The sequence below is a fragment of the Tetranychus urticae genome, chromosome 3 (genome assembly GCF_039701765.1).
Source record: "Tetranychus urticae isolate SD_2017Ah chromosome 3, NJAU_TeUrti_SD_1.0, whole genome shotgun sequence".
Taxonomy (NCBI): domain Eukaryota; kingdom Metazoa; phylum Arthropoda; class Arachnida; order Trombidiformes; family Tetranychidae; genus Tetranychus; species Tetranychus urticae.
This window is the reverse complement of record NC_142960.1, coordinates 341,770-829,356: the sequence shown is the minus strand read 5'-3', so window position 1 is coordinate 829,356 and position 487,587 is coordinate 341,770. Positions and strand designations below refer to the sequence as shown.

Here is a 487,587-nt window from a genome sequence, read left to right as displayed (position 1 = left end):
CTCCCATTGAAGCTATCCCGTGTTGACGCGGTGGTCTACAACGCAAATCATTTGTTTGGTTTTCCCCTGAACGCTACAGCGATGTTATTGAATCTAGTTTATCCTGGTAAAGCTGCAGTTGAAGATGACAGTCTTTATGTTTATTCATCTCTAACCCCAGGAAAACAAACTACACATGGAATCGGCTTTACAAAACACACTGAAAACTTATTGCCTTCTCCGTATAAAACAATGTGCAAAGATTATAATCGTCGACAAACATTTGAAGATTGTCTAAATTCCAATTCGATTGATCAAACTGGATTGCTTTTCCCTGGAACTACAGTTTCTTTAGAAAAGTACAAGCAAACGAGTGAAATACGCTTCAATGCAATGTTCCGTAAGGATAATGGTACTTTATGTGAAATTTATAAACGATGTCGATCTCTTGTTACTCAACCAATGTGCAGTTCAGTTCAATATTCATTCAAAATGAGCAAAACCATTGAAGATGTTGCAAAAGGAGAAGAGAAGCTGATATTACATTTCAGCGTTTCATCTGAACCTGATTCACTAATAGAGAGTAAACCAGAATTTCCTCTCCACGATTATCTCATTTTAAGTGGCAGTTTGATCAGTACATGGTTTGGCATCAGTATAATGGGCCAATTGCTTGTTGCAAGTAACTTGTTTTGCTTGGCCGTTGAACGTAAAAGCCCAGTCGTTTCAGAGAATCAGGACGAAACAGTAGAACCCCAAATAAACAATGATTAAGCTTTCCCTAATATCCACTCTGATACAGCAATTTAATTTTGAAAAAAGTTTGTACTTCTTGGACTGTATCTCGAATGAAATTTATTGTGTTGAAAATCAGAACAATTAACTATTTAGTAGACTTAGCGAACTGATAAAAATAAACTTTTCGTGAGATTCTTTGTTATTTTTATACGATTTTCACTTTCAACTCGCAATTCAAACAGTGAGTGTCACCATCCGACAATCCCAATATAAAAGATAAAATTATGAATCATTGATTAAAGATTGACTGAATATTTACGTGAGATATTTACTCGATCGGGTAAAGACTTGCTGATGATTTGTCGAGGCATTTTAATACATTTTTTCAAATGTCGCTGGACTGAGAGGCATGCATTTAGAGTCATGAAAAATATCTGAAACAGATAAATGTTTAGTAATTTAATTCAGAATTTTGCTAGAGCGAATTGAAATCAAGAAAGAAACGTTTCAAATAATTAATAGTTGAGTGGTTCAATGGGTAGATAAGAAGCATAAATGGCGTTTACCAATTGATTTATTTGACATTACAATGAAATCAATTAACTTCATCAATTAAATTTAATCAATCACCTTTTGCTTTGTATTTTTACAATTAAGAGTCGATTGAAAACAATCGTTCGAAAGTCAATTTTATTATTTACAAAATAATAACACAATACCTGTTTTCGCCGTCTTTCATTACTGATTGGTTTCAAGTAACTTGTAGTTTTAAAAGATGAAACATTGAGAATATTAATAAAATAATATTTTGTGGATCATTCGGAATGGTGATATACAGAAAATAATCATTCACTTCTTGAAACAGATAACGAAATATTCAAACGAAGCTTCGATTTCAACTGAAGATAAATCATTTGTCCCGAATATCTCATGTAAATCTTTTTTGATGCCATTCATAAGAATCTCATCCTTCTCTGGATATTTGGTTCGGAATAGCTCACTGGTTCCAAGAGAGTTAATTAAATCAATAAGGTAATTTGCTGGTCGCCTCAATGTTGTTACGAATGTATCTTCATAACAGACCTTATCGAAGGGTAAATTGAGTCCACGATACTTGTTCAAAACACGTTCAACAAATACTTGCACTGGGTATCCATGATCTTGCCATAGTTGGAAGGTTCTTTCAAAAATATTTGATATTCGGTCAAGGTTTACTGTTGGGTCATCAAGACGAATACACTTTGGGACTGGATAGTAGCCAATCGTTGCGAATAAACCATTTTTCGATAAAAGGGAATCGACTTTGGCGTTGAATTTATCAATGTTAAAGAAATGAAGAGCTTCACAAACCGTTATCAATTGAACCGAATTATCTTCTAGGTCAATTTCTTCCCCAGGACTTATCTGCAATAATTAAGATCAAAATCACATGAATATTAATGGACAGAGAAGATTGTATTAACTTACCTTGAAAGTCACATTATCAAATTTATTCCGTTCAATTGCTTCTTTGATTTGAGGTACACTTATATCATAACCAATAACCTGATCAAAGTAATCAGCTAACTTGAATGTCGCCTGACCTGAGCCACAACCAACGTCAACTGCTCGAGACCATTTATTGTTGCTATTGGGTGAACAATGTTTGGAAAGTTGTTGTATAATTGAATTAATCAACTCATGGGATGGAGTTGGTCGAACCTCAATGTAAATTGAAGCTACTTGACTTGAATCATATTGTCTGTTTGTCATTATTTTCAATTTTTCAATAAAAGAATCAAATGAAAGCACTAATTTAATTTAATACTACCGCAAGTTGTTGATCAACACTTTAATTTACCCTTCATTTCAACAAAATATATCTCTTTTCCTCTGATAGATTGGGCGGGCTTAATTAGCCAGAATAACTGTTAGATCTAGATCAAGATTGGTGTAAAATACCTTTTTATCAAAGCAAATCATGCTTAGATAAGGATTATTATGAAACTGGTTACAATCGTTCAATATTTTATTGTTATTCAAGGATTATTTAGGCCATTACTGCTCTAATACTTGAAACAGTTTATAAATCGATTCTATTAACACTTATTTTTCTAGAAAGATATTAAATATTGACATTGAAACCGAAGTATTGATCAAATTGGATTTTTTAAGTTGTGAAGTTCGTTGAATTTCATGAGGGATGATAATGAATCAAACTCATTAAGATTTATAGATTCTGTTCTGATTGTGTAAAACAGTCATAACAGAGGGTATTCCATTAATTTCTGATCATAAAAAAGTTAACTATTGCAATTACCTTGATATGATGACGATTGTGAGTTAATCATGATATGTCTCATTGTTTACTAAAGCAAGTGCCAACCAAAGGGGAGATTTCAAATCTCTGCAAAATCAATCAATTTTAAAAATTGCTGAGTGAACCAGCTAAAAGAGATTAGAGGTCGGTTGGACAGTAGCTACCGATTGTTTGTTAAAAGACCAAGGTCAATCAAAGCGGGGTTTCTTTGTGAATCCACTTACTAATAAAGTTATTGTGTCGATTCCGTTTTGATAAATCATTTGAATATTCTTTAGTTTTGTTAAAAAATTTCCGATTCCAATATTTATAAAATTCATATTCAGGAAAAGCAACCTAATTCTGGCCCAATTCAACTATTAATAAATCTTAAATAAATCAATAAATCTTCGTCCACCTTGGCAAAGGTTTCTCCGAAGACTCTTACTGGACCAAAAATACTATTATTCAATTTATTATCCCAAAACCCTTTGATCTCCTTTTCACGAGGAAACACTTCGAAAACGTAACCTTTATTTATTCTGTTGATTGTTATGTTTTTTATGTGTTTATTGAGCTGATTCTGGTTGTCAAAGTATCTATTTTGGCATCTCCTCTCCCTCTCTTGATTATTGCTGATTTGTTTGAATGATTTCTAGTGATTTATTGTGAATTTATCATGTTTTACTGTCACTAATACTTGATTCATCTCACAAGAAACTCCACTAACCCCCTAACAGTTTCTAATCAACATTCTGAATTGCTATGAAAGGGGATAAATTTATCTACAAGTAGATTTGCTCTTGTTTTTAATAAACTTAAAACCTTAATTGCTCTCTCTATTGAACAACGAAAAATCATTCCCCGTTTGATTGTTGTCTTTCGATGCTTTCACAACTCTGAAGACTTTTTTGACTCGAATTTTAAAGAGTATCAACTTGATATTTTAAATGATCATGGATCACTTTATTCCGTCACTTTGGCCAATCTTTAACTATTGGTACTCTTCCTGACGAAAGTTAATTCAATCAAGTTTATCAAATGCTTAAGAAACATGCATAAAAAACATTACAAGGTTAAACTCAAGTCTCAAGTTCCTCATGAATATTTTTACCGCTAAGGATCAGATTAATTTGTATGGCACGCTGATGGATAACTTTGCTTTTCTTTCAATTCTTAAACAAAACCAACGTATTATGCCTAACATGATAGGAGCAGAATCTGATTATGAGATTACTTTCGCTGATTGGGTTCATCAAACTCCAACATGGAAAACAATGGAAATAACAATACTCAGCCTGACACGCGATCTCTGTTCATTGATATTGAATCAAGCTTCAAAAAGCTTTGGACTAACAACAAGGGTAAACCAGTGTTGATTTTTCAATATTGATCTCTATCTAATTATAGCCAAAATTTTAAAGATAAACTTCGATTATTATAACAGAGAACAACGAAACACAAGTTGGCTAAAATTTATAGTTAATCTTTCGTTTATTTTTAATTTGCCTGCGTTTGAAATCGTTGGTTAATGTCCTTGCATATGATAAAAGATGTTTCTGGAAGTAAAATAGGTATTTAACAAGAAATTCAAAGCTGTCTGTGAAAGACGATTCACTATTTTGATTGAAATAACATGAAATGAATGAAATATTGTTGGAGATTGGGAGATTGCTACCTATGGAAACACAATTAGAGATAATATAAACATCAATTTCAATAATATCTGTTTATCATTTAATAGCACATAAAATGTGATTATATTAATAGTTCAATGGCTTTTAATTGAGATCACGTTGCAATTTGCCAGTCAAGACGTGAACAAATTAGCCGATATACCGAGATATAATCAATGAATTATCTGACTTTAAGTAAAGATGAATATTAAGCCGTTAGCAATAGATCTCTGTCTGGCTTTGATAGGATCAATTGATTAGCTTACACAATAATAAATCTTGTATTTGTTTAAGTTTTTTATTATGATTTCAATACCAAGAACATAAAAAACAAGAGCTGTTGAACAATAGAAGCGAAGTTAAATAAATATTTCCGTTACAGATCACTACTAGATAAACTACTGATCACTAAATTGATAATTTTCAAGTTATTATAATCATCTATTTTAATGTGAAATGATAAAATTAAACATTGATATCCAGTATTAATTGTTGCAATAACCAGACAGTTATCAGAGTTAATCAAATAGTGAAAAGTTATTAGATAAGAAGCTGCCTTTTAATAATGAAAATGCTCGTTGTTAGGCACTTTTACTTGGATCACAATGAAGTTAACGTTACCAATATCGGTGTGTTTATGCTTGCTCCACCTCGTTCTTACACGAGGAGAAAGTACCGTGGATGAGGAACCCGAATTGAAGATCTCAACTGGACTTATAAAAGGTAAATCGGTTCATTTTCGAGGAATCAAGGTTTACAACTTTTTGACGATTCCTTACGCTGAGCCACCAGTCAAAGACTTACGATTCAAGAAGCCAGTACCAAAAAAGCCTTGGAATGGATTGTTGGAGACAAACAAGTGGGGTCCTTATTGTGCTCAACCAGATTTACTTGGGTTGACTGCTAGTGTTACAGTGACTGAAGATTGTTTGGTTTTGAATGTCTTTGTGAGAGCATCCGCTATAAATGACAAACAAAAAGGCGTTAAAAGGCCACGACCAGTCATGGTTTGGATTCACGGAGGTGCTTTCAGCCATGGGTCAGCAAATCAAGCTGATGAAAGTGATGGTACTCCATTAGCTGGACTTCACGATGTAATTGTTGTAACAGTAAACTATCGTTTGGGTCCATTTGGTTTCCTGTATTTACCTGAACTCGGTATTCCTGGTAACATGGGTCTTTGGGATCAAAACCTGGCTCTGCAATGGGTTAGAGATAACATTGAATACTTTGGTGGTGATCCAAATAGAGTAACACTTTTCGGTCAATCAGCTGGTTCAATGTCAGTTTCAGCTCACGTTGTGTCACCTCAATCAAAAGGATTATTTAAAAATGTGATTCTTCAAAGTGGCGCCATTTATGATTTTAAACGATGGACTGTTGCAGACGTTAACAAGCCTTTTATAAAAGCCACAGGTTGCTCATCTGAATCAAATGAAAAAATTGTTTCATGTTTATCCTCATTCGACTATAAAAAGCTTGAAAATGTTGATAGCTTTTGGCCTGTAATTGGTGATGAATTTCTTCCACAAGAACCTGAAAAGGCTGTTGCTTCAAAAGGTTTTGACTCCAAAATCAATGTTTTATTAGGAACTGTTGGTAACGAAGGAGCAGTTTTATTGTTGGTCAAAGATCCACTTACTTTCGCTCCAATTAATCCAACCAACCTGACTTTACCACATGCTAAACATATTTTGAAATTGTTATTTGGTGAACCAGCACTTCCCTACTACATTGAAAAATACTTGTCCAGTGTTTCGCCAAATGATCCTGATGCCATCAGAATTGCCGTCTCTTCAGCTTATGGTGATACATTTTTATCTTGTCCAACCTATGTCTTTGGACATGATCTGGTTAAAAATGGACATGCAAATGTCTATGCTTACTACCAATCACAGCGACCTTCGCAAAATATACTTCCTTTCATAACACCAAGTAAATGGTTACCAGCCAGTCATGGTGATGATGTTCCTATGGTTTTTGGCAAGCCTTTCTTGCAAGCTGATAAATACATAATTGAAGATGTCATATTATCCAATATAATGATGAAAGTTTGGGCTGATTTCGCTAAAAAAGGGTAAGTCGATGGAGATTAAGTTGTCAGTTGAAACATATTTTGATTTTTGTATATTTCTTGTTTCCAATTTAGCAAACCTTCACCTATTGGTACTGAAAAATGGTCCGCTTGGAGGCCTAGTGAAGTCAACAATCATCCAGTTATGATACTGGATTCGCATAAAATTGATGTTGTCGACGTAAATTTTTGCGATCGTTGTCTTAGTTCATGGCCATTCCCATTTGGAGCTGCAAATGGAAAGCCTTTGACTCCTGAACCTGGTAAGTATGACTTCGCTCCATTTTTGAATTTCGTTTTAATTTCTGTTGAATTACAGGTTTCTTTGCTTGGATTGAAAAAAATCACGAGGAACTTTGATGACATCGTTTGAAATATTAATAGCAAATAAAATGTTTTTGTACACTATAAATTGATATAACAATTTTGATTTCTTTGTGCGTTTGGAAAGCATATGATGGAAATGAAAAATAATGCTTTCCTTTTTATCGTTAAGTATCTGTAAAAATGGTCAAATATTTAAAATCAAGATGGATTTTTTAAGTAAACGTTACGCTTACATCTAGAGTATTCGTCGTGACCAAAATCTGGAGACTTAAAAGGGTCAAAGCTATAAAAATGGACTTTTCGGGATCAGTTTATGGTACACCAGCAGATTTAACATTTCGCATGTTCACTAAAGAGCTTCACCCACAACTATGGCCTCGTTTCTTATTAGATACTTGTACTTTTCTCGTCATAAAACCTTCTCATGTCATAAAAAAACATCGTGGCTATACCGGCGTCACAGCCACATTAGTGATAACCTTCACAAAACCAAAGAAAAGAATCAAAATGTTAAATGATTGATTAGAATAACATGTAGAAGAGAACAGACTGGATTCATGGTACTGTGAAGTTAACTTGATTTATCAAGTAATTATCAACAATTCAAAGTTGAATAAAAACTCATAGATTCTGTTTTGTTGAAACAGAAATCGTTAAAATTCATCGTATTTGCTCAAACGATTTGCAAAAAGGCGAAACCAGAATATTTTTTATCAAAATCTACTCTGACAGCATCAACTCGAGTAATTCGTTATCAATCAAAATGTAAAATGATTGATGTGAATTCAAAGGTTAAGCAGAAAAAGTTGATGAATTTAATTGTATTCATGGCTCATTGTCAAGAAATATCGACTAAATGATTTCGTTAGTGACACATTTGACTTAAGTCTGAACTAGTTACCAAACTTAACCTCATTGGATTGATTAACTTTAGAGTTTAAAGTAAAATTTACAAAGAAAGGTAAAGAGGAAAAGAAATGATCTTATTTCTTAAATCAACTCTTGCAGTTTCAATTAGAGCGATTTGTATCGCTATATTCGCTTGGCAATTCTATTTATTAACTCAAAATTATCAAGAATTCAATGTTCGTAAAGAGGTGACGCACTACATTCCGGATGAAATTGAATTTCCTGAAATCAGAATTAAAATTCCGTATCAATTTGCGTTGGATCCTGTGATTTTACAAACAAAATATAAATCACAATTCGATGAAGTTTGCAGTGACCTTTCAACCAAAAAGGAATGCAATGGTCATTTAACGTATCCTCTAATATTTTCAAAATCATTTGGTCCATATTTACGTTTGTCGGATATTGATGATCATTCGTATGCACCTGAAATGTTCATGGCAAGGATTTTTACGGCGGGACCCAAGGTAGACCCTCTAAAGACTGGAGAGTGCAAGTTGATTAGTGAAGCTTCTTCATCCTGCTTGGTTCTCATATTGAGATGTCTGGACTCATCTGGTCTACCATTGAAGCTATCCCGTGTTGATGCGGTGGTCAACAATGCAAATCATTTGTTTGGTTTTCCCCTGAAAGCTAAAGCGATGTTATTGAATCTAGTTTATCCTGGTAAAGCTGCGGTTGAAGATGACAGTCTTTATGTTTATTCATCTCTAACTCCAGGAAAACAAGTTACACATGGAATCCACTTCACAAAACACACTGAGAACTTATTGCCTTCTCCGTATAAAACAATGTGCAAAGATTATAATCGACGTCAAACATTTGAAGATTGTTTAAATTCCAATTCGATTGATCAAACTGGATTGCTTTTCCCTGGAACTACAGTTTCTTTAGAAAAGTACAAGCAAACGAATGAAATACGCTTCAATGCAATGTTCCGTAAGGATAATGGTACTTTATGTGAAATTTATAAACGATGTCGATCTCTTGTTACTCAACCAATGTGCAGTTCAGTTCAATATTCATTCAAAATGAGCAAAACCATTGAAGATGTTGCAAAAGGAGAAGAGAAGCTGATATTTCATTTCAGTGTTTCATCTGAACCTGATTCATTAACAGAGAGTAAACCAGAATTTCCTCTTTCCGATTATATCATTTTATAGTGGTAGTTTGATCAGTACATGGTTTGGCATCAGTATAATTGGCCAATTGCTTGTTGCAAGTGACTTGTTTTGCTTGGCCGTTGAACGTAAAAAAACAGCCGTTTCGGAAAATCAAAACGAAGCAGTAGAACCCGAAGTTATCAATCAATAATCTTTCCCTAATACCTACTCCGATACATCAGTTTAATTTATTTATTTAGTAGACTAAGAGAGCAGTCTCCTCATACAATTGTTTGGTATCAGAAATTTAGAGCGAAATTTGCTGAACGGACAAGAAATTCCTGTTTTTTAGGGCAACAATGGTATGATTTTCACTGAGTGTCATCATCCAAAATCCTAATAAAAGAGAAAATTATGAATTATTGATAAAAATGCTGACTGAATGTTTACTCGATTGGGTAAAGACTTGCTGATGATTCGTCGAGCCATTTTAATATATTGTTTGCTTTGATTTTACTCATATTTTCAAACTGCTGGACTGAGAGACATGCATTTAGAGCCATGAAAAATACCTGAAACAGATAAATGTTTAGTAATTTAATTCATAATTTTGCTAGAGCAAATTGAAGTCATGAAAGAAACATTTCAAGTTAGTTAGTTGAGTGGTTCAATGAGTAGATGCAGAGCATAAAAGACGATTACCACTCGATTTTACATGTATGTGACAATACAATGAAACCAATTAGCTTCATCAATTAAATTCAATCTCGTGCTTTGAATTTTTTACAATTAAAAGTCGATTGAGAACAATCGTCTGAAAATCAATTCTGTTATTTACAAAACAATAACATAATTTAATATAATACTTTTTTCAACGTCGTCCATACATGATTATTTTCAAGTACAGTTAGTTTTGAAAATGGAGCATTTAAATATAAAATAATCTTCCATGGATGATTCGGAATGGCGACAAAAAGAAAGCTTGAAACAGATAACGAAATATTCAAATGTAGCTTCGATTTCAACTGAAGATAAATCATTTGTCCCGAATATCTCATGTAAATCTTTTTTGATGCCATTCATTAGAGTCTCATCCTTTTCTGGATATTTGGTTCGGAATAACTCACTGGTTCCAAGAGAGCAATTCTAATTAAATCAATGAGGTAATTTGCTGGTCGCCTCAATGTGGTTACAATGTATCTTCATAACAGACCTTATCGAAGGGTAAATTGAGTCCACGATACTTGTTCAAAACACGTTCAACAAATATTCAATGGTTATTTAAGTAACTACAACTCTCTCTTCTCTCAGACTAACGGTTAATCTTCGCCAGCCTTGGTAAATATTCTTCGATGATGGGTTCTCTTACTCAATCAAAAATGCTATTGTTCACAATTTACTATTCCAAACTCGTTTTCACGAGGAAACGCTTCGAAAACGTAACCTTTATTTATTATGTTGGTTGCTATGTTTTGATGTATTTATTGAGCCAAAGAGTAAATGAAGAAGAGAGAGCAATTCAATGGTGAATCTCACCGAAAATTTTTTTCTGGTGACAGAAGATGGCGCGAGAAAGAGACTCTTTTTTTCTCTTTCTTTTCAGAATTGCAAATTCAATTAATACAATTAATATAAACATTAGAAAAGACTTTTTTGGTTGTTGTTCAATGTTTTTAATGTTATTTTTATTGATTTTGATGATTTCAATGCTTAGATTTCTTATTTATGATGATTTAACAAGAAAAAGGCCATTTTAACTAGTAAAGTCTGAATTCATCAAGCAAAAGTCTATCAAAAAGTTTTTTTATTTATTTTATTTTGATAAAATCATTTATATTTCATTTGAAACAATTTTTTTTGGAGATTCTTGTTTTGTTGCCTTTCCTTCTATGTCATTTGCCACCCGGATCTTTTCCTGAGCAAACACCATAATTTGCTCAGCTTTTCTTTTTAAATCCCTTCCCTCTAGCCTTATCCCTTCTTCTTCAGCCGGATCACTTCCAAGGCTAGAATTAGCATGTACAAACTTACCAATAGCTTTATCATGAACCCGACGCCCTTCGCTCCACTTTCCTTGCTCTCCTGGCCATTTTCTTGGCAATCATGGGATCAATGTCCCCAGAGGCTTCATACTGAGCTGGAATCTCAGCAGTCCTCTCTTTTTTTCTTTTCTTGGTTCTGGATGAGGTTATAGCCTCATTCATATCAAGGTTAGTTCTGAAAAGAACTGTTTTTTTGTAGTGAAAAGACGTTTGGTACGAAGGGGTGGCGAACGCTCAATCTAAGAGGAACTAATCCACTGAAAAGCTTTGTCATCAAACATCTTCACAAAGTCAAACACCACGTACCATCTGAATCATACTCTCTCTTCCTCAGTGCCATTGAAAATCATGCAAAAGACATCTCATCGTCGCCGTCATACCATATCCACCAAACTCATCGCCAGCAAACTTTATTCAAAAAATCGCCAAGCTTGCGAAATGTATCGTTCTCATTTCGCATTACCATCCATCCGCACCATAGATCGTCATAATCATCATCTTTCAACGCATCCAGGTATCACCGACACAACACAAGACATTCTAAAAAGAGCCGCAGCAACTCTGGACGAGCAAGATACCTTCTGTGTGTTAAGCTACGATGAAACTGAGATCACTCCAGAATTGAGATACACTGATATAATCTGTGGCTATGTTGATATGGGAAAGCATGGTCGCACAAAAGCATTTGCCAATTAAGTTTTAGTTTTCGGATTGAGAGGATTGGATAGTGGATGGAAAAAATAGACTCATATTATTTCTTACCTCGTTGCGGTTACACCGCAGAAATCCTTAAAAAGCTTGTCGAGGAGAATTTATAAGTCTCACTCAAAGCAGGATTCCGTGTTGTTTCAACGGTTTGTGATGGATATTTGGGGAAATGAGCACTAGCTCGCATGTTGGGAACATCAATCAATTCTCCTTCATTTGAATTCGCTGGCAATAAAATAGCTTTTCTTTATGATATCCCTCACATTTTCAAATTGATAAGGAATCACTGGCTAACTAAACCCTTGTCGTTAAGATTAGAAAATGCTGAGGAAATCATAAAATGGACGGATTTAGCTAATTATCTCCGTCCTCAAATAAAAGCTCCCTTCTACCAGTGCCCGAAGCTGACAGCCTTGCACCTTGATCCTACTTTCACCGCTGAAGATGATCCCACAGAAGATTTCAGTGCTTTAAATGACCATAGAATCACCAATAATTCCCCTGATCGTCATGTCATTTCATACATTGCTGGATACATCATCAAACGCATCAAAAAAAGAAATCATCATGTTCAAACTGCATATCATCAATTGACACAACTCATCTTCTACCAGTCCATTCATTCACCCGCATCAGAGAGTATTTTGGCGAAAATTCAACTTATCATCTTCAGTATTTTCGGTGAGATTCACCATTGAATTGCACACTCTTCTTCCTTTACTCTTCGATTGAGCTGATTCTGGTTGTCAGAGTATCTGTTTTGGCATCTCCTCTCCCTGATTACAGTAATTTTCGATTGAAAAGACCAATCGAAAATTACTGTATTGCTGATTTGTCTGAATAGATGATTGAATAATTTCTAGTGATTTACTGTGAATTTATCATGTCTTTACTGACACTAATACTAATACTTATCATAAAGAACTTCATTAACCTCCTAACAGTTTAAAATCAACATTCTGAATTGCTATGAAAGTGGATAAAGTTATCTAGATTTCGCTCTTGTTTTTAATAAACTTAAAACCTTAATTGCTCTCTCTCTCTATTGAATACAAAAAAATATTTCCCTTTTGATTGTTGTCATTCGATGCATTCCCATTTGGAGCTGCAAACTGAAAGCCTTTGACTCCTGAACCTGGTAAGTACAAGTGTAAGACTCGCATAATTTTTGAATTTTGTTTTAATTTCTGTTTAATAACAGGTTTCTTTTCTTGGATTGAAAAAAATCACCAGGAACTTTGATGACATCGTTTGAAATATTAATAGCAAATAAAATGTTTTTGTACACTATAACAATTTTGATTTCTTTGTGCGTTTGGAAAGCATATGATGGAAATGAAAAATAATGCTTTCCTTTTTATCGTTAAGTATCTGTGAAAATGGTCAAATATTTAAAATCAGGATGGATTTGCTAAGTAAACGTTACGCTTACATCTAGAGTATTAGTGACCAAAATCTGGAGACTTAAAAGGGTCAAACTTAATGTTTATATTACATTTATCCAGGTTATTAATTATAAGCGTAAATCAAGCTTTTCAAAAATATTGTTTTACAACTTATTTTGAACGATAAATGATTCTTGCTGGTATGCGGAGCGATGAATAAAACATATTCCCATGTTTCAGATAGATTAATTTCCGTTCATCCAAACATTGATTGTCTGTACTTGCATAAGATTTTTGTCAACAGCTGAAGAATCAGCTCCAAATATTAATTTGTATGCTTATGTGCCAAAAGGGTCCAGTTTCAGGTCAAATGATATTACAAAAGTTAGCTGCTGCTTTTCGTTGCTCTCTTCTCAATTTGGCCAATTGTTCCTCTAATTCACTAACTTGATTTTGATAAGCATTATTCTTTTGCTGACATTCCAACAATTGATTATTAAGATTTTCAATTTGTTCTTGATAAAATTGGAAAATATTTCTGTATTCAAGATCTCGAGCGCTTAACGGGAATGTGCGACTTGCTTCAATCCTTTTACTAGCATCTGATTCCTTTTCCCATCTTTCAGCTTCCAGTTTAATCCATTCAGGGATCTAGAGGATGAAAGCAATTAGTAATGTTTGAAATGTTTGAAATGACAAAATTTGCTATTTACCCCATCAGTTGATGATAGATTACGAGTATTGACCATGGATAATGACATCTCTTCTTTAAGAACAGGTAATACTGAAGTTCCGATTGCTCTACTTCGTTGTCTTTTAGGTTCATTGTTTTTATTTGCATTTGGTGAAGGAATTGTTGTATCAATTATAATATAAACTCGGTCATCGGGAAAACAGTGGATACTCGATAACGAAACTGCTTCTCCAAATCTCAAGTATACATGAGATGCATAAAGAGTCAGAATGGGTTGAGGTTTAAGTATATAATCGCGCCTAATTGAGTTTCTATTTGATGAAATTAATGTTAAATGTTTACTTTGTTCAATTACAACTTTAGGATCTCGAACCAACAAAATCGGATAATCAGGTCCAATTTTTTCCACAATATTCATAAGAGGAGCATTCGTTTCACCTAAATTGAAATTTAAAAGCAATAGAAAGACAATCAATATTAAGAGACAAAACCATAATAAAATCAACTTTGAAAATGATGAATAGATGCTGTTGAACGTTTAAGATTGGTCAAAGTTGGAACTTGAATTTCCTTTCGTACAGTTGAAGCACCAGACTTTCCACAGGCTCTAAAGACAAAGTTATACAGTGGTGATCAAGGTAATCAAAATGCCAAAGTTTTTTCTTCAATAGTTTAAAATACGGATTATGCTCTTTTCCACCTGTCCCTATTTACATGAATTCAGAGAAAGTTCCGACTACTTTTCGTGGACACTAATGATGAAGATAATTGTGAAAATACTACCAACGAACAATTTGGTGACATTTCTATTTCTGATGCTTTTCATCATGACTCTGTAATTTTTGAATGCAACGAAAGTGAATCTTTTTCAAAATAAATTTAGTTCTTTTCGATGTGTATAGAAATTTGTACATAAAGTCGATAAAATTTACTGGTTTTATTTACCTATTTTGATTACTTCTGATATTTCAGATGTTTCTTCTTGGTTTTGAAGTAATGATTTAGATTCTTCTTCAACCTCTCTGATTCCCCAAAAGTAAACTTGATTTTCAAAAGTTTGAGCTAACAAGAAATCATTACCAGCTTGAATTTTCTGAATAAAGAAAAACGGATAAAAAAAATCAGAAAAAAGGCCAATTAAGATAAAATTGAATGTGCTTACTGTTATTGAGTTTTGAGACATTTTAGGTAATAAATTGATCTTTTCAGCGACTATATTGGATCCTTTTGATATCCTTCCAGTCTCGTTGAGTCCCAAAACTAAAAGGGAACCATTTTGAAGAAGGATTAAGGTATTCTTGTGACTAAGACTGATGGATTCAACTTTATCTTTAATACATTTAACAACTTTGGGAGCAAAAATGCGACTAAAATTCATCTTTTTAATCAAAGATTTTTCCTGAATACCAAGCTTATTGTATTCATTGGAGCCACAGGCCCAAACAACATCACGATCATCAATAAACATGGTCGCATCAGGTCCAGTAAAGACTCTTTTAATTACAATATTGGCAGCAAAATTAACTGGAGTCGGTGTTTTAACAGTCACTGATTCTTCAGCGATTCCCAATTGTCCATCAATGTTTCTTCCCCAAGCCATGGCTTTTCCTTCATCAGTTACAATCATGACATGTCGAGGACCCGAAGTGATATCCTGAACATTATAACCCAATAATTCGTTGATTATTTTTGGTGTATAACTATTTTCCTCCGTCTCATAGCCAAGGCAACATGATTCAGCTGATCCACAAGACATGACTAAACCATTTTTACAAATGAAAATGCTGAAACCTTCACCAGCAACCAATTTGGTGACAAATTTACCCGACAATTCATCAACTAACACTGCTTTAGGAACCCAATCAGCTGGGTTTGGACCCGTTGCGTTGGTTGGTTTGGATAAACGACCCAGGCCAAGTTGACCTTTACCTCCATAACCCCAAACGTAAATCGATGAATTGTCAGTCAACGAAAGAAAATGATTTGAACTGCGGGCAAACTGTAGATGAACGTAAAAAGTAAATCATTAATAAAAAAATGTTTGAAATAATTTTCAATTATTATAAAGACTCACCTGAGTTACCCTTTCACTGAAGGGTAAATCAAATTTATTTAAGGCAAGATTAGGCTCACGTAGGTTCACTTCAAATATTAATGATCGCCAGACTTTGATTGACCTGTTGGATGGATTAAAAGGTAAAATTGAGAGCATTTGTTAATAGATTCCCATTTGAATAATTACGGTAACCAGATTTAATTCAATCTGAATATTGCTTCTTTCAAAGCCATTAACTTAATCCCATGAAGCTTGAAAGATTAAGATTGCTAACTTTATAATTTTACCAATTTGATTGTTAACGATAACAAATTACATTATCTAACAGATTTACATTAACCTTGGTTTTAATTGTTTACACATACCATTAGCACTAATGAGGTGTTCAAAGTCTTCAAGATAAAAAGGTTTGGGTGTTAAATCTTTAGTAGGAAATCAAACTGTGAAGCATTGAAATGAATACAAACCTGTACAATTGATCAGCAGCTAACATGGCTCCAGTTGAAATTTCATTTGAATATATTTCACTTTCATACCGATTGAGACGAGCTTTGATTAAAAGTTCAGAGACATCATTTTGTATTTCATGAGCATGAGGACGCAAAGTTGGATCTCGTTGCAACATTTCACCAATTAGCTTTTGAAATCTAGCTGAATATATTCGCTTAACGGGATCATATTTACCCTAGAAAGATGAGAATGAAAAACTTGAGCGAAAATTGTCAAAATTTTTGCAATTACCGAGGTTACCTCTTCAAAAATTGTTTACCTTAATGATCTTATTAACCAAAGCTGAAAGATTGGTTCCTTCAAAGGTTTTATGAAGACAAGCCATTTCATAAAGGATGCAACCCAAAGCCCAGATATCAGTCTTTTTGTCATATGATTTGCCTTCGCACTAAAATCAGGTGAAGATAAAAAAACACAGTTAAGTACTTGTGAGGTTTCAGAGATTAAATGTAAATTCAATAACTTACCATTTCTGGACTAATGTAATGAGGTGTTCCAACAACAGTTGAAGCGCCTTCTCTATGAGTACCCAAAATTTTGGAGATACCAAAGTCACCAATTTTAAATATCTTTTCTTTGGTCATGAATATATTGGCTGTTTTCAGGTCTCGATGAAGTATATTACGATCGTGAATATAAGTTATTCCAGAAACAATTTGATTAAAAATAGTGAGTATCTCGAACTCTTTAAGAGGCTTGGACAAGAGGGATAAAAATTCGGCCAATGTACCACCTTCACAGTACTCCATCTCTATCAACAATTTGCCTTCCCATTCGTAGTTGTTGTAAAAAGAGACAATATTAGGATGATCCAGAATGGATAAAACTTTAACTTCATTAATGGCCATTAAACGTTCCGAGGCATTCATGTAGGTCACATCGACCTCCTTCATCACCACCAAGTCACCATCTAGTCTACGTCGGTACAAAATGGCCGTCCCAAAGGCACCTATCAAGAATACACAAGATAAATAATGTAAGTTGTGAATTACTCAAGTGGAAACAGATGACCGTCAATTATTAACATGTACACTAACTTTAACATGGGTTTGTTGAGCATTTCAGTGCGTGTTAACAATGGAAAATTGGACATTAAAGGGACAATCGATGGTTAGAAAGTGTTATTGGTAAATTGGATTAAATTATTGAATAAAACTTACCTTTTCCAACAACGCGAACCTTCTCATAATTTTCCCAGAAGAGATGTCTCGTTGATAGATCAGCTGCACGGTAATTAAAGTCATTTTGGATATTTTTAAGGGCTTTACTGTTGAAGCTAAATGATTTAAAATCAACCATTTATTGGAATTACTGAACTTATTGTTAATACTAATCAAAGGCTCTCTCTCACTATCTAATTACCTCTCTCATTAACTCTCTTTCCATCTCTTAATTTTTCCGTCTTCAATCTTCTTTCTTTTCCTTCTATTAATCTTTCTATTTTACTTCAACCAGAATGAACTCACAGTCACTTGAACTCTTAAACAATTATTCTTTTTCTTATGTCTTTCATTGCCTTTGTTATTTTTTGTTCATTTTTAAGTCAAGAGGTGTTATTTTGAAACATTGATGTCTAACAGGGCAATCAAGATCATAAGGTGAGTGAAAAGAGACAGAGACAGAGAAAGACAGTGAAAAGGATCATTGATATAGAGACTTCATTAGCTGTTTTATCAGTTCTCTTTGGAAATCATGGTTAATCAATAATACGAATTAGATAGCGATGCAATCTTATATTGTTATAACTTATAAAGGTGAATCTCAATCTCAAGTTGCTTATTAGATTCCCAGTTGGTTGAGTTGTTTTCCTCCAAATGAACTATTTGACTAAAGAGGTAAAGCCATGAATTTCATACATTTATTTCCATTGCCAGAAATATCAACACTTGAGTTAAACTTGATTAATTTGCTTTTTTTAATATTTTTAAAAAGCGCGCTTTTTGGACCATTGAGCCAACAACCAGAGTTTTATTAACCATTAACCAAAGGGTAAACTTTACTCTTTGGCATTAACTAATTCACTATGCAGTTAGTCAAATCAGTTAGATCTTGTGCAAAATGAGTGAAGACAATGACACTCCTGATAGAATTACTATTAAAGTGAAAGTAGCCGGTGAAGATTATTATCCCATTGTAATTGATTGGTCAGACAAAACCCATGAATATCAACAGCAACAACTGTTTAGACAAGTAAGTAACTTGACAATTGACCGTTACTTTTTTATTTCTATGTATTTCATGTAATTTCATTTACAATTTAATCGTTTGAAGCTTGAAATATTCACAGGAATACCAAATGAATCTGTAACCTTTGTGAGAATTTTCAACCCAATAAACAATTCCTATTTCACGAACATGGAAAACCCTGATCAGTAAGTTATTGCTTTTACTTTTAAATTTCAATTTGACTAATTAGTGATTAGTAATCACCTCTTAAACCAATCCAATAGCTATGAAAATACTTGGCCTTTCACAAAGGAATCGGTGTCGCAAATTATCAGTGATGGCGATGAGTTTTGTCTTTCCACCTTCATTGAGCCATTTCGCATAGAAAGGGTCTTTCGGCTGGGCTATCAGTTACTTACTGGAAACATGACGCACCCTACGGAATGTACTGAATACTATTGCCAACACAGTGAAAATAGAAATTTTTTAAATCAAATAAGGAGAATAGTTATAAATTCTGAATTAGCCTTGCAGGTCAGACCTCTGCTTGATCAGATAATAGGACATAATTTAGAGGCTAGCTTCAGAGTAATGGAGCTTTTTAACATCAGACAATTTTTCGATCCATGTTGCCGTATTATTGGCAGGACACCTGGACACAGACACAAACGCCGGTATTTACCAGAGAGTGGTTAACCATTAGTTTAATGTACATTTTATTTTTACACGGACTTTGATTATTTGCAGAATTTAATATGCCAGGATTATGACTAGATAACGATCCAAAATTTATCCAAATATTTGTAAATAAAAATGTTTTCATGTTCATCTTTAAAATCCTAATTGACAATTTTTCTTTGGCTTCAAATTGAATATCCTAACTTGAGATTAAGATAAAAATCATCGGAACTAGTAAAAATATTTGGTTCAGGATCCATCTATCTTAAACTGCAACAATTTATGAAGATTGGAAAGATTGAAGATTATAAAATGTCAAGTAGTGTTGTATTGTTCCAATATTTTCAAGGAACAAGAACAACAGAAGAACAATTTCTTCGGAACAAGAACAAAAAATTTTGTTCCTAGTTCTTAAAATCGAGAACAAGAACAAGAACAAGAACAGTACAAATCGGAACAAAAAAAACCTAGCGGAACAAAACACTAAAACTGAGAACAATTTTGGTGAAAATTTTAATTTATCAACAGATTTTGGGCAAAATAGGGTTTGACTTGAATCCCTCTGGTGTTAAAGGGTTACTTTAGGCACTCATTTAGCATTTTATTGCGTCACCTTTGTTCTTTGCCAGGAACAATTGTTCTTTGTTCTGTTCTAGATTTTGGGTTGTTCTGTTCCTAGGTTGTTCCTAGTTCCGATTTTTCGGAACAAAACAACGGAACAGAACAAAGAACAATTGTTCCTGGCGCTGGAGAACAAGAACAATACAACACTAATGTCAAGAGTAGCGACAATTCACGTCCAATTAGTTGATTACTTTTTAATTTTTACAGAGATGAAGCATGCAAGTTAGTTGAGGGACCGCATAAGAATTGAATTTACTATGTGGCAGGTCAATGAAAATGAAACAATGCAACAGTTTGATCAGCAATTCGTGAAGCAGGTTGAGGTTTCATCTTCCTTTAGCTTCAGCCAATTGAAACAGTTTGACTTTTACATGAGTGTGACGTTTTAATAGTGACAGTCAACTGTTTATTAGTGAACAAAATTGATCATCTTTCAACAGTTGGACATCTAAAGGTGATTAAGATAAAGGTGTAAAAAGGAAAATCAATAGTTTTAGATTGATGATTCAATGATATTCAAGAGGAGCAGCAATACTGAGCGACTATCAGACGATGAATGTGCTAAACTCTTGATAACGGAAGATGATGGAAATCTTGGATTGAATCAGTTAAATTCTGAAAGTAAGTAAAATTATTAAATTTAATTGTCACCAGATTAAAATTTAACCAATTGGTTACCAATTTATCAATATGCTTGACTTAAGACTAAAAACCAGTGTAATAAAAAGGTAAACAAAAGGAGTCTGGGTTTCAGGGTTAGTTTGCTAATTACAAACAGTAACCTAATCCCAACTGGATCCTAAAAACCTTTAAACCCATTTTTTAATCAACCTAATTTAACAATTTAGTTGTCTCTAGTTGATTAAGAAATTAAATAATCAAAAAATTATCTTATCATTTAATACTCGACCAAACATATGTTCACCCGAAAAGCAAAGGTTCATAGATAAATTCATTCATAGACGTACAATTACTATACTTTGAACAATATTTGGTTGATAATGATTTGATTACGTTTTGATTTTACCGATTAATTTGATTGCCAATAGTTTTATGATCGAACTGTATTTTTCCCAGTCACACACAAAATTATTTGTTAAGGTTAAAACAAAGCAATCAGATTGTCACAAGGTGATTGGCCAGATTATCAAAACTCAGATCTTGAACAAGTAGTCCATGTAAATTATTTAACCGGCCATTCCTCCAATGACCAGTTAAACATTTAACTGGCTTTTAACTGTCCAATCAACCAAGTCAGACAACTTGTTAACAAGTGTTTATTTGTTGAGCGACAATTTTCTTGTCAACAATCAAGATGATAGTACAGCTTATAAGTCCTACAATTATTTAACCTGCAACTATCAAAATGAAATCGACTGCTTTAAATGATTCGCAAATTATGAGAGACAATAAACTGTAAACAGTAAAGATTAAATTTGCCTCGTAATTAGCAAAAATACAACAATCACTGCCTTATTGCCAAACAATTAAATTAACTGGAAAAATACTGTGAAATAAAGCTACACAAACAAAATAGTTTAGTTTATCATCATTCATTAGTTAATCATCCAAACAAACAGCCTCCTCCAGCTCACTTATCATTGAGCTTAAAAAATAGTTAAATCACAATGTATGCTCCAATACCTTGATTGTCACAATTCAATATAAAACTCAATTTTTAACTTGTAATAATTCCTATGAAATCCAACAAACATAATTTACTATTGATTTCAATTTTGTGCATTAACCTTACAAATCAACACAGTTTTCTTCAGTCGATTTACCGTTGATTCAATATAATGACCAATCCAGGTAAGTTTAATTAACAGTTTTTCGATTGTTTCATTCCAATTGATCAGTTGAGAGTCATTGTGAATATCAATCAATTGGGTTGACAAATTCAACTGGTTGTCAAATGCCTAACAACTGTTCCGCATCATTTTGACACATAAATGACTGATCAAGACTCAAGTTTTTCCACTGAGTAGGTTATAATCAATCGACATTTAAAACACGAATTCTTAATGAAGAAACCATTTCCAGAATAAGAAATCTAAAAATTGAAATCCTTTTGATTTTGTCACAATAATAATATTCATCTTGAGATGAAAGGATCTTGGTTCTAGTTTCAACTTGAATAAAATTTTTCCTTAGAATCCTTTTAGTTTGGTCACAATTTTCACACATTTCATGTTTTGATTTTTTGTATTGTATTGTATATTGTATGTATAGATTGTTCCATGTGTTTAATTTAGTACATTTTCTTTGTTTCCTCCCATTCAGAGCACAAAAAATGGACCTTTCCAGTTCGTTACATCTTCTTCGTAATGGCTTTTCTTGGACTCAACATTTTGTACTCACTTCGAGTCAATCTGAGCGTTGCCATCGTCTCAATGTCCAAAGATATAACCAATTCATCTGATGTGACTGTCAAAAGTGAATGTAAAGCTCCAAAATCAGCTAACAGTAGCGTTCCTTTAATTATTGATTTATATACTGGTAATTCAACGCAAAATGGAACACAGGTTTGAATTGAAAAAATCAAACACTTAATTAAGTTGAAATTAAATTGTCAATTTTCCAATTTTCTTAGGATGAAGTCGCTGGTGAATTTGATTGGGATTCCCAAATTCAATCTTACATCGTGAGCAGCTTTTTCCTCGGATATGTAATCACCCAAATCCCGGCCGGTCGAATGGCTGAACGCTATGGATCCAAGAAAATACTGGCCACAAGCATATTTTTGGCTTCTGTTTTAACCCTACTCTGTCCAATTGCTGCTCGTTTCCATTACCAAGCATTTATCGCATGTCGCGTTTTAATTGGACTGGCTGAGGTTAATACTCGAATAATCCCATTCGATAATCATTTATTGGTGTCTATTTTTTCTTACCTCTAATCTATTCTGTTTTTTATCTCTTTCCAGGGGATGTTTTTCCCATCTATGCACTCAATGTGTGCTCGTTGGTTTCCCAAACCAGATCGTAGTCTCATGACTGCCGTTGTATATAGTGGAGCTCAAATAGGAACTGTAATTACTATGGTAGCGACGGGTTATCTTGTCGGTTTTGCTGGCTGGCCTTCAGCCTTTTATGTCTTTGGTAAGCAATAATTTAAATGACATTAGATAAACATAGATTAAGTAAGCTAATTTTTTATGCATTTTATAATAGGTGTAATCGGGTTGATTTGGGTTGTGTTATGGATTTTAGTAGTATACGAGTCTCCTTTAACTCATCCATTTATTAGTGAAGAAGAGATTCTTTATATCGGTATTGACCAAAATAGTGAAGACATACGTAAAGTAAGTCCTAAATTTATATATTGATTTTTACAATCAACTAATCGTTTGCTATTTTCTGTCTTTTTTAGGAACAAAAAACTCCTTGGGCAGCCATTTTCACTTCCCCAGCTGTATGGGCCTTAGTCGCGGCTCATTTTGGTCAAAATTGGGGCTTTTATACTTTACTGTTTGAAATTCCAATTTATTTAAAATCAGTGCTTGGATTAGATATTAAAAAGGTACCATGTTATTTTATTTTGATAAAACAGGAATGTGGCTGCACTGAAAGCAACTATCATGAAACAGAGATTACTTGGAATCCGTTGATACACAATTTGAATTATATTATGATTTGTGATTACATTAAACCATTTAGTCTTTTAACGCTAATCATATAAACTTGAATTTGTACTTAGAACTTTGTAATCACAATCATTCAGATTCATCTTGAAATGATTAACTGCTTACTTTGGGATTCATTTTGTTTGATTGTCCAATCATGGACTAATTTGTTTGTTTGTTTTCACAGAATGGACTGATTTCCGGGTTGCCCTATTTAATACAAGCAATTTCTGGTTGGATTGTTGGCTTTATCTTTGATTGTCTTATCAAATCAAATTTTGTTGGTGTTAATGCCGGACGAAAAATTGCCAACACGATTGGGCTCATTGGGCCAGCGATTTGTATTGTTGGTCTAGTTTTAGCCAAGTGTGATATTCATTGGATAATTGCCGCTCTTTTCCTGTCGATGGCATTAAACGGCTTCACTTATTCGGGTTTCAATATAACTCATGTAGATATGTCTCCTGATTATGCCGGAACTCTCATGGGAATAACCAATTGTATAGCAAATGTTGCCGGAATCTTAGCCCCTGTTTATGCTGGAATAATGAACAGTAAAGAGATTTCCTTGGAAAGTTGGTCGCGAACATTTTACACTTCAACAGCTGTTTACGTGGTAACCTCATTCATTTTTATCTTTTTTGGATCTGCTGAACTTCAACCATGGGGATTACCCAGCACCAAGCGGAAAGGAAGCGAACCATGATGATAACTGAGCATATTGATTGGCATCTTTACAGATAGTCCAAGAATCTCATTGTTGATTTATTTTATTCTCATTAGTTTGCCATGTTTTTTATTTATCAATGCTGGTCAGACTCACTTTTTAAAGATTTTATAAATACAGTAGCCTGTAGGCTAAAATTTATGGACAAAAGCTTTGAACTGCTGAAGTTTTTTTTAATAATTAGTTTATTTACGTTATCGTTACATGATTTGATAGCGGAGAAACTAAGCTTCTCTGTGATATGGTTTATTATTAATAACTTCATCTCAGAATCAGCAATCACTATTTATTTTATATAATTCATTAGATGGGCAAAAAAATATTCCGAAAATTTTCGTACCAATTTCCTATTTCATTGATTAAGTAGTGCATGCAAGTGATCTCAAAAATTTGATACAAACTTGGGTCAAGAGATGTTTCTTTTGTCAATGATTGGCGATAATTAGCTTGATTATACGCTAAAACAATTATCTTTGTTGAAGAAGAAAAGGTTAAGAAAAAGTTGAGACAAGCAGATTTTTAATGAACTGACAATTGTGAGTGTATGATGATTTGCAGATGAACCAATTATTCAAATCATTACAAATTTTCGTATCATGGATGTTGATATTTTCGCATCAATTCCTATGGATTTTATCAAATAGAATTATCTTTTAGGAGTAATTAAGGTTATACTAATTTGTCCATAAATTTAAGCCTACGAGTTACTTAATCCAGTTATTATGAAAAATTTTGTTTGCGCCATCTATTGGGCAAGTAGATTTTGTAAACAACAGCTGTCCTTACAATAATATTCTGACAATTGTGAGGTTTCAAAGATATCATTTAAGCAAAAATACAAGCTAACTGGTTATAGTAGAGTCTTTAAATAATTAATTGGCCTAATGAGTTTTTCATCCTTATGGCAATCAATTGTAAAGTGAGCTTGACTTTGAACTAAACAAATGAACGCAATTTGAATAGTCTCAATGCATGTCAGGTTTGCATTTATCAAAACAACGATGTAAACATGTATTTTATACCATTACAACCTGTGGATTCAGTCTCTCCTATTTCACTCTTACCTCTTCAACTCATCTTTTTTAAATTATTTTGAGGTGTAAACCAAAACTCTTAAATGACCGTCATTTCTGGTTGTTTTGCGTATCTGGACCTTTGGGTCATTGATTATTTATCAACAACGAAACATTGTTTTTTGAAAACCCCTTGTTGTGATTTTACTTATGAAGTAAAAATAAACTAGATTTTGTGTAAAAATATGCTTCAAATAAACGGAAAGCACCAATAAATAAATACATTGCCTTTACACTAACATCAAATTTTAAAGTCCTTAGGATACAAAACGGCCGTTGACCATAAAGTCTCTAGAAAGGACTTAAACGTCATAAGCAGCTTAACAATGGTCATGACTTGTATATATTGGTATATTGCTGACCCAAACACGATCAATTTGCGCCTAGACCTCGTCTTGTCTCCTTTTAGTCACACCATGCATTTGTTTCACCAATTTGTTTTACTTTTTATAGTTCATATCGGCTCATCTGACGGATGTTACAGGACGTTTTCATATAAAGATGCTTACAAAAGTCTAGTCACTGAAGGTTCAAACTATCAGGTGATTGTCCGGACAGGAGCTCCAACATTGTATGGATATAGCAAAGCTGAACGTGATATTACCCAAGTCAAGACTCAGCTGTTTAATGGTACAGATTTTCGGTTGAATTTATTTCAAAAATTGAATGGTACCTACAAGATTGTTAATGAATCAATTCCTTTGGATACCAAAAATGTTCAATTGGTTTACAATGTGAGTGAACAAGCCATGGAAACGTTTTGTGTTAAATACAGTCTTCAGTGTTCCATATACAGACGAAGATTATTGTGGGATGTTGCCACTAACAAAATTAAGCGATTGGTTGGAAAGGACAGCAAAAACATGACCATTCACCTGGAATTGGATACGCAAACGGCTGCCAGTTTACCCAAACTTACAGATAACCATTACTTTGTTTTGATGATAACCAATGGAGCTGGTCAATTGAGATCAAGACTAGTCAATTCATTTGCCATCATTTCAACCTCTTTTCTCGGTGATTTATCTCTAAACATACGTTCAATTATCTCTTCAATTTACAATTTTACCATGAGAAGATTGTGAACATTGATCAACTGTGATTGTAGAAAAGATACTTGTTTTTTTCCATTTAATAAAGTTTATATTTTGATAGACAGCAAAAGCAATTGACGTTAACATCATTGAGTACTGCCGTATGTTTTGAAAGTGTAAATAAGTACAATTAAGTGACTAACATTACCAATCAAGTGATCATAAACCCAAGATTAATTGCATTAAACAATATCTCATTAGGCATTAGGAATCATTGTAACCATCATCGGTTTCTTGGGTTCAAGTTAAACCCAATTTTTTTTAGGTTTGCACCATTTGTAACCCAAGTGTATTGACTTGTTAGACTTGTTGGTTTCCTTTTGTGACTATTTATGTAAATTAATTTACATTAATTGATTGATACAATTTAACCAGTGAAACTGTGTACTCAGTTTGAGTGATCAATGGGTTCCATGGAATCAATGGGTTATGAAAAACCTGGTACAATGAGTATTAGAGTGTAACACTTTTAACCAATTGAATTATCTTGCATTTCTGGTTCAGATAAGGATAATATTTTTAATGGCAAATCTTGTGATTTACGCATCAACAATATTTTTAGCTCTTTCCATGATTACAGATTCAGGGTTGGTAGCAATTCAACCTTTCTTTATAACTTCAACCAAAGGCACACTTGTTTCACACTGATGGTGATTTCATTGATATTTTGAAATATTTCCAATTTCTCATAATCTGACTTGATCTACCTGGCTCTGAGTATAATCAAACAATTACAAGTTGATTGGTGTTACTGATAATTTATTAAAACATAATATACCACAACATGTATATAATGCTGAATGATAAGTCAATAGAAAAGTTGTAATCGAACTGAAAAAAAAACCAAAAATGATAAAAATCACTTAAGTACTCATTTTTAGTACCATTGCTGGTTATCATTTACAAGAAGATTATTGTTTGGATAAACTCACTGAAATGGAAATCTAAGATTCATGGTGTAAAAGCAACAGTTAGGCAAAGCTAGTTCAATAAATTCACGTCTTCAGCATGTTAGGTGAGCTTCAAGATTTCAAAGGTTTACAATCGGTTAATAATTAAAGTATAATTAATAGCTGTGAAATAACATGTAATTCAATGGTGACAGCAAAGGCAGGATATGATTTACTTGTAGTTAGGAAAGGTAAACAGATAATTGATGTTGACAGGGGAAATATCAGAGGCAATGTGAAGAGAAAAATTGATGGCAAAATGTGGCTTTACTTTTCACTGGTTTTGCTTCAATTTTTCATCCAATTGTTATTACGTTTGTTATTTAATGGAAGATTAATTAGTGCGATTGTACTAATTTGCACTGAGCTGTTTATATTATTAATGGGTTCAAATCAACTTGAGTCAAGGAATTTATGATAAATTAAATCGAAACAGGAGGTTAACAATTTTGATTCAACTCGCTTATGTTTGTCTTCAGACTGACTTGTGTTCAGTCCGACTTTAACCCGATTCTGCACTCAATTTTACCAGTTTTTTCAGGTGCGTTAAAACCTTGTCTGACTATTGAACTGATTATTTAGTTTACTGACTGAGTCACCTAAGGAATTTAATGTAACATTGTAGACTAATTTAAACCTTTCATTATTCAAATAGTCTGAGTCAATTTGACTTTATTACATTGTAAATGCCAAAGTTAAAAATTGGAACAGATTGTCTGATTTTTGAAATGTTAAGGCTTTACCTTGCTACCAAGCACTATCAGTTGAACCATTAATCAGTGTATTCAAGTACTGGCCACTTAGCAAAAGATATTGATAGTCTAATACATTTCAAGAGACACTAAGAGTGTTTCATAAATTAGCTCATCTTGTAGGGTCCAATAGAGTCTTTTTTGTACCCAGAACCTTCACTGGTCTTTGCATTAAAAATGGTTGTCTTGTCTGGGTTTTACTGTTGCTTTATTTTGGTTTAACCTTTTCCTAACCACCACAACATCAGTGGAATTAATGATTCATAATTTTGATCGCCTTTTCTGATCATAAACCTTTATCTCTATCTACCTGTTCACTATGGCTCACCCTGTAGCGCTGAGAGAGGAATATTTTTTTACGTTTAACTGACAAACATGCGTACCACCACAACAGGCTTTTGCCATATTTATCAAGATGAAATTAGATAAACTTTTCTGCCCTTAATAATACATCAAGTACTCTTTGTCTAATTAATGTACCGTTTGTACACTTTCTCATTTCTGTTCATCTTATTTTCAGTTTAATTACACAAGCTCGCTTGATTATTCAATCATTTCGACTTTTTGTTTTGAAAAATAATCAACAAAATTGTTAATTCAATGTGCTACATTAATTGATTCACCTTATTGAAACTTTGTATCAACAACCAAAACTGTCTGGTAAATAAGACAAAGGAAAGCAAAACGACTCATCAAGTCAACTTGAGACCTTTTTTATTTATCTTTTTTCCAACGTCTTTTATTTTGCTTATTTTCTGAGTTAAGGGTTACTTTTGTTCAAAGAGTAAAGGAAGAAGAGAGAGCAATTCAATACTAACTCTGAACCAAAATTTTTTTTTGGTGTCAGAAGATGGCGCGAGAAAGAGACTCTTTCTTTTTACTTTCTTTACAAATTTTTTACTCTCTTTTTCTCTTTCATTTCTCTTTCTTTTTATAATTGAAAATTTAATTAACACAATTGATATCAACTTTGGAAAAGGCTTTTTTGATTGTTTTTCAATGTTTTCAATGTTTTTTTAATTGATTTTTATAATTTTGATGCTTAGGTTTCTTATTTATGATGATTATATGACGATTTAACAGAAAAAAGGTCATTTCAACTAGTAAAGTCTGAATTGATCAAGCAAAAGTCTATCAAAACGTTTTCATAGTCATTGTATTAAGGTTTAGGTAATATTTTGGTTACGATAAACTTTTCCTGCCAATAAATTCTGAATTTATTCTTGACATTGGTTAGATTCATAATTTGATGATAAATTCGTTAACCGATAGATATGTCCAACATTATACTAACGACAATTGATTCACCATTTGCTTTATGTGAAAGTGAATTCCCGTTAAATCAATGAATTGTGAATTTATTAGAATAACCAAAATATTACCTAAACCTTGATACAAGGACTATTAAAACTTTTTGGTAGACTTTTGCTTGATTAATTCAGATTTTGTTAGCTTTAAAGGCATTATTCTGTTAAATCATCACAAATTCATCATTATGTTAGAAATCATAGCATCAAAATCATTAAAAACAATTAAAATAACATTAAATACATTGAAAAGTAGTCAAAAAAGCCCTTTGCTAATGTTGCTATTAATTGTCTTGATTTAATTTTCAATGCTGAAAAGAAAGAGAAATGAAAGAGAAAAAGAGAGTAAAAAGTTTGTAAAGAAAGTAAAAAGAAAGAGTCTCTTTCTCGCGCCATCTTCTGACACCAAAAAAAAATTTTGGTTCAGACTTACTATTGAATTGCAGTCTCTTCTTCCTTTACTCTTTGCTTTTGTTTCTTCTGCAACATTGAAAACTTTATCTCTGTTTAATCTTTCTTAAGATTTATCTGCTGCTTCTTTTCTTCTTCTGTGGAAATTTATTTTTTTTCTTCTGGTGTTTTCAACTTTCTCTGTTTATCACATAATGGTTCCTGATACTGCTTCATCGATTCGTCCTCACCTTTCTTCCAGGCCTGAAAAGGCAATCTTGTGCCTTGTTTGTTCGGATAAATCATTTGGAAATAATTTTGGTGCTATCACTTGTGAATCATGCAAGGCATTTTTCAGAAGAACGGCTAATGAGCGAGATGTAAGTTTCCCCTTTTTTTATCTTAATCATAATCAATGAACATAAAAAGCAATTTATCTTTTTATTTTATCCCCTTGTTTAATAAACATTGTTTTCCTTTGATCTCCTTTTAACTACTTAGAAACTGGCTTGCCCGTTCAATGACAATTGTGAGATAACCATCGCTACTCGTAAACATTGCCGCAAATGTAGACTCGAAAAATGTTTTGCAGTTGGAATGATAAAAGAATGGATTCAATCAGAGGAACAGCTCAAAATTCGACGTGCCATTCTCAAAGAACGTAAACTTCGTCGTGAAATGGGTGCTAATGGTCAAGCCATTAAAAGGTTTAGATCGAGTCCCTCAAGGGTACCAGAAAGCGTTGGAAATGATATCAATGGCAATTCCAATTCTATGTCTTTTCCCGATAAACGGGAAAGAAACATATGGACAAGTATGGCCCAAAAAATGGATAGTTCAAAATTTCACAAGCAGCTAGCTAGTTCATTACAAAACAGTGTCTCCAATTGTAAAGGATACGATAGTCAACAGTCTGTTGCTCAATTTTTCAACAAAATTACTGATCAAAATTTCTTCGCCAATCTTGTAAAGTCAAATGCGTTTGGTTCAGGTCCTATGCGTAGCTCAATCTCTCGCAATTCAGATCAACCAAGTCCAAACCAACGATCGTCCGTCATTGCATTCACTGGAAAATCCTCTACTTCTTCATCCCCTGCTTTGTCAGTATCATCTTCACCCGATCAAGGCAACCAAGATACTTGTGATGCCAGTATTAAGAGCATGCACGATGATTTAGCTCCAGAGGTTGATATATACCCAGGCAACTTTGATCCCGATTGTCATCCGATTTACCAAAGTTTAGTCAAGAAGAAACCACCAGTTTCTTCTTGTCTAAATACATCATCTTCATTATCATCACCAACATTTTCATTTACCTCATCTACAGCTTCATCGCCAACATCTACACCAACATTCAACAATTTAACCTCTAAAACAACCTCATCATCACCTCCAGCATTTTCATCAGAAACTCCAACAACTTCAAAAGACTATCCTCTAAGAACCCCAACAGAATCATCTGTATCAAATAAACAACTTGAACCTTTTGCAAATGAAAGAAGTGATGCTACAGACGAAGACATCATTAAAATTAATCAAAATCCTTTGGATTTACCTTCCGAATCTACCGCTAAATCAGTTAGTTTAAATGTCTTCCATCACATAATTGACTCTTATTTCACACGAATTAACATGAGGAGTGAAAAAATTTCCAAAAGTTATGCACTCAATTCAATGGAGGAATCCCGTTTGATTGAACTCACCCTTGCTTATGGTGCTTTCAACGAGCCCCTCGCATGTTCCTGTACCTCTGTAAACAATTTACTTATTAACTGTTACAATGTTTCAATTTGCCAGTTGATTACCATGACAAAGAAATTAACAGCATATAGTGAGCTTCCTGTAGAGGACCAAATCACATTACTAAGAGGAACCTTTGCTGATATTTTGGCAATGAGAGGAGCCTTTCTGTTCGATTCTAAAACTTGTTCTTGGCCTGTAAGTTCATTATCAATCCTTTTTCTTACGCTCATAGTAACTGTTATTGTTAACGTTGTTAGTAACGTTTCAGTACAAAGAGTTGCTATGACAGCAAATCACAGATTTGCTTAACTTTCTTTTTCAAATCTGAACAAAATAACATAAGTGTCCAAAGCAGTTTTATTAACATTTATTTATCTTTCAGGTCAAAGGAACTTCATGGTCAATTAAAATGGATCAATTATTTAGCATTGATGAAGCTTTTTACAAAACCTATTTAGATTTTATAAATGATCTAAGCTCAAATTGGCGCTCAAATGTAATCATCAATCAGTTGATCCTTGTAATAATGTTATTCAATTGTAACCTTTCTGGTCTCAAGTCTCCTGAAGCTATAAGGTAAATAGTCCGAATTGAAATTCATAAAAGGCAACTATTTAAACTAATTTTTATTTTATTTTTATCCTTAGGTTGGAGTATTGTGCTTATATTTATCTACTTCAACGTTATTTAGAGTCAAGTCTCAACTTCAAGGAAACACCTAAAGAAACTTTGTGCCATATTTTGGGTAAAATAAACCAACTACAAGATTTGAATCGGAATCTGATTCGCCTGCCAAATGGTCAATCTATTGAGAATCTTAAAATTGGAAGTTTGGATTCTCTTTTGCTTCCAGATTGAATCGATATCGGTTTTAGGAATTTACCCATTTTGATCAAGCTGTTTCTTCCAACAAGTTCATTGTTTTTATGCTAATCAGTTCAACGTTTCTTTATTTCATTTTAAATCATCGCAACTCGAGAAAATTTTGGTATTGCTACAGTAGTCAACAATGTAATTCAGTTAATTCGTTCATTCAATAGATGAAAATATTCCAATGGAGTTCATTTCCTAATTTTAAAATATTGAGATTTTTGAGAGACAAAAATTTTTATTACCATTCTCTTTAATACTTTAATTATCATCAAAATGTCTATTATTATTATATACCTTCAACTATAAATTGTTAATTTTCTCATCTTGTTTGCTATTTCTGGGTTGTAATTATATGTATCCTCAAAGTTTATCAATAAACACGCCACATTCGACCAGATAATTGTTGAATTATTAATTAATGACCAATTTCGTTGAATTCGCAAAATGAAAAATTTGTCAATAAAAGCTTGCAGATGTGCTGAAGCCATCCATTTTATACTACTCTATCCTTTATCAATATTAGTCGATACCTAAATCATTCTGGAGATATTCAGTCAATAAAATCCAGTTATTCACAATGAACATCACACTGCTGTGATCTGGATAAACAAATGAGATTGCATTTTACAGACAATGGATGGCGTTGTGTTCTGTAAGATACAAATGTTACATTTTCATGAATTGAATCTAAGTTGAACCTTCTAAGTCGAGTTCTCAAAGGTTCTTGTGGAGCAGAATTTCTGCAACACCTCAACCATATTCAACAATTTTCAATTTTAAAGTAATTGATTTCCGACACTAACTGGTACATCCGATTATCAGCTACTTCAATTTGGATCAAGCTTGAAATAGTCTTGATTGTTGCTTATGTTCAACCTTTGTACCCTTCATTCTTGAAAGAATCCATTCAATAACCTTTAAAAATTTTGTTCACTAAAATCAGCAACTCTTGATAGTGGTAGCTCTGAAGCCATGAACCTTTTATTTCATTTTCAGGTTTTTTCGCGAAAAATCTCAAAAGAGGAAACAATTAGAAATGCTGCTTCAGGAGATTTGCTGCTTTCTAAGTTTCAAGTCTACAGCCGTTGCCCAGATACATAGCATTTAAAACTGTACAATAAATGAGTCCAATATTAGAATGATTGATCAATTAATCTTTGGTACTTATTGTGCTTTAGTTTGCGACTCATGGCTAATATAGCGACGAAAAACTTGCCTTTGCTATCGAGGTTTTTCTCAATAAAATCAGAGTAAAAGGGCTTTTTATCAATCTAACATCAGTTATTAATAAAATATCAAGTTCATTGTTGAACTTAATCATGACAGTCGATAGTTGAGATCGATGAGAGTAAAAGAAAGCAAGAATTTAAATCAACATTATTTTTACTGATAAAACAAGGACAATATGAATACAATAGATTTGAATTTAGTTAAACTCATCAACGAATAAAGAAATAAAATTTCAAACAAATGCCGTTGAAATGACAAACTTTGAGGAAAAGAACGAATTACAAAGTGAAATGGAATGCAAAACAAAGAAAATTGTCAACTTTATTGACTCAAATTGAACTTTTTTTCATCGTCTGAATGGCGATTATTGTATTCATCATGGAAGAGTTGAGACAAGAACATTATCTATTAGTTGAGTGAAAAAGAATGAAGAACCATGGACAAAACGAAAAATAATTTTTCTGTCAAAAGAAATTTTCATCTGATAACAACTGAACCGGGAATTGAAGTTTAATATGAAACCAACAAATAGACATTAATAAAATGATTTATCAAGTTTTGTTTCATCTAATCACTTTATATTCTTCCTAATATCCCATGAAATAGACCTTCTGTTCACTGGCGATATTCAAAGGTAAACTTGGCTGTAATTAAAAGATTGAATCCTATCCATTGATGAATTGGCTTTCACTTGTTGACTTTCTTGAACTTTATGTAAATATTTATGTATAAGAAGGAAAAAACAGTTTTCATTGTTTATTGATTTGATTGTTGTTGCTCTTAATTTGTTTTTGTCTGCTTTTTGACGTTCATTTGAAAACTTCTTAACATTTCGATTGATAGTTCTTATGCAGCATCGGCAATCTCAGTCATGCTTGGACGATTGGCCCAAGTTGGATCCGATCTTCGTCCAAACCGCAATCTCAAAGCTGGAGATCGACCTCCTTTCCTCTCCATTTGATGGCCAAATCGCAGGTACGCTTCAGGTGCGGGACCTTGATTTCTCATTAATAGTTCATAAAGATCTCTCAATTCTGAGACACCTTTGGATAAAAAAAGATTGAAAGCAATTAGAATTTTGAACGAGAAAAAAAGGAAAATTTCCTTTCAATTTAAATCACAACAAATTCATGCTTATAACAATACGATTAAAATGCAATACAAAAGTTTCATCATTTTATTGGAAATTTTCACCATCATGAGCTTTGTGAAAATCTTTTCATGCCCTTTTCAGTTGACATTGAAATGTTTTGGCAGAAAAAGTTATTCGCCACAAAATTTCCTTTCATTGAAACTTAAAAACGATTTCAAATATTCAAAGTTCACTTGCATTTCTCTATCAGTGATTAAGAAAGGATATTTAGTTTGAGCTTTTTTCATGGAAGAAGCTCTAATGAATGACTCTTCATTACATTGGAATATCACTTTTCCTTGATTCTACTCTTGTACTTCTTGTTGACTTTGTTGATCACATTTCCGTACAAACATTTAACCAAGTTTAAGTCAACAACTATTTTTGTACTTGCAATGTCCCAGTGAACGAGTCTAAGTTATCGTTCAATGGTATCGATGAACTGAAAGAGAAAAGGTTCAAAGTTGAATGTGAGGTGAAAGGTGATAATCGAAATGTGCATATTTTTGAACTTAATGTTGTGCTCAGTGCTCTTACAACAGTGAACTTTGTGAAATAAAAATGACAAAACTTAATCATCAAGTCTGTATCTAACCTAGTATCCACTTACTATCGTCGTTTGAATTCACATGACTTGATGCAAGCGGGCTTAAAATGAGGAGAACTGAGAATAAGATGAAAAGAGAAACAATCAAGTTTGATTTAACCATGATGAATCTGAATTCTTGTTCTGTTCAATTCGATGTGATATCAAACCAGATTAATCTGTAGAGCAAAGAAAAAAAGAGTAAAAAATGAACATTAATAAACACGGAATAAAAATGAAACAATGAACATAAAAAGTGATTTCATTCAATGAGATTACTTCCAAACATGAAAGAAACAATATTGATAAATTTCCAACTGGGAATGTTCGAGGAGTGAAAAAAAGATAATGATGAGTTTTGATAATGATTTTTTTGGTTGCAAAGAAAAAAACACTTTTCCATGTTTACCAGTCGAGATAATCATTGATTTGAATTAGCATTATTATTACCTTAATCAAATCAAACTATAGGTGCAAACAATTGCATGGAAAAGGTTATCAAAGTTGTGATGAAGGCAGAAAAAACATTGAACTCATTTGCAACTGGAAATTGCGTCGAAACGAATGATAACAATTACCAACTTGCATGATATTAATAATGATAAATTAGTACTTGATGAATATCAGGTGAACAAGCTCTTGAATGTTCTTGATTGAATGATTGAATATTTGAATAATAATCATGTTATTCGACATTCAATTCAACAACTTGTTTTTTTCCCTAAAAATATTCAGAATCTCAATTGAAACCTTAATAAATAAGACATTTGACCAACAGCAACCAATTGAAATGCTTTCAACTTTGCAATGAATCTGCTTTTGAATAAATTTCGAGAAAAGTTTACTCGAAATTTCGAAAGTTTCCTTTCATTTAAAGTGAACTTTTTGCGAAATAATTTTCAGACTTTTTTCCCTTTTTGATGCTCAATCTCATGAGTCTTTTGAATGGACTTTATTTGCCTGGAAAAGTATCTTTGCTATTTTTAATTCAATAATTATTGTCAATTAATAATTCATTTGATTGGCATATTTACGACCAAAGGGTTGAAGGTAAATCTGGTAAAAAGAGTTTAACTTTTTTCGACAAAAATTGAGGGTAAATATGCCAATCAATTGAATCATTTATCAGTTTAAAGTCTAGAACATGTAACTTGTTCAACTGTTTTCATGTAATTCATTTTTCTTTTTCTTTTTGTCATAAATCAAGGCTTTTGATTTTTTATGTTTTACTAATTATTGAGCATTTCAATGGAGCTATAAAAAGTTCATTTCGAAAATAATTTATTGAAGTTTTTAGTGAAGGCAACTTGTTTCTCAATTTACCATTTTCCCCATGATTAGTCGTAAAAGATGAACTTTATTCTGCCTGAAAAATTTACTCGAATTTCAATTTTAATGCTGAATTGTCAACAATTTGAACTTTTACCCAATAAATTGCTGCTTTCGAGGTTAAATTAATAATAATTTCAAAGTTGGTATTGAATTTCGTTGACAAACTTTTCATCAAATCAAGGATAACACATTAATATTCAGGTTATTAATATCATAGGAATTGAATGAAAATGATGGATAAGCCAAGTCATTTAACTGCCTTCAATATCATTGAACTATTTGTGTTTCGCCGGAAATAGGAGATCAGTGGTTCGAAGCACACAATTTTGTTCTGTAACTCCTTTAACAATAGAGATAGTGTTGCAAGTAATGGATCCACGATTCAAGTGAAACGATTTCACTGATATTATTGCTTCTACCGAGGCCATTGCAACCATAAACCGAGAGTTGGATTCTCTTCAACCTATTCGAGTATCAGATAGTGTCAGAAGTCAGGATAACTTTGATGGAATATGGATTTTAATAAACATTCTTCAATCTGATTTATGTCTAAATAATCATTCTCATAACGAAAGTTTCCTTTTCTAAACAGGCAATTGTACTCTTGCTTAGGTGCCTTTGCATCTGGTTGTACCTTCAATCTCAGTTTTATCCAAAGGAGTTTTCCAAGGCATGAAATCTCATGAACATCAGCAAGCATAGATCATGGATCATGTTTTGATCTATCTGATTGTAAGGGATTGACACATCATTTCATTCTTTCCCCTTAAACTATTTCTTAATCATCAATCTTTAGCCATATTTATCACTCATTAATGTCATTGGTCAATCTTCACTAACAAGTTCTTTTTATCTAACTCAAACATTGTATATAAACAGTTTCCTTTTCCACATTCTTTAGTCAGTCACAAGTCAGTCAGTCTTTGTTATACTTATCCGTCATTACCTCAGTCGTACTCAGACTTAAAATATTCCTTTTCAGAAATCCTTTGGACTTCTGCTGCCCTTATTCTTTAATCATTAAGATTTAATTTACTGACCTTTAAAGTATTAATCTGAAAACATTGAAATTACAAATAACCTTTAATTCTGTGATATTAAATAAAGTGCTCTCTCTGGATAAAACATTCGTATTCATATTTATTGTTGTTAGGCTTTTGTGTGCCTTTAATTCATCCCTTAATTACGATCTCGGTACACATTCAATAATTCATTGATTGTGGTCTTGTCACAGACCCTCACCCTAACATGATCATCTGAAGCTATCGGATGGACTTATAATGATGAGAGTTGATGCTGTTCAATGTATCCGAACTTATTAATTTAATTGTTTGTCATTTTTTATTTAATCTATTAAAGTCGATTATTTATTCATCATGTTCAATTAGGTTCTTTAATCGATCAAGAAATCATCTATTTTTAAAGCTTTATTGATTAGTCAAGATATTTGAACGCTCATAAAACAGTGCAAGTAAATGCTTCGAGACTAACACCAGTCAGTTCAAAAAAGATGGAAGTTTTAAAATGAATATCACTGAAATGCAATAAAATGATCACACAGATCGCAATCGATCATCTGACCTAGTTAACTATCATTACTTCAAATTTGAGGATATCTCAACTTGCGAAATACTATTTGAACTTTTTTACAAACTCGACTCATTGGCTGAGTATTGAACATCGGAAGTATAAAGTATTATAATAGTATAACAAGACTGATTTTGGTAAATCAACTTGAAAGGATTAACCTTTTTGGATGAAAGAATTTGGAAACTTTCTTCAAATCGTTCGAAAAACAAGATTTTTATAAACGTTTTCTTCCCATTGAATTAACTAACATTGTAATCATTATTGTATAAGAAGAAAAGCTGATTAAAGTGTTTTCAATTAAGAATTGCTCAGTAATTGATTGCATTTTAACTACGAATTTTATTTTTAATCAGTTTAAACAGATAAGGTCAATACGACAATAGACAATTCATCATTGTAATTAAAGATCAACAAAATTCTGATTACGTTAATTAACGTCAAGTGTTAAGAGTGGCAAAACTGATTGACACTATCAATTAACAATCGAAGGTGAAAGCAAACAAAAAATGGATAATTAATTGTTTCATTTATTCCTGCAATATTGTAATAACTTTTACATGAAAGTTTTGATGTTATCTCAAGTGGATTCATCGTTTTGCGCCCAACATTAAAGGTTAAATTTGCTGAACCCGTTTGCATTGGGATTTACAAGTTGAGGTTAAATGTAAAACTTTGAGCCTTTAAGACTCTTGTCAACTCCAACTGTAACCCATTAAAGTCCATAATCTGTTTAGTTGTAATAACACAATAAAAACATCAATAATAAGATAATTTTTCCTTGTCAGGTAATCATTTTCATGACATCAAAACTTTCAATTCTCATTGTTCCAACGTTCCAACATTAGAACATAAAATTGCACTAAAAAATGGATTCAAAATTCAAAGTTTCTTCCAAACAGTTTTCAATCAAATTCCCTTCAAGATTGAGTTGTCAAAGCATGACAAGCTTGATTCTAATCGATATTCACATTGGCAACAATTGATAACAAAAGACTGATCCATTTTAATTCCTCAATTGAAGTGAATTAAAAAACGTTTAAGAAAACTAATTCAATAGATTAACTCACAATGTCACTTGAATTTTAAAGTTAATCTTTTGAAATTATATCATGTTCCCTATTGTTTAAACCAAAAAGAAGAAGATTATTCTTTCATGATTCTTAAAGTTTGTAAATTACTTTGTTCACCATTTGTCTCCTCGAAAGTAGTTCAAGCTTCATGAAGGATTCAACTCTTTTAATGAGCAGCTAAAAACAATCGACAAAAGAAAAAGCAAGAAAAGTTAAAGATTAAAAAGATTGCCTTGAAATTGACAAAAGCAACAACTCGATGAAAGATGTTTATTTATTGCATTAAAATGATAATTATTAGGGTTACAAGGAAAAACAAAGTTGCCGTTAAAAAGGTTCGTGACTTGAATAGTTGACTGAAGACTCGAACCAGTGTGACAAATGTACAAACATCACTTTACTGTTGATTGTTTTCAGTTCAATTTATAGCTCTCATTCCACCTCATTATCTTCATTATCCTTAACACTGGCCGTTACTAATACTTTGGACTGGAGTTTCATTTTTTTCTCATTTACTTTTCTTTTCTTTTGACACTCATTTACACTGAACATTCAGCGGTTGGAACACATGTAATCTTGAATTTGTTAGACTTGAATAATTCATTAGAAGACAAGAAAAGTGTTTCCAGATTAATCTGTAAATTGCAATATGAATAAACATGAAAATGTTGAAATTTATTCCTTGGTTCATGTTGCAAAATTGGAATGGAAAAAGTGACCAAATTTTGATTGAAACCTTTTCACCCATCAAACCATATATTTGATTAAATTGGATAATGATATTGATTGAGAATGATTTTTTTCATTTAACGTCAGTTGATTCAAAGGTGTACAAAGGTTGTCTCGAAAAGCATAGAAACGATCAAAATGATTGGAAATCAAAGTGATCAATTTAAAGGATTGAATTGAATTGATAGTGTCAACTTGTGCAGAGTTAAATGTTAAACTCACAATTTCATTACATTTACATGAACTCTCAATGTGACAATATTCAATTGAATAACAAAATATTATTTGAGCTAAAAGTTGGATGGAAATGATTTCTGGTTCATTTTGGAGAAAAAAATTCTGTTTCTTTACTGTTTACCAAACTTGTCATTTTTCGCCTAATTACTGAACTAATTGATTGATTGGTTCAACAATTTTCGTCAATTTATCTATTCTCATGAGTAATCAATCAAATGGAATCAACAATTTGTACAAAAGTAAATAGCATTTTTAAATGTTTCAATTTACGACGAGAAAAGTCAATTACTCAATTAGATGAACAACATTTTTTTATTCTTGTTCCAAAAGTCTGATGATTCTAAAGATAATTGATGAAAAAGTTGAGCTTCTTCATTTGGAGCAAAGAGAAGCTGAATTTAATCATTTTGATTGATATAATTTACTGGACAAAATCGATAAATTGTGTTGATTCGCTTAGAAAATTTGATAATTATTCTAATGATTATCGTTTGGAGCAAACAATGGAACAGATTTTTCTTTTTTCAATGAATCACAAATTGTTTCAAACTGTCATTACCATGTAAACCAAATTCTAAGCCATAACATGTTTTTAACTCGCTATTGTACTGCTACTTTCACTCCCAGCATCAGGGAGTGAATTTACTATTGCTTTGTGTTTGGCAGAATATGAATACATTTTGTCTTCTTTCCAAGAACAAATGTTTTTATTCTCTGGATAAACAGAAAATGATAATCAATTTTCCATGAAATGGCATTTTCTGACTACAGATTATTCCATATTATATCAGATTATTTTCAGATATTTATGGCTCTTCTTGGATTAACTGAAAGATTAAACAAATAATTAGTGAGTTTAGAAAAAATTTTGTTCACTCATCAGAGTAAAGTTCATTTACTAAGGAATTTCATGCAAAATTATCTTTAGTTATAGTTTGACGCCTACATCATGGAATCTCATTCTTAGTTCATCTAAACTCAAACTCAAGTCTAGAGTTTGATACAATTTTGAGGTTCGATTGAATCGATAGCTAAAGTTTGCGCAACTTCTAACTTGAATATTACAACTTCATTGACCAGCTTCAGGATAAAATAGTGAAAATTTTTCATCACCAACTTGAAATACTAAAAGAATCTCAGATGATTGCTCTTTATTTAGTCATGAAAAAGGTTGAAAAAACGTTGATTTGGAAAAGAAAAGTTTTACAAAAATTTTTGTTCCTTATTGAATGTCAGTTTTCGCTTGCATGATACCTTACATGATGAATTGAATAATCTTTGTTGTAGTTTCTTTTCCTTTTCGTTTTTCGAAAATTTTGTCCCTTTTCTTTCCAAGTCAACTGATTTTCTCTGAAAGAGAAGTCAGAATAACTTGCAAGGTTTGTCTACATTGTATTGTATTTGAAAGTAACTAAGGAAAAGGTAAATTCAAATAAAGTTGATGGTAATTTCAAGTTTCAATAATGTTGAAGCTTTACAAATGTAAAGTTTACATTTTTGTCTAAATTTTGCCATTTGTTTAATCAAATGTTCAACACTTTGTTTGAAACTTTTTTACTCAACTTTTCTTTGCTCATTTCTTGATGAACTTTTTTGCTTTTCACTTCTTTGTACTCAATATTCAGTTTGTTTGCATCAGGGAATGAAATGTATTTTCAGTTGTGAAGGGAAAAAATAAAGTTAAACACTTTTATTAATTGTCACTTTGCTTGTTTATCCTAAGGTTTTGCTTGGTGCACAAATGGTTCTCTTCATTATTGTTATTACTGGCATTTGAAAGTGAACATGATAATAAAATGTGTTTACTGTAACAATGATGATTTTGGGTGAAAAGGGTTTAGAGTTGATCATGTTTAATGGCAGTCTTATTCGGGCTTAACCAACATTAAGGAAACGAAGAAGGTGATGATTGAAAAAAGAGTCAACAACAGGCGAACAGTGACTTTATTAAGTGCCATTTTCAGCTCTTGTTTCCTTGTAAAGTCATTCATCTTATACTCATTGTTTTCAAATCAACATCTGCTTAATAAAGACGATTCCAGTCCAACTTAATTGTTAGTAATGATTCGATGAATAACGAAGTTACTGACATTTGTTTTTGTTTTCCTTTCATTCGAAATTTGACATATTTTTAAGATACAATTGGCATAATTAATCGAAGCAAAGGTTAATCATCAGTATTTAGACATTTTTGCCAGACAAATCAATTCATAAGCAAATGCAACGTTTAACTCTTGTCTTTTGTTGAACCTTTTAAAGACTTTCACTATTGAATATTCAGTTTGATATTAATTATTATGTATCTTTAAGTTGATCTATGAACATAGTAAACACTTGCAAATGCAAATGGAAGGCTTTTCTTACTTTGCATGAATATTCATTTTCTTCGCAAAAATTTTATTCTCATATGAAATATGTTTAACCTGAGCAGTTGCCTCGACATTTGTGTCTATTAAACTGATTTCAACCCACGCATTGATTTCGAGGCTAACTGTCAGATACAGAATTGATTCATATTATCGACTGAACCTTGAGTGTATCTTCGCACAAAAGAACAAGTTACTTCTTCTTCCATATCAACCATACTTTCAAAGTTTTCGCTTCGAAACACACTTGCAAACAAATCATATTGAGCTAAATCAAACTTGCTCGAATACACCTGTTGACAATTATTCAAGGTCTAGGTTTTCGTAAGAAAAGATTCTCTTAAGTCAGTCACAAACTCGAATCCTTTATGGGTTTGAGAAGTAATCATCACTTCGCTCCAACTGCAACAGAAAACAGAATTCAAGTGATGGCGAATGGCTACAGCACGCGATGGTAAATGAAATAAACGAAGAAACAACAAGAATTTCTTTTCCATTCTCTCATTCGATTAATCAAGTCACATGAAGGATGAATTATAAATTGCTTCTGATTCTAAGAACTGCGAATTCTCTGGTTAGTTTGTTTTCATGATATATGGTTAACCAGAAAAGAAATGATAGCAATTGAACAATTAACAATTTTCATAGTTTCCTGGCCTTCTCTCAATTGAATGATTGCCTGCACTGATTGTACTTTACAGTGTCAAATAAATCAACTAACCAAGCAATTTAACGTAATTTATGAAACTCGGTGAAAAGAAGAGCAAAAAGTGTTCCCTTGATGTACAATTAACGGCACCAAAAGTGTTCATCTTTAAGAAGAGCAAAAGTTAATCATAATATACCCATTAACGTGATGAAAACGTAAAGTTTTTTTATTTCTTTTCTTCATTATTCTTTCATTTCACTTCTTTCAATCGCCAAATATCAAAGTTTAAACTGAAAGTTTCTTCAAAAAATTGTTTCAATTCTTATATTCTTATGAAACAAGAGGAAAACAATGAGTTAACCCAGTAAAATAATACATTTATATATCAAAAATTTTCTTATTCAACTTTATTTCAAAACTAATATCAACTTACAACTTGAAATCATCATTTTTACTGTCTGTGTAAACTTGTTCAGTTGTGAAAACGAATAACACAGGAAAAGAGAAAAGAAGAAGAAAATTATCACTTGAAGTAGATTTAATGCTGAAAAATGTTCAACAAAATGAAATTTCAAGAATCTTTCCATTCCATTTTGTTCTCGTCTATAAAAGCAAAAGTAAAAAATCTCGTCTCATTCAGTTTCTCTGGAAACAGTTGCATTTCCTTTCAATCCAAGCCTTTCAATTTTACATTTTGACCACTTTGATTGACCCAAACTTATACCATAACTTGAAGTTGAAATATTTTTATTGACTGTCGTGTTGACAACAATTGAGTTGTCATGAAAGAAGGAAAAAAAAGTTCTTAAAGTAGTTAATGTTTTCTCATCTGTTTAGTGGCTTATAACATTTCAAGTTTCAACATTTCATAAACTGAACTCGAAAGGGAACCTTCCAAATTTGGATTAACTTACAACTTGTCCAAAGTGCAGTTTGACTGCTAACTGAATTAGTTCATTATCTGATCAACAAAAATAACATTAATTATAAGAAGAAAAATGTTTTCAAAATGTTCTTTGCAAAATCGAGCGAATTAACTTTTCTTTTCTTAAACATTTCGCCTTTTTAGCATAACCTAGCAATTTAAAGATGAAATTTCATTGCATGTTAAAATCTGATTAGATTCTCCGATTACTTAGAATCTTGAAATGGATCATTTAAGTGCAATTCATCTGATTAGACTTAAGGTTCAATTAAAATGCGATTCCCTCAACAATTTTTCCCTCTTGATTGCATTTCAATTTTTCTGTTTACTCAGCTCAAAGTCATCTGTTTATAAACCTTTCATGTTGATCAGTTCATAATGATTTAACATGATATTCAGCAAACATGTAATCTTTAAAAACGAAGCAAGACGAATCTCAAATTCTGTAAACTTGAAATGACAAAACATTGACCTTTTCCGATGAAACCTTTCAATGCCTTGCATTTGTTGAATAACCATTGATAATCATGAATTCAGGGTGATATTTAAATTGCATAATTATTGAATAACAAGCTTAACCGAAAGCTAATGAAATCGTGTTAATGAAGAGTTGAATGTAACACCAAACCATTTATTTCAATTTTTGATACACACATTGAGCTAATATAAAATAATAGCATTTGAAGCAAGATTGTTAATTAACTCTGTAGACGTTTTGTCCGTAAGAAACAACAATTTCTCATTGTAAGCAGATGAACTGAGAATAATTATTTTTTAATATTAAAATGTAACGATGATAAGAGTTGATGAGAATCCCAACTAACGGTGAACAATAAATTAATGCAAATAACGTTAATGTTAACTGTTAACAAATCTCTTATGAAAACTAATGATAATTCTTAATGATGTTATTCCTTGTAAATGAAGTAATATTGTAAAACCAAAGCTCTGGAGGCAAAAAAAGTTATCCTTTCATGATGAAAAGGTGTATTCTTGTTCTTGGAAGGCGAAGGCGAAGAGCAAAAAAAAGCGAAATAATGAAATGAATCATTTTTGAAGGTAAATATGATGAAAAACACCGAAAAAAAGGAAATGCTAAAACTGATAAGCAAATGAGGCTTAGTAATGATCTTGTTATGATAATGTTAACTCTGTTTTTTTGTATCATCTATTTACGTTAAAGGGTTTAACCTGGTTAACCATCAACAATAATCAAGTAAATGGGCAACAATGGAATGGATTAATGATGTTTACATTAATTATTGAAGCAAGGCAATGATTATCATGATTGAAAGTTGGATCCAGGTAAACAGGTTGAATGATGAAGAGAGAAGGAAAAATGTATCGAGTTGTGATTGTTTCCATCAAGTTGATCATCATTTCCAATCAACATTTCAATATCCAAATTAATCTCTTTTCAATCTAATTTCCGTAGAGATTAAGGTAAAAATGTTAACGAGGATAATATGATTATGGCCATTGTGTTGGTCTCGAGGTTCACTTGGATCATCATCATCTTTATGATCAACTCTGAAAAACGTTGAGTCAACAGTAATGACAATGTAAAACTATTTTCCCTGCAAATGAATACAATGTCAATTGATATCATGTAGTCCTGGTTACCTTATAATCATTAGACAAAAAGGTCAGCCTTTGTTTACTTTGTCCCTTTTACTTGTGACCTGTCAAATGGCAAATTGTTGCTTTTTTTGGATAAATTTTTGGTAAAAATTTTCTTTTCTCAATCAATAACCTAAATGTGACAATAATTTTGTCAACAGTCAGATCTTGTCCAGAATGTGAGACGAAATTGGGTTAAATTTGGTTTGGTTAACTGGATAATTGATCATTTTCAGGATGAAATTGAATGTACAAATTGGCGAGACTTTTGAAAGGTTGGAGAAGCAGGAAAAGACAAAAGACGAAAAAAACAATTGACCATTTCAAGTAAATTTATTGCAAGAGTAAACATTTCAAGATGTAAAGAGAGACAAAAATGATTACTGTAACTGGGAGGCAAAATTTATCGATATTATAAAACTGCCTTTTCGCCATTCTCTTCACATATCATAGTCAATCGAGTTAGCATCTTTATTGATTTTAGTCTCAACTGTTGAGTGAAATGTTTTTTCCCTTCAAACTGTTGCTCTTTCAATTACAACACTTTGTACTGTTGATTGGCTTTTTGTGAAAACTTTCATCAAAAATACTTTTATCTAATTTTACTTTTCCATTGTTAATAGGCTGGTAATTCAATTAAGATCACTTGAAATATTTCATTTTCTCAATCCATTTGCTATTTATGAGAAGAGAAAAAAGTATTTTCCAAAATGTGGACGTTAAACTGAACACTTGAACATCACTCAATGTTCAACGATCGAACTCATTACAAGGGCGAAATGTACATTTGCTCATTGAGCTACAATTGATGGTGACAAATGAGTAAAAATTGAATCAATTTGTTTTCCATGTTTCATCCTTGTCGCTCTTTTGCTCATTCAATAATCACATTTACATGAGATTGAATCTGATAATTTTTTTGTTTGTCCAACATGAAAAGTCAAGGATTATCAATTAGATTAACCTTGATTTAATCCAACAACTGTTTTCCCTCGAACTTGCTGTTGAAGGTAAAAGCGTCTGAAAAATATCATCAATTCAAATCTCAAGTGGAAATCAATTTTATTGATTAAATCATGTTGAGACGAAAACGTTTACTCTTGATTGGTATCATTGATAGTCGACAGCTTACACAATACATTTTACCATTAATTTGCATCATCATTAATATCGTCAAATCTTAATCAATCAAAGTTTCGATGGAAATTATTCTCACTCAATTCAATTGTTTTCATGGTAAAACAAGTAAAATGTTATTAAATTTACTCTTGCAACTTGTTGAACTTCATTACTAAATATAATCAACTTTATCGATTCCTTTTGATCCAATTTCGCAGTTTTTTTGTTGTTTTGTTTCAATTTTCTCCTTCATTTAGGTTCAACTCGAGATAAGATTTTCAACATTTAATTGACTTAAAAGTTGAAAACTCTTTTCGCAATTTCATGGAAAATTAAGACTCAAAAAATATGTCTGAAACATGATAAAACTCAATAATGGATGCAAATTTAATATCTTCTTTAGACGTTCCAATATTGGAATTTGATTCTTTTAAGTTTCCAAAAATTGGATTGAATTAAAATGAACTTTAATGTTGGATTTTGTTTAGCATTTGCTTTTCACAAATAATGATATTGAAACTTGATGGTTCTAAGTGTTGATTTACTGTAGCCACAGGCATTAAGTTTAAGCCTTTCCGATAAACGATGCTGCATATGCGAAACAATGTAGGCCAAGAAATAAATGCTTAAGATGCACTTTACTTTTATCTAATTTATATTGGATTGAATAGTTTTGATAAGTTTATTTCGATAATGATTTTGGCAGTTCGAAAGTCGATTATAAAAAGTGTTTAGTCGAGTTTGCACTTGGAATGTTGGCCAATGAATAAGAGGTTTCACGGTGAAGCTCAACGAATGATATCAATTTGAATTCATTAGCGATCATAAAAAATTTAAAGTCTAAATTTTGCACTTAGTTTGAAAAGGTTAAAGAATAGAGATGAAAATTGAACTGTCATAAAATTTTCAGTTGATGATCTTTTCACCAATTTACTGCAAACACAAAGCAGATGGAAAGAGACGTTGATCATGATAGTCATGAATAAATTGTGTTTCAATGGAAATCGTCAGAAAATGTGATTTCAATTAAAATGAACAATCAAAAGATCTTATCTTTTTTTCTGTTACATTTGAAAGAAACGCAATTTTCAGGGAAAATGGTGTAAATGATGAACAATAAAGTTGATTAATAACAAAATGTTTACTAAAATGGAAGCGATTCGTTTCAAATGAATAAATAAAAGCAAATTGAATGACACAAAAGGCGAATAAGATTGCGTTTTAAATCAAACTTCAACCCATTGAACCCAAAATTTTCAATTTTTAACTCAAAATGTAACAAAAACTATTCCAAGTAAAACCTTAATGAAATGTTTCCAACAAATTATTCTGTTTAGAAATTCAAGTTTCTCTGAATGCAGTTAATTAGATTGATGATAATTAGTTGAATCTATTTACAAATTGATTGCAAGTTGGTCAACAAGGAAAGGTGTCGAGTTGATTAAATAAAGTCAACTAACATCCGTAAGAAATCAAAGTCTCTTGACAATCGAAAGACTAATTAGAAACAATCAGCATTACTTGTTGATCATAAACTGTTTCTTGTTTTTTTATCTTTTTACACTTTCCGTTTCACAGAATTCAATGTAACGATAATTATTGGAATGAAATGAATTGAGATTAATGAGATTAACAGTTCAAGAGTCGCTTTAATCGGATTTTGTTTCTTTAGTTTTTTCATCCACTTTTATTCAAACCAAAACTCCCATCAATTCCCTGTTGATAAACTTATATTTAAATCTTTTGATGAGTTTAGTTTGCTAATAAATGTTGACGAAGAAATGCTTTTTTTATCCCAATCTCAATATAGATAATGTTTTATTGCCAACTTTAGAGTTATCATTTTTTCACTCCCAGTTATAGGTTCAGCTTTTCGCTTTGGGTCATTCGTTTCATGCAAATTTCAATCGAAATGAAGAATGAAATTGTCATGATTAATTCGATTTTCATTTTTTCTCGTTTTTTCACTCAATTAATTTGATTTATTTGACCAAATCTTGGAAGATTTGGAAAATTGAGCGATTTCGTTGGAACGAAGAAAAAAATTCTTAATGAAATTGAAAGGTTGATAGATGCTGAAGTATAAATTGAGAAAATGGCGAAATATGAAAAAAATGAATTCTCAATCTGATTGACATGATGAAATGAAGAATGTCAAAAATATCAGAATTTCTTTGAGTTATTATCAGGTAAAAAGTTGTTCTTGAGAAAGAAGAAACTTTTTTTGTTCTCTATTCTTTTCTTCTCTCTTTTATTTTCTTCAGAACAAAGCTTGGTGTGAATAAAGACTGAATTAAATTGAATCAATATCATGAACGGAAGCGCAAACATGAAAAGAAATCTTAAAATGTGGGAAATTCAATTGAAGACTTAGTTCAATGGAATGTCTTTTCCGATGAAAAATGAAACTTTATCAACTTACCTTAAATTGTAGGTTTAAAGGCAAAGGATTTTATCAACAATTTTGGGATAACTTTATCAGCCAACTTTGTATCTCTGTAATTATCCAAAGGGAAGACACAGAACATTAGAATCATGAGAAAGTTGAATCAGAATCGTTAGTGGATAAAACGGAAAAATAAATGAGAAATAAATTCTTTGTATCAAATCGTAATCGATCTCAATTTAAAATAAAAAACTTGAAAGGTTGAGAGAAACAAGATTAAAGTGATTAAAAATACTCACACAATTTATCTGAATCAACTGAAATCACTAATTGTTTTATCTTTCGATGAATCTTTGTTTCACTTGCAAACCAAGTTGAGTTACAAACTTGTTAACAGGAAAGGTTTTTCATGAATAACTGATTCAACAATCTTTTTATATTTCGCTAAGTTCAGAGGGAGTTTTATCATCATCATCATCATACTCGTCATTATTATCACAGTATAGTTCGAGATAGGACAGGGAATGAGCATTCTCCTTGTGAGAATTACTATCTTCAGAGTTCAACTTTACAATTTTTTTCTCTTCTTCCCTTTTCTTCGATTTCAACCTTTTCCTTCGAACAGAGATAATAATGATAATGATAGCCTACGACTGGGAGTTGTGATGTAACTGGATGATAACTTGGCCACTTGCTAGGAATCTAATGGGAAAATGCTTTATAAACCGAGAAAGAGAAGAAGAAGAAAAAGTGAATTCGAATGATAACTTTTTTTCTGTTTTGCATCTCGTCATCCTTCAATAATCATTATTATTAATACATTAAAATAATGTTTTTGATTCAATATTTTCTTTGTTTTTCTATTCTCACTACACTTGAACCGGAAATAAAGTTCAAGTTATTTTTGAGTAATTATTTCAACTAATATGTGTTTTGGTACAAGGGTGAGTCTTGAGCCAATAATCAGATAACATGTTTGCTTTGCTCTTTTCAGGGAACAACAGAATTTCACGTTTTCTTTTGCATTCATTTCGCGTAAATTAATGGCTTTGGTTTTTTGTTTCATTGAAGTTGAACATGCATTCACGATTCATGATTAACATGATTTATTTGGTGATGATTAAAGCAAACCTTTGCATGTTGAAAGTATTTTAACTTTCACCATTTAATTTGTTCAATTATTTTCATCTTCATTTTTTTTGCAATTCTGACTTTCACTCATTAGTTTCCAATAAATGCTATTCACTTGAAATGAATTATTTTCATTTTCAATCGATAATTGATGAAATGTCTTGATTCAATTTCACTATTTAATGGTGAAAAGATTTGATACAAATAAATTATTTAAACTGTGACATTAAGGCAATGTTTTTGTTAAATGTTAACTTCAATGATATAAATTAATAAGTTTATTTCCCTTCCCAGAGTTTTTTATCTGCAACTCTTCTCGTAAAGATTTTTTGACTTTTTCGAGTTTTGCAATTCATTGATTTAAATTAGTTTTTCCATCGATTTGAGTTTATTGATCTCTTAATTGTCCAATTTGACAGGGTTAACCATCTATTAGGGTCTTCAATATATTTTTTACCTGACTATGTTCTTGCATAGTTAGAAGTTTAATTTTTTTTGCAATGGATTCCTCGCACCTTCAAATCCTTAAAAATTGATTTTGAAGAAAATCCAAAAATGCGTTCAATTTTGACACCAAATTAAGTCAATTTTCACCCTTTTTTCTATGGAGATTTTATAATGGGAAAATCAAGTTCTAACAAATTCGATCTTTTTTTTGATGAAAATCTTTCCCCTTTTCGATTGAAATTGACCTATTTCTCTTTCGAATTGCAATTTTGATTTGATTTAAATTTTATTCGATTCTTGAATAATTGAGATAGTATGAAAACGAATTTCATGAATTTCTATGTCCAATTTGCCGTAATATTCGAATTCAAACTTTTTTTCCCTAAAAATTGGGTATCATTGATTGATTTGGTGCCGAAATCGGACGCATTTTTGGATTCTCTTTAAAATCTATTTTTAAGGATTTGAAGGTGCGAGGAATCCATTGCAAAAAAAATTAAACTTCTAACTATGCTAGAACTTAGTCAGGTAAAAAATACATTGAAGTATATTGAAGACCCCAATATTTGACTTTGTCAGTGTTTTTCTATTGACTCGCTTCAAAATAGCGCTCATAAATTCATCAATTATACAATGATTTCATATTAACATCAAAGTATTAGAATTGCAATTGTTCTTCGCTATTGCCTTAACCTCGACAGGATTCCTTATTTCTCTTTCTTCTCTTCTCAATCTTGTCTTTTCCTTTTTCATTGAGTTGCAGTTCTTTTTAGTTGAATTCTTCTCCTTTCTTAGTTCTGGTAGCCAGCACGAAAAAGGAGCGAATTTGATTGAAACTAGATAATTCGCAGACTTATAGTGATAGGCCTGAACTGATTATGCAAGGAAGATTGAACAAAGCAAAGAATAACAACGAAACCGCTTGAAAGAAAGAAAAATAACCAAAATCTATCCATTTTTAGTTAACCATTGTCGGTAGAAACAACGAGATTCTCTCTTGTCGTTTCCCGGTAACAACATGGATTCCTTTTTAAGTTCACTCTTGAAAATCTTATTATATTTCATTTACTTTTATATCTTAAACATTGTATTTCTTATTTATTCTGTTATTTGTGTATTCATGCATCTGCTTAATGTAATCCGGCACATCTTTGGTTTACGTTAAAAATATAAACTGCATATCCAAATCTATTAATACATTACTGTTATTAAAAACGGGAATAAGGCGCTATTAATATATCAATTCATCAGATGAACATACTAGTCTTTGACCTTTAATGCTAATTACCCATTGAAACTGTCAATTCAAAGTTGAGCAATTTTCGTTTTCCATCTTTTCCTTTGGCTTAGCTTTGATGCGCCAATTTCGCCCAATTAAAAGATCCCATTCGAGTCCTGTCAGGATAAAGTGTGAATAAGAAAAGCCAGAATATTAATTGAATGAAATGAACCTTGAATTAAATAGTATTTTATACAAGTTATATTGAAATTGGCTTACTTAATCTCTTGAATTCTTCGACTAATTCAGTGTGAATAAAGTACATTGAATCAAAAACATCCATGAAACTAATAAGTTCAGAGTTTATTCGTTTGTCTTCTGAAAAGATCAACAAGAAATAGCATGTAAAAAGAAGAAACGTTACAGATTCTATGTGGAATAAAAGCAAAAAATTGAAAATTACCTCGTGACTTAAAAGTCGATAAAATTGTATAATAAGTCGATATAATCATTATCACCATTCTGAATTAGAGGAAATCCTCGACCCATTATCAGTTCTAGTCGAAATAACAAGCATTTTCTTAACTTTTCATGTTCTTTACTCGTCACTTGTGTTCAGAGGATAAACGGATTAGTTCTGACCTGATTAGTTTCTTCCTAAATGTTTTCTTTGAAACATTTTTTTCAAAAGATTAAAAAGTTTCGTAAATCAAACGAATCAGAGCATTTGAAATGCATCAAAACCTTGAAAATACATCCAATTGTTGATATTCAGTCGTTTTGAAAACAATTACAGTTTCTTCGGGTGACTTTGACACCTAGTGAGAAAATGGAGTCAATTTGTGTTGAATTCAAGTTTTAAAGTAAAATGTTTTTGAAAAGGCCAATCATTTCGACATCGATATACTATTATATAACTTACCTTGACAATGAACCAATCGCTTCCAATAAGACAGTCGACGAAGGCAATTCGTGTGTGAACATTGGAACAAAAATTGTTTTGACTGTCTTGCAAATCTTTTCGTCAAAATGTCATGTCAATTATCTAGTGAAATGGCAATAATTCAATTGAAAAACAAATCCTTCGCAATTTACAGTTGAACAGTTCAAGACTGAATCAAAGTTTTTCAAAAAGTAAAGTTTAAATGGTTCAACATATTGTTAAATAGATTAGGTAACCACTAAGCCTCAGTTCTGTAAATTTTATTTTATAAATTTTGTATTATCTATCAATCACTTGAGCTATTACTGTATTATAGAATGTTCAATTGTTATTGTCAGCCAATTGTTATTAACTATTTCCATTCAGTTAACATGGAAAAGGTCAGATTTATTCATTTTCCCAATAGTTAAGCGGGTTTATTGTTGCAAGGTGAAATAGTAAGTTGAAATTTTGCAAGAATCAAAAAAACAAAATCATTTTATAACAGATACAAGCGTTTCAAAGGTCAAGAACAAAAGTCAACAGAATTATCAAAATAATCATTTAACATCATTTTATCAATCAGTATATTCAGCTCAAAAGGAACAGCAATTTTGATAAAAAGCTAAATCAATAGCTTCATCCAATCTAAAGTTATTTAAAGCAACATGTTTCAATATTCACAGATTTAATGATTTGCTCAATTAAGGTATTACAATATTTTCCCACCGATTGATGTTAATTAAGTTTCAACTTTATCTTATCATGAATATATTAACACTGTTCAATATTGATTACCTTTTCTGCTTTGCTTACAAATGCAATTGAAGTGAAAATAACTATTGAGTCAAAATATTTGCTAGTGAATTGTAAATCTTGCTTATTAATATCATGGTGACTTCAATGTCAATTTGCAAGCTCAAGATTATTCAGATGTTCACCTATTCTGTGAAACTATTTACTCAGGTTGAATATTGTCTGATCATAAATTAATGGTTGATAAAGCAAATGGTGAATCCAAATTTTTGTCAAAATAACCATTGAAAGGTAAAGGTTATAAGGCTAACAAAATGTTATGAATAGAGCAACAAGTAAACACAAATGTCATGAATTGGACTTTTTTCAAAGGCTATTGTATTGGAGTCGCTGGTAAATCAATAAATGATTGAAGGTAAAGATTTTAATGTTTCTTAAAATATCCTAATCAAGTTATAAATGAAGCAAAGTAAAGGACTCGAGTGAAAATAAATAATAGTTTAAAAGAGTTGTTTGTCATCAATTGGTTCATTGAGTTTCAATTTCAATTCAATCACCAACAAATCGGACAAGTTAAATTGATTTTTACTTCTCACATTTTTAATGCAATATTAATAACAAAAGGTTGAACCAAAAGGTTGATACTCTGTATTGATATTAATCCTAAGCTTAAAGTATTGATTGAACTGAATTGGAAGTAATCGAAAGGGAAATTAAATTGAAAAAATGTCTTTAATCACAAATAAATGGGTGAAAATTGATTGAAAATTGTTCAAGTTTGAGGAAGAGTCAGTCTGAAGAAGTGAAAACAAGACAATAAATGTAGACTTTGGCTTCAGTTCAAGACAATTTATCATTGAGAACATTGTATTGAATATTTTAACGTTTAAGGTTCTGTAACTCAGTCTTGCCATTTACAGTTTACATTTACTGTCAAAATGAATCACAGTTATGGTGATAATAATGACAATCAGTGTGATTCCAATGATATCCAGTGTTAACCTGACTCCGCTTAATTGAACTTTAAATTGATTCTTACAATTTCGTTTACACGAATAAATATAATTTATACTTTTTTTCACTCCAACTTTACCTTGCAACTTTATGCTTTTGTTTAAATTTTTTTGCTCAACATTTCAATATTACAGTCGAATCCATTTTTAAGGTAAATTTAATGTTACCTGGAATGATAATCATTACAAATGATGAAAATTTCCAACAGATTTTTCTCTATTTTCATTCTTCTCATTCTAATGTGATGAATTTTTTGGTGAATCTTTTTAACTTGGTTTCTCTTTCTCTCAACAAATTAAATTATAATGTTATTGAATAAGCCAAATGTCTAATCTGATACAATGAATATCATGTTGTGAATGTGATTCACTGTTTGCCATGTTTTCATCATTATTGTTTCTCATGTAAACATACATCTAAATTGTTTATATTTATTTATCCATTTTGATGAAAAGTTATGTGAATAGGAAGATGGACGTAAATGTTGTCTCGAAATGATCTTAAGTGACATTTTGCTTGTGTTTAACTGATAATCTGTCTCGTTTCATGGTTGCGCTTTTGGTTATTCATAATCTTTAAGATATATTGCTTAATATTGTATTTTTGTTTGGTCAACTTATCGGCAATATTTTAAAAAGAAGCATAATTTATTCATTATTTGATATAATACTGGGTGACAATTATATAACACTACTCTTTTTTTTGAAATAACTTTACAACCAGTTGGCGCTACTTCAAAATTTTTTACAGGAAGTTATTAGGCCTCAAAGGAAATGGTTTACAACCATTTTTATTTTGATACAAGTAACTTGAAAATTTTCAAATATGAAGCGATATTCTATTGATGAACGGGTTTTTTCGTTAAAAACTTTACTGAGCACTTTGGAGGGCATTGTATTGGTAAGGGATTTGAAATTGATGAAATTGTAGAGATGAAATGGCCACCCTACAGTCCTAATCTGAATGTTTTGGATTTTGGGTTTTGGGGCTATTTGAAGGACAGAGTGTATGCAAACCGACCAATGACCCTTCAAGAGTTAGCAGAAGCCATAAAAACAACATCAGATCGATTTCTGACGAGATGAGAGCAAATGCTGTTGCTGCTTTTGAGACGCGTTTACGCCGTGTCATTACCAGAGAGGGGCGTAACAGTAAAAACTTGTGTGCTTAATTTCCTTTGAGTCATACTATATGTATACCAAGTTTGGTCGAGATTCAATAAAGGATTCAGATTTTATTTGAAAAAAAAGAGTAGTGTTATATAATTGTCACCCAGTATGTTACAGCTTGCATAAATGTAATCATACTTAACGGTTTCTATTAATACTTGAAATTGAATCAGTAATCTTCATATTGATCTATTTGATTGACAATGATTCATGTTAAAGTTTATCATTGGATTAAATAAAGCTTTTGCTGACTGAATTCATTAAAATTAGTAATCAAATTAGTTCATTTATTTTTTTGTTTTCCATCCATTCCGCAACCATTGTTATCCTTAGGATAGAATAACCTAGTGGTTATTGCTTTAGGAAATTGCTGCTGCAATAGTTTGTCAATGAAATATAGTTTGTATAAAATTTTTCTTGCAATGAATTAAATTATACGTTCATTAAAATTATTAAAATAAACAAGGATGAACACGATAATTTCATTTCGATTTTATTGTCACAGTGGGCTAGTTTCCATTAACAGCCTTTTCCTTTTCGTAGAATTGAAAATTGCTGGGATTGGCTGTCCTTCGCAAGATTATTTGCCATGAAGAATTTGGTGGTCAACCAGCTTTGAGCTTCTTTGCGATAGAGTAGAAAGTGTATCACTATGACGAGCTTTGAAATTAGTGCTTCTCTGGAAAGGAGAAATGGAAACTTTCTTTTATGTAAAATAAAAGCAAAAATGCAACGATATGAATCATTTAATTTAAGATGAAATTGAAGAATTTAAGATCTTCATTAAAGTAGCTATTGCAATCAAACTTACTTGAGATCCATTGACAACGATGAATGCATATGAGAGCCGATCGTTGAATCTGAAAAACTCAAAGATCAGCAGCATGAAAGCAATAAATGCTGTGCAAAGCTAGAAATTTACTTATATTTTGATGAGAAAAGGACAAGCAAAGTAATCAACAATGAATGCATTTCAAACCATTTGTTACCGCGAAACGACTCAAGGCTTACCAGAATGAAAGCTATAAATGCTGTTTCAAGTTAGAAAGCTTACTAAAGGCTATCTAAGCAGTGTTTACAACACCGACTAATCAGGAACTATCATTGTGGTCGTTTAACAGAATGAGCCTTTCATATACCGGCCTCTGGGTTAACTGACTTCAGTTGTCTTCAATTGTATTTCCATTAGTTTTTTATTCAGTAGTTATAAAAAGTCCGGAACAGTTCCAAAACTGTTTTACTGGGCCAAAGTGGATTTACTAGGCCGGTCCACTTCTAGGCCAAAGCCCGGCGGAATTGGCGGTGAAAATTTAGAATTAGTTAACTGTTATCTTCATCCCCGACCAAGTCAACTTGTTTCATTACATTGCAATTGTCTTCTTTAGTTTTATCACTTTTCAGGATTAACAAATTATTGAAAATCGAAGCTGCGAAAGCTGAAAGATTACACGCAGAAAATCAAGAATTAAAGAAAATGCTAGGAATACTGGACGGTAAAGATTTAACATTTGCCCAGTATTGTTCAAAAGAGCTACAGAGATTGAGTCAAGTTCCAGAGGAAAAAATCTTAGAAAGATTTGATAATTAATCAATAAATTTCATTATATTTCATCCCTTTTGTTTGTTTTCATTTAGTTGCCAAACGGTTAATTAAGCGTGGGGAAGTTTAGCGTGGGGAAGGGTGAATACGCGAAGAAATTACGCAATGTTTGGTTTAGTAATGCAAATTATTTTGTCCTAGACCCGGGCTTTGGCCTAGAAGTGGACTGGCCTAGTAAATCCACTTTGGCCAGTAAAACAGTTTTGAAACTGTTCCGGACTTTTTATAACTACTTTATTCTTATTTGGTTTGTTTCCTCCCTTTTCTGCAATATGTCTTTTTATGTCAATGTGTGAGTAAAACCAAATAAACGTGCTAAGTCTAATCTATGATAGATTATCTATCCACCAAAATTGAACCTTGTGACGATAATTCTATAAACAATATTTTGCCAACATCTCTGATCAACGTACCGGAATGATGCCTTTCCTTAAATGTTTGCGATTAAAATTGAAGAGTGAATTGAGACATTTGCCTCACCGTCTTTGTCTCAAAATTTGATCTAATCAGCCAAAGAAAAGGCTTTCAACTTGGATCATAAACATTGCTTGTTTTCCAGATTAGAACCAAACCATTTGATAATATTGAAAAGATTAAGATTAAATAATAAGCGATTAAACAATTAACATTTAGAGTTATAAAAATGTTACTCACGGAGTTTACCTGATTGATCTTGAGTCCAAAATATTGGTACATTAGCCATTGAGAAACTATACTTACTAAGTATTACTTAGTTTATCGATGGTCCCTATTGAGGAGGAGTTTGGTCTTCTTTATCATTTGGGTGAATTTCGATTCGATTCCTTTAATTATCAATTGACTTAAGTCAATTTCTTTTCGTTAAATATCAATAAAAATATTCGAAAAATCAGCTTTAAGCAACATTTTAGGTTAAATTTAATCTATTAAGGGAGCTTGAAAATCATGAATTTCGCTGCCCAACGAATAGTATAAAAAAGCTATTTTTAGTGAGGTGCCTTTTCTCAGCGGTAGCTGTAAATCAATCTGGAAACGAGATTTGGAAATGTAACAGAATTATTTCACAAAAACTCACTTTCAATTGACTGATTGTGAGTGAATATGAGAATTAAAACATTTCTATCATTTGTTTGTTCTGTTCAATCAAATCAAATTGATTGAATTAATGAGATTGAGACAAGTTCACTGGTTGGTATGTGGCGCCATCTTGAACATCTTTTTCACATCTGTTCACAGTTGTTTATTTTTGAAAATTTTGAATTGGAAGTTGAGTCTGCTGTTTTTGTACTTGGTTGGTTTTACTTGTAACTGAGTCACTTTTTTTGTTATTTGGTGTTAATTTTCAAATTACTAATTGTTATATTTTCTAAATTCTTAAAAATGCCTTCTAAAAACATTTACTACTCGGATAAATATTATGATGATAAATACGAATACAGGTAAGCTGAGTTTTGTTGTAATTATCTCTAACACTTTTCTTCTTTAAGCCAACTTTGATTACTTTCATTTCCTTGATCGTCATAACTTTTCTATCTTGTTCTTGCATTTTGACGCTCCTTTAAAGATGCATTTTCATCAGATTTCTCATTTAAAATCCTATTTTCTTCTCATTTTTTCTCCTTCCAATTCTGTTTTAGACATGTAACCTTACCGAATGAGATTGCCAAAATGGTCCCAAAGACACATTTAATGTCTGAAGATGAGTGGAGAAGTCTAGGAATCCAGCAAAGTCAGGGTTGGATACACTACATGATTCATGAACCCGAGCCTCATATTTTGCTATTTCGAAGGCCGCTTAAAGGTCAACCACCTACTCAAGTTGAACAATTAAAGGCAGAAATGACTGCCGAGCAATGATGCTATTGCAAGATTAGCTGTCTATCTATACCAAATTTCTTGTCATTTCATCCTGTCTTCATATTGGATATTTAAATTCAGAAATGCAGCGCAATGTACAAAATAACAGTTTTAAAATAAGGCAAATTTTTCTATACCAATTTCCTTAACATGATTAAAACATTCCCGCCTTAAAACTGTTTACTATGAGTCAACATTTATTTTGACAAAGAATCAGAGCCATCTCTTGATTACATAGTCATTTCTAACAAGATTTAAGTTGAAATCTTTCGATTCTTCCTGAAAGTTCATGTGAAAACTAAGTGAGTAAGGCTGTCCAGTCTATGTCTTATGCTTTATAAACAGGTCAGATGCTTTAAGGGCATTTACTCGGTAAAATTTACTGTACAATGTACAGTGTGTTAAGAAAGTTCATTTAATGGGTGGGGCATAGTAAATGGCGGTTTTTCTAATTCCATTTTTAAAAATGACAATAAATGTAAATTGAAGATAGACCATGAAAAGTGAAGCTTTGGAGATTGAAATAAAAATGAAACACGAATTGATTATAAATTATATAACAGTAGATTATGATTTTATTTAAAATAACAAAATAAATACTCATTAATAAATTAACAAATTAAAATTTACCGGTTAACTCTTTTTTCAAATAATCTATTTCTTTACCAGTTTGATTTACCTCCCTATTTAAATGTTCAATTGAACTATAAAATTTTAAAAACTTGGAACGCAATTCATCAAACCTCAGGCCGTTGATAGTTCCAAGTAAAGTTAGATTACCATTGATTTCAATGTCCTTTTCAAATATAAAGGTTTTATAAATTTCAGATGCTTCATCAGTTCGTAAAAACGATGAAACAGGGATTCCATTGATTGTTTTAACCACTAAATTATCAACTTCTAGAGTTTTGAAATGTTTCCGACCAAAAATTTTGGCTGGTGATGTTAATAATTCAAGTGCTCTTAATTGCTTGTTGAAGTTTGAACGAGCACTGGATGTTACGTCCTTTGTACTGATACCGTGATGGAATATTAACTTTGAATCAACTCGATTAGAACGGCTTTTACGTAAAACATCTTTCCTCAAATCAATTACAGTATTGTTCAGTGTAATCAATGGAGAGCTGATTAATCCTTTTTTGAATATTACATTACGAGGGAAAGTGAATCTTCCCTCAAGGAATTGATCATCAATATTTCGAAATGCAATGTTAGCAAACTTGTTCAAATCTTGACCATTTATTGTTGCATTTTGGCCCACCAAATCACCTCCAATGTAAACTGGACCAGAAAAGGTAACATTTCGCAAAATTACGTCTGAATGGATTGTTTGATCATTTGTTAAGCTCAGATAGTTTTGATTTAAATATGAAGGGTCAATATTGTTAAGTCGTCCGCCAAGAGAAATGGGTCCGTTGACTACTAGCCTTTTAAACCTTTTGAATCCTTTTAATGATCGGCGAATCATCTGGTTAACTATTTTATCATCGAAGGCCTTTCCATTAACACTATTTGCCGTGATGGGAGCTTCAACTGTTACATTGCCAATTATAGTCAATGAATATTGACGACTGAAAAGATCTCTAATGGGATCACACATCGATCCACTGATTGAAACATTATTAATCGTTGATTTAACTGTGAGTGTTTTCGCAGTTATACCATGAGGGAAATGTGCATCGCCTGGAATAACTATTGGAACCTTTCGATTCATCATTTCTTTAGCAAAACGTATTCCATTTATAGTTGGCGATTCTACATTGCCACCAATGATACGAGCATGACGGAAGTTCATTGGTCGATTAATGAAAATTGGTTTTGTTTCGAAAGAGTTCATTTGGTTAATATGTAATTCGTTTAGCTTTCCAGTCACACTCAAGTTATCTTCAACGAAAACATCTGCATTTATCGTAACATTAGCTTGTATTTCGCGATCTTCTGAAATTAAATAATTTCTTGCAAATTGATCCCTTGTATAGCCAGCAAAAGTTTTATGGAACTCGATGTTACCAAAAGTTGTTGGAGCTATGAATTGTTTCTTTCCTCTAATGCTTTGGACCTCATTAGAGCGCAAATAAACAACTGATCTTAAAATATCATTTAATCTGAGTCCATCGAGATTTTCGACATTTATATTGGCATTTGCAGGTATAACCAATTTCGTAACATGAATTTGAGGTGTAATAGACTGATAGTCTCTTTTGTTGATAGAGTTGCTTAGTAATTCATCAATCGCAATATTATTTATCGACTTTAGCCCGCTGATGGATTTGATTGAGCTGCTACCTTCAACGTGAACTGAGGTGAATGATTTGTTTCCCAGAATGGTTCGACTGTCTCCATTTAATAGAACAAGATCTTTCATTGGTGCGCTGTTGAGTTTGTCAACATATAAATTCTTGACATACACATTACCATTGATGCTTTTATAACCTGTAATATTTTGATCTCCGTTTGTTGTCAATGAGTCCCATAGAGCAGCATCGAGAGGATAACCATTGATTAGCGATATATTCAAGCTTGACATTACAGTTATGTTATTGGAAATATAGGTTGTTCCTTTGATGATTTGATCAGTTTTAACAGTAATAAAGTCATCGGGAAATTTCAAACCATTGATTGATTCACATTTCAATGGTTTGTTGAAAATTGCTTTCGATATATTGAGATGAACAGCAGGGATCACAGGTTGATTAACTTTCAAATAATCGGTCATCAAGCTGGTTAAATTAATACCATTAATCAACCCATCAACTTTTATTGATTCTAGTTTGATCGGACCAGACAAGACACGGTTTTTGCCACCTTGAATCATTCGGTTCATTCTGTCCTCCAATTCGTTGATTTTCAAAGGGCCAACATTATCTCCATAAACCGAAACTTTACTTGCAGTGATGTTGCGGAAGACTTTCAAGCCAGTGATAACTTGAGAACCGGATTTTAGAAGGAGACCTAGAGATCTGTTGACAATAGGCCGTCCATTTAAGTAACCATCAATTTCCATTGATCTTATATTAACAGGGCCACTAAAAACTTTATCACCTTTAATCTTTATTGGCGTATCTCGTCGTACTATCACCTCATCGAATCTGTTACCGTTGATGTTCTCTATCCAAGCATCACCTTTGATTATTAAATCATTTACAGTGACATGTCCCATTAAAGTTTGAGGTCCATCTCGTGTTAACAAATTACGCGTAAGATCAGTTAAGTTAAATCCATTAATAGTGCCTCCGCTGATTAACAGGTTATCGACATACAGAGTATTGAACATCTTCTTTCCAGAAATTGGACGGTCGCTATCAACTTGTACAATGTTTGAGAGAAAAGTATTAACATCTTTGTCAATTTGCGGCAGTCGACCTTCAATATAAAGATCTCTGACGTTTAAACTATCAGTGAAGGTAATTGGTGAGGTAATGACCTGTGGTCCAGTGGTTGTAAGGACAGTTTGTCGATTGATTCTGATTCCATTGATAGTGCCAGGTACGATAAGTTTATTAACAGCAACTGGACCTTCAAATGTTATACTAGCATTGATGAAATTATCGCTATCTCTTGTGACAATATCTGAAGGCATAATATTATTAATGAAATTTGCGGCTAAATCTCCAACCACAAGTTTAGAGAAATTGAAATGATCAATTAAATGTTGATCTTGATCCAACCGAATGACTTTAGATGACAGTCCCTTGACATTTCGACCATTTAATAATATTGTCTCAATGAAGTTGATATCACAGCCTGCACTTCCACAATTAAGGTAAACGTTGTCAAAGGTAATATCTCCAGTAACCTTTTGTTCGCCATCCAGCTTCATAGCATTGCCAAGGAGGACTTTGAGTTTGATGATTTCATTTTCAACCCTAGTTAGCCTTTCATCTGAGGTTGTAAGCGACCGTTGGAAATCATCTCCAAAAGTTGAACCACTCCGACTGATAACATCAGGACTGAGTAATTCATCAAAAACACTCAGAGAGTTGAAAGTAATATCTCCATTAAGATCGATTCCATTGGGATCATCGATATAAAACACATCGTTCAACAGTTTTTCAAGCTGAGAGATATCAATAAGTTCACTAAGTGATTTCTGGCACCAATCTAGACTATCTTCGTAAAATCTTGGAAAGTCACCTGGATTGGACGAAACGAGGAATAAAATATTTCATAGCGATTACGACCAGAAGCTAGATTATATATTAACAAAAGCATGAAATATTTACCTGATTCAAGATTAGCTGTTAAATGCCGGGAAAAACAACAGCTAAAAATAAGAAACGATAAAAATGTGGATGAAAGATGATTAAAATTAATAAACGCCATTACTGCGGCGAGGACGAACGCTATGAAATGAAGCAACTAAAAATTAAAATTAACACACTTCAAGCCAAAGAGTAGCTCTTTGCTTCAAGCTCAATAAAAACGCCATCTCTTGATTTACTCTAATCGCGCTTAACCACTGTTTATTTCAAAATTTAAATCTTGACAAATTTTAAAAAGAAAGAGAAAATCCAAAGACAACTGCATAAGATTATAAAAGATGGCGTTTTTGAATTCAAATTGCTAAAAGTATTATGTTTGGGTTTGATGTAAGATTATACATGTAAGATTATGATCTTCTTTACCTTTTCCAGATCCAACTCGATAATAGACCCAATTTTAATTAAATACAGATGACTGTAAACACACGTAATCAGATAATGAGACTTTTTGATATTTAAAATTTAGAAGCTCTTTTAATGTCATATGAAACTATTACTTTATAAAAAATTTTAAGATATCTTGCACTTTTTATTTTGATCCATATAAATGGCTCACAATCCCAAGATCATTTCTTTGATCATATGCCCAATTGAACCATCCGATTCAAATTACCTGGATATGGTGAAAAAGTAGATGTTGCATTTCGAATTACAGTTGAGCTATTAGTAGATACAAGGCAATTATTTTTTTTAGCTTCGGTATAACAATTTTTAGCTAGCCAATCTTGTCTTTGTCTATCCAATCCGTCAAAGCATCGTCCAGTACCTTCACACCATCTACAATCTAAACCTGGAACACCAACCGAACAGGATTCGAAATCTTTCAGGGTAATGCAAGCTATAAAAAGAAAAAGCGAATTCATGAAAAATAGTTCAAATAAGTGAAATATTAGATTAAAAAACAAATAAAAACATACTTGGTAAGGCAGTGAAGTAAATTGCGGTGTTGTTGAGTATTTTTTCCTTTTTGAGCGCAACACGATTATAATCAAAGATAGTGTCTTGTCTGATAACTGTTGACAAAGAAACATGAAAACAAATGTTGAAAAACGAAAAGGAGTAACAGAAAAAAGATAAATTAGCTGAATGAGTCTATTGGAAACTAAAAAATATAAGAAACCAAAAAACTTACAGAAAGCAAATCTATCAATTAGATATGCATCAGAAAGTCCAACTTTAACAGGATGATGAGTACTCGGTAAGTCGTTGAATGAAATTGGAAGGTCCTTGTAAACAAAGACAATGTCACCATTTGGAAATAGAGAAACTTGGAAAATAAAAAATATTTGAGGAAGTTCCTTGGTTGCAACATTCTCCCACTGGACAACAAATACAGTCGAATTCTTGGCGTACTTAATTTTCGATGTTTCGTTTAACCGCGTATCAAAATTAGCCATGAACGGAGCAATATATTGGCTTGATGCAAGCCAACTGCGAACAGTATTACCAAGGAAAAGAAATCCTCCGGTCGAAATTCTTATGTTCTTTATCGGATGTCCATAGAACGGGAATTCGAAAGTAAGGTTAACTGATTCAGCAGGACGATGGGATTCAGATAGCATTGGTTGTAAAGCAACATTGGGCATCTTATCAATGTCAACCCAATATTTCATGGCTTCCGTTGGCTTCGTTAATATTTTTGAATTGTAGTATGTATAGTAGCGATTCTGTAAAAGTGATGAAAAAATTATGAAACAATGAATAATGATGAAAATTTATAATGGTTACACTTAAATGTTAGAACAGCTTAGACATTAAGACTCACCCTGTCTGAAAAATTTGTAGGCAAGGGTGCGTCTAAAATATTTATTAGATCATCTTCTTCTGATGTATCGTTGGCATTGAACTCTGTGCTATTAGTTATCCCATAGTTCGTAATATTTAACTCTGATGTAACAGGTTGCGTAGAATTCAAAGAGATGAGCTTGCTGTCATGTTGTAAAGGTGATGAAAAAGCTCTGAGATGGAAACACAGAAACAAAACTGATGTGAAAGAAACATAATTATAGATAACAGACATTTTTAGTTGATAATTAATTTAATTTAATTTTCTTTCGTGAATTAACAATCCAGAAAATCGAAGAGTCAGCTCAAAGTAACATTTCAAGTGTGTGCAAGAAGTGCATAACGATTTTGTTTTGTTGGGTTTTCTCCCGGGTTAAATAGTTTAAATTAAAGAGCTTTTTTTAAACTGATCAGCTTATTTACACTATTCGCCGGGCAACTTATTTTCTTGGTTATCAACAATCTTTAACTAATCAGATTAAAGCTAAATTGCTTATGGGAATGATTTCTCGAGTTTCTTCATTGATGTTTGGCGAAAGAAAATTAGATTTAGTTAATGAATGATCAAATTAATTTAAATGAAATTTAAATTTGATTTAACTCTTCCATTGAGGGGTCATTGAAAAATGGATTCTCATTATCTGGTAGCTTACTGTAGTATTAATACATGATGAGGTCAGCAGAATAGACAAGCAGAGATGGTCAAGAAATCAACAAAACATGAGTTTTGTGATTTAAGAAAAATCTTTCAATTGTTTACATTTATTTATTTTTATTTCTAAAGAAGGTGTTGAAGTTATTCTCATCTAAAATAATTTCTATTTGTTATTGTGTTTTTTATCTAAACCCAATAAAGCTAATTCTGGTTTTTAATGCTCAAGACATTCGAGAAAAAGACACACCTGTCACCATGCACTTTTTCTGTTGAATCAGCGTCCGCAATAAAACATCCAGTAGGGCAATCGTTCTGGAGCCATTGCTGTCTCATTCTGTTGTAACCGTCAGAGCAACGTCCAACAGCGGAACACCATTTACAACTTAAACCCTTAATACCAATTGAACAGCTTTCACGATTGCCCAGCGTATTACAGGCTTTTAAAGAAAATTAATTTAGTTGTTAAATCTCGAAGAATTTGCAATTAATAAATTAAACATACTTCGCTTGGCAGAGAAATAGATACTTGCGTTTCTGGCATCTTCTATAAATAGACAAGCATTTAGAAAAATCTTGATCCGACTGTATTCATTTATAGTCGTTCTTTGGACTCCATCTGTATTGATGGGAAAATATAATAACGATTTAAATTGGGTGAAATTTCGCATTGAATTAGACCATCAATTGTAAGGAACAGGATTATAATTGTTAACTAAAAGGATGAGTTCATTGGAAAGAGAAACTTACTCAGTGTTTTATTAAATATATAACCATCTGAAAGTTCAGCTCTAATGGTAAACGGGAAGGAAACTGGAAAATCCTTGTAAACAAAGACAATGTCACCATTTGGAAATAGAGAAACTTGGAAGGTGAAAAATTTTTGAGGAAGTTCCTCGCATGTAAAATTCTCCCACTGAACAACAAACATAGTCGAGTTGCCGGCGTACTTAATTTTCGATGATTCGTATAACCACGATGATTCGTACAAATCAGTCAATAATGGAGCAACGTTTTGGATATCTGCAAGCCAACTAGGAATAGGATTACTGATATAAGGTGCAATTACATTCTTTATGGGATTACCAAGGTGGAGAAAGCCTTCAGTCGCAATGGTTACATTATTTATTGGGTGTCCATGGTACGGGAATTCAAAAGTGAGATTAACTGGTGCAGGAGGACGCTGTGATTTAGACAGTATTGGTTGTAAAGTTACATTGGACATCTCATCAATGTCAACCCAATATTTCAAGGCTTCAGTCGGCTCAGTGTATATTGTCGAGTCGTAGTATGTATCGGGAAAATGTAAAGTTGATGAAAAAGTTGGATGGAAACACAGAAACAAGATAAATGGGAAAGAAACATAGTTATGAATAACAGACATAATTAATGTCTAACAGTAATTGATCGAAATAATATGATCAAAAAACAAACAATAATGCTTCCTTTATATTAAAGTGATACAAATTGCTTTCATATTTAAAGTACTGTTTAAAGTCATAACTTCAAGACTTGATAATTAACTGCTGAATATGTAATTACAGATCAGTTAAGCGACCAAGTGTTTAATAAAACGACACTTAAGTGTTAAGATATGAATATGCATATGTAACGACAAAAAATGAAGGGTAAAAAATTGGCAATTACGACTTCTCTTGCTTTTTGAAGTCTATTCACAAACAGAGAATTGTGTTTTATGTGTTATTTTCATACGATATTACATTATTCATGAAGAAATGAAAATATTAGCAAGGGGACGACTCTTCAGTTAGCGAACGATAGTTGAAAAATAAGCGAAATTCTGAGGAATCAAGAAATCAAACATTATTCAGCAAGTATGATCAAAGTGATGAAATATGACAAAATTTCAAAGCAAGAAAAGGATCTATTGCTCAAACCAATATAACGGAATATCACTAACATGCATAACAATAGTTTATGAAGTTTAAAAACGACGTCTGACGTGACGTGACGTCGCGCTAAATGCCGTCAACTCACCGAACACCCATTGGCATAGAGGTCAGCACTGTGCCTTTGCCGAAGAAGAGACAAAAGAACAGAATATGCGCCATTTTTACGACACTCTTAATGTTGCGTAAAGTTCATAAGCTTTTTATTAGAAATCCTTTTAATCTTTAGATTATCAAATCTTATTTTAATCATCAAAATCTATTTATAAATCATCAATTGACCATCAATATCAAACAAACATCAAGCTTTAACATAGTGAAACCCAAAAAGTGAAGAGAAAGCAATTTGAACGTTTTTCATTGCTCTTTTACCGTAATTTCTTGAACTCCAATATGGCGGACTTTAACCAATCAAACCTCGCTTCGAGTGAAGACCCAAAAGATAGATGTTTTGAAATACATCCACAGAAGAAAAAGCAAGAATTTCAAGTCGACGTTGAGAGCCAAAAAGTTGGAAAGACGACTAAAAAGAGAAAAATCGATAACTGGGAAAATATGGATTATGAAAAGCGACTGGACCAGATTGCTAACCAGTTTGCCGCATCCCTGCTAGAACTACATGCTAACCATGAGGAATCAAAAGTAAAATTTCAGCAAAGAAACAAAAAGATAGCCGAGATAGGAGGTGATTTGATTCGGCTGAAAAAAGAATCGACAAAACTTATAGATTTGAACATTACAGAAATGAAACGAGCAGAAAAACTAGAAAAGAAAATAAAGACACAGGAGAAACTCATTGAAGAGTTAGAAAAAGAACGTATGCGCCTTGCTCCTTCGCATCAGTACCAATCAAGTGGAGTCATGAATCCTCAATTTATACCAAACCCACAATGTGATACGGGTGTCTCGGACTCGGGCACAGTAAACAAGTCCTCAGATGAAAAGGAAGCTCTCAAAAGGAAAATGCTCGAAATAGCATCTTTTAAAGGACACATGATGACAACCGAAGCCATTAAATGCCCAATATTTAAGTGCCTGTACATCAGACCTGCAGAGACAGTACAACTTGATAGACACTTACGAGTCCACCATCCGGATGTCCTTCCTCCATATCCTTCGGTCAAACCAACTCTGATCACGATTGGAGCTCTGAACAGACAAATGGAGAAATGGCGAAATTACGTCGATTGTAACCCGCCTCTTTCAAAAAGACGCCGAAACAAAATAATGAAAGTGGCCTGTGGCGAACATGAGGAGACAGACACATCATCCTCAACATCAAGTGAAGGAGAATAAGTTCAAGATATTAAATAAAGGGCTTAACCGATGAATAGCTGACCATATCGGATACCCATTCAAATCTTTCCTTTTCACTTTCCGTTAATACTAATACTTAATATTTTACTTTACTTCATTTCCACGTCTTTATATCTATCGTTATTAATTTTTCCAAATTAGAGAGTTAACTATAAAATTAAATGAATATCCCTTAACAGAATTTATGGTCAACTCAACATAGTTATCCAATAATCATAATAAAAAACAGCCAATATGCTAAGACTAACGAAATCTTATTCTAATCAAAAATTATCCCAATGAAAACTTTGTAACGAGCAAATTCATTTTTTATAATAAATTTTTTCAACTGATCTGATACATTTTTTAATGCATTGAAACTGAAACTTAATAAACGACACTTGATAGACGCCAACAGCAAAGTTGTTGTAAAGCTAAAAATTATGTTTAGGTTTGACAATGAGATTATGATCACCTTTAGATCCTTGATAATGAAACCTTTAGATACAAATTATTGTAAACACGCGTAAATAAGATAATGAGACTATTTAATATTGTTTAAAAGAAGCTCTTTTAATGGAAATCTGGTTTCCTATACTTTATAAAAAATTTTAAAACAACTTGCACTTTTTAGGTTGATCCAGATACATGGTTCACAATCACAATGCCAAGATCATTTCTTTGATCCAGATGCCCAATTGAACCACCCAATTCAAATTACCTGGATATATTGAAAGAGTAGATGTTGCATTTCGAGTTACAGTTGAGCTATTAGTGGATGCAAGGCAACTATTTTTTTCAGCTTCGGTATCACAATTTTTAGCTAGCCAATCTCCTTTTGGTCTATGCAATCCGTCAAAGCATCGTCCAGTACTTTCACACCATCTACAATCTAAACCTGAAAAACCGACCCAACAGCTTTTGCAATCTTTCAGCGTATAGCAAGCTATTAGAAAGAAAAGGCAAATTCATGAAAAATAGCTCAAATAAGTAAAATATATGATTAAAAAAACAAATATAAACATACTCGGTAAGGCAGTGAAGTAAATAGCGGTGTTGTTGCGTATATTTCCCTTTCCGTCCTCTTCAAAACGATTGTAATGGATAGTATTATCTTTGTCAACTGTTTACAAAGAAACATAATGATAGTTAATGAAGTAAAATGAAAACGAATGTCCACACAAAAAGGGGAAACAGAAAAAATGAACAAGACAAATTAGCGAATTGGAAGTTCATTGGAAACTAAAAACATAAGAAACCAAAAAACTTACAGACAACGTTTCTTTCAATTTCAAACGAATAAGAAAGTCCAATTCTAAAATCATTGGTACCCAGAAAGTCGTTGAATGAAATTGGGATGTTTTTGTAAACAAAGACAATGTCACCAGTTGGAAATATAGAAACTTGGGTTGTGAAAAATTTTTGAGGATGTTTCGTGATTGCAAGATTCTCCCACTGGACAACAAACATAGTCGAGTTCTTGGCGTACTTAACTTTCGTTGTGTTAAATCGTGGATCAAAAGCAGCCATTAATGGAGCAATATATGACCATCCTACAGGCCAACTGTCAACAATATTAGCAAGGAGAAGAAATCCTTCGGTCGAAATGGTTACATTCTTTATGGGAAAAGGAAAACCATAGACCGGGAATTCGCCATCAAGATTAACTGGCGCAGGAGGATCATCTGATTTAGGCAGCATAGGATGTAAAGTAACATTGGGCATCTTATCAATGTCAACCCAATATTTCATGGCTTCAGTTGGCTTCGTTAATATTTTTGAGTTGTAATATTTATGAGTGTCATCTTGTGATGAAAAAATTATGAGATGGAACCACAGAATCACGTAATTATAAATAACGGACATAATTATTGTCTAACAGTAAAGAATAGAAATAAAAATATAATCTAAAACAAAAATCCTTCCTTTATATAAAAGTGATACAAAATGAAATTCAAGTTCTGGTCATATGTTATAACTTGATAGTTTCAAGAGTTTTGCCAATCATATTATAGAGACCTGCCCAAAGATTAAGGTATCTTAATCTTTGAACGGGCCAGTAATTCAAACTAAATTTTTCAATGGTCCCTATTGAAAAGGGATGAAATTTCATTTAGATTTTTTTAATTATTAATAAACTTAATTCAATTTTATTTCGTAAAATATCAGTCCAAGTATCAATACAAGAACTCGCGGAATCAGCTTAAAGCAACATTTTAAGTTGAATTTTCTCGATTAAGGAAATTGAAAATCATGAGTTATGCTGCTCGATGAATAGTGTAAATGAGCGTTTTCAAATCAGTCTAATTTCTGTTAGGCCTCTCAGGTAATTCTTGAAATTCGTAATTTCTTGAACACCAGTATGGAGGACTTGAACCAATCAAACCTCTTTTCGAGTGAAGGCACAAAAGATAGATGCTTTGAAATACACCCAAGAACGAACGTAATGAAATGAAACAACTAAAAATTAAAATTAACACACTTCAAGCTCAATAAAAACGCCATCTCTTGATTTACTCTAATCGCGCTTAACCACTCTTTATTTCAAAATTTAAATCTTGACTTTTAAAAGAAAGAGAAAATCCTAAGACAACTGCATAAGATTATAAAAGATGGCGTTTTTGAATTCAAATGAAAGAAGAGCTCTTTTAATGAAAATATGGTTTCTTGTACATTATAAAATATTTTTAATTATCTTTCACTTTTTGTTGATTCAGATACATGGTTCACAATCATACCTTCAGTAGTTCCAGTAGTTGGATTTTTATCTCTGCTTAGGTCGGGCAATCGTTCTGGAGCCATTGCTGTCTCATTCTGTCGTAACCGTCAGAGCAACGTCCAACAGCGGAACACCATTTACAACTGAAACCCTTAATACCAATTGAACAGCTTTCACGATTTACCAACGTATTACAGGCTTTTAAAGAAAATCAATTTAGTTGTTAAATCTCGAAGATTTTGCAATTATAAATTAGACATACTTGGTGTGGCAGAGAAATAGATACTTGTGTGGCTTGAAATATTTAGGTTCGTTAAATCGATCCGACTGTATTCATTAATAGTCGTTCTTTGAATTTCATCTGTATTGAAGGGAAAATAACAATTTAAATTGGGTGAAAGTTTGTATAAAAAAGAATTAGTTCACCAATTGTAAGGGACAGGATTAACAGGATTATGGTTGCTTAAGGATGAGTTCATTGGAAAGAAAAACTTACTGAGAGTTTTATTAAATATATACGCATCTGAAAGTCCAACTTTAACGCTCTTCGGTATGTCTTTAAAGGCAACTGGAAGGTTCTTGTAAACAAAGACAATGTCACCATTTGGAAATAGAGAAACTTGGAAGGTGAAAAATTTTTGAGGAAGTTCCTCGCATGTAAAATTCTCCCACTGAGCAACAAACATAGTCGAGTTGACGGCGCACTTAATTTCCGATGATTCGTTTAACTGCGTATCAAAATGAGCCATTAACGGAGCAATATATTGGGATGTTGCGTGCCAACCGTGAACAGTATTACCAAGGTGAAGAAATCCTCTGGTCGAAATGGCTACATTATTTATTTGGTGTCCATAGAACGGGAATTTAAAAGCAAGACTAACTGGTTCAGCATTTAGATGTGATTTAGACAGCATAAGTTGTGCAGTAACATTGGGCATCTTATCAATGTTGACCCAATATTTCACGGCTTCAGTTGGCTCAGTGTATACTGTTGAGTTGTAGTACAAATGAACTAGAATGTTTGTGAGAAAATATCAAGAAACAGAAATAAATTATCAGAACTATTAGAGCCCGAATTGAGTTAAGATGAGAGAAAAATTCTGATGTAGTTTAACCTCTTTTTGAGACAAAGCGTGGTAATTGTAGAGAGTCAGTTGAGTTCAAAAAGACTGTATAATTTCCAGATCCACCTAATTTTACAGGGTCCATCTTTGATAATCTTTGAATTACAGCTGAGCTACCAGTGGATGCAAGGCAGTTATTTTTTTTAGCTTCAGTATCACAACTTTTAGCTAGCCAATCTTGTCTTTGTCTATCCAATCCGTCAGAGCATCGTCCAGTACTTTCACACCATCTACAATCTAAACCTGGAACACCAACCGAACAGGATTCGCAATCTTTCAGGGTAATGCAAGCTATTAAAAAGAAAAGCGAATTCATGAAAAATACAAATAAGTAGTTCAAATAAGTGAAATATTAGATTAAAAAAAACAAATAAAAACATACTCGGCAAGGCAGTGAAATAAATAGCGGTGTTGTTGAGTATATTTTCCTTTTTGAGCTCAACACGATGATACTCATAGATAGTCCTCTCTTTGATAACTGTTGACAAAGAAACATAATGATAGTTAATTAAGTAAAGTGAAAACGAATGTTCAAACAAGGAAAAGAGGAAACAGCAAAAAATGAACCAAGCCAAATTATCAGAATGAGTTGATTGGAAACTAAAAAACTTACAGAAAACGGTTTCATCAATTACATACGCATCAGAAAGTCCAACTTTAACAGGATGATGAGTATCCGGTAAGTCGTTGAATGAAATTGGAAGGTCCTTGTAAACAAAGACAATGTCACCATTTGAAAATAGAGAAACTTGGAAGGTGAAAAATTCGTCAGGAAGCTCCTTGATTACAACATTCTCCCACTGAACAACAAACATAGTCGAGTTGCTGGCGTATTTAATTTTCGATGATTCGTTTAACCGCGTATCAAAATTAGCCATTAATGGAGCAATATATTGGCTTGATGCAAGCGAACTGTGAACAGTATTGCCAAGGTTAAGAAATCCTCCAGTCGCGATTTTTATATTCTTTATCGGGTGTCCATAGAACGGGAGTTCAAAGGTAAGGTTAACTTGTTCAGCACGAAGATGTGATTTAGACAACATAGGGTGTAAAGTAACATTTGGCATATTATCAATGTCGACCCAATATTTCATGGCTTCGGATGGCTCCGCCAAAATTGTTGAGTTGTAGTATGCATGGAAGCCATACTGCAATGGTGATGAAAAAGTTATGAGATGGAAACACAGAAACAAGATCAATGTGAAAGGAACGTAATTATGAATAACAGACATAATTAATGCCTAACAGTAATTGATCGAAATAATATGATCAAAAAACAAACAATAACCCTTCCTTTATATTAAGTGATACAAATTGCTTTTATATTTCAAGTACATAAGACTTGATAATATCAAGTTGATATTCAACAGCTAAACACGTGATTACAGATCAGTTAAGCGACCAGTTTATGGAAACAACACTTAAAAATTAACTTCATAAAAATGAAGGGTGAAAAATGGTGAGATCGAAGCTTAAGCTTGAGCTTGATCGTTGTTCACGAATGTAGTAATCAAAATTGACAATTTACTTGCAATATTAGTAAACAATTAAAGGCGAGATTTCTTTAAAGTTGTAAAAGGGTTTGACTCTCTGTTTGTTTCAAAGCTTAAATGTGGCGAGTTTACAGGGCACCGTAAAAAATTTGCAATCAAGGCTTCTCTTGCAGTTTGGAGTCTATTCATAAACAGAGAATTGTGTTTTATTTGTTATTTTCAGACATTATTTACATTATTCATAAAGAAATGAAAATCATTAGCAAGGGAACGACTCTTCAGTTGAGGAAAGAGGCTTGAGGAATAAACAGAATTTTGAGGAATCAAGAAATCAAACATTATTCAGTATGGTTAAAGTGATAAAAGATGACAAAATTTCAAAGCAAGAAGAGGATCTATTGCTCAATCTTGTCTCATTATCTCAGCCCTTACTGTACTTGGATATGTTGAAAAAGTAGATGTTGCATTTCGAGTTACAGTTGAGCGGTTAGTGGATGCAAGGCAACTATTTTTTTTAGCTTCAGTATCACAATTTTTAGCAAGCCATTCTCCTTTTAGTCTATCCAATCCGTCAAAGCATCGTCCAGTACTTTCACGCCATTCACAATCTAAACCTGGAATACCAACCGAACAGCTTTCGCAATCTTTCAGGGTAATGCAAGCTATTAAAAGAAAAAGCGAATTCATGAAAAATAGTTCAAATAAGTGAAATATTAGATTAAAAAACAAATAAAAACATACTTGGTAAGGCAGTGAAGTAAATAGCGGTGTTGTTGCGTATTTTTTCCTTTCCGTCCTCTTTAATACGATACTCATAGATAGTCTTCTTTCTAATAACTGTTGACAAAGAAACATGAAAACGAAGGTTGAAAAACGAAAAGGAGTGTCAGAAAAAAGATAAATTAGCTGAATGAGTCTATTGGAAACTAAAAAACATAAGAAACCAAAAAACTTACAGAAACCGGGTCCACTAATTACATACACATCAGAAAGTCCAACTTTAACAGGATGATGAGTATCCTGTAAGTCGTTGAATGAAATTGGAAGGTCCTTGTAAACAAAGACAATGTCACCATTTGAAAATAGAGAAACTTGGAAGGTGAAAAATTCGTCAGGAAGTTCCGCGATTGCAACATTCTCCCACTGGACAACAAATACAGTCGAATTCTTGGCGTACTTAATTTTCGATAATTCGTTTAACCGTGTATCAAAATTAGCCATTAACGGAGCAATATTGCGGAATACTGAAAGCCAATTGTCAACAGTATAACCAAGGTAAAGAAACCCTCTGGTCAAAATTCTTATGTTCTTTATCGGGTGTCCATAGAACGGGAATTCAAAATTAAGTTTAACTGGTGCAGCACGACGACGTGATTTAGATAGCATAGGATGCAAAGTAACATAAGGCATCTTATCAATGTCAACCCAATATTTCATGGCTTCCGTTGGCTTCGTTAATATTGTTGAGTTGTAGTATTTATGGGAGTCATTCTGTAAAGGTAATGAAAAACACATGTTCGTTGTATCATTGACATTGAACTCTGTGCTATTAGTTATCACATAGTTCGTGATATTTAACTCTGATTTAACGGGTTGAGTAGAATTCAAAGAGAAGAGCTTGCTGTCATGTTGTAAAGGTGATGAAAAAGTTATGAGATGGAAACACAGAAACAAGACTGATGTGAAAGAAACACAATTCTGAATAAGAGACATTTTTAGTTGATAATTAATTTAATTTAATTTTCTTTGGTAAATTAACAATCCAGAAAATCGCAGAGTCAGCTCAAAGTAACATTTACAAGTGTGTGCAAGAAGTGAATACCGATTTTGTTTTGTTGGGTTTTCTCTCTAGTTAAATAGTTTAAATTAAAGAGCTTTTTTTAAACTGATCAGAAAGAGTTGGAGATCAAAATGCATATATTTTAAACCGATCAGAAGTTGGAGTTTAATTATGAAACGCCGTCAAAATACATTTCATGCTAGTCATGTTTTCCAATCTCTATGAGCGGCTTAGTAAAGAAAGAAGAAAATTTTCTCAAAAATATTAGACGAGGCAGTCAAAACAATGGGGCAAACCTAATGAAGGACCTCAGGCAAAATTTCGCTCGGTAGCTCGCAATGGTGTTTTTGGTCCTATGAAATTGTAAAAATAGTAATAAGCATTCAATTAATTACTTATTAATATAAAATTAGTGAAAATGTGATTATTTAGGCTCTTAAAAATTAAAAACAAAATCGATACAGTGAAGGGTAAAACATTTGCAATTACGGTTTCTCTTGCTATTTGAAGTCGATTCACAAACGATTCACAACGAATTGTGCTTTTTGTTATTTTTAGACATTGTTCACATTATTCATGAAGAAATGAAAATCATTATCAAGGGAACGATTCTTCAGTTAGGGAAAGAGGCTTGAGAAGTAAACAGAATTTTGAGGAATCAAGAAATCAAACATTATTCAGTAAGCATGATTAAAGTGATAAAAGATGACAAAATTTCAAAGCATGAAAAGAAGCTATTGCTCAAACCAATATAACGGAATATTACTAACATGTATAAGAATGGTTTATGGAGTTCCAAAATGACGACTGACGATTTTCTTTACATTATCAAATCTTTCTTAAATCATAAAAATCTTTTGATAATTCAGCAATTAAACATCAAGATTAAACAAACATCGAGCTTTAACATAGTGAAACCCAAAAAGTGAAGAGAGCGCAATTTGAACGTTTTTCATTGCTCTTTTACCGTAATTTCTTGAACACCAGTATGGAGGACTTGAATCAATCAAACCTCTTTTCGAGTGAAGACCCAAAAGATAGATGTTCCGAAATACATCCACAGAAGAAAAAGCAAGAATTTCAAGTCGACATTGAGAGCCAAAAAGTTGAAAAGACGACTAAAAAGAGAAAAATCGATAACTGGGAAAATATGGACGATAAAGAGCGATTGAACGTGATTATTGGCCAAGTGGATAACCAGATTGCCACATTCCTGCTAGAGCTATATGATAACTATGAGAAAGCAAAAGTAAAATTTCAGCAAAGAAACAAAGAGATGGCCGAGATAGAAGGTGATTTGATTCGGCTGGAAAAAGAACACGATAAACTTAAAGACATGAACATTAAAAAAATGAAACGAGCAGAAAAACTAGAAGAGATGATAAAGATACAGGAAAAACTCATTAAAGAGTTAGAAAAAGAACTCATGTGCCTTGATCCTTCGCGTCATCACCAATCAAGTGCGGTCATGAATCCTCAATTTATACCAAACCCAAAATGTGAGACAGGTGCCTCGGACTCGGGTACAGTAAACAAGTCTTCAGATGAAAAGAAAGCTCTCAAAAGGAAAATGCTCGAAATAGCATCTTGCAAAGGATACATGATGACAACCGAAGCCATTAAATGCCCAATATTTAAGTGCCTGTACATCAGACCTGCAGAGACGGTACAACTTGATAGACACTTACGAGTCCACCACCCGGATGTCCTTCCTCCATATCCTTCGGTCAAACCAACCCTCATCACGATTGGATCTCTGAACAGACAAATGGAGAAATGGCGAAATTACGTCGATTGTAACCCGCCTCTTTCAAAAGACGCCGAAACAAAATGATGAAAATGGCTTGTGGCGAACAGGAGGAGACAGACACATCATCCTCAACTTCAAGTGAAGAAGAATAAGTTCAAGACATTAAATAAAGGGCTTAACTAATTAAAAACTGAACATATCGGATACCGATTCTAATCTTTCCTTTTCACTTTCCGTTATTACTTATACTTAATCTATATCTATATACAAAGTCAAAACATGAAATTTTTGCGTAAAGATTGGGGCCAAACTAAAAGGATTCTAAAGAAAATTTTTTCCCAGACTGAAAGTCATGATTAAACTACATCCACGAAAAATAGTCTGAACTTGATCGGAATTCAGGTACCTGAGAAATAAGCGTTTAAACAGGGTAGGGGGAAAAATGCAGAATCCGTATCTTTTACCATTGACTCTGGAGGAAAAATTTTTGGTTGTTCAGGTTGATGGTTTATTGTTAAAATTAGAAAGATATGTAAAACCATTTTTCGAGTAAAGAGTTAGGTAAATAATATGTTGCCTCAAATTTCGAACCAAATTTTATTTTATTTTTTCTCGACAATGGTTTTCATCAATAAGGACAATGTCCAAAAACTTTGATTTCACCGTTAAGAGTTGAGACTTAGTGAGTTTTTAGGGGTATAAAAACTGAGTCTATCAGTGCTATTGAAAATTTGTTTGAGTCGCCAGTTTTCGATAAAATGAGGTCAAAGTTGAAGCTTTGATCGCCTTTATTCCAATAATAAAATCAGATTTTACTATGAAACTCATTTTCCTGGTGTAACTTTTTCTGATTAACCAGAAAATGCAGGTATTTTCAATGAAAAATTCTCTATTCAGATCAGTAGTAAGTAGGGGATATTGATAACTTAAGGGAAGGCCGTAACTCGCGCATGCCAAGCTGGTGAAGAGAAAGAAAAAGGGGAAATAAACAAAACAACAACTAAAGATAGAAATACTTTATTGAATATATTTTTTCATAAAAAAATAATATTTCTTTACAATTTTAAGTTTATCTTTACCAGCCATATTTTCGATAGCTTTTTAAGGCTGTTTATAACGCAGGTTCTTTCACCAAGTTTCTGCGTTCCACTGGCTATATCAGCATATCTGATATTCAACTTTTTGGCAATGATTTTTTCGATACTGCCAGGGCTTACTTCTAGGGGTACCAAAGGATCATACACCGTCATACGATATGAGGTATCGCGGTATATAATGACCAAACGAGAGTGTGCATTATCATTTTTTATACCATTGAAGCTGGCTGTTATTACCAATAGCTTCTCGCCAATCTTCGCACATTTGCGGGCTTCTCGCACCACAGTTGAGGGTGTATAATTTATGGACAGACGAGGGTCGCCAGTCGCAGCACCATATATTCTTGACATTTTCAAGTTAGTACAGCTGCAATATTTTTCAGCATAGCCAACTTTGAATTACTTTTAATGACAGTTTCGTCATCGACAAAAAACTTGCATAAAAGAGTGAACACAGCATTAAAATAAACTGCACCAGAGTAAATGCCTCTGCCCTTTTCAATTGATTTGAACTTTTTCAAAAGAGAAGGTGTATTGACAGGGGTAACACTTGTATTTTATAATACTTTACTTCATTTTCACGTCTTTATATCTATCGTTATTAATTTGTCCAAATTAGAGAGTTAACTAGAAAATTAAATGAATATCCCTAAACAGAATTTATGATTAGCTCAACATAGTTATTAAATAATAACAATAAAATACAGTCAATATGCTAACACTAACAAAATCTTATATTAATGAAAATTATCACAATGAAAACTTTTTAATGAGCAAATTCATATTTTATAATAAAATTTTTCAACTGATCTGATACATTTTGCCAATGAACTGAGACTGAAACCTAATAAATGCAAGACACAGACAGAGATTTGTCTTGAGAAAATAAATTGTAGTCTGATGTTGTTTCCATTATAAAATTTCAGTGAATTTAGTTTGATTCCCCAGCGCTCGAGTTAGTTTCATTACTGCTTCGAAGGAAGTCAATGATCTTGATAAGATTAGGTGTTGAGAGCTTCAATTATCATTTTTCCATTTTATATGATTCTCAGGGTAAGGTTAAATGCAAAAATGAATTGCTGTTTGATTTCGGAAAAGTGTATTTTCATTGCAGAGTCGCTATTTCGTTGATTTGTTGAAATTGTCATAATTCATAAAAATTATTGAGTTTTCACAGCACTTTTCCTTTTCTCAATGATTTAATTCATTATTGAGCTGTAAATTCAGTTTACGAAGTTGAAGATTCTTCAAAATTCAAGGTAAAAAATAGGTCTAGGAAAAATATTGGGACAGATAAGTAAACAAAGTTGACTCGTCTCATGAAAGGAGTGAAAAGTAAAAATTAGATTATTTTATTTCATTGAGTGCATTGAGATACTTTCAGCTGAAAATGTAAATTTACTTTCTTCAAACAATAAATCATTCTAATATCTTTTTATATTCTTTAAATTACAGTACAATTACAGGTGGTGTTCATCATGGCAATTCACTGTTCCTGGTTTTTAATGAGCATTGCTCATCTTCACCCTGGTAACTTGAATCAGATCTTCAATCAGGAACCATCACTCAATACTCATCTACTACGGGTTCTTATGTGGTCCACTTCTCTGGTACTCTTGATGAAACGTCTAGCAGCCCTCAAACCGTTACAGGTTTACATCTTTCAGAACTGTGTTATCGCCGTAATCCAAAGTTACCTCGAATCTTACTCTGGTTGAAATTGTTATAATTGGGTCAGATATGCAAAAATAATAGGAACCACAATAGCTCAATATCCTCACCCGAGGCCATGTAACGGTGTTTTACAATGTACTTGGTATTACAATTGAATTAAAATCAATTATAAATGACAAACAAATTCAAGCACAATGCATGCACTTAGCAAATTCACATATCGCCATCTTTGAGGTTGAAAAGAAAAGATAATCTGGTCAACTTGGAAGGTTAAATTAGTTTAATTGCTTTTGAGGACATGAAAAAAGATCATCTAAGATGAAGGATTTTTATGAAAATTTATCAAATTAGATTGAAATTTATTCATTTCACCAAACGTTTGGCTATCTGTATTAGATGAAGTTTACTTCATTTTTTTGAAGCTTAAAGATAAACCAACCACACAATTGTGCATCAATACATTAACAAATGGTTAGTATTAAAATGAGCTGATGTGAATCAAATGAAATTGAACAATTTAGTGGTTTAAAATTAGACAGAATGTGGTGCGAAAGGAGAACAAGAAAGAGAGATTCTAAGAGAAACTAGATGAGCGTGACAGACAGTAACGAAATGATAGACAGTGGCAAACAGAAAGGAAGTGAGGGTGGAGAGAAAGAGAAAAAGAAATTAAAATATGCTTATTATGATGATTGCTATTATTTAGGCCAAGCGCGACATTAGATGAATAAAAAACGTAAACACGAAAGCAGGGAAAGAAAAAAAGATGAAATAATTTTACATCAATATGTTGTATGAAAACAAATCAACAGACCAGTTGGAAGTACTTGTTCACTGTTGTTCAATAGATCAGGAATCTTTGATTGTTTCAACTTAACTTGTGTAATTTATAAGTGCTTTTGAAATGAAACATAACTTGACCAGTCATTATCATCATTAAATCATCGCAATAGTGAAAGTCTTTCTTGTTTATTGTCCATCTTAACCATTTGGCTCTTGGAGATTGTGTTTCGTGGCTTAATTGACGATTGATCAAAATGGTCAAAGGATTTACCAATTCACTTATACAATGTGTTTTGTTCACGTTCAACTTTGTTTTTGTTGTAAGTTGTTACTTCTGCCAAGTCAAGTAGTTTTACAGTTTCACATTCAAGTAATAATTTCAAGTCATAACAATCAAGATTTATAATTGAAATCTTTCTTACCCATGAATCTGAAACTATAGTTTAATAGCTATTAAATATTTTGTCTCATTATCAAACTTTACTCTTTGTTCAATCAATTTACTATCAAGTGTTTTGGAGTCATAATTGGCGTCCTTGGTGGTTATTTTCTGGTTAAATCAACGGACTTCAAACAGATAATTGATACACCGGATACTGGGGCAATAGTTGTTGTATTAACTGGAATTGCTGTGTTCATTATTAGTTTCTTGGGCTGTTTTGGTGCCGTTAAGGAAAATTCATGTCTTCTTAAAATGGTAAATTCAATTGTAAAGTGTCAATAAAACTATTCCCTTTCAGCTAATTGTATTTTTTATCCAATTCAAAAGTATTGTTTCTGTGTTGGCATCTTGTCAATCCTGATAATTGGTCCACTAATTATCTTTATGGTTTACAGTGTAAAGGTGAGTTGGATTGATTTGTGCATCTCATCTAATGTCTTTTAACAATCTTTTTGGCCTTTTCTTTTCCTCAAGCTCGATGAGATTATGGAAAAACAATTGTTGACTGCTTTCACTGAATATCGAGTTAATGATCCCAAGAAAAATTCAATATCAGCAGCAATTGATACCTTGCATCAAACATCCAAATGTTGTGGATACAATGGTCCAGCATGGTGGGCAGCCAATTTGCCTGAATTTGAAGATAACACTGTTCCTGCTTCTTGTTGCTCGAACCAGATCACAATTGGTTTGATGAATAGACCACAAAATAAATGTACAATTGACCAAGTAAAATTTACTCAGGGTTGTGAAGGTGAGCTTAGGACGATCTTGAAATTATTTTTTAATACAATGATAACCAGCCTTCTTATTATTGGTTTAACACTCTTAATTGCAGCAGCAATTGCTTGTATCTTAGCTAATGCTGCCAGAGCTCAATAAACTTTTAAATGTGTAACTATTGAAATCAAGTTGTTTCATTTCATCATTTAGTCACCAATTCAAATAAAATGGCTTCGAATATGCTAAGCATATAATATGTTTAAATTGAATGAATTGATTATAGTTAACACTACGGTGAGTAAATTCCGTGTAATTGTTCTCATTAAGTGAAATAAAATTAACTCTCTTGATATGACATGATAATTTGTTTCAGTCTTTAATAGAAAGAAAACAATGAAGATATTATTCTAATATCACATTGGTAATCGATCTTTTACCAGCTTTCGTCCTGACTGTTACAAAATACAATTCTTCACATATTTTTGATTTGTTTCGCTCATTATTGCTGTCAACATTTACAGCTAGAGAAAAAAAATCTCACAGTTAAGGATGGTTCTCAATACACTCAATTTTGTAAAAATACATTGCTTATGACTAACACTTTGAAACCTCCTACCAGAAAAACTAGAAGAAGTGTGAAGAATCCATGAGATAAACGAAGAGAAAACAATTTCCTGATTAAAAGAGCTACCTCTTCAGTACCCTTGGATCTTTTCCTTGGATGACTAATGCAACTTCGTCAGAATCTAATGTTTCATATTTGAGTAATGCTTCTGCTAAACGTTGATGCTCGTCCGCTTTAGATAACAATATATGTTTAGCTCTATCATAAGATTCCTGAATAAAAATAATTAAAGAAAGAAAATTAAAATTAATAAACTATTTCAAGTAAAAATTAAATAAAAAGTAAATTACCTGTAATATTCTTTTAATTTCGCTATCTATCAATTCAGAAGTTGAATTTGAAATATCATTCATAACTACTAATCCATCTCGTGAATTTTCAAAAAATCGAACACCAACCTATTTGAATAGCAAAATGATTAGTGATTAAAATTAAATGTTAGTGATAAATTAAATTATTGCATCAGAAGTCTGATGAATTTTTAGGAAATGTTATCAAGTATTTGTATACCTTTTCTGACATTCCAAAATGTTTAACCATACTAGTAGCAATATCGGTTGCATGTTTAAAGTCGGAAGATGCTCCAGGAGTTACTTTTTCTGAGCCGAAAATAATTTCTTCAGCAACTCGACCTCCCATTAAAACATCAAGATCAGCCAAGTATTCCATTTTAGTCTTGGAATATTTTTCTCTATCAGGCATTAGAGCAGTATGCCCTAGACTAAGTCCTCTAGGCACTATGGTAACTTTATGAAGGGGGTCCGCACCTTTGGTATATAATGCGACTAATGTGTGTCCAGCTTCATGATAAGCTGTATTCTTGTTAGCTTCTTCATCTGGTATTTTATTTTTTCGTTCAGGACCCATAACAACTTTATCTCGAGCTGATTCAAAGTATTCCATAGATACTGAAGATTTACCATCGATAGCGGCTCTTAAAGCTGCTTGATTGACCATATTTTCAATATCTGCGCCAGTAAAACCAATCGTTCTCTTTGCAAGACGCTTTGAATCAACATTCGGGGCCAATTTAATTCGACTAAGATAAAGATCAAATATATTTTCTCGGTCTTTCAAATCAGGTACTGGAACATGAACTTCAACATCAAATCGACCAGGTCTTAAAAGAGCTTTATCAAGATCTTCTTTTCTATTAGTTGCCCCAAGCACAATGACACCTTCATTCTGACGAAAACCATCCATTTCAGTCAAAAGTTGATTGATTGTCTGATTGGCATAAGGATGAAGTACTGAGTTCGTTCTTTTACCTCCAACTGAGTCTATTTCATCAATAAACACAACACAAGGTGCTTTCAACTTCGCTGTGGCAAATAAATCACGAACTCGCCGAGCACCTTGCCCTACAAGAATCTCATCAAACTCTGGTCCAGCAGCATGAAAAAAAGGAACAGCAGCTTCACCAGCAACCGCTCGAGCGAGTAGAGTTTTACCAGTTCCAGGAGGTCCAACAAGCAAAACACCTTTAGGAAGTTTTCCTCCTAAGGCTGAAAATTTATCTGGATTTCTGAGAAATTCTACTATCTCTTGGAGCTCTTGCTTAGCTTCTTCTACTCCTCGTACATCTGCAAAAGTAACATCAATTTCTTCCGGACTAACAAGATTGCCACTACCAATCAATACTCTTCGGAAAGGACGAGCTACAAAAAGTGAACAAAAAATTCCATGGAGATTTAGACTGTATTGTATAATTTGATAATTTTTGTAAAATAGTAATATTTACCTGATATTTCTATCAATATCAACAAAGGTAAGGTCATTACCATTGCAAAAAATAAATATTCTTTCAGTCGAGTCTTAAAAGGCTTCTTAGTCGATCTAGGCTTTCCTTCGGCTGCAACATAGCCCTCAGCGAAAGAAATCTAAAGATAAAGTTCAATTTAACACATAAGTATGCAAATGATAATATTAAGTATCTTGTATTTTCATGCAGATAAATTTTTAGATTAGTTTTGCGATGGCTACCTGAAGTCTTTGAACTTCTTCCGGAGTCAATTTTTCATCTCTAATTATTTGGCGAAATCTTTCATTAGATTGTTCGATATTTGGTATCGTCTCCTTAGTTTTCTTCAAATTGAGCTCATCTAATAGTTTTTTTAATAAAGATTTCTCTTCCTTTCTGGATAGACCTCCGATACCATATGATTTGCGTTCTCCGCCGTTTAAACTACTTCTGTCTCCTTTGAACCACCTCTTTTGATGGAATAAAGGAGATGAATAACCAGAACACGTTGAATAAATTCCTAGATTCTTTAAGCCAGAGAAACCTAAAGATATAATTGAAAAACGGAAATTAATAATTGATATTCTAAATAATAATGCAATAAACTAACCTTTTTTATCGATGAAAACCAAACAAGGTAAATAACCATTAAAGGATGAGCTAAGTAACCGGGTACAATCAGAAAAGGATATAATCTTAGCTTTAATCACTGAAAAGAATAAAAAAAATATTTTATGATGAACCAAAGCTTAATTAATTTCCAATAGCAATTCAAAGCTTACTTTCATGTAATAGGAGACGAAAAAGAGTTCAATCACTGTTAGAGTATAAAAAGTATATTGGCATCCGAGATAAATAACAACTTGACCCAAAAATAAATGACTAGGTTTAATTTAAATACTAAAATAAAGCAATTACACTTAATAAACACAATTATCAAACAATTTAGTTAGTCAGAACAGTTTAGGTTAATGAAAAAGTACCGATGGGAAAAATGTGTTCAAACTTATCTCCAGCTGATTGGCTGTCTTTAATATTACAGAGCGCCAAATACGTAAAATCCAAAATAACGCACAACTGGAATTAAACAAAATTCAATTCAAGCAAGATTTAGTATTAAATCTATTTAAAAATGTATTCTGAATCAGCAAATTGTAAATTTTATCATTTTTAATGGAAAAAACATTAGATAATCAGGCAAATTCTTAAAAGGTGTATCTAAAAATAGGATCATCAACAAGCTGAAATAATGTTCCGGGTTAACATATTGGCAAATAATGAATTAATAACTACAAGAATTCCGAAATCAATTACCCTGTTTTATTCACACTGTTCAAAATTCATGTTTGATCAACCATTGGTCCTAATCAGGTCGGTCAATTTTCTGAGAATTGCCTTGATTTCGCTAAGGATTTTGAAGCTTTGTCTCCAAAATGCAGAAGTTGATCTACCAATGAAAAATCTAGAAGCCTTGAAATTGCATTTATAATTTTAAATTCCTTAGAATGTGAATTATTTTCTTAGAACAACAATGTCCTTAAAAAGTGCCTCAATGCCTGAAAGTCCTCATGTTTTTCTTATTTTCCATCTAAACGGATTATCTTATTTAGTCTTAATCCTCGCCTGTTTATTTTTTTTGGTCTTCGTTTAAACTGATGTTTCCTTTGAATCAATGCTATTAGATGACCATTCTTAGCTTTCGATAGAGCTTATTATAAAATAAAATCGTTGTTTATTTGAATAAACAAAAAGCTTAGCCAATTAAAGTGCACACTAGAATCGTAAATTTTGATACTTACATTGTTAAATGAGGGAATTATCGATTTTTTTTCTATCAAAAATTATTCCAAACCTTAAATTGATTTTGCTTGGTTTCAGTTCAAATTACTTCGAGATAATCTTAAGTAAAATCTGTAATTTTTATTTGAAAATGATTCGATAGAGATTCGATTTGTAGACTCCATATGACAAAATATATTTACGTCAATAGCTTTGAATTTTAAACATTGAGAAAGCGGATATCCAATGTCAGTTCATTCATGGGAGACTTGATTATTAATTTCATTTTGGTTTGTTTCTTGATTTGTTGCTGTTTGAAATTCAGTTTAAATATTATTGTGGGATTCGTTATTAGAGACATCAGGCGGCAGTTCATGTAACTAACATTTCTTTCATTTTAAGACGTCAAGTTTTGAGTTTCATTTGCAAGTCTTGTGATCTACCATCAACACATAAATTATTTTGATCGACTATTTTGAATCATTTTTTTGTATTTTAATACATTTATCTTTCACCTTCGCCTTTATAATGGCGTTAATGGATAATTCTGTAACCACATTCCTATTAATATTTATCCTTTGCTTCTTTCTGGCCGAATGTTCAAAAGGATCCTATCCTAAAGGTAAATATGTTAAAAATTGTTTGTCAAAATTTTATTCATTTTTTGTTTTCCAGCTTCAATTAATTTAATAATTGTTGTTAAGTAACCAGTGGTTTGATATAAGGTTTAATTTGATTGAACTTGTAAAAATTAATTAAACTACTCCTAGTTAGAAATGCCTCCAATTCAACAGTTCCTTGCTTTAAGACCTATCTTTTACATTCACTCTATGTTCTCTCTCTCTCTCTTTCTCTTTATCCTTATCCTTATTTACAGGATATCTTGACCGATAATTTAATTTTATCTTGTTTTTGTATTGAGCTTCAGCTTTATTTGTCTGATCTTTTTTTAAAAAATATGTTAACCTTTTAATTCTTTTATTACAGATTTTTACGAATTAGAGTCATCTAGTGATACTGAGAATGTTCTTCTCTCAAGGTGGAAAAGGGATGAATCTAAAAACAAAAAAATAGTAGCCACTAAAAAGCCAACACAATTGGATAAATCTAAACCTATGCTCAGCAAGCTTCTATCTTTGAATTCTACGCAACCCGTTACATCAGAGTTAAATATCACGAACTATGGGATAACTAATAGCACAGAGTTCAATGCCAACGATACATCAGTAGATGATCTAGAAAATATTTTAGACGCACCCTTGCCGTCAAATTATACAAGCAAGGTGAGTCTTAATGTCTAAACTGGTCTAACATTTAAGTGCAACCATTGTAAATTTTCATCATTATTCTGTTTTTCATAACTTTTTCATTACCTTTACAGAATGACTCCCATACATACTACAACTCAACAATATTAACGAAGCCAACCGAAGCCATGAAATATTGGGTTGACATTGATAAGATGCCCAATGTTACTTTACAACCAATGCTATCTAAATCACATCGTCGTGCTGCACCAGTTAATCTTACTTTTGAATTCCCGTTCTATGGTAATCCCATAAAGAATGTAACTATTGCGACTGGAGGATTTCTTTACCTTGGTAATACTGTTCACAGTTGGCTTGCAGCAACCCAATACGTTGCTCCATTAATGGCTAATTTTGATACACGGTTAAACGAATCATCGAAAATTAAGTACGCCGACAACTCGACTATGTTTGTTGTTCAGTGGGAGAATGTTTTAATCAAGGAACTTCCTCAAGAATTTTTCACCTTCCAAGTTTCTCTATTTTCAAATGGTGACATTGTCTTTGTTTACAAGGACCTTCCAATTTCATTCAACGACTTACCGGATACTCATCATCCTGTTAAAGTTGGACTTTCTGATGCGTATGTAATTGATAGAACCGCTTTCTGTAAGTTTTTTGGTTTCTTATGTTTTTTAGTTTCCAATGAACTCATTCTGCTAATTTGTCTTGTTCATTTTTTCTGTTTCCTCTTTCCTCTTCCCTCTTTTCTCGCTCTTCCCTTTTTCCTTGTTTGAACATTCGTTTTCACTTTACTTAATTAACTATCATTATGTTTCTTTGTCAACAGTTATCAGAAAGAAGACTATCTATGAGTATCATCGTGTTGAGCTCAAAAAGGAAAATATACTCAACAACACCGCTATTTACTTCACTGCCTTACCGAGTATGTTTTTATTTGTTTTTTTTAATCTAATATTTCACTTATTTGAACTATTTTTTCATGAATTCGCTTTTTCTTTTTAATAGCTTGCATTACTCTGAAAGATTGCGAAAGCTGTTCGGTCGGTGTTCCAAGTTTCGAGTGTAAATGGTGTGAAAGTACTGGACGATGCTCTGACGGATTGGATAGACAAAGACAAGATTGGCTAGCTAAAAGTTGTGATACCGAAGCTAAAAAAAATAACTGCCTTGCATCCACTAATAGCTCAACTGTAATTCAAAATGCAGCATCTACTATTTCACCATATCCAGGTAATTTGAATTGAATGGTTCAATTGGGGCATCTTTTCTCTTTTTTACTTCAACTCTCTTTCCCCGTGAAACGTCTACCATTTTTATCTCTATTATGGCTCAATTCTGTGAGTTCAGAAAATTGTAGCTCTTGCAGTATAACTCTTTTACCAGTACTCCCTTTTGTTATTTGTTTACTCTGTAGTTGATCAACTTCTCTTGGATAACTTGCTTCTACTTCCTTTCGTGTCTTTAATCTTCATTTCTCTTTCTTCAGTTGCTTTTTCCATTTTTTCAAATCACGTCTCATGATGAGTTGAACCTCTAACAAGTAAGGAAGGAAGCTACAAATTGAACCGGGACTGATTGGTTGATGAGAAGATCAACTTCAAAATCAATCTTTAATACTCCTTACGCCCTCAAAACATAGCTTTCAGATACACCCTCTCAACCTTTCTAACATCATTCAGCCAAACAACTTATCTTTTTGAGTCCTTAAACTGGGCCACTGAGTAGATAATGATTGTCTAATTGATGACAATACTGGCAATTTAGTTTAAGTAGCAGCATTAAAAAAAGATGTGCTTACAATTTTGAGGTCAAGGTTTTTTTGGCTTGTGGAAAACATTAATGGGTTAAAGTATGTCCGAGTTAAGATGCCAAGATCAAAACTTATTGTTTCGTTGTCTCAACATCTTTCTTTCCGCTCCCAATCAATCATGTGTTGATAACAAGATAATTAATTTAAACAGTTAGATATTATTCGATGGATACCCTAATCTTTTTGATTCAACTTTTCGACTGATTCACTGAAAAAAACAAGCTTTAAAAGTTGAAGGCTGTCTTTTTGGGAATTTGATTATCATAGTTATCGCTCTAGTGAATTTGTTTCTTTATCCTTTTGTTACCTTAATTAGCAATTAATCTACTCGAATGCAAATATACTTTGATAGATATGAACTTCATGGATAAACAAGCTTTTCCAAACAAGTTAAAAAGCTTTTTGCATGTAACTTGAGAGTCATATGAATTTATTAACTTGCGATCTTGATTTTTACGCATTATAAAATTACATTTTGTTTGTGATCAATGTTGCAAAATGAACTAATAAATGTTTTCTTTTCTTTCCTCTCTTTGATTTTTCAGGTAAAGTTAGAAAAGCGGAAGCACCCTCCGTCAGCTCACCTCTTTACCATCAAGGATCAAATGCAAATGGAAAGTCAGGAAATGGTAAAGCAAGTTTTATGGCCGTCATGATGGTTGTATCCTTGATTTCTGGTGTCGTATTATGGTTACTTTATGCCTACAAAAACCCACAAAGTTCATCGGGACAATTTTTAATCAAATATCGACCTGCTCAATGGCGTTTCGCAGGCAGTGAAGCTCGTTATACTGCTGCCTCCATTCATATGTAAAATACGCTGAAAAATCTTTGCCTTTTCAAGAAGGAGCCTGTGATGTCTTTTTTCTACATCGCTCTTCTGAGCCAAACTAAATCCACTCAACCATATCAAGGCTCTTTTCGATATCTCAAACATGCTACTCAAACGACCATTTTTTGGTTTAGCTTTCTTCCACCTTCATCAAATCACATTGTAAATACAACAATCAATTATTTTTGGAAGATTCAATCGAATGAAACGATTCCACCCACAACTATGCTGATATCTTGTCATAAAAGACTGATTAAAGACTGAGCTATTCACGCACATATGAATACTTTCTTTTAATATATTTTCTGCTTTATTGCTCTGATCTATGGATTCGATGAAAAAGTTTTCTATCAATCGGATAACAGCATTCAAATATTCGGCTCAAATAGTTTTCTTTTTAAATGCATTTGCAAGATTATCAAATATGAATTGTACACTTAAATCTCTCATTAAGTCATTCACTTTAATATTTTATCAAAAACATATTTAATTGTATCTTTAGCCTTTTGATTTATGTGGAAAGAAACAAATTAAAGGTTAACTGAAAATATAAATATTTATAGTTTGTTGTCGTTAATGTTTTAATTTAAATTAATTACTCTTTTCAGTTTAATTGCAATCAGTTCAATAAGTGTTAACTAAAGAGTTCGTTAATATAAACAAACAAAATCATATTCATTACCGTGAAAAATGAACTCCGCATTAAGTCCTAACGCTATTCAACAGACTAACTACATTGAATTGTTGAAAAAAATTCATTAATTTCTTTCAATTACTAGCTTTAATATACTATGAATTTATCACCAAACATAAAGTTAAATTTTGAATGCTTAGCAGGGACAATTATTAAAAACTCTGCATATACAGAATTGTAACAGAATTGAAATTAGAATGAATAAATTTAAATGGGTCAATAAAAGTCTTGATTAATTGTCCTTGTTTTCAAAACAATCGATTCATTAACGAAACTTCCCCATTAATTTTAATTCAACAGAAAAAATTCACAAATATTGTTGCAAGCGAATCGGAAATATTTTAACACTAGAAATGGTAAACATAGCGAATAATCAAGGTTAGTAGCTAGCTAAATTAATTTCCCATTAAATCACAAACAAACCAGTGAACAAAAGAGTGAAGCAAAAAAAGTCAGAAAATACATGAAAGGTTGGGTGAAGATAGACTCAGAATTTGTAAACAGTGAACCAGAATTTGTATCTTTTGTCTAACAGAAATGGTCTGAAAAAGAGAAGTCTAGAAGATTTTAAATCATGACAAAATAAACAAAAAAAATTGACCAATTCAAAGCAAATAGAGACAAAGATAAATAAAAGTGACCCTGGAATTGTTATCCAGTTATACCTGGTCAAAAGGCTATGACCTACCTTAGAAACACTAACTGACATTACAACACAAGTTACTGATCTTGTTCCGTTTATGCTTGTCAAAAGTCACTGACAAGCCATTTCGGCCTAGCATTATCCAAAGTCATACAGATGTAAGTTATTTTAGAGATGTTCCTACATCAATTTCAGAATAAGTTCATTGATTAAAGAATAATCTAAATATAATTTAATCTAAATTTCAACACTACTGAATGTTTAACAAAGCATCGAAAACAGTTTTTAATTGATTAACTTGACATAAAGGAAATTTTTACTTTTCATTTACATACTCACAGCGCCATCTACTTACTTTCAGTAACATTACCATTAGCTGGATGTTGTGAATGCTTGAAATCTATATTGTTTTGTGTGTTTGTGCATTTTGCCTTCATTCATCTACCTGTTTTATTTAATTTATTAGTCCAGTTTATTCTATTGTCTATCTTGTAAAATAATTAACCATGGACCAGATTGACGGTAATTATGAGGAATTCGAAGACTCATCTTCCCTAGGTCCTCTAAATGAAGGTATTTATAATAGCCTGGAAGAGGAAAGCCTTCACTTGGATAATTGTGACTATGAGGAGAAGCATTTTAATCATGAAAAGGATATGTTGTCTCACAAATTGTGGACATCATTTCAAACTGCTGCGTGCTCAGTTGCCCAATTGTACAAAGGTAAGGTTGCGATGTTCCTTTTTTCCTTGAATAATTGGTTTCAACGATCAAGATTCATCTTGTCAAATGGCCATCTCGATAATTAAATAAAGAGGGTGAAAAGATGATCATTTGACTTTGAATTTTAACCAAAAAAGTCATGTATGTTTACTTGTGGCCTTGAGTAGATTATGTGGTTAGGCTAATTCTTTTTGTTCTACTTTAAATTTTTTACTTAATTGACTGCTAGTTCCGTTTTCTTAGTAATCTTAAACCATTATCTCATTTTATGGCCTATGATCATTTTCAGTTTTCCTTTGACAACATGTTGATATTTTTTTCTGCTTATGTTTTTTTTTCTCTTTCTTATATAGCTATATGCTCTTGATAACATTTTTTATCTAATAATCAAGTTCTCTTTCACTTCTATAGATAGAGAAAGTGGCCTTACCTATTGGATACCATTTCAAAACGCAGCAACAAATGTAACCTCACTATATAAAGAATGCATTGAATCAATTAGACGAAATGCAGATATCTATCTTCAGATGGGTATAAAGAAACGCAATGCTGAGCTGCTAGCCTGGGCCAAAAAGAGAAAACGATTCATTCGCCGTGAAGATTTGATTGGTTTTCTGAAGGGAGAAATAACCAATATTGAGCAGCATCATAATCATAGTAATAATTACCATCACCATCAACATTTTCATTATGCGCATCATAGAGATGGTTCCTGGAACAAATTACACAGACCCTCACCTACCGTTATGATCGAAACGAGCCCAAGTACAACACCAGGTTTTCGAACTCCTTCTCAAACATTAACTAATAGTAATAATAGTAATGTTAATAATAATTTAACTCGTTCTTTTGAAACCAATGATGTTAATCCAGAAGATGGTGATCTCCAGACATTTAGGGAAGCACTTGCTATTTCCGGTAAGTTATGAGTTTGCGAGGTTTTTCCTTGTTTACTTAATGTTAAAGGAGGTGTGATTCTCTATGATATTAATTGATAAGACTCGACTTATTTTTATCGATTTTCTTTATTATCAAATAAGTTATTTAATTCTTGTTTCTAATTGATATCACATGGTTTCTCACCTCGCCTTGATGTTTAGCATTTCTCTCATTGCTTTAAATTTTATTCAATAGTTGCTGGACTTCGTAGCAGTCAACAATCAGGCATAGATCCCGTTGATTTTATTAATACATGTACAAATCGTCGGAATAGCCATAGTAAGGTTCTACCAACACCCAATCTGGAAGCAGCTTCGGCAACTGAATTGAGTGAATTTATATCCAATGAATACTCACGTCATGTTGAATCAAGAAAAAGAGTCAATTCATCTACAGATGTCACCATGGATTCTCCAACCCATAAACGTACCCGATTACTCTGATTAAATTAGGGGAACAAATGAAGGTTTGGAGAAGCTACTTCCATGCAGAGAAACTGAACTGAATTTGAAAGAAACACAAATTAATGATATCCAGATGATTTATTATGAAGAATAACAAAAGCTACTTCAAAATGCTGAACTAAATGACAGAATGAAAAAGTGGCAAATAAACTGGATTTTATACCCACAACTTCTAAGATCGGTTTCATTTGCTTGCCACCGGGTTTGCAATTAATCCATTCAATTATATTTTAAAACTCGAACTATGTTCAGTTTCCAGTCAATCTAACCTGAAAATATTGAGAAACAATTTGATTTGGACTCGCGCTCTCGTTAATTGACTTGTGAAAAAATTACAATGAAAGATGCTATTATACATAAAAACTTATCTCGTCATGTAAGATAAATCAGCTCAGAATTAATACACTTTTTCTACTTATTTTTTATTCCCTTGATGCAATGAACTTATTATCTTCCAATTATCAAGGAAGGTTAACCTTAACCTGTATTAAGATGAAAACAAACCTTTTAGGTGATCATTTTATTGTTGATTCAAATCATGTTGAAAGATCAAGCAAGAATATTATCGAAGCATATTATAATTATGCAGCAAAGAAAATTCAATCTCCACCAAAATCAATTGGAGTAAAACCATGACCAACCTATGAATAATCCAAACAATATTGACTATAATTTGAAATTTCTGTCAGATCTGGCGTTCAATTCAATTATCAAATGAAAATTTTCCTAATATCATATAAATCAAATACTGAATAATAGAAAATTATTAAATTGAGTTAAAAATTATTTAATCGTTCATTTCTTTCTTCAATCTTCACCTTACATTTGACTAATACAGAATCGGCCAAAAAAACTATCAGTCAGATTTATGCTCAAAATTATTATAAGATTTTTAATTTTGATATTTAACAAAACAATAAATAAATATATGAACTAGCGATTAGAGCATTCAAAAAATATAAAATTGTAAAGTTCTAAAAACGATGGAATTAGGCCAAAATAAGTGAACTTTAGATGTGACCGCCATCTGTTGGATGGACTAAAATTTCGATAATTTTCATTTTCTAAGGCTGATTGCGATTAAGATCTCAGCAACTATTGAATTTTTGTCTTATATTTAGAATGCTTTGTATTCAATGAAACTTCAGACTCATTTTTTTTCGAGAATCTATCTTTTACTTCTATCTAATACTTCAATCTGAAACTTAGAATATTTTTAGTCGATTTCGACAGAGATTATGTTTTATTAATAAATCAGCTTTTATTCACTGAATATCTCTGAACAAAATTGGGAAAAATTAAAATGATATTGCTAAATATTCAAAAATAAAATGGAACCGTAATCATGGTTTTATTAGCTGTAGATGAGAAGATATTCAATTTTGAATGAAATTTAGATACTGATAGTTTTTTATCGATACTGTAACGATTATGTTATTATGTTATAATAATTATTTTTATATTTACAGGAATTCTTGGAACACTTCCTTATCCAATACTCGAATCAAATTCCAAACATTTGACTGAATCTGTTGATAATTTTACTGATTCCAGAGGAGGAAGTAACTTTTTCTGTAAAAATCTAATCGGAAACTGATCAGCATTTGTTCACAATCAAGCTTCAATTTAACTTTGTCTCAATTTATCTCGAATCAATCCATTTATCGACAATTTACTGATATGAAAGTCAATCATTAAGTTCTGTTAATCATGGATGGAGAATAGCTTATAAATCTATGTCCAGCGGCCAAGGACCGATTAAATTCTGGTTAAAATAATAACAAGGCAAATAAACCAGCAAAGTCAATTGGATTATTGCTAACTAAACTTTACCATAATATTGGGTTACAGTCGCATTTGGAGTCATTTTGTTTGACAATTTTACCCACAATTTGTGATACTTTTTGTGTCAATAGCTAAAGATTTTAGGCTTAAATGATGTCGAGAACCAGCCTTGAACCAAGTTTAACCTTGATGTCAAGGTAATCCACAGATTGGGATGAGTTACACTGAATTGTTGATTATAGTAAGTCAATTTGAGGATAAAATGAAATAGACACAATTGGCGTAATCTCAAGAAACCTTGGTACAAAAATGTGTTTAGAGCCAACAAATAGGGAAGAGCAAAAACATTATAATATTAAGATGGCTGATGAGACTGATCATTACCAGTACCAGAAAATATGGAAGATTAAGATGATGGAAGCGCCAATCTTTGAGGTAAAAGTGTTCATTTTGACGCATCTTCACTTCATTACATATTCATGTTCAGTTCAATCAACATTAACAGTTGAACCCGTTGAAGTACATATTTAAATACAACAAATATTTGACCAAAAGTGCAACTGGACGAAAATGACCCAAATGGAAATCGGTAAGAAATGTTAATAATATCAAATGTTTTTACTTTTACCAATTCCCTTCCAATAACTTAACTACTAACCAAATCCAATTGTTTTGTAAATTATTGATAAATTACTCTTCGTATAACTGTTGCATACATCAGGTTTTTAAAGACATTAGTAAATTATTTAGATGTTGGTCTATGGTTAATGTAATATCCTTGATGATATAATCAATTGAGCTTATCAAATCATTTAATTTTCATTGCCTTTCCAGAATTGATCAATTACTCGAAACAAAATCCGGTAACTGTTAAAGCTCATCCATAATCAATTTGGCCAAATATTATAAACTTTGATGATTTATTTTGTTCACTTATAAATTGATTTGTTTTCAAAACAAATCAATTAGTCAATTTGTTTGCTTCAACAATATTTATATCTTGTTGAAAAATTAGTTAAACCAGTTACTGATCATAAGTTTACTATTCAAAGCATAACTTGAGGTTTGATCATTTTAAGATAAACCCTTTTTTACATTGAAGGACATTAAATCGACTGTTTTCTGGTATATTCTTGATCATTTGAAAACAACTTGTTGATCATTTGCCAAATTACTAGATTATGTAGCTTCAAACTGTACTAACTGAATTTTCTGTTGACGAAAATTAAACTCTATTAGCCTTGCCACCTACGAGTAAACGCTTTACTGGTTCATTGTCATTTTTTAGCAATTAATAGACAATCCAATTTCAGACTAATTGCAAAATCCTTATTCACTAAATATTTTCCGTTAATTTGGCAAAATAGAAATTCCGTTGAATTCCTCATGACTGGATGTTTACTGATTTTCACCTAAAAAACCTAAAAATTGTTGCATCTGGTTAGGTTCAATATTGCTCAATCCCAGTAATACACTTAACTTGATTTCAATTAAATTGGTTTATGTAAATAATTAAATCTCTCCTTAATTAATTATTCTTGGAGTCAGCTTAATTTGTGTTCTGTAAATGCTATTAAGAAAACTCAATAGTTCATGAAACAACATCTTTATTTTTATGATCTTGAAATGTCTAAGTGGAAGCTTCCATCGAATGATCTGTATTATATTTTCATAACATTTAACATCCCAATCTGTTCTTTAAACATTCACATCAATTGATTTTTCTTGTTTTGTCTTTGTTTTGCAGATAATTTGATTGATAATCTGGAGAGTGATTTACGTTCACCCAATAAACCAAGTAAAGGGTCAGCGTTGAAATCGAGATCATCCAAACATCAAGAAATACGTAAACATCAGAAATCCTATTATTCAGAGAAATCGGTCGTTTTCCCACCGAACCAGAATGAAATAATCAAGGAGGATACACCTCAAAATGAAGTTAAAGTCAGTTCTGTGCCCGTTAAAGCAAAAGCTAAAATGTTTGATAAAATTGTTGCGAGTTCAAAAAGTGATTCTAAAAGTGATTCTGGTCTAGTCGAGACTCATGAACGTAAATCTCGTCCAATAACACGAGATAACAGTCGCAGTAATCCGATGGCAATTGCAAAGCTTCGTTACCGTTCAACATCATCATCAAGCCACCGAAGTCCAAGTAACCATTATGACAATAAAGTTACTTATCGAAGATCAGAGTCCTCACCAAGAAGACAAGAATTCTTTCGACATCGAGATTCGAGACACGGAAAGGTATTGTGTTTCATCGAACATTAAAATCAGAAAATCTTTCTGTCTATTAACATTACTTTTTGTGATTTTCTTGTAGCCTCTTCCAGGAGTCAACCAATTTATTGGTTCTTCTTGGCCAAATGGGTTGGATCAAGCAGGAAACCGTGATTCTGATGAAGGAATCCATTATAATCGTTATCCTCGACCAGTCTATTCACCTCAACCATCCTCGGTTGGCTGGTCAACTCCTGCCTCCAGTCCCGAGCCTCCTCGTGAAATGTCTCCGATCAAGAAAGTTTTTGTGAAGCGACAAGAGGCCAATCCACCGTCACCATTACCTGATTACATGAAAAACTTGCGTCTAATGGAAATAAATGATCCACCTTATAGCCATGTAATACCACCTAAATTTGGCACTTTAACTCGTCGTCGATATCCCAACATTGCTAAGGATCCGAGTCCTCATGGTCCACCTTGTGGTTTATGTTATGAACCTATTGATGAAGATCGTTGTATTGTCCAAGAAGGTGTTCAATATCATGTTTGGCATTACGCTTGTTCATATTGTTTGGTCACTTTGAAACAAAATGATTTCACTATTGTTAAGGATAATAAGCCATTTTGTACGAACTGTTACAGGCGAATGCTTGTTCCCAATAATTGAGAGAAACTCTGTTGAATATTAGCTTACAAACAAACTGTAATCAATATTGAAATTAACCTAATCTATTTATTTATGTAACTTGGCAAGTTTCACTGGTTAGAGTTATATCAACTCCAATCGCACAGAAAATTGTGACACATAAATATACAACTCAACTAATTTGGAGCTGATTCATCCTTATTTTTGATTTAAAGATTCAATTGTATTGAAAAAAGTCTGCATTTCAATTCTATGTAACTTTATTTTGAATAATATCTAATAAATATAAAATTCAATCAATTCAACCTCCGGGTTATAATTTTTATTAAGTTGTAATAAATTGATACATGAAAGTAAATAAATTAATTCAGGCTGAGCTTATTATCATCGTCGTCTTCTTCATCATCGTCTTCTTCTTCCAATAGTTTACGAGCAAGTTTAACCGCTTGAAATTCGTTGTAATGCATTTTTCTCTTCATCTCAAACTCTCTTCGTTTCTTTTTTTCTTCTTCCGTCAATTCTTCACCTTCTAAATCACTTTGATCGTCATCATCATCAAACTCTTTACTGTCCTCCTCTTCTTTACTGTCTTGAGAGGACACTTTCGATCTACCAAGCTTAATCTTTTCAGAGACTTTTTGAAGATTAAGATTTGTTGAAGAAGAAGCTGCTTCTTCGTCATCGGACACCTGTTCACCGTCAACAGTATCTTTGTAATGACTGTAAGGAGTTTTAGGTTCCTCGATTTTCATCAGCCCATAATCTTTTCCTGGTGGATGCAAGGTTTGAAGGATATTCATCTCATCCCATTTGATTGGTTCAATGCTGGACTAGACGACAAGTGAATTAATCCAACCGATAATTAATTCCAAATTTATGCACACAAACGTGGAAAAATCATGAAAGATAAATAATGGAATATTCAATTAGCATAGATATTTTAACACATATAAACAAGTAAAAACAAACTGTGACATATTAATAGATAAAACGTAATTGAAAATATGAAGAGAAACCAACCTTGATTTGTGTTGTTCAGTGTGACCAGAATTTGAACTGGTTCTTAAAATTCCTTTGGCAGGCTTTTTCGCAAGGTTCTCCATAGTTTTCATCAAATCTTTTAAATTGGAATTAAACAAATTGGAGGAAATAAAATGGCATAGCAGAGGTTAAAACTAGTGTTTCACCAACATCTTTTTTCAATCAATATTATCGATATTTTTGCTGCGATATTTTATCGATATTTACCAGCAATATATCGATAATTTAACACATGTTTTGCATGGTGGATTTGTTTTCAACGCAGACTAGGAAACCGCTATTTGTACTTTTTCATTGTAAAAATAGCCTTTACCTGCAGACTGCGATTCGCAGTCTCTTCCTTGTTTACTCTTTGTTCTATCATCTAACAAGTAAACAAAAACTACGGAAATCCGAATTCAATTATGTGTGGTATATTTTTTTCTTGTCAGCAAACTGACCAAGATGCCGATTGCTATTCACCCGAAGTTTTATCGAAATTGAATAATTTCTTAAAAAGACGTGGTCCAGATGCTCTAGAAGAGTTGACTTTTCTCAAGCACGATTTCATGTTGAAATTCATTGGTAGCGTCTTGCATTTACGTGGCAACGAAATTGTTAAACAACCCATCACTGATTGCAATAATAATACTTTACTCTGGAATGGCGAAATATTCAATTGTGGAATTGACAATGAAGATGAATCTGATACATTGTACTTGTTCAATCAATTGAATGAGTGTCAAAAACTCGGTAAATCAGTTTATGAAGTAATTAGTAATATTAGAGGTCCATTTACGTTTGTGTATTGGAATGAACACGAAAAAAGCATATATTTTGGACGGGATTTCATTGGAAGACGAAGTTTGTGTTGGAAAAAAGTTGCTGAACCTTTTTCATTGAGTTTATCTTCAGTTTGTCCTCCTGGTCTCAATGATTGGGAAGAAGTTCCTGCAAGTGGCATTTTTAGACTGGATTTTAATGAGAAAGTTCCCACTCTTCAACTAACTGAATGGAACAGAGATGCTGTTGGTACGATTATTAATAATAGCTCAGCCTTAAGTTCACCAATAAATACATCTTTAAATATTCTTAGTTTGGAGGAATCACAAAACGAAATTTATATTGAAGACAATTTAATTGACGATTTAATTCAAACACTTTCTAATTCAATTAAGTCTCGCATAATCAAATTCAATCAGTTGTGTCAAATATGTGTCGACAATGCCACAAAAATATGTAATCATTCATCTGTAGCAGTACTTTTTTCTGGCGGCTTGGATTCATCAGTTATTGCTCTCCTTAGTGACAAATATGTACCTCAACAGCAATCAATTGACCTAATAAATGTTGCATTTTCTTCACAAGCTCAAGATCGCTTGACTGGATTTGAAGCATTCGAAGAGATCAAAGTGATTAGACCAGAAAGAAAATGGAATTTTGTGCAAGTTGATGTTACTTTAGAAACTCTCAGAACATTAAGAGATGAACATATTAAGTATCTTGTTAAACCGTTGAACACAGTTTTAGATGACAGTATTGCTTGTGCTGTTTGGTTTGCTGCTAGAGGAGAAGGGATCTTGGAATCACAAACGTACAAAAGTCCGGCAAGAATTGTCCTTCTAGGAATGGGAGCTGATGAACAGTTTGCTGGCTATTCACGCCATCGAGCAGTTTTTCAATCAAAAGGATGGAATGGGTTAACTGAAGAGATTAAGCATGAATTGACAAGAATATCGAAGAGAAATCTAGGCAGAGATGACAGAATTGTTAGTGATCATGGAAGAGAGGCAAGATTTCCATATCTTGATGAAAATGTTATCAATTTTCTCAACTCTTTACCTACCTGGAAGAAAGCAAATCTTAAATTAGAGAGAGGTAAAGGTGAAAAGCTGTTACTCCGTTTGGCTGCTAAAAAATTAGGTTTAATAAAAGTTTCTGGATATTGGAAGCGAGCTATTCAATTTGGTTCTCGAATTGCTCATCTTGAAAATTGTAAAGAAAAAGGAAGTGACAAATGCGCCAGATTAACTGAATATACATGATTCAACTTATAAAAGTATAATAACATCACTGGGTTGAGTTAAAATTTTGTAACAAAAATTCTGAAAGTTCCTGTTCATCAAAGCTCCGTTTTCTTGGACTAATATAGCCTGTAAATGGAATTACGTTGGGCAATAATGCTGTGACCATAAAACGGGATTATCTTCAACTTCTAAAATGGCTTTTTCATCTGACTTAGCGAATTGGTTGGAGGTGCTGAGAATTGAACTAAACGAAAGAGTCATCTTGTTCATATTATACAACAGTCCACTGGAGGTAATAGTAGCAGGTCCATCAAAAGGTACAATTGAAAGCCATTTCGGTTGTGAATTGCTCACAATTTCATGGCGCCCCTAGAAATGATAAATATATTAAAATTATGTTATTTTTTAAATTGAATCTCTCATATCTTTAGGTGGATTGCACAGGTAAATTGTGAATTACCTTTTTCATTAACCACGATAGTGAACCCTTCAAATCGAGGTAAAATATTGGACAATCTGATTTTTCTTCGGACCACTTATGCAGAGTAGAAATGTTGCTGAAAGATTGATCCAAACGATGATTAACTTGCCATAAAACTACAATGTAATTAAGCTGATTTCGCATGTGTTTTTCATCCAATACAAACAATGCTTTCATGAAATCGGTGTAATTCTGATCTGGTGTTTCAATTATTTCCACTCCCTTGAGAAAAAAGTCAATATGTGATGTTAATCCAATAAATTATCCATTGTGCCTAAAAATTTTCTAAATAAATAACTTCAGTGCTATTCGATCGGTTTCCTAGCCGCTTACCAGTTTTTTAAAATAATTAGTAGTTGACTCTTTTATTGAATCGAAATCACCAGTAATCAAATCAGGAACATATGTTGGTCCTAAATTAATTAACGAATTGGTTCCACCATCAACAGATAATTTGAGTTTAGCTAGAAAATTGAGAAAATATTGATTTAAAAATTAGAATAATTAGTTTTGAGCGGTTGGAAAATCTTATTCAGAGAAATACCTGATTGCCAAAGATTGTTGAAATTATCGAGCTGATTTGAATCGAGATCGTCCAAAGCATGATTCAAGATAACTAAACCAAAATTTTGATCGCCTTTGAATTTAGAGAAAGGAGAGAAAAATAGGAATTTAAAATCTCAAGATTTAATCAATTTTATTGACATCGCATGAATTTTGACAAATTAAAGTCAGTCACTCACCTTTACCGCTGATCAAATTTGATTGCCAATGATAAGTATCTGATTCAAACTTAAATGCCATTTACGCTGTTGATCATAAAGGAGTCAAATGAAATAAAAACAAAGGAATAATTTAAAAAAATCAAGAACAGAAAAGTCCAAAAGCAAATTAATTTGAATTTTACAGAAAAATAACAAGAACGAAAATTTGAATGGTAGATAACTTTGAAGATAACTTTCAAAACATCCTCAAGACTTGCTATGAGAACCTCAGTCAGCTGATTTCTTCTCTTCGCTTGCTTTTGTTTTTGTCATTTTTCCACGTTTGATTCTCTATTATTGTTCATATTGTTGTGAGTAATTTTCTTGTTAATTATGAGTCTATTTTCTCGGACAACTTATGACAAAATGCATAAAGTGGCCCTCACTGGTTTGATCCTTTTCAGTGGCGTTGCTTTTTTCGACTGTGTCTTCACATTTGCTGGCGTTCTTACAGTAAGGAAGGAACGTATTGCCAAGATTCAAGATACAAAGCCAGAAGACATTATTATTTAATTCTCGATTCTCCATTGGATTACCTTTGTTTCTTCTAGCATTATTATTATTTAGTTAACCCTTGTACTGTTAAATATTCACCCCAACATTCACGCCAAATTTAAATCTCTCCGTGGACAAAATAATTTAATTTATCCGCCATTTGTTAATATTCTGCTGCAGCCAATATCAACTGTTTGGTCTTACTGTGTGTACACATCTTTTTAAGGTTTGATATTTTTTAATTTTTATTTTCAAATTCTTATGTCATTCTAATTTCTATTTTTTTTATTTCAGTTTATTCTTGAAATTGGCTTCTCACTTCAATTGAAAATGCCAGATCCTGTTCTATCCGATTACTGGCAGTATAATTTTCCTCCGTTTTTTACCATTCAACCAAATTTAGAGACTAGGAAAGCTCAACTAGAAGCATGGTCTTCTCTGATTCTCAATCATTGTAAAAATAATCGTATCTTCAAGATTGATCTTAAAAAGGCCTTAACAGAACCACCCTTTCAAAATGCATCCATTTCTAGAGGTTTAACTTTGGATGGTTTGATCACTATTTTTGAAAACATGAAGGAAAAAGGTGTTGCCGATTGGTCAGATAAAAATAAATCCAGTGTTTTCATCTATTGGAATACTCCGGAAGCATGGGCAAATCTAATCTACCATTGGGTATACAATGTTGGTTACATCAATAATGTTTGTACTCTTTACGAGATTGTTTCAGGTGATGAAACGGTAAAAGAGCCATTCCATGGACTTGATTATGAAGTGCTCAAAAAAAGTCTCCAAGTGTTAGAAAAGCAAGGAAAAGCCACAATAATAAGTTTAGACGATAATGGTGGTGTTAAATTTCTAGGATAATTGGAAGTATTCTGTTGTACTCGAATTTATTCAAAAGATCAAGAAGGATTGAGTTGCATCAAATGGTTTCTTCGGTTAAGTTCATTTACTTGAACTTATCAACATAATTATTTGTAATAACAATACCAGTTAAAAACATAAAGCGTGGAGAACAATGATAATTTCAACTGTACAAATGAAACAAACAAAAGAGGATAGTAAATAAATTTAATATGTTGAACTGAGAAATTGAAAAAAAACAAAAATCTGTTTGACTAAATTAATTCTAGATTTTGTGGGAGAATTGATGTTTTTTGTATTTGTAAGATTTCCAGAATAATTGGTTTTTAATATAAAATGAAATGAAAAGATGAGATACCAACTGTAACAGGTTAATACTTTACTGTTGACTATAGTTTGAATTTGTTTTCAGGTTCATGACTAATTGAAGTAGCTTAAACCTTACTTTCTGGAAACAACCAGGGAAGGTATGAGAAAAACCAGAATGATTTTTGTCAGTCAGTCAATCAGGTTAAAAGGTAAATAGCTTACAAGACAAATACACACAGAGAGTAGGAGTGAGTGGGTGAGAGAGGAAATAACAGGGAGAAGAGAAGAAAGATTATATGTACTCTAAGGAATATTAAATAGAAAGAGAGACTCCATGTTAGCAATGAGTTTGCCCTGAAAAATTCTTTCCAGCTTTTCCTTCGATCGATTATATTAGGCGACTTAAAATGAAATGTTGTTAGTTGAATGTTGCTTGAAAGTTGGTTGATGTTATGAGGTGTGACTGATGAAAGTTATGTTAAGCTCACAGAATGTTTAGTTCAGTTCATCTTCCACTCAGATTCTTCTCCTTTTCATTCCAAAATTACCATTATTTAACCTTATACCAATAATCTGAAAACGATTAACTTCTACCCAAGAGCCCGAAAAAATATGACTCTTTTTTTTAAGTTAACCCAAGTTCATTCTGTTTGAAGAAACTGATTTATAACATTTATTATGAAAAATAAAGAAACGAAGAAATGATGACTGATCTTCTCTCTACCAACTCTCTCTTTAATATTTTTTAGCTTCTTGTCCTGCCTTTTATTCCCCTTTCTATACACCTCTTTGCTTTTATCTTTTTCTCTCGAACTAATAACATAATACATGCTCACATTCTGGGATCTGCGTGAGAGTCTTTTTACTACCATCAAATTGTCAGAAGGAACCAACAATGGTTAAATTAATTAGGATAGCTGTTAACAGTTAATATAACAATTAACTCTCTCCCTTTTTTTATAAAAACCAAGTGTAACATAAACCTGTAAACAAAAATATGTTCAACTCGGGGTAACCAGTTAAGCAGAAGATACCAAAAGCTGCCTCCATAACGGATAACTGGACACTTCACTTTACCAATGGCTTCCTCATCATTAGATTGTTACTCTTCATCTTCAACTGGAATGAAAAAATCATACGATTCCACTAGATCATTATCCTCATCTGCATCTTCATCCAATCCTAGGGTATCCTTTAGATCAAATTCAATTGATATTGGTAGACATGATAAATGTGATAGAAAAGGTAAGTCATTTTCATTTTCATTATCTCATCTCTTATGACTTTTAATCCCATTCGACCGAGCATGTTTTATATCCATTTACATGTACACTATTTAATCCCGCCAACAATATTCAATTTTATTGCCTCTTAACCAATCAATTATTAATCAATAATCTTAAAATTGTTGACCACTTGTAGTAATCAGTTTTGTCCTAAACATTTGACTCAACTACATTTATCAAAGGTCAGTTTTATAAATCTCTTTACAAAAGCTTGACCCATGTTAAAAGCCTCATTGTTTATGTTCAGTGAAGCTCATATTCATCTCTGTTCGAATAGTAAAGTGATTTTATCATGATCACTTTCATACATCTATTCACCACTAGTTCTTGCCTTCTCAGCAGTCACAACAGTTCTGGTAAAGGGTTTGATCTTGAGTAAAAAGCGTTGATTGGCATCAATCATTTTTCTGTATTGAAATGAAATTAAAACTAATAACCATAATATCCAGAGATTATGATATAATTATTTACATTCCAGTGATCATGCCTTGAATCGCAATCTAATTTGCTTTTAGTCTTTTCCTTTTCCCTTTCCCTTTCCTCTTCCTTTAGCTTTAATCTACCTTTCTTTTTATTCCTTTTGCTTTTTTCGTATGGTTTGAAAAGTCATCAACTAATAAGGCCTCATCTCATCCCATAAATAATCAATGAGAATAGAGATAATGTTAGAACTGTATTGAGGTCAATAATAATATTAAAATGATATTAACAATAATAACATTTACTTAATTGTTAAGATATATATAGCATCACCAGCTAAATGTTTTGTCCGAAATTCTCATGTAAATTTGTTTGCTGTACATATGTTTTTCAGGCTCAGGTTCGCTTCCATCTTCTTTCGATGTAGATAAATTAATGAGAAAGCTGGAAGAAGATGATAAAGCACTTCGAGAACTGGAAGAATTGGAAGTTGAACGAATAAATACATCGAGCAATATGGCCTCAACCACCACACCATCAACATCCTCAGCCTTGGATACCGAAACCTCCTCATCCATGGCGCCGACCACAGTTACACCGTTAACTAGTACTTCACAAGTTACTTCATCAACATCTTCCATTGGGTCAACTACTACTGCCGCTTTATCTTCATCTATGCCGGCCCTAAATGATCGCCAATCTTTTGATAGACAGTCTCAATTTGATTCCCGAGCTGGAGGTTAGTTTTTAACCTATCATTGAATAATCATTAACCTTTCACGTAGTCTAATGGAAAAATTTCAATCCTTTTATCTTTTCTCTTAAGGTCCTTCAATTTCAAGTAAGGAATTGGAAAAACTGATGAAAAAATTGGAACAAGATAATAAAATTTTGGCTGAGTTAGATCAAAAGGTTAAAAGAATCTCTTCAAACAACACTACTTCATCTTCATCTGCCTTGTTATCCTCATCATTGCCAGCACTGACCTCGAATATTTCAGGATTTCACTCAACTTCACATACCCAACTTCTTTCAGGTTGGTATATTTTTTCAATTTAATCAATCTTCTGGCCGGTGTTTGTTTCTCATCATTTAAACTTTTCTAGATTGATTAATAGCTTTTCTACTGATTCACCGGTTCATATAATAGATTTAATATTATAAATTTTAAGATTTCTTTACCATCTCTAAATCTGCTGTTTTGTTTACTTTCGCCATTTTTTTTAAATATTAAGCACTGCACATCGCTAATATGATATTTACCCATTTCTCTTCCATTCGCTCTTCTTTATTTTCAGATCGGAGTCATTTTAATCGAGAGAAAAAATTAACTTTACCAATAAATACAATGCTTCCAGGAAAAGATGATCCAAACACTATTTTACAGCACATTCGTAAAGAGCAGGAATTAAGATTAGCCGAGGATATTGTTGATAGTATTGAGATACCTAATCGTGGAAGATGCAAAGTTTTTATTGCTCGGTACAGCTATGATCCATTCAAACAGTCACCCAATGAAAACCCCGAACAAGAACTACATCTAGCAGCTGGAGATTTCATTTTAGTTGCCGGTGATATGGATGATGATGGTTTTTTTGTAGGAGAAACTCTAGATGGTAGAAAAGGCTTGGTTCCGTCTAATTTTATCGAAAAATTAACGGGTGAAGATTTATTTGAATTTCAAGCAACTGTATTATACGAAAATCGGGATGGTGATGAATCTAGTGTTAGTTATCCGCCCGAATTTTACGATACCCTACTCAATGATGCCATGGCTCACACAAATTTTCAACATTTGATTGCACCAGGTACAATGTTTTTAAATCAAAATCACCACATCTGATTAATCTTTTAATTTTTCACTCATTTTCCAGAGGACTTTCATAGAATGAATGATTATATTGAATTGGCTGAATCTCAGGAAATCGACGAAGAAGATTTATCCGATCCCGAAAGAGCTCAAGCAACTGCCGCGCGAGATATTGGTAATTGTTTCTGTTCTCATGGCCTATCAATTATTTCCTTTATTTCCTTTGTATATCTCTCGTAATCTCTGAGGAAACAATCGTTTTGATTAATTTTATATCTTTTCCTTTATTTCAGTTCCCCCTCCAAGGAGACTAATATTAGAGCGCCAATTTCATAAAAGCATTCTTCTTTATTGGTTGCCTCCTGACTGCCCTCCAACATTTATTGAATGCTACCAAATTTATGTTGACGGTGTTCTAAAAGTTACTCTACCAAGCATCGAAAGAACTAAAGCCTTAGTTGAAGGTGTTGACTCCTCAATTGTAAGTTCATTCAATTGTAGTAAAATATTGATTTATTATTGATTAATATTTATTACTAATGATGAAAAACCTTTTTAGCCACATCGAATCAGCATTCGAGCCATAAATAATTTAGGAAGAAGTTCCAGAGATGCAGCCTGTACTATAATTATTGGCAAAAGTATGTTAACAGTTTAATTAGTTTTCTATTAATATATTATTATATTATAATATCTATCTTAACCAATATTTTTAACCATTTTTTTAATATCTTAATTAGATGTACCATTTGCTCCGTGTTGTGTAAAAGCTACCAGTATTACCTCTGAATCATCTTTAATCAGCTGGTTACCCTGTAATAGTAACTTTTATCATGTAGTTGCTGTTAACTCTGTGGAAGTTAAAACAGTTGGTCCGGGGGTTTTCAAGCACTTGATAACTGGATTGGCTGCTAATACACTCTATCGTGTTTCTGTCCGTGCCAAACCTGGTAAACTGATGTCATTTGATGAAAAGAATCCCAAAAAACTCGAGATGTTGACAACTTTTGTTGATTTTCGGACTTTACCAAAAAGTAATTTCATTTTTTGCCAATCTGTAAACTTGTTTCAACTCTAACAATATTTTCTGTATTACAGGTCTTCCAGAACCCCCAGTGGATGTACAAGTAGAAGCGGGACCTCAAGATGGAACTTTACTTGTAACATGGCTTCCAGTAACGTTGGACCAATATGGAACCTCGAATGGCTGTCCAGTAACAGGTTATGCTGTTTTTGCTGCTCACAAAAAATTGACTGAAATCGATAGTCCAACTGGTATTACACTTTATTTTCATTCTGTCTATCCATTAACTATTTAAACTTATCCAAGACAACCTCCACATATTTCAACTTGAATCCTACATGTTTCATTAACTACTCAAAGAAGCTTCATGCATAGCTGAATCAGTAAATATAGAGCAGAAGATTTTTCCATGAAAAATAGATGTACACAATTGATGATTGAGAAATGACTTTTAACCTTTGTCTGTTATTTAGGTTTTAAATAACAAGACTTATAAGCTTATGATGAAATGAAAGTCATAAGATTTTAAGATAGACAGAAATTTAATGGAAAATTAATTCTTGAGCCGAATTTTTAATCATTTTGCTTTTAATTACAGGGGATCATGCACTACTCGATGTTGGTCAAATCGAGAGTTTCCATAAGAAAGCTGTTACTGTGCGTACAAAATCAGGAGAAAATTGTTCCCAAGATTCAATGCCTTGTCAAATTCCTGATGATTTAATTAAACTCGGTGCTCATCGAAAGGTATTTACATCAAACATATTTTTTACGATTATTTATCCTGATTGGATCCGTCAATCGACCCGTAGAGAAATAGCAAAACTTCCTCTTCACAATCGATATGTTCAACTTTTGTTAAACTTTATTGCTCTCTTCCATTATTATTATAACTGTAGCTGTTATTAGTTGTAGCATTGGTTTATTTCTGTATCTAAACCATTTACGTTTGTAATTTTGCTGAATTTGCACACCAAATTACTATCGGTCAAGAAATTAGATTTTCCAATAATTGGATAATTAGTTGAATGCCTTTAACCTGACCAACAAAACACTAACAAATCAAAAGCTAATTAATCATTGATATAACGGATAAGACTTATATTAAAACGCAAGCGTCAATAATATTAGCTCAGAATCTAATCGTTTACCTTTAAATTGCTGAAAGACAGTCTTGATGAATCATTATTGTAAAAATATAAAATGTCTACTGATCTTATTGGACCTAATGTTTTCGAGCGAACTGTTCATTTTTACACTTTTATTTTCTCAACTTCTCTTTTTAGACTGAAAGATGTTATGGACAATGTTACCAATCAAATGTGGATAATTATCCATCGCCTCCTGTCAACCAATATAGCTTAGTTAATAACTTTTTTTATATTAATTCAGTCAAACATTGAACTTTTTTGCTTACAACTATTTGGTTCATTTGAGAAATCAAAAATAGAGCTTATAATTATTCTTACCAAATCAGTTGGATAACTGTTTACCGTTTTGATTCAATCCAACAAGTCTAATTCAATAGTTAAATTTTAGAGTTTTCAGTAGGAAGATTATAAGTTATGTTGATAACAATATTATTAAAATTGAGAGATTCAATTGTTTAAAGTGAATTTTTGAATTTAATGTTAGTCAAATCTTTGTAAGCTAAAAATTGGATAAATCAGAAGAGTCGAAATATTCATTCTTCTTGTAAACTACTTACAGAATTACAATCATTATCTGCATGCAACACAAACCCCGAATCAGGGACGAGTCCATTCTGACTCTGAATCGGAAACTGAGATTAATCAACTTATGAACAATGTTGCTCGGCGATCCAAAGTTTTTGATCCTTCGCCTAATCAGGTAGATCTAACCACTAACATTGCATTGATAGTTGTTGTATTTGTCTGCTTGTTTGTTAATCTGTATGTACTAATAATCAAACCAATATTCTGGTTTTTATTGATTTAAAAACTGACATTATTCTCATCCTGAAGTACTGTTCAAACAATTTACTTCTGTGTTACATTTAGTCAAACCCGTTCACCAGTGTCTTGATCTAAAGGTTGTTTGTCTCGCACCATGTAATGTCGTCATTTCACTTGAAATTCCTCGTATTTTTCCTTTTGCACCATTACTTGATTTTTTAAAATCTCAACTTGTCTGAACACCAACCCACTAACTTGTTGCCCCATCACAATCACTCACTATTTTGCACAGTTTGTTTAAGAAACGATACTTTCGTCTGAACTTTTGTTATTTGCACATAATGAGAGTTATTTGTGATTTTGAAAATATCCGTTTCTAAATGGTTCATTCCATTGCAAAGTAAACACCAATTGACATATTTGTTTTTTATTCAGGTTCATCCAGGTCACCATAGAGCTCCTATGCGCACACAACTTCCCATGGTAATTGATTTATTCCATGAGGATTTCGTTTTAGTTAATTTGACTAATTTTGATTTGTTTATTTTCTTACAGCGACATCAACATGCAAACCAACATCATTATCCACTGCCAGCTCATCAACAGTCATATGCCTCGCATCATCAGTCTAATCTTGGTCATCATATTCAACATCCATATCACCAACAACCATCAAATCAAATGCATTCACAGTCATTACAACATCAACAGCAACATGGTAACTTTTCAAACCGTCAAGCTGGTCCAATGTCAATGCAACATCAACAATTTCACCCTCAACAGAATCAACATTCAATGCAAATGCACCAACAGGGCTTCCAACAAACTTCCGGAACCATGCAAACAAATCCTAACCGAATGACCATTCCATCCATTGGTACGGTTAAATAAATCTGTGCGATAATTGAGATCTTTTAATTTATTTCATTTTCTTCTTTTATCCAATTTTCACAGCGATAACGAAAGACACGCCAAGTGAAAGTGTTAACCCAATAGAGAGCTATTCAGAAGAAGAATTCGAAGCAACAATGAGAGGTAAAGGTGGAAGATATGGTGGACCATCACCTCAACCTCCATATCGAAGTCGTCAGTATAGCGAATATGAGAGATCACATTTTGGTACTGGTCATGGTCGAGCCCGGGGACCGCGAGATATCCGATGGTTTGTTGCTCTTTACGACTACGATCCATTAACAATGTCTCCTAATCCTGATGCAGCTAATGAGGAATTGCCCTTCAGAGAAGGTGATCTAATCAAGGTATGACTTTTAAGATAATCTTCGAATTAAACTATCAATTGTCATCTTGACCTTTAATAATATTTTGTCAATCCCGGTGTTTAGATTTATGGTGAAAAAGATCCAGATGGATTTTATCGAGGAGAGTTAAACAATAGAGTTGGTTATGTGCCTTGCAACATGGTTTCTGAAGTTCAATGTGATCCTGAAACGGGCCAACCTCTTCGTGGGACTAATGATAATGATCCTTGGGGTCATTTGCCAGTAAAAAAGATGTCGGCACTCTATGACTATGATCCACAAGAGCTCTCTCCTAATCCTGACACAGAGGTATAATTGTGCTATCGATTTTTGATCTCGCAATTTATTTCTCTCTTTTTCAAAAATAATTATCAAAAGTGGTTAAGATACTATTAATACAAGACAATAACTCCAACAACTGAGGAGCCCAAAAAACGGCAATCTTTGAACAACCCGTGAATCCTGCCTAGTTTACAATCATCATTAAATTAAATGATATTACCAGCCTGCCTTTTAGCCAAACATAGTTTATCAAGCTTTAACCCCTTAATCATCTCATCAATTCTCATTAATCAACACTGCACAAAAGCCATTAAAAATTTTAGAATAGCAAATATATTTGAATTACATGTTCTTTTTTTACTGCCTGTGCTTTTCCGTAGTTGACTTTGCCAGTTACTTGAAAATAATTATTTCCCTTGCCTTAACATTAACATTTCAAACATTTCAAACATTTGATTTCATCTCAATCATCTAATAGGTTCTGGTTAGCTTTATTTTTAGTATTTCAGTATTTTTTTATATTAATTATTATATTAACAATATAATTCTTATTGCTACCTTCATTCCTATTAAGTATGCAATTTCTTGCTCTCGTTGTTATTTGCCTTATTTCTTTTCTTTACCTTCTACATCTTCTTGCTTACTTAGGTGGAGTTAGCTTTTAATGCTGGTGATGTGATCTACGTTTACGGTGAAATGGATGAAGATGGTTTCTATATGGGAGAATTGAACGGCGTCCGCGGTTTAGTTCCATCCAATTTTTTAACCGAGTCTACTGATCGACATGTGAGTTATCTCCCTCGTTCGGCTGATCGATAAATTGAGATATTGGAAAATGTGGCACTCTCTTTGAATCAACATCTTGAATAGAATTGACTTGATTAGAAATTTGCTGTTCATTAATTTGATTAATCATTCAAACGATAGAATGATTAAAAGGAAAACGAACTAAAATGAGATAACTCGATAAATCTTGAAGTCTGTACAATTTTCTGGTAACACCAGCAAAAAGCTCAAAGTTACCCATTTCTTCGTCCAATTATCCTACCTGCTTAATACTCTGCTTACCTTCCCTTTGCATGTTTTTGACTGATTTGTTCAAACGGCATCTTTCTCAACCTTAACACTCAAATGTTGCCTTGTCATTGTCTTCATCCTCTCTTTGTAAATCTTTGAAATTCAATGGTTTCTCTTTCAGGATGTTCATTATTTATTGACAAAATATTAACTCACTCCAATTATTTACTTTCCAATCCTTTTTTTAGGGTCAAATGCGAGGACGCTCTGGTATGCAAGGTTACTCTCAACCGTATCAACAAGGTCCTATGAATCAGTCATATGGTTCTAACATGTATGGATCCAACATGTATCAAGGAAACTCCATGGCCCAAGGACAAGGAATGAGACCTCAAGGACAGTATGGTAATCAATCGATGAATATGCAACCACAATCACAATATGGCATGATGGGTAACAAGCATCGGCCGAACAGTTTAGATCTTGGAATGAACCAACAGAGACCGAATCAACAACAAGTTGGTCAACAGCAAATGACTAACCAGCAAATGCAACAACAACAGCACCAACCACAGACTCAACAAACAACTAGTTTGAATCCATTTTCTAGTTTATTCAATAGTGGGAAAAAGATTCTGGAAGAAGCAACAACACCAAGAGCTGGAGCTCCTCAGAATTTCAATGCTTTTGGTCAACAGCAAGGTCAACATCAGCAACAAATGCCAATGCAACAACAAATGCCCACTCAACAAACGTACCAACAGCAACAACAGCAACACCACCAACAGCAAATGCAACAGCAAATGCAGCAACAACCACAACAACAATTCAAACAAGGACCTCGCTTTGGTACGATGCAAACCCAACAGCCACAACAGCAACAGTATGGACAACAAGGCTATTATGGAGGTCCTATGAATCAAATGAATCAAATGAACCAGATGAATCAAATGGGTCAGATGCAGCAGCAGACTCAAGCTCAACAGCAAGGTCCCACTTTGTCTGGAGCTCTTGGAGCTGTTAAAAGCATATTTAAAATATGAGATGAAAATGAATACAAATTTGGTTGAAAAATAACCTGGCTTGATGATTTAATGTTTATTTTTGTTTCACGAGAAAATGATTAGCATCCAAATGAGGAATCATCGTCATTCTGGTTTTTGCTGTCTCCAATCGTGTTAAAGACGAAACAGTACATTTATGAATTTTTGCATTCCAACCTTGGTTTGTTGTCTTTGTTATATGATTTGGAAACTTCATAAGCAGATCTAAATTCAATCTTTTGTTTGCTTAAGACGCTTGAAAGGGGACATAAATGTATTTCAAGTCGAAAATGATTTAACAGTCAAAGAATTAACTACAAATGATACAAATTGCTCTTGGTTTTCCAATTAGTTTTGGTCGTGCCTTAGAACCTCTTTCTTTTTATCATTTTTCTTTTGCCAGATCAACAAATTTATGCGATAAAAGAAGTCCAATGGAAGATGTACAAGCAAAAAACATGGGACTGAATAAAAGGATATAATATTATGATATAACCAATGGACGGTTGTTCAAAATGGAAACAAGAAAAGCTGAAAAAGGGGAAAAATACCAATAAACTGAGAAAGCCAAACAAGATATAAAACATATTGCTCTTTCCGACTGTTTGAATGGTCTAATTACAATACTTATAAATATTATTACTTATATTGCTAATCAGTGGTAATATGGTTGAAACAAATTTTTCTTTTCTTAACTGTTTGATTAATTGTAATCACACCTGATCTCTTTATCATAATTAATGATAATCTGTCAAATCTATGCTCTAAAGAATTCACCTCAACAATAACGATCATGTAACCAAACTTAATTGATTACGTGTGTGTTAACTTGTTTTCAACTTTCTTCCGGCGGCGATGAAATTAAAGAAAGACGAAAAATTACAGTTTGCGCCCTCAAATCCTGTTTCAACTCATTCCATTAATCGTTTATAATATTCGGGATTGCTCCAGAATCGGTTTGAAATAAACATCTAAAGAAGAGCCTAACAATTAGCAATCAAACCATCAATCTATTAAATGAGACAAAATAGGATTACAGAGTTGGTTTATAACAACATTGAATCGGATTTTGATTCTATGAAATCCTGTGAGATTAAATTTCTATCAATTTATGACAAATTGATGTGACAAGAAATACATGTTATTTAATAGTAAACACAGGAGAAAGAGAGTGAGAAAAGTGTATTCAGAAAAGGTTGCAATAATAATAAATAAACCAGTAAACTCATGAATTGGAAATGAGATCATCTTTATCTTTGATATTGCGTTGAAATGGTTTCAACTGTTATGAGCGATACTTTGATGAAAAATAATATCAAATCAAAAGGATGAAATATAAAATTCAAAAATACTTTTATCATGTTCAGAGTTGTGATGACAAATTGATGTTTGAATGATGATAAAATAGCGAAGCTAAACAAAATTACATGACATTCTGTTGTCAAATGTTGGGATAAATCAATAATTTTATTTACATTTCTATCAATCAACTTCTCATTAAATCAAATATAAAACACATTAAAATCGTTCATCCATCAAATGATTAATGTTGCAACAACTTTATGACTTGATTTTTTGTTTCATAAAAAATTCATCGAATTATTCAAATAATTTTTTTTCCAGGCAACAGATCTTGAATGAAATTGGTCGAATGCAATTTGAATCTGTAAATTGTAATTGCTAAATGTGTCTACAATAGCATATTGAAAGTGTGCAACAAAAGGGCAAATATTAATTGAACAATCAATTTTATTGGTTAATTTTGAAATTAATACATAGAAATGCAATTCGAATAGTTTGGTTGAGGTTTGTTTTCTTGTTTGCTTATACTAATGTTTCATGATTCATTTTTTTTTGTAACATTTTGCTTTGTTGTCAATTTATTTAATTATATCTAAAGGTCGAGTTGTTTAGTTCTAGAATGATGAGAATGAGAGAATAAGATTGAAAGGAAGAAAAAACAAAACAATGTTTGACTTGGAGTTACAAAAACAGGAACAATAACAGAAGAGGTAAGAGAAACGATAAACAATTAACCGTTACGCTTTTTGTTGGCCTCAAATTGGGAGAAACAATCAACAGGTTAATTTAAATTGTTTAATGAAGACCAAGGAAAAAAAACATTTATCTTGTTTTGTTTTTATATTTCAATTTCCAATGAGAAAGCCAATCATTCTTCTTTGATTCCACCAACACGTAAGCTAATTGATATACGGTTTGTTTTGGCTATGATCCACAGCTAAGTATGAATGTCAGAAATTGAATTTATAACAGTCGTGTAACTGGATCAGAGTGATGTTGATTTATAACCAAGAAAATTCGCCTTTTTTATATAATTTGCCATCAATCTTCGACTCATAGCTGATAGATGATGGAGGGTGATGTTGAGGTGATTCTTAGAAGAAGCAGAAGTAGAAAGTGAGCAGTTAAGATAACAAACACATTGAATACACAAAATGAAGTGTGTTAGCACAATATAATTAGGAACAAAAAGACAACAAAAGAAAACAAATTAAACCAGAGTGAAGAAAAGTAAAATAAGTTAAAAGATGATGAGAATCACATGGAAAATGTTTAGAGACGAGAGTTATTTAAAAGCTTTGAGCCAAACACCGTCTGAGTAGATTGGTTGTTTTTATACTTGCAGCCACAAGCCTTTTATTGTTTAAATTGTCCTTCTTTAACAAGACCAATGCCTTCGATTTGCACTTCGACCGGCAACAAAAATTACCATAAAAAGCGAAACCCAAAGTTTGATTAAAACGAACGGTTTTTTCAAAGAACCATCCATAGACTGTGTTGCCCTCTCTTGGTTCATCTGGTCAAGACAATTATACCAATAACAGGTCACTTTAACTACCAGAAGAGGGCGTCACGATCTGGGAGTTGTTTCTGGTTCTTTTCAATTTCAATTTGAAAATATTTTTTCTATTTGATTTTTGCTTTTTTTCAAGTTAACTCAAGTCTTGATTGGTACAAATAACTTTACAAGGGACATTTAAATTGAAAAAAAAGAATGAGGGAAAATGTGATTTCGGTTTTACAATGAAAAAAGTAAATTGGGATTTCAAGTTGATTGGGTTTGTGTAAGCAAAAGCTTTGGTTGGATTTAAATACACACACAAACACACAAACAAACACACAACAAAAAACACAATAAAGTGTTTTCTTGCCTTTTTATTTTAATTTTGATTTTCTACTCTCATGTTGTTTGCTCAGAAAAAAAGAAGATGAAAGTAAAAAGATTTAAATTCTTGACTCGAGAATCTTGATTGTTGTTAACAAATTGAATAAAAATCATTTAAAGGCGAGACAAACAACTTTCAATGAACACTGTTGCCAGACAATTACTGACTTGTTCACAATTTTGTGGCTTTTCAAAATTTGATTGACAAACAGAATCCTTTGTTTGTGTGAAAAGGATAAAATTAATGGCAAATAATACAAAATGAGAGATGAAAATCAAATTTTGATGAAGTCTAATGAAGTCACAAAAAGGTGAACCATTTCCAGATTGAAACAATTTAACTCATTTCTGTTGCCAAAAACAATGTTTTTTTTGCTCAACCTTTTCAAATCAATTTTCATGACAAACTGAAAACATGATGAAGTAGAAGGAAAGAAGCATAGATTATAATTATTGGTATATTAATATTGAAAGGAAAGAATAAAAAAGGAGGAAAATTGAGTTTAACAGTTTCCTTCCATTGAGATTAACTGAAACAAATGCTCAAATGACATTTAGTTTGTTGTTTCTCATTTCATTATCACAATCTTAACATTCATTTCAAGTTGAAAAAATCTTGAAACTAATCAATTAAATGAGTTAACCAATTTCGAGTTGATCACAACATTGACACATTTGGATACTAAAAACAGTGAAAAACTAAAATTCAACTCAAAATTGGGTTAAAATGAAGGATAAAGAAGGATTGACAATTCATTTCCATTCATTCATTAAAGTACAATTTGTATCGGTAAAAACGTAACTTTTGTTTGTGTGTTTCCAGAAGACCAAAATGAGTTAGAAAAGTTGCGATTCCAGGTTGGGCCAAAAATATCATTCGAATGACAATCGTTCAGATTGTTTAATCTTCTTTGTACAGTCACATTGATGATATAAATTGTTGATTAAAATAAGCTCTTTTCCAATGACAATTGCAGTTACAAAAGAAGGAAAAAACAATCGAAAAAAAGAAGTGATTCTTTCATTTCTTTCGAGTTTCCAAGTTACATTTTTTACTCTTATTTTTTGATCAATTATTATTAATATTTTTTTTCATTCAATTTCTCACTATTCTTTTCATATTTGTTGACTAGTTGAAGTTATAAAGATAATTCAGGCTTTTCATGTAACATTTCTTGATTATCTTCTGATTCAAACAATCACATTGTCAATGTTTCAAGATGTTCTCATTTTCTGCATTCATTTCTTCTTCTCATGATTGTTATCTTTCACTTATTAATATTTGTGTGTGCATTTGAGGCTTAAGTCAGGTTACAGTGAGAATCAGGAATTGATTGAAGAGGATAAATGACAAGATATTATGTTTTAAATCCATCATTCTTAAGTAATGGATTATTCAGTTCTTTTCAGGCAAAGAAAGAAGAAGAAGAAGGGAAAAAAGGAAAATTGAAATTAACAGGAAAAGACGAAAACAATTTACACAAAATGATCAACTTATTATCATTTCAACATTTGATAATCATAATTGTTGAGCAAAAAACAATTTTGTCCGTTTTACGGTTTTTTTTTCATAGCAAAAGAGATTTGAAAGAAACAAGAAAAATTTAATTTCAATTTTTTGGTATTTTTGTCAAAAAATTGCTGTTCATTTGTTTTGGTCTGGAATTTAATGATTTTGAGTTTAGCATTGAAATGATGATAAGTTGATTTAACAAATTAAATTCAATTTTTTGGGATAATTTGCGTACTTTTGTTTTCCTTTTCAACCAGGTCGACCTTTGAAGTTTCAAAGCAAATATCTTTAAGTGTGTTTCATTGAAATTTCATGTTTCAATAGCAAATGGGAAAATGTGTTTTTTCATGTTCCATAAAAGATGGAAACTTGGATGGACAGGGAACATCTGAATGGTGATTGTTCATGATGGAATTGATCAGAGGACTTTGAAAGGTAATATTCAGTGAAGAATAAAGTTGCTCTTAAAATGCATGACAAATGGTAAGCAACAATAATCATCAATCATTTTCAATGTTGTTTGGTAAAGACATTTAGTGTGACAATTTGGTCTCCATTCAGTTTAACCTTTCTTTACATTTTTACCAACAAATAGTTTCAAGTATCAAACTGTTTCTCAAACGTCTCTGATTCAGTTTTGGATATTTTTCATTTCAATGATCGAACTCGGCGAAAAGGGCAAAAATGGATAAAATTAAATTTTGGCCTTTCTTCTCATTTCAATTGCTAAATAAAACCAAAGGTTAAATGAAGGTAAATAATTCGGCTAGAAAAGAGAGAAAACTGAAACTTTGACAACTTGAGAGTTCACCTGAAAACTTGAGATTCATTTGATGATATTGTTGCTCATTGGGTTGACTTGTTGAAGCAATTGTTGGTAAAGTAAAGTTTCAACGAAATTTTGGAAATCAAAAGTCAAAAGTTTCTCGCTCAATTTCAACATTCTCTGATTATCATGAAATCATTTCAACTTGTGATTTTCATTTCGTTGAAAAGAAACTCAAGAAAATAATCTTTCTATTTACAAAATGCTTTCATTTTCCCTTGAAAATCCAATTTTCATAATCAAACTCTTAATTGGATTGTAATCTGGATTCACCTGAATTCTGATGAGAAAATTTTGCAATCTTCCAAAGCTATTGAACTCGAGTGAAAATGTTTCGGTTCGACTTTTGGCTTGAAAAGTGTCAAAGTACGCAAAGTGTGAGCATGGACGTGGGTGTGTTTCGGGTGTTAAGGGCTATTTTTAGATTCGTTTGACGAATCCTGGGTTAATGTCTGGTTTAGAACCAGAACCAGAAAATGATTGAATAACAATGAAAAATGGGATTAATTGACATTGAAATATCTAAGAATGTTGTTGAACATTTTCACATGAAATGTTTTACATTAGTATTTATATTTAATGATATTCAAGAGACTGAAACTTTTTTTGTCTTTTGTTTCAATTCAGCCTTTCAGAAGAAGCTTTTCAACTTTTGTTTAAAATTTAAAAAAAGTAAATTAAAATTGAAGCAAATTGAGAAAGTTTTTCAATGAGAAAAAAATGATTAACCGATTGAGCGATGAAAAGCAATCAAATGAATCAAATTGAGAGTCGAGTTAATATTTAAATCGTAAAATAATGTTTCAAGATTTCACTTCAAGTCACTTTTCCAAAGGTTGAATCAGAGCGATGATAAAGATGATTGTTAATCATGTTAAATGATGAGCTTTTGCGTCATTCAATTTTGATGGAACAAGAAAGTTGACGAAATTTTCCTTTCATGGTAAAAGAATGTGAATTTGGAGAGAAAAATTAGCCTGAAATGATGTTTCCTTTTTTTCACTATTAAATTCATTCTTTCATCATCAATCTCAAAGTTTCCATGAATATGAAAGAAATTGATTCCATCTCAACTCAAATGATTAATTAAATTACCAACAGATCAATTATTTACAGAGTTGGTTCCACGTCCAATAAAGATGTTAATCTTTCATCTGTTCATGATCTGTTCATCTTGATCATCATCTTTTCCTTCATTCATTGGTTCATCATTTGGACAGCCTCAAGTTATTATCTCAATAGCCATAAGTAAACAGGAGACAGTTCAATGTTCACTGGATTCATCATCACAATATCATCCAATATGATCAATATGAATCTTCTTCATTGGACATTATCACCAATTTGCATAAAAATTGTTCTCCTTTCCATTTCCATTATCATGTTGATTATTTATCCCATGAAATGTCCTCCAGAGCCTTTGACTACTTTTATGAACCAATAAACAGATATTAACGCGTTCACTGTTTCAGGATTCATCATCCTTTAAGGGTCACTGCCTTTCAACTTCACCTTCATTATCAGCAACATGTTCATCAAATTCCTTGGTGATATTCAATCGTCTTTATCATCCAAATTAAACACTTTCTTTTCCTTCTTCTTCGTTCATCTTTTTTATTAACCTTTAACTCATCAATCCAATCATCTTCTTTCTCTTGATTGATTCCAAACAGGGAAGGATAAGTTCTGTTGGTTAGAAGGATGAGAATATTGTTGCTGATGAAGAAGAAGATGAAGCAAGTTAATACAATTTCTTCCATTTCATTGACTTTGCTTCAAGAAGTTTACCTGTTATCACTTGTTATCACTTGATGATAATTTGATGATGACACTGAACTCTCATGAGAATGGAGAATGAAAGGAAAATGAAGAATCAGATGAAGGCAAATGAAAGTGGTTTTCATTTAAATTTAAACATTTAACTGTTGATCGCCATTATTCAATTATAACGCCTTTCATTCAGCAAGATTGTATCAAAATGAATGGGAAAAGCCAACTGGAATAATGAACAGGTAAAAGCTGAGGTTGGAAGAAGAAGGAAGAAGAAGATAAAGGAAAAGATGATGAACAAGAGAAAAGGTTGACAACAAGGAAAAGATCAACAAACAGACTGTTAAATTAGATTGGCTTGGAATCAAGTTGATTGAATTTGTTGTAAATGTTTAACCGAAATGGCGACGCAAAGTCAACAACAGGTTGTCTCCAAGACTAAACATTGTAATCTCATCATCTAAATGGTTATTCAATGTGTATCAAGACACTTCATCATTCCATTAATGACTGAATAAACTCTGAAACATTAAACTCGCAATAATTTGATTCAATTCTTTTCATTTTTGGGTTTTCTTGTCAACTTTTTTCTAACATTTTTCTTCCAATTGACAAACTTTCTCAATTTGTGTCTGCATTTTACGCTTATCAACTGTTGAACAGTTTAAATGTGTGTTTGGGTTAAATTGGGTTTTTGGGTTAAAATAAAGTGTCAATTTTGTATATTAATTTACCAATTAGATTGGAGATAAAGAAGGAAAAAGGGAAAAGTCCAGAATAACGAATTTTTGTGTAACGATTGGACGATATTAAAATATTGAGATGAGACCAGAAAAGCGAAGAATTAAGTTTGACAATTAGATGAATGATTAACAGCAAAGTTGATGAGTTGATTAAAAGAGCTAAAATTTGTTTCCTAATCGTAAACATTATTACGTTTGGCTTTTGTGATTCCATTCCTGGTTTTGTCTTTCAGTGTTCATCTTCAATTACCTTTAATTTGTTGTTCACTATTTTCATGATTAATTTCACTCTTTTTTTTCTTGTTGTCTTTTCACTTAAACCAGCCTTTTCTGCCTTCCAAAGATGCTCATTAACGTTGACCAAAGTGAATATGAATATGGTCAAGGAAGATGCAAGGAAAATAAAGGATGGAAAAGGGTTTCAACACAAAGAAACAAAAGAATTGTTAATAGAAGAATTTTTGTTTTCATGTAACGAATTTAGGCGATTTCTTTCTTATTGTTTTGTCTTTCAGTTTGTCGTTTGCTGCTGTTCCTTCAACCATTTATTGTCGGTAATTTAAAGCGCGAACTAATTGACCATTGCTAATGTAGTTATTGGTTATTAAGGTTCCATCAATTTTAGCTCCGAAACCAGTTCTTATCTTTTCGTAAAAATGCTGATGGTTAATGAATTCCGAGACAGCGGGTTGATTAATATGATGTACCATGTTAACTGAAGAACCATTTTTATATGGATAATAAGGATTTGAAAGTAAAGTTGATTCTTCTGTTGGAAGGAAAAGAAAAGGAGAAATTAATTTCAAAGTTATTCAGTGTTCAATGGAAAAGAGTTATCATGTTCATGGTCATCAATTTGATGGTAAAATAAACAATCAACTTTTGGATGTTGACCATTAAATTTAATTCTTGGTCAAATAAATTACAGTTAAATTGTGGAACTTTGATTCGCTTTTTTTCTCTTCAGTCTGATTTTGTCTCTTTCATGTCAAAGAGTAAATAATGTTCAATGTTTAAAGTGAACTGAAAATGCGATAATTGATGAACAAATGAAGTTACAGTGAAAGGTTGAGTTCAATTATTTCAAGTAAATTGACATTTAAAAATGTTTTGTCATTATTAACACTCTTGTTTGGTTTGGGTGAAACTTGATTGACAAATAATTTTCAGATTAACTTGGACTGTAAAATTTATTTATACAATATCTTTGGGAGTAAAGGGAAAGATGAAGGAAGATTGGAAAAGATGAGAAAAGATGATGATGAAGATCATGTTGATACAAACGGAAGAGATGATGATGAAGGTTGTAAAGCTCAGCTGAAAATAAGCCTTTTGCATGACTTTACCAAGTTTTCTTGACGTTTACTGTGACAAATGTTTCCTCAACTTGGAAAGACACCAATAAAGAGAGGAAAGGTTGGTGAAGAGGGAACGATGAAGATAAAGGATGAGAAAGGATTAAAGGGAAAGAAAGAGAATCAACATTTTCATCGTCAAGGTGAAATTATCTTGGAAAATCAGGAAATCACAAAGTGACAGATACGTTTAACAGCTAATAAATTTCATTCTCATTTAAGCTTATATCACACTTGGTTATCATATTTGACCAGAAAAAAAACCAAAATCCTTGGTTAGTATTGACCTTCAAGTTTATCACAAAGTCTTATCGTTGCTTCATGACAATTATTCAATGAAACAGATTCTTAAACGACTTTTGCAACACTGGGAAGGTTTCAAGGCAAGCAATTTCACAAGAATTGAGATTCTTTATAAAATGGGAAAAAGGCAATTTTAAGAACCAAAAGCACTTTCAAGATGAAGTTTTCGTAGCTCAGAATTTTTCTACATTTTTTTGTAAAATAAAAAGCTTTCGAAAGCTGAATATTCAAAAAATGGAATCTTTCAAAATTTTAGAGAATCTCTTGTCTATGGAACTTTCATCGATAAAAAATCATAAAAAATCTTTTATTGCGAATAACTGAGATTTTCGTAGACTTGAAATGTTCCAAATTCAGAATTTCTAAAATAGAGAATTTCTCCAAATATATTTCAATATTCGAAAATCAAATTTCTTCACTATTTTTTGAAAATTTTGGTGAATCTCTTGTAAGAGAATTTTGATTTTTCATTTCGATTTTAGCGAAAAATCTTTTTGAGACACCTGAGATTTTGTTAGTTGAGGATAGTTCTGAATACAGAATTTCTGAGATATAGATTTTCCAAAATTTATTTTAATATTCGAAATGAAACTTGAATATTTTTCGAAATTGTAGAGAATATCTTGCAATAGAATGTTCATTGCAAAGAATTTTTGGAAAATGGAAAATCATTGAACGAGATTTTCAGAATTTGAAATGTTCTACTGGCGGAATTCCTAAAATAAAAAATTTACAAAATGATATTATATTCGAAAAATGAAATTTTCTAAAAATTTTAGATAATCTCTTGTCTATTGATTCACACTGAAAGAAATGTTCGGATAACGGAAAAGCTTTCATGGAAGCAACTGAGATTTTGATAGATTTGGAAAGTTCTAAATACTAAACTTCTGTATGAGACATGAGATATTAAATGGTTGAAAGACAGGAAAGAAGACTGAGAATGCTCTATAGACAGGGAATCTTGCAGATAAATGGTTGGACGACAGAAAAATAATGTTGATATTTTTTCTTCTCTCATCGTTTTTATTTGTTTATTTGTGTACTTTTATCGTTTTACTTGGTAACATTATAAAGTATAATCAAAGTTGGAGTTTGAAAGGCAAAAATTATTGCTGCAAGTGAACAATAAATAATAATGATAATAATAATCATCAACAGATGAAATGTTATTTGAAAGTGGAGAGAAAAATAATGTTGATTTAAAGGTTAATTACATAATGTTACTCATCGCTGTCTTTCCAATTGCAGTTGACACTTTTATGACTCCAAATCAAGTTAAATTATTTGCTTAATAGGGAATCATACATTTTCATCTAATTATCTTATAGAAACAACAATCATAATGATGAGTTGAACCAGTTTCACCAACTTGTTGGTGATAATATTGAAACAAGCAGACGAAAGGAAGAAGCAGGGAAACACACAAAATTCACTTTAATATCATCATTCCTCTGTTTTCATCATAAAATATTTTTTATATTTTGTGGTTATCTTGTGATGAAAGGTGAAGAAATGTTTTTGCAAAACTTTTTCTTCTTTTCGCCATTCAAAGGAACCATCAAGTCGATGGTAATCATTCAGAGTATAATAATGGTAATGGTTAAGTGTAATAATGATGATGAAGAATGAAATTGCTCATCAAATGAATAAATATATTCTCCATTGGAATTTATTCATTTCCACTTTTTTTGGCTTTACCTTTTCATTGCGCTCTTTACTGGCCAGTTTATCTGATTTTATAGATTTCTGCTCATTCCAATTCAATTACATGTTTACACGCAACTTGTTCAGTATTTAACAACATTTCCTTGTGATTATCTTTTCAAGTAAACTTGCTTTTTATTTTACCGAAATTGTGATTTCATTAAAATGAACTTTCGAAAGGTAAATCAAAGTGTTTGTCATAATGAATCAAAATATTTCATCTTTTTCTTCATCAGCCGATTTTATCTTCTTTTTTCGAGCAGCTTCTCTTTTTCCTGGTGACACTGAATTTTCAACTCGGATATCCTTAGAGGATTTTGCATTTCCGAATTGGAATGGAATGATCAAAGATTCTATTCAATCAGTCAAGTTGATATTAAGAATAACTTGAAGAGAAACTTTCATCAAATTGAAAAATTCTGAGTCTTTCATCATTTTAATTTACTTTCAATAATATTTTAGTTTCGCCATTTCTTCATCAAAACTGTTTTCCAATCTATTATAAATTACGACTTGAACTTCAAAAGAAAAAATTTGACGATTTGTTGGATTGACGATTGACGAAGTTTTGTGTAAAAATATGTTTGATTGAGCGTCCGATTGAATTCGCTATTAAGCAGTCGCAAGTTCATTAGGTGAAAATTTGAACAAAATTTGAAATATTTATCAATGAGAACATTCTGGATCGCTATTAAAAAGATTATTAAAGATTGGAAATCGATATTATCTAGACTGATATTATCGATAGAACGCATTACTGATGAGACTAAATCGCAAGATTGGAAAGTGTAATTGATCAATTTGATGGTATTAATAATAACTTGTAATACAAGATGAAACTAGGTTCGTTTATAGAGCCAACTTTTAAAACATTTTTACAAATAGTTGATATAACTTGTTGAATGATAAATGAACAACTAATGTTTCTGTCAGTTTCACGACTTTTCATCCAACATGAAGATACTGATCTACAGACAGCGCAATCTTGACTCAGCAAAACTCTTTCCTCAAACCTCTAATGTAGTTGCAATCGAAACTGTAATTTTCTCATTCAACCAAAATTCAAACACTTGATAGCTTCGATCAAAAACTGCGCAAATTTCGGACCAAACGAATTAGCAAAAATGCTAGCTTTTTTCAGAATAAAACTGAAACTCTCCAATTCGACTTGAAAATTCTGCGAGTTTTGCGAAAATCTTATGATCGCTTTAATTCGTCAATATTATCACGATTTCTGGTTAACCAGGGATGGAATGAAGTAGAGTGCATTTGAGTCGTGAAATGGCTTGAAACCTTTTCTGTTCATTCGTCAATTGAGTTAAGTAAATTTTAACTAATTTATAGCTTATTATTTCAGTTTATTTCGTTTCAACTTTTTTATTCTTTTTCTTGTATCTTGTTTCAAAAATATAATCAAAGTAACAAGAAAATGATTTGAAATGTTTTAGATCTATATTTCATTTGACTTTGCTGTGAATAAGCTTGACCATTATTCTAATAGCTGGTGAGGTTTCCCTTGCCTGACCAAAGAACCAGGTCATTATCATGAAGTGTTATGGTCTTTTCTGTTGTAAACAAGGTCGACAGAATGAGTTGGGAGATGAAAAAGAAATAAGACGAACATGATGATGAGAAATAAAACGAAACAAGATGAGAAGAGAAGCAATAATAATGAAGGCAAGGTTAACGACCGATTCTCGGGTGACTAGCCTAATATAACGAAAGAATCAATATAAATGTATTGAGATTGAGCGAAAAGTGTAAAGTTTCATCATCAGTGAGATGATGATGAAAGTATTCAGAATGTTTCATGGAATAAAAAAGTTGAACAGGATGATGAGACAAACAAAATTTATGATAAAAAAAGAAAACAATTTTTTTCCAGTCAAAAGCAACTTCTACTCAAAGTATGATAATGAACAATTTGATCGCAGTTTCAATGAATCAAAAAGGTTTGGCTTTTTCATTATAAGCCTATATTTCATGGCAACAATCAACTATGAAAGAAACAAAAATTACTAAAGAAATAATTTCAAGAGCAAAAAGAAAACAAAATGAAGCAAAAGAAACAAAATAATATAAAAAACAGCATTTCTGGTGATCATTACTTTTCATATTTCTTGCTTCTTCAAAGCAAATCTATAGTTGAACCCAAATGATGGAAACTTTGGAGGCAAGTTTGGTCAGGATTTTGTCCAGTTAAGTTGGATGTTCGGCGATGAAAATTGGAATAAATCATTGAGGAAAATATTTCTCTCGAATGGGAATTCTCGGAAAAATGATACTCTTCTTTGTTTGGAAACTGCGCATCGTTTTTAAATCTTTAACAGAATTTGAAATTTAATTGAAATATCTTTTAATTTACTCAACTTTCTGTTCATAAATATTAAACGAAAAACTCAACGAATCGATATTATTCAGATTAGAGATGATCAACTGCTATGGCAAACGAAAAGTATTAGTAAAAATCAATTTTCAAGTCAATGGAGGAAACGAAGAGGGAAACTTATCTTGGTTTTGTCGAGTCTGAATTATAAAATGAGTTGAATACACTTATCAGAGATTTTTCGAGAATCTAAATTAATAGAAACTTAATTTTTCTAACTAAATTAAAGTACTAACAATTGGCCAATCTTATGATCCTGTTCAAAAACTTGAAACCAAACCCATACCAATGAGTGAAGCATTCAGCCAACTAATCTATCGTCTAAGACAATCTAATGTCTGAATATGAAAAGAATCGCCAATCTTCATCGCATCTGGAATCAAAAAATGTTTTAAATGTGAAATGAAATCGTATTGAAACTGTTGCCACATGCGATCTAAGTACTAAGATAAAAAAGTCAAAGAGTGACAATTTTCAAAACAGCCTCATCGTTTGATACAATTTAGTTGATGGCTTGCTTTTTCCAGGTATTTAACATTCCTTAGTCACTTCTCCTACTCATCTACTCAACAAGTGAATAAATAAACAGCAATCTGTGTGATTGATTTTCTAAAGAACAATCTCAACATTTTCCTCTACTCATCATTCTCACGAGGCCAGAGAATCAAGAGGAATAGAGAAGAGAATCATTATAATGTGATAAATATATCTGAATAACACGAGTTTCAATATCAATATCCATCCTCAATTCAAATTACACAACTACGACAAACAAATCAAAGAACGAAAAAAAGTGGAAACAGAAAACAAAATTACCCCAAATAACCATAATTATACTCAACCGAATCTTAATCAGCACTAATAAATGGCATGTTTTAGCAATCGATTAAACGGATCGGAACAAAAATATTTTTTTCCTCATTTTCTCGCCAAATAATCATTTTAAATCAGAAGCAATACCGAGTGAAATAAAAGTTCAGTATTACTCATCGACAAGTCACAAAAAATCAATTGTTTTAAACTGTATCATGTAAGTAAAGACTGAATGTGGTCGAATAAGATTTTCAATGGATTCTCGTTAAATTGAGCAAAAATTGGTCAGAATAAAGATAAAAGTGAAAAGATTGTCAGATGAAAACGAAGTTAATACTCATTCCTATTGATAGAACTGACAGAATGAATTTCAAGTTTCCCTTTTCCAGGTAAACTTTTCGCATCAGAAACATTCAAGTGTTGTCTTAACGTGAGTTGAAATTGCACTGAAAAAAAGGCAAACAAATTGTGACAATTATTTTGTAAAATTGTCTTCCATTGAAAAGTACAAATTGTAATGCAAAGTGAAACAATCAAACAAAATGAATCGAAACTTTTCTTTCCTCTTCTTACCTTTATAACCAAAATCATTATCATCACCATAAACATTTACGTGCTCATTTTACAATCATTATTGAAAATAAATGATCAATTGAAAGAGAAATGCTTAAAAGAGAAGAAAAGTTTTCCCAATTTTTCAAAATCAATTTAATTCCTTCATTTTGCTTTTTTAATTTACGTGTTATTTGTAAATTTATTTCACTTTTTTTTCTATTTTTCATAATTTTCTTTTTACTCTTTTTCCTATCAATTGTGATGATGATGATGATTGAAGTTTTATTTTATGAACAAGCTTCCAATAGAGTAACTAAATTGCATGCAAATTGAACATAAAAGAGAAACAAGATTAAGAATAAAAAATAATCAAATCAATCTGGAAAACACTTTTTTGGACTCATTTTTGTGCTTCTTTTACCTTTACCATTATATTCATTGTTTACCTTTTTTGTTGCCTCCTTTTTTCACTCTCATTCAACAGGCAAAATTGATTCAAATTCAGGATAATAGAAACATTTCAAATTTCATCACATTCAATATTACCCGATACATCAGCAAACAACACAACTTTTGACTTGTAATTTCAATGAAGATAAATATTTAGATTAAACCATTACTCACTGTGTCCAAAGAGTTTATGAATATATAACAAAGTGAAAAATGTTCTGACAGAGAAAAGAGCAAAAATTATTCAATAAAATTCATTCCATTATAATGGACAATGACGAAGGCTCACAGAATTTATAGATTCATTTTCAAGTTAAATATTTGATCCAACATCGAAAAGTTTGGCGAGAAAGAATTTCTTGTTTCTTTCAATCTGAAAATGATTTTTGTAACAAAATCAAAGTTTCAGTCAAAGTTGATTCAACTCGAGTTCTGTCAGTTTTGGTTTGTTGTATCAGAACTTCAAAGTTGATCATTTCAGATGCACAGAATTGGGCGAAAAAACAATTCGAATTATAATGTGTGTTCATCGAGTTTCAAGTTTTGTGGATTTTGATTTATCTAAACTTATTTGAAACAGTTTATTGGAACTAAAGTTTTTATCTTCAAATCTATCGTTTGCTAATATTATTGGCTTTGCTTTGATCTGAAGCTATCAAAGTATTTGCTGTAATTTTCGTTTTTCTCAATCTTTCTGGATCTGAATGCTGTTCAATGAATTTAATTAAGGTTGGGTTCGATGACTGATGATGCGCCATTCAATTTAAACTCCAATGAACTGAATTAACCACTTGTTGCACTTGCTCTTTCAACTCGAAAACCACAGCATTTTAAATATTCACAACTCTTAATATTATTTGGATTCAACAGATAAGCGTAAAATGATTTTCCCAATTGAATTGCATGTTAAGTCAAGCTAAAAACTGTAAATTTCTTGCATTTTTACCCTTTTAACCTTTAAATGGATAACTTTTCTTACTTTAAATTGCCTTATTAAATTCAATCCCAAATGCTGACTTACTTCAAAAGTCTATTATATGAAATTAGCAAATTGTAAAGCCAATTTGATTGATGAAAAGAACCAACAAAATATTAATTTTCAATCAAAGTGAACAATTTTGTTCCATATTTTGATTGGCAGATGAAATTCAAATGAAGCTTTTCGTCTAAGAATACAATGGAAAATGATTGCCCGTTCAGTCTCGAAAACAGCATTCTACAGGTTATAATGAAAATTAATATCATGAATCAACTGACAGAAGATTTGATGAGAATCAAGTGAAGTGAAAGTAAACTGCGATAAACATATTCTGACAAATATTATTCTTCCTAATGAATATCATTAACAGAGTTATCATTATCATTCAAATCTCGAGATTGTGGAACTGGCTCGATTCGATTAAAGGTGAAAGGCCAACAGTTATCAAGTTAAAGTACAAAATATAAATATGTAACAACAACTAATGATGAATAAAAATGAAAGGCTGAGTAAAGGAATGAATCAATGAAGAGTTTCTGTCAATCCTTTTAACCTTGCAATTTAATTTCATGTTCACATTATCATTAAAAGTAAATTAAATTATCATTTCATTTTTGGGTGAACAAAATTTTCATTATTTTATATTAATAATCATGTAAGGATGTGAATAAAAGGTACATGGAAAAAGGGAAAAACAACTTTTTTCATTTCATTTTGTTTCAATAACCATTTTCAGCAAAAGATTTGCATCATTTTTGCCTTCAAAAGCATTCACAATCAACATATTAAGTTGAACAAGTTGGACAAACTGTTCATGATAAAGTAATATATTGCTCCTGTCATGTTTCATCTTGCCAAATACATTATTGATAATATTAACTGAAACAATGGATAAGCTCGATAAGTCATTTTGTTTCAAATTTTTCAAGTTTCGGGCAAATCCGCCTTTTCGATCATCAAATTACATTCCAGTTTCAGGTTAACCAATTAAAAATTGAATTTTCATGTAACGAACATTTTCAGGTGAAATTTGCAACTTTTGCTTATTTTACTTCATCAGATTATTTTTCAATCAGAATGTTGTTTTTCGTTCGAAGATATTTCTGAAGTTTGATTTTTTCCATTAAAAACGAAACGTAAAAATTAGTCGGAATTTCGTTCGATCAGCTCTAAGAACCAGAAATAAGAAAAAAGCTTTATGATGAATGGCTCATGAAATTTAATAAATTAATCAGGTCAGTGCATAATTTTATAGCCTTTTTTATCGATTGGTTCACTTGAAGTGAAGAAATTTGGACATTGATTAGAATAGCTCTGGAAATTCTGGCAAAGGTTAAGTCGGTGATGATAAATTGAAAGATGATCATTGGAATAATGATGAATTGAAAAATAGAACTAGCAACTAATTGTTGCAAAGTAATATTTTGATTCTTTTTAATCGATGTTCTTGGACCGCACCCTCAAGTTAAGTATAAATCTCTGCTTTCAAACAAGTTCTCTGTTCCGAATTCTTATCGTTCAATCTGATCAAATTGGAGATTGAGATGGTAATATATAATCAAAAGATAATGAATAACAAAAAGAGAATCAAAAAAGGAACCTTCATGAGATTCATCATATTAGACGATGAGAAGTGAATGGATTTGTGGGTGAAGACGTTTGACTCCAGAATATTTGCCTGAGGTTGCAATTTAGAGATGAATAAGATTCATCACCATGAATCATGTGTTGGATTAGGTTAGATTAAATCGCCTCCAAACTCATCATTAGACAACAAAGTCTCTTATCATCACAATACTGGTTAACATCTTATCATAAATCTTTCCGACTAAAATATTCGATGGCGATTTCTTCATGCGTGTTTCATTATACGTCTAGAGCTAGTTTATGAACTATTATGTTTCATTCTCAGCTCGTTATAAACTATAAGTTTACATCGAACTCGAGATTTTATCTCAAGTCGTACAACGTTCAGTTGTCCTAAATTAAGGTCTATTTATAGCTAATTGGAGTTGAGTTTTTAAGCAAAAAATAAGGATTCATATGTTTACTGAAAAGGTGAAAAATGCAGAAATGGAAAAAAGTGAAATGAAAAGAATAAAAATTATAACCTGAAATGAAGTTTCATTCATATTCGAAGCATATTCATTCCAACAAGTGTTGTAAGTGGGTCAACAATGGTTGGTCGTGGAAAAAGGGAAAAAATATTTACTCAGAATAATCAGAAACAAGATGGCAACGAAACAAAAAAATAAGATAGTGTTGCAATCTCAGCAGGAGAAGATGAAGATAAAGTTTGAACAATTTCACTCCCTGTCTGAGTAAAAAAAGAGCAAGAAAGTGAATTCTCGAGATGAAAGGAAAGATGCGAGAAAAAGATATTTCAGTTGAAACGAGATTGAAGAGGAAAAGCAAAGCAACCTTTTCATTCCTAAATGGCTGAGCAATATTAAACTTGCCAGTGAATATACAAACATTTATCTCTCTTATTATCATCATTGTCTACATATTATCAGATGATGAGGAAGAAGAAGAAGAAAGTTGCTCAGTAAAAAAAGAGATTTTTTACAAGTTCAACCAGTTGAATACACACCAGGGATTCATGAGATTAAATTGAACTCATTGGGAGAGACAAGAGTTATGAAAGGAGTAAATATTAAGCCAATTTCACGAGCAATTTCATTTCTCATCTCGAGCTATTATGGGATGAACGTGCGTTATTAAATACTTTCATTCATGAAATGTTCATCTGTGAACTTTTCCTTTCCTCGAAACACGAAAAGGGTTTACATTATTATACTTTTGAAGGTCAATTGGTTTAATGTTTTTTCATTTCCAGTTTGCTTCAATGTTTAGAGTTATTGGAATGTTTCAGATTTATTGTTTCGTTTTGGGTTTCGATCGATATTATTATGCTTTCATAATGAAATAATGTAACTTGAAGAGAAAATGAAATTCAATTGAAAATCAGTTTTGCCTTTTCAACTTATCTGTTTATTCAGATATTCCAGTTTATTGAATCATTGTTAAGCTTCTTTACTTTCATTGTTCAGCTTGATATAATTCAACTGAAATGTTGCGTGAAGGTGAAGAATTGAAACTTTGCTTTACAATCATCAAATAGTGATTATTGAAGGTGATTTACTGTTTCACTGGGAGTGATATTTATATCTATAATTAACAAGTGACTTTGAGTTTTTTTTCTCGTTCGGTTGAGAATCGAATGTTGCATTTTTGCATTTCGAGATTGAGATATTTTTAGGCTGATGGATGAGTTAGGGTTTGGGTTGAACCATCAGGATTTACCGAGAAGACAGTTTCGAAGAGAAGAAACTAAAAGATTTATCAGAGATCTTTTTAAATGGATTTATCGCACTTCAATGATAAGGTAACACTTTTCAATGATTTATCGTAATGTTTATAAATAAATGTTTATTGGTGACTAGAAGCTCACATTGAATCTGTTCAATAGTCTAGAAACTATCTTGGGTCTTGAGTGCTTTAAGAATCACTTTCAAGGTGAAACTATTCATAATGATCATAATAATCATATCAAGTTTCAATGTGTACCAATAATACTCAGTTACTCTGAGTAAACAGAATAATGTTTATCATGGCTTTTTTATACATTTTTGGCTCAATAAACTTGCCATGTTTCCCACCAACGTTTGTCTGTCTCAACTTAATCTGTATGATTCAACAATTTATCTGATAATTTTCATTTAATTGGACCGAATTCCGCCCATTGATTCACTTCAACCTCAACATGAAACATTAACTGTGGCCATGAAGCATTCCAGACGAAATTGTTTTTTTGCTAATTTAACCAAATTCGTTAAGATAGCCAAAGAATTTATCGATATATTCTGATGCATAACCTTCTCTCAATAAATGATTACCAAAGTTCCAATCGTACTTCTCTGATTAACCTAATACTTCTCATTAACTTATTTTTACTCAAGGTTGGTTCGAGTTGAATCATGGACGAAATCATACAGACATGAAAATGAAATGTTAATCTTGAACAACTGAATAATCGAAATGAAAATTTACGAATAAACATTTTTCTGTTTCAACATATTCTCAAATCGCAACTTTTCAGATCAGAACTTGTTTCAAATCGATGTTCATATTGATACAGAATTACGATCTCAAGCATTTTCCACTTGCGAACAAAATATCAAGTAATTTCATGATCATTTCTTCAATCGAATCGCATATGATTAGGTTTTGCCAAAACCACAGAAAAGGTTAGAACATGAAATTTATGATTTCCTCAACCAAAATGGACTTTATAATGATGGTTGAAACTATAAGAATGTTTGAAAGAGGTAAAAATTTAGATTCAAGTGAATATCGAAAAGCATTGATGGAAGAAACTGTTGCTTCGAAATGAAAAGAAAGTTCGAGTCAACTGAATATTTACGTTTACAAAAGCGTGTTATTCATCAGATGAGACTAATTTCAATACACTTTACTTTATAGTTTTGCATTCTAATAGAAAGAATGTTGAAAAAGACTAAAATTGTGAAAATGTATTCAAAGCTTTTCAAGCAATCAATCAGCTTCTTAAAATTCATTCGCTCAATGAAACTTTTTTATTGACCATGTTTAACCCTGATTCACTTGCGATTCATTTCACTCTTCACTTGATAGAGAGACGAACGTAAATTTTTTCCATTCCATTGATGATAATCAAGAAAGGTTTACCTTTTGCTTTACCTTATTCAATCAGATACAACTGGCAAAATGATGAAAATAAATAGAAGGCAAAAATCTGTTAACAAAAATTGCGATTTGAATGGGGAATGAAGAGAGAGAGAAAAAAAGTAAAAAGAATTGAAAGAAAAAATTTGTTGCAATTTGACTTGTTGTTAAATTTTGTGGTTTACAAACCTTTGAATACTTTATGTTCAGTCTCATTGAACCTCATGATGATGAATTATCTTCATCTTCTTCCGCATCACTATCTGTTCAATGTTATAGGTCGTCTCGAGTAAAGTTATAGGCTTCAAGTTCACCTTTTTCATCCTCATTTCCATGTTTTCCCTTCCATTTGGATTTCAACTCACAGATTATGAGTTAACAATTGAACCATTTTGATTGTTATTCAACTTCAACTGCCAATCAACTTTCATTAATCATATCAAATCAATTGCAATTCAAAGCAACAATCAAAGTTGACGAAAAACAAAGTAACTGTTGAATGAAAAAGTGTCTAAAGTAAATTGATTGTGAAAACTTTTTCGTTTTACTTTTACGACAAATTCACATTCAAATGTTCGATTAATTTTTGTAATAATCTTCAACCAATTGGACCAACATTTGATTAGAGTTTGATTAAGTATGCAAATGTCAAAAGATTATTAAAAACAATGAAACTCTTTTGACAGGTTAACAGGGTGACAGGCTAAGTTGCAATTAAACTTGAAATTAAGTAAATTGAATTCGTCTGATGAAAAGTGTCAACTTTGATTAGGAAAATGAAAGTTGTTGCAAAAAACAGGACAAAATATCGTTGGAAACATCACAACGAAATTCGTTTGTGAATGAAAGTAAGTTTACTTGAAATGCTGGGTTTCGATTGTGCTTTTCATTTGTTGTGTGATGGAACGAAAACGAATTTTTTTTTCTTCGAAAGATGATGAATGATTATGATGGATGCTAAAAGGATAAGAATGGATAAACTGGAAAATGCTGATGGATAAAAATGATGAGATGAGAATTTTTTTCGTGAGATTTTTTCTCTTTTTCTTTCACTTCTTTTCCTTTTCTTGTTTTTTTCTTCTTCTTCTTCTTCGTTGATATCTTAATAAAAATAAATAGTTAAAGTGACCAATACAGATTAATTTAATAGAGAAAAATAAATTTGCTCAATTAGATCGAGATTGGATGAAATGAACAGCAATAAGAACAAATATTACTTTATCCAGATAAGCTGCAACTATTATCATTTATCCTTGCTTCACAAACTTTCATTATCTTCATTGGTCTGTTCACATTTCAAAATAATGCATTTCTTAATTTTCCTCATTTCGTTCATTAATGATTCTCATAATGCATGCACGAGTTTCTTGTCACTCCGATCGATTCCTTTCAAATATTAATCTCGAAAATTCTAGAGCCTCAAAAGTTTGAGCAAAAGAATCAAAAATCATTGTCGAAGCAGCTTCGAAAGAACAGTTACCGAGACTGAGACTCGTGGCTTCAACCACAAAGACGTCCAGTTACAAAGACAAATGACAGAACTAGAACATTTGAATAAAATGTTCCTTTTCAATGTTGATTTTCGTTTTGCTAAAATCTATCGCAAAAGTCTTCTCTAACATTATCATGAAATTATGAGATTTTATCATTTTCACTTTCAACTTTCGATCAACTTGAGACTGAAATCTTGAAAAAATTCTAGCTCATTCAACGTCGAATCAAAAACTTTGAGCAAAGAACTGAAACAATCCAAACAGCTTTTTGCAAAAATCGAAATTGTCTTGCATTTGAAGTATTTTAATCTGCTTGTCAACAGCAAGTGTTCGATTACGTTTTGTTAACCTTTCTTTTCAATGTTAACTTTCGTTGAATTTTCATTTTTTACATATTAATAATAATTCGATTTGTTAGTTTTATCATTTTTTGAACAAAATTAAAGTTTAACCATCTTGCACTGAATGTCAAAGTTATTTTTGTTTTCATTGATTATTTAATTTCGATAAGGAAGTCGCATGAACAAGTAACCCTGAAATCCATTGATTCATCGATATCAATTGATGATAATTGTGAGTAAATGAGAAAAGAATTGAATTTTCAACTTACCTAACTTGAGTTTGGCTAAGCACTGTTCAATATTACCTTTATTATCTCGTACAAAAGCCATTACAAGAAATGTAAATAACTTTTCATTTCCTACCGTATTCAGTATACTCTGGATTTGACTTGAGGTTTGAATTAATTTTTCCAATGAAATTTCCTCTTTGCTTGGTTCATGATTTGTCTTAATCAACTTTGACTTACTTTCAAGTTCAGTGGTTGTCTCTGTGAATCAAAAGGGAAAAGACAATTAAATTAATTTGTCAATAATTAACGAGCAGCAAAAAAGTAAAGTGCCAAACAAATCAATTCAAGTGCTTACAAACAGAACAATGAATATTTAACATGAAAAAGCAACAATTTAAATGAATTTGTCATTAATAGATTAACTGTTAACATAAAATGGAAAAAAAGTGTTCATCGAAAAAAAAGAATCTTTATTGGACGAGAAACCATGATTATCCTGAAGCTATTATTCTGTCAATAATTCATAGTTTATTGGTTAATTCATCAATCAATAAACATATATTATTAACAATTAGTTGATAAATTTACTCTGAAAGCAAATTCATTTCTCAATTTGTATTTATAAACGAAACAAAAGATTCCCCAAACTCAATTGTTACGCTCTTCAAATTGATTGATTGTACAAGTATATTAACTAATTTATCTTGCGAATGACAAACAAAACCATTTTTATTTAGATTTTTGTGGGTCCTCAGTGAATCTTTTTTAGCCTCTATTTGCATCATTTATTGTTATCATTATTAACTTATTCTGTAATCATTGTTATTATTATAAATGATGAGAATCATCAGTTTGTACATTTATTAATATTAACATTTCCATTCATTTTGTTAAACTTTTAACCAATTATCTGGATTACATATTAAATAGTTAATACAATTGAACAATTTTTCATTCATTTATCGTTTACTTTAATCATTAATTTACAATTTTAACAAAATGACCTCAAAATTGGTCAAAACTAAATATTTCCAGGTTTAATTAATCATCTGAACTTCCCTGTTTCGAGTTATAAAAATCGATGTTTTTGGAAATCTGAAGTTAATTTCATGAAGAATGGAATTGTTGAAAAGTTTCAACTTTGATTTTAAAGTTAGAAGATGAACTTGAACTTCGAATGGAAATAATTTGCAACTTTGAGGATTTGATGATTTAACTGAATAATTGAGGGTGGATCCGGTTAAGCAAAAATCTTAATTAAAAATGAATTAATGTAGATTAATAATTTAATCTGAATCAATAAAATGCTTGATCTAGATCTATTTTCGCGGCTTGACTCATTGAAATGTTTTGTTTACATCTTAACCGGACACTTATGATGTGTTTAAAGATGAAAAATTTAAAAATCTTATCAATTTTAATACAGATTAAATATGATTAAATAACATAGATCTAGATTAAACTACCTTAACCGGATCCACCCTGAAGTTCAAGTCTTAAGAGTTTAACTAAATCTTTGGAAAACGAAGTTGAACGAATTTTGAATTTTCCTGGATTTGGAATATTGAAATATTTTTGTCAATTATTGGAGTTAAAGTTAAAAATAGCTTTTCCTGATCAGAACATTGAGTCATGATTGAACAATAAAAGTTATCTCGAAACAATGAAAGATGAATTTAGTTGAAAACTTTTCTTGTTCCCCAAATTGCGAGTTTAAAACATGCCTATTAACACTGGGAGTGATTATTATTATAACAAGAATGAAAAGTAGAATAATGTTAACTTCTATCTTTATTATCACATTGAACGATAAGATAATATTTTATTTGTTATCATTACAGGGAAAAGTTGAGGATTCTGTGAGTTTCACTCTTTAACAATCAATTTATCCTTTAACAAAAACAGATAAAGAAACAATATCTTTAATCAGACAGGAATAATACGCAACCAATAAGGTTATAATAATAACAATAGCAATAATAGCTTGTGAACAAGAAATAAGTTCAAGATGAAATGGAATGAAAACAACTTAACAAAGAAAGTAAACAGATAACTTTGATATCGTTTTTTCACACAAAAAAACTCGAGATTCCCTGAGCTTTGTAAATAAATTCCGGATAAAATCATGATAATTTTCATTCTCTAATTGTCTATTTCATTGCTGACCAATGTTTCAAAATTTGTTTCATTTCCAATTCAAATGATAAAATGTTTGTTTCCAAACTCGATTTTCGTCAAAAGTCATCAACGATCGTTCGATATGAAATTCATTAGCATTTCCAAATGATAGAGTCATCATGAAAAGGTGATATTTTCAAACGAGAAAACGTGATTCAAGAAGAATGTAGAAACTTTTTTTCCTTCTTGTTTTTATTTATAGATTTACCATCAATCAAAGTGTAAACAGTTGAGACAAGGAAGTGTCAACTCGAACGAATTAAACTCTTTCATCAAAAGATAATCTTCATGATAATCTCACATGAGAAGGTTAACAAGGTTTTGATAGCCAATGAAGTTTCTTAATCGATTCATCTTCAAAACAAAAACAACTTTTGTCCAAATCCAAGAATAAATTCATTTACAAAAAAAAATCAAAATCGAACTGTAATTGAATAGAAAAAGGGAAAATTCAAAATTTCCATTTTCTCCTGAAAATTGAGACACTTTTTGTTCGAAAATGAGTTTAGTTTGTTTATCAAAACCAATTAGAGTTGTCCATTTGTCTATTAAATGATTCAAATTGTTATATTGAATCAATATAAAGGAAAAAGTAAATATTCATTTAGCTTGTTATTAACATAAAATATTACTTTGTTGGACCATTAGCATTGAACAATATGTTTGATCATCTTTTGTCTTTCCTATGAAAGCAACAGTAAAGGAACCAGACGGCCGTACAAACAATTTTAATGGACATTTAATTATCTAAAATTATTTTAATTACCATTCAGTAGCAACAATTTCAATTGATAAACATTTAATTACACTTGTAATGGGATAATTTTAGAAGAAACAAAATTGAACATTTTTCTTTGCCTTTTCAACTTTCCTTTTTTGTTTCACTAATGACATTTTACTTTTCATTTTTTTACTCCTCTAAACAGATTAATAAACATGAAAAAAATGTATCAACAAATTGTTGCAGTTTGATATTTACAAAAGTTAATCAGACAAGAAGCTGAGCTCATTAAAAGTTAAACCTTTTTTAATCAGTAAAAGTAATAGAAGCAAAGAAATAATCAATTATCACAAGATGAACTTTTTCTAATTTTCATGGAATCTTGAGAAAAACTTTTCCCAGTAAATATCATGAAAGTAAATTGAAATTTGTACCAACAGTTTGGACGTTAATAGGCAAGATGAACATCAAAAGTCCATCGAATGGTCACAATTGGAGAAAGGAAAAGCAATTGTTTTTTATCTAATTACTATCAGCTTTTGTTTGGTTCATTAAAGGGAATTTCATTTTTTCTTTTTCGCCATTTCATGGTATTACAATTGTTTGGCAACACTTATTAAGGAGTGAAAATGGAGAAAGAAAATTGATTCATTTTTCTTGATACAAAATGAACATCTCTGGATGATAACAAATAAGGTTGTTTGGGTCAACAATTGGATCAACTCTTTGAAAGTTTATTTCAACTTTTTTTTTGTTGAAAATCTTTTTTTATTCCAGAAAGTAATTCTTTTTTTTCTCTTCTTTTTAACCCTTCTCTAGACATTGATAGTTTTGGACAATGAAGAGTGTTGAATGATATTCAAAGTTGAACTTTTTGCTTTTCTTTCCCTTCTTTTGATCAATCATAATAATTTTTTCTCAAAACTTGAACATTGATGGACATTATCTGAAATCTTTTCAAAGTTACTATTTTGTTGAAACTCTTTTTGCTCATGTTGCTTCGTCTTATCAACAGTTGAATCTGAAGTGAATGTAAACTGAGTTTTGGTGAAACTTTCATGTAGAAAACGAGCTGACAGAAAGTCAAATAAGAAAAGAAAGTTCTTTTTAAATGATTAACTTTGAGTTGAAGAAAATCATTTATCGGAAAATAATTGATGAAAATCGAGTCATCAAATTGATTTCAACTTTAAATGTACTTTAAGGTGAAGAGTTGAATGAATCTTTTAAATTTACACAAAAAAGTGTTCAACTATTTCTGTCAAGTTGACGGAAAAGTCAATGTTTGTTGGTCAAGAAATGAGAGAAATTATGATCCATTCATGGAAAAGACCATGAGAATAAAGAAAAACCAGAAAATGAAAGGGAAAAAAAGAGTTTCAAGAAATGGTTCGAATGATAAAGGATAACAAATAATCTTGGAATAGGACCATAAATCGATGAAAAGAGCAGACGATAATAATAATAATAATAATAATAGAAGCAACAAGGAAGAGAATGGAAAGCAACAACGAAAAGAAAATGTTTTTTGATTGATTAATATCTTAGTGAGGATGAACTTGAGACAGAATAAAAAAGACGAAAGAATAAGGAAGTCAATGAAGATGATAGAATGAGAAGAAACAAAGTCTAGAAGATGAGATCAACTGAGACTGAATGGAGCAAGTGGAGCAACTTTGAAGGACATTTTGAATAAAGTTAACGTGCAAGTTACATTAACATTGATCGATATTCACTCGCCAAGTTTCTTACTCTTCTTACAAGATCATTAAACGGTATTATCGAGATAATGTTAGTGAAAAAGAAAAAGAATTAAAATTTAATGTTTCCAATTTTTATTGCAGTTTGAGAAAAGTTAGTAAAATTTAAGGTCAAAAATGATTATGAGTTTGACTCAATATTTGATCACAACTGTCTATAAGACCAAAAAATTTGATCATTTATCGATCAATTGCAATTTTCCTTGCACCAACACCTGCAATCGGAAATCATTAGCTTCTGTAAATGCTAAAAGTTCCAACTCGTGACAGAATTGAATAAATTTACCAGAAGCTAAGATTAGAAATACAAATATTGTACTTGAAAGGGTTGGCATAAGTTGAAAAGATGTCATTGGCTTAGTAACAAACGATGAAAATTGTAAGTTATGTTACACTTGAAAAATGGCTAATTATGATTGTAAAGGCTTAAGGTAATTTGTATCAAGTTTGAGTCTTCAATAATTTGCGATTTAATTAACTCAATAATTTCAGCTTTACCGTTGATCAGTTGGAATTTTTAAAAACATGAAATCGCTCAACTCAAGACCAACTTGATGCAGTTTCAGAACTATTAAAATAATTAAAACTGAGTGGTCTACATGGAGTTTTCATCACAGATGTAATGGAATAATTTGAATATTTTATCAAAGTTAAACTGATTATCTTATCTGACGCAAAGTTTCAAAGGATCTCCGCTTTGGCTATTGAATCAAAAAATTGCTCGAAGGTGAAAAATGTTTTTTTTTCATTTTAACCCTGTTCTTGATCATAACTCACGGATGGTTGGTGCTACAGGTCTCAGATCTAAACCATAGGATTTTGCCAATTGCCCAGCTTCAAGTTACAGTTTTCATGACCATTCATGGTTGCTTGGTTATCTGACCTCTGACTGACATTTGAGGACTTTCTCTAAGAAACCGATTTTCTAACACTTGATGTTCGTTGCGAGCTGCGTACTTGCTTCATTAGAAAGATATTTTCTCGCAACCAAACATGATAAACAGAGCGATAGTTAAAGATCGTATCTTGAAAAGAGTATTTTCTATGTGCTTAGCATGATTTCAAGCTATTGAGTGACCCCATTTTCCCAAAACTTTTACTTCATTTTGAGATAATAAAGCATTTTGTTTCTTTTTGACCAAATCTCAACCAAAATTTTTCACTAATATTGAGTTTCCTCTCAATCTTTATTCTCTGTCTGAATAACTTGTCTACCAGAAAACATAATAAGTTGCATGTTTTCTTTGCACCTCTGAATGGTAACACGGAATAAAAAAATTTGAAGCAAATTTCCTGACTTGAAGGTCTCAAGTTATCGGGTCAAAACTTGAACCTCAGGTGAAATGTGCAACAAACTGTCTAAAGAATCAGCAAAATTGTTACATCATTTTGATTAAACACAATAAAATGATCAACTGACTTGTTCTTGAAAAAGAAAAACTTTTTCTTCTCTTTTCCCCTTTGCCTTCGTGCTCAGTTGTTGCCAACTTGAAACTTTTATCTTTACTCGATTATAACATAGACTCAATGTTTTTATACACAGACTCATGTTATTAACCTTTACCATTAGCGAAATGTTAATGATTTTTCATTAGCAACATAAAAAAGAACCAAAAGAACCATAAAAATATATTTATATCATATTTCGTTTTTATTCAGTTTTCTTCATTATATTTTTTCTCTTCTCATCTGATGTACCAAAGAATGAAGCTGTAGCTGTGAAATACGTGAGAATCGCATTCTTGCTATCATTATCAGATTATCATTATCATTATTGACATGATGAAACATGATAGTATTGATATCGAAACAATAATTTAACTCGTGACAGTACAATTGATATTAAATGTTGTCAAAGGAAAGTTGACGCTCTCTTGGCTTTTCGCACTTTTCCTGACATTTGAGGAAAGAGGAACAAATGAATGCAAAATGAAACCAAAAAGACATTAAAATGTGTTCAATTGAGTGCGCAACAATTTATCTCTCAATCATTCTGGGAATGGAAAATTAGTTCAATTGGAAGAAAATTTTGCACAAAAAAAGTGAATCTTGTTTTCCATAATTATCATTCTCTTCTCGATGAAAGGGTAATATTAAGGTTAATTAATGTTATCACATCAAGTTGACTCTTTTCTGGTTAATCATAGGTTTTCAAATCAAGAGTAACACGTTACGGGTTAATAAAGAGAAATGCATTTTTCCTAATTAATCTTGTGTAATTGAGTCAATCATTTGAATCCATTTAAAGTTAGGTAACGTAACAGGTGCAAATGTGGATGGCTTCAGTATCCAATTGCTCAGATTCAATGGAAGAGCAAAGGCTTCATTTAACCAGATAAAACCTTTACTCGGTCCTTTTCAATTTATTGGTTTAAGGAAATTAAAATCAAGACAAAAGTCAAACTTCAATTAGGACATTTTCGATCATCGTTCATTCTGCTTTCAAATAACACTTAAAGATGAACTATTACGAATGAAAAACGATCCTCGAAAAAACACTAGTTTGTTTAGTTTACACTAGTTTACACTAAAACACAAAACGATTTCGTTAGTAAATGTATCGAGGAAGAAGAATTTTGTCTAAAATTCTGAGAAAAAAATAGTTCGATAGAAATCAAGATTTTGCTTTTTCTAAATGACTCTCGACATCAAAACGTGCGCTTTTCAAGTTAAATAATCAAAGCGAATAAGAATTTTCTGTTTGAAGTTAGATTTCAATGGTTTTTGCGATAAGTAAAGACGAGTTTTTGGGAAAATCGAATGAAAGAATTCGAAGGTTTTTCGAAAAAACATTTAGTGGTTAAGTTGACACATTTTTTGTTTTTTCATGATTTATTTGAAGTCTTTTGGACTAAAGGTCTTTGCTATTGAGTTTCAATATTGGCAAAGTTGAAATGTAAATGACAATTCGGGACATTTCAATTAATGTGGAAAGCAAATGTTGAACATTTTAAAGTGAACATTCAATAATGGATTGAATTGATAAAAAAGTTGATGAAAATGCAGATGAAAGGAGGAAAAAGTGAAACTCTATTTGTTCAACATTTTATTTTCTTATTCAGCAGACAGGTTGAATCAAGTTTCATTTTCATCTAGTGTTTCCCTCTTTTTTCAATCAATTGATTTAAGATACAATAATACAATTCATTTGGGAGTTTTCAATCAATGTTTCCATCAGCGTAAAAACCAGAAAAGTCAAAATAAATATCGTCTAACAGTCTTAAAAGTTGAATTGGCTGTGAACTGAATGAAGGCAAACCAGACAAAATTGTCTCTCATCTTGACAATCACCTTAACCACAAATTGTTTGAGTAAACTTAATTTCCGGCTAATACTTTTCTCGACACAATTCTTATTCCTTAACCAGAGAATGTAAAGTTTTATGCAAAATCGAAAAAATGATCAACCACTTTCTTGCAACTTCATTTTCTCTCTTCGATTGTGCGATAATTCCGTGTGATAATGCAATCATTTTCAGAACAAACATGACATTGAACATTTATTGTCATTTATTCATTGATTCATCACAATGACAACAATGACATCGAACAAGATTGAGTTAATCTGTTCAACACACAATATTTCATTATTGATAGTAATCTTAATTAATTCCAATACTTATCATGAGTTAAAAATAGTTTACGGAAATAACCTTCATTCAGATGAATATTTGAGGAATCACAAGTTTATAATTTTATCCAAAGATGCGCTTTTATGTTCTCTATTCATTCAATTGTCTCATTTTCCTTCACCATTTAATCATTTAAACATTTTCTTTGGTCGATAATTTTCCAGTTGTAACATTAGGTTGTCGCATTCAGTGTCAGGTCAAGTCTCATGTTACTCTTTCAACTTGCCTTTTGTTAATCATTTATCAAGTTATTATTGTTATTATTTCCATTCAACCCTAGTAATATGACTTTGTTTCAATCATGAAAAAAGTAAAGATTATTTCAAGGTTTAGTCAATGGAAAATTATCATTCATGGAGTCAGTTTTCAGAACAATTTCACCAACAATAGGTTCGAATGAAAAAACTAATTACCTCAGAATAGCATTGAAATGCAGTAACAATAGAACAATTGACCTTTAATCATAACTTCGATCTCATGTATTGGTGTTTACTTTCCATTCAAAATGATTAGACCCAGAAGAATGTCGAAAATCAGTTCTTTTCTCTTCAATTTTCATTTGTCGACGAAGATCAAAGTTGGATTCTTAGATTTTCTGTTCTCACTTTCAGATTTTTCTTTCCGATAATTTTGTCGGAGACACTTCTTCAGAAACTGTCTTTGATGCAGTTTCTTGATTTCATTTGTTTTAAATTTTCATTCAAATAATCTTTCGAATAAGAAGAAAGCTAAAAAATCAATTTTTCTTCAGTTCTTCGAGATTGACGAAGTTTTCTGTTCGAATTTTCATTGTTGCTTTTTCTACATTTTCATTGAAAGACAGAACAGAACTTTGATTTGATGAAGTTTTCCAATTTTGATTTTGAACATTACGAACTTAAAATTTTCCTCTTTTAATGAACACTTGATGCAAATTGTTGCACTTTCAGACTCCAGACTAGCTGATTAATTGAAAGACTTGATAGTGCTTGACCTGTAATTGACTTGTAAATTTATCGTCAAATTGTTTTTGATTAATTGTTCAATCATCATGATTTTAGAATGGAAAAAGGCTGGAAAATGATTTTGATGAAATTAAAGGCAGATCATTGAACAACTAAACAGACTTTTAATATCATTTGTCACTTTAAATGTTGTTGGATGAAAAAGTAAAACAGGGAAACACATTAGTTCATTGTTCATGGAACAGCGAATAATGTAAGCAGAAGAGAAACCAAGTAAAAATATTTAAACATGAGAATAGAAAATTTTGTGTTAAAAAAGCAGAAATGTTTTCCTCCAAAACAGGTTACAATTTTATTAATATTAAAGTTATCTTATCAATAAAAAACGTTCATTTGGTTATAGGTAGCATGAACAGGTTGAGCCTATAAAAAGAATTTCAATTTGTAGGAAAAAATAATGAAATTGTATGCAATTTGAATATATTGAAATGAATCAACAATGTTTTGGACAAAACATGTTCTCTCGTCTTACTTTACATGAAAAATTATTACATTAAAGGTTGATAACAAGATTTAACCTCAACATGAATATGAACATTTCGATGAACCTTGAAATGAACAAAAATGTGATAATTGTTGTGATTAAAAGGAAATTGTTTCAATTGGAACGGAAAAAGTCCAAGAAAATTTCGAAAGAAAAGATTTTCTTTTTCCTCGAACAAAATCTGAATTTCCTGTTCTCACATTGGCCAACATGAGGATTGAGGTTCGAGTCAATTAAAATGGAAAAATGTTTTCAATGGGAAAAAAGTGAATTCTGATAACTTGATAAGTTGTTCATGTTTCAATTAAGGTTTGCTTTTAAAATTTCCATGAAAACTGATTGATTAACATGAAAGGTTTATACATCAACACTGAATGCCCACATGAAGAGACGTTTAACAGTAATAATTGATATCAAATTTTATTGCCAAACTAGTGATGCATTACTCGATGCCAGCAACAGTGTGAATGTTAATTTGCTTTTAAATGAACATTTTTAACTAATGAGGGTTCAATAAAAAAAGATAACTCAACTTACCTTTTATCATTGATGTATACAAAGGAATCAAGGGAAAGATGGAAACCACGTAACTAATTCATTTCATGTTTTATCATGAGAGAGAAGCTCATGGGAATATTCATTGTTGACTGGTCAGTTTATCTTTTTAGTTTGCTCAATTCGTGGATTAACATGTACAGATAAATTGCTTTATATCATTCTTGTCATTATTATCATTACATGGGAAGCAAAGCAAAGTTCATGATTCAAATCAACATTCACAGTTACTTGAGATTACATTTGGTCAAATTTGACAAAAGATAAACATTTTGATTAACCTTAATGAGTTGAAATCTGCAGTTGCAGGGAGTTTCAACTCCCAGTGCAAGTGATAAAAATAAATAAACCGAATTCAGATTTTAATTCGAGTGATAAAATGATGTTTCGATTTAATTTTTTTTTCATTTCAGCATTCATAGATTGGCCAAGAACAATCTGATTTAAGATGAAAACGGCAAAAGGTAAAACTTTTCATTCTTGACTATTGACTGAAACTTTCATCGTAAATGAACAAAATGATAAAATTGTTCAACAATAAATATTGCCTGGAAATGGTGATAAATATTGAAAGTAAATATTTGACAGAAAATCTAAAATTCTGAAGACAAATTGATTCCTCAAGGATATTTCAGATTGAATCAAAACACCAATTTTATTGAATCAGGAAAATTTACTTTTCAATGTTACTGGAAATCGTTGCAAACTAAACAATTAACTGCGATTAATTGCAAATGTATAAACTTGGTTCGAGTATCAGTTGAGAAATTTCGTATTAAATGAAAACAATTGATTTATCTTCAGTTCTATCGAAACCGATTGAAACTTTTGTTCACCTTCAGCTTACAATGAATTTATGCAAATGTAACTTTTGGTTACTTTGTTTGGATATTTTTGCAGCTTTAAATGTTAATAAAGTTGATAATACTAACTGGATTGATTACTTGATAGGAAACGTTGTAAAGCCAATTTGTTGCTATGGGATGGCAATTAATCTGCATAATAGTCGCTATCGTTTATCATATTTTTCACTTTAACTAAACTACTCAACATTCAGATTTTGTTTCATTTAATAACAATCACTAGTTATGGTAATAATGTTATTGGTAAAATAGATATGATATTAAAAAATGAAATTCGTTACGAGAGACACAATTGACTTGCAGACTAATTAATAATAAATTAATTCATTCAATTTGATTGAGAATGGTAAAGGTGCAATTTACAAATGGAAAGTAATTAGTGCTTTTTCAACTTTATCATTTCTGATTAATATTTAAGTGTTAAGTGATCAAAGTGAAAGCTGAAATTAATTTACTTCTAATGACAATAAATTAATTGCTCGTATAACCAGAACAGGTCAACATTAACCGCAATGTGTCCATTCACAGTTCACTGTATAATTCCAGTTATTTCACTCATTTTTCTTCGTTTTCTTTTAAAAGTTTTCCTTTGAGCAACTGAGTAAATAGACTTATTTCAGGATGGATTTTAGAGATTTTCAGAAGAAAAACCAGAAAACAGATTAAGCTCAACCTAAAGTTGACCAGAATTTAATCCGTTTAAGGAATTTTCAAGGGATTTAAAGTGTAGGCGCCGCATCATAAACAATAAGCTTAATTTACTTCTTAAATTGTTTTCCTGTTTTTAATAACCCAATTCGTGTTATAAGACTTTAAAAGCGTCAAGAGGAAAAGTTATCCAGACTTTTGGGTTACATTGTTCTTCTTTTTTAAAGACATTCAGTCTATGCTTTTTGGTGCCTTATTTTAAGATCTTTTTTGTCGGCGGTTATTGTAATAGAGATAAAAAAATTGAAAATGCAAAAAGAAAATTTCGAAGAATTTTGATCAAACTGGTTTTTAAAATCATAATTAGATTCGCAGGCAAATCCTTCTTTCCCAAAACGCATCAAGCGAAGACACGAAAAGGTGCGAAAATTTAAGAAACTTGCTGCAAGAAAGGAATCAAATCACTCAAGTTATCTCTAGCGAAAAACTTGACGAAATCGACTTTCCCTCGAATTTCGGGTCTGAAATGAATCTCTCAACTTTGTCTTGACATCTTTTGTTGTGTCTCGAAATAACTTTATTGATTAGAATATGGCTCGGAATGCTAATTAATGAAAAGTCTTGATCCATTCTTGGCTGGACAATATTAATTTTTTGCCAACTTTTCTGATTTCATGGAAAGTTTAGAATGCAATATTATCAGATAATCTTTTCATTAAACAGAAGCTTCAATTTCAATGAAATATTGTAAACATTTTGCTGGTTAATAAGAAGACCAATTAAAAAGTCCAGTCTCGAGAAAAAAGAAACTACAATTTTGCCTTTTTTCCCTTCCATTTTGGTAAACATGAATATCTCTGAACAAACTGTTTCACAAGTTGAACTTTTCTTGAGATAAAATGTTGAGAGTGATAAATATCTCAACTAAACACTCTAATGATTGAATAAGTTTGCAATATTTTCTTGCTTCTTACCTTTTTTTATCAATTAATCTAAACATGATAAATCTTTTCACACCTTTTGACATGTTTGGTAAACCCATTTTGCTCGTTGTTACTTGCCTGTCTACTCATAACTTGAACCCTGGAACAATCATGTTTTGATAAATGTGTTGTCACACCGATTGATAAAGATTAAACTTCAACTTGAATTGCCTTGTAACTACTCAAATGTACGACATGAACAAGTCGAACCCTTTCATCACAAGTATTACAAAGTTTACTGATCACCAATTGAATATAAACACTTGTTTAAACATGAAAATGTGTAAACTTGGACTCGACTGAAGAAGGTGAACAAAAATGAAATAGAAAGTCAAACATTTTCCATTCTTTATCATGAATCTGATTAAAGATTCACTAAGATGATTGAGTTTTACTGTCTGCTGTATAATAATATGATAATGTTTATATTACATGAGACAAGTTGATCAGCATTATTCGATTCAACATTATCTTCCATCAGCTACTTTCAATCTTCTCATTGCTTCATTTTCCTTCTTCACCAAGTGAATTAATATGATACTCTTGAGATTTAGTAGGTGAATCATGGTCATAATCAAAGATGATATCAATGATAATGAGAAGAATCAAAATCAAAATGGAAAAAGTTTATCATTTAGAATCATTTTCACCCGAAGACAATCGAAATCATTGAGACAAACCATTGAATAACTTAACGTTACACCGTTCATTGTTACTCATAGAAGTCGAGATTAATCAAGGTTAACTTTGATTAATCTCGACTTCAGAATGGTTCCAAGTCAGACAATCATTTAAAAGCGGCCGAAATTAATCAATTCATTGAGACTCATGTAATACCTCATGAGAAGGAATTAAATTGCATCACTTTGAGTTAAAAGTAAAGCTCAATAGGAAAAGATAAACAATGTTTACTGTTACTTTGATTTAATCATAACCCAAAGGCAAACAAATCATCATTAGATTCAAAGGCAAATCTTTTTTATTTCACAAAACACATCGAGCGAAGAGACTGAAAGGTGCAAAAATTTCAGCCCTAAAGGTTAAACAATTGGAAAAGAAGTCAAATTCCACCGCAAAAAATTTGAAAAAAACTCCCAGAGGTTTGCAATGATAAGGTGAAAATTGATTAGTGAAATGTTCAAACAATTACATGAATCCATCTGAGTGAAATGAGCTTCAAATTCAGGGCAAAGTATTTAGTTGAGCAATGTTGATGTTTAAATACTGCAAGTGTAACAACATTTATTGAATCCAATTATCATTCATCATAAGTAACACTTTGGTTACTTTCATGATCCATTATGATGATGAAAAATGCAGAAACATTATCGACTAAAAATTCATGATAATTAAAATTGCAAAATCCAATTTTTTGGAACAAAAATGAAAGACAATTTGAGAAATGACAAACAAAAGAGACTTTTCATGTGCAATGATAGAAACCATTTCTAATAAAAACTTAAATCGACAAAACTTCTGTTGAGTTCTCGAAATATCTGTCTGAGTGATAACTTCATAACATGAGCAGTCAATATACAAAAGTAGACAGCGAACTTCAAGCAGACTCGAGAAACAAAAATCTCTAATTTTACTGAGAATATCATTGTTTCTGTTCGATAAACTTTTGAAAAGCCTTTCGACAAAGATTTTGTAAAATCTCGTTGCTCAATATTTGCCATTTGAAGCTTTCAAATCTTTTTATCTTCAATAAAAATGCAGAATAAATTATATCTTCACTGATCAAAACTTGTTGCAACATTCTTTATGAATAACCTCAAGAATCTGACCTTAAATGCAGATTATATTTTGCTATTGGATTTCATTGCACAAGACGCAAAACTAGAAAACGCTTAGAATAAAAAATCGTTCAAATTAGTTCGAGACTTTAAACGAAAAAAATGTTGCCAATTATATGCATTAGTTACTAAAGTTATCGATATTTTTCCAGACTTTGCTCATTGAAAGTTGTATTTCAGTCTATTTTTAACACGAAATGCTTGAATAAGCTGGCAAAAATGTTTCAATTTGAATTAATTAATTCCCATTATTCGAATGTTTCCATCGAAATAATTTCAAATCTCAACTCAATTGCTATAATGGATCCAAATCAATATCTCGATATTTTGCGATCTCTCACCACTTTACACTTTCCATCAACTCAACCCATTTAATTATGTATAATTAAAAGCTGCAAACAGATTACTTTTTAATATCGTACAATAGACGTTATTAAATCAAATGAAAGGTAAGATATTCAAAGATAAACCATTCAACTGGCAAAACTGGCAAATGAGACTGAGAAATGAAATGGTTAAAGGTAAGTCAATTTCGGCTTGTTTTTTTTCTTAATTAACTTTATGATAAATTTTGCTAGTTTGGTGGATTCATTGTTAATTAAGGTTGAGAATTGTGAAAAAGAGTGAAAAAGCTCAGTTGATGATAAAAGTTTACAGTCGATTCCCTGGTGACCTGCCAATGTTAACAGAAATGAGAAGAAGGCAGCAAAAAAAAGGTAAAAAGACAATGAATATTCAAAGAATAGGAGAAATTTTGAGCAGATTATAAACATCAACATGAGAAGTTTTCAAATGATAACAAAATCTCTTGGCAATTGAAATGATAAACTAAAATTGTAACTGAGTAAACAAATCATTTGATGATATAAATGTTTGCTCTGATCAATAATGCTAATTGAGTCCAATTGTTACTCCAATAATGATAATCTTGATAATGATCATCATCATGATTATACAATGATATTAATTGATTAAATGAATGCAGATAAAGTTAACACTTTTATTATTCCGTTTGGTTAATTGTTCAAAACTGGATTCAACAATTTTCTTGGTGTTAATCAATGAATCCAAAGGGAGTTTCAACTCTTGCCGAATATTAATTTTAACCTTTTCACTCCCAGTTGAGAGTAAACTTTGTTTCTCCATTTTTTTCTGCTCTCTTCTTATTCATTTTCACTCTTTACCTTTACTTTACTTGTTATAAAAGTTTCAGCCTCAAGAGTTACATGAAAGATTATAAGATCAACAGAGAAAAATTGAATAAAATTTTTAAACAATTTGTAAACATAAACTCGATTCCCAGTTGATAACAGTTTTGATATTGTAATTGTGAGAAACAATGAGAATGAGAAATAAGTCAATTTCAACCCTTTTTTGCACTTTATAATTATTTCTTCCCTGAACATGAGTAAACAAGTTTCAACTTTTGTTCGCTATTCCACTTGTTCCATGACAATCAAATTAATCTGTAATTTAAATATTCCTTTCAAGGTATAGATTCAAATGTTACAAATAACTCGACTAATGATTAATATTGTTTAAATTTCAATAAAGTATCACATCAGTTTTGCTATTCATTTACAGAATCAACTGTTGTCATAAAAAGTGATAACAATATACTTATTCTCGTTATTATTGAATGAAACCATTATGAAGCCAATCAATTATTAGTATAAGTTCAACTTATCTGCTCAATCAATAAGTTATTATGATAATAACAATGAGAAACAAGGTTCGAGTGCAAATGGCAAAATGTTTATTTTGTTTCATCAAATGAATCAAATTGTAATAATTATATTTTCGTCTGATTTAATGATTCAACAGCAAAATTGGTTCCCCTAGCAACAGAGTTAATTTTCACTTTTTACGATTCCAATGCAACATCATAACTCCAATTTTCTCAATCTTTTTCCAGACATCGATCGTTCATGTAGTGCGTCGAAATTTTTGTGATTTTGTGATTTCTCTTCAAATCAATTTCACCAACAACCGAATCAAGTCATTTCCACTTAGTGTATCAATTTAAGATCAGTATTAAGGGAGAAGCTCATTTCAAAATTTGGAAATCAATTTTTTCGAAATTTTAAAAAACTCGAGTCAATACTGGGAAGTGTTTTTGGATGCTTTTTGATGCTTTGCAAGACAAAATGCGGAATAAAAAGTTCATGGAACTTTGAAGTTAAATCTGTCTTAGGTAACTTGAATGTTTGGTTTGCAATGAAACGGTTTGATCGTTTAGCAGACGCAAAGGTTTGAAAGAAAAGATGAAATTATGAAAATGATAATTGAATTTAAAGTTATTTATCTTGCGAAACTCTGAATGTCTGAAGTAGCGAAATGAATAACTTATACGTTCTTTTGCGAAATTTGATTAGCAAATTTAAATAATTCAGTTTTACTTGTTTAACCAATATTGATTATCTTGTTATTAAATTACACGAGTAATTAAATATATAGTTGCCGACATATTTAAAGTGAATAAAAGCCAATAAACTTCAATTGCAACCTTTTTAATGGCATAAACACTTTTTGATTATCAACCAGGGAAAATTATTCATTTATTTAAATATTTCTTTTCTTTTCTTTACTCACTTTTCACAAATTAACGATACTTTTGTATCATCAAGTTATATTGCAATAGATAGTCGTTTACCTGGAGAAGTACAAAGTTGCTTCAAATGTTGCTTTAGTTGAACATTGATTAGACTTGAAATATTGATGGTTGATGGAAGAAAACATTAACAATAGGAAAATGATGTGATAATCATTTGTTTTATTATCGGCATCATCTGAATTCGAGGCACGGTTAAACTGGTTCGTTCCACTTGAAACAATATTCGTTGCAGACTAATAATAACATGAGATTATTTATGAGTCTGAAGCTGTTGGTGAAAAAACAATGAAAATGAATTTTTTCCCTTTTCTTTCTTTTCTTTCAAATTTTCATTTTCTGATCACTTTCAAATACTGTCCATCAAAGTTTAATAATGCTACTCATGATTCAATATTCATGAACATGAAAATTATTACAACATGGAACAGTATTACAGGGGTAAAATCTGGAGACTTGGTGAGCCATTTAAAATCATGTAAACACATCTTATCATCATTATCAGGGTGACATAAATACTTCCCTTTCATCTTCATGTAACGATTAATGAGCAAAATTAGTTGAAAGATATTAAGTCATACTCCTACTCACCTCGTGTTCATCGACTTCAACTGCTTCTAATCAATGTTACTTCATTTGATTTTGTTTTCATTCCCTGCTTATGTCACGCTCAAGTGTTGACTGGCAAGTTAAACTTAAACTTGTTTTTCCAGATAAATTCATGATGCGACTGGGATAAACAGGTAAAAACAGATAACATTAAACTGCTTTCAATAGAAGCTCATTATAAAAGTTATATCATACGAGGAAGCATTTCAGGTGCATTTAATTTCCATCAAAACTCTATTCAAATGTTCACTTGAAAAACATCTCCAACTGGTCTCTGGGCCTACGCTATTCATCTCAAGCAGGACAAAAGTGCTTCAATTTCATTCATCAAAGTTCTTAAAATTTTCGCTCCAACGATCATAAACGGAAGTAAAACCCAAACGAAATTATCGATTTAAAAAAGCGAGAGAATTAAAATTTTCTTGCAATCAAAATTCGAATCATTGCATGGAATAGATAAAGCAAATTCTGGAGAAGCAGAATTTTGTGAAATTCAATAAGAAGGTCGAATTTTCTCAGAATAATTGCAACTGTTCGAATTATCAGATCGTTTGAGTCTCTTTGCAAGGAATTTCCAGACTCAAGTGAATAAGTTTTTTTCAGTTTAAGTATCGAAACTTGTCTCTGTTATTGACCGACTTTATCCAGAATCTAAACATTCGTAGTTGAAGTTGACGATAATATTGAGGACTATTACAGTAGCTAATATTGTTATATTGAAAAGGTTACAAATGTCGCACTTAATGCTGCACAAAAAGATAATAATCAATGCCTGCGGGAATCGAATGAAACTTTTTCGTCTCAATGTCATACAAAGTTGTAAGATTGTTAAGGTAATAATAAAAGTTAATAGCTGTCCAAGTTGTATAAATGCAGAGCTTCATTTTTGCAACTTTACCAACCAAATATCAGTAAAGACTTAAACGCTATAAGACCATGTAATGAGCTACTTTACAAAAAAGCATTAACCAGTCAAGGTATTTATATCATTTTAAGAGAAAGTCTTTTTTCTGTGGGAAAATGGACATTGTCCTTTTGGTGTAACATAATATATCTTGGTATATTTGGGCAAAAAATAATCTTAAATTTTTTCGTTTTTTCTGTTTTTTCCTTTTCACCTTAAAGTTTACTTAAGCCAAGGGTTACCCAAAACCAACGTTAACCTTAGTTAAAAGCATCAACCAATAAAAATGTTTACCCGAGAAAAGGTAGGAAAGGAAAGGAACAGAAAAGTTAAAAATAAATATTAACAGTTATATAGTTTATTGATTTTTAAATCACATTGATCCACTTGTAATAGAGATTAGGAGCAGAAAGAGTTAAAGCTAAGAGTTTCTGAAACTACAAAATGGCTGCTCAGACGACATTCCAAGTTCCTCGACTAATGAGACTAAAGATGAAACACCAGAAAAGCGATCATAAAATAACTCCAAATTTAAAAAGCAAAAGTTACTTCATAAAATGCGATTTCGAATCAAAACGAAAAGAAATTTTCAATCAGTTTAGAAAAGTTCCAGTGTTTAGACGACTTTTCAAAATGCTCAGTCTGCAGTCGTAAAATCAGAAAAGCTACTGTTTCGATGAACCGAATTCGCAGAATGTTCGAACAGAATTTTGAAAATAAAGAATTTATTTTAAAATCAATTTAAGTTCGATTCAAATAATCAGCTTTCATAGATTTTTATTTCTGTAAAGTATTGATTTCGATTACTGTAACTCTTTTCGATCAGAACCTTTCAATCATTCGATTCTAAATGAAACTCAAGAAACACATTTCATCAACTTCTATATTCTTATCCCAACCTTTTCGGATCACTGAGTCTATAAACTTTCCTAATGTTGAGTTCATAAACCTTTTCGATCAACTTTGACCCGAGTTTTGGCGACTCTACTTTTTGCATTTCTTTTTGTTTCGTCCATCAAACCGTCTCAATCTCTTTTCGTCGAAGCTTTTGTATTAAATTACATTTTCTTGAACATTTCTTCTCTTGAATCTTTCCTTTTGTTTTCACATGAAGCCTTGAAATTTAAACAAGTGAACCAAAAAAGTACATGATTGATTGAATTGAGCCAAGAGTAGGAAAAATTAATGAAATAATTGCAAAGGTTTATAATGAATATAATTGTGCATCTTGGCTGCACACAAGTCAACCATTTTACACATCAAGGTGAGATGAAGCATTTGTTGAAAAAAAAACAAAATTGACGAAGTTGGATGAAAAAAAGTATCAAAAAGAATAATTAATGAATCATCTTGGAATGAAAAAGGTGGAAAGAAAATAATGTGCCAAGAATGGGAATTGAATAAGTAAAGGCTTTGAATGAAAATGTTGAGTCAAGTCAGCAAGATAATTGAATAAATTGGTACATTAGTGTTGAAAGGCAGAGCAAGCCTCAAGTAGGATATAAAGATGATGATGAAGGAAAATAATAAACTTTTTTTTTCTTAAACAAGTGAACATCAAGTTGGAATAAAAAGTAAACTTTATCAAGCTCAAGTTGAAGTTATTCTGTATTCATTGTTGACATGATTTTTATCGTTGGCAGTTGACTAGTCAAAGGTAAAAGGTATCATTCAATGTGCATCCTTTTGTATAACATAAGTTAACCTTAATCTGCGAGGAAAAGGCAGTAAACTTAAGTAACCAGAAAAATGAATAAAGTAAATAGCAATGATAACTTTTTTTTCGACAACATTTTCTTCTTCTTCTTCTGTTATTATCATATTGAAGCATTTAGAGTCAATTTTATGAATATGATAATGATCAGTGGAAAAAGTTTATTCATAAATGTAATAACACAATTCAAGTATCATTATTGAATATTAACTTTCAACAGACCAGTAACATTGTATTTTTCATGGAGAAAAGAAACAATGTGAAGATGAAACTAATTTTCATTTCAAATGTTCATTATTGAAATGTCGAATTGAAATAATTGTTATTTTAGTTAATTATCAAATTTCTAAGTATAGTGTTTCCAAGGGAAACTTAAATGTCTATGTTAATGATGCGATAATTTAATGCACGTAACTGGGTTTCCCTGTTTTCATCTTTTTCAAGTAACTCACTGAGCAAATTGTTGTACTTTATTTAATGAATTGTTGGATTGTTCAGTTAATCCGATTACACTTGAATGAATTTTATGATTTAAATACTAAGTTAACACAAAATATGTAAAATTCATGAAGTTGAGTCGAGTAAATCAGATTGTTCCACGATACTTCAATTCGTTGTTTTTCACAAATTAAGTGCTATCAATAATACAATCTGAAAGAACTTATCTTTAGAAAAGTATTTAAATTGTAATCAAGAAGTGATCTTGTTATGATTAGCAGGATTGGATGTCACTTTTGGGCGTTAATAAGCACATCTGTCTGAGGCTATTGAAACTGAAATTTTTGAGGAATTCACGAAAAAAGATTTCTCTTCGGAAATGAAAAACTGACTTCTTATGGGACATTAAAGAAACTGTTTGTCGCTTTATTGGGCATTGATATCACAGTTTAATCAATTTGATTGAAAAAGTAAAACTCGAACCATTGAGTACTTTTTAGAAAATAAAATTAATCTTTTCCATCATGAAGTTTCTCATTTGGAGTTGAAGTTTTCAACTTTAACCGTTTGATTCTCTTCAGAATTATCCGTTTCATTAAACTCACTTATGCATTAATATTTTCATTGAAATATCATTTCTCTTGAAATATTAAATTCAACAGATTTGATTACCAATTTGAAACAGTTTAAGCAGATTACAAATGAAATGAGAAAAGGCTTTTGAAGAACACAAAAAATGATTTTGTTATAATCTTGATAGCAATAAAAGAAACCAGATTATCTTGTAAGTATCAACAGATTTTACCTGATTTTTATTGTTAACTCGATTCACCAAAAATGATTTAACAATTATCGCAAATTCATTGGACAAAAATTCTGTTGAAACTTGAAAGGAAAAACAAAATTGCTGCAAAATTTAATTTCAAATGTTTACCAATTGAATGGAAAAGAAAAGGTGAAAAGTTATCAAATTGTAATTCAATGTACAAAATGAAATTATGAGCTTGAAAGGAAAAGTAATGATAAAAATAATAAATAAAAGTTGCGATTGAGTTTGAATTTGATGGATTATCGTAAGTCTTGTTAATGATATCAAAATATCATCTGTTTGTTGTAAAATTCATAATATACCTGAGAGAATGAATGGAAAGTGGAAAATGATTTTAAAAGAGAAAAGCCATAAAAGAGTTAAATAAAAGATCACATTTTTCTCTCTCTTTGTTTATCATATTGAATGAAAGTATTATTCTGGAATCAGAAATGAATAAAATGATTTGGAAGAGAGAGAGAAAAAATAACAGAAAATAAAAGGCAAAATACATTTAAAAAGCATTTATCAAACGTTAATTGAGATGGTAAGATGATCAATTTAGAGCGAAGCAAACTCTATCCTTCAAACTATTATAAAAGTCTGTGAGTCAGGACATCATGAAAAAGGATAAAAGAGAAAATTTTCACCAGAAAAAAAGGGATAACAATGAAGAGCAATGGAAATAGTCAGGGATGGAATGGAACAAAAAACACTGCAACATTCATAAAGTAACTTTTTTACAAATTCAATTTATCATTCCCATGGGAAGTCAGGGAATGCTGAGACAGGGAAGGAGGGAAAGTCTAAACATTTATTGTTTGGGTCATTCATTTTCAAGTTTCTTCTTTTTTCTGTTACACTTTCAAGGTTTTTTTTTCACTTGACTTTGTTTTACTGCTTCTTAAATGGTTCGACATCAACTCGTTCTGAACCTTTGTCATGAAAAGGAAAAACTCGTTGAATTCCAATGAGAAGTTCTCAAGACTCTTTCAAGAGTCATTATGTACTTTTTTTCTTGGGTTGGGTCAATTCAAGTTTTGTTAACGTTTTTAGATTGTCTGGTCATAATGGATGGTCTGATAATGGAAATGATTGAAATGAGAAAGAAAAAAGAAAACAATATTTTTCGATTTTGTCATTCAATTGGTGATTCTCCTTTTGTGGTTCAACATGCTTTTGTCTTGTTTCATGTAAATTAAGTTAAATGCTCAATGAGTTTTCCCTGTAAATGTATGCACTTGAAGTAATGAAAGAATAAAAATCAACAGAATTATCCATTTATCTTTATTAACGAAATGATCGAATCTTGCTTTTTCGTTATTCGATGGTCATCGATAGCTGATGCTTTTCAATGAAATGCTCAATGGCTCTGAATTATCAATATTGTTATTGAAACAATTTCACTTCAATTAACCATTAGACTGATTGGTGGGATAACTTTGCTTTTTACCTGTTCTTTTCGACTTGTTTTCATGGAAAAGGGTTGAGGGTAATGAGCAAGGTTTGAATGTTCAATAATGTAAACATGTTGGTTTGTTGTTTACTGGTGAAGCAAATTAAAGTAAATGATAGTTAGACACTTGGGATTGGAACAGGATAACCATACAAAACAGGTAATCATGTAGATTAATGTCATTATTTATTGCATCAGAACATTGTATCAACTAATGTTCTGAACTGATAGACTGGCACTCGAGTTTATTCCAGTGATTGGGCACTTTTCTTCATCCAATTGTCTTGTTGTCCATAAAACATGATTAGTCAAGTAAATAAGCCGTTACCTTTGTACCAATCAAAAGTGTCACTCATTTGGTAAACATTAATCTAGATTCAAGTATTAAATTCAAGTGAAAAAGTCGCTTAAAGCAAAGTTCAACTCGAATCATGATTTATTCAAATTCAAGCTTAATGAATGTCATCAGGCTATTCTCAATTATCGTTGTAATCACAAGTTTTTACATAAAACTTGTTACTTTGAACACTAGTAATAAACATTCCTCTTCGAGAAAAGTGAAAAGACGAAAGAAGTCGAAGTTACAAAAAGAGAAAAAAATTCAACTTGATAAAGTTCCAAACTCACGAAACTCTCGAGTTTCGATAATGAAAAGCTCTGAAAAGCTCATTGGATTATTTGCATCAACTCACATGAAATCGATGAAAGAATGAATAAAGTACGAAATTGAAAAGTTTTAAAATCTAAAGCTCGATAAGTTGATGGCAATTGTCTGGCACTTGAGACATTTTGCAAGAAATTGTTCTTTTAATTAGAACTTCGAAGGTTGAATGTTATAAAATGAAAAACATTGTTCCAAATGAGAGGAAAGTTAACCCTTTTCAATGGTTACAATTTGTAAGTTTAAAATTGAATCGAATTGAATGAGTCTAATTTAAAACTCGTTTAACCTCACAACATAAGTTTTCTTTGGAAAACAGTTTATCTTAAAGTTACGAGACTGAAAAATGGGTTGCATGAGAGACTCGGAGAAATGAAGATAACAAAGGAATACACAAAGTTGGGTGAAAATAATCTTCATTGAGATGTAAAATGAGAGTAAATTCATTTTAAGAATTGAAAGAATGATAAAGAGAAACATTATTCTCATGTAACTTCGTTTTCCCCCTGAAAAAATGACTACAAAATAAACTTGAATCTGAGACTGGAATAAGTCGACATAAATAATAATAGAAATGAAAATTTGCAGACAAGAATAGCTGTTTGCTTGTATCGATTATTTGACTGAGAAAATGAAATAAAATGTATATTTTTTCATTCCAATAATTCAATCAATAAAAAAGGGTTTAAACACAATGAGACTTTTCCGCAATTTTTGTTCTTCTTCCTGAAGAGTAACAAGAAAAAAGAGTTTCTTCAATGAACAAAAAAGACTGTTTTGTCAGGGAAAATAAGGAATGGAAAAAGGTTGACAGTGAAAAGCCTAAAGCAAATTAACAGTTTTCATTGATAATATTAACACTTGAAAGTGGCAACATGAAATATTAATATTTTTTGGTGAGAAAAGGATAAACTAAGTTGATGAATTTTGCATAATTTTTTTATCATTTGTTAACAGAAAGTGTTTTATTTAATAAAACTAATTAACAGTAAACTGAGTTATCAATAGAAATTGAAATATTGAACAAAATGTTGAAAGTTGAACAATAATTGAACAAGTTTAAATGTTACAGAAAAAAAACTCTTGAACCAATTAGAGTTACTTTTTGGCAAAATTTTTTGTCTTTTCTGTGAAAACAAATGAAAATGAAATTCATAGTCCTTTGAGATTAACTAGTGATATTAATAACTGAAGTTAAATGAAATTTATCATCAGGTTAAGTTTTCAGTTACATTAAGAGTTGATTGTTACAGAGTTTCAAATGTTTCAATTATCAGTTGAATGGAAATTCTGGTTCGAAAGATTAGTCCATGTCAATGCTTGGTTAATCCTAAACAGTTGAAAGAATATGTTTATAATTTAGAAAATTCAAATTTCTTTTTCATAGAAATTGATTCGAAATTTGCTTTTGGTGTTTCCATTCAGATTACTTGAGATGCTAGCTTTACAAGTTGCTGTGTTGGTTCATCGAACCATGAAAAGATATTTCTTTTTAAATTGTATCAAATTCTTGACCAACATGTTCATGTTGAGGAAACTCTTTAGACTTTTTGATATTTTCTTATTGAACATCAGTGTTGAAATGTATCTTAACCGTGAAAATTAAGTGTGAAAGCATTTGTGTGAAGCTTGAGATACTTTTAGTCGAGAAAATGTTTTAAAATGAAATCAAATTTCATCATTAGTTGACTGATGATACTTTTCAATGGATTTTTGCTCTTATGGCTACTATTATCGTCATGAGAAAGGAGGGGAAAAAATGATTCCAAGTTGAGTCTGAATTTATTTTTGAAGAGAAAAATGTTGCCCTCAATTTTTCTCTTGAGAATCGTTAATATAAATGTGAAAGAAGCCAGTTTTTGTCAAAAAAATTTCTCAAATAATCAATTAAAAGAGAGGAAAAATGATGAGCAAAAGGCTGGTAAAGATGAAAATGGCGATGAATTTGAGAGCAAAATGACAAAGTGGATTGAATGAATTTACAAAACCAAACTATTAAAGTTGAAGTAACCAAAAAAAGTGTTTGAATGGAGGTAAAGTGAAGAAAAAGAAAGAAAAGAATGAAAATGAATTAAATTTTTCTTGGCACAACATCACCTCGTCAAGCTGAAGATGGATGATATAATGTATAGCATTTGTACGAGTTAAGGTACCAGAAGAGTGATGAGAAAGAAGATGAACAATCATAAGTCTGGTAAAGTGAGAATAAACTGTTATCCTTTGATAATAAAAAAACATTCAGTTAATCGTGCCCGATGACAAACAAGACGAATTATTTGAGAATATATTTGAAGGGAAAAAAGCAAAGGGTTAACTCTGCAATATTGTTATTCTTAGTGATTCTCATTCGATCAGATGAGATGGAAAAGATAGAAATTTTATTTGGCAAAGTTTGTGATTCCTGAGATGAGTTCAATTCTGTATCACACAACGATTAATCTTTCTTTGGTGAACTTATTTTCGAGCAAAAAAAATCTTTCGTTTTCTTTTAATTTGACAGATTCTTTTCATATTTATTACAGATTTTGTTTCAATTTTAGGTGAAAATTGGTGAAAAGGTTCAAATTACGAAAAAAAAAGTAAAACTCTTTTCTCAAATGGAAAGAATGAAATTGAAATTTTCTACTTTTCTCATTGTGATGCGTTTCATTTAATTCAATATAAATGCTTTGCATTCACAGTAAAGTGTTCATTGGTTCTTGATAAATGATTTATCGTTCAACTTTAATCTCGAAAGTAAAATTTGAAACAGATTTGCTGGAAAAATTCATTTCCAAATTTACATTCAACTCTGGATTCCATTTTCAAGTCAATTTGAGGTTTTCTCACTTTGATTGACTGTTTATTAGTATTTATATTTATATATTTATTTCTCGATAGGTAATAAGTTATGTCAACGAATCAGATGGAAATGATAACAAACTTGGATCCTCTTGAGTAAATGAATGAAGATTAATAGACGAGAAAATATTTGGAAACAATCAACCTTTTAAAATGAGCTCATCATATTTGATGCTTTCAACATTCGAATAGATATTTATATAAATTTTGGAAAAGTCAAAATTCGCAAGTTATTCGTAACTGATACTTTCAAAGGAAAGACCAAAGGTGATGACAGAATAAAATTGGTGGCAATTTTTTCTCCATTCACTCAATTCATCTCAAATTTACAAGAATTATAGATTAACTATCGAGCCAAGATGAAGTTGAATCTACTCTTCATGTTAACCTTTTACTTACGGTTGGACATGAGTTTGCCTAATTGATTGGCAACTTTAATTGCTTTACTTTTTTTTACATTTTTTGCCAAAATAGCTTCTCAGATGAACCAATTTTTCCTCATGAAATAACCTTAGTAACAATTTCTGCCTCCATGAGCAGTTTAATATTTTGAGCAATAAGTCAAGACACTCGGATAAACACTCGAACAACTCAAACATAATTTACCAATTAAATTGTAACAAAATCTAACAACAATTAATTTTTGTTTATTTGGAAATCTAAGTTTATTCAGGTAACACGCAATTAGCCAAATGTGTATTTGGCTCGGCTGTGAGTTCAACAGAAATCACTTCTGAAGTTTCTAAAATTTAAAAATTCTTCTAATAAACTCAAGAACAGAATGAAAGTTTGTAAATCTTGGTTTCTGTAAAAATTGTTTGAAGTTCAGATTCTCGAGTTTCAAGTGTTAAGATGGTGATTCGAGATTCATTACTGAAAGTTGCTAAAAGTTGCTATTTGTTTGTAAACATAAAATTGATTTGATTAATTATTGAATGTTGTGAACTGAATTGGAACTTACCTTTAAAGAAAGGCCGCTTTATCGGAGCAGTTGGAACTGTTGATAGTCGTCCATGTTTCATATCATCTTCTTGTTGTCTTCTTCGAGCAACTTGTTTGGCCATAACCTTCTGCCTTTCCTCCGTTATTAGACAATCGGCACAAACACAATCCTTAAACTTACAAAACCTTTTATGACCTGGAAAAGAGTGCAAAGAGTAAGCAAATCAAAAATTAATTCATATTTTAATCCATTTTTCGATTAACTTGTCAACCAGAGAAATGTCAATATTATCATTTTGTTTCACCTTTTCCTCTTTGCTATTCACATGAGTTTCAAGACGATGTTAAACTCATTTCAATATTATTTACTCGGTAAATTATTTTCTCTTCCTACTTTACTGTCAAAGATAAATTACCTCAGTAAACGTATTAACCCTTCTAATGAAAAGAGTCTTGGTTTTGATGACAAACCTAATGTATTAATTGGCTTGCATGTGATGCTAATGAGACTGATAGCAAGAAAAAATCAGTGCAACAAATTATAATTTGTTGCTTTGGATGAACAAGAAGAACAAGGAAAAAAAGGAAAACTTCTGAATCGAGTTTCATCGAAAGTTGAATTTGAAAATCATCAACTAGTTAATTGACTTTATGGCTAAATGAGGAACTGAGAAGGATGAGAAATCGAGAAAAAAATAAGTTGAGAGTTGAGGGAAGATGGAAGATAAAAGATGAACAAAATGTTAATTGGTAACAGTGTTTCAAGGATGAAACATGAGCGATTAAGAAGATGAGAAATCAACTCGAAATTGTTAATGAAACTTTACGTTGAGAAGCAAAAAAGTTAACCATTGATTGTTTGTGCGATTATTAATCATCTAAATTAAAAGGAAGCCGAAATCAAGTTGAGAAAATAATCACCTTTGAAACAATGTTTCAAGCCCGATTGACTGGTAAAACACTTTGACGTAAAGTAATGATGATGATTCACGATTAATCACATCAACTTTAAGATTAACTGAATAAAATTTAATTTGATTAAAGGTAAAAGAAATATGAACATTTGTTAAAGTCAACATTGAGATTCCGTAAAAGTTGACTGTTATTAATCATGAAAGATAATTGATAGCAAACTATTCAACATTTCATCTATAATTAAACGAATTGTGTTCAGTCTAGAAATTAATATAAATTACTCAAGTGAAACTGATAAAGTTCAAGACAGTCTGATCCAAATGAGAATAACATTTAGGTTGTAAATTGAGACGCAATACAATGGGCAGAGTTTAACAGGATTCGCAACTTAAGGTTGAAGGATTGCGTTCTCATCTAGACAATTTATGAAGTTCAGATCAGTTTAGATGTTGTGAATGAGTTCAAGATAACTAGGATTTTCTTCGGGTTTGAGGCAAAACTTCAGTTAAAACTGAGTCAATTCAAAAGCCTATTTATTATATCGAAGTCGACCGTTTAAGTCAGTCTTTCTGATCTGTTTATGCGAATGGTTTATCGTTATTTTCACACAAGTTCAATCGATTCTTCAATTTAAATAAGAGCGATAAATTTATACGCTTGAGTTTTCTCTTGCATCTACAGCCCTTGGAGACGCTCGAGAAAGTCAAACGATTGAAACTTTTTGCACTTTGGGTGAAACTAAACTAAGCTTCTTTAAGCCACTCGATTGGAATGAAACAGAATTCGTAATAAGAGGAACATGACCTTGAGAATATTTAGAACCAATCAATACAAATTTCGACCGTCTTCTGTTGATTTTTTCGAGTTAATTTTGCCGCTAATCAGTAGTTAATTGCCTCAGAGGCCAGTTTGATTCTACGAAGAATCTCATCAGCACAAACTCACTGTGTTTGGATGATTTTGTGTTACTCTCTAAGTGCTTCAAGTGTATATTCAATAACATCTTTTGGTAAATCATCAGTTCCGAACGGAATCCAACTGACTAAGCTAAGTTGTTATCTTAGTTTGATGTGTTCATCAACTCATAAGTTTACACGCTGAAAAGAGTATCTCCATCTCTTTCATCAAAAAGAACTTTCTCATTACAGAAGTTTCTAAAGCTCACATGCTCCGTGGCTAAGAACTTCTGAAAGAAACATCTAGATGTTTAGTTTGAGGTTTGATGAAGCGATAGCGTGTTTGGAAGATAATGTTTTAAAATGAAGGGACCTTTGAAAGGTTAAAATTACTAAACATTATAAGTAAAAGAAAAAGAAATACGTGGCTATTCAGCTACTAACTTTGATACTGGACGTGTTATTGGACTGAAAATCGAACATATTAAATTCATGACTAATTGTCTTCGTTCGTTCTCGGTGAATGTATCTGGATAATGTGTTTTTTCATATTTATATATGCGAATTTGTATAAAAAGCAAAAATTCAAATAGTGACTTTGGAAAATCAAATGTCAAAGACTCAAGTCGCGTTCATCACAGAGTGTTACAACTTGATCAGTAAGAATTCCTGTCTTCAAAAATTATGTTATGACCTCGGGTATATCTCAAACATAAGCAGTGACGATTTCTGAAAATGGCCTTGAATGACCTCGTCCTTGAAGCATAAAAAATGAATGTCTTCCAAATTCACTATGTTCGATGCAAAGTCCAATAACATGTCTAGTATCAAAGTTATTGACGTTCAACATCATACTAACGATGTATTGTAAGTAAAGGGTGTTGCGTGTTATTCTCGCCAGCTATCTCATCCGAATGGAGATTAAACAACTGATAAAGATGAAAATGTCCAATGGAAATCTTATAAATCTCCATTGTGATAAGATAGCTGGCGAGAATAACACGCAAAACCCTTTAGCTGAATAGCCTGTACGTATTATTTGGAAGTTTTTTTGTTTGTGAATTTCGTATTCAAAGTAGTTAGAACAATCGCTTCAGAAACTTAACGTTATGTTTATGGATTATGTTGAATGAATTTAAAACTAGGCTGCACTTTGATTAATTAGTTGACATAAGTCGAGAAATTACTGGATTCCCTAAAAGTTGAAACCCTGAATAGTGACATTATTTATGTCAATGCTTCTCTATTGAGAGTTTCTGAATAAGTTGATCTAATTTGGAAAGCAATTCCTGACCAAATGAATAAAAATCTGAAGCAAAATTGAGAACTCAAGATAATGATGAGATTAATTTAAATTGAAAAATCAATAACATGAACAGTATCAAGTCTAAGGTTTAAAGTTTATCTTTTACTCGAGCAAATATTTGATCAAATATTTGTGTTAACTTGTTGAAAAGTATGAAAGAGCAATTTGAATAAAGTGAAGACCATTAGAAAGGTTAGTTTACCCTTTCATTTTGCATACCAATCATGAATTTAGAGAAAAAAGAGAAAAAAAAGAATTTACAATTTTTCAGTTTGAATGGCGAAAAGAGAGATTCTTCTTAAATCAACTTGCAGGTTGATTGAAGGATAAACACTTAAACTGTTTCACATTAACTTTTCAACAAACTCAACGTCAAAACTCGAGCAATAATGTTGGCAACAGAGGGAAAGAAACGATAACAAAAATACAGAAAAGCAAATCAAATGAGAAGAAACAAAAAGTAAAGTCTCCCCATTCAAAGCTCAATAAATAACAAGGTAAAGAGCAAGGTGAAGGCTGACTAAAAGTGAATGAAAAAAAGTATAATCTTTACATTTTTTACCTTTCATTCAACTGATTTGAAAATGAATGATAAATATAAGCAGGTAAAAGGTGAAGAGTGAAGTAAAAATGCAACACAAAACTGGTTAACTTTATTTCCATACTATGTTTACTTCAGGTTACCAGCAATTTGTAATCTTCAAATAAATAACACTTTTCATTGATTCAAACATGGAAAAGGGTGAGTTAAATGTTCATGCTCAATCAGGAAGATTATTTGAAGAAAATGAAGAGAAACTGAAACATGCAAGAGAATATGTTGAGACAGATTCAGTCTGGTTCAGTTTGAACTTTTTCTATTCTCTTTCGGATTCTCCCTGTTGAACAGCTTTATAATGCAAGTTGACGAGTTTCATCTTCAACTATAATTTCAAATGTCAAGTAACAGTTTGTCCTATGATTAAAGTGCATCGCACTCAATTTGAAACAAATTAATCCAAAAAAAGATGAAGAAATGTTCAACAAAAAACAGATGAGTTTAAACTCACCAGATTGCATCATGTTGATAAATGAATAAATAAATGAAAAGAACACAAAAGAATACAAAAAAATATTTTCAAATGTCAAATCTAGTAAATTAAACCTTCCAAAAGTACATATTCACGCTGCTAATCAAATCTCCAGAATAAAGATGAAAAAAGTCACATGAAGTAAACGCAACGAAACGGATTTTTTCGCAAATAACAAGGTATTTCTTTTTCTGAAGCTTCAGGTGTAAATAGGGCATAATGATTGGAATTTTTTCAGATAATTCTAAGATAAACGCTTTCAACAGACAGTCGATTGAGAAAGAATGTGAGACAATTAAGAATTTTTACCTCCAAAGGAAAGACTTGGAACAGCTCAAAATACAAGTAATAACTCTTGATGCAAAATTACTCAATGACACAACTCTTTCAATCCCAAAACAGAACGGAACATCCGAAATATTTTTCTGTTGAAACTTTCAGTTGGAAAAAAAGAAAATGGACTTTTATCAATGGCTAAAATATTCACATCAGAATACGATTCCAATTGATTCAACGATAAACTCTGTACCATCTTCAAGGGAATCAAAAATATTGATATTAGCTGGTTTAATAGCCTTTGAATAGCTCAAAACGATGCTCTAAATGTAAAACTAGATGAGTTGAGAGTATTTTAAGAAAAAAAGCAAACTCTTGATCATGATTGATAGCAAATTCTTTTTTACTGAGACGATTCATTCAATTAAAACTTAGAAGACTCTAATTATTAACGAAAACCCCATTTTCAAAATGAGAAATCCAAAAACGGGATGTAAAATTAATCTATTACAACAGAACAAAAATGCAACCGAAGTTATTTAACTTTAAAAGCGATCTCATTAAAAATTTTCGATCAGAGAAATGTTTTAATTACAATCCATCCACACCAAAAGACCAGAGTTTTTGATAAAAAACCATCGTCAGCACAAGAAAGGCAAAAATTAAAATCCTGGTCCAACAATGAACCCTAAACCTGAATAACAAAAAAGTTACCCACTCACTCAATGTTATTGAATACGGATTCTGCATTCTTTCCCTAAATCTCAATTTTCATAAATTTCTCAAAGATCAGAAACCTGAGGTGAGATTTCCTATTTCTCATTATTGTAGTTCAATTGGTGCTTTCAGGCTGAGTAATTTTCCATAGAACCCGCTCAGTTTGGCAATAATTTTGACTCAAAATTTGATACTTTACAGATTGTATGCATAGATGAATGTGATTAGGCATTTCAGATGAGACTTTTCGTTTTCGAATCGACTGTGCAACGAGAATTTGCAAAACTCCAAAAGTTAATTCTTGAACTGATCAGACTGATGGTCACTTTGCAATTATCTTTTGTCTGGTTCAGTCTAAATTAAAACTGACATTTCACAAGAAACTTAATCAACTGTCCAACTTTGATCACAATCGTTAACTGCCTTTACAAAGTTAGTGGAGCGAAAGTGAAATACCAATGGACTAGATTAGGCTAATGTACATTTCAATGGTCTTCTCGTTAATACAATGTTTAAAAAACGCCAAGTTGAACTTGTTTTTGTGTTGACAGTTAATCAGACAATTACTCTTTCTCCAGATTATTAACAATGAAATGTTTTCGCTTCGTTTTTAGGGTCAACATAATGATAGTTGTGTTCATTAAGAATTATTGATCAATCAAAGTCGATATTTTAGGAAACAATAAATGTTCTTTCAGGTTAAACAGAATGGAGAATAAGAAAGATTTACTTTTAATGATCAAAACTCATGAGCATATTGATGCCAATCGAATAAAAAAGAAACAGAAAAATGAATTAGACAAGATAATTAGTTACTTTGATGCTCGAATGTCGCCCAATTTTCCTTATACTTTAATCATCATCATTATCACTTTAACGTTTCTCATTCAACTAAAGGCTAAACAAGTTTGAATAAAAGAACAGCCAGTTCCATGGAAACTGCATGATATTTTTGTGTTGCTTCTTCTTCTTACTTTTTTTCCATCAAAACTATTCAGTGCCATTGATCCTCTTAAACACACCATGAATCAAGTGAATAAGAATATCGAAAAAGAAGAAGAACCTTTTCCATGATGAAAACAATCAATGGATGTTGATAGTTGTCAGGGCAATAATTTACAGGAAACTGAGAGAATAGAGAAATGATATTCTTAAAAGTATCGAAAGGATTTTGCAAAACTCAAACTTTTTTTCCTTTCTCTTCAAGAATCTAATCGAGAATCGAAAAAAAAAGAGAAAAAAGTTTCTTCAATTTGCATCTTTTACTATTGGAATCAATTTGATTGGTAATGTTTTCGTTCACTCGAAATCGAGTTAAATGTCAATTACATCAAATCATTTCTCTTGACTCATGCTTTCGTCTAATGTAATACTTCACATGAAAATAGTTTTTTCCCTCTTCGAATATATTCATTTTCCTTTTCAATATTTCATTCTATTTACAGTTCATCAGAAAATTTGTCAAAAAACAAGAAACTATTTGAACAGCAAATTGCAAATAAGATTTGGATGATTACATGAAAAGTGTCATCATTCAGTTGATTCAAAAGAATGAGATTAACATTAGAATTTTTTAAAAAAATGTTTTCTTTCGTCGAGACAAATGATAAATGAACAATCAAATGTAACTAAATTTGTCTCATGAACCATTTGGTGGTTTCAGTTATTGATTCAGACTAAGGAACTAGAATGAAATAGAAGAGACAAGTTTCAAAGTTTAAAGATTCATCCAGATTCGAGTTCAATTCAAGATCGAGGATTTTTCGTCCTAAAAAATTTTCCAAAATTCATCTCAAATCTATTCAAGAAAGAACTTTTAATCAATTTCATGATAAGAATTTGAAATTAACAAGTTTTGCAAAAAGACTGCTTATGAACTGATTCGATTGTATTGAGATTCGAGATTCGAGATTCGCATTAATAAAGATCAGTCGTTAATTAACAATGGAAAGTCCGAGTTCCAAATTCGATTTGCAAAATTCTCCAACTTCTGAAAGGATCTATCATTTCTGAACTCCATCGACATTAGTAGTATAGAAGCAGCCCACTATACTACTGCCATTCAATATCGAAAAGCGCTTTAAAAATTATTCTTTGTTTGGAATGGAAGTTGTGAAAGATTGAAAGTCCTAATTGTTATTCAAAGAAATAATTCAAGACATCGTCATGTTGTGTCCACTCTTAATCTACTTTAATCTTATCGTTAGAGGAAGTTATTAGTTACTAGTTCATGAATAAATTATGTTGCGATGGAAAAGATGAAACGTTGAAATTTCCAGATTAAACGAAAAATGGATTTAAACAAATCTGATAATTGTTAGATGGCGCCCAACGAAATGAGCCAACTACGTTTGCATGCTATTATTAGAAACACTAATCTGATTAGAAATTAATAACTTTAATCAGCAACCATTATCATAACCAAATTAACCAAAAAGACATTGCAAGTTGAAGATAACCGATTAAAATGTAATGATAAAATAGTTGAATGGCGTTTTTGCCTGACATTGAAGGTCACTTTAGATTTCAAATTAAAAGCAATTAATTAGAGACTGGAAACAGTTTACCAATCACAAGCAAACTGCTTAAAATGCTATCGTTTAAATCCACTTGATTAGATCGAGTTTGACTTTTAAATAATCATCGTTATCAAATGAAATGTTAATTAATACCTTCAAGATTTAGTGAAAGTTCAACAGAAGCTTCTTCAAGATTTACAAGCAACATGGGAACAAAAGATTTGCTTAATGATTAAAACGTTATACGAAAGTTTCATCAACTTTAGTAACAACATGAAACTGAAATTAAAACATAAACAGTAAACCATTGTTAAACAATTAGACAAGCATGCAATCAATCGAATCATTTGACAATTAAAAATCCATATTCTTTGATTGATGAAAATTTTCTCAGCTTTTATTTCAATTTTGTATCAACTCAAGATTAAATGATTACATCTTAACAACTCAATTGATTATGAAAAATTGCTTAAAATTGATTAAGTTAAGGGTCAAAACGGTCAAGCTTATCTAAAGAGGAAAATCTAAATGTTTAGAAGTTGCAATTTCGTTGATTAAATCTTAAAAGGTGAAATCGAAAAGAAAATTGACTTTTAAATGAACAATTAATTGGCGCAAAAATGAAAGACATTTGGTTGTCAGTTGCAAGTTAAATTGATTTAATGCATTTGTGATAATTGCGAGTAAATGTTTAACTCTTTATTGCTCTGGAAATGGCTGTTGATAAGCTATTTCTGGATAGACTAATTATCTGATGGATTGAATCAGTGAGATTCATGATCATGGTGACTGTGATAGTGAACAGAGAAGACATTGTGTCATCTGATAGGCTGTAGTGAAGCACATCAAGTTTGCTTGTTCCTCATCAACAAACATAAAATATCATCGCTTGTATTGAATGAATAGACTTTCAAGATTGTCGAGTTGATTGATTAAAATGAAGAAACAAGGAAATCGAAAGAGAAAAAATTGCAAGAGAAAAAGTAAGAAAAGAAAGAAAGAAATAAAAGAGATAAATTGTCATTTCTCTTCTTTACTTAACCCAATCAAAGGGACAAACTCACCTTTAAGATCAGATTGAACTTGATGGTTTCGACAACGAGCACATTGAGGCTTTCGAGTTCTTTGATCAACATTGTTTAAGGTTGAAGAGTCAACATCAACTTTATCAGTTATTGAAACTGGTGAGCTTTCACCGCTTGCACAGCTACCACAGTCTTTCATTGAATCATGTCCTGAATTACCTTCAACCATGGAAAGTCTGGCACTTTTATCAACCATCGATTCAACATTGAATAGATGTTGGACCTTTGAGTTTTCATTTAATTCACTTTGAGTCCCACTTTTGGAACCAGATTCCTTCAGATAATTTTGTATCTTTACTTTATACTTCATGGTTTGATGGTTGTTACTGTTGTTGCAGTTACTGTTGATGTTGCTGTTGTTGTTGTTGTTGTTGATATTGTCTCCAACCTCCCACCTCCACACGTTCCAGTGATACACTTTTGCTTGATTATCAGTCACTTTGACGCTTTTATAGTTGATCGACAATTGGGCGACAATTTGTATTATTCAATAATTCTGTAACTGTGATTAGAATGAAAATAAAATGGTTCCTGATAACTGGTATTTTGCTGTGTAAACCCCAAAGTTTATTTGGGATCCAATGGTGAAGACAGACTCGAGACTGTTCCGTATTCACTGTTCATGGTAACCATAGTGAATCGAATGGTTAGGAAATAGCGCAAGACTCAATCGAAATTTGAAGACAAGATGAGAATGAAGATGATGGAAGAATGAAGAGAAAGAGAAAGACTGGAGAAAAGAAAGTAAAGGAAAGAAAGGGTTCGTTACCATGCATCTGTTACCATTGCATTTATTCAAGGTTATTTCTCGAACTTTACTTCCGCATTTCACATTCAATCAATCAAGGTAATCAAGAGACATCTGTTATTGGGTATTAAAACTAACAAATAAAATGCTCAATTCAACCTTTATCTCACATCTTTTCACTTTCATGCTGCCATCTTCATGACAACTCATTTAATCTTGTTTTCTGGTTTAACCTTTAATTTAATCTTTAAGCTTGATGAAGGAAACTTGAAGATTTGATAAAAAATTTGCTTTAAATTGAATCGCAATTTTTTTGGGTTCTTTATCAATCGACTTTTTTTCTGGTTTTGCTCGTCTAGTGATATTTTTAGAGATTGAAGGCACAAAAGGGTAACAATTGATCCAATTTGAAAATGTGATAAAGGATTAACTGATTAACTATCTTATCGTTTAATTCAAGGTTTCCTGAAATTTTCCACTTTTTTTGTTCAATCGCATTGGAAAACATCTCAAGAGGTAAATGTGATTGGGTGAATGAGTGTAAGAGTTTGCTGAAACAGTAAAGAGACAAAGTCACTCAATTTTAATCGCAATTAGCTTTTTCAAGTTTTCATGATTTACTCAATGTGAATTATTCTTACGGTCAATTCATTGAATTTCACAATTTATCGATCAAATATTCAACAGAATAAATTGACACTTGAATCCCTTGAATTTTTCATTGAAGGTGAACATTGAAAATGGATCGAAAATTTAGGTTTCATTAATTTCAAGATCTGAGGTTTCTAGTTTAACCTATTAAAGCTAGCTGAAAGTAATGTTTATAAAAAAATGAAATAAAACCAAAAAATTGGTAAAGTCATGAAATCGCAGAACTTGTAATATCTTTAATGAATTTCATGACAAAACTCACTGATCTCTTAATATGCAACTGTATCAGTATTGGTATACAATTTTGTTGTTCATTAACTGACTTTTAAATCTGTTTTTTCCAATCAACTGGAAAAATAAACCTTATAATACATTGTATCTGAATAGATCAATAAAGTCCATCAAACGAACTTCTGCCTCTAATGATGGTCGTTCATCAAATGGTTGTTTTCAAATTAAAAAGTAGATTAGATTAGTTTACTTCTCGTTGTCTCAACTTTTCATCTTCACATGCAATCACTTGTCTGCCTTTTCATTATTTTTGCTCAATGAAACAATAAAACGAAACTATTCTCAAAACTTGGATCATTACCGAAAAATTAAACAAAAAAATTAAGCAATTGAAGGTTATCATGAAAAGGCATGATCAATTAAAAAAGAAGAGTAAAAGTGAAAAGTAGAAAAATAAGTTTCGAAAATAAAGTGAAAGAAAAAACAAAAGTGAGATAATTTTCACATTCGACTCTCAACAGAACCATGAAGTTGGTGATGGAACAATCAGGCCAATCATTGTCCAATTATCTCAACAAATTTTCTCTTCTCAACTTACATTATCTGCCAACACAGACTTCATGGAACTGTTTCCTGTTTCAAATATTCAGCCTTTTCTTTCTGGTAATGGCACTATTCAAAGGGTTTATATTCATATTAGAACCATTCAGTCCTTCGACTGCTCTTTTGCTCGGCGATTACGCCATTAACCTCGGTGCACCTCATCACTTTTTACACTCGATTAACCTTCTTTGGCTTTTGTGTGGTTTCATCTGTTTCAACTTGATTCAATCGACAAACGTTTCACCCAAAAAACAATTCTGGTTTCATTCATTATCCATTCTGGAGGGTGATGTTCCTGACTGGACAAGAGGAACCAAAGCAGTTGTCATTTACCTTTTCTTTCACAATCTAAAGTCCAATCTCATTCTTGGCGGTGCATTCAGTTGGTGTTTGTATATTCCAGTGCTCATTGAAAGCAATTCAACAGAACAATTTTTTTTCATCAACCTTTCAGGTTTCAATGGTGCAATTGCGGGTTACTGTTGCACTGCTTTTTGTGTCAACTTTTCCTTTATATTCGCCTTCTATTCTGTAACCACTGCTTTGAAGTACGATAAAATTGCATCGAGATTGAGGAGACAAGTCTCGACTCTTTCCGATCCAACAATCATTGACTCGATAAATCATGATTTAATTCAGTTGTTGATTGAGAATCATAAAGCAAACTATTTTTGGACTCAACTCAATTCGACCATTTTTCTTCTTACTTTTATCGCTCAAATTCCCATTTTATATTTGATCTTTTTTGTACCCTTGACCAACTTTACCAAGTTTTCAATGGTCATTCTGGGTGCGCTCAACTTTCTTTGTGGCCAATCGATTACCTTTCTTAGTGGTAGTTTTGCCAAAACAAAGGTAATTGTTGTCTTTACGATTTCATTGAATATTGAAAATTGTGTTTACTCTTTTGTTTCTTTAGCTTGACAAATGCCATAAACAGCTTAATCGTCTTTTAATCAGTCGAGATGATTTAACATTTTATCATAGAATACAATTGATTTGTTCAGCTGATTACTTGATTAATCGCCATTTGTTTTACATCTTTGGACAATTTGAATTTACTCACATTAATTATCTTCTGGTGAGTGTTTAATGAAACTCTTTGGAAAATTAACTTTTCTTTCCTTTTTTCCAATTCTCAGGTTATCATGGAAATTATATCACACTTGCTATTACTCATTGCCAATGCTGGTGCTGGTTGAGTAATAATTGTCAATGGCAAAGCTGATTGTCGATTGTTTTAGTTGATCAAATTGTTAATGCTCTAGACAAATGTTTGAATCAATTTGTTTCCAACAAATTAATCAAAACTTGTAGCAAAAGAAATTAATAAAATAATTTGTAGCTCAACAGTTTCATTTCGATTGAATCATCAAAAGCATCGTCAGTCGCACATTATTTTCACATCTTAAACTCAACAATTTCAACCTTCAAAACCTCAAAAAACTCAAGAAAATTCTTGATATTCAACTAATGTACAAATTCAAACTTCGACTTAAACTCAATTTCACTATTGAATGCAGCTAATAATAGCAATGTAAAGGTAAGATTAACTTTTCTCACGTGAAGATTCATTCCGTATGAATGTTGACGGGAAATTTTGAGAAATGGTGAATAGAAAATTCGATTTTTTATTCATCATGAGACGGTTTTATTTCTAATTGGCTGGTCAATTGAAAGCATTAATTTCCTAAAAAATGGAAAAACTTTGTTTTTGGTTTTTTTTCAATTCAAAGCAAAGGGAAAATATTTGCTTCTTGTTGTTCAAAAGTTGGTCTTTTCAGGAATAGTTACCTGGTAAGTAACCGGTTACAATTTACTACGGTTGCTGTCTACTGAATCAATAGAGAATCTCGCTTTTTCAGTCAATTTTGCCTCAAGGAACAATGAACCTGGAACATTTTATTCTTACCTTGAGTACAAAGAAATGCAAGAAGCGCTTTGTTGGATCAACATTTTTTTGCTAAACATTGAGTCTACAATTTTCATTTGGTTAACGATGTTGAACTTGCTTGGGCATGTTGATGATCAAGTTACCATGCAATAACCCTTATTGTTGAAGGTCTTCATGGTGATTGATTACAACATTTTGGTGTTTCTCATCTACAAATGATATCGGTTGTCATTTTTACGGAATCCGTGTTGACTTTCTATCTCGAAATCGGGAAATTTGACTATTTATCAAGTTGTAATTAAATCTTCGCTTCTCGCTATGACCATGATAGTACAACCGTTATTAGTGATGAATGTTGATCAAGCGTACGACCAGAAAAGAGTTCATGATCAGTGAACAAGTTTTTGATCCAATTACAATCTCTTTAAATCATTTATTTCAGGTTTTATCAGACGATTAACTGATTATCGATAAATTGCTTCGAGTATTCATTTTAATTGTCAAGGATTCAAATGTTGAGGCAAAAGCCAATTTTGGTTTTTTATCCAATGACATTGAACTCTTTACTTGTGGCGTCCTCTTAACTCAAACTAAATAAGTTTTTTTATTTTTCTCTTTTCTCTTTCTTTTTCCCTTTCTCTTTCTTTCTCTTTCTTTCTCTTTCTTTCTCTTTCTTTCTCTTTCTTTCTCTTTCTTTCTCTTTCTTTCTCTTTCTTTCTCTCTCTCTTTCTCTACTCTTTGGACTCTATACTGTTGGTTTTCCCTCCCCAACTTATAACCAGTTAGTTGGTTAAAGGAGCCAATCTGGCCAAACATTGACTTCCTCCAAACCTGGAAAGTGTCTAAAAATAAAAGTAAGTGTACTGCTTGAAAACATGTCATTTGGGCCTTTAACCGGGTACTCATCGTTTGACATAGAACCACTTTTTACTTGTTCAAAACTGACTTTCTCTTTTTTTCATTGGGTCATCTCTTTTTACCGCCAGTTATTCAACAATGATTCCGCAAGGAACTGGTGGGATTGTTGAAAGTAAATCAATTGCCGCCGTTAAAGCTCGAAATGTTGTTTACATTCGTTCTGCTCATCAAACCATTTTAAATGATCTAAACTTGTTAGTACCAAGTGGAAGTGTTTACGGTCTTATTGGACCCTCTGGTTGTGGTAAAACTAGTTTCCTTCGTGTTCTTGTGGGATATAAAAAGCCAACTTCGGGATGCATCCAAGTGTTTGGATTAGAACCAGGTTCGCCTGGTCTAGGTATTCCTGGACCAAATATTGGTTATATGCCTCAAGATGTTGCTCTTAATAGTGATTTAACCATCATTGAAATGCTCGTTTACTTTGGGCATATTCATGGTTTATCAAACGGTGAAATGATTAAACGTATTAAATCTCTACTAGCATTACTTGAACTTCCTTCTGGTGACCGGTTGATTGGTGATCTTAGTGGTGGACAACAACGTCGAGTATCATTTGCATGCACAGTTCTTCATAGACCTAAATTACTGATCCTCGATGAACCCACAGTTGGTGTTGATCCTCTTTTACGAGAAAAAATGTGGAGCTACATCAACTATTTAACATCCACCTTTGGTGCAACTGTTATTATAACTACTCACTACATTGAAGAAACTCGACGAGCCGATGTGGTCGGTTTTATGAGAAAAGGTCGAATCTTAGAAGAAGATAATCCTTCTCGTATCATCACAAAATACAATACATCTTCCTTAGAAGAAACTTTTGCTTGTCTCTGTAGAGAAGACAAAATGCGAAAAGCATTATCTATTCCATCGGTGCATAATAACAATAATGTTACTGAATCCAATTCAGTTGAATCCTTTAACCACTCTTCCTCTTCACCCTCTTCATCAACCTGGTCATTATCATCAATGTTTACCAATTCCGATTATTGGCGAATTCAGAAAGCTGTTATGAACAGGATTTTTTTACGATTTTACAAAATGAAACCTGCTTTTTATGGATCAGGGTTAATTTTATTTTTCATCATAACAATTTATGGACTATTCTATGGACGGACTCCTCGAGGATTAAGATTAGGTTTAATCAACGATGAGAAACCTGCTAATCAAAGTCTACTTTTCCTGCAATCAATTAATCCTGCTCATTTAAATATTCGACCCTATCAAAGTCTTGATCTCGCTATAGATTCCACGAAGAAAGGGATAATTCACGGGTTTATCCATATTGGGGCAAATTTTTCTGCCACAATTCGATCCAAACTTGTGCCTTTTGACGATAATAATGGCTATTATTATGCTAATGGAAGCATTGTTAATAGACTAAGTCAACAATTAAATTCATCTCTAATCACATTTCATGGTGACCATACCAACATTGTCTTAGTAATAACAATATTCCGATATTTACTATCTGCTTATCGGGAATTTACTCTGAAAGCAGCTCATCAACTTGCTTTGAACCCTAAACTGACTGACTTACCTATTCAATTAGGAGATATAATCTATGGACCACCCGACCTTGTCAATCCTGCTAATGATGCCGATCGTATTGAACAATTGATGAATAACAATGATGATATATTTGGTGTATATCAATTCATTTTACCCGTTTTCACCGTTTACCTTGTTTTTGTGCATTCAGTCAACTTTTCATTATTCAGTTTAATGAGAGAAAAACTGGACAATATGTTTGAACGCAATTATGCTGCTGGTATAACAACCAACCAACTACTTATTGGACATTTCGTGGTCTACTTTGTAACCACAGGAGTCCATGTTGTTACACTTTTCCTCTTTCTTTTATACATACTCAAAGTTCCCTGCCAAGGTTCAATTGTTCTTGCCTGTTTTATTCTGTTGCTTCAAGTAGCTTCTGGAATCACATCCACTTTCATCTGTGCCCTTTTCTCGTCCGGCATCGGTAACATGTTCATATTTACCACTGGTTTCATGTTGGCCTGCATGTTTGTCGGAGGTGTCCTTTGGCCTTACGAAGCTTTACCTTATTACATGAGATCTTTCCGTTATTTCACACCTTTTTCAACTTCACCTGAAGCTTTTATTGGAGTAATGGTAAAAGGACTTTCCTTTACTCATCCCACAGTCTATCTTAACCTGGTTGCTCCGTTCATCTACTTCATCATTACTTCATTAATCTCATTCTCAGCCTTCTCATATTGAGCAAATAATCCTGATCATAATTGAAAGTCAAAATTACGGGTTGAACTGAAATTTTTCAGATGGAAACCATGAAAAGAATCAATTGTAAATCAAGCTTTAATCCTTGATTACTGTACCTTTTTAAGTAACCCAATTCACCTGTAAAATATCTGTTTAATTTATATTTTCATTTCTTATGTTTATTCATATCAATGTCACGCTCATTAATTTATTGTCATAATGGAAGTTCCATTGTTTTTTCATTTGCCTTTTAATACAAACGCATTGATTGGTTTTACAATCAATCCAAATTGAGAAATAAATAAATTAAAAATTGAATTATGATTCATCGAGCTTCCAACATTTGACTTTAATATCAAATTGAAGCCCAAGGTGTTAATAAACACATTTATTTAACTTAAATTTACAGTTAATTATAATTGAAACTGAACTTGAAATAAAAACAAATTAAAGGTTATTATTAAAAAGTATTTTTTTACAAAATTTAATTACGCTCTTTATGGTGAAAATAGTTTTAATATTTTATTTCAATTAGAATTCAATATTTTCAAGCTTCCAGATTAACCTTGACCTTATCAACTAAATTTACTGATCATAATTTAAATTAAATTTATCATTCTCTAGATGAATATATACTAATGAAGAGCATTTTAACCAGATTAAAATTAATGATCAAATGCATTAGGTGAAGTGAAGCATAATCTTGAGTAATTAAATGTAAGGCTCCAAACTAGATGAATAAATTAAATAATTATGTCAATTCTGATCAATTTAAGCTTCTTATCTGTGTTTATTCATGACTCTGTGAGCATTTAATCATTTATAATCAAGTTAAATGTTGATCAAAGGCAAGAAAATGAACAATTTTCAATTCTTGTTCATCTTTCAAGTGATAATCGGATGAGTTGAGCATTAAAAAAGTTAATAAGTTAACTGTGATTAATTTGAATTGTTGACACTCCATTGAAAGACTTCAGTGGAGTCCGAAGATTCATGTTCGGTGAAAAGGTTTGACCAGATTTCAGTTTATTCAAGTTTCTGCTTTTCTCATGAAAAACATGGTGATGATGATGAGCTATTTTCTGTGCATTTGAATAACAGTTTGGACATTTGATTGTTGGCTTGACTGGAGTGAATTGAGGCTTAACCAAAAGGTAAGGAATCGAAACAGTTTGGCCAATTTTCGCAAAATAATTTCTATCGTATTTAAGTCCACGCATTCGGTACAATTTACGACGATAAGCCATTGGACTTGAAGGTGAAGGACGCAGTTGATGATAAGGTCTATTGGAACCAGATAAATCTGTAGAACTGTTTTCACTGAAAAGGAAAACAAATTGAGCGTTCAATCTCTGATTAGATAATTTACTTTTTCCATTTTCATTCATTCTTTTAATCAGATTGTCGATCATTTAAATCAAAGTACAAACTTGAATGGCCTTAACTTGGTTTTACCAACATTTACTTTGCATAATTACCTTGGTTGACCAACAGAAAGAAAACTTTTCTCTTCTTTTTTCTTCATTCTCTGCCCTTTTCAATGGTTTACCTTTAAAAGCCTTTAGGCTAATGTCTTGGGAAAACCCTGGTCAGTGTTTAACCTTTCCTCTAAGTGACCCTCAGGCTGTACCTAACAACCTTGAAAACAATTTAGAAGAACTTTTTTGTCCAAAAAATGACCATTTTTGTCTTCTAAAGAAAGGGGACAGAATGTGAAAGGTAAACAAAAAAAGCTCTGGAAACTTCGAGGTTCTTCGGGTCAAAGGTCTTCAGTTTAGTTGAGTTCAATTTTCTGTCTTTTCGAGGTTTTTTAATGTTTTTTGAATAAAAAGCAAAAATATTTTCATTGATTGACTTGGAAACTTGGCTAAAGTGCAAAGTCGATCATTAAACAGTTTCTCGACTTGTCATTTCACTGTTGCTCATTTGACGATTAAAAAGTTTCCTGTTTGCTGTAAATTGAACCTTTTATGTGTCGTCTATTAGTCGAGTCATTTGAGCATGATTTGGTAAACAAAAGCAATGCTAATCCTGGTTAATGAGTTTATACGAAACTAAAAGATGGAGCCTCTTTGATGATGTTTGCTTTGAAACAGTTTTTATCCTTTGCACTCAAATGACTAAGGTATACTAATCACTAACAGTAGGTAGGTAACCCAATTACACCTGGAATACTAGACAAGGAATTAACATTTGAGTCCGGCTTAGGGTCGAAACTCAAATAAGCTGTTGGATTAACATTGAAACCGCTATAAATCCGAAAGCCATTTTAGTTTTTGTTTCATTCATTCACTCAACATCATGTTAACTGGTCAAACTTAAATCTATTTGCGGAATAAAAAGGAACATTTATACTAACTTGATTATAATTGAATTATCTGGACTGTTTGTTATTGTCATTCCTGGAAATGCGAGGTTAACATGATCAGAGTCTGGATCATGATTCATAACCATTGTCATTTTCATTGGTGGCATCCGATAGCGAGGCATGTTGAAGGAAAATGGTGGCACTTGAACAGCAAAATTCATTGAACACTCAACAAGTGATTTTGAAATTAACACCGAAACACAGATCACATTGAATATCCAATTTACTTTCATGGTCACTGATTAACACTGGAAATTGAATTTAAAATCACATTGATAAATGGAAACCATAGTTTGATTGGAAACTAACTTTTGAGCCTAAACGGTTTACCAACAATAAACAATTGAACCAATTCAAAGGGTGGCAAATGAACAAATCTTTAACCATTTACTTTCTCTTAAGATGTAAACGAGTTTCCCTCCTCTTTTCAGTTCAAATATTAATTTGAGTTACTTAACATCGTTAAATATTTGGGACATTTTGTTATTTCTTATGTTCGTTTATTGTTTTAAAGTTTAACAATAATTGGTTAACTTATTAATTGTGATACTTTCATTACTCGATCGTGTTTAACATGTGGTTTAAATATCAATGTACTCAATATTCGTATCAATAATTTCATGGACGTCTTGATTAATCAAGTTTCCATTCATTTAGGTTTCAGAAATATTGAATATAAATCAATATCGCTTGTTCATCGATGTTCAAAAGTGCTTCAGGTTAAAGATATTTGAGTTAAAATGATAAGTAACGATAAAAAGTTACTGTTTAGAGCAAATTCAATAATTTATTTTTTTTAATTAACTAATATCCATTTTTGGGTTTTTTTGAGCTGCCATCTATTGCATTCAAAAGCAATTTGAGTTTTGCTTCAAATGGGATTTGAAGGTAAAAATTTATAAATCGTTGATTGATTCGAGTTAAACATTATTCAAACATTGGATTAAGCAAAGTTCAATTTGCGTTCAAGTTGTACTGATTAAGCACGGTAAAGGCTCGCAAGAATGAATTATGAAAAAGTTTCAAGAAACATAGAAAGTTACCAGAATCAGATTTTTCTCAGATTCACTTTTCATTTCGATATAAGATTCATTTTTTGATTGAGAAAACATAATTGACTTTTCAATAGTCATCGAATCGGTTAATGACTTAAATAATTTTATCTTGAACAAATGGCTTGACAAATTGAGCTGTGATTACAAACATTCACACAATTATTTACATTGTTAAATATTCAAAAGTTTCAATCAACTTTCTTTTCCATATTTTGAAAATACGATTGATAGAAGTGCACTGTGCGAATGAAACACTGAGTAGCAACGAATAGATTATTAAGAGAGTTATTAAGGATCAGCTAGAACCAGCATTGGCAATGAGCAACAACAAGAGTGATATCATTTCCAGAACAACCTGAGAATCGAAAAAGAGGAGAATAATTTGATTTGAAATAAAATTTGCCATTTTTCTTCAATTGAAAACTTACCAAAAGATAATTAACGTTAGTGAATTCAAATTTGCCAAAGATGTAAAACAATTGACGATCAATCAAGTATTCAGCAGAACAAATCAAATGTATTTTATGATACAAGTCTAAATCAATGCGATTGATCAAAACTCGATTAAACTGTTTATGACATTCATTAAACTATAATAAAGGCAGAAAAGAAAATTTGATTCAATAAATTCAAATAATAGTTGGTAAAATTACCTTTGTTTTAACAAAACTACCACTCAACAAGGTAATCGATTGGCCACAAAGAAAGTTGAGCATACCTAACATGACCATTGAACACTTGGTAAAGGTAGTTAAAGGTACAAAAAAGATCAAATATAAAATGGGAATTTGAGCGATAAAAGTAAGAAGAAAAATGGTCGAATTGAGTTGAGTCCAAAAATAGTTTGCTTTATGATTCTCAATCAACAATCGAATTAAATCATCTTTTATTCTGTCGAGAATCGATGAATGTGATCGAGTGGAAACTTGACCACTTAATCTCGAAGCAATCCTCTCATACTTCAATCCAGTATTGAACGAATAGAACGCAAATATGAATGAAAAGTTAACACAAAAGGAAGTGGAACAGTAACCAGCAACAGCACCATTGAAACCCGAAAGGCTAATAAGTATAAATTGTCCGAACGATTCACTTTCGATGAGCACTGGAATATACAAGCACCAACTAAATAAAGAACCGACCAATAGATTGGCCTTTAAAATGTGAAAGAAGAAGTAAATAACAGTCGATTTGGATTCTTTATTCCAATCAGAAATATCATCATCTAGAATGGATAATGCATGGAACCAGAATCTTTTTTTCGGTGAAATGTTCGTTCGCTGGCATAAGAAAAGTGAAGACCAATAGCAAAAAAACCAAAGAATGTTGATGATTATTAAGAAGTGATGAGGTTTGGGCCAGTTAACAGCGTAATCTCCTGAGTTGAGTGCAGTTGAATATTCAAGTTTGACGGTTACAAAAATTATGAATCTAATGGTTATGAGAGTTTGTAAGAATATCACAGTAACTCGAAAGAAGACAAAGTACCATGGGGATTGTACGGCCAGGTAATTAAGCTTGAGCAAGGAAAATTTATTCAAGTAATTAGTGAATGAGTTTCTCGCCATTTTGTTAGTTTCTCTCGATTAATAGTTACTGGATCAATTGGAATGAAGTTGCAGAGAATTCACTTTTGGATTTTAATGTCAAATGCCAATTGCTAAAGTTTTAATTTCATTTTTTCATTTTTCATCTTATTTCGAAATTCATTCTTTTTAATTGATCGTAAATATTGATTAACCTTCAATTTTAACCTTCTTTGTCTTTGAAGAAACTTTTTCAGTAATAATCATGATATATTAGACTTTTGATCAAAATGGAGTTAATCTAATGAGATGAGCAAAGATTCAGAGAAAATAATTGGTCGATATTTTAATGATTTAGAGCCACAAAGTTCATTAGTTGTTCTATAATAATTCATGGTAACAATTTGAAAAATTCTTAAAAGAGTTTCATGCAAAATTGATTAAAAGATATGTAATTTGACCTAAGAATGCAAATTCTTCTTCTTTAGCGGCAATCCGTTTTGATTTTGCTTAAGATTAAGAAGCTGAGCTTGGCACCAATATCCGTTTTAAAATAGCAAAAAGAACAAAAGTTTTCAAGCTTTAAACAATTGTAATAAGATCGAAATTTGATTAATATTCGAAGATTCGATTAATCCAGACTAACAATACCACTGGCCACTCTGCAAATTCAAAGAACTCTAGGTAGTAGGCAAAGACATGCACGGAATAGCAATGGCTCAGGTAAATCAACTATTGCACAAGTACTTGCGTTAATAGTTTGCTCAGAACAGAAACTGGTTTATCCTAAATTAATTAAAATGCGATGTCAACGCATCGGCGAAACACGAAGACAAGAATATCATGATTTAGTGGAAGATTAAATCAAATCTCCTCGTGGATTTATATGAACACATTGCTTAAAATGTCAAAATTATTATAAGGATAGCAGTTTCCAAGCCGCGTTTCAATCGTCTTCAGCAATTTCAGAATTGTAATGATTTAACTTAATACAATACTCAGCGCAAGTTATGCATAATTTAAGCTTGTGATAGACTCAAGTGATAGCCAACGCTGAAAGAAAGTGAAAATTGCTTAGGTAGAGTTTTTGAAACATAAATTTTATTTAGCAAATGAAAGATTTAAGGTAATTTTAGACTTGATTTCCAAATCACGAGACGATTTCCTGATTGTAAGACTCAGATCTGTTCAATGCTGATCATCTACCAGCATTAGCTAAGAGTAATAGCAAAAGTGATATGATCTCCAGTATAACCTGCAAGGAACAGAAGAGAAAAAACTTTTGTATAAAATTTTAATTTTGTTGTAATAAAATACTCACAAGAAGATAGCTAATTTGGGAGAACTCGAATCCTCCAAAGATGTAAAACAAATGACGGTTTATCAAGTAATCAGCTGAACAGATCAATTGTATTCTGTGATTGAAGTTGAAATCGTCTCGACTGATCAAAACTCGATTGAGTTGTTTGTAGCATCTATCAAACTGCAACGATAAAACAACAATAATTTGTGTTTGTAAGTTTGTAATGAATCGAAATGCTTACCTTTGTTTTAGCAAAACTACCACTTAGAAAGGTAATCGATTGTCCACAAAGAAAGTTGAGTGCGCCCAGAATAACCATTGCAAAGTTGACGAAGTTAGTCAAAGGTACAAAGAAGATCAAGTATAAAATGGGAATGAGAGCGAAAAAGGTAAGAAGAAAAACAATCGAGTTCAATTGAGTCCAGAAATAGTTTGCTTTATGATTCTCAATCAACAATTGAATCAATTCATTATTTATTGTGTCAACAATTGTTGGGTCTGAAAGCGTTGAAGCTTGCTTTGCAAATCTCGAAGCAAGTTTATCGTACCTCAATCCAGTTGTTAACGAGTAAAAAGCAAATATGAACGAGAAGTTGACACAAATCGATGTACAACAGTAGCCTGCGACAGCACCATTGTAACTACCAAGACTAATGAAAAACAATTGTTTAAGCGATGCACTTTCGCTGAGCACTGGAATATAAAGAACCCAACTAAATGCAGCACCAAGAAATAGATTGCACTTTAAAGTGAAAAAGAAAAGGTAAATAATGATTGATTTGGTGCTATGCTTCCAGTCCGAAATATCAGCATCAAGAATGGACAAGTACTGGACCCAGAATTGTTTTTTCGGTGCATCGTTCGTTCGTTGGAACAAGTAGAATGAAGACAAACCACAGGTAATCCAGAGAATGTTAATGAATAACAAAAAGTGATGAGGTTTAGACCAGTTGATCGCGTAATCACCGAAGTTGAGAGCAGTTTTATGGTCAAGTTTGACTGTTATAAAGATGATGAATTTAGTGTTGAGAGCTATTAAATTGAAAATTGCAAAGGCACGAATAAATAAGTAGTACTTGGGCGATTTTACAGTTAAGTAATCAAGCTTAAGCAATGAAAATTTTCTTAAGTAGTTGGTCAATGAATTTCGCATCATCTTCGTTGGATTTGCAGTTATTGACATAATTGAATCTATTGAATAATTACTTATGGTCCCTTCTTCGCCATGAATGTCGAATGATTGAGTTACTTTTTGACTTCTTTAGCAAAAGTTATACTTTTTAATTGATCATAAAGATTGATTATGACCTTCATTGTGATCAAATTATGCATTTAATAACAAAAAATAAAATCTTTTAAAGTTATTATCATTAAGAGGTTCCTTGCTACAATAAAGTTAGCGAGGAAAACTATAATTTAGACGAGAAATGGTCGATATTTGAATGGAGTAAATTACTTATAATGCAACACATGTTTCTTTGAGAATTTTTTTATTGTTTTCTGTCAAAATTTGAAAAATGCATCCATTGTGAAAGATTATTACTGCTTATTCAGACCGATTCATACTTCGAATTATACTTTGAATTTTGAGAATTGATTTCTTAGCGAGAAATATCTTCAAGGATACATAAGTCATTAATATTATTAACAGTTTGTAAATTGAATGAAGTTAATGAAGTCTGTTCAAAATTCAGACTTCGATAACTCCTCAATACCAGAAAATTTACCCGACTTAGCAAGACAACAGCAAACTAACCTTTAAGCTTCCTGAACAGATTTATTGAACGGAGTAAAAAACTTGAACTATGGTAACATTTGAATCTGACTTCTGATTGTAGATTCAAGCTAATATCGCTGTTCAGTCAGCGTTTTTGTTCAAGCTAATTTTCGATTTGCATATTTACAATTTAGAATAAGAATCGAAATTTCTGTTTATAACCTATCATCAATAATTTTATCGGTATTCTCCGTAAGATCGCATGAAAAGTCACAGTTTGAAAAGCTAAACTTATTTCAAATCACATTTCAATTGACTTCAATAATTTGGGAATAGTAATGCTTTAATTCACAAAACTCAGCGTAAATTAAACAATTTGAGCTTTTGATAGACAAAAGTATAATCCTAACCGTAATAACTAAAGCTAAAGGTACTCAACAAGAGTTTTAAAACACAAATGCGACTTCTATTATCCACTAATATTCATAGCAAATGAAACTTTTAGAATGATTTTAGACTCAGATTTGTTCAATGTCGATCAACTAGACCAGCATTGGCTATAAGTAACAACAGGAGTGATGTGATCTCGAGTATAACCTGCAAATGACAGAAGATAAAAACTTTTTTTGATATAATTTTTATATTATTTTTATGTAATACTCACAAGAAGATAGCTGATTTGGGAGAACTCGAATCCTCCAAAGATGTAAAATAAATGGCGATCTATCAAGTAATCAGCTGAACAGATCAATTGTATTCTGTGATTGAAGGTGAAATCATCTCGACTGATCAAAACTCGATTGAGTTGTTTGAAGCATCTATCAAACTGCAACGATAAATAGTGAAATAGTAATTTGTGTTTGCAAATTTGTATTGAATTCATATCGTGACGCTTACCTTTGTCTTAGCGAAACTACCACTTAGAAAGGTAATCGATTGTCCACAGAGAAAGTTAAGTGCGCCGAGAATGATCATTGAAAATTTGATGAATTTAGTTAAAGGTACGAAGAAGATTAAGTATAAAATAGGGATTAAAGGGAAGAAAGTACAAAGAAAAACAATCGAGTTCAATTGAGTCCAGAAATAGTTTGCCTTATGATTCTCGATTAGCAATTGAATCAGTTCATGACTTATTGTGTTAGTAATTTTTGGCTCTGAAAGAGCTGAGGTTTGTTCCTTCAGTCTCGAAGCAAGATTACTGTACTTCAATCCCGTGGTTAACGAGTAGAAGGCAAAAATGAACGAAAGGTTAACACACAAAGCAGTGCAACAGTAGCCTGCAATAGCGCCATTGAAACTATTAAGACCGATGAAAAATAATTGTTTGATCGATTCGACTTCACTGAGAACTGGAATGTACAAACCCCAACTGAACGCAGCACCAAGAAATAGATTGCTCTTTAAAACGCAAAAGAAAAGGTTAATGATGAATGATTTGGTATTATGTTTCCAGTCCGAAATATCAGCATCGAGAATGGATAAGTACTGGACCCAGAATTGTTTCTTCGGCGAAACGTTCGTTCGTTGGAATAAGTAAATAGTATACAAACCACAGGTAAGCCAAAGAATATTGATGAATAGCAAAAAGTGATGAGGTTTTGACCATTTAATCGCGTAATCTCCCAAGTTGAGAGCAGTTCTATGGTCAAGTTTAACTGTAATGAAAATGATGAATTTAGTGTCGACAACAATAAAATTGAATATTGCAAAGATACGAATGAATAAGTAGTACTTGGGCGGTTTTTCAGTTAAATAATCAAGCTTAAGTAATGAAAATTTGGTCAAGTAATTGGTCAGTGAATTTCGTTTCATTTTCACCATCGTTTGATTCGCAGTTATTTCTCGAAATAATTATATTTCCGGCTTGTTCTTTACCATGTCAAATGTTTTAGTTACATTTTGACTTTTCGTAAAACTGATACTTTCGATTGAACTTAAAGATTGATTGTGACATTCATTGCAACCAAATCGAGTGTTTGCTAAGTAAAAGACAAAATCTTTTAAAGTCATTATCGTGACCTAAGAGGTCCCTCGATAATATAGGAACAAATAATGGGAACTTCTAATGAATAATGAAACAATAAACGTATTGCTCGAAATCAAGAACAATAAGCAAAAGAAAAACAAAAGCACAACCGGAATATAAGAAGAAATCGAAATGAAGAAAAGTATTCAGGAAAATTATTACATTATTTAGTTATTACATGTTACAATATTGTTCTGCCTGTTGCATCGATCTTTCAATTTTTCGTGATATTGCTCTCGACATTCACCATGAAATAAACAGATTTGGTTAAAACTTATTTTCTGGAGCATTTGATAATTGTTTATTATCCATAGTAATCCGTTATTTCCATGAGATCATTATTCCATCAATAAAATATATTTTTTTGAAAAATATTGAAATTAAAATTTTCAAAAATTAAACTTTATTTAATGATCGTTTCGGTTACATTTCCCGTCAATTAAGAGGGTGAATCTATTCAAATGGAGTAAATTACTTATAATGCAACGCATGTTTATTTGAGAATTTTTTATTGTTTTCTGTCAAAATTTGAAACTGCATCCATTGTGAAAGATTATTACTGCTCATTCAAACAAAATTAAACTTCCAATTATACTTGTTTGACTTTGTTCAGGAAGGGAATTAATTCATTAAGAGTTAATAGAAAATTACTTGTGTAGTTATTTGGGTAATTTGAAGGCTCAAGAAGAGGAAATTTGACCTACGAATGCCAAGTACGAAGTAATTTTGCTGATTCTGCTTCTTGAGAGACGATCCCATAGTGACTTTTCCTCCTCGACGATTTGCTTAGATTTGAAATGAACGTTGATGGAGCTCGTTTAAAACTGAGTTATTTTCAAAATGTTTTCTGTGCAGATTCACAGAACGGAGCAAGGAGCTTTAAGTACGACAACATTTGAACCTTTAATCTTCTGAAGATTCAAGTTAATAATCATCAATAATTTTATCGGTATTCGTTGTAAGAATGCTTGAAAAGTAACAGTCCTTTTAACAGTCAACTTATTTCAAATTGCACTTCAATTGACTTCAATAATTTGGGAATAGTAATGCTTTAATTCACAAAAATCAATGTAAATTACACATAATTTGAGCTTTTGATAGACTCGAGTATGGCCTTCATAGTAAAAGCTAACGCTAAAGGTGCTCAAAAAGATTTTAAAACATAAATACGACTTCTATTATCCACTAATATTCATAGCAAATGAAACTTTTAGAATAATTTTAGACTTGATTTCCTGACTGTGAAACTCGTAAACTGTAAGACAAAGATTTGTTCAATGTCGATCAACTAGACCAGCATTGGCTATGAGTAACAACAGGAGTGATGTGATCTCGAGTATAACCTGCAAATGGCAGAAGATATTTTTTTGATATAATTTTTATATTATTTTTATGTAATACTCACAAGAAGATAGCTGATTTGGGAGAACTCAAATCCTCCAAAGATGTAAAATAAATGGCGATTTATCAAATAATCTGCTGAACAGATCAATTGTATTCTGTGATTGAAGTTGAAATCATCTCGAATGATCAAAACTCGATTGAGTTGTTTAAAGCATCTATCAAGCTGCAACGAAAAACAGTGAAATAGGAATTTTTGTTTGCAAGTTTGTAATGAATCGATATCGTATGCTTACCTTTGTTTTGGCAAAACTACCACTTAGAAAGGTAATCGATTGTCCACAGAGAAAGTTAAGTGCTCCGAGAACGATCATTGAAAATTTGATAAAGTTAGTCAAAGGAACGAAGAAGATTAAAAATAAAATGGGAATTAAAGCAAAGAAAGTAAAAAGAAAAACAATCGAGTTCAATTGAGTCCAGAAATAGTTTGCTTTATGGTTTTCGATTAACAATTGAATCAGTTCACGATTTATTGTGTTAGTAATTTTTGAATTTGAAAGAGCTGCAGCTTGTGATTTGAGCCTCGAAGCAAGATTATCGTACTTCAGTCCAGTGCTTAACGAGTAGAAGGCAAAAATGAACGAAAGGTTGACACACAAAGCAGTGCAAGAGTAGCCAGTAATAGCGCCATTGAAACTATTAAGACTGATGAAAAAAAATTGTTTGATCGACTCAACTTCACTGAGCACTGGGATGTACAAACACCAAGTGAATGCAGCTCCAAGAAAAAGATTGCTCTTTAAAACGCAAAAGAAAAGGTTAATGATGAATGCTTTGTTGCCATACGTCCAGTCCGAAATATCAGCGTCGAGAATGGATAAGTACTTGAACCAGAATTGTTTTTTTGGCCAAACATTCGTTCTTTGGAGTAAATAAATCGTAGACAAACCACAAGTAAGCCAAAGAATGTCAACGAATAACAAAAAGTGATGAGGTTTTGACCATTTAATCGCGTAATCTCCCAAGTTAAGAGCAGTTTTGTGGTCAAGTTTGACTGTAATGAAAATGATGAATTTAGTGTTGAGAACAATCAAATTGAAAATTGAAAAGCTTCGAATGAATGTGTAGTACTTAGGCGATGGTGCAGTCAAATAATCAAGCTTGAGTAAGGAAAATTTTGTCAAGTAATTGGTCAATGAATTTTGTATCATTTTCACCATTCTTTGATTTCTCGAAATAATTATATTTCTGGCTTCTTCTTTACCATGTCAAATGTTTTAGTTACATTTTGATTTTTCGCAAAACTTATGCTTTCTGATTGAACTTAAAGATTGATTGTGACATTCATTGTAACCAAATCGAGTGTTTGCTAAGTAAAAAACAAAATCTTTTAAAGTCATTATCGTGACCTAAGAGGTCCCTCGACAATATTTGCGAGACAAACTATAATTTAGTGACGAGAATCGGTCGATATTTGAATGGAGAGAATCACTGACAAAACACAGATCTCTGAGCACCAATGTTTCTTTGAGAATTTTTTTATTGTTTTTTGTTCAAATTTGAAAAATACAACCATAGTGAAAGACGATGACTGTTCATTCATACATTTTATTTCAGAATTGATTTCTCAGCAAGAAACATCGCCAAGGCTACATAAGTGATTAAGTTTGTTAGTTTTTTGAATGAATGAATGAACGTAATGAAGTCTGTCCAAATTGAGGCTTCGATGATTCGTCAATACCAGAAAAGTTACCCATAAATGTCACTGAATGATAGTATACCTAATGTAGTATTGTTCAAATAATTCCCAACAATAAATGGGAACAAATAGTGGGAACTTCCATTGAAATAATGAAACAATAAACGTATTGCTCGAAATCAAGAACAATAAGCAAAAGAAAAACAAAAGCACAAAGCACAACCAGAATAACAGAAAAATAAAGAAAACAGAAAAGCTGAAAAAGTATTTAGGAAAATTATTACAAGTTGTTACAATATTGTTCTGCCTGTTGCATCGATCTTTCAATATTTCATGATATTGTTCTGGACATTCACTGAGTAAACAGATTTAATTAAAAGCTACTTTCTGGAGCATTTGATTGTTTATTATCCATAGTAATCCTTTATGTTTTAGAATTATTCTTCCATCAATAAAATAGGTCTTTTTGAAAAATACTGACATTAAAATTTTCATAAACTGAACTTTATTTAATGATCGTTTCGGTTACATTTTCCCGTCAATTAAGAGGGTGAATCTATTGACAATATAAATATTTATGTAAATTTATGCATTTGGATTGGAAAATAATGGATTCTCTTTGTTGGACAGATCTCCAGTGAGGGTCTCTTGGAATATATTGTCAATAAAATGCGAAAATCAGTCAATAACATGAAAGTATTGGTGAAAATATGCAAGTGACTTTTGCAGCACCCGGTAATATTAATATTTACAAATTGTAATGAATGTCAAATAGTTTCACTTCATCATAACATTTACATCAAACGTTATTATGAATAATATAATGTTATTATAGTAAAAATATGAATAAGACATTATACAATTTCTGGTCTCTTCTTCACATATTTGATGTAATTTTTTCCAAATTAGATGCATCATGTACAGTATCATGAAAATCAGAAAACAGTATATAAATGAACACTGAGCATTGCTCAGTTAATGCCAGCATTAGCAATGAGCAGCAACAGGTGTGATATGATTTCCAGAATCACCTGAGAATTGAATTAAGAGAAACAAAATAATTTCAATCGACTTGCATTAAATACTCACCAGAAGATAATTTACGCGAGTAAATTCAAAGTGTCCAAAGATGTAGAACAATTGGTGATTGATCAAATAATCGGCCGAACAAAGCAACTTTATTCTGTGATATAACCTTAGATCATCACGGTTGATCAAAATAAGATTTAATTGTTTCCGACATTCGTCAAACTACAGAAATAAAATTCAAATTGCAAATGAAAATATTTTAAAAGCTTGAAACACAAGCAAAAAGCTCATATCTGATCTCAATCTAGTTACACTTGAATCGAGAATATAATAAAAATACTCAAATACGTACCTTTGCTTTAGCGAAACTACCACTTAGAAAGGTAATCGATTGTCCACAAAGAAAGTTGAGTGCACCAAGAATGACCATTGAAAATTTGATAAAGTTAGTCAAAGGTACAAAGAAGATCAAATAAAGAATGGGAATTTGAGCGAGAAAAGTTCCCAGAAAAACATTTGAGTTCAGTTGCGTCCAAAAAGAGTTTGACTTATAATTTTCAATCAACAACTCAATTAAATCACGATTTATCTTGTGAATAATTAAGAAATTCGAAGGTTTCGAAACTTGACGGCACAATCTCGAAGCAATTTTATGATATTTGAATCCACTGTTTAAAGAGTAGAACGCAAATATGAAGGAAAAGTTTACACAAAAAGCGGTGCAACAGAAGCCGCCAATAGCTGCATTGAAAGCTGTAAGGTTGAGATGGAAAAATTGATGATTGATTCACTTTCGATGAACACTGGGATGTACAGACACCAACTAAACGCAGCACCAAGAAATAGATTACACTTTAAAGCGGAAAAGAAAAGGTAAATGATGATTGATTTGGTTTCTTTAGTCCAGTCATAAATATACTCATCTAATATGGATAAAGAATGAAACCAAAATTGTTTCTTGGGTGAAACATTCGTTCGCTGTAACAAGGTAACTGCACACCAACCACAGAAGAACCAAAGACTGTTAATGCCTAACAAAAACTGATGAGGTTTCGGCCAGTTAACAGCATAATCTCCCCAAGCGAGTGCAGTTGAATGGTCAAACTTGACGATCATCAAAACGATGGTTCTAATGGTTGCAGCTATTAATAAAATAAGAACTGATGTTCGAATGAATGCATAATACCAGGCTGATTGAACGGGTAAATAAGTAAGTTTGAGGAAACAATATTTGTTCAGATAATTGGTCAATGAATTTTTCATCATTCTCTTCATTCTGTTTTCAGTTCTTTTGCAAATGCAATCTAAACTGCATTTCTTCATTAATGTCTCATTTCATGATTTACTCTTTTCAAATAATCATAACAATTAATCTTCAGTTAATGCCAAGCCATTTTGGTTTCGTGAAGAAATAAAAATCTTTTTCATCATCATCATGATTTTAAACTTTAATATTACACAATTAACGAGAATCGATCGATATTCGCATTATCTCAGAACTTTTATGCAAAAAAATAAGTACAATAAAGTGAAAGTGAATTTAGGTTAACTTACACTCTAACAAAAACGTTTATCCCATTAAATTTTCAATTAAATTTTTAAACTAAAAGTCAAAGAATAAGGGTTTTTTATATTGCGAAATTAAGATTTATTTTCAAAGTAAACTTTTAAATAAACAAAAGGTCTTTGGACAAACGTATTTGACTAGAATCGAAGGATGAAAAATTCAATATCAATGCTATTATAAAAAAGTTTATCCCATTTGCTTATAACTTGGAAACTAGAATCAATAATCAATTGATCCACATTTATTTTGAATAACCTTAATCATCCGATCTATCATTAATGCACCAACTTTTTCAACGCATCATCAGGAATATTATTCCAGCAGTCAACAAACAGCAGTCTAATTCGTTTATTGTTTTGAATTGCCGTCCCTGAGCGTAAACCTTTCGGGTTAGATAATCCCATTGATTCTCGATAGGGTTGAGGTCAGGTGAGCAAGCAGGCCACTGCATAGTTTGAACTTCATTTGCTTCAAGCCAACTTTTAGTGGATTGAGATGCATTGAACGGTGCATTTTCCTGTTGAAAAATGTTTCCAGATTGAGTGATTAGAGTTGCACATGGGAGTAAAAACTCTCCAAGAAGATCCAGATAATCATTAGAATCGTTTTGAGGGATCAGATACAAGTCTATTGTAAACTGTCATAGGAGTGCCCTGTAAATCAAGCTCATTTGCTCCTGTAGCGGAATTCACAAATCTGAGGTGTTTGACCTTAATTATTATAAGTATCTTTAGTTAGTTGATTTCGTTTGATCACCAAACATGAGATCAATTTGTCATTTCGATATTTCAATAAAACTCGTTTATTCCGGTGAACTATTTCGGTATTAACCAACTATTTTCATGTTGAATATATTGCCCAAGAAAATGCTTGGATGAACAGGAATAATTTTGAAAAATGGTTGACCGGTTGGCACAATAATTTAATTCTTGATAAAAAAAAGGTTTTCCTCATTTTAGATAATTTTTCTGGTCAAAATGTTAACTTTAACCAATTTCCTGTGATAAATTTCCTTCAAATTTTTACCACCATCAACCACAGCAATGACTCAACTTCTTGATGGTGGTATTATTCACTCATTTAAAGCCAAATATTTTAATCTTTATATTAATTATTTAGTCGACAATAGTGTCGATCAACTAAACCAATTTGTTAAAACTATAAACTTACTTAATGCAATCAAGTGGATTGATGAAGCTTGGATATCAGTCCAAGAAGAAAGTGTGAAAAATTGTTGGTCTCATTTCGGGTATAATAGACAGTCTATTAATGCTAACCATTGTTTTAATGTTACATCCGATATTGATTTATCTTTTAATTTGAATAATTTGAACTATAATTGTTGCTCTCAAGAAGAGATCATGGAAGAAATAACTTTTTAATATTTTGATGATTAAAAATACACTATATTTAGGAAATTTGCTCTTAGTTTAACGATGCCGTTTTAATAAGATATTTCAAGGTATTCTCATTATCTAGTAGCTTACTGTAATGCAAATGACTATTGGATTATTTCTGCCCCAATTTGCCAAAAAAGACGAACGATTGAGTTACTTTTTGACTTCTTTTGCAAAACTTATACTTTTTCATTGATCATGCAGATTGATTATGACCTTTATTGTGATCAAATTAAGCATTAACAGTAACATTTCAAATCGTATTTTAATTGAATGCAATAATTTAAGAATAGTCGTGCTTTACTTCACAAAACTGAGCGTAAATTACACATAGTTTGAGCTTTTGATAGACTCAAGTATAGTCAAAATTATAATAGCTTAAGCTAAAAGTACAAGGCTTATGCATAAATGCGACTTAAATCATCCACCACTATTCATAGCAACTGAATTTTTTAGAATGATTTTAGACTTGATTTCCTGACTGTAAAACTCAGATTTGTTTAATGACATTCAACTAGACTAGCATAAGCTATGAGTAACAACAGGAGGGATGTGATCTCGCGTAAATTCTGCAAATGACAGAAGAAAGGGGAAAGCTTTTTTGTATATAATTTTTATTTCGTAGCTGAGTTTGAGATTGTTTGATAGCTCATACTTGGACTAATGTAAATAACACAAGTAAAGATAGTTAAAGTAAATGTAAAGGGTAAAGCGTGTGCTTGTTAGAATAAGTCAAAAAGTAAGAAGCACAATATTTGATCGGTGTAAAATGCTACCCTTGAGCCGCGAGCTTATGAGTTTTTAAACCTTAAAAATGTAGGGAAATTAGAGAAAATAATGATGCGTGAGTTCATATGTAATCTAAAATAAATAATTTTGAAATGTCAGATTCTTTTTATTTTATTAAAATTCAGTCTTTTGTCTTCCATCACTCAGCGCTTTCGAATGAGCTAGCGAACATCAAAATCGGTTGGTATCACTTAGTGAAGTTCCCTTTTGAGCTTTGTTCAGTTAATGCCAGCATTAGCAATGAGCAGCAACAGGTGTGATATGATTTCCAGAATCACCTGAGAATTGAATTAAGAGAAACAAAATAATTTCAATCGACTTGCATTAAATACTCACCAGAAGATAATTTACGCGAGTAAATTCAAAGTGTCCAAAGATGTAGAACAATTGGTGATTGATCAAATAATCGGCCGAACAAAGCAACTTTATTCTGTGATATAACCTTAGATCATCACGGTTGATCAAAATAAGATTTAATTGTTTCCGACATTCGTCAAACTACAGAAATAAAATTCAAATTGCAAATGAAAATATTTTAAAAGCTTGAAACACAAGCAAAAAGCTCCTATCTGATCTCAATCTAGTTACACTTGAATCGAGAATATAATAAAAATACTCAAATATGTACCTTTGCTTTAGCGAAACTACCACTTAGAAAGGTAATCGATTGCCCACAAAGAAAGTTGAGTGCACCAAGGATGACCATTGAAAATTTGATAAAGTTAGTCAAAGGTACAAAGAAGATCAAATAAAGAATGGGAATTTGAGCGAGAAAAGTTCCCAGAAAAACAGTTGAGTTCAGTTGCGTCCAAAAAGAGTTTGATTTATAATTTTCAATCAACAACTCAATTAAATCACGATTCATCTTGTTAATAGTTGAGGAACTTGAAGGTCTCGAAACTTGACTGCTTAATCTCGAAGCAAGTTTATGATACTTGAATCCACTGTTTAAAGAGTAAAACGCAAATATGAAGGAAAAGTTTACACAAAAAGCGGTGCAACAGAAGCCGGCAATAGCTGCATTTAAAGCTGCAAGGTTGAGATGAAAAAATTGAAAGATCGATTCACTTTCGATGAGTACCGGAATATACAGACACCAACTAAACGCAGCACCAAGAAATAGATTGCTCTTTAAAACGGAAAAGAAAAGGTAAATGATGATTGATTTGGTTTCTTTAGTCCAGTCATAAATATACTCATCTAATATGGATAAAGAATGAAACCAAAATTGTTTTTTTGGTGAAACATTTGTTCGTTGTAACAAAGTAACTGCACACCAACCACAGAAGAACCAAAGATTGTTGATGCCTAACAAAAACTGATGAGGTTTCAGCCAGTTAACGGCATAATCTCCCCAGGCGAGTGCTGTTGAATGATCAAACTTGAAGATCATCAAGACGATGCCTTTAATGGTTATAACTATTAATAAAATAAGAACTGATGTTCGAATGAATGCATAATACCAGGCTGATTGAACAGGTAAATAAGTAAGTTTTAGTAAACAATATTTGTTCAGATAATTGGTCAATGAATTTTTCATCATTCTCTTCATTCTGTTTTCAGTTCTTTTGCAAATGCAATCTAAACTGCATTTCTTCATTAATGTCTCATTTCATGATTTACTCTTTTTAATTGATCATAACAATTAATCTTCAGTTAATGTCAAGTCATATTGGTTTCGTGAAGAAATAAAAATCCTTTTTCATCATTGTCATGATTTTAAACTTCTAAAGACAACACGGTCTAACGAGAAACGGTCGATATTCGCATTATCCTAGAATGCAATTTATGCCAAAAAATTGAAAACAAGTTAGATGGATCTTTGCATGAATATTATTGATTGAAGTTTATTGTTTACTTTGTCCAAAAAAGTATCTATTGTTGAAGATGATTAGTCATGGCATCGTAAATTCAATTACGAAATATAATTCCGAGTCGTGAGTATGGAGGAAGAATAATTAATCTAAGAGTTGAATCCAATTTTTTGCTCTTCGAAGGTTCAAGTAGATAAAAAATAGTCTAGGAAGTAAATGCATTTTCTTTGGGTTCTGCCTTCAATTCGTGCTTGTAGAAGCATTGTTTTCTGAAGGCTTAAAATTACAGAATTGAGGGAAACTAACCAACAATTTTAATTATTAGTCAAATTGATGTAGTTGTTGGACAATATGCTTTGACTGTTTGATCAAATCTGATTTATAGCTCGAAGTTATCAGCTTTGGATCAATTTTGCTTCAATATCATTCGACGATTTGGTTAACACTGAAACATAAATGAAATGAAGTTGAAGCAACAGCCTTAGATGGACTTTTAAGAAGTTTAAGATTTGATCATTTTTCTTGTCTTGTAATTGTGCGAAATGTAAACTTATCAGATCAAAATCATTAGTTGATATTAACTTGGAACACTTCATTAAAAATGGATTCTCGGATTGTTTGATTCAATTTTTTCTCAAATCGACATCTTTGACACAAAAGAAGATTAAAATGGTCTTAACATCATTTTATTTCTTTTCATTATTTTCTGCCTAAAATTCATGTTCTTGATTTACTTTGTCGTTTGCTTGTAGAAAAATGATCCAATCGATTCTATTTTATTTCAATAGAATTAAATAAACATGAAATTGTATGGGAATGACAAAAATAGATCAGTAATTCATGTCAAAAGTTCATCTAATCTGTTCTTTGATCTCAAGTAGAAGTGATACAAACTCCATCAAGTTTGACTTCGTGAACTTTAAATAATGGGAAAGTAAGACGACGATGAACGTCAAACTGACATTTCCATGATTCGAAATCATTCTATTTAATATTTTGACAGAAGAAAAGTTGCTTTGCTATTCCCATGATTCCCTTCAGAGTTAATAATTTAGTAACAAAATATCTAATTAATTGAGTACTTCAGGTTAAAAAATTACCTTAAAATAAAAGTCAAATAATCAATCAATTCTGTGATTTCTCAGCGCATTCAATGACCAAATAAAATATTTACCAACAATCGAAGGTTTAATTTTTAATCCGATTTTTTCATTTCTATGTATCTGTTTAAATCCTTCAAAGGACAAAAGTCAAATAGGAACCAAGCTTTTACTGCTTTAAATGCTGATTCTATGATAAAGTTATTTAGTTATGTATCTTGATGAAACCAGTGGTTTTTCAGCAACAGCTCTTTGAAAGTTCGGTTCATTGGAAAATATGCATTCAATTGGCATTTTATCCGATTAATGGTAATCAAAGTAACACGTATTGTGATAAATATGTTGCTATATTTAAGGAATGGAACACAAACATTTCGGCTTTGAATGCATAGCTTTAGTACCTTCCAAAGTGTTATATTCGCAAAGGTCCAGATGAATGCTACAATGAATTTCGTTGAAAGTTAGTTCGATAGAGAACAGATTAATCCTTTCTGAGGAAGGATGCATCCATAAAGGAAAATGCTGAGAATCCGTGCAGTTAATGAATAGTAAATTAACTTGATTAACTTTAAATTTACTTTTTCAATGAACTCATTTTGCACTGTTTGCTTCCTTTTAATGTCTCTTTATGTTTTCTTTGAGATCATTCATGGATAACCTTGATTGCTATGTTACAATAAGTTTCAATGAAAGCCTTCAAAATAATTTGATTAACACATAGAAATGGATTGTCTGAATAAGACTAGTTCCAACAGAATAAGAAAGAAAAAGAAGAATTGGAAATTTTCTGAATTGCTTGGAAAACCTTTTGGTTCAGGATCAATCTGTGATTTTTTCACGACTGATGTGCTATTTTTCAACGGGATATCTCTTTGGTCTTAGCTCTACTTCAGCCGAAATCTTCTCTTAAACAGTAATGGAAAATGGATATTGATGCATAAACTAATTGCTGCCAGAGATCAGAAAATTGATCAGTTTGCTTGCTTCACTAGATTTGTATCGTTCAAAGACATTTCGAATCAATTCATTACCGAATTACCAGGCTTATTGAACTTGCAGACTGTTCTATTCCAAGGTGAAAATGAATAACAAAATAAAGAGATTGACCTGTAAATCTGTTTTACCCCATAAAGCGAAGACAATGCGATTATTGAGAGATGGTTAAAAGGTTAATGCAATCAAAACATTTATGCGAATACTTTTAGCTTTTATGCCTTTCAACAATGTTAGCAACACATGATTTGAGTCGGTCTGGCTCGTAGGTTCAGGGTCTAGTTGTTAAAAGTTCATGATTATTCAGAACTATATAAATCATCCCTTTGAGAGACTTAATTAAGGATATATTAGGTTGGCCAGAGAGTTTTGCGCGAAAAAGCTTATAAATCAATGCTTAATTAAATCAAATTATTTTGATTAGATGAGCCAATTTACACAATTATGAAAGATGCATAATTAAATTATAGATTTGTTGAGATTAAGTTACAATTATATGCTTAATTACATGACATTGAAATAGGAACCATGAAATGATTGTGCTTTGATTAAAGCAAATTGATTGATTACCAAAGTGCAACTAAACACGAACATTCCACTCATTAATTGCAACCACATTCATGTAATTTTACCAATCATTTTGTTCGTTTGATGTAAATCGTTACCTAAACGATGGGATTCTCTGCCAATGAATCTTGGCCATTTGCTGCGCTGCTTCTGCAAGTTATAGTCATTACTGGCTGCATTACTGCCTTTCGTGTCGAGTCAACGATGCAAACAAGTACGTACTTCTTCGCCTTCATCTTTAGCTTATTTTCGCATCGTCTTTCTTACTATCATAACCAAGAAAATCGTTAATTACCGCCTTCGAATTCTGAGCTTTTCAATTGTTTTAAGAAATATTTATGGGAGGGACTCTTATTGTCTCTTAGCATGATTTCAAATTTTGAATAAGTTTTCGCTTTTGCTTACTTGAGTTAGTTTTATCGTAACTATGAAACAACAGAAACAGAACAAGTAACAGAAATGGATTCGAATGAATTTTAAAAATTCTGTAACTCTGCACTTATAAATATAACTTTATGGGAATCATGAAAATAGAATAAAATTTGAATCTTTAATAATTGAATATTTGATAAAATAATGTGAATAGACAAATGCCTACTCAGTACAGTTCATTTAATTAACCGGTTAAACAAATGACAAGTTTTTCAAGCTTTGCTTCAAAAGTGTCGTTTATTTAGGAATATGGAGATTCGTAGTAATGAGATTATATCTCATTATCATAATTAGATCATTATCTCATTCCATGAAACTTATTTGCTCTTTTAAAGACGATGCTTTGTTGGTTTCCATGTTTAAGCAACCAATGAAAAAAAGATCACAGCTTTTCGATTTCAATCACATCTGTTACATTTCAATTGAATTCACTTAAATGGATTGAATTTAGTAAAGAAAGAGTTCAACTCTTTTTGTATATTAGTGTTCAAGTAACCATAGATGAAGGCATTTGTAGTAGCTGAAGAAATAGCAATCACATGAAAGATTGTAGTTATGATGGTTATATTAGAGCCAGAAGTTCTGATCGAAGAAGAAAAAAATTCCAAAAACAAGTTATAGATACATAAAGGAAGCCAACTGATGACATAAATAAAGATTCCCATAAATAATATAATCGTAACTTTGGTGTTACAATTAATTTCTTTTTGTAAGAAGTCGAATTTTTTCACCAGATTAGAAACTTGATTGGAATTCACTCCTGAATGATGAAGAAAATGAGTTTGCCGTTTCTTCTCGAGTCCATTGTACTTTAGAAATGAACGTATTCGAAGATACGAAATAGCAAGTGAAATGGTGGGAACAAAAATGAAAAATCCATAAACCATGGAATGATAAACCATTCGAATTCGTTGATAGTCTGAAGTTTCTTGGCACACATCGAGCGATAGATTGTCATCCAAGCGAACAAGAGTTTTTAAACTTTGAAAGTAAAGTAAAGGTGAAGAGAAAGCAAACGAAATGAGCCAAATGACTATCGATACCCGGCACCCATACGAAGAACGATGGAAACTGGATCGATGTAAACGATTGCCGTGACCAATGATGCGATGTTGTCGATCAATGGCAATAGCAGTTACAGTTCCTGCCGTAACAAAGGCCGTGTTGGTTTGTACGAATGGAATTGTTTTACAAAGAAACTTACCCAATGGCCAGGATCGATTCAATATGGTGGTCAAAGTAAAGGGCATTGAGAAGAGTGTATAAGTTACATCGGCAACGAAAAGGTTACACAGTAGTAAAACGTTGGGTGATCGAAGGCTGGGCGTTGTTAGTATCACAAGAATGAGAATTGAATTTGAAATGAGGCCGGAAGCAATAAAGAATATCCAAACAAGAGTTAAAAATTTTTGAAGAAAAGGATCCGACAGGCGACTACGAGTTATAAATTCTTGGATTGCTGAACGAAAATCTTCTTGGAATATGTTGAATTCAGGTGAAACATTTGTTGATTCAAGTGATAGATTGTGAACCCATTCCATGTTTACTTATCAATGAAACTGATTCTTCTGTTGAGATTTACATTATTACCTATTATTGACTAGAAAAACTTGTTGCTCTGAGTTTCAACATGAGATAAATAGAAAGGCACAGAATCAGTTGGGAGTAAGAGTAACGAGTAAGCTTGTGAAAAGTGAAACTGAATAAAGGTTTACATGAAAACAGTAAATGAATCATTTTGAAGGGAAAGTAAATTCGAGTTTACCGATTGTTATTTATATTCATCTGGACGCAAACGTGGACACAATTGAACACGTGAGCGATTCCTGTCCATTCATTAAAGTCGCTTTTGTGAGAAAAAACTATTAGATTACAACTTGCATGCAATTAACAATCAATTGTCCTTCAAATAATCTGATTGAATTTGGTGTTTTACAAGAAAAACAAAAACCGAGAAGATAAATTCTCGATTAATGTTTACCTGATAATTGAATTTGGAACTTTATTCCCTTTCAATGGAAAGTAATTTGACTCGAGTAATTGATACTATGTGTGATTGTTTCCAGGGTGGCAAACAAACGATTCAACATTCGACTGTTGATATTTCTTTTGACGTGGACTTATTGATATCGATCCATGGATAAGGGTCAAAGATGACAAATGATTGCCAAAAGAAACTTTGACTTTCTTTTCATCTCTTTTTTGGCAACACAAATAATTGAAACGAAACATCAAAATAATCTCTTTTTGGGTTAAACAAACTCAAACAATCATGTTACTTTCGTGAAAAGGAATGAAATGTCATTAATATTTATATTCACTTTTATCCAGTTTAGTTTATCACAAGGATTTATAATTGAATAAATAAATGATTGTTTATCACACGAATTTATTCAAGCTACAATTAACAAGTTTTAATAACCAGAATAATCGTTTCTTGTTTGGAATCTGAAGTTGAATTTAATGAATTCATTCTCTTTTGGATATTTTGTACTTTTCTTCAACAAACAGTTGAACAGAATAAATTTATCTCACCTCAGCAAACAATTGAATAAAGATTGTTATTATTATCTCTGAAGGAATCAAAGGTCAATATTTTCATTTCATTTCATCGACTTTATTCTGGTTTCAAATGAAATTCCGAATGGTAACCTTGTCATGTTTCTGTTATTTTTAATGTTCAAATAAGAAAAAAATTTAATCAAAAAATTTGAAACTCGATTCCAATAGAAAACAAAAACGAAATTTACTTTTCTTATATTGACTTTAGCTTGAGAGATTGATAAGAATTTATTTTTCTGGTTCTTTTTGATTAATAATGTAACAAGTAACAAGTATTAACAATGATTTTGAAAAAAATTGTTGAGTAAAAAATGAATATTTATTATTAAATACTTTGAATGAAAGATTTGTTTAGTTGATTAAATTTCATTTATTTAACCTATTCAACATTGTCTGGCTGTCGTTGAGATGAAAAATGAGATGCAACGATTAGCAGACTTTTGTAATAAATACTACAAAACTGAATAAATAAGTAAACCTAATAACCATCGATTGAACCTCCTTTACGATAATCAGAATTAGCAGTCAATTTACCATCAGCGGTACGAGCAACGGCCATGACAATTGAAGATCTGCCGGTGATTACTTCCACTTTGTGACCTCTATCTTGTAGTTCAGCGAGGATATTCTTGGGAAAATCAGATTCATATTTAATTACATTTGGTGAAAATTGATGATGAATTCTCGGTGCATCAATTGTCGACTTCAAGTCTTCCCCAAGAAACTGATTTCGAGCAATATTCAGGGCTACTGACGATGTTATCTGAGCTCCACCAGAAGCACCAATAGCTATTCTTACTTCACCAGATTCATCGACAATCACAGCTGGACACATGGAAGATAAAGGTCGTTTACCAGGTTCGATTTTGTTGAATTCTGTTGGTGGCAATCCATATTGATTGGTTATATTGGGCGATGAAAAGTCGTCCATTTCGTTGTTGAAAATGATTCCAGTTGATTGGGACATGACACCACCTCCGAAGCTAAATGAATAAAGGAAAGATCGTTATTCGTGCAACTAGTTAATTCATTAGTCAACTTACTAGGCATTGATTGTTGAACTCGCAGATGCTGCATTACCATACTTATCGACAATCGATACATGCGAAGTACCTTGATCTTTAGCAAGAGAAACCAAACTCGAATAATAAGTTTGAGGATAAGTTCTTTCGTCGTTGATTCTGGCTGCGACAGTCTTTACAAACTCAGGAGATAACAACCTCTTAAGTTGAGGTTCGATTCTGTTGAAACTTCGATCTTCTAGTCTTGTTCGTTGAGCGTAAGCATGTTTAAAGATCTCTACAAATCGATGGTAATAAGTAACTGAATCTTCCAATGATTGGCCGACATTTCTTTTAATTCCCAATTCTAAGAAGGTATTCAACATGAACCCAAGAAGAGGTCCACTTCCAGGAAGATCATTCGAGTAAAGTTTCATTCCATTAGATAAACTAATGTTGACTGCTTGGTAAACATTTGCTTTATAATTGGCAAAATCTTGTTCAGTAATTATTCCTCCAGCCTCACGAATCTCATTGACTAAAGTCTTAGCCATTGCACCTCGATAAAATTCATCAACACCATTTTTCGCCAACGTTTCAAAAGTTGGAACCAAATCTGGCCTCTTCATTATTTCATTAATTTCATAAAATTTACCTGTTGCTGGATTGGTAAATAATTTTCTGCGAAGAAAAAAGTTGAAAAGTTAAAGATTAAAGATAAAAGTTGAGTTAGTCAACTTACTTGAGCAATGTTGAATTGTGCACCAATTGGTTTTTCAAGTAGGCCGTGTAAAGATGCTCATGAATGGGAAATCCATTGCTGGCTATATCAATTGCTCCTTCAAATAGTTGATCCCAACTCAAGGAACCAAACTTTTTGTGCGCTTCCCAGTAAGCAGCCAATTCACCAGGAACTCCCATCGATAAAGGACCTTCGAAGAGAAAATAAATGGTTAGCCTTTTCTACCTTCTCTTCATATTTATCTGAATGTGGATCATTCAAGTTGACGAAGACCTACAAATCTGAAAACACAAAGAGACCTACCTTTTGAGGCACTTTTCGGATCAGCAGCAAACATGTCTGCTGTTGCTGCAGCTGGAGCAGTCTCTCTGCCATCAATGACCCAAGCTTGATTCTCATCCCTGTAATGAACAAGAGTAGATTTACATTAAACTCATTCAAGTGCAATCGAAGCCTCAAAGGAGAATCGATTCATTTTCATATAAAAATATTAGATGTTGACCTTTTATAGTAGACTATGAACAATCCTCCACCAAGTCCTAAACTTTCCGGAATCACAACTCCCATGCATAATAACACCGATATCAGAGCATCCATAGCAGTTCCATTGCGTTCCAACATTTGTCTTAATCAAGAAAAAAGAGTAAAAATATTTCAATGAATAAATTTAAATGTCATTCAAGATAATTACTGATATGAAAAATTTCTCGACAATTTTATTGTTCATTTAATAATGTCAAAGTACTAGTTACAAATAATATAAATTGAGTTTAGATTTGGAATTAAAATAAGATTAAGATTCCAAAGAATCCAAAAAATACAAAGTTAATCAATGGATTCAAGTTGAGCCTCAAGTATTACTTTAGATTATCAAAAGGCTGAACAAGATTTGTGACAAAAGGTGAGATTAGTAGACTAATGAAAACAATGATCAGCAATCAATCTAAGTGCATTCTGAAAACATGATGAAACTCACATGAAACTTGATGTTATTCAATTTTAATTCAACGTGTAATTAGTCGATTGCTACATGAATGAATCAAGGTTACAGAAATAGTATCTTCTAAAAGTAACATGATAAGAAAACAGAAGAAGTGAAAAATGTAACAAAAAATATATTTTTACATTCAAGTACAATTAAATAATTGATAATCTACTTGTTGGATGAATGCTAATTTCAGTGCAAAATTGATCAACTTGGTTGATAAATTATATTAGTTCAGAAGAGTTTTCTAATAAAATTCAATTATCGACTTTTCTTGTGAAATGAATGTTTACCTTTTCTAAATGTCACATCATATCGAGAGTTGAATCAGAAAAATTAGGAAATTGGATGAAATTATGGATTTAAATATTTTCACTGAATATTCAATTTTGGGTTAAATTTTTAGTTGTTTGTAAACAGATTTTTATTTGTGTTTATAATAACTGTTGAGCAAATAATGTTTCAAATGACGGATTCCATGTTAACCTCAGGTTTGATGTTTCATCATAAACAATCAATTATTTATGTTATGGAAATTGAATGAGGAAATATTTCTTGACAGGAATAAACATTCATATTTATTCAGGTCTAGACAAGCAAAGTGGGTTTACTGTCAATGAAACCTTCTTTCATTATTCATTCAATATGCCCATGTAATTCAGCTGTAAGGTGATTGACATGTTGGTTTTGCTAATTAAAGGGCAACTTTTAATTCATTTCAATTGAACCATTTATTCAGTTCTTTTTCTGGCCAATTTATCTTCTTTGAGGCTCACAGTAAAATTCAATTTAAAACTTGAGTTTAATTGGAGCGAAAGTCAATCCTTAATTGAAATGCTAAGTTTAGCTGATGTCGATTGATGATTGAAAACTTGATACGACTACCTACAGGGTTGAGTATTTTTTTTCGAAAAAATCACAAAAAAACAATTTTAACTGAAAAATCATGCAATAACTAGATGCCAAAGTCAATAGTGACCCCATCGGGAAGTTTATTTCCATTTATCGAAAGACTTTTGCGCCATTCGACTGAAAATTCTGTTTGAAGGTTTTGTCTTATTTTTACGGAAATCAAAATAATTCGAGGCACTCATTTCGAAGTCTAATGTTTCTAACTTTACAAATCATAAACTCAGAAAAAATCAATGCTTGAAGATTTTATTTCTTGTCTTTATCAATATCTAGAGTCAAGATTTTTGCCCTCAAAAAACTGTAATTTTTGAGTCTTCAGCACCGATTCAAGTGCACTTTATGTTAAAGCACCACAGTTATGTTACTGAATTAGAAGTTGATCTCATAGACACACAAGTTGTTCAAGATGTTGGCCTAATGTTCTTGAATGAGTTCAACTCATCATGAGCTAGAGAGTTCAAGCATTTGCATGAAATCCTAAAAAAGTCTAACACTAAACAAAAGTAACGTTTATGTTGGGTGCTTGCATGCTTATGAAGTTGGATAAGATTATGTAACTGAATGCACTGAAGAAACGTTTGTCTGAAGGAATCATTCTTTATATTCATGATCACCAGCAATTCCAGTGATAATTCACAGCCATGTTGGAGGTTAGTTAATTGGTTTCACTTGACAATTGGTTGACAATGGAAATAAAAAGAAGTCACAATCAATTTGAATGAGAGATAAGAAGTAATTATTTTTTACAATCAATCATCTATTATTAACTCTATCACAGTGTGATTACATTTATGCAACAGCTGATTGATTTCAATGACAATTAAACTCAATCATGAGTTAAAAGAAGAATTAAAAAAAACAGTTTTCTAAAAATTACCATTTTTTAAGGTTAACAGCAAGTTGGCGAGCCAGTTTCAACCTAAACCCAAAACTAACTGGAATTATATAATTTAAATGATCGATTTGATAGCAAAATCTATTTAACCCTGAAAAGTTACAGAATCCATAGGAAAATGTATCCAAAGTCAAATGGCAACAATGGCAACGATTAGAAACTGCATTTTTAGTTTTAAAATGTGCTTTTAATCAGTTTAATCTATTTTTGCGATAAAATCATCCAAAAGCATTAAAACAGCTTTAAAAGTTGATTAAAAGTTAAAACGATAATTGATTAAAATTGTTTGAAATGGTTGACTTTGAAGCAAAAAATAGGGAAATGCAATTTTCTGGCTAAATGAATGTTTGCATTGTTAGAGACATTTGAAACTGTACAGATTTGAGTACAATATTTCAACAAATCATTATTTGAACAGAAGCTCAGTCTGGCTGATTGAAGAGGAAAATGAAATCAAAAAAGAAATGGAAAAAGAGAGAAAAATTATCACCAATGATGAAGAGCTCATTTGTCACTTTCAATTACAATCAAGTTAACACTCGAAATGAATTGAGATGAAAATAACTGAATGATTTTCAATAATTTCCTGTCAACTGAATGAACTAAGTTTAACGATTAAAAGATGAGCCAAGTTGAGATCAATGTGACTTACCTTCCATACTTGGCACAACCAGGACCATCAGTTGATACAGCTGCATGTTGGTAGACACCTAAAGGTTGACTAGACGTGTGTTTACCTAAAAAGTTGACTTGAGTGAATGACGAAGAAGCGTAAAGAGTCACAAAAAGGACAACAGCAACTACTATTAAAACAGTGAGAAGGGCCAATAAAAGTCGATGAATGTGACGCTGATTCGATGATGATTTGTACAAGCCCGATTTACCAAGTGAATCACCACAAAGACCAAAACAAGTCATGATGAGAAAAATATAAACATTAAAGAACCAAAATTAGCCAAAAATTTTGCTTCTCTTCTTCAACAAAACAGATTGAGAAAAAAAAACTTGAATAGCCGGTCAACTTATTGAACTGGTCACTAGTGAATGCCAAAAGGTAATAAAAAACTAGGAAATAAATTACAAAAGAAGTGACATGTTGAAGGAGTTTCCTAAAACTGTAAACTGACTAGACTTGCTTTAAAACGTCTCTTATAACGTTCAGTGTTTTGTGAAAAATGAGATGAAATGAAAGGTTAAAGTTGAGTTAATCATGAGTTGAAATTGCAACCAAGGACAGACCAACTAGGAAATTAAAAGACGAAAATAACAAATTAACTAATAAATAAGACAAAGTTTACATGAAAAGCAACTAACTAAAGTGATTAAACAAAAAAAATCTTTATTGCTCCCTCCGTATCTCACCATGAGCCTCACTCATAAACAAAGAGTAGAGCGACTTGATAGACTCTTTGCTCATAAAGATAGAGAGAGATTGATTGTGATAGCGAGAGCAAAACGGGAATCATTCATTTGATTAGTTTCGTTTATCATCTCTTTTTTGCAGTCAATTACATACGCTTGTAACGTTGAGAAAAAAACAGATTAAAGTTAAATGAACATTTTGTCGCCAATTTCAGAAGCACCAGTTAGATTATGTATCAAGGATGATTTCATTAAACTGGTTGTTCTCCGGTTAAACACATTTTCTGGTTAAACAAAATTAATTGTCATTCCTTTGATGACCCAATTCAAAATCTTTTCATCTCAATCTAATTTGTTCCTCTGGGTAAACTGGTCATAATTTATGCTAATTCATCATTTATTTATAAACATTCATTTTTGTCAACCTTTCAAAATTTTCATCAGATTGGCCTTTAGACCAATATCGACTTTGGTCTAAACGGTTGAGTCGCGTGTAAATAAGTTATCTAAAGGGCGAAGGATTTGGACTATTGAAATTTTATGCTCATTTTAGGGTTTTGCTGAATAAATTCAGATCATAAATTACTGTGAAATTAAAACCAGAACAAAAAAATCTGTTGATGATCAATTTGTCAATGACCTGGATACAAGTGGCATATAAATTGAGGTAAAAGTTTCAGATTTCATGGAGTTTAGGAACGTGTTTTCATGGGTCTAGTGCGATGCGATAAACCTTGGCTCAGCTTTAGACCTCAGCTTTTGTTGAGAAAAGCAGCAATGCTCGAAGCTTTTTCTTTGGAAGCCCGAAATCCTTTTCGTAGTTTTTTACTGTTTAAACTTGTGTTTAAAGTCATAGAAAATTCGTAACGTTTTCTTTAAAGGGTGCTGCGGATAAAATGTGTAATTTGTCTTGCCTTAATTTTTGATAAAGATCACCATGATGACCATGATAAAAATGAAGATAACAAAATTGAAGAAGAAACAAAAGTAGACAAAATCATAAACAAATCAATGTATCAATAAATCGTCTTTAATTTATGCGTTCATTTCTTGCCATCTGTATCCAGGGTGTGAACCAATTAAGCTCTGAGCATATATTAGTTTCATGTTAATGTTTCCTGGTTTCATCTGAATTTTATAAACATTTCTTGCAAATGTTTTTTTTCTGTCAATACAGGTGCATACATCAAGTTGTACGATTTACCATTTTAAGTCACCTCGACGTCAAATGCCAAATCAACTAATCATCTTAATTTTACTTTTAACTCAATCAAGCTAATCAATTTAAATGTGTGATAATCAAATGGACCTGAAAATCGAGCCTTAACTCGATTTATGTTCTTGTCCTTTGTAACACAAAATGCTTTGATTTGATTATCTATTAATACTTCAATTTTAATTGCAACCAAGAGGCTATGTTTTATTGCAATAGGTATCAATGAAATTAAGCCAAACTAATGACTATTTATATAAATTGATCCAATACATGTGATGATAAAACTCCGTGAATTTCAAGTCCATTTCGTTTATTCTTCAACTGCAGTGAGTTTCTATTTTTGATGAGAGTTTCAATTTAGTCAAGTTGCTCTTTGACAGAACAAAGATCATTAACAAGTACTTGAGTTTTCATGATAACTTCACTTTCCAACTAATTAAACAGGTAATTAAACTTTTCTCTCTCACTTTCTTTCACCCAATTAACTTGAGGAATGTAAACAGAAAAGTGTGAAACATTATTCCCTTTGAACCATTCAACCCACAATCAGATTATTTTTATAAAATAATGCCAACTGATCATCAGGATAAGAGAAACGACATTAAATTTAATTAAGTTAAAGTTTAATCAATCAACATTAACATTGTTAAACGACTGTGATCATTGAGTTGATAAAGGGCACTTGAAGATTCACTTACAGTTGAACCTTTTTATTGCTAATTAATAACAATTGAAACTAAAAAACGGCAATTTCATTGATAATAATTTTATTAATAGACACATTGGCTTTGTGGCTTAGTTGGTTAAAGCGCCTGTCTAGTAAACAGGAGATCCTGGGTTCGAATCCCAGCAAAGCCTTTTGACTTTTACCCATTCAAAGACCAACAAGTTTTCTCGATCAATAATTACCTTTTTATCGATTTATAATTATTTTGTAATCAACTTTTTAACCAAACGTCTCGACTCTCTTTCATCTCTATTGATGCATCGACCCTTTCCAATGAAATATTTCAATTGATGGGAATCGTAACAGTGGAAACAAATGATCCTCAACAATCAATAACCTCAATCTCATTGGAATCGTTCACTTTCCATTTGACCATTTCTCTCTTGACCACAAATGGGGTGAAAGTGATACGGAAAATGAATCAAACTTTTCCTTCCGTCTTTCATGGTTCAACTTATTAATTGATGTAATTGACTGTAATTGCATTTGCTAAATCAACTGCCAGTCCTGGACAAATGGGTTAAATGGTAGCAATAAAAGTGCATTGATCAATGGTTTTGTTTGTTTTTAATCAACCAGATTAAATGGAAAAGCGATACAATTTTGAATGGCATTAGTCTAATGACTGTGATTTAGTGATAAATCTCGATTGTATTACAATGATAGTTCAGGTTAATGATCACAGGTTGGTTTCCTTCAGGCTTTCGAACCACTGTCATTAATTTCATTTCCATTGTCGGGTCTGACTTTGTATTTTGTCCAACTGCAATGAAGGTGGAAAATTTAATTAGTAAAAAATAGTAAATTGAGAAAAATGAAAATTTAAAGGCTTCTACTTACGAAAAGTAGCTCACGATTCCAACAACAATTATCGTTACACAGATGATTGCCAAGGCACCAGCAATTAGCAAGATTTGCCAATAGTTATAAGCAACCATGTTGGACTCTTCGAGTTTGTCTGCTTTACAAATTGCTAGTCCAGAGCAAACACTTCGACTGACCATTGGATTGCAGATTATTTCACCTGTAACATCGCATTGATCGATACCAGGAATTGGTGCCAATGGTGAAGGTGAAGATGAGTCGATGAAACGTTGACTTCCAGTTGATCTTTTGCGAGCCACTGATGAACTCTCGGAGCCACAGTCAATTTTACCTGAACCATAGCAGGTTGGTATTGATCCGGAACACATTAAATCTCCATCCATTGTACATGCAACTCGAGATGCTTGCTTTTCACCTGGTTCTGGAGCTGGAAGTAGATCGGCTTCTTCATCAACTGATCCTGGCTTGTCGCCCTCATTCAGGTGTTTGTTTGAATCAATTTCGGGTTTTGTTACGTAGGTTACGTGAGATGAGTTGATTGATGAAACCAATGAACCATTAGATACTAATGATGGGTTTGATGTTGTGGTTAAATCAACTGTTGCTTGGGTTGTGCTTGTTGCTTCACTCGACTCTGGTTGAGTTGTAATTGTACTTTCACTTATTGTCGTTGAATTAGTTAGACTCTCATTAGTACCTAACGATGATATGCTGGTTAAAGTTGTAGTTTCACTGAAATTGTACGCTTTACTCGAGTTTTCAAGTTCATCAATATAAACAGGAGTTGTCAGGTTATCTAAAGAGTCTACTAAAGTTTTTATTGTTTCATTTATTGGCTCATTGTCGATGTTTGAACTGTCCCAGATGGGAATGTCAGAGGTTGCATTAAGCAAGAGTGGATCGTCTAGACGACTTACCAGGTCAGTCGATAATTCAAGGGAATCATTAATGTTATCATTCGATGATCCATGGATGGTAAGTATCGAACTATTTGAACCAGATTCACTTTCCAAGTAAAAGGCATATGAAGTAATATTCAGGTAAAAGTCTGGATAAAATAAGAATAATTATTCGATCAATTTTTCAGTAAGTTTCGTAATCGATAATGAATTTTCACTCAAAATGAATGTTAAGTAATTGAATCAACTCTAAACGTCACATTCATCACTCAATAGATCACTAAAACCCACGGATTTATTTTACTCATTAATAATGAAAATCGATATTGACTGAACTTTGAGTCAACTGAATCATTTACTAACACTTTGAACTTTGATTACGTCCTAACAGTCTAAGAATAACTTTATATTTATACTTTTTCACAGTTACTTGAGTTCGGATGAACTTTAGTCGCATTGGACATTCTTTATGTCGAGTTATTCCAAGCAAACCAAATTGAACAAATTGAGTTAAACTGTTCATCTTGAGTGGAATTTCTTAATGTCGAATTCCACTCTAAATGAATCAATTCAATTACAACTCATTACCAATATGGTTACAACCAGTAATGAAATTAAAACTTTGATTATTGAACAAGCTGAACATGATAAATGTGCGAAACTTTATCTGTTACCTGCCTTTTCGAAGCGATTGAGTGAAGTTAGATTAGCATCTCAAGTGCTCAGTAGAGATTAAAGATTGTCCAAACGATTAAGAACTAGCTACAAGTTATCTATCAATAATGAAGACAATCATGATCAAACATTCACAATAAAATCATTTTCGAAGAAAACTTGTCGAAGAAAACCAAAAGTCCAAATAAAATACTTTTCATTTTCGAGCAAAGACTTATTCACTTTCAACTAGGAAACTTGTGCTAAATACAAATATTATTATTATATTTCGAAACAGTTTTCGTCGCTTAAGTTAGTCTTTTCAAATGTTTTGCCTTTATATTTTCTTAGTTTCTTTCATAATTTTGAGCATTTCCACAGAAGTTTATGATTTCTTCTAATTCAGAAAAATTCATCAAAAATTTTGAATAAAATGTTTTACTTCTTCTTTTCTCGATAAATTCCTCAAGAAGACATGCAAAAGAATATGAATCGGAACTGAGTCCATTGAGCAATATGATAATCACAGTAAACTTACTTGAAACTAGAAACTGGAAACAAATTGGAATCCATATTAATGAACTTTTCTCCATTTTGAACCTTTTGTATTTGCACTTGAACAGATATTGTTATAAACAGAACCAAATGACTTCACATCGATTGATGCATAAACTGTTTGCAAGTTGATAGATCAGCAGTTGATTGAAAGTCCAATTGTAACATAAAAATGGCCAAACTCATAGTTTCCCAATTTTCAGGGTGAAATGTATTCTTTAAAGTTCTGCAAAATGTTGCACATTAAGAGAAAAGAAAGAATGACAAAATGAGAGGGAAATTTTGAAAGATTGATGTTTATTCAAAAATGTTTATATATCAAGTGCAGAATTAAAGTTAATTATGAAAAGGATGGGCTTAAAGTGAACCAGAGTCGAGTGAGGATAATGAAAAGCATGATGACAATAGCAATAATAATAATGATGATGTTTTGTTAAGAGGACAAATCGTCCAAATTTATTGTGATTATGGTTGAGTTGGTTTGCAAAACTGTTTATGAATATGAAAAGATGAGTTGAAACTCAGATAACAGGATATAACTTCATCTTTGTACAACTTTTACTGAATGTTCAATGTTTCCCTCAAACAGTTTTACTTGAATAAACGGTCAATATCCTTGCACCATTATCATGAAAATGAATAAAATGTTGACAATCACTTTCGAGCAATGAAATTGCCAGAAAAAAAAACTGACCAAAAATGTGATTTACATTAATTGACTTGAAGGTTTGTCACATGAACTTAACCTAAACCGGAACGCAAATAAACTTGATAAACTGTTAATCCATCAAAATGGCAATTTACTTTGCTTTTGTTTCCTCATCAATGCAAATGGTTCAATTTGCTCATTAACTGAAAACCTAGAAATATTATCATTTCTGTTATCTTCATATGGCTTCTGATGGTTACGGGCTACTTGTGACTCAGAGTAGGACAACAGAGATTTGTTTTGTTCTCGTTGTTACGAGTCTTTGTTTTTTGTACTTGTTATCATCTGATCCATGGGGAATTCAGGTGAATATAATAGATGGATAATAAAGAGCAAATTAAAACTCATTTTTTTATTACAACAATCAAGGTCACAACTTTTCTAATCTATTTTTTGGACAATTTTTCCCCTTTTTCATTATCAACTTTGAATACAGATTAGAGTTTTATTCTTGTTTCATGAATGCTCAGCTCATTAATTTAATAACTACTTTTATTAACCTAATCATTTGACTTTTCAAAAGTCATTCTAATTTAAAGCAATTTACAAATTGTTACTTTACAAGTTTTGGAATTTTCACTGAAAAAAATTTTGACGAAAAATTTCGTTCTAAATTCTAGATTCGTTTCTGATGAAAATGGAAACTTTTCAATCTCAGGTTCGAACATGAATTACATTATAAATCTCATGCAATTATCGAATTGAAATACGCATTGAAATATTTTCGATTTTAAGGTTTTTCTCATGATAGAAAAATTTGAGTCTTGATATTAACTTGAGAAACTTCAGCATTCTTGGGTTTAAGTGATTGATTGCAAGGGTTGGAATTGACAGTTTAAAGTGTCAAATCTTCTCGAAGATCAATGAACGAATTAAATTAAATTTATTCTTACCTAATTGTTTCAATTTCCTTGTTCTAATTGCATTCCTTAGTTAATTCGGTAAAATGATTGCGTCTTAATTGGTGGGATCAACGACATCAGTTGATTTGAAGCAACACAACAATAAAACTTGACTTGGAACCAACTGTTGGTTGATGATCGACTAACCAAAGGATTGGATTAAATAGATGAACATTTAGATTGGTCCAGACGAAATGAAATGTGAGGCAAAAAATTGATCAACATAATAATAGCAATTTAAATATCCTTTTTACATCTATAATTATCAATTGAACTTGTCTTAAGAAGGTGAAACTATTTAAGGAAACGGTTGAATGGGAAAGACTGGACGTGAAACAACAAAAGTGTGAGACTGAACTGTCTGAGTTTAGGGAATGGATGATGGAAGGAAAGTAGACAGAGAATTGTGAGACCGGAAGAAAGGGAAGGTCGATAAAATTATGAAGGAGTCCGGAAGGGAATGAAAGAGGGAGACATTTTGCAATGAATAAGTATTGATAAGTTTACATCATCATGGTCCATACCTGGACTTAATGATTGTTGTTATTGTTTTTACCTCTTTTGTTTTTCACCTTTTCACTTTACTCTTTGTCTTTTTGCCTTTTTGCCATCAAATTGTCACGATTACACTTTTCACTGTCAATTCATTGACCAACGTGATGTGAATTTGATATTTAACTTGATGATTGGTTGCAATGTAATTAAGCTAAAAAATGTATTACATCAATTAATCTTCACTCCTTCTTCATCTTTACTTACCTTTCTTCATCATCATTATCACCTTTTTTTGTTCCGTTTTTGAATATTGAATATTCAATATTCTTGTGGCTTTCACAGTCTTTTTTGTCGCCAAATATTATTCAACTAATTAAATTGATACATTTTTTGTACTTTTATTATATCAAGTAATGATTAACCGATTAGCTTTTGACATTTTTCTCGATTCAATTTTTGCATTAAATTGAACAAAATTGTGTAGAGTTATTAATTTTGCGGGAAAATCGTTTTCAATTAGACTAAATTGTTAATCAAGTTGAAGGTTAATTAATTCAGTTGACATTTAATCAAAATTCATCAAAATGTGTGTCATCAGTTAATCATTTTGCTCTTTATTATTCATGAGGGCGAAGATCTAAAATGGAAAAGCAATGGAACGAAAATAATTTCATTTGTTCATTGGGTTGCAACCCAAAACCCAAGACTCAACTTTTAACTTAAAAGTTTAGAAGTTCAGACAATTTTCATTGGCTTGGCTCTTTTGAGGGCAGTCTCTCTTTAAGTGTGATCTTTGTATTGTAATTCATGACCCATAGGCTAAAGCAAGTTAACAATTGTCGACAGTTTGCTATTTTAAACGCACAGCAACGTTCAAACGTATTTTAAACATAATTTCTCTCATTTTAAATACATATCAACTAGTGCTTAGTGATGTCGTGTCGTTTGTTTATGTTTATGTTTATTGTCGTTTTGTTATTAATTTCAGCTGCCTCTTCGGAAGCAGTGTTTATTAAGCATCTATTTAAGTCGTATGATTTATATACGAAAAACGAATCATTAGACTTCACGTCTACTCTCTTGTTGTTGGTAAATGACACTAAACCATGGATTCCAGGATGTGTTGTAAACATGGTACATAAACATCCAGAACTTTTGGATCTAGACGGGAATACAGAGTAAGTATTGGTCACTTAGTTGTATTATGAATTTACATGTTTAACATCAAATTTAACATTTCGTTTGCTCCCTTTTAGAGACTATGTATATTTGGACCCAAAAATACTGGATATTGCGGCCGATATGGTAAAAAGAAAAAACAAAACATATTTTGAACAAATTTTCTGTTGAAATTAACAAATAATGCTCTTCATCAAATTGTCACGATTACACTTTTCACTGTCAATTCATTGACCAACGTGAAGTGAATTTGATATTAAACTTGATGATTGGTTGCAATGTAATTAAGCTAAAAATGTATTAAATCAATTGATCTTCACTCCTTCTCCATCTTTACTTACCTTTCTTCATCATCATTATCACCTTTTTTGTCCCGTTTTTGAATATTGAATATTCAATAGTTCATTGGGTTGCAACCCAAAACCCAAGACTCAACTTTTAACTCCAGAGTCTAAACTTTGGGTAAACGGTCAAACAACGAAAGTCAAATAGCAAAAGCCAAAACAAAGGTCTAAATAGAGAAAATCTGAAACCCAAAATGAATTGAAACTTGATTAATCGAAAAATTATTTATACGAATATTCCTGACATTGATATTTAAAGCTCATGTTAAATACGATCGATTAATAAAAGTATCACAATTAATAAGTTAACCAATTATTGTTAAACTTTAAACCAATAAGTGAACATAAGAAACAACAAAATGTCCCAAATATTTAACGATGTTAAGCAGCGAAACAAACAGTTATAATTGAAGCAATAGTAACCCAAGCATAACCTGACATGTATTAAGATCAATTGTTTCTCAGTTTAACAACCAATACAGAAATAAATTTTGTTATCAATTGTAATAATTATAATTAACTGGCTAAAAACAAATTAATATTTGAGCTGAAAAGAGGAGGGAAACTTGTTTACATCTTAAATGATTAGAAAGTAAATGGTTAAAGATTTGTTCATTTGTCACCCTTTGAATTGGTTCAATTGTTTATTGTTGGTAAACCGTTTTGGCTCAAAAGTGCTTTTCATATTCAGCTATGGTTTACATGCATCAATGTGATTTTAAGTTCAATTTCCAGTGTTAATCAGTAACCATGAAAGTAAATTGGATATTCAATGTGATCTGTATTTCGGTGCTAATTTCAAAATCACTTGTTGAGTGCTCAATGAATTTTGCTGTTCAAGTGCCACCATTTTCCTTCAACATGCCTCGCTATCGGATGCCACCAATAAAAATGACAATGGTTATGAATCACGATCCAGACTCTGACCATGTTAACCTCGCATTTCCAGGAATGACAATAACAAACAGTCCAGATAATTCAATTATAATCAAGTTAGTATAAATGTTTCTCTTTATCCTTAAATAGATTTAAGTCTGACCAGTTAACATGATGTTGAGTGAACCTGATTCAATGAAGCAAAAACTGAAATGGCTTTGACGAGGTTATAGAGGTTTCAATGTTCCAACAGCTTATTCGAGTTTCGACCCTAAGCCGGACTCAAATGTAAATTCCTTGTCTAGTATTCCAGGTGTAATTGGGTTACCCACTTAGTGATTAGTATACCTTAGTCATTTGAGTGCAAAGGATAAAAACTGTTTCAAAGCAAACATTATCAAAGAGGCTCCATCTTATAGTTTCGTATAAACTCATTAACCAAGATTAGCATTGCTTTTGTTTACCAAATCATGCTCAAATGACTCGACTAATAGACGACACATAAAAGGTTCAATTCAGCACAAACAGGAAACTTTTTAATCGTCAAATGAGCAACAGTGAAATGACAAGTCGAGAAACTCGAAACTGTTTAATGATCGACTTTGCACATTAGCAAAGTTTCCAAGTCAATCAATGAAAATATTTTTAATTTTTATTCAAAAAACATTAACAAACCTCGAAAAGACTGAAAATTGAACTCAACTAAACTGAAGACCTTTGACCCGAAGTTTCCAGAGCTTGTTTTTGTTTACCTTTCACATTCTGTCCCCTTTCTTTAGAAGATAAAAATGGTCATTTTTGGACAAAAAAGTTCTTCTAAATTGTTTTCAAGGTTGTTAGGTACGGCCTGAGGGTCACTTAGAGGAAAGGTTAAACATTGACCAGGGATTTCCCAAGACATTAGCCTAAAGGCTTTTAAAGGTAAACCATTGAAAAGGGCAAGAGAATGAAGAAAAAAGAAGAGAAAAGTTTTCTTTCTGTTGGTCAACCAAGGTAATTATGCAAAGTAAATGTTGGTAAAACCAAGTTAAGGCCATTCAAGTTTGTACTTTGATTTAAATGATCGACAATCTGATTAAAAGAATGAATGAAAACAGAAAAAGTAAATTATCTAATCAGAGATTGAACGCTCAATTTGTTTTCCTTTTCAGTGAAAACAGTTCTACAGATTTATCTGGTTCCAATAGACCTTATCATCAACTGCGTCCTTCACCTTCAAGTCCAATGGCTTATCGTCGTAAATTGTATCGAATGCGTGGACTTAAATACGATAGAAATTATTTTGCGAAAATTGGCCAAACTGTTTCGATTCCTTACCTTTTGGTTAAACCTCAATTCACTCCAGTCAAGCCAACAATCAATTGTCCAAACTGTTATTCAAATTCACAGAAAATAGCTCATCATCATCACCATGTTTTTCATGAGAAAAGCAGAAACTTGAATAAACTCAAATCTGGTCAAACCTTTTCACCGAACATGAATCTTCGGACTCCACCGAAGTCTTTCAATGGAGTGTCAACAATTCAAATTAATCACAGTTAACTTTTTAATGCTCAACTCATCCGATTATGCCTCGAAGATGAGCAAGAAACTGAAAATTTTTCATTTTCTTGCCTTTGATGAACATTTAACTTTTCATTATAAATGATTAAATGCTCACAGAGTCATGAATAAACACAGATAAGAAGCTTAAATTGATCTGAATTGACATAATTATTCAATTTATTCATCTAGTTTGGAGCCTTACCTTTAATTACTCAAGATTATGCTTCACTTCACCTAATGCATTTGATCATTAATTTAATCTGGTTAAAATGCTCTTCATTAGTATATATTCATCTAGAGAATGACAAATTTAATACACTAATACATTAATGTATTACACTTAAAATCACAGATGAACGAATGGATTCCAAGTCTTTAAGATAACTCCTAACATGTCCCCGATAAGCATTGGATGCGTAGATACATTCAGTAGAAAAATAGTGCAGCTTTTTGAAGTATCCATACAATAACAATTTCTTTCTCGTATGTGTATTTGAATCTTGGAGCTACATTTTCTTCTGGATTATCACCAGATCCTGTCTTTATCGCAGTGCAAAGTTTCAACCTAGCAATATCACCTCGAAGAACATTCATTAAAATGGTTTCAGCTATATCGTCTACATTATGTCCAGTGACAATTAAATTACAACCTAGTTTGATCGCACCAAGATCAAGAGCTTGATGGCGAAAAACATGACAAAATTATTTTTCTTCCCAATTTGTCAGATTGTATCATTATTCATTGACCAACCAGTAGATCATGTTAACCAGATGATGTCATTAGACCCTGTAGATCTTTTATAAAATAGTTAGACGTAAGGCATCATCTTCCTGGTTTTGTTTCCCAGTGTCCAAAGAACCATCTCGGTAGCCGGTTATACCTTCATCGATAGATAACAAGACTATAAAATTAAGACGATAGTTGTGTCTTTCGTTCAAGAGTTTCATAATGTAAGCCAGGACTGTTGAATCTTTTCCTCCGCTGGCTCCAATAGCAACTTTGTCTCCTGGTTTAAATAAATTATCTTCGACAATTTTATTGTGAATTTCATTTTCAAAACAATGGAAGAAACACTCTTTGTACAGTGCATCTCTGTTAGTAGAATGAAAATGATAAACAGAAAATCAAGACACATGTTAATTTTGAAGTGATACAAACAAATTAGAAATACTCACCGGTTAAGGACGTTCAAAAATTGCTCTAGCATCTTTACATCGAGCACAATTCAAAGGCATTATTAAATTAGAAATAAATTATCAATTTAAATTCAGATTGCAACCATAATAAAGTCACATTATAAAAAAATAACATTTTGAGTTGTATCATGTGAGTTACTAAATAGGCGCCAAGTTTAAGTTTAAGTTTTGAAACTATTGTAACCTACACATCTACATCTTCACAATATAAAATGTATAATTGTGGCCATAGAACACGATTTTGTTTTAGTTTTTCTTATTGACAGTGATTTTTCCATAAGGGTTTGAGTCTTTTAAATCTGGTTGCATTTATTGTGCGCAAAGAAACGACATTTGTGATAATTTATGATTGCAGGCTACACTAATTAACAATAGCTGAAAAAACGCTAATTATTTGGTTTAATACAATGAGAAGTAAAACAGAGGAAATTAATACTGAGCTAGATTAAATTTTCATTGCATCCCTGCAAATTTATGGCCACTACACTAATATCAATGAGAGCTCAATGTAATGCAGAAATCGAAGTACTTGTCTGTTACTTGTATTATTGTTAAAATAATCAAAGTCAAACGTAAGTAGATAAGCCCTTATTGAACTTCTGAATTAGTATCAAGCTTTGGATCTCTTGTCAAGATCTAGGCAAGAGATTGTATCGCAATGTAAAAATGAAGTGATTTTTGTTAGATAATGTAATTGCTGAATGAAATAGTCGTTTGATTAATGCAGGGTAAAATAGTTGTATACAATTTAATACCTTAGATTTGAATTTTTCTTAATACATTGTATTAAATGAACAATTTATTTTCGTTTGAAGAAAAGGATTTAAATATTTGAAATTTGTAACTGAGATCGACTTCAATCATAGCTGATTTTGTTATACTTTGTGGGCTGGTGGGCTGATTAGTAAGGCTGAAATAAACTTTGTTTTTCTCTTCATTCACATTTACAATGTGATGGAGGGCAGAAACCGACATTGCAGTTATCTAAACACCATCTTTCCATTCCAGACGATTTACGGTATCTTCCAACGGGAATACATTTTAATAATCCATTACTGGTTACATCAAGAACTGATTTTGGAGTTAATAATGACTGAATGGATTTGGGTGTTGTTGGTTCTTTTTCTCTAACCCATTTAGTTGAGCTTTCCTTTTCTGTAGCTTCAGTTGTCCATGAGCGTCTGGTACCAGAAAACAATTTTGGCTTTTCTGTAACGGATTCACGTTCAATTTCATCTTTTGGATTTGTTGTTGTGGTTGAAGATATTTTTGGAGAAGATGAGTCAATGTCATTATCAACTTCAGAAATTTCCTTTTCAATCTTTTCATCCTTATCGTCATCATCGCATTCGTCATCTTCTTTATTTGACTTTGAATTTATGCGAACATCTGCACAAGCTCTGAATGTTTCTTGTGGACCACATCCTGTTGCTGAAGTTCCGTTATCACAACGACCCCAGTTATTACCAGCCGTGTAGGTCCATTGGAATACACATCGATCACAGGTTAATCCTCTCGGAAGAGCTACTGAGACTTCATAAGTTCTGTGGGCATCGTCTGGTACAGTGTATTTATAACGTGAACCATCAACCGAATTAAGAACTTCAAGTACATGAGAGTTTAAACATTCCTGAGTCACTTCAACCTTATCACTGGTGGCTGGACACAAACGGAAATCAAAGCTACCATGGTGGTTGGCAGTTAGCTGAACTAATGCAGTGATTGTGTCTCCTTCAGTATAATTAGCAGTGATAATTAACGGTTTGGTATACTTTCCATCTGGCAACTCATTTGGTTTTGGACCAGAATAGGGATCACCACAGATTCCACATTTACCATCATTCACATCCCATTGAACCTGATAAAAACGAAAAAACAAAAAGGTATTAGTAAATATTATCAGCAAAAAAGCACCAATCCTTTAATCCTTTCTTCGATAGCAAAGGAAGTAATTTACCAATCTTAATCAGTTACCTTGATCTATGAAATCCCTGTATGACAAACAAACTAATAATTAACCTTGAAATTGAGAGGCACAATTAATAAACAATAAATAAATTCCAATTATTGACTGACTTTTACTGGTGCTATTTAGTTATTTGCTTTTACTCATTATTAAAGAGCCTTACAGATGTTAATGCAACAATTTCGTATTGATTTCAAAATTTTTACAATCAAGAGCTGCCCTCTAATGTCTTTAAAATACAGCTTTAACCCTAAATTTACAAAATCGATAACTTTTCGTTGAGGAAACTATTTTTGCCGAATTATATGCTCAATTTGATGCTAATTCAGTCTGGAATAGTATCGATGAAAAGCAATTTTGCAGATGAATAAATTTTTATATTTAAGCATTAAATATTAGCGATATATAAATATAAAAACAATGGATTTTGACTAAACAATCGTGCAAAAACAGGTAAATCATCACATCATGCAATTGAATGTACTTTGAATTGAGATTTATTTTAGTAAACTGATTTAAGTTGATTTCTCAGATCGGTTGATAGAAAATTTATCTTTAAATTGGAAAAGTCAGTGAAATGAACATGAACTTACTGTAAAACCTCCACAGAAAAGTTGATTGTCATCGTAATTAGGAGTAGTTGGGAAACCAAATCGCCAAGCAGATGACCGACTAGCAGGTTGAATCAACCTTCCATGGCCGGAGACTTTGGAAGAAAATTGGAACAAGAACAAAATTACGATGGAACAGAAATGAACATTCACCAAATGATTAAGCATACTGATAGTTAATGGATGAAAGTCAATTCAAAGTAAAAATTCAATTCGAATAGCAAATTGGTGAAAAAGCTTAACAAAATTATGAACCAAATAAAGAGTCAAAAATCAACAGCAAAAACTTTGAAAAGGGTCAAGGTTTTGAATAAACAATGACTGAACAAACAGAGGTAAACAAAAGGTAACTTCAATGTTTAACTTTTTAAAAACCTTTGAAATGCATGAAAAGATGAAAATGAAGATGATCACCAGAATAAGTTGATTAATTAACTGAACTAAAATCAGTGAAGGTTTCCCATTATATTGGTTGGCAAAAGTTTAGATAAAGCAATGAAATATAAAAATGAAATCCGGTCGTCATTTACAGTTATTGAGCGGACAATGTTATCGCTGGTAGTTAAGGCCACTTTGACTCACTCATTCCTCAGCTTATTCTTTTCTCTCCTTTTTGCTGCTCACTTCCTCTCTTCATCTTTTCATCCTTATCTTCCTGCTTTTCTCTCTCCATCTTGGACTGAAACTTGAATAATAAAGATAAAACTGAATCACAAATGTTCACTGAGTTTATCATTTCCAGTCGTAACCAAGTTCACTAGCTTTTATCAAAGCATTTCATTTTTCTTTTGTCATCTTCATCATCATTCAAATACCGTTAAGCCACAGATTAATATCTTGAAGCAGAATTAGTTGATTACCCTGAGTTTAAACACCAACGCAAAAGTAAATAGTTTTTTGAGAAACACTTGGAATGAAAATCATGGAAACTGAATCATAAGAACTGCCAGAATCATGAACGAATCATTGCACTTCGAAAATTCGTAAGAAAGATCAACGATCTTGAGATTCTTTTGAAAATTCAACTTGTATTAGGCTTAACGATCACAATTATTCCCTGATTTTATTGTTCCCTTGAAAGGATTATTTCGATTGATTCAATTGATTACCAGAGATGCAATAACAAGTTTAATCTCTATGAATGGGAAAAATGATTGTTTGGTGGAACAAGAAAATAAGTGATTTTTGATTATCTTCAAGGGTCAAGTGGTTGATAAACAAGTGACCGCTAAAATTGAAGTGAACATGAGTAACGGTAATTGTCATTTGATGCGGAAAAGCAGATGAAACATTCCTGAACATCCCACGAAAGCAGATCAGGGTTGTCTCTTTACTTATAACTTAATCTTGTTTCTCAGTCAAAAGTCATTGACCGTAATGGTTCCTCATTCAATGGAAAAGAGAGAAAAGCCGAAATTTTGTTAACCCATAACATCAATTTCCCTTGTGGGAATAAGTAATTATTAAACATAAATTATAATTTAACCAATAATTAAAAATTCACTTATTTTATTAGGACTAAAACACTTTTATATTTACAAAAACTAAGATTTATATAACCATACTAATAAACTACTTAGGTGGATGAGTACTTAACTAGACTAGCTTATTATTTTTACATTTTATGTTTTATATTTTTCTCATTCCATCTTCATCCTCATCTTCATCTTCATCCTCATCACCAACATCCTGTTTCGTAGCCTAATAAGGCTACATCCTAAAATAAGTTTTAGCCTTGTTTTGAGAGTTGGCAAGATTAGCTTGCCAACTCTCTTATTTTTAGCATTTCCCCCTCCTCAGCTCCAAAAGGACCCTCTTTTGGCTATTTTAGATGACGATTCAGATGATGATGATGATGTTACAATTGGTATTAAAGATTTCAAACTACATGAACATCATTTACAACATATATGATGGTCATTTACAATTAATATGATAAAGATTAGTTAGCTAAATTAATGTCATTTTCTGCATTGTTAAATTCATTTAAAACTTCTTTAGGAAAAAGTGAATAGTAATAAGTCATTTGATACTTATCTAGCAGTTCTTCAAAATCATCTATTAATATACAAATAAGTATTGTTAGAGTCCGGACTTTTCTTCTACGATTCGTCGTTTTCGCCCGATGGTATCTGCAATAGACTTGGACTATATGAACCATCCGTCCACAAATACCCCTTGCTGCGAGGAACCTTCGTCGTTCGGCTCTGTCGAAATTAATCTCTGATTGTAATAAATCGTTGATGATTCTAATTTGAAGTTCAGCCGATCTTTTCATGGACAACCATCTATTTAATCTATAATCCATTCTAAAAGAAAATAAGAATTAAATGAATTAAACAAGCTGGACAGAATTTTATAGAAGGTACAATTTGGTTACAAATTTTCCAACTAAATGGTCTCCATTTGCAACATATATGGAACCTTTTCCACTAATTATTCTAAAGTTTAATTAACTAAAATCGAACAAAATTTTTGAATTCTTCAATATATTCCTTTCTTATTATGGCATAAAAGAAAGTTAAATTGTTACACTCTATATATCGTTCTATCTGGTTTAGAGCGACAAACATGTCTCCAACCAGGGCCTGAAATCTCCTGGTTCGGCCGTGGCCATGTAGTTTATTGAAATATAATTTCCTATAAATAATAGCTGCTTCCAACATTAGTTCCAGGACGGCAAGGTATAACATGTAACGATATCGTACACGTCTCGGGAGTGGAAATTCTTCATCTAAGATTTGTTCATTGTAAAATTTAATTTTTTCTTCAGCATATTCTTTGACATGCCTCCAATTTGCGAGACTGGATCTATTTTGATCATCCATTCTGTAAAATATTAAAAGAAAACAAAGATTTCAGATTAATAAAGATGATCTACATTATAATTCTTCGGATTTTTGGCCTTAATAATGGTTCCTCTCGTCACCAGGCCGACAAAGTTTTGCGTTTTCCTATTAGGTTGAACATAAGTCGTTCGTTTATTCCTTATTTTGCAACCAATAAACAAGCAAAGTAGACTAATAAATGACATCAGTCCTGTAACCCCAATCAGTTGAACTAATGGATTAGTACTGTGTCGTCTGACAAAATTTACGGCATCAAATCTTTCAATCACAATTGGTTTTAATTCGAAGCTTGACATGGTCGGATTTAACAAGAGATTAATCTTCAAGGTTTCAGTTGCGTTAATGGTCATTTTTACGTGAGTAACATTGTAAAAAGTTTTTCCAATTGTGAAAACAGTATCCTTAGTTATTCTGAATGGATAAATTGGACAAGGTTTAGTTATATCAAATATCGTAATGTTGGTATTGAAACAATATATATAAAGTTCTTCATTAGCAACTTTAATTTGGACATCGGCTCGTTTAATTTTTTCAGTGCAATTTTCTGTTTTCCAAAATTCATCTAGAGTTTTGTCATCTGAGTCGATGCAATCATTATCATCAGGATTTATGATTAGATTGTCCTCGTTTTCAATATCTTCTGGATTGAAAGGACACATTGAATTATTCCTCCAAATAACGTATTTTGGCCCACGATAAACTTTGTTACAATAATGGGTTTCGTTGTGATGAATTAAACGAAAAGGGTCCGCTCTATAGATAATTTTGGTAGTATCTATGACTGGTGAGTCGAACTTTATTTTCAATCTGCTGGTTCCATTTCGTTTTTCAAATTCGCAATTGAAATCTGTTGCCATTTCAGTCGGACAATCTGCTCCACATTCCAAAGTAATGTTAAATATCTTTAAGAATTGGTCACTAAGTCTTTTATTTTTGACATCACGCTCAGCCAATTCTAATTTACTTTTAATTGCTGATAATTCAATCATTGTTTTCGATGTTGCCAGCAAACTTAAAGGTGAATATTTAAAATACGTGTCCATTCGGTCATGCATTTTCTTCATTTCATTTGCTAATTTTTGTTGGTTGCTGGTCAAATTTTGAATCGCATTTATAAGATTTTGGTCTTGTTTAAACTTATTATCTAAGTCTTCCCAAATTTTATCAATAGCATCATCTTGTTCCATATTTGTCCATAGATTGTAAGCTGGTAAAGTTGAACTAATTACTCCAACTATTGACGTCACTGCTACATAAATTCCAAGAGCTACCAAGGGACCTACTCTTTTTGTTCTTCGTTTATCCGGACATAATTTGCTGAGAGGCTGAAAGACTGAAGTTTCAGTGGTTTGTTGACAAACTTGATCTGTTATCCGTTGGAGGTTTTTAATGTCAGATAAAAGTTCAGGAGGACTTTGTACCGCACAATCGATAACTCGACTTTGTAGAATTGAGCAAACAGGACAGACTGGACAGTCTTTTGGTGTGCTAACATTGCATTCCTCGCATTCGGTAGTTAAGTTTCTTTTTTCATTATAACAATAAGCCGTCTCTTCTTCAAATTTTGCGACGTAATGATCACCATTAGCTGTTAAACAAGCATTCTTGGAAGATTTGGCGCAATTTGTATTTGGGCTTAAAGTACAAGATTGCTTAATAGCCCTCCTTTGATTTTTGTCAATGATATCAATTTGATTGAATGGTCTTTCTGTTTCGAGGAGTTTCAACGTTCCGTTGGGCGTTAATGCAAGGCATGCGAAATCTGTTGGACAAAGCAGAGGATCTTGCACATCAGGTTCATTGTCGTCAGACGCAATTCCGAGCTGACGACTAGTCAAGATTTTAATTTCAGGACAAGGAGCTTTGATTGCTATCATGATGTTGTGAGTTATTTGACCTTTTACAATGGGTTTATTGCTATTTTTCCAATTTATAAATGGAGCGATTGAAAAAGCAAAGTGTGAAGGAAAGAGATTTAAAATCAGAAGTAGGCACAATAAGGTTTTAGCATTTTCTCCTGAACAACAAGATTTCTTTTTCTCTCGGTGATTTCCAGTCATTGATCTAGTAACTCTTCTACCAGTTGTTGAACCGTTAGGTTTATCTGGTTCGTAGTACTTCTTAAGTCTATGAATATGTGCCTTCTTTTTATCAGCTTTTTCTCCAAGATTTCGAATCTCATAAGTGGTTTCACCAATTCGTTTTTCAACGACATAAGGACCTTTGAACAATGGAGAAAATTTAGTTTCTTTTAAGTCGTTTTTCAACATCACCTTATCTCCCTCTCGGAAGAATTCGAAATCTTTGTCTCGGTCGTGTCGAAATTTTTGACTTTCTTTGGCAGAATTTGTGAAGTTCATTGCCATCTCTCGAATCTCTGGCCATTGCTCTTCAACAAATGTGACATATTTGTTGACTGAATAAGGATTACTTGGTTTTTGTTGTCGTTCGATAGCGACATCTATCGGTAATTTAGGTTCTCTTCCGTAAATTAGGTAAAAGGGTGAAGCTTTAGTACTAGTGTTATTAGCTGTATTGTAAGCAAAAGTAATCATTGGTAGTACTAAATCCCATCTTGGATTTTCTTGTACATAGTGGGTTATCATTCTTGTTAAAGTTTGATTAGTTTTTTCCACTAAACCATTAGTTTGAGGATGGTAAGGAGAAGATAAATAATGATCAGTTTTAAGAAAATAGTTTATCTCCTTAATTATTTTGGAAATAAAGTATCTTCCCTGATCACTTATTATTATTTTTGGGGAGCCATGTCTTGACATAATTTGTTCAATAATAAAACGTGCAATTGTTGTCGCTTTCTGGTTTTTAGTTGAACGTGTTTCAGCCCAACGTGTGAAATAATCTGTGCACACTATTATGTATTGTTTCCCTGCTGAAAGCGGCAACGGACCAAGCATATCAATGCCTATTTTCTCGAAAGGATGGGACGAGGTAATAGATTGGAGAGGAGCTTCAAGCATGAGAGGACCTCTTTTGTTGGCCTGACAAACGGCGCATTTCTTAACATAGTCATTGATATGTGTGGTCATTTTAGGCCAATAATATTTGGCTGTTATTTTCTCATAAGTTCGCTGAAAACCAACATGTCCAGAAAGAACATCATCGTGATAGGCCTGAATAATTTGTTGTCTTAAGTTTGATGGTACTACTATGTTCCAACTAGTCTCATAAGGTCTTTTAACTATTCGGTAAACGATCCCTTCATCTATTTTGTATCTTTCTAATTTTCTTTGAGTTTTTATTGGTTTTACTGCTTTATTTTCAATCTCACATTTTAAACTCCTAATATAAGGATCGTTTTCCTGTTCAGTTTTTAATTGTTCATTTTGTAAAACGTTTTGCATAGTTAGAAATGCAAATAATCTTTCATCGTCGTCTATTTTAGCTTCTTCATTTTCTTCGACGTCAGGGTATCTAGATAAAGCATCGCAGTCTTTGTGATGTTTCCCTGACTTATAAGTTATTTTGAAGTTGAACTGTTGAAGTAATAACGAATACCTTAGTAATCTGGGAGGTAATTTTCGTTTAGACTGAAGAAAACATAAACTGCAGTGATCTGTAAATATTTCGAACTCAATTCCATCCAGATAAGGTCTAAACTTATCAATTGCGTAAATAATTGCACAACATTCCTTATCACTAATCGCATAGTTGAGTTCCGCTCCACGTAATAAACGGCTTGAAAAAGCTACAGGTTTCCATTGTTTTTCAGTTTCCTGCAATAAAATTGCCCCTACTCCGTAATGACAAGCATCACATCGTAGTTGAGTTGGCTTATTAGGGTCATAATGCATTAGTACGGGTGGATTGATCATTTTACTTTTGATTAGATCAAAAGCCTTTTGTTGTTCTGTTTCCCATTTGAAACCAATGTCCTTTTTAGTTAAATCTGTTAGAGGTTTAGCAAGAGTTGCAAAGCCTTCAATAAACTTTCTGAAATAAGAGCAAAGTGCGACAAATGCTCTGACATCTGTTAAATTTAAAGGCACTGGGTAATTTTTGATTGCCTTTAATTTGTTTTCATCTGGGTACTGACCTTCTCTAGTAACTAAATGTCCTAGATAAAGAATCTCAGATTTACCAAAGAAACACTTAGTTGGTTTCAAAGTAAGATGAGCTGACCTCAATCGCTCAAATACAAGCTTCAAATGATCTAAATGTTCATCAAATAATTTTGAAAAAATGATAACATCATCAATATAGACTAAAACACATTTATATTTTAGTCCAGCAATAACTCTGTCCATTAATCGTTGAAAAGTTGCAGGTGCACATGATAATCCAAAAGGCATAACTGTAAATTCATAAAGACCGTCTTGTGTTACGAAAGCAGTCTTTTCTTGATCTTTAGGATCCATAGCTATTTGGTAATAACCACTTTTTAAATCTAGTAAACTAAAATATTGTGCACCTTGCAAACAATCCAAAGCCAATTGAATGTCAGGTAAAGGATAAACATCCTTCTTTGTTATTGCATTTAGTTTTCGATAATCAACACAGAATCGTTTGTCCCCTGTTTTCTTATCAACTATGACAATGGGTGATGCCCATGGTGAGTTAGAAGGTACAACAAAACCTTCTTCAATAAGCTCATTAATCATTGTTTGAGCTAAATCCCTTTTAGCAGGAGAAAGCCTGTAAGGAGGTTGATGAATAGGCGGGTTCTCTTCTGTGTTGATTTGATGTTGAACCAAATGAGTGCAACCTAATTTATCATTTGGAAATGAAAAAACATCTCTATAATCTTGGATTAAGTTCAACATGCAAATAGATTGTTCCTTAGTTAGACTTTCATCAAGGTTGAACTTCTCATTTGATTTTACTTCAACTTGATTAGTCATAAGGTTGACAACTTGGGTCTCTACTTGGCTACTTTCTTCACTGACGTCTGATTCTTCCCATGAATCTGGCAAAGATTCACTTTCTTCTTCTTCTTCAGTGTAAGGATTAACCTCAATAGTTTCACCTTGTCTAGCTTTTTCTCCTTCACCATGTCCTATGTAAACACTCTTTTGCCTTATCCCTAAATATAAATCAGCTTCCCATGAAACGTCTTGGCCTAATAATATTTCAATATTTGCTGGCAAGTAATCAACTACCAGTACTGTTGTCTCAATTGCCAAGTCTTTATTTTCTCCTTTTAAATTTAGAATGACATCTACTTGTCCTACTGGAGAAATAGGAATATTGCAAGCAGTGTCAGTTAAAGGACCCTGATAATATTCAGGATTCTTGCCAATTGAATTTGCTACTTTCCTCGTTATTATGGTTACGTCAGAACCAGTATCAACCAATGCTTGAAACTTCTTTGATTCAATTTCAATATTCATAAAGATAAATTTACCTTCAGCAAGAGATGCATAAAAGGTTAACATCATACTTAATGATGGAGTTTGCGTTGCTAAATTAACTACTTTAGGTTTAGTCCACCTATTATTTTGTTGATTCATAGTTTGATTGGATCTATAATTCATATTTTGAGTTTGATTCGATTGACCCATGCCATTGTTACCTTGTCTTTGTTTTTCATCATAAATTCTTTTTCTACAATACTTGTAAACATGTCCTAATTTCTTACAATAGTTGCACTCGACTGGCCTTTGAGTTGGGTTAGTATTTGGTCTAGAAGGGTTTTGAATTGTCATTGAAGTTAACCTTTCATTCATTACTTCAACTGACTTCCTTAAATCACTGAAAACCTTTTCTAGACTCGTTTTATCCATTAACCCTTGTTCATTCAATTGCCTCTCATGAGTGCTCTCTGCAATGTTTGCTCTTTGTAACAGAGCTGAAACGTCTTTTATTTCAAATTGATCAATGTATTGTAGAAGCTCGGGTAGCAATCCTCTTAGGATATGTCTTAAGACCTGTGATTCTGGCATCTTAGAATCAACTCTCTTGCATAATTCTTGTTTTTTCAATATATAATTAGCAACAGATTCTCCTTTCTCTTGTTTACAATCATATAATCTTGTCTCAATTATTGATCTGTAATCAGCTCTACATAAATCTCTAACCATCATTTGCTTCAAATCATAATAAGTTTTAGGTGCTTCGGGATTATCTGGACTAGCATAGCTAACATACCATCGCCTAGCGGTACCATCAAGGTATTGAGCTATTCCCTTCAGTCTATCCTTATCACTCCATCCTACTGCTGTTGTCTCATATTCATATCTTTCGAACCAATCGATTAAATCTTCCTTCCTATCATAATAAAGTGTCTTAATATTATTTGGTTCATTGAAATTCTCAGCAATAGTAGCTATCAAATGTCTCGGTTCATTATCTTCATTATTTGGCTGACTAGTTGACTGAGTGGACTTATCATTCAAGATCTTAAAGAATTTCTTAGGTTGAGTTGCCATTTTGTTTAATCGGTTTCGATTAAGTTTTTAAGATGTATTTTTCATTGAATCGACAAATAATCAAAAGTAATTTAGAGTTTGCATATTTGACACTAAGTATGTTGAAGATCGTCAAGTAAAATGCATAAATAAAAAAAATGATTATTATTATCATATGAATCAATTAAAATGAGAAATTCCCATTAGAATCGGACATCACGAGTAGTAGTTGCAATTTGTATTCCCAACGAGTTAACAGGTATCAATATAAGATGTGAGAAATGTCAATTTCGATTTATGAGTAAGCAAAGCCCAAAAAGAAAAAAAAAATGTTCATTGTAAAACAAAATAATGCGTTAGGTAAATAATAATAAGAACCATATTATAGTTATGATGAGTAAACAATATTTTATAATTTTTAATTCTAATAACATAACTCTAATTTTAATAGTATACTTATTCTAATAGTAAAACTTTAACGGTCAACACTGTGAATATTTAATGAGGATAATGATTTCTCGAGATTCAAGCTCCCCATTTAAGGACGTATAATGAAAATCAAGAAAAGATTTGCAACCGTTTATAGTCTTGATAAAAAAAAACTAAATCAACAAAAGTAAAATCCATATTATGGTTACTATAATTACACAGTAACACATCACTTTTGATTTATATAAGCAATAGTCAAAATGACTATCAATTTTATTGCATTCAGAAAGTTGTACAATTGTATGTACGCTTAAGATTTACCTAACAGTGATTGGCTATTTAACTTGATGAATAGGACTGCTTATCATTGTTCACTAAATTATGAATATATATAGACTTAAAATTTGAAAACATTCTTACTTTACTTTTTATTATAATTGGGTTTTACTCTCCAAGAGTTCAACTGGCTTATTTTTCTTCAGGTGGCTAGCTTTTTCCCAATATGTATCAATTTGGTAAAGAACACAAAAGAACCACCACACTGCACTTCACAATTTTCATCGTTTTTTTTTTTTTTGAACACAAAACGAATGAAATAAAACTTGACTATTTAAACTTGAATAACATCAGGAATAATGGCTAATTTTCAGCCATCCTGGCAAGATCGCCAATTGGGAATAAGTAATTATTAAACATAAATTATAATTTAACCAATAATTAAAAATTCACTTATTTTATTAGGACTAAAACACTTTTATATTTACAAAAACTAAGATTTATATAACCATACTAATAAACTACTTAGGTGGATGAGTACTTAACTAGACTAGCTTATTATTTTTACATTTTATGTTTTATATTTTTCTCATTCCATCTTCATCCTCATCTTCATCTTCATCCTCATCACCAACATCCTGTTTCGTAGCCTAATAAGGCTACATCCTAAAATAAGTTTTAGCCTTGTTTTGAGAGTTGGCAAGATTAGCTTGCCAACTCTCTTATTTTTAGCACTTGCAATCCTATTTTTAAGTCGACAAGTTACATTGATTACCATTTAACTGCTTATCAACAATTACTTTCATGTTGAGTCACTTTTATTCCCAATTTACATTTTATTATTAAATGGACATGAAACTCGACTAATAGTTGATACTTTGTTTTGTTACTAATATAATAATGTTAACTAAATCAGTCAATCAAGTAACCAACTGTTTTAAGAGGCTAATCTCTAAACAACTTTGAACAAGTTTCATGGTTACCTGGATAGGTCCATTAATTTGTACCAATTATAATTGTTTAACTGGTCTTGAGATTAGTTTTGACAGGAAATTTAATTCCTTTTAAGATAAATTTAGATTTTTCAAGTTTAATAGTTCTGTATATCAGTTGCAACTGAACTTTGTGTGGCTTTTTAAAGTAACAAGTGTTATGACATTGTGATCTTTATTATACAAGATATATTTTCATTCAATTGTTTCATTGTAATGGCTTATAAATTGCATACAATCAGGATTTAATTATATTATATATTCAGTATCATAGATACTTGATACAATTTACACGTTTCAGATCAAAAACACGATCAAGAGTTTGACGGCGAAAAACACCACAAAATGTATAATTGTTTTTCTTCCCGATTTGTCGAACAATATCATCCATTGACCAACCATATAGATCTTTGTATGATTAGTTAAAGGTAAGGCATAATCTTTCTGGTTTTGTTTAACAGTCTCCAAAGAATCATCTCGATACCCGGTTATACCTTCATCAATAGATAACAAAACTAAATTAAGACGATAATTGTGTCTTTCGTTCAAGAGTTTCATAATGTAAGCCAGGACTGTTGAATCTTTTCCTTCGCTGGCTCCAATAGCAACTTTGTCTCCTGGTTTAAATAATTTACCTTCGACAATTGTATTGTGAATTTCATTTTCAAAACAATGGAAGAAACATTCTTAGCACAGTGCATCTCTAACAGTAAAATGAAAAGATAAACATGAAATTAAAACACATGTTAATTTTGCAGCGATGAACAAATTAGAAATACTCACGGACCGTGAGTCACGGTTTTGAATCTTTTTAAAATCGCTTTAGCAGCTTTAAATCGGACACAATTTAAAGACATTGTTAAATTTGATCATCAACTAGCAATTTCACATTTAAATTAAGATTGAAGCCGTAAAAAGGTTAAATTATAAGGAAACTGTGACATTATGAAAAAATAACATTTTGAGTTGTAACATGTGAGTTATTAAATAGGCGCCAAGTTTAAGTTTACGTTTTGAATCTAATAATCTAGAATCAAGTCAAATTATTGAGAAATAAATATGCTACAGCTGATATTTTCAGATGATTTCCAGATCACAAGAATGGGTTGGGTGTTCAAACAACACTATTTGCATTTATTGTTAAGACTAGGAGACAATCAATGAGCTCACAACCAAATTGTGCGGCTTTTTCAGAAGCTTGATTTTTGGTAACCCCAACTTCAGGTACCCAAGGAATAAATCAATTCTTAGTTGACACCGAAAAATCGATGGTACTAGATGATGAGTGGTCTAAACTAACAATTTGTAAGTCTATTTACTATCAATAGATATGTAAAGAACATGTTCACCATAGAGACTTATGGAAAACCTTAGTGTAACTATTTTGTGTTCCTACTTTTGGTTCACCCTTTATTAACCAGAGTTAACCAGAATCTTCTCTAACATTATCTTCATCATAAACGGCTGGTTTCGATTCATTATACACGTGAGTATTTATTGGTTAGTTATTTAACCATTTTTCCCATTCGATTTGGGCCTGATTCCATATCTAACCAATTCAACCTTATCCATTAAGGCACTGAATATTAGGTAACAAGTACCCAGGTAACAATCATTACAATAATGCGATTTACTGATTTATTATTACATTGTATACTCAATAGCAAAATTGTTGAATAAATAGAGACTTCATTAGAAGAGTTTAATCAAAATCCAATTTTTTTATGAATCGAAAAATCTAGACATTTATTGTACAACAATTAAACGAAGAGTATCTTTAACATTACGATTTGTTAAGTGATTAGCTGATAGCTCTTTCAAAAGTACAGATAATGATCATGAACAATATCTTCAAATGATAATAGTTGTTAAACATAAAACTTCATATGTGGGTGTAGTAAAGGCTTTACCTTCCTTGAAGACTGAACCTGATCGGTCACCTTTTGTTATTCCTCCACCATAATAGGTTTCAACCAATTTTTTATCCTTGGCCAACCGAACGATGTATATTTTACGGTCGTCATTTGTGATTCCACCGATTACGGCACCTGTTGGTATATTACCTCGATTAGATTCAGCCCAGTCAAGTCGATCTAATGGTCCACTCAAGTATTCGAAGTGAGATGAGGTTACAACAGCATTATTCCAGATGGCCGTACAAACACCAGAAGGGTCGGCAGTACCAGGAATCAGTCCATCAGAAGTGACGAGTCGACAAATAACTGGGTTTTTAGAGTTTTGGAATTCCCCGATAGTAATGGCCTTAGGATCGTTGATGCGTCCATTTGCTTCAATCCAAGTTGGATATTCACTGTTTTTTTTCTTCAACAGATCTGGATTAATACAGATTGAGAGTTAATACAAACGCATAATTTAATTAATAATATCTTAATACTCACCATCACTTGGAGTTGAGTAAACACAATTAATAGCCAAAGCTAAGAATAAATAAAAAGTCACTTTTTGAGGCATTTTACTTAATTATTAAACAAATGACAGTTGATGAACTTTCAATCACAAAAGTAACTTTACAATTAAATGGAAGCTTTATTAACTCAATGACTGACCCGAATTGTATCAAACCAAAAGCGTTATCAGCTCTTAAAATCTGATTATTCAGGGCGGTTTATAACGATTTGCCCGGTTGGTCTTGGTTGAAATTCAAGTTAATCAATGGGTGTCAATGAATAAATAAAGCTGATTTAAAAATTGATTAATAAGAACACAAGATTAAATGTATTCAATGTAATCATGTGCGTTACAATGACCCTGACTCGATAATTAAAAACGCCTAATGTTCTCGACTATTAGTGATACAAATATTAATTAATGAAATAGATGAATTTGTTGCATTAAAATTTAAACTCATTTTAATTGAAGAAACCCAAAAATTTGGTAATTTTTCAATCAATTCATAAACTGTAATATTATTATATTTATTGAAAACATAATTCAAACAGATAACCTGTGGGGAAAAAGTTTGGGAATTTTTGGTTTTTTTCTCATATCTCGTAAGTTAATGATTGAATTTTTCTGAAAATTCAACATGCTATAGTTGGATAGTGTAGCTTTGATATCTGAGAAATCCAGAATGAAAAAAACAAAGGTCACTCCACAATCACCGGTCAAACTTGGAGGAGAAAATTTTCTTTTAATCGAATTGGTTTCGTGAATAATCCAATGAACAAACTTTGATGTATTTGCAAAAATACACCAATCGATGTAACTCTTCAAGACCTTTCAATTGAAGTATAATATGAAAAATTCGAATCAGCCGTTTCAAAGATATTCAATTTTGAATACAATTTTAGCGTCAAAAAAGTTGACTTAGTCATTTTCTGTCTATGAGAGCTTAACATTAATCAAAAATAATTTTTTTTTCTCCTCCAATTTTGACCGGTGATTGTGAAGTGACCTTTGTTTTTTTCATTCTGGATTTCTCAGATATCAAAGCTACACTATCCAACTATAGCATGTTGAATTTTCAGAAAAATTCAATCATGATCTTACGAGATATAAGAAAAAAACCAAAAATTCCCAAACTTTTTCCCCACAGGTTATTTAAACTTGTAGATTATCGTACACAGTAAGGCTGTTTTCAGATTTCATTCAGATAACATAACATAACCAACAAGTGTTTCATGACAAAATTTAATGAAACCTTATCATAATTGATTAATATCTACTGAAGAATCAGCCTCATTCAAGTTGGTTTCGGGTTATTTGACGCTTTTAAAATCACATTGAAGGAGTAACGTTCATTAAAGATCAAACAAACATTTTCATAGATTGAAAGCTTCAAGGTTCCTATGAATTTCGATTTAAAATAAACAAATTAATAGTATCAGCTATTTGTTCATTCACCAATTACAAATATTAATCTGATAGAAACATGTTATCAAATTATGAGATTAATGGAAACCATTCTGGTACACATTTAACTTATTATCTTACAAACTTGTTAATAACACCAATTTTTTTGAGGAAGACTCATTTTCTGAATGAATACATTAATTACTGGTTGACTTACAGTATTTTGTCGAAGATGGATCCGTTCACTTGAAATAAATCCCGCTTTCATATTTCACTTCGCATGTTGGCACTGAAACTAGAAACTAAACAACAGAAAAAACGTAAAAGTTGCGCAATCGCCAGACCTTAGTTGATGCAACTGACCTTTTAAAGTAAGAACACTTGTTGTAATTCCTGATAATGGCAATAAGAGCTCGAAGCAACATTTTTGGTTCTCAAGACACAGAATCATCAAAACTAAATCCTTATGGTGCATCTGAGAAACTGTGAGTTTCCAGATTGAGTGAGGAGTAATGGCGAACAAAAATTGAAACAGAAGCAAAAATATAACATGATAAACGTTTAAGTAAAGTTAAAATGAGTCGAACAGTAGCATTGATAAAGAATCCTCCCAATTCTCGAAATGACTAATTTTATTGATAATAATATTCATTCTGATTCTTCAAGAAAAGTCTAAATAACTGAAAACGAGCGATGCGACGAAATCAATCAGATTTTCTTGAGATATTAGCAAAGATTTCTAATGTAACCCAAATCTAATGCTAAAGTACAAAGTAACAAAACCGATATTTGTTAAGTTGAATTTTATCAATTAATCGTTGATCATTTCACACCAGATTAATGAATGCTTTTAACGGGGCGTTTAGATTAAACAGAAATAAAGTCGAAAAGATTGTATCATTTGTTAGTTAATCAAATAAATTATATTTAGCCTTGAAATACTTGACAACAATAAATTACAATTGAAATTGCATGTAAATAATCAGCTAATGCAAAATGCATTGATTCAAAATCACAAAGAATAATCGACTGCACAGAGGGCTTCGTACTCTTTTGTTTCGTATTCTGTATTTCCTCTTGGGACATATGCAGAGGCATAACGATCATGCATTTTACCGACAGCATAATAGTAATAGAATCTGACTCGAGCAGCTAAAAGTTCATCGTCAGTATAAGTCATTCCAGATACTATGGCTCCATTGTAGGCTTTACCGTTTGAGTTGGGCAACCAAAGGAGTGCAGAAGGGTTCTTGGTTACGAGTAACTCAAAAGTACTTTGAGAATAAGCTTTACCACCATAAGTGACCCAACATGCATTAGATTTGAATGTTCCCGACATGAGATCTCTTGAGTAAGTAGCTCGACATGGATAAATCTTGTTGCCATCTTGATCTTCTCCGGCTTCAAAAGCTCCGTCTAAAGACACTGTTTCTGAAGTGTAACTTTTCCATTGAGTTGCATGATCAAGTTGAAGTAATTTATCTGTTTCAACAGAATAAAGTTTTACCAAATTAATTCAAGTTTTCCTGATGTAATTGTTAGTGGACTTACCTTTATAAGTAGCGAAAAGAGATGTTGATGATTGCGAACTCGATGATTTCTTTGAGACCAAAACTCCGACGCAAATGGCCGTGGCTAGTAAAACAGTGACTCCAATCGCGATCATGTGAGTTCGGGTCAATTGTGAGAATGATATTGACATTTTGATTAAATTGGTTAAAGATGTTTGGACTTGGAAACCAGAAGTTTGACAGTCACTTTGAAATTAACTCCTACAAGGTGTGAAATCTTTATGACTAGTAAAAAAACTGTTTACAAGTGAATTTAGGTTGAGTGAGAATAGATAATCTTGTAACGGTTCCAACATGGGAGGAAAAGGTTCTAATCATGAATTGTTTGTACAATTGTTTCCAATGAATGCGAAACTAGAAACTTATTTACCAGATAATTATCAACTTGAAATCATCTATCAAGATTAAACAATAGAAACAACAATGTATTAATTGTAAGGGTAACAACCATGAATAACCAGAAATCATGATGCATTTGTAAATAATCTAATACCGGATTTTAATTAAAGAATATTATTTGATAAACGAAAACATTGATTTTTGATTGAGAAACTATTTCATGATCAGAATGATTAAGCTTAATGAATCTCAGATCGAACTACTTATTTCATTTATTTTCGAATGGAAATCCTCTTTTAGCAGCTAAATGTCCAGCAAGACAAGCTTCATAAATCTTGCGAAAATCCTAAAACTACATTGTTGTGTCAAGTGCTGAAAAGAGATTAAATATCAAATAAGTCATTCTAAACTTATTTATGAGCAATCAGGACCAATAGCTACTCATTAGATCCATTTACTTGCAATGTGAAATTAGAATTAATTTATGAGCAAAAATATCGACTTCTTTGGTTAATGGAGAAATTATTATTTAAGATACTCACTCAATTGCCGAAACCATTGAGTGATTGAAGGTATCAGGCCAGCTTGGAGTTTAGTGTCATTTTTAGGAAAGTCAGTAGACTATAAGCAGCCCACTCTGGCACACTGTGCTAGCACAACTTGACCTTTTTCCAGGAAAAAGGTCAACTTGTGCTAGCACACTGTTCCAGAGATGGCTGCTTGAGAAAGAGGAGAAAGAGACAAAGAAAGAGGAGAAAGAGAAGCAAGTTAAAGATGAAGGTGAAGATGAAGGTCAATGTGTGCTAGCACACTTTTGGAGAAAAAGCTTCTTTGGGAAAGAGAAGAAAGAGAAATCGAAAGAGGAGAAAGAGAATTAAGCTGAATGTGAAGATCAATTAAGGTGAATGTTTTAAATTCCATCATAATGATTTCCAAAGAAATAAGGCAATTATAAAATTACTGATAACTATTATGTGTTTCAGCTTTCTATGCATTAAAAGTTACAAAAAACAATTCTCTATTTCTAGTAGTCAATTAATCAATGATCAATTAGTGAACAACTTTGACTGGCCAATTTTTAAAAAGAGGCAGACCTTAAAATCAACTCATAATCATTGAATGATACTCAAAAGATTATTTTGAGGCGGAGTTGCTCATCTCCACCCACTTTACAATGGAATAAAAGTCGAGAAAATTGCTTGAAAACTTCATTCAATCACCTTTCGAAGTTATTTTCAGTAAAGAAAATCTCGAAATTTGAATACAACAATGAGTGAATCAACTGTGAGTGAAGAGGAAAGGCGAGCAATTGACCAATTCAGAATTGTCTTACGTGAAGCTTTAGAGGCTAGTCCAATGAATAATTATTATGACAGAGTACACGTTTTATTGTACAATAGACAAGCTCTGTTGAGAGAATGGATTGAGATTTCAACTATGAACGTGCTGCAAGCAATTGCTAATCATCAAGAGGCGCAAACTGAAAATCAACAAGAGGAACAACAACCATCAGGTGAAATGTCAGATACATTAACAAGGCATTTGAGAACTTACATTAGAGAAAGAGTGACTAACCAATCAATGAGAGGTAGAATTACAAGAAATCGAGAATGGGGACTTGGATTAACACTTTTAGATCGAGATAATCAAATACAATTATTCATCCCACTGGAAAGAGTTCTTGATGCTGAGCAAGCTGATGATGCGGAGGAAGAAGAAGTAAGTGACACTGAATCAAGTGAATATGAGGAACCTGTTAATCAAAATGTGAGAAATTCAACACCAAATGATAATTACAGAGAAATTTTAGTAAATGAAATGGAAAGTGAAGGCGAAAGTGAAAGTGACATCAATGAACGTGATACTGAGGAAGGTTCAGAAGAAACTGAGCGTTTAATATATCGAACAAGACTTGAAGAGAGACTTGCAAATCTTTACAATAAGGAGACTGCGTTCTTTCGAGTAATAAGGACGCGAGATGAATATGAAAAAGGACTGCCATCTGGTGTTGAACATAAAATTCCAGCGGCTGCCTCAACCCATAAATTTTTACTTCTAAGAACAGCAAACTTTGTTCGACTTTCTGATCTTTCAAGGATGGCAATGGCTTTTCCAGACATGAAGTCGAAGGATGCAAGGATTGCAACTTTTGCAAGTCATGATGGACATGTAATCAAGGAAATAACCCCAGAAAAATATGCAGAAGCGGGTTTCTTTTCTTACGGTAACTTGAATTCTTATACTAATGAACATTTTGTCAAATTTCAAATATTAACTTACTTGTCTTAATTTCTTATTTAAATTTAGGTGAACATGATGCAGTAACATGTTACTATTGCGCTGGAACAATAGCAAATTGGCTACCAAACGATGATCCTTGGAATATTCATGCACATCTTTTTCCGGATTGTATGTTTGTCTATTTGAAAAGAGGCAAAAACTTCATCAATTTACAAGTTGCTAGAATTCAACCTGTTTCTTCTTATGAACCAGCAAAACCAGTCGATGATGACAAATCACGTTATGAGTGTAAAATTTGCTTTTCCGCTGAAATAAGTGTAGTTTTTAAACCATGTGAGCACATGATTACTTGTTATGATTGTGCACCTCAATTCAATAAATGTCCTTGGTGTAAAGCAACAATTTTCACTGCTGTAAGATGTATTGTATCAACCTAATACTTGTGTTTTATGTTTTTGTCATTAAAAATGTTTAACGTCACTTTTCTTGTTTATTTTTGTCCGCGTATATAAATTGAAATCTTCAAAGAAAATATCTCATTTAGTTTTTTGTTATTAGTGAGTCAAGATGACCCCGATTTACATAATAGTTTTATTATTTGTTGCTCTACTATTTACACTTTTTTGGACTTTTTATTTAATGTCCCTCAGTAAAAATTATTCATCAATGCCGAAGTTAGCGGGATGAAAATTATAAACTTAGTCTCGGTTTGGGATTTCGCCAAAGTAATGAAAATAAAAGTGAATAATGAAAACCGAAAGAAAAACTACAATGCTGAAGTTAAACGCTTAAATAATGGCTGCTTTTTACTTTTTGCATCAGGAAAATGTGTTGCAACTGGTTTCAAATCATTGAAGGAAACAAATGATGCGTTTGCTGCGAATTTCAAACAAAAACCAAACTTTATAAAAATTTCAAACATCACTGCTCAAGATAAAATGCAATATCGCTTCAATTTTTATGAAATGTTGAAAAATCACAAAAATACTTCTTATGAACCTGAATTATTCCCTGCTTTATATTGGAAAGAGGGTAAAAACTGTATAATTTGCTACGACAGTGGCTCCATTATAATAACAGGTGCAACTTGGCCAAATAAACCGATTCTGCGCAATTTTATTGATGCAACAAAATTGTATAAAAAGAAGTGAATGTGTTGCAAAAAGGTCAGTTTCATGTACATTATTGTTTTCTACAGATATGCAAATGCAAGTGAAAAGCAAGACAATGTCACTAACTTGGAAAACAATTTTACCTATTGCTGTTGACTCTAGTTTAAAAATATCATTAGGTTTAGGTTACAAGCCCGATAATGATTTCGTTTGTGCTCGCTTCAACATACGTCGATATGTTCAAAATTTCCCAACACAAAACGGAGTAGTAGTTGCTGCCAACGAACTCAAAGTCATCTACAATTATTTTAAAGAAGTTGCTGCTGATAATTGCCAAGAAGATGTGAAATACGGTGCTTTAATGGTATCTCGACCAACGTATGATGAGATTCGTGTTCAAAAAAGTGGAAAGCTCCTTCTTTTGAATCGAGCAAATGTTTGTGCATTGAGAAAGTTTTTACCAGCATTTATTTTAATTATGGAAGCGAAAAAAGGAAATTTGGAAACAATCAATGATTTTCTTGATAAACTATTTGATGTTTACATTTACAGTGTAATCAAAGATAATCGTGATGCTCCCGATTTTGATCATGAAAATTTCATCAAGAGAATCGTTGATAATTATCGTCATCATGCAGAGAAAATAATCAATAACGTTTTGACCCCTCTTGACATAATCGATTACTTTGCTAAGGATAAATTTTTGAATAGAGTTACTTACACAAACTCATTAGATGTCCATCATGCAATTGAAATTATGAATGATAAAGAATACAAATCTTTGTTATTGTGTTTACCTCAACTAATAACTCGCTTTAATGTTGATTTTTAGCTCAAGTATTCAATTGCGCAAGACAACAGAGGGCGTTCAAGTCAAAGGGAAAATGTATATAAAGCAGTGTAAATTTCATTTCTCCATACTTCAAAGTTGATTCCAAAATGGACTACATTTGTGCTTATTTTGATGTTCAAGGCTTTTATTCTTCTTCAGTGTTTTATCCAAGAGAAGTTGCTATTCTTGATGAAAAAAGTTTATTACATTCATCAATTAACAATGAGTTATCAGTTCAAAAACTATCACTTCATGAACAAAAGTGTGCAATTTACTTATCAAACACACACCATGGACTTGATTTGAGTGCTGCTAAAAAGAACGGAGTAACTATCGATGAGATGATGACTACGATCAAGACATTTTACCAGAGTTCCCGTAACAGTGACAAATTTTTAGTTGCTTGCAAGTCTATTGAAGCTGAAAGAATACTTCGTGAGCTTGATATTCCGAGGATAAACATTTTGGATTATGGCGGAACAAGCAAAGAGATTGACGATGGAACACAATATCCTTGTCATTTACATTTACTTCTCAAGAAACCAAAGACCAAATGTTCTCTAAATATTGTTATTATGATGAAAAAATGGTATCAATCTCGAAGATTCAATATTTGTAACTGCACAAAGAAATTCATGCAAACAAATGTATAAGAAATCAATTCATCAACAATTAATAAATTTTTTTGAAATCTTAAAATGTCTTTTCAAGTTTATTTAAAACATCCTTTCACAATGTTAGTTTCAGGCCCAACCGGATCAGGAAAAACTGTTTGGGTAAAAAAACTGATTGAAAATAATGCTTTATTCTGTCTTCCAGCTCCTCAACGAATTGTTTATTGTTATGGAGAGTATCAACCTATTTTCGCTACATTCAAAAAAACAACATTTATGCCAGGATTACCAGAAAATATCATGGAAATGTTTGACGGTAGTAAGCCTGAATGGTTGATTATTGATGACCTCATGCTTGAAACAGCAAATTCAAAAGTGATAAGTGAGATCTTCACTAAAGGATCTCACCATAGAAACTTATCAATAATACTAATAGTTCAGAATTTTTTTATGCGTGGTAAGGAAAGCAGAAACATTTCGTTAAACTCACAATATATTGTTTTGTTTAAAAACCCTCGTGATCAATCTATTGCTACAAATATTGCCCGACAAATGTTTCCTACAAAGATTAAAAAATTTCAAGCAATTTTCGAAGATGCAACTAAGGATCCCTTTTCATATTTATTCATTGACTTAAAACCTAACACTCCACCTAATCTACGACTGTTAACAAGCATTCTTGGTGAAAAAGGATATATGATTTCTTATCAACCTTGATTTATTATATAAGAAACTTCACAAAATAAAGTGCAACTTTTGATAATCATGAGCGTTAAAACATGTGCCCGTTGTCTTCCATGGCTAAAAAAATTAGCTAAAACACGCAGTAAAGTTGCCCGAAAAAAGTTTTTCAAACTTGCTCCCAGAAAAGTACTCAAATCTATAAGAGAGATTATTAGAAATATTGTCAACGGAAAAATCAAACTTAGTGACCCTCAAAAAAGATTACTTAAGCTTTATAAGAATGATTTACGTCGATTGGCAAACAATAATTACACTGATCAAAAACACAAATATATTTTGATTCAAAAAGGTGGATTTTTACCAAAGCTGTTATTACCGATAATTAGCTTATTAGCCTCTACACTCGTTGAAAAATTCCTGAAATGAATACAGTTACTCGTTTGGTATTGATCCCTGAAGATGAATTCCTTCGACTCAAGAATCAAAGAGTTGATATGACTGATAGTATAATTCACTCAAATTTGCCTGATACAATTAAAATTGCATTATCAAATGAGATTGACCAGCTGAAAGCAGAAACACAAAACAGAATTTTACAAAATAGCGTAGGAAATGTAATTACAGAAAAGAGTGCAGTTGAAATTCCAAACAACATACTCGACCATATGGAAGTACGTGAAGAAATGACAAAGGAAACCAGAAACTCAAAAAGCCCAAAAGTGGAAAGGATGAATGAAATAAAATTGATTTTAAGGTCAATGGATTTTCTAATTGATGAAAATGGGGCGATTCTAAATGCTAAAAATAAGCCAATAATTGGAAGTGACATTGATGAAATTGTTGGATTCTTCTCTAAGAAATTAGCCCGGAAAAGACCAGTCGGTATGAAAAGAGTGCTTGAAGTTATAAAAGAACATGAAATACCTATTGCTAATTTAATTGCCAATAAAAGCATCAAAGACTCATTGACAAAGAAAGAGAAAAATCCATCATGGGAGATACTATCGAGGAGCTTTTAGAGTCAATTTATTTTGATCCAAAATCTGAAGGTAGTTTCGGAGGTCTCAAAAAGCTTTATAATGCCGCAATTAAAAAAGACCCAAATTTGAAATTGAGACAAGTAGCTAATTGGCTCAACCAACAAAATTCATACACGTTATTCAAACAAAGAAGAAAAAATTTCCTGCGAGTACCGATCCTTGTTGATCATTTAGATGAGCAGTGGCAAGCAGATATTCTTGATATGACGTGGTTGGCACGAGAAAACGACGGATTCAAGTATATTTTAGTTGTCATTGACATCCTTAGTCGTTATGCCTGGGCTATTGCAGTTAAGGACAAAAGTGCTAAAACAGTAACTGATGCATTTATTAAAATTTTTGCTGAAGGAAGAAAACCTGAAAAGTTGCAAACTGATCAAGGCAAAGAATTCGTCAATTCAACTTTGAAAAATCTTTTACAATCGCATGATATTAATCACTTTACAACTACCGATGATGTAATTAAATGTGCTATTGCAGAAAGATTCAATCGAACATTAAGATCCAGAATTTATCGTTTTATGTCTGCAAAGAACACTAATCGATACATTGATAAATTGGAGGATATCGTTATTGGTTACAACAACTCTTTTCATCGAACAATCAATACATCACCTGCCTCTGTGACTCCCGATAATGAGAAAGAGATTTTACTTAATATAAGAAAATCACACAAACAAGCAAGTTCATTCAATGTAAAATCGTTTAAAGTCGGAGATTATGTGAGAATAACCCGCGCAAAAGGAACTTTTGAAAAAGGTGCTACAACAAACTGGAGTGAAGAAGTTTTCAAAGTCATCAAAGCTAAAAAGACTCCTCAAGGATATATTTACAGAATAGAAGATTTAGCTGGAGAAATCATCACCTCAATTTTCTATCACTGGGAACTACAACTAACCAAAAAACCTGAAGTACTCAAAATTGAGAAAATTTTGAAACAACGTATTAATCCAAGAACAAGGAAAAGAGAATATTTAGTAAAGTGGCTTGGTTACCCTGCAAAGTTCAATAGTTGGGTTGAAAATGTTGAGCGAATCTAAAGAATTTTTCATTGATGTTGTCTCAAATGCATCAATGGAAACGTTTCCCGATAATACATTATCTAAATTTGCAAACAAACTACCGCAGACGATACACCTTGATGGAGATTGGGTAGTCGGTGTTCAAGAGATTTTTTATCCGATTACTTATGATCATTCTAAATTAGTAGTGAAATTCTGCTTGATATATGGACACAAAGATTCGAAAACAAAAATGGGGGGCAAAAAATCATTCATAACATTTGAAGAAGATTCCGAAATTAGCACTATATTTGATAAATTTAATACTGAATTTACAAATTTGATTAAAAAAGATGATATTGTTACTGCTGAACTCGAAGTAGACCTCAAAGCTCCACAAATCTATTTAAAAAACGGTAAAGTGCATATCAACAGAGGTTCATCACCATTTGGTCCAATAATGCCAATGTTTTTAAATAAAGAATTTGTGAAAAGACTTGGCTTCACTTATGCTGACTATCAAAATAAATACAATGATGTATTGGACGGAAACTATTTATTATGTTCTGCAAATAGTGTACCAACATTAGGTACTCGCTCTCATTTGCTTTTCGTTTACACTGATATTATTCATGATCATTTTGTTGGGGATGGTAAATCACGTCTCCTGAAGGTAGTGCCAATAACGAAAGGAATGTACGATAAAATTGGATACATGTCAATAACGAAACCTTTTTATTATTCTGTGCGTGTTCGCGAATTGAATAGTATTAGTATTTTACTTGCTGATGAGAATGGAGAAGAAATAAAGTTCACTGACGGGCGTACACATTTGAGTTTGCATTTCAAGAGGAGAGAACTTGTATAAGAAAAGAATTTTCAATATTAAAATAAAAAGCTAAAAATGAATAGAAAAGTTTATTGCGGTTGTGATAGTGATTTTACTAGTCATTATCAAGCACAAGCAGGTCAAGGATTTGAAGACGTCAATGTATTCAGAGGACAACCTTATCAACGTGGTTATGGTATCGGTAGTATTTTCAAACGATTCGGTATTCCTGTTTTAAAATTTTTTGGGAAGGAGTTGTTGAAAACAGGGATAAACGTAGGACAAGATATACTTGATGATAAGAATTTAAAGCAATCACTATTAAATAGAGGTAAAGAAGGTATAAGAACTGCTGCAAAAAGAGGATTGATGGGAATTAGTCAAGAGTTTGACCAGACTGGTTCAGGTTTACATTTTCATAAAAAGATTCGAAGAACTAGAAAGAAACGTAAGACTTCAAAAAGGAAGATTATTAGAAAGAAAACTAAAAAACAAAAGACAAAGAAACGAAAAACTACTAGACGAAGGAAAAAACGAGATATTTTTGAATAATGGAGTATCTTCATTCATCATCGATTCCTGTGAGCAAAACAGAACTTCAAATTTTTCACATTCCTCCAACTCAAACTGCAATTGAATCATCATATGAAGTCGAATATCGCCCAACATCAAGTGTTGATAGTGGAAAAAGCTTCGAAATACAAGTACAAGCCTCTGATGATTTTACTGACTTACAAGCAACAATGCTTCACCTTTATGTTTCTGTTACTACAAGTGATGGAAAAACTCTTGGTGATGTAAATAAAATCAAACCTGTTAAAAATTTTGCAAATTCACTATTTGAACAAATTGATCTCTTCTTGGGGACTGTTAATACATCTCAAGCTCATAACATGTATCATTACCAAGCATGGTTTCAAGATGAGTTGTTCCGTCATCCTACACCTGTTGATAAAGGAAGAATGGAAGAAGTTGATGAAGCAAGGATGAAAACAAAAACTTTTGATTTATACTTTCGACTTCATCTTCCTTTGTGTGAGCAAGATAAATTGCTCATAAATGCAGTTCCAATGTCTTTTCGTTTTACCAAGAGTGCTGAGAGTTTTCCGATTCTAAAATATAATGCTGAGGATGCAGCTTCATACATGGTGAAAATCAACTATGTTAGCTTGCATATTAAAAGAGTCAAATTATTCCCTGATGCTGCTTTAAGTTTATTGAGAGGTCTATCTACAAGTCCAGCAAAATATTTTATCACGCGCAATGAAACGAAATGTTTTGATATTGGTGCAAATATAAGTGTCGCTGCTATTGAAAATATGTTCACGGGAATGTTGCCGAGAAGAATAATTGTCGGTTTTGTTGATGATCAAGCTTTCGGTGGCTCTATCGATCATGATCCATACAAGTTTGATCACTATTTCATCAATTTTCTAGCATTGTACATTGATGGAGTTATGATCCCTAGCATTCCATACACACCCAACTTTTCGGAGGATATTTATATGCGTGAATATGTCAATCTATACAGATGTTTAAATCAAGATGAAGGGCACCCTCAAATGAACATTTCTCATTCCGACTACAAAAACGGAAAAACATTATTTGCTTTTGATCTCACGTCTGATGGTTCAATGAGAGCAGAAAATGGGACATTGAGTCTAATTAAGAGAGGCATTATAAGAATGCAAGTAAAATTTGCTAAATCTTTAGCTGGACCAATCAAAGCTATCGTTTTTGCACAGTATGACAATTACATTGCTATAGACAGTAACAGGAATGTCCATATTGATTACTAATTTAAAATGTTGACAACACGTGATATTATTGAACTATTATCTGCTAAAAAAGATTTTAATGGGGTTTACCCTATTGATTATTTACCAATTACTTGCAATGTTCCTTTTTCTATCATTATTAACTTGGACCCGCATTACAAAGACGGAAGTCACTGGGTCGCTGTAATCATCAACAAGGATCGTCAAGGGCATTATTTCGATTCCTTCGGAAGACCACCGACCGGAAATATTTTGACTTTTCTTGAAAGAAATGCTACGCGAGGTTATGTTTATAACGAAAGCAAATATCAAGGAAATAGTTCAACAGCATGTGGTTATTTTTGTATCTTCTTCATTTTAATTACAAAAAATTTAGATTTGTTTTACAAGTGTTTAAATTTATGTTCACATCTCGAAAATGAAATTTTTATTTTATACATGTTAAAGAGATTCTTTCGTAGCAAAATGTCCATAAGCAAGCGTTGAAACTGCATCTTCCAATAAATATCTTTTATCATCAAACGGAGTCATTACAATTTTTTTATTTTCAATCATATTAATGACATGATCCTTTGATTGTAGTCGCTTCTGATTCGCAATCGGGATAATTTCATCCCATAAACATTCCTCATATTGTTTGAAAGTTATAGTTTTATTCACTGTATTTTTCTGAATACCTTTCGCTTTCTTCTTTTCACCCTCAGCAGTCTTGAGTGCATAAAGTTTAGGCTTTAAGGCAATGAATTCTTCACTCCTTTTGCCACCCATTTCATCTTTGATAAAACCAATAGCCTTTTCATTTTTGTTGTTGTAAAGAGGATGATCTTTAGGATAATTACTGAAATCCATGATGTCTGAAAATTCTTTAAGGACAGCCGAGCCTTCATTTGTCTTGATGTTGTAGATCAAACTATCAGTATCAGTGTATAAAAGTTCAACATTATTGCCTAAACGAGCCTTAAAATGATCGTAATGAAGCTCAAACATTTTAAGTTTAGCTAGCTCTAGCACTGCAAAACCAACAGATACAGGCTTGTTCATGTAGACGGCACCTTTTTGAGTTGAAACAGCATTTTGTCCTCACCAATAACGGTGAAATTTTTCATAATTCAGATCTTAATCGTTTCAGGGCTATACTTTCCTTAAAAACCAATTGAACACGCCGATGTTTGCGCTTGTCTTCAATTGTTTTACCATAAATTGAATTAACACCTAACTTCCAAAAGTCCTTAGTAAAGCTGTTTGTTGCTGCTTGTCTTTGTTTGGTACAAAAATCGACATAGGGCTGTAACCATGCTTTTTCACGAAACTTGAAAGCTCGGTGCACTGCAGTTACAATTAATCCTTTAGAGATGTAGTACTTGAGGAGTTTATGATGAACAACATATTTCTCTCTTGGATAAAATGTTGAGAGAAGTTTTTCAGATGATGAAGGCTTCATTTTTCTTTCTTTTAATCTTTTTAATAGTTCCTTTTGATATTGACTATGCATTTCTTCAGTTACTTCCATTTTATGTGGCGCTAATGGAAAATCATTATGCTCATCATGAAGGTGGTCAGGATAAATTAAATCAACCTCGAATATCATTCCAGTGTCGCCTCTACACATTGCGAGTAGTTGATCAATATTTTGATTTTTTAATTCAACCCATTGAAAATTATCGTATGGCAGAGGCTGTGACATTGCATAACCGTAAAGGTTATTAACATCAAGATAAATGATTTCATTAATACCTTGTCTAGTCTTGCAATAACGTTTTGAAACAACAGTTAATCCTCCTCTAATTCCTTTTTCGACAAATATTAGCATATCAACATCTGTGAGTAAACCGGCTTTTGCTCGGGTGTATCGTAATGCAGCATTCATTGATAATCCAGGGATCGAAAAATTATGACAAGGATCAAGATTGAAATTTTCATGACTGACTTTACGAAAATTTTCAAACACAGCAGCAAGTAAAATTACATCAACTTTCAGATACAGGTCATGAAAATCGCCAAGTGTTTCACATGCAAATTTGTTCCAAATATTTTGTAAATGATTATACATTTCATTGCTGATGTTAGCATCTTTTAATGATGAATAATACTTTTCAATTTCTGGTAAGGATGTCTCTTTAAAACGATCGAAAGAATCAATGTATTCGTAAGGTAAAGCAGCTTTTTTCATTAATAAATCAACATCACCATCAAACATTTGTTTCAAAAATGTCGATTTATAATCTTCGGTAACATTTTCGGCAAGTGTTTCTAAAGATGACGGGAGGAAAGCATAACTATCTAGAAAAATGAAGTCTTTAAATGTAAATGCAATATATTTCTCCATCGTGTGCGGAATTATGAAAATATCGGCAGCTAATGGCTCAGATAAAGCACGGAATATAATTTGCGAATCAAAGTTCTTTAAATTATGAAAAAATATCGGTAACTTTGAAGGAAGGCGGTAAATCAAATTACACTCATTGTGAGCTGCACCACGATATTTTCCAGTGAGATGATCATGATCTCTAACTCGATTAGCATGGAGTGGATTTGAACAAATGAAACATTTTTTAGCTTTTCTAAAGTTGAATTCATCTTCATCTGTCATGTTGAGCGGTTTTGAACGCGCTGCCAAATCTGCATCAAGTTTACGCTTTGTTTCAACAATACTTGCAAGAAACTTTTCGCCACTTTTTTCACCTCTATAAAAATCTTTTGCAATTATTTTTCCGGTCCAATCAATGGCGACATAGCCATAGCTACAAACAGGAAGAGTTCGAACACGATATTCATCTGCGTTTGTCACTGAAAGAGTTTCGAAATCAGCGTAAACAACATAAGGATGCATAATTTCATTTTGATAGAGATAAAAACTCAATTTTGACGAATTATTGTGTGGATCAGGCATAATTGTCCGTTGAGGTTTAGCGTTAAAACAATCAACTTTATGTTTTTGTAATGCCTCGGTTGTTGTGAATGCACTTAAGCATCGATAACAATGACGTCGTGAGTGTTTATTCTTACAACTTGCAAACCTATCAAAGTGTGTGCTTTTATAATAATGATCATCATAGAGAAACAACAATATCGGATCATCTTTTTGTCCACCCATGATTTTCAACGGAATGACACACTTTTCATCAATATCATAAGTATAAATATTGATATTTAAATTATTTCGCTTAGCAAATTTAACAGCTTGAAATAAATCAACATTTCCATCCAAAGGTAAGTCAGTTATATCATATCTGTCAATGTATGCTGTGTAGTTTGATTTACGTTGCGCATTTTTAGTAAATGGATGTAAAGCAGCAAGAACTGAATAAAGAAAGCATGAATCTTGCGTTTTTATGTTGATTAAACATTTTTTGTTGATCATTTCAATTGGAAGTGAGAATTGAGAGCATCCGCCACGATGTGGAACATATTTACCAATGTTGATTTGTAAACTTTTGATTGCATTTAATGTCCAACCACTGCCTCTTTCTGTGTGTTGATCAACAAGCTCTTTAATCTCAGCAAAAGCTGTTATCAATGTATTTTGTATATCGTCACCAAGAAGAATTGAGTGCATGATTGAATGGAAGCAGCGTCTTGATGTAACATCTTGATTGATTGGATGTGTTAAAGTTGCGTCGACAATCAATTCAAACTTGAGACAATTATAATTTTGCAAATATTGATTCAATAATGTAGTCAAATCATCAATAGCTGACATTTGCAAACTCTCAATGTCAATGCACTCAATAGCTCTGTTTTCATAAGTAACGAATTTATTGAATGCTGAGGCAATCTTTGCAAATTCACCAATGTTATCATTCAAATTTATACTTTCTATGACCATCCTGTTTTTGCACCATTCAGAGTGAGACTTTTGTGCATTTTCTCGAACAAAACCTCTGCCGCAAGTTTTACAATAATAATTAAACTTTGGTTGTTTTTTGGGGCTTGTAGTATTGTGTTCTTCAACATCTTTGCGTTTAGTTCCTTGCTTTGAAATCGCTGGTTTATCAATATAAGTTTGATGATTACAATTTGAAGTGCAAGGTTCATCAATTGCGTGGCTTTCTGATTTGTCACATTTGTGCAAAAGATAATCTAAATCTCTTTCGTGACAAATGGACAGTTTGAACACTTGTATTCAGAAGGTTTGACCATTAGAGCGCATTTATGTTCCAAAAACTTTTTTAGCGAATATGTTTCGAATGGACAATATTGACAAGTCCACAATTCGTTTTCGCAAACATGAGATTCAAAAAAAATGGGACTGTAAGATTTGCAATCGCATTTTTCACAAGTTAATAAGCCATCATCATCATTTGGCCTTTCATTTGACGTTTCTTTTACAATGATGCAGTCATGTGTGATCCAATCGCCAATATCTGTTGCTGTGTAATTACATTTCTCACAACGCATGTTTAAAGTGTCAGTTAGTGATATGTCCCATTGACTCATTTGATTGCATTTGTGACCTTTCAACGTGTCAGGATTATCAGCAACGAAATCGCAAAGCATACAGAAATAATGCTGATTGTGAAAAGTATCCTTATTTTCAGTTACTTCAATTTCAGTTGAAGGAGTAGGAATGAAAACTTCAGCATCGTATTCTGGACAGTTATGATCGAAGAGTTGTTCAACCGAATCACCGGTAAATTTACAATAATTGCATTTAATTTTCTAGTAAAAGATAAACGATTGATTTAAGAGTAATTAATATTTTAATTTTAGAAATAATTAAAAATTTTACAATGATTTATCATTTCAAAAGTATTATTTCATTTTTGACAATTGTTCATTTTTGTTAGCAAAAAATTTTTCAGCTTGTGCTTTACTACGATATTTTTCATACAAATTATAATTTTTACGAAATTCGTCATTGTTGGTAATTTCTAATTTTGAAATCTCATTAGCTTTAAGATTAAGTCTTTTAGCCCTAGCACAATTTTTCCTTGACATTTTAACTCTAGTTATATTTTTTCCGAAATCACCGTCAACTCGACTCTTGATATCAGCTAACTTTTTCTTCTTTCTAAGGGCAGCTTTTTGATTCCTAGTTAAAATATATTTGGGAACAGGCAAATCGAGTGGATTCAATAAAAGATCGAATAGACCTATCGGGAAACATCTAGGGTCAATCAATTCTGCAGTAGAACGTAATGGTATTGACTTGACCTAAAACAACGAAAAAATGAAAAAATACTTTTGAAATGATAATTGTGTCAAAATTAAAGATGAAAGCAGAAATAGTTGAGATATCTTACTTTTTCATCCATTTTAGTAGTTAGCGTAGAAACAATGATATAAGACTAAAAGAATAAATTGAAATATATTGAATTATTAAGACTACTTCGCTATACAATAGCTCAACAAAATTTAAAAGGTTTAATGAAGATTTACTATTGGTTAGGAAATTTCTTAACTTGAACTTATTTAGAGAGTTTTTATTCCAAAACTTACTCTAAAAATAAGACAAGAAAAGAAACTGATTTTAACATTGAAATGATGATCATTATATACTTTTTTCAAAGGGAGATTTAGAAAGTGAGATTCATTCTCACCTATGCTCACTTCTTTAGAATTGACTCACCTCTACTCATTTTAAAAGTGCTAATTATAAATTTTCGGAGAAAAAAAGAGCAATAACTCATTAATCAACTAATGTAATTCAATGTGATACATAAACACACAATTCACACGTAAAAAGAATCAATTTCACTTTGACATATCACTTTGATTATTATGTCAGTTGATAGTAACTGCGATTATTGATTTCTTCGAAATCAGAGCCACAAAATTCTCTCGAATTACCAATTTACTTTTTGCGCAATTAATGTTAGATATTTACCTACTTAGTAAATAATGTAAATATAATGATTGGAATTAATATTAGTTAATTATTTCTTCGGAAAAAACATTAAGTTTTTCATTGGAAGTACATTCGATCAAATAACTCGCTTGTATATAACCTTGTTTACTTTCGATCGAAAAATACTAATAAAAAATAGATTCACTTGAAAAATAGCCTTTAAATCACTTTGTAAAATGTCAAAAAGACCGCGAACCTTTTTCTTAGAAATGTTTCTAATTGTTGATAAAAACAGTAAAAGTGTGAAAAATATTAGCTAAGTACCATTAAAAGTGTGAAAAGAGTGAGCTAATGTAGTGAGCAAAAATTTAAAACACAGTGTGACAAAAATTATTTTGTCATTTGGTCAACTTGACAACATTAGTTTTAAATTTTCCTAACTTTTCTGACGTTTTCTTGAGTTTTTTGTGTTAAAAAATGGAAATGGAAATAAAACATGAAATCTTTATTTCATCCTCACCTCCACCTGCATTACCCCTTCCACCACCTTCACCTCCTCATTTCACTGTGCAAGGCCAACGTTTGACAATATGTCCACCATTTTTAACCCTGGTTCGTCAACATGCGTCTGAAATTCAGGAAGGAGTTTCTGCTGCTGCATCATCACCAAACTTCTCAAACAATGCTGCCTCAACAGCTCCTCGATCATTGAGAAGCGTTGGAAAATCATCTAATGAAATTTCCCGTAATGTACATGATGCAACATCATTGAGAGAAATTTTAAAGAAAAATCAGTGCCAACCATCAACAGCAGATACACAAAATGTGCCATCATGTTCGATGAATGTTCCACCTCCACCTGCAAAGTGTTGTGTTAAAAATTGCTGTGCCATTTGTTGTCCGGTGGCGAGACATCAACTTTTTCATCAACTTCATCCAAATGTTGATAATAGTGTTGATTGGCAGAATCTTGGGCGAAAACCAACTCAGATGTAAGTTGTTTGAAATTTATAACATTTTACTCAAATTTTCTATTAAAATGCATTTACTTGTGTATTTTCAGTGCTGTTGGTAAATCATTGAAAGAGCGAGTAGAGCGGACCAAGGACTTCCTTGAAAATATACGCAAGGGTTATATTCGAACCGCCGATCGCGATGAAATAATCAAACTTATTGATGATTTATTCATTCAACTTACAATGAAAAAGTAGTATGTTTGCGAAAAAAACTACTCCGAAATGCATAATCATGTCTAAACAACTAATTTTCATTCAATTTCTTAATTAAATAAAGTTTTTTCAACTTCTCATAACTTTACATCAATGCATCAAAAGTTTAGTAAAAGTTGAGCAGAGTTGAGTTGAGTTGTGCAAAAGTTGTGAAAAGTTGAGGAAAAGTTGAATAAAGTTGAGCAAAGTTGAGTAAAAGTTCAGAAAAAGAGAAAAAATTGATGAAGAAAATGATGAGGAAGAGCAAAGAAAGATATGGTGAAGAGAAGAAATGAGCAGAAAAAATGATAAAGTAAAGACAAAGAAAGGAAAAGAGATGAGAAGAGAGAAAAAAAGTGCAAATTTTGAATGCAATTTGATCGAAAATTATCGATTTTGTTAAAAAATACTGAATTTTCACCAATTCAAAGCCATTGTGCATTTATTTTTTATTTGATGAGAAAAGATGAGAAAAGATGAAGAAAAAACAAGAAAAATATCAAAGAAATAATGAAAAGATGAGAAGAGATGAGAAAGAGAAAAGAAAAGAGAGAGCAAGAGAAAGAAAGAGAAGAAAAATTCACCTTAAAAGATGAAAAGATAAGAGAAAGAAAGAGAGGAGAAGAGAGGAGAAGAGAAAAGAAGAAAAGATAAAGAAAGAGAAAAGATGAGGAGAGAAGAGATGAGAAGAAAAAATTATCGAGAAGATGAAGAGATGAGAAGAGGAAAGAAGAGATGAGAAGAGGAAAGAAGAGATAAGAAGAGGAAAGAAGAGATAAGAAGAGGAAAGAAGAAGAGAAGATAAAATTATCGTGAAAATGAGGAAGAGGTGAGAAGAGGGAGAGAAGAATGAAAAGAGAAAGAAAAAGAGGAAAAAATGATTAAGAGAAAGAAAGAAAAGAGAAGAAGAGAAGAGAAATAGATGAGGAGAGAAGAGATGAGAAGAGATGAAAAAATTATCAAGAAAATGAAGAGGTGAGAAGAAGAGGAAAAGAAAGGAAAAGTTAGAGGGAAAGGGCAAGAAAAGAGAGAGAGAAAGAAAGAGGATAAAATTTTATCCAAAAAGATAAAAGATGAGATGAGATGAGATGAGATGAGAAGAGGAAAAGAGAGACGAGAAAGAAAAACGATTGAAATTCATTGGAATTGGCCTTCATTGAATTTCAATCGTTTTCACTTCCTGTCTTTCTTTTCCTCTTTCTTCTCTTTATTCAGCAGCCTTCTCTGGAACTGTGTTCTAGCACAAGTTGACCTTTTTCCTGGAAAAAGGTCAAGTTGTGCTAGCACAGTGTGCCAGAGTGGGCTGCTTATAGTCTACTAAAGTCGAATAGCAAAGCGAAACAGCGAAACGCTTATAAACTAGTTTTTTTGTTGTCGGTTGATTTCTTAGAGGTTCAATTTTTACTTTGGCAAAGGCACGGATAAAACACCCAATTGGACAAACTAATCATAGCTCTGGTTAAGAGGGTGATAGCCTCATTTTAAGCACAAGTTTCAGGTTAATAGACAAGAGTTTCTGACTTTGGTTGCCTGCAAAGTGTTTATTGATTCTGTTAGTATCAAATAACATCATATAAGTTTTATTTACTTGGTATATAATATCAAGCATATTATTAATACATAAAAAAAGATTAAATTCATAAAATAAAAAGTTCAATGGAAACATTTAATCAATGTTCCGTAGTTATGGCTTGTGAAACCGATTGACTAATTGTACGTATTACTGACAATTGTGAGAACTCTGATGTTCTGAAATTGGCCCATCTTCAAATTACTGGAATCGTTTATTACAAATATAACTTGTACCCGCAATCGAGGCGTGTTTGCAATTCACTTGTCAACTGTAAATATTTTTACATTCATATGTCACTTTGCTGCAACCTAACCTGCTTGCTTTAAACAATCATAAATTGCAATAGCTTCTTCTATGCAATTTGAAAGCAACAAAAGTGTTTAAAATGTTTAGAACTTTCTTTTTATTTTCATTGTAATTGCAACGATAGCTACAGGTCAGTAAAAGGATAGTTCGTCTATGAATGAAAGTCTAATCTAACCTTTTCTATAACTAATTATTTTCCTTGACAGCTCAAGTCACAGAGTTGCTGGATCTTCCGTTAACGATTTCCGATGGAGCGTTGATCATCCATGCTAATTTATATATTTCCGTGAGTAAAAGACTTAAAAACTTATATTTGAAATCACTTTATTTCTCCTTTTATTTTCAGTCTGGAAGAGAAATATATTCAGTGAAAGAATTCGTCTGAGCTTCTGAATCAGCCATCGCGGGTAAAATTGCAGTCTCGGACTTATCATACGATAAGGATTCGTATGATATTTATTATCAGTTTGATAGATCTGGTAAGGACAGTAAGGAGAGATTGGTTATTCATGGTAAGAACTTGGTCAAATGTTGATGCAAATACATGTATGATGCTGAATCGTTCAAAAGTAACAATTCGAATGAGAACTTTTCTGAAAACTGTTCATAATTTATTATAGCTAAGGATAGAATAAACGAAAATACACTTCATTTTCTTTGTTCATTAAAGGTAACGATTGCACATTATAAAATTATAGCAGGATTACTAAAGACGCAAATCTATTTGGAACAAATGAACCACTTAGAGATCTAATAATGCTTATGGGACCTTCTCTTATATACCGACTCGGTGGACAATCATTTCTTTGGGTGAGTTGATAGCAATAATTGTGTTAATAAGACTTGACATTAACTTTATTTCGACGATAGTATTCAACTAAATATGATGAAAACAGAGGAATTCTTGTGAAAAATATAACTCGAATTGAATTCAGTGGCTATGTCCGATCTTCAAAGTCACCTGGAGAGCAGTTATTCATAAATATCGTCTTGCAACAGTTCAATTCGATTCGATTCGCTGATTTAAAGTACAAAACTAAAGTAAGAAATTCAAGTTTCATCATTGGCATTTGACTTTCAGTCATTTGAATGACTGAAACATATCATTAGCTCGAATTCAGTGTATTAGGTGCAACATACATGCAAGAAGACAACCTTTTTAGGTTTAGGTTTCAAGTAACTTCATACGTATTCAATTTTAAATGTTCATTTGGTAAACAAATTTATTGTATGCTTAAGTATTGTTTTCCAATGCTCTGAACCTTTCTTGTTCACCAAATACGTATTTTTGCAAAAGTTTAATTGATTGGGACTTTATTATTATTCCATCTAACTGGAATCAACCTTTGAAATTCAAATTTGATTTTATCGCTATGGACCATCTCCATATCCACCTGGGGAGAATTTACATTTAGAATTTCACAAAATTGGGTCCGATTCGATTCTATTTGATTTTGTGAAGTATAAAGTTCAAGTAAGAAATTCAAGATTTGATTGTTGACATTTAAATTTTAGTCCAGCAAACTGCTAAAACATATAAGCTCAAATTCAAAAATTCTAGGCGAGCCAAGCATACAAGAGAACAACTTTTCTAGAGTTTACTGTTTTCGAGTATCTTAAGTCGTATTTAATCTTAAATGTTCACTATTTTTATGAACAAAAATTATGTTCGTTGAGTTGTTTTCCAATGCTCTTAATCTTTCTCGTTCACGAAACACAAAAGTCCGACTGATTGGGATCTTATTATAACTCACACTGACTTAATTCTTGTTTAGCCTTCACCTGGAATTGGTTGTCCGAGTTACTTATCGGAATGGAGATCGATTCCAAAGTTATTGATAAAGTATGTACACTTCAGCATGTACGAGACCCGATACGCAGATATGACCTCTATTCAATGGGACTTTTATCCTTAAAAAGTTATTCTTACGTGGTCCAAAATTTTCTATCGTTGCCAAAAGTTCCAAATAAAAAGAAATAGACAAAAAATGGATAAAAATCGAAAAATATAGCTAGGTTTTTGAGTATAACCAAAAGGTCGACATCATCGCCAAAATAAAATCATCAAAAAACTTATGTTTAACAGTTCCCCGATTTATTTCCCACAATTCATTTCTTGGAGGAATACAGCCCATTCCATCATGATTAAGCCTTATTGACAAACAACTTATTCACCTCAGTAGGCTTGCTTTGGAAGAGGTTGTAGTAAGTGGGTTCAACTCAGTGTTAACTCTACCGTTGCGCACCCATTCCCTTCCCGTTATTTCGGGATGATATTTGTGACAGAGTAATTCTTTGTATTCGTTGCATAGCTAGGATTTTGGCAGTGTAATATCTATGTTATCGTCTATCAGTGTTAAATCGCAAGAATATGAAATTTTATCTATTCTTGGAATTACTGTTGTCAGTACAGAGTTGAAAGTCTAAGATATTTAATGTTCAGTGCACAAAGCAAGTATATAAGCAAGCAAATTTATATGGTAAAGGGAAGGGAAGAGTCGTGCGATAACGTAGCCCAGACCTAAAATAGGTCATCGATGTAATAAAAAGACAGAAAGTGAATTGGACGGTTAAGTCGAGCTAATCATTGAAAACATAAATTTATTTTGGTTTAATTCTGATAATAAAATGAATTGTCGTGGAAGTACATCAATTCACAGTGCATCTTCAATTCATTTCAAAAGATTTCTATCTTTAGTTGGTCATTCCCTCATATTCTTCTTCATATTTGCCCAACTCATCATCACCGTTTTCATGATTTATAACTCTTTCCCGCTTTACACTATCATTTGCTAATCAAAGTTTATTTTTTATTGAATTTCGTTGGTTACATTAACTGATCCAACAATCGGATGACCAGATCGGATGACAATTTTAGGCACTCGACCATACTTTTTTTATTAGTATAAAACATTCAGATTTTATCATCGCGAAACACATTATAAGATAAAAAATTGTCATGGAAAACTATTGAATCTGTTGGTTCATATTCTTCGCACTTGGATAAAAATTGTATCAATTGTAACCATTCTATTTACTCTATTATCTCAGAATTCACTCATTGATAATTTCAAATCTTATAGCCACAAGTTTCCCTTCGAAGGCGTTATTTCTTTTTATAAATATTTACGGTAATTTTGTTTGTTATTTATTTGTCAAATGTAAAATGTGTTACATTCATAATTTATTTTGTTAGAGTCTGAGTACTTAAAACAAGCATAAATGCATTTTAAAAGTTTCGATATGCTGTTAGAACTTTCTTTTATTTTCATTGTAATTGCAACGACGACAACAGGTGAGTATTATTCATCCATCAATAAAACCTAACCTAACCTTTTTCTGTTACACATTATTTAAAATGAAATTGACAGCTCAAGTCACAGAGTTGCTGGATCTACCGTTAACGATACTCAATGGAGAGTTAGTCATCCATGCTAATCTATATGCTTCCGTAAGTAAAACAATCAAATTCTATTCGAAATCATTTTTATCTCTTATTTCATCTTCAGTCTGGAAAGGAAAAGTATTCAATAAAAGAATTGATCTCAGCTTCGGAATCAGCCATCACAGGCAAAATTGTAGTCTCAAATGATAAGGATTCGTACGATATTCATTATCAGTTTGATAGAACTGGTAAGGACAGTAAGGAGAGATTAGTTATTCAAGGTAAGAATCTGGTGAAAAATTAAGTGAAACTCGATAAACGAAAATATATTTAATTTCTTTCATCATTAAAGGCAACGATTGCACATTATACACTCACAGTAAAATGACACAAAATGCGAATCTATTTGGAACTAATAAACCTCTCAGAGATCTAATACTCCTAATGGGACCTTCAATTATAAACCGACTCGCTGGACAATCAACTGTTTGGGTAAGTTAGCCGCAAATTATACTGTATATGAAACCTGACATAAACTTATTTGACAATAGAGTGAAGCTACGCAGAAAGAAATTAGAGGATTCAATATGAAAGGTGCAACGACTACAGTCCATAAAACATTAGCAATCAGTATTTATTACAAAGGTGAGTCCAAATTTTTTCTGCATTCAAAAAGTCATCAACTCTTGTTCTCATTCATGAACCAGATAAATATGACACTTCTTATGGAGTTAAACATCCAACTCGCATTGAATTCAATGGCTATGAGCCATCTTCTTATCCACCTGGAGAGAAGTTATTTCTAGATATTTACCTGAAACAGTTCAATCCAGCTCAATTCGATGCTTCAAAGTATAAAGTTCAAGTAAGAAATTCATTCGCATTCCACTCAAACTGAGTTTATATTTATTCTTGATAAAGCAAAATTATGTTTAATAATTATTTTCCAATTTGCTGGATATTTCTTGCTAACCATAATTTACAAAAGTTTAATTGCTTGGCATTTTATTGTAACTGACACTGGCTTAATTCTTGTTTAGCTTTCGCCTGGAATCGGTTGTCCACATTACTTATCTGAAAAGAAAACAATGCCCGTATTGGTGACTAAGTACATACGCTTCACCATGTATGAGGAGATCCAAGGCTCAACCCATACTCGAACATACAGTGAGGTTAGTTTCGATTAGCTTTAATTGCTTTCTGTTTCTCATCCAATTTAATTACGCTTACAGGTTACGGCCTCTGGAAAGAACCTTTTGATGAGACTTAAAACTTCTTTACTCGGTGTAGAAACAGAAGTCATTTACGATAATGGACTTGGAATAATCCTTACTCTCGAAAAAGGTGGACATTGCCAGATGAAGATCGGAGACAAGAACTCCCCTGGACGCAATGCAAAAGGTTACTTCAAGCTAGAGAATCTTCTCTTAGTCGATGGCAACTTCAATTATATTGGAAAGGGCTACTTCGTAAGTAATTTCACGAATTATGAAAATGTTAGAGTTGAGTTGTGTGGATGCCAATTTGCTTTCAATCTTTTCTTCAATTCTTTTAGTAAACTAACGAGGGAAGGTAACGCTACACCAGTTTATCATTATACCACAGATCCACATTACTTGCATTAAGCACAAAACACCTTATGGAAAAACAACTTTGACACGGTGTAACTTTTAAACGGAGCATTTGCGAAACGAAAGGCTTGACAGAGGTTCATATCTAACCCATTAGAATATTTTGAGGTCAAAAAAATTGAAAACTGGTGTAGCGTTTGGGAACCTTCCCTTGTAAGCTAATTCTAATTAAAACTTTGATTACTTTTTTCACTTAATTTATTCAGGGAGATCAATTCGAATTTCCTGTTGAAGCGTGGGAATCAGTTCAATTCAATGCTAATTTTGAAGGAAATAAAGTGGATAAATTTGTCGTTACTCAATATTTCGTTGAATCGGTAAGTTTGATACTTGAATTTAACCATAAAAGTCCAGCAATTTCATGCAAACAGTTAGAAATAATTCTGAGATTTTAGATGAATCATTCCACTTTTGTTATCATGTTGACAAAGTCGAAAATTAGTGCACTCACATGTTGTACACTCAACTGCTTTTAATCGGGCTTTATCTGATGATGAATGTGATGCGTTCTTGAGATATTCTCTTAAGTTGTTGTTGTGTTGTTTCCTATTGACTTAGCATTGATAAAATGTAATGATTTTCAAAGTTGACCAGAATTATTTTTTTGCAAAGATAATTCTTTCATCAGTCATAAACATTTTGCTTGCGTTTCCATACCACGGAAGCCTCTATCCTCTATGGCTAATAAAAGAAATTCTCGTGTTAGAAAATACATGTAATTTTGCTAAGTTGAAGTTTTGACCATTTTATTAATGATACAACTGCAAATGTTCAGACCAGGGCTCGTTGTATTTAACGAAATAAAAGCAATGTGTGCGTGAATCGATAATCAAGCTTTCAAAAAACGCTTTTTCCCTTGTTCTTTATTCTTAACTTACTTTGTTCACTTCATTTATCACTTGGAATGAATAATTATTTTAATATTTGTCCCTTTAAAGCCAAACAGTGCGATATTTAATGGTTATTCACTTGTAAGAACAATGATTTCCATCTATGAATCAGACTCATCGGTAAGTATTCATTTCCATTCTTATTGTTTTCTTGTGATCCTCAAAATCATTTCCATTTTTGTCTTTATCAGAAAAAAAGTTATGTTTTGGCTAAAAGGATCAAAAGAGACTACATGGACTTGCAAACAGTTGAATTTGAATACGAGTTATATGATTATTTTACGCTTAAGGATTGTAAAGACTTGATAAGTGACAGAAAAGCAACACTCAACTTTAAATTAGGATGTGAATGTATGTATCGATATTCACTTTAGAATTTTATTCACTCATTCACTTCAATTCACTTTATAGCGTTCAAAAAAACTGACAAATTGATCATAAAAGGTCGAAATAATATTGAATTTTTTCGATTTTTACTCTGAAAAAATCTTAAATTTCTAGTTGGCTAACTGATAAAGCGTCACTTGCGTTAAATGGCCAATAAAATATTGAACGGACAATATTTACATCTTAAAATGCTTTAATCGCTAGGTGACAAACATGATTATTGTTCTTTGACATATTTAAAGTCTTATATTTATTACTATTATTTATTCATAATTCCTTTCATTGAAATACCTATCAGTTTTTTGGATGCTACTGTTCTCTTGAATCAAGTGATGATTGTTAGTGAATCTGAAAGCCACTGATCAATTCTCTTCCATGTTATACATAGTTCATTGTTTATGCATATAAAAAATAATCAATGGATTATTAATTCCTGAATTTTATTTCCAGCACGTAACACAGATTGTATAAAGTTAGCTGACAGACGAATGTACCAGTTTAGGGAAGAGTTCAAAAATGAAATGGTATTGTATGAACCAATCTCTCCACTGAGGGTCGATGATATTCAATATCGCTCTACCGAATCTGAAATCGAATTCGATGTCACATTTCTTGATAAACCTAATTTCGATGGTAAGTTGATATTCATATTCACTTGGACTTCAATCATACAGATTATTGACGCATTGATTAATATTTCGCATTATTTACAGGTATTATAATTCCTGAAACCATGCTTGTCAGTAGCGAAACATTCGATGTGGCTAGAACTCGCTCTGCAAGTAGTCAACGTGAATGCTTGGACCAATTAGGCCATGTTTATGGATTCTTTGCGTGAGTTAATTGCAAGTCTGTGTGAATTGAGTTGCTCATACGAATAATGACTTTACTCTTTTTTTCAATCAGTGTTGGCATCTGGAGATCTTCAGATTCCTTCTGTGGTTATCTGAAAAAATTTGAGGATTTCAAAGAAGATACCAAGAATGGAGTATCTTGCAAAGTCTACATCTTTCCATTGAAGAATTACTATCACATAAGCCATGAACTAGCACTTGATGATCTTCAGAAATCCTTTTTGGGGGACAAATTCAGAACATTTTCTATGAAAGATCCTGAATCACAGCGTTGTAAGCATTTATTCTTACATGAATTTAATTTCCGAGTCTTAATTTTCTTTCATATCATTCAATATTCATATCATATTCTTTCTTATCATTTTTCCACAGCTTTTTCTTATAAAATTTTAGATATTGTTAATGTGACTGAATTTGAAAAGCATGATAAAGTGTCGGATATTAATTCATTTTATACAATTGCTGGCAATTCGAAGCTAAAAAAAGATGACAAAACCACTCTAGTTGTACCTGGAGTCTCAACCTTTGCTGACTGCCTCAGAGTCTGTCAAAACTCAGAGGAACTTGAGTGCAATTATTTTTCTTTCTGCTCTGATTCGAGTTCCGTTGACTGTAGAGTAAGCGCCTTAAGAGAGAGTAATTTCACGGGCTCGCCATCATCTAAAGAGCGTGACACAAAATGTCAAATCTTCGCAATGAATCCTTTAAGATTTTACTCAAAAGCTCCTAACCGCAAGTTCAAAAAGCAAATATCAACTGCAATCAGGCAAAGTGCTACTTCTTGTGCACAGGAGTGTTTGCACTCTGATGATTGTATATCATTCCAAGACTGTGGATATTCGTGTAGTTTCAATAGCTTTTATACTGACTCAAGCACTGAGTATGACGAAGATTGTGCCATATATTATCGTAAGTATTCTTAAATTGATTTCTTTTAGAAATCTCATGAGCTCTTCTTTTTTTCAATATTAGCCAAAGTATCTCATGAGTACAGGAATACTGGTAATAAAATAGTATCCGAAGTGGTCCACACTGAGATGAACTTGAATCTAGACCAATGTGCTTCATTGTGTCATGGATGGACTGATGGTGACACTGGATGTAAATCTTTCAACTATTGTCCCAGAAATATCAATCAAATGGAAAGCTCATGTTCATTGACTAAATATTCAGTTAAAAGTTCTGATACAAATATCACTGAAGGAGGTTACTGTTTTAATTACGAATTGTTAACTTCGTCGAATGGCAAAACCAATGAAGAATCAAGTGAAACCCAAGTCATCAAAGGAACGAGCGGATCAAGTGCTTTTGGTATAATCATGATGTTTCTGGTTGTCGGTTCTTTATTAGGATTCTCAGCTCCATTTGTTTATGAAAAAATCAAAAGCAAACGTGATGTCGCACAGGTGAATGAGAGTTTCACTTGGACAAAACAAGTTGATGAGCAACCTGGAACTAATAATTGAAATATGTCTGGATTTTAATTGTTGATCTTACACCTAACTCTATGAGAATCCAAGTGGTCCATCAATATTCACTGCGAACTCTATGAGTTTCCTCAATTCATCCATTATTAATATATCTTTCTAATCTCATCTTTAATTTAAAAAATTCAGTCAATATTTGCATCGCAGTTGTAATATGAGATGAATAATAAAAAACTTAAAAAACAGGATATTCATTTGTTTGAGTTTCAAAATTATTTCATTGATGATTGTGATCAAACAGATGGTTGAAGAGTTTCAAAATGTAGTAACATCAGTTGAGAGTTAACACAAGTTGTTACATTTGAGATTCTAGGCAATCCTGATGATCACCAGGATTTGTGTACAAATGAGTCAATTTCAACCATATCAACATCTTTAATTGTCATGAAATACCTCATTGTACCTTATTATTTGTCGAATTTCATGCCATCTTAATGATCTGGTTCATGGTTAATAAAACGCCCTTCAATCATGTACTAGGTTTGAAGCTTGAAGATTTATTGCATTTTTGAAGTTTCATGGTACCTAAACAACGATATTTTATTGATGGTATCGGTCAGGATTAATCAAACCCGAATCGATGATTAAATCCAATCCTGGTAAATCTTTAACGTTGAAAGCCAATATCAAAATTAGTTAAATTTAAATTCTCTAAAACAGCTATATTGAATTTGACAACAATTCTGTTCTGAATTGCCCATTTCGTGATGCATCTTTTATATTATCTTTTTGAATTGGATTAAATTAAAATTTTTTGGATTATTAAATCAAGTTGTCAAGATTTTTTCGGTCCGAATTTTTCCCTCATAGAAAGCGATACCGAAATGAAGGAAAAATTGCGAAGCTACATATATGTTGACCACTCGAGTACTGGCGTCTTCGAATGTACTGCTGAAAGCCGGTGATTGAAACTGAAAGTGCTGATACAGATGGTAGTGATGATGAAAGCGATGCTTTGATGTGATCGACTGGTAATGAGCAAAATCAAGGCCAATTGAAGATTTTAAATAATAAATTTTTGATAATTGTTAGATATTGGCGATAATTGATTTAATTGTATCAAATCATTTTTAAATCAGAGCCATCTGCCTAAGCAGAAAAGCAATAAACAATGAGATGTTAAGGGTTTTGTATTGCGAGGTCTCTCTTCTTGTACTTAATGTTTTATCCTCAATACCCTTTACTTGCTCAATGTAAAGCATGTTACATTTGTAATTCAATGTTAAACCCAAGTGCTGATAAATATCATAAATTGTAATGTTATTGATACAATTTAAAATCAACAAAATGCTTGTAAGACTTTCTCTTATTTTCCTTACAATATCAACTCTAATAACAGGACTGGTAATAATAACTGAAGACACAAAGTTGCTGGATCTACCGTTAAAGGTGTCGGATGGAGCGTGGCTCATCGATGCTAGTTTCTACAATTCCGTGAGTGCAACAATCCACAACTTTTATTCGAAATATTTTTATTTCTACTTTCGTTTTTAGTCCGAACAAAGAACTTTTTCAGTGAGAGAAATGATATTAGTTTCAGAATCAGCCATCACAGGCAAAATTCAAGTCTGGAATAATGAGGATGGCTATGATATTCATTATCAGTTTGATAGATCCGGTAAGGACAGTAAGGAGAGATTGGTTATTCATGGTAAGAGTCTTCTTAATTGAGGACATATGTTAAGAAAAAAAGTGAAATTCGGTGAACAAAAATATATTTCATTTCTTTCATAATTAAAGATAAAGATTGCAAATTATTCACTCACAGTGAAATGACTCAAAATGCGAATCTATTTGGAGATAATAAACCTCGCAGAGATTTAATAATGCTGATGGGACCTTCAATTATATACCGAATTGATGGACAATATACTGTTTTGGTAAGTTGATAACAATTATTCTGTTAATGAAACTTGACATTAACTTTATTTTGAAATAGAGTGAATCGACGCATCATGGATTGGGTTGGAAACTTGTACCGACTGTTGTCTCGTATTCAACATTTATAAGCACTCTTGATTTCGAAGGTAAGTCCATATTTAAGCCATCAAAAATTCACCAATTTCTTATTCTCATTCATGAACCAGCTAAAGAAGTCCGAATTGAATTCAATGGCTATGACCGATTTTCAGAATCACATGGAGAGCAGTTATTCATGGATATTTACCTGCACAAGTCTTCCACTCCAATTCAAATTTCTGATTTAAAGTACAAAACTCAAGTAAGAAATTCAAGATTCATCTTGGCATTCGACTTTCAGTCATTCAAATGACTGAAACATATCATTAGCTCGAATTTAGTGTATTAGTTGAAACATACATGCAAGAAGACAACCTTTTTAGGTTTATGTTTCAAGTAACTTCATTCAATTTTAAATGTTCATGTAAACAAATTTATTGTATGCTTAAGTATTATTTTCCAATGATCTGAACCTTTCTTGTTCGCGAAACACAAAAGTCCGACTGATTGTGATCTTATTATAACTCACACTGACTTGCTTCTTGTTTAGCCTTCACTTGGAATTGGTTGTCCGAATTACTTATCGGAATGGAGATCGATTCCCAAGTTATTGGCCAAGTATGTAAACTTCACCATGTATGAGCAGATCGAGGGCTCAACTAATAACCGATCATTCAGTGAAGTTAGTTTCTATTAGTTTAGTTTTGGTGTTTATCATCCAATTGAATTACGCTTACAGATTACGGCATCTATGCAGAGCATTTTGGTGAGGCTTAAAACAAACTTAACTGGTGTAAAAACAGAAGTCATTTACGATAATATACATGGAATAGTTCTTACTCTCGAAGAAGGTGGACGTTGCCAGATGACAATGGGAAACAATAAATCCCCTGGAATCGATGCAAACGGTGGCTTTAAGCTAGAGAATCTTTTCTTTCTCGATGGCGACTTCAACTATCTGAGAAAGGACTACTTCGTAAGTACACGAATAGCGCTAAAGTAAGAGTTGAGTAAATTGGATGCCAATCAATCTTCAATCTATTTTTTCAATTCGTTTATTATTCTAAAACTGATTCTGATGAAAACTTGGATTCATTTTTTTAATTTAACTTTAGGTAAACCAATTTAAGTTTCTTGTTGATGCATGGGAATCAGTGCAATTTAATGTTAATTTCGAAGGAAATAAAGTAGATAAATTTGTCGTTACTCAATTTTTTGTTGAATCGGTAGGTGTGATATTTGAATTGAGCCATAAAAGTCTAAAAATGCAACAAAATAGTTATGAATTTATTTTGATCATTTTCCTTTTTCTATCCATACCTTGGAATCAATATTACTTTGATATTTGACCCTTTAAAGCCGAACAGTACGATATTCAATGGTTATAAACTTTTGCAAACAATGATTTCCATCTATAACTCAGACTCATCGGTAAGTGTTCTTTTCCATTCTTATCAATAATATCTTCTTGTGATCATCAAAATCATTTTCATTCTTCTCTTTATTAGAAAAAAAATTTTGGCTAAAAGGATCAGAAGAAGCTATGTGTACTTGCAATCTGTTGAAACTAAATACGAATTATATGATTATTTTGATGATTGTAAATACTTGCTAAACGACAGAAAAGTAACCCTAAACTTTAAAATAGGATGTTTCCGTATGTATTGATATTGACATTCACTGTGTGTCTCTCAAATCAAATGTTGGACAAAAGCATAAGCTAATTAACTCTGAAAGCAAGAATTGTATTTGCTTCCATGTAATATAGTTCATTGTTTATGAATATAGATTGGCTTATTAACGCTTGAATGTGTTGATATTGATTGATTGTTTATTTTGCATGCATACAAAATAATGAATAGATTATTAATGACTAATTTTATTTCCAGTACGCAATACTGATTGTATAAAATTAGCAAACAGATGTTTGGACCAATTCAAGGAAGAGTTCATCGATGCAATGCTATTGTATAACACAATCTCTCCATTGAGGGTCGATGATATTCAATATCGCTCTTCCGACTCTCAAATCGAAATGAATGTCACATTTCTTGATAAACCCAATTCCGATGGTAAATTGATGTTAACTTGGACTTCCATATTATTGGAAATTAATATTGACTTGGAATCGAATAAACATTGACGTATATTTTGCATTTTTTTACAGCTCTTATGAAGCCAAAAAAAATGCTTGTCAGTAACGAAACATTCGAACTTTCTCTGCAAGTGATGAACGTGAATGTTTGCATCAATTAGGTCATGCTCGCGGACTTTTTGCGTGGGTTGATTGCAAGTCTGTATGATTTTTCAACTAGAATAATATGACTTTGCTCTTTTTGCTCAATTAGTGTTGCCATCTGGAGATCTTCAGATTCCTTCTGTGGTTATTTGAGAAAATTTGAGTATTTAAAGGAAGATGCCAAGAATGGAGAATCGTGCGACGTCTACATCTTGCCATTGAAGGGTTACTTGCACATAAGCCATGAACTAGAGCTTGATGATCTTCAAAAATCCTTTTTGAAGGATAAATTCAGAATATTTTCAATGAAAGATCCTGAATCACATGATTGTAAGCATTTGTTCTGTTATGAATTTAATTTGTGAGTCTTAATTTTCTTTTCAACGTCTTCCATAGCTGTTTCTTATAGAATTATAGATACTGTTGAAGTGACTGAATTCGCAAAGGCCGGTAAAGATTCTAATATCCCTTTATATCACAGAATTAATGAAAACTCGAAGTTAAAAAAAGATAAAAAAAACCACTCTAGTTGTGCCTGGAATCGCAACGTTTACTGGATGCCTCAGATTTTGTCAAAATTCTAACGTACTCAACTGAAGCTCTTTTTATTTTTGCTCTGATCCTGATTCCGTCGACTGCAAAATAAGCGCCTTGATAGAGAATAATGTTACGGATGCAGCAAACAAAGAAACGGATTCAAAATGCTCTATCTTTTTAATGAATGCATTACGATTTTACTCAAAACTTCCTAACAGAAAATTCAAAAAGCAAATATCAACTGCAATCAGGCAAAGTGCCAATTCTTGTGCACAAATGTGTTTGAGGTCTGATGATTGTATATCATTCCAATACTGTGGATACTCGTGTAGCTTCAATAGCTTTTATACCGACTCAAGCACTGAGTATGACGAAGATTGTGCCATATATTATCGTAAGTATTCTTTAATATGATTTCTTTTAGACATCCCATGAGCTCTTCTTTTTTTCAATATTAGCCAAAGTATCTCATGAGTACAGGAATACTGGCAATAAAATAGTATCTGAAGTGATTCACACTGAGATGAACTTGAATCTAGACCAATGTGCTTCATTGTGTCATGGATGGACTGATGGTGACACTGGATGTAAATCGTTCAACTATTGTCCTAGAAATATCAATCAAATGGAAAGCTCATGTTCATTCACTAAATACTCGGTTAAAATTTCTGACACAAATATCACTGAAGGAGGTTACTGTTTTAAATACGAATTTATAACTCAGTCGAATGACAAAAACAATGAAGAATAAAGTGAAATTAAATTAATCAAAGGAACGAGTGAATCGAATGCTTTTGGTATAATCATGATGTTTCTGGTCATTGTTTCTTTATTATTATTCTCAGCTCCATGTGTCTACGAAAAAATCAAACCCAGACGTTTTGTTGCACAGGTGAATGAGCGCTTCATTTGGACAAAACAAGTTACTGAGAAACCTGGAACCACTAATTTAAATATGTCAGACTTTTAATTGTTGATCTTATATCGAACTCCATGCGAATCCAAATGGTCCAAGAATATTCACCGCGAACTCTGAGTTTCCTGAATTCATCCATTCTTATTATATTCTTCTAATCCTCATCTACAATTTGTAAAATTCAGTCAATAGTTACATCGCAGTTGTACTATGAGATTGATGATAAAAAACTAAACAACACAAAAATATTCATTTGTATCGGTTTCAAAATTATTATATTGATAATTGCTGTTTTAAACAGATGGTTACATTAGTTGAGAGTTACACCGGTTTTCACTTTATGTACGGAATTCTTGGTGGTCACCAGCATTTGTGAACAATAAGTCGATTCTAATCATACATCTTTTATTGTTATGGAACACTTATCATAGGTACTAGGTTTGAAGCTTGAAGATTTATTGCATTTTTGAAGTTACATTGAATCGGTTGGTTAGTAGAAATCAAACCAGAATCGATCATAGGATTCAATCCTGGCAATCCAATTCATTCAATATTAAAACTCAATTCAATATCAAGAAAATCGCGTCTAAAGTTGCAACTTTCGAGCGCATTTGGTTCAATTATGAAACCTATTGCTACTACACATCAATAACCGAACACTCTTTCCAATTCATCGGCACCGCTCTAGATTTTGACCATAGCCTTAAAACTTTGAGCTTAGATATTTCCAGCTGGTAAAACATGCAATCATCATTTTAGGCCAATCGGTGAATTATACAATGGCATATAATATAAGGAATTTCTTGATCATTTACAATATGAGCATTCGATTCCGACTCATTCATTAATTGAAACTTAAAAAAAAAGTTAACGCTTTTGATAATTGTTAGATATTGGCGATAATTATCTTAATTGTATCAAATCATTTTTAAATCAGAGCCATCTGCATAAGCAGAAAAGTAATAAACAATGAGATGTTAATGGTTTTGTATTAAGAGGTCTCTCTTCTTGTACTTAATGTTTTATCCTCAATACCCTTTACTCGTAGAGGTTAATTTGAGCAACCAATTTTGAGCAACTCGCAGTTGAGCAAAGCTGATTTGAGCGATATTTTTTGAGCAAACATTTTACATTGCGTTCGGTCTGGGAAAATATTGGTAAAATATTAAAATATATTGAACGTAATTGTGCAAAACTAATAAATCAACACCACGAGTAGATTTGATAAACTTAATTTCTTGGTTCATTTTGTTAGATAGATTTATTGAAAGGAAAGAAATGAATTGAATTGATTTGAGATGAATTTTAAATTACAAAGATGTTTGCTTAAACCCCTTTTGCCCTTAAGATGCTTTGCTCGAAAAAGGTTTGCTCAAAATTGGTTGCTCAAAATGACCCCAATCCCCTTTACTTGCTCAATGTAAAGCATGTTACATTTTTAACTCACTTTTAAACCCAAGTGCTTATAAATATCATAAATTGTAATGTCATTGATACAATTTAAAATCAACAAAATGCTAAATGCAAATGTAAGACTTTCTATTATTTTCCTTACAATATCAACTATGGTGAAAGGTAAGTAACAGAATTATTTGCTTGTGAATTAAAATTAATGGAATCTTTTTCTCACCTAATTGTGTTCAATGAAATTGGTAGCTGAAGTCACAGAGTTGCTGGATCTACCGTTAATGATTTCGGATGGAGTGTTGGACGTAACTGCTAAGCTATATGCTTACGTGAGTAGAAAAATTAACAAATTTTATTCGAATGTATTTTATTTCTACTTTCGTTTTCAGCCTGAAACATATTCAGTGAAAGAATTGGCATTAGCTTATGAATCAGCCATCACGGGTAAAATTGTAGTTTCAAATGATAGGGAATCAAATGATAAGGATTCGTACGATATTCATTATCAGTTTGATAGATCTGGCAATGACAGCAAGGAGAGACTAGTTATTCATGGTAAGAATCTGTTTAATTGTTGATTCAAATGCATTTATGATGTTGAATGGTTTCTTTGTCTCAAAACTGTTCCTAATTTATTGTACATAAGGATAGAAAAAAACTAAGCGCTATTCGATTAACGAAAACATATTTAACATTTCTTTTTACATGAAAGGTAATGATTGTTCATTATACAATCACAGTAAAATGACTCAAAATGCGAATCTATTTGGAACTAATAAACCTCTCAGTGATCTAATACTCCTAATGGGACCTTCAATTATATACCGACTTGCTGGACAATCAACTGTTTGGGTAAGTTCGCGGCAAATTATACTGTATATGAAAGTTGACATTAACTTTATTTTGACAATAGAGTGAAGCTACGCAGAAAGGATCCAATTTGAAACGTGTAACGACTACTGTCAATGAAACATTGGCAATCACTCTTTATTACACAGGTTAGTCTAAATTTATAATGAATTCAATAAGTCACCAATTTCTTATTCTCATCCATGGATCAGATAAATTTGACACTCATCATGGAGTTAAAAATCCAATTTGGATTAAATTCGATGGCTATGAGACAGCTTCATATCCACCTGGAGTTAATAAGCTAACTTTAGCTATTGAAAAAAATAAGTTTGAAACAATTGAATTGTATGAGCCAGAGGATACATTTTACGTAAGAAATTCAAGATTTTATTGTTGAAATTTGACTTTTAGTCCAGCGAAGTGCTGAAACATATAAGCTGGAATTCAAAATTTAACGTGGGCCAAGCATGTAAAGATGACAGCTCAAATTTACTGCTTTCAAGTATCTTTATTCATATTTGTTATAATTTTAAATGTTCACTGTTTTTTATGAACAAAAATTATTTTCGTTGAATTGTTTTCCAATGCTCTTGATCTTTCTCGTTCACGAAACACAAAAGTTTGATTGATTGGGATCTTATTATAACTCACACTGATTTAATTCTTGTTTAGCCTTCATTTGGAATTGGTTGTCCGAATTATTTAAGTAAATCTGAAAGGAAATCGATTCCCAAGTTATTGACCAAGTATGTAAACTTCATCATGTACGAAACGATTCAAGGATCAACCTATACAAACAGTGAGGCTAGTTTCGATTAGTTTCAATTACTTTCTGTTTCTCATCACATTGAATTACGCTTACAGATCACGGCATCCGGAAAGAGCCTTTTGATGAGCATTGAAACACCTTTATCCGGTGTAAAAACAGATGTCATTTACGATAATGGACTTGGAATTATCTTTACTCTCAAAGATGGACGTTGCCAGATGACAATAGGAGACAAGAACTCCCCTGGACGCGATGCAAAAGGTTACTTTAAGCTAGAGAATCTTTTCTTTGTCGATGGCGACTTCAATTATATTGGAAAGGACTTTTCCGTAAGTTATTTCACGAATTGCGTCAAAGTTAGAGTTGAGTTAAGTGGATGCAAATTTATCTTCAATCTATTTTTTCAATTCTTAAAAACTTGTTCTGATGAAAACTTGGATTCATTTTTTTCATTGAACTTCTTTAGACATCTGAATTCCCTGATGTATGGGAATCGGTTCAATTTAATGTTGATTTTGAAGGAAATAAAGTGGATAAATTTGTCGTTACTCAATATTTCATTGAATCGGTAAGTTTGATACTTGAATCCAACCATAAAAGTCCAACAATTCAACAGTATAGTTATGGAGCAATCGAGGGAATGTATTTAGTGAAGGAAAACAATTACATGTATAATGTACTGAGCAATATCGGTAAAATTTAAAGGAAAATCTTTTCCATTCATTTACATTTATTTTAAATTCTTGACAATCATTTTTGTTCTCTGTTCATAACTTGAGATTAATATTACTTTGATATTTGACCCTTTAAAGCCCGACAGTACGATATTTAATGGTTATAGACTTTTGCAAACAATGATTTCCATCTATAACTTAGACTCATCGGTGAGTATTCATTTCAATTCTTGATATCTTCTTGTTATCATGAAAATCATTTCCATTTGTATCTCCATTAGCAACGAAGTTACGTTTTGGCTAAAAGGATCGAAAGAGAATATGTTAACGTGAAAACGGTTGAAACTGAACACGAATTATATGATAGTTTTATGCTTAAGGATTGTAAATACTTGCTAAACGAGAGAAAAGTAACCCTTAACTTTAAAATAGTATGTGAAGGTATGTATTGATATTGATGTTCACTTTATGTCTCAAGTCAAGGGTTAAACATAAGTATAAGCTAATTGATTCTGAAAGCCAGCGTTGAATTAACTTTCATGCAATATATTGTTCATTGTATGCATACAAAATAATGAATGGATTATTAATTCGTGAATTTTATTTCAAGCACTTAATACTGATTGCATAAAATTAGCTAACAGACGTTTGGTCCAATTCAAGGAAGAGTTCATCGATGCAATGCTATTGTATAAACCAATCTCTCCACTGAGAGTCGATGATATTCAATATCGCTCTACCGACTCTCACATCTCAATGAGAGTCACATTTCTTGATAAACCCAATTTTGATGGTAAATTGATATTAACTTGGAATTCAATCGAATAAACATTGACGAATATTTTTTTACAGATCTTATGAAGCCAGAAAAAATGATTGTCAGTAACGAAACATTCGATGTGGCTAGAACTCTCTTTGCAAATAATGAACGTGAATGCTTGGATCAATTAGGTCATGTTCGCGGACTTTTTTCGTGGGTTAATTGCGAGTTTGTATGAATTTTTTCGATTGTACTAATAATGGCCGTTTTCTTATTTTCAATCAGTGTTGGCATCTGGAGATCTTCAGATTCCTTCTGTGGTTATTTGAGAAAATTTGAGGATTTCAAGGAAGATGCCAAAAATGGAGAATCGTGCGACGTCTACATCTTGCCATTGGAGAAGTACTTTCACATAAGCCATGAACTAGAGCTTGATGATCTTCAAAAATCCTTTTTGAAGGATAAATTCAGAACATTTTCAATGAAAGATCCTGACTCACACAAATGTAAGCATCTATTCTGTCATGATTTTAATTTCTGAGGCTGAATTTTCTTTTGCAACATTTTCCACAGCTGTTTCTTATAAACTTATAGATATAGTTAAAGTGCCCGAATTCGAAAAGGATGATAAAGTGTCGGATATTAATTCATTTTATACAATTGCGGGCAATTCGAAGCTAAAAAAAGATGACAAAACCACTCTAGTTGTACCTGAAGTCTCCACCTTTGCTGAATGCCTCAGAGTATGCCAAAACTCAGAGAAACTTGAGTGTAATTCTTTTTCTTTCTGCTCTGATTCGCATTCAGTTGACTGTAGAGTAAGCGCCTTAAGAGAGAGTAATTTCACGGATACAGCAAACATAGAAACGGATTCAAAATGCTCTATCTTCACAGTAAATGCTTTGAGATATTACTCGAAAGTTCTTAAAAGGAAGTTTAAAACCCAAATATCACTTGAAAGCAGTCTAAGTGCAACTTCTTGTGCCCAGAAGTGTTTGAGTTCTAGAGATTGTATATCATTCCAACAATGTGGATACTTTTGTAGCTTCAATGGCTTTTATACTGACGAAAGTACTGCGTATGACGAAGAATGTGTCATATATTATCGTAAGTATATTTAAATATTATTCGATTTCAGATAAAAAACGAATCTCATGAGATCTTCTTTTTTCAATATTAGCCAAAGTATCTCATGGGTTCAGGAGTACTGGAAATGAAATAGTTCCTGAAGTGATCCATACTGAGATGAACTTAGAACTAGGCCAATGTGCTTTATTGTGTCATGGATTGTCTTATGGTGACAATGGATGTAAATCGTTCAACTATTGTCCTAAAAATATCGATCGTATGGAAAGTTCATGTTCATTGACTAAATATTCGGTGAAAAATTCTAATACAAATATCACTGAAGGAGGGCATTGTTCAAATTACTCATTGGCATCTTTTCCGTTTTTCAAAAACTATAAAAAATCAAATGAAGTTCAAGTATCTCATGAGTACAGGTATACTGGCAATAAAATAGTATCCGAAGTGATTCACACTGAGATGAACTTGAATCTAGACCAATGTGCTTCATTGTGTTATGTAATCTCTCATGGAGATTTTGGATGTATATCGTTCAACTATTGTCCTAGAAATGTCAATCAAATTGAAAGTTCATGTTCATTGACTAGATATTCAGTTAAAAGTCCTGATACAAATAGCACTGAAGAAGCTCATTGTTCAAATTACGAATTGATAACTCGGCCCAGCCGCAAAACTAATGAAGAATCAAGTGAAATGAAATTAATCAAAGGAACAAATGGATCAAGTGCTTTTGGCATAATCATGATGTTTCTGGTCATTGTTTCTTTATTAGTATTCTCAGCTCCATGTGTCTACGAAAAAATCAAACCCAAACGAGTTTTCGCACAGTTAAATGAGAGTTTAACTTGGACAAAACAAGTTAATGAACAACCTGGAACTACTAAGATAAATATGTCTGACTTTTAATTGTTGATCTCACACCGAACTTAATGTTAATCCAATGGTTCAAGAACTTCACTCCAGTTCTATTAGTTTTCTGAAATCACTCTCTATTGTTAATGTATCATTCCAATCTTTTCTTTTATGCAAGAAATTCAGTCAATAGTTTCATCGCAGTTGTAATATGAGATAAATATAATAATAAAACCTTTGTATTACGATATAAAATTTACAAAACCTGAGTGACCTAGAATTTTCGTATTTAGATGAGCTTCTCAGCTTGTATATGAAAATATAAAGATATAATATTTTTTGCTCAATAATTGTATTAGATAATAATAGATGAAAGTGAACCAAAATAGGTTGCATTCAAAGACAACGTTTCTCTAAAAAGTATAAAAAATTGCCTAATTTACACTTCTATTAAAGCATTACATTTCTGTAAGTTTTTCATCAATGAATAATTATTTCATTAACGAAGCAAGCCTCGTACACGAGCTCCATGTTGAGCTAAATCAAGGTTTCAATCAATAAATGTGATTCAAAACGGTAAAGGGTCAAAACAGAGAAAGCAAAATAGAGAAGCTCAAAAGAGAGAGGGTCAAAACAGAGAAGGTCAATAAAGCGAAAAGAAGTTTAACTTGAAATTTTAAGCTCTTCATTTTTAATCGGTTTTCTATTGATATTTAAATGCATTTGCTAAATAAAAACTCCTTTTATGGCCATTGGCCATTCGTTTTTCGTCGCTTTTTCACGTTTATGCTTTTTCATTGTTATCTTTTCATTGCAATTCAATTATGTCTGATAATTTTCGCTTTGTGAATTTAAACAAAGGTGCTAAACTTTTAGTGCTCGACAATTATATTCATCGTCGGACTAAACTTCAAGATGAAAAGTCGTATTGGACGTGTGTTCGAGCGGATTGCAAAGGCAAAGTTAATTTATTTTGTGACACAATAACATCAAAATCTGAACATAGTCATGAACCTGATTCAGTAAAATTAATTGCAATTGAGCAAAAGAATGCAGCCAAACTTTTGGCTGAACAACAAAACTATTGTAACATTAAAACAACATACAATGAGGCCACGAATCATGTTTTATCGACGCTACCTCTGAATCGAGATGAAATTGCTTCTGGCCTTAAAAGTTTTGTGCAATTGAAAAAAACTATATCCAGAGAACGAGCTTCTCGTTATCCAAGTTTACCCAAAACATTGTCGGACGTGACAGTGCCTAACAATTATCAGTCAAGTTCGACTGAAAAGTTTTTCAGAGCTTCGGATGGCAGTGAGGACAAGATTTTAATATTCGCAACCGATACTTTTCTTCGGCATCTTTGTGACGCGAATCACGTTTACGCTGACGGAACTTTCAAAAGTGTTCCGCTTCTGTTCAACTCTTTGTATACACTTCATGTAATGAAAAACGAAAGTATGATTCCGGTTGTTTATGCGTTATTACCTGATAGCTCAATGAATACATATATTCGACTTTTTCGACTTGTTCAAGATCCTTGTTCGAACATTGGATTGATTTGGCAACCAACGAAGTTTACAACTGACTTTGAAATAGCAACTATCAAAGCTGTTGATATGATCTTCCCTTATTGTGAACTAAAGTGCTGCCTGTTTCACTTCAGTCAAAGCCTTTGGAGGAATGTCGGCAAGAACGGCCTGGTAACACGGTACAAGGACAACGATGATGGAGTCGCAAATACAGTCAAAAGAATTGCAGCGCTTCCGTTTCTTGATATTGGGGATATCGACTCAACATATTCATTAATCAAGTCACAAGCGCCTAACGATGCTGCTATGGGTCAATTTTTGGACTATTTCGAGAAAGTTTATTTGCAAAATAATGCTAGATTTGGTAAAGAAGTCGGGAATCATTTTAATGATGCTGAACCTAGGACCAACAACGACGTAGAAGGCTGGCATGCCGCTTTCAATAAATCGCTCGGTCGGAATCACGCAAATATTTACCAGTTTTTCGAAAATTTGATCAAACATCAAAATAACTATGAAGTGCAAATTCTTATTAGTTCTCATGGCATTCGTCCCACGCAGAATCGTAAATATAAAGAAATCAATGCCAAAATAATCAACCTAACTAAAGATTACACCGATGGTAATTTGTCCGCGCTTGAATTCATCGATAAAGTAAAATTTTGCATTCATTTAAGTTCGTAAGCGATTTTTATGCGCACTTCTCAATCGCTTGTTTAATTCATGCGTACTCATTGGATTCAGCATCAGATGAAATAACGAAAAAAGGTTTGAATATTCAAATAATCAAAAATACGAATCAAATTAAGGATATAAATACAAAACTTTTATAAATCTCAATTAATGTTAATGAAAACTGGTCCATAATTAAGTTTTTATGTATACAAATGAGCCTTCCTTTAAGTTCACAAAGAGACTCCATCAATAAAAGGCTCCAATTTCTTTAGCTGCTAGATTCAATTCCCGATGTAAATTTTTGTTTACATTACTATTCAATATTTCAGATGATTTAGATGAAGATGATGTTGATGATGAATTACTGGTCTTGATAACATTAATCGACTCATTTAGATTATTTGAATTTCCACCAGAGAAAAAGTAAGACTGAAGCGATGAGGCCAAATTTCTACACTTTCCTGATGAAGATAGTTGTGAGCTTGAACGCTTACCAGGTGTTTATGAACCGTAACCAATAACAAATCTCCCAGTTGGATCGACTTCTAATTATCTTAATTGTATCAAATCATTTTTTGCATCAGAGCTATCTGTATAAGCAGGAAAGTAATAAACAATGAGATGTTAAGGGTTCATATCAAAGATTAATGTACAGGACTATTCAGCTACTTAGTAAGATGTTGAGCGCCCACTACTTTGCAACCAGACATGCTACTGGGAATCGAATATTGTGAGTTTGGGCGAAATTCATTTTTATGTTTCAAGGGCAAGGTCATTCAAGGTCATTTTTCGGAAATCGGTGCTGCTTATGTTAGAGGTCAAGCTGAGGTCATAACATTCTTTTTGAAGACAAAAAGTATTACTGGGTAAGTTGTGACACTCTAGGATGAACCTAGCTCGAGTTATTTACATTTAAGTTTCCCAACGTCGTTATATAAATTTTTACATTTTATGGGAATTCGCATTTTTATGCTCATTAGCGCTCGAGTAGTACTGAAATTTATTTTTCATCTGTTAAATGATAAATTTCAGTAGACAATGAATGTTTATTTAACGATCCCTCGGAGTTCAAAGAAAAATCAATTTGTTGTGACATAAGGAAGATGAGACATTCACAAAAAGGAACCAAGCAATACTTTCTTACGGTTCAAGCGATGTGTAACAGTTCCAGTAATGCTTTACAAGCATGAAGTATAAAGTATATAATGAATAGTTAAATCAATTTTTACTGTATAAGATGCAATCTCGTTGCCAAAAAGTTTCGATTTAGCCTCAATGAGCATAAAAAATTCGAATTTCCATAAAAAGTAAAAATTCAGATAACGAAGTTTGGAAACTTAAATGTGAATAACTCAAGCAAGGTTAATCCTAGAGTGTCACAACTTGCCCAAAAAGACTTTTTGTCGGAAATCGCTGCTTATGTTAGAGGTCAATCTGAATTCATTACATCATTAGGATTATTTTTAAGTCGACAAGTCGCCTCTTGAACAGTAATAGAATAAGTTTTTTATGAAACGCATTTTCTGTTGTGAATTTTACATGCCAATCAGAATAGGCACTTATTTTAAAAATAAAGTTATGTTTCTGTGACAAAGGTCTGTTATTGCAGATTGTATCAAATCTGTCAAAAATATGTCAAAGGAAAAAATTGGGGCGACACCAATACCCTTAGTAATTTTTGATTGGTTTGCCAATGCCCTTTTCATGAAATTAGTGTATCTTAATTTGAAAGGCGTTGCGTTTTAGTGGAACAAAACTGTGAAAGTTTCGGATTTTAACGAACATGACTTTGCTTATTTTCACCATGTCATATTAAATTTTCACTCAATAATGGTGATCAAAATTAACTTTGAACTTTAATAAAATCTGATATGAAACTTGAAGTTCTACAATGTTTGTTTTTTGTTGCAAACGAATAACGAAGCGATTGTTGGATCGTTGAAATACGGTGGTTAGCGAGAGTTTTTCCGATTTTCTTTAATGTAAATCATGATGCAGTTTATTTAATGAGTGCTAAGAAAATTTATTTATTCAATCTACGCAACACAATGTGAACTGAACAATAACATTATTGCAATAATCTTGATTGGGAAAAAGAGTCAACTGGTCCACGGCTACATGCGAGAACTATCCCTTTGAATGTATTCTTAAGGTTTGGCTCTTTTAATGTTTTCGCGTGTGCATGGGCAGGGATCCAATCCGTAGGAGCCAAAATATCCACAATCAGCACTTCCGTTATCTTTGCATGCATATCCTGGACCAGCAGCCGATGGATCTTATATTAGTTTCAAATCAGAAAAATGCTATCGAGTTAACAAACTTGCATGTACATTAAAGTTTGAAAAAATCAAAGATTCGTAAAATTATGTAAAAAATAATGCCTTTTCTGTCAAAAGATACTCATTGTTTAAACCAGACTCAAAACGCGAAAGGATGTACGTTAAGAAGGATGTATGCACCTATAAAATATTATAAGCATAACCTTCAACCGTGAATACATAGGCATGGATGATTTGGACGAAGGAGTATTATCACAGCAGAAATACATTGAACTCCGAAGCAGATGTATAATATGACTGAAAAAATTAATACTTACAAACGGCACAACACTTGTCTTTACCACAAATCTGTTCGCATTTTTGACCGTTAGTAACTGTAAGCAAGATACACTACAATAAAGAAAAAATTGTTAAATGCTAATATCAAAGCAGCAGACAGATAAATCTCACGTAAGATGAGGTAAGAAATGAGGAGCAAACAGGAAAGGAAACGCATTAGTATAACTGTAATGCATTAATATCATTACTACAAATTTATTAGTCAGTCGATGTAAGTATCGATTAACTTTGGTGTCTAAAAATAAATTACTTTTTGCATTACTGTACACTTTTGTAGCATTTCATACTTACAGTTAGGATAGAAAACAAGAAGAAACGCAAAAGCAAACTTTCCATTTTGCTATATCAATGGAAACACTAACAAATTTTAAGATTAAAACGATTGATGTTAAACGTAAATTATAACTTCTGAAAAAGGGTGTTAGTTTCCGTCTTTAAATACTTCTTCTTTCACAGTTAACAGATGCAACGTTTGGTAAATAGTTTTTCTACAAACAAAACTTGACAAAAATTAGTCATTGCTATTTGTACAGACTCGGCTTGTGACATCTCAACATAATTTTTCAAATATATGACTTTATTGACATAGCAATATGTCGCTACCAACCCTCAATATTATCGAAATTTACTTGCTGATTGAACTTCTACGCACCTTTAAAGTCGTTTGAAGTAAGAAAATAAAATGCAACTGGCATTTAAAGGTAACCAAATATCAAACAATCACAGTAGACCTTACAATATTTTTTGATTAATCTGACGATAATTATGAATGCAATGCATGAAGTGTGTGACTAGAAGCACAAAACTGATGAGCAAAAATTTGAAATTTAAAGCAAATGAAGTAATATATAGTAGGACATTATGTATCGAATTATGTCGATATATCGAACGCTACGGTTGCTTTATTCATTCTATTTCATGAAAAATCAGAGCAAGCAATCTTTGCCAAATTTTGCCAAAAGTTTTGAAGTTTAACCTTATTTTCTATGAAACTTTTCACCAACTAGCTGTTCTATCGTCAAGTTTTGTTTCCTTATTTCCTCTTTATGATCCACTTAATTAAGTCACACTGTGGACCAATTAACTTCAAATTTTGTATTTAGCTCATTTGAATTGATTCATTCGCAAAAAGTTTCATCCGGTCGCACCTCAAATACCATTAGTTGAATGATTAGTTTGTAAAATCAAGGAAATGAATTTCTGAAAGATGTATGTGTAAAAATCCTGACTTTCGAGTTGAAAATTGGAACTTTGTCAATTTGTAGGCCCATAAAAATTAAGTTCATTAGTGATATCAAAATTATAAATTTCTCCCGAATGACAGTTTTTGAGAAAATCGAGGTCAAAGTGCAAACTTCGATTGCCATTTTTATCAAATTATGGGACAAGATTTTTCATGAAACTTATTTTTCCAAGGTAACTTTTGATGGCTAAAGAAAACGCAATTTTATTTTGGGAAATAAAATTCTCTGTTTTAAAGACTTATGAAATTGATGCTTAACTCAATTTGAGCTCCTCTATACAAATTTTCAAATATTGTTCTGCTATTTACACCTAATAATGTCATTTATTGTTTACTTTAGCTAAATTAAACATCGACTCATCATTTAAAAGGTGTTTAAAGTAACTATTATATTATTCAACAAATAAGCTTTTCTGATTAATCTTACACAGCTTTTAATTTATGCAGTCATACAAAAAATGAGGTGACAACAAACGACGTACAAAATTTAAACAGCACATGCAAAATGTTCGTTTTATTTTATGTTAAAGGGGTATGTGTAAAAATTCTGACTTTCGAGTCAAGAGTTGGAACTTTGTAAGTTTGTAGGCCCATAAAAATTGAGTTCATCAGTGGCATTAAAAAATTTAGTACATAGCATTGATCCAACAATTTTACCAATTTATCAACAGTTTTTTGATTTCGGCCATTGACCTGAAAACTTTGTAATCCTGATATCTCGGGGCTGGTAGTATCCAAAGTCATCATTTTTCGATCATTGATTAGATTACATTACGAATGTGATGTTTAAATTTCGTACGTCGTTTGTTGTCACCTCATTTTTTGTATGCCTGCACATTAAAAACTGTGTAAGATTAATCAGAAAAGCTTATTTGTTGAATAATATAATAGTTACTTTAAACACCTTTTAAATGATGAGCCGATGTTTAATTTAGCTAAAGTAAACAATAAATGACATTATTAGGTGTAAATAGCAGAACAATATTTGAAAATTTGTATAGAGGAGCTCAAATTGAGTTAAGCATCAATTTCATAAGTCTTTAAAACAGAGAATTTTATTTCCCAAAATAAAATTGCATTTTCTTTAGCCATCAAAAGTTACCTTGGAAAAATAAGTTTCATGAAAAATCTTGTCCCATAATTTGAAAAAATGGCAATCGAAGTTTGCACTTTTTAAACAGAAACATGTACATTTTATTGCGAAACCAGAGCATTTTTACATGCATAAACTGAAAATAAATTCAAATCTCCATAGAAAAGCATAAAAATTTTTTCAGAAAAAGGCGATAAAATGCCGAAATCGAAAAGGTTGCAGCTAATTCTGTTATATCGCTTTTCAACAAGGCCTAATGTACCGATATTTACCGTCAAAATCCAGATATCGAATTAACAATTCTTGGGGTTCCCTTGTCAGGTAATAAGGATTCGTACGAGTACGTTCAGTTTGATAGATCTGGTAAAGACAGTAAGGAGAGATTAGTTATTCATGGTAAGAATATGTTTAATTGTTAATTCAAGTACATGTATGATGTTAAATTGTTTCCTTGTGTCAAAACTGCTCCTAATTTATTGTACATAAGGATAGAAAAATTAAATTCGGTAAACAAAATATATTTCATTTCTTTCATAATTAAAGATGAAGATTGCACATTATACAATCACAGTAAAATGACTCAAAATGCAAATCTATTTGGAACTAATAAACCTCTTAGAGATTTAATAATGCTGACGGGACCTTCAATTATATACCGATTTGTTGGACAATCAACTGTTTTGGTAAGTTGATAACAATTATTCTGTTAATAAAACTTGAGATTAACTTTATTTTGAAAATAGAATTCATCTACGCAGCATGGATTGGGTTGGAAACTTGTGCCGACTGCTGTTAATAAAACATTGGAAATCACTCTTGATTTCAATGGTGCGTCCATATTTATAATGCATTCAAAAATTCACCAATTCCTTATTCTTATTCACGAACCAGATAAATAAGACACTTCTTATGGATTTAAAAAAAGTGCACATTGAATTCAATGGCCATTACCCATCTTCAAAATTACCTGGAGAGCATTTATTTATGGATATTCACCGGCACGAGTCTTCCACTCCCATTCGAACTCCTGATTTAAAGTACAAAACTCAGGTAAGAAATTCAAGATTCATCGTTGGTCTTTGACTTTCAGTCATTTGAATGCCTAAAACATATCATCAACTCAAAATCAGTGTACTAGATGAAACATACATACAAGAAGACAACTTTTTTAGGTTTTTACTTTCAAGTAAATTCAATATTCTAGGTGAGCCAAGCATGTAAGAGAACAACTTTTCTCAAGTTTACTGCTTTCGAGTATCTTCATTCGTATTTAATTTTAAATGTTCACTGTTTTTTATGGACAAAAATTAAGTTCTTGAACTGTTTTTCAATGCTCTGAACCTTGCTTGTTCGATAAACACGTAAGTTTGATTGATTTAGATTTTTTATAACTCACACTGACTTAATTCTTGATTAGCCAACACCTGGGATTGGTTGTCCAAATTACTTAAAACCATCTCAAAGGAAATCGATTCCCAAGTTATTGACCAAGTAAGTAAACTTCACTATGTATAAGGAGATCGAAGGCTCAACTAATAACAGGCCATTCAGTGAGGTTAGTTTCGATTAGTTTAGTTTAGTCTGTTTCTCATCCAATTGAATTACGCTTACAGATCACGGCCTCTGAAAAGAACCTTTTGATGAGACTTAAAACATCTTTACTCGGTGTAGAAACAGAAGTCATTTACGATAATAAACTTGGAATTATCTTTACTCTCGAAGAAGGTAGACGTTGCCAGATGACAATCGGAGACAAGAACTTCCCTGGAATCAATGCGAAAGGATGCATTAAGCTAGAGAATCTTTTCTTTGTCGATGGCGACTTCAATTATTATATATTGGAAAGACCAGCCTCGTAAGTAATTTTACGAAATAAATCGCGCTAAAGTAAGAGTTGAGTAAATTGGATGTTAATTTATCTTCTATCTATTTTGACAATTCGTTTATTATTCAAAATAATTTTGATGGAAACTAGGATTCATTTTTTTCATTGAACTTCTTTAGGTAGACCGATTTAAGTTTTTGGGAATGAAGGAATATGCATGGGAATCAGTTCAATTAAATGTTTATTTCGAAGGAAATAAAGTAGATAAATTTGTCGTTACTCAATTTTTTGTTGAATCGGTAAGTTTGATATTTGAATTTAACCATAAAAGTCTAAAAATGCAACAAAATAGTTATGAATTTATTTTGATCATTTTCCTTTTTCTATCCACACCTTGGAATCAATATTACTTTGATATTTGACCCTTTAAAGCCGAACAGTACGATATTTAATGGTTATTCACTTGTGCAAACAATGATTTCCATCTATAACTCACAAGGGAAGTGAGGTAAATGGTACGGTTAAAATCGGATAAGAAGTGTATAATTCTATTGATCATGATGAAAATAGTTGGTTACCGTACAAAGTTGAGTACGCAATTGTCCTTTTCTACCTCGAAATCCGATCATTGCTTTTCAAAACGCATAAAGCCATAGCGATAAGTTGAAATTGTGTAACTTACCTCAAAGATAAACTTTTGGATTTGTTGAAAAGTCAAAAGTTATGATTTTATTCACTATGGCTTTATGCGTTTTGAAAAGCAATGATCGGATTTCGAGGTAGAAAAGGACAATTGCGTACTCAACTTTGTACGGTAACCAACTATTTTCATCATGATCAATAGAATTATACACTTTTTTAGACTCCGAAGTCAGTCGTTTTTTCAACGACTGACTGACTGGGGGTTTTATCGACTGGCGGTCGACTCATTTCGACTCAAAGCACAATTTTCGAGGGGGTTTTTAAGAGACGATCTAGAAACAAACAAGAAAGTACATCTTCTGCCTTAAAATGATCTTTTTAGTTAATATATTAGCTTTTTTATTTAGTATCAAAATCAACGTAGATCTACGTAGATCTACGAGTTCAAAGTTGACATGTATAAACTTATTTAAAAAGAATTGTTGAAAAAATGACGTGTTTGGCGCTTAAACTCAAATTTTGAGTGAACTGAGTCCACTAAGTCGACTCAGTCGATACCTCAATCAACTGGCGCTCAGTCGAACCTTCATCAACTGACATAGCGGCTCAATCGACTGACTTCGGAGTCTACACTTTTTATCCGATTTTGACCGTACCACTTACCTCACTTCCCTCATCGGTAAGTGTTCATTTCTATTCTTATCAATAATATCTTCTTTTGGTAATCAAAATCATTTTCATTCTTCTCTTTATTAGAAAAAAATTACGTTTTGGCTAAAAGGATCAGAAGATGCTACGTGTACTTGCAATCTATTGAAACTAAATACGAAATATATGATTATTTTAATGATTGTTAATACTTGCTGAGTGACAGCAGAGTAATCCTTAGCTTTAAAATTGGATGTCAACATATCTATTGATATTGACATTCACTTTATTCACTTCTCAAATCAAAAGTTGGACAAAAGTATAAGCTAATTAATTCTGAAAGTAAGGGTTGTATTTGCTTCCATGTAATATAGTTCATTGTTCATGAATATAGATTGGCTTATTAACGCCTGAATGTGTTGTGATCGATTGATTGTTCATTTTGCATGCATAAAAAATAATGAATGGATTATTAATTCCTGAATTTTATTTCCAGTTCGCAATACTGATTGTGTAAAACTAGCTAACAGGTGTTTGGCTCAATTCAAGGAAGAGTTCATAAATGCAATCATATCGTATGAACCAATCTCTCAACTGAGGACCGATGATACATGTATTTAATATCGCTCTTCCGACTCTGAAATCGAATGGTTGATTAGAATGGTTTATTATCAAAAGGTGGACCAATCTAGCGAAGCTTTTATCATGATAGAAGAATCTCAAAGTGTCACGTAGATTAGTTAGTAATACATTCAGCACAATGACCTTTTGAATCCCGTTTGAAGGATTCATCAGGATGAGAATCAAACCTTATAAATATTACTAGATACAAACCTAAAAACTACATAGGAAAAATAAGTTTTGATCGTGGTTCTTCAATATCGAGTGTTCCATAAACCATTAGCAATGCAACACAACGGCAAAATTAGAATGCATTTTGAATGTACTCATCAGGATGAAAATCGAATGATACCAATATCATTGTGTACAGAATAAAAAACTACATAGGAAAAATGGGTTTTGATCGTGGTTCCACAATATCGAGTGTTCCATAAACCATTAGCAATAAATCACCATAGAACAATATTAGAATCCATTTTGAATGTACTCATCAGGATGAAAATCAAATCATACCAATATCATTGTGTACAGAATTAAAAACTACATAGGAAAAATGGGTTTTGATCGTGGTTCTCCAATATCGAGTTTACTTTGAAATAAAATAGCTTTTCTCTCTACTTTTCACTTTTTTTCCGTTAATTCAGCAACAACACGTCGCATCAAAAACCGATTTCATATTCATAATCAGCATGTAAAGTTTTATCAGAAATGATTTGTTTCATGGAAAAAAAATTCTAAGGCCATTATCTCGAAAACGGCTTCGAATATAAAAAAATGGTTAACACTATGATATTTTTCATGCCATTTTACATTTAAAAAATTCAGTTTGAAATACATCTATTTTTAGGCGAATTTCGTCCGCCTCCTTTGTCGTTACTCAATTTTTTGTTGAATTGGTAGGTGTGATATTTGAATTTCACCATAAAAGTCTAAAAAATGCAAAAAAATATTTATGAATTTATTTTGATCATTTGCCTTTTTCTATCCATACCTTGGAATCAATATTACTTTGATATTTGACCCTTTAAAGCCAAACAGTAAGATATTTGCTGGTTATTCACTTGTGCAAACAATGATTTCGATCTATAACTCAGACTCATCGGTAAGTATTCATTTCTATTATCAATAATATCTTCTTTTAATCATCAAAATCATTTTCATTCTTCTCTTTATTAGAAAAAAAATTACGTCAAGGATCAAAAGAGACTGCGTGAACTTTCAACCTGTTGAAACTGAACACGAATTATATGATTATTTTATGCCTAATAATTGTAAATACTTGCTAAGTGACAGAAAAGTAGCCCTTAACTTTAAAATAGGATGTCAAGGTATCTATTTATATCGACATTCGCTTGGTTTCTCTCAAATCAATGTTGGACAAAAGTATAAGCTAATTAATTCTGAAAGCAAGGGCTGTATTTGCTTTCATGTAATACAGTTTGCTTATTAACGCCTGAATGTGTTGTGATTGATTGATTGTTCATTTTGCATTCATAAAAAATAATGTGTATATAATCTATACATCTATACAATATATAAAGTCAAAACATGAAATTTTTGCGTAAAGATTGTGGCCAAACTAAAAGGATTCTAAAGAAAATTCTTTCACAGCCTGAAAGTCATGATTAAACTACATCCACGAAAAATAGTCTGAACTTCATCGGAATTCAGATACCTGAGAAATTAGCGTTTAAACAGGGTAGGGGAAAAAATGCAGAATCCGTATCTTTTATCATTGACTTTGGGGGAAAAATTTTTTGGTTGTTCAGGTTGATGGTTTATTGTTAAATTATAAGGATATGTAAAACCATTTTTCGAGTAAAGAGTTAGGTAAAAAATATGTTGCCTCAACTGAACCAAAGGACGATGTCCAAAAACTTTGATTTCACCGTTAAGAGTTGGGACTTAGTGAGATTTTAGGGGTATAAAAACTGAGTCTAACAGTGCTATTGAAAATTTGTTTGAGTCCCCAGTTTTCGATAAAATTGAGGTCAAAGTTAAAGCTTCGATCGCCTTTATTTCAATTATAAAACCAAATTTTTTCATGAAACTCATTTTCCTGGTGTAACTTTTTCTGATTAGCCAGAAAATGCAGTTATTTTCAATACGAAAATTCTCTGTTCAGATCAAAAACAGATCACTTCGATTTTCAGTTAAATTGACCGCTTTCCGTAACCGCTTGAGTTAGAGATCTGAAACTCATTTTTTATCGGCAAAACTCATGGGTAAACATGTTGAGTCAGCCAATTTTTTCGATCAGATTTATTAGGGGTATCAAAAAGTACTTTTGTTTTTTACCACTGACTTTTGCTTCAATTTTGAATAAGTTTGACTTAATCAATTCACTCAATAATTTTAAGGACACAAGGGCATCGATATGGGTGCATGTAGACCATTTTTTGACTCGATTGGGGTTAGTTAACTATAATTAATTAGCTTATCAATATCCATAGAAAGGTTTTTTTGAACTTTTTTGCAATTGGAATTGATATGATTTAAGCAGCTTTGTATTTGGCTGTTTTGACTTTGGCTGTTTTGGGCCTTTACCCATTTAAGCTTTAAAACAAACAGAGAGTCAAACCCTTTTACAACTTTAAAGAAATCTCGCCACTAATTGTTACAGCTATGGCAAGTAAATTATCAATTTTGATTAAGAAATTCCTGTACAAAGATCAAGCTAAAACTGAATAAATTTAATTTCATATGGTTTTGGTAGCTTTTTGTATTAATTCGAAAAGAGACATTATCGTGCTTCTATCGATTCATTGAAAGAAATGTCCTACAGCATACTTCTGTTGCAAGCTAGGCAGCCAAAAAATTCAACAAAAAGGCTATAATGTGTGCAATTTAATAACGATTCTCGATACAAATGCTATCAAAATGATATTGAATTGAATTTATTCAGTTTAAGCTTGATCTTTTTACACGAATTTTTTAATCAAAATTGATAATTTACTTGCCATAGCTGTAACCATTAGTGGCGAGATTTCTTTAAAGTTGTGAAAGGGTTTGACTCTCTGTTTGTTTTAAAGCTTAAATGTGGCGAGTTTACAGGACACCGAAGGATATTTAGATCATTTTTCGAGTAAAGAGTTAGGGGTAAAATATGTTGCCTCGACTGAACCAAATTTTATTTTATTTTTTCTCATTGGCAATGGTTTTTCATCAATAATTTGAGTCTTTAAATGTAAATTGGATTTATTGTATTCAGTGAAAAGAAATTCACGATCAGTCATGATCGGGGCTAAGCTTTTTTTCATCACATTCACCACTTTATCCACCACTTTTTTACCGATTTTCACCGTATTGTCCAGCACTCAATCTAACACATCCACCACATTCACCAAATCAAACATCACTTTTTAAAGAGACCTTTCTCAACAAAATTGTTCACCACTTTAATCTATCACTTTAGAGGGACTTTTTCCACCACTTTTCCCACCACAATATCAAACAAATTTTTATAAGATCATCCACCACCTAAACCGCCGAATTTTTGACCAATTTTGGGATGTGATGGCGATTAATGGTGGATGTGTTAGACGGTCTAAAATGGTAAAAAAATTGACAATTTAGGTGTGTGGATAATCTTATGTGCATTTGTTTGAAAATTTGGTGGGAAAAGCCATTCTAAAGTGAACAATTTTGTTGAGAAAATTCTCTTTAAAAGTTATGATGTTTGAGGTAATTGATTTGGGGGGACGTGATGGATTGGGCGGTAGAAAACTGAAAAAATGTGGTGTAAAAAAGCTGCCATGCGAGTCTTCAAATATGGATTGAATTTATTGTATTCAGTGGGACCGGCTTTTTTTAACCACATTCATCGTTTTATCCACCACTTTTTTACCGTTTTTACCGTATTGTCCATCATATTGTCCATCACTGAATCTAACACATCCACCACAATCACCAAATCAAACATCATTTTTTAAAGAGACTTTTCTCAACAAAATTGTTCAGCACTTTCAGCTACCACATTTTTCACCACAATATCAAACAATTTTTATAAGATTATCCACCACTCAAACCATCGAAACTTTGATTACTTTTGTGATATGATGGCGATTAATAGTGGGCATTAAGTATGATTTGGGTGGCGGATAATCTTAAAAATTGTTTGATATTGTGGTGAAAAATGTGGTAGCTGAAAGTGCTGAACAATTTTGTTGAGAAAAGTCTGAGCAAATATGGTGGAAAAAAGCTGCTCTAAATTGGTGGATGAAAGTGGATGAAAATATGGTGGACAATTTTGTTGAGTAAAGTCTATTTAAAAAGTGATGATGTTTGATTTGGTTGATTTGGTGGATGTGTTAGACTGGGTGGTAGACAATATGCTGGAGAGTACGGTGAAAGGACAGTAAAAAGTGGTTGATAAAAGTGGTGGACAATACAATGAAAAGAGGTGGAAAAATGTGGTGGAAAAAGCTACTCTAAATTGATGGATGAAAGTGGTGCACAATTTTTTTGAGAAAAGTCTCTTCAAAAAGTGATTAAGTTTGAATTAGTTGATGTGGTGTATGTTTACGATTAGGGCGTGTACAATACGGTAAAATAGTTGGGAAAATCTTCTCATCGAAGGTGTTTGATGGAATCCCTTAATAAGTCACAACTTAAGCTTTTAAAAACTCAGATTCCTAAGAAAATCCTGGCAGTGAAAAAAGACATTTTAGAAGACAGCAAATATTTTTCAACTTAATGAAGTTACTGTTTACTGTTTAATAATTTATACGTGTCTCAACTTAGGAAGTACTAATAGCAACTTAGAATGATGAGAAACTCATTTTCAGGTGGTCTGAAAAGCAACACTATTCAGATGATGTATGATGAATAAGTTCCTTAACTTTGAATTTCGAGTTGAAAGTTGTGAATTGATAAACTTTCGATACAATAAGAGTTAGAGTTATTACACGAATTAGCACGCTTCGTGTAATAAAAGAATTCCTCTGTTCGAAGGTGTTTGATGAAATCCCTTTAAAAGTGTAAACTTTCTAAGAAACTCAGATTTCTAAGAAAATCCTGTTCAGGGTTGCAGTGAAAAAACAGTGTTCAAAAGCATTGAGAAAGCAAATATTTTTTGATATAATGAATTTTCTGTTTACTGTTTGATGATTAAATGTGTCTCAGCTTTGACTTTAGAGTTAAGAGTTGCGGCTTGATGAACTTTTAGCATACTTGCCGTAACCATTCAGGTAATTAAAAGATTTCTCTGACTCTATTAAGGTATATGATGTAATCTCTTTCAAAAGTCAAACTTGGTCTTCATAAGAACTAAAATTTATGAAAAATTATGTTCAGGTAGTGTAAAAATAAATTCTAATCAGAACAATTGTGGAGATAGAAATATTTCTTAGTTTAATAAAATTATGCTTTACTGTTGGATGATTTAGTGGAAGTTTGTCTGAACTTTGAATTTCGATTTGAGAGATGTGCTTTGATGAGCTCCCAGTACCATGAAAGTTAGATTTATTGCGCGAGCTAGCACGCTTCGTTTTATAAAAATTTCTCTGATCGAAGGTGTTTGATGATACGCGCCCGAATTAGCACGCTTGGAGTGGCAGTGGAAGAACCTGTATTTAAAAGCATTATGGAGAACAGCAAATATTTTTTAGTTTGATGATTTATGGTTTACTGTTGGATGATTTGTAAGTGTCTAAACTTTCGAGTTATGATTTATTGAACTTTTAGCATACAAACTGTAAACAAAGGGTAAACAAATGATTTCGATGATTCTCTTGAGATATTTGCTCTCAAAGTTCAAACTTCAATGGTTGTGTGACGAACGGCGAAAAGACGGTAAAATTGGCGGCAAAGAGTGGTGGAAAAATTACATTCCCTACAAAAAGAGATCAAAGTTCCAACTACGGATCCAATTTTGTCTATGACTGTCCATCAGAGAAACTACTTAATTGAACAAATAGAATCAACCAAAATTAATCATTCAATCCAAATTCTAAAAATTTCGCATTCTCCCAATGGTTTTCTATTGAGAATTCGTGTTTCTTAACATTGACTTAGGAGTGAAAACTTTTGGGTATTCAGGTTGATAGTTAATTGTTGTATTAGAAGGATATGTAAAACTTTTCTTTTGAGTGAAGAATTAGATCAGAGAAACATTTTAAGTAAGCAAATTGAATCAACATTGATTTTCAACTATCAACATGATCGATAATTTTTCTGCTGTAAAAAATGCGCCAGCTTTTCTCACCAATTTTTCGTTCACAATATGTGTAACAGAAAAACCGCTTAGAAAAAGTGCATCACGAAATGCTGATTATAGTTTGATTATAGAAAAAAAATAATCAATCTTTGTTGAAACTCAGATGCATTAGAAAATCATGTTCAAGTGATGTGAAAAACAATCCTATTAAGAAATATTATGGAGGACAGCAAACAGATCATTTCTTGAAGTTATGGTTTACTGTTGGTTGATTTATAAGTGTTTCAACTTTGAATTTCGAGTTAAGAGTTGCGGCTTGATGAACTTTAATGCCATAAGAGTTTGAGTTATTACGCAGATTAGCACGCTTGGTGTTATTAAAAAATTTCTATGATCGAAGGTGCTTGATGAAATGCAAATTCAAAGTGCAAACTATTTGATTTTAGCTGTAAAACATAATTTTATTTTATTTAGTTTTTCAAATTGACGATGGTTTCAATCAAGAATTTGAGTCTTTAAATATTAAGTTGAGTTTGTTGTATGCAGAGAAAAGAAATTTACGATCAGTCATGATCGTGGGCTCCACTTGTATTATTAATGCCTAAATTTTATTTCCAGTACGCAATACTGATTGTGTAAAATTAGCTAACAGATGTTTGGTCCGATTCAAGGAAGAGTTCATCGATACAATGCTAATGTATGAACCAATCTCTCAACTGAGAATCGATGATATTCAATATCGCTCTTCCGACTCTCAAATCGAAATGAATGTCACATTTCTTGATAAACCCAATTTCTTTGGTAAATTTATGTTCCTTGGAATTCAAGCGAATAAATATTGACGTATATTTTACATTTTTTTACAGATCTTATAAAGCCAAAAAAAATGCTTGTCAGTAACGAAACATTTGATGTGGCTAGAACTCTCTCTGCAAGTAATCAACGTGAATGCTTGCATCAATTAGGTCATGTTTCTGGATTTATTGCGTGAGTCGATTGCGAGTGTGGGTTTGTTGACTTGTTATTTTGCTAATAATGATCTTACTTATTTTTTTAAATTAGTGTTGGAATCTGGAGATATTCAGGTTCTTTCTGTGGTTATTTGAAAAACTTTAACGATTTCAAGGAAGATACCAAAAATGGAGAATCGTGCAACGTTTACATCTTGCCATTCGAGAATTACTATCACATAAGCCATGAATTAGCACATTTAATTTGTGACTATTAATTTACTTTTCAACGTTTCCCACAGCTGTTTCTTATAGAATTATAGATATAGTAAGAGTGACCCAATTCGAAAAAGACGGTAAAGAGTCGGATATTCCTTTATATCAAAAAATCAAAGACAATACGAATATAAAAATAGATGACAAAACTGCTCTGACTGTGCCTGGACTTGCAACGTTTGCTGACTGCCTCAAAGTCTGTCTATATTCACAGAAAATTGACTGTAATTCTTTTTCTTTTTGCGCTGATTCTTATTTCGGTGACTGCAGAGTAAGCTCTTTGATAGAGAGTAATTTTACGGATGCAGCGAATGAAGAAACAGAGTCAAAATGCTCTATTTTTTCAATGAATGCAATACGACTTTACTCAAAAGCTCCTAACCGCAAGTTCAAAAAGCAAATATCAACTGCAATCAGGCAAAGTGCAACTTCTTGTGCACAGGAGTGTTTGCACTCTGATGATTGTATCTCATTCCAAGACTGTGGATATTCGTGTAGTTTCAATAGCTTATACACCGACTCAACCACTGAGTATGACAAAGTCTGTGCAATATATTATCGTAAGTATTCTTGAATATGATTTCTTTTAGACATCTCATGAGCTCTTTTTTTTCAATATTAGCCAAAGTATCTCATGAGTACAGGAATACTGGTAATAAAATAGTATCCGAAGTGATCCACACTGAGATGAACTTGAATCTAGACCAATGTGCTTCATTGTGTCATGGATGGACTGATGGTGACACTGGATGTAAATCGTTCAACTATTGTCCCAGAAATATCAATCAAATGGAAAGCTCGTGTTCATTGACTAAATATTCAGTTAAAAGTTCTGATGCAAGTATCACTGAAGGAGGTTACTGTTTTAATTACGAATTTATAACTCAGTTGAATGACAAAAACATCGAAGAATCAAGTGAAATTAAATTAATCAAAGGAACGAGTGAATCGAATGCTTTCGGTATAATCATGATGTTCCTGGTCGTTGTTTCTTTTTTAGTATTCTCAGCTCCATGTGTCTACGAAAAAATCAAACCCAAACGTCTTGTCACTCAGGTGAATGAGAGTTTCACTTGTACAAAACAAGTTAATGAGCAACCTGAAACTACTAATTTAAATATGTCGACTTTTAAATGTTGATCTTATACCGAATTTCAATGTGAATCCAAACGATCTAAGAATATATTCACTGCGAACTCTATGAGTTTCGGGAATTCATCCATTATTAATATATCCTTTTAATCTCATCTTTAATTTAAAAAATTCAGTCAATAGTTGCATGGCAGTCCCAATACAATATTGATAATAAAAAACTTCACGATACAAAATAGTCATTTTTATGGGTTTCAAAATTATTGCATTGATGATTGCTGTCTTAAATAGATGATTGAAGAGTTTCATGAGGTTAATTGCATTTTGAAGTTTCATGGTACCTCAAAAACGATCATTTATACGTAGGATCGGTTAGTTAGGAGGAATCAAACCAGAAGGAGGATGTCAAATTCAATAGGGAAAATTGCCTGAACTCAAATCAATTTTTTATAACATAATCTAATGTATTTTTTTATGCTGATTTTAAAAATCTAAATCATTTTTTGATCCGAGGTACCGTTCGTAAGATATTCACGAAAAAAACAAAGAAAATTCATGGTAGAGAAATAATGAAACTTGATGAGGAAAAAGCAGAATTTCATGATCAAAAATTGTTTATATACTTAAAAAGCAATGCTGATTCTATATATGAACTTATTTTTAATCTAAAAGTACGCACAACTAGTCAATTATTTGAAAAACTGTATTAGGTGTAGTTGGGACTTTTTTAGTTGATCTTGTAGATCGCGGCGCAGGATGAAAATTCATCAGGGTATATAATAAGCAATGCTGATTTCATATCCGAAATCAGTTTGAATCTAAAATGGGGCAAAACTAGTCAATTATTAGAAAAACTGTATTAAGTGTATTTCGGACTTTTTTAATTGATCTTGTAGATCGCGGCGCACGATGAAACTTCATCAGGGTATATAATAAGCAATGCTGATTTCATATCCGAAATCAGTTTGAATCTAAAATGGGGCAAAACTAGTCATTTATTGGAAAAACTGTATTAGGTGTATTTCGGACTTTTTTAATTGATCTTGTAGATCGCGGCGCACGATGAAACTTCATCAGGGTATAAAATAAGCAATGCTGATTTCATATCCGAAATCAGTTTGAATCTAAAATGGGGCAAAACTAGTCATTTATTGGAAAAACTGTATTAGGTGTATTTCGGACTTTTTTAATTGATCTTGTAGATCGCGGCGCACGATGAAACTTCATCAGGGTATAAAATAAGCAATGCTGATTTCATATCCGAAATCAGTTTGAATCTAAAATGGGGCGAAACTAGTCATTTATTGGAAAAACTGTATTAGGTGTATTTCGGACTTTTTTAATTTATCTTGTAGATCGCGGCGCACGATGAAACTTCATCAGGGTATAAAATAAGCAATGCTGATTTCATATCCGAAATCAGTTTGAATCTAAAATGGGGCAAAACTAGTCATTTATTGGAAAAACTGTATTAGGTGTATTTCGGACTTTTTTAATTGATCTTGTGGATCGCGGCGCACGATGAAACTTCATCAGGGTATATAATAAGCAATGCTGATTTCATACCTGAAATCAGTTTAAACCTTAGAGGGCGCAAAATAAGCCAATCATTAGAACCACCTCGAAGCGCAGGTTTGCTGTTAAGCTTCCCTTGTTAAAATCTCTGCTCTTTATGAAATTTAAATTATATACATAATAAGCAATGTTGGTCGTATATTCGTAATAATTTTTCGATTTTATTAGCGCAAGATAAGTCTTGACTACAACTAATACAGTTTTTCAAATAAATGACTGGTTTTGCCCCATTTTAGATTCAAACTGATTTCGGATATGAAATCAGCATTGCTTATTATATACCCTGATGAAGTTTCATCGTGCGCCGCGATCTACAAGATCAATTAAAAAAGTCCGAAATACACCTAATACAGTTTTCCAATAAATGACTAGTTTTGCCCCATTTTAGATTCAAACTGATTTCGGATATGAAATCAGCATTGCTTATTTTATATCCTGATGAAGTTTCATCGTGCGCCGCGATCTACAAGATCAATTAAAAAAGTCCGAAATACACCTAATACAGTTTTTCTTATAAATGACTAGTTTTGCCCCATTTTAGATTCAAACTGATTTCGGATATGAAATCAGCATTGCTTATTATATACCCTGATGAATTTTCATCCTGCGCCGCGATCTACAAGATCAACTAAAAAAGTCCCAACTACACCTAATACAGTTTTTCAAATAATTGACTAGTTGTGCGTACTTTTAGATTAAAAATAAGTTCATATATAGAATCAGCATTGCTTTTTCAGTATATAAACAATTTTTGATCATGAAATTCTGCTTTTTCCTCATCAAGTTTCATTATTTCTCTACCATGAATTTTCTTTGTTTTTTTCGTAGATATCTTACGAACGGTACCTCGGATCAAAAAATGATTTAGATTTTTAAAATCAGCATAAAAAAATACATAAGAAAAAATACGCCACGAAGTGTTCTGAAAATAGGCAACTTTTGACATCCTCCTTTATGATAAAATGCAATTCTTACAAATCTTTAAAGTTAAAAGCTAATATCAAAATTAGCTAAATTTAAATCTTCTAAACTGAATTTGAATGACGTACTTTGAAAACAATTCTGTTCTGAATTGCCCATTTCGTCATTGCATCTTTTATCTTTAAAGACAGCGATACCGAAACATTTCGAAGCTATGTTGACCACTCAAATACTGAGATCTTCGAATGTACTGCTGAAAGCCGGTGATTAAAAACTGATAGTAGTAATACAGATGGTAGTGATAGTGGAAGCGATGCTTTTGTTTGATCGACTGGTAATGAACAAAATCAAGGCCAATTGAAGATTTTAAATCTATGCAAACCAAATCAATTCAGATGCTCGATTGGACTAACTAAGTGCAGTTTAGTTTCTTTGTTTCTTCGTACTTTGATGAAGATTGTTATCTCGAGGTTTACACATGATGCACCAAAGAGAAACGATTACACAATGAGACCTCCAGGTTTTTGGATCTTAACTCTTTCCTGCTTGAGACAGGTGCCATTAAACGTCAATTTTAATTTAAACTTAATACAATCAGGTTTGCTTTTGATAATTGTTAGATATTGACCAAAGAGTAAAGTAACCTTACTCTTTGATATTGACGATAATTGTCTTGATTGTATCAAATCATTTTTTACATCAGAGCCATCTGTATAAGGAGAAAAGTAATAAACAATGAGATGTTAAGGGTTTATATTAAGAGGTCTCTCTTCTTGTGCTTAATGTTTTATCCTCAATACCCTTTACTTGCTCAATGTAAAGCATGTTACATTTGTAATTCAATGTTAAACCCAAGTGCTTATAAATGTCATAAATTTTAATGTTATTAATGAAATTTAAAAGCAAAAAAATGCTTGTAAGACTTTTTATTATTTTCCTTGCAATATCAACGATGGTGAAAGGTGAGTAACAGAATTATTTGCTTGCAAATGAAAATTAATGGAATCTTCTCTCATGAAATTGTGATCAATTAAATTGACAGCTGAAGTCACAGAGTTGCTGGATCTACCGTTAAAGATGTCTGATGGAGAGTTGGTCATCGATACTGATCTACATGTATTTACTCACGAGGTAAAACAATCAACAACTTTTATTCGAAATATTTTTATTTCTACTTTCGTTTTCAGTCTGAAGTTGATGGATATACAATGAAAGAATTGGTATCAGCTTCAGAATCAGCCATCACGGGTAAAATTCAAGTCTCAAATTTTGATAACAATGATTCGTACGATATTTATTATCAGTTTGATAGATCTGGTAAAGACAACAAGGAGAGATTAGTTATTCATGGTAAGAATCTGTTTAATTGTTGATGTAAATACATACATGATGGTAAATTATTTCCTTGTCTCAAAACTGCTCCTAATTTATTGTACATAAGGATAGAAAAAAATAAGTGAAATTCGGTAAACAAAATATATTTCATTTCTTTAATAATTAAAGGTAATGATTGCACATTATACAATCACAGTAAAATGACTCAAAATGCAAATCTATTTGGAGATAATAAACCTCTTAGAGATCTAATACTCCTGATGGGACCTTCAATTATATACCGACTTGATGGACAATCAACTGTTTGGGTAAGTTGATAACAACTATTCTGTTAATGAAACTTGAAATTAAATTTATTTTGAAATAGAGTCAAGCTACACAGCATGGATTGAGTAGGAAACTTATAACGACTGTTGTTAATAAAACATTGGAAATCACTTTTGATTTCGATGGTAAGTCCATATTTTTAATGCATTCAAAAAGTCCTTATTCTCATTCATGAACCAGATAAATACACTCATGGAAATATATTGAAAATTGAATTCAATGGCTATAACCGATCTACAAAGTCACCTGAAGTGGAGTTATACCTATTGCCAAGCAAAAGTCTTTCACTCCGATTCAAACTACTGATTTAAAGTACAAAACTAAAGTAAGAAATTCAAGATCTATCGTTGATATTTGACTTTTAGTCCATTTAATGACTGAAACATATCATCAGCTCAAATTCAGTGTATATAAAAGTTTAATTGATTGGGACTTTATTATTATTCCATCTAACTGGAAGAAACCTTTGAAACTCGAATTGGATTTTATAGCTATGGACCATCTCCATATCCACCTGAGGAGAATTCATTTTTAGAATTTCACAAAATTGGGTCCGATTCTATGTTATTTGATTATGTGAAGTATAAAGTTTAAGTAAGATTAAGTAAATTCAAGATTTGTTTGTTGACATTTAACTATTAGTCCAGCAAAATGCCAAAACATATAAGCTCAAATGCAAAATTGTAGGTGAGCCAAGCATGTAAGAGAACAACTTTTCTCAAGTTTACTGCTTTCGAGTATCTTCATTCGTATTTAATTTTAAATTTTCACCGTTTTTTCATGGACAAAAATTAAGTTCTTGAACTATTTTCCAATGCTCTGAACCTTGCTTGTTCGATAAATACAAAAGTCCGACTGATTGGGTCTTATTAATACTCTCACTGACTTAATTCTTGTTTAGCCTTCACCTGGAATTGGTTGTCCGAATTACTTAATACCACCTCAAAGGAAACCGATTCCCAAGTTATTGGCCAAGTATGTAAACTTCACCATGTATGAACAACTCAACTAATAACCTATCATTCAGTGAAGTTAGTTTCGATACGTTTAGTTTAGTCTGTTTCTCATCCAATTGAATTACGCTTACAGATTACGGCATCTGTACAGAGCCTTTTGATGAGGCTTAAAACAAACTTAACTGGTGTAAAAACAGAAGTCATCTACGATAATGAACTTGGAATCATTCTTACTCTTGAAGAAGGTGGACGTTGCTGGATTACAATCGGAGACAGGAACTCCCCTGGACGCGACGCAAAAGGTTACTTTAAGCTTGAGAATCTTTTCTTTTTCGATGGAGACTTCAATTATGTGCGAAAGGACTACTTCGTAAGTAACTTCACGAATTGTGAAAATGTTAAAGTTGAATTTTGTGTTTTGAATTTCTTTAGGTAGACCAATTTAAATTTCCTGTTGATGCATGGGAATCAGTTCAATTCAATGTTGATTTTGAAGGAAATAAAGTGGATAAATTTGTCGTTACTCAATATTTCGTTGAATCGGTAAGTTTGATATAACTTTAATTAAACTGTAAAAGTCCAACAATTCAACAGCATAGTTATGAAGCAATCGAGGGAATGTATTTAGTGAGGGAAGTCCAATTATAATATACTTTTCAATATCTGTAAAATTTTTCCAATCTTTATTTCATTTTTTTGACAATTTTCCTTTTTCGTTCATAACTTGGAAAAGCCAAACAGTATCATATTTAATGGCTCAGCGCTTGTCCAAACAATGATTTCCATCTATGACTCAGACTCATCGGTAAGTATTAATTTCCATTCTTAATACTATAGTATCTTTACAATAGTATCTTTTTGTGATCATCTAAATCATTTCAAATTTTTTCATCAGAAAAAAAGCTACGCTTTGGCGAAAAGGATCATAAGAGGCTACAACAATATGCGAAAGATTGAAGCTGGAGAAAAAGAATTATATGATTATTTTATGCCTAATGATTGTAAATACTTGCTAAATGACAGAAAAGTAACCCTTAACTTTAAAATAGCATGTGAAGGTATGTATTGATATTGATATTCACTTTATGTCTCTCAAATCAAAGGTTAAACATGTGTATATTATAATTAATGTAATTAATTCTGAAAGCGAGCTTTGAATTTGCTTCAATGGAATTCATTGTTCATTGAGCAAGCATACAAAATAATGAATGGATTATTAATGTCTCAATTTTATTTACAGCACTTAATACAGATTGTATAAAATTAGCTAACAGACTTTTGGTCCAATTCAGGATAAAGTTTATAGATGCAATACTATTGTATCAAACAATCTCTCCACTGAGGATCGATGATATTCAATACCGTTCTTCCGACTCTCAAATCGAAATTAATGTCACATTTCTTGATAAACCTAATTTCGATGGTAAATTGATTTTAACTTGGAATTCAATGGATAAACATGCACGAATATTTTTTTACAGATCTTATAAAGCCAGAAAAAATGCTTGTCAGTAACGAAACATTCGATGTGGCTAGAACTCTCTCTGCAAGTAATGAAAGTGAATGCTTGTATCAATTAGGTCTTGTTCGTGGACTTTTTTCGTGAGTTAATTGCAAGTCTGTGTGTTTGAGTTGTTTATACGAATAATGACTTACTCTTTTTTTCAATTAGTGTTGGCATCTGGAGATCTTCAGATTCATTCTGTGGTTATTTGAAAAAATTTAGGGATTTCAAGGAAGATGCCAAAAATGGAGAATCGTGCAACGTTTACATCTTGCCATTCGAAAATTACTATCGCATAAGTCATGAATTAGCACTTGATGATCTTCAAAAATCCTTTTTAGAGAATAAATTCAAAACATTTTCAATGGAAGATCCTGAATCACACGAATGTAAACATTTATTATGAAATGAATTTAATTTCTGTATCTTAATTTTATCTTCAAAATTTTTCCACAGCTATTTCTTTCAAAATTATAGATATAGTTAAAGTGGGCGAATTCGAAAGGGATGTTAAAGAGTCGGATATTACTTTATACCATGAAATCGGAGGCAATTCGAAGATAAGAAAAGATGACAAAACCACTTTAGTTGTACCTGGAATCGCAGAATTTTCTGACTGCCTCAGAGTCTGTCAAAAATCAGAGGGACTTGACTGTAATTCTTTTTCTTTTTGTTCTGATTCTGATTTCGTTGACTGCAGAGTAAGCACCTTGAGAGAGAGTAATTTTACTGATGCAGCAAACAAAGAAACGGATTCGAAATGCTCTATTTTCACAATGAATGCTTTGCGATTTTACTCAAAAGTTCCTAACCGAAAGTTCAAAAAGCAAATATCAACTGCAATCAGGCAAAGTGCAACTTCTTGTGCACAGGAGTGTTTGCACTCTGATGATTGTATATCATTCCAAGACTGTGGATATTCGTGTAGTTTCAATAGCTTATACACCGACTCAACCACTGAGTATGACGAAGTCTGTGCAATATATTATCGTAAGTATTCTTGAATATGATTTCTTTTAGACATCTCATGAGCTCTTCTTTTTTCAATATTAGCCAAAGTATATCATGAGTACAGGAATACTGGCAATAAAATAGTATCCGAAGTGATTCACACTGAGATGAACTTGAATCTAGACCAATGTGCTTCATTGTGTCATGGATGGACTGATGGTGACACTGGATGTAAATCTTTCAACTATTGTCCCAGAAATATCAATCAAATGGAAAGTTCATGTTCATTGACTAAATATTCAGTTAAAAGTTCTGATGCAAATAGTACTGATGAAGGTTACTGTTTTAATTACGAATTTATAACTCAGTCAAATGACAATACCACAGAAGAATCAAGTGAAACTCAAGTAATCAAAGGAGCGAGTGAATCGAATGCTTTCGGCATAATCATGATGTTTATGGTCATTGTTTCTTTATTATTATTCTCAGCTCCATGTGTCTACGAAAAAATCAAACCCAAACGAGTTTTCGCACAGTTAAATGAAAGTTTAACTTGGACAAAACAAGTTGCTGAACAACCTGGAATTACTAAGATAAATATGTCGAACTTTTGATTGTTCATCTCACACTCAACTGCATGTGAATCCAAATGTTCCAAGAATATATTCACTCCAATTCTATTAGTTTTCTGAATCCGCCGTCTATTGTTAATTTACATGTAAATAATTTATCATTCCAATCTTTTATGCAAGAAATCCAGTCAATAAGAGATGTAATCTGAGATAAATAATAAAAACTTCACAAGTCAATTCTAATCATATCAACATCTTTAATTATTATGGGGTAGCTCATGATACCTTATTATTTGTTGAATTTATTATCAATCTTAATGATTTGGTTCATGGCTAATAAAACGCCTCTTTGTATTACAATATAAAATTTACAAAACTAGATTCAGTTTTTGAGTTCGATAAGCGGAGCTAACCAGTCATCAAAAACTTAAACATTGCTTGTCTTTAAGTTTTAATTAGGTACAAGATTTGAAATAAACAGTATGGTTAGTCTCATAAAGATTTTAGTTGATTTCGCATATTTTTCAGCTTCGAATGTCTCTTGAAGATTTAACTGAATCAAAAAGTCTGATTATCAAGAGATATCAACCATTTCGAGATTGGGAGGTTTCTTTGTTCTCTTATCGATTGCTACTACTTAAGCTACTGGCTCAGAATTGACTTTACATGGTAACTTTACTTGAACACTTATCATGAATGTTTTATCCGTTTATTCATTTCTGTACCAAGTTATGGTTTATTGGTTGCTCTTCATTAAATTTAGAAGCTAAGAGCTGCTAAAAGTGTTTAGTTTTTATAAGTCTGTTTTTAAAACCAAAATGTTGTCCCGAACTCTTATTGGCATTGGTTTTGCTGCTTTACTAGGAGTTACCATTACAATTTGCGTTTTAGTTCCTATTCTCAAAAGATCATCATCTTGGTCATTCAATGAAGGTAAGGCTTATCATTCAACAGTTAAATGAATTTTATCAATAATTAGGCACCAATTTTGAATGTGTTAACCAGAAAAGTAAAAACATCATCATAGATTCATTTGTGACAAACTACAGTTGTAGTTTAATCTGATGATAGTCAAACAATATTGAGTGACCTAGAATTGTCGTATTCAGATGCGCTTCTCAGCTTGTATATGAAAATATAAAGATATATTTTTTACTGAATTATTGTAGATGAAAGTGAACCAGAATGGGTTGCATTCAAAGACAACGTTTCTCTTTCCAATGCATACGTAGCTGGTTACCAAACGAATGACGATCCCGTTTTGATCTGTCGAGCAGATTATGAACACTATGCAGGAGTTTATATTGGCATATTTCCAGGAACTCTTGACCCAAGGAAAAGCGTTTGTTTAATCTCTTACGGAGGCAATTCTTATGAAATGGAAACCTTTGAATTTTTAGAAGCCAAAGATGAATCGAAGCTAACCTGGGTGACATCTTCAAAAGGTGATTTACCAATGGGAACTTTAATTGCTGGTTCATCAGATGTAACCGACGAACTTCCCATTGCTAAATTTTATCACAAAAATCAGATTTTGATTGGTAAAGTTGAGGCAAGAGATGAACTTGCTTATGCTTCATATGATGATACAGAAGTTGAAGCCATTGAATATGAAGTTCTCTGTTTGACCGACTTTAGTTTGAAAAAGTAGAAAAAATTGCCAAATTTACATTTCAATTAAAGCATTACATTTCTGTAAGTTTTTTCATCAATAAATAATTATGTCACTAACGAAGCAAGGCTCGTACAGGACTAAATCAAGGTTTGAATAACACTATACACACAATAAACACAATAACACATAAGGTTTCTCTAACAAGAAGGTCGTGTTTTGCTAACAGTAAATTTTATTTTCAACATTAGATAAAATAACGAATAAAGGTTTGAATATTCAATTAATCAAAATTACGAATCAAATTAAGAATATAAATACAAAACTTTTATAACTCTCAATTAATGTTAATGAAAACGGGTCCATAATTAAGTTTTTATGTATACAAAAGAGCCTTCCTTGAAGAGACTCTATCAATAAAAGGCTCCAATTTCTTTAGCTGCTAGATTCAATTCCCGATGTAAATTTTTGTTTACATTACTATTCAATATTTCAGATGATTTAGATGAAGATGATGATGTTGATGAATTTTTAGCGCCAGAAAAAAGTCCACAATTTGAATGTCCCTTGGCAATAAAATTTTTCTTGAAAACATTGGGCAGAGGGAATGATTTGGAGGAGTCAAGGGAATCTTTGATGGATTGTCTTTCGGCTGATTTACTTTTTTGAGATGATGACGATGATGATGATGAATTACTGGTCTTGATAACATTAATCGACTCATTTGGATTATTTGAATTTCCACCAGAGAAAAAGTAAGACTGAAGCGATGAAGCCAAATTTCTACACTTTCCTGATGAAGATAGTTGTGAGCTTGAACGCTTACCAGGTGTTGATGAACCGTAACCCAAAACAGTTCTCCCAGTTGGATCAAGAGACTTTCCAAGTCCTGGACTATTATGCACTTCATTGAGTGATGTCATGCTTGATCCTCGACTTTTCAACAAAAATTGTGTCCAGCTTTCGGATGATCTCATTTCAATATTATCATTCAGTTGTCCATCGACAATGCTAGAAGATTCGTTCAAATAGCCTGTCGATTGAGATCGTTTACGATTTTTATTTTCAGACGAATGATTTGATCGATGATGGCTGTTAAAATGATTATCTGAAGACAAATAAGCCGATTCAGTTTTATTATTCACTTTTGGATATTGCCAATCTAAAGTAAATTCTGTGTCTTCACAATCAGCGCCTACAATTGATGCAGAACAAGTTATCTCTCCATTAAGTGATTGGTCATTGAAAATACTTGAGAGTCCGTTGGAGGAGACGATTGCTGATGGAGTTGGCATTGGAGCAATCGGTTGTGATTTAGATATTATTGAGTTTTTACTTTGATTATAATCATTTTTCTTAGGATAAACATCAATCACAGTTGGTTTACTTTCTTCACTTATATCATCGTCATCATCAACACTGTCAACCCTCTGTCGAAGTCTCCATCGAGATTCTCCTCCAGCAGAACCATCATTTCCACCTGTACGATTATTTACTGGCTTTTTACTTTTCTTTGGGGGAACATGTTGTTTGGTGCTTTCAAATTGATTGTGATGATTGAGATTCAGATTATCTCGGCGCAAGTGCTCTTTGCCACTGTAACCTTTGAAATTTGATGGTGGTCGGATGGAAGGTATATAAATAAATATATCTTCGTTACGGACATTCTGATCATCTACACAGTCGTCGTTAATAATACTTGGTGTTGATATCTCTTTGCCATTCATGTTACTTCCATTAACAATTGCGCTTTTAGCCTTTTCTTCATTGCCAGGTGATCGACCACCACTATTCTCTCCTCCTTCTGAATCTGACCATCGTCCCGAATCTGCAGCACCACTAATAGGATCGCTACTATCACTTCCAGGTCTTCCACTCGATTTACTTCGCCTTCGGCAAGTAATCTTTATACCAGATTCACTAAGACGTGCTCGTAACAGCATAACTTCCGCTTCCAAATCTTCAGCTTTCTCTTTCATCTAAAAGCAAAAAACATATTCAAGTTAGTAATTAAACAGGTATATTTACTTAGCACGATGTGATAGTCAATTATTACATAAAGCTACACTAAATCAACAATATAGCATTTATGATTAATTTAATAATATAATTAATTTAATCTCATAAATAAGCTTAGTTAGCAAAATATTCAACTATAATTGAATGAAAAAATCACGATTTTCTGTCTTCAAGTATCATATTTCAGATAATTTTTAAGCAATTTTGAGATTCACGTACATCAATATCTCTAAATAAATAACTAATAACTGATAATTTGACGGCAAAAGGTGAAATCACTGAGAAATAAGCGAAGTACACACATCAGCAATTCAAACAGACTTACCTCTCGTTCAATGTGCATCAAATTGATCTTATCTTCCTCTAATTTCTGTTGATGAAGAAGGGTACAAATTAATTAATTTGAAAATAGTTAACACTAATTCAACAATTAACTTACTGTTAAGGCTCGTTGCAACAGATTAATTTCCTCATTAAGTTTGTTAGATTCTCTTGTTAACATTTTATTTGATTTGATCAGTTCAGCAACATCGATGTACTTGTCACGCCATAAACGCAGCTCCGACCAAATTTGATCATCAGGTGGAATACTTTTCTCTTTAATTCTCTGTGGTAATGTTAATCGATGGAATGACCAACACAGGATTCAACACAAGATGAACGTTGGAACAAAATATAAAAGTTAAATAAATTAGAACTGATTCACAATAAATCAACAAAAGATTAATTCAAAACAAAGTGTTGAACAAGTTACCATTTCATGAAGTTTGAACAAATGAACTGATCTGATAGTAAAACTTGCCATTAAACAACAATCTCAATTATTTGATTTGAAATAAACAAAAGATGAACTTCCAATTTGATAAACTGTGAACAAATGATTCTCACTTATCTCAATTATTGTAACTTATAAGTCAAAAATATAGTTATTGTTATCGCCACCAATCACTTTGATCATAGAAATGATGGTAATTGTCAATCTAATAAAATAATTTTGCTTCCTGGTGACATTAACTGATCCCGCCATTTTGATGAGATTAAACCCAATGTCTGGCATCAATCATTTTTGGTAACAACGGAAGCTTCATGTATCTACCAATACAATTCATCATCAGTTAGATGCTAATAGGTGAGATGGAATCAAATCTCGCAAACTTACTAAATAGGTTAAACCTAAACAAAAAAAATGTCAACAAATAACAGTATAAAAATGATTTACACGGTTTAACAAATCCATTGACACTAAACCATTAACTATCAACTACACTAAAATCTTCAAACCATTTAAATCTTATGGAAGGTTAACTTCATAAATGTTCATTTTTAGTGGATGTAATTTTAACCAGCTTCATGACATTGTTACTGTTACTATTATGATCATTATTGTGAACTTATGGAAGCAAAATAACCAATATTACAGCAACTTGTTCAAATGTTTACAAAGATTATTGTTTACCTTTTCAAGGGAAACAAGGTCAAGACCAGCTTCTTCAAGTTCACACTGAACACGAACCCGTTCCGCTGGATTAGGGCACTTAGCCAATAAACTATTCAAAAACATTAACACTGTGCTTTCAAATCCATTGGCTGATGAACCATTTGATGAATTAAGAATAGCAATTAAAAGTTTAAAACGAACGGATTCACCAAAAATGATTCGCATCGTTGACATGGCTTCAAGAACCTTTCCATCTCCATCAGGTTCGGTGTTGCAGACTTTAGTCAAGAGCTGATTTGATCAAAAGAGAAACGAGAAAGCAATATTAAATTTAAGTTTTGCAATTTACGATGTTAAAACATTGTTACTATTAATAAAATTACGGGTAAGTAGAGAAACAAGCAAAAAAATCTGAAAATTATAAATAGCTAATTCAGAAAAACCAAATTTTCTCTCGCTTTTTTCTCAATTATTTAACTATAATTACGTTATTTAGTAACCAATTCATGATTTTGCTAATTATTAGCTATATAATTAAATTAATCAGTGAGAAACTGCTAGTTAACTTGAGATTTTAATATTTAAAGTGAAAACAGTCAAACTTTTATCAAAAATATCAATTAGCTCGATGTGATTGTCCCACCTTACATTCACGTTCAACTGTACCTTAAAATTAAATTCAATACTAATAAACTTAAATCAAACGATCCATATCAATAACTTACCTCTAAAGCGATAACTCGAGATTTGGTCAAATTAGAGACAATACATGAGGCTAAAGTGAGGAGACCATTCCGATGAGCCAGTATCTTGACCAAAGTTTTCTAAAACGAAAAATAAAAAGGTAAAATTAGATTACAATTTAAAGATCACATAGAAATTTAAAATGATTCTTACCGAGTTAGCGGCAGCGGCATATTTTAAACAAAGTAAACAATCATATTCGTCAGTCTGTTTGAAAAAAAAACAAGATCAGTTTTAATGCGCTTCTGAAATTTTGTATCCAGTCATTAACCAGCATTTAATCCGGTTAGACATATTAATAGACAGCTTGAAGCTAAGTCAAACAGCTTTAGTTTGTTATTAATTTATATTTAAAACTCTGAATATAATGAATTTTGTGCCTAAATGATTTAGATAGGCTTGACTTACCATAGCTCGTTTGAGTTGATGTTGACGGTCACGGTTTTTAATCATTTTATTTTTGTTAGGTAAATCGCGTCCTCCTGATATAACCATTCCTGGACATTGTTGACGATTAAGAGAGCTTCGGAGAAGATCAAGAAGCCATGAGATTCCATGATGAGGTTCATCAATGAATTCGTCGACAAAACTGTAAATTATTTAAGAAAACAAAATTCAAATATCACCGTTAAGTAACTGTCATTAAAAAGACACTAAAAAGACAGAGGTCTCTTTGTCTCCATCTATCGGATCTAATGACATTTTTAATAATTAAACAAAGATATTGTTAACTCATTAAACCCACGAGATGGAGCGCGTTTTCACTTGTTGATTAATTACCTTCCTTGAGCAGCTCTTAAATCATCAGCCAATTTCCTTAATAATTCAGATAATTTTGGAACTTCAATTGACATTCCTGTTGAATTGTAAGAATTATCCTTTAAATCTTCATTCTCGGTTTCGAGTTTCTCCTTTTCCACTTGTCGTTTAAGATAAAAGATATAATCAAATGGTGAAAGAAATGGAGGTCGAGGTGTCATCTGTAAACAAAAGGATCAAATACAAAACCAATCAATTATTGTCAACAAATTATGAATTCTAATGAAGTTATCTCAAAATCACTTGATAATCCAACTATTAATACAATCATGTGAAAAGCTGGATCAATGAAGATCAATTGAAGAGACAATTTTCAAGTGAGTTGACCTAAAACAAAATTAGCTAACTTTAACCCAAAAATCTCTTCTCTTTTTTTCCTTCTGACTGTCCGAACCAGACAAAAAGGGTCAACTATTTCATCGCTCATAATCCTAATGATGTCCAAAAGTCCATCTCTAGTGAATTAATCTCTTCTCTTAATCATTGGATCACGATTTAAATCACAATTTTAGTCACAAAAAATCCAAAAGAAATCATTTTCTTCATCTCTTCATTTCCCATTTCAAAGGTTTGTATTTTGCATTTCATTTCATTACAAAGAGTCTTCAATTAGCTTGAATTAATATTCATTTTAATAATACAATAGTAATAGTACAATAATAATCATCATCATTATCATTATTAACATCATTAAAATGAATATTACTTTTTTCATCTTTCAATTTGGATACAATTTGTTTACAACGTTGATTATCAATGTAATCCCATTTTTTTGGTAACAACATGATAAACAATTGTAAAATACTGAAAAAACTGGATATTTTTAGGAAGTCAATTATTTCTCAAAATTGACTAAAATTAAAATACCAAAATTCGGGTGAAAAAATGATTTAATAATGTAAAAATATGAAAAAATCACAATTGAAAGTTACAAAGTTTCCAACCTTACCTTATTTGAGATGAAATTTTGTTTGAAACAATCAATAAACATAACTGTTGACATGGTTAATAATCACACCAAAAGCATCAATTAAACATACTTAAAAAGGAAAAATTTTCCCACTTAAAAAGATTCTCAAATATTATTTTCACAATTGACGATGAAAATAGCAGCTATTGTCTGAGTTGTGTTTGATTACAACTGATTGATAATTTTGAGTGAAATGAAATGAAATCTAAAAACGATGATGATGATCAACTTGAAAGAGTGAATATTTGCTATTAAGATGAATGAAACTTCCGTAGTCGATGAAGATAAACAAACATGTTAATCATTGAGCCTTACAATGAATTGGTAAACAATTTTGATATAACCCTTTAAAATAGCTATTATGATAACTTGTTAACACTTAGCTTCTTTGGTTCATTTAATTTTTACCAGCGGTTCGAGATGTTGATTTTTCAAGCCTATTTTTGACTCAAATAATAGTTGAAACCAGAAAACAAAACAACCTTTCATTAACAGTTATTTAACCTTTCTCTTGTTACTCTTCCCTATTATCTCAACAATTCAGGTGGAAATGATTATATTTGATTGTGGATTCTCAAGAATCATATCGCATCTCCAATAATTACCTTTGATGGTTCAATCTTCAACTTTGGATCAATTGGTGTTGGCATTGATATAAGAATGTCTTCTTCTTTTGGTAACATTGACAATTGGAATCCTGTGAAATTAAAATACAAATTCATGATTAATGGTTGAGCAGTCAATAGATGGTTCAATTGAATTAGTCAAACTCGCCTGTTACAATTTGGCTTTTCAAGTTTCTCTGATTGCTAAAGACAATTTAGTGATGAAAATTCGGATAATCAAGTTTATGGAAAACAATGGTTCTGATCAATTAGCGCGAGAAAATAATTAATTGCTGAAATGGAAATTTCCAATGAAAGATGATTCTCCAAAAATTTGGCATATACTTGGATTCATCTGATGGTCAGTTTGATTTTCAAGCTGATAAACAATAGAATCACAAATCTCGTTTTGGACGAAATGACGCTTGGATGTTTTAAGCAGTTTTTGCCAAAAAATCTCATTTTAAGTTAACTTGATTCCAATTTTGATGGTCTCTAAATCTGATTCTGAAGCGGTGATTGGAATTCGTTTTCGTAAAATTGGCCAAGCAAATGAATACAAAAAAGGATCAAATTGAAGATCTTTTTGTCTTCCAAAAATATTCATCTATCCATTACATAATCATCAGATAAACTCGGACCAAACTTGAGTCTATCCTGGATCACATCTCTATCAACTCTAGATAATATCAACAATTAAGTCGATCCTTTGCTACCCTTAATTATCTCATTAAAAGCAACTATAAATTGTATTCATCGACTCGATTGCTAAAAAGGACGTTGCAATTGATTGATTAGACTAAATGGGAAATCAAATTGATCGATCAAATTTGTTGGAAAAGTCAAATAATGAGAAATTACTTTTAAGAATTACTATTTAATTTTTAAAGAAAAAAATATCAATTCAAAGTTGATTATGAAAGATGAATTGATCAGTTAAACTGTAACATGTAACAATTGAATCTGTTAAAGGAGTGGGCCAATCGATTGTTATTGTTGAATAAAAGTTGCCAATAAAATAGTCAATGTTAGTCAATAAAATACTTGATAACTTAAAATCAACTCATTTTGATAACATTTATTCGTGAATCTAATATTTGATTGATATTTTGTTGCATCTTCACAATCATTATTCTGATGATCATTCAGATTGCAACAATTAACTGAATCAATCAACATGTAAACAAAAAGCAAAGTTAATCTATTAATCTAATAATTATTCCCACGGCAGAAATAAATACTGAAAAACATGATTTTAAAGCCCTTTGGCTTTGAATGGAAGCAAAATATTAATGAACACAAAAAACAATTAACATTAATCATCATCTTGATCCACATTAAAACATTTAACTACACAAATCGGATTAATCGCAATTCTCACAGTAAATGTCAATTGTTAATCCATCGATTGAATACAAAAGGATGGCCAATCTAAAAAAAGGTCAACTTCTAAGTAAAGATCAACTGAACCTTTTAATTTTCTTAATGAAATATTCCTTGAAATTTAGCCTCAACTTTGCTCGTCCAAATTTAATGGTAAATTGTTTATAAAAATGTTGACCATAATAGCTACTGATGTTAAACATGGAAACCAACCTTTTAACCTTTCTTGTAACATTACGTTTCGCCTTAAGGGTAAACTTGTTGGGCTCATTTTCAATTACATTTTCAATGGTTAACAGTTAAGCGTGAGTAAAATTTTCATCAATATATTACTATCATGATCATGTCTATCAGTTGCTGATTTGAAGGAATAAGTGATGAACATGATATTTCAAAAATAAATCAACTTTAAAAGTTAAATTAAAAGTGTAAATAACAAAGAAAATGCATTTCACCCAATTTACATCATTATAATACTTTCACCAGAAGAGGTTCAATCCCTTAATTATCTTTAATGATAACGAAAAATAGCTAAACTATCGAACGATTTTCACCTTTCAAAGAACAGCTCAGCGCTTAAACGCAAGGAATTCAGTTTGCTTTTCATGTAAAGCTAAATACTGAGAAACAAAAAGCGATGCCAAAAAACTTCTCATCATTTGGATTCTGCAAATTCGCCATTCGATTTTATTTCTTTGTCCTAAATAAATGTCTCAAATCGGAGTGAAAAGTCTTCTAGCGATTGGGAGATTTTAACATTAAATATTGAATCAGTTGAAGTTGAAAAGCAGAAGTCTCGAGATTCCATCTTTGGTTAATTTTCATGTAATTTTGTAACAAAAAGTGTTATTTGTCAGGTTGATCTTGATTTATTACAATTGTTTCAACTTCTAACATTTAATTGATTAAACATATTTTAAGTTGGAATTAAGATGATATCTGAAGGTTTAAAGAGCTACAGCGATGTTCACTTTTGTTGAAATGTTTCCAACTGAAGACAATTTAATTTGTAAACTGGCTTTAAATGCTGAGGTCGATGGACACTTGAATGTGTAATGATGTAAATAGCGTGAGTACAAGCTGAGGGTCTGTCATAGACCTTCACTAATTGTTATAATTGATTCTCTTTCTTTCAGTGATAACTCAAACTCTCATGGAAGAGAAAGTTTACTTCTTTTTATCAAGTCAAATGTCCACTGGTTCAGTCTCATCTTGATGATGAACGATGAGATAGAATGATGGACAAGATATGAACAACAAGAACAAGTAAAAAAGTAAAGGTGAAAATATTATTGAGTTGGAAGAAATTAATTCTCAGTTTTCTTCATTTCAACTACAGGCAATGTAAAGAGCTATGATTATGGGAACAATTAGGATGAGAATCAACAACACTGGACGGAACAAGTTGAACTTGACATTTCCGAGCTTTTGTTTCCTTCCATTGCCTAACTGCATCTTAATTTGGTTCCTTTGCCATCAACTTAAGATGCTTAAATGGCAATTAACTAATGATAACTTTTTAACACTTTTTGTGCAACTTTGAGCCAACAAATTAATATTTGGTTTTCACTTAATCACACTCAAACAAGATCATCAAAGCTTGAAATTGATGAAAAGATGCTTTGAAAAGTCACTTTTTGCCTCAAAAGAAACAAAGTTATTGATCATTAAACTACAATTAATCAATCTTCATCTGTTTCTAATTGAATTACAATTTATTTTTCAGTTTAACTTGAATTTTGTTTCAATTGAAGTTTATTAATTTCCTGTCTTTGAATATGATTTGTGATGTTAATGAATTAAGGCAAAATTATACACTAATACGCTTCTGTTGATTTTTGAACACGAATCATTGTTGGTGTGCAAATTGTTTGATCACGTAACAAAGGTTGCATTGACTTGTTAAATCGTTAATTATTCTGATAATTAAAAGGTTGTTTTATGCAAAAATACCAAGCAACATCATTAAGACAATCATCAATCACAATAAAATGCGAAGACAACCACAAGTTGAATGGTCAACAGAAATGGTAAGCTAAAGCTACCAAAACACGCTCAACTAATGACCAACCAACGAACAAGAAGTTAACTTTTTCTCGTTAATTTTATTCTCAAGTTAAATGATTGATAATAATTGTCCTTTTCAACTGAGAACTCAATTTGATTACAAGTTGAAGTTACTAAATAAACTCATCAAAAGTTGAATCAGTTTGAATATTCTGAAAGTGATTGATCATTGATTTGATTGTCGCAGTTGATCAACTTTTCTTTCTTATTGATTGATTGGAAATTATTTTAATCAACATTTCATCTTAAATGGTCTAATGTATTTTAATGATCCAGATTAGGCCATACTTGACCTTTCGTTGGATCAACGCTCCTCAAATTGTGAGATTCAATCGCTGGGTTATCATGGAGGAGGATGATGAAGATGATGAATAAATATGTTTAATGTTCATCTTAATGCATAACTAATAAGCCAAACCTGAGAAGATGAATTACTCTTAAATTAACAGAAATCTTGGCATCTTGTGTACAATTACCTCTGAATGTGAATCATATTCAGGCTGAGGGTGGAAATAACAGATTAAATTGATATTTTTTAGTTCATCTTCGTTTCAGCAAAGGTTTGGTCTGCACTAAATTAACCAAGTTATCACAAAATTATTGTTAAACTGTTTAATAGATGATAATGATCAAGGTTTGGTTGAGCTGTATTAAAGGTTCGCTGGGTCGGGTTAAGGGCAAGTCAGATCACATTAGCCTCTAATGTATAAATAGATTTATTCAGATGTAGACTTTCATTAACCTGATATAACAATTAATATGATAATATTTAGAATTGGCTTTTCCTTTGAAAACCCAAAAAAACTGCTTTTAATGATTAACACTACTTTTTGTGTTCAACTCTTGTTATTGATTGATTTGGTTTGTGCGGTTATAAACTCTATTAATTAATTTGATTAATTGAAGTTGAATCATTGAAATCATTTCGATTCAACTTGAAACAATCATCAATATTAATTATTAAACGTTTAATTTGATTGTCAAATGTTTTCTTTCAGGCTGTTTGTCCATTCAATTTACTTGTAACTTTATTCATTTGTAACTTAATTTACTTTAATTGCTACGATTGACAAAATAATTTGACTAAATTGATTCAAAGCTGGCCATTTAAGCTTTTCATCGATGATTGATTGTTAACTTTGTATTCAAACAAATCCATTTAAAAGCTTTAGGTTAAGATTGTCAAATTGTTGTGATTATCTGAATTGATGCTTAATAGCGATCAAAATATCATGATTTATAATGATGTCAAGTGAAAATAGTTGACTATTCAAAAGGATGACAAGAGTGAATCAAGTCTGGATTTACTTCTTTTCTGGTTGATTACCGTTTGCGATTTAATGTTCACGATTTAAATAGTAAATTCAATCAACATTAATTGCCATAAAGAAACATTCAATTGAAAGCTAAATGTCATATCAAGTTCAATGAAAATAACAATTAACATTGAAATACTGTGTTCTTAATTATGCATTTCAAGTATAACCCAAAGTTTAATCAGTAATAGATTGAGTGATGATAATGTCACAACAATAGCAATTTGTTTTTCAGCGGCTTTTAACGAATCAAAATGAGAGAAAAACTTTGATGAAATTTCCAGATTATTAAGGTAATAAAATCTGAATTAAAATCTGAGGAATGTTGGGTCAGATTTAAACTGTTGATTGTTGGATGAAATGCACGAGTCGTTGGAAAGATAAATTGTTGAGAATTGAGGCGAAATAAGATTTGTCTAATTTAACACTGTAACTGGTTAATAAAGATTTGAGGTTGAAGAGTCTCAAAATTACTGTTAACTCATCAAAAAGTAATGAATGAATCAAATAGATTCTGTTATTAAATTTCCCGATTGTCTGCAAGGTAAAGATGAAAGTCAATCCCAACCAATATCAATATTAACAGTCGATTAAAATTTTCTCACCAAACTGAGGTTGAATTTAATGTTATTATTAGCACAAAAACAGAAGATGAAATAGATTTTGGGTGAAAATTTTCATCTAATCGAGAATAAAATTTCAATCAAATGTTAATAGAAAAAGGAAGTTTAATGATTAACTATTTTTCCGATGAAAACTGATAATGTGTACATTTCGTGATCGCCGAATGAAATTGGGTTAAGATGATCTTCAGACAATGTTGAGTTGGGTTAATGTGAACCTGAAAGTTGATCAATAACTAACCGTTGAAATTGAATTGAAAGGTGAAACCAAATGTAACTTGAAATGGAAAAAACAATTTCTATTTGACCATCAAAAAAGATGAAGAGACGAAAAAAGATTTAATTGTCAATTAATAAACATAAATTAATCATGATTAAAACTCGTAATGAATATAATTCCAGTGATTACATTTTTTTGCTATTCCAGATTTAATGATGATAACAGTTGTTACTCCTACTCGTTGCTGTATCAGATTCAACATTTCAATATAATTCAATATTCATTGAAATGTTATTTACCAATCAAGAGTGTGTTACTAACCATAACTTATCTTCATCATGTTATCAGGTTCATTATTCACCCTCCTTCGCCTCCTACTCATCATCATCGCCACCGGGGATTAACACGATTACAAGATTAACCATAAAGGAATCACTTTCACGCGAGTAAACACGATTTGTGTTATTTATTTAATTGTAATCATGTTTTCTTCCCATGAAATTATCATCGAGTAAAGCTCCAATGAATAGTCAACTAGACTATGAAAAATTATATTTAATTCATCATTTCTGTCTTTCGAATGGAAAGTGAAACTTTAATTTTGCCCAATTTACATCCTAATTGTGTTTGCCTTTTAATCATTATAAATTGTTTCTTATAATTAACTTTGAAGCTGTTGTTGGCTTAATCAACTTCGTGATGCTGTTATTAATAAACGTTAATCAAAATAGTAACTAGAAAATGTTTCTGAACACTTTGACTAATTTTTAAAGTTAACTGTTTCTTTTGCTCAAGTGTGGATTAATTGACAATTTATAATTGATGAACATCTTAAATTGAGATCCATCTACGCATTTTGAATTGTGTCCGATTAAATGTCAATTTAATTGCAATTAAAGCAATCAATGAAGCCAAGAAAACTATAAATGTTTTCATCAGCCTCAGGTTCAAGTTGGGTTTGACAATTAAATGATAAAGTCATCATTTGTAACCAACAATCAGTCAATTATCCCTTCATAATCCAATTAGTCTCACAATTTCATAATTATCTTCATTTTACCAACTGGATTCGTTTTGAATTTGAAAAGATAATTTGCTAAATTATTGGTTAATTAAAGGGAATTGACTCTAATTCAGTTTGATCAACCTTTTTTACTAACAAGACCTTCGATCAAATTTGATTTTCCAATCGAATCATGAAGGGAATTAAATATTGAAAGAAAAGCAATTCAAACGAGGTTTAAGAGGCAAATCAACTTTAGGTAATCACATATTTATACTTAAATCGTTTCAACTCCGATTAATTTCAACGTTAACCATCTTCTTCAGTTATTATGTTAAATTGTCACAATAACTTGATGATGGTGGCTAAGCTTTAAGTCAATATTTCGGTGAAACTCAATCCTAATGGACTTCGTTAATGACTTGATTATGTTATTTTGATTTGATTTGTTTACCATTTTAATGTAAATAATCTGGTTCTGGTTCCAATTCTTAGAAAATTATTCATTGGAATCAATTCTTATAATTTATCATATTGGGCTTATGAGACTCGGTTTTGAGCTATTTATCAATGATTTGAAATTAAAAATAGTTGATGGAACCTTTGGTTTGAATCTTCTTTAATGAGTTAACATTACAATTATCAATCAAAATGTCATCAGGTTTCATGATAATTGGATTAAATGTAATCTGATGGAATGCTGTTTATCGTAAAACAAAAGGTGAAATAAATCACTTTAATATTCAGATGCTTTTCAAGGTTCAACTATTAACTTAATTGTCATCCTTAATTCCTCTCCTTGTTTTGCCCCGATTAAGTTGATCTTTCGTTTAATTATTTAACTGTTGATCACAAAGCGAGAAGCCTTGCCATTTTCAATCAAGTAATCATTGAGTAAGAAAATGAGCAACTTCACCTTACGGCATAATCAAGACACACACATGAACAAAAATGATGAGACTGATGATAATAATCAGGTTAATCTTCATCACCTACTTGCCCTCTCATTGAAACAATCAAATAAAGACGATGGTCAAGCAAGTAATGAAAAAGGCGAACAAGAAAAGGCGAAAAGATTCAATTGATTTCCTAGCCAATCTGTCAAACCTTTGATTGAAATCAAGTTGATTAATCAACTCATCACCCAAACGATTACTCCAAATAAACAACAGAAACATGGTCCAAGTGATCAACCTTTCATCCCTTCCTTATCCTCATCAGTCAACCTGTATTTCATCAACACTATTGATCAAAATATAAACTTTGTTGCTGATGAATGAGGAAACAATGATTTATGTGAAGGAAACATGATGATGATGATTAGTGTTTCTTAATTTATTATGATAACATGTTTACTTGATGATGATACGTGATATGATTGATCAGATTGAGGTAAAAACTGTTTACTATTTCAGTTGTTTGCTTCTTCATAAATGGTCCAATGAATTGTTATTTAACCAGCAAAAAAGTGACTTAAATTGTTTCTGCCAACAATTATTATCTTTAAATCATATTCATTTCAAGGTTAACTGATGCATAAAATTGTCAGATAATATCAACAAAAGGTGAAATTCAAATTTAGTAACTTCCGATAATCGTTATCGACTATTCCGTTCATGGTTAACTGTTGGTGATATTAGCGTTACGAATGTTAATGTCTAGACAATTTGCTGTCTAATTGATGTTTTATCAATTGTTCAGTTTCTTTCAAGGAACTCAACAATTGGAAATGTTTGAGTAAACCGATAGTTCGGCTTGATTTTGATTCCTGATTAATAAGCATCAACAATAATGTGGATAAAGAAAGGGCAAAGTTGTTGAGAAATTGGTTTAATGAAATGGGTCAAAGGACTGACCAAACAAAAGAGTTGAAAAGGACCTCTTTTTTGAAGCCCATTAACACTTTGCCTTTTCTTTTCTTTCCTTTGGTGCCAAGAAAAGGTGCGATGAACAAGGAAACAAATGAACAGTATTTAGCAATTGAAAGGTAACATTCAAATCAACCAGCCAAATTAAAATGCTTTTTTACTCTTCTTTTGATCATCAGAATAAATCAAAGGTTCGAGATGACTCAATATTGTATTACCATTGATTCAAGTTGACCTACAAATCTGTTGCTCTCAAAGTCAATAAATGTCTTATTGATGCTAATAATCACAATAATTAACAATGATAAATAGAACCTCTTTTTACACCTTCTTTTGCTTAAAAGTTTCTTTAATATTTGATTACAATTAGATTGGATCAAATGAAAAATTGAATAGCTTTTCTCAAAATTTTACGTTTTCATGGTAATGAATGGCAATTAGTGCTGAAATGTTACCTCAAATGGTGCTTGTTAGAGTTAAATCAACAACATAATCACTATTTTGATCAGTTGAATTGCTTTTCAGAGTTTCTTCAATTCCATATCAAAATATTAATGATATCAATTCAAAATGGATCGCTGTTGATTAGCTTTGAAATGATCTTTGAACCAGTAGAAGCAACTCAAATTAACACCGATTTCACAAAAAAATATTACATCAAAATCATTTCTCTCATAAATTATGTGAAAAATTGACTAAAGGCGATTAGCCTCGAAGTTAGTCGAATCATTCAGTTTGGCTGCGTTATTTTTTGAATCTCAAAACAAATTATTTCGTCCGTTTACCAATAAATCATAATCAAATTAAATTCAACAGAAAAAACTTGTTCGATTCAATCAGCTACCTTTAGTCAATCTTTGCTTTGCAATAAGATCTTGAAGTAAAGTAAAACTTGATGAGCTTAAGATACTTGAGATAAATCCAGACTCAATCAGTCTCAATTTACTCCAAAACTTAAAACTTTGGGTAAATTAATTCCTGAGATGAACAGATTGTAAAAGAATTGGTGCAATTATTCACACAATTAGATGATAATAACAGCTAAAAAGCTAATAATTTGCAAAATTCATCATAATTAATCCAAATAGGGAATCCATTTATGTTGAGCTAAAAGATCCCAAGTTATTCATAGGCATTCAACGAAAGATAAAAATGATTGATCGCATAATTTCATCACTAAAATTGAATTAGTAACAAAAATAGATGAAACTTTTACTGCAATTGTAACAGAAAAGAGAAACAATTTTACAAGAATATCAAACTTACCTTTCAAAGGTAAACCATTTCTCATAGATGAGTTTGCAAATCAGTAAATCACTTTGAACAAATCCGAGAGAAAAAACAATGAAAATCCAATTTTTTAAGTTGATTTGGTTGTTATTAATTCCGGTTGAATTTGAATGAAAAAATATGGCTCAACATTTACAAGGAAAAAACAGTTTGAGAAGTTGTTTTAGTTAATCAACAGTTGAGATGAAACTAAGGATGAAGATGGTGTGAGTGATGATAGTTTCAACTTAATGTGTGTTGTTCAGTTACCGAAGCTGAACTCAGCACAGAACTTGAGTCTCTCATGGATCAGTGAAAACGGGTGAGTTGAGTGAGAATAGGAAGAAAAAAAGAAGAAGATGAAGGTGAATCATGATCATCATCACATGTATAAAGTGGAAAGAAACTTGAAACTTCATCTTTTTCAGCATCAAAATTGTTACCATTTTATTTGTTCTTCTTTCTGTTACATTCCGAATCCAATTTTACCTTTTTCACAATTCTAATGATATCTCATTAAATCTGTGAATGAAAAGCAATTATTTTTCATAACATTTTCACTCAAAGACGTTTCAACTTAACATTCAAGTTTTGTAAAGAAATTTCCTTTCAAATTGTTCGCTTCAATTACAATTAGTTTGACAAATATCTTCCATTGATTAGCTTCTTTAATGAAAGTCAAATTTTGATGAATCAAATTAATTATGCTTTTGATTTTCTCTTCTCTTCAAAAGCTAATAACAATCAAAATTGCATTGATTATCACAATTTGTTGTTAACAATGTTGATCAAAAACAGTCGATTCCTTTTATAACGCATTTCGTGATTCAAATTGATCATGATTTTCCCTTGATATTGTGTTTAATATTCTTGATTATTTAGAGTAAATTTCTTTTTCCAAATTACCTTTTCTTACCTTTTTATTATCACCTTTTTGTTCAGTTTAAAATTGCATTTTAAGATGTAAAAATACGTTTTTATTAATCTTTTATTTCCATCATAAGTTTCATCCCTTTTGTATCAATGATTCAGTAGTAATGATTTTTGCTTAAAATTAGTAGCCAGCATTGACTGTTCAAGTTTGCATGAAAAGGTAAACAATTGAGTTGAACAATTAAATGTTTTTCCATCTTCTTTTTACTAATTTAATGGCTTGATCAACTTATCGTGATTAAAATTAAAACTGATTCTGATAGAGATCTACAGTTGAAATTTTTAGTTGAACGAGCTTCAAAAATGCTCATTAAAGCGATTGGAATAGGATAAAAGTAAATGGTCAACAATTTTTATTCTGTACAAGATAATTGTTCAGTTAATGATGGTTCGATTATATGTTTACAGAATTAGATTGTTATAATCAACCAATAACTAGTTATTGATGCAATAATTTGCTTACAAAGAATGTTGAGTGAACCTTCAGGTAATTCATAACTTACAGTTAGCCAAACTTCAATTCATTATCAATGGGTTAGAGTTAAAATGCGACTGATGATTCCTCCGGTCTCAAATTTGAGTTTAGGATTGTTCAAGAAGGTTTTATAGCAACTCACTATTATCAATTATGCCATCGTGCTAATCACTAGCACCATTGACCTTTCTTGAGATCTCTGCTTTCCTAAAAGAAGCAATATATTGGTTGACAGTGCCAGACAGAGAACCTCATCGTCCCGAATAATCCTTTTCGTTAAGTCTGGATCTTCTCCTAAACCTATCAAGAAATTTCTCTGTAAATTTCATCTCGTGCCTGGATCATCTTCGTTTAGATCAACAAGGTGGAAATGATAAAATTAAACTTGCAATCTTTAAAAAGAATCTATCAAGCTGTCAACTGGCTAACACAATCAGCTAGTATTGACAATAATCAACAAATTTAGTCTTCGCTTCAATAACTTCGCCATATTTGTATGCGAGTTTAATTAGAACGCTAGACAAACTTTTTATTAAGAGTTAATAGATTGAAATGTAGTGATCAAACGTAAATTTAACACAAATGTAAAAGAAAATCAACTACAGAGAATTACATTTTCAAGAATTTTATTATTGAAGATTGGTCTTTTTAGGAGTTACAAATCTAAAGATCGTGAACTGAAAAGCTACCCCGATTGAGATATCACTCTGGGTTTTTATGGGAGAGCTCATCGTGGTTTCCATACCCTTGTTGCCAAATGTTTGAGAAAAACAAAAGGATTAGGAAATGGTTAATACGGAAGGGTAAAGAAAGATAGTTAATCTGTTGACAGAGTATTATTTTGAAAGTTTATCTTGCGAGCTTATTAGGATCGTTCTTTAAGGATCGCTCTTCAAAGAGAGAATTTAGTGGAAGATACAGATGACCGACTGAAAATTGTGCACTGCAAAGAGCAAAAAACAAAGGTTAACAGCACTTTCGGTAGTCCAGTACAAAAACATGGTAGTATTATACTTACTTCGTGACATAATGGAGAGTTTTACGATGAACGAAAAAAATGAGATAGTCGAAATAGTCTTAAAGTTGACGATGAAAACAAAAATTAGAATAGCCAAATTACTGAGACAATTTAGAGTGCAAGCCTACGTGATTTTACGACAAGGGTCAGTCGTGTGATAAGAAGAAGAGTGTTAGGACAAGAGTCCGGGCCCTTAGCATTGAAATTTAAGCCGAAAGTAAATAGAACTTTGACTTTCCCTGGCTTAAGTTAACGAGAGACGTGATAAGAAGCAAAGAACGATAAAGTTGTTTACTAGAAAAGGAGTCATGAGAATGTTAGTCAAAGACAATGAAGGCAAGTGAGTAGCTCCCCTTTTACAAGTGTAAAAGCGACGAGGAAAAGTACCAGAGGAAAGAATATTGCTCTAAATATCATTGCTAATTTCAGCTTTAATAGGCTTTGTCAATTTTCGTTTTAATAATTTCTGCTGTTATTTCAGTAGATTTAATGATAAATAAATCTAACCGCAACATCAAAAATCGAATATTTTTTCTTATTTCAAAAGATATATTCAAAACCAAAGATAAGTCAAATGACGGAGAAGGTGATAATTGTTTTGCTGTTTTGATGAGATTTGCACTTTTAATACTCAAAATAAATGAGGATCCAATTGATGAGGATTATGACGAAAATGAACATGTAGCTGAAAAACGGATAATGCAAATGATGAAAAATGAATGAAAATGAGGCTGAGAATGAGGGAGTAATTTAAAATCTCCAATAAATATGGTCCTATTCAAAAAAATTTAATTCTAAAATATCGGAACTGAAAATGTCCAAAACAAAAACAATGAGTTAATCCACATTACACTCGAAGATAAGTGCCTTTTCTTATCATGGGAATTGATGATGCTGAATGGTGCTAGTCCTAGTCATATCCCGCCATGTAAGTCTAAACTGCCAATAAAATTTGAATTTATCATGTAGGATATTTTGAAATTGGTTTAAACTTCTTTGAACAAATCTTAATCGGATATTTTATGTTTGGATGTTTTCAGGTAGAATCGAGAATGGTCCGGAGATGTAGATGGAAGAGGGTAAAGAAGGCGATAATAATGATCAAAAATATGAAAATTCTAGATGCTATAAAAAACAAGTCATTTATTTCTTACGCGATCACAATACTGGAGAGAGGCAATGCAAAGAGGAAGCAAAAGCAATATATTCGCAATTTATGAATGGCTCTGGCCACAATTGTTCTTGTTCACTTTGTCAGGCACAATGCAAATTTATTAATAAGAAAAAACGCACAATCTACAACGTAGCAAACCCTTTTTCTCTTATGTTGATTGCCCCTTTCCTAAACGTTTAAAAAATTTAACCACAATAACCACTTTCGAAAAAAATTTCTGAAAAATTCCATGTAAAATTATTTATTTTTTAACTGCAAAAAATGCCGGCTTATCTAGATTGAAATCGATTTAAATCAAAAAATGTTCACTTTTCAGTTTAATTTATAGCCTTTAATAAAAAATCTATGTTTAATTACCCTTTAAATAAGTTTCATTTGATTATTGGGAGACCTAGGAAGTTATAAGCTGAAGTTTATAAAAAATAATTAAAAAATGATTTTTGGTAAAAGCATTACGTTGACGTGAAAATTCACATGAAATGAAACGTACAAATGTATTCAAATGATTAGACAAATGCTCATGAAAACTTGAGATGTTCATTTATCACTCAAGTTTATTACACAATAATATTCTGTGAATAATTTTAATTATGATGGTTCCATTGAGAAAAAGATTAATGATAGTTTCGCTATTTCGTTTTTATTTCATTGCTCATATGAAATTATCATCTAGTTGATCAATATTGATGACGAAGGAACTTTTAAGTTTACATTTTGATATGAAATGAAACATTGTGAGTAAAAAAGTAACAAATTTCATCAAAGTGTTAATATTAATCTGTTACTCAGAGTTGCCAAAATGATTATATCAAAAGCTAAACACATTCACGCTGTAAATCAATCAATATATTCAAAGGTAAGTCAGATATTAATATGAACATTCTCACTCAATTCAAGAATCTAAAACGTTGAGATTTTCTAGCTTGAATTGTCAGTTAATTTGAGCTCAAAGTAAATGATGAGAAAAATTAATATTCAGGATTCGTTCAATCAATTACACCGATTTGAATTCTCTTGTCTTTTAAGTCGAGCTAAAAGTTAAATTTGCTTTTTTGCCTTGTCCTTTCTTTCACAGAAAATTAAGGTTCCAAAAAGAAAATATATTTTACCGAAAATTATTCGTGTTTTTGGACTCTCATTGGCAATGATAATTTTTTCGTACCAGACGTTCTTACTATACAGTCAATATGCTACAAACAAAATCAAGATTGAATTAGGTTCCCGAAGAGTGGGTGAAATTCAAACTCCCAACTTCTCTTTTTGCTTTAAGCTTTTTCCCGATTCCAATGAGCAAGTCTCAACTCGGTCCTCGACGGCACAATACTCGAGTTGGAGGATTCAAGATATTGTCCGTGATGTGAAAGATAAAAGCGATACAGCAACAACTTCACAGCTTCTTCATTCAGCTGGTTCACTTTCATCGATTATCAGTAAATGTTACATTCGATTGTCAAATTTGACAGTCACTGAATGTTCACGCTTCAGTTGGGCTAAATCAATTTTGTCTAAAAAACTGTGCATGACTCTTGAATACAATGAAATTTTCGATCAAAAAGATGTCATTCTTGAAGCTTTTGATGACTCTCCATTGGTTTTCGTTAGATTCAACCTGACTTCGTTTAAAATGCACAATGAGTTTGTCATGGTTGCTCATGAATCAACGAGTGTTCCCTGGTTTCCAGATCCAAACTTTTTCTACATCAACATCAAGAAAAATTACAACCTTTATTCTTTTTCCTTCTCCAAAGTTATTGTGCAAAACTTGCCGAAACCTTATCACGACAATTGTCGCGTTCGACCAGGCAACTTCGATGATGTCAGTCAGTGCTATGACAATTGTTTGGTCAAACAGTTTACTAAGATTGTTGGTGCTTATCCTCGTGAATATACAGTGAAAAATGGAGACAACTTTAAGTTGATCGCAAATTATACCCAAGAAGTAAAGTACAACGATCTGTCGTACCAATTGTATCGATCATGTCTACCTTTATGCGGACACACTGATTGCATTCTCACCAAATATCGATTGAATCAACGCAAAGAATATCATTTGGATTCATCTTCAGATAAAACATTGGACATTCAAGTTTATCCATCGCCATTAATTGTTGTGATCAAATATCGCAAACCAGTTATTTCAGATTCCAATTTCATCTCATCATTAGGAGGCTTGATTGGATTATGGTTTGGAGTATCATTTTGTTCCTTATTCAATTCCATGTCAAACATTTGTAACAAGATGATCCGATCAAGAAACAAGGTTGAACCAGCACTCATTGCCAGAAAACAAAGGGTCAAGCGAAACCGAACTGTCAACAAATTTGAGCCACTTGGATCGTTTCCAAAAAAACATTATCTTGCACTTGTTGGTGAGATGAGTTCAAATAGAACCCAATTTCAGTTAAATTCAGGTTCAAGAATAAATTTTCACGATCAAGTTGATAAACATTGATCTTTTGTAGCACCTAATTAAGAATAAATTAAAGCATACAATTAAACTGCTTTCAATCTGACATTTATATGCTTTATTGATTTATCTGTTATTAATCTTCTTCTCTTGAAAGAGCTACAGTAATTACAGGAGATCTTTGCATATTATCCTTATACTGCAAAGATTTAGGGATTAATATTGATAGGAATTCAATAAGGGATAGAGAAGGGGAAATATGGGTGATCTGACAAGGTCTCGGCAGTAATGAATCGTTTGTCTTGATTAAGATTGTGGATCAACTCCATTTCATCTTTGGTTAGTTCAAAATCAAAAATTTGACTATTTTCTTTGATTCTTGCTGGAGTTACACTTTTGGGTATAACAATCAAATCTCGTTGAACAGCAAATCGCAAAAGTATTTGAGCTGCGGTCTTGTTGTGATTTTTAGCAATGTTAAGTATCGTTGAATCATTAAGTAAGGTTGTTTCGCCTGGTGCAGCACCAGGTCTATCAGGTGATCCTAATGGACTGTAAGCTGTAATATCAATGCCGCGTTGTTTACAGAAATTAATCAACGGTTGTTGAGATAAATAGGGATGAACTTCAATCTGGTTAATTACTGGTTTTATTTCACAATTACCGAGAATCCGATCAATTTGTTGACTGTTGAAATTAGAGACTCCAATTGATTTAGCTAAACCAGCTTTCTGTACGTCTTCCATTCCTTTCCATGTTTCCAGATAATCAACATCAGAGTAGACTATTTTACCCTGTTCATCTCTTGGAAATATACCATTTCCTTCTTTGAATCCTGTTGGCCAATGAACCAGATACAAGTCAAGATAGTCAATACCAAGACTGGTCAAACTCTCCTTGCAACATTCAATGACCCGAGAACGAGAATGGTAAGTGTTCCAACACTTTGATGTTATAAAAATGTCTTCACGTTTAACAAGATTAGATTGAAACACTTCTTTCAAAGCTTGGCCAACTTCGTCTTCATTTTGGTAAAGCAGAGCACAATCAATGTGACGATATCCAGCTTCGAGTAGAGCATATTTAACAGCTTCTTTAACTTTTCCTTTCTCGGATTTCCAAGTTCCTAGGCCAAGGTAAGGAATCTTGAATCCATTAGGCAACAGCATGGAATGCAAATTAACATCAGCCATTGATCCTTCAATTCAATCCACAAATTATAAAAAATAAAACCAATTTTCAATTCCAAAGTGAAAGTAGCAAGAGAAGAGCAAAAACACAATAAATACCAAACACAATAAAATAAGGTTTGTATCTTTTATAACTAAAGAAAAGGAGAAAAAATGATGATAATTAATTTTATCTAATATTATAATATGTTAATTACATTAAGTACAATAAGTTAGATACATTATCTATTAATACAATATTACAATGAGTATACAACTTACTTTATTTTTAGGTGTCTTAGTGGCAAATATTTATGTCAACTTAATCACAGTTAACTGCATCATATAATTGTATAATATTGCATTTCCGAATCACACTCAATTTTTTATCAAATTACGTACGAAACAAAAATTAACGTTTTATCTGAAGCCTGTTGATTATTCCAAGCACTTATTCATTCTTTTCATGACGCATGGCCATTTGGTAAAAACCATGTAGATTTGGGTTAAATAGGTTCAGTAACGCGCGTAGATTTTCAACTTTTTTGCTGAAAACTGTTTTAATGTGGGAATATCAACTTTTTTATTGCCACATGTGAATTATTTGAGTTATAACGCGTTGATTTTAAGCGTAATTATCGGTTAGTATTATCCTAATCAGTGACCTTTAACAGAGAAGCTTAGCTTTCAGTTTTCATTGCAGAGAAAAGCAGAATTTCTGTGTTTTTGGTGTCTGTTATTAGTTTAAATGAGATAAAAAAAATGAATTCCTCAGTAATTATGATCAATTAATGCATTCTTTTCTCACCTATTGAAGATTAGCAGTTTTAAAATTTGGAAGTTTCATCAATTGAATGATCAATAAAATACTTTGTTAAGGTTACAATGTTTACATGGACGCAAAAACGTTATGCGAGATCATGTTACAGATTATACAACCTTTAAGATTGAGTTTTAAAATAATTTTTCAATCATTTACAGGGATATAAAATCATAGAAGTTAAGTGATTTGATGATTTCAAAGGTAATTTTTCTCTGTCTAATTGCTTGTATAGAGAGTGAAAGTATTCATAAACTCAATTTAGATCTGTATTTGGAAATATATTTGTATATGTATTGTAATAGACGATCATTACATGCCTCGAACCGAATGCTCCGAAATTCAAAAATACAAGATAAACGTCAAGATTGCCTATTTCTTGATCGAGCTGAACCCCAATGTGAATGTGGCAATGTTATGAAATAAGCTGGAGAAAGTATTGATAAACTTATTGATTGATTCCGATTTTTTTGCTTATTATCTTTGAAACTTTTCTAGTCTTCATCATCAAGAAGAGCGAATCGGTTAGCTGTCCGTAGAAGATTTGATCTAATTTCGCCATCTTCTGTCTCTTCGCTTGAATCTTCATCGGTTGTCCCTTTCTCGTCTCCTCCTTCAGAGCCTTTTTGATTTACATCACCGGTAGACTCAAACTGAATGAACCTGATTCGATTTACATCAGGATCTTTGATGAAATTATCACATTCTTTCCAATAGTTGGGTGGATAAAAGATCAGGCACAAAGTTCGTCCATCCAAAGTTAATCTTAACAAATGGTTTGCAGCTCGATAAACATCAGGTCGGCCAGTTTTAGCAGTGAGATATCCCCGAAGAACAGCCCAAGATTCACAAATATCAAAAGCTGACCAAGCTTGATTTGTTGATTCCGGATCGATTTTCTTCAGTCTTAATATTTTTGGTACATTAACTCTAGCAGCTAAAAAGTGTATCACTGAATAGGGTTCACGTAATTGGGAAATGGGAAAGCAACCCATTAAAACTTGCATTTGTTTTGGAGCTCGACTGGGAAAAACTAGTCCAGGGCAATCACAGAGTTTAACATTATCAGTTAAATAAATCGTTTGAAAATGCTTGGTGTGTCCGGGAGTTCGAGAAACACTGACGACTTTTTTGCCAATAATTGCATTCATCAAAGAACTTTTACCCACATTTGGATGGCCAACGACACCTGAGTGAAATAAAAACGAGGATTATTATTAAGTTGATATTGTATGATCAATGAAAGTAAGTTATGTTTTGAGTCTCTTAAGAGGTGAATATTGCAGCAAGTTTTCACGACTAAAATTATTTAATAAAATCTTTCGAAGCCATCTCAGGAATAAAAATCATGAAAATGATTTACAGGATGAAATATTCAGTTGTGATTTGATCTCTTGAGAGAACTTCCGAAAAATTAAATAAACATGAAGTAGCATGTTGGTTCCACTAGCGGACATGGAACTAATCTTATAAAATGTTTCTTATTGTGAGTCTATAATTAGTCTATCAACTTGTATTGGTATGCAAAAAGTTGAATTCAATCAGCTATGAATTTATTATCATAACTTACTTTCTTGTTCTGACTTAATGTGGATTAAATTTTCAATACAATACCTATTGTTAGAACACCAGAATCATATTTTTTCCACTCATAGTATCGAAAGTCTGAATGGTCAACATGAATATTTGTCGCATTCTGAAGAGCGCTCAGCTCTTCTTCACCGCCATCATCATCTGAATCTAATTCTGAGATTCTTTTTTCCTCGCTTATAAGTTCGTCATCAATTTTATTAGACCAGCTGGTAAGATCAACTTTATCACCAACAATGTCTTGTAAAACTTTCAGTAGTCTTCTTGAACCCTCAGCGGCCATCTTGAATTTACCATAACGGCGACCTTTGTGTTTACCTCTTTCTTTAACTTTCATACCAGCATAAGAAGCGAATGGGATAACATGAAGTTTAGGATATTTCATTTTAAAATAATGTAACCAAGCAAGAACCAAAGGAGCTTCAACTAGATCAACCTTATTCAAAACAAGAATCATCTCCTTGTTTAATCCATGAACCACATAATTGTAAAGAGAATGCGGGAAATGATAAGTTGGGTGTTTTATATCAGCAATAGCTAAAATAACATCTGACATCTCGATAACACGCCACAGTTGCCTCCAAGTTTCTAAATTCATTTCAAAATAGCTCAATTTAGAAAGCGATCCAAATTGAGCCTCGAGTTTTTCCAAATACTTTTTGAAGTAATCATACTCAATCGTATCCAATTCATCTTTGGTCAGATTATAATCGCGTACTGGTCTTTTAGGGAATGCTAGTTCATCATCGGGAAGAAAAATATCTTGCTCTTCAATCTCTAATTCATCAGGAGAAACCATTTTAATGGGCAATCTAGCGAGAGATTTTCTCTCTTCAATTTCTGTATCCGACTCTCGGTAAAAGTGCAAAGCATATCTGTTGGCGTTGGATGATGGGTTTGTCTTCTTTTGATAATTGATCTTCATTATGGACTCTGCAGTTAATTGTTCATTTTCAATGAGACAGTGTTCATCTCCACCTTGATTGACAAAGGTCTCCTCATCATCTTCACTTGAGTCTGATTTGCGACGCTTCTTTTCTCTTTTAGCTTTCAACTGTTGTTTCTTTTGTTTGGCACTAAAAGGTTTTTTCCTGCCTACTTGAGGCATATTATATCAACGCGTAGGGTTACTAAAATATAGGTACCAGCAAATATGTATTTGTTACCAGAAGTATTCCTTGATGAATAAGGTTAAATTGGTTAGACATACGACAAAACTGGAGTCAGGCCTAAATGTGATGCACAAACAATTAATTGGTTAAATAACTAACCAATAAATAATCACAAACAATATGAATTAACAACTAGTTTAAGATGTAAGAAGATGTTAAAGAAGATTCTGGTTAGTTCTGGTTTATATGTAAAGATGGTTACACACTTCAACACATGTAGACAATAACCACAATATAAGGGTATCAAAATGAAGAACTGAATGGTTCAGGGTAATTAATTCAGGGTGACTGCTCTCGAAGCTTGAGATTTGTAAAATAAATAGTTGATGCCAATGGATGATGAAAATTCAAATTAACGTAACTTAAATTTAATCGAAACATGAAGAGAAACAGCTTCATCAATGTAAACAAAATATATAAACACTAGCAACTGTCAACAAGAAGGTAAAGGTGGTGACACTCAAAGGCTGTTGTTCATTACGTGTTAAATTTGAACTCACAATCTTTCATTCAATCTTTAACTTTGATTTGATAAAAATACGCTAAAATAGGGTTAAATTAGTTTTGATGAGCGAAATATTATTTAATAGGCTTAATGTTATATAAGATTAACAAGATAACTCCACAATGTCAGTCAGTCAATGAAGTAAGTATAAAATTCAAGGTTGATCCATTATTTTTTTCTTGTCTCAAGCTTCCAAAAGCAACTGTCTGATGTTTAACCCAAGTTCATTTTTCTGTATCTTCATAGCCATGAATTATGGTGAAATATTTTCTACAATTGTTCATCGCTCTAGTCTTTTAAATTTCAAATTGTATATTTTTACAGCATTTTGATTATTTTCTGAAACACTAGCATAAAGTATTTGTGGCCAATGTAGAGATCTACAAAATCTGAAATAAAAGTATAATTGTATCAAGCTCTTTTAAAATATCAGGTCTAAATTTATTCAATGCTGTGAAATTAAATAAAGATATCGAATTTTCCATATTTATTTACCATTAGTAAGGACAATTTTTGAATTCCACATTTGATTTACAAATATAAATTATGAATTGAAACTCAACTAAAAAACATACATTTAAACTTGGCGCCTATTTTACAACTCACATGCCACAACTCAAAATGTTATGTTTTCATAAAATTTGACTTTATTATGGTTGCAATCTGAATTTAAACGTGAAATTGATAATTTATTACCAAACTGAATAATGCCTTTGAACTGTGCCCGATGTAAAGCTGCTAGAGCAATTTTAAAACGCCCCAAAACCGTGAGTATAGCTGCTTTGTTTGTATCACTGCAAAATTAACATGTTTTAATTTTATGTTTATCATTTTTTTTTATTAAGAGAGATGCACTGTGCAAAGAATGTTTCTTCCATTGTTTTGAAAATGAAATTCACAATACAATTGTCGAAGGTAATTTATTTAAACCAGGAGACAAAGTTGCTATTGGAGCCAGCGGAGGAAAAGATTCAACAGTCCTGGCTTACATTATGAAACTCTTGAATGAAAGACACAACTATCGTCTTAATTTAGTTTTGTTATCTATTGATGAAGGTATAACCGGCTACCGAGATGATTCTTTGGAGACTGTTAAACAAAACCAGAAAGATTATGCCTTACCTTTAACTATTTTATCATATAAAGATCTATATGGTTGGTCAATGGATGATATTGTTCGACAAATTGGGAAGAAAAACAATTGTACATTTTGTGGTGTTTTTCGCCGTCAAGCTCTTGATCGTGGTGCAATCAAACTAGGTTGTAATTTAATTGTCACTGGACATAATGCAGACGATATAGCTGAAACCATTTTAATGAATGTTCTTCGAGGTGATATTGCTAGGTTAAAACGTTGCACTGCGATAAAGACAGGATCTGGTGATAATCCAGAAGAAAATGTAGTTCCAAGATGTAAACCATTCAAATACACCTACGAGAAAGAAATCGTTATGTATGCATACTTCAAAAAGCTGCACTATTTTTCTACTGAGTGTATCTACGCACCCAATGCTTATCGGGGACATGTTAGGAGTTATCTTAAAGACTTGGAATCTATTCGTTCATCTGCCATTTTGGATATAATACATTCAGGTGAAGTGCTGGCAGTCGATGAAGGTATAAAATTACCTGTCTTAGGAGCCTGTGAGAGATGTTCATATATTTCAAGTCAAAGGATATGTAAGGCTTGTGTGATGTTGGAAGGTTTGAGCAAAGGTTTACCTAAATTAGGTATTGTCAAAAGTAGTAAAGTGAAGATGATAAAAAGAGAAGCAATAACTGATGGAAAGAAATGTGATGAAAAATGTTGCTCATTTACTTGCAAAAGTGAAACAGATAATAAAACAAACTGCAAAAGTTGATTGATTACAAAAAATATTCCATCGAATCGTAATTTCAACAGAAAAGTTGTTCAAAATATGTTTTGTTTTTTCTTTTTACCATATCGGCCGCAATGTCCAGTATTTTTGGGTCCAAATATACATAGTCTCTAAAATGGACCAAACGAAATGTATAATTTGATGTGAAACATGTAAATTCATAATACAACTAAGTGATCAATACTTACTCTGTATTCTTATCTAGATCCAAAACTTCTGGATGTTTATGTACCATGTTTACAACACATCCTGGAATCCATGGTTTAGTGTCATTTACCAACAACAAGAGAGTAGACGTGAAGTCTAATGATTCGTTTTTCGTATATAAATCATACGACTTAAATAGATGCTTAATAAACACTGCTTCCGAAGAGGCAGCTGAAATTAATAACAAAACGATAATAATTGACATCACTAGACACTAGTTGATATATATTTAAAATAAGAGTCGTTATGCTGTGCGTTTAAAATAACAAACTGTCGACAATTGTCAACTTGCTTTAGCCTTTGCTGTCCCTGGGCCATGATTTAAAATAGTAAGATCACATCTTAAAGAGGGGCGGCGCTCAAAAGAGTCAAACCAATGAAATTTTGGCTGAACTTCCTAAAGGACCTCACGTCCGAAAGACACAACTATGGTCTTAATTTAGTTTTGTTATCTATTGATGAAAGTATAACCGGCTACCGAGATGATTCTTTGGAGACTGTTAAACAAAACCAGAAAGATTATGCCTTACCTTTAACTATTTCATGAAAGATCTATATTGTTGGTCAATGGATGATATTGTTCGACAAATTGGGAAGAAAAACAATTGTACATTTTATGGTGTTTTTCGCCGTCAAGCTCTTGATCGTTTTTTATAAGAAGAATAATTTTCATGCTACTTTTTAGGTTAATTTTTGAGACTTGATTCGTTACGTCCAAAATCACCAGATGGCAGCACAAGCGGAGTACCAGAAAAGTTTAAAATCCACCGAACTGTCCACTTGAACACCTTCGGCTATTCACAACCTTTCCCTAACATGTTTGTTAATTGTCAAAATTTTCAACATGAAGTCAGTGTTCGGTCAAATGATTCCTATTATTACTTGAGTGATATGTTTATTGAGATTCGACATTTTCCTTTGGATATCGGTATCCTTAATCCTGAAATAAGATTAACGAAAATAAAACAAGTCGATTTTAGTATGCTAATTGTGAACAATAATGGTTCACTTTACAACTGAGCAGTTACTCTAGCTTAGCTGGCTGCTGATTATCGATGAAATTTTTTATTGAAATATATAATCAATTGAATCATAATACAATGATCATGTATTTACTGTGTTTAACTCAGTAGTCAATTTAATGAAGAGGTTCATTGTCTGACATCTCTTGAGTTCATCTTATTTGCTTTAAAGTTTATTTTTGGTAACATCGGGAGATTGAATTATTTTTATTTCTTTTCCAGTTAGACAAAAAATGACTTCAAGAAATCTATTAATCATCGCGTGTGTTCAGTTAGAAAGTAACATGGAGAACTCTGTCTATTTTAATCGATCAAAAAAGCTTCAGAAATATTTTTTTCATCAAAATTACATTGCACAGAAAGCTATTAGTGTGGGGAACTTAAAGGCAAATTATCAAATAATTTGCACTGTAATTCTAGACGCAGATAAAAAACTCTGATAGACTGCATAATAAGCTATTTTCATTGTGACCCAAAAGGTTAGAAACCGAAAATAATAATAACACATTGACTCGTCATAAAACAAATTTCCTAATTTAAAGTGTTACTCACTGATCTGTTAATTAGTAATAAAGTAAAAATGAAAATTATCACATGAACATTAACATGAATCTAGCGCGAACGAGAACGAGAAAGTTGTAAAATTGAAAGTTGTTTGAGATTGATTGAAAGCAAAACAAAGAGTATACATGGGATGAAATCTCGGCGATCAAACAATTCAGCAAATTCATCAGATTAAGATGACTATTGGCCAGTCAATCATTTAATGTTAATTTAACTGGTGAAGTAATGATTCACTCGTGAAGGTTACTTTCACCTGCAAACTCATCCCATATTGATGGGAGGATAGTAAATGGGGGTCGCAGACATTTCACTGTTTGGGAGACTGTCTATTTTCATTTCTGCTTTTACTTTTTCTTCCTTCTTGTGCTTTTTCCTAGCAGTGTTGTTTTGTTATTTACCAGTTTTTGTTGATAACTTATTTCTCTTCTAAACTTCAACAAGTGTTAATCTAGGATTCAATTGTTCAATTTTGATCAAGGTAAGTTTAAATTGTCCAGTTTTCGCTTTATTTTTCAGGCCTTTCTTCATTTAGTGGTTCGTAAGTCATCAGGTCATCCATGCTAACTCTTCTATCTTTTTGGGAACAGTAACCAGTTTGCCACTCCTTAATGTGTTAATTCTTGTGTAATAATTTTATTAAGTTTGTTCTCTGTTTAAAGTCATATTTTCCTGTTATCGCCATTTTAATTACTAGAATGGTCTTCCAGCAAGATCCTCAATATTTAAATGAGTAGCAACTCATCACTGCTGTTTTCATCTTGAGGTTTTTCAATTTCGTTTTCTTTTGTTCAAAAGGTTTCTCTCAATTTTTTGTTACATTGGTACATTGATGATAAGTGTGTATTAAACTTTGCCACCATTATTCACTACACACTTCATTTGCTTATCTAAATTCACTCTTGATTACCTCATCCATTTTAACTCTGTTTACATATTCTTTTCATATATTTCTCTTTCTAGATCCAACAAAGAACAAATTATTTTCTAACTCTGTAAACATTTGATCAAAAATACTCGTCCTTCCACGTCAAAATGCCTTCAATCAAAGTTAACTCACTCTTGGGTTTAATGGTAATGTTAGCCCTCATCAGCTCTTCAAGCCAACAGTTAAACATTTTTGGAAACATTTTCGATTGCTTTAAAATGATCACCAATGCCATGAGTACCTGTGAGCAACAACTGCAAGATCGACTTGACTTGGTCGACAAAGCTAGTGAACAAGCTGGAGAAAATGTTGATAAGACCATGTTCACATGCTGTTATTTCGCTGAATTTTCTCATTGTTTGGATTCAAAGACTGAAGGAAAATGCGGAAAAGACATAAGTACAGCTATCTCCACTAGTGCAAGCTCAGTTGCTAAGGTCTTAAACTCAAAATGTTCAGACTATGAATACTATGTAAGTTGTTAATCTTAAGTTTGAGATTCTTGAGATAATGTATTTTAAGTGTGTGAGTCTAAACAACTAATACATGGAAAATACATCCTCTCTTTTTAATTGTATAATAATTTTAATTAACTTTCTATTGTTTTTTATTCCCACAGAGTGCTAAATGTCTTTTTGTTGTTTACCTCAACTACATCGTGATAGTCGCCATCATTTTGGCCGTGATTTCTGTTGCTAGCTGTGTAATTGGCTGTCTTCGTCGTCGTTGAACATAAACAAAACAACAAAATTGCCGTCACTCGATCAAAAGCAAACGAACCACCAGTATCCATTTTCTTACCTAAGACATTTCTCATCATCATTCCCTTCCTTGTCAAGTTTCTCCTAGTTAGACTACCACTTAACTGATTTATAACATTAGATATTTCTATGACTTTTAGTCACCAACTCGTTTTTTTTGTTTCTCACTTAAATTTCAAAGCTCATTGAATCTCTTCATGATGTTTCTAGTTCTGTAACCTATCATTACTGTTTATTCATTTCTTTCAAAAATAATTTAAAAACCCAAACCTTTGCTTTTCTCATTTAATTACTCCGTCCTCGAAAAAAATAATTTATTTTGACTTTTCTACTTTATTCTTTGAATTTGATTGTTGACACCCTTAAAACCAATTTACACCCAAGTAAATATTTACCTTTAAAATATTGTGATAAGCTTTTTAGATGCCATTTTGTTCAGCCTTCAAAAATAGCAAAATTTCATAGTACAATGTCAATTTTAGTGAAAACAAAGAATGGTTATTTCATCGTTTCAATTTGATTCCGACTCTCAACCACCAAGATTCACAACCAATAGGAAATATTATTACAATGGATACATTTTCATGGACCAGCCATTGTCTGCTAACAGCAAGCTCTGAAGATAAGAAGAACGAAAGTGTGGGAAACAAAATAAATCCAACCCTCTTCCTCAACAGGATGGATGCCATCAATAATGTACTTTGAACAAATGCAAGGGCAATCTTGAATCTTCCTGCTCGTTTTTGGTCATTTTTTGCCATTTTTTCCATTTAATGTACATGTTTTTTTTCAACTGAATAACCAAACCATGTGGTTTTATAAACTGAAAAATTGATCGGTATTTGAAAAAAGATGTAATGCTGAAAAAGTAAACTATGAAATGGTAATATGTTTACAGAAACTGCTTAGGTTTTTCTTGGTTCATGTTTCCTTTCATGTTGAAAAATAATTGCACTGAGCTGGAAACAATGTAATGTAACAAATAATGTAAAACAAGTGAAAGGTTGAATCGTGTTTTTTATAACTTTCCAGTGAGACATTAAGGTTAATCCATTATGGAATGAGAACGGAAAACAATATGGGCAACTATTATAAGACTAATAAATTGTGTTACCATTAATGATATTACTATTGAATTGTGTTTTTCTTTCATAAAATATCTTTTCATTACCAATTACATATTAATATTTTGTTGAAATTGATCTACCCAGTAAATGTACGCATTTACATGTATAAATGAATGCATCAATTGATTTTCTTACTCTTTCTACTTTCTCTGTCCTTTCAAGGTTTAATCATCAGCTTAATTAACATGTTTAACCAGGATTTTTAGAAAATCAATGATTATTGATTATACCTGGAAAGTGCATCAAAACTTAAAAATAAATATTTCTATTAAAATGATATTTATTTCCCATTGACATCTTTCGATCATGTTACCCACAGCAAGTTCAGTCATTAATATTTGCTCACCTTTTTACTAATAGTTGTTTATTATGATAAAAGTTGATCAAATATTGAATTAATAACATCACAAACTTTCAGTTTTTTAGACCAATCATACATTAGTCAAATGGGTTAGTGAATGTAACTAAAAAATTTGAAATTGATGAAAGCTAAAAGGGCACTTAATCTTGAACTAAAGACCGAAATAAAAAATGGGAAAACTGAAACTGCAGATGAATGAGTAGGATGGCAAAGATTCAAAACTCAGAGGAAAGAAGGAACTAAGAGGAAAAAACATGGAATACGACAAGACATGTATCAGACAAGAATGAGATGATAATGACGAAAATCGGTCTCAAAACGTTTGTCTTTGGTTGGATCTAGACTGACTGTTTGAATGCAGCTCGATGAGGAAAACGTTGATACATGGAGTCCATCGATCAAGCCATACAAATACATTACAAAAAGTCCCATAGTTTATCCACACCGGTTATTACAAAGAATAACTATTGAATCACTAGTTTAACATGTAAATGTAACCAGAATAGATTATTCAGATGAATGGTCAAAAAATTTAGCACACCAAAGATCAATCCGAAGCGAAATTCATATGGGAGTAAAGTACTTACCCACTTACTTACCAAGTAAAATAAATGAAAATAATAAATGCTTATTGATTTGTAATTATTAAGGTTTAAAATGCATAATTTGTTAGCGTATGATGACCATTTTAAATGATTACAGGAGATTTAAATGCCGCCGAGCCTTTTTCTTCTGAATCGTCAGTTTTCTTGATTTCGTTTGAATAATCGTAAACAAATTGAGACTAGTAAAAACAGACAATTAACACAATTATTTCATTTATACACAAATTGACAAAAATGAGTAAAAACGGGTAAAAATTTATTTCTTTCGAATTTAGACTCTGTTAGTTTATGAGGATATAAAAACTGAGCCATTTGGCCTATTTGAAAATTTCTCCGATGAAAAGTTTTCGAGAAAATCGGTGTCAAAGTTGAAACTTGAATCGCTTTTTATACAACTGTGAAACCAGATTTTTTAATGAAACTTTATTGCTCTGATACAACTTTTGATGGCTAACGATAAAATGCACTTATTTTGAGAAACAGAGTTTTCTTCTTCCTTTAAAACACATCACTTCGATTTTTAGTTAAACCGATTGCTCTCTGTGACCGTAAGAGTTAGCGAGCTGAAACTTATTATTTGTTCATGCAAATTGTTGGTACGATCCGTGGCTTGAATGCTATAAACAATTTAACAACAGTTCTCTTGATTTTGGCTATTGGCCATAGAACTTTGACCCTCGATATTTCGAGAATGGTAGTACATATAGTCATCATTCTTTCACCAATTTGATTTCTTACTAATCAATAATTCAATTCAATCTAAGAAATTCCCATTTGCGGACTTGGGTCATGATTTTTGGGTTGTAAATGCACGAGCAGCAACTTATTCAACAAAAGTAACTCTTCTCAACCTATTTCTTGGTAAATAAAGCAACTTTCTGGTTAAAGTTGCAAATGAAATGCAAAGATTGCTGCTGTAGACGCGATCATTTGAGTTAAGATTTGAGACTTGGTGGGGTTTGTAGGGACATAAAAACTGGGTCCATTGATGCTGTTAAATAGTTCATCCGATGAACAGTTTTTGAGAAAATCGAAGCCAAAGTTGAAACTTCGATCGCTTTTTGTGCAGCTATGGAAGCATATTTTTACATCAAACTTATTTAACTTATGTAACTTTTGATGACCAACCAGAAAATGCACTTATTTTGAGAAATAGAACTTTTCTTTTTCTGCAAAACAGATTAGTTCGATTTCTATTTAAACCGATCGCTCTTTGTGATTGATATAGTTAGCAAGCTTAAACTTATTATTTGCCCATGAAAAGTTTTGGTTGACATCATGGATTGAATATGTTTTTTAATTTAACAACAGTTCTCTTGATTTTGACCATTTATTTAAAAACTTTGAGCCTCAATATTTCGAGAATGGTGGCACCCACAATCATCGTTCTTTAACCAAACATTAGATTTTATTATGGGCTTTAACAGTATATGACACAATTCTGAATAAAATCTGAGCTAATTCATTTAATAATGAATATCCTTCTAACGCAAAAACTTGCTGTTTAGTAACCATTCAACTTTATAAATCAAGCTCAAACATGACAACGTAAGTAATGAATTGCTATAGCTTATTTATCAAGATCTTGAATACTTTAATATTTCAATATATTCTAGCCCATAATTGAATCTAATGTTTGTTGAAAGAATGATGTTCGTGGGTGCCACACTTCTCGAAATATCGAAGTTCAAAGTTTTAATGCCAATGGCCAAAAACAAGAGAACTGTAGATAAATTGAAAAAATTATTTAATCCATGTTATGTATCAACAATTTTTGTGAACAAGAAATAAGTTTCAGCTTGCTAAGTCAACCGGTCATGGAATGAAATCGGTTTAACGGAAAATCAGAATTGATCTGTTTTACAGAAAAAGAAAATGTTATTTCTCCAAATAAAACCATTTTCTGGTTGGTCATCAAAAGTTACATAAGTTAAATAAGTTTGATGTAAAAATATGCTTCCATAGCTGCACAAAAAGCGATCGAAGTTTCAACTTTGGCTTCGATTTTCTCAAAAACTGTTCATCGGATGAACTATTTAACAGCATCAATGGACCCAGTTTTTATGTCCCTACAAACCCCACCAAGTCTCAAATCTTAACTCAAATGATCGCGTCTACAGCAGCACTCTTTGCATTTCATTTGCAACTTTAACCAGAAAGTTGCTTTATTCACCAAGAAATGGGTTGAGAAGAGTTACTTTTGTTGAATAAGTTGCTGCTCGTGCATTTACAACCCAAAAATCATGACCCAAGTCCGCAAATGGGAATTTCTTAGATTGAATTGAATTATTGATTAGTAAGAAATCAAATTGGTGAAAGAATGATGACTATATGTACTACCATTCTCGAAATATCGAGGCTCAAAGTTTTAATGTTCATGGCCAAAATCAAGAGAAATATTGTTAAATTGAAAAAAGTATTTGATTCATGATGCTTGCCGACAGTTTCTATGGACCAATGCTGAGTCTCAGCTCTCTAACTCTTACGGTCATAGGATGCGGTCGGTTTAACTAAAAACCGAACTAATCTGTTTTACAGAAAAAGAAAAGTTCTATTTCTGGAAATAAGTGCATTTTCTGGTTGATTATTAAAAGTTACAACAGAAATAAATTTTCATGGAGAAGTCTGCTTCCATAGTTATAAAAAAGGCAATCGAAGTTTCAACTTTGACACCGATTTTCTCGAAAACTTTTCATCAGAGAAATTTTTAAATTGCACAAATGGACTCAGTTTTTATATCCTCATAAACTAACAGAGTTGGAATTCGAAAGAAATCAATTTTACCCGTTTTACCTATTTGTATCGACTTGTGCAGTAAAGTAACAGTAGCATCAAGCAACAATCTGAAACAGTTTACCTTTCACTTATTAATCAAAGAACAAACATTTTAAATTAAATTGCGTATCTCAAGAAAAAATTCAGTTCTTAACCAAGAGTGTATGCTATCAAATGTTCATTCACACAAATATTTTATTTAGTCTATTAAACGTTTAGTGTTTAAAAGCAATATCAAGCCTCCTAGCGTTGCCATGTAATTCACTCAAAGCAATTGAATCAAGAGCCCGGATACTCTTTTTATGATTTTTAGATTTGAAATCAAATATACTTTTATTTTCACGACTGTTTATTACATTTTTCCTTGCAAGGTTTAAACATTAAATAGCATATGTTTAGATTTAACAGAATCTCAGCCGTATCAATGACGATTGATTATTTTTAAATGTGATTACTTTATTGTTATTTATTTTAATATTTACATTTATGTCAGTTAAATTTCAATCTCATCTTGATTTTATTTTTCAACTTGTCAGGGAGAAAGGGTTGATAAAAAGGAGGGAGAGAAAAATAACATAAGATGAATAGGAAGGAAAGGGTTAATTGAAAGGACAACAAAAAAATGAATTTAAAATATTGGATGAAAAAAAGAATGAAAGATCTTTGGATAACGCCTGTTTCTTAATTACTGAATAATTTGATGAGGATGAAGTATTTAAATGTAAGTTTCCTTCAGGATATTCATTTTGATCGAGATTCTTTCTTAGGATAGTGCCAAATCTTGAAGAAATATTCATTTCGGCCCATTAATTTGTGTCTAATGTAACTACGAACAACCGGATCAACACCAGCTTCTCTCATCCACGATGATGTTTGAGATGTTGTACTAAATGTTTGGGATGTTTGGTCATCTTTCTCACCGTCGGCTCTTTCAAAGTAACGGAAGGTTGGCTCTTCATCAAATGTAACAGTATGTGTTGTTTCTGATCTTGACTGATCTCCACCATCAGAAGTTTCTTCTACTGTTACAACACAGGAAGATGATTGTTCACCAACTGTGCAAGAATAGGTTCCTGCATCAGTTAATCTTGATTTAGCGATAATAAATTTCTGCTTTTTACCATCAATTTCTAGGCGAACACGAGAATTGAAAGAAATTTCAGTATCGTCTTTATACCAACGAACCCAAGCATCTCCTTTAGTTAATCCAATTGTCAGTTCAATTTTTTCTCCTTTTAATACAGTTAAATCTTCGAGACGCTCAGTTATTTCAGGTGGAAGTTCAATAACAACTAAATCAGCTGAACAACGATCTCCATTTTCCAACACGCAAGAGTATTCCCCTTCGTCAGCAATATGAGCATCTTTTATCAACAATTTACGATAATATGAATCACAGATGAAACTATATTTATTCGTACTTTCAGCTATCAAATTACCATCCTTTTCCCAATGAACGGAACCGTTTTCTTGGGACAGCTTCACGACAAATAGAGCTTCATCTCGCTCTTTAACATCGAATTCAACCAATTTCTCGACAAAATATAATTTTCCCGAAGTAATGGTCACCTTCGCTTTATGTTCGACAGATCCATTATCATCTTCCACAATTACTTTGAATTCTGTATTATCTTTATCACAGCTTGTTTTCTCGATGATAAGAGTATATTGATAATTAATTGTGTCCTCAACCATTCGGATTGTTCTGGTTTCTTTCAATTTTTTGCCATTTCTATACCATGAGACTTTTGCTTTGCCTTTGGTTTTGAGAGTTTTGATGGTTAACTTTAAGGGTTCACCTTCTGGTACTGAACAATCACTAAACTTTTCAATCAGAACAGGTCCATAACTTGAATCAGCTATTACAGTTAAATTGAAGCTTGTTTTGGCCACACCACGTTCATTGCTGGCAATCAATTCATAAGATCCACTTTCAGATAGTTCAATACTTTTAAAGGTAATTGTTATTCTGTACAAGCTAAGCTCTTCTGATGTTTCAATGATTACTCTTGATGATTTAACAGTCTCCTTGTTAAAGCGTAAACTAATAGATGGCTTAGGCTCAGCAGCTAATGAACATTCCATTGTTACTGTCGATCCTTGCGGAGCCGTACGAGATCGCAATGGCTCAGTAAAGAATGGAATGATTCCATCCAAACTGAGTGAGTTACAAATGGATGATTCACGGGACATACTTTGACGAGAAATGGTTGTCGAAATATCAGTTTCTAAATTAAAAGTGAGCAAAAGATAAAAATACAATTAGCATAAATTTTGTTAATCAATTATTCAAAATGAATGTGAATTTCAATTACCTTCAATGAATAGATCGGCTGAACAAGTTGCAAAACCAGCAGGGTTTTTAGCAACGACTGTATAAGTGCCTGAATCTTCTAAATAAGTTTCCTTGATGATTAATTTACAGATATCTTCTTCATAAATAATTTCAATGTCTTCAGAAGACTTTATAAACGAGGTGTGCTTGAACCAGGTAACTGTTGGTCTAGGAGTACCAGAGATTTGACACTGGAAGGTATAACTTTGCCCTTCTGAACATGTTCCCGATTCAATTTTCTTAATAAAGGTAGGAGCTTCCAATTCCTCTGGTTTGCCAGTTTCTATTAAAATAAATCAGACAATTAAAGATAAGCAAAGTCACAAGAAAAAGAAACACAAAAAGGTCAATTATATTCCGAATCATTAACTTACTTCCAAAAGTTGGTAATCTCTGGATCTTTTCACTCAATTTTTCATTAATATTGTGAGTGAACTCAGCTATATTAGTCAATATATGAGCTGGAACCAAACCTTCCTCTTTGGTTAAATGTTTTCTAACAAACCACCAATCGGTTGAATATCTTTCAATCAGGTAAACCTTTTCACCTTCCATGATGGTTAAGGCATCTGGTGATTCAGCGATGTAAGACTCTGATGCCACCAAACGAACAGTGGCTTCAGATGATTCCTCTGTTACTTTATATTCAGCTTGTTCAATTTTATTTGGTAACTTAATTGACTCTGATTCACTTGAATCCTCGGTTATACGTTTACTTCGTTTCTTTGTCGTTCTACTTGATGTAGGTAAATCAAATGATTCCTCAACTGTTTCACCAATATGTTTGGTTCTTTCAATTGAGTCATCCCTTTTCACCGAGAATTTACCTTCAACGGTGCTTTCACCTGTGGTACTTGATTTACGTCTTAATCCGAATCGATATTCAGTTTTAGAATCACGTCGCTTACTCTTGGTTAATCTTTCATATTCTTCCTCAGAAACCTCCTTCCGAATTGTCAATTGATCTTCTTCTTCTTCAATACGATATTTCCTCCTGTCATCATCAACACTTTCTCGTCGAATAACAGATTCAACGGATTCAGTTCGAGAGGTTGAATCAATTGAGGAAGATTTCTTGGACGACTTTCTGGATCCTTTAATAGTAAATTCTTCATCAACCGAGCTGGTTGACTTTACTGAGTCTCGACGTAAAGAATAATCAGCTTCAACAGTAGAATCTTCTGATTTCTTGCGTCTCAATTTGAATGAGGCCTCATCATCTTCATCGCTTTGCTTCTTTTTACCAATAGATTGATCGTATTCCTCTTGAGAAACAACCTTTTTCAATGTCATTTCTGCTTGTTCTTCAGTGATTTTGTAATCAACAGATTCTTTCCTCGTAGGTAAAATAACCTTTTCTGATTCAGCATCAGCTTCCACTGATGATACTTTCTTTACCTTCTTGGTTTTCCCTGGCAGAGTAAAACTTTCTTCAACCGGTGATCCTGATTGAGGTGAAGGTTGCTTTTGTTTAAGAGTAAACTCAGATTCAACTGGCTTCTCTTCTGATCGTCGGCGTCTAAATTTGAACTCAGTCTCTTCATCCTTTTCTTGGATAATCACTGGTTTCTTAATGGTAGCCTCAACACTCTCCTCTGATATCTTATAATCAGTGGCAGTTTCCTCTTGTTTAATTTTATCTGACTTAATTGTTTGGCTTATTTCAACAGAGCTTGTTGAACTTTTACGCCTAGGTTTGGTATGAGTTGTGAATTCTGCAGAAACTGGCGATGTTTCACGAGGTTTATCTTTTTTCAAACTAAACTCAGCTTCAACTGGTTTATCATCAGATTTTTTACGGGGCAATTTAAATTTAGCTGTTTTGTCGTCTTCTTTGTCTTTGGTTTCTTTCAAATGTTTCTCATATTTTTCTTCACTAACTTCTTTCTTTATCGTTATGGAATCTGATTCTTCTTGAACAGAATAAACAGTAGAAGCGGAATCTGGTGTTTCAAGAGAAACTGTCTCTTTTACCAATTCCAATTGAGTTGAAGACTTCCGCCTAGGTTTAGGTTTCGGTGGAATAGTGAAGCTCTCTTCAACTGGAGAAGTTTCTTTTGGCGATTCTTTCTTCAAACTGAATTCAGCCTCAACAGGTTTATCATCAGACTTCTTACGACGAAGACTAACAACTGATTCTTCAGTATCTTCTTTTGGCTTTTCTTTGGTTATTTTAATACTTTCTTTGCGTCTCAAAGGAGGTTTCATGGTTTTCTCATCTTTTGATTTCAATAGATCATATTCTTCTTCAGAAACCTGAAAATTAAAATAAATTAAAATAAAATTAGATTGTAAAGTGACTTATTTGGTCTGAATTTTTGAGTCGAGAAAATCGACTCGATTTTAATTATTGAAAATTAAAATTGAAAATGTTTCTAAAAATACGTTTGTAAGTTGAGAATTGATTACTAATGACATTTGATTGAATAAAAATTGAATGTTTACCTGTTTTTTGATTGTTATTTCAGCAGTCTCTTCAGAGACTTTATATACGACTGGTTCTTCCGTTGAAGGTAACACAATTGTGTCTGCTTCTGTCATCTCTTCTGTAGTCGTTTTTGTCCTTGGTTTTGGTGCTAAAGTTAATTCAAATGAGTCTTCGACTGGAGATGTAACAATAGGTTGAATCTTGGGAAGTGTTAATTCCCCTTCAATGGAGACGGTAAGTGAAGGTCTCTTCAAAGTAAATGAAAGATCAGCAGATACTTCCTCTGATTCTTTTGCAGTGTCTACTTTCGATGGTCGACGAACAGTGAATGCAGCTTCTTGTGGTTCACTATCAGATTTTGGTGCCGATAGTTTGAACGCATTAACAACCTCTTCTTCTTCAGGCTTGTCGCCTCTTTCGTCAATAATTGGTTTCTTAATCGTAAGTTCCGCAGAGCTTTCTTCCTGAGGTTTAGTTATTTCTTGACTAATTGATGGTAGCATCACACTAGTCTCTTCAGATGTGACTTCCTTTTCTTTTGGTTTTTTGATTTTTTTCTTAATTTTAATTTCCGTTGAAACATCCTGAACAGTCTTCTCTTTTTCTGGTATTTCAGAATCACTTGGACGTCTTAATGTAAATTGCGATGCGCTAACATCTTCAGGTTTAGATTTTGACGGCCTGCGAAGTTTAACAATCGATTCTTCAGGTTTGGTTTCTTCAATGTCTTTCTCAGGTTGAGCTGTAAAAGTTTCACCCGGAATTTCAACAACTTTGCGTATAGTCAACTCATCAGCTTCAACTTCCCCTGGTTTAGCTTCAATTTGAGTAGCTGGACTGATAATGACTGCTTCTTCAACAGTCTCTTCCTTTTTAGGAGCTTTTTTAGGTTTCTTCTTGATAGTTATTTCGGTTGTTGAATCTTCAATTTCTTTGGGTTTATCAGTGATAGTAGCTTCAACAGGTAACGAAGGCTTACGAATCTAAAAATAATGAAGAATACAAAATTTAACCTTAAATTGCTTGAATTCAATTTACACTGAATATATTACCTTAAATTCTGCTTTGAAATCTTCTTCTTCCTCTGGTTTCTTGCTCGGTCTACGAAGGGAAACTGCTGTTATTTCTTCCGATTCCGGTTTTATTTCTTCTTCCACATCCTTCTCAGGTTGAGCTGTGTGAATTTCACCAGGAATTTCGACAACTTTGCGAATAGTTAACTCGTCAGCTTCAACTTCACCTGGTTTGGCTTCGATTTGAGTAGCTGGACTAATAATTACGGCTTCTTCAACAGTCTCTTCCTTTTTAGTGACCTTTTTAGGTTTCTTCTTTATAGTTATTTCAGTTGTTGAATCTTCAATTTCTTTGGGTTTATCAGTGATAGTAGCTTCAACAGGTAACGAAGGCTTACGAATCTACGAGTGATAGAAAAATTCCAACGATTAATTCCTATATTGTTTGAATCAAACTTATGAAAAGTACAAAACACATTACCTTGAATTCTGCTTTGAAATCTTCCTCTTCCTCTGGTTTCTTGCTTGGTCTTCGGAGTGAAACTGCTGCTTCCTCTGATTCAGGTTTTGTTTCTTCAACGTCTTTCTCAGGTTGAGCTGTAAAAGTTTCACCTGGAATTTCGACAAATTTACGAATAGTCAACTCATCAGCTTCAACTTCACCTGGTTTAGCTTCAATTTGAGTAGCTGGACTTATTATTACGGCTTCTTCAACAGTCTCTTCCTTTTTAGGAACCTTTTTGGGTTTCTTCTTGATAGTTATTTCGGTTGTTGAATCCTCAACTTCTTTGGGTTTATCAATAATAGTAGCTTCAACAGGTAATGAAGGCTTACGAATCTAACGGTTATAAGCAAATAAATTAATTATTTTCAATTTTTTGTATAAGTTTATGTATCTATAATTCTAATATTTCAATGAACAGTACATTCCATTATCAAAATACCATATTAAATTAAAAATGCTAGAAAAATTAATTTATACAAATAAAATAATTGATTCCATACCTTAAATTCTGCTTGTGTTTCCGTTTCTTCTGGTTTTATATCAGGTTTTTCTTCAGGTTTAATCACTTCAACTGAAGTTGTCTCGTCTAAACCTGGCTTAAGTGTAACTATTTCACCAGGAATTTCAACCTCTTTACGAATGGTTAGTTCGTCAGCTTCTATTTCACTAGGTTTTGTTTCCTCTGTAACAGTTGGACTGATTGTAACAGCTTCTTCAACAGCTACTTCTTTCTTTGTCTTTTTAGGTTTCTTTTTAATTGTTATTTCAGTCAATGAATCTTCAACTTCTTTAGGCTTTTCCGAAACATCAATTTCAACCGATGATGGTTTTGGAATCTGAAAAGATGTTCAACAGTAAAGTTTATCGGTCAATCAAAATTTTAGCTCCATGACAAATAGATTATGCTTACCTTAAACTCAGCTTTTAGATCTTCCTCGTAATCTTTACTAGGTTTTCGCATTGTTACTGAAGATACCTCCGGCTGATCTTTGGATTCTTCTGGCGCTGAAAATTCAACCTTTTCACCAACCATTGAAACTTGGTCTGTTTTAACTATGGACAATTCAGCCTCGACATCTAACGAAGGAACCTTAACTTCTTCAATAGCAGGCTTAGTTACAATAGTTGTCATTTCTGCGTCAGCAGATTTCTTCTTTGGTTTTTTCTTGATCACAATTTCTGTGTCCATATTTTCAAGTTCTTTTCGTTGTTTTGTGATTACAGCTTCAGCTTCAACTTGAGGAGCTGAAGGTTTACGCAGTTTGATCGCCACTTCAATAGGTTTTTTATCCTCTTCAGGTTTCTCCTCTTTGTTTTCCTCTGTTGGTTTGATAATTTGTTCAACAATTTCTTTTGTAGGTTTTTCTGGAATGTTTTCTGGAGATTGGAAAGAAGTTCTGCGAGGCGAAATGGATACTTTTTCAGTCGACAAAGTTAGCTCCGAAGTAGCGGCCTCTTTCTCTGGTACCGTTGCTTCTTCTGGTTTACTTTGTATTGTTAAAGATGTACTACTGGCTTCAATTTCTTTCTTTTTCTTTGGCTTCTTCTTTATTGCTATTGATGTTTCCATTGTCACGATTGGTTTCTCGATCTCTTGTATATTTGCGTCTTCTTTTGTCGGTAATGTCAACTTGAACTCACTGGTCAGCTGTGATTCCTCGCTTGGTTTATCAGGAATCGATGATTTTTTCAGAGTTATTGAAGTAGTCTCAACTTCTTCTGGAACTGAAATAGGCGCTTTTAGTTGAACAGAAGTTACTTCCTCAGGTTGACTTTTCTGTTCTTCCTTTTTCGGTAACTTGATTGACTCAACATGTACTGGAGTTTCATGATCTTTTTGAGGTACAATAGATACTTCTACAGGTGCTTCTTGCTCTTTTGACGGTTTTCTAAGTTTTATCGTATCTATAGTTTCTTCTGCTTGTTTCTCTTCAGGCATTTCCTCAGGTTTTACAGCTTCAGTAACAGTATCTACAGTAGTTATTGATGCTCTTTTAGGGATATCAATCGATGTTTCTGCCGGAATAGTGAAAGTTGTTTCTTTACATGGTATAGTCAAACTAACCATGGAAACAGCCTCAGCGTCTGATAGCCTTTTCTTTGGTTTTTTCTTGACTGTTATCGATGTTTCAATGTCTTCCTGGATTGGAGTATCTTTATCATCAATGGACGGCTTTCTTGCCTTCAAAGAAACAGAGACCTCTTCTGGTACAGAATGTTCCGGTTTCTTTTGCTTAAAGCTGACAGTTGTTGTTTCTTCTTGATCTTCTTCCGGTTTTTCTGATTTCACAATTAATTCTTCAGATTCAGTCACTTTCTCAGGTGATTCCACAATTTTTGTTTCTTCCTTTTCCTCTGGAAGAGGAGTTGGTTTAACAACAGATTGTTTTCGCCCAGGAATATCAAGAGATATGGAAACATTTTCATCCATTGTTTCTGGTACCTTGAAAACTATCGGTTTACCGGTTGTTTCAATGGTTGTTGATTCATTGGCTGTTTCTGCAACAGATTTTTTACGTTTTGATTCTTCAATTGGAATAGACGAAGGTGATACAAATGATTGACGACGACATGGGATATTAATATCTGATCGCACTGTTTGCTCAGTAATTTCAGGAACTTGGAAAACAGTTTCTTTCTCTGGAATAGTTAATTCGACTGATTCGATTTTTATCTCATCTTTTGGTTTCTCTTTGGAAGCGATCACTTCAGTCGGTGAAGTTGGTTGTTCAGTCTCAGACAGATTCACTTCTGGTTTTATCAGTGATTGTTTACGATCGGGTATTTCGACTGTCACAATTTGCGTAGACTCTTTTAGAGTTTCAGGAACATTAAAGACAATTGGTTTTCCAGTTGTCTCAATGGATGTTGATTCGACAGTTTCTTGTTTCTTTTTGATTTTCTTTACACTAGTTTCAATAGGTTTTTCTTCGATCTTTTCATCTTTTGGCTGGACGAACGATTGAACTTTACAAGGGATTTCCAAATCAACAACTTCATTTGCCTCTACTGGTAAATCAGGGACTTGGAAATGTATTGGTTGACTTGAAGTTTCTAAAATTGCAGTTTCAGTTGTTTCTTTCTTATCCTTTAATTCGATCTTTTCAGTTTCAACTGGAATTTCGGATGGGCTGATAAACATTTGCTTTTCAGTTGGTACAACAATTTCAGTAGAAACAATAATTTCTTCTTCTACATAACCTGGAACTTGGAAAGTAACAACTTGATTCTCCATCGACGTTTCTTTCTTAAATAATGGTGCATCAACTACCGTTTCAACACTTTCTAGGAATGGTGATGGACTAACGAATGATTGTTTTCGTTCTGGTAAAACAAAGTCAACGGAAACTGAAGTCTCTTGTTCAACATCAGGAACTTGGAATACCGTTTTCTCCGAACTTTGGAGCGTAAATGTTTCACTAACATCTTCTTGTTCGACTGACGGCTTTCTTGAACCAAAACTGAAAGTAGCTTGTTCAGTTTCTGTTGATTCGACTAATGGTTTTGAAGGTTCTTCTTTTTTCAAAGACACAGATGTTTCAGTTTCATCTAGTTCATTCTTAGGCTTAGAAAACTTAAATGAAACTTTACTTGATTCTTCGGGTTTTTCATCCTTTTCAGCTTCAGGTACTGAGAAAACAGTCGTTTCCATAGGCATATCAATAGATATTGATTCCGAACCGTCAATTGACTCTCCGGGTTGTAAAATGGCGTCACCAATCGAGAAGCGAACTCTTTTAGCTTTACTAGTAGCATGTGCGAAAGCAATTTCATCTTCAGTTTCTTCCTTGTCCTTTGGCTTTGTTTCCAAAGTGATTTCGCTCACATCAGTAGGTGCGGGAACGTCAAGGAAAACAGAGTCGTCTGATTCTGGCAGAGTTTCTTTTGGACTTTCATCAATGCTAACAATAGTTGCAACATCAACCTCAGAAGTGGACTCAGGACCTAAAGTGAGAATAGTATTTGGAAAAAAGAAAAAAAGAATTAGTATTTCAGATAACTAAACAGTAACTGGACACAAAAATAACAAATAAAGCTTTATAGCAAAAGCAACAATTGGTAGTAGTGAACACATAAGCGTGCAAGAGTTATATGACATTTGAATTGAGATTGAATTTCATCAAAGGTCCACGATGAATGGGCAAACATGGCGACGAATTTATGCTATTCATGATGTTTGCAGAACTTGATATCGTTCCAACATCAAATATGCAAATGAATGTAAAAAACTATAAAGTCTTCTTTTGATTGGAAAGAAAACGTTCTTTCTCCTTGGAACACATATTCTCAATATTGCTTGAGATTACAATGAAACAACTGGTTTGGAATTTTGTATGAAAAGGAATGACAAATAATGAGGTGTTTACATATACAAAGAGTGGATGAAATGAATAATTGGAAAGTAACGTATCCAATAATTCTGTTTTTAGGTTAATTTCAAGTGAAATTGATGAAAAAATATTGGATATTAAACAACATTTTGTAATGAGAGGGATTGGATGATAATGATGACAGATAAAACGATGGACAGAAAATTGAAAACACAACATATAATGGGGTTAATAACAAGAAATGTATTAGGGCAAAGCGATGATTAGGCAGCAATGAGATTGCGATGATAATGTTATAGCAATGATGGTGACAACATTTGCGATTAAGCGATGATTTAAGCGCAGTTATAAATGAATACCAGCCATTGGTGTTAGCAACACATAAATAATGAAAACAAAAAGACAAATAAGCAGCAGCCATTAACAGAAAAAAGATAAGCCAGGCCAGATGAAAGCGGAGGTTAAATGATGAATGTTTTCTGAAAATTAGAAAGAAAAAAGAATCAGTAATTAATGAAGTTTAGCTGTAAGAAACTGTTAATATTGGTTAGAATGTACAATGTATAACTGCTGTCTAGTATGTTATTCAGATAAGCAAGCTAATGTTAATCGAGCACATTCCACGAGAGATGATAGTAGGAAAAAGCATCGGAAAAACAAAATTAGATCAGGTCGATTAGAGCTTTGCAAAGAGCGAAACAAAATATTTAAGTAAAGTTTGCGAAAAAGGAGTAAGCTTTGATAATGAAAATGAAATCGAGTTTTGTTTCACTTTGAAGATAATAGCAATGAAGCCGAATACACATAGAAACTACACACATAAAGCACTCATGAGATCCTTAAAATTTAAATTTAACCTCAAAAACACATAAAGCAATAAGTAAGCAGTGAGTTATTTTACGAATAAGTTGAGCCAGTAACACAAATAATTGTTTGCGAAAAAAGCAGATGAAGAAAAGCTATGTGATAGAAGCACATAGAGAAACATAGAAGAAGATCGAAGGAGCGCACTTTTATCGATTGTCACACTTGATGGAATGCTGGTCGGAGATGATGATGATTGTGTCGATGGTTTAGGTTTATGCTGCACTTTTTGATTATCACTTTTAGCACTTGCTTCCTCGGAATTGAATTGTTCATCCTTTAGCTCGGTTGAATTTGGCTGCTTTAGTTGAATGATGTCATCAGATTGATCAGCCAATAAGATTGACTTTGGTGCTTCTTTTGATTTATCGTCTGCCATTGGTAAAGCTTCCTCTGCTTCTAACAATTGTTTTGATTCAATGGTTGCTACTGTTTTTGGTGTTTCTTCAAGATTTTGTGTAGCGACTTCTGTTTTATCAGTTTCAATTGGACTTTCTTTTTCGAATGAATCTTTTTGGATAACTTCGAATGATTGTTTTGATCGTATTGTTGGTTTCACTTTTACTTTCTTTTTTTCTGGTTTTGAAATATTTTCATCAATTGTTGAAATATCTTCTTTCTCTATTACTTGATCAACTCGCGATTCAGCAACAATCATTGTTGGTATATCAATTGATGCAGAAGAACTTGTCTCTTTTGGTAAATCTAAAGGTATTTCATCTTGTGAAACATCACTTGTTATAACAGTTAGAGCTTGTGGTATTGACTCAATCAATTTATCAGCTTGACTTGATTTTATTATTGGTTGATCTAATTGTGATTCACTTTCAAAACTGTCTTGTACATCTTTTGGTTTATCATGTCGATGTTCTTCTGGTGCTTTCTCACCGATTTGTCCAGTTGGTTCAATTTTTCCTAAACTTTCATCAAGTTGTGGTATCTCAACTGAGACGGACTTGCTCTCAGGTTTCTCCAGTTCTCCAACTTGTTGGTGCTTTTCGAGCATGGGAGTAACATCAATCGCTTCTATTTTACTAATTGGCGCTTTCTTTTTCTTTTGTTTAGCTTCTGGTTTTTTGAGAGCATCTTGATCTAACTCTTGTGCATCACTTGCATCTCGCTGGTCATCTATGTCTGCTTTTCGTTCTGTCTCAGGCACATCTTCTGATTCTGGTTGTGAAACTTCTTCTGCAGACATTTCAATCTCAGATTGTTCTAGTTTATCTGGCATCATTGTCAGTTCTTCTGTTTCAGGCGAAATTGGACCACGAGGAACTCTAAATATAACACGTCCAGTTATTTTAATTTTGGTGATCTTAATATCAATGTATTCGGGCTGTTCCTTAGCTTCTTCAACTTCAACAATTTTTTCTTTACTTGGTCGTCTTGGTACTTTAAATACGATTCGCTTACCAGGCAGTATAATTTTCTTTGTCTTTGTAATCGTTGGTTCTTCGATGTCTAATATTGCCTTTTCATCTGAATCAATTTCTTTTTCATGGTCGAAAGCAGCTGATTCTGGTTTTTTGACTGTTTTTGTATCATCTCTTTCAGGTATCTGAGTTTCTGAAGGTAATTTATCAGCAGTTTCAATGTCACCTTCGACCTGTGGAATTGGAATATCCTTAGGTAGCATTACCGTGTGAGCCTTTCCGATTGCATCTTCAATAGAATCTGGAGAGATATCTTCCCCTTGCGTGCTTTGATCCTCAGGAATCTTCGGAACTCTAAAAACAACTCGTCGTCCATTTGTATTGATACTTATAGATTCTTCTGTTGTTGGAATTTCTTCACTTGTTTTAGAAGATTCTTCAATAATTTCAGATGCTGCTTCTTGTGTTTTCTTTGGAACACGGAAAGTTACTTTAAATCCAGTTATTTTCACTCTAGTAATCACTGTTGCAATTTCTTTAGGTAGTTCATCACCAGGAACTGATTCTGTTGGTTGTTCTTCAATTGATTCTTCACTCAAATGTTTAGAAGCTCTGAAAACAATTCGTTTACCAGAAATAACAACACTCGTTGATTCTCCAGTTATGTCAGGAATAGTGGCTTCCAGTGAATCAGGAATAATATCCGATTCTTCTATTTCAGGTTTACTCATTCTTCTTGGAACTCTGAATAAAACTCTTCGACCAGTTATATTAATTGTTGATAGCTGTTTATCAGTCATTTCTGGTTTTGATGCTTCTAATGTTTCATCAACTTTTTCTCCTATTGGCTGTTCCTTTACCGATTCTTCACTTGTTATTGGCGTTTCTTCACTTGAGATTATTTCATCTTGACTGCCTCGCCTTGGAACTCTAAACACAATCCTTTTACCGGTAATGTTTACAGTAACAAATTGTTCTTTATCTTCAGATTTATCTTTCTCGACACTTTCCCTTTTCTGGACAGAATCAGGATGAATTGGCTCTTCATCAGCAACATCAATATCACCTTTACTCAGCCTTTTAGCAGCCCTGAAAACAATACGTTTTCCAGTTATCTCAGTACTTGCGATTTGAGTATCTTCATGAATATCTTCATGTTCAACGGATTCATTTGGTTTTTCTTGTTCTTTATCAGGAACACGGAAAATGGCTTTTCGTCCACTTATTTTAATCTTCGTTTCAAACAAATCAGATTCTTCAGGTAAATGTTCAATTTTATCTGTTGGCAATTCTTCAGGCTGTTCTTCAATTTCTTCTTCGCTTAAATGTTTAGAAGCTCTAAAAACAATTCGTTTACCAGAAATGTCTAAAGTTGTTGAATCTTTTAAAGGTTCAAGACTGGATTCATCTTGTGGTGCAACTGTATCTTCCTCTTGACCAGGAACAATATCCAATTCTTCAATTTCTGGTTTACTCATTCTTCTTGGTACCCTGAATACGACTTTACGGCCAGTTATATTCATACTTGATGTTTCTGACATTTCTTGAAGGGATTCTTGAGCTTCAGCAGTCTGATCAGGTATTTGTCCGCTTTCTTCTAGTGCTGGAATTTCTTCTGACACTATTTTATCTGGACTTAATCTTCCAGGTATTTCGAAAACAATACTCTTACCAGTCATATCAATTGTAGTTGTCTCTTCACTGGTTTGCGTGTTATCTGGTAAAGTGACTTCTTTTTGTTCTGGCATTACTTCTAGATTTTCTGAATCAACCAATTTATTCTTCTCTTCCGAATCATCAATTATTTTTTCAAGTTTTTCGTCTTTCGCAGTTTTTACAGCACGGAAAACAATACGCTGGCCTTTGATATCGATTCTTTCTGTATCTTCTGTATCCTGTCTCTTCTCAGCCTCTAATATTTGTTTTGTTGGTTGTATTTCCATTTCTTTGGTATCTTCTATATCGCCTAACTCAGGACCATCAGTTGGCAGTTCTTCTTGTGTTTCTGTTTGAGAAGAAACCCTGAATATGACTCTACGTCCAGGTAATCTAGTTGAAGTCGATATTGATTCGACTTTTTCCTGTGGTTTATCACTAGTTCCCATTTCTTCTGGTTTATTGATTAATGTTTCAATTGACTCTTTACTCAACTTTCTCGGGACTCTAAACACTATTCTTTTACCAGGAAGATTAATGCTCTCGGAAAGCTGAGTGCTAGTTTCTTGTTTATCTTTTTCTGTCTTTGCGTCGGGTGCCTTTATAACAATTTCTTGAATGGATTCAATACTGGGTTTCATCTTTTTAGCTGCTAATTCTTTTTCTTCCTGATTTACACCAGATGTTTTCAAATCTTCCATTGATAGCTGCACTGACTCCAAATCTTTTATCACATCTTCCGACGGAACTTTATCAGCTGAAATCTCAGATGACTCTGGTATGGTATCAGCTTCAACCAAACTACTCTGCTCGTCAATAAGTGTATCAGGGATCTTGTAAACAACTTTACGAGGCTTTGTGACCAACTGTGTGTTTTCGGTCGTTTCTGTTGGCGATTCGAAATCATCCATCATCTCAGGAATTTCACTGTCGATTTCATGACTAGATATTTTTGGTACTCTGAATACAATTCTTCGGTCTGCAATTTTAACAGCTTCAGTTATACTATCTTCAATTTCTGTCTCTGGTTTGGTAATTTTTTCTTCGACAGAAGTTTCTTCGCTCGGTACCTTGTATACAACGTCATGGCCTTTGATTTTAAGTTTGATTGAAACTTGTTCCGAATCATCAGTAGAAATTTGCTCAGCTTCTTCAAGAACCTGTAATGGTTTAGTCTCATCACCAGCTTTTGAATCGCCAGATACTTCTTCTGTAACAGACAAGACACGGAAGACAAATTTCCTGCCTTCGATTAAAACATAAGTTTGCTGCGATGCGTCAGATTGTGGAACTGCATCAATCTCTTGTGAGGTTAAATCTTCAATTATCGTATCATCTGATGTTGGTGTTATTTCAGTTGATTCACTTGATTTATCGGGACGAGATCGAGCTCTGAATATAACTCTTTTACCAGGAATATTTATCTTACTTATTGCAACACTTGAATCAGTTAGATCTGGACTTGTTTTGGATTTTGGTATCTTCTTTCGAGCTGGAACTTTGAAAGAAATTCGAGTTCCTGGAATCTTAATTACATTGGATAATATACTTGCATCAGTAATATCATCAATTTCATCTTTAACAAGATCAGTTTCTTCGGGTAGTTCGATAACCTCAGAAGTTTCAAATGGCCCTTCTGTTTGCATATCATCGACGGTATCATAGTCATCTTCTGGTTGGTCAATAGATGAACTAACTCTAGTGGCAATCTTTTTACCTTTTCTTCGAATGGTCTTTTTAACTTGAGAAGGCAAATCTTCTGGAATATCAGTTTCAGGTTTTTCATCAATCGATTCGTCGATTTCTTGATCGTCTGAATCTTTAAACTCTGGACTACGAGAAATTTCAGAAACTGACTTTCGTCTTTCTGAAGCTTCGTCAAGTTGTTCAGATTCTGGTAAATCTTCAACCTCTTTGTCTGCAAGGGTCACAGGAACCTTGAAAATTGCTTTTCGTCCCGATGTTTTTATTTGTGTCACTTCGATGTTATCAACAATTTCATCACCAGGTGTTTGTTTATCAAATTCAGGTTTACTAATGTCATGAATATCGGCAATCGTTGGTTTTGATTCATCAGAAGGCTTTTCAACAACTTCTTCATCTCCTTCTTCAACTGATCCAATTTTATCTTTACTTAATCTTCTCGCAACTCTGAAAACAATTCGTTTTCCTGATATTTTCAATTCTGCTATTTCTTTTTCATCAGTCAATACCTCAGGTTTACTTTCAATGATCATAGATGTTTCATCCTCTTTGACAGTTGATTCTGGTTGTAAGTCTAGACAAGGTATTTGTGAATCTTCAGGACGTACTGATTCAATCTTTTCATCTTTGATTTCAATTTCATCTTTCTCAATTTCTAATTCTTCAGTATCATGTTTATCAGGAATTTTGTAAACAATTTTTCGACCTTTTGTAATAATTTCAGTTTCTTCAACCTTTTCAAGATCATCTTTCATTCCTTGTTCTGTAACATCTTCATCAGAGTCTTTAGTTGTTGGAACTCTGAATATAATTCTTCTTCCAGTTGTAACTAATGAAATTTCTTCTTCTGTAGATTCTTCCAGTTGAGGTTTGCTCTCTATCATTTCATCCTTGTTAGTTGTTTCAGATGGAACTCTGAATACGAATCTTTTTCCTTTGATAAATTTAGAAGTTTCGTCTTTTTCTTGTAAAATTTCTTGACTTTCATATTCATCCGATTTAACAGGCTTTTCAATCTCCAAACTTGATGTTTCAATATCTATACCAGCCTTAGCAGCTCCTTTAGATATTATTGAAATTTCTTGCATATTTTCAGAATCTTTTGTATCAGGTTGAACAGTAAATTCAGAAGTATCAGCAAGATCCAATGAATCTTTTCTTGTATCAATAATCATTTCTGTTCCTTCAATCACATCTCCATCTTTATGTGATGGAACTTTGAAAACAATTTTTCTGTCTTTTGTTTTCAATTTAATAAGTTGATTGTCTAATTGTTCATCTTCTTTTAGCATTTCTGCGACATCAACATGTTTCTCTGGTTTATCGGGTACTCTGAAGATTATTTTGCGACTTGAAATTTTAACTTTTGTTTCCACCAAATTACTATCATCTGTATCTTTTGATTCATCATCCACAGGTATATCAGTCTCTTCAGGAGTCACAATACTTTTGTCTGTTGTAACTTTAAATACAATCCTTTTACCTTTCACTTTGACATGTGAAATCACAGTTTCATCGATATCAGGTATAATTTCAAAGTTATCAGTTTCACCAGATTTATCAATAGTTAATGATTCTGAATCAAGTTGAATAGAAGATTTCTTGAATCCTGCAGATTTTATAGTAAATTCTTGAGTTAATTCTTCTTGTTGATCAGATTCTTTTTCAATCAAATCAATATCCATTTGTGAATCTTTTTCAAGTTCATCACTTTCTAAAATTACAGTTGCTGAAGCTGAAACTTGATCGTCTTTGGTTGGAACACGGAACACTATTCTTTTACCCTTTGTTGTTAAATCAACTATTTCTTCTTGTGAAGGAATAATTTCAGTTGCTTCTTGAGTTTCATCAATAACATCATCCTGGGCCTCTGTAACATCTTGGCTTAGTCTTCTTGGAACTCTGAAAACTATACGTTTACCAGTTACATTCTTTGATATTTTCATAACTTCAGAGTCATCTTCAATATCTATTTGTTCATCAATATGTTGAGGCTGAATCTTTTCTTCCTCTGATTCTGTTGGAGCTAGAATAACAACAGTTTGATCTGTGATTGGATGCACTTCGTCTTTATTGGAGCTTTCATCGTCTGATTCAAGACTTTGATCCTTGCTTTCAGATTCCGAAGGCTGTTTACTTATGTCGAACCTTTCCTTGAACTTGGGTTTATTTTTCTTCGGTTTTTTGGATTTTTTATCGACTTTCGGGGAATCTTGGATTTGTTCATCAAGAACTTTATCTTCTGGTAGATCTATTTTGACAGACTCTTGCACAGTTGTCGGTGATTCACCAATTTCAGTTGCTATTTCCTCAACAGATAAATCACTCTTCTTTTTAGTTTCAATATCAATTTCTTGTTTAGTATCTTGTTCCATAGGAACGTCAACAATTGAATCTCCATATTTTGTTGATTCAACTTGAATAGTTGTTATTTGATCACCAACTTTTTTGAACGTTTGAATAATTTCTTTACGAATTGGTTTACGTTGATCAAGAGCTGGTACCTCAGAAGTATCGAGTTCTTCTGTTGGTTTATTTGAATCATCAATTGTACTGTCGACAATTGTAATTGTTTCTCTTGTGGCTATACTTGGTTTAATTGATGATTTTTGCTTTTTAGGCAATACAATTTGTTCATCACTTTCCAAGGGTTTATCAGAATCAATAGTCTTTTCTCCATCTACAGCAATGATCTCAGATGCACTTTCAGCATCAACTTTTTCTGATAAGTCTTTATCAATTTGTTCACTTGCTTTGTGATCTTCGGGTTTTTCTGTTGGTTTGACCTTTTTCTTTGTCTTTTTGATCTTTTCTGGTACTGTCGCATCTGACACACCATCAGGTATTGTTGTTTCAGTTATTTCTTTCACAGCTTCGATTTGTACTGAGTCGATTTTGATTTCTGATTTCTTTTGTCCTTTAGATGTGATGCTTATTTCTTGAGTGGTATCAGGTTGAGTTTCAATTTCAACCTTTTCTGCTTCTTTTTCTTCTATTTCTTTTTCTTTTTCGATTTGTTCAGTCGATTTGTATTCTTCTGCTGGTTTGTCTCCTGGTTTAACCTTTTTCTTAGTTTTCTTAATCTTTTCTGGTACCGTTACGTCGGTTACATCATCAGGTATTGTTGTTTCTGTGCTTTCTTTTGTGACTTCCAATTGCTCTGATTCAATTTTAATTCCTGATTTCTTTTGCCCCTTAGATGTTATGCTTATCTCTTGGGTAGAATCTGGTTGAGTTTCAATTTCAACCTTTTTTATTTCTTCTTCTTCTACTTCTTTTTCCATTTCAATTTGTTCACTCGATTTGTCCATCTTCTCTTCTTCGTCCTTTTCTAAAGTTGTTTCTATTTTTTGCCGCAACTCTATTGTTACTTGAGCCTCAGAATGTGACTCTTCTTCAGTCACATCAATAGATTTCGTCTCTGGCTTGATCTTTTTCTTGATTTTCTTCGCTTTAGTTTTATCACTTTCCGGTATTGTGGCATCTGTTACTCCATCAGGAATTGTGGTTTCAGTAATTTCTTTTTCAATTTCAATTTGCGCTGAGTCTATTTTAAGTTCTGATTTCTCTTGTCCTTTAGATGTGATACTTATTTCTTGAGCTGATTCTGGTTGAGTTTCAATTTCGATTCTTCCCTTTTTATCAATCTTGATAGTTCCTTCTGTCATTAACTCCAATTCAACTACTGCTTGAGTTAGAGAATCGCTGTCAATTTCTTCTTCGGTCTTTTCGATTGACTTCTCTTTCGATTTGATCTTTTTCTTAGGTTTCTTTATTTTTTCTTCTGGTATAGATGACTCTGTTATTGCATCAGAAATAGTAGTTTCAGTTGTTTCCTTATCAGCTTCAATCTTTTCTTGGCCGATTTCAGTGGAATCCGGCGAATCTTCTATAGTCTCACCTTCCTCGTCTGAAATCTTCGGAACTCTAAAAACAACTCGTCGTCCAGTTGTATTGATACTTATAGATTCTTCTGTTGTTGGAATTTCTTCACTTGTTTTAGAAGATTCTTCAATAATTTCAGATGCTGCTTCTTGTGTTTTCTTTGGAACTCTGAAAGTTACTTTAAATCCAGTTATTTTCACTCTAGTAATTACTGATGCAATTTCTTTAGGTAGTTCATCACCAGGAACTGATTCTGTTGGTTGTTCTTCAATTGATTCTTCACTCAAATGTTTAGAAGCTCTAAAAACAATTCGTTTACCAGTAATATCAACACTCGTTGATTCCTCAGTTATGTCAGGAATAGTGGCTTCCAGTGAATCAGGTATAATATCCGATTCTTCTATTTCAGGTTTACTCATTCTTCTTGGAACTCTGAATAAAACTCTTCGGCCAGTTATATTAATTGTTGATAGCTGTTTATCAGTCATTTCTGGTTTTGATGCTTCTAATGTCTCATCAACTATTTCTTCTGTTGGTTTCTCTTTCACCGATTCTTCACTTGTTATTGGCGTTTCTTCACTTGAGATTATTTCATCTTGACTGCTTCGTCCTGGAACTCTAAACACAATTCTTTTACCGGTAATATTTACAGTAACAAATTGTTCTTTATCTTCAGATTTATCTTTCTCGACACTTTCCCTTTTCTGGACAGAATCAGGATGAATTGGCTCTTCATCAGCAACATCAATATCACCTTTACTCAGCCTTTTAGCAGCCCTGAAAACAATACGTTTTCCAGTTATCTCAGTACTTGCGATTTGAGTATCTTCATGAATATCTTCATGTTCAACGGATTCATTTGGTTTTTCTTGTTCTTTATCAGGAACACGGAAAATGGCTTTTCGTCCACTTATTTTAATCTTCGTTTCAAACAAATCAGATTCTTCAGGTAAATGTTCAATTTTATCTGTTGGCAATTCTTCAGGCTGTTCTTCAATTTCTTCTTCGCTTAAATGTTTAGAAGCTCTAAAAACAATTCGTTTACCAGAAATGTCTAAATTTGTTGAATCATTTGAAGGTTCAAGACTGGATTCATCTTGTGGTGCAACTGTATCTTCTTCTTGATCAGGAACAATATCCAATTCTTCTATTTCAGGTTTACTCATTCTTCTTGGTACTCTGAATACGACTTTACGGCCAGTTATATTCATACTTGATGTTTCTGGCAATTCTTGAATTGATTCTTCAATCACTGTTGCTGTATCTCTATATGCTTCTTGTGATTCTTGAGGAACTCTGAAGATTATTTTGCGACCTGTTATTTGTACTTTTATTTCTATATCATCACTAGTTTCTATCGAATCATCAACCGGTATATCAGTCTCTTCAAGAGTAACCTCATTTAGAGCAGACGGAACTCTGTAAACTATTCTTCTACCGCTCACTTTAATATTAGATACTAAAGTTTCATCAAGTTTTGGTATTACCATTAGATCTTCGTTAAACTCTTCAGTTTTTGGGTGAATCATATCTTGCTCAAGTGATGATTGTTCAAATCCCTTCGTTACAACTGTTGTTTCTGCTGATTCTGGATAAACTAATTCAATATTTTCTGATCCCAAACTCTCATCAATATTAATTTTCTCATGATCGATATCATTTGTATCAATAACTGGGACTCGGAATACAATTCTTCTGTCTTTTATCTTAGCACTTGATATTTCTGTGCTTGTAACTTCCAAAGACTCGCTTTCATCTGGGATTTCTTCATCAATTAGTTCCTTATCAAGTTCTTGAGGCTTTATGGGGACACGGAATACAAACTTGCGTCCAGGAACTTTTGCTCTAAATTCTGTTCGTTCAGTTATATCAGTTTTTTCTAGTAACTCTAACTCGTCTCCGAGTGGTTGTTCGACAGTTTCATCCTTCAAACTAATTTCTGAGAGCTCATCATGTTCAGGTTGTACATCAATTTCTTCAGGTGCAAGTCCACTCATCTGACTTGGAACTCGGAATACAACTTTACGACCTGAAGTTTTGATAAACTCTAACTGATAACTAGCATTTTCTGACTCTGGTGTAAATTCAATCTTTGATTCATCAGAAACCTTTTCAACAACTTCTTCATCTCCTTCTTCAACTGATCCAATTTTATCTTTACTTAACCTTCTAGCAACTCTGAAAACGATTCGTTTTCCTGATATTTTCAATTCTGCTATTTCATTTTCATCAGTCAATGACTCAGATGATTCTTTTTGTAAGTCAAGACCAGGTATTGGTGAATCTTCAGGACAAACTGTTTCAATTTTTTCACTTTCAATCTCATCTTTACCAATTTCTAATGCTTCAGTATCATGTTTATCAGGAATTTTGTAAATAATTTTACGTCCTTTTGTAATAATTTCAGTTTCTTCAACCTTTTCATCATCATCTTTCATTCCTAGTTCTGTAACATCTTCATCAGAGTCTTTAGTTGTCGGAACTCTGAATATAATTCTTCTTCCAGTTGTAACTAATGAAATTTCTTCTTCTGTAGATTCTTCCAGTTGAGGTTTTTCCTCTGTCATTTCGTCCTTGTTAGTTGATTCAGATGGAACTCTGAATACAAATCTTTTTCCTTTGATAAATTTAGAAGTTTCGTCTTTTTCTTGTAAAATTTCTTGACTTTCATATTCATCCGATTTAACAGGCTTTTCAATCTCCAAACTTGATGTTTCGATATCCATACCAGCCTTAGCAGCTCCTTTAGATATTATTGAAATTTCTTGCATATTTTCAGAATCTTTTGTATCAGGTTGAACAGTTAATTCAGAAGTATCAGCAAGATCCAATGAATCTTTTCTTGTATCGATAATCATTTCTGTTCCTTCAATAACATCTTCATCTTTATGTGAAGGAACTTTGAAAACAATTCTTCTATCTTTTGTTTTCAATTTAGTAAGTTGATCGTCTAATTGTTCATCTTCTTTTAGCATTTCTTCGACATCAACATGTTTCTCTGGTTTATCGGGTACTCTGAAGATTATTTTGCGACTTGAGATTTTGACTTTTGTTTCCACCAAATTAATATCATCTGTATCTTTTGATTCATCATCCACAGGTATATCAGTCTCTTCAGGAGTCACAATACTTTTGTCTGTTGTAACTTTAAATACAATCCTTTTACCTTTCACTTTGACATGTGAAATCACAGTTTCATCGATATCAGGTATAATTTCAAAGTTATCAGTTTCACCAGATTTATCAATAGTTAATGATTCTGAATCAAGTTGAATAGAAGATTTCTTGAAGCCTTTTGATTTTATAGTAAATTCTTGTGTGAATTCTTCTTGTTGATCAGATTCTTTAGCAATCAAATCAATATTCATTCGTGAATCTTTTTCAACTTCATAATCTGCTAAAATAACAGTTGCTGAAGCTGAAACTTGATCTTCTCCGGTTGGAACACGGAATAATATTCTTTTACCCTTTGTCGTTATATCAACCATTTCTTCTGTTGAGATTTTTTCTGAAGGAATAACTTCAGTTGCTTCTTGAGTTTCATCGATAACATCATCCTGTGCCTCTGTAACATCTTGGCTTAGTCTTCTTGGTACTCGGAAAACTATACGTTTACTAGTCACAGTCTTTGATATTTTCATAACTTCAGAGTCATCTTCAGGTAGCACATCTTGTGAGATGTCTTCCTGTTCAACGAGTGTTTTCGTCTCAACATTTTCTTCGTCAATATTGATTCGGAATTTGACTCTTCTATCTTTCGATGCAGCATGAGCTTCTTCCAAATCAATAGAGTCAAGACCAACTTCAGGCTGAGTTAAATCTTCAATTATCGTATCATCTGATGTTGGTATTATTTCAATTGATTCACTTGATTTATCAGGACGAGATCGAGCTCTGAATATAACTCTTTTACCAGGAATATTCATCTTACTTATTTCAACACTTGAATCAGTTAGATCTGGACTTGTTTTGGATTTTGGTATCTTCTTTCGAGCTGGAACTTTGAAAGAAATTCGAGTTCCTGGAATCTTAATTACATTGGCAAATATACTTCCATCAGTAATATCAACATCTTCATCTTTAACAAGATCAGTTTCTTCGGGTAGCTCAATAACCTCAGCAGTTTCAAATGGTCCTTCTGTTTGCGTATCATCGACAATATCATAGTCATCTTCTGGTTGGTCAATAGATGAACTAACTTTAGTACCAATCTTTTTACCTTTCCTTCGAACTGTCTTTTTAACTTGAGAAGGCAAATCTTCTGGAATATCAGTTTCAGGTTTTTCATCAATCGATTCGTCGATTTCTTGATCGTCTGAATCTTTAAACTCTGGACTACGAGTCAAACTGTCAGAATCCGATGTTTGTCTTTCAACTTCGAATCTCTCACTGAATTTCTTCTTCTTTTTCTTTATTTTTTGTTTCCTTGATATAACTTTAATTTCAGATTCAGGCATAATTATCAGAGAATCTGGTGAGCTTACTCGGCTATCTTCATCAGGTAATTCAACGTTAATTGAATCTTCCATTTTGGTTGTTGTTGGAGTCGATGATTCACCAAATTCAGTTGTTAATTCTTCAACGAATAAATCACCTTTCTTTTTAGTTTCAATATCAATTTCTTGTTTACTATCTTGTTCCATAGTAATATCAACAATGGAATCTTCATATTGAGTTGATTCAACCTGAATGGAAGTTATTTTATCACCAACTTTTTTAAACGTTTGAATAATTTCTTTACGAATTGGTTTACGTCCTTTTGATTCAATTTCAACTTCTTGGGTAACAACTGGTTTTGACGATTGCTCAGTCAACGCTTTCTGTTCAATTGTTACAATCTCACTTGTTGAATGCATTTCGTCGCTGAATTTTGGCGTTACTTGAATATATTCTGCTTTCATCAACTGTTCATCAGGTTTCTCACGTTCTAAGTCATCACCAAATACTTGTACTTCTGTTGAATATTTAGCGACTCTACCAAATACTGCTATTGAAGTAAAACCGCTGAAATCGCCTTCAAACAAATCAACTGCTTCTTTCTCTGCCGTTCTTTGAGGTACCACGGAAGGAATACCTGCAGCTATTGGAGGTTTTTCAACTGTGAATTCATCTTCTTTGTCCATTAATTGTGGTCTTTCAATTGATGCTGATCTTGTTTTACTCAAAGGTCTCTTTGCTTTAACCTTTTTCTTCTCTGGTTTAACATCTTCTTTTAATTGTTCTTCTTTTTCAATCGGAACATCAATTCCAATTGATATTGCTTGAGTATCACTAATATCAGGCTTAGCACTTTCTGGTTTACATAATTCAACATCGAGTTTGTCTTCTTTCTCATAACTTTGCTTTCTTTCAATTGAAATCGATCTCATCTTTTTGCGAATCGTCTTCTTATCAGGTTTAACCTGACTTGGATGTTGACTTTCAGGTAAATTTCCTTCGCTTTCCAGTTTCTGACTAATATCTACTAATGTTGTTTCAATTGTGTCCATTGCTATTTTAGGTTTTATTTCATCTGGTTTGTCAGGTATGAATTCCTGTTCATTCATTTCACCAGTAGAGACACTAATCTCAAGTCCATGATGATTCCTGTCCACAGGAAGGGATGGTGTAGCTGTTCTTTCTTCAGATATCCCTTCTGATTCGAAAGGTTGTTCACTTTCGTTTGGTATTTGAGTTGAAACTAAAAGGGCTTGAGTCTCTGTAAAAGTTGATTGAGTTGTATGAGGAGTCATTGGCTTAGAAACCAATTCATTGACGGGTTCAACTGTATCTGTTGAAGTTACTGTCAAAACTTTATCTTGCTCGATTAATTCAGTTTTAATAACAACCGACTCATCTTCTGTGGGCATTTGATCTGGACTTGACTCTAAAATGCATCTGCTTGTCACAACTGGTAAAGTTCTGCCAGTTACTTCGAGTTTACTTTGAGCGGAATCCATTACGACATCATCTAAGTCCTTTTCCTTCACTAACGATTCCACTTGACTAGCTTCAAGGGAGTGACTCTTTTTTAGATCTGATTTTATTTCCTTGGCCCGTTTTGTTTCTGGTTTTGAAATATTTTCATCAATTGTTGAAATATCTTCTTTCTCTATTACTTGATCAACTCGTGATTCAGCAACAATCATTGTTGGTATATCGATTGATGCAGATGAACTTGTTTCTTTTGGTAAATCTAAAGGTATTTCATCTTGTGAAACATCACTTGTGATAACAGTTAAAGCTTGTGGTATTGATTCAATCAATTTATCAGCTTGACTTGATTTTACTATTGGTTGATCTAATTGTGATTCACTTTCAAGACTTTCTTGTTGTATGTTTGTTGTTACAAATGATGATTTTGAATCAACTTTACTTTCTTTTAGTTTCATTTCAGGTTGACTTTGTATGTCAGTTGAAGATTCACTTTCCATAACTAATGGTCTTTCAATTGAAACTGATCTTTTCTTGGAAATTGAAGTTTTCTTTGATAACTTCTCTTTTCGAGGCAAAGGTGTCTCCAATTTTCCTTCCATTTCTAATGTTTCTCTTCTTTCTACCGATGCTGTCCTCAATTTTTTCATGTCAGATTTGACGGATGCTCTGGAAGATGGGAATTGTTGCTCCTCAATCTTGCCTTCTTTCTCTACTGGTAGGTTTTCACTTGCTGACGCTGCATTTATCGTCGTTAAAGTTACCTCTGGTGAAACTTGATCAATCTTCACTTTATCTAATTGAGACTCTTTGGTACCAACTAATGGACTTGATACGATCAACGAATGCAAACTGTCTTCTAAAACTGATTTGACGTTCCTCTCTTCCGGGTGATCAACATTTATTGCTTCACTCTGTTCAATAGCAGAGTTTGATGCAACAATGATTGGAGTCTGAGTTGGTAATTTGGCCGTAGCAATAGCTGCAGGATTGGTAACCAATTCAACATTATCAGTACTCTCGATAATGTCATGTTTCTCGACAATTAAAGACTGATTTTCTGTCAGCTTTGTATGTTCCTTTGGTTTCTGTGGAATGCGATCTCCAATAGAATCACGAGTGATGGATGTTGATACCATGATGGCAGGCACTTCTGGCGAAGTCTGATCTGCTGTTGTTTCAATGGTTTCAATCGTGGTTATTGAAAAAGATTTAGAAGTTTTTGGTAGACTCGATTCCTTTGCTTTATCCCTTGGTGTTTCATCATCAACTATTGGTGCTACTGAATCAACAAGTTGACGTCTTTCTATTGACACTGATCTTTGTTTTTTAAGATTCACTTTTTTTGTTCCTTTTTTTCTTTCAGGTGCAACTGGAATAGCCAATTCTTTTTCAGATTCACCAATTGTTTTTGATGTTACTTCAATTGAATGACTTTCTGTAAAACCAATTTTAGGTTTTTCTGTAGCTGTAATTTCGGGTTTCAAATCTGATCCAGTTTCTATAATTTCAGTTGATGAGACACTTAATGGTTTATTTTGTTCATCTGATAAACCAATTGATGCTAATTGTCTTGTGCTTTCACTTTTTTCAATGTTGACTTCAGTTTCTAAAGGCTGACTTTGAGTAATCAATAAAGATGAACTTGGAGTAACTTCAACTTTAGTTGATGACATTTCAATTGAACTTGATTCAATTGTCTTTTCTGTTTCAATTGGTTGTCCTTTGGTAATAATTAATGAATGTTTTACTCTTATTGGTGCCTTTGGTACAATTTTATGAGAATCTGGAGTATCATCAGATTTTGGAGTTTCAGTTTCCATAACATCGATTTCTAATCTTTTTTCAGGAACAGTTAAAGGTGTTATATCAACCGAAGCTGATTTTGTATCTGGTTTATCAATATCCGGTAAACAAGTTTCTTGGTGTATTGTTGTGGCACTGGTGATTGTTATTGCAGAATTAACATCAATATGTAAATCTGCAGAAGAAACTTGATCAGTCTGATCAGTAAGTAATTTGGTGGATTCAAAAGGCGATGAAGAAACTGTTTGTGCAGCAGTGTCCAAAAGAGTCAAATCAACTTGTGCGAGTTGGTATTCTTGTTTATCACTTGGTAAAGACGATTCACTTTCCATGACACTAGTTCTTTCAATAGATAGAGATCTCTGTTTAGTGATATCCTTTTTAATTTTGGCTCTTCTACTAGTTGGTTGAATTGGGGATTTTAATTCCGACTCTTTCTCTACTAATCCAGTTTCATCAATTGTAACTGCTTTTGATTGAGTCAAATCAACACTAGCTTTTTCTTGTGGAATTTTGGTTTCTAATGATTTAGTTGATCCATCAATAGTACCTTCAGCAATTACTATTGCTTCCTGTGTTACGATACTTGGCTTAGCTGATACTTCTTGCTTTTTAGGTAAAACTAAATGTTCATCCGTTTCCAATGGTTTGCCAGAATCAACAATCTCTTTCGCTTCTGAAGTTATCATTATTGTTTCAGATGAAAGTTCAACTTGTTTGGGTTGTTCAATCTTTTTGCGTTTTTCGATTTCTATTGTTGTCTTTTCAATTTTCATTGTTGATGAAATTGGTTCTTCAATTAATGATGGTTTACGTGTGATTTCAGGTACATAGAAAATTACTGTTTCACCAGGAATTTTCTTCTTAATTATCACTGTTTTACCCGATTCAATTACAATCGAATCTTTTCGTTCTAAATCTGGTTTGTCTTCTTCATCCACAGGCGCTACTAACGGAACAGGTTCACGTTGAACTTCAATATTTTCTGATTCAATAAGAATTTCTGATTTATCTTTACCCTTTGTACTTATGGATACATCTTGAGAAATCTCTTGATCTTGATCTTGATCTTTGTCCATCTCAATTCGTTCACTTGATTTGAAATCTTCTGGTTTTTCTTTGGGTTTAATCTTTTTCTTTGTTTTATTTATTTTATCTGATACTGTTGCATCCGTTACGCCATCAGGAATTGTGGTTTGAGTGATATCTTTTACCGCTTCAATTTTCTCTGATTCGATTTTAATTTCTGATCTTTGCTTGCTTTTAGATGTGATGCTTATTTCTTGAGTGGAATCTGGTTGAGTTTCAATTTCAACCTTTTCTGCTTCTTTTTCTTCAATCTCTTTTTCCATTTCGATTTGTTCACTCGATCTAAAATCTTCGAGTTTCACTTTTGGTTTAACCTTATTCTTTGTTTTCTTGGTCTTTTCTGGTATCGTTGCTTCTGTTACAACATCATCAATGGTTGTTTCTGTGATCTCTTTCACAGCTTCAACTTGCTCTGATTCAATAACAATTTCTGATTTCTTTTGACCTTTAGATGTGATGCTTATCTCTTGTACAGAATCTTTTTTTGTCTCAGTTTCAACCTTTTCTACTTCTTTTTCTTCGCTTGTTTTTCTCATTTCAATTTGTTCACTCGATTTGAAATCTTCTAGTTTTTCTTCTTGCACACTTTCTTCTGAATCAACTTTACTCATTCGACGTGATGCTCTGAATACAACGCGACGACCCGGGATTTTTATGATTTCATCATAAGTTTGCCCAGTTTCTTTTAAATCAGTACTTACAGACTCATCTAATTTGTCCGATTTCTTTTCAATAGTTGGTAATTTTATACTGAATTCAATCGTAACATCTCCAGTTGATGCACTTGATTTTTCGATACTGGAATCTAAAACTAAATTCTCTTCTAATTCTACTGAACTAATTTGCGGTACTTTAAATTCATTTAACTTACCTTGAACCTTTTCCTGAGCTTTAATTGTGAAGCTTGATTCAGCATTATCAATTGATTCTATACCTTCTGCAATGAGGTTGTCCATTTTTTCTTCAGGCTGGTCAATTTCAAATCTTTCAGTGAAATCAGGCTTTGAAGTTGGTTTCTTTGTTGGCAATGTGACGACTTCTTCAGGACTTTCAATATCAGAAATTGGTCTTTCAGATTCAAACCTTTCACTGAATTTAGGTTTCTTTTTCTTGTCTTTCTTTCCTTTAGATTCAACCTTAATATCCATATCAGGCATTATCTCGATTGATTCAGATGATTTATCTTTCTCTTTTGATATTACTTCTTGGTCTTCCTCAGGTAATTCAATACTGATAGAATCTTCCATTTTGGTTGTTGTTGGAGTTGGTGATTCACCAAATTCAGTTGTTAATTCTTCAACGAATAAATCACCTTTCTTTTTAGATTCAATATCAATTTCTTGTCTGCTATCTTGTTCCATAGTAATATCAACAATGGAATCTTCATATTGAGTTGATTCAACTTGAATGGAAGTTATTTTATCACCAACTTTTTTAAACGTTTGAATAATTTCTTTACGAATTGGTTTACGTCCTTTTGATTCAATTTCAATTTCTTGTTCAATTTTCGGTCTTTCAATTTCAGGTTCACCAATCATTGTCAACAGTTTTTCAGATGATTTTACTTTCTCTAATAATTTTGCTTCGGTTGATATTTTTGCCGTTTTCTCAGCAATTTGACTTTCATCTATTGGTATTACAACTTGTTCACTTTCCAATGTATCGACTGTTGAACTTTCGATCGTCTTTTGAGGAACCATTGATGTTGTTGCTGTAACGACCAACGGCTTTTTCACATCAAATTCATCTTCTTTGTCCATTAATTGTGGTCTTTCAATTGATGCTGATCTTGTTTTACTCAAAGGTCTCTTTGCTTTAACCTTTTTCTTCTCTGGTTTAACATCTTCTTTTAATTGTTCTTCTTTTTCAATCGGAACATCAATTCCAATTGATATTGCTTGAGTATCACTAATATCAGGCTTAGCACTTTCTGGTTTACATAACTCAACATCGAGTTTGTCTTCTTTCTCATAACTTTGTTTTCTTTCAATTGAAATTGATCTTGATTTTTTCTTTGTTAATGTTTTTGTTGGTTTCACTTTTTCAGGCAAAGAATCGACATCTAATGTAACTTCAGATTCAACTGGTTGACTAATTATTCCAGAAGCAGCTTCTGATTCAGTTAAATTAAGTTCAGCTATTGATTCTTCAGATTTGATCGTATCCATTTTCTCTTCAGACATTACTGGTTCTTGTATAGAAATTTGAATCGCTTTGTTTGTCAAATCGACAATTTCTGTTGAAGCTGTTTTTGCTGGTGATTGTTCAGTTTGGAATTTTTCTATGGAATCGTAGGGTTGATCCAACGTTACATTTAATGATTGCTCTTCGTCCATTGTCTTTCTTGCTTTGTCTTCGTCTTGTTTGGAATGATCTAAATTGCTCGTTGATTCCAACGATGTTGGCTTTTCTATTGATAGCGATTTCTGTTCTTTGAAACTAACGGACTTCTTAATTCGTTGAGTTATTGGTTTATCTTCGGCCAAAATTCCTTCAATCTCGTTTGTAACCTGTGTTGTTATCTTTAAAGCGTGAGTTTCTGTCACAGTAACTTGTGATTTTTGCATATCAATCGACTCAGTTTGTAAAGCTGCCTCGGATTCAGCTGCAATAGTTGTTGAAATAGTAACAGGCTTAGTTGACTTTTCCTCAGTTTTGATGGTTGCTTTATTCAAATCACTAGTAGCACCTTCAATTGGTTGTGTGCTATCCAGAGATTTAGCACTTTCTACTGAAAGCGCGATTCGATTTATTAATGGAATCGATTCAGAAGCTGATTCAGGTTTTTGATCCATTATTGGCACAGATTCTTCAGATTCTAACAATTGTTTTGATTCAATTGTTGCTACTGTTTTTGGAGTTTCTTCAAGCTTTTGTGTAGCGACTTCTGTTTTATCAGTTTCAATTGGACTTTCTTTTTCGAATGAATCTTTTTGGATAACTTCAAATGATTGTTTTGATCGTATTGTTGGTTTCACTTTTACTTTCTTTTTTTCTGGTTTTGAAATATTTTCATCAATTGTTGAAATATCTTCTTTCTCTATTACTTGATCAACTCGTGATTCAGCAACAATCATTGTTGGTATATCAATTGATGCAGATGAACTTGTCTCTTTTGGTAAATCTAAAGGTATTTCATCTTGTGAAACATCACTTGTTATAACAGTTAAAGCTTGTGGTATTGATTCAATCAATTTATCAGCTTGACTTGATTTTATTATTGGTTGATCTAATTGTGATTCACTTTCAAGACTTTCTTGTTGTGTGTTTGTTGTTACAAATGATGATTTTGAATCAACTTTACTTTCTTTTAGTTTCATTTCAGGTTGACTTTGTATATCAGTTGAAGATTCACTTTCCATAACTAATGGTCTTTCAATAGAAACTGATCTTTTCTTAGAAATTGAAGTTTTCTTTGATAATTTCTCTTTTCGAGGCAAAGGTGTCTCGAATTTTCCTTCCATTTCTAATGTTTCTCTTTTCTCGATTGAAATTGATTTCAATTTTCTCATTTCAGCTTCAAATTCTGGTTGTATTGATGGCTTAGCTTCAACACCAACTTCAATTGGAATTTCTTTCTCATTACTAATTACTTGAGTACCAATCATAGCAGTTGATGGTGAAATATTTATATCAGCATTACTTTCATCAGGTTTATCTAAAGCCAATTCACTTTCTTTAACTCCAATATCTTGGAGTGAAACCTCCAAATGATGTAAATTTCTTTCAGTTAATGTTGATGAACTTTGCTTAGCATCAGGATATTCAATATTCAATTCTGTTGGTTGTTCAATTATTTGATTATCAGAAACAATAATTGATTGATCAGATTCAATTGATTTAGCTGCTTGATTAGTTGGTTGTTGTGTTGTTTCTATTGGAACAATACTTTCAGAAAGTTCTGGTTTCTCAATTGAAACTGATTTCAATTTTCTAAGATTTGTCTTTTTTGTAACTTTTTTCCTTTCTGGTTTTTCCGGTTTAGTGGTTTCTTCCATTTCACCGGGAATAGAAACAGTTATTTCCATTGCTTGTTGAGTAACAATTGGCGTTTTAATCGTCACTTTGCTTGATTGTGGTGCATCAGGCATTTCATATTCACTTTCTTTCTCAATCAAATCGTGTTGTGAAACTTTCACAGCTTCAGCTTGTTCAATAGTTGCATCTATCGTTTCTTCATTTGATGGCTTAATCAAAATTTCGCCTTCTTTTTCATAAGTTGGTCTTCTTTCAATTGATGCTGATCGATGCTTAACACTTTCAATTGTTGATTTAACTTTTCCTTTTTTCACTTCATCAATATCCAAAATGCCTTCGCATTCCATTGGTTGACTTTGATATGTTTTGTGAACTGTTTTTGTATTTTCTGGTATTATTGGTTTCACTTTTACTTTTTCAGGAGAAGCTGTTGATAATTGTTCTTCAGATTGAACGAATTGTTGTGCAGATACTTCAATAGCCTGATGAGAAACATGTGTGAAATCAGACTCGGTCATAATAGCAGCCTGAACTTGTATGTCCTCTACTCCTTCAACTGTTTGATGAGTTGTTATTGCAATCGAGTTTTCTGGTACTAATTGCTCTTTGGCCTTATCTAATGTTTCAGGTTTTGTTTCAACATCAGCTACTGTTTCAACAATAATGGGACGTTCGATGGAAGCAGATCTTTGTTTTCTCAAAGTAGTCTTTCCTTCAAGGCGTTTCTCTCTGGGCATCTTTGTTTTCAATGATTCCGGTACTTCCCCAAGAGTTGCTGATGCTATTTCAACTGCTTGATTCTCAGTTAAACCGATCGTTGGAATCACTGGTATTAATGGTTTCTCTTCAACAACTGATCCTATTTCAACTGTTTGTACTTGAGACACAGTTATTGATCGATTGGACTCAGTTGTTAATCTTTTCTGAGCAGTTGCTGAATGGTCTAAAGAGACTTCAACTCTTTCAGCCGCTTCCAATGTCTCAGGTGAGGCTACTGAAACAGTTGTTCGGGTTGTTGGTTCAAGAGTAGCGGATGCGATTTCCGATGGAATTGACTCAACTTCACCTTCACGTTCGAAGGAATCTTTTTGTGCTATAATCAATGGATTAACTTGATTTATTGTTGTTACAACTACTCCTGTAACTGAGTTGGGTATTTCATTATCTGGAGCAATACCACTTGATTCAATCAAAGCATCAAGACTGGCTATTTGTATAGCTTGATTTGATTCAAAATTTCTTTCTGCTGTTTGCATATTATCTGGTGTTTCTTGATCAAATGCCTTGGGAAATTCAAGAGTTGATGGTTGACTCACTTCAGGACATATCACAGATTTTTTAGGAATATCTTTTTGCTCTATTTGAATACTTTTGTCTAGTGAAGTATCTAAAGGAACAGATGCCTCTAATATTTGCGGCCTTTCGATTGAGACTGAGCGCTTCTTCACCAAATTGCGACGCTTAGTAGATTTGTCCAGTTTCGGTTTATCGCTTTTTAAATCGCCTTCTTTCTCTAGTATTTCTCGTTTTTCGATTGATATTGATCTTTGTTCCAACTCTTTGACTTTGCCAGTTGCTTGAGCTGATCTTGGCACTTCTTGCTCTTCAAGTGGCACCTCAGAGTTAAGTTGAGCTTCTAATGAAACCTGAATAGCTTCTGATGTTGAAACACTCATCGAAGGTTTCTGTATATTTGGAGTCTTTGTTTCCAGTTCTACTTCAGATTGAACTATTTCGTTACTTGTGACTTCCAATGGAATTGATTCACTTAAAACTGAGGAAACCGTTTGAACTGCTGGACTCTCAATTGTTAATGTTACAATATTTTCTATCGTTTCATTGCTCGAAATAACAATGGCCTTACCAGGCACAAGATCAGAAACCACTTTTTGTTCAGTTTGCTGTGTTGATGTAATGGCACCAACTGTTTCAATAGGTTGCTGTGCATTAATATTCAGACTTTTGTTCAAGTCACCTGTTTTTGTTGTCGCTTGTTTTGTTTCAGGAATGGGCTGCTTCTCCAAAGATGATTCAGTTTCACCAGCGATCTTTTCAGTGATTGTTGCTGCTGAACTAACGGATAGACTCACAGTTGGAACTTCCCAGTCAATCTTTTCGTCAGAAGTTGCGGTTGTAGTCTCAATAGGTTGTGTTGTTGTGATGTTTATCGATTCAACTATTTGTGTAGTTTTTACTGATTCAGCTTCTTCTGGCTTGCAAACATCTGCAATATCTGAATCTTGATATGCCTCCAATGAGCTTGGAGTGGCAACCGTCAAAGCTGATCGGAGTGTCAATTGTGTCATTTCTGATGCAGAATCAGTTGTTAGTTTAGTAACCAAATCAGTTTCTTTCTCGAAAGGCTCTTCACTTTGCACCTCCAAAGAATGCATTGGTTTTAAAGGTTTCTTTGGCTTTATTTTTCTAGTTTCTTGTTCTGGTTCTTTTATTTCTGATTCCTTCTCAGCAGGCATTGTGACTTGGGATTCAGCTATCATCATTGTCGGAATGTCAGTCAAAGCTTCTCCAGGATGGCGAATATTGATATCCAATGGGAGAACTTGTTGAACAATTTCATTGTCCTCGACATTTAGTGCTCTGCTCATTGTAAGACTCGCCTGTGCTTCACTGCTGTCAGGAATTTCGGTTGATAGTAACTTTTCAGTCTCAAAAGGTGATATCTGACTAACTGAAGGCACTGATATCGCTTCTTGTATTGATTGTGGCTCTAAACGTGATTTATTGAATTGGTCAATTATCGCTGTACCTTCTTTCTCCATCAAAGGATAGTTGCTCACAATCACTGAGCTTTTGCGAGGAAGATCGTCATGAATTTCGGTGACCTGATCCTTAACTTGCGTTGGCATCTTAAGTTCACCTTCTCGCTCAACAGATTCATCAAGTCCTACGGTAAATGCTGTTGAAGAAGTTAGTTGCTGTTCTGCTCTCTCCATTTGTGTATCAACAGGCTTTTCAAGCTCAGTAGATTCGTTTGTTTCAACTGTAGAAATTGAAAGAGACTTAGAAGTTTTCGGTAGAATCGATTCCTTTGCTTTATCCCTTGGTGCTTCATCATTAACTATTGGTGTTACTGAATCAACAAGTTGACGTCTTTCTATCGACACTGATCTTTGTTTTTTAAGATTCACTTTTTTAGTTCCTTTCTTTCTTTCAGGTGCAACTGGAATAGCCAATTCTTTTTCAGATTCACCAATTGTTTTTGATGTTATTTCAATTGAATGACTTTCTGTAAAACCAATTTTAGGTTTTTCTGTAGTTGTAATTTCGGGTTTCAGATCTGATCCAGTTTCTATAATTTCAGTTGATGAAACACTTAATGGTTTATTTTGTTCATCTGATAAACCAATTGATGCTAATTGTCTTGTGCTTTCACTTTTTTCAATGTTGACTTCAGTTTCTAAAGGCTGACTTTGAGTAATCAATAAAGATGAACTTGGAGTAACTTCAACTTTAGTTGATGACATTTCAATTGAACTTGATTCAATTGTCTTTTCTGTTTCAATTGGTTGTCCTTTGGTAATAATTAATGAATGTTTTACTCTTATTGGTGCCTTTGGTACAATTTTATGAGAATCTGGAGTATCATCAGATGCCGGAGTTTCAGTTTCCATAACATCGATTTCTAATCTTTTTTCAGGAACAGTTAAAGGTGTTATATCAACTGAAGCTGATTTTGTGTCTGGTTTATCAATATCTGGTAAACAAGTTTCTTGGTGTATTGTTGTGGCACTGGTGATTGTTATTGCAGAGTTAACATCAATATGTAAATCTGCAGAAGAAACTTGATCAGTCTGATCAGTAAGTAATTTGGTGGATTCAAAAGGTGATGAAGAAACTGTTTGTGCAGCAGTGTCCAAAAGAGTCAAATCAACTTGTGCAAGTTGGTATTCTTGTTTATCACTTGGTAAAGACGATTCACTTTCCATGACACTAGCTCTTTCGATTGATAGAGATCTCTGTTTAGTGATGTCCTTTTTAACTTTGGCTCTTCTACTGGTTGGTTGAATGTGTGATTTTAATTCCGACTCTTTCTCTACTAATCCAGTTTCATCAATTGTAACTGCTTTTGATTGAGTCAAGTCAACACTAGCTTTTTCTTGTGGAATTTTCGTTTCTAATAATTTAGTTGATCCATCAATAGTACCTTCAGCAATTACTATTGCTTCTTGTGTTACGATACTTGGCTTAGCTGATACTTCTTGCTTTTTAGGTAAAACTAAATGTTCATCCGTTTCCAATGGTTTGCCAGAATCAACAATTTCTTTTGCTTCTGAAGTTATCATTATTGTTTCAGTTGAAAGTTCAACTTGTTCAGGTTGTTCAATCTTTTTGCGTTTTTCAATTTCTATTGTTGTCTTTTCAATTTTCATTGTTGATGAAATTGGTTCCTCAATTAATGATGGTTTACGTGTGATTTCAGGCACATGGAAAGTAACTGTTTCACCTGGAATCTTCTTCTTAATCATCACTGTTTTACCCGATTCAATTACAATCGAATCTTTTCTTTCTAAATCTGGTTTGTCTTCTTCATCCACATGTGCAATCAACAGAACAGGTTCACGTTCAACTTCAATATTTTCTGATTCTATAAGAATTTCTGATTTATCTTTACCCTTTGAACTTATGGATACATCTTGAGAAATCTCTTGATCTTGATCTTTGTCCATCTCAATTTGTTCACTTGATTTGAAATCTTGAGCAGGTTTTTCTTTGGGTTTAATCTTTTTCTTTGTTTTCGTGACTTTTTCTCTGTCTTTTTCTGGTATCGTTACATCAGTCACAACGTCAGAAGTTGCTGTTTCAGTGATTTCTCTGGTGATTTCCATTTTCTCAGAGTCGATGTCGAGCTCTGATTTATCTCTTCCTTTAGACATTATGCTCATTTCTTGAGTGGAATCAGGTTGAGTTTCAATTTCAACCTTTTCCGTTGCTTTTTCTTCGATTGTTTTTTCCATGTCAATTTGTTCTCTAGATTTAAAATCTTCTTCTGGTTTTTCTGTTGGTTTAACCTTTTTCTTTGTCTTCTTGATCTTTTCTGGTGCTGCAGCTTCTGTAATGCTATCAGGTATTGTTGTTTCAGTTATTTCTTTCACGGCTTCGATTTCTGCTGAGTCTATTTTGATTTCTGATTTCTTTTGCCCTTTAGATATGATGCTTATTTCTTGAGTGGAATCTGGTTGAGTTACAATTTCAACCTTTTCTACTTCTTTCTCTTCTATTTCTTTTTCCATTTCGATTTGTTCAGTCGATTTAAATTCTTCTGCAGGTTTGTCTTTGGGTTTAACCTTTTTCTTAGTTTTCTTGATCTTCTCTTTGTCACTTTCTGGTACCGTTACGTCTGTTACACCATCAGGTATTGTTGTTTCTGTGATTTCTTTTGTGACTTCCAATTGCTCTGAATCTATCCTGATCTCCGATTTCTTTTGTCCCTTAGATGTTATGCTTATCTCTTGGGCAGAATCAGGTTGAATTTCGATTTCTAGCTTCTCTCCTTCGTCCTTTTCTACAGTTGCTTCTATTTTTTGTCGCAACTCTATTGTTACTTGAGCTTCAGAACGTGACTCTTCTTCAGTCACATCAATAGATTTCGTCTCTGGCTTGATCTTTTTCTTGGTTTTCTTCGCTTTAGTTTTATCACTTTCCGGTATTGTTGCATCTGTTACTCCATCAGGAATTGTGGTTTCAGTAATTTCTTTTATCGCTTCAATTTGCTCTGATTCGATTTTAATTTCTGATTTCTTCTGCCCTTTAGATGTTATGCTTATCTCTTGGGCAGAATCTGGTTGAGTTTCAATTTCAACCTTTTTTATTTCTTCTTCTTCTAATTCTTTTTCTATTTCAATTTGTTCACTCGATTTGTAATCTTCTGCAGGTTTTTCTTCGAATTTAATCTTTTTCTTTGTTTTCTTTATTTTATCTGGTACTGTCGCATCTGTAACGCCATCAGGAGTTGTTGTTTCAGTTATTTCTTTTACAACTTCAATTTGTTCTGAGACTATTTCGAGATCTGATTTCTCTTGTCCTTTAGATGTAATACTTATTTCTTGAACAGAATCAGGCTGAGTTTCCATCTCAAGATCTTCTCGTACCTTTTCTTTTTCCAACTGTAACTCTATGTCTTCCTTCGCGTTGAATTGTGTATCAACTTCAACCTGTTCACTCACTGAAATATCAGCTTCATCATGACTTATTTGCAACTCTTCAGTTTCAGGTTGGCTGAGTCTTCGAGGAACTTTAAAAACAATTTTGCGTCCAGTTATTTTCACTTGTGTTGTTTCTGAAATTGACTCTTCAGCTTCCATTATCTGTTCTTTGCTGAACCTTCTAGGCACTTTGAATACAATTCTTTTACCCTTAATATCAATGCTACTCATTTCATCCGTTGCGGGAACATCATCGGTTATTTCTGCTATTTCTTGTTCCTCGATGTCTTTTGGTTGCTCTAATTCCTCAGAAACAGTCGCGTCTTCCAAACATAATTTTCTTGGAACTCTGAAGACAATCCTTTTACCAGTAATATTAATTTTAACAGATTCTTCGATATCTTCTTCAGTCATCACTTGTTCAGCTTCAATCTGAGTAGATTCCAATATTGAAGATGATTTTTGTCGTCCTTTTGCTGCAATAATAATTTCTTGCATTGATCCAATGCTTGGCCTTTTAGGTTTCATTTGTGTTTCTACCTTTTTAGGCTGCTCTTCAGGTTGATCGATTGATGTTTCGATTTCAGACAATTTCTCGACAGTTTCACCTTCTTCAGATTTAGAAGGAACTCTGAAAACAACTTTACGACCAGAAATTTTTACTTTCGTCGTTTCAGTTTGTTTATCTTTCTCAACCATCTCTGATTCAGTTTCTTTTTCTTTTATCTGTAGTTCAACTGATGTTTCAACAGGCCTTAGATCTTCGGACTCTGTCTCTTGTAAACTTGGTTTTGGTGCTTTTTCAATTTCTATAGATTCAGATTCTAGCTGAGTTTCCATTTTCTGTTGACCTCTTGATTTTATGGTGACTTCTTGAACTGGGATTGATTTTTCAAGTTCAACGGATTCACTTTGTTTCACAACTTCAACTGGTTTTTGATCAGGTTTCTTGAGTTCGATCGTAGTTTGAGCTTCAATAATATCTGGAATTTCGATTTGAGCAGGTTGATCAATAACCATTTCACTTTCAATCTCAGGCTGACTCATTCTTCTTGGTACTTTGAATACGATTTTACGTCCAGTTATTTTCAATTTTGTGGTCACTATTTTTTCATCTTCTTGGATAACCTCTGGCTGAACTTCATCACCAATCATCTCGAATGTCTCATAATGTTCTTGATTATCAATATCAATCTCAAGATCAACTGCTTCATGTCTTTGCAATGATTTCATTCTTCCTTTTGATCTAATTGTCACTCTTTGACTCTTCTCACTCTCTTCCACTCCAACCAAATCACCTTTCTCTTCCTTTTGTTCAATCTGGTCCATCTTTAAATCCATAGTTAATCCACTCTTCTTTTCCGGTACAATCTCCTCTTCTTGGTCACTATGTTTGCCTCCTTTTGGTCTTGCTCGGAAGATAACTCGTTTACCTGGAATGCTAAGTTTAACTACTTGATAACCAGGAATTTCGGGTGACTCGAATGTATCAATTCTGGGTGATCTGGCACGATGACCAGGAACTTTGTAGATAACTCGAGTTCCAGGAATCTTTAACTTAGCTTTATGAGTTTTAACTTTAATTTCACTTTTATCTTGTTCATCCTCGTCAACTGGTTTAGTATCTTCCGGAGCTTCACCAATCAAATCCGATATTTCATCTTTAATCATTTCCATTTCAACAACAGGGACATTTTCCAAGGAATCTATTTGTTCTAAATTTTCAGAGGAACTATCTACAGGAATATTATCAATGTCCGACTTACCTTCAACTTGAATATCAGCTACGTTGCGATGTACACCAAACCTTTCACTGAATTTAGGTTTCTTTTTGTCTTTCTTTCCTTTAGATTCAACTTTAATATCCATATCAGGCATTATCTCGATTGATTCAGATGATTTATCTTTCTCTTTTGATATTACTTCTTGGTCTTCCTCAGGTAATTCAATACTAATAGAATCTTCCATTTTGGTTGTTGTTGGAGTTGGTGATTCACCAAATTCAGTTGTTAATTCTTCAACGAATAAATCACCTTTCTTTTTAGATTCAATATCAATTTCTTGTCTGCTATCTTGTTCCATAGTAATATCAACAATGGAATCTTCATATTGAGTTGATTCAACTTGAATGGAAGTTATTTTATCACCAACTTTTTTAAACGTTTGAATAATTTCTTTACGAATTGGTTTACGTCCTTTTGATTCAATTTCAATTTCTTGTTCAATTTTCGGTCTTTCAATTTCAGGTTCACCAATCATTGTCAACAGTTTTTCAGATGATTTTACTTTCTCTAATAATTTTGCTTCGGTTGATATTTTTGCCGTTTTCTCAGCAATTTGACTTTCATCTATTGGTATTACAACTTGTTCACTTTCCAATGTATCGACTGTTGAACTTTCGATCGTCTTTTGAGGAACCATTGATGTTGTTGCTGTAACGACCAACGGCTTTTTCACATCAAATTCATCTTCTTTGTCCATTAATTGTGGTCTTTCAATTGATGCTGATCTTGTTTTACTCAAAGGTCTCTTTGCTTTAACCTTTTTCTTCTCTGGTTTAACATCTTCTTTTAATTGTTCTTCTTTTTCAATCGGAACATCAATTCCAATTGATATTGCTTGAGTATCACTAATATCAGGCTTAGCACTTTCTGGTTTACATAACTCAACATCGAGTTTGTCTTCTTTCTCATAACTTTGTTTTCTTTCAATTGAAATTGATCTTGATTTTTTCTTTGTTAATGTTTTTGTTGGTTTCACTTTTTCAGGCAAAGAATCGACATCTAATGTAACTTCAGATTCAACTGGTTGACTAATTATTCCAGAAGCAGCTTCTGATTCTGTTATTCCAATCTGAGCTTTCGATGAGGTATGAGGGATCTGTTTCAAATCAGTCTCGGCTAAATCGGCAACAGGTATGTTCACCTCATAAGAATGATAGACGGACTCTGATATTGACTTCACAACTGTTTTCTCTGAAGGTATTTCTATTTCTAGCTTGACTGTGTTTTCAACTGATTCTATCGTTGACACTACTAAAGATGCTTCAGGTGATAATAACTGACTCGCCGTCTCTTTTTTGTTTTCCGAGATCGGGATGTTTTCAGTCGCTTCCATCGTAACTGGACGTTCAACAGACAGAGATCTTTGTTTTTTCAGATCTACTTTTTTCTTAAGTTTATGAGATTCAGGTTTTAATTCTTCTGGTAGAATCGTTTCTGTTTCACCAGGAATTTGTGCAGTGATTGTAATTCCTTGGCTTGTGGCAAAAGCAACTTGAGGTTGGACAGTTGGTAACTTTTGAGAAATAACTGACTCCTCCAATTCAATGGGTTGTGAATCCTGGATAGTGATTGTCCTATTGAGCTCTTCAGTAAGCTTTGGAATAACATATTCACTTTGATCAGGTGAGATGAAACTTTCAGTTTCAGTTTCCATCAATTGTTTTGATTCAACTGTTGCTACTGTTTTTCCTGTTTCTTCAAACTTTTGTGTAGCGACTTCTGTTTTATCAGTTTCAATTGGACTTTCTTTTTCGAACGAATCCTTTTGGATAACTTCGAATGATTGTTTTGATCGTATTGTTGGTTTCACTTTTACTTTCTTTTTTTCTGGTTTTGAAATATTTTCATCAATTGTTGAAATATCTTCTTTCTCTATTACTTGATCAACTCGTGATTCAGCAACAATCATTGTTGGTATATCAATTGATGCAGATGAACTTGTCTCTTTTGGTAAATCTAAAGGTATTTCATCTTGTGAAACATCACTTGTTATAACAGTTAAAGCTTGTGGTATTGATTCAATCAATTTATCAGCTTGACTTGATTTCACTATTGGTTGATCTAATTGTGATTCACTTTCAAGACTTTCTTGTTGTATGTTTGTTGTTGCAAATGATGATTTTGAATCAACTTTACTTTCTTTTAGTTTCATTTCAGGTTGAATTTGTATATCAGTTGAAGATTCACTTTCCATAACTAATGGTCTTTCAATAGAAACTGATCTTTTCTTGGAAATCGAAGTTTTCTTTGATAACTTCTCTTTTCGAGGCAAGGGTGTCTCGAATTTTCCTTCCATTTCTAATGTTTCTCTTTTCTCGATTGAAATTGATTTAAATTTTCTCATTTCAGCTTCAAATTCTAGTTGTATTGATGGCTTAGCTTCAACACCAACTTCAATTGTAATTTCTTTCTCATTACTAATCACTTGAGTACCAATCATAGCAGTTGATGGTGAAATATTGATATCAGCATTACTTTCATCAGGTTTATCTAAAGCCAATTCACTTTCTTTAACTCCAATATCTTGGAGTGAAACCTCCAAATGATGTAAATTTCTATCAGTTAATGTTGATGAACTTTGCTTAGCATCAGGATATTCAATATTCAATTCTGTTGGTTGTTCAATTATTTGATTATCTGAAACAATAATTGATTGATCTGATTCAATTGATTTAGCTGCTTGATTAGTTGGTTGTTGTGTTGTTTCTATTGGAACAATACTTTCAGAAAGTTCTGGTTTCTCAATTGAAACTGATTTTAATTTTCTAAGATTTGTCTTTTTTGTAACTTTTTTCCTTTCTGGTTTTTCTGGTTTAGTGGTTTCTTCCATTTCACCAGGAATAGCAACAGTTATTTCCATTGCTTGTTGAGTTATTACCGAACTTGATATTGTCAAGTTTTCCTCCTTAGATGTTGGTACTGACAATTCGCCTTCTTTTTCCAAAGTTTCTTTACTTTCTATCGAAATTGATTTTTTATCGTCTTCAATTTGTTTTGCTGTAGCTGACGCCGAGACTGGTTTCTGCTCAATAAAATCTGTTTCTTTCATACTAAATGTAGCTTCAGTTGCTTGAATTGCAATTGATGTTTCGACGTTCATAACTCCTTTATCTGGCTTCATTTCTTGTGTTATTAACGGTTTTTCATTATCATTTGGTACTTCCATTGTTATTGTCATTGGTGTATTAATTTTATCGGACAAAACCGACACAATAGTTTTAATTTGTGGGCTTGTAGTGGTCAAAGTTTCGACTTTCTCCATCGATTGCACTAAATCAATGGTTACAGATTTTTCTGGAATCAGACTCTGTTTTGCGACGTCACTTGGTTTTGATTCTGTAACAGCTTCAACTACATTCTCAACTAATTCCGGAGCTTCAATGGACAAGGTTCGCTTTTCTTGTAAATCAATTTTGGATCTCATGCGCTTAGCCTCCATAGTAATTGGCTGGGCATATAGCTGTTCGGTTTCACCTGTTATTGATTCAACTACAGACAAAGCTTGTGCTTGAGTAATATCAACCGTTGGTTGACTTGCTGATGGTCTTACATCTGAAATTGAATCGGTTGTTTCAAGAGTCTCAATCGATGAAACTGTTATTGGTTTATGTTTCGTTTCAATTGTTTTTGATTCTTCAACCACACTGGTAACAGTATCTAAGGCTGTCGAAACAGTTGCTTCTTCTATTAAATCACTCGAAGATACTGAAAATGCTGTTCGAGTTGTTATTTCAATAGAGCTTGAAATTGTTTGTACCATTGTGTTGTCCAATGGTAAATCTAATTCACGTTCGAATGATTCACCCTGAGTAACTTGAAGAGGATGTTTTGGTTTGATTAATTTTCTAGGTTTAACCTTTTGGCTTTTTGGCTGAACTGATTTTGTCTCTTCAGGTCCGGCTTCAATTAATGAATCAAGTGAAGCTTCAATTGCAATTGAAGTTGGTATTTCGATGCGAGCTACTTCCACAATAGGCTGGTCAACCTTTAATGGACTTTCAAAGTTTATTGTATCTATACTTTGCACTGTTATAGCTTGAGTTAAAGGCGTCATTGATTGAGCTGCTTGTGAAAGCTTAGCTGTTTGAGGTTGAGAAAATTTTTCTGATTCTTCAACAGTTTCCGTCTTACTAACTGTTAAAGGAGTAATTGGTGAAATTGACTCTTTAACTTGTTCAAGGGGTTGATCCATTTTATCAATCGATCCAACTGATTCTATTGGATGCTGAGATTCAATTGAAATGGGTTTTTGTTTTTTAATATCAACTTTTTTCTTCAATTTATGTTTCTCTGGTTTAGCTTTTTCTTCGAGATTTTTCTCAGTATCTCCAGGAATTGATGTTGTTACCTCAATGGCTTGACTTTCAGTCAAACTGACACTTGGACGTTTATCTAAAGGTGTCTTAGATAACTGAACTGTCTCACTTTCACCAGTTTCAATGGTAGATATTGATAATGCTGCCGATGTTTTGTCAACCACTGACTGTGTGGCAACCTTAGGTTTGATTGAATCGATCTCAAGAGGTTTCTCGGCTGCTTCTAAATAGTCGCGAGTTGAAACTGATATGGCAGATGTTGATGTCAAAGACACAGATCCTTGTCCTTTATCTGGAACGACTTCAGGTTGTAGTTCTGATTCTTTTTCAAAGGAATCTTTCTGTTGAACAATCAATGAATGCTTTGTTTTAACTGGCGCTTTTACTTTGACCTTTGATGTTTTAGGTTTCTCGGGGGTTTGAGGCTGTTCAATCTCACATGGGAACTCAACTCGAGACTCAGGAGCAGTAAATGAGGTAACCTCAACTGATGCTGACTCTGACTTTGTTGAAGGAATTTTGAAAGCAACAACTTCTTGTGGTGCGAAAACATCACTGACAGTTACTGCTTTTGATGTATCGAATGAGCTGGTTGCATGATGTTCCGTGGTTTCAGGTGAAACTGAAATTGGTTGTTCAGTTTCCATTATCGATTGCATTGTAACTTGAAAAGCTAAAATTGGCGGGACCAAGTCAATTGAAGCTTTACATATCGATATTTCAGGTACTTTTCGAAGTAACTCTTTCTCCATTAAATCTTTCCTTTCAATAGATACTGATCTCCGTTTTGGAACTGTTGTCTTGATTGAAGCCCGTCTCACTTTTGTATCAACTGTTTCTATGGGAAGCGTTTTTTCTTCAAGTTTAGCTTCAGATACTTGGGCACTTGCTATCGGAGTTTGGTCAGTTTTAACTGGAATCAAATGACTAGTCTCTGGTTGATCAACCGTTAAAGGCAACTCAGTTTCCATCAACTGTTTACCTTCAATTGATAAAGATCTTTGTTTCGGTACACCTTTTAAGACTCTAGCATGTTTAGATTTAGGATGTATTGGTGCTTTCAAAGCTGTTTCTTTCTCTACTGGTCCAGTTTCATCAATTGTAACTGCTTTTGATTGCGTCAAATCGACACTAGCTTTTTCTTGTGGAATTTTTGTTTCTAATGATTTAGTTGATCCATCAATAGTACCTTCAGCAATTACTATTGCTTCTTGTGTTACGATACTTGGCTTAGCTGATACTTCTTGCTTTTTAGGTAAAACTAAATGTTCATCAGTTTCCAATGGTTTACCAGAATCAACAATTTCTTTTGCTTCTGAAGTTATCATTATTGTTTCAGTTGAAAGTTCAACTTGTTCAGGCTGCTCGATTTTTTTGCGTTTTTCAATCTCTATTGTTGTCTTTTCAATCTTCATTGTTGATGAAATTGGTTCTTCAATTAATGATGGTTTACGTGTGATTTCAGGTACATAGAAAATTACTGTTTCACCAGGAATTTTCTTTTTAATTATCACAGGTTTACTCAATTGTATCTCTTTAGTATCTTTTCTAGTATCTTCTGTTTCCTTTAATGGCTTTATTTCAATTGGCAAATTAGGTTCTTTCTTTTTATCAAGCTCGACCTCAACTGACTCCACTCGTAATAAAGATTTTTCCCGACCCTTAGATTTAATGGTAACATCGCGTACTGAAGGCGATTTTGGGCCTGGTGAATCTTCGATCTTTTCAACCATCTCTCTCCTAGTCGGTTTTTTCAGTTGGATAACTGTTTGAGCTTCAATTAATGCTTCATCTTTCGAATCTGCATCAGGAATCTCAGCCGTGTCCGGAATTATCTGAGTTTCATCAATAATTGGTTGTTCGACCTTTTTATTTATTTCTATCTCCATCTCCACTGATTCAAGTCTAGTCAATGATCGTTCTCTGCCTTTTGATTTTATCGTAAAATCGCGCAGTGGATATTCAACCGGCATAGATGGTTGCTCGATTATGTTAGTTTTCACTTGAATTGGCCTTTGTATTTTTTCAGGTTTGCTCAATTGAATCGTTTGAGAAGTTTTTGTATCTGATGGCTCTAAGACTTTAGTGTCAACTGAACTTGGTTGATCAACTGTTTCTATTTCAATTGATTTGGGTTTTGTTTCTACTTCAATCTCAGTTGATTCCAGTCTAGTTAATGATCTTTCTCTTCCTTTTGATTTTATGGTAACATCTCTTGTCGGGAATTGAAGTGGCTTTTGCCCCTCAACCGATTCAGTTACTTGTTTTTGAATTATCTTTTTCTCTTTCTTATGTTTTTCAGTTCTTTTCAATTGAATGATTGTTTTTGTTGTTGAATCTGTTTCAGGTTGGTTTTCAAAATCCATTGTTGATACTAATTTTGTAGCTTCGAATGTCTCTAAATGTGCTTCTTGTCTGTCCCTTCCTCTTGAAGTTATAGTCATTTCTTGTACCGATTCTAAGTCAGCAGGGACAGGGAATAACAATCGGGGATAAGGTATTTCCATTTGTACAAGAGGTTGTAAGATATTTTGCAAATAACTTCGAGCTACGTCTTTGTCATCTGAAGGTTTATCTGGTAGCTCAGCTCTTTCTGGTAACAGTTGTGCTACTGGCTTTGATTCTGCCGAGATAACAGTTCTTTCCAATCTAGCCTCACTCGTCTTTTGGCCTTTACTTGTTATTCTTACTTCGCGAATCGACTGATCTTCAACAAACTGCTGTGGTAATCTGACCTCTGTGTGTAATAATGGCGATGAAGTCGATTCAATTTGATGAACCGAAGTCTGTAAACGAGTTTGTTGGTCAACTACCATTTGATCGATTGAAACCAATGAAGGAATATCTCGACTAGCAGTTTCGTAAGAAGTAGATTGTACACTTTTAGTCACCTCAAGTGAACTTCTTTCGAATCTTTGATCAACTTTCGTCCTTCCCTTGGATGTTAATCTGAACTCTTGGCTAACTGGCTCAATTGGATAACTAGGAACCGGGAAAGATTCAGTTCTGATCAATGGACTTATCACAGAATGAATTGTCGCAGCTGCTCGACGTCTTCTTTCAGACTCAGTTTCTTGTATGTCTATGAATGAAGCCATTGCTGGTGTGGTTGATTGTTGGTCAGTAAATGTGACCGTTTCTCTTGATTCTGGGCCTTTGAAATCAGTCAACAATAAAGTTTGTTGAGCTTGTGACTCATAGGTAGATGAATGCGCTGGTGGCATTTCAACATAAGCAGGGGAAACCGCAGGAATCTCGTGATATGGAGTGACAATCTCAGAGATAAATATTTGATCTCTTTCTTTGGACGAAGTTCTGACTCGTATCTCTTTAATATAAAATACCCATCGAGGTGATGGTATTTCCAATGAGACAATGAAAGGACTTAATGCCTTTGTAATTGTGTCAACAGCCTTTTGTTTTCTTTGTTGTGTTAATGTCATTAAAGTTGATTTTGTTTCATCTATCGCTGGTTTTTCTGTTTCTTTTGTTCTCACAATTATTTCTTCAACATTAAATATGTACATTGGATGGGGTAATGTTAATTCAGCTTTAACCAATGGAGCTAAAACGTGTTGGATATATTGAGATGCAGCTGTTTTCTGAATTCCCTCATGAATTTTAGGTACAATTTGAGGTTGAAGTTCGGAAGGTGGACGATATTCGACACGTTGATATGGTTGATCAACACGAGTTTCAAATGATCTCTGTGAGCTTGTATACAATTTTTGACTTTCGAATAATGTTGGTTGTTGAACTAAATCAGATTGAGCCTGTGCAAGCTGTTGATTATCAAAAGTTATCTGGCTAGCAGAATCAAAAGAAGGCAATTCCGAATCAGATAGAAATCGGTGTTGAACTTGTTTCGATATTGTCTGAGATATTGATGATTTTTCCAATTGACTTTCTGACCTACTCTTTCCAGATGACTTGATTGTTACTTCACGTGGCATAAAAGCTGGTTGATCGATAGGTTTCTGAGTTGGAGTTGGCTCCTTAGACATTTGTAACGAAGTTGTTGATGCCTTGAATGGACTGGTTTCAGGTGCTGATTGATCCATCAAGGCAGTCTTAGGTTGTATTGGAGATTTTGTGATTTCAACCTTTGTTGATTCCATAACTATTTTACTTTGTGATCTACCTTTTGATGTAATATGTACATCTCGAGGCATTTCAGGTTGTTGCATTTGGCTTTCATCAGGAACATGATATCTAACAATTGAATAGGGAATCATTTTTTCTGCTCTCATAGTTGATTCGATTGCCGCAGAAACTGTTTCACGAGCATGTTGTTTTTCATCTTCCTTGTAAATAACGGATTTCGGTGTTGGTTGAGTATCTTTTGTTTTAGTTATTGATTCAGTAAAATGTTGAGGCAAAGCTTTGGAGGAAACATCGAAAGGACGTTTTTGTGAGTCGATAACTTTTATATCAACAAATTCTTCAGAAGAAGATGAGATTTGAGGTTGTGAAACTGCTCTTGTTGATTCAATCCTCTTTTGTGTCGACATTTTTGTTACTATAATAGATGAACCAGCAGTTGGCTGTTTTTGCAGTTGAGTCAATGTTTTTGATTGGGTTTGAATCGTCATTTCTCTTGAAGTTGATGCTAACGCTACTTCAGGTATGAATTTTTCTTGATCTGGGTATCCAATATAGCCTGGATGTGGAGTCATTCCTGTAATAAATTGCTCTGGTCGCTCAGAGTCAGTCTGGAACGGATAGGTTATCCTTGGTGTTGGCGTCTCGAATGAAGTTACCATCGGTTTTACTGGCTGTGCTTTAGCTTCACCCGAATCACCTTGACGCTCGACTGGCTGTTGTACAACAAGTTTTGATTGCAAAGGCTGAGGGACTTGCTTGACTTTGGATCTAACAGGAGCCAGTGGAGTTTGACTTTGAGGCTGGAAAGGCATTTGAACTTGACTATCATCTTGGTACGGATAATATAATTGAGGCGATGGTAATTGATAAGATGCTGTGTGAGTCTGTAAAGTTTCAGTTGTAACTTTAGTTGGTTCTCTTTCCATTTGCTCTGAAAAACGAGTCGATGTAGTCTGGGTAATAGGCAACACGCTTGCTGGTCGATCAATAGTTACTACAGGACTTGTTTCAATTGTTGTTGTTTTAGTTACTGATTGGAAAATAGACCGATTAAGGTCAGTTCTTTCATATGGACGACCATACGATTCTAGATTAATGTTTTGTTGATAATCAGGTCTCTGGGTTACATCAACAAGTTCATTAACTGGAATCTCTGTAGATTGAGTTGTAATTTCAAGTTTAGATTCAGCTGGCTGTTTGAACTGACTAGTCTTTTTACCAATCGTCAGTTCAATTGGAGTACCTAAAGGCTGTCTGTGGATAGGCTTCGGTGCGACTGGTGGAGATTGTTGAATGTGAGTTGTTGTTGGTTGAACTTGTTTCGGTGTCATATCTAAAGATGTTTGCTGTCTACTTTCAGGTTGCTGAATCATCTCTGGATGACTTATGTAGATTGGAGTTGGTGTAACTTTTTCAACTTTGTGAATCATTTGACTACTTTCATAACTCTGGTGAGTAGTTAGGGATTGATCTTTGGGCAAATCAACTTGATAAACTATTTGATTATAAGGTGTTGATTTTGATGAAATTTCTGTTTGCATAGTTTCTTGAGGTTGGCTCACATGGTCAGATTCTGGAACTGAATGGACAATCTGAACTGAGGGTTGAATAGTCTCGTACCTTACTCTTTCAGCTTCAAAAGTTGGCTTAGCTGTTGATTCAACTTCAATACTTTGTGTAATTGGTTGTTGTTTTACATCAACAATTCCTGTTTGCTTTGATGATGTTTTTATCGTTATAACCTCTGATCTTTTGACCGATTGTTTAATTTGTTTGGGCCTGGCCTGACTTCTGATAGTAATCAGCATTGGTGGTACAGTATCTCTGACATATGGTGGCCTTTGACGCTTCAAAAGTTCAATCTCCGATTGTGTTACTGTCAATTCAATGAAACCTTCACTTACAATGAAGTCTCGAACAACATCGACGGGTAAAGGATAATCTGTGACTCTCAAACCAGATGATGACTCAGAAACTGTACTAGTTGGTTTAAGTTGATCAATAGAAATAATTTTTTGAATTTTTTCAGAAATTGTTATGTAAAACTGAGAAGAAACTTCCTCAGAAGGTTCGAGTTTTGAACATGGAACAAAATAATTGGCTATATAAGGTATTGGGAAATTAAAAACATAAGTTAACACAGGAATAGTCAATCCAGTCCATGTCCAGTTTTCCTCTTTCGGTGGCGATTTCTTTTCTTTAATGGGTTTATCTTTTTCTTTCAATAAAGTTTTACTTTCAGTTTTCATCGTTTTAGATGATCTTCTTTTTCCTTGCGATCTTATGGTTACCTCTCTAAACTCTTCTCGTACAGTTGATGGGCTAACGGGTTGTGTTTGCGCGGATGTCATCGGTAGAGGGCCATATTGACGTTCAATTAGAGCAAGTGTTTCATAGCGGTTAAGTTGAGTTGAGTATTGTTGAGAAATGCTGATCACTTGAGGATTTGCCTCATCAGTGCTTTGAGAAGGCATCATGTCTTCATGCAGAGACATGAAAATTTTCGGGAAAGGAAGTGAGGTTTCAGAGGTCATTGGTTGCTCTTTTAATCTAGTCTGAGTAGTTGGTTGTAAAGGAGAACCGAGTCCGGTCGTTGATGGTTGAGATAACAATCCTTCTGGTCTTTTGGTTTCCAATCTTTGGAAGGGAACTTCATATTCTGTTATAACCAACAACTCTTCTGGTTGATCTGATGTTTGACCATCTGCAAGTCCAGCACTCACTGAAAGTGGTTTAGGTGCTTTACCTTGAATCCTAAAGGTTATTCGAGTATTGGGAATTTCAATGGTGGCAATCAAATTTTTAAGATAACCAAGAGCATACAGAGCCTCAACGTCAATCACTCCACTTTCACTCTTCAATATGCCAGGAGATGGTGGAGCTGCACTCAGATCAAATATGCCTGACAAAGGTCGACCATGTTTGTCGATTGGAACCTCCTGGAATCGATACTCATAAATAGGACACGGAACTGTGTAAACAACTGCAGATGGTTCAACCACTCGAGTAATATGTAAACTGGCACTTCTTTTTAAGCCTCTAGGACGATCTTCAATCATGTCAACATCATCAGATCTTTCAGACATTACTGAATCAGGTCTGATTATTTCGCCTGAAATTGTTTCAATGCCAATTGGTGAGAGTGAAACACTTTCTGATCCAGCTGGAGCTGTACCATAGTAAATCATTGGACAAGGTATTTCAAATTCAACTGAAAACAAAGGCTCCAATGATTTGGGAGTTTCATCTTCTTGATACAAATATGCTGAAAGATCAATCAGTTCAGGTGAAGGAGCAATTAAATTGGTTGGAGCAAAGTCATCAAATGTAAAGGTCAGACGTGGACAAGGCAATTCCAATGTTGCCTTTTGATAAGGCTGATAAATGATTGAAGTCGATGTCGGTTGTAAACTTGGTTGTTTCTGTGGAAATGAATATCCTCTAGTATCATAATAAATCTCATTCCGTCCAGATTCATCATCAGATTTCCATTCTTCAAAAAGAAAGTTGACTATCGGAGGCTTTAATTCAAGGGTAACTTTTTCCATTCTCTGGACGACTTTTTGAGATCCACTTTGTTCGCCCTCTGGTCGCTTGTCTGATTCCGTAGCCATCATTACTGTTGTTGTTTTCCGAGTTGTCGATGTTTCCCAGTAACTCTTCTTCGTCGATTCAATTGTTAATTTAACTTCACTCTTTTCGTCGACTGGAATAGAAGAAAATACAGGTTTAATTGAAGGACTAACACTTACCTTGTCCGTTGGTTTAAGAGTTGCTGAATCCTTGCTGATAAACATGGTTGGTTCATCCTCCAGCATCTGAGAGACTGGGAAAACAAGGCGCTGAGGTTTCCATTCAAGATTGGCAACATGTTTGATTGGAGCTTTAGGTAATCCACTTGGCGAACTTATTCTATCCTCAACTGTATTGACAGGCATTTTTGGTCTGTGATGAGGGAAATGAGGGGAAACTGATTTGCGTTCAGGTGATGCTGATGAAACTCGAGTAACCCGATACATTTGTGAGCGAGAAATGGATTCGGTTGATGATGCTTGTTCAGGCCATGATGGATGGGTTACCGTCTTGGACGTTAGGGTTACAGGCTGTCGTTGTAAGCGTTGCCTGTTATCTAACGGCAAGGTCGTCATCTGTTGCGGTGTTGTTGATAGACCATCACCACGAAGCTCATCTAGAGAGATTGTTGCTTGTGATAATAATCTAGAATCAAAGGCATCCGAGCCATATAATGGTTGGCTTCCTCTATCCAACCGGTCGGAGCCTAATGGAGCAGATGGAAGTCGATTTCGATCTAGACCCGGTGGTACGCTAGATGTACGACTAGACGTATCTCCGATCTGATGAATATTACTTTTCGCCGATTTGTAAGATAAAAATTGCTTCGTTGAATGACTCTGGATCGTTGTAAACTGTTGCTGTTGCTGTTGCTGCTGCTGACTCGACAGTATAGATTTGAACTCAACAGACCTTTTACTTGAATCAGGGACTGATTCGATGATTGACAAATCTCCTAAAGTTGTTGCTTCACCACTTATGGAGGAGATTGTTACTCTGTAAGGTCCAACATGTTCAGGACCAACACGATAAATAGTTAAAGATGATGTATTTGATGTTGTCTCAATACGAATATTATCCGTTGAAGTAATTTCAATGCCATTATGATACCATCTTGCTTGAAATGGTTGTTTCACTTCATATTCAACAATAATCCTAGCTGGATGACCGAGAGGAATTACCATGGGACCCAGAGGTCGATAGAAAGTGGGTCTAGAAGATGATGAATCATATGGAAGGTCAGGTAAAACATTTACAATTGTCGATGATTCTTCAACTCCATATTGGTTAGTTGCTCGACATGAATAACGACCTGAATGTTCTGTGGTTACATTATGAATGGTTAATGAAGCGTCTCCAGTTTCTGAGTTGTAAGTCATTGAAGTTACTTCTGATTGATGAATAGGAATAGAATTGTGAAACCAGTCTATCATCGGCGATGGAAAACCAGCCACTCGACATTTCAATTCCAACGGTTGACCAGGTCGAATGGTTAAAACTGTTAGTTCTGATTGGAAACGAGGCCTCTCACCACTTTTATAAACATCGATTAAAGATGAAGTTGTATTCGTTCCGTACTTATTCGTGGCTTCACAGGTGTATCTACCCGAATCATTTGATGTGGTCTTGAAAATTTCAAGACGTGAAACTCCTGCGTCTGTATCATTTGTTATTTTATATTTAATACCATCAGAAGTAATTTGGCGTTTTTCAATAAACCATTTAATTGTTGGTGTTGGATTGCCGATAAAGTGCGTTTCCAATGTTAATGATTGTCCTTCATCGACCGTATAAGAAGGAGGTGGAACAATGAATTTAGGTTTACTTTCCTTATCACGCTTACTAGCTGCAAGTTCAGTATCAACTCTCGATTGATACCTTTGTTGAACATCCTTTTCAAATTGAGATTTGAATGGATTAAAATCTTTTCCATAAGTTTCTGGAGTTTTTGGTGTGTAGCCCTGCATTTTAAGGGAAGCACTTGAACTCGCAGAGCCTAAAGAGTTGGTAACAATCACTGTGTATTCACCAATGTCTTCTGGTTTAAGATCAACGATATCGAGTGTAATGAAACCAACATCAACCCTTGTCGTGTATCTTGGATTAGCCGGTAATTGTCGACCATTCCTAAGCCAAGTAACTTGAAGCTCGACATCATGAGCAGGCTCAACCTGAGCCTCTAAATGGACATGTTGATTTTCAATTAGATAAACAGTTGGTTGAGTCAATGGCTGAATAAAATAGGGTTTAACTTGAATAGTGCTTGATGATCGAGACAATGCAATGTGTGATTGTGAGCTTGACGATGATAGTTTAGTTTGTCTTCTCTCAACTCCAGCTTCATAGGTCAAGGATGTTGATGGTGATGGTGTCACTAAAATACTTCTAGCGACTTCAGCTTGTTCACCTTTTTCGTTGGTGGCAATAACAGTAAACACACCCGAATCATTTGATTTTGTTGGCCTTATATCAAGAGCAGCATAACCAAAGTGTGATATAGCTGAAAATCGGCGATCATTCATGTCTATTGGTGAACCATTATGCAGCCAGATCAATGAAATATTTGAGCTCTTAGGGCTATAGCGTGTTTCAAGGTGGACATCTTCCCCTTCAACAACAGTTTCAGGTCCAATCAATGGTGAAGTAAATGAAGGTTTACGCTGTAATTCAATTTCTTCTACTTCAATCCTATTGTAACGAGTAATATCTTCTGTTTCTCTGTACCGTTCCCAGGTTTCTTTGGTTTGTCTTATTGGTTGGACTGGGGAAGGTTGATAATCAGGATGATCTTGTTCAATAAACTGTAAAATAGCACTTGTACTATCAGAGCCTCGTTTATTGATGGCTACACATTTATACTGTCCAACATCACGCTCTTCTGTTCGTTCAATAGTCAATGCAACGTAACCGAAATTGAAGAAAGTTTTGATCCTTGAAGATGCTTCCAACAATTTTTCGTCCTTATACCAATCAACTTTCATTGTTGGATCACCCTGTGGCTCTAAAGTAGCTTCAAAATGAACTGTTCTTCCAACATGTATGCCTTTTACATCAGACAATTTTTCAACAAATCTGGGCTCAGTTTTAGGTCCTTCCTCTTCTGAAATACACCATTGATAGCGACGTTTGTTAACTTGATCACCGGTTAAGAATGCTGTTTTTGGTTCATCGGTGAATGTAAGAGGCAAAGATTCACTGCTGACGACCTTTAACCGAGCTGTTGAAACAGCTTCGCCTAGTCGGTTGACTACCTTACAAGTATAATCACCAGAATCTTCAACTCGAAGGTATGAAATGTTGAGTGCGACATATCCAAAGTTGTAAATAGTACTAATTCGTGAACCGACTGTTAAAGGTTTACCATTGAAGAACCATTTAACTGTTAAATGCGGATCATCAAAAGGAGATATTTGAGCTTCGAAATGAGCATATCCATTCTCATAAAGTTTACCTAAATCAATCAATGGTTTTATAAAAGTTGGTGGAGTTGTTGGTGCTTCAACAAGTGAAGAGGGAGGGAAATCGGAAGATTGTAAGATATTAGCCGAAGATGAAAATAATGATTTTTGTTGAATTGTTTGTTTATCGAAAACATTAAGTGCTGCTGTCGTTGTTGTTTCGCCCAGACTGTTCCAAGCTCGACAGCAATACACACCTGCATCAGATTTTTTGGTGCGCAAAATTGTTAGGGTGACGTGTCCAAAATTATAAGTTGTCATGATTCTTGATGAGTCCTCTAATGGCCTACCATCACGTGTCCATTCAACGACAATTGAAGGATCACCAATTGGAACTAAGCGAGCATCAAAATATGCTCTATCTCCTTCGATTAATGTTAGATCTCGCAAGTGGCATGTAAATGAAGGAGGGATCTGATTTGTTCGAGTCCATGGTTCTTCCGAATCTAAACGACGGATTGGAGCTGGTCGTGTTACATGACGAAGTTGAATAGTTTCACTAATTGGTTCTTGTTGATAATAATAGTCAACACTTCTCATTGATGTTGATGTTACTTGAGAATGATGGGAATGATGATGATATGATTGTCTTGATTCTGGTCGATTTGGTGTTCGTCTTCCTGTCAATGAATCTGGAGTTGGTGATCGACCAACTGGAGAATATTCTGAGCCCCTAAAGACATGAACCCGAGCTCGAGTTGCTGTACTTCCAGATGGATTTTGAGCAGTACATTGATACCAACCATCGTCTGAAGGTGTAACTCCATGAATGATTAATGTTGATGTTCCTCCATGTGTTTCAATTACAACTCTTGGAGGATTGGGATAAATTTGGTGAGCATCTTTGAGCCAAGTTAGTGTGGGCTGAGGTGTGCCCAATGAACGACAATGTAAAACTAAATTATCGCCTGGTTGATGATATTGAACGGTAAATCTTTCAATAAATTTAGGTGGAACACACGATTGTCTTTCAATAACAGTTAAATTAACTTCAAAAGCTTCTTGTCCGTGGATGTTACGGCAAACACACATATAGCGACCTGAATCACTTTTTTCAACCGATTGTATCATTAGTGAATTTAAACCATCTTCATTGACAACAATCTTATAACGACCATCATCTAAAATCAAAGAGCCATTGTGGTACCAAAAAACCTCTGGACTTGGGCGACCAGAAACTCGACAATCAAAACGAATCAGTTTACCTTCAGCAACTTGGCTATCATTTGGTATTCGAGTAAAATGAGGTTGTAACCCTTGATGCAATAGTGAATGCGATTGTTCTTCTGATGCCGATAGTTGGGAACTAAATGAAATAAAGAAATGAAATTATCAATGATTTGAAAATTATTTCTTTTTGGTTAACGAGGTTTCTGCTTGGGTTGAGTTTACTTTTTATAACTAGGTCAGTCAGTGTAGTCTGAATGAATGTTTGAAACTTTTAAATATGAACAAATTCATCGAATAGATGAGAGGTTGATTCTTTACAAAAACATAACTAAATAGTGTCTTATAAACAATATGAATTGTTAGAATAGCAAACTCCAGTTATAGATAAAATTTAAACACTAATCTTGACCATTCATGACTTAGAGACACTTACATCTGACTACGGCCAATATGTCGACTGTGTAAAAACCAGGATCTGTTTTGACAGTTGAATGTGATTGATATTGACACGTCACATCAAAAAGATAAATCTAAATTATTTGAATCGCTAAATACATTAAGCTTATTAAATAAGCATCATCTTTCATCAAAACTAATTTAACCCTATTTTAGTTTATTTGATGCACAATTAAACTCAATTCGTTATTCTCCATTCATTCAATAAATTTGCTGATATCTAAAAGATTCAGACTAGTTGGATTTGTTGGTTAGTGACTGAATTTGTTCATAAATAAACCATTCAATGATTCAATGAATTCTGATTCAACCATAATCATTAAATCATTGACTATAAGGACATTGTCAAAAATACTCGTAAAATTCATAAATGTTTAAGCTTGCAAGATTCATCAATGAGTTTTGCATGAATTGAAAGGAAATTTACTAACCGGTTGACTGTTTCTTGTTGATTTGATTGATTCGATGTGAAATATTTCAACCTGATTGTCTCATCCATTGGTTCAATAATTAAATGTGAAGAAGTCGTTAAACGACCCAAATCATTTTCAATCAGCAATGTATAATAACCCGAATCTTCTGGTAATGCCATATGAATGTGTAAAATGGTAACTATTGTATTTCCATTAATACCTTGATCAACTTTTTGCTGCCAGCAATTAATCCTTGATGAAGAAACCAATGGTAAACCATTCTTGAACCAGTAAACTAATGGTTTTGGATTACCAGTTAACTTCACTTGGAATGTAACATCAGATCCTTCCAAAATTATACCATTTTTAAGTTTACTAATTAATTTAGGAGCCATTCTAGGCTGCTCATGGGATCGACTAAATGAATCGGGTTCATTTTCCTTGTTCCACTGAGATCTTTCATCATTATTAATTGAGCTGATTAAAGTTTCTCGAAACGAAGAGTTATTCAAAAGTCCATTTTCAAATTGTTCAACATCAAAGCCCTAAAACAAAAAAAACAGTCAAAATCAGGTGATCATTGAAAATTGAAAATAAAAAACCGTTGAGTGTTTGTCATGTGAGAGATTTACCTCTTTGTCCATTGGGCTATCACTTGAATACCTTTGTGATGTTGATTTTATTGTAAATGTCCGAGATGAGGTTGACATTGATGTCATTTGTCTTTGATTACCGCCATGGGTCAAGGAAGATTGAAAGTGTTCAATCTTTCTCCGCTTTTCCATCCTTTTCTTTGATAAAAAGGCTGCCACCTTTAAATAATTGATACATTAAAAACAAACAAAGAAACACATAAGTAATTAATAGGTGGAATAATTAAAATTCACAGATTAACAGGGTTAACATGATGATAATAAGGATAAAAATAGGCAAAGGTTTAAGAAGATAAAAACAGTGACGATGATGAAAATACCAGTGAGACATTTATTAACGGTAACATTTTTACTAACCACAGCAAATGGATGAGCCTAATAGGTTATTGGATGATTTCCAGAGACAGTTTTCAAATTTTCTTATCTTCTGTTTTTTTCTTCTGATTTTCTTTTTGCTTATTTTCTCTTTCTTCTGATCTCTTCCTGAAAATTTTCCCCAATCTTCCTTCATCATCTTTCTCACTTATTCCTAATAATGACACAGATTCTCTCATTTGGATTATTGCTTCTCTTTCATTCTCCCTTTATCTCACCAACGCAAAATACTTTCTCATCTCATTTCATCCTTTCACCAAAGTTAACCTCCAATTTTTAGTTCGGAGCAAAACTGATTGGAAATTATTTTGTTTTGATCTCTTTTTCTGCAACCAACTGTATACAGATTTTACTCACAATCATCAGTACTAAGTGAGTACACCAAATTGTTTACATGAAATGTAGCAAAAAACGGTTAAAGCTGAACATCAAGTTTTGGTTATCTATTTTTTGGCAACATTAGCTATTAGCTAAAGGTTTTAGGTTTATCGGCTGAAAAAACTACAAAAAGACGCAATAATCAGGTAAATATGACTAATGCTTTATTGTCAGACGAGATTTTAAAATATCGCTTTATGTCAAATGCTTCAATCTGGTTGGACAAAAATATTGACTTGTTTTGACTATTTTATTCATTCTGAAAGCATTGGTTTCTTATCGTCAACAAATCAATTATCACTTTTACTCAACTGTTAAATTGAATTTGTGGTGATTTATTAGGATTTCATGATACCTGCGTTGTTGTACCTCATAGTTTCAATTTTAGATCAACTATGATTAGTTTACGTTATCAATCGTTATCTTTCTAAATGCTCATTTTTCAATATAAAATGCTAAACTAAAACATAACAGACCGCAATTGTTTGTTTCAATTTTATTGTCATGATGAGCTAAGCATTCACGATTATTAATGGATGACGGCAATGGTACGAGGTTGAGTTTATCCATGTAATGATACATAAACTCTGATTTATAAGAGCAACAGACATTTCGTTAGTATTGAAATTTGCCAGCAGAAGCTTATTTTCCTTTAGAGATTTTTTACATGATGGGTCGAGAAATTTCCACGAGAAAAATCATTGATTCGAATAACTAAGGTCAATATATATTACTCAGGAAGTAGACAGATTAAGGAAAGCTTTGAAGTTTCTCAATGATTCTGATGATCATTCTTCATGAAAGAAAAATGGATGATAGACGTTGAGTTCAATCTAGCAAATGAAGTTGTCGATTTGAAAACCCCTTGCAAACTTCATTCGTTTGTTCAGTCAAAAGATTAAAAGATTCGGGAAATCCTATTGAAACTAGTCTGAAGGAAATCAAAAAGAAACAAGAAATTATCGAATCAGTGTCCATTGAGACAACTGGAAAACCAATTGTCTTTAATGTTCCTGAAACTCTAGACGAGGCTACTCACATTGTGACAGTCGAAATACCTGATCGTAAACAATCATTGATAAAACCAGAAGTGAATGTTTGGGACTGAACAACCAACTTCATCCAAAGAAAAACCAAAAGATGAGGTAAAAATCGAATCAGTTGAATTAACTAAGCCAGAGATAGAAACTATAGATACGATAAAACTTAGAAATCCGTCAAAAGAACAAGAATACCTGTAGAAGTATCTATTGTACCTCAACAAGAGCATGAAACTCCAGTCAATGTTGAGTCAATCGAGTTACCGAAAAAGGAAGAACAGAAAAGTCAACCTGAGGAAGTTACTTCTGTTCAACTAAAAGCACCTATTTCAGTTCCTGAAGAAATTGAGACTGCTTCAATAACTCTGAAAAAATCATCGATTCCTGATAAACCAAGCGAGGAATCACGGCTAACCAGTGGTTTCAAGTTAACAAAAGAGGACGTAAATGTACAAGAGATTGAGAAACCAATCGTGACAATATCAAAACAAACCATAACAAATCGGAATAATTATATCAGTGACATTAATTTGGTTTAGGATTTGATGGTATCTGATAAGGATGATTACTTTTCAACTCTTTATGTCTTTCGCCATTAACTTAAATAGTACTGAAGAGTTTGAATAAAAATTCTGAGGGGAAAATATTCACTTTCTCATGGACTCTTTGATGGACAGTTTTATAAATACACTATTCTATATAATGAAGTGTATTTGATAGAGATAAGCTGAAAAATCCAAAGAGGTGCGAAAATAGCCAACATCTTTTGTACGTGAATATGATTTGAATCAATTCAATTGGTCATTTGCTTTTCAATTTAATTTACCAATTATCGTGGCCTTGAATGAATCACACTAACGAAAAGGTTATAAAGATTACACCGAAAGAAAAGCCAATTTAATGCCTTTTAATTGACCGAAGATATAAAAATTGAAACAAAGCAATTAAGGTGTGTTTATATTTTTGTCAAGTACAAATGTGTAATGCAGTAATCAAGTTATCATCTATTACTGACATCTAATACTAACATGGCAAATAAATCATGGATCGTTAACACATGCAATTTACATTTTACTGACTGTTTATTTTAAACCAGCAATCGTAAATTGATTTTTGTTTTTTCCAGAAATTCACTGTTTCGTTAAATGGTTTTAACTTAACCAGTTAACGTCCAGTTGAATGTTTCATTTCACCAAATTACAGCTGATTTAAGTGAATTATCAGTTGCCCCTGTCATTAAAAAGAAAACTGTAAAAGTTGAAAATTGCTATTTCAGACTTTTCTCAATGAAAGTAAATCATATTTCCAATGATCAACGTTATTCGGCTAATATAATATTTCAATTACTATCAAATTGAAATTGATCTATTATTCAGTTCTAGTGTCTTCCATAAACCTATCAACTTGAAATACTCGAAGATGGTTTAGGAAATGATGAAGGATAATCAACCAACGCAGTTTATGATTAATTAATTGGTGACACATTTTTAAGGTTATCCTTACATCTAAACAGTGAAACCAGTCTAAGGATGCGATATGATGTTTCTGCTGAATCTTGAATTTCACTTGTTGCTGCTAAAAATAATTGCCAACTTGATGAGAAAGGGTTTTGTTTCTTTCCTCAATTGTCATTTCTTTAAAATATTAAGCTCACCAAGTTATGTTTTAAATAGTCTAAATCAAACCCAAAACTGTTAACCAGAAATCAGATTCTCGCACCAGAACAAATACCAAGAATCTTGCTAATCAGGTGAACCAAAAATCAAGTAAATAATTGCTGTTGAATCTCTCAGCTAATTCTTTCAATCATTAGTATTGGTATTAAAGGTTAATCAAAATTATTAGACAAAAATTGCCAAAACAAGGCTCAAGCTTGACAAAAATAAATTAAGGTTAGTCTTTTATCATCTATCATTTAAAAGTTGATTAGTATGAGAACTACTTACAATTTACTGTCGAGTCAATTGAGCATTACAATGGATCATATTTCCAATTGCAGATTGAAGTAACAACCTGTTTAATTGTTCGTAGATAGACTTTAATAATTAAACTGTAAACTCCGATTTAGCTTTTGTTTTTCGTTGATAACCTGTTGATTAACTGTTAATACAATCACATAATCTGGCCACTGAATAAACCTTTTTTTACTTTCATTGATGAACAAAAATATTGAAAATTGAAATTTTTATCAGTTTAAGGGATTAACAGGTAACTGGTAAGATTTAAGTTTAAGGCTAACAGTTAAAGGACTGAAAGGAATCAAGAAAAGGTAATTAATTTTCGATTGGAACAGGATTCAGAGACTTACATTCACAAATAAAGCCCATGTCATTAACATGAGTATATTCCAGAGTCGTCTTTTTACATAGATTAGGAACTAATTTGAGTTGTTTGATTGTGATGGAAATGGGAGAAATGGAAGACAAGATGAGTATTTCTTGCCCTTTTTCGCTTCTCTCTTTCTCCTTCTTCATCTTCCTCTTCATCTTGTTCATCATCACCACGAGCAGCATCCTAAACCAAATCTTTATCATCAACATCCTGAAAGATGCGCGATCAACTAATAATAGCAAAATCTCGGTTGTTATCCAAATTTTTTGCTTTTCACTCAGGAATCAGCTTCTAGTTGAGTTTGTAAAGTGTAGATTGAGGAAGAAAAGATGATCAAAAATAAACGTTTTTTTAATACTCGATTCGCAGTCGCATAAACCTAATTTTTGTTTAACATATTTTCATTGAAATTTCAAATAATTTGTCTACACGTTCAATTTGTATGCAGACCTCGACGAATGTACCAGAATGAATAATTTGCAGACTCAATAGTCAATTTGAACGCAATTAAAGTGATTCAATAGACTGAGCTTCTATTTCATTTTACATAATACTTTCGATTTAATAGCTGTCAATGAACTAATTGTTTATTCACGTATAAATGAAGAATACAAATCGATTAATGTTTCATGACAATTTAATCAAAGTTTGCTCAGTTGGTGTTAGTTGTTGATTTTTTATCAAAAAGTTTAGAGATCTCAGTTTTAACTTATTTTTCTTTGAAAATTGGTAAAGATTAACGTGAGCATTTGAAAGAGTTGACCAAAGATTAGCCCAAAAAGTGGAAGATCAAGTTTATTTCTTCGACTGTTTTCAATGCAACAGCATTTCGTACTCAATTATTTCATCAAAATAGAATAATAAACGTTCGTTTTGATTGTAAAACAAAAACTGGCCTAATACTTTGAATAACGAAACAGTTCGAAGTGTTAAACATTGTAACCGTTGCAATGGGAATTTATATACATATGTATTAGATAAATCCAAAAGTCAAGTGGTCAAGCCAACCTTCAGTGAGGTTAGTTTCGATTAGTTTCAATTGTCTTCTGTTTCTCATCTAATCAATTACGCTTGCAGATTACGGCCTCAGGAAAGAACCTTTTGATGAGCCTTAAAACATATTTACTCGGTGTAGCAACAGAAGCCATTCACGATAATGGACTTGAACTAATCCTTACTCTTGAAGAAGGAGACAAAATCACTCAGATGACAATGAGAGAACTCCCCTGGACGCGATGCAAAAGGATACTTTAAGCTAGATAGTCTTTTCTTTGTCGATGGCGACTTCAATTATATTGGAAAGAGTATTCACGAAATGTGCTAAAGTTAGAGTTGACTTAAGTGGATGCCAATTTGCATTCAATCTTTTCTTCGTTTTGTCACCAAAACTAATTCTGATAAAAACTTTGATTACTTTTTTTCATTGAATTTGTTTAAGGAGTCCTGTTTTGGTTTCTTTTTGATGCATGGGAATCAGTTTAATTCATTGGAAATATAATAAAATGGATGAATTTGCCATTACTCGATATTTCGTTCACTCAATAAGTTTGATATTTGAATTTAACCAAAGAAGTCCAGCAATTTGACTCAAATCGTTAGAAACAATCTGAGCGTCATTAAACTTTTGAACGTTTGTAACTAACGAACATTTTGACAAAATCGAAAATTTTCATGGATACAGCTATACTCAACCACATTCAATTGTCATGATGGAAAACGATGCGTTCTTGAGATACTCTCGTTCAAAGTCGATTTTACCATTGGTTTTTGTACTAACCTGACTCCTGGTGAAAACCATTTGAAGCTTATGGTGATTATTCACCGATAGAATGATTTAATTTCAAGAATTGGATCTGATTCGAATTCAGTTTTCAGGCAAAATTCTCTTATCAACCTAATATATTGTAATATAAAGTATTTTTAGACAGCTTTGGATTGAACAAAGGCACGACTGAAATTAAATGATTGACTGATTGGCTGAGAAACATGGTATTTAAATTGAAATTTTTGTAAATATCTGTTTAGTGATTAAGATTCATGTTATCTGGACTTAATCAAGTAGATTTAGAACTAATTTTGCGAAAATATGACTTTGATTGAAAGTGAAAAGCAATGCCAATCAGCTTCACTTGTCATGGCTTAAAAGATGAAGAAAAGGATTAAGCTCAAGATATAAATTATTGCGTTATATTTTCATCTTCATTGTCAATCAAGTTGAGCGCATTTCATTTCAAACCAAGTCTAAATTTGTGTGCCATCATTTAATACAAAGAAACATAAAGACTGTTTCAATCCTTCATTGTAATTATTATAATTAATAATCTTGCGATTAGAACTAAATTAAACTTTTGGGATTCTGAAATGCATTTTCATTATCAAATAAACAATCAAATAATTTAATTGATGATAAAAGTACCATATAAAAGTCCGTCATAATACAGTCTGTCGATTCTGGTACCATTCACATCAACAATCGATGTATTAGGGGTATCAAAAAGTTCTGTCGTTTTTTTTTATTAGTGACTTTTGCTTCGCTTTTGAATAAGTTAAACTTATTCAATTGACTCAATAATTTTAGGTATATAAGAACATTAATATTAGTGCATTTAGGCCAAATTTCGACTCGATCGGAGTTAATTAACTATAATAAATTAGCTGCCCAATACACTACTTGATAAAGAAGCAATTTTAAGGTCCCAGAATTTATTGATTTTTTTTATGAAAAAATTGAAATTAAAATCAAAATTCAACATCAATCGAAAGCTCGAGGTCCACATAATCACTCAGCAAAATTTGAAACATCTAATCATTATCATTATTAAATCATCGAAATTGGTAGCTCAAAAAAACTCATTTTTTTTGACTATTTTCTATGGGATTTTTCAATGGGATTTCACTAAAATTTCAAAAAAAGTCCAAAAAAAACTTTCTATGGGAATTCAATGTTATACGAATTTTTACTTATAATTAGATATTTTAATAATGATGATGATAAGAAGTTGCAAATTTTGTCGAGTGATTATGTGAACCTCGAGCTTTCGATTGATGTTGATTTTTGATTTTAATTTCAATTTTTTCATAAAAAAAATCAATAAATTCTGGGACCTTAAAATTGCATCTGCAACTAGCCCATCTTGATTAGCTAATTATTTATAGTTAATTAACTCCGATCGTCTCAAAAAATGGTATGAATGCACTTATATTAATGTTCTTGTATACCTAAAATTATTGAGTCGATTGAATAATCAAAACTAATTCAAAATTGAAGCTAAATAATAAGAGAAAAAAACGACAGAACTTTTTGATACCCCTAATACATTTAAGTCTGAAACAATATCGACATTCACAAAGTAAACAGTTTCACATTGTTAGTAAAGCTTTTTTTGAACCTTTTCGCATCATTATTCCCTGAGCTATTTTCAATGTATCCAATCTGAACCAATCGGCCTCATTAAAATGGCTTAATACTCGTAAAGTTTAAATCATATATTTATTACTGTATCTCAATACTGTATTTAATTTACTTTCAACATTTTGTCATCATTGAGTGAATCATTTTTTAAGATGAACCAGCTTCAAGCTGTTATTGGAAAACACTAGATGGCAGCACAAAATTAACCAGAAATTTACCGGTAACTGGGTTAATTACCAGAAAATGCAAGAGACAAAAGACAATAGTATTTTGATGGCATATTTTTTCACTTTTGGAGTTCTCTTGATTTAAATTAATCAAGTTTTGATATTGAATTTTATCTATGTCTATTTTTGATCGTGAATCAGTAAATTTGTAAAATTAGCTTTTCAATTTATAATGTTTAAGCTTGAATAAAATTTTCATTGATAATATTAATACCTGTTTGCGTCAAAACAAGTTTAACCAAATCTTTCTTCTGTAATTTTTCGTGTGAATTATGCTGCTTACATTTTGCAACATCATGTTATTAACATGAATTCAATTGTGATTACCACTCATAAGTGTAAAATCAAAGTAATGTTTCAATATTTTCCTCATGGTTTGCCAAACATGAGAGAATAAGACACCAAAAAAGCAGGACAATAAAATGGACGAGGAAATATGAGCAAAAACTTTTGTTGTCATAAGTATTAATAACCAGGAAAGAAGGTTTTGGTAGCTGTCAATTTAATCTTTCAATGTTTCTTACACAGTTGGATATTTTAAATTTTATGACCAGTGTTTATTGCAAAGAGTAAGGTTGAAGGGACTGCAATCAAACGAAAATTCAAATTCAAACTTATACTCAATGGATTATCCCGTTTGAAGACTTTTCAGTTGAAGTCAGCTATAAACAATAAAATTTTGACTTTTTATGAACATTTCTCAATTTTCTTTGATTTCCCTATCAAGCGTCCTCCAGTGGGTATAAGCTTAACTTTCGTTTATCCTTTGGACTGCTGTTTCTTTTAACTCTTTTACTCCATGCTTTATTGATTATTGCTCAGACAAGGTACAATCGATTAAAAATTAGGAGAATCGTCGAATCTTTTTCCTTTAAACTGTACTTTTAGCGTTAATTGTTTAACAAGATAAGCTTAACTGTTTATATTACTGTCATTTCACAAAAATTATGCGATTTCTCCTCAATTTTTAATCGATTGTGCCTTGCCTTGTTATCTCTGAAGCTCACGATGATTGTTTCAAAGATTGCGACCAAAGCACTGCATTGAAGAACCTGTTTTTCCCATTCATATTTTAATCGACTGTTGTAAAAGTTTTCAATACAATAAGATTCATCATTAGACGAAAGTGTTTCAAAGTGTAAAGTATCAATAATAAGCCATTATCAAATGTCTACGTTATCTTCAAATCTACCCTTTTTCATTCCATGGGAATCATCTTCTTGGATCCAATGGCAATCCCAAAATTGGACTTTTGTTTACGCGCTAATAATATTATACCTGTTATCAGTTCGATTAGGAGCCGCTTACATGACAGCAAGTTCACCTTTTGATCTAAGGAAACAGTTAGTTCGCTGGAATCTTGGATTAGCTATTTTTTCAATCCTTGGTGCACGAGTAACTGTTGTTGAGATGATAAGTGTTTTATCAAATCAAGGATTATACAAGGCTGTCTGTGACAATACTTTTGTTGACAATGAACAAGTCCTTTTCTGGAATTGGCTTTGGACTTGGTCTAAACTAATTGAATTTGGTGACACGGCTTTCCTTGTCCTACGTAAAAAACCTTTAACCTTTCTTCATGTTTACCATCATGCACTGACTGCTTTGTGGGCCTTCTTCTTTTGGCACAGTGGATTACCCATAAGTCGTTGGACCATTTCCATGAATTTTTTTGTTCACAGTTTCATGTACACTTACTTCGCCCTTGCTGCTTATGGAGTCAAAATACCAAAGCCTGTTGCTCTTTTCGTGACCATCATCCAAATATTGCAAATGCTTATTGGCTGTGCTGTTAGTAATTTCTTGCTTTATGCTCGGATAACTGGAATATCATGTAAAATGGATCTTATTCATGATATTTGCGTCAACCTTACTTACATCTCTTATGCTATCCTTTTTATTCACATGTTTTACAGCAAATATTTGAAAAAAGCAAAGTCTATTGACTCTAAAAACAAATAACTTCAGAAGCAATCATTTTATCACTTGTATTGGGCGAATTTTATTTTTGTTTGTAAAACAAGACAAATGTAGTTCATTGAATTCAATTTTAAAACAATTTTTAAATAAAATTAATTGAACCATGAGTCAAATGATGATATTAATTATGAAAACGTAAACTCCAAGTTTCTTTGGATTAACATAAACTGATTAGTTGATGTTCAATATTCAATGAAACAATTATCATTCATGATTATAATTTCGATTCAAATTGACGACAGCGATTAATTAATCAAACAGTTCGTTGAAAAATTTCAATTGAAAAAATTGTTGGCAATTTGAATGAGAAAATGAATAAGCAGCACAAAAAAGAAACAAAACAAATGGAAAAAATATCAATGTAAATTCATTTTCCTTTTCCTCTCGTTTCTTTGGTCTTTGCTCTTTACGTAAATTGATTATTGTCATTATTTTGGATGGATTTTCAATGTTTATCAAATCTGTTCATGAAATTGAAGCCAACCTCAATAAGCCGAACCAATCGACATCGAGTCACCAGTTTCCACCCGATTATCGGCCAGATTTTCCTGATCATCAAGTGAACCCCAATTCCTAACATTGGTAGCAACTCTGTTTGATTCTGGATCCAAGGAACTGTGTTTGATTCCGTAAATAAAATAAATGATAAAACCAAAGGTCATCCAAACAATTAACCGAAGCCAGGTCAAGGGTTGAAGGTTTGTCATTAGGGTGGCATTGAAGACGATGGAAAGGGTTGGCACGAAGGGAACGAAGGGCACTTTGTAACGTAATGATGATGTATTTTGCTCATGAAGAGCAATAATAGCAAAGGATAATGCCAAGATGATGGCTAAGATAGCAATAACTCCCAGCCAAAGTTTATTATTCTCAGAAGCCTGTAATGCAGGTAAAGAATGGAAATATTAATAAAATTGAGAATATTTTCTTTTCTCTGGAAACTTTCTTCTATTCATCAAACACTCAACTATTTCATATAAACCAATAAATCAATTTAGGCTTGAAAGTGTTCATTCATGAAATCATAAACAAGTTAGATTAGCATTTAAGGAATCAAATTTTCAGAGCAATTGAATTCACCAATGATTCAGAGCAACTTTACAAACATTATTATTCAATATTAATAAACTTGAATGTAAGCTTTAAAAGCTGAGAAGATTTTGTGTGAAAATAAATTCTTACATATTTTGATCATTTTGAAAATGACTAGAGATTTTTATGAATTTTTTCAGTCAATCAGTTCATTTCTTGAGCCTTACGAGTGTTCAAGTTAAATAGCTTAAAAGATTTGACAGAAAATAAAAAACTTAAAGAAATGTTTCAACTGTGAAGTGAATTCATAAATGGATTGTTAACTTTTGTCATTTAAAACTGATTGATTAGAAAGTCAATGATTTAACAATTGAATGTGATTACCGTCTATTGAAATTAACAAACATTCGGGTTATCCCATTAAAGATGATTAATTTGGTGAAGCGATGTAAACATTATTTTCAAACTGTCTGAATAACATGTTAAAGCTTTTTAGAATCATTGGATTTATCATGAAAATTTAATACTCTGTTAGTTGGTAATAAGGAGAAGAAAGATGAAGATGGCGAAAATGAAGAAAGGAAAAAAGGTTCAGTCTCAGGGGATAAATTGATCTAACATCGATTTTCGTCTTTTCTTCTCTTTATTTGAAAAGATTGAGGAAAACAGTTTATTCAGTTTGTTGGACAGACGAAGATGAAATATGAAAAGGATTTTGTTGTCAGTTCAACAGGGAAAGGTTGCTGTCAAAAGGTTTACATTTTTTGTTGGTTGTTGCTCAAAATAAAAGGTAAATCATATGAAATGATGTGAAACATGAAATGAACAAAAAATGATTTCTCTTCACATCAACCTTTTGCTTGGATGAAGGATAACTGTTGAACTTAAATTGTTTATTCTCTCAACACAATCAATCAAAATGAGTGACAATTCAATCAGCTAAAGGGTTACATACCTTGATTAAAAGTGGTCCAAGAGCACAGAGAAGAAATATTACCTTGACCATTATGAAGACGCAAATTGTGGGCATCGAGCGAGGAGCATAACGGAGAAGTCGTAATCTTGAAAAGTAACCTCGAATCGATTGGAGTAAACCCGATGAATTGGTTGAACTACTGATGGAATCACCTCGTTTTGAGAAGATGGATGAAGATAGAAAATGATCATCATTAATTGATCTTCGAGGTGATTCGGTGGACAGTTCATTGAGCTCTTGTTGATCATCTAAATCACAAGTTAATTGTTGATGAATTGGTTCCATTGGTTGATATCTGAGAAAGTGAACAAGAAAAGGAGAAATAAATCATTTTTTGTTTCTCAATTAATCAGTCCTTCGATTCATCAATCATGGATAGTTTGGTGAAATGCTCATACATTCATTTATAAATAAGTTAGAGTATATAAACATTTGTCAATATCAAACAACCAAACAATTGAACAGATTGAATCTTTAACTGTTGACATTTTTATCTGGTTTAAATTATTTGAAACCCATTCTTGCTTCAGGTTAAATTGTGATTCTATTGACATAACAATAAGAAAAGTCATAAAAAGCTGCAATTACTTGAATAGTTCAAGAATCCTGCTTTTCAATCAACCAAAGATTTTTGTAAAATCTGGTGTTGTCCATAAAACACCAGAATTTCCAATGTTATTAGCCTAAATTACGTTCAATTAAATCATTTATTGCATTTGTCAAAGTTATCATGATTTTGCAAAACATGAAAGACAATTATTACACAATGTAATGTAATTGATCTAACTCCTGGAGTTTAATGAATTACCTCTAAGTAGCTAACTAATAATCATTTTGACTCTGAAAATTAGATTTGCAATGATTTCGATGATCGAACCAAAGTTTATATGTTCTTATAATAAAATATAAGATTGTAAATGAAGCCTTCATCTTAACATTATTGTAACATATGTAATTGATTGGTTAGCAAATGATTAATGATCTTACCTAACAATGATCACTGATGCACTGACCACAAGGTAAGCCAGTAAAGTACCTATGGACATCATCTCAACTAAGGTATTTATATCCAAAAAAAGTGCTAAAACGGCTCCGATAGATGCAAAAAAGTACATTGCATACAAAGGAATTTGAGTTTTTTCGTTAACCTTTGACATCCATGAAAACAATAGACCATCATCAGCCATTGCGTATACAATTCTGGTTAGAGCATACATTGTACCCACCAGAACAGTGATCATACCACAAGAAGCACCAATGATGACAAGGATCTTTGCCCAACCAGCACCAACACGTCCTAATGCATCGGGTAAACCTGATTCGTCATTGATTTCATTGAAGGGAATCATTAAGGTAAGAACAGCGGAAACACCAACATAAGCCAAAGTAGCAAAAGCCATTGAGATCATTGTTGCTATTGGAATCGATTTTTGTGGGTCTTTAGCTTCTTCACCTGAAGTTGCAATCGAATCGAATCCAATGAATGCATAAAAACACGATGCCGAAGCAGCGAAAACACCTTTCCATCCGAATGGCATGAAACCAGCATCAGGTAAGGACCAGTTTTGTTTATCTGCAAAGTAACCACCAACCAGAATAATCACCAATATAATGACAATATTAACCAGGGAAAAGACATTGTTCAAGTAAGATGTAGTTCTGACTCCACAAGTAAGGAAGCTAACAAATATGGTTACAATGGCAGCAGCAAACAGGTCAATGTGTTGAGAGATTAAATTCAATCCAATGTAACCCGAAATCATCGATAAAGTATATTCACGAATGATGCCACCAAGAAGTGAGTCAATATAAGCAGAACAAGCTCTAAGAAAAGGAAAGAGAAGAAACCAGAAAAACCCAAATTAAGAGGTAAACATTTATCTTCATCAATCCAGAAAATCCTTCCATTCTTTACCAACTGACATTTAATCTGATTAATTCTGACATATGTTTATGCTTGATAAATATCATTGATTCTTGATTTAGTTTGTAATATTAATAGCCTTACCTGCTAACCACAGCAACTCCAATCAGGTTCTCCATGACCATATTCCAGCCCACTGTGAAGGCCCAAAATTCACCCAAAACCAGATAAGTATAGGAATAAGCTGATCCAGCTCGAGGAAAGCGAACACTGAATTCAGCATAACAAAGAGCGGCTAAGAGCGATGCAAATCCAGATATGATATAAGCCACTACAATTGCTGGTCCAACAACCTTCTTGGCGATGGGAGCTGTCAATACATAGACGCCTGAACCAACCATATGACCAATACCGAGGAGTGTTATGTCGAAGGTTGATAGACATCTGTTCAATTGAGTCTCAAGCATATCAGAGGAACCAGATATTTGCTTGGTTCGACGGAGTTTGGACCAAGTTTCCTTGAACCAAAGATTGGAGCTCATTGTTAATCTAGTCAGTCCACTGACCGACATCTTAGATTATATAAAGATTAACAGGAGAACGCAGAAATCGTTTTTTCCTTCAAAAATCCAATTCCAACTTAAGTCCAGTTCAAACTAAAAACCATTGATTTTAAAACGCTTAGAACAATTAGAATCCAAAAATGTTAAATTGGATAATCACAACACAATTGAATGCAATTTGGAATCTGCAGCATCATCTATTGGCAATTATACTTCTTGATCACTGAAATGCACTTAAACAAAGGGAATGATAAACAATGAAAAGCCAATTCCATCAGAAGAATATTTATATTCGGTAAAGAAGGGATTGATTAACACCAGAACCAATCTTAATGTTTTCCTTCACTCAATGAACAAGTAATTATTCAGCCACATTTCTCAGTATTTGGTAACAAAACTGTCTAATAACAAAAAACAGCTATAATAATACAATAGTCATGTGTACAGTCAGAGTAACCACTATGGAAACCAGGTTCATTTCAGATTCTGGTTATTCAGTCAACATTATCAACTCTGTTATCATCATCAGTTTCATCAACTGCTTAAAAGTCATGCTCAAAACCTGATTATCAAGAGATATTTGGTAATGGATTTAACAAGAAAAATGGTTTCTCGGTTAAAACAACTTCCATAACATGAGACCAGAAAAAAAAGGATAAAAATGTGTTCCAATAATAGTCGAGTTCTGGTCACAATTTTATTTCCAAATTAAAATCACTTTACTCAATAAAAGAGTTTACAAATTCAATATTGAAAATACATTCAACTGGGAGTTTTATTAGGCTCATTGTACTAAAACTATTTAATTTTCACAGCAGTTCGTTCTGTATTTAATTAACATTAATTGCTCTTAAAATGACAAAAAAAATTTAAAACTATTTGACAGAAACAATAAAAGTCATTATTGTTTTCCGTTCTGACAAAACTGTATAATGGATCGAGTAACCTCTTTATAAATACTGTTTTTCAATCCATATTGATCATGCTGATGGTTTATGGCTCATCTTTTTTGTCAGAAAAGATTGTAAATTTTAATTCTGTTGATAAATTTTCATGCCAATTTGCATGGCTTGAGAATGTTACTCACTTTGTTTGCGAAATGAAAAGAAGCACCAAATTAAGCGATAAAAAGCACTACAATACATTTTATGCTTACCGTGAAGTCGTGCATAATAATGTAGGCAATTCAAGTCTGATTAATCAATGCATCTGTCTTTATTAAATTCCCAAGTCTGTGACTTTCAGTTTAATAACATTAAAGTTCACCGTCAAAGATTTCCTTATGGGTTTTAAGGATAAAATCAAGTGAAATGAAGAGATCTTTATTCAATGATTGATGGATTTCTATCAATTTTATATTTTAGTAAATCAATATTGATCTATAACAATAATCATTTTGAATAGATTGAATTACTTTTTGAGCCTAATTGAATTAGAGTTAATCAAATTATCCTTTCTATTCCGATATGCATCACACTTTTTCTTGTAACATTTGATGGAACATTAAATATAAAATTAGCTGAATACAATTTGATGAGTTCTTTACCTTTTCATTCGGTTTCTGAAGTAATAAATTCTAAGATTAATGCAATTGTTACGAAAAGAAACAATTAACACAATTGTACACATTATTGATTCACAAACTGACACAAATGGGTAGAAACGGGTAGAAATGCATTTGTTTCAAATTTTCACTCTGTTGCCTTGTAAGGATCTGGAAACTGAAGTCATTAGTGCTGTTGAAAGAATCTTCGATGGACAGTTTTCTAGAAAATTGAGGTTTAAGTCTAGAAAGTTTAAACCTCGAACGCCTTTTGTACAGTTATGTAAGCATATATTTCCATTAAACTCATATTCTTGATTTTGAACATTGGCTTTAAAACTTTGAGCCTCGATATTTCGAGATTGGCATAACCTAAGGTCACTATTCTTTCACCAGATTAATTCCTTACTAATTAATATTTCAATGCAATTTATTAGATTTCGATTGGCAAATTCGGCACATGATATTTGGGTTGTAAATGTGCAAGTAACAACTTATTCAGCAAACTAAACTCATATTAACACATATCTTGGTTAATAAAGCAACTTTCTGGTTAAACTTAAAAATGAAATGCAAAGAATGCTGCCAAAGGCTCGAACATTTGAGTACAGAGTTTAGACTTGGTGGATTTGTAGAGAAATAAAAACTGAGTCTATTGGTACTATTAAATATTGCATGTGATGGATAGTTTTCTAGAAAATTGAGGTCAAAGTTTAAACTTCGATCGCCTTTTGCACAATTATGTAAGCAGATATTTCCATAAAACTCATATTCCTGACTTGCATTTCAATGGCCAACCAGAAAATGGACTTATTTTGCGGAATAACATTTTATGTTTTTGTAAAACAGATCAAGTTCGATTTTGCGTTAAACTGATCTTTTTCTGCGAAAATGAAAGTTAGAGCGCTGAAACTCGCTATTCTTATATGAAAATTGTTTCTTCACAGCAACAAGCGAAGATATTTTCAAAACTATCGATAGTTCTCTTGATATCGGCCATTGGTCTTATAACTTTGAACATCGATAAGTCGAGAACGATAGCACTAAACATCGCCATTCTTCTGCCAATCAGTAGGTTTTATTATGGTCTATAATATGATACGACTCAATGAAGATGAAAACTGAAGGTACTCATTAGATAATGAATATCATTCTAACACACCAAAAGCTAACATTTACATTTATAAATCTGACAACATGAATAATACAAAGCTACAACTTTTTTCGTAAGATCTTCTACCATCTTGTATTTCAGTATTTTACAATTCATAATAAAGTCTATTGACTGGTTTAAGAATGGCGATGTTTAGTCCTATCATTGCCGACTTATCGATGTTCAAAGTTATAAGACCAATGGCCGATATCAAGAGAACTATCGATAGTTTTGAAAATATCTTCGCTTGTTGCTGTGAAGAAACAATTTTCATATAAGAATAGCGAGTTTCAGCGCTCTAACTTTCATTTTCGCAGAAAAAGATCAGTTTAACGCAAAATCGAACTTGATCTGTTTTACAAAAACATAAAATGTTATTCCGCAAAATAAGTCCATTTTCTGGTTGGCCATTGAAATGCAAGTCAGGAATATGAGTTTTATGGAAATATCTGCTTACATAATTGTGCAAAAGGCGATCGAAGTTTAAACTTTGACCTCAATTTTCTAGAAAACTATCCATCACATGCAATATTTAATAGTACCAATAGACTCAGTTTTTATTTCTCTACAAATCCACCAAGTCTAAACTCTGTACTCAAATGTTCGAGCCTTTGGCAGCATTCTTTGCATTTCATTTTTAAGTTTAACCAGAAAGTTGCTTTATTAACCAAGATATGTGTTAATATGAGTTTAGTTAGTTGCTAATCGCATATTCACAGTCCAAATATCATGAAACAAATTCGCTAATTGATTGTCATTATATTGCATTGAAATATTAATTAGTAAGGAATTAATTTGGTGAAAGAATGGTGACTTTAAGTTATACCATTCTCGAAATATCGAGGCTCAAAGTTCTGAATTTGGGTATGAACGTTGATTTTGTTTCTGTCAGATATTAGATATTGCACAGAATTTCATTGAATCAAATCAATTTTAATAACTTTTACAGTCCTTCTATTGAAATACAAATTGTTTACTTTTGCCTGGACAAGATTTTTGACGCTAAACTAGAAAGGCTCAACACAATTATGAAAAATACATGATTTCGCAGATTAAATATGAAAGGTATTCGAACAAAAGTAAAAATATTTCTAGAATATTAATATTCTCACAAATTATCTTGGGTTAAATCTTGAGCAAAATGCTAGATGAAGTAACAAGATCAGATTTAGGTTGAAATTATTAAACAATCCAAAGAGCTCCTCTTTGAAACAATCTCATAAGGCAACAATCAAATCCCAAATCAAACCCATTAAACTGGATAATTGGATTCTTTAAGTTTATTATCCAAAACAAGATTCAACTTTGTAATTCGTGCAAAAGCAAAGGATATTTAAACACTTGATTGTCTCATTCAAGTCAAGCAATATTTCAGGTGATTTTCAACTTCTGGAAAACAGTATTCTAACAATCTATCTTAACAATCAAGAAGTGGTGCTAATAGTTGGCAACCAGCAATGTAAACTCGAAATCTATTAAAAGATCTATTGAAAGTTAAATAACGCTTTCATCTTTTCCAAGTTTATTCTTGCAGCAAATTGATTTTCATAAGTTCCAATGATCGAAAGATGGTGCTTATAAGTTATTGATTTGATGAATATTTCGATATTAGGAGTATCAATAAGTTCTGTCGCTCTTTACTGCTGTGATCTTAAAACATTCAATTAGTCTGAAAGAGACCATGGGTAGCAAAAGTTCTTGATCATTTCTCTTGCCAATTGGAGTCGATTGATAAAGCGAGAAGTTTTTATTTTGACCTTCAAAGGGATTTATTGATACGACCATTCTCCTTTGAATAGAACCAACTTTCAAATGAACTAAACCAGCATTCATTGAATTTAAAATAGAACTAGTGATAATCCTCTTTGCGTACTCTGAATCGAGTAACTTTTTAACACGAGAGTTTTTTGTCGCATGAAAGTAAGTTGTGGTCATTTGAATGCTTGTTTTTTATATGAAAGTTGGTTATAGCGAGAATGATTGTGCCGTTGTTAATGTTATTACGTAGCTTCTGTCATGTAAAGGGCTATTTGAACACTGCATTATGATCAGAATTAATGCTAAAGGAAAGCAACATTGAATCACATCCATGTACAGTGATCTCATTCAAAATGCGATTATTTAGTTAAAGCTTTAGTTATTTTCAAAGCGAATTCTTTAGACTCTTATTTCGTCTTAGACGCTTACATGTACTTTTCGCGATTTTATAAATTTATTAGTAACTAAGTTTGTTTTTAACTTAAAACTTAAAACGATGTGAATAGCCGTTTCCCGGACGTCGCACTTTGAGTAATACTGTAATCATATTCATTAAAACTTATTTGATATTTATAAGCAGATCTTTTGAATAATCGAACCTCAACAAAAGCAAGATTTTGGTTTAAACCAAAAAGCACAAGAAACTCAATTCACGAACTGACCAAGAGATGCTGAATTTTGGTATCAATAAGAAATTCTAGAATAATATTCTGAAAAATTTTAAAGGCAAATGTACCCAATCTTTATTGAAATGGGAAATTTGAATGTTTACTACTTGATCTAATCCAGAATTTCATGGTAAAGAATATTGAGAAGAGATTGTTTTATGCTTTTTTGGATAATTCTGGTCTAATCTGATCAGTTACAAGTCAATTTAAACTCTAATTAGCTAATATTCGACCCTTTAGAGCTCGAATAAGACTATCATTTTTTAGAAGACAAGTTTTCCGAAATTGTCTAAGCTTGGATTGTTACTTCGTCTTCATTCAACTCATTATTTGGTATCAGCCAATATGTCCAGGGAATCATAATTACACTTTCATTAGAATCAATTAAATGAAAATTGAGATTAAACTTTGATAATTAAATTTATTTTCTTCAAATTTTTCAGTATTTTGAGCAAATTCGTTCAACTAAATATTTCATTTCTGGTTTTATGGTCGTCTTATCATTAAATAAGTAAATAACAGTTAATAGTGACCGAAAATTTAATTTGCTATAATAATTAGATGTTTTTTTGGTATAATCATAATCACTTTTATGAACAACTTTTCTTATTTGAACGATTTGATATGACAACGTGTTATATTGAAACGTTTGAGTCTGCAGATAAAATATATATATATATTATATATATAACAAATGTTTTGTTAGTTATGCGTAGATGAGGAGGCGAGTTATCGTCATATTGATGAGAAAAATGTATTCAAAGGCGTGATGAACATGAACTTTCGACATAAAACAAAATATAAGCGTCTTCAGCGTCACTTGGACTGAAATTTTTAATTTCAGTTACTCTAAAAGAAGAAGAGAAAATAGAATTAGTATTTTTGCAATTCCATGATTATATTTACTAATTACCTTTCATCATTGAAATGAAACCATTTAGATCCATGTAAACTGTAAGCAGTGTAATGTCCAGATCGTATCGAGCTACCATGATGAAGTACAACAGATGAGAGTGAATAATGTTTTGATCGAGTCGCAATACGTTCATTGGCAATTACTCGAGGCATAGTTAATTTATAACCATCATTAGAAAATCTTTTTAAATCTAAAATGAGAAAAATAACGAAATTTAGTGAATTGCTATTCATTTGGAGTTACAATGATAAACTTACGTAAAATAAGTACTTGAGGAGCTTTTTCGATGCTTAATCTCTTAGTCGATTTTGTGGGTTTATCACATCGGTCACATTTCTAGGTTGGCCAGTGATGTCAATGATTCATCAAATTTCCAAACAATGACGAGGAGAGTTGATAAAAGGAATGAAAATTACAATTAGTTTCAAGTTTAATAAATGAGTAAAAATTTTGTCAGACAAATTATAATTACCGCCAATTCATCTCGAGATAATTCTTCCAATGCAGTGAATTCCTTAAGACATCTTTCAATGTCAGTTTCTCGCCTAAAAATGGAATATTGAAAAGCAAGAAAAAAAAGAGAATTAAAAGGTTAAAATTGCAGTTATAAATAGGTGATCATGAAAAGGCTTGAGTTTGAGTTGACAAAAACCAAATAGGCGAAAGCAACAATCAGACGAAATTTACTTTGATTTGAATTTGAAAATAGACAGAATCACTAAATCTGATCGATAAATTGATAATTGAACTTTCAATTCTCCCATAACGTGATTCTCGGAAAAATTAAATATTGGGTGTTCTTTTGTATTCAAAGTTGCTGAGGTAAATGGAAGGAATCGTCTCGAACAGTTACTTTATTGTCTTTCGCTATTTGATCTTTGTAAACAGCTCCAGCTCGTTTCTCGGTGGAAATGGTAAAAGAGCAATCAGTTGATTATATTAGTCTTGAAGCAACCTACACATTATTTGGTAGAGGAAGAGATAGATCCCAAAAAGGGTCCCAACAGGTCGAAGCATTTCCACAGATTGAACATGTTACTGTTGACGATAGTTGACCTGCAATCAGGTCTACAAAAGGTGAATCTTCCAGCATTCTATATCGTTCCCATGCTTCTATAGATGATTTGGCTAATAGATAAATAGAAGAGAAAAAGTTAAATGAGATTCTGTATGAGATTGAGATAGGAATTTGAATTGAGTTTTGCAATAAGTAAATGGAAAGATGATGAAAAATGGAGTAAAGAGAAGGAATAAGTTTCTTAAAATAATATTTCGACTTACGACTTTTAGAGTTTCTTGATGAAGAGCCAAAACTTCCAGTGTTAACCTCATCATGTAAGGCATTGATCAGGTATTGAAAAAATTCTTGCGCATCTTGTTGTCTGTTGTCAACATAAAAAAAATAAGATCAGGGACAAAGTTAGTAAACAGAAAGACAAAAGAGGAGTTAGTGGAGGAGGAAAAGATTAATAATCAATTGGAATGGATTCCGGTTAACCAAAGAAACTAATCACAATTAGTTGAATTAGAGCAAAAAATAAACAGAAAATGTTAATCACAACAAGAAAAGTAAACCCACAAGTTGAACATGAAAACGAAAATAAAATAAGAGTAAAAATGGGAAAAGAAGAGAAAAGCAAAAAGTCCAACTTGTCAACTAATCAGGTTACTATGATATTACACTAAAGCCTGAGTTATCAGGATAATCTTGATAAAGTAATTAATTGGCTATTGACTTAATTATCATTAAAGATATTAAGCTAACAATCATCTCATGTTAATCGAGGAATCATCCTGATTAAATTGGCGGCAGAAACTCACTCGTATCCACGAAACTTTGGTTGTATTCGAGTAAATGCACTTCGAAAACTGCTTGGGTTAACACTTGTATTAATGGAACTTATCATTTCTTCAAATAACTGTCCCAAAGCTGAAGAGAGAGAAACAGAGATTAATTAATCAAGTTGATAATATTGATCAGGTGTGTAATTAAAGTAAACTGGGTTCGACAGAAGAGAGAAAGAAAGAGTAAATTTGTGAAAACAAAAAGGTTAAGTGATCTTTTGTGTCGCTCAAATAATGATCCCATTTACACACTTAATCAAGATAATCAAGGAATCAAGGATTAAACAAGCTTACCTGAATTAAGTGAACCTCTGCGAGATTTTGTGACGTAATTTCTGAAACCTTCAGTAGCATATAGAGATTGTAATATAGCATTCATATAACAAGTGTTACCAAGGTTTGTTAAACCGGCAATGTTTGATGGGTTCTGTTGAACAACAAGAAGTGGAGATTAATTGTGAGTAAATTCAGTTGACAAAAGTTTATATTAAATACCATTGAGTTCCATTGGAAATTTGTTTCCCTTTTTTTTCACCTTTTCAATTCAAGTATAAAATGTATTTTGTTGAACCAGTTTATTGGAAAGGATTGCAACAATATAATTGTAGGAGATGAATGGTTTAAATTTAAATATGTTGGTGAAAAAGAGTCAACAATATGAGTTGAATGATTGGGTGATTGTTGGTTGAGTTTAGAGTAAAGTTTAACATAAAATGACCATTCGCGGTCAATTAAATGTCATCTAATTGACCGTGAATGAGTGAGATCGACAAAGGCGTCAATAAAGGTACATTTCATTTGTCGTGACATGGTTGTCACGATAATTCATCGGAAACTTCATCATATAGATGCATTAAGAATTTTATACAAAATTCTTGTGACCTTTTGACGACAGACGACCCCACAATCAATGTAACCTAAATGATTAACTAAAGTCTCTGTTGATATTTTGCTCACACTTCATTCCAGTTCATTCAATCAAAGTGTTGGTTTACCTTGCAGTTTACAAGTGAAATAAAGTGAAAAACCCAATCAATTGATTAACCACTTTTTCAAAGCCAAATACCTGTTTACATTCATCATGATTAATTTCATTTTGGAATGAGAAACATCTGAAATTGCTGAATAGACCAACAACAAATTAATCAAAGGTCAATCCTTGCAATTGAGTTAATTGAGACACTAGATGTAGACTCTGTCGTACTCTTGATAATATGAATATTTTCATAACTAAATTGTTGCTTCATTTGATTGCCATTAGACAATTGTTTCTGTTCAGTTAACTGGTGAACCTAAATTAACTGCAATTAGTGTTGAATGATTAACAGAGGAATGTTCAAGTGCTGTAGGAAAATGATACAATAACAATAGCGATAATCAAAGGTTAATAGTAATTGACTATTTGGAGCTTTTTGCTTATCAAGGAAAGCATCGTTTAATTAAGAAAAGATGATTAAGGTGATCGGTTAATGAGAAAGCAATCAAAGTGGAAATAACCAATTCTAGAAGTAAAATGAAATTGCGATAAAAACGGATGAAAAGGTAAATTATTTGTGTGATAAACACACGCGACTGTAAATCAGTTGACATTGTACTTATTAGAAGGTTATTTTACAAAAATAATTCTGGATTAATGAACAAAAAATGGATGAAACGAGATAAAATCATCTTCATTTCTTTATCTTTCAATACCTCATCATTTGGTATCCTTTCATTGGGAATCTTATTTTGTTTCACATTTCTCTGATTTATCATTGATATCATTGCAATAAAAAAATGATGATCAGAAGGATGAGGATGATCAAGAAGATAACAAGAATCAACAAGAAATTGAGCCTTCCTTTCACTTGTGATGATAAAAGAAACAATTCAAGGTTGATTCATCTTTCTTCATGAGATTCACACACATTTGAATAGCTCAAGTTTTATGCCTTAGTTTGTCATTTAAATAGACACAGTTTCTTCCTTTTCAACCTTGAAGGGAAAAATGAGTTTCACCATTGAAATTGGTTATTTACTGAGAAATTTTTCAATGAAAATTGTTGCAATATTTTCAAGGCAGTAGCTTTAACTTTCCTATCATCTTTAGCATCTTCAGAATCTTCATCCCTTAAATCATCAACATCCATGATGAACAATCATAAGTACAACTCATGATAAATTGATTAATGGTTGTTTATGGCAATCTAATCGTTTGTTTATTCTTGCCTTCTAATTTTTTAAGCAACATTCAATTCGGGTGAAAGTTTTATGGTTTACTTGTGATTGAAAGTGTTAACCAAATAAAATAATAAAATGGGAAACAATTAATTATCTGTGTGACAAGTATAACGTTAGATTGATGCCAATTGCGCCTGTTGATTGATTCAACAGGAAATTATTGACAATCAAAAAGTTGTATCAAAATAGATTTACAGGTTAAACAGATAATCGTATTCAGAGTGAAATGAGTCTTTCAATTTGTTCAATTGGAAACATGATGAAACCTTGAAATTGATATGAAATGCTAATCATTGGATAACGTTAATGGTCTGCATATGTGTTGAAATGAAGGAAGTCTTGAGGTGAAAAGGCTTCAGGGTAAACAATACTGTTAAGGAGGATGTCAAAATGAATAGGGAAAAGTGCCCAAACTCAGAACACTTTCAAACTAATTTTTCTTATGTATTTTTTTATGCTGACATCAATAATATAAATTATTTTTTGGTCAGAGTTACCGTTCGAGAGATATTCACGAAAAAAACAAAGGAATTTAAGGATAGAGGCACGTAAAAGATTCATGAATAAGAGTTAGAATTATGTTATCTAGATTTGTTTTTCATATAATTCAGTGTTCTTGATCATAGATTTGTAATAAAAAACTAGAAACAATGGTGCAAAATACCCAAACAGTTTAAAAGTTAGATGATTCGCATTTCGAAATTTGTTTCAACCATGTTCCAGTTAGGGACGCACAACGATATTCACATTTTAGACATAATCAGCTATGCTGATTTCATATCCAAAATAAAAAAGACAAAAAAATGGTGCAAAATAAGTCAAAGGTGAGAAAAACTATTTCGAGTTTGTTCGGGTCGATTTCTGTCCATGTTCTGGGTAGGGACGCATCATGATATTCATATTATAGACATAATCAGCTATGCTGATTTCATATTTAAAATAAAAATGACAAAAAAATGGTGCAAAATAAGTCAAAAAATAGTAGAGATGTTTCGAATTTTTGTTGTGGATGTTTAACTCATTTTGCACCACTTTTTTGTCATTTTTATTTTGAATATGGAATCAGCATAACTGATTATATCTAAAATGTGAAAATCATGGTGCGTCCCTACCTGGAACATGGACAGAAATCGACCCGAACAAACTCGAAATAGTTTTTCTCACCTTTGACTTATTTTGCACCATTTTTTTGTCATTTTTATTTTAAATATGGAATCAGCATAACTGATTATGTCTAAAATGTGAATATCGTTGTGCGTCCCTAACTGGAACATGGTTAAAACAAATGTCGAAATGCGACTCATCTAACTTTTAAACTGTTTGGGTATTTTGCACCATTTTTTCTAGTTTTTTATTGCAAATATATGATCGAGAACACTGAATTATATGAAAAACAAATCTAGATAACATAATTCTAACTCTTATTCATGAATCTTCACGTTCCTCTATCCTCAAATTCTTTTGATTTTTTCGTATATATCTTTCGAACGGTAACTCTGACAAAAAAATAATTTACATAATTAAACTCAGCATAAAAAAATACATAAGAAAAATTAGTTTGAAAGTGATCTGAAAATAGGCAACTTCTGACGTCCTCCTTGTTAATATTAGCATCAAAATTGATCGACAATCACTATTAATGTTTAGTAACTTGACTTTTGGAGAGCGTGAAAAATTGAAGAGGAAGATTCGGAGAAACTGAAAAATACCTTAAAACTGGTTTAACAGCATTCTTGTTGGCCACATTAACTATTAACACCAGTCTATGTAAGTTTTGAAACCTTGATTGAGATGATTAAAGGCTGAAAGAATCAACGATTCATGATCGATGCAACTTGTTCAATTTACAGTTGATTGTCTTTGGTTTACTTTTAGTTTCATTCATTTTTTCCCTCTTTTATTGATACCATTTTCAATCGATTAATGAAAAAGATTCAATATTTATAAATCATATTTCATCTGTCAATATAAGGAGTCATCAGGAATTGACAATTGCATAAGGATTACAAATGAAAATTGAATTGTAATCAATTGATTAACAACGCTTTGGACAACTTTTACATTCTCATTCAATGAAACAATTTTATCCTCGGAATAAAAAAGTTCATCAGATAGTCAAGGACAACTTGGATAACAAATTGACAAAATATGATAAATCAATATGAAATAATTTTTGCAAAAGATTCAATGATAAATTGCAAGACTTTTCAGGTAAATGAATTGAGCTTAATCACTTCTAAGACGATCGATATCAGATGCTAATTCAACTCATAATGACATTCACTATTTTCACCATTCATGCAAATAATAAGACGAATCAATTCAAGTTTTAGACTTTAGATAATCAGGTAAATCAAAAGCTATTTTAGAAGCAAAAATTTAAATAAACAGGTAAAAGTAATTTCCATCAATCATTTGATAAACACAATTAAACACGTGAATTGAATGTTTGCAAAAATAGCATCAATAGCAAAATAATAACTTCATTTGAACCCAATGAAAATTTTAATTAAGAAATCAGTTGAAGTGAATCAATTATGGAAACAATTATTCAAAGTGTAATTAACTTTGAGAGACAATAATAACTCAATGAATATTAAAGGTTTTAAAATTGTTGAGCTGAAAAGTGATTCAAGTGGAAAGTGAAAGCGATTCATGTTCATCATGCAATATCAAGAGCATCATTGGAAACATTTAAAATGGAAATGTTTATTGTTTCATGTTGAACAAGAAAATATCATCAGAAAATTCAAGGTCTTTTAATCTAAAATAAATTCCTTTTTTTGTATCACTTTCCTTGATTCAGCTTAAAGATATATTTTCCCATGTTTTCAGTTGATATTTAAAATGAAGTTAATGTCAAGTTATCAAAGTGAATCAGTTGAAAAATGAATCGTTCATCATTTCTTGTTATCATCCTTTCAATCTGTTCATCTTCCTCCTACTTCCTCTTGAATCACTATTCAGGTTGGCTCGATAATAATCATGCTTTTTAGCTCAGTGTGTTAGTCAACACACAATTGGTTGCGATTCACAATTGGTGTTTTAATTATTTTACAATAAATTCATTATCGATGAAACAAATCAAAATTGAAAATTCATTTAAGATCATCATCATGATAATGATATGTTCTTATGAATATTATCAACATGATGACGATAATGACGATGACGGAAATATGATTATCTTAATCAAACAGCTCAGCACAAAAGTTTGCAACCGATGTTAGCCTATTTAACTTGGGGAATAATTAATTTCATTTTAGTCAATTGACAACATGTAATGGAAACACAAACCTAATTATTAACATTAACAAGTGAACAGGAAAAAATAATTTAAGTCATGATAACCAACGAATAAACGGTTAATCAGATATTAATATTGTTCTCACAATTAATTGTAATCTCAGTCAATTTTGTAATTAATCGCCAATAAATCAGCATATTTTAGTCAATATTGAATTACGAGTTGGGAAGACGATGGAGAAACAAATGGTTAATATTAGTCGATGAATATTAAGTAAAGGTATTATTGTTTGCCAATATTTTCATTGATATTTATATGGGTTAAAATGTATATAAATCAACGACTATTGATTAAAACAATATTAATTTAACCTAATGTAATTTATTCAACTGTATTCAATGCAAAGATATAATATTACTGAAAATTTAATCAAAATAAATCAACAGTAAAATTGTTGAAATGAAATGTTAATTGAATTCAAAAAACAAGTGATGACACTAAAGGTTTCATTTACATGTTAATAGTTGACTGAACAAACAAGTGTTTGTGATTAAATTGTATTAATTGGGGACTTTGATTGTCAGCTCAAAAGAGTTATTAAGAATAGACAATTATGATACTTGGTAATTAAACTCTTAATGATAATTACAATGTAAATGTTTCAATTTTTAACCAAATTGAATCGCATTAAGTGTCGATCATGAACAAATTAGTAAACTTGAAATTGTGACTTAACCAGAATTGAAATTTGGGTTCTCAATGGTTTTTAATAGAAAGGTTTGGGTTGCTATTGATAATTACCCGAATTATGGAGTCATTGAGAGTATATTTTTTTCGTCGTGATAAAGGTGACAGGTAAGATATTGAAGATGATGACTGAAAGATGGAAGAGAAAATAAATTAATTGTCTCGTCATCATTTAATGTTCATCAATTGACAATCAATAAGTTAATTGAGATTAAAGGTTATACGGTTTCAAGTATTCCTCTTAACTCATCAGCTTTTTTCAGTTGAAAACAGTTCAAGATGTGTTTGTTAAACAAAAAAGCAAATTAACTGATGATTGTCTGATGATGATTAAATTGTAATTGCAACCGGGAAGTCAAGCGATTAAAAAAAGGTGAAATGAGGAAAGGAAACAACATGATGGTGGTTTCGTTTTTTGGGTTGTTCAGTGAAACTTACTTTAGTTGATGAGAGAGAATCCGTGTCATCATCGTTCTGATCGATACTTGATCGTCTAGGGTTAAAACGGGTTAATGTAACAGTGCATGGTGTGGATGAAAATCCTGGAAATAATTGGTATGAAAGAACAGACATGATGTAAATTATTATTGATCCACTTTTTTGAGATTATGTTGATATGTGGTGAGATTTAATCAATTTAAACTGATTGAGAATATTTAAATTAACTTGATTGGTGAGGATGAAATAATTAACGAAAAAATGAAGTAAACTTTGGGTATTGATGATTGATCTGATTTGGCAGTTGATTGAGATGAATATTGATTAAAGATGAATGTCAAGATGAAATTGAAAAGATGAGTTAATAATGGAATGTTTTTGGTTAAATCAAACTGGTTGGCTGACAATGAGTTTTCATTAACCAGGTAACATTAAAATGTATCCTGATGAATAAAAGGTGAATTAATCATGGGTAAGATGATGTTTGCACGGTTAACTGATGCAAACTACCAATGAGAGAGGGTGAGAGAGAGTGGAAGAGAGGGAGTCAGGTATAGAGAAAAGATGAAAAAGATGAAAAGATGATAGGGAAGAGAATGTGAGAGAGAAAGAGCTTAAGGCTCCTTGGAAGACCTTGAGAGAAATAAAAACTTCATCTTTTCCCCTTCTCTCTATGAACTTTCCTCATTGTATCCAAAAGATCTTCCTCCTTCTTCTAGTCTTACAGAATTCCAGTAGATTCGAAATTCTTTTTCTTATCTTTCTCTCTCTTGTCTTGATTCAGAGTTGTTTTTTGCTTTGTCGGTAGACAGAGGAAAAATTCATGACCATTAAGTTCAAGAAGAAGCAATGGAAATCACCAGACAATAGGGTAACATGTTGACATACAAGGAAAATGGGTTAAGCTGGTTATGTCTATGTTGATGTTAATCTTGGTGAACCGGTCAATTTATGATTCACTATATCACTACAGACTAACATTTAATTGAGATTGAATAGACTTGGTTATTACTTACAATAGACACAGGAAATTATGAAAGATTCATGGAGAGATCAGTTAATATCTAACGTTACAAAGATCACTATTTAGAAATCTGTTTTACTATCACCATAAATAAAAAAAGTAAACAGTGGAAGCGCTCAGGATTTATTGAATTAACATCATCACCAATGCTGGTGATGGAAATTATTACGCTGATTAAGAGTACACGCTAAAAGGGGTTGATTTATTGTTAAAAGTATCATTAAATTCAAAGTGTTACAACTGAGATTTCTTTTCTTCTCAATAAACGCTTGTCAGTCAATCATCACTCTTATTTTAAAGACTAAGCATCTAGCTTTTGCGAATCATCGCCATAAATTTACTCATATATTTGATAAGAACACGCCAAGTAATAAGTCTGAAAGTAAAGGTACTTTTACAGCTCATGATCACCCAAAGCCATTACTAGCGTTTTGATATCATCAAAAGCTGAGCTAAAATTATGATTCTCGTGATCAGTGATCACCAATGAAATATTTCAATAGGTATATGTACCATAAATAAAAGGAATGTGTGGTTATCTTACCTGATGTTGATAACAGACTTGAGGGTCGATAGTAGGATGATGAGGAAGAGGATAGAGATGTTAAATAAGACGATGGTGAGTGATATGAAGATGCAAGTGAGGATAGAGATGAAGATGACGAAGATGAGGACGATGATGTGGATGATGAAGACGATGATCTATTACTTGATGAGGCTCTATAAGTGGAATAGATGGAGGGTGATGAGTAATCAAAGGAACCACTGTTTCGATAAGATGGAAAAGTGTTGGACGATATTGGAGGCTTTGAGCTGCTGGTTGTAGATGAAGAAGAACCAAAACCAATAACACTGCTTCCTCGATAATTGGAACTACTTCGGTATGAATTGGCTGGAACAGGCATGTTTCGTTTAACACTGACAATTAATTTGATAGTTAAGAAACCGATGAAAATGAGAACAAAATAGATAGTCTTAGGTTGACCTTGTAGAAGGTCCAAATCAGCCAGAGTCTTCTATTTTATCGATCTCTAACCTACAACAACGGTAAATAGACAGAAATGAAAAACACTGCATAACAGGAAAACAACAACAAATAGCTTACCAGCTTAACCAACTGAGACTCTCAGTTTTTAGTTAAGAGAGTCATCATCATCATTATTCTCAATATGATGAAAAATAAGGGAGTCTATCTTTTCCAAAGAGTAAAGAAGAAGAGACTGCGATAAATACAAATACGATTTGTTGCTGTATAATAGCACTGGTGGTGCTAGTAGTAAGAAACACTTTCTTTTCTCTTTCCAAGGTAAATAATTATCAATTTTTTTAAATTGATTGAATTGGTCAATTTTGATTAAAAAAAGAAAGAGAAAAGAAAGTGTTTCTTACTACTAGCACCACCAGTGCTATTATACAGCAACAAATCGGTATTTTATTCATCGCAGTCTCTTCTTCTTTACTCTTTGATCTTTTCTGTCTACAAACCTCCTTTTTTTTCTTCTTCTTACTCTTTCCCTTTCATTGTGAAGAGACCCACGCAAACAACTCTCTTTTAATTCCAAGGGTAATTTTGCTTTCACATTTTTAGATATTTTAACCATGTTTAGGGATTTTAATAAACCAAATGTGTCCTCAAATAATCCATAAGGTTTTCTTTCCGTTTCCCAAAAATTTTTATTTACACAGCTTAAGAAGATTTCAACTCAGCCCTTATTCGAGCGTCTACTTTCGAAGCTCAAGTCAATTAGTATTTTAACTCAAGGATTATAAATGGGACGAAAAGGTAAATCTTTATGATTGAAAATGTCAGCTTACCTGAGTTTTATTGCTGCTGAAAATTGGGTAAAAACCGATGGAAAAAAATATCTTTTTGTGTGTGTGTGTTACAAAAATGGCTCTATCTAAACTATTATAATTATTCAATTTGCAAAGTATTGAAAAATCGATAAGTTATTTTATTTCTGATGAGACCATTTATTGATTTCATTATTTCTCATGAGAATCAATGTAAATCCAATGTTTCAAAAATTTTTGTCAATTTTCCTTTTGAAATTGTTACCAAATTACAATTAGCAGTAGTTGTAATTGTTTTAGTGATTCTTGTTTGAAAGCTAAAAGCTATTACAGTAATTTCTTGTAAAATCATTACAAGAGCAAGTTAAACATTAACTTGTTAACATTGATTGAAAATTGATATCAAAGAGTAAGAGTACCAGTTATAAATTCTGGTTTATATTGATTACGAGTTTTCATTCAAAAATTGATTTAAATAAATAAACGAAAAAAATAACGGAAATCTTGAAATTTTACATGAAATAGTGGGAAGAAATGATGAACTAATCAGAATCAGAATCATAATTTAGTGTACCAATTGCTTTGACCCCGTAGCCACTATTTGTATTGTTGCTTTTCCCGGTAACAGCATCCACAGAATTTGTTAAATTAGTTTTACTGTTGGCCTGCCTGTTCTGTCTATTGTGCAGTTGCTCCTCAATTATCTTTGTTAATTCAGTCACACTAACACGTTGATCGTCGTCATCCAAAGCCATTGAGAGCGTTTTATTACTGTTCTCAATATTCTTGGTATTATTGACTTTTTGTGATTTTTTCCTTTCAAGATTGTCCTCTTCAATCTCATCACTTCCGTCTGAATCAAACCACTTTAGATCTGCTGTTGAAAGGTGATCATTGAGACCAAAAGATTTAGAGGCTCTTGGTTTAGGTGTTGGTGGAGCAGGATCTGATAATAACTCTGGTGATGGCTGCAAATATAAAGGTTTTGGACATGATTGTGCTTTGTTCAGAGAAATATCCATTGCACTATCGTTAATTGATTCTAATTTATCATCTTCAGTAACTTCAATTGTAGCTGTTTGTATTTCACCAGCCATCATTTGATCAAAGTCGTCGTCATCACTGGAATATTCTGGACTGATTTCAATTCGCTTTTCACTGAAACTGATTCTTCTTTTTGGTTTGTTATCAACATTACCAATTCGATTTCCTTGAGCATCTCTTCTAATTAAAACTGATTTAGGTTTTGTCCACAGCTTTTTAGGTACCTTTTCTGCCTTAAATTCTTGAGGCTGTGCTTTATCCAATTCTTGGATAGTTATTCCACCAAATCTAACTCGATTTTGTTTTTCTTGCTGTTTTGCTGAGGTTTCTTCTAATGAGCTCTTTGCAATCAGCCATGGCGATTTAACAGAGTCTTTTTGAGAAGCATTTAATGATTTATCATGCATTGTTGAGCTTGTTGACTCGTCATTCAGTTGTGCTAATGTTTGGCCAATTTTACGAGTTCTTATTTCATACTCAAGAGCGTCTTTTAGTGAATCAACTTTGTCTTGGAATCCAATTCTTTTTCTCCTTTCTTTTATTACTTTCATTGCTTCGGCAAATTCATTACTCCTGATGCATGATTTGTCCATAATCCCAAGTGCTTCCATATATCTATCTAAATATGATAAAACTTGGATTCCTTGACTTGAAAATTCGCGGTCATTTTCTGACTCAGTCTTTTCTGAAGTAGATTGTGCGTTGACTTTAGTTTCGATTTTTTTATCATTTTCCAGTTGTCTAATATCATTTGAACTTTTTTGGCCTGCCAAGGAATCATTAGACCATAATTTATCAACTAATTTCTGTAAATTACTTCCAAGATTCCGAACTTCTTGTGTGTGAGCCAACAGTAATCCAGTCAAGTTTTGTGTTTCTTCCACATTTAAAGGTTTGGATGGCGATATTTGATCACCATCAGTCTCATCTCGATTGTCTGTGTTTTCATCTTCCAATGATAATTTAGAACCACCATCAGTTTGCTGAATATTAGACGGTTGGCTGATTAGATTAGAATTATCGCCATTCTTATTAAGCTCCAATAAAGACGTCAATTGTTTAATCTTTGCTTCCAATTCGGTGTCTAAGTGAACTTGCAAGGCCATTCGAGATTCTTTTTCTTCAATTAATTGATCTTCTGTCTTCTTTAATTGATCCTTCAGATTTTCTAACTCTTTTTTAACATCATCAACAGCCGCTGATGGAAGAAGAGCCGAATGATATTGATTGATACGTTGTGTAAGTGGCATTAACCCTCTAGAAATAATTGAATTTTCCGGATGTCGACGATAAATATGACTTTGCAAATAAACTGAGTTACCAAATGCTTTCGGGCAATCAGGACACTGAAATTGATTAAATAATTTATCATGATTTTCCTCACTTATATCTGCTCCAATCGATCGACTAATTGATCCACCAAATGTAAATGCTTGCTTGTAAACTTCGAGAAGCTTTCGAAGTTTGCGATTTTCTTGCACAATGTAATTAGCTTGATCGACTTGTTCCTTCAGCTGCTCATAATGGTTGAAATATTTTTCCAGGAGATAAGCAATAACAATTTGGCTCAGTTTAAATACTTTGATGAAATTACTGTCCACTGAATTTAAATCCTAATAAGAAGTGATGCACAAAAATTATCACATTAAAGAATAGCAGAAAAGGGCTTAGATAGGGTGAAATCAGGAAAATAAATGAATAGATGAAACATGATTTAAATTTAAAAAATCAGTACTTACAAATTCAGAATCAATATAAGAATAAGCGATCATTGAGCCAATTTCAGAGACTGACCAACGATTGGATTGAAGCTCAGATTCAAAAGTATTCACTTCAATCGCTGATAATTTCCGCCAATCGATACGAGCCAAGTTTTGACTTGGCATTATTATAATTTCACATTAACGAAACAATTATTCGAGTTACTGAAGTGATAGCAATGAAGCGAAAAAAATTGAAAATCGATAACTTGAAATTAAGTTTTGTAAATTTGATAATTTGATAAGATACAAACAAAATTGGAAATAGAAACTTGGAGAAATCAAAATTTAACTTACATTGCATATAACTACAGTTTAGCGGAGTAAATTAACTCGATTCGAAAATTTTTAATCCATTGTCATTTTGTTTTGTTATTGTTTTGATTTTCATTGGTATCCGAGGTGATTCACAAGTAAACTCATCCCAGGCAATTCTCATGGTAGGATGTTGACAAGCGGAGAAGCATGCAAGATACTTAAAATAAAGATTCATGTCTGATCGCATACTTTGAGACATGTTTAATTTTGCTCAATTGAAAAGATCAAATCGTTCAAATCGTATTCCTTGCAATATCAGGAAACTTCAAATTTTCACCTGTGAAAGAAACGGTAAAGCCTATTTTTACACAGGAGTTATCTCCTTGGATTCAATACTTTGATAGATGATACTTGATTTCATTGGATGAACAGCTTCTGGCGGTAGTTTTGTTTTGTACTTTTGTTGGTGATAATCACAATTATAACTAGAATTACTGATTTAATAACAATAATTATATGAGAAATGAGAAATTGAAGAGAGTTTTCAGTTAATATTTGTATTTTCCTTTGATCAACTTCCTCCTGTTTGAGTAAACTTTCAGTTTTTCACACAAACACTGAATTTTAAACACACGGATTAAATTATATCATTTATAAGATTAATATGGTTAAATAACGATTAACTTTTAAACCTGTGTGACATATAATGTCCAATTAATTAAAAAAAAACTAAAATAGCTATAATTAAACTCTAAATGAGAGCTCAACATGAGATGGTACAAGAAAAGCACTTCGAGTAAAAATAGTCTCGGAGCCTAATTTTACAATGAAAAAGTACAAATAGCGATTTCCGAAAGAAACTCAAATTTACGATTCTATCGATGTGCATTTAAAATTTTTTCGATGATCGATTATTGTATCTGTTAATATATCTGTGTTGTTTTCTCGTTTCTTTCAATTTCTTTCTTTACTTGCTTGCTCTTTTATTCTCGTTTTAAACACAAAAATATTGATTAATTTAATTGTGACTTAAAGATGGAGGAAAGTGATAGTCAGTCTATGTCTGAAAAGTATATGGTCAATTCTCGTTCAGGTGAGTGTTAACACCAATTAAATGGGCAAACTTCGTCATTTATCCGTAATGACTTAATACGATGGCTTTTCTATTGTTGTTATTCCTGTTTTTCATAATCTTTCACTCTCACTTTTTATCTGTCACAGATGATTACGATGATTCTCAGGATGGCGGGACAACTGAGAATGAACAATCCGACTCTGGCCATTCTTCTAGACCGTTACGTGAACAAGATAGATATTTGCCCATAGCAAATATTGCTCGAATCATGAAAAGATCTATCCCTAAATCGGGTAAAATTGCCAAAGATGCTAAAGAATGTATACAAGAATGTGTTTCCGAATTTATTAGCTTTATTACCAGTGAAGCAAGTGATCGGTGTCATCAAGAGAAGCGGAAAACAATCAACGGAGAAGACATTCTTTTTGCCATGTCTAGTTTGGGCTTTGATAATTATATTGAACCTCTAAAAGTGTATCTTCAAAAATATCGTGAAATGATGCCCAAACTTAAATCAGAGAATGATCTAACCAATTTTGATTTGTACGACTCTAAGGGAACTGAAGATATCTCACGGTCATCAATCGGCTGAGACAATTAACAAGTCTTTCAAGCATCGAATGCTGCCATAATTCAAATCATTTTTTACAACTCTCGTGATTTAAAAGGAACTCTTTTCTCATGTGTGTATGTATGTTTTTTGTGATGTTCTCGGTCAAAAAGGATAAATCATGAACTCATTAAATTGAGGAAGGATATTTAAGCAAAAGCTTTTATTTTCGTGTAAAGTGTGGCTCAAAAGTGTCATCAGAATCATTTTGAGATACACATGTACTTTTTGAGAAATCGTTGATTTTGAAATCTGTCCATCTCAAGCCTTCCAAACTCGATGTTCTAAAAATTTTGTAGAATATAAATCGCGAATGATAAATTAAATTATGATGGTTTCGACCCATATTATCATATGTATAGTTCATTACCGATGCAGTGTAATTAGGATATAATAAGCGTAAGAATGCTTTTTTTGTGTATCTTCATAGAATGTTTATTAGAAAAGAGATAAATGATTTATTTTTCGATGGTTTAATACACTTTTACTCTTTCCACCTCGCTTTTTTCCTCAATGATAGGTCAGATTCAGCTGATGCAAGAATCGGTTGAATATGGGGAAAGGATGATCCAGTGGTGTGATCTGTCAAACGTTTAGTTCATTGATATTCTAAGACTAGTGAAGTACAGACAATGAAGATAGGTCATGTAGATGATGAATTTCGGAGATTTCCTCGATGAGTTTGTGATTAGCTTCTTCACGAAGTTGAGTGCGGATGGTTAATTGATTTCAACGAATTATGTATCCGGAATCATGTCGTTTTATGTTTGAATAAGAGTTGAAAGATTTGGAGAACTAACAATGATAATTTCAATAATTTTTTCAACTCATGAATTTTACTGAAGCTAGTATTAAAAGCTTCAAATCAATCTTAAAATTTTGTTAGTTGGTTGAATTTGATAAATGCGAGAAGTGAAACTTTAATCATTTCATCTTCACAGTTCATTTCATTACTGTTCGAATCTTTGAATCCGATAAAATGACAGGTTGACAGAAATAGAGAAGAAAGAACGGTTAAATATTCTTAAAATTAAAGTTCATGAAAACTAAACTGTTCGAAATTGATTCGTTAAGTAGTTAAATTTTTGAAAGAAAATCACCCAAAACAAAACTACAAGAGTTTGTTCAATTGGTGAAATGATTTGGTTACAACTAGTTTTGTAAAACGACATCAAGCTTTCAGTAAATATTGTCTCGACATTCAATGAGTGAAATTATTAAAAGAAAATATTGATTGAAAGTAGTTTGATTCTTTCAAGGTTCCTAATTCAAACGGAAAACAAAACCAGTGAAGTGATCGATATTTCAATTTTTGAATACAGATGACCATCAGGAGTCATCAATCTAAATAAGATTGAATATCTTTGAAAGGAAGAAGTTTATACAGTTTCAGAATCTGTTAGTGCTTGTACCTTGATTGCCAATTTGCTTTAAAAGATATCAGCTTCCAAGTAAATGTGATCGAAGCAAATCCATGTCCAGAGCAGCAGTTGAATGTTTGGTGCTTTTTAGCTTCAACAGACTCATTTCTTTTTGACGGTTTTTTTGGGAGGAGCCCATCTTAAGCAAGAAACATCAACAGTTAATCTCGGTTTTTTATATTGGGCACTTTTCAGATGTTCCTCAACTAGTTTAGAAGTAACACAAATAACGTGTTGACCTTTCCAGTATTTTACCATGTTTAGAGATTGTAAAGTAGAAATGATGTCACTTTGAGTAATTGATGTCATCTGGCTTAGATCTCGAATAGAAAGAGTACCACGAAAGTCACGTAAAATCTCTAGCAACACGAAGGACCAATAACTACGGTAACTAAGTTTTCCAAGATCGGAAAGTGGCTTTTCTGGTGATCCAATAACATTTTCCAGTTTGGATACTTCATAACTGAATGCAATTAAAAATTTTCCGTAACCTTTCCTTTGGTAGGGAGGCAAAGTCAGAATACAAGCGAGGTTATTGCCATCAGGCGATTCTTTTTCTTTAGAAAAGTAACCAACCAAATGAGCACCTTGATTATCAACTTCACAAAGAATGTAAAATAGGAAAGGCTCAACGTCGAAAAATAGAGTTTTATGATCGAGAAACAGTTTTGCTAATAGACATAAATTTTGGGCGTAAATTTTGTGCTCTCTTCCATCAACCTCGTACACTGAAATGGTTCCTTTACGGTATATTTCTTTTCCAGGGGGCTGTCGCCAAGAGCAAGTAGCTTGATGGTATCGGTATGTTTTCTCTAGTTTCATATATTTTATACAATATTCGCAAATCCACAGTTTTGGTTGTTTGCCGTAGTCTTCTGGGAATGGTGAGAAGTACCATGCATCAATTTCATATTTTCCAAATTGAATTTTATCGACATATTTAACCTTGGTAATGGCTTCGTGTTCCCGCTCTAAAGCAGCTGTAGTTGGATCCATTTCGGCGAAAGTTTTTTGGACATGGTTGATCTCATCGTGCTTTCTCTTCTGGTTTCGAGTGATTTTTCTCTCAGGTTTTCCATCATCAGTGATTTGCGGAGTAATGACAGCTGATTCTTTAGCAGCTCTGGCATCAGCTTCAGCTTTGGCACGGCTACCAGAGCTAATGTCTACTCTATCACGACCAACCCACTCATCAAGACGGCGATTTAATCCTTCATAATGAACATAATACTCATAACGTCCTCCTTCTTGAGGATTAGATCTGACTTCAATGACTTCAGCAGAGTCTGCAAAAAAAAGAAGCAAAAACAAATGAGACAAGATTGAAAATAGGATGTGAATGATATAGACAAAGAAATAGATAAGAATTGAGGAAATAAATTAGTAATTTAATTTGAATAGAAAACTCAAGAAAATATAATCTAATAGGCAAAAATAATGACAGTCAATGTAAATACTCACGCCAAGTGTTATCACTCCGTCTTACAAGAAAATGATCACCAATGTCTAACACGATGTCTTCATTCTCTTTGTATTCTCCTTTGTTATTGTCACTAGAGTTGCTTTGACTATTACCATTGCTTAAATCATTTTCACCACCACTTTTAAATGAATCACGAGAATCACTGGTAGCATTATCACTGGATGGACTGGCATTGCTAACATTGTCAGTCATTTTCGTTAAAGTTATTCCACCAATTGTAATAAATTTAAGTCAGTCGATTATAAAACAAAGAAATCTAAAAATAAATCAAACCTTTTTTCATGCGAAGTTACTTCTCAAATATAAAGGACCATCTTTTTCAGGATTCAGATAGAAGACTCAATCCAAGAGTCACTCAAATGTCACATGCAAATCTGAAGGGTTATCAAGCTTTCTAATGCAAGATCAAGAACAAAAATGAATTTAAAAGTAACAGTAAACCTGAAAATTAATATTTGGTGCAAATTAGATGAACGGAAGGAAATTTTTCAACGACAGAAGTCAATAAACCAAGAGATAAGTCCTTTATCCAGAATAAGTCCAATTTTTACCAATCTTGCAGACACAAATAACCACGCCTTTGCAATATAGACAGGCTCCAACAATGAAAAGACGCAATAAAAAGAAAGAGAAAGTTGGTCGAAAGACCTGAATAAGAGACACCTGGTGGATTCAACCACCGACTAAGGTTAGACAAACACAAATCACGTGACTGTTGATGCAAGGGTTTTTCATTAATAACGCTCAGTCTTTCAATAAAAATAAATGAATCTAATGAACATCTGAAATGAAAAAATCAGAGGAATGCAAAAAATAGTTATATGGCAGCGGTGGGATTCGAACCCACGCCCTTTCGGACTGGTGCCTAAAACCAGCGCCTTAGACCGCTCGGCCACGCTACCTCTTGAGAGGAAATATCTGAAAAGATGAAGTTAAGTGCCATAAAGGCGAAACCGTGCCCCTCTCCGATTGTACAACCAATCAATCTAAAATTTTTCAATAAACTCAAACCTCGCTAAGTTGTGTTAAATTAAGTGGATTTATATTCATAATTAATAATGATCAGTACCAAATTTTATTAGTTAATTTTGCTCTATTATTACTAACAAAGTGACGAGGATGTCAATCAATCTTTGAAAGTTGAAAATTTGAAAGTGATTGAAATTTTGACCCTCTTTTTTGCTTACATTTTTGTACTTTTCACTCCATTTTTTCAAAGTTCTGAAAATGGGAGAAAATGAAGATTTTTCGTCACCGACTGTGATAGTGAAGTCATGTAAAAACAAAAAAGGTGTTCCATTAAATCGATTACGCTTACCTGTTGTACAAAAATCGCAATTGAAATAATTGATAGCTTAATGAACATGGTTGAAAGTCATCCTGAGGTTCCTGAGCCAAACACTGGTAAAGGAGATGAAGAGAGCTTTAAAAACCAGATAATAAAAGCTTTCAATATTGTAAGGAAAATGTTTGAAATGAACGTCAAAAAAGTAATCAATTGGAACAAATTACAAAGACAATTAAAGATACTGTTTCAGAGCAAATTGGAAAACTCAAGAAAACTCAACAACAAAATAGATCATACTCACAAGGGAAGTGCCTTTGCTGGTACGATCATTTTCAATTTTTTTCGGGGTTATATTGTAGAGGGAAAAAAATATTAGACACGTATTTTTGCTTTTGTTTCGCTAGTGCGCGGTTATTGATATTCAGGCACTTTTATTAAAGATAGTAATGTACTGCAGCCACTGAGAAGTACATAAAACGGATGAAAAGCATAAAATGAAAATCTCTTAATGAAAATTGTAAATCATTTTTCAGTAACTCCAATAGATTACAATGCAATATCCTCGCTTAAAAGTGCCTGAATATCATTTACCGCGCACTAGCGAAACAAAAGCAAAAATACGTGGCTAATTATTTTTTGCCCTCTACAATATAACCCCGAAAAAAATTGAAAATGATCGTACCAGCAAAGGCACTTCCCTTGTCAGAAATTGTCAAAGAAAGTGCAAAGACAGCTCCAGTAAAAAGAAAAGGTGCAGATAGAGAAAGAGTAATGTTCATTAAAAGCTCAGACAAAAGTAAACCAATGTAAGGAAATGTCACCATTAACAAAGTAACAAAAGTACTAAGGAAACATCTCCAATTAGCTTTCGAATTTAAATTGTTCTGCTACCATAACTGTACAAAAGATTATCGAAGTTCAAACTTTGACCTAGATTTTCTCGAAAACTATCCATTAGAAAAATTTCTTAATAGCACTTATGAATTTAGTTTTCAGGTTTCTACCAAACAGCAGAGTCTAAATTAAAAGAAATTCATTTTCTTCCGTTTTTGCTCATTCGTGTTAATTTGTTGCAACTTGTGCTCAAATGAGACAATTTTGTTGTTTCTTTTTATAACAACCTCATCAGAGTTGTTTTAAAATGTTTAAAACTTATTTCAAATATTATATTACTAAGACAACGAAAAAAATCAGGAAATCAAGTGGACTTTAGATTCAAAAGAAGTTTTCATTCATCTAAATCAATTTTCACAAAAGCGACAAACTTTTGCAAACAAGGGTGAAAATTTTATTTATTGTCTATGTTACTATTGACGCCATACTGCTAGTAACTAATTCTGAGATTTTGCAAAATAATTCGTTTTAATTTGCAAGAAGAAAGTATCAGAAGAAAGATTCTATGTGAACCTTTCTTCTGATACTTTGGGGATTCCTTCTTTGTATTAGCAATACGAATCACTTCAAAGATTATTTGATAATGAAATAAATTTTCACACAGTCACTGAAATTATCTGGAATTTATGGTTAGATTTATTGCACATAATTATACAAATAGAGGAGACCAAGGAGTTTAGATAATTTGAATAAAGCATTCAATTTTAAGGTATTTCCCTGGATCAATGTTGGGAAACAGATTAATTCAAAGTGACTGAAATTATCTGTTCATCTGTCATTATTAACATCTGAATAACCTTGGATTTAACAACGTGCATTTTTTTATCAAACTTGAACTTTAGTCAACTTTGATTTAAACAGTAAAATATTGAGTTGAAATTTGAAGGCAATTTATATAAAATCTTTAAACAGTAGCTTATTCTAAGATTTTAAAAATAATTTGATTTAATTTGCAAAAAATTCTATATGGATCTTTATTCTGATATTTTCTTGGATCAAGATGAACGATTAGACGGATAAACTTCCTTCTCGGAATTTGGTTTTGCCAATAAGAACATTAACCAACGTAGGATTTCCTTGACGAGCTTCTTGGATTGCTTGTTTTAAAACTGATTTCATGTCTGCACCGTTTGAGGAGTCCAACAAGAATCCTTTAGCTCCTAAACCTTCAATAGCTTTTTCATAATGAGTGTAGGCCAAAGCACAAGATATGTCAGAACCGAGGATGGGTTTTTGCTCACGAGCGATTTGAGTCCAACAAGCATCATTACCAACAACAGAAATAACTGGAAGTTTATGGCGAACAAATGAGTCATATTCAATCATTGAATAGCCAAGGGATCCGTCACCGTATAAGATAATTACATCAGCGTCAGGTTTAACAGCTTTAGCACCTAAAGCAAATCCTCCTCCACATCCAAGAGTACCAAAAGCTCCAGGGTCAAGCCAAGTTAAGGGTCCTCGAGGTCTAACAATGTAAGAAGCAGAGCCAACAAAATCTCCACCATCGGCTATAAGAATACTGTTTTCAGGGATGACACTTTCAAGCTCAGTTAATAGCTTAATTGGGTTTAAATGTTGATCAGTTGGTGCATCAGCCATGGATGTGGTTTTTGATTCTTTTCCGTCATCTCGTTCTCTTAAGGCTTTGATCCATCCTTGATCAACTGAGAAGTTTTTATTCTTCATTTCTTGTGCTAAGCCATGGAAAAATAATCCAACATCACCTTCAACAGCTACTTCGGAATTCCAAAATATTCCATGATTTTTGTATAATTGTTGTCTATTTCTGTTAACTGCTACCACTTTTGCAGTATGCGGCAAGACTCGACCGTAACTTAAACGAAAATCAGTAACAATACCACCTAAAATGATCACATCAGCTTCTTTTAAGGCATCTCGACGTGCTTGTCTCATTTGAATAGACGAGTTTCTTCCCAAAAGACCACGAGCCATACCACCAAGAAAACAGGGAATTCCAAGTGATTCGATACATTCTCTCAATTTGTGTGCTCCAATTGGAGGTAAAACAGATTGAGAACCAAGGAGAACCAAAGGTCGCTTGGCACCTTGCAATAGACTAACTACTCTAGCTATATCACTTTCATTTGGAGTAGGGAATGAAATCTCTAAAGGATCACAATTCCATTGTTGATCAAAGGCACCAGCGAATAGATCTTTAGCATAGAGGCTGAGATATTCATTTGTTAACTTAGTTTTCAATGAATGCCCCTTAGCTTTAGCAGCCATCTCTCGACTGACCATTTTGTAAGGATACAAAATGTCTAAAGGACACTCAACAAAAACTGGTCCTGGAGTTCCAGATTGAGCTACTTGGAAAGCTTCTCTAACTATTGGCACAATATCACGAACTCGAGTAATGGTTTTTTGCCATTTTGTGATTGATTTCATCAAAGAGAGCTGATCAATATCTTGTAGAGCTCCTTTACCCTTGAGTAGGGTTGCCGGACAACCACCAAATAATACAACAGGCGATTCAGCCATTTGTGCATTTTTAATGCCAGTAATTGTATTTGTTATACCTGGTCCAGCAGTCACAATAGCAACTCCCGGTTTACCAGAGACTCGAGCAGCAGCATCAGCAGCAAAAACAGCATTAACCTCGTGGCGAGTATCAATTACACGAATTCCTAATTTTTCGGCGGCCGTTAAAATGGGTGAAATATGACCTCCTGAAAGTGTAAAAACATTCTCTATTCCATGAGAATGAATAGTTTGCGCAATCAGCTCTCCACCATGTCTCGCACTGTTTTCATCAATCTGCAAGAGAAAGAAAATTTATAATTTCAATTTATATTTTTCGTTTTGAAAAACACTCACTTTTGTGAAATATGATGAAAAAACACTGAGTCTTCGTAAAGCCATTATCCAATTTAAACTCGTTAAGCTGTTCTCAAAGTGTAAATACTCAGCATCTGTTGATGATTCTTTTCAAATCAATTCTTGGCGTTATGAGAGCAATCGTTGTTTTTATAACCTAGTTGGTTAGAAAAGATACATAATCTGAAGAGAAGATCAGAATCAGATAAAACGATTAGTCAAGTACAATTAACAAAGGTATGGATAAAAATGAAGAACTCAATCCACGTATGACTAAAAAATACCAAGAAGACACTTGTCAATTAAAATAATATAATTAAGTCAATCATCAAATCTCTGGATTATTTTTAATTTGCCAGTAATGTCAAAGTTAGGAAAATCCAAAGCCGATAAAACATTACAGTAGGTGTTAGGGTTAAGTTAACAAAATAGGGTTAGAGTTAAGTTAATTTTTAAGTGTCGCCATCTCGAGCATATATAGTTTCTAGAGACAAGAAAAAACAATGTAATAGAAAACTGCACAAAAAAAGTTCGATTCTAATGGTACTTTAATTTATTGTTAGAGGGCGACTATGAAAAAAATCTTCAATTTGTTAACTTAACACTAACCCCTACTGTAGTATAGAAAGAGTAACAAAAAACACTCGAAAATGCTGCAATAAATGAAAGTTGTAAAATCGTAACCAAATTTATTATATAAAGTCTAACTTATCAACCGTGTGATTGATAACTAAGAAACTTTTTTTCGAGCTTAAAGCCAATTGATATGAATTGAAACTTCTAATTTTTTCCCTGTAGTTGGACACAAAGGTAATTGTTTCAGAAGAAAAAATATTTATGGACATCGACTGTATACTACACTTATGGTCGTAAATTAGTCTGTAATTTGAATACTATCGATGCCCATATTGGCTGAGTGTTAAATATTGAATATCTTTCACAAAAATTCTGTGACTAGGTTACAAACGGTTGCCATCATGGATTGAATGTTTGGATAAATAAAAAAACTTACCTTAATTTGACACAGAAATTGAGAATAAAAAATTTCTTTTTAAACAGCAAACAGCTTTAAAATGTTTAGGTTCAATTTGTTGACTGTCGATTTCCTATCTTGATATTGAGGTTATTGAAACGAACGATGACTGAAAGAGTATCAAGCTACACAATCTTTATCTCAAAATAGTCATGAATTTATAAATGAATTTGATTTGGAATGTGAGACAATTTAAAGGATTTACTAACATAAGAAAAATTGTTTGACAAATGTTGTTTGGAAAATTTAAGCAAACCGTAATGAGAATGAAGTCCCTTTTGACAATTACATCATCTGATTGGCGATGTTTTTGAATTTTCCTGGTTCTGGTTCCTGGCTATTAAATTAATTCATAATTAATTAAATTTTTTAATTAAATCAGTTTAAGAAGTTTAATCAATCTGAAATTTTATAACGGCAGAAATAAGAATTTCTACAAAAAATTGTGCCTTTAAAATGGACTAAATTTAATCCCGAAGCGTTATGGACTTCTGGAAATGTTGATATGACTTTGTGACTGTCGATTGTAATAAAATAAAGGTCCATCAACAACTAATATTTCTCCCCTATTTACCAACATTTTCAGAGTTAAAGTTTCACAATATTCTGCTTTTCTTATTACCGAATAAAACTCAAGATACTTCGATAAAACTTCGATAAAACTTGCTCGAACATGATAGCAACAAAAATGAACTCATTTGATGTTTAAGCTTGAGTCATTTATAAATTAATAGTTTAAATTGATTGCATTTATGCACTCATATCATCATTTAATTTTGCTTTGTTCAAAATGACTAACTGGCACAACTCTTCTTTTTCAAGCAAATGAAAGATATGAATACCAGAAACTGTTCAGCTGCTGTAAACTCAAATAACAAATGTATTGTAGTTAATGAATACAACTATTTTCAATTTACAAGAAAAAATAACTATGATTAACGATCTAATTTTAGCATAAAAGTTGACTACTTCGGAATTGCAGCACCATGAGCACAAATATCTTTATTTGCCTATCACCTTGCAAATGTTTGAAAATTATTAAAAATATTAGTTTGTTGCTAAGAGAATGAAATAAAATTCAAACAAATGAAGTGGACTTTATTTTTATCCAAAGGAAGTTTAACTTTATTTATGTTAACCAATTTTTCACAAAATTTGTCACAAAAGCGAATCATTAGTTATATGATAACATTATTTATCGGCCTTCTTTTGTTTTCGTAATCTCGTTGCTTCTTCTCCTGTTCCCTCGATAGCCTTTCGCTTTCTTTCTAATTTTGCTATTTGTTGTTCCTTTCTAGCCTTGTATCTAGTTTCATAAAGTTTTCGAGCATCCTTAGATGTTCTGTGATATTTCTTGAGAGTGGCAAGGGCCTCCTTCTTAGATTTATCACTGACTTTCTGTCCAGCGGCTGCTTTAAGAAGCACACGACGAGCATTTCTTCGTCTGATATTTTGAAGGCGAAGTCTCTTTTTAAGAACTCCAGCATATGGATTAAGACGTAACATAACAGATGGATTTTTAAGAGGATTACGCTTAATTCTGGCTCGGTAAACACGAGTGCTGAAAAGAGAAAACAAAGATTGAGTTAAAAATTATAGAATAAAAGCACCTATGATGAATATTACTGTAGCTAAATTGTATTTTCAGTTAAGCACGTCGAAATCATTACTCATAGCCCAGTGCAATTCATCACAAAATCGAAAAATGAAACAAAAAAATAAAACGTACTTTCGTTTCCTAAGAACTTTTCGGATTGCTTCGCTTTTCATAAGACGAGTGACATCACTGTTAGACATCTTAGGTTGAGGAAGGCTAGAAGAAGGAAAAAACATCATTAAAATAAGAAAATTGATATAAGGGCAAAAGAAACATACTTGTAGTCACGCTTAAGCTTAGAAGCCTTTGTCCAAGTTCCGTAAAGGTCATCAAGTTTACGGAAAGCACTCTCAGTCCAGATACAGAATCGACCTACATGTCCACCGGGAGCAAGACGAAGAAGGTTCAACTTCTCAACATTGATAGTTTCAAGACCTAAATTATAAAACAAAAGTTAGTCACAAAATCTTGACTCATCGAGTTTTAATTTAGCTGTAAGTATGCCTCAGAAAATGAAGATCTCATAAATCACAGAAGTCAGAAACACGGACCAAGATCGGGTATCATCATTGATAAACTATACAACGCGATTTAAATAAATAAAACTCACCTGGGATGTTGCGGAAAGCTCTAGTGCAACCAGAATCTTTTCCGTAAATAAGAACTGGTCCGAGTCTTTGAACCTTTCGCCTGTTTCGCATTTTACCTTTACCAGCCCTGATTCCTCGGGAGTTGTAAACTCTTTCAACATCATTCCAAGCTCTAACTCGTCTCAAAAATTTGACAGCGTCCTTAGTTTTAGAGATTTCTTGAACTTTGTCTGAGACAACCAAAGGAAATTCGGGAACCTCTTGGATTTTATGACCTTTAGCCATTACTATACCAGGCACACCAGATGCTGCAATAGCTGAGACGATAGCATATCGTCGTTGATTGCGATGAACTTTTCTGTGCCATCGTCGCCAAACTCGAATTGGAGCAAACATTCTTCCTCCTCGACACATGTTACCGAAGGCTCCTTGACCTGATCGATGGGTACCACCACCTTTAACACGTGGAATTCTAGCTACGGCACGACCAGTACCCCAAGACTCGGCACTTGTTTGGTGACCTTAAAAAAGGAAAAATAATATTTAGAAAGAAGGCAAAAGATTCGATATCCTGAGAATGCCGGAAATTATCAGATATTGGATAATGTTGAAATCAGGAAGATTCATAAACACGGACCAAGAAAATTTTCATCAGCATAGCCGGCGACTTCATTACAATTTAAATGAAAAAAAACATACCTGCATCTTTAGATACTCCATGAGGTTGTCGAAGATTTTTCCTTATATTAGTGTGGACAAACTGAACGATATCAGTTCTAATTGGGGCCCTAAAAACTGCTGGCAATTTAACGTTGACTCCTGATCTCTTATTCTGTTCAGTGTAAACACTAACCAATGGCCGGTGTGCCAAAGAAGCCTGTAAAAGAATTAACAGAATGAGACATTAAACACAATTAACAATGACTAAACAGTTAATTTGATTAATCATACCATTTTTGATAAAGATGAAATTAGTTTAAATTAAATAACAATTAAATATAAACGTGGAGTTCTCTTAAAAATATGAGAAGAAACCAGCAAACTACTGTTCACTAAAAAAATGGTTTTCCGTTTCCGCAAAGCTCCAAGGATACACTAAACTCCTTCCCCCTATGCATTGCCGCCAATTTTAACTTATTTTACTAAAGCATTAAGATTAAGATGAATTAAAGAAACGGTTGGTTTTTGTTAATTCAAGAAAATCAGCATAATTTTCTCTTTCCAATTAATTTTCAATTGATGATTATCCTACATATTATGCAAAATTCTTATTATTGAGAAAATTTTTAAGATGATAGTTCATTTTGTTGTATTTCTAGTCTTTTATAACCAACTCAAGCTGGATTCTAAAGAATAATTTTTTTGTGAATGATAGATTTCAGAAAATTCTTACGATAAATTATCAATTATTTCTGAAAAAAACGTTTAGAAAATTTAAAAAAAATGTGCTAAGGTATAATATTAGACCGAATCCATTGTGTCAAGATTAATAACAATCTAATAGTAGAGGTAATCTGGGTGTTGAATAAGAGAGAGAGGGATAAGAGACAAAGAAAGAGTAAAATAGATGCGGTATCAATGTCATGTCATTATAAGCGCATTAGTAAAGTGTCAAACTGAATGGTTAGGAATGAATTGAGCCGAAACCCTAATATTTGTTATCCAAATAACAGTAAATAATTATTTCACCTCCTCATTATAACGAAATTTCAAAATAAAATGTTCAAGAAGATTGACTTCAAAACAGACTTCATTTATCAAAACATGATCTAATCAAAAAATCCTCAAGATTTTGTGTTTGATAGACATGGTGCTTTAAGTGAAATAAGATAAACTTCTCTTAGATTTCAATTTCGGTGAAAAGGTCAACTATAATTGTCAAAAATAAAGACAATATGACCAAAAGAGGCATTAAGTGAAAATTGTCGAGAACGCGTTGAACCACAATGAAAATAACCTAACTTGACGGTTAAAAAATTGCATTATTCCTGTAGCCATTTTCCATTTTCTCTACATTATTGAGAAAGAAAGAGCTTTTAAAAGAAAGAGAAAAAGAAAGAGAAACGATGGTGGCGACTTCCAGTACATTCTGCCTCAACTACAATTCTGCATTAAGAGCTGTTAGGTCTGCTTTCTGCCTTCTCTTCTTCTATCTTTACTCTTCACCCAAACCTAAGCCCGAGTTTTCCCTCTTGTTTCCTGTTTCCTTCAATTTAACCAATTTAACAATATTAAACCGAATAAGAAAAAGAAAATTTAATATGCTTTGTTCTTGTTACCAATCTCTTTAGTGTTTGGATGTAAAAAGAAAGAAAATACAAGCCTCAAAGATGCCTAAAATAACTGGTAATGGACAGAGTCTATCTTCTGGTGCTGGTGGGAATTCAAATAAACTGGTCTATCCTCCTGGTTGCAAAGATGTCAATGAGGAATTACCGACTGATGATCTTATTCGACGTCTTAAAGACATTGCTATGGCGTTCCAACAAATGTCTCAGGAAGAAGACAATACCTGTTACATACCCTTAGCATTGTTCCTAGCAACTAACTTTTTTCTTGAACATCAATCAAGGGATGTACGGTTATTGGTTGCTTGTGCCATCGCTGATGTATTCCGAGTCTATGCGCCGAATGCACCTTACCAGAACCCAAGTCTAATTAAGAGAATATTCTTATTTTTCATTCAACAACTTAGAGGACTGCAAGATCCTAAAGATCCTACTTTTAAGAGATATTTCTATCTCCTTGAAAACCTTGCCTGGGTTAAATCTTTTAATATATGCATTGAGTTGGATGATTCTCAGTCCATCTTCTGTCAACTTTTTAATCTTATCTTCAAGATTGTTAATGACAACCATAGTGATAAAGTCAAAAACTTTATGCTGGACATGTTAACACCTTTAATCATCGAAGCTGACGCAGTTTCTTCAAAATTGGTAGAGATCATTTTGTGGCAGTTGATAGATCCCAAGAAAAAAGGAAACAAACAAGCTTGTTGGCTTGCAACTCAAATCTTGAAAAAGGCTAACAAGACTATGGAACCTTATTTGATTACATATTTTAATAATGCCATAACTCATGGTGTTCATGCAAATGCTGGTGAATTGTCAGATGATGAAGAAGATGAAACACAGCGTACTTCACTTAGACCTGGCTCCAAGAGCTCCAATCAAACTGTATCCAAAGAGAATCAAACCGTCAACCAACTTTGTGATCTTCTTTATGAACTTAATCAAATCTGTCCTTCTGTGATGGACGGTATTCTTCCCCAATTGGAGTTCAAGATCCGTAGCAACGAAGAAAGAGAAAGATGTGAATTCACCAAACTTCTAGCCCGTCTTTTTTCTGACAAAAATTCAAGACTTGCAGAGCAATACCCTGAACTTTGGAAATCGTTCTTGGGAAGATTCCGAGATATAAGTGTCACCGTTCGTATGAGATGTGTCCAGTACTCAATGCACTTTTTGATTAATCACCCCGAACTGCGTGAAGACATCACAGAACAACTGAAGCAAAGGCAACATGATCCTGACGAAAATGTTCGATATGAAGTTGTAATGGCTATTATTAGTGCTGCTAAAAAAGGAATCGAAAATATTAATGAAGATTTATTGAGTTTCGTTAAAGAGCGAACTCTTGATAAAAAGTTCAAAATTCGTCGAGAAGCACTTTTTGGTATGGCTCAGCTTTACAAACAATACAATATTGCCCAATTAGGCGGCGGTGATGATGATAGGCAAAGCTCTACTGACACTAATACAAACAATTCAGCTTTAAAAATGTTGAACTGGATCAAAAATAAATGTCTTCACAACTACTATCAAACTCAACTAGATGATCGTCTTCTGGTTGAAAGAATTCTTCATACATGTCTTATACCGTACAATTTACCTTTGCAACAAAGGATGAAAATTTTATATACCTTCTATGTTACTATTGACGCCCATGCTGCTCGAGCTTTTAATGAGCTACTGCGGCAACAACAAAGTGTTAGGAAACAAGTTAAAGAGGTTCTAGATTTGATCAAGAATGGGGAAAAAGATGAGAAGGATCCAACAGTTAGATCAAAAATTCAATTGTGTGCAAAAAATTTGCCTGAGCCTGTCAAGGCAGATGAATTTCTTACCAAGTTGTGTCACAACCTTTGTCACAACCCAGTTCTTCGTCATCACATGGATACTATCGTTTCTTCTACATCATTTCCACACATCAATGAAGATGGTTCCATTTCACCTCCTCCATCATGTTCTGTTATTGAAACGAGTGTTAAAGAAATTCTCAAGTCACTGGGATACCCTGTTCAAACTAATTCATTCTATGTCATAATTAAGCAGCTCATGGAAAGAATCGCGCCCGTTATGATTGATTTTCAAGGTAAGTTTTTGATTAATCACAAACAATCATAATCTCACCTCTTTTTCATCTTTTCATCAGGATTGATTGTTCTATTCAACTATGTTTCCGATTCGCTTCTCGGCGAAGGGGAGATGGATATGCGTTTGGGCTTGGAACCATCTGGTAAAAGGGGTCTTCAGCTTATTCACGTTAGTGTCAAATAAATTAACTGTATATCTCAAACCCGTTCTGACACCATTCTTTTTTTCTGCAGGCTTTATCCTCTGTTTTTCCGGCTATTTTCTATGGAAAAGAAATATTTACCAACTATCTTTTACCATTCCTCTGGAAATCTTCTGATAATCCACAAATCGGCGAAATCGTGCTTCAAATCCTGACCAATGTTGGCGGCGTTCAAGGATCCATTTCTAGCTCAAATAACGGTGAACAAAATAGTGTTTTAACTGCTACTCCATGGTGGGCTACTGAGGATGATTTTATCGCGACTCTCGTAGATAAATTTGTCCTTAAAGGTTAGTTTACAAAATTAGTGCACCATTCGCAACAGAAACATCACTCATCTTATTGATTTACTAATCTTATTCGCAGCTTCATCAACTAAGCAAGCAAAATACGCGATACAATGCTTGAATGCTATTATTGGTGATGATGAAGAAAAACTCAGGATATTTGCACAAATTCTGGATCAAATCAAGGTAATTCAAAAGCCTTTTAACTTAAATAATTAAATCTCATTTCATTAACTTTTTTTTAACATTTATCGGTCCAATGCAGGAAGTTGGACTAACTTTAGACTCTCCTTATTTCCGTATACATTTGGTCACTATCGGAATGGTTGCTACTTGTGGTGGACATGTTTTCTTCCCAAAACTTTTGCGTTCAATCATTCAAAAATATGTAGTACAAAATCTGCTCATGAAGGATCAAAGATTAGAAGAAGAGGTCCAAGCGCAAGAAGAAAGTGAAAAGAACAGAGGTATAATATTCAATTAATGCAGCTATTGAGAATGATTGCTAACTATCTTTAATTATCCCGTTTTAGATTTAAGCGACCCAACTGTCAGCTATGAATTTTGCTGTGAAGAAGTTAAATGTAAAATTGAAGGTATCAAACTTATGGTAAGATGGCTTTATGGCCTCAAATTGAATACCTTAATAGCATCTCCTGAGTCTCAACAAGAAGTAGTTGCAGTTTACCAAAATGCTGCTATGAATACAATGAGGATAATGACAGCTATTGTTCAGAATAATGGTGATTTAAATGAAAAAGGCCTAGCTGGTACAACACATGAGAAAGCAAGGCTCAAGTTAGCTGCAGCAGCAGCAATGCTAAAGATTGTTGGTAACGATTCTATCACAGCAACATCTCAAGGGGATACTACTGCCATAGTTGCTGCTTCCTCGCCATCATCGGCTGTAATAACCCCAACTCAATGGCATACCTTAGCGACAATTTTATTAGCAGAAGAAGAATATGTTCGTGATCGATTTGCTCTCAAGTTACACAAAGGTATTTTATCTTGTCATTGCTATAAAACTGCAGATTCATCTAATCATCCGTTTATCATTCCAGGTCTCATCTCTCTTTCCCTCGGACTTGAGTTTTTAGCTCTATTTTGTTTAGGAGGCTACTATCAACACGAAAATCCATTCAAAAACAAATTAAGGTATTTCATGAAATTATTTAATTTTGTAAAATCCTTCTGTTACTAACTTTACTAATAAATTTTCAGATCATATCTCGTGTTAAATATTGCCAAGCGTCGTGATTTGGTCAAATCTAAAAGCGTAACCAATCTCAAAGCTGTTCTTCCTGATTGTATCATGCCTTATGTAATTCACCTTCTTGCTTACATGCCTTTCTATACGCAATTCGATAATGTTGATCAATTGGAAGTTGTCAAGAGTAAGTATTATTTGATTTCACAGATTGTCGCATTTATTAAGCTTTTTTTCTAATTTGAAATTTTTAATTTCCAGATTGCTTAATGTTTATAATCGAACCTATCGCCTTGAAAAATGAACAGTTCTCATTCTCATACTATAAGAAAACTTTTGAAAATATTAAAACATGCGTGGATAGAGTTTCAGCCTCGGCTGTTCCAGAAGCTGATGAAAATGGATCGAATTCTACTCCAACAATGGCAACAATGACTAATTACAAGATTTATTGTGCCTGTGATCTAGCATTGGGTCTAATTATGAGCAAGACCCAAAACTTCCTTCTTAAGGACTTTCCCGTTCAACCTTCTCTGCCAGGAAAATATTTCATGGGTAAGCATGCAGATCAGTATTAAGTCAAGTTTTTTATGATTTTAAACTTTATCGATTTAATTTTTTCATTTTTTATTCTTCAGTTTCACCTTCAGCTGCAACTAACAATTCAAGATGCTATCTTCCAACATCAATGCAATTCCAACCACCTAAACGTTGTGGCTTGGAAGCTGAAATCCTGGGGAAAATAACCAAAACTCTCACCTCGGTAAGTTTTATTATCTGTAAAAAAACTGGGATTCGGTTCGAGAAAGCATTTGTAAACAGTTTCTATAGTATTTCTTAGCTTTATTTAGTAATTTTCTCAATTTGCATGATTATCTATTAATTGTTACTCTTGAATGTTTCAAAAAATATTTCATCTCAAATATAATAACTGAGTTATGGAAGATATTGAAAGTTTAACTTCGCTCGAAAGCATACAGTCCATTTCACGAAATGTCAATCTTGACTTCGGTTCAGCTAAACTTGAAATGGATATTGGTAAAACAAGAGAGTTAATCAAGGATGTTCGTCTTGTGACCAATTTTCCTGATCATTTACAGAAGAAAGCTACTAAAAGTTTGGAAGCGCTCAATCAGATGCGTGAAGCCAGAAAACAGCTTGCAGAATTAATAACAAGTCTAGATATTTGGAGAATAAAGAAAAAGTTAGAGTTTGAAGAAATCAAATCAAATTTAGATGTTATTATTTATCTTAAATATCAAGAAGAAAATTTTAAAAAATTCTTCTTGATTATTGATAATCTTCTACCTCAAAAATCTTGTGGCATACCTAAGTCTCAATTATTCTTCATCAAACCGGATGGTGAGAAAGAACTTGTTAAATTCGATCAACTACTTCGTGCTTTTATCATACTCAAAGATCATTATGGAAAAGCCCAAGATCAATTGAAATTAATTCGTAAAGTGCATGCCGATGCTGAGCAAGCAATTCAACTCATGGATGCTAACATTATAGGATTATATAAATGGGCGGTTCGACGCAAAGATATTCCAATTTTTGAAGACCTTGAGGGATTAGTGTATCCAAAGAGATTCAGAGTTGATGCTAGGACTGTCTCTTCCAAAACTCAATTTATATTATTCATAGTTCCAATCAGCATTTCGTTTTTAATTATTGTTTCCGTTGCTTTTTTGTATATAATGAATCCCTTTTAACAATACTCATTGCTTCCAACGTTTCACTTATATCAAACTGGCCCATGGTGTTAATTTTATTTTATTGCCAATTTTTATCTAGATTACTCAACCACAAACTGTAAATGCTCCCGCCAAGACGCGTCAAGGAAAAGGAGCATCAACTAATTCTAGTGGAGACCATCAAGTAGTAGTTATTACTTCTGAAAATGTGATAGAAGAAGGAGGAGTTGTCATTGAACAAGAATCGGTTGAAAATGATACCGCAAAACAAGCTACAGTTTCTCCAGCCCCTACACATACAACAACTAGGTCTCGTAAACAAGATTTAGGATCAATGGTTTCTAACGATGAAAAAGAAATTGTTGAAAAAAGAAATTCACGACGTAAACAAGAATTGATACCTACATCAACTAGACCCACACGATCTTCAGCCAGAAACTCTGACGTTTCCTCAATTGAAGTTAAAATTTCAGAAGATGAGGATATGGAACATGACGATGACGTTGAAGGGGATGACCATGAAGACGACTCTAACGCTCAAGATGATGATATTGAATCGAAAATTATAGAGATTACGGGAGAAGAGTTTGCTGATGATATTGACGACGCCGATGCAGGAGCTACTCGTGCATCCAAAAGAGGAAGAGCAACTGGCAGAGCCTCTCGATCAGCTGCTCCAACTGGAAATCAACGTAACTCTAAAGCAAGTGAAGATGAATCTTCATCACCGGCACGAAAATCTGCCCGGATAGCTAGAAAGTAGGTTTATTATTGGTGTTAAATTGTTGAACTTGGAAGGCTAAAGATTTTGGTTCGATTAGACTGGCTAACTCTTGAAGAAATCGCTCAGCGTTATCAAGTTATTTAAAGCTAACAAGGCTGACCATTTATAAATAGATATGACTTATGTGTTGATAGATTTGCTAAATTCTGCAAATCGGTGTGCACTTAAATTTACAATCAAAATACTGCGCTGCAAAGAGTTGAGTTGAGACTTCAATTCTGAATATTTCTATTAAATCACTTTATTGTAATCGACTAAATTTTGTTAGTTACAGTCGTGCTCACACTCGGAGAAAATTTTCATATTGAAAATTGCTAATTGATTTATTCTTTTTTTCATTTATATTCACTCTAAATAAATGCAAAAACAGATGGTGAAAATAAAATAACGTAATTTCCCTGAATGTGAACTCCACTGTAATAACAAATAATACTTCAGCTGAGATAAATCTATCTTGCATCTCATGAATCATTTTCGGTTTTTTTTTGTTTAAACAATCAGATTAGCTTGAATTTCTGTCTCATGGAATATTTGCAGTCGGTTATTCAACACTTTGCATTAGCAGTATGTAAATTTAATTGAGTTAGCTGGTTATAAGTCGATTAAGGGCCTTTCAAATATTTCAATCAACTTTCATTCTCAATTATCCCTTTCTTGACTAACCGTTTAAATTTTTCTCACCAGAGCTCCATCCAAAAGGTCACCCTCGCCTGAGATGAAACCCGCCGCGGCTAGAGGCAGACGGAAGGCTAGACGTTGATGATGAAAATCGATAATGACAAAGAAAATGATCATTATCGTGAATCAATATTACAATCTTCAATTATATATATGTGTATAAAGATGAAAATATTCCGGAGTTGACAAATTTAACAGAAACAAAGCTTCTTAAATACCAGTAACACGGAACTCAGCATCTCATCAATCCTTCAATTTAACTCTTACCATTTTTAATTCATTTACTGTCCTATCTGAAAGGCTTATTCAATTAATTAGGCTCTAAGGTATCTCATGTAACAAAACTATCAAAGGCTCGTGATTCTAAGAATTACTTGCAGGACATCGATCCCTCCGATTAAACGGAAGAATTGATTGTGTTGTAAAACAATTTAAAATACACATCGTCATTCCTCCTTTATTATCCTGATCCATTTTATCTTTTAACTGATTTCAGCCAATCTTCAGTCTCATCTCTTAATCCTTCAATCCCATCAAATATACAACATTATCAATTTCTCATCCATTCTCAAAAGTTAATAAAGTATCCCATCTTTGATCCATTATCAAATCCCTCTCAAATCAACAATATATTTCACAATTTAACTCACAAATTATCATTTTTATATTGTTCCATTAAACACAGCAAAAACAAAATGTGTATATAACTACGAGCCAATAAAGTTATTCAAGTTCAAGTCAACTCAATCTCTTATGTGAATAATAGTTAATTAAATTAAGCTTTTCGCGAATGGAGATAAAATTTTCCATAATAATTACAAACTAACAGTGGTTAATTTATTTTGTGGTGAAAACAATGTTACATTAATTTCATCTGATTTCGTCTCAACATTTACAATGGATGCTTTTTCAGGAGTAAAATTCACAAGAGAACAACTTCGCTTTCGAGTGATTCTATTATCAGTTACTTGAATGCAAAGCAATCGACAGGTTTTAAATAATACAATTAGAAGATGATTTTGATATTCATTGTTTACAACTTCTGAGGATAATGAAGATGATGATGTTGATTTTTGTAATGAAAAAGATTGTTTGGAATGTTGATCATGGAAATAATTATCTTGAAGATTTGATTGTGGATCCATCATTGAATCATTTGGAGACCAAAGGAATGACCTGATTGCTACAATTGAATCCGTGTTCTGTACAAGTGATTGTTTAATTGTGGTTCCATCGAGCAGATAAATTGTTTCCAAATCATTTGGACCCGAAGTCGATGCAAAAATCAATGATGAAGATAATGAAAGATGATTAAGACGATCAATATATAAACAGTTATAAATATCTAAAGTGAATGTATCCAATATATACAGTTTACTGGTTCCTGATGAAGTGACATAAATTGCTAATTGTCCGCTGATGGGATCATAAGCTGCTGATTGTATTGTACATTTGCGTTGGTCCAATGAGATTGTCTCAATCATTTTAGATTCATCGTTACTTTGGTCTATGGAATGATCAATTCTGGAGACAATTCCGTTGAAACCAATAAAAAAGCTTGTATTTTGAGATGAATCATGGAAAGCTGATTTCACCCGATAATTAATTCGTACAATGTTGATTTTATCATTCAACTGGCAAGGTAAAAATTTGACTGTCTCCTGATAAAAGTAGATCTTACTGGCATCATTGGCAACACCAAATAGATGATACCGACGTCGCTGGCACAATTTAATTACCACTTTTTTAATCATCATTTCACTCTCCTTGTTACCATAAATTGTGTTCAAAGTTGTCACAATTAATTCATCTTTTGTACCATTTTCCTCAGTTGTTACAACAACTGAGTTATCACTTGATATGGCAACTTCCATTATTGATCCTGTCTTTTGATTAATGCTCAATCCTCGCAACAAACCGCTGTTTTTATGTTTCAACCATTTTCTGCCTTCTTCATCAGGACTGCTTCCTGCTGGCGATACACTTGAACTGCTTGATGGTCCATTACTGCTGATTAAACTATTCAATGATGAACTCTGGTATCCAATATCATCTAAACCATTTAGTATTTGTTTCACATAAAATGATCGTCGAGCTGCTAAATGTTTCCTTTTGGGTATTTTAATCGACCGAAAGGCTAATCTTTTGAGTTTAATTATATCGTAACATCTTCGAGATTTTTCTTTGATTGAATTGATGATCTCACCCGAAGCCAGTTCACTTAAAGGATAAGACAAGCCTTCACGGCCCAATTCAATGAGAGCAATGCTGAATCGGAATAAAACTTTAACGCCTTCAATCCAAAAACAATCCAATATCTGTAAACGAATCTGTCGGAATAAAGAAAACAAAATTTCCCATTAATCAATTATCAACATCATCTATATTATACATTTTATCAGCTGAATGTCAACCTTGAACAGAGGGTGATATCAATAATTGTGAACACATTTAGATGGCTATTAATAGATTGCAATGGAAATTCAGTTTCTCCTTTTATAATCATTAACTTTACATTGAATCACATTTGCAAGTCAAAGATGACTTAATAGCAACTCGTGTCAGTTTATTCAAGATTGATATTTAATTGGTTTGTAAACACACTTGAAAGTATTATAAATGTATAAACTGCAATTACATGTGTTTACAATTTGAAGATGAGTTGGTCAATTTATCTTGTTTAAATGAGATTAAAATGGCTTTGGATTGGACTACATTTAAAGAGGAAAGAAAGATGTCAGTCCAACAATGAACGAGTTTCAAGTTTATTTCATAGACAAGATGATATTTTCAAATGGTCTGTTTAAAGTAATCAATGAACCAGAGCACAATATTAATATAATTTTAATAATAATAAAGGAGTGCAAAGGTCTGTTGAAACCTTAAGGCGTTTCAAGAAGCGTGTCTATTTAAAGGTACAAAGATCGTCTCAAGTCTTTACAAAGTTTCTTAAAAAGTGTCTTAGAATCGTCTTTCCATTGTCCAGGTGAATGTCCACTTTTCAAGGTAAAGTAGGAGGTGAAGAAAAAGGAGAAGAAGAAAAAAAAGAAGAAGAAGAAGAAACAGAAGATGAACCCGTAGACCAGACTCGTAACAAAAACAAGGTTACTTTTGAACCTTTTTTTGCTCTTGTTTTGGTTGAAAAGTTTCCTTAAGAAACAAGTAACTACAGACTTGACCAAGCAAAGGCGCGTGCCACGCGTTAGTCTTCATCTTCATTCATCTCTTTACTCGTACTTACCAGGTGCTCTTTCTTATCTTCTCTTTCTTCTTTTCTTCACTCTCTTTTTGCTTCCATTATTTATCTGAAACTTTGCTAACCTTTGCTAGAAGACTGGAATAAAAGATGGTGATGATGACAGTGATGATCAATACTTTTATCATCTGCCACGCGCTAAAGTGTTGCAAGTTAATTGATCCACAATTGAAACAAAAGATGGCATATTAAGAGTAAATTGAAAACATCTTTTCATTCAACTTTTCATTTCCAATATGTGATGACCAGAGACACAGACTAATGGTGAAGAATATCAATTGACAAGAAATTTGGATAAATTGATTCTTCTTCTAAATGATTAGAATTTCCATTTTTTATAACATTTTGATTCAACAGCTAATCAATTTGATAGTGCGATTAGGTTTGAAGGATGATCAGTGGAATTGATTTGATCACATTCAGTTTCCTCTGAGAATCACATATGTTTATATTTCAAGTGAACATATTTGATTGTTGATTCATTTTCTAACCATTTGTTCAATTTTTGATTAATGTAACAAACAGAGAGGATTGAAGTGAAAAAATTATTGTTGGTTAAGTTAATACAAAAGCCGGCTGAATCAATGATCCATTTCAATGTTCAATCCCAAGAGTATTTTGTTTTCGTATAAAAACTGTTATTAAATAAAATACATTTCAATGCCTTCTGTTATTAATCAATTGTACATTACTTGTAATGGTAACGCTAATCATAGAGTAAGAAACAAATGGAACCAAAATTGTGTCCCAAAAACTCGAAAATAGCCTGGAAGATGATTAAGGTTAATTTAGGTGAACTCTTCCGCCCGGATGTATCTTCAGTCTCTTCATTTTCATCCTTTGCTCGTCTTCACCATCCTCAGCACGTTAAGCCCTCATTTCGTGATGTTGATTGTTTTTGTTTCATCGGTTCAACATTTCAACTGATATTGTTGGATGTTTACTCAGTTGATGAGGGATTAACAGACATCTCTGATTTATTATACGATATTTCCAGGTGAATTTATCATTATCAATTGTAAACAATTCAACAGTTGATAAACTTTCCTTGTTTTTGCTTAAAAAATGACTAAAAAAGCTTTGCCTTTGATCTATCAATTTTGGTTGACTTTTTAAGATGCTATTTTTAAAGGATTAATAGATTCAGATGTAATGAAAAGAGTAAACTTAGGCAAGGTTAAGCTATGAAAATATACTAAGGATTGGTCGTTTCCGTTGATTAACTTCAATATATTCATATTGAGTCAACAATGAAAAGCCAATTTCAATTGATTCTTAAGGAAGTCAATTCATGCTTATAAGTACAACAAACCATTTAATTGCATAAAAATTACCAAACTCTTGGTTAGTCGCTAACATTACACATTGTAATTACTTCATAGACAATATTTAAGTTTGGAAAATAAAAGTCAATTTCGATTTCGATTTCAATGAATGAACCAACAAAATAGATACAAAAGCTCGTCTATTTTGTTTCAATTTTTGGTTATGTGTTTGTGAAGATTTGTAATTTTAAAGTAAGGAAAAGATAAGGAAATATTGAAAGATAATCATAATTTTCACAGAAGTTTCTGATTTTTCAATTCGAAAGCGAATCTGCTTTGCCTTTGTTTTGTCTCAGCTGAATCTCGCCTCATTCAACCGGAATGGACTGCAAATGTCTCAACTATTACATATCAATATTACACAATTGGATTAATGATTTCGCGGGAAACAAGACGAGGTCAACAGGAGTTAAGGGGTCAAAAGTACGGTGACCGACGGGTGAAAGGGCAAAGGGGTTCAGATCGAATGGAGGAAAAGGGAAAAAGTGAATGATTTTTGGGTAAATTTTAACCTAAAAAGTGTTGCAGATACAAAAAGTAAAGGGAAAAGCAGATGCCAATGAAAAGACCTGACCTTAAAGGTGAAAATAAAAAGAAAGGGAAAAAAGGAAAGAGAAATGAAAGAGTAAGAGTAAGAGGGTTGATGAAGATGAAAAAGACTCCAACGCGTGTTGTAAGATGATAAACGAGTGAGTTTATCCCTTTCAAAAAACACGCAGCACGCGTCTAAAGATTCATGTACAACATCAGGAAAACAAAGACCAATGAATGTTTCATTGACAAATGTAATAAGCAAAACAATAATGATACTGACAATTGCCCAGTCCATTCAATGGACTTCACTATCAATAAAAAGGTTAAAGTCAATCATTATCATTAAACTTATCGTGCAATTAAAACCCATGGATTAGGTAATGACTTGAACCATCAACAAGCAGTGAAACCCAAACTGTATTTTGTTGTGTTTTATTGATTATTGCAAGTCAATTCCCTGGTTAAACATCAACATCATAATCTTGACTATAATTTTCATCATTTTCATCACCACTCTCATTACTATTTTCATCTTTAACGGCAATGAAGGCAACAGCAGCTTCTCATCAAAAGGATGATCAACAAAACTCCGGCGAATATCAAGTCTTTCATTTTGATCACCTTTCTCTTTTCATCCCTCCCACTCTCTCTTTCTCCCTCTCACTCTCTTCTGTCTTTTTTGGCCGTTTTTAAACTGACACTGAACCGAGCAAAAGAGGGAAACTCGAGGTTAAAACCACTGATGAAAAAGCCGTCAACTTAACAAACTTTGGTCTCTATTTTGAAGGCCTTTTTAGCCTCTTCAAGGGATCAAAAAAGTAACAGAGTATTTCTCTCTTCTACTTTCTTCTTCTCTTTCTCCATCTTCTTCATCCTCCATTTCGCTCCTCCTTCTCTTCTCTCTTCTTCTTCTTCTCTTATCGTGAAGTTTGTTATATGGAGCGTCCAAAGCCATCTGCAAGGCCAGTTTAAGCCCATTCACCGTTCACTCAACAACAACTTCACTTCTCTCTGTTGCTTTAACTTTTTATTTTACCTTTTAAGTTTACATTTTCTGTTTATTTACCAGTTTCCATCTTCTGTTTGTGTCACAGTTTGTGTGAATATTAATAAACAGTATAACCAAAAAACAATTTTTTCTATTCTTCCATTTATCAACACTGTTTCCAGTTTCATTTCATCTGGAAAATGAATAATTTCACTTCATTTGTGTTGTCCAATATCATCATCTTTTCATTGTTTTCCCATCTTGGATCATGTATTCCTGTTGACATTTCATCTCCATCTTCATTCTCATCACCCAATAATGAGTTAACAACCGAAGTGACATCCTCATCACAACCACCTTCATCTTCATTACCTTCACATCATTCACATTCATCTTCATCATCCATTTCATCCCATGAAAGGACTTTACTCATCACTCAAAAATGGTTAATTGACAATATAAATTTACTTCGTCGTGAAATGAGTGAAATGGCTCGTGATTACAACCAACACATTGATGCAAACAAACAAGAAGCCAATCGTAAAGAGACTGAATTTGCTCGAGATGTGGACTCTCTTCGAGCTGATCACACACTTCTTGCTCGTAATCAACTAAAAATAATAAATCTAATCAAATCAAGTAATCAAGGACAACATCGATCAACAAGCGAAACCAATAGCAACGAGAATACCATTCAAGATGAAACATCGACATCTGAAAACACTGAACATTCACATAAATCGAGAAAGAATCTTCGTCATCTTGTCTATGATCTGATGAAGGAAGAAGCCAACTTTGAACATGAAACCAAACACAATTTCAGTTCAGTTACATCACAATTAGCAGCACTTCATGAAATTACTCTATCACTTTATCAAGACCTGAAGGATTTAAAGAGTAAAATACGATCAGTTGATTTTGATCAACTTTGATCGTCTCAACTTGATTATTAATTTTGTAAATCTTTTCCTACGAATTAACTGTTTGCTGTCAACTAATCATTTGTGCAACAAAAGACAACAACAATTAAAGACCTTTAAGGTCAACCTGATTAAAGTGATTAACTTGAAGACAATAATGAGAATGATGATAATGATGATAACCAAATGCTACCGACTAGAATCATATTAAATTGTAAATAATTAAAGACAATTATTTTATAGTCAAATTAACTTCTTTCACTTTTCCTTCAATTAAATTATTGTCTTGATTGAAGGTTCCTAAGTCATTTTAATCTTCATCTCATCAAAAATTAAACCTTAACTCAAGGTTTATCATTTCATCAAATTTTAATTTTTAACTTTTTTCATTTAAATTTTTACTTGAAACCTTTCAAACAATTTTGATAATAAAAGCTATTTTTAAATTTAAATTTTCCTTGTTTCACCATTTAATATCATTGAACAGTGAATAACAATTAAAGATGATTGAGATTGAAAGATGAAAAGAGATGACAGATTGTTAAGGTTAAAGTTGAAACAAACTGCAACTAGACTGGCCAATGTTAATTGATGTTTATCAGTTAAACTTTGGCACGGCTCATCGTGACCTCAACTCTCCTCATCTTTGATTGTTACACATGAAATCGTTACACGCATCTAAACTAATCCAAGGTTTTGTGAGTTTCTTCAGCATTTGAGTTGCTTTAGATCAACTTACCTGCCAAGGTACTGCATTGTGAAATAAGGAGAGGAACCAATTGAGTGTCAATGAGTTGGTTATTTGGACAAAAAGTGGTCCATTGAATAGAGCTTTGTCTTGTTCGGATTCCAGTCTTTCTTGGAATAAATCGCGAAGTAAAAGTTGATCTGATCGAGCTCCTTGTTTCAAATGGATAAGATTAGAATGTTGTTTGTATTGTGATTGTAATTTAAATTATACCTGTTAATTGTTCGTCGAAATAGTTTGGTGGAAAGTAATGATCGATGATGCAAATCAAACCCCTGGAAGAGGAAAATTACCAATCAGTAAATGATGAGAATTTGAAAAAAGATAAAAAATAGCTTACATTAATGATTGAGCTTCATTGCCATGAAAGATGAGAAGAAGCAAAGCTGCAATGAAATTCATTGCTTGGCAATAACCAACAAATGGATTAACATGAATACAATAAGCTATCAGGATCCGTCGAAGCTTTGATAACTAAATGGTTAATTAAATGAGAAACATAATTCCGTGTGAATATCGACACATGCAATTATCATGGGATATCATTATTGATCGTGGGATAGACTTACTCCGGTTGCAGTTGAAAACATAATATGGCCAGGCATGGTTCTGGTCACATCCAAGTCTATCTGTTTGATTATTGATTCATTGGCTCCATTCAGGGTTACTTCACGTGCTAAACCCAATAAGTTTTCAATCTTTTCAAAAAATAGAAAAAAGAAGAAAATTTTATTTCAATTTGAATCTGCCATTCATCAGTGAATCTGATGTAACCAACAAAAGGCTTTTGCAGTCGTTTTTTATTCATCATAATTAAAATTATCATTGGAATAACCATTTGTTAGGATCGTTTATTAGAGTCATTCATTAATTCATTAAAACCATTAATTAAAGGAACGTTTCCTTAATCAAATAAAATCAGATAACAGTTAACCAACAGTTAAGACTGAGCTTTTATGTTCCTTCAGTTGCTAATTAGCTTTTCAAATGAGAGCAATTTGCTTGAATTTAATTGCAACTACCAATGAAAATAATATCATTGGTGGCCTGGAATGGCCTACGGGTGAATGAAAGCATTTCCAGCTTGAGTTCACTTTTGATTATCAATAACGGATCCCGCCAACAAAAGCATTAAAAAGTGATTGAGACAAGTTTTAAAGGGCAAAAGCTGAAGATGGAGAAAGCTGATGATGAAAGGAAAGATGAAAATGAAGATGAAAATAAAGAGGATGAAAAGACGGCTGCTTTCCACTTTCATTATGATCATCATCAACATCATCGATTTGCAAGGACGAAGGAGGATAAGCAAGATGATAAGTGAGAGGGACGAGGAGGACGCGGAGGATGAGGACAATGGTTGTTGGTGTTGGAGACGCGTGTCAATCCCATTCCACTGCGAACGGGATTCCTCTAGATATTAATACACATTTTATTTATATTGTGTTGCCCGTTATAACACAATGGAATCACTTTTTACTGTGAAACCATCTTGAAGTTGAACGACCTAGAAGATGATTAAAGATGAAAGAGACGGAGGAGGAGGAGGAGGTGAATATAAAAGAGGGACAATTCAAGGTGGACTTTCACAAAAACGGGACTTTTACCTTTACCTTTTCAGTTACAATGGCCCAGTTCAATCAGTAGACCAAAATTCATATGGCCTGATGGCCTCAATACTCACACTGTCACAACCGCACCCATTTACATTGGTACATTACTCTGTCTCATCTGCTTCTCTTCATCTTCACCTTCGCTTTCAGGTCACTTTTCATCCCGTTTCATCAATTGTTGTAAACAGTTAACATTTTATTGTAAATAAATACTTTTCATAGGTTTTCCTTCGGCCAACCTTTCATGTTCACTTTTATTGGTTAAATTAAATTAACTTAATCATCAAATTCGAGTGTTTCAGTTTTCTTAAAATTACAATAATCTAATTGCTGTTTACTGTTTGCATACTTGAAATGTTAAAGATCAAGTAGATTTAGTGATTGTTAGGAATCAACAGAATTTGTTTTCAAGTAAACAGCTTTAATTGTAAGTAAAATAACAATTTCTGGTAAATTATTGAATTTAAATGTCAAAAACTCAAAGATTTAACTATAAACTATGATAAACAAAACAATTAAATACTCAAAAGCTCAATCAGGTTCCCTAATTTTCAAATCATCTAGAAAATAGTTCCAAAGTTGACAAATTAGCTTGGCAAACAATTAATGAGTTACCTTCAAATAAAGTTGCATAAATTCACAAGAATTCAGCAGAAATGATTTATATTTTGATTTCTATATTATTTGAACTACCAACTTTGAAAATCCAAAAAACTGAAGCGATTGAAGAATTGAGACTTAAATTATTTAATTTTGTGTATTGTTGCCTTACTTATGGTAGTTAGGATTGAATTGGATCAACATTGGAAGCAAGAAAGTTGGTTTTACTCGAGAAATGGTGAAACAATCAAAGATTTGATTGTCACAATTGAGTCATCACAATCTACCTACAAGAAGACAACGCCTCATCATTTCGGGTTAAGCCCGTTCCGATCGGAAACAAAATAATACAAGGCCAATCTATTTCCGGAACAACAGAGTTACTTGATTATCTAGTTACATTGGATTTACCTGTTATCATAACTTCTTGTTTTTTTTGTTATGCAAAGCAAAAGTAACTCCTTAAAAATAAAGTGACTCCTTGACGGAAGGTAACCAAAGGTAAGGTTATTAATGGTAATAACAAAGGTTAACAAGAGTAACCTTTAACCTCCACTGTTACCTCTATTATTTACAAAACCTAAATTAAGGTAAGGTATTTCCGAGTCCATTTAAATGCTATTACAAATCAATTGAAGTAATGTTACCATCTTATGAGATTATTTTGATAACCAAAGAAAACAAGGAAAAGGAAAAGTGAACACAATTAAGTGAATTAATCAAGATTGTTATTAAATAACCCATTTTGATACAGTTTCTGGGTGAGTTTTAAGCTAATTTCCTGTGAATCAATTTCATTTCCTTTAAGAAAAGGTTGCCTTTTCATGTCGGAAGCTTACTTGAGCTTGACTCGTGTCACTTTTTGGTGCCCAAAATGAGGGATAATCAATGATTGCTTGACCATAAATAAACATAACATGGACAACACCCAACAAGGAAAAGAAAAAAATGTTTTCGTTTTTATGCTTTTACTTCTTTTGTTGTAAACTGCAATTGTAAACTTAAAGTTGCCCTGAAAGTTATTGAAGCTAACACAGGCTTAATTAGGTGATGACCCCTCTATTGTCTCAATGTCTGTCTGTTATGTATGGAGTCTTTTTCAATTTATGTGCTTCAGTTAACTCAATGATTAACCTCAGTCAATCGTAAATCAAGACGCTTTAATTATTGGTTCAACTTTATTCATCAATTTATGGCTATTCTGGAAGGAAATCGTCTTTTAATTGAATAGTTGGCTGAAATATGTAAGTATCATCAATGAAATAGATCTTTTTGGTTATTTTTTGAATCGACTTTCATGTGTTTAACAGAAAATTTGGAAATGAAACTCTGGAGGCTTCTTATGGTTCGTAAATTGGAGGACGAGTCTACACCTGGTAATCCACGATTGACTTGGGAAACAAATTAATACAAATTGATTTCTAGATGAATCTATTTCAGAAGGTAAAGTCAAGAAAAACAAAAACCTATTTGACTGATGTTTGTGATTGAATTACTATGACTATAAATTTGGTGAAAAGATGCTTATTCATATACTCTACAGTTTATACAGTATATATCAGTTCATAAGGAATTGATTAAACATTATTTGAATAAGTATTTCAGTATGCTAATTTTGATGAGAAATTTTACTTTATTTCTCAAGCTGATTGATCAGCATCTAACTGTTTTGAAGGTATAATTTAACCCAATTAGAACTAACAACACTCCATGAAATCAGCTTTGAATTACTTTCCAATTTCACCCTTATAACTCAAGTCTAGTTATTGGAGAAACTAATTTTCTTTCTATTTCTCAACAGATCTATATCTAGAGATATCAATGGAAAACAATTTTACAACTTGTATAACTTAAAGCCATACAACTAAGCGGTCGTTTCAATGAATCTACTTGAGCAAGATTACAAGACAACTTGATCTGGAAGGTCACTATATAGGAAATGCCGACATGCGGATCCTATACTTTTTGGTAAACACAACTCACGTTTGCTCCATCTTTTGACTCAAAATCAAATGAACTCAGCTTTTGGCAAAGGCAATATAATTATCAGAGTTGGAGCTTATAATTGGACAGATTCATGTATCGAAGGAAATTGCTCTTTTAATTGTCCTGTTTATGGCTACAATGAAACCAAAATGTGATAGCTAACAACAATCAATGATAAACGAATAATAGACGTGCAGATAAATTATGGTATGATTGTTGGCATATCAAGAACGGCAACGAACTTTTGACTTGATAATTAAATTGTAAACAAATTAAGGAAACTTACATCATATTGTTGACCTAATTTTGCCTGGATGAAAGCCATCCAAACTTGGGATCGTAACTCATTTGGAACTCCATATTCTCGAATAAGATATTTCAAATTAGCACAACCAATGGTCCACAATTTATTGGCTCGATAGTTGTTGATTGAATTTATCATGTCAATCAGTTGATCTTTCTCATCTTTGGCTGTTTCTTTGATGAAACCGAATTGATCACAGTTAGCTGAACCTTTACACTCTGAACGATTAGGATCACAATGAACTTTAATTATGGGTATCATTTGATTAAATCTATCTGAATGAAGAAATGTCTAATTGAATTAGAAGTAAGCAAAATGATTAAACTCAACTATCTATTATAAATAAAGGTTTTACGAAAACGTGGAAAAGAGGAATTAACTTCTTAACTTACTTCATCTTCAAGAGCCATTGTAATGAAATGGTATGACAACTGATTAAAATCATCAACAATATCAGATGTAACATGATTTAATTCCGTTGATTCATCATCAATTGGACTGTCACTGATAAAGCAGACAATACATGGACACAGGACATTAATGGATTAGCCTCTAGAATAACTTGGAGCAACAATCAACTTACAGAGTAATTGCTGAGTCTGATGATGATCCTGACCGGTAACGTTGATAATGATGTTGATCACGACGTTTCATTGTGGCTGACTGATTTGATGCCGATGATTGTTTGTTTGCTGCTGTTGAGCGTTTACTGGACCACAATTTAGATGAAACATACTTTTGAATTGGTGTTAGTTTGTTGTTGTCAGCATTATTGGGATTTTGATTGTTATTTGGATCAATATGTAAATAGCTCAATGGAATGTCCATGGTTTAAAAACAGTTGAATACAAATAATGAAAATAATTAGTTATTCATCACAAATCACAAATTAAAAGTTGAATTTGATGAATATTTGCATTATTTCCAATTGACAGACAAATTAAACTAATGGTGACAAAGAGTCACTACTTGTGCTGAAGACAGCAAAAATGTTGACGTTGAAAGCAATAACGCTCATAATAACAATAATAAGGGTTTGATCAATAAGCAATATAATTACAGAGTGAGCCACTTGTTATAAATATGTTGATTTATTGAGTTAGATGTTGATGAAATGACAGTTGTAATTGAATTGAAGACAAAACTTAGTAACATTTCATTGATCATCATGATAATCATCCAGCGAAGAAATAAAAATGATGAAAATTTCCATCCAAATACTGGTTAACATTATTTTGTGGAACATGAAATGGAAAAAGCAATTGATTCTATTAATTGATGTAATAAAAGTTTGATCAGCTGACTTTAACTAAACCAACAGTGAACAGTCAAGGATTGTAAATAATTTTATCCAAATTAAACAATCTGAACAGATGAAGTTTAGTGACTATTTAGAGCAAATTTGGGTTACAATCGAGAAATCGGTTAATCAAGAATCATCTCTAATGTAAGAGTTAATTACAAGAAATGATGAGATGATGATAACCAGCATTGGTTTAGACAACCAGTCAATCACCATCATAATGATGTTTATGTTGATTAACAGGTTGGTATTAAACTAGAATCAAAACCTTGACCCTTTAACAATTACATGTTTATAATTGTTATTCAATTTGTATCTATCATAACCACTGATTTTTGGTTCATCATTAAAACTCATTGTCTTGCTTTTCATTACTTTAATATCATCAGGTTATTTCAAATCAATAAAAAGATTGAACGAGAGTCAACTTGAACAATCATTGTTAATTGTATACATTGGATTAGATTGTAGTTTGACTGATTGATGAGTCTGTTGTCCCTGAAATTTTCATTAGTGTGTCAACCATAATCATAATTAACAGTCTCGTGTAACTGTATAAAAACAATTGTTGTTACATTTTACCATTAGTTTACCGCTTTAATCAATAAGATTCATTTCGTTTATTTAAATTAATTTATCGATTATATTTTGAACATTTTACTATCAAAATGGCTACTTTTTGATTGTAGAAATGAAGTGATTTATTTTTAATGTTGAAGGGGAATCCCGATCAAAACAGATTTTAGTTAATTGCACAAGATACAATTTATCAATCATTAGTTTTCGATCTGTTTCTGTCTTTCCTTTCTATTTTACCAGAAAAAAGCAAAAATCAATTAATTGAAACTTTCACATTGTATGTTAGTCATTAATTACTATTGAAGTTATTAAATGACAAGTGTTAATCAAGAAACGATAGAAATAATTAAAGGTCAACTCGAGAAATCATGATTTTATTTGAAGATGGGAATGGCTTTTAGTTTTTCAGTCAAAATCAAAATGAATCGAGCAGCTTTCAACTGTCATTTAACATATGTTTCTTTAAATAAGTTTACCGGACAGACTAAATTAGTGTATCTAGAAAATTGAGTCAATTGAATTTTGATAAAAGTAGTTTCTATAGAACTGCATCAAACGATAACTGTGGATCTGTTTGGAAGTCGATTCCATTGAAAAAAGTTTATACAAAGATAACACTCAATTGAAAAATTTAACTAAAAAATGAAATAACGATACATGATTTCCATAGTAACAATTATTTGCTATCTTGATTCGATCTTTAATTCATCATTGGAAGTTTAGAATGAAAAATTTTAAAAATAATGAATTATCAGATATTTATGAAAAGCTTTATTTACAAAGATTCACATTAGTTAGTTTAACCAGTAACTCTACCTAGGTAGTTAGTCTCTTTCTGGCTACAATGGCTCTTTTCAATCTCTCTCATCCCTGATATTAGGACTTTTACCATCACAAGCGACTATTTTTACATTATCGACTTTGATCAGTTCTTGGGCTTCTCTAAATTCAACATCTTTTAGCACTAAGGTCCATACATTGTCACAAAATCGATATGTCCTGAGATGGCCAGCCTAAAAAGAATCAACAGATATCATTAGCTTTACTGCACGTGGGTATTAAGAATATATAGTCTAATATCTAATATTACCTTAAAAGTTAACCTTGTTTTAACTTTACTAGCCAAAGCAACATTGACTGATTTGTCAAATTGAACCAAAATCTTAAGAGCCAACTGTGGGGTTATCTGATTGCATTGAACAAACTCATCCAGACTCTCTTGCAGAGTGTGTCCTAGAGTGGTGTTACGATAAAGTTGATAGCTCATCTCACTAATTAGAATATCACAAAGAACAAGTTAATAATCAAAATAGCAAGGAAAGGTAACAGAAGAAATGAAGACCTGATTTAAAAATGGAAAAATAATTTTGTTTTGACACAAGAAAATAAAGCAGCTTTCAAGATAGAGTCAAGTACCATATGTGATAGAGTACCTTGAAATAGCCTATTTACACTATTCGCCGGGCAGCTTATTTTCATGATTTCCAATCTTCTTTGATAAATCAAATTCAAGCTAAATTTTTTTTGCAAATTTCTTGAGTTTTATTTGTTGGAAAATCAAGAATAAAATTAAATTGATTTGATTCCTCCTTATTTAGGGAATGTTGATTCTCATTATCTGGTATTTTATCGTAAGCGGTTTAGTGTAAATAACAATACAGGTTATTTATCAAGCAATTTTAGTCAATTTTAAGTTTTGGGTTCAATTTTAAATTTTAATCAACATAATGCATAAGCAATCAGTCTATAAATGCAATTCTATATCAAAACTACAAAATTAAGTCTAACTTGAAAACAATTATTTCAACTTGCATTTTCTAGATCACTTTTGTTCACACCGATAGCAGCATTGAGATCTTCTTCACTATCATCTTCTCTTTTGGGATATAAATTTGGGTAATTAGACATACAATCTTGTAAAACTGCGAATTTCTCTACACATTCCATTCCTCGATTCTCTGATTCACTTTGCCGAAAACAGGAAAAGGATTCACGAAATTGCCATGCACATGGACCAGACGCCATTCCTCCGATACAAGGGCAGTTCCAGTTAATTTCACCATTTGGTAGGATTAAGCCAGGCTCACGATCTTCAGGTTTTGGTTCAGGAAGTTTTATATTGCTTTTTTGAGATAATTCTTCGGGAGTAGAAATAATAATACGATCTTTACCTATTTGTTTACAGTAAGCCATGTTTAACATTAAGTAATAAGTTAAAACAAGAATAAAAAACCAAAGAAAAATTACTTAATTCTACATTGAATCCCTAGATGGCAGCTCTAACATCAAAAGAACCTCGGATTTTTGGTAATTTTCAGGTTACAGCACAAAGAGATTGATTAAAATGCCGCAGATATTATGAATAGTTTGAAATTAAATCTTGATTAGAAATTTGGAATGCATCATAAAAAGCGAAATACTAACAGTTGATAGAGACACATTTCAGATTGTTTTATTTAGATTCATGATCGCGCAATTAGAAGCAATAACAATGATATCAGCTAATCACAGATTTCGTACAATCTCAATAAAACTCAAGAATGGATAAAACCAGGCTAGATATGGAACTTGAATACAAATCTTGAATGTTAACATGTAAAGTTACCCTCAATGATTATTTGATTAATCTTAACTCAATAAAAATTACTCTCAACCTTAGATCACTAATGAAGACTGGCATTCAGTTGATTGAAGATCACTTGGATTTTTGAACAAATCAGAGGCTCAATTAACGATATCAAATTGAAGGTAACATTAAACTTGATCATGAACTATTTCGACACTAATAAGGCAACATATGAACCATCTTATTGTTATAATCTAATGTTAATCTATTGTGTCTATGAGAGATGCTAGAATGATTTCAATGAATGATAATCATGTAAGATGATACATTATAAAGGAAGGAGTCAGAATAATGATTCAACTTGATGAATGAATGTTAATTTGATTCATTAAGGCTACTATCTAAACGGAAATGCCACTTAAACAAAATAAACACAATTAACTTTTCACTTTTACCTTTTCATGTTACCTTAACATTGATTACACCAATTTCAATGGCAATTTGTCTGTTAAAGCAACAAAAATTTAAACTTTGCGTTAAAAAAATAAGCAAATTTGATTTTTGCGTGTTTCTCCTCTTTTCCCATTTTATTTTCCCAACAAATCATTTCAAATTAAACTTGTTTATCAACAATCAACTGATCAGTTGAATATAATTAAATAGTTGTAATATAGCGAACTTAAGTTAGTAAAACGAGAGAGAGAAACAACTACTTTTATTTTCCTCTTTCCCTTTTCTGTCTTTTTCCCTTTCTACTTCGGTTCGTTTTCTGGTTTAACAATGAATGGAAAGGGCAAACTAAACCCTTTCTAACAATGGTAGTAGCATTACTTTTTCCTGGGTTTTGCTTTTCTTAAGGAAAAGAAAGAAAAAGATTCTTTAGTTGTTAATTTTGTCTGGAAAAGTAAAGTTGAATAAAAATTGATTTTTAGTCCATTGGACATTGATATCCTCGAATTGAGGTTGAATCAAATGTTTCACTAATTTAGTGATTACCTGGCTCCGTAATTTGTTCATCTTTCACTTCTTCACCCATCTTCTTCATTCATCTTATCCATTGGATTTACAACTCAAATTGTGTGAACAATTGTGGATATTGTTCGTTATCCTCATCTTCACCAGCCAAGCTCAACTTCAATTGAATTCATTTGAATTTTTCCCACCTCATCATCATCAATATCTTCACCACCACTTAACCGGACTCATCAACAATAATTCATTTAATTGAATTTACCTCCTTCCATTACCATCGACAGCATTGGATTTGCTTAACTCACTTCCACCATATTAACTCAATATTATTAACATCATTTTGTATCTGATTAAACCTTAAACTGCGTATAAATTCATTGTATTACAGGTCAAGAGTTAATCTTCCAGTATTCACTGATATCTCTTCACGAAACTATTATAAGTCGACAGGATGAAATCTGGGCGAGTTGACCCATTGAATTGTTTCATCTATTCAATCAATATTATTGAATATTGAAATTATTGAAACTGGACAAGTTACCAATTGAAATGTGGCCATCAAATTTTTTATATTAATAAATGTTTGGAAAATATTTAAAGTGGACAAAATGGAATCTGGACAAGTTACCTCTCGGACAATTGTGTCCATTCAATTGTTATTGACAGTTTATTAAATTACTGATTTTAGTATTTGCTGGACCGATGAACCTGGACCAGTTCATCAATTGAATTAATATTATTAAATACTAAAATTGTGGTCCCACTATTTGTGGAAATGGTACTTCTGACCTAAAGTGGGGGGATGTAATATTCAAAAATTAAGTGTTTAAATTGAGAAAGAGAAATGGTCCAAATTATTCTCCTCTTTCTTTATTCTGTCTATTTCCCTGTCTTATTTCTCATTCTTAACAATGGTCAGAAGGGCAAAACAAATACTTTGTTTTAATTAAAGGATTATTGAGGGGAGTTGAATTTATGACTCCAAAGTGGTAACTTGGAAATGTCTGGAGCTGATGCTTCGTCAATTGGACGAAGTCCTTATTTTAATTATTGGTTTAACTAAATTTAGTTAATTTAAAATGGAACATATTGTCCACCAACTGGTTATTATTAATAAATGTTATTAAATGGCCAAAATTATTACATAGTAAACAAACATAATAGTAAAAGTCAAACCCAGAGTCCAATTTACATAGCTTTAAAATGGAACCAAATTTGGGTTATTTTACGCTCTTCTGTGAAAAGTGAACCCAACGCGATATTGACAAGTTTAATGACATTTGCTTCATTTTGATGAAGCACATTGAGCATGAAAAGACAGCCTTGATGATAAATGAATTAAATCAATGTTTGATTGTAATAATAAAAAATGGTGAAACGAGTCAAACTAGAAGCTTGTTGTTGGATAAAAGATGAACATGAAAAGGTTTCCATTTTAACGATTTCAATGTGATAACAATAAGGATCACTTTTCATTTGCAGATTAAACAATTCAATTCATCTTTTCACCTTTAAACATGATTACATTCATCTCCACCTTCATTTCTCATCATAAATCAAAGTTTGCCATTTATTTATTTTCTCCCGTTTTTTTTTCTATTCTCATCCAACTTCTGGTCAACAATAGCGGCCTCATCAAGTGGTCATCCCTTCACCCTCCACCCTGCATCACCCTCATTGATCCACCTTTTATGGCTTAATATCAAGAACGTTTATTTACCGAGTAATCAGTTTTCCTTTTGTGTTTTTCATTGATTGTGATGCATCATGATTCAAGTTTATCAACAAAAACAAAACCTCCGTGGCTTCATCATCATCTTCATCATCTGAATGGCTCAATGAGCCAGGATAAGTTGATTGTTTTCAGTAGATATTTTATTCTTATCTCTTTCAACTCTTCAAACTTTTACCTTTTATTTATGTTTCCATCCTCATCATGCCCATCATCTTCTTCCTCATCCTCTTGTTCATCTTGAGCGCATTCCTGCCTATTTTACGCCCTGATACATTTGATATGATTGACTGAAGCAAATTGCAACAATTCCTTCCATTTCTTACCTGTTTATATTTATCATTTGCTTTCACTTTCAACTTTTAATAACAATCAACTAATCATTTTGAAGCGTCATTTATCAAAGGGAAACACCAAAGTTGAGTCAATAACTCACACAACTCAGATCAAGTGAATCATTTCAATCTTTACATTTGTATTTACATCAGTCAACATTAGTCAATGATTTTAAATGTAAAGTGAAATGTTGATTGACTCAACTTTAAATTACTATAATTTCACTTTGAACAAATGCTTATTAAATCTGGTTCAATCATTTCTCTGTCATTTCTTCAGATTCATTATAATCTTGAAAAGTGTCTTCATTGAAATGCTGGAAAGTGAAAGTTAAATTATTGACTTTGAGCAATTGAAACAATCAATATTAACATGATTCCTTTCAATTTTCATTTTCGTTGTTTGCATTGTCAATTGAAGTAAAAATCTCGCATTTGACATGAATAAAAATGAAACAAGCAACGATTCTGTTATTATTTTATGCAGTTATGCAAACAGAAGAAAAGATGATGATAGAAACAACATGTTATCATGATGATGATCATGTTGAAAGTTTCACTTCTCATTGAAGGAATAAAATGTTAGCGAGAAAAATATTAAATCACAGTTTACCTGCAAGTGATTTATATCTTTTCCTTTCCCAGACAATATTATTACAGTTGAATTAAATTTGTTGTTGTCAGATGAGATGGAGAAGATGAGAATTGTAATGATGATGAAGAAGAAAAATCAACATGATAATGATGAAAAAGAATGGAAT

At 32.4% G+C, this 487,587-nt stretch overlaps 60 protein-coding genes, 10 long non-coding RNA genes, 4 other non-coding genes and 3 pseudogenes across 104 annotated transcripts; 34 read left to right on the top strand and 43 right to left on the bottom strand.

Annotated features, from left to right (window-relative positions):
* Nucleotides 1–1,260: 1,260 nt before the first annotated feature.
* Nucleotides 1,261–2,540, bottom strand: LOC107369101 (putative methyltransferase DDB_G0268948). The gene is made up of 2 exons (XM_015937014.3): nt 2,185–2,540; nt 1,261–2,121 (listed from the first exon to the last, which is right to left on the bottom strand). The coding sequence occupies exons 1-2, from the start codon at nt 2,467–2,469 to the stop codon at nt 1,567–1,569; spliced, it is 840 nt and encodes a 279-aa protein (XP_015792500.2). The 5' UTR covers nt 2,470–2,540; the 3' UTR covers nt 1,261–1,566.
* Nucleotides 2,541–5,268: 2,728 nt separating this feature from the next.
* Nucleotides 5,269–7,157, top strand: LOC107369100 (acetylcholinesterase-1). The gene is made up of 3 exons (XM_015937013.3): nt 5,269–6,748; nt 6,821–7,008; nt 7,065–7,157. Exons 1-3 carry the CDS (start codon nt 5,277–5,279, stop codon nt 7,103–7,105), a joined length of 1,701 nt encoding a protein of 566 aa, XP_015792499.2. The 5' UTR covers nt 5,269–5,276; the 3' UTR covers nt 7,106–7,157.
* A 5,712-nt stretch (nt 7,158–12,869) lies between these two features.
* On the top strand, nt 12,870–13,130 carry LOC107369099 (uncharacterized). The gene is made up of 2 exons (XR_001570254.3): nt 12,870–12,972; nt 13,036–13,130. It is a non-coding gene; the product is annotated as an uncharacterized LOC107369099 (long non-coding RNA).
* On the bottom strand, nt 12,997–18,121 carry LOC107369095 (serine/threonine-protein kinase Nek8). Its single transcript, XM_015937008.3, has 9 exons — nt 17,640–18,121; nt 16,947–17,428; nt 16,739–16,867; nt 16,437–16,654; nt 15,988–16,090; nt 15,076–15,912; nt 14,859–15,006; nt 13,933–14,351; nt 12,997–13,870 (listed from the first exon to the last, which is right to left on the bottom strand). Exons 1-9 carry the CDS (start codon nt 17,776–17,778, stop codon nt 13,586–13,588), a joined length of 2,760 nt encoding a protein of 919 aa, XP_015792494.2. The 5' UTR covers nt 17,779–18,121; the 3' UTR covers nt 12,997–13,585.
* A 368-nt stretch (nt 18,122–18,489) lies between these two features.
* On the top strand, nt 18,490–19,482 carry LOC107369097 (uncharacterized). The gene is made up of 3 exons (XM_015937012.3): nt 18,490–18,669; nt 18,751–18,851; nt 18,930–19,482. The coding sequence occupies exons 1-3, from the start codon at nt 18,538–18,540 to the stop codon at nt 19,339–19,341; spliced, it is 645 nt and encodes a 214-aa protein (XP_015792498.1). The 5' UTR covers nt 18,490–18,537; the 3' UTR covers nt 19,342–19,482.
* A 764-nt stretch (nt 19,483–20,246) lies between these two features.
* LOC107369096 (putative inorganic phosphate cotransporter) lies at nt 20,247–24,501 on the top strand. 2 transcript variants are annotated; one of them, XM_015937009.3, is made up of 7 exons: nt 20,247–20,568; nt 22,231–22,472; nt 22,541–22,783; nt 22,874–23,048; nt 23,121–23,251; nt 23,320–23,469; nt 23,760–24,501. In XM_015937009.3, exons 1-7 carry the CDS (start codon nt 20,457–20,459, stop codon nt 24,276–24,278), a joined length of 1,572 nt encoding a protein of 523 aa, XP_015792495.2. In that variant the 5' UTR covers nt 20,247–20,456; the 3' UTR covers nt 24,279–24,501. The 2 variants fall into 2 exon arrangements, with proteins under 2 accessions (XP_015792495.2, XP_015792496.2); XM_015937010.3 differs by having other exon boundaries at nt 20,247–21,759.
* Nucleotides 24,502–29,932: 5,431 nt separating this feature from the next.
* Nucleotides 29,933–32,881, top strand: LOC107369197 (uncharacterized). Its single transcript, XM_015937125.2, has 4 exons — nt 29,933–30,245; nt 30,367–31,803; nt 31,991–32,184; nt 32,256–32,881. Exons 1-4 carry the CDS (start codon nt 30,081–30,083, stop codon nt 32,464–32,466), a joined length of 2,007 nt encoding a protein of 668 aa, XP_015792611.2. The 5' UTR covers nt 29,933–30,080; the 3' UTR covers nt 32,467–32,881.
* A 965-nt stretch (nt 32,882–33,846) lies between these two features.
* On the bottom strand, nt 33,847–49,853 carry sNPF (short neuropeptide F precursor). 2 transcript variants are annotated; one of them, XM_089268797.1, is made up of 4 exons: nt 49,754–49,853; nt 49,489–49,562; nt 35,439–35,608; nt 33,847–34,754 (listed from the first exon to the last, which is right to left on the bottom strand). In XM_089268797.1, the coding sequence occupies exons 3-4, from the start codon at nt 35,551–35,553 to the stop codon at nt 34,558–34,560; spliced, it is 312 nt and encodes a 103-aa protein (XP_089124923.1). In that variant the 5' UTR covers nt 35,554–35,608; nt 49,489–49,562; nt 49,754–49,853; the 3' UTR covers nt 33,847–34,557. The 2 variants fall into 2 exon arrangements, with proteins under 2 accessions (XP_089124923.1, XP_089124924.1); XM_089268798.1 differs by having other exon boundaries at nt 35,454–35,608.
* Nucleotides 49,854–58,984: 9,131 nt separating this feature from the next.
* Cks30A (Cyclin-dependent kinase subunit 30A) lies at nt 58,985–59,722 on the top strand. The gene is made up of 2 exons (XM_015937075.3): nt 58,985–59,128; nt 59,327–59,722. Exons 1-2 carry the CDS (start codon nt 59,070–59,072, stop codon nt 59,544–59,546), a joined length of 279 nt encoding a protein of 92 aa, XP_015792561.1. The 5' UTR covers nt 58,985–59,069; the 3' UTR covers nt 59,547–59,722.
* A 369-nt stretch (nt 59,723–60,091) lies between these two features.
* On the bottom strand, nt 60,092–63,893 carry LOC107369150 (uncharacterized). The gene is made up of 2 exons (XM_015937074.3): nt 63,770–63,893; nt 60,092–63,680 (listed from the first exon to the last, which is right to left on the bottom strand). The coding sequence occupies exons 1-2, from the start codon at nt 63,867–63,869 to the stop codon at nt 60,166–60,168; spliced, it is 3,615 nt and encodes a 1,204-aa protein (XP_015792560.2). The 5' UTR covers nt 63,870–63,893; the 3' UTR covers nt 60,092–60,165.
* Nucleotides 63,894–64,262: 369 nt separating this feature from the next.
* LOC107369031 (uncharacterized) lies at nt 64,263–74,741 on the bottom strand. Its single transcript, XM_089268794.1, has 10 exons — nt 73,908–74,741; nt 73,677–73,772; nt 73,286–73,585; nt 72,667–73,182; nt 72,433–72,531; nt 66,496–66,685; nt 65,574–65,766; nt 64,941–65,475; nt 64,726–64,821; nt 64,263–64,646 (listed from the first exon to the last, which is right to left on the bottom strand). The coding sequence occupies exons 1-10, from the start codon at nt 74,524–74,526 to the stop codon at nt 64,387–64,389; spliced, it is 2,904 nt and encodes a 967-aa protein (XP_089124920.1). The 5' UTR covers nt 74,527–74,741; the 3' UTR covers nt 64,263–64,386.
* Nucleotides 70,004–72,228, bottom strand: LOC107369164 (plexin domain-containing protein 2-like). Its single transcript, XM_015937090.3, has 3 exons — nt 70,723–72,228; nt 70,479–70,574; nt 70,004–70,397 (listed from the first exon to the last, which is right to left on the bottom strand). Exons 1-3 carry the CDS (start codon nt 71,315–71,317, stop codon nt 70,111–70,113), a joined length of 978 nt encoding a protein of 325 aa, XP_015792576.2. The 5' UTR covers nt 71,318–72,228; the 3' UTR covers nt 70,004–70,110.
* Nucleotides 74,742–74,975: 234 nt separating the features above from the next.
* Nucleotides 74,976–77,831, bottom strand: LOC149093123 (plexin domain-containing protein 2-like). Its single transcript, XM_089268795.1, has 3 exons — nt 75,744–77,831; nt 75,529–75,624; nt 74,976–75,449 (listed from the first exon to the last, which is right to left on the bottom strand). Exons 1-3 carry the CDS (start codon nt 76,498–76,500, stop codon nt 75,190–75,192), a joined length of 1,113 nt encoding a protein of 370 aa, XP_089124921.1. The 5' UTR covers nt 76,501–77,831; the 3' UTR covers nt 74,976–75,189.
* Nucleotides 77,832–81,792: 3,961 nt separating this feature from the next.
* LOC107369167 (leukocyte surface antigen CD53-like) lies at nt 81,793–83,220 on the top strand. Its single transcript, XM_015937094.3, has 4 exons — nt 81,793–82,191; nt 82,383–82,568; nt 82,641–82,715; nt 82,788–83,220. Exons 1-4 carry the CDS (start codon nt 82,126–82,128, stop codon nt 83,193–83,195), a joined length of 735 nt encoding a protein of 244 aa, XP_015792580.1. The 5' UTR covers nt 81,793–82,125; the 3' UTR covers nt 83,196–83,220.
* A 168-nt stretch (nt 83,221–83,388) lies between these two features.
* YME1L (ATP-dependent zinc metalloprotease YME1L) lies at nt 83,389–86,377 on the bottom strand. The gene is made up of 7 exons (XM_015937093.3): nt 86,185–86,377; nt 86,013–86,111; nt 85,645–85,946; nt 85,403–85,541; nt 84,172–85,319; nt 83,952–84,059; nt 83,389–83,873 (listed from the first exon to the last, which is right to left on the bottom strand). Coding segments are annotated over exons 1-7 (1,947 nt in total). The 5' UTR covers nt 86,186–86,377; the 3' UTR covers nt 83,389–83,723.
* A 1,239-nt stretch (nt 86,378–87,616) lies between these two features.
* On the top strand, nt 87,617–91,648 carry LOC107369169 (plexin domain-containing protein 2). The gene is made up of 6 exons (XM_015937096.3): nt 87,617–87,803; nt 88,169–88,464; nt 88,563–89,097; nt 89,279–89,374; nt 89,458–89,682; nt 90,808–91,648. The coding sequence occupies exons 1-6, from the start codon at nt 87,710–87,712 to the stop codon at nt 91,074–91,076; spliced, it is 1,515 nt and encodes a 504-aa protein (XP_015792582.2). The 5' UTR covers nt 87,617–87,709; the 3' UTR covers nt 91,077–91,648.
* A 1,156-nt stretch (nt 91,649–92,804) lies between these two features.
* On the top strand, nt 92,805–94,982 carry LOC107369201 (HUWE1-associated protein modifying stress responses). The gene is made up of 3 exons (XM_015937130.3): nt 92,805–93,154; nt 93,566–94,072; nt 94,289–94,982. The coding sequence occupies exons 1-3, from the start codon at nt 92,938–92,940 to the stop codon at nt 94,534–94,536; spliced, it is 972 nt and encodes a 323-aa protein (XP_015792616.1). The 5' UTR covers nt 92,805–92,937; the 3' UTR covers nt 94,537–94,982.
* Nucleotides 94,983–96,820: 1,838 nt separating this feature from the next.
* On the top strand, nt 96,821–99,516 carry LOC107369140 (uncharacterized). 2 transcript variants are annotated; one of them, XM_015937062.3, is made up of 3 exons: nt 96,821–96,931; nt 98,090–98,589; nt 98,666–99,516. In XM_015937062.3, exons 1-3 carry the CDS (start codon nt 96,913–96,915, stop codon nt 99,230–99,232), a joined length of 1,086 nt encoding a protein of 361 aa, XP_015792548.1. In that variant the 5' UTR covers nt 96,821–96,912; the 3' UTR covers nt 99,233–99,516. The 2 variants fall into 2 exon arrangements, with proteins under 2 accessions (XP_015792548.1, XP_089125809.1); XM_089269683.1 differs by lacking the exon at nt 96,821–96,931 and adding an exon at nt 97,740–98,000.
* LOC107369142 (protein phosphatase inhibitor 2) lies at nt 99,512–100,410 on the bottom strand. Of its 2 annotated transcripts, none has more exons than XM_089269684.1 (2): nt 100,232–100,410; nt 99,512–100,041 (listed from the first exon to the last, which is right to left on the bottom strand). In XM_089269684.1, exon 2 carries the CDS (start codon nt 100,009–100,011, stop codon nt 99,574–99,576), a length of 438 nt encoding a protein of 145 aa, XP_089125810.1. In that variant the 5' UTR covers nt 100,012–100,041; nt 100,232–100,410; the 3' UTR covers nt 99,512–99,573. The 2 variants fall into 2 exon arrangements, with proteins under 2 accessions (XP_089125810.1, XP_015792550.1); XM_015937064.3 differs by having other exon boundaries at nt 99,512–100,036.
* Nucleotides 100,411–100,482: 72 nt separating this feature from the next.
* LOC107369143 (vacuolar protein sorting 25) lies at nt 100,483–105,110 on the top strand. The gene is made up of 3 exons (XM_015937065.3): nt 100,483–102,575; nt 102,690–104,224; nt 104,293–105,110. Exon 1 carries the CDS (start codon nt 100,657–100,659, stop codon nt 102,274–102,276), a length of 1,620 nt encoding a protein of 539 aa, XP_015792551.2. The 5' UTR covers nt 100,483–100,656; the 3' UTR covers nt 102,277–102,575; nt 102,690–104,224; nt 104,293–105,110.
* LOC107369141 (thiamine pyrophosphokinase 1) lies at nt 102,135–103,678 on the bottom strand. The gene is made up of 5 exons (XM_015937063.3): nt 103,483–103,678; nt 103,284–103,376; nt 103,073–103,203; nt 102,719–102,961; nt 102,135–102,627 (listed from the first exon to the last, which is right to left on the bottom strand). Exons 1-5 carry the CDS (start codon nt 103,541–103,543, stop codon nt 102,397–102,399), a joined length of 759 nt encoding a protein of 252 aa, XP_015792549.2. The 5' UTR covers nt 103,544–103,678; the 3' UTR covers nt 102,135–102,396.
* Vps25 (vacuolar protein sorting 25) lies at nt 103,837–104,865 on the top strand. Its single transcript, XM_089268728.1, has 2 exons — nt 103,837–103,956; nt 104,293–104,865. The coding sequence occupies exons 1-2, from the start codon at nt 103,837–103,839 to the stop codon at nt 104,863–104,865; spliced, it is 693 nt and encodes a 230-aa protein (XP_089124854.1).
* Nucleotides 105,111–105,607: 497 nt separating the features above from the next.
* On the top strand, nt 105,608–116,130 carry LOC107369155 (RIMS-binding protein 2-like). 5 transcript variants are annotated; one of them, XM_015937079.3, is made up of 18 exons: nt 105,609–106,419; nt 107,275–107,619; nt 107,707–107,916; nt 108,179–108,688; nt 108,755–108,865; nt 108,984–109,171; nt 109,250–109,331; nt 109,431–109,724; nt 109,789–109,965; nt 110,313–110,461; nt 111,001–111,078; nt 111,425–111,565; nt 112,066–112,113; nt 112,186–112,507; nt 112,585–112,889; nt 112,974–113,198; nt 113,820–113,957; nt 114,437–116,130. In XM_015937079.3, the coding sequence occupies exons 1-18, from the start codon at nt 106,254–106,256 to the stop codon at nt 115,229–115,231; spliced, it is 4,284 nt and encodes a 1,427-aa protein (XP_015792565.1). In that variant the 5' UTR covers nt 105,609–106,253; the 3' UTR covers nt 115,232–116,130. The 5 variants fall into 5 exon arrangements, with proteins under 5 accessions (XP_015792566.1, XP_015792565.1, XP_015792567.1 ...); XM_015937080.3 differs by lacking the exon at nt 113,820–113,957 and having other exon boundaries at nt 105,608–106,419; XM_015937081.3 differs by lacking the exon at nt 111,425–111,565 and having other exon boundaries at nt 105,685–106,419.
* An 832-nt stretch (nt 116,131–116,962) lies between these two features.
* On the bottom strand, nt 116,963–175,848 carry LOC107369186 (uncharacterized). 2 transcript variants are annotated; one of them, XR_016200322.1, is made up of 5 exons: nt 174,960–175,848; nt 166,216–166,392; nt 138,629–138,847; nt 122,546–124,039; nt 116,963–122,473 (listed from the first exon to the last, which is right to left on the bottom strand). XR_016200322.1 is itself a non-coding variant. In XM_015937113.3 (4 exons), the coding sequence occupies exons 1-4, from the start codon at nt 175,288–175,290 to the stop codon at nt 123,816–123,818; spliced, it is 951 nt and encodes a 316-aa protein (XP_015792599.1). In that variant the 5' UTR covers nt 175,291–175,848; the 3' UTR covers nt 116,963–123,815. The 2 variants fall into 2 exon arrangements, 1 of the variants encoding a protein (XP_015792599.1); XM_015937113.3 differs by having other exon boundaries at nt 116,963–124,039.
* Nucleotides 175,849–177,031: 1,183 nt separating this feature from the next.
* On the top strand, nt 177,032–178,563 carry LOC112539580 (uncharacterized). The gene is made up of 3 exons (XM_025162280.2): nt 177,032–178,068; nt 178,133–178,294; nt 178,356–178,563. Exons 1-3 carry the CDS (start codon nt 177,136–177,138, stop codon nt 178,413–178,415), a joined length of 1,155 nt encoding a protein of 384 aa, XP_025018048.2. The 5' UTR covers nt 177,032–177,135; the 3' UTR covers nt 178,416–178,563.
* A 1,273-nt stretch (nt 178,564–179,836) lies between these two features.
* LOC107369205 (ABC transporter G family member 23-like) lies at nt 179,837–182,587 on the top strand. Its single transcript, XM_015937136.3, has 2 exons — nt 179,837–179,961; nt 180,094–182,587. The coding sequence occupies exon 2, from the start codon at nt 180,104–180,106 to the stop codon at nt 182,267–182,269; it is 2,166 nt and encodes a 721-aa protein (XP_015792622.1). The 5' UTR covers nt 179,837–179,961; nt 180,094–180,103; the 3' UTR covers nt 182,270–182,587.
* A 55-nt stretch (nt 182,588–182,642) lies between these two features.
* On the bottom strand, nt 182,643–185,131 carry LOC107369059 (uncharacterized). The gene is made up of 2 exons (XR_016199494.1): nt 184,629–185,131; nt 182,643–183,589 (listed from the first exon to the last, which is right to left on the bottom strand). It is a non-coding gene; the product is annotated as an uncharacterized LOC107369059 (long non-coding RNA).
* Nucleotides 185,132–185,680: 549 nt separating this feature from the next.
* LOC149093121 (uncharacterized) lies at nt 185,681–187,249 on the bottom strand. The gene is made up of 3 exons (XR_016200312.1): nt 186,346–187,249; nt 186,121–186,282; nt 185,681–186,047 (listed from the first exon to the last, which is right to left on the bottom strand). It is a non-coding gene; the product is annotated as an uncharacterized LOC149093121 (long non-coding RNA).
* Nucleotides 187,250–188,326: 1,077 nt separating this feature from the next.
* Nucleotides 188,327–189,827, bottom strand: LOC112539579 (uncharacterized). The gene is made up of 3 exons (XM_025162279.2): nt 188,763–189,827; nt 188,540–188,701; nt 188,327–188,473 (listed from the first exon to the last, which is right to left on the bottom strand). The coding sequence occupies exons 1-3, from the start codon at nt 189,702–189,704 to the stop codon at nt 188,417–188,419; spliced, it is 1,161 nt and encodes a 386-aa protein (XP_025018047.2). The 5' UTR covers nt 189,705–189,827; the 3' UTR covers nt 188,327–188,416.
* A 728-nt stretch (nt 189,828–190,555) lies between these two features.
* Nucleotides 190,556–192,107, bottom strand: LOC149093120 (uncharacterized). Its single transcript, XM_089268631.1, has 3 exons — nt 191,136–192,107; nt 190,903–191,064; nt 190,556–190,835 (listed from the first exon to the last, which is right to left on the bottom strand). Exons 1-3 carry the CDS (start codon nt 192,057–192,059, stop codon nt 190,767–190,769), a joined length of 1,155 nt encoding a protein of 384 aa, XP_089124757.1. The 5' UTR covers nt 192,060–192,107; the 3' UTR covers nt 190,556–190,766.
* Nucleotides 192,108–195,792: 3,685 nt separating this feature from the next.
* On the bottom strand, nt 195,793–197,624 carry LOC112539578 (uncharacterized). The gene is made up of 3 exons (XR_003083462.2): nt 196,686–197,624; nt 196,394–196,555; nt 195,793–196,335 (listed from the first exon to the last, which is right to left on the bottom strand). It is a non-coding gene; the product is annotated as an uncharacterized LOC112539578 (long non-coding RNA).
* A 2,304-nt stretch (nt 197,625–199,928) lies between these two features.
* On the bottom strand, nt 199,929–201,631 carry LOC112539910 (uncharacterized). Its single transcript, XM_089269909.1, has 3 exons — nt 200,715–201,631; nt 200,423–200,584; nt 199,929–200,364 (listed from the first exon to the last, which is right to left on the bottom strand). Exons 1-3 carry the CDS (start codon nt 201,627–201,629, stop codon nt 200,305–200,307), a joined length of 1,137 nt encoding a protein of 378 aa, XP_089126035.1. The 5' UTR covers nt 201,630–201,631; the 3' UTR covers nt 199,929–200,304.
* A 3,460-nt stretch (nt 201,632–205,091) lies between these two features.
* LOC107369051 (neuropeptide Y receptor type 2-like) lies at nt 205,092–206,658 on the bottom strand. Its single transcript, XM_015936966.3, has one exon. It carries the CDS (start codon nt 206,531–206,533, stop codon nt 205,421–205,423), a length of 1,113 nt encoding a protein of 370 aa, XP_015792452.1. The 5' UTR covers nt 206,534–206,658; the 3' UTR covers nt 205,092–205,420.
* A 1,193-nt stretch (nt 206,659–207,851) lies between these two features.
* On the bottom strand, nt 207,852–213,464 carry LOC107369183 (scoloptoxin SSD14). Its single transcript, XM_015937111.3, has 6 exons — nt 212,742–213,464; nt 209,800–209,922; nt 209,601–209,698; nt 209,298–209,487; nt 208,598–209,236; nt 207,852–208,537 (listed from the first exon to the last, which is right to left on the bottom strand). Exons 1-6 carry the CDS (start codon nt 213,005–213,007, stop codon nt 208,033–208,035), a joined length of 1,821 nt encoding a protein of 606 aa, XP_015792597.2. The 5' UTR covers nt 213,008–213,464; the 3' UTR covers nt 207,852–208,032.
* Nucleotides 213,465–215,451: 1,987 nt separating this feature from the next.
* TRNAT-AGU (transfer RNA threonine (anticodon AGU)) lies at nt 215,452–215,525 on the top strand. Its single transcript has one exon. It is a non-coding gene; the product is annotated as a tRNA-Thr (tRNA).
* A 411-nt stretch (nt 215,526–215,936) lies between these two features.
* On the bottom strand, nt 215,937–220,319 carry LOC107369045 (uncharacterized). Of its 2 annotated transcripts, XM_015936963.3 has the most exons (4): nt 219,930–220,319; nt 218,311–218,553; nt 216,235–217,267; nt 215,937–216,157 (listed from the first exon to the last, which is right to left on the bottom strand). In XM_015936963.3, exons 2-4 carry the CDS (start codon nt 218,363–218,365, stop codon nt 216,091–216,093), a joined length of 1,155 nt encoding a protein of 384 aa, XP_015792449.1. In that variant the 5' UTR covers nt 218,366–218,553; nt 219,930–220,319; the 3' UTR covers nt 215,937–216,090. The 2 variants fall into 2 exon arrangements, with proteins under 2 accessions (XP_015792449.1, XP_089124929.1); XM_089268803.1 differs by lacking the exon at nt 219,930–220,319 and having other exon boundaries at nt 218,311–218,681.
* A 625-nt stretch (nt 220,320–220,944) lies between these two features.
* LOC149093119 (uncharacterized) lies at nt 220,945–221,931 on the top strand. Its single transcript, XR_016199482.1, has 2 exons — nt 220,945–221,611; nt 221,690–221,931. It is a non-coding gene; the product is annotated as an uncharacterized LOC149093119 (long non-coding RNA).
* Nucleotides 221,932–224,526: 2,595 nt separating this feature from the next.
* On the bottom strand, nt 224,527–225,766 carry LOC107369029 (cytoplasmic tRNA 2-thiolation protein 1-like). Its single transcript, XM_089269734.1, has 2 exons — nt 225,554–225,766; nt 224,527–225,470 (listed from the first exon to the last, which is right to left on the bottom strand). Exons 1-2 carry the CDS (start codon nt 225,583–225,585, stop codon nt 225,176–225,178), a joined length of 327 nt encoding a protein of 108 aa, XP_089125860.1. The 5' UTR covers nt 225,586–225,766; the 3' UTR covers nt 224,527–225,175.
* A 529-nt stretch (nt 225,767–226,295) lies between these two features.
* On the bottom strand, nt 226,296–228,578 carry LOC107369157 (uncharacterized). Its single transcript, XM_015937083.3, has 2 exons — nt 228,134–228,578; nt 226,296–227,432 (listed from the first exon to the last, which is right to left on the bottom strand). Exons 1-2 carry the CDS (start codon nt 228,317–228,319, stop codon nt 226,509–226,511), a joined length of 1,110 nt encoding a protein of 369 aa, XP_015792569.2. The 5' UTR covers nt 228,320–228,578; the 3' UTR covers nt 226,296–226,508.
* A 2,397-nt stretch (nt 228,579–230,975) lies between these two features.
* Nucleotides 230,976–237,401, bottom strand: LOC149093118 (uncharacterized). The gene has a single exon (XM_089269733.1). The coding sequence runs from the start codon at nt 237,384–237,386 to the stop codon at nt 231,015–231,017; it is 6,372 nt and encodes a 2,123-aa protein (XP_089125859.1). The 5' UTR covers nt 237,387–237,401; the 3' UTR covers nt 230,976–231,014.
* A 1,794-nt stretch (nt 237,402–239,195) lies between these two features.
* Nucleotides 239,196–240,670, bottom strand: LOC149093117 (uncharacterized). Its single transcript, XR_016200205.1, has 2 exons — nt 239,846–240,670; nt 239,196–239,765 (listed from the first exon to the last, which is right to left on the bottom strand). It is a non-coding gene; the product is annotated as an uncharacterized LOC149093117 (long non-coding RNA).
* An 84-nt stretch (nt 240,671–240,754) lies between these two features.
* Nucleotides 240,755–241,611, bottom strand: LOC107369159 (uncharacterized). The gene is made up of 2 exons (XM_015937085.3): nt 241,462–241,611; nt 240,755–241,395 (listed from the first exon to the last, which is right to left on the bottom strand). The coding sequence occupies exons 1-2, from the start codon at nt 241,532–241,534 to the stop codon at nt 240,914–240,916; spliced, it is 555 nt and encodes a 184-aa protein (XP_015792571.2). The 5' UTR covers nt 241,535–241,611; the 3' UTR covers nt 240,755–240,913.
* A 2,164-nt stretch (nt 241,612–243,775) lies between these two features.
* Nucleotides 243,776–244,660, bottom strand: LOC107369158 (pfs47 receptor). The gene is made up of 2 exons (XM_015937084.3): nt 244,427–244,660; nt 243,776–244,357 (listed from the first exon to the last, which is right to left on the bottom strand). The coding sequence occupies exons 1-2, from the start codon at nt 244,575–244,577 to the stop codon at nt 243,888–243,890; spliced, it is 621 nt and encodes a 206-aa protein (XP_015792570.2). The 5' UTR covers nt 244,578–244,660; the 3' UTR covers nt 243,776–243,887.
* A 9,371-nt stretch (nt 244,661–254,031) lies between these two features.
* LOC149093116 (uncharacterized protein F54H12.2-like) lies at nt 254,032–254,937 on the top strand. The gene has a single exon (XM_089268725.1). It carries the CDS (start codon nt 254,032–254,034, stop codon nt 254,935–254,937), a length of 906 nt encoding a protein of 301 aa, XP_089124851.1.
* An 11,995-nt stretch (nt 254,938–266,932) lies between these two features.
* Nucleotides 266,933–272,613, top strand: LOC107370593 (uncharacterized). The gene is made up of 16 exons (XM_015938566.2): nt 266,933–267,086; nt 267,163–267,242; nt 267,301–267,457; nt 267,529–267,668; nt 267,728–267,821; nt 267,884–268,041; nt 268,217–268,348; nt 268,409–268,645; nt 269,014–269,124; nt 269,746–269,817; nt 269,889–270,048; nt 270,535–270,717; nt 270,798–270,918; nt 270,991–271,211; nt 271,311–271,847; nt 271,911–272,613. The coding sequence occupies exons 1-16, from the start codon at nt 267,014–267,016 to the stop codon at nt 272,402–272,404; spliced, it is 2,970 nt and encodes a 989-aa protein (XP_015794052.2). The 5' UTR covers nt 266,933–267,013; the 3' UTR covers nt 272,405–272,613.
* A 956-nt stretch (nt 272,614–273,569) lies between these two features.
* On the top strand, nt 273,570–277,932 carry LOC107369026 (uncharacterized). 7 transcript variants are annotated; one of them, XR_016199945.1, is made up of 15 exons: nt 273,572–273,859; nt 273,920–274,076; nt 274,166–274,305; nt 274,365–274,452; nt 274,513–274,646; nt 274,935–275,066; nt 275,124–275,360; nt 275,500–275,610; nt 275,744–275,815; nt 275,893–276,041; nt 276,274–276,456; nt 276,552–276,662; nt 276,733–276,953; nt 277,020–277,554; nt 277,619–277,932. XR_016199945.1 is itself a non-coding variant. In XM_089269397.1 (10 exons), exons 1-10 carry the CDS (start codon nt 273,683–273,685, stop codon nt 275,908–275,910), a joined length of 1,266 nt encoding a protein of 421 aa, XP_089125523.1. In that variant the 5' UTR covers nt 273,572–273,682; the 3' UTR covers nt 275,911–276,193. The 7 variants fall into 7 exon arrangements, 1 of the variants encoding a protein (XP_089125523.1); XR_016199948.1 differs by lacking the exon at nt 275,893–276,041 and having other exon boundaries at nt 273,570–273,859; nt 273,920–274,043; XR_016199947.1 differs by lacking the exon at nt 275,893–276,041 and having other exon boundaries at nt 273,570–273,859; nt 274,935–275,002; nt 275,087–275,360.
* Nucleotides 277,933–279,146: 1,214 nt separating this feature from the next.
* Nucleotides 279,147–284,727, top strand: LOC149093115 (uncharacterized). 2 transcript variants are annotated; one of them, XM_089269392.1, is made up of 16 exons: nt 279,147–279,651; nt 279,733–279,812; nt 279,873–280,038; nt 280,196–280,335; nt 280,397–280,481; nt 280,545–280,705; nt 281,008–281,139; nt 281,200–281,433; nt 281,571–281,672; nt 281,917–281,988; nt 282,060–282,219; nt 282,389–282,571; nt 282,631–282,751; nt 282,824–283,044; nt 283,112–283,645; nt 283,698–284,727. In XM_089269392.1, the coding sequence occupies exons 1-16, from the start codon at nt 279,561–279,563 to the stop codon at nt 284,528–284,530; spliced, it is 3,315 nt and encodes a 1,104-aa protein (XP_089125518.1). In that variant the 5' UTR covers nt 279,147–279,560; the 3' UTR covers nt 284,531–284,727. The 2 variants fall into 2 exon arrangements, with proteins under 2 accessions (XP_089125518.1, XP_089125519.1); XM_089269393.1 differs by having other exon boundaries at nt 279,149–279,651; nt 283,719–284,727.
* Nucleotides 284,728–285,300: 573 nt separating this feature from the next.
* Nucleotides 285,301–286,695, top strand: LOC112538883 (uncharacterized). Its single transcript, XM_089268724.1, has one exon. It carries the CDS (start codon nt 285,301–285,303, stop codon nt 286,693–286,695), a length of 1,395 nt encoding a protein of 464 aa, XP_089124850.1.
* Nucleotides 286,696–288,684: 1,989 nt separating this feature from the next.
* LOC149093114 (uncharacterized) lies at nt 288,685–289,731 on the bottom strand. The gene is made up of 3 exons (XR_016199507.1): nt 289,596–289,731; nt 289,283–289,355; nt 288,685–288,961 (listed from the first exon to the last, which is right to left on the bottom strand). It is a non-coding gene; the product is annotated as an uncharacterized LOC149093114 (long non-coding RNA).
* Nucleotides 289,732–296,232: 6,501 nt separating this feature from the next.
* LOC149093113 (uncharacterized) lies at nt 296,233–304,094 on the top strand. Of its 3 annotated transcripts, XM_089269400.1 has the most exons (7): nt 296,233–296,272; nt 296,407–296,478; nt 296,553–296,704; nt 302,152–302,334; nt 302,400–302,520; nt 302,596–303,319; nt 303,382–304,094. In XM_089269400.1, exons 3-6 carry the CDS (start codon nt 296,635–296,637, stop codon nt 302,759–302,761), a joined length of 540 nt encoding a protein of 179 aa, XP_089125526.1. In that variant the 5' UTR covers nt 296,233–296,272; nt 296,407–296,478; nt 296,553–296,634; the 3' UTR covers nt 302,762–303,319; nt 303,382–304,094. The 3 variants fall into 3 exon arrangements, with proteins under 3 accessions (XP_089125526.1, XP_089125527.1, XP_089125525.1); XM_089269401.1 differs by lacking the exon at nt 296,233–296,272 and having other exon boundaries at nt 296,342–296,478; XM_089269399.1 differs by lacking the exons at nt 296,233–296,272; nt 296,407–296,478; nt 296,553–296,704; nt 302,152–302,334; nt 302,400–302,520 and having other exon boundaries at nt 302,772–303,319; nt 303,382–304,092.
* A 4,095-nt stretch (nt 304,095–308,189) lies between these two features.
* On the top strand, nt 308,190–312,229 carry LOC107370698 (uncharacterized). Of its 4 annotated transcripts, none has more exons than XM_015938665.3 (11): nt 308,190–308,334; nt 308,911–309,040; nt 309,099–309,335; nt 309,398–309,508; nt 309,699–309,770; nt 309,861–310,023; nt 310,206–310,388; nt 310,447–310,567; nt 310,638–310,858; nt 310,926–311,459; nt 311,523–312,229. In XM_015938665.3, the coding sequence occupies exons 2-11, from the start codon at nt 309,005–309,007 to the stop codon at nt 312,032–312,034; spliced, it is 2,190 nt and encodes a 729-aa protein (XP_015794151.2). In that variant the 5' UTR covers nt 308,190–308,334; nt 308,911–309,004; the 3' UTR covers nt 312,035–312,229. The 4 variants fall into 4 exon arrangements, with proteins under 4 accessions (XP_015794151.2, XP_089125520.1, XP_089125522.1 ...); XM_089269394.1 differs by having other exon boundaries at nt 308,202–308,334; nt 309,099–309,339; nt 309,402–309,508; XM_089269395.1 differs by having other exon boundaries at nt 308,318–308,334; nt 308,911–308,984.
* Nucleotides 312,230–312,653: 424 nt separating this feature from the next.
* LOC107370697 (pfs47 receptor-like) lies at nt 312,654–313,727 on the top strand. Its single transcript, XM_015938663.3, has 2 exons — nt 312,654–312,925; nt 313,162–313,727. Exons 1-2 carry the CDS (start codon nt 312,811–312,813, stop codon nt 313,641–313,643), a joined length of 597 nt encoding a protein of 198 aa, XP_015794149.1. The 5' UTR covers nt 312,654–312,810; the 3' UTR covers nt 313,644–313,727.
* Nucleotides 313,728–313,819: 92 nt separating this feature from the next.
* Nucleotides 313,820–330,218, bottom strand: mwh (multiple wing hairs). Its single transcript, XM_015937124.3, has 10 exons — nt 329,946–330,218; nt 320,200–320,291; nt 318,586–318,785; nt 318,214–318,394; nt 317,959–318,012; nt 317,787–317,885; nt 317,080–317,352; nt 316,063–316,230; nt 315,949–315,993; nt 313,820–315,583 (listed from the first exon to the last, which is right to left on the bottom strand). The coding sequence occupies exons 1-10, from the start codon at nt 329,968–329,970 to the stop codon at nt 314,018–314,020; spliced, it is 2,703 nt and encodes a 900-aa protein (XP_015792610.1). The 5' UTR covers nt 329,971–330,218; the 3' UTR covers nt 313,820–314,017.
* Nucleotides 318,782–321,261, top strand: LOC149093112 (uncharacterized). The gene is made up of 3 exons (XR_016199949.1): nt 318,782–318,941; nt 319,022–319,192; nt 320,139–321,261. It is a non-coding gene; the product is annotated as an uncharacterized LOC149093112 (long non-coding RNA).
* A 3,910-nt stretch (nt 330,219–334,128) lies between the features above and the next one.
* LOC112539574 (uncharacterized) lies at nt 334,129–336,056 on the top strand. The gene is made up of 2 exons (XM_025162265.2): nt 334,129–334,404; nt 334,624–336,056. The coding sequence occupies exons 1-2, from the start codon at nt 334,348–334,350 to the stop codon at nt 335,998–336,000; spliced, it is 1,434 nt and encodes a 477-aa protein (XP_025018033.2). The 5' UTR covers nt 334,129–334,347; the 3' UTR covers nt 336,001–336,056.
* On the bottom strand, nt 336,042–337,242 carry LOC107369138 (aldo-keto reductase family 1 member B1 pseudogene; annotated as a pseudogene). Its single transcript, XR_016199941.1, has one exon. The product of XR_016199941.1 is annotated as an aldo-keto reductase family 1 member B1 pseudogene (transcript).
* On the bottom strand, nt 336,042–341,371 carry Ns4 (Nucleostemin 4). The gene is made up of 3 exons (XM_015937057.3): nt 339,559–341,371; nt 337,407–339,133; nt 336,042–337,279 (listed from the first exon to the last, which is right to left on the bottom strand). Exons 1-2 carry the CDS (start codon nt 340,640–340,642, stop codon nt 338,439–338,441), a joined length of 1,779 nt encoding a protein of 592 aa, XP_015792543.1. The 5' UTR covers nt 340,643–341,371; the 3' UTR covers nt 336,042–337,279; nt 337,407–338,438.
* A 486-nt stretch (nt 341,372–341,857) lies between these two features.
* Ctu1 (Cytosolic thiouridylase subunit 1) lies at nt 341,858–343,281 on the top strand. The gene is made up of 2 exons (XM_015937058.3): nt 341,858–341,978; nt 342,057–343,281. The coding sequence occupies exons 1-2, from the start codon at nt 341,919–341,921 to the stop codon at nt 343,071–343,073; spliced, it is 1,077 nt and encodes a 358-aa protein (XP_015792544.1). The 5' UTR covers nt 341,858–341,918; the 3' UTR covers nt 343,074–343,281.
* LOC149093111 (uncharacterized) lies at nt 343,007–343,940 on the bottom strand. The gene is made up of 2 exons (XR_016199942.1): nt 343,280–343,940; nt 343,007–343,201 (listed from the first exon to the last, which is right to left on the bottom strand). It is a non-coding gene; the product is annotated as an uncharacterized LOC149093111 (long non-coding RNA).
* Nucleotides 343,941–345,258: 1,318 nt separating this feature from the next.
* On the top strand, nt 345,259–346,839 carry LOC107369187 (uncharacterized). Of its 3 annotated transcripts, none has more exons than XM_015937114.3 (3): nt 345,259–345,362; nt 345,845–346,282; nt 346,429–346,839. In XM_015937114.3, the coding sequence occupies exons 2-3, from the start codon at nt 345,917–345,919 to the stop codon at nt 346,537–346,539; spliced, it is 477 nt and encodes a 158-aa protein (XP_015792600.1). In that variant the 5' UTR covers nt 345,259–345,362; nt 345,845–345,916; the 3' UTR covers nt 346,540–346,839. The 3 variants fall into 3 exon arrangements, with proteins under 3 accessions (XP_015792600.1, XP_089125517.1, XP_015792601.1); XM_089269391.1 differs by having other exon boundaries at nt 345,259–345,679; XM_015937115.3 differs by having other exon boundaries at nt 345,259–345,720.
* A 71,713-nt stretch (nt 346,840–418,552) lies between these two features.
* On the top strand, nt 418,553–420,259 carry LOC107369181 (very long chain fatty acid elongase 6 pseudogene; annotated as a pseudogene). Of its 3 annotated transcripts, none has more exons than XR_016199650.1 (2): nt 418,553–418,662; nt 419,175–419,314. The product of XR_016199650.1 is annotated as a very long chain fatty acid elongase 6 pseudogene, transcript variant X3 (transcript). The 3 variants fall into 3 exon arrangements; XR_016199648.1 differs by lacking the exon at nt 418,553–418,662 and adding an exon at nt 418,732–418,999 and having other exon boundaries at nt 419,175–420,259; XR_016199649.1 differs by lacking the exon at nt 418,553–418,662 and adding an exon at nt 418,735–418,999 and having other exon boundaries at nt 419,196–420,259.
* On the bottom strand, nt 420,150–425,076 carry LOC107369180 (cationic amino acid transporter 4-like). The gene is made up of 4 exons (XM_015937109.3): nt 424,169–425,076; nt 423,148–423,984; nt 422,140–422,455; nt 420,150–421,030 (listed from the first exon to the last, which is right to left on the bottom strand). Exons 1-4 carry the CDS (start codon nt 424,594–424,596, stop codon nt 420,638–420,640), a joined length of 1,974 nt encoding a protein of 657 aa, XP_015792595.1. The 5' UTR covers nt 424,597–425,076; the 3' UTR covers nt 420,150–420,637.
* A 5,034-nt stretch (nt 425,077–430,110) lies between these two features.
* LOC107369170 (ubiquitin carboxyl-terminal hydrolase 2) lies at nt 430,111–441,390 on the bottom strand. Of its 2 annotated transcripts, XM_015937097.3 has the most exons (12): nt 441,252–441,390; nt 440,691–441,182; nt 439,123–439,226; nt 438,739–438,813; nt 432,765–432,897; nt 432,447–432,555; nt 431,907–432,007; nt 431,585–431,753; nt 431,098–431,170; nt 430,883–430,961; nt 430,623–430,815; nt 430,111–430,558 (listed from the first exon to the last, which is right to left on the bottom strand). In XM_015937097.3, the coding sequence occupies exons 2-12, from the start codon at nt 441,049–441,051 to the stop codon at nt 430,468–430,470; spliced, it is 1,488 nt and encodes a 495-aa protein (XP_015792583.1). In that variant the 5' UTR covers nt 441,052–441,182; nt 441,252–441,390; the 3' UTR covers nt 430,111–430,467. The 2 variants fall into 2 exon arrangements, with proteins under 2 accessions (XP_015792583.1, XP_089124992.1); XM_089268866.1 differs by having other exon boundaries at nt 440,691–441,275.
* A 690-nt stretch (nt 441,391–442,080) lies between these two features.
* On the bottom strand, nt 442,081–445,343 carry LOC107369144 (uncharacterized). Its single transcript, XM_015937066.3, has 3 exons — nt 445,042–445,343; nt 444,724–444,909; nt 442,081–444,597 (listed from the first exon to the last, which is right to left on the bottom strand). The coding sequence occupies exons 2-3, from the start codon at nt 444,868–444,870 to the stop codon at nt 442,483–442,485; spliced, it is 2,262 nt and encodes a 753-aa protein (XP_015792552.2). The 5' UTR covers nt 444,871–444,909; nt 445,042–445,343; the 3' UTR covers nt 442,081–442,482.
* Nucleotides 445,344–445,968: 625 nt separating this feature from the next.
* On the top strand, nt 445,969–446,698 carry LOC107369147 (uncharacterized). The gene is made up of 2 exons (XM_015937068.2): nt 445,969–446,095; nt 446,224–446,698. Exons 1-2 carry the CDS (start codon nt 446,038–446,040, stop codon nt 446,667–446,669), a joined length of 504 nt encoding a protein of 167 aa, XP_015792554.1. The 5' UTR covers nt 445,969–446,037; the 3' UTR covers nt 446,670–446,698.
* Nucleotides 446,699–447,096: 398 nt separating this feature from the next.
* Nucleotides 447,097–449,851, bottom strand: mof (males absent on the first). The gene is made up of 2 exons (XM_015937067.2): nt 449,570–449,851; nt 447,097–449,394 (listed from the first exon to the last, which is right to left on the bottom strand). Exons 1-2 carry the CDS (start codon nt 449,781–449,783, stop codon nt 448,211–448,213), a joined length of 1,398 nt encoding a protein of 465 aa, XP_015792553.1. The 5' UTR covers nt 449,784–449,851; the 3' UTR covers nt 447,097–448,210.
* A 562-nt stretch (nt 449,852–450,413) lies between these two features.
* On the bottom strand, nt 450,414–450,493 carry TRNAL-UAG (transfer RNA leucine (anticodon UAG)). Its single transcript has one exon. It is a non-coding gene; the product is annotated as a tRNA-Leu (tRNA).
* Nucleotides 450,494–452,381: 1,888 nt separating this feature from the next.
* On the bottom strand, nt 452,382–454,729 carry LOC107369168 (2-hydroxyacyl-CoA lyase 2). Its single transcript, XM_015937095.3, has 2 exons — nt 454,615–454,729; nt 452,382–454,554 (listed from the first exon to the last, which is right to left on the bottom strand). The coding sequence occupies exons 1-2, from the start codon at nt 454,657–454,659 to the stop codon at nt 452,782–452,784; spliced, it is 1,818 nt and encodes a 605-aa protein (XP_015792581.1). The 5' UTR covers nt 454,660–454,729; the 3' UTR covers nt 452,382–452,781.
* A 2,015-nt stretch (nt 454,730–456,744) lies between these two features.
* Nucleotides 456,745–458,867, bottom strand: RpL4 (ribosomal protein L4). Its single transcript, XM_015936998.3, has 6 exons — nt 458,786–458,867; nt 458,534–458,711; nt 457,855–458,355; nt 457,523–457,679; nt 457,377–457,460; nt 456,745–457,208 (listed from the first exon to the last, which is right to left on the bottom strand). The coding sequence occupies exons 1-6, from the start codon at nt 458,786–458,788 to the stop codon at nt 456,839–456,841; spliced, it is 1,293 nt and encodes a 430-aa protein (XP_015792484.1). The 5' UTR covers nt 458,789–458,867; the 3' UTR covers nt 456,745–456,838.
* LOC112539589 (small nucleolar RNA SNORD18) lies at nt 457,746–457,819 on the bottom strand. Its single transcript, XR_003083473.1, has one exon. It is a non-coding gene; the product is annotated as a small nucleolar RNA SNORD18 (small nucleolar RNA).
* Nucleotides 458,420–458,492, bottom strand: LOC112539590 (small nucleolar RNA U18). The gene has a single exon (XR_003083474.1). It is a non-coding gene; the product is annotated as a small nucleolar RNA U18 (small nucleolar RNA).
* Nucleotides 458,868–459,995: 1,128 nt separating the features above from the next.
* On the top strand, nt 459,996–467,815 carry pds5 (cohesin associated factor B pds5). Its single transcript, XM_015936996.3, has 12 exons — nt 459,996–462,208; nt 462,269–462,378; nt 462,444–462,702; nt 462,779–462,885; nt 462,965–463,166; nt 463,233–463,700; nt 463,764–463,857; nt 463,924–464,096; nt 464,171–464,464; nt 464,548–464,672; nt 465,707–466,365; nt 467,075–467,815. Exons 1-12 carry the CDS (start codon nt 460,165–460,167, stop codon nt 467,148–467,150), a joined length of 4,611 nt encoding a protein of 1,536 aa, XP_015792482.1. The 5' UTR covers nt 459,996–460,164; the 3' UTR covers nt 467,151–467,815.
* Nucleotides 467,816–467,841: 26 nt separating this feature from the next.
* On the bottom strand, nt 467,842–480,613 carry LOC107369083 (uncharacterized). Its single transcript, XM_015936997.3, has 8 exons — nt 479,923–480,613; nt 479,732–479,843; nt 479,322–479,630; nt 475,409–475,537; nt 475,180–475,313; nt 475,053–475,114; nt 474,831–474,991; nt 467,842–469,398 (listed from the first exon to the last, which is right to left on the bottom strand). Exons 1-8 carry the CDS (start codon nt 480,165–480,167, stop codon nt 467,884–467,886), a joined length of 2,667 nt encoding a protein of 888 aa, XP_015792483.3. The 5' UTR covers nt 480,168–480,613; the 3' UTR covers nt 467,842–467,883.
* LOC149093110 (uncharacterized) lies at nt 472,896–474,541 on the top strand. The gene has a single exon (XM_089268867.1). It carries the CDS (start codon nt 473,372–473,374, stop codon nt 474,101–474,103), a length of 732 nt encoding a protein of 243 aa, XP_089124993.1. The 5' UTR covers nt 472,896–473,371; the 3' UTR covers nt 474,104–474,541.
* Nucleotides 478,121–480,245, top strand: LOC107369085 (uncharacterized). The gene is made up of 3 exons (XR_001570252.3): nt 478,121–478,293; nt 478,360–478,492; nt 478,851–480,245. It is a non-coding gene; the product is annotated as an uncharacterized LOC107369085 (long non-coding RNA).
* A 1,269-nt stretch (nt 480,614–481,882) lies between the features above and the next one.
* Nucleotides 481,883–482,634, bottom strand: LOC107369047 (transcription initiation factor IIA subunit 2). The gene is made up of 2 exons (XM_015936964.3): nt 482,312–482,634; nt 481,883–482,234 (listed from the first exon to the last, which is right to left on the bottom strand). The coding sequence occupies exons 1-2, from the start codon at nt 482,486–482,488 to the stop codon at nt 482,076–482,078; spliced, it is 336 nt and encodes a 111-aa protein (XP_015792450.1). The 5' UTR covers nt 482,489–482,634; the 3' UTR covers nt 481,883–482,075.
* Nucleotides 482,635–482,915: 281 nt separating this feature from the next.
* LOC107369052 (mitochondrial intermembrane space import and assembly protein 40 pseudogene) lies at nt 482,916–483,474 on the bottom strand (annotated as a pseudogene). Its single transcript, XR_016199651.1, has one exon. The product of XR_016199651.1 is annotated as a mitochondrial intermembrane space import and assembly protein 40 pseudogene (transcript).
* Nucleotides 483,475–487,587: the final 4,113 nt, after the last annotated feature.

Excerpts from the sequence above, each read along its gene's own strand:
- LOC107369159 (XM_015937085.3), bottom strand. The coding sequence starts at position 241,534 with ATGCCTCAAAAAGTGACTTTTTATTTATTCTTAGCTTTGGCTATTAAT. Across the intron at positions 241,396-241,461 it reads TTACTCAACTCCAAGTGATG|ATCTGTTGAAGAAAAAAAAC; the intron begins GTGAGTATTAAG and ends GTATTAATCCAG.
- LOC107369186 (XM_015937113.3), bottom strand. The coding sequence starts at position 175,290 with ATGAAGTATAAAGTAAAGATACAAAATTATCTGAAGGAATCTGGTTCC. Across the intron at positions 166,393-174,959 it reads AGTTCAATCTGATCTTAAAG|GTCATAAAAGGTTTTGTAAG; the intron begins GTGAGTTTGTCC and ends ACTCTTTTCCAG. Across the intron at positions 138,848-166,215 it reads AAAGCGGCCTTTCTTTAAAG|AGACAACCACTGAACTTGAA; the intron begins GTAAGTTCCAAT and ends TTTGATTCACAG.
- LOC107369144 (XM_015937066.3), bottom strand. The coding sequence starts at position 444,870 with ATGCCAAGTCAAAACTTGGCTCGTATCGATTGGCGGAAATTATCAGCG. Across the intron at positions 444,598-444,723 it reads CTTATATTGATTCTGAATTT|GATTTAAATTCAGTGGACAG; the intron begins GTAAGTACTGAT and ends ACTTCTTATTAG.
- LOC107369150 (XM_015937074.3), bottom strand. The coding sequence starts at position 63,869 with ATGGCGTTTATTAATTTTAATCATCTTTCATCCACATTTTTATCGTTT. Across the intron at positions 63,681-63,769 it reads AACAGCTAATCTTGAATCAG|GTGACTTTCCAAGATTTTAC; the intron begins GTAAATATTTCA and ends CGTCCAATCCAG.
- LOC149093116 (XM_089268725.1), top strand. The coding sequence starts at position 254,032 with ATGTATCATTACCAAGCATGGTTTCAAGATGAGTTGTTCCGTCATCCT.
- LOC149093115 (XM_089269392.1), top strand. The coding sequence starts at position 279,561 with ATGTCATTGATACAATTTAAAATCAACAAAATGCTAAATGCAAATGTA. Across the intron at positions 280,706-281,007 it reads AGCCAGAGGATACATTTTAC|CCTTCATTTGGAATTGGTTG; the intron begins GTAAGAAATTCA and ends ATTCTTGTTTAG. Across the intron at positions 282,752-282,823 it reads CATGTTCGCGGACTTTTTTC|TGTTGGCATCTGGAGATCTT; the intron begins GTGGGTTAATTG and ends ATTTTCAATCAG.
- LOC149093120 (XM_089268631.1), bottom strand. The coding sequence starts at position 192,059 with ATGGTGAAAATGAAACGAAATTCACTGACCAATTACTTGACCAAATTT. Across the intron at positions 191,065-191,135 it reads GTAGTTTCGCTAAGACAAAG|TTTGATAGATGCTTCAAACA; the intron begins GTAAGCGTCACG and ends TTATCGTTGCAG. Across the intron at positions 190,836-190,902 it reads CCCAAATCAGCTATCTTCTT|GTTATACTCGAGATCACATC; the intron begins GTGAGTATTACA and ends TGTCATTTGCAG.
- pds5 (XM_015936996.3), top strand. The coding sequence starts at position 460,165 with ATGCCTAAAATAACTGGTAATGGACAGAGTCTATCTTCTGGTGCTGGT. Across the intron at positions 462,379-462,443 it reads GGGGTCTTCAGCTTATTCAC|GCTTTATCCTCTGTTTTTCC; the intron begins GTTAGTGTCAAA and ends TTTTTTCTGCAG. Across the intron at positions 463,167-463,232 it reads AGAAAGTGAAAAGAACAGAG|ATTTAAGCGACCCAACTGTC; the intron begins GTATAATATTCA and ends ATCCCGTTTTAG.
- LOC107369047 (XM_015936964.3), bottom strand. The coding sequence starts at position 482,488 with ATGAGCTATCAACTTTATCGTAACACCACTCTAGGACACACTCTGCAA. Across the intron at positions 482,235-482,311 it reads AAACAAGGTTAACTTTTAAG|GCTGGCCATCTCAGGACATA; the intron begins GTAATATTAGAT and ends GATTCTTTTTAG.
- LOC107370697 (XM_015938663.3), top strand. The coding sequence starts at position 312,811 with ATGTTGTCCCGAACTCTTATTGGCATTGGTTTTGCTGCTTTACTAGGA. Across the intron at positions 312,926-313,161 it reads ATCTTGGTCATTCAATGAAG|ATGAAAGTGAACCAGAATGG; the intron begins GTAAGGCTTATC and ends GAATTATTGTAG.
- Ns4 (XM_015937057.3), bottom strand. The coding sequence starts at position 340,642 with ATGCCTCAAGTAGGCAGGAAAAAACCTTTTAGTGCCAAACAAAAGAAA. Across the intron at positions 339,134-339,558 it reads TTCTGGTGTTCTAACAATAG|GTGTCGTTGGCCATCCAAAT; the intron begins GTATTGTATTGA and ends TATTTCACTCAG.
- mwh (XM_015937124.3), bottom strand. The coding sequence starts at position 329,970 with ATGAGAAATGGTTTACCTTTGAAAG. Across the intron at positions 317,886-317,958 it reads ATGCCGCTGCCGCTAACTCG|AAAACTTTGGTCAAGATACT; the intron begins GTAAGAATCATT and ends TTTTCGTTTTAG. Across the intron at positions 317,353-317,786 it reads CTCGAGTTATCGCTTTAGAG|CTCTTGACTAAAGTCTGCAA; the intron begins GTAAGTTATTGA and ends TGATCAAATCAG.
- LOC107369029 (XM_089269734.1), bottom strand. The coding sequence starts at position 225,585 with ATGCTAGAGCAATTTTTGAACGTCCTTAACCG. Across the intron at positions 225,471-225,553 it reads TTTTTGAACGTCCTTAACCG|AGATGCACTGTACAAAGAGT; the intron begins GTGAGTATTTCT and ends TTCTACTAACAG.
- LOC107370698 (XM_015938665.3), top strand. The coding sequence starts at position 309,005 with ATGAACAACTCAACTAATAACCTATCATTCAGTGAA. Across the intron at positions 309,041-309,098 it reads ATAACCTATCATTCAGTGAA|ATTACGGCATCTGTACAGAG; the intron begins GTTAGTTTCGAT and ends TTACGCTTACAG. Across the intron at positions 310,024-310,205 it reads CTTTAAAATAGCATGTGAAG|CACTTAATACAGATTGTATA; the intron begins GTATGTATTGAT and ends TTTTATTTACAG.
- RpL4 (XM_015936998.3), bottom strand. Across the intron at positions 458,356-458,533 it reads TGGAGTATCTAAAGATGCAG|GTCACCAAACAAGTGCCGAG; the intron begins GTATGTTTTTTT and ends TCCTTTTTTAAG. Across the intron at positions 457,461-457,522 it reads AAGCTTAAGCGTGACTACAA|CCTTCCTCAACCTAAGATGT; the intron begins GTATGTTTCTTT and ends TCCTTCTTCTAG.
- LOC107369142 (XM_015937064.3), bottom strand. The coding sequence starts at position 100,323 with ATGAAAACTATGGAGAACCTTGCGAAAAAGCCTGCCAAAGGAATTTTA. Across the intron at positions 100,037-100,231 it reads ACTGAACAACACAAATCAAG|CATTGAACCAATCAAATGGG; the intron begins GTTGGTTTCTCT and ends CGTCTAGTCCAG.
- Ctu1 (XM_015937058.3), top strand. The coding sequence starts at position 341,919 with ATGCCTTTGAACTGTGCCCGATGTAAAGCTGCTAGAGCAATTTTAAAA. Across the intron at positions 341,979-342,056 it reads TTTTAAAACGCCCCAAAACC|AGAGATGCACTGTGCAAAGA; the intron begins GTGAGTATAGCT and ends TTTTTTATTAAG.
- LOC107369096 (XM_015937009.3), top strand. The coding sequence starts at position 20,457 with ATGATATTCAAGAGGAGCAGCAATACTGAGCGACTATCAGACGATGAA. Across the intron at positions 20,569-22,230 it reads GAATCAGTTAAATTCTGAAA|AGCACAAAAAATGGACCTTT; the intron begins GTAAGTAAAATT and ends CCTCCCATTCAG. Across the intron at positions 23,252-23,319 it reads ATAGTGAAGACATACGTAAA|GAACAAAAAACTCCTTGGGC; the intron begins GTAAGTCCTAAA and ends TGTCTTTTTTAG.
- LOC107369201 (XM_015937130.3), top strand. The coding sequence starts at position 92,938 with ATGGACCAGATTGACGGTAATTATGAGGAATTCGAAGACTCATCTTCC. Across the intron at positions 93,155-93,565 it reads AGTTGCCCAATTGTACAAAG|ATAGAGAAAGTGGCCTTACC; the intron begins GTAAGGTTGCGA and ends TCACTTCTATAG. Across the intron at positions 94,073-94,288 it reads GGAAGCACTTGCTATTTCCG|TTGCTGGACTTCGTAGCAGT; the intron begins GTAAGTTATGAG and ends TTTATTCAATAG.
- LOC107369147 (XM_015937068.2), top strand. The coding sequence starts at position 446,038 with ATGGAGGAAAGTGATAGTCAGTCTATGTCTGAAAAGTATATGGTCAAT. Across the intron at positions 446,096-446,223 it reads TATGGTCAATTCTCGTTCAG|ATGATTACGATGATTCTCAG; the intron begins GTGAGTGTTAAC and ends TATCTGTCACAG.
- LOC107369205 (XM_015937136.3), top strand. The coding sequence starts at position 180,104 with ATGATTCCGCAAGGAACTGGTGGGATTGTTGAAAGTAAATCAATTGCC.
- LOC107369045 (XM_015936963.3), bottom strand. The coding sequence starts at position 218,365 with ATGGAGAAAAGTTCATTAATATGGATTCCAATTTGTTTCCAGTTTCTA. Across the intron at positions 217,268-218,310 it reads TTTCCAGTTTCTAGTTTCAA|ACTTTTACCTGAATATTACT; the intron begins GTAAGTTTACTG and ends TATTTTATCCAG. Across the intron at positions 216,158-216,234 it reads GGAATCGTGAGCTACTTTTC|TTGGACAAAATACAAAGTCA; the intron begins GTAAGTAGAAGC and ends CCTTCATTGCAG.
- mof (XM_015937067.2), bottom strand. The coding sequence starts at position 449,783 with ATGACTGACAATGTTAGCAATGCCAGTCCATCCAGTGATAATGCTACC. Across the intron at positions 449,395-449,569 it reads ACGGAGTGATAACACTTGGC|ACTCTGCTGAAGTCATTGAA; the intron begins GTGAGTATTTAC and ends TTTTTTTTGCAG.
- LOC107369167 (XM_015937094.3), top strand. The coding sequence starts at position 82,126 with ATGGTCAAAGGATTTACCAATTCACTTATACAATGTGTTTTGTTCACG. Across the intron at positions 82,192-82,382 it reads CGTTCAACTTTGTTTTTGTT|TGTTTTGGAGTCATAATTGG; the intron begins GTAAGTTGTTAC and ends TTTACTATCAAG. Across the intron at positions 82,569-82,640 it reads ATTCATGTCTTCTTAAAATG|TATTGTTTCTGTGTTGGCAT; the intron begins GTAAATTCAATT and ends CCAATTCAAAAG.
- sNPF (XM_089268797.1), bottom strand. The coding sequence starts at position 35,553 with ATGGTTAAATCAAACTTGATTGTTTCTCTTTTCATCTTATTCTCAGTT. Across the intron at positions 34,755-35,438 it reads CGATAGTAAGTGGATACTAG|GTGTCTCAGAATTGAGAGAT; the intron begins GTTAGATACAGA and ends TTTTATCCAAAG.
- LOC112539910 (XM_089269909.1), bottom strand. The coding sequence starts at position 201,629 with ATGATGAAAAATTCATTGACCAATTATCTGAACAAATATTGTTTACTA. Across the intron at positions 200,585-200,714 it reads GTAGTTTCGCTAAAGCAAAG|TTTGACGAATGTCGGAAACA; the intron begins GTACATATTTGA and ends TTATTTCTGTAG. Across the intron at positions 200,365-200,422 it reads CTCGCGTAAATTATCTTCTG|GTGATTCTGGAAATCATATC; the intron begins GTGAGTATTTAA and ends TTCAATTCTCAG.
- LOC107369164 (XM_015937090.3), bottom strand. The coding sequence starts at position 71,317 with ATGTCCGTTATTTATAATTACGTGATTCTGTGGTTCCATCTCATAATT. Across the intron at positions 70,575-70,722 it reads AATTGAAAGAAACGTTGTCT|TTGACAAAGATAATACTATC; the intron begins GTAAGTTTTTTG and ends CTTTGTAAACAG. Across the intron at positions 70,398-70,478 it reads TTACTTCACTGCCTTACCGA|CTTGCTATACGCTGAAAGAT; the intron begins GTATGTTTATAT and ends TCTTTCTAATAG.
- LOC107369180 (XM_015937109.3), bottom strand. The coding sequence starts at position 424,596 with ATGTCGGTCAGTGGACTGACTAGATTAACAATGAGCTCCAATCTTTGG. Across the intron at positions 422,456-423,147 it reads GCATCAGTGATCATTGTTAG|ATATCAACCAATGGAACCAA; the intron begins GTAAGATCATTA and ends TCACTTTCTCAG. Across the intron at positions 421,031-422,139 it reads TTGGACCACTTTTAATCAAG|GCTTCTGAGAATAATAAACT; the intron begins GTATGTAACCCT and ends CCTGCATTACAG.
- LOC107369158 (XM_015937084.3), bottom strand. The coding sequence starts at position 244,577 with ATGTCAATATCATTCTCACAATTGACCCGAACTCACATGATCGCGATT. Across the intron at positions 244,358-244,426 it reads TCTTTTCGCTACTTATAAAG|ATAAATTACTTCAACTTGAT; the intron begins GTAAGTCCACTA and ends CTGTTGAAACAG.
- LOC107369197 (XM_015937125.2), top strand. The coding sequence starts at position 30,081 with ATGGTTCCTGATACTGCTTCATCGATTCGTCCTCACCTTTCTTCCAGG. Across the intron at positions 30,246-30,366 it reads GAACGGCTAATGAGCGAGAT|AAACTGGCTTGCCCGTTCAA; the intron begins GTAAGTTTCCCC and ends TTAACTACTTAG. Across the intron at positions 31,804-31,990 it reads CTAAAACTTGTTCTTGGCCT|GTCAAAGGAACTTCATGGTC; the intron begins GTAAGTTCATTA and ends TTTATCTTTCAG.
- LOC107369097 (XM_015937012.3), top strand. The coding sequence starts at position 18,538 with ATGAGTGAAGACAATGACACTCCTGATAGAATTACTATTAAAGTGAAA. Across the intron at positions 18,670-18,750 it reads AGCAACAACTGTTTAGACAA|CTTGAAATATTCACAGGAAT; the intron begins GTAAGTAACTTG and ends AATCGTTTGAAG. Across the intron at positions 18,852-18,929 it reads AACATGGAAAACCCTGATCA|CTATGAAAATACTTGGCCTT; the intron begins GTAAGTTATTGC and ends CCAATCCAATAG.
- LOC112538883 (XM_089268724.1), top strand. The coding sequence starts at position 285,301 with ATGTCTGATAATTTTCGCTTTGTGAATTTAAACAAAGGTGCTAAACTT.
- LOC107369143 (XM_015937065.3), top strand. The coding sequence starts at position 100,657 with ATGTGTGGTATATTTTTTTCTTGTCAGCAAACTGACCAAGATGCCGAT.
- LOC107369168 (XM_015937095.3), bottom strand. The coding sequence starts at position 454,659 with ATGGCTTTACGAAGACTCAGTGTTTTTTCATCATATTTCACAAAA. Across the intron at positions 454,555-454,614 it reads TTTCATCATATTTCACAAAA|ATTGATGAAAACAGTGCGAG; the intron begins GTGAGTGTTTTT and ends TTTCTCTTGCAG.
- LOC112539580 (XM_025162280.2), top strand. The coding sequence starts at position 177,136 with ATGAAGTTGGTGATGGAACAATCAGGCCAATCATTGTCCAATTATCTC. Across the intron at positions 178,069-178,132 it reads GTAGTTTTGCCAAAACAAAG|CTTGACAAATGCCATAAACA; the intron begins GTAATTGTTGTC and ends TTGTTTCTTTAG. Across the intron at positions 178,295-178,355 it reads CTCACATTAATTATCTTCTG|GTTATCATGGAAATTATATC; the intron begins GTGAGTGTTTAA and ends TCCAATTCTCAG.
- Vps25 (XM_089268728.1), top strand. The coding sequence starts at position 103,837 with ATGAGTCTATTTTCTCGGACAACTTATGACAAAATGCATAAAGTGGCC. Across the intron at positions 103,957-104,292 it reads CATTTGCTGGCGTTCTTACA|TTTATTCTTGAAATTGGCTT; the intron begins GTAAGGAAGGAA and ends TTTTTATTTCAG.
- LOC107369141 (XM_015937063.3), bottom strand. The coding sequence starts at position 103,543 with ATGGCATTTAAGTTTGAATCAGATACTTATCATTGGCAATCAAATTTG. Across the intron at positions 103,204-103,283 it reads CAACAATCTTTGGCAATCAG|CTAAACTCAAATTATCTGTT; the intron begins GTATTTCTCTGA and ends TCAATTTTCTAG. Across the intron at positions 102,628-102,718 it reads TATCGTGGTTAATGAAAAAG|GGGCGCCATGAAATTGTGAG; the intron begins GTAATTCACAAT and ends TATCATTTCTAG.
- YME1L (XM_015937093.3), bottom strand. Across the intron at positions 85,542-85,644 it reads AAGAAGTTCAAAGACTTCAG|ATTTCTTTCGCTGAGGGCTA; the intron begins GTAGCCATCGCA and ends CTTTATCTTTAG. Across the intron at positions 85,320-85,402 it reads GATATTGATAGAAATATCAG|CTCGTCCTTTCCGAAGAGTA; the intron begins GTAAATATTACT and ends CACTTTTTGTAG.
- LOC107369155 (XM_015937079.3), top strand. The coding sequence starts at position 106,254 with ATGGCTTCCTCATCATTAGATTGTTACTCTTCATCTTCAACTGGAATG. Across the intron at positions 112,890-112,973 it reads GAGAAGGTGATCTAATCAAG|ATTTATGGTGAAAAAGATCC; the intron begins GTATGACTTTTA and ends CCCGGTGTTTAG. Across the intron at positions 113,199-113,819 it reads CTCCTAATCCTGACACAGAG|GTGGAGTTAGCTTTTAATGC; the intron begins GTATAATTGTGC and ends TTGCTTACTTAG.
- LOC107369101 (XM_015937014.3), bottom strand. The coding sequence starts at position 2,469 with ATGACAAACAGACAATATGATTCAAGTCAAGTAGCTTCAATTTACATT. Across the intron at positions 2,122-2,184 it reads TTGATAATGTGACTTTCAAG|ATAAGTCCTGGGGAAGAAAT; the intron begins GTAAGTTAATAC and ends TAATTATTGCAG.
- LOC149093118 (XM_089269733.1), bottom strand. The coding sequence starts at position 237,386 with ATGGCAACTCAACCTAAGAAATTCTTTAAGATCTTGAATGATAAGTCC.
- LOC149093113 (XM_089269399.1), top strand. The coding sequence starts at position 303,106 with ATGAATGCAATACGACTTTACTCAAAAGCTCCTAACCGCAAGTTCAAA. Across the intron at positions 303,320-303,381 it reads AGTCTGTGCAATATATTATC|CCAAAGTATCTCATGAGTAC; the intron begins GTAAGTATTCTT and ends TTTCAATATTAG.
- LOC112539574 (XM_025162265.2), top strand. The coding sequence starts at position 334,348 with ATGATTATATCAAAAGCTAAACACATTCACGCTGTAAATCAATCAATA. Across the intron at positions 334,405-334,623 it reads ATCAATCAATATATTCAAAG|AAAATTAAGGTTCCAAAAAG; the intron begins GTAAGTCAGATA and ends TTTCTTTCACAG.
- LOC107369026 (XM_089269397.1), top strand. The coding sequence starts at position 273,683 with ATGTTATTGATACAATTTAAAATCAACAAAATGCTTGTAAGACTTTCT. Across the intron at positions 273,860-273,919 it reads ATGCTAGTTTCTACAATTCC|TCCGAACAAAGAACTTTTTC; the intron begins GTGAGTGCAACA and ends TTTCGTTTTTAG. Across the intron at positions 274,647-274,934 it reads ATTTAAAGTACAAAACTCAA|CCTTCACTTGGAATTGGTTG; the intron begins GTAAGAAATTCA and ends CTTCTTGTTTAG.
- LOC107369183 (XM_015937111.3), bottom strand. The coding sequence starts at position 213,007 with ATGACTTGTTTTGGTCTTTGTGGTGATTCACTTGGTAAATCGGGCTTG. Across the intron at positions 209,237-209,297 it reads CACAATTCAACATTGCTCAA|AAAATTATTTACCAATCCAG; the intron begins GTAAGTTGACTA and ends TTTTCTTCGCAG. Across the intron at positions 208,538-208,597 it reads AGTTCAACAATCAATGCCTA|CTTCGGAGGTGGTGTCATGT; the intron begins GTAAGTTGACTA and ends TTATTCATTTAG.
- LOC107369051 (XM_015936966.3), bottom strand. The coding sequence starts at position 206,533 with ATGGAATGGGTTCACAATCTATCACTTGAATCAACAAATGTTTCACCT.
- LOC107369157 (XM_015937083.3), bottom strand. The coding sequence starts at position 228,319 with ATGCTTAATCATTTGGTGAATGTTCATTTCTGTTCCATCGTAATTTTG. Across the intron at positions 227,433-228,133 it reads TTTTCTGTGGAGGTTTTACA|GTTCAATGGGATGTGAATGA; the intron begins GTAAGTTCATGT and ends CGTTTTTATCAG.
- LOC107369187 (XM_015937114.3), top strand. The coding sequence starts at position 345,917 with ATGCCTTCAATCAAAGTTAACTCACTCTTGGGTTTAATGGTAATGTTA. Across the intron at positions 346,283-346,428 it reads GTTCAGACTATGAATACTAT|AGTGCTAAATGTCTTTTTGT; the intron begins GTAAGTTGTTAA and ends TTATTCCCACAG.
- LOC107369140 (XM_089269683.1), top strand. The coding sequence starts at position 97,958 with ATGATCTTGAAATGTCTAAGTGGAAGCTTCCATCGAATGATCT. Across the intron at positions 98,001-98,089 it reads AAGCTTCCATCGAATGATCT|ATAATTTGATTGATAATCTG; the intron begins GTATTATATTTT and ends TTTGTTTTGCAG. Across the intron at positions 98,590-98,665 it reads GAGATTCGAGACACGGAAAG|CCTCTTCCAGGAGTCAACCA; the intron begins GTATTGTGTTTC and ends ATTTTCTTGTAG.
- LOC107369170 (XM_015937097.3), bottom strand. The coding sequence starts at position 441,051 with ATGCCTGTTCCAGCCAATTCATACCGAAGTAGTTCCAATTATCGAGGA. Across the intron at positions 432,556-432,764 it reads CAGAGGTTCACTTAATTCAG|CTTTGGGACAGTTATTTGAA; the intron begins GTAAGCTTGTTT and ends CTCTCTCTTCAG. Across the intron at positions 431,171-431,584 it reads CTTCCTCTACCAAATAATGT|GCGAGAAACTGACATTGAAA; the intron begins GTAGGTTGCTTC and ends TTCCATTTTTAG.
- LOC107369031 (XM_089268794.1), bottom strand. The coding sequence starts at position 74,526 with ATGTCTGTTATTCATAATTACGTTCCTTTCACATTGATCTTGTTTCTG. Across the intron at positions 73,773-73,907 it reads AATTGATGAAACCGTTTTCT|TTATCAAAGAGAGGACTATC; the intron begins GTAAGTTTTTTA and ends CTTTGTCAACAG. Across the intron at positions 72,532-72,666 it reads TATATTTAATAAAACTCTCA|ATGAAATTCAAAGAACGACT; the intron begins GTAAGTTTTTCT and ends CCTTCAATACAG.
- Cks30A (XM_015937075.3), top strand. The coding sequence starts at position 59,070 with ATGCCTTCTAAAAACATTTACTACTCGGATAAATATTATGATGATAAA. Across the intron at positions 59,129-59,326 it reads GATGATAAATACGAATACAG|ACATGTAACCTTACCGAATG; the intron begins GTAAGCTGAGTT and ends ATTCTGTTTTAG.
- LOC149093110 (XM_089268867.1), top strand. The coding sequence starts at position 473,372 with ATGAATAATTTCACTTCATTTGTGTTGTCCAATATCATCATCTTTTCA.
- LOC112539579 (XM_025162279.2), bottom strand. The coding sequence starts at position 189,704 with ATGTCAATAACTGCAAATCCAACGAAGATGATGCGAAATTCATTGACC. Across the intron at positions 188,702-188,762 it reads GTAGTTTTGCTAAAACAAAG|TTTGATAGATGCTACAAACA; the intron begins GTAAGCATTTCG and ends TTATCGTTGCAG. Across the intron at positions 188,474-188,539 it reads CCCAAATTAGCTATCTTCTT|GTTATACTGGAGATCATATC; the intron begins GTGAGTATTTTA and ends TGTTCCTTGCAG.
- LOC107370593 (XM_015938566.2), top strand. The coding sequence starts at position 267,014 with ATGCATTTTAAAAGTTTCGATATGCTGTTAGAACTTTCTTTTATTTTC. Across the intron at positions 267,087-267,162 it reads AATTGCAACGACGACAACAG|CTCAAGTCACAGAGTTGCTG; the intron begins GTGAGTATTATT and ends TGAAATTGACAG. Across the intron at positions 268,646-269,013 it reads ATATTGGAAAGGGCTACTTC|GGAGATCAATTCGAATTTCC; the intron begins GTAAGTAATTTC and ends TAATTTATTCAG.
- LOC107369100 (XM_015937013.3), top strand. The coding sequence starts at position 5,277 with ATGAAGTTAACGTTACCAATATCGGTGTGTTTATGCTTGCTCCACCTC. Across the intron at positions 6,749-6,820 it reads GCTGATTTCGCTAAAAAAGG|CAAACCTTCACCTATTGGTA; the intron begins GTAAGTCGATGG and ends TTTCCAATTTAG. Across the intron at positions 7,009-7,064 it reads GCCTTTGACTCCTGAACCTG|GTTTCTTTGCTTGGATTGAA; the intron begins GTAAGTATGACT and ends GTTGAATTACAG.
- LOC107369095 (XM_015937008.3), bottom strand. The coding sequence starts at position 17,778 with ATGGTTGATTTTAAATCATTTAGCTTCAACAGTAAAGCCCTTAAAAAT. Across the intron at positions 17,429-17,639 it reads GGTTCGCGTTGTTGGAAAAG|GTGCCTTTGGGACGGCCATT; the intron begins GTAAGTTTTATT and ends TATTCTTGATAG. Across the intron at positions 16,091-16,436 it reads GCTGCTGATCAATTGTACAG|GTCAATCAAAGTCTGGCGAT; the intron begins GTTTGTATTCAT and ends TCCATCCAACAG.
- LOC107369169 (XM_015937096.3), top strand. The coding sequence starts at position 87,710 with ATGGCGTTAATGGATAATTCTGTAACCACATTCCTATTAATATTTATC. Across the intron at positions 87,804-88,168 it reads AAAAGGATCCTATCCTAAAG|ATTTTTACGAATTAGAGTCA; the intron begins GTAAATATGTTA and ends CTTTTATTACAG. Across the intron at positions 89,683-90,807 it reads TACTATTTCACCATATCCAG|GTAAAGTTAGAAAAGCGGAA; the intron begins GTAATTTGAATT and ends TTGATTTTTCAG.
- LOC149093123 (XM_089268795.1), bottom strand. The coding sequence starts at position 76,500 with ATGTCTCTTATTCAGAATTGTGTTTCTTTCACATCAGTCTTGTTTCTG. Across the intron at positions 75,625-75,743 it reads AATTAGTGGACCCGGTTTCT|TTATTAGAAAGAAGACTATC; the intron begins GTAAGTTTTTTG and ends CTTTGTCAACAG. Across the intron at positions 75,450-75,528 it reads TTACTTCACTGCCTTACCAA|CTTGCATTACCCTGAAAGAT; the intron begins GTATGTTTTTAT and ends TTCTTTTAATAG.
- LOC107369083 (XM_015936997.3), bottom strand. The coding sequence starts at position 480,167 with ATGGACATTCCATTGAGCTATTTACATATTGATCCAAATAACAATCAA. Across the intron at positions 479,631-479,731 it reads CAATGGCTCTTGAAGATGAA|ACATTTCTTCATTCAGATAG; the intron begins GTAAGTTAAGAA and ends TAATTCAATTAG. Across the intron at positions 475,115-475,179 it reads AATGAAGCTCAATCATTAAT|GGGTTTGATTTGCATCATCG; the intron begins GTAAGCTATTTT and ends TTCCTCTTCCAG.